Source organism: Ranitomeya variabilis, chromosome 2 (assembly GCF_051348905.1).
Source record: "Ranitomeya variabilis isolate aRanVar5 chromosome 2, aRanVar5.hap1, whole genome shotgun sequence".
NCBI classification, from domain to species: Eukaryota; Metazoa; Chordata; class Amphibia; order Anura; family Dendrobatidae; genus Ranitomeya; species Ranitomeya variabilis.
Genome location: NC_135233.1, coordinates 549,272,744 through 549,833,548, shown reverse-complemented (window position 1 = coordinate 549,833,548; position 560,805 = coordinate 549,272,744). Strand labels below are relative to the sequence as shown.

Here is a 560,805-nt window from a genome sequence, read left to right as displayed (position 1 = left end):
CTACCCCTGCTACCCCATACATAAGGTACCCTGCTGTACAGTGTATGTTTTTATTCCTCTCAATTGACCTGCAGCCTTTATAACACGTTCCATTTTCCACAGAAAGCCTATACTCCTCGGGGAAACCTTTCCTCAGCATTCTTGTGTTCACGTGCCAAGGTAATATCTAATCTGCAATTACAGGTCACACTATTGATTCTTACCCAACCTATGTTTGCTTACCATCCCTAGACCCTAGTACCCAGGGCCTCCTACCATATCTTACTCTCTTTTTATGGTATACCATCCTCACATCACGTCTTTGATATCTAGCATACCACCCTTACAGTACTTTTTCTGCTAGGAACCTTACCCTTTTATTATAAAAATGCTGTTGGTTTTAATTGTCCGCCATATATGTAAATATGTTTTTCTGGGTTGCTTTGTATTTTTCTGTTATGTTGTATTTTTCCGTTATGTTGTTATTTACATTGATTTTGATTTTTTCTAGCGACCACTTGATAAAGACTCGGGAAGAGTTTAACCTCTGGTCGCCTTCTGCACTGTTGAATATTATGTTTGAAGCACTGTAAAATAAATTTCACTACATTTGCAATTTGATACCCCTACAGTGTGCGGTGTATATTAATTATTTTGATTGCTACGGACTTTCTTAGTCTATTACACGAGCACCTCGCCATCTAAAAAATCCTAGTGCACACCAATTCTCATTTAATTAATATAAACAGGTGTATATTATATTCCCTGAGCCTGATAGGTGGGGAATGAACATGAAATTAATGTAGAGAATAGGAGAATGAACACATATCCCATATAAACAGGTGTATATTGTATTCCCTGAGCCTGATAGCTGGGGAATGAACACAAAATATATGTAGATAATAGGAGAATGAACACATATCCCATATAAACAGGTATATCATATATTCCCTGAGCCTGATAGGTGGGGAATGAACATGAAATATATGTAGATAATAGGAGAATGAACACATATCCCATATAAACAGGTATATCATATATTCCCTGAGCCTGATAGGTGGGGAATAAACATGAAATATATGTAGATAATAGAGGAATGAACACATATCCCATATAAACAGGTGTATATTATATTCCCTGTGCCTGATAGGTGGGGAATGAACATGAAATATATGTAGATAATAGGAGAATGAACACATATCCCATAAAAACAGGTATATATTATATTCCATGCGCCTAATAAGTGGGTAATGATCATGAAATATATGAAGGGAATAGGGGAATAAACACATATCTCATATAAACAGGTGTATATTATATTCCCTGTGCTTGATAGCTGGGGAATGAACATGAAATGTATGTGGAGAATGAACACATATCCATATAAACAGGTGTATAATATATTCCCTGTGCTTGTAAGTTGGATAAAAAACATGAACTATTAAGTGTTTTACATTCTTACATTTACAATACATGTTGTACTTACTGATCTCACTTTGTGAAAGTCTGTCAGGAGATGGAAACGGGTAAAACTATTGAGCAGTTTATTTACTATCAAACTTTGTGATGGGGTGTGCGACAGAGCACGCAGATCAGTGTACAATTCAACAACCTTTTTTGTCATGTGGATAATATTCACCAAACATAGATTCAGTACAATTCTACAGAATCTGTGACACAGCAACATGAACAAGTGCAGGGGTACCACCTGGTAATCCAAATCCATTAGCGTGCCACTAAAAAAGTGCACTATTATGCAGTCACTTGAAACCCTCTCCAACAGGAAAAGGGCCCCAAAAACCGTTCCCTGACTCTCCAAGCCAGAAGGCCACAGTGAGGGTCAGAGCCAAGTAGCTTTCCCTAGACAAAACCAAGGGAGACGCAATCTTAATCCTAGAATCTGCCTGAGTCGCCACCTGAGTGAAAACTAGGAGCCATTGACTGTCGACTCCCCCACTGAGAGAGAAGAGTTAGGGGTCAAGGGGGGAGCAGAACCTGATAGCCACACACTCCACCCGTAGACTATCAGAGGGAATCCATAAGGGAACTGCATGTGAAAAGTACAAGTGACACAAGGGAAAAGTGAAACCTACCAAACAGTGAAAAAAAATAATGAAGGTTTCCAAATTATGGTAATTTTGGCTGTACCTTGCAATGGGAATTTAAAAATTCCCCAATCCTTGCGAGGAGGTCCGGATTAACCCCTTCATGACCGTGGGATTTTTCATTTTTCCGTGTTCGTTTTTCACTCCCCTCCTTCCCAGAGCCATAACTTTTTTATTTTTCCATCAATTTGGCCATGTGAGGGCTTATTTTTTGCGGGACGAGTTGTACTTTTGAACGACATCATTGGTTTTACCATGTCGTGTACTAGAAAACGGGAAAAAAATTCCAAGTGGGGTGAAATTGCAAAAAAAGTGCAATCCCACACTTGTTTTTTGCTTGGCTTTTTTGCTAGGTTCACTAAATGCTAAAACTGACCTGCCATTATGATTCTCCAGGTCATTACGAGTTCATAGACACCTAACATGACTAGGTTATTTTTTACCTAAGTGGTGAAAAAAAATTCCAAACTTTGCTAAAAAAAAAAAAATAAATAAAAAATTGCGCCATTTTCCGATACTCGTAGCGTCTCCATTTTTCATGATCTGGGGTCAGTTGAGGGCTTATTTTTTGCGTGCCGAGCTGGCGTTTTTAATGATTTCAATTCGGTGCAGATACATTCTTTTGATCGCCCGTTATTGCATTGTAATGCAATGTCGTGGCGACCAAAAAAACGTAATTCTGGGGTTTCGATTTTTTTCTTGTTACGCCGTTTAGCGATCAGGTTAATGCTTTTTTTTTATTGATAGATCAAGCGATTCTGAACGTGACGATACCAAATATGTGTAGATTTGATTTTTTTTTATTGATTTATTTTGATTGGGGCGAAAGGGGGGTGATTTAAACTTTTATATTTTTTTTATTTTTTCACATTTTTTTTTCTTTTTTTTTAACTTTTGCCATGCTTCAATAGCCTCCATGGGAGGCTAGAAGCAGGCACAGCACGATCGCCTCTGCTACATAGCAGCGATCTGCTGTTCGCTGCTATGTAGTAGAAAATCAGGTGTGCTGTGAGCGCCGACCACAGGGTGGCGCTCACAGCTACCGGCGATCAGTAACCATGTAGGTCTCAAGGACCTCTATGGTTACAATGGAGAAGCATCGCCGACCTCCGATCATGTGACGGGGGTCGGCGATGCCGTCATTTCCGGCCGCCCGGCCGGATGCGGTAGTTAAATGCCGCTGTCTGCGTTTGACAGCGGCATTTAACTAGTTAATAGCGGCGGGTGAATCGCGATTTCACCCGCCGCTATTGCGGGCACATGTCAGCTGTTCAAAACAGCTGACATGTCCTGGCTTTGATGCGGGCTCACCGCGGAGCCCTGCATCAAAGCAGGGGAGCTGACATCGGACGTACTATCCCGCCCGATGTCAGTAAGGGGTTAAGGGTATGTGCAAAACAAGTATTAAGTAAAGGCTTGTGGAAATGTGCCTTAGTTATCGTGTTTCCCAGGCCAGTGGATTAAGGTACCCCAGTGTCACCACTATTGGAACACTTTGAACCTCAGGCTTTCAAACTTACATGGCATAATGGCATTGATTTGTGCAGCCAAGGTTTCCACCAAGGATTCTGGGGTAGGGGGAGCACAGTGTCATAATCACTGGAGTGATGTTCTAAAGCAGGCATGTACAACATATGGCCTGCAGGCTACATGTGACCTGCTGAAGGATGCCGTGCTGCCTGCGGAGCTGTTCTGGATGCCCTGGTCCCTTTTTCCTCTCTTCAAATGTATTCACTATTCACATGTTTTAGACGTGAATACATTTAACACTGTGGTGCGGGAACTGGAGCAAAGGAGCGTAAGTCAGATCTGGCCCCAACTTGCAGAGGCATGATGAGGTCAGCACGCTGCTGACTTTATTACACTGCTGCTGGCACTAAAGTGCTGCAGAGGAGTAGAGACAGCACGGGCAGCAGTAAGCGGTCCATGAAGGATCTGAAGATTAAATGAGTTATCGTTGCGGATAAGGGGGAGGGGATTAATGTTGCTGTGAGAGCACATAATGGGGTGACAATTATGAAAGGGGGCACAGTTTTGAGAGAGGCAGTGGTGATGGGGGTTACTTTATTCAGAGAGGCAGTGTGTTTGTGTGTGGGGGATATTTGGGAGAAGGTTGGTGGGAGAATATTTTAGGAAGGGACAGTGCATGCGATATTTTACAGACATAAAGAGTGCAGAGGATATTTTGGAGTAGGGCAGTGTGGGGGGAAATTTTGTGCGTGAAGCACAGTGAGGGGCAATTATTTATTCAGGGGCACAGCATGGGAGATATTTATAATTCATGTCATGGGGCAGTTTAACAATATTTCTATTTTAAGGGCACCATGTTGGGAAGTGCTACAGAAGATTGGAGAAGAGGGAAGGCTGCAGAGAGAGCTCTTGGTGTGAAATGTCATCATGGAATCTGTGCTACAGGTAGACAAAAAAGGATGGGGACAACTTCTATCAAAGAAGACGTCAAATATAAGGTACATGTAAGTAAACGTTTATTTGTGATCCTGGCTACGTATCCTCAGTGCTGTGTTTCTTGTACGGTCCACAGTCTGATGATGACTGTTAACAACTCCCAATATCTCCTCACCATTGTTAAAGAGATACTTGGATTTGTGAAACATTTGTACATGGGGCTGACCTGACATTGCATTTGATCGTTGTACTAAGCTTGGTGATTTATTAAATGTACTGACAATGGTTATGATGCTGCATTCATGAACTGACCGTGGTTCTTGTGCTGTATTCTTGTACTGACAGTGGTTCTGGGGCTGCATATACAGTAGTGATCAAAATAATAGCAGTGTGTTCAAATACAAGAGTTAATCGCAAACTTTTTATGTTAGTTTTTATTTCCATGCATTGGGAAGATTGCACATTGTTTTCTAATTCAAAACGTGAAGAGAAATGTATATAACCTTTAACTACTTTACAGAAAATACCAAAAAATGAACATTGCGCTGTTCAAATAAATAGCAGTGTCTGCTTTGAATTAGCATTCCTGTGAATCACTAACCTAATGTTTATTTAGACACAGTTTTTTAGAACTACTTCACATCTATCACATCTTCATACCTATGTAGAGTCAACCAATTTCTGGCATCTGTCACCTGTTATTCCAGCCCAGGATGTTTGGACTACATCCCACAATTTTCTGGTATTGGTTGGCTTTGCCTCAGAAGCGGCATCTTTGATTTCACCTCACAAGTATTCTAACGAATTAAGGTCCGGGGATTGGGCTGACCACTACATAACATCAATTTCGTTGAACTGTAATAAAGATTTTGCTCGTTTACTGGTGAGTTTAGGGTCGTTGTCTTGTTGAAACACCCATTTCAAGGGCATGTCCTCTTCGATGTAAGGCAACATGACCTCTTCAAGTATTTTAATATATGCAAACTGGTCCATGATCCCTGGTATGCAGTAAAAATGTCTGGCACCATAGTAAGAGAACCATGCCCGTATCATGATGCTTCACCACCATGCTTCACTGTCTTCAGAATGTACTTGTGGCCTGAGTGCAGAGTTTGGGGGTCGTCTGATGAACTGTCTGCGGCTATTTGACCCAAAAAGAACAATTTTACTTTCTTCAGTCCACAAAATGTTTCTCCATTTCTTTTTACGCCAGTTGATGTGTTATTTGGCAAATTGTATCCACTTCAGCACATCTTTTTTTAACAGTGGGACTTTGCGGGGACTTCTTGCTAAGAGATTAGCTTCACACAGGCATCTACCTGTCACAGTCCTCACAGGTAACGTGAGACTGTTTGTGATCATCCTGGAGCTGATCAGTGGCTGAGCCTTTGCCATGTTGGTTATTTTTCCATCCATTCGATTGGTCGTCTTCCATTTTCTTCCTCGTCTCTCTGGTTTGGTTTCCATTATAAAACATTGGAGATCATTTTAGCTGAACAGCCTATCATTGTCTGCACTTCTTTATAAGTTATACTCTCTTTAATCAACTTTTTAAGCAAAGTATGCTGTTCTTCTGAACAATGTCTTTCAAGCTGAAGTGCATGTACATGATGTACATGTCCTGGCTTCACCCTTAAATAAGGGCACCTGATTCACACCTGTTTCTTCACAGAATGATTGACCTCATTAATTGAACTCCACACTGCTATTATTTTGAACTCACTTTCTTTCAATTAATTATTCAAGTAATATAATTTATACCAAGAACAGCGATTAATCTGGTTAGTAATATTGGACTTCTAGTATTTTGAATAGAGATGAGTGAATTTGTTCAGAAAACGATTGCCAAACATAAATTTGGCACGAATATGGCACATTTGGATTCAAGATCGGAAACCCAAGCAAAATTTTATAAAATCTGTAAAAATCTGTAACATTCGGTAAAAGTGCAGGAAAATATTTGCATTGCCACAAAAATATATTTTTCACTTTAGCAACGATAATGGTGGTGTTTTTTGGAGCGTTTGGCATGTGTTTGAGGAGGGGAGGGGGTATGCAGAGCTCAGAGTTGCGTCTTTCTTTGAAGCACAGCAGTAATTTTTTTTCCCCAACTTTATGTGTGCACATTGTGGCTAGCCAATCAGGGCGCAGGAAACACCCATAATGTACTTACACTACAGCTTGTGTAATTGGCTGCTGAAATCACATGTCTCTTTCCATATAAATAGCAGACATCTTGTTTTAATGCCATTTTCACATTGACACAGCACAGAGAGGCTGCTCCTGATGCTTCCACTGTTGCTACCAAGATTTCAGCTATTTAGTTCTTAGTTCGGCGGTTGTATATCAGTCAGATAGTGTAGCTAGCTAGTGTCCAGTGTGGTTGTAAAATTTACCTTCCATCACTTTTTTGGGCCATTACTGAGGTCCACAGACAAAGCCAGCAGGGCACATGTCCTACAAGTATGTTGTGCTCTGATTCTATAGTGCTCCATGCACGAGTATAGCATTGTAAATTATATTATTTCAGTAGCTAAATGTGGAAAAGCCTGCTGTATCCCATAGTTTAGCTAGTTAGATGGGTGCTTGCATATCAGTCAGATACCATAGGTAGCTACTGTCCAGTGTGGCTGTTACATTTACCTTTCAGCAGTTTTTTTTTCTTTTTTGGTCATACTAAGGTGCAAAAACAAATCCAGCAGGGCACGTGTTATGCACTGCTTCTATTGTAATCAATGCATGAGTATAGCATTCTAATTCCCATGAAGCTAGTGAAAAAATATTAAACAGCCTGCCGTATCCCACCTCGAAATTTAATGCTGTGGTGAAATAAAACTGCAGACCTAAAGCACATAAAAAAAAGTTATAATTTTTTCAGTTGCTAAATGTGAAAAAGCCTGCTGTATCCCACGTAGTCATTTTGTGGTGGTGATATGAAACTGTCTGCAGACCTAAGGCACATTAAAAAATATATAATTTTTTAGTTGCTAAAAGTTAGACAACCCGCTGTACTGCATAATTTCAATGCCAAAAACAAATTATTCTGCTATTAACGTCATACGGTAATGGACCTGAGTTTAAAATAGTTTGTAGCATCTAATGTGTTCTAGAGGCCTGATTCAGAGGCCATGAAAAATTCTTCTGTTATTAATGTCATACAGTAAGGGATCTGATATGAAAAATACTTTTAGCATCTAGTATATTCTAGAGGCCTGATATATATTTGCCACAAACAAATTTTTCTGTTATTAACGTCATACAGTAAGGGACCTGACTTGAAAAATAGTTTGTAGCATCTAGTGTGTTATAGAGGCCTGATACATTCCACAAACAAATTCTTCTGTTATTAATGTCCTACAGTAAGGGACATGAGTTTAAAAATAGTTTGTAGCATCTAGTGTGTTATAGAGCCCTGATCCTTTGTCCAAAAATAAAATATTTTTTTCTGTGACTAACACAATACAGCACGCCATATTTCAACTTTGAATTTACTGTCGCTGATATTCAGCTGTTTGCAGAGGTGGTGAAGACTTTAAAATCTAATTTTTGGTTATTAATACTGAGCTCCAACCACACTATCTGAGCAACATGACTGGGAAAAATCAAGGTCGTGAAAGAAGGGAAATTAGGCTAGGTGTTCAAGGTGTACGTGGGGTAGGTGGTAATGTTTGTGAAAGCACTAGTGAAGCAACATCACGTTCTATGCAAAGACAACTGACAACTTATGTTACTGGACAGGCTACACCACTACCTTTCTTTGGCAGACACAGTGGTACGCCTTGTTGATGATGCCCCAAAACAGCATGTACTCGAGTGGATGGCAAGTGCAGCTTCAAGTGGCCTCTCCTCTACCTCCACCTCAACATCACACCCAGAACAGTCAACAGAGGTGGCACCCAAATTCCCCTTGCTTCCCCAGCATCCCAACTATCCAAACGTTCAACTGACTGTACGGAACCACAGATGGGTGAGTCTGAAGAGCTGTTCACACATTCTATGTAATGTTCATAAGAAGTGTACGCAAAAGCTTCGCAGAGCCAAGAGGAGGAAATCTGCACCGATGCCTAAAATATCTTTAGCTTGGAGCAGGAAGATGTATGATGCAAACAGCATCCTGGCCCTCGTCATCAGATGCTAACCCCTGGGGGGGCGGGTGATCCTGATGAGACTCAAATATTTAAGGCTAACACGGACTGTACTGTGCTGTCAGGGCAAGAAAAGGAGGAGGGTGACTTCAATGGCAAGGAATGTGATAACACAGAGGTTGATGATGATGAGGTGCTAAATCCCAGTTGGCGTGAACATAGAGGCACACAGCTGAGTGGTGTCTGCCAATAATTTTTGGAAATGTGAACACTCATGGTTGGGTCTCTTTCATGCGTGTTGCCTGTAGCAGTAGGCCTCCGAGACCATCAGGCCTCCACATCCTTGGACTTAACTATCCGTGTTACTATCCTTAAATTTTTACGACAATGTTAGTCTAGAAAACTGATATTTGAATTAATTGGCGAATATTGCAAATTCGGCGAACGTAATCTGAACCGAACATTGAAATATTTGCTTATCTCTATTTTTGAACACTACTGTAAGTGAGTAAAATAAATAACATAATGGCTATGCTAAAACCTCAAAAGGTATTAATAATTATAAGGATTAGTAGAAGAATTTGGTGAAATTCTGCTCAATGTCTGCTCAAAAAACTCAGTGTAACTTAGTGTATGTTCACACTTTATTTTTTGGAGCAGGAACTCTTCAAATCATCCTCAAATACTCAAAACTTCTGGTGGTGTATTATTAATGTACTGATGGTGGTTCTGGTGATATATTCATGTAAGAACCCCTTTAAATTGGTTCAGTATGAAAATGTGGCCATGGTCCACAAAATGTCATGCACTCCTATTCTATGGTCCTCTTCACATATCAGTGTCTCCAGTACGTATGGTAACAGTTTGCACACGTACTTGAGACACTTACACATAATAATATAATAATAATAATTTTATTTCTATAGCGCCAACATATTCCACAGCACTTTACATTTTAGAGGGGACTTGTACATACAATAGACATTACAGCAAGACAACAAACACATAGATCAAAACAGACACTAAGAGGAATGAGGGACCTGCTCGCAAGCTTACAATCTATGAGAAAAAGGGGATACACAAAAGGTGGATGGTACCAATTGCTTTCGTTGTTCGGACCAGCCAAAGTGTAAGAATCAGGTGTTCATGTAATGCTGCATTAACCGGTTGTCAGCCTAAGTATGAAACAGTAGAGACACAGAGGGCTATTAAATGCATAAAGCATGTGAGAACATGATGCAAGAAATCTGGTAATGGTAAAAATTTTGAATGGGCAACACAGGGATAGTTAGGTTAACGTGTTCAGATGGTAGGCCAGTCTGAACAAGTGCATTTTTTGCACTTAAAACTGTGGGGATTAATCATATGCATCTGGGTAGTGCAATCCAAAGAATTGGCGCAGCACATGAAAAGTCTTGGTGACGGGATTGGGAGGTTCTAATTATTGAGGATGCTAACCTCAGGTCATTAGCAGAACGGAGGCACGGGTAGGGTGGTAGACTGAGACGAGGGAGGAGATGTAGGGTGGTGCTGAGCCATGGAATGCTCTGTGGGTGAGGGTAATAAGTTTGTACTGGATTCTGGAGTGGATGGGTAACCAGTGTAATGACTGGCACAAGGTAGAGATATCGGTGTAACGATTGGTGAGGAATATGATCCTGGCTGCAGCATTCAAGACAGATTGGAGAGGGGAGAGTTTAGTAAGAGGGAGCCAATTAGTAGAGAGTTACAATAGTCCAGACGAGAATGAATAAGAGCAACAGTGAGAGTTTTTGCAGAGTCGAAAGTAAGAAAGGGTCGAATTCTAGAAATGTTTTTGAGGTGCAGATAACAAGAGCGAGCCAGTGATCGGATGTGGGGGTGAATGAAAGCTCTGAATCAAGTATGACCCCAAGACAGCAGGCATGTTGCTGGGGAGTGTCACGATAATGTAAAAATGCCATATTGTGAGTTTAGTTCTAGAAGGTTCCATGGCAGGCACACGCTGTGTACCATTCCGACCCCCCCTCTTCTCTGCCTGCTGCCTGTGTGTGTAATTCAAAGCCCCTCAGTTTCCCTCCTCCCACAAGAACTTATATAGCTCTACGCTGCAAATACTAGACTCTGTGAACACTACTCATTCCCCCTCCCACCTGGTACTGGCCAAAACTAGTATAGAAAGCATGAGATTCTTTGGTCTATTAAAGTGATATATAGGGGCACCGATCCGGGCTAGAGATATAAGAATTATATATTCCGAATGTCCATTGAGGGATCTATAACTCCCTGAAATAGCTAGAAGCTAAACCCAACGAGTGCAAAGTGCTGGTTTCTCCATAAGCGGGTCATGTAACTATGCCGTATTTACACTTAAAAGAATCACCCCGACGTGGTGCACCTCGTGATCCTGGTGTATTTCGTATACGAGATTCATACAGCGAGCTAGGTAGAAAACTGGTTGCCATAACACTAAGTAAAAGGGGAGATTTTCAGCCTCTAAGTAAGGTCACCACAGGGGGAGTGCCTGGGTTTTAGGCTAGGAAATAAGTAGTGAAGCAAGCAGTCTTCATGTGTCTTTTGTCCGGGGTCTAGCTGCTATACAGATGTGTGATGCATCTAGATGTAGACCCTCCTCCTCATCACACGGCCAGCCATGATGATGAAATGACATAGCGACCTGTAAGTGTTCTTTTCAATTTTAATCCTTTTTTATTTGTAATTGTATTGTACATACGATTTGTCTCCTTTATAATATATTTTTACACCTCTGTAAACACTGCCTACCTTTTTGTGGAGTAAAATATAAAATTAATAGCTTGTCTCTCCTTGTTCTATAATGAACTATCGCGTCCTCGAGGTGAATTACGCTACTGATTTGGGTTGGCTCCAGACCCGTTAATAATTAAGAGAATTGGAGCTCGTGGCAGCAGAATTTGTCCTGTGCACTTGGGAGTCTTTGCAATGACCGGCGGCATTGATAATTATTGTTCCCACCTGAGTGGGAGTAGTTATATCGCCCTCGCTGCAGCGTGCCCAATTGCCAGTACATAGCAGGCAGTCTTTCTGGTGACTAATTATCCTTGGTGCAGTACCCTGACTGACTTGAAGGTAAGGGGGGTGCCAGAGAGCTGCAAGTTCCAAACCGGAACTGGGAAGTGGGATATACAGTAGATAAATCCCCTTCAGAAAGAACCAGGGGCAACCAAACAACCCCGGTTCATGACATATTGGTGTGAGTGGTGGGAATGAAAAAAGTATCTTCCCCGTGATCCGTGACATATTGGTGGGATCCCTGACATATCCAGTGGGATTCGTGACAGGGAGTAATGGTGGAACCACACACGGAAATCGCAATGTCTTGCGTAGGTACATTAGTAGAGGGAGGAAACACAAGGAGTTCAGTTTTTGACAGGTTCAGTTTCAGATAGAGGGAGGACATGATGTTGGAGACCGTGGAAAGACAAGACAATTACTGGTGTTTTCTAAAACAGGCATGATATCAAGAGAAGAAGTGTAAAATTGGGTGTCATCAGCATAGAGATGGTTCTGGAAAGCAAATCTACTGATTGTTTGACCAATAGGGGCAGTATACAAAGAGAAGAGGAGGAGGCCTAGAACCGATCCTAGAGGAGCCCCAACAGTAAGGGGAAGGTAAGAGGAGGAGCCAGCAAAAGATACAGTGAAGGAGCGGTTAGATAGATAGGAGGAGAACCAGGAGAGAACAGTGTCCTTGAGGCCGATGAAACGGAGCATAGTGAGTAGGAGCTGATGATCCACAGTGTTGAATGCTGCAGAGAGATCCAGGAGAATTAGCATGGAGTAGTGACCATTAGATTTAGCTGTTAGTAGATCATTCAAGACTTTAGTAAGGGCAGTTTTGGTAGAGTATAAAGAGCAGAAACCAGATTGTAGAGGGTCGAGAAGAGAGTTATCTGAGACAGAGCAGATAAGACATCGCTGGACCACGCGTTCCAGGAGTTTAGAGATGAAGGGAAGATTAGAGACAGGTCTATAGTTAGTGGCACAGTTTTGGTCGAGGGATTTTTTTTAAGTAATGGATGTATGATGGCATGCTTAAATGAGGAGGGAAAGATACCTGAAGAGAGAGAGAGGTTGAATATTTTTTGTTGTATGAGTGGTGAGAGCAGGGGGAAAGGGACTAGGGGCGATGTGACGGAATTGGCTCACTGGTGCAAGTGGTTGGGCGAGTGTCAGGGAGAGACTAAGTGAGCGAGAGCTAAAAACCCGGGCCCCTGCAGTTTCCCTCAGACTAGGGAAATCCTGACTGACCCTCTACCTGGAGTTTACACTGAAGGTGTGCATGTCCAGGCCTCGAACCTCACCCTGTCTCCTGAGCTCAGCCCTAGGCTGAAACCTCCGCACACCACCCAGTGAAGATGTAATTCCCCAATACCCACAGTTAGCACAGACAAGGATAAAGGAAAATATACACCACACCGCAGTCACTCAGGAATACACTATAAATATGCAGGGCAAAATAAATACAAATATAGGAAGGAGTAAATAAGACAAAGCAAAATACACCACCAGCAATGGATCTCCAACCACCAGCTCTCCTCACCAGACCGAGATAACAACGCAGAACACAGAAGCTATAATCGGCGACGCCCAAAGATCAGGAGAACTATTTAAAGGCAGTGGGCATGGCCCAGCTTCCAATCCAAGGATTAGGTAAATTAACCCCGGAACAGCTAGATAAAATCTAGCAGACACCAATGAGCAATTAGTGGTCAAAAGCGGAATTACCGCTGTCTGTCGGACGACCTGGTCTGAACAGCGTCCGACATGACAGTACCCCGCCTTCTACGAGGGACCCCAGGGCCCTCACGGCTAATAGGACCCGGCTTGTCCGGATGACGGCGGTGAAACAACATGACCAGCCGGTCAGCATGAACGTCCGAGGCTGGTACCCAGGACCTCTCCTCAGGCCCATAACCACGCCAGTGTACCAAGTACTGTAAAGTGCGACGCACTACACAAGAGTCAACCACCTTGGAGACTTCAAACTCCAAATTACCATCCACCAAGACTGGAGGTGGCATAGGCGCCACGTCCACAGAACCCACCAACTTCTTTAGAAGAGACCTGTGGAACACGTTGTGTATCTTATACACCGTAGGGAGCTCCAATCGATACGCTACTGGGTTAATGACGGCGGTGACCCTAAATGGACCAATAAACCGTGGACCCAATTTAAGGGATGGTATTTTGAGTCTTATGTTTTTCGTGGATAACCACACCCAGTCATCCACACTCAGGTCCGGACCTGGCACACGCCTACCTACTGTCAGCCACACGTTTGTACCTAGCACCCACACTCAAAAGGCGCTGTTTAACTCTCCTCCAGACTGATGACAATTGTGTTCCTAACTGGTCCTCCTCCGGAACGCCGGAAGAGCCCCTCTGACTCAAGGTACAAAATTGAGGATGTAGCCCGTAAACACAAAAAAACGGAGACTCCCCAGATGACTCCTGGCGGTGATTATTGATGGCAAACTCAGCCAAAGGACGAAAGGTAGACCACTCCTCCTGGTTATCAGAGACAAAACAGCGTAAGTACTGTTCCAAATTTTGGTTGATACGCTCAGTCTGACCATTTGACTGAGGATGAAACGCCGAAGAATGAGATAACTTGATTCCCAGCCGTGAGCAAAACGCTCTCCAAAATTTTGCCACAAACTGAGACCCCCTATCAGACACGATGTCAGACGGAACCCCATGAAGTCTGACCACCTCCTGCACAAATACTTGAGCCAGAGTCTTAGCGTTAGGCAACGCAGGCAAAGACACAAAGTGCGACATTTTAGAAAACCGATCAACAATCACCAAGATGACCGTGTTTCCAGCTGATGAGGGCAAATCAGTGATGAAATCCATGGAGATTTCCGTCCATGGCTTACTAGGTACCTCAAGAGGAAGTAGTGTGCCAACAGGACGGGAGCGAGGCGTCTTAGCCCTAGCGCACGTGGTACAAGCTGACACATATGAGACCACGTCCTGTCGGATCTTGGGCCACCAAAACCGACGTGACACCAACTCCAAGGTACCTCTAACCCCTGGGTGACCAGCCAGGACAGCATCATGATGCTCCGCTAAAACCTTTAGGCGGAGATGAAGCGGTACAAAAGATTTGTTGACGGGAAGCTCAGATGGTACCTCCTCCTGAGCCTCAGCAATCTCAGCCTCAACCTCGGTAGTGAGAGCCAAAAACCACAACACCCTTTTGGAGGATGGGTACTGGATCTTCCCGAGGTTCTTCCCCCGGAAAACACCTGGACAGAGCATCAGCCTTAGTGTTTTTAGACCCCGGTCTGTAAGTGACCACAAAATTGAACCGCGTGAAAAACAATGCCCAGCGAGCCTGCCTTGGGGACAGACGCTTGGCAGACTCCAAATACAGCAGATTCTTATTATCGGTAATAACAGTTACCTGATGTACCGACACCTCCAAGAAGTGTCGCCATTCCTCAAAGGCCAACTTAATTGCCAACAACTCCCTGTTGCCGATATCGCAGTTACGTTCGGCGGACGACAGTTTCTTGGAGAAATAGGCGCACGGACGTAAACCACTCAAAGATGAGCCTTGAGATAGTACCGCCCCCACACCTACCTCAGACGCATCGACTTCCACAACAAAGGGTTTAGATATGTCTGGCTGCACAAGAATGGGGGCTGAAACAAAACTGTTCTTAAGAAATTCAAATGCGCGCACAGCAGACTCAGGCCAAACGGAGAAATTGGTACCCTTTTTAGTCATGTCAGTTAGCGGTTTAGCAATGATGGAAAAAACCCTGGTATATATTTCCTATAGTAGTTAGAAAACCCAAGGAACCGCTGAAGTGTTTTCAGGTTATCAGGACGTTCCCAACGCAGCACCGCCTGCACCTTAGCGGCGTCCATTTTAAAACCAGAAGCAGACACAATATAACCCAAGAAAGGCAACTCTTGAACAGAAAATACACATTTTTCAAGTTTAGCATACAGCTTATTCTCTCTGAGAAGCTGTAACACCTGCCTGACATGATCTAAATGAGTATCACGGTCGCAAGAATATATGAGAATGTCATCTAGGTACACGATAACGAATTTCCCCAAAACATGCGAGAACACATCATTGATGAAATGTTGGAACACTGCAGGTGCGTTAGTCAACCCAAACGGCATCACCAAATTTTCAAAATGACCCTCAGGGGTATTAAAAGCCGTCTTCCACTCATCACTTTGACGGACTCTTATGAGGTTGTACACCCCCCTGAGGTCAAGCTTGGTAAACCACTTAGCACCTGCCACCTGGTTGAACAAATCTAGTATCAGAGGCATAGAGTATGGATCACGAACCGTAATCTGGTTCAACTCCCTGAAATCCAAACACGGGCGTAATCCGCCATCTTTCTTCTTCACGAAGAAGAACCCTGCTGCCACCGGCGAGGATGACGGCCTGATGTGCCCTTTGCTCAAGCTTTCAGCAATGTAATCTTTTAACGCTTGTCTCTCCGGACCGGAGATGTTAAACATCCTTGCTTTAGGCAATTTGGCCCCTGGTTTAAACCTGATAGAACAGTCATAAGGACAATGTGGCGGCAACTCTGAACAACCCTTCTCAGAGAACACATCCACAAAATCCTGAAATTACTCCGGCACGCTTGAAGTCACCGCAGCCACACATGTGGCCAGGCAATTCTCCTGGCAGAACTCGCTCCACCGAATTATGTCCTGAGTTTTCCAGTCAATTACCGGGTTGTGCATAGACAACCAAGGAAAACCCAAAACCACCTGAGCAGGAAGATTCCTGAGCAACTTACATGTAACCCGCTCGGAATGTAGAACTCCAATGTGGAGTTTCACCTCAGCCACAAATTCAGTAATCTCCCCCTGAGAGAGAGGAGCAGCATTGATGGTGACCACGCGGATAGGATGAGACAGTTTTTCAATCCTAAAACCTGCTGTGCGCACAAACTCCTCATCAATGAGATTTGTGGTTGAACCACTATCCACAAAAACAGTAATTGGCAGCTCACTGCCAGCAAAAAAAACCTTAGCAGGGAGCATGCACTGAGAAACCACCATGGAGGATATACATAAGCTCAGACTGGTCTCCTCCACACCCTCTGAGCTTAGAAGTTTTCCGCCGTTGCGTTTTTCTTAGGCAGCAGAGGACAGATGTTAATAAAATGACCTGTTTTACCACAGTAAAAACAGGCTCCCTGCTTCCTGAGCTCAGGGACTGGACGCTTCACATGTGACACCCCTGCGATTTGCATAGGCTCCGTGGGCTCACCTGCAGCAACCTCACGTGAACCTAAACCCTCTCCCATAGGCGGTGTCACATGCTCCCCCTGACGCAAACGGCGATCAATGCGGACAACCAGACTCATGGCGGAATCTAGAGAAGCAGGAGTCTCGTACATCAGAAGGGCTTTTTTAACCCTTCCAGAAATCCCATGTATAAACTGACTCCGCAATGCTGGATCATTCCATTGTGTATCGATCGCCCAGCGACGAAATTCAGAACAGTAATCCTCTGCAACTCGCTTCCCCTGGCGAATAGAGCGTATCTTAGATTCTGCTAGAGCCATTTTGTCAGGTTCATCGTAGATTTTCCCAAGACAGGAAAAAAAACTCTCCACAGAGTCAAATGCAGCAGAATCAGATGGCAAAGAAAACGCCCATGCTTGGGGATCCCCACTCAACAATGACAACACCAGGCCCACACGCTGATCCTCATTACCTGAAGATATCGGGCGCATACGGAAATATAGTTTGCAAGCTTCACGAAAAGAAACAAATTTACTGCGTTCCCCAGCAAATTTTTCAGGCAAAGGAAATTTAGGCTCAGCAACTCTTCCTGTCGCTCCAGCTTGCACATTAGACACTGATAGTCCCTGTTGCTGTACTGCCCCCCTTAACTCCATGACCTGTAGGGACAGCGCCTCCAACTGGCGGGTTATGGAAGTCATGGGATCCATGACAAGACACAAAAAAAAAGAAACCCCATTTTTTTTGTGTTGTTGGGCCGATTATAATGTCAGGGAGAGACTGGGTGAGCGAGAGCTAAAAACTCGGGCCCCTGAAGTTTCCCTCAGACTAGGGAAATCCTGACTGACCCTCTACCTGGAGTTTACACTGAAGGTGTGCATGTCCAGGCCTTGAACCTCACCCTGTCTCCTGAGCTCAGCCCTAGGCTGAAACCTCCGCACACCACCCAGTGAAGATGTAATTCCCCAATACCCACAGTTAGCACAGACAAGGATAAAGGAAAATATGCACCACGCCGCAGTCACTCAGGAATACACTATAAATGTGCAGGGCAAAATAAATACAAATATAGGAAGGAGTAAATAAGACAAAGGAAAATACACCACCAGCAATGAATCTCCAACCACCAGCTCTCCTCACCAGACCGAGATAACAACGCAGAAGACAGAAGCTATAATCGGCGACGCCCAAAGATCAGGAGAACTATTTAAAGGCAGTGGGCATTCCAAGGATTAGGTAAATTAACCCCGGAACAGCTAGATAAAATCTAGCAGAAGCCAATGAGCAAATAGTGGTCAAAAGCGGAATTACCGCTGTCTGTCGGACGACCTGGTCTGAACAGCGTCCGACATGACAGCGAGAAGATGCAAGGAGCCTGATTACTTCTTCTTCTGTGACTGGTTCAAAGTCAGAGAGTAAGCTAGATGCAGTGGGGAAGGGAAGACAGTGCATGGTATGAGGGGATTGGGAGATAATTTCCGGATATGATCAATTTTTTTCTTTGAAATAATTGGCCAGATCGTCAGCGCGGAGATCCGTGGTTGGGGCCGGCACTCTTGAGTTGAGTAGGGAATGAAAAGTGTCAAAGAGACATTTCGGGTTATTGGATAGTGAGTGTCACAGCTTTAGGAACTCCTAAAGTGAACCCGCAGAACCACGACAACTAACCTCCCACGGGTGAGCTGGCCAGGTGGACCACCCCCAACACAGGGAGTGTTAGGGGCAGGCCCGAGGGAGACGATTGTCGCAGAAGCTGATACCCGGGGACAGGAAGTAGGAGCGGAAAAGACGCATTACTGGCAATGACAGAGACACAGGGCAGACTGGCAATGACTGAGACTAAGATTAGGTAGAATATGGCGGACGCCCAGGACAGACTGGATATGGCGGACGCCCAAGAAGGACTGGGTATGGCGGAAACACAGGACAGGAGGGGTATGGTGGAAACACAGGACAGGCAGGGTGTGGCGGACACACCGGACAGGCAGGATATGACGGATGCACAGGACAGGCAGGGTATAACCGACACTCAGTAGAGAGCAAGGTACGGTGGAAACACAGGACAGGCAGGGTATGATGGACGCACAGGAAAGAGCAAGGTACGGCGGACGCATGGGACAGGCAGGGTAAGACGGACGTGCAGGACAGAGCAAGGTATGAAGGGACCTGGGTCAAATGAGGACAAATGACAATCAGGCAAAGATGCAGAGGAAGAGTTACCTTAAATAGACCGAGTGCTGCAGAACTTCCGGGTCGAAATCCTCCAGAGTCATAGAGAGGAGGAACGAAGCGTCTGCAGAGCAGAGGAAGGAAGTGCGCGTGCACAGAAGGAGTTTGAGAGAGGAGTGCGCACGCGCACCTGACAGGAGCCAAGGACCGGCGGCGAGACTGGAGGAGTAGAGACCGGAAGGCGCGCGCACACCGCAGGAGCTCGCCGGGTCGGGTAAGTATGTCGGCGAACAGCAAGGTGAGTGGCAGGCACGGCAGCAGGAGCAGCAGCGCAGAGTGGCGGCATGACAGTGAGGTGATGAGGGTGTTGAAATAGATTTGTTTGGAGAGGTGAAGAGCAGTGTTGTATGTTTTAAGCATAAACTTATAATGGATGAAATCTTCGGGTAGATTGGACTTTCTCCACAGACATTCGGCGCACCTAGAGCACCACTGCAGGAAACATGTTTGCAGCCTGTGCCAGGGTTGTTGGCATCTGTGCTTTGATGCTCTATATATAAGAGGTGCAGATTCATCCAGGGCATGTTGCAGTGTTTCATTGTAATGATTCAGTGTAGAATCAGGACATGAGAGGGATGAGATAGGGGCCAGTGATAACTGCAAGTTCTTCATACGTTTCTGGGTGTTAATGCCCTGTATATTTCTATATGTGTGGAAATTAGGGGTGACTTGAGCAGGATGGCAGTTCTTGATGGAGAATGAAAGAAGGTTGTGGTTAGAGAGCGGGAGAGGGGAGTTTGTAAACTCATCCACTGAGCAAAGCCGAGAGAAGACCAAGTTGAGGGAGTTTCTGTCTTCATGCGTTGGAGACTTAGTAAGCTGCGAAAGTCTGAAGGAGGAGGTTACAAATAAAAGGTGAGTAGCAGATGGGGACAGGGGAAAAGCAATGGGGATGTTGAAATCACCTATGATGAGGGTGGGGATATCACAGGAGAGAAAGTGTGGAAGCCAGGTGGCAAAATGATCCAGGAACTGATGGGAGGGGCCTTGAGGATGACACACCACCGCCACTCGAATGGAGAAGGGGATGAAGAGTCTGACAGCATGGACCTCAAAAGAAGTGAAAACAAGTGAGGGTACTTGAGAGATAACCTGGAAAGTACATTTGGGTAATAAGGGCAGACCTCCACCTGCTCTTTTGTCCAATCTTGGGGTATGAGAGAAGTATTGTCCACCATATGAAAGAGCAGCAGCAGCGGTGGTGTCTGATTGCTGGATCCAGGTTTCAGTAGAAGCCAGGAGGTTAAGCGAATTAGAAAGGAAGAAGTCATGGATGAAGGAGAGTTTATTACACACTGAGCGAGAATTCCTAAGGGCACAATTAAAAGAGATAGAAGGTGTGCAGGGAGCATTAATAAGGTTAGAGGGGTTTCTTAGTGTAGCAGTTGAGGGGTTTGACTTGCTATAACATGGTGGGCCACGGTTGGGAGAGATATCTCCTGCGACTAGGAGAAGGAGGATAGAAAGAGTCAGCAGATGGTTAAGTGTTTTGTGAGAACGTCTCTTGAGTTGGATTGTGGGACTGAGTGGATCTGTGCAGTTTAGCAATGTGAAAAGAGCATGATTGCTATACATAGGAGAGGAGTGAGGGGCCGATATGGATGTAGTATAAAGAGTTAATGCAAGGATGGTGGATGTGAGTGAATGCAGCAACCAGGATATAAATGATACAAATGCATATGATGCATATGGTGAATATTTGTTGCATTCCAAATTTACTGGGAAAAGGTTTGTTTAATTGTCTTACCTGTCTCCTGAAAAAAAAACCAAAACAGGCAGAGATGCTTACCTGTCTAAATGGGCCTCAATACAATTGCACTACCAGGGTGCAGCGAACCCAAGTAAAATGGCAACTGCACAGGTGCAATACCAAATGAAACAGCCAGCCTTCAATCAGGGATTGGTCGTGTGGTACACCAATGCAAAAACATTGCGTGAACATTGCCACATACAGAGTATATTTTTTTGCATTGGTGTACTACACGGCCAATCCCTGATTGAAGGCTGGCTGTTTGATTTGGTATTGCACCTGTGCAGTTGCCATTTTACTTGGGTCCACTGCACCCTGGTAGTGCAATTGTATTGAGGCCCATTTAGACAGGTAAGCATTAGTGTTGAGCATTCCGATACCGCAAGTATCGGGTATCGGCCGATACTTGCGGGTATCGGAATTCCGATACCGAGATCCGATACTTTTCTGGTATCGGGTATCGGTATCGAAACAACATAAATGTAAAAATGTGTAAAAGAGAGAATTAAAATAAAAAATATTGCTATACTCACCTCTCCGACGCAGCCTGGACCTCACCGAGGGAACCGGCAGCGTTGTTTGCTTAAAATTCGCGCGTTTACTTCCTTACGTGAAGTCCCGGCTTGTGATTGGTCGCTTGCCGCCCATGTGGCCGCGACGCGACCAATCACAGCAAGCCGTGACGTCATTTTAGGTCCTTCAGGATTTTAAAATTACGTTCTGGCTTATGATTGGTCGCGACGCGATGCGACCAATCACAAGCCGTGACGTCACGGGAGGCTGGACACGCGCGCATTTTAAAATGCGCGCGTGTCCAGCCTCCCGTGACGTCACGGCTTGTGATTGGTCGCGTCGCCCATGTGACCGCGACGCGACCAATCACAAGCCAGAACGTAATTTTAAAATCCTGAAGGACCTAAAATTACGTCACGGCTTGCTGTGATTGGTCGCGTCGCGGCCACATGGGCGGCACGCGACCAATCACAAGCCGGGACTTCACGTAAGGAAGTAAACGTGCGAATTTTAAGCAAACAACGCTGCCGGTTCCCTCGGTGAGGTCCAGGCTGCGTCGGAGAGGTGAGTATAGCAATATTTTTTATTTTAATTCTTTCTTTTACACATTAATATGGATCCCAGGGCCTGAAGGAGAGTTTCCTCTCCTTCAGACCCTGGGAACCATCAGGGATACCGTCCGATACTTGAGTCCCATTGAATTGTATTGGTATCGGGTATTGGTATCGGATTGGATCCGATACTTTGCCGGTATCGGCCGATACTTTCCGATACCGATACTTTCAAGTATCGGACGGTATCGCTCAACACTAGTAAGCATCTCTGCCTGTTTTTGTTTTTTTTCTTGAATATTGGAGGATTTTTTTTCTCTTTTTGTGGTTTTCATGTTACCTGTCTCCTGCCCTGTCTACCTGCCATGGTATAGCTGCCAGTACTTTGATAACATGTACTTAGATTAAATGTGCATAAATACCCCCCTGCATAAATGCTTCCCCAGACTATGTCTCAATATATAGGAGGATAGCTCTAAGGGTATGTGCACACGTTGCGGATTCTGCTGCGGATTTTTCCGCAGCAGCACTGCGGTTTTCACTGCGGATTTCATCGCGGTTTCTTCTGCGGATTCCTCTGCGGGTTTTCAACTGCACTTTCCTATTGGTGCATGTTGGAAACCGCTGCGGAATCCGCAGAAAGAATTGACATGCTGCGGAAAATAATCCACTGCGTTTCCGCGCGGATTTTTCCGCAGCATGTGCACAGCGTTTTTTTTTTCCCATAGGTTTACATGGTACTGTAAACTTTGGAAAACTGCTGCGGATCCGCAGCGTCAAATCCGCTGCGGATCCGCAGCAAAATCCGCAGCGTGTGCACATACCCTAAGATCTCTCACTAATTTACCTAGTTAGCAATCAATCAAAACTAAGTTGAGACAGCAGGACACAATAAATGTAGTGAACAGATAAACCAGTGTCCAGGCCTACATGGACCATAAACCTCTTTGAACAAAGTTATATGACCTCACAGCATAAGGGGACAAGCAGAGTAAGTTGAAATGGCTATATACCATAACATATGCTTGCTAAAATGGCTAGCAAAGCTGGATACATGCACGATTCAATGCAGGAGATAGAATGAGTTAAATACACATGTAGACCCATTTAAATCTATAGGGCTGCACATATATCCGTGTGTCTGTGTGACCCACACCTGTCCATATTTTTCAGCAGAACGGACGCCAATATGTTCCGCACACGAATGACATAAATGCGTCATCCGTGGGCCGTCCGTGTGACTTGTATGGGAATATAATGGAGAATAGAAATGACAGATGTTTAGGTGTTAGATGTGCAAAAACAGATGGATGGATGGATAATAGATAGCTAAATAGAAAGATGTCCGTGAGATGTCTAATTAGCGCAATGTGTATTTTCAAGAAAAAAAATGTTGTGGAGTCGCCCCTATTTTTAATAACCAGCTAAGAATAACAGACTGCTGTGAGCTGGTCTCATTATGCTGGGTAGGGCTCAATGCGCATGGAGCTTCCCAGCCTATTAAGATCAACTCACAGCTGTCCCCTTAGCTTTTGCTGGTTAAAAAGGGGTACTCTCAAAAAATGACATGTTGTCTCTCATATTTTTATTATGGGAGGGTCCGTGGATATTTGTCCCTTCCCAGCCTAAAAAGACCAGCCCTCATCCGCCACAGAAATGGCGCATTCATTAGATGCGCCAATTCTGGTACTTAGCCTCGGCTCTTCCTGATTGCCCTAGTGCGGTGGTAATCAGGGTAATGGGATTGTGGGGTTGATATCAGCATCTGGCTGACATAAAGCCCTGGGGTTAGTAATGTAGATGTGTCTGTCAGACACCCCTGTTATTAACCCCATAGTCAAAAGAAACAAGCACAGACTCAAAAGTCATTTATTTGTAAAAATCACTCCTCGACAATTTTCCCTCTTTCACCAATTTCATGCCGTAGTCCAAATGGAGGTCCAACGACGATACCCGTCTTCTTCGTCCAGTGTATGGATGCACATTCAGCTGAAGTGTACTGCAGTGGACAGACCCATCAGGTCCGTACATCACAATACAATCAGAGGCCGGCAACGGACATCAGCGTGCACGTGACCGGGGGCACATGACAGTGATGTCGCAAGCCAAAGTCAGCTGCTGGCTGCTGGCATGGGAGAACTGGGAAGGTAAGTAGGAGTGTTGTTTTTTTCTGTGTTTGGAACAACAGCGGGGTCATATACCAGGATGGGGACGTGCACCAGGATGGGGCCCAGGATGAGGGCCATATACCTGGATTGGGGACATACACCAGGATGAGGCCCAGGATGAGGGCAATATACCAGGTTGAGGCAAATATACCAGAATGGGACCCAAGATGAGGACCATATAACAGGATGTGGACATATACTAGGATGAGGTCCATATGGTTGGATGTGGACAAATAGCAGTATAAGGGCCATATTGTAGGATGGGGACATATACCAGGATGGGGGCTAGGATGAAGAATGTATACCAGGATGAGCTGTGCATTATACTATATGAATGACTGTGCTGTACATTATACTACATGTAACACTATGGGCTGTGCATTAAAGTATGTGGACATATACAGGTCCTTCTCAAAAAATTAGCATATAGTGTTAAATTTCATTATTTACCATAATGTAATGATTACAATTAAACTTTCATATATTATAGATTCATTATCCGCCAACTGAAATTTGTCAGGTCTTTTATTGTTTTAATACTGATGATTTTGGCATACAACTCCTGATAACCCAAAAAACCTGTCTCAATAAATTAGCATATTTCACCCGTCCAATCAAATAAAAGTGTTTTTTAATAACAAACAAAAAAACCATCAAATAATAATGTTCAGTTATGCACTCAATACTTGGTCGGGAATCCTTTGGCAGAAATGACTGCTTCAATGCGGCGTGGCATGGAGGCAATCAGCCTGTGACACTGCTGAGATGTTATGGAGGCCCAGGATGCTTCAATAGCGGCCTTAAGCTCATCCAGAGTGTTGGGTCTTGCGTCTCTCAACTTTCTCTTCACAATATCCCACAGATTCTCTATGGGGTTCAGGTCAGGAGAGTTGGCAGGCCAATTGAGCACAGTAATACCATGGTCAGTAAACCATTTACCAGTGGTTTTGGCACTGTGAGCAGGTGCCAGGTCGTGCTGAAAAATGAAATCTTCATCTCCATAAAGCATTTCAGCCGATGGAAGCATGAAGTGCTCCAAAATCTCCTGATAGCTAGCTGCATTGACCCTGCCCTTGATGAAACACAGTGGACCAACACCAGCAGCTGACATGGCACCCCACACCATCACTGACTGTGGGTACTTGACACTGGACTTCAGGCATTTTGGCATTTCCTTCTCCCCAGTCTTCCTCCAGACTCTGGCACCTTGATTTCCGAATGACATGCAAAATTTGCTTTCATCAGAAAAAAGTACTTGGGACCACTTAGCAACAGTCCAGTGCTGCTTCTCTGTAGCCCAGGTCAGGCGCTTCTGCCGCTGTTTATGGTTCAAAAGTGGCTTTACCTGGGGAATGCGGCACCTGTAGCCCATTTCCTGCACACGCCTGTGCACGGTGGCTCTGGATGTTTCCACACCAGACTCAGTCCACTGCTTCCTCAGGTTCCCCAAGGTCTGGAATCGGTCCTTCTCCACAATCTTCCTCAGGGTCCGGTCACCTCTTCTCGTTGTACAGCGTTTTCTGCCACATTTTTGCCTTCCAACAGACTTACCATTGAGGTGCCTTGATACAGCACTCTGGGAACAGCCTATTTGTTGAGAAATTTCTTTCTGGGTCTTACCCTCTTGCTTGAGGGTGTCAATGATGGCCTTCTTGACATCTGTCAGGTCGCTAGTCTTACCCATGATGGGGGTTTTGAGTAATGAACCAGGCAGGGTGTTTTTAAAAGCCTCAGGTATCTTTTGCATGTGTTTAGAGTTAATTAGTTGATTCAGAAGATTAGGGTAATAGGTCGTTTAGAGAACCTTTTCTTGATATGCTAATTTATTGAGACAGGTTTTTTGGGTTATCAGGAGTTGTATGCCAAAATCATCAGTATTAAAACAATAAAAGACCTGACAAATTTCAGTTGGTGGATAATGAATCTATAATATATGAAAGTTTAATTGTAATCATTACATTATGGTAAATAATGAAATTTAACACTATATGCTAATTTTTTGAGAAGGACCTGTACTAGGATGAGGGCCATATTGTTGGATGGTGACAAATACCAGTATGGGGGTCATATTGTTGGATGGGGACATACAACAGAATGGGGAACATATACCATGATGGAGAACATATACCAGGATGGGGCCAGGATGAAGAACATATACCAGGATGAGCTGTGCATTATACTATATGGATGACTATGGGCTGTGCATTATAGTATATGGAAGACTATGGGCTGTGCATTATACTACATGGATTAATATGGGCTGTGCATTATTCTGTATGGAGGACTATGGGGGCACATTACACTGTATTGAGGATTATGGGAGGGTGCACTATATAATTTGGAAGTGTGGCGCCCCAGGGTCCTGGTCGTCACAGTAACATTGCTTTCCTCACGGGGAGAGTGCTGTTACGCTTGGAAGCAATGAAGGATATCTCTTTATCAGGTAACCATCTCTTTATCAGGTAACCACAATGCACACATGTTCACACTCCAGGCCACAAAGGGGAGCTTTTGATCCGATTCCTAGGTAACTCCCCTATATATATTGTGGTTTGGAGGGAAAGAAAAGGCAGTTTTCAGTCAGAAAGTGCCAGGAAGCAGACTGGAGGAGTCTGAGGCAGGAAGAACGTATGAGGAGCTATGCAGCCACGAGGAAGTGCTGCAGCTCCTGGACAGAGATAATACCGAAAGCAGAACAGATTGTAGCAAGAGTGAAGGAGAGCGAAGCACAAGAGAGTGATATCAGGGGAGACTAGCTGTGAACGGGCTGCCTCCCTCTGAGGCGCAGATAACCGGTAGCCGGACACAGAGGTTGTAAGGGACTCTACGACTTACAGCAGAGACCGGCAGGACAGCTGAACTGCAAGTTACCTGTCCGCCACACACACACCTGAAGACACAGTAACACATAGAGCCTTGGGCGTGATAGAGTCCCTGTAAAAAGGCTCGAGTTACCTGTCGTACAGGTATTGTCCTATCATATAGGGGACAGAGAAGAACAGTGAGGACCTTATCAGAAGCCATAGGCAGTAAGGGACTACAACACCACCGCGCTAGAGGAAGGCTTTTAACTCCACCTGGTAAAGGGGACTCTGGATTCGCTTCCAAGCTGGCCGGAACCCGGCCTGCCCTGTGATCTGGTACCATGGACTGCGGTTGCCTGAAGCCTACAGTAAACCAGGTAAAGAGACTGCAAACCTGTGTCCTCGTTCTTTACTGCGCCATTCACCATCTTACATCTACACATAGGGAGCCATGGGGATATACTTCACCTGTGGGAAGTTATACCATCTAGTTGCCATAACATCACCCCAGAGGACCCCTTAAAGCAGCGTCGGTCCCCACTGACCGAATACCACAGGTGGCATCACGGATAAACTTTATTCAATTTCCCTTTACATGGGCACCCAGGGCCACGGACCGGGTCGCCACCGTGACATCTCCCTGTGAACACTGGACTGGGTACCCCACGGCCCTGGCGGGCAACTCATCTTGGCGTCACGAACAGGAAGGACCGACCCTGAAAATCGGGTCATGTGCGCCTAAGAGACTGTGTTGTGCTGAGATTCTGTTACTTGTGAATTGCCGCCAAAACTGCCACCATTATAGCACCACGAGGAGCGCTGGAGAAGAAAAGTGCGCCACCGTGGGCGGGGACTAGTTGCATGGCACGAAAATAATGGCCATCCACTCCAAAAACTTTTGTACCATGCGGACATGGCCATCAGCAACTGAGATCCGCCTACGGATCCTGAATGGCGGGAGAAAAAGGAAGAAGAAGCTCCGCTCCCGCTGGAGAGAGTGGGAACGAGAAGAGGCCGCAGCAAGGAATGTGGAGGACGACATGGCGAGCAGCCCGGACCCGGAGTGTGGGGTGGAAGCCGAGGACTCCCCCAGCCACCAGGATGGAAGCCACGTCGAGCCGTCATCAGCAGTCCCGGAGTTCCTGCAAGCAGAAGTGGAGGAGCTGAGCGACCAACTCATACGGATGCAGCTGAGCGCTGAGACCAGGTGGAAGACAGTGCTGGAAGTGAAACTGCAGGAGCAGCGTGCCATCTGGCTGCCGCTGATTCCAGCGGAGGAGACCGGCACCGGAGACACCGCAGCGGCAGGTAAGGAAACTGATCATGCCCCGGTACACAAGCAACTCCTAGTGGGCCCGCTGTTGTGAACTCTGTTTTCAGGCTCCCTCTTGTGGTCACAGGTGGTATTGTGTGACTTTTGTTTTGGGCTCCCCCTGGTGGCTTTGTTTGTTATCCTGCGGGTCTGTGGCTGATCAGCTGCCTCGTTATTCACTTGGGAGTTTCCTATTTAGCTCTGTTCCACTTCCACTTGTTGCCGGCTGTCAATGTACTTAGTGCTATTCTGATTACTCCTGATTATCTTCGGTTTCAGTCTCTTCAGGAGAAGCTAAGTTCTGTTTAATTATTTTTTGCTCATCAGTCTGCAATATGATTTCTGTGTATGATGAGTTTAGTCCAGCTTGCTAATATGTTATTTCTTCTGCTGGTTTGCTCTGGGGTACAGAGTTGCTTCCCCCGCACCGTTAGTTGGTGCGGGAGCTCGAGCGATCTCTGCGTGGATATTTTGAATAGGGTTTTTAATTGACCGCACAGCTCCCTTTCTATTTTCTGCTTTCTAGTGTTAGCGGGCCTCATTTGCTAAATCTAATTTCATCTCTGCGTTTGTGCTTTCCCCTTAACTCACCGTTAATATTTGTGGGAGGCTATTCTATATCTTTGGGGTCATTTCACTGAGGCAAGTGAGGACTTTCGTTCCCTCTAGGAATAGTCAGTTTCTCAGGCCGTGAAGAGACGTCTAGGATTTTCAGGTAACGTTCCACGGCTGCCTATAGTTGTTTGCGGATAGGATCAGGTTGCGGTCAATTCAGTTACCACTTCCCCAGAGTTTGTAGTCGGTTTAGTTACTTAGCTAGTCCTATTTGTGATCCTTGCCACTAGGATCATAACAGTACAGCCGGCCTGTAAAGTGTTAATTGCATGGCAGAAGCAGGAGAAAAGAAGCCTTGAGAATTTTTTTTTTTTTTTTTTTGCCGTGTGTTTAGCTGCTGTGTGTCTAGCTTCTCTCTTCCTCTTAATTTTGGTGTGGCTCTGAACTCAGCTGCTGATATGGATATTCAGAGTTTGGCCTCCAGTGTAGATCATCTTGCTGCAAAGGTACAAAGTATTCAGGATTTTGTTGTTCACAGTCCTATGTCAGAGCCTAGAATACCTATTCTGGAGTTGTTTTCTGGAGATAGATCTAGGTTCCTGAATTTTAAGAACAATTGTAAATTGTTTCTTTCTTTGAAACCTCGTTCCTCTGGTGATTCCGTTCAGCAAGTTAAAATTATAATTTCTTTCTTGCGTGGTGACCCTCAAGATTGGGACTTCGCATTGGCGCCAGGGGATCCGGCATTGCTCAGTGTTGATGCGTTTTTTCTGGCCCTTGGATTGCTCTATGAGGAACCTAATCTTGAGAACCAGGCTGAAAAAGCGTTGTTGGCCCTCTCTCAGGGGCAAGATGAAGCAGAGGTGTACTGCCAGAAATTTCGGAAATGGTCGGTGCTTACTCAGTGGAATGAGTGTGCCCTGGCTGCAAATTTCAGAAAAGGTCTTTCTGAGGCCATTAAGAATGTCATGGTGGGGTTCCCTACGCCTGCAGGTCTGAATGAGTCAATGACTCTGGCCATTCAGATTGATCGGCGTTTGCGGGAGCGCAAACCTGCGCACTATTTGGCGGTGTCTTCTGAACAGACACCTGAGTCTATGTAATGTGATAGAATTCTGACCAGAAGTGAACGGCAAAATTATAGACGGCAAAATGGGTTGTGCTTTTACTGTGGTGACTCAGCTCATGTTATCTCAGCATGCTCTAAGCGCAAAAAAAAGGTTGATAAATCTGTCACCATTGGTACTTTACAGCCTAAGTTCATTTTGTCTGTTACCCTGATTTGTTCCTTGTCATCTTACCCGGTTATGGCTTTTGTAGATTCAGGTGCTGCCCTGAGTCTGATGGACTTGTCATTTGCCAGGCGCTGTGGTTTTGTTTTGGAGCCTTTAAAATTCCCTATTCCACTAAGGGGAATTGATGCTACGCCATTGGCTACGAATAAACCTCAGTACTGGACACAAGTGACCATGTGCATGACTCCTGTTCATCAGGAGGTGATTCGCTTTCTTGTGCTGCATAATTTGCATGATGTTGTCGTGTTGGGTCTGCCATGGTTGCAGACTCATAATCCAGTCCTGGATTGGAAAGCAATGTCTGTGTCAAGTTGGGGTTGTCAGGGAATTCATGGCGACGCTCCTGTGGTGTCAATTGCTTCATCCACTCCTTCTGAAGTCCCTGCGTTTTTGTCAGACTACCAGGATGTATTTGATGAGCCCAAACTCAGTTCTCTACCTCCTCATAGGGATTGTGATTGTGCTATAAATTTGATTCCTGGTAGTAAGTTTCCTAAGGGACGACTTTTCAATTTGTCAGTGCCGGAGCATGCTGCCATGCGGAGTTATATAAAGGAGTCTTTGGAGAAAGGACTTATTCGCCCCTCCTCCTCCCCTCTTGGTGCGGGGTTCTTTTTTGTGGCTAAGAAGGATGGTTCTCTGAGACCTTGTATTTATTATCGCCTTCTAAATAAAATCACGGTCAAATTTCAGTATCCTTTGCCATTGTTATCTGATCTGTTTGCTCGCATTAAGGGGTCTAGTTGGTTCACCAAGATAGATCTTCGTGGTGCGTATAACCTTGTGCGTATTAAGCAGGGTGATGAATGGAAAACTGCATTTAATACGCCCGAAGGCCATTTTGAGTACTTGGTGATGCCTTTTGGACTTTCTAACGCTCCTTCTGTCTTTCAGTCTTTTATGCACGACATCTTCCGCGAATATCTGGATAAATTTATGATTGTGTATCTGGATGATATTCTGTTTTTTTTCTGATGATTGGGAGTCCCATGTTAAGCAGGTCAGGATGGTGTTTCAGGTCCTGCGTGCCAATGCTTTATTTCTGAAGGGCTCAAAATGTCTTTTTGGAGTCCAGAAGGTTTCTTTTTTGGGTTTCATTTTTTCTCCTTCTACTATTGAGATGGACCCAGTCAAGGTTCAGGCTATTCATGACTGGACGCAGCCTACATCTGTTAAGAGTCTTCAGAAGTTCTTGGGTTTTGCTAATTTTTACTGTCGCTTCATCTCTAATTTTTCTGGTGTTGTTAAGCCTTTGACGGATTTGACCAAGAAAGGTTCTGATGTTACTAACTGGTCTCCTGCGGCTGTGGAGGCCTTTCGGGAGCTGAAGCGCCGGTTTTCTTCGGCTCCGGTCTTATGTCAGCCAGATGTCTCTCTTCCTTTCCAGGTCGAGGTTGATGCTTCCGAGATTGGAGCGGGGGCTGTTTTGTCGCAGAGAAGCGCCGATGGCTCTGTGATGAAGCCATGTGCTTTCTTTTCAAGAAAGTTTTCGCCTGCCGAGCGGAATTATGATGTCGGTAATCGGGAGTTGTTGGCTATGAAGTGGGCATTTGAGGAGTGGCGACATTGGCTCGAGGGAGCTAAGCATCGTGTGGTGGTCTTGACTGATCACAAGAATCTGATTTATCTCGAGTCGGCCAAGCGGCTGAATCCTAGACAGGCTCGTTGGTCGTTGTTTTTCTCTCGTTTTGATTTCGTGGTCTCGTACCTGCCTGGTTCGAAGAATGTAAAGGCTGATGCTCTTTCTAGGAGTTTTGTGCCTGACTCTCCTGGAGATTCAGAGCCGGCTGGTATTCTCAGAGAAGGGGTGATTTTGTCTGCCATCTCCCCAGATTTGCGACGAGTGCTGCAGGAGTTTCAGGCGGATAGACCTGAACGTTGTCCACCGGAGAGACTGTTTGTCCCGGATAGATGGACCAGCAGAGTTATTTCCGAGGTTCATTCTTCGGTGTTGGCGGGCCATCCTGGAATATTTGGTACCAGAGATTTGGTGGCCAGGTCCTTTTGGTGGCCTTCCTTGTCGCGGGATGTGCGTTCCTTTGTGCAGTCTTGTGGAATTTGTGCTCGGGCTAAGCCTTGCTGTTCTCGTGCCAGTGGTTTGCTGTTACCTTTGCCTGTCCCGAAGAGGCCTTGGACGCACATTTCCATGGATTTTATTTCGGATCTCCCTGTCTCTCAGAGAATGTCTGTCATCTGGGTGGTGTGTGATCGTTTTTCTAAGATGGTCCATTTGGTGCTCTTGTCTAAGTTGCCTTCCTCCTCCGAGTTGGTTCCGCTGTTTTTTCAAAATGTGGTTCGTTTGCATGGGATCCCTGAAAATATTGTTTCCGACAGAGGATCCCAGTTTGTGTCTAGATTTTGGCGGACCATTTGCGCTAAGATGGGCATTGATTTGTCTTTTTCGTCGGCCTTCCATCCTCAGACGAATGGCCAAACCGAACGAACTAATCAGACCTTGGAAACCTATTTGAGATGTTTTGTTTCTGCTGATCAGGACGACTGGGTGACTTTTTTGCCATTGGCCGAGTTTGCCCTTAATAATCGGGCTAGTTCTGCTACTTTGGTTTCTCCTTTTTTTTGTAATTCGGGGTTTCATCCTCGTTTTTCCTCGGGTCAGGTGGAGCCTTCTGACTGTCCTGGAGTGGATGTTGTGGTGGATAGGTTGCATCAGATTTGGAATCATGTTGTGGACAATTTGAAGCTGTCACAAGAGAAGGCTCAGCGCTTTGCCAACCGCCGTCGCTGTGTGGGTCCCCGACTTCGCGTTGGGGACTTGGTGTGGTTGTCTTCTCGCTTTGTTCCTATGAAGGTCTCCTCTCCTAAGTTCAAGCCTCGGTTTATCGGTCCTTATAAGATTTTGGAAGTCCTTAACCCTGTGTCATTTCGTTTGGACCTCCCAGCATCGTTTGCTATTCATAATGTGTTTCATCGGTCGTTGTTGCGGAGGTATGTGGTGCCTGTGGGTCCTCCGGTTGAGCCTCCTGCCCCTGTGCTGGTTGAGGGAGAATTGGAATACGTGGTGGAGAAGATCTTGGATTCTCGTATTTCTAGACGGAGGCTTCAGTATTTGGTTAAATGGAAGGGCTATGGTCAGGAGGATAATTCCTGGGTTGTCGCCTCTGATGTTCATGCGACCGATTTGGTTCGTGCCTTCCATGTGGCTCACCCTGATCACCCTGGGGGTTTTGATGAGGGTTCGGTGACCCCTCCTCAAGGTGGGGGTACTGTTGTGAACTCTGTTTTCAGGCTCCCTCTTGTGGTCACAGGTGGTATTGTGTGACTTTTGTTTTGGGCTCCCCCTGGTGGCTTTGTTTGTTATCCTGCGGGTCTGTGGCTGATCAGCTGCCTCGTTATTCACTTGGGAGTTTCCTATTTAGCTCTGTTCCACTTCCACTTGTTGCCGGCTGTCAATGTGCTCAGTGCTATTCTGATTACTCCTGATTATCTTCGGTTTCAGTCTCTTCAGGAGAAGCTAAGTTCTGTTTAATTATTTTTTGCTCATCAGTCTGCAATATGATTTCTGTGTATGATGAGTTTAGTCCAGCTTGCTAATATGTTATTTCTTCTGCTGGTTTGCTCTGGGGTACAGAGTTGCTTCCCCCGCACCGTTAGTTGGTGCGGGAGCTCGAGCGATCTCTGCGTGGATATTTTGAATAGGGTTTTTAATTGACCGCACAGCTCCCTTTCTATTTTCTGCTTTCTAGTGTTAGCGGGCCTCATTTGCTAAATCTAATTTCATCTCTGCGTTTGTGCTTTCCCCTTAACTCACCGTTAATATTTGTGGGAGGCTATTCTATATCTTTGGGGTCATTTCACTGAGGCAAGTGAGGACTTTCGTTCCCTCTAGGAATAGTCAGTTTCTCAGGCCGTGAAGAGACGTCTAGGATTTTCAGGTAACGTTCCACGGCTGCCTATAGTTGTTTGCGGATAGGATCAGGTTGCGGTCAATTCAGTTACCACTTCCCCAGAGTTTGTAGTCGGTTTAGTTACTTAGCTAGTCCTATTTGTGATCCTTGCCACTAGGATCATAACAGTACAGCCGGCCTGTAAAGTGTTAATTGCATGGCAGAAGCAGGAGAAAAGAAGCCTTGAGAATTTTTTTTTTTATTTTTTTTTTTGCCGTGTGTTTAGCTGCTGTGTGTCTAGCTTCTCTCTTCCTCTTAATTTTGGTGTGGCTCTGAACTCAGCTGCTGATATGGATATTCAGAGTTTGGCCTCCAGTGTAGATCATCTTGCTGCAAAGGTACAAAGTATTCAGGATTTTGTTGTTCACAGTCCTATGTCAGAGCCTAGAATACCTATTCTGGAGTTGTTTTCTGGAGATAGATCTAGGTTCCTGAATTTTAAGAACAATTGTAAATTGTTTCTTTCTTTGAAACCTCGTTCCTCTGGTGATTCCGTTCAGCAAGTTAAAATTATAATTTCTTTCTTGCGTGGTGACCCTCAAGATTGGGCCTTCGCATTGGCGCCAGGGGATCCGGCATTGCTCAGTGTTGATGCGTTTTTTCTGGCCCTTGGATTGCTCTATGAGGAACCTAATCTTGAGAACCAGGCTGAAAAAGCGTTGTTGGCCCTCTCTCAGGGGCAAGATGAAGCAGAGGTGTACTGCCAGAAATTTCGGAAATGGTCGGTGCTTACTCAGTGGAATGAGTGTGCCCTGGCTGCAAATTTCAGAAAAGGTCTTTCTGAGGCCATTAAGAATGTCATGGTGGGGTTCCCTACGCCTGCAGGTCTGAATGAGTCAATGACTCTGGCCATTCAGATTGATCGGCGTTTGCGGGAGCGCAAACCTGCGCACTATTTGGCGGTGTCTTCTGAACAGACACCTGAGTCTATGTAATGTGATAGAATTCTGACCAGAAGTGAACGGCAAAATTATAGACGGCAAAATGGGTTGTGCTTTTACTGTGGTGACTCAGCTCATGTTATCTCAGCATGCTCTAAGTGCAAAAAAAAGGTTGATAAATCTGTCACCATTGGTACTTTACAGCCTAAGTTCATTTTGTCTGTTACCCTGATTTGTTCCTTGTCATCTTACCCGGTTATGGCTTTTGTAGATTCAGGTGCTGCCCTGAGTCTGATGGACTTGTCATTTGCCAGGCGCTGTGGTTTTGTTTTGGAGCCTTTAAAATTCCCTATTCCACTAAGGGGAATTGATGCTACGCCATTGGCTACGAATAAACCTCAGTACTGGACACAAGTGACCATGTGCATGACTCCTGTTCATCAGGAGGTGATTCGCTTTCTTGTGCTGCATAATTTGCATGATGTTGTCGTGTTGGGTCTGCCATGGTTGCAGACTCATAATCCAGTCCTGGATTGGAAAGCAATGTCTGTGTCAAGTTGGGGTTGTCAGGGAATTCATGGCGACGCTCCTGTGGTGTCAATTGCTTCATCCACTCCTTCTGAAGTCCCTGCGTTTTTGTCAGACTACCAGGATGTATTTGATGAGCCCAAACTCAGTTCTCTACCTCCTCATAGGGATTGTGATTGTGCTATAAATTTGATTCCTGGTAGTAAGTTTCCTAAGGGACGACTTTTCAATTTGTCAGTGCCGGAGCATGCTGCCATGCGGAGTTATATAAAGGAGTCTTTGGAGAAAGGACTTATTCGCCCCTCCTCCTCCCCTCTTGGTGCGGGGTTCTTTTTTGTGGCTAAGAAGGATGGTTCTCTGAGACCTTGTATTAATTATCGCCTTCTAAATAAAATCACGGTCAAATTTCAGTATCCTTTGCCATTGTTATCTGATCTGTTTGCTCGCATTAAGGGGTCTAGTTGGTTCACCAAGATAGATCTTCGTGGTGCGTATAACCTTGTGCGTATTAAGCAGGGTGATGAATGGAAAACTGCATTTAATACGCCCGAAGGCCATTTTGAGTACTTGGTGATGCCTTTTGGACTTTCTAACGCTCCTTCTGTCTTTCAGTCTTTTATGCACGACATCTTCCGCGAATATCTGGATAAATTTATGATTGTGTATCTGGATGATATTCTGTTTTTTTTCTGATGATTGGGAGTCCCATGTTAAGCAGGTCAGGATGGTGTTTCAGGTCCTGCGTGCCAATGCTTTATTTGTGAAGGGCTCAAAATGTCTTTTTGGAGTCCAGAAGGTTTCTTTTTTGGGTTTCATTTTTTCTCCTTCTACTATTGAGATGGACCCAGTCAAGGTTCAGGCTATTCATGACTGGACGCAGCCTACATCTGTTAAGAGTCTTCAGAAGTTCTTGGGTTTTGCTAATTTTTACTGTCGCTTCATCTCTAATTTTTCTGGTGTTGTTAAGCCTTTGACGGATTTGACCAAGAAAGGTTCTGATGTTACTAACTGGTCTCCTGCGGCTGTGGAGGCCTTTCGGGAGCTGAAGCGCCGGTTTTCTTCGGCTCCGGTCTTATGTCAGCCAGATGTCTCTCTTCCTTTCCAGGTCGAGGTTGATGCTTCCGAGATTGGAGCGGGGGCTGTTTTGTCGCAGAGAAGCGCCGATGGCTCTGTGATGAAGCCATGTGCTTTCTTTTCAAGAAAGTTTTCGCCTGCCGAGCGGAATTATGATGTCGGTAATCGGGAGTTGTTGGCTATGAAGTGGGCATTTGAGGAGTGGCGACATTGGCTCGAGGGAGCTAAGCATCGTGCGGTGGTCTTGACTGATCACAAGAATCTGATTTATCTCGAGTCGGCCAAGCGGCTGAATCCTAGACAGGCTCGTTGGTCGTTGTTTTTCTCTCGTTTTGATTTCGTGGTCTCGTACCTGCCTGGTTCGAAGAATGTAAAGGCTGATGCTCTTTCTAGGAGTTTTGTGCCTGACTCTCCTGGAGATTCAGAGCCGGCTGGTATTCTCAGAGAAGGGGTGATTTTGTCTGCCATCTCCCCAGATTTGCGACGAGTGCTGCAGGAGTTTCAGGCGGATAGACCTGAACGTTGTCCACCGGAGAGACTGTTTGTCCCAGATAGATGGACCAGCAGAGTTATTTCCGAGGTTCATTCTTCGGTGTTGGCGGGCCATCCTGGAATATTTGGTACCAGAGATTTGGTGGCCAGGTCCTTTTGGTGGCCTTCCTTGTCGCGGGATGTGCGTTCCTTTGTGCAGTCTTGTGGAATTTGTGCTCGGGCTAAGCCTTGCTGTTCTCGTGCCAGTGGTTTGCTGTTACCTTTGCCTGTCCCGAAGAGGCCTTGGACGCACATTTCCATGGATTTTATTTCGGATCTCCCTGTCTCTCAGAGAATGTCTGTCATCTGGGTGGTGTGTGATCGTTTTTCTAAGATGGTCCATTTGGTGCTCTTGTCTAAGTTGCCTTCCTCCTCCGAGTTGGTTCCGCTGTTTTTTCAAAATGTGGTTCGTTTGCATGGGATCCCTGAAAATATTGTTTCCGACAGAGGATCCCAGTTTGTGTCTAGATTTTGGCGGACCATTTGCGCTAAGATGGGCATTGATTTGTCTTTTTCGTCGGCCTTCCATCCTCAGACGAATGGCCAAACCGAACGAACTAATCAGACCTTGGAAACCTATTTGAGATGTTTTGTTTCTGCTGATCAGGACGACTGGGTGACTTTTTTGCCATTGGCCGAGTTTGCCCTTAATAATCGGGCTAGTTCTGCTACTTTGGTTTCTCCTTTTTTTTGTAATTCGGGGTTTCATCCTCGTTTTTCCTCGGGTCAGGTGGAGCCTTCTGACTGTCCTGGAGTGGATGTTGTGGTGGATAGGTTGCATCAGATTTGGAATCATGTTGTGGACAATTTGAAGCTGTCACAAGAGAAGGCTCAGCACTTTGCCAACCGCCGTCGCTGTGTGGGTCCCCGACTTCGCGTTGGGGACTTGGTGTGGTTGTCTTCTCGCTTTGTTCCTATGAAGGTCTCCTCTCCTAAGTTCAAGCCTCGGTTTATCGGTCCTTATAAGATTTTGGAAGTCCTTAACCCTGTGTCATTTCGTTTGGACCTCCCAGCATCGTTTGCTATTCATAATGTGTTTCATCGGTCGTTGTTGCGGAGGTATGTGGTGCCTGTGGGTCCTCCGGTTGAGCCTCCTGCCCCTGTGCTGGTTGAGGGAGAATTGGAATACGTGGTGGAGAAGATCTTGGATTCTCGTATTTCTAGACGGAGGCTTCAGTATTTGGTTAAATGGAAGGGCTATGGTCAGGAGGATAATTCCTGGGTTGTCGCCTCTGATGTTCATGCGACCGATTTGGTTCGTGCCTTCCATGTGGCTCACCCTGATCACCCTGGGGGTTTTGATGAGGGTTCGGTGACCCCTCCTCAAGGTGGGGGTACTGTTGTGAACTCTGTTTTCAGGCTCCCTCTTGTGGTCACAGGTGGTATTGTGTGACTTTTGTTTTGGGCTCCCCCTGGTGGCTTTGTTTGTTATCCTGCGGGTCTGTGGCTGATCAGCTGCCTCGTTATTCACTTGGGAGTTTCCTATTTAGCTCTGTTCCACTTCCACTTGTTGCCGGCTGTCAATGTACTCAGTGCTATTCTGATTACTCCTGATTATCTTCGGTTTCAGTCTCTTCAGGAGAAGCTAAGTTCTGTTTAATTATTTTTTGCTCATCAGTCTGCAATATGATTTCTGTGTATGATGAGTTTAGTCCAGCTTGCTAATATGTTATTTCTTCTGCTGGTTTGCTCTGGGGTACAGAGTTGCTTCCCCCGCACCGTTAGTTGGTGCGGGGGCTCGAGCGATCTCTGCGTGGATATTTTGAATAGGGTTTTTAATTGACCGCACAGCTCCCTTTCTATTTTCTGCTTTCTAGTGTTAGCGGGCCTCATTTGCTAAATCTAATTTCATCTCTGCGTTTGTGCTTTCCCCTTAACTCACCGTTAATATTTGTGGGGGGCTATTCTATATCTTTGGGGTCATTTCACTGAGGCAAGTGAGGACTTTCGTTCCCTCTAGGAATAGTCAGTTTCTCAGGCCGTGAAGAGACGTCTAGAATTTCAGGTAACGTTCCACGGCTGCCTATAGTTGTTTGCGGATAGGATCAGGTTGCGGTCAATTCAGTTACCACTTCCCCAGAGTTTGTAGTCGGTTTAGTTACTTAGCTAGTCCTATTTGTGATCCTTGCCACTAGGATCATAACAGCCCGCTAGCTGCACCACCACGCTATGGATCCAGAAGGATTCAGATCCTGGGAGAATGGGACCAGGCCAAGGAGATGGAAAGCCATATGAGAGCCCCTATCCAGCCCACCAGTATGCCCAGTGAATTATACGCTGAAAAGACTGTATACCGCTGGGTGAACCCTGGGACCTGTCCCAGATCTAATGGGGTTCCCTGGGATGGAAAGGAAGGAAGGAGAGGTCATGGAAGTCCTTAGCTGGGAGGAGTACCAACAGCAGCTCGCCTATAAGTGGGAGGAAAAGGACAAGGAGTACCAGGCTGGGCGCAAAGCCTTTGATGAAAGGGATCTATGAGCTAAGGCTCAGGCCCGCAAAGACAAACAAATATACGAGGCCCCGCTGAGGCAGGGCACTGTAGTGGCCTTCAAGCTAAAAAGAGGTTGGGGGTTTCTTAAGGAGCCAGGCCTGTACGCTGAGGTATTCATCAATAGGAGAGACGTGGAGTCCCATCTCAGAGAAGGACACCCGGACAGGGACCTGTACCCAGGGGATACTGTGACTTACACCAGGCATTTTGGTGACAAAGGGTGGTGCGCCTTAAACATAAAAAAAACTCAGAGACACTGTTCCAAAAGTAAAGGAAACCAGACCAAAGACACCAGTAGCACCACCTAGTGCCAAAGTAGCCACAACCACTACTACTCCTACTGTGACACCAGCCTCTAAAGCCATCACTAAAACAACAGTGTGCACAATTGTTACAACAGCACATACTTACCTGCCTTCTTCTATCCCTCGGCTCGCTCCCGACTGTGTCCCACGCCGCTCTGCTTCTCCCTTCTCTGGGTCACAGCGTTTAGTTCTTTCGCACATGCACAGCCTCCTGGAAGGTCGCGACCCAATGCCTCCGCCCCAACATGGCAGCGCCCATCGGGTATTTCTTCCCGGCGTCTTCAGGGGTAAGACGCCTTTGCTTTGTAGGTTTCTCTGTACTTCTCGTCAGCGTACCTATGTCCTAGGCTCCCCGGTCTCAGTACCTTTCTCTGCTCCTTGTCTGCCCTGTGTCTTCGCCGTGCTAGCCCTGCGTTCCTGGCTTGTCTGCCCTGTGTCTCTGCCGTGCCTGTCCTGCATTCTTGCCTTGTCAACCCTGTGTCTCCTCCGTGCTTGCCCTGCATTCCTGTCTTGTCAGCCCAGTGTCTCCGCCGTGCCTTCTCCGTGTTCCAGTCTTGCCCACTCTGTGTCTCCGCTTTGTCTGCCCTGTTTTCCAGCCTTGTCTTACCCGTGACTAGAGTTGAGCGACTTTGACTTTTTTCGGATTGAGTCGGGTTTCGCGAAACCCGACTTTGTCTAAAGTCGGGTGAAATCGGCCAATTATTGCAAAAAGTCGGGGGCCAACTGAAACACGAAACCCAATGCAAGTCAATGGGGAATCAAAGTTGGCAGTGAGTGGAGGACAGGAAAACACCTACAGTGCCCATTTTAATGCCAAAAACATCAATTCTTATTACTTAAGCTTGTCAATCTTAATTTACTTTATAATAATAGTTAGGCATTGAAATCTGGGGGTCATTTGGCTAAAGTTGTGGGGGGGGTAGGGCTGGCTTAAGATTTTCGTGGGACCAGGAAACGCGGAATACATCACGGCGGTGGAGCAGGGAGAGGTAAGTATTTCAACTTTGCAAGTGCTGTGATGCTGAGCAAGCAGGGGGGCCCACTCGTTGGCACTGGCACAGGGCCCCTCATAGTATGGCGGTGTGTTTGACGGCGGGTGGCGCCTCCCACTGGCAGAGACACTTTTGTGTACTATGAGGGGCCCTGTGCCAGTGACGTCCCCAACGAGTATGCCTCCCACCTGATGAAGGAACCTGCACTTTCATCTGCACCTTCCTCTTCGTCCCCGTGTAAGGTGGTATAGTATGCGGGAAGGGGAACCTGACTTTCAGCAGGGTCAGATTCTGGCTGTGTAGAGTGCAATGGGAATGTAGTGGTCTGGGTCAATGTACCAGCAGACTCATCTAGCAGTGGCTGGGCAATGGGCAGGATGAGGAGGAAACACATAGGCCCAAATAATAAAGTAGGCTAAATGCAGTTCAAATGTGGTAACAGGACTAAACAGGCGGCATTGTTTTGTTCAGTGGAGTAAAACTGTAATGATTGGCAGACACAGTTAGTAGGCCCAAATAATAAAGTAGGCCAAATGCAGTTCAAATGTGGTAACAGGACTAAACAGGCGGCATTGTTTTGTTCAGTGGAGTAAAACTGTAATGATTGGCAGACACAGTTAGTAGGCCCAAATAATAAAGTAGGCCAAATGCAGTTCAAATGTGGTAACAGGACTAAACAGGCAGCATTGCTTTGTTCAGTGGAGGAAAACTGTAATGAGTGGCAGACACAGTTAGTAGGCCCAAATAATAAAGTGGGCTAAATGTCTGCCAAAAAATTGTTCATAAATAAACAGGCGATATTGCTTTGCTCAGTGTCGGAAAATTGTAATGAGTAGCAGACTAAGTTAATAGGCCCAAATAATAAAGTGGGCTAAATCACCCAGCTTTGCACACAGACTTTCCTCTGCTCCTAGCATTCTCATGGTATGCCTTTCAGCTAACCCCAGCTTAACGTGTTATTTATGACCTTGTTTACTCAGGCTTGATTGTATGCATCTGGTCCACACTTAATTCTCTGACCAAGATGAGCAGAGACCACTCCTCTCTGCTTCACACCTGAACGCACTTAGTTTTACATATATTGCATAGCAAAAGTCTGCATGACTTTAGTCTGCAGTGTGATTCCTAGAAGTGTGTCCTAAAAGTGTGTAGATAACAGTAGAATTAAAACTTGAATTGAACCTGAAAGGAACTGAAGGTAACTGGCCAGTCACTGTAAACAATGTTTCTGTTTGTTTTCACTTTCATCCCTATAATCCTTTACTTTCTGCTAACTCCCCTAATCCCCACACCAAGTAAGGAACTGTTTATCTCTGCTTCAGTCTTCCCCATCCATCTCACCTCCTCCTCAAAACTGTTCCTTAACATACAATCCTCTGCCTCCAAACACAGACAGCCACCTCATGCCCTCTCCTGCTCCCCCCTGCTAACACTTTCTCTGCTCCTTCACCACATTCCGCCAGTCATTTCTACCTCCCATCCACGCTCTATCACAAACTTCCGTAACCTCTCTAACCTTATACCCATTCGCCCAGCCCCCGCTTCCCCAGTCCCACTAACAGGAGCTCTGTGGAATGCTCACTCTGTCTGCAACAAAGCTTTCCTACATCCATGATCTTTTTGTTACTACCAAACTTTCATTCCTCGCCATCACCGAAACCTGGCTCACCCCTTCTGACACAGCCTCCTCTGCTGCACTCTCTTATGATGGCTTCCACCTTTCTCACACCCCCCCCCCAGCAGCAAACATGGCGGAGGAGTTGGTTTTCTCCTGTCAGATAACTGCTCCTTCACCCCAATCCCACTGCCACCCTCTGTTACCCTCCCTTCCTTTGAGGTGCACTCTATGCGCATCTACTCCCCCTCCAACCTCCAACTGGCTGTCATTTACCGCCCCCCAGGGCCAGCCACCACCTTCTTTGACCACTTCACCACCTGGCTACTTCATTTCCTTTCCGCGGACATCCCCACTATCATCATGGGCGACTTCAACATCCCCATTGACACTTCCCTCTCAGCTGCCACTAAACTTCTATCTCTCACTTCCTCCTTCGGCCTCACTCAATGGTCTTCTGCAGCCACTCACAAAGATGGTCACACCCTGGACCTCATCTTCACCCGCCTCTGCTCCCTATCTAACCTCTCTAACTCACCTCTTCCTCTCTCTGACCACAACCTTCTCACATTCTCTTCCCTCTCCACTCCATGTCTACAATCCCCACCCCACAAACTTTCACACCCTCGCAGAAATCTTAAACATCTTGACCTACATTCATTCTCTGAATCCCTCCTCCCTCTCACAGACATAAGTTCCTTACACAATGCGGATGACGCTGCCACTCTATATAACACCACAATAGCTGTAGCTTTGGAATCTGCTGCCCCACTTACACATACCAAAGCTCGCAAAATCAACAGACAACCCTGGCACACCAGCCTGACCAAAGAACTGAGGCGAGCTTCCAGGGCTGCTGAGCGCAGATGGAAAAGATCCCACTCCAACGAGCACTTCATCGCGTTCAAACAGTCCCTCACTACTTTCAAGACCACACTCGCCACAGCTAAACAAACCTACTTCTCATCTCTCATATCCTCCCTGTCTCACAACCCTAAACAGTTATTCAACACCTTCAATTCTCTCCTCCTTCCCCCAGCACCTCCTCCCTCCCCACTTATCTCAGCTGAAGACTTTGCCTCATTTTTCAAGCAGATTGATAACATCAGAGACAGTTTTGGTCAACAACCCCCAGAGCCCTTCCTCCCGACTTCCCAGCCCTCAAAACCAACTTCTCCCCCATTACAGAAGATCAACTCTCCACTCTACTCTCAAAATCGCACCTCACCACCTGTGCACTTGACCCGCTCCCATCCCACTTCATCCCAAACCTCACCACAGTCTTCATCCCAACCCTAACCCATCTCTTCAACCTATCACTAACAACTGTTTTCCCCTCAAGCTTTAAACATGCCTCCATCACACCTATCCTCAAAAAGCCCTCTCTTGACCCTTCCTCTGTATCTAGCTATCGCCCTATATCACTTCTCCCTTATGCCTCCAAACTACTGGAACAACACGTCAACCTTGAACTGTCCTCCCATCTCTCTTCTTGCTCCCTCTTTGACTGCTTACAATCTGGCTTCCGGTCACACCATTCCACTGAAACTGCCCTAACTAAGGTCACCAATGACCTCTTAACCGCCAAGAGCAAGCAACACTACTCTGTCCTCCTCCTCCTCGACCTGTCGGCTGCCTTTGACACAGTGGACCATTCCACTGTGAGCCTTCGCGGGCAGGGTCCTCTCTCCTCCTGTACCAGTTATGACTTGTATTGTTTAAGATTATTGTACTTATTTTTATTATGTATACCCCTCCTCCCATGTAAAGCGCCATGGAATAAATGGCGCTATAACAATAAATAATAATAATAATAATAAAAAATTGTCTGCCAAAAAATTGTTCATAAATAAACAGGTGGCATAGCTAGGTACAGGGGTGGGCTCCTCTGCTGAGTAGCAGACAGTGGTAATAGGCACAAAGTATTAACTGGTCTAAATGGAGGCCAGGGCCCCTGTATATTTTAACTATCATCTATCATTTCAACAAATTTGTATTGGCAGTGCCATTGAAGGATTTAACAACACACACTACACAGTGATGGAGCAGGAAGAGGTAAGTATTGGAAGTGGTAGAGCACTGTTCGAGCTGGGGGGGGGGCACTCTCTCGTGGGCGGCGGTACTGGCACAGGGCCCCTCATATTACGACGGTGTGTCTGATGTTGGTTGTGCACCACCACCATCAGTACCAGCTGACAACCACCATCCACGGGCTCTTCCACCAGACTTCCTCATTTTTTGGAAAATCTAACCAAAATAACAACTGTTATATGGTACTGTAAAACAAGGAAGGTGTATATAAACTTGTTGAGAATTTAACCCCTTAATGACCGCCGATACGCCTTTTAACGGCGGCCGCTAAGGGTACTTAAACCACAGCGCCGTTAATTAACGGCGCTGTGGAAAAAGTGAATAGCGCCCCCCAGAGTCGGATTTTCTCTGGGGTCTCGGTTGCCGAGGGTAGCCGAGACCCCAGAGAACATGATTCGGGGGGTTTTTACCGACCCCCGAGTTGCGATCGCCGGTAATTAACCGTTTACCGGCGGTCGCAACAAAAAAAAAAAAAAACGCGATTTGCCATTTAATTTCTCTGTCCTCCGATGTGATCGCACATCGGAGGACAGAGAAATAGTGTCCCCAATGGCCCCCAATAGCCCCCCAATACTCACCTATCTCCCCCGGTGCTCCTCGTGGCTCCCGATGGGCGCCGCCATCTTTTTTCCGGGAAAAAATGGCGGGCGCATGCGCAGTGCGCCCGCCGCCCGGCACCCGGAAGATCTTTGGGGTCTCAGCTGCCGGGGGTAGCCGAGACCCCAAAGAACATGATCGGGGTCGGTTTTTACCGACCCCTGTTTTGCGATCGCCGGTAATTAACTGTTTACCGGCGACCGCAAAAAAAAAAAAAAAAAAGCGATCTGTAATTCTCTGTCCTCTGATGTGATCGCACATCAGAGGACAGAGAAATAGGGGGATTCGGGGACCCTATCATACTCACCCGGTGTCCCCGGGTCCTCCTGCGTCTCCTCTTGCCGGCCGGCTTCTTCCTCTGCAAAGAAAATGGCGGGCGCATGCGCAGTGCGCCCGCCATCTGCTGCCATCTGCCGGCCAGCAGGAGAGACGAGTTGGGGCTAAAATTAGGGCTAGGGTTAGGGTTAGAGCTAGGGTTAGGGCTAGGGTTAGGGCTAGGGTTAGGGCTAGGGTTGGGGCTAAATTTAGGGTTAGGGCTAGGGTTAGGGTTAGGCTACTTTCACACTAGCGTTTTTTGGCTTCCGTCGCAATGCGTCGTTGGAGAAAAAACGCATCCTGCAAAAGTGCTTGCAGGATGCGTTTTTTTCTCCATTGACTTGCATTAGCGACACATTGCGACGGATTGCCACACGTCGCATCTGTCGTGCGACGGATGCGTCGTGCTTTGGCGGACCGTCGGCACAAAAAAACGCTACATGTAACTTTTTTTGTGCGACGTGTCCGCCATTTCCGACCGCGCATGCGCGGCCAGAACTCCGCCCCTGCCTCCCCGCACCTCACAATGGGGCAGCGGATGCGTTGAAAAAACAGCATCCTCTGCACCCATTGAGCGGCGCTGACAACGCTAGCGTCGGTACGTCGGCCCGACACACTGCGATGGGCCGAGTACGACGCTAGTGTGAAAGTAGCCTTAGGCTTCTTTCACACTTGCGTCGGTACGGGGCGGTCGCAATGCGTCAGCCCGACGTACCGACGCACGTTGTGAAAATTCTGCACAACGTGGGCAGTGGATGCAGTTTTTCAACGCATCCGCTGCCCAGTCTATGTCTTGGGGAGGAGGGGGCAGAGTTACGGCCACGCATGCGCGGAAATGGCGGACGCGACGTACAAAAAAACGGTTACATTGAACTTTTTTTGTGACGGCGGTCTGCCAAAACACAACGGATCCAGTGCACGATGGACGCGACGTGTGGCCATCCGTCGGTAATACAAGTCTATGGGCAAAAAAGGCATCCTGTGGGCACATTTGCAGGATCTGTTTTTTGTCCAAAACGACGGATTGTGACGGATGCCACACGACGCAAGTGTGAAAGTAGCCTTAGGGTTGGGGTTAAAGTTAGGGCTAGGGTTAGGGTTAAATTTAGGGTTAGGATTGGGGCTAAGGTTAGGGCTAGGGTTGGGGCTAAAATTAGGGTTAGGGTTGGGGCTAAAGTTAGGGATAGAGTTGGGATTAGGGTTAGGGATTGGATTAGGGTTAAGGTTAGGGTTGGGATTAGGGTTAGGGGTGTATTGGGATTAGGGTTAGGTTTGAGGTTAGGGTTGAGATTAGGGTTAGGGGTGTGTTGGATTTAGGGTTTTGATTAGGGTTATGGTTAGAGTTGAGATTAGGGCTGTTTTGGGGTTAGGGTTGTGATTATCGTTAGGGTTGTGATTAGGATTATGGATCGGGTTGAGATTAGGGTTAGGGGTGTGTTGGAGTTAGGGTTGGAGTTAGAATTGGGGGGTTTCCACTGTTTAGGTACATCAGGGGGTCTCCAAACACGACAGACAATTTTGCGCTAAAAAAGTCAAATGGTGCTCCCTCCCTTCTGAGCTCTGCCGTGCGCCCAAACAGTGGTTTACCCCCACATATGGGGCATCAGCGTACTCGGGATAAATTGGACAACAACTTTTGGGGTCCAATTTCTCCTGTTACCCTTGTGAAAATAAAAACTTGGGGGCTAAAAATCTTTTTTGTGGGAAAAAAAAATATTTTTTATTTTCACTACTCTGCATTATAAACTTCTGTGAAGCACTTGGGCATTCAAAGTTCTCACCACATATCTAGATAAGTTCCTTGGGGGGTCTATTTTCCAAAATGGGGTCGCTTGGGGGTTTCTACTGTTTAGGTTCATTAGGGGTCTGCAAACGCAACATAACGCCAGCAGACAATTCTATCAAAGTCTGCATTCCAAAACGGCGCTCCTTCCCTTCCGAGCTCAGCCATGCGCCCAAACAGTGGTTTACCCCCACATATGGGGTAACAGCATACTCAGGACAAATTGGACAACAACTTTTGGGGTCCAATTTCTCTTGTTACCCTTGTGAAAATAAAAACTTGGGGGCTAAAAAATCTTTTTTGTTAAAAAATAAATATTTTTTATTTTCACGACTCTGCATTATAAACTTCTGTGATGCACTTGGGCATTCAAAGTTCTCACTACACATCTAGATAAGTTCCATGAGGGGTCTAGTTTCCAAAATGGGGTCACTTTTGGGGGGTTTCTACTGTTTAGGCACATCAGGGGCTCTCCAAACGCGACATGGCGTCCGATCTCAATTCCAGTCAATTTTGCATTGAAAGTCAAATGGCGCTCCTTTGCTTCCGAGCTCAGCCATGTGCCCAAACAGTGGTTTACCCCCACATATGGGGTGTCGGCGTACTCAGGACAAATTGTACAACAACTTCTGGGGTCCATTTTCTCCTGTTACCCTTGGTAAAATAAAAATTTGGAGGCAAAAGATCATTTTTGTAGAAAAAATTTGATTTTTTTATTTTCACGGCTCTACGTTATAAACTTCTGTGAAGCACCTGGGGGTTTAAAGTGCTCACCACACATCTAGATAAGTTCCTTAAGGGGTCTAGTTTCCAAAATGGTGTCATTTGTGGGGGGTTTCCACTGTTTAGGCACATCAGGGGCTCTCCAAACGTGACATGGCGTCCGATCTCAATTCCAGCCAATTCTACATTGAAAAAGTAAAACGACACTCCTTCTCTTCCAAGCTCTGCGGTGCGCCCAAACAGTGGTTTACCCCCACATATGGGGTATCGACGTACTCAGGAGAAATTGCACAACAACTTTTGTGGTCTAATTTCTCCTGTTACCCTTGTGAAAATAAAAATTTGGGGGCAAAAAGATCATTTTTGTAGAAAAAATGCGATTTTTTATTTTCACGGCTCTACGTTATAAACTTCTGTGAAGCACTTGGGGGTTCAAAGTGCTCACCACACATCTAGATAAGTTCCTTAAGGGGTCTAGTTTCCAAAATGGTATCACTTGTGGGGGGTTTCCACTGTTTAGGTACATCAGGGGCTCTCCAAACGCGACATGGCATCCGATCTCAATTCCAGCCAATTCTGCATTGAAAAAGTCAAACGGTGCTCCTTCACTTCCAAGCTCTGCGGTGCGCCCAAACAGTGGTTTACCCCCACATATGGGGTATCGACGTACTCAGGAGAAATTGCACAACAAAATTTGTGGTTAAATTTCTGTTTTTACACTTGTGAAAATTAAAAAAAATGGTTCTGATGTAAAATGTTTGCAAAAAAAAGTTAAATGTTCATTTTTTTCTTCCACATTGTTTCAGTTCCTGTGAAGTACGTAAAGGGTTAATAAACTTCTTGAATGTGGTTTTGAGCAGCTTGAGGGGTGCAGTTTTTAGAATGGTGTCACACTTGGTTATTTTCTATCATATAGACCCCTCAAAATGACTTCAAAAGTGATGTGGTCCCTAAAAAAAACATGGTGTTGTAAAAATGAGAAATTGCTGGTCAACTTTTAACCCTTATAACTCCCTAACAAAAAAAAATTTGTTTCCAAAATTGTGCTGATGCAAAGTGGACATGCGGGAAATGTTATTTATTAACTATTTTTCGTGACATATCTCTCTGATTTAAGGGCATAAAAATACAAAGTTTGAAAATTGCAAAATTTTAAAAATTTTCGCCATATTTCCGTTTTTTTCATAAATAATCGCAAGTAATATCGAAGAAATGTTACCACTATCTTGAAGTACAATATGTCACGAAAAAACAATCTCAGAATCAGCGGGATCCGATAAAGCGTTCCAGAGTTATAACCTCATAAAGTGACAGTGGTCAGAATTGTAAAAATTGGCTCGGTCATTAAGTACCAAATTGGCTCTGTCACTAAGGGGTTAAATCTACTTTTTTGGGGGGGAGACTGAACCAAAACTCAGGCCCAGTGTATAAAACAACACAATGTAAGTGGCAGAAAGTGGCTGGCTGATATACGACAAACTAACAGGACTGAAGTATATCCACTTTGTGAGAAATTAATCTCACTTTTTTTTGGGGGAGACTGAACCAAAACTCAGGCCCAGTGTATAAAACAACACAATGTAAGTGGCAGAAAGTGGCTGGAAGATATATGAAAAAATACAAGGACTGTAGTACAATTTCAATCTCCCTACAATGATCTCAGGACAAGTATGGCAGCAATAAAAAGGACTGCTGCACACAAGTGTGGACAAATAAACAAGATAACTGTGCAGAAAGGAGCAACAGGATTTTTGCTTTTAAAAAAGCAGTTGGTTTGCACAGCAGCGGTGCAAACAGCAATGCAGCTATCAGGGAGCCTTATGAGGCAGCCTAATAAGAAACAGAGTTGATGCACAAAAATATAGCCTCCACTGTCCCTGCAAAACAAAGGTGGTGTTGGACAGTGGAAATCGCTACAGCACAAGCAGTTTGGGGGTTAATCTTCCCTCACTATATCCCTTCTTCTGATGAAGCTGCAGCAACCTCTCCCTATGCTAAGATCGGCAGAAGTAAGATGGCGGTCGGCGTGCACGCCCCTTTATAGCCCCTGTGACGCCGCAGAAAGCAAGCCAATCACTGTCATGCCCTTCTCTAAGATGGTGGGGACCGAGACCTATGTCATCACGCTGCCCACACTCTGCGTCCTCCTTCATTGGCTGAAAAATGGCGCTGAAAGCGTCATACGAAACGCGACTTTTGCTCGCAGATCGGCGACCTCATGGCCGATCCCACACTAGGATCGGGTCGGGTTTCACGAAACCCGACTTTGCCCGAAAGTCGGCGATATTTTAATTTGTCCGATCCATTTCGCTCAACCCTACCCGTGACCCTACCATACCTGTCTTTTCACAGTCGTATGCTAGTTTTCCGTTTCTCAGCCCCTCCTGCTTGTAGCCCAGTTCTCTAGACCTTTCTCTTTGTTTCTTTTGCAGCTTCGGTGTTTTACGTGTCCCGCTCCTGAATCTCCAGATACATTTATTCTTCCGTTCCTGTTCCAGTTCTCTCCAGTCTGTCTACTTTCCTTTTCTTTTGTTTTAGTAGCCATCCCTTTGGCTCCAGCTGTTGTGTCTCTATCTCCCTTGGGCCTGCTTCTAACACTCCCTGTATAGGGGGTGGTTCCATCTGGTCCGCTCGTCCTCGGGGGCTCTAGAGTCACGACCCAGAGGGTCCACTCTCGGGTTCTTCTCCGAATCCTTACAACAATGACCACCACTGAAACAGCAGTGGCAACCTCACCAATCATTACGCGTACCCAGGATATGCAAACTCTTATTGCAGGACATGACTTGACTGTACATGAGGATCAAACACATGATGCTTACTTGGCAGCAGGCGTAACATTAACTCAAGCTGTTCCTAGGCCAGGAAGCAACCAACGCCAAATATTGCCTTGGAGACAGCCAAAATGAATAAGAAGAATATGACTACAAATAGTTAAAAGTTAACTGTTTAAAAGTTTTGTAAACCACTGTTTGGGTGCATGGCAGAGCTTGGAAGGGAAGGAGTGCCATTTGACTTTTCAATGCAAAATTTGCTGGAATTGAGATCGGACGCCATGTCGTCTTTTGAGAGCCCCTGATGTGCCTAAACAGTGGAAACCCCCTGCAAGTTACACCATTTTGCAAAGTAGACCCCCTAAGGAACTTATCTAAATGTGTGGTGAGCACTTTGAACTCCCAAGTGCTTCACAGAAGTTTATAATGTAGAGCCGTAAAGATAAAAAATCATATTTTTTTCACAAAAAATGATTTTTTTGTCCCAAATTTTTTATTTTCCAAAGGGTAAAAGGTGAAATTGGACCCAAAAGTTGTTGTGCAATTTGTCCTGAGTACGCTGATACCCCATATGTGGGTGGGAACCACCGTTTGGGCGCATGGCAGAGCTCGGAAGGGAAGGAGAACCGTTTTGGAATGCAGACTTTAATGGAATGGTCTGCGGGCGTCACGTTGCGTCTGCAGAGCTCCTGATGTACCTAAACAATAGAAACCCCCACAAGTGACCCCATATTGGAAACTAAACTATGCAAGGAACTTACCTAGATGTGTTGTGACAACTTTGAACCCCAAGTGTTTCACAAAAGTTTATAACGTATAGCCGTGAAAATAAAAAATCAGTTTTTTTTCACAAAAATTATTTTTTATCCCCCAATTTTGTATTTTTCCAAGGGTAACAGGCAACATTGGACCCCAAAAGTTGTTGTGCAATTTGTCCTGAGTATGCTGATACCCCATATGTGGGGGGGAACCACCGTTTGGGCGCATGGCAGAGCTTGGAAGGGAAGGAGTGCCGTTTTGGAATGCAGACTTTGATTGAATGATCTGTGGGAGTCACGTTGCGTTTGCAGAACCCTGATGTACCAGTAGAAACCCCCCACAAGTGACCCCTTATTGGAAACTATAACCTACAAGAAATTTATCTAGATGTGTTGTGAGAAATTTGAACCCCCAAGTGTTTCACTAAAGTTTATAACGCCGTGAAAAAGAATTTTTTTTTTCCATAAAAATGATATTTAGCCCCCAATTTTGTATTTTTCCAAGGGTAATAGGCGACATTGGATCCACTGTTTGGGCGCACGGCAGAGTTCGGAAGGGAAGGTGCGCCGTTTTACTTTTTCAATGCAGAATTGGCTGGAATTGAGATCGGACGCCGTGTCGCGTTTGGAGATCCCCTGATGTGCCTAAACAGTGGAAACCCCCCAATTCTAGCTCCAGCCCTAACTCCAACACACCCCTAACCCTAATCCCAACCATAACCCTAACTACACCCCTAACCCGAACACACCCCTAACTCTAATCCCAACCCTAACCATAACCCTGACCACACCCCTAACCCCAACACACACCTAACCCCAACACACCCCTAACCCTAATCCCAGCCCTAACCCCAGTTTTATTCTTCGGATCAGAACGATACCTCATTTATAGCTTTTTTTTATGTTTTGGCGCTTTTACACAATAAAAAAATAATTGTTTTTGCATCGCTTTATGCTGAGAGCTATAACTTTTTTCTTTTTCTGCTGATGATATTGTATGCTGCCTTTTTTTTGCGGGACAAGATGACATTTTCAGCGGTACCATGTTTATTTGTATCCATCTTTTTGATCGCGGTTTTTACACTTTTTGTTCGCGAGTATGATGATAAAGCATTGCTTTTTGCCTTGTTTTTTATTTATTCTTTTTACGGTGCTCACTGAAGGTGTTAACTAGTGGGATAGTTTTATAGAGCGGGTCATTACGGATGCAGCGATACTACACTGTGTTCCAAGTTATTATGCAAATTGGATTTAAGTGTCAAAACGATTTAATTGTTTTGTTTTTCAAATAAACTCATGGATGGCATTGTGTCTCAGGGCTCAATGGATCACTGAAATCAATCTTAAACACATGTGATAATTAGTTTTCCAGGTGATTCTAATTAAAGGAAAACTACTTAAAAATGATGTTCCACATTATTAAGCAGGCCACAGTTTTCAAGTAATATGGGAAAGAAAAAGGATCTCTCTGCTGCCGAAAAGCATCAAATAGTGCAATCCCTTGGTCAAAAGATGAAAACATTAGATATTTCTTGAAATTTAAGCGTGATCATCTTACTGTTAAGAGATTTGTGGCTGAATCTGAGCACAGTCATGTTCATGCTGATAAAGGCATAATGAAGAAGTTTTCTGCCAGGCAAGTTCATCGGATAAAGAGAGCAGCTGCTAAAAAGCCATTACAAAGCAGCAAACAGATATTTGAAGCTGCTGGTGCCTCTGGAGTCCCTCGAAGCTCAAGGTGTAGGATCCTTCAAAGGCTTGCTTTGGTTCATAAACCTACTATTCGGCCACCACTAAAGAGTGTTCACAAGCAGAAACGGTTGTAGTGGGCCCAGAAATACATGAAGACTAATTTTCAAACAGTCTTGTTTACTGATGAGTGTCGAGCAACCCTGGATGGTCCAGATGGATGGAGTAGTGGATGATTGGTGGATCAACCCTATAGAGAACCTTTGGAGTATCATCAAGCAAAAGATCTATGAGGGTGGGAAGCAGTTCACATCAAAACAGCAGCTCTGGGAGGCTATTCTGACTTCATGCAAAGAAATACAAGCAGAAACTCTCCAAAAACTCACAAGTTCAATGGATGCGAGAATTGTGAAGGTGATATCAAAGAAAGGTTCCTATGTTAACATGTAACTTGGCCTGTTAGGATGTTTTGGACTTAAATAGCTTTTTTGTTCAGTGAATGTGACCTCTTAATGCTGCAAATTCCACAAATGAGCATTTTTAGTTCTTTAAAACATATCAAATGTCTAGAAATTCTACTGTGCCTAATAATTTGGAACAGTGCATTTTGAGTTTTTATTCATTTTGGAGATTATACTGTTATCCACCTCAGCACCCACCTCAGTGAAGAACCAGGAAGGAGCCCCGCGGCCATTTTGCATCCAAGGTCTCCATGGATTGCATCACGTTGTTATGAAAGAGCGCAGGGAGCCCCCTCTCTGCGCGATTGTTCTCTGTGCTGCTGTCACTACTGACAGCGGCATCAGAGGGGTTAAATGCCCACAATCGGTGCTAGCGCCAATCGTGGGCATTGCTGAGGGATGTCAGCATACAGCTGACACCCGCACGCGATTGCCGCGGTGTTCACCGCGAGACTGCGCGATCGTACCACCGTACTAGTACTGCGGTTTGTGGGAAAGCAGTTCCTGCAGAGCAGTACTAGTACGGCGCATGTCAGGAAGGGGGTTCAAACATATCAAATGTTTAGAAATTTTACTGTGCCTAATAATTTGGAACAGTGCATTTTGAGTTTGTATTCATTTTGGAGATTATACTGTTATCATTGGGAGGTTTTTCAATAAAATTTGATGTATAATCTAACGGGTGATGACTTTTATTAGACTGACTGTCATTTGCACCGACCATTTAGGAAATTCCGAGAAGAATACCATTTGCATAATAATTTGGAACATGGTGTAATATACACGTTAATTTGGGATATGTGTTCATTCCCCTATTATCTACATATATTTCATGTTCATTCCCCACCTATCAGGCTCAGGGAATATAATATACTCCTGTTGATATGGTATATGTGTTCATTCCTTTATTATCTACATATATTTCATAATCATTCCCCACCTATCAGGCACAGGGAATATAGTGTACACCTGTTTATATGAGATTTGTGTTCATTCTCCTATTTTCTACATACATTTCATGTTCATTCCCCACCTATCAGGCACAGGGAATATAATATACACCTGTTTATATGGGATATGTGTTCATTCCTCTATTAGCTACATATATTTCATCTTCATTTCCCACCTATCAGGCTCAGGGAATATAATATGCACCTGTTTATATGGGATATGTGTTCATTCCTCTATTATCTACATATATTCCATGTTCATTCCCCACCTATCAGGCTCAGGGCATATAATATACACCTGTATATATTAGATATGTGTTCATTCTCCTCTTATCTACATACGGTATATTCCATGTTCATTCCCCACCTATCAGGCTCAGGGAATATAATATACACCTGTTTATATGGGATATGTGTTCATTCTCCTATTATCTAATATATAATTGCCTAGAATACTACTTCCTGCAATTTGTGCCAACTTCCGTGGCTTTGTCCGGAGCTAATGTCCGGAGCTAATGTCCGTAGCTAATGTACGGAGCTAATGTCCGGAGATAAGTGACGTCACCAGTGTCCTACACCCAGGCAGAGCACAGTGGCCCCAGGCAGAGCACAGGGGCCCCAGGCAGAGCACAGTGGCCCCAGGCAGAGCACAGGGGCCCCAGGCAGCATATGGGGCCCCAGGCAGAGCACAGGGGCCCCAGGCAGAGCACAGGGGCCCCAGGCAGCATATGGGGCCCCAGGCAGAGCACAGGGGCCCCAGGCAGCATATGGGGCCCCAGGCAGAGCACAGTGGCCCCAGGCAGAGCACAGGGGCCCCAGGCAGAACATGGGGCCCCAGGCAGAGCACAGGGGCCCCAGGCAGAGCACAGGGGCCCCAGGCAGCATATGGGGCCCCAGGCAGAGCACAGGGGCCCCAGGCAGCATATGGGGCCCCAGGCAGAGCACAGTGGCCCCAGGCAGCATATGGGGCCCCAGGCAGAGCACAGTGGCCCCAGGCAGAGCACAGGGGCCCCAGGCAGCATATGGGGCCCCAGGCAGAGCACAGTGGTCCCAGGCAGAGCACAGGGGCCCCAGGCAGCTTATGGGGCCCCAGGCAGAGCACAGTGGCCCCAGGCAGAACATGGGGCCCCAGGCAGAGCACAGTGGCCCCAGGCAGAGCACAGGGGCCCCAGGCAGAGCACAGGGGCCCCAGGCAGAGCACAGGGGCCCCAGGCAGCATATGGGGCCCCAGGCAGAGCACAGGGGCCCCAGGCAGCATATGGGGCCCCAGGCAGAGCACAGTGGCCCCAGGCAGAGCACACACCAAATCGGAGGCCGAGGGGCCCCGCCAACCAAATCGGAGGCCGAGGGGCCCCGCCAACCAAATCGGAGGCCGAGGAGCCCCGCCCACCAAATCGAAGGCCAAGCGGCCCCGCCCACCAAAGCGGAGGTTGAGGGGCCCGGCCCCGCCCACCAAAGCGGAGGCCGAGGGGCCCCGCCCACCAAAGCGGAGGCCGAGGGGCCCCGCCCACCAAATCGGAGGCCGAAGGTCCCCGCCCACCAAATCGGAGGCCGAGGGTCCCCGCCCACCAAATTGGAGCCGAGGGTCCCCGCCCACCAAATCGGAGGCCGAGGGGCCCCGACCACCACATCGGAGGCCGAGGGGCCCCGCCCACCAAAGCGGAGGCCGAGGGGCCCCGCCCACCAAAGCGGAGGCCGAGGGGCCCAGCCCACCACATCGGAGGCCGAGGGGCCCCGCCCACCACATCGGAGGCCGAGGGGCCCCGCCCACCACATCGGAGGCCGAGGGGCCCCGCCCACCACATCGGAGGCCGAGGGGCCCCGCCCACCACATCGGAGGCCGAGGGGCCCCGCCCACCACATCGGAGGCCGAGGGGCCCCGCCCACCACATCGGAGGCCGAGGGGCCCCGCCCACCACATCGGAGGCCGAGGGGCCCCGCCCACCACATCGGAGGCCGAGGGGCCCCGCCCACCACATCGGAGGCCGAGGGGCCCCGCCCACCACATCGGAGGCCGAGGGGCCCCGCCCACCACATCGGAGGCCGAGGGGCCCCGCCCACCACATCGGAGGCCGAGGGGCCCCGCCCACCACATCGGAGGCCGAGGGGCCCCGCCCACCACATCGGAGGCCGAGGGGCCCCGCCCACCACATCGGAGGCCGAGGGGCCCCGCCCACCACTTTGGAGGCCGAGGGGCCCCGCCCACCACTTTGGAGGCCGAGGGGCCCCGCCCACCACATCGGAGGCCGAGGGGCCCCGCCCACCACATCGGAGGCCGAGGGGCCCCGCCCACCACATCGGAGGCCGAGGGGCCCCGCCCACCACATCGGAGGCCGAGGGGCCCCGCCCACCACATCGGAGGCCGAGGGGCCCCGCCCACCACATCGGAGGCCGAGGGGCCCCGCCCACCACATCGGAGGCCGAGGGGCCCCGCCCACCACATCGGAGGCCGAGGGGCCCCGCCCACCACATCGGAGGCCGAGGGGCCCCGCCCACCACATCGGAGGCCGAGGGGCCCCGCCCACCACATCGGAGGCCGAGGGGCCCCGCCCACCACATCGGAGGCCGAGGGGCCCCGCCCACCACATCGGAGGCCGAGGGGCCCCGCCCACCACATCGGAGGCCGAGGGGCCCCGCCCACCACATCGGAGGCCGAGGGGCCCCGCCCACCACATCGGAGGCCGAGGGGCCCCGCCCACCACATCGGAGGCCGAGGGGCCCCGCCCACCACATCGGAGGCCGAGGGGCCCCGCCCACCAAATCGGAGGCCGAGGGGCCCCGCCCACCAAATCGGAGGCCGAGGGGCCCCGCCCACCAAATCGGAGGCCGAGGGGCCCCGCCCACCAAATCGGAGGCCGAGGGGCCCCGCCCACCAAATCGGAGGCCGAGGGGCCCCGCCCACCAAATCGGAGGCCGAGGGGCCCCGCCCACCAAATCGGAGGCCGAGGGGCCCCGCCCACCAAATCGGAGGCCGAGGGGCCCCGCCCACCAAATCGGAGGCCGAGGGGCCCCGCCCACCAAATCGGAGGCCGAGGGGCCCCGCCCACCAAATCGGAGGCCGAGGGGCCCCGCCCACCAAATCGGAGGCCGAGGGGCCCCGCCCACCAAATCGGAGGCCGAGGGGCCCCGCCCACCAAATCGGAGGCCGAGGGGCCCCGCCCACCAAATCGGAGGCCGAGGGGCCCCGCCCACCAAATCGGAGGCCGAGGGGCCCCGCCCACCAAATCGGAGGCCGAGGGGCCCCGCCCAACAAATCGAAGGCCGAGCGGCCCCGCCCACCAAAGCGGAGGCCGAGGGGCCCGGCCCCGCCCACCAAATTGGAGGCCGAGGGGCCCCGCCCACCAAATCGGAGGCCGAGGGGCCCCGCCCACCAAATCGGAGGCCGAGGGGCCCCGCCCACCAAATCGGAGGCCGAGGGGCCCCGCCCACCAAATCGGAGGCCGAGGGGCCCCGCCCAACAAATCGAAGGCCGAGCGGCCCCGCCCACCAAAGCGGAGGCCGAGGGGCCCGGCCCCGCCCACCAAATTGGAGGCCGAGGGTCCCCGCCCACCAAATCGGAGGCCGAGGGGCCCCGCCCACCAAATCGGAGGATAAGGGGCCCCGCCCACCAAATCGGAGGCCCCCACCAACCAAATCGGAGGCCAAGGAGCCCCGCCCACCAAATCGAAGGCCGATCGGCCCCGCCCACCAAAGCGGAGGCAGAGGGGCCCCGCCAACCAAATCGGAGGCCGAGGGTCCCCGCCCACCAAATTATTCTTACATTTGAATAAATAAAGTATATATGGATTCTAGACTCCCGATTCTTTAGAATCGGGCTGCCATCTAGTCTACATATATTCCATGTTCATTCCCCACCTATCAGGCTCAGGGAATATAATATACACCTGTTTATATGGGATATGTGTTCATTCTCCTATTATCTACATATATTTCATGTTCATTGCCCACCTATCACGCTCAGGGAATATAATATACACCGGTTTATATGGGATATGTGTTCATTCTTCTATTCTCTACATGTATTTCATGTTCATTCCCCACCTATCAGGCTCAGGGAATATAATATACTCCTGTTTATATGGTATATGTGTTCAATCCCCTATTATCTACATATATTTCATGATCATTCCCCACCTATCAAGCACAGGGCATATAATATACACCTGTATATATTAGATATGCGTTCATTCTCCTATTCTCTGCATATATTTCATGTTCATTCACCACCTATCAGGCTCAGGGAATATAATATACACCTGTTTATATGGGATATGTGTTCATTCCCCTATTTTGTACATATATTTCATGTTCACTACCCACCTATCAGGCACAGGGAATATAATATACACCTGTTTATATGGGATATGTGTTCATTCCTCTATTATCTACATATATTTCATGTTTATTCCCCACCTATAAAGCACAGGGAATATAATATACACCTGTTTATATGGGATATGTGTTTATACCTCTATTCTCTACATATATTTCATGTTTATTCCCCACCTATCAGGCACAGGGAATATAATATACACCTGTTTATATGGGATATGTGTTTATTCCTCTATTCTCTACATATATTTCATGTTCGTTCCCCACGTATCAGGCACAGGGAATATAATATACACCTGTTTATATGGGATATGTGTTTATTCCTCTATTCTCTACATATATTTCATGTTTATTCCCCACCTATCAGGCTCAGGGAATATAATATACACCTGTTTATATGGGATATGTGTTTATTCCTCTATTCTCTACATATATTTAATGTTTATTCCCCACCTATCAGGCACAGGGAATATAATATACACCTGGTTATATGGGATATGTGTTCATTCCTCTATTATCTACATATATTCCATGTTCGTTCCCCACCTATCAGGCTCAGGGAATATAATATACAACTGTATATATGGGATATGTGTTCATTCCTCTATTATCCACATATATTTCATGTTTATTCCCCACCTATCAGGCACAGGGAATATAATATACACCTGTTTACATGGGATATGTGTTCATTCCTTTATTATCTACATATATTTCATAATCATTCCCCACCTATCAGGCACAGGGCATATAATATACACCTGTTTATATGGGATATGTGTTTATTCCTCTATTCTCTACATATATTTCATGTTCATTCCCCACCTATCAGGCACAGGGAATATAATATACACCTGTATATATTAGATATGCGTTCATTCTCCTATTCTCTGCATATAGTTCATGTTCATTCACCACCTATCAGGCACAGGGAATATAATATACACCTGTTTATATGGGATATGTGTTTATTCCTCTATTCTCTACATATATTTCATGTTCATTCCCCACCTATCAGGCACAGGGAATATAATATACACCTGTGTATATGGGATATGTGTTCATTCCTCTATTATCTACATATATTCCATGTTCGTTCCCCACCTATCAGGCTCAGGGAATATAATATACAACTGTATATATGGGATATGTGTTCATTCCTCTATTATCCACATATATTTCATGTTCATTCCCCACCTATCAGGCACAGGGAATATAATATACACCTGTTTATATGGGATATGTGTTCATTCTCCTATTATCTACGTATATTCCATGTACATTCCCCACCTATCAGGCTCAGGGAATATAATATACACCTGTTTATATGGGATATTATTATTATTATTATTTATTGTGTTCATTCTCCTATTATCTACGTATATTCCATGTACATTCCCCACCTATCAGGCTCAGGGAATATAATATACACCTGTTTATATGGGATATTATTATTATTATTTATTGTGTTCATTCTCCTATTATCTACGTATATTCCATGTACATTCCCCACCTATCAGGCTCAGGGAATATAATATATACCTGTTTTTATGTATCTATGTTGATTTCCTAATATTCTACATATGTTTCATGTTCAGTTCATATCCAAGATATATAAGAAATCTATAACATCTCTCAATCTCTTTGGACCTATAAGTTATTATGCTCATTCTTTTTATTTATTCCTTTTCTTCATTCTTTTTAGGATGTCCCAAGCGTTGGTGTTGAAAAACACATGGTGGGAAAGAAAGTGCATGTGCCTTATTTTTAAGGCAATCCTGATGGAAACCCCTCTCCAATCGAGGCCGAAGAAGAATCTCCCAAAAAGGAGCATTTCCTGAGGCTATGTGCACCCCACATCTCTAAGATGCCGAGGTGAAGCCGGCGGTGTTTTCCTGAAGCGGCCATGCTGCCGGCCTTGCTCCTCCGCTGCGCCCCAGGAGGATGAACCCTGACGTGGCTTCCTGAAAAACCTCCACGTGAACATGGCACGTTAGAAAAATGTATTCGCCATCCTTCCTGGACTCAGACGAGCAGGTTCTACGCCACTGGTCTACACTCAGACACACTGCAGCCAATAGGAGGGACTCCCAATTTATGACCGGCAGTGAAAGGGTGGCCCTTTATTGTCCGGAGACGTTAATGACTAGATCTGGTCATCTCCTGTAGTCAGTCCTGACAGGAATCTTCCTATCCGGCTACTTTCTATACCGTGTCAGTGAGTGGCACAGTGAGGGCAGCCGTGCCCGCCATAAACATGGCGCCCCAGCGCTTCCTGCCTGTCGGCACGTACCAAGCGCGTCACTAACTCAAATAATACGTCACCAGCACATTACACAGTGATAACAAGCCTCCCATTGGCCGGCCGAATGATTGACATTATTTCTGCCCATTGAGGGCCAGGTATGTTTTTATACAGAGACTCTCCCCTGTCGCTGATTGGCTAAGAGCTTCTAAGTTGTCTGTGAGGCCAGTCCCGGGATGGAGGGATGAGAGGCCCGGGCAAGTTCAGTTGGGAAATCCCGAGGAGGCGCTGCGGCCTGTGATACTGGATGGCGGCAGTATGGACACCGGAGGAGGGCCGGGTGTCGAGACCGGGCTGCTGCAACAGATCCTGAGCCTCAGCCTTGTCCCGCGGGTCGGAAATTCGACTGTGTGTTCAACGACTCTGTGCTCCTTCCCTGGTGAGCGGTCTCATATAGGACACGGGGTCGGCGGCACCGGTCACGTGTCAGGTCTCCGGGGTCCTGGCGGTGGCTGTCAGTGAGGTGCCGTCTGTGTACTGGAGGGGGCGCTGCAGCCGGACGTGGTCACGTGCTCCTGTAGGCAGCTGTGTCATGCAGGCGCTATAGGCGGTGTGCTGATGTAACGCGCTGGTCACGTGATCCTGCCTCCAGGAACCCTGATTCCAGCGATGTCACATACTAGGCTGTTTGCTGTAGTGTTGATAATAACTGCGTTATCAGCAGGAGATTATCACTGGAGGATTAGTGAACCACTGCCAGGTAGTCCTCCATATTCATGAGTGCTGTGTAACCCTGCACAGCTTTCTGCCTATGCACAGTGTGCCTATCGGCGTTGTACTGAGAGGCCTAACAGATCAGTGTGATAAGTGCAGCAGGCAGCCCAGTAAGTGACAGCTCTCAGGAATCGGATCTCTGCCCCTACATAATACCAGCTGGTGATAGATCCCCTTTTTTGGCTTTACTCACCTTCCATGCTAAGTCTTCACCGCTGCACCGATCTGTGTCAGACATCACCTGGACAGTGCTGCAGACGATCACTGAGCTCAGTGATTAGCTGCAGCGCTGTGACGCCTTGTTATGACACACTGCTTCTGATACCAGTACATCCCTTTATCTGTGGCTCTCAGTTATACACAGCAGATTTCCCACTTGTATCTGTCCTGTGTGAACAGACGGCTCCTGTTAGATGCCTTGTATATCGGTGCCTCTGATTGGCCGCACAAGCCGCAGCTGCTGATTGGCCGGTGTCTGCGCTCTCACACCGATCCCCTGTCTGTCCCTGCAGAGATGTGGTATGGCGTATTCCTGTGGGCACTGGTGTCTTCACTCTTCGTGCACATCCCCGCAGGACTGCTGGCTCTCTTCACCCTCCGCCATCACAAATATGGAAGGTTCACGTCGGTGGGCATCCTGCTGATGGGCATCGTGGGGCCGATCTCTACAGGGATATTAACAAGTAAGTGACTCCGTAAAATGGATGGAATGATCTGACTATTCAGTGGGGTGTGTGAATAACGTGTATTTATTATATATATCGGATGCAGCACACTGAAAACAACGGGCGCCAACGCTTTCATAGGAGAAAAAAAACTTATGTAAAATCGGGCACAGAATGTTTTTAGATGCTGTATATCGAATTATGATTAATTTCCTGCAGTCTTGTATGCATATTTTCAGCTGCGTTATACAGTCTGAGATGTCAGAAATCTCATGCACACAGCTTGGTTTTTTTGTTATCAGAATTTTGTGCTTTGCTTGGTTTTTGCACAATGTCGCCTCTTTCAACAGTTTTTCACCTATTGAATGAATGGCTGCTGGAAAGGTTTTGCTTCATTTTTTTTTTTTCTGCCAAAACCTGATTCTATGGAATAAGACTTTTTTTTTTTCTTCAACAATAAACTTTATCAGCATGCCAAAATCAAAAGAAAAATCAAGTAGTTTTCCTGTAGCTTCTTTCCTGCCAAGAGATCAAAAACGCCCAGTGTAAACTTACAATAAGCAGGAAATCTGAAGGTTCACTTTCCATATTTTCATTTGTGTTTTAGGAGTGCCTGTAACATGGAGAGTGGGGGCGTTCATCACTCATGCCCCTTCTTCTTTTAACCCCTTAGTGACGGAGCCAATTTGCAGCTTAATGACCAGGCCAATTTTTACAAGTCTGACCACTGTCCCTTTATGATGTTATAACTCTGGAACGCTTCAATGGATCCCACTGATTCTCAGATTGTTTTTTCATGACATATTTTACTTCGTGTTAGTGGTAACATTTCTTCGATATTACTTGGATTTATTTATGAAAAAAAAACAAATATGGCAAAATTTTTGGAAATTTTGCAATTTTCAAACTTTGAATTTTTATGCCCTTAAATAAGAGAGATATGTCACCCGAAATACTTAAGAAATAACATTTCCCACATGTCTACTTTACATCAGCACAATTTTGGAAACACATTTTTTTTTTTTTTGTTAGGAGGTTATAAGGGTTAAAAGTTGACCAGCGATTTCTCATTTTTCCAACAAAACTTACAGAACCTTTTTTTTTTTTTTTAAGGACCACCTCACATTTGAAGTGACTTTTGGGGGTCAATATAACAGAAATACCCAAAAGTGACACCATTCTAAAAACTGCACCCCTCAAGGTGCTCAAAGCCACATTCAAGAAGTTTATTAACCCTTCAGGTTCTTCACGAGAACTAAAGCAATGTGAAAGGAAAAATTTAACATTTTTACTTTTTTTCACAAATTTACTTTGGAACTATTTTTTTTTTCACAAGGGTACCAGGAGAAAATGGATCACAAAATTTGTTGTGCAATTTCTCCTGAGTACGCCGATACTCCATATGTGGGGGAAGCCACTGTGTTGGTGCATGGCAGGGCTCGGAAGGGAGGGAGCACAATTTGACTTTTTGAACGCAAAATTGGCTGGAATCAATGGCGAGCGCCACGTCGCGTTTGGCAACCTCCCGATGTACCTACACAGTGGAACCCCCCCCCCCCCAATTCTAACTCCACCACAACCCAAACCCCAACACATCCCTAACCATAACTCCAACCATAACCCTAACCACAACAACCCCCTAACCACACCCTTAATCATAACCATAATCCTAACTCTAAGGCTATGTGCACACTCTGCGGCGTACTCTGCGGGTTCTCCCGCAGCGGAATTGATAAATCTGCAGGGCAAAACCGCTACGGTTATCCCTGCAGATTTATCGCGGTTTGTTTTGCGATTTCCGCTGCGGGATTACTCCTATACTATTGATGCTGCATATGCAGCAATATGCAGCATCAATAGTAATGGTAAAAATAACACCCTCTGATGTCCGGATCTCCTCGGCGCTGCACGCGGCGCTCCGGTTCCAAAGATGCTGTGCCGAGAAGGACCTTCGTGATGTCACGGTCATGTGACCGCGGCGTCATCACGGTCATGTGACCGCGACGTCACCGCAGGTCCTGCTCGCACAGCAACCAGACCGGCCGGCCGCGTGCAGCGCTGAGAGGTGAGTATAGCATCATTTTTTATTTTAATTCTTTTTTTTTTTACACTATTTATGCTTCGCAGGGCCTGGAGGAGAGTCCTCCTCTCCTCCACCCCGGGTACCACCCGCACATTATCCGCTTACTTCCCGCAACGTGGGCACAGCCCCATGCGGGAAGTAAGCGGATCAATGCATTCCTATGGGTGCAGAATCGCAGCGATTCTGCACAAAGAAGTGATATGCTGCGGGTTGTAAACCGCTGCGTTTCTGCGCGGTTTTTCCCACAGCATGTGCACTGCGGTTTGCGGTTTCCATAGGGTTTACATGTTAATGTAAACGCTATGGAAACTGCTGCGGACCCGCAGCTGCAAAATCGCCGCGGATCCGTGGTAAAAACCGCGAAGTGTGAACATGGCCTTACACACCCCTCGCTCTAGCCCTAACTTTAGCCCAACTCACTTTAGCCTAACTCTAACCCAAATGGAAATAAATTTATTTTTTTTATTTCATTATTGTTCCCTATCCAAGGGGGTGATAAAAGGGGTTTTTAATTACTATTATTTATTTTGATCACTGTGATAGGGTCTACCACAGTGATCAAAATTAACCAATAGGAAAATCTTCCTATTGTTGCTGATGCCGGCCGGCAAATCTCGGCGGGCGCACTGCGCTTGCACCTGACATTTTCTTACTGGACGAAGATGCCGGGCGACATCACGGTGGGATTCCTGGACTCTAGAGGTACAGGGGGGGGCGATGGTGGGACCCTATTTCTCCTCTGATGGGATCGCACATCAGTAAAAATCGATCGAATCACGTTCTCTGGAGAAATTCCGACTCTGGGGGCGCTATACACTTTTTCCGGTGCTGTGGTTTAAGTACCCTTAATTGCCGCCGTGAATAGGTGTATCGGCGGTCGTTAAGGGATTAATCAGCTTTTTCTGAAAGTTAAATTTTTAAAGGGGTTTTTCAGGAATACGTTTTCTTCCGCTTATCGGCTTGTGTAGGATTGAATTAATTAAGAGCTGTTACTCCTGTGACACCTCTCTGCAGTGGTCCCCAACCAGTGGCTTCCAGCTCTGAGCTGTATTGGTGTCCTCAGGGGCATTATTTCTTGTATTTCTTATTGAGGAGGGTCCTCCGGGAGCATTGCTACATGTAAAGGGGACATTGTTACCTTTTTGAAGGGGTACTCAGGCCATTACTACTTTATTAGGGGCTTTTGGGAGATTATTCCTTTTATAAATGGGCACTTTGTACATTATTACTTGATAAGTGGGGCGCACTTGGGGCATTGCCACTTGAGAATGGGGGGACGCTTGAAGCATTGCCACTTGAGAAGGGGGGCGCGTTTGGGGCATTGCCACTTGAGAACTGGGGGCGTGCTTGGGGCATTGCCACTTAGAAGGGGGGCGCGTTTGGGGCATTGCTATACTTGACAAGGGGGGGCGTACTTGGGGCATTGCTATACTTGACAAGAGGGGGCACATGCTTGGGGCATTGCTCTACTTGACAAGGGGGGGGCACACGCTTGGGGCATTGCTATATTTGACAAGGGGGGGGCACACGCTTGGGGTTTCTAAAGTTTCTTTGCCTAGAATGTGGCTTGTGACCCTCTGAGCTGATTGTGGCTCTGAAGGTGAGGAAGGATGGCGACCATTGATTTATAGGGCACAGCCGTGATGTGATGACTGCAGCCAATCCCTGTGCTAAGCTTCCCTTCTGATGCAGACAGCACAAGCCGTGGAGCGGAGTGATTGTCTGCAGCTATAAATACCTGAATGCTTCTTCCTATCGTGGAGTAATGGCGCCCTCATATTGGTATATGTATCTGGCATATTCTTATGATAAGAGGTTAATTTTGTGACATTTCAGCCATTGACACTTTTGAAAGCTTCAATCTGCCATTGCCATTTTCTTTTGTTTTGTAGGTGCCGCCATTGCTGGGGTTTACAGAGCTGCCGCCAAGGACATGGCTCCTCTCGTCGCTCTGGTCTACGGCGTGGGACAGACCTTCTGTGTGCTTGTCATTTCCTTCTTAAGGGTTTTAGCGACTTTGTAACCTAATCCATCAATACCTTCCGGACCTCCGAGTATGCACATTGTGGCTGGACTTGGCATTGAATGAGGAAAGCTCCACATCAGAGCCGCGCAGCTATGTCTATATTACAATGGAGTTTCTGATTGTCACATTGCCTTCACACAAGTCCTCCTAGAAGGCCAATCACGGCGGTGGTTCTGGATGAGCCGATGCCAGCAAGTTCAGCGTTCTATTTTAGAGAATAGACTTAGGATTTCTGGTCCTGGTGGTTCTGTACCTGGGCTATGGATACAGATGAGGGGCTTCCTGGGGGATAACGCCCGGATACACTGTGACGTCCGTACATGAGCCCCAAACACTTATGTCCAGGGGAGGAAAATCATTGTATGAGGATCCTCCAATAGCGAGGCCCAAGTATCACGGCTGGTGTAACCTAAACCAGTAGATGGGAGCTTCTGCTTCATGGCAGAGGGCACCGTTACTGGGACAGCAATTTGCCATGTAGCCGGGGTCTTTGGGTAAATTTGCGCAGTTGAAAGATCTGCCCAATATTAATTTTGCATTGAAAAGATTTTACATAAATCCACAGACTGTCTGTTTTATGCTGCAAAATCCACACAATTCGGAGCAAATATTTCCGCTGTGAAAAAGCTGCAGCTAATATGTCCCGTGTGGACGTCTTAAAAAAAAAAAAAAAAAAAAAAAAAAATAAATATATATATATATATATATATATATATATATATATATATATATATATATATATATATATATATATATATATATATATATATATATATATATATATATATATATATATATCTGTGCCTCCCTGTATTTTTTTTATTTGTTTGGGAGCTTTTCTTGTATTGTAATTAATCCTTTCTAAAGCCAATTCTGCCCCATTTGCTAGATGGTATTTTAACTTTTTATTCAGTTGATTTTAAGTCTTAATGCTGCTGAACCCGGATTGTTTTATTTTTTTTTTCTGGGATTGCAAAGAGACGGGGAGTGCGTTCTGAAAAGAATCTCTCCCAGTGTTTATTGGCGGCCAATGAATGTTAATATTTTATTTTTTCTGGTTTTAACTGTTGTAAAAACTCCCAGGATAACTTTAGAGATGGATAAGTAATGGGTAATAATGAATTTTGTATTATTTGAAATAGGCAGCGACATTAAAGGGCCACTGGATCAAAATGCGAGACGATTCTCAATGCATCTAAAGGCCGCCCCATACACATTGGACCAATGTCGGCCGAACCCACCCACAGACTGGTTTGGCTAACACTCCAAAGTATGTGGGGGTGACAAGCAACTGATTGTCGGATCGGGCATGTCCAAATTCGGAGATAAACCACCGGCAGAGATGTCTATTGCCTGCTTTCTCGTAGAGGACACAGGAGCGCTCGACCAGCAGATGGGAGAAATGGGCAAAGCTTAATTCGGCTGACAGCCATGTAATGTGTATGGCCGACAATACAGAGCCGAGTCGGGGTGAACGCCCCTTGTCAGAGCTATGCTCTCCATGTAGCCTACAACATGACGTGTGTGTACATACCATTGTGAATGTTTAAGTAGATCCTCCTGTATATTATAACTTGCACTTTACGATGAGACGGCTGTTTCTGGAGATGCTTTTTGAGGATTTCGTATTTGGGATATTCTCTCTGTAAATGCATGTAATTATATTGATTTTTATATCCTTTATAAAGTGTAATACTTGACTATTATATATGCAATTCCTAAAACAAATTCCAGCTACAGGTGCATAGTTCATAGTCCTGATCCATTTGTGGCCAGCAGAGGTTTCAGATGGGTATTCCGATCGGGCTTTATTCCTCCTGCACCTCAAATGTGTGTACAGGTCGTTTGTGGCTGTAGATCCAGACTGGACCATCTTGTGGTCTGTATTTCTTTGCTGCGTCAGTGGATTTGTTCTAAAATTCATCCTAGTTACTAGTAAGACCTGTACAGAGACTGGTGATCGGCATTGGGATTACGCTCCCGGCCCAAGCTCATATCGGGCTGTCCGGTTTGGGTCAGGAGCCCTGTAGCCGGTCTGTACAACGCAGTCCTTACCTCTTAGGCTCGGGGTCTGAACACTGTTCTGTCATCCCAGAAAATTGGTTCTATTTTGCTGATCACACTAATCAGACTCTGATTGGGGGACGAGTCTGATCTGTCAAAACGACGGATAGCTCTCTTCTGAGTTTTACAGTCATGTTCACGAGCCCTTACCGCGACACAGCGATATGTGAATGCGGGCTAGGTGTAGATAAGCCAAGTGTAGAGCACTGATAACGATTGGTGTGATAGGAAAAGAAAGCACCATGCAGTCATGAAATTCAACAATAAGATCACTTTTATTTATACAAAACAGAATAAAAGACCAGACAAACAGTGCATAACAGGGCTAAAAGATGACAAGGGATGTTACCAACATCATGCTAAGCCCAAGGTAGGGTGTAACCCTTAACACCAAATGTAAACATACAGGTGGGCTATAAAGTGCAAATTGCAAAAAATAGTAATACCGTTAGCATCATCTAAACCGTAGAGCAATATAACCAATAACTAGAACCGGACAAAGGTCCAAATGTGAATAGTTAAGATAATAATGGGACATGCACATCACTTGATGACGATGGTAAGTAACGCAGGGACATCGTCCACCCCGACGCGCGTTTCGGTTTGGTAAGTTCCCCAAGGGCCGCCCCTACCGGTATTACTATTTTTTGCAATTTGCACTTTATAGCCCACCTGTATGTTACATTTGGTGTTCAGGGTTACACCCTACCTCGGGCTTAGCATGATGTTGGTAACATCCCTTGTCATCTTTTAGCCCTGTTATGCACTGTTTGGTCTTTTATTCTGTTTTGTATAAATAAAAGTGATCTTATTGTTGGATTTCATGACTGCATGGTGCTTTCTTTTCCTATCAAACTTCGTTTTGCAGTTGTCCATGTACCCATGCATGTGTGGTGGAGTGATAAATAGATATGAAGGTGTGTGTGTATATGTATACATACATATGTGTTGAAATTGGTATGTAATTTTATTCCCACCACTAACAATGCACATTGGAATTTTGTTAACTTTTGGTGTGATAGAGCTGCTCACACTGTGCAGGTTCTTTTGATGCATAAATGCATAATTTTGGTTCAATGTTTCAAAATCGTTGCATTTTTGTACTGTGACTGCAGCAAAAATAACACAATATATGTATTAGCAGTCATAGACTTGGCCTCCATATGCCTAAAATAGGTTGAATGAATTGTAAGCTTTTATTCCCTTACCCCAGGACACATGCATACTTGTTTCACCCCAGTGTGCACTTAGTGGGGAAAAAGGCAGCTTCTCGCAGAGCAGAAGATCAAGCGTGTAAATGGGAGTGTACTTGATCCCCTCTGGGAGATAATGCCTCCAGGTCCTATTGACAAGACCCTTAGAATTCTGCTTGGCCTTCAGGGAATATTTACGGCTTATTAAAGCACCCACCAAAAACTAGTGTTTGCTGCCCTAGGATCGCCTAAAAAATGCTCATTTCCGGTAACGCCTGTTCCCTAATTATTTAACCATCTAAGACCCCGGACAGATGATGTCAGGTAAGCCACCTCTAGAGGAGTCTGGAAGCGGCTCTCTCATAACACCGGAACACTCGGCAAGGGGAGTGCTCCTGTGTACAGAGGAGTCTGGAGAAAGTTGCTGTCGGAACAAACCATCATTGTCTGACAGCCATCATTCTTCATGGGGGTTTTCCTAATCGCATAAGATGTGATATCTTTTTCTTGGTTCAGCTGAGATTAGTTTTAAACATAAGGAACACCCTTTACAGGTTTTTATAAATGTGGCATCGCCCTGCCTTCCTTGACTCGTCGCCCTCCTGTTTCCTCATTTAGTCAGGGTCGTGATATAATTAATTTTTGTACTTGGTTTGACACCGATCTCTTGCACCAGCAAGCATCTACCTGATGATACAGTTAAGCACGTCGGGCTATTGGGCTGTGGCACATTTTTGTTGCTGTTAGGTCCTAATTCTACAACAAAAAATCTGCAACAGATCACCGCATACTGCTTGTGAATGGGGCTCTGAAATCCTCTCCCATGTACAGCAGAATTTGAGAACATGAGCTGAGGATTTTAATATCGATATTTAATGTTTGTTTTATATTCAGAATCTGCCTCAGATTATTCCCAACAGTATGCAAGAGTTGAAATCTGTGCCCAAACTGGTGTGTGACCCATGCAGTTGGTGATTTTATGGAAGCTGAACACATGCACAAGGAAGTTGCACTGTGCATGTTTCTCACCTAAAGGACCTGTCATTTGCTTAATTGAGTTAAATACCTTGTTAAAAAACAACTTCCTGATGCTGTTGCTTTTTTCCATTTTGTACTGAGTCACTCCATTGCAGAGATTTTCACATTTGTTGCTTTTCGATCACACCTCTGCTTGCAGACCAACTAGGAGTTTATTTGCAGTCTTCTCTGGAGGTGTGCACTTTCACTCCTCTCTCTCCTAGACACTGCCAATCATAGCTTGGCATTATATAAGACTGTTAAACTGCTGGATCAACTGCTAAGTTTTGATTGGCAGCATCTGCATGGAGGGGTGAAAGATCACACCCCCAGAGAAGAAGCTGTAGAAACGCCCAGATGCACTACAAGCAGAGATTTCACATACTGCTCTCCAGAAGAACTAAATGTGAATATCTCTGCATTGGTGCAACGCAGTGTAAAATGGAAAAAAGCTGCAGGATCATTGGTGCACAGGGATCTTAACAATATATTTAACCAATATATTTTAAATCAGGGGACAGGTCCTCTTTAAAAGTCCAGAAGCAGTGTTGGTTTGGATGTAGAGACCAGGACTACCAAGCCATAGAGGCACATACTTTATTTTTCTGTAAGTTGTATTACCTATTATGCTCTTTAAGGCTCTTTTTAGGCTTGTTCTGGTTCCGATGTAAATTATTGGATAATGGAATGTCACATCTAAAAAGCATAGTCTTAATTTAATTAGAAAACTACATAAATGGCTCCAGCATCTATGTCGCCACTTTGCGCACCTTTTACGTCATACTTTGACCAATTGTTCCTTTAATATTAGAGGGGTTGTTTCAAAAGGTAAAGTTTTATTTTTCTACTAATATTTCTAATATTGGTGTTACTGTGTTTATATAATGATTAAAATGTTTGACTAATATATGCGTGTTCTGCTTCTTCCATTCTGACTGCTTGCGATATTGGATGATATCATTAGAAATCTCACTGGTGTCCAGAGATCCCACCACATACAGTATTTTACAGCAAGGTAAAAAGATACTCATCAAAACCGCTAAGAGGAGCATTTTTAGCCAACGAGGAAAGTGTAGTTTGCAAAAACTTGAAGTTGTAATGTACTTTGCGCAGAAATTAGCAGTGCTGAAATACACTTTTTAAGCGAAGAGTCAGACGGCCGTATAACTTGGAGGAGGATCACAAGACAATGCTCAGACTGGCTAGCGGCTTTCCCGACCAGAGTGTGAAAGCTGCATAGAAAATAGGAATTAGTCCTTCCGGTAATTGTATTTCCAGGAGTCCATCATGTCAGCACGACAGGAGGTAATTCTACTCATCCTCTAGGGACAGGAAACACACGAGGTTCAAAGTCCCCCTTCCACCTCACCCTTAGTGTCTACCAATCGCCACACCAGGATGGATGCAACTCTATTTTATTAAATTCTTACATACAAATATTAACCTCACATCAGCTTTCAGAATTCAGGGGAGGGAATGTAATGGTGCTGTCATAATGGGCTCCTGGAAGTACAATTACCGGTAGGACTAATTCCTATTTTCTATGCAGCTGTCACACTTGGGTCGGGAAAGCCGCTAGCCAGTCCTATTTTCCCCAGGACGTCCCTCATGACAGGAGAAATATCAAATCAATGGCATATCAGGGCAGGACTACTGCCTGCAGGACTGTCCGTCCGTATGTTAACTGCTGACCTGACATTACATCTAGTTGGTAGTGTCTACAGAAAGTCGTTATATCAGACCAAGTTGTGGCCATACAGATTTGGTCTATGGAAGCCCCTGCTCTATACGAATATCGCTCTTGTGGAGTGAGCTTTAATGTTAAGCTGGGGCTCTCTATATGGTTGATGTAATCCACCTGGGTAAAGTTGACTTTGAGGCTTTCTTGCCCTCATTCTTCCTTGCGTACTGTATGAACAAGATCAAGTCCTGCCTCCAGGGAGCTGTGATGTCTGACATCCAGTGTGGAATATCCTTTCTTTCTCGTTCTTTGGGAGCTGACAAAATGATGGAAGAATGATCTCTTGGCTCAAATTTGTCTTTGATACTTCCTTTGGTAAGAAAGAAGGGTCAAGCCTAATAGGGATCCTTTACTTAACAGTTCCTGGATTTCCCCTATTTGTTTTGCAGAGGCGACTGCCACCAGAAATGTCTTCATGGAGAGAAAGTTAATTTTAAATTCTTTCTAGGGTTCAAAGGGAGATCTGCGTAGTGTCCCTAACACTAGGTTTAGGTCCCATGGTGGAACAGTTTCGCTGATTGTGGGTCTTAACCTAGTAACGGCTCGAGTAAACTTCACAACCAATGGGTGGTCTGCTAGAAGGAAGTGCATAAAGGTGCTAAGGGCAGAAATCTGTACTTTTAGCATGCTAGGCCTCAGCTTTTCCCTACTGATTAAGTCTGCTATTCTGTTTTTGGAGCATTTCAAGTGCACTGCCGAAATGGACAGAATGTTCATTTCTGCCCACTGAAATATTTGTTCTGCTCGGGCCTGTAGGCCTCAAAGACCTCCCTGGCGGCGCAGAAAAGAAACTGCCATAACATTGTCTGAAATAAATTTTACATGACGATCTCTGACCATGTCTTGGCATTGTTGTAGTGTCTGCCATACAGCCTTTAGCTCTCTGTAATTTGAGGATGTTTTCTGGTCTTTCGGGGACCATGTACCATGCAGGTATCGTCCTTCCACTTCTGCCCACCATCCTTTCCGGCTTGCGTCTGTGGTGATATCGATTAAGGGAGAAAGGATCCATGGTACTCCTTCCCTGAGTTTGTTCACGGATGTCCACCAGGATAGGAAATTTTTCAGGCTGGCCAAAATTCTCATCTTCCTGTCTAGGCTGGATGGATGTCTGTTCCAGACTGACAGGATCATTCCTTGTAGCAGTCTTGAGTTGAGTTGACTTGACTCCACTGTAAACTTGGGATGCAGGATGTCATCAGGCCTAAGACCCACATGGCATACATAATGGAAACTCCTCTTCCTCTGCAATGCCCAGATCTTGCCTCTGATCTCCTAATTCTTTATGGGGTAGGGAAGACATCTTGCCCTGGGGATCGAGGAGGACTCTTAAGAACACCTTTTGAGTACCTGGTCGTAAGTGGGATTTTTCCCAGTTGACGCGCTATCCCAGGCCCTCTAGGAAGTCGACAGTCTGGGCCAGCTGCTGACTGAGGAGGATAGCTGAGTCCGCCACCAGGAGGATGTCATCTAGGTATTAAATCACAATAATTCCCTGCTTCCTCAGAAAAGCAGCCAACTCTGTCATTACCTTTGTTAAAGATATAAGGTGCCGATGATAGGCCAAATGGTAGACATGTTAACTAGAAATGGTGGCTTGATCCCTGATGTTCCAGTGCAAACCTCAGATACAGGAGGTGGTCTGGATGGATTGGTACGTGATAGTATGCATCTCTTAGATTTAACATGAATGTGACAGTCCTTCCACTGTCTCCATTTTCAATTTTTTTGTACCTGACCCAGTGATTCGGCGTTTTTAAGTTTATAATGATACGATATTTGCCCGTAGGCTTTTTTATGGAGAAAAGGGAGGACTAGTGACCCTGACCGATCTCTGAAATGGGTACTGGATCGACTGCTCCTAATTCTAAGACGTTCTTGACTTCTGCCCAGAGTCTTTTTGAAGCGAAGAGGGACTGGGCTTTGGTGGTGCATTGAGGAGGAAGATGGGAGAAGTCTATCATGTACCCCTATGGTCCGCAGGATCCATTGATTGTCTGTAATGGTCCATCACCTTCCCAGACAAAACTGCAGTCTCCTTCCTACCTTCCTGGCATCAAGACCTCCCCTGTGGGCCCGAAGAAAACCAAGTGGATCTACCTCTGCCACATTGGGGTAACTCCACCTGCCCATCTTCCCCTTATAGTCTTGCCTGTGGGACTGATTGGTCCTATGAAAGGAATGGTATTTTTTTAGTTTTTTTTCTTGTGGGAACCCTTTCTTGTCATCAGCAGCCCTCTCTAAAATGTCAGCACTGGACCGAAGACGTGTGGCTGAGAATGGGATGGAGCAGAGTTTGCTTTTTGAATGCCTGTCCCCCGACTACATTTTAAGCCAGATGGCCCAACTGGCCGAGTTAGATAGCACATTACTCCTGGCTGCAAACCTTACAGATTCAGCTGAATCATCTGCCATAAATTGTCATAATTTCCATCATAGGGAGGGACTCTACCATAACCTCTCTAAGGCTAGGTTCCCATTGCGTTAGGGCAATCAGTTTAGCGCTATGCGCCAGCGGATTGCGCTAACGCAATGTCTTTTAAGGGGTCGCGTTAAACGTCCCCGCTAGTGCAGATCTGCGAGAGCGGGGAACGGACTTCGGGCGTGCCGCGGACGCTGCAAGCAGCGTCCGAGGCGCGCTACAAAAGAACGGCACATCGCTAGCGCGTGCCAAAAATGACACGCGTTAGCAATGCGCTTTAACATTGCCGGCAATGGGAGCGCTAACGGACGCGTTGCACGGCGTTAATTTCGCCGTGCAACGCTGTCCGTTAGCGCTCACACTAAAACGCAATGGGAACCTAGCCTAAGGGTGTTAGATTTCTTTTGGGAGGTTAGCTCACTGATCCAGATACACATGGACCTGGCTACCGAGGTGGCGGCTATATTAGCCTTAATGATGGCTGACGAAGACTCCCAACTCCTCTTTAATAGTCCCTGTGCCTTTCTGCCCATATCCAGCAGGCATGAAGAGTCTTCAAATGGTATTGAGATCTTTTTTGTAATTTTGGCGATAGGGATGTCCACTTTGGGGATTTCTTTCCAAACTTTGACCTCCTCTGGATCAAAGGGTAGACGGGCTTTAAAGTCTCTGGGAATGACAAGACGCTTCTCTGTGTCTTCCCATTCTTCCAGGATTATTGCCTTAATATGTTTGACTGGGAACACTCTATTCCTTTGTGTCCTCAGCCCCCCAAACCTCTCATCCGGAATCGTGTGAGGCACCTGAGCCTCCTCGACCTTCATAGTACCTCTTACTGCCCTCTATCGATCATCTGTATTTTTGTATGAGAAAAAATACTTTTTCCTCCGAAGGCATCTGGAGAATACTTTCTTCCTCCCCTTCAATGTTCTCTGAATAGTATGAGTATGGGTACGCCTCCTCTGAGGATTCCTCCGTCTCCCATCTGGCTCTCTTATGACGGGCGGGAGGTTTTCGGGGCTGGCTGCGGTGGTACGATATTGGCGACTGTGCTATGGACCTCTTCCCTAATTATGGCCTACATATCCGTAAAGGACAATACCATAAAAAATACGGAGTACACGTCCAAATCTTTTTTTAAAAAGATATTAGTCCAATTTTTATTAAGCAAAATCAATACATATATACTAGCAAAAATCACAAAAAATAATAAAAAGATTCAGTAAGGGAAAAACATTGGAACAACACTGAAAAAAACGGTGAAAAAACCCTTGGGTATATCTGCAACTATTCCATAAGTAAAGTGCTAGTAGTGCATATCATGACAAGAGAGAGGGGATTAAGAGACCAGGTTACTGCCATATTACGTGTAGTATAGCCTAAGTCTAAATATCATTTAGGTATCGTGCACTAGATACCACAACCCAGTTCCTCCAATCTTACCCATAATGCAGATTACCAGGGGTCACCGTTGGGGCTTAGACGGTGACCCCTGGTAATCTGCATTATGGGTAAGATTGGAGGAACTGGGTTGTGGTATCTAGTGAACGATACCTAAATGATATTTAGACTTAGGCTATACTACACGTAATATGGCAGTAACCTGGTCTCTTAATCCCCTCTCTCTTGTCATGATATGCACTACTAGCACTTTACTTATGGAATAGTTGCAGATATACCCAAGGGTTTTTTCACCGTTTTTTTCAGTGTTGTTCCAATGTTTTTCCCTTACTGAATCTTTTTATTATTTTTTGTGATTTTTGCTAGTATATATGTATTGATTTTGCTTAATAAAAATTGGACTAATATCTTTTTAAAAAAAGATTTGGACGTGTACTCCGTATTTTTTATGGTATTGATCTATGCTTATTGGAGTGTCCTTGTTATGTGTAGGTAATGCGACCTCTATTTTTGACACGTAAAACACATGGCTATGAGCGTGTGTAAGAGATTGCTTCTTTTTTGCTCCATACTGGGCTGTATTTATTATATCCGTAAAGGACACCTGCTCGTCCTTCAGGAACTTTGCAATACACTCTGCGCATAACTGCTTTTTATACAATTCTGCGTGTTTCGTATTGCATGTCGGGCATTTTCTCTGTCTTTTCTGGGAACTGGAGCCTGATCCTAAGGGAGTCCCTCTGTCCTATTTAAAAAGATGGGAAATTTGTGCTCCTTTTAAGTGGTTCATACTATGAAACGGATTAAAAAAGAGACGCTATGGGGGGTTTACTTATACTGGCCAAGAACTGCTCAGCTGGTGCTTCTGAAGGATTAACATCCATGGTTCAGACTGTGCACACCACATCACTCTGTCAGCACCCCATTATAGGGTCTTGCTATTTCTATGTGGCCTTCATATTACCCCCATAACCTTTTCTTGCGTTCCTGATTGGAACGCATGCTGCACTTCCCCGATCGGCATTGACCCTCTAAACTGGAAGTGTGCTCCATGCTGGAACGCACACGCATCATCGGAAGGCATCCCTGGCAGGTCATGCGTTCTACGCTGGAACGCACGCCAGTATGCGTGACCAGAATTCCAGTGGCCGGCAGCAGAGTGGAGCCGAGAGCCCTCCGGAGAGGGAAGCGACAGTCGGGAGCTCCGTCCTCCACCGGCAGGCTGAAGGATCCCTGCCCAGTGAGGTATCCGCCTCGGAGCCTCATGACAGCGGAAAGGGAAGAGATCCAGTCCCCTCCGATCCCACTGAGCTACGGTAAGTTCTTCGCACTCCCACGCTCTTGCTGTGCTCTGTCCTGCTATAGACAGGAAAATCACTGAGGTTGAGGTGGAGGAAAGGGGGGCTTTTAACCTCTTGTGTGTTTCCTGTCCCTAGAGGATGAGTAGGACTACCTCCTTTCGTGCTGTCATGACACGTCCTGGGGAAATACATGTCACGGTCTCGCCGGGAGAGCCACAGGCCAGTCCGAACATTGTGTTGCAATCCTTGTCTTAGTTATACGGCCATCTGACTCTCCCATTAAGCAGAAAAATTATAGCTTTTACTCAGCCAGTGAGAGGTCGGAGACTTCAACATGATCTTCTTGTCAGTCTGTTTAGCTCACCTGCTGAGGTGAATTCACAGAGCCACAGGTCAAGATGGGCACACGGACTGCAGCCATTGGGTTAATCCATGTGACTAGCGGAGGGTTAACCTGCAGACCTTTGGGTGTGAAGAAATCATTAGAATTGCAGTATGACTGCAGGTTGAGTTCCAACTAAGGCTACTTTCACATTAGCGTCGTACACTGCACGTCGCTATGCGTCGTTTTTTTAGAAAAAACGCATCCTGCAAAAGTGCTTGCAGGATGCGTTTTTTCTCTATAGACTAGCATTAGCGACGCATTGCCACACGTCGCAACCGTCGTGCGACGGTTGCGTCATGTTGCGTCATGTTGCGTCGGACTGTCGCCACCAAAAAGCACCTCACAATGGGGCAGTGGATGCGTTGAAAAACAGCATCCGCTGCCCCTGTTGTGCGGCGCTTGCACAGTATGCGTCGGTGCAGTGCACGACGCTAATGTGAAAGTAGCCTTAGGGTACTGTCTCACAGTGGCACTTTTGTCGCTACGACGGTACGATCCGTGACGTTCCAGCGATATCCATACGATATCGCTGTGTCTGACACGCAGCAGCAATCAGGGACCCTGCTGAGAATCGTACGTCGTAGCAGATCGTTTGGAACTTTCTTTCGTCGCTGGATCTCCCGCTGTCATCGTTGGATCGGTGTGTGTGACACCGATCCAACGATGCGTTCGCTTGTAACCAGGGTAAACATCGGGTTACTAAGCGCAGGGCCGCGCTTAGTAACCCGATGTTTACCCTGGTTACCATCGTAAAAGTAAAAAAAACCAAACACTACATACTCACATTCCGGTGTCCGTCAGGGTCCCTCGCAGTCTGCTTCCCGCACTGACTGACTGCCGGACGGAAAGTAAGCAGAGCACAGCGGTGACGTCACCGCTGTGATCTGCTTTCACTTTACGGCGGCACTCGGTCAGTGCGGGAAGCAGACTGTGAGGGACCCTGACGGACACCGGAATGTGAGTATGTAGTGTTTGTTTTTTTTTACTTTTACGATGGTAACCAGGGTAAACATCGGGTTACTAAGCGCGGCCCTGCGCTTAGTAACCCGATGTTTACCCTGGTTACCCGGGGCCTTCGGCATCGTTGGTCGCTGGAGAGCGGTCTGTGTGACAGCTCCCCAGCGACCACACAACGACTTTCCAACGATCACGGCCAGGTCGTATCGCTGGTCGTGATCGTTGGAAAGTTGCAGAGTGTGACAGTACCCTTAGGGTACCGTCACACAGTGCCATTTTGATCGCTACGACGGTACGATTCGTGACGTTCTAGCGATATCGTTACGATATCGCAGTGTCTGACACGCAGCAGCGATCAGGGATCCTGCTGAGAATCGTACGTCGTAGCAGATCGTTTGGAACTTTCTTTCGTCGCTTTATCACCCGCTGACATCGCTGGATGGTTGTGTGTGACAGCGATCCAGCGATGTGTTCGCTTGTAACCAGGGTAAACATCGGGTAACTAAGCGCAGGGCCGCGCTTAGTAACCCAATGTTTACCGTGGTTACCAGCGTAAACGTAAAAAAAACAAACAGTACATACTTACATTCCGGTGTCTGTCCCCGGCGTCTCAGCTTCTCTGCACTGTGAGCGCCGGCCAGCCAGAAAGCGAGCACAGCGGTGACGTCTGACGTCACCGCTCTGCTTTCCGGCCGCTGTGCTTACACAGTGCAGAGAAGCTGAGACGCCGGGGGACAGACACCGGAATGTAAGTATGTACTGTTTTTTTTTTTTATGTTTACGCTGGTAACCAGGGTAAACATCGGGTTACTAAGCGCGGCCCTGCGCTTAGTAACCCGATGTTTACCCTGGTTACCCGGGGACTTCGGCATCGCTCCAGCGCCGTGATTGCAACGTGTGACCGCAGTCTACGACGCTGGAGCGATAATCATACGATCGCTGCGACGTCACAGATCGTGCCGTCGTAGCGATCAAAATGGCACTGTGTGACGGTACCCTTAGGGAATGAAAATATCTTAAAAAGCAAGTGAATGTGAACAGTCACTTGAGAGCCAGTGCCTTTTGTTTCAGGGATTTGGGAAGAGATTACTTTGTACTGAAGCAGTGATTGCATTGTTTATATTCCTGTGTTGTGTAATCCCCATTAGGAAAATGTGCTCCATTATTGACAATGGCATCCAATGTACATCTTGTCTGTGCGAGAAGTGTGCAATGTTGGACATTTGGAAGCCCTAGTACTGAACAGCTTGCAACACTAAGATCCATTGACTATGTGGAAAGGAGTTTGCTACTAATTGAGCAGGTGCTCGCTGGGCTACATATGGGGGAGGATGGTAGCATGGGCTGCAAGAGAGTTTGACAGAAGGCTGGTAGAAAGCGTGAGGGAGGCTAGTCCTGATCTGGCACACCCTAATAAGTTTGCAGATGATGTGTTCGTACAGGAGTAGCACTGCAAAAAAAAAAAGTGTTCTCTAAAAGTCAGGACAGTGTCTGCTGTGGTAACGTCGGAAATGGCGTAGGTCAAGGCAGACAGGTGCTGGTAGTGGGGGATTCCATTATTAGGGAAACAGGATAATCTGTCTCAAAGACCGGGTTCATTGAGCTGTGTGTTGTCTTCCTGGCATTCAAGATTACCACATAGCTGATTGGTTTGACAGATTACTGGGAGGGGCTGGTAAGAACTCAGTTGTCATAGTACACATCGGCACCAATGACAAAGATAGAGATGGGTGGGAGGTCCTTAAAAATGACTTTAGGGAGTTGGGCCAGAAGCTTAAAGTAAGCACCTGTAAGGTAATAATCACTTGTCCAACATGCCACGCCACAGAGACAGCAGGAATTTTTTTGAAAATGGACCTATTCCCTTTGATCGCTATACAAGTTTTGTGACATCAGTGCAGACATTTTGTGAAATCATGCATGGTATGTTTGGTGAGGCTGAGAAGTCTACGCTTCAGCCCACTGCACAAGAAATGGGAATTATCCACACTGCCCCTTCAAGGGTGTGTGCTGATGTCACCCAGCTGGAGAGATCAAAGTAAATGGATGTCTTTACAAAAGATGACTCTGCCAGGATGCTGACCCGGGTTAACGGTTTTACACACACAGACGCAAGTTTTTAATTTAAAACTGTTAAAAAAACACAAAACATACAGTTTAGCTACAAACACAATTATTATTACTACTAGATGGTGGCCCGATTCTAACGCATCGGGTATTCTATAATATGCATGTTCACGTAGTATATTGCACAGCCCACATAGTAAATTGCCCAGCCACATAGTATACTGCCCAGTAACGAAGTATATTGCCCAGCGACGTAGTATATTGCCCAGCCACATAGTATATTGCCCAGCGACGTAGTATATTGCTCAGTAACGTAGTATATTGCCCAGCAACGTAGTATATTGCACAGCCACGTAGTATGTAGTATATTGGTCAGCCACGTAGTATATTGCCCAGTAATGTAGTATATTGGCCAGTGACATAAAATAAAAATAAACATTTACTCACCTTAGTCAGCGCAGGACCTGTGATGACGTCGCGGTCACATGACCGTGACATCATGGCAGGTCCTTCTCGCGCAGGACATGTGATGATGTCGCGGTCACATGACTGTGACGTCAAGGCAGGTACTTCTCGTGCAGGCGCGCAGTACCTGTGATGACGTCGTGATCACATGACCGTGATGTCATGGCAGGTCCCTCTCCCTTAGCTCCGGAACCTGCCGGCGGACAGAACGTGACGTCGGAGGGTGAGAATAAGGATTTTTTTTTATTATTATTTGTAACATTAGATCGTTTTACTATTGATGCAGCATCAATGGTAAAAAGTTGGTCACACAGGGCTAATAGCTGCGTAACCGGAGTGCGTTACACCGCACTCCGGTAACGCTGGCATTAACTCTGTGAGGGCTGACTGGATGACTGGAGGGGAGCATGGAGCGGGATGATCCAAAACACCGCTCCAAATCTACTCAGGCATTCATGCAGAGGAACAATTACACTGTTCTGGAATGGCCATCCCAGTCCCCAGACCCGAATATCATTGAACATCTGTGGGATCATTTGAAGAGGGCTGTCCATGCTCGGCGACCATCAAACTTAACTGAACTGGAATTGTTTTGTAAAGAGGAATGGTCAAAAATACCTTCATCCAGGATCCAGGAACTCATTAAAAGCTACAGGAAGCGACTAGAGGCTGTTATTTTTGCAAAAGGAGGAACTACTAAATATTAATGTCACTTTTCTGGTGAGGTGCCCATACTTATGCACCTGTCAAATTTTGTTTGAATGCAGATTGCACATTTTCTGTTAGTACAATAAACCTCATTTCAAGGCAGAAACATTACTGTGTCCAACAGTTATTAGATATATGAAACTGAAATAGCTGTTGCAAAAAAAACAATTTTTATAAAACACTAGCTGTACTACCCGGCTTCGCCCGGGTTAATGACTGCTGTTAGCAAAATAGAATGTGTTAACAAAAATTTATTCTGCACACAAAAACCACAAAACAAATAGATAGAAATGTAATTATTAAAAGGCAAAAACTAAGCAAATAGAAGCATTTCACAACATATATTAGCTTTGTTATACTGAGAATGTCTTTGTTGCCTATATTAACCAATCAGAGCTCAGGTTAATTAACTGTAGCAAAATAGAAGCTGAGCTGTGATTGGTTGCTATTGGCAGCCTGATAAATCCCCAGCCAACAGGAAGCCCTCCCCCCTGGCAGTATATATTAGCTCACACATACACATAATAGACAGGTCATGTGACTGACAGCTGCCGTATTTCCTATATGGTACATTTGTTGCTCTTGTAGTTTGCTTATTAATCAGATTTTTATTTTTGAAGGACAATACCAGACTTGTGTGTGTTTTAGGGCGAGTTTTATGTGTCAAGTTGTGTGTGTTGAGTTGCGTGTGGCGACATGCATGTAGCGACTTTTGTGAGATGAGTTTTGTGTGGCGACATGCGTGTAGCAACATTTTGTGTGTTGAGTTGCATGTGACAGGTTAGTGTAGCAAGTTGTGTGCAGCAAGATTTGTGCATGGCGAGTTTTGCGCGTGGCGAGTTTTATGTGTGGTGCATTTTGAGTATGTGCAAGTTTTGTGTGAGGCAACTTTTGCATGTGGTGCAACTTTTGTACATGTGGCAATTTTTCTGTGTGTGCAAGTTTTGCATGAGGTGAGTTTTCCATGAGGTGAGTTTTGCACGTGTGGCGAGTTTTGCGTGAGCCTAGTTTTGCATATGGCGAGTTTTGCATGTAGCGAGTTTTGCGCGTTGCGAGTTTTGAGTGGTGACTTTTGTGTTTCGACTTTTATGTGGCGAGGTTGGTGTGTGTGTGGTGAAATGTGTGCTGAGGGTGGTATATGTGTTCAAGCACGTGGTAGTGTGTGGCGCATTTTGTGTTTGTGTTCATATCCCCGTGTGTGGTAAGTATCCCATGTCGGGGCCCCACCTTAGCAACTGTGCGGTATATACTCTTTGTCGCCATCGCTCTCATTCTTTAAGTCCTCATTGTTCACATCTGGCAGCTGTCAATTTTCCTCCAACACTTTTCCCTTCACTTTTTCCCCATTATGTAGATAGGGGCAAAATTGTTTGGTGAATTGGAACGCGCGGGGTTAAAATTTCACCTCACAACATAGCCTATGACGCTCTCGGGTCCAGACGTGTGACTGTGCAAAATTTTGTGGCTGTAGCTGCGACGGTGCAGATGCCAATCCCGGACATACACACATACATACATACACACATTCAGCTTTATATATTAGATATACCTGTATGTAATCTCCTGTATATAGTATATACCTGTGTGTCATCTCACCTATATATAGTATATATCTGTGTGTCATCTCCTCCTGTATATAGTATATTCCTGTATGTCATCTCCTCCTATGCATAGCATATACCAGTATGTCATCTCCTCCTGTATATACTATATACATGTAGGTAATCTGCTCCTGTATATAGTATATACCTGTGTGTCATCTCCTCCTGTATATAGTATATACCTGTATGTCATCTCCTCCTGTATGTAGTATGTACCTGTATGTCATCTCCTCCTCTATATAGTATATACCTGTGTGTCATCTCTCCTGTATATAGTATATATCTGTGTCATCTCCTCCTGTATATAGTATATACCTGTGTGTCATCTCCCCTGTAAATAGTATATACCTGTGTGTCATCTCCTCCTGTATATAGTATATAGCTGTATGTCATCTCCTCCTGTATTAGCCCTCGTTCACACATTATTTGGTCAGTATTTTTACCTCAGCATTTGTAAGCTAAAATGGCAGCCTGATAAATCCCCAGCCAACAGTAAGCCCACCCCCTGGCAGTATATATTAGCTCACACATACACATAATAGACTGGTCATGTGACTGACAGCTGCCAGATTCCTATATGGTACATTTGTTGCTCTTGTAGTTTGTCTGCTTATTAATCAGATTTTTATTTTTGAAGGATAATACCAGACTTGTGTGTGTTTTAGGGCGAGTTTCGTGTGTCAAGTTGTGTGTGTTGAGTTGCGTGTGGCGACATGCATGTAGGGACTTTTGTGAGATGAGTTTTGTGTGGCGACATGCGTGTAGCAACTTTTTGTGTGTCGAGTTGCATGTGACAGGTTAGTGTAGCAAGCTGTGTGCAGCAAGTTTTGCGCATGGCGAGTTTTGCGCGTGGCGAGTTTTATGTGTGGTGCCTTTTGAGTATGTGCAAGTTTTGTGTGAGGCAACTTTTGCATGTGTTGCAACTTTTGTGCATGTGGCAATTTTTCTGCGTGTGGCAATTTTTCTGCGTGTGCAAGTTTTGCGTGTGGCGAGTTTTGCACGTGTGGCGAGTTTTGCATGTGGAGAGTTTTGCGCGTGGCGAGTTTTGAGCGGCGACTTTTGTGTTTCTACTTTTATGTGGCGAGGTTGGTGTATGTGTGGTGAAATGTGCACTGAGGGTGGTATATGTGTTCGAGCACGTGGTAGTGTGTGGCGCATTTTGTGTGTGTGTTCATATCCCCGTGGTGGTGTGATTATCCCATGTTGGGGCCCCACCTTAGCAACTGTACAGTATATACTCTTTGGTGCCATCGCTGTCATTCTTTAAGTCCCCCTTGTTCACATCTGGCAGCTGTTAATTTGCCTCCAACACTTTTCCTTTCATTTTTTCCCCATTATGTAGATAGGGGCAAAATTGTTTGGTGACTTGGAAAGCGCGGGGTTAAAATTTCACCTCACAATATAGCTTTGACGCTCTCAGGGTCCAGACGTGTGACTGTGCAAAATTTTGTGCCTGTAGCTGCGACGCCTCCAACACTTTTCCTTTCACTTTTTCCCCATTATGTAGATAGGGGCAAAATTGTTTGGTGAATTGGAAAGCGCGGGGTTAAAATTTCACCTCACAACATAGCCTATGACGCTCTCGGGGTCCAGACGTGTGACTGTGCAAAATTTTGTGGCTGTAGCTGCTACGGTTCAGATGCCAATCCCGGACATACATACATACATACATACACACACACACACATTCAGCTTTATATATTAGATTAAGCTTAAGATTAATAGGGGTGCCCAAAGTTTTTCATATAACTGTATATACTGGTGGTGTATGGCAGTCACTATACATCAGAGAAAAGTAGTGTCAATGGTGACCTGGGACTGGAAATATGGAGGGGAAGATACTCTACATAATGGCCTGCCCATGGCAGGAGAGCTTAGAACAGTAAATAGAGGAGGAATAGAGATACAGAAAAATACATGGGGTGCTGGCTTTAAATCCCACTGTTGGGGAGAAATGAATCAATAGGCCAAAATTAATTCTGCTCAATATTATCAATATATAACTATTATATTATTGATATTTATATTAATATTAATTGTATCACTTAACCCCTTAAGCCCCGAGGGTGGTTTGCACGTTAATGACCGGGCCAATTTTTACAATTCTGACCACTGTCCCTTTATGAGGTTATAACTCTGGAACGCTTCAACGGATCTTGGCGATTCTGACATTGTTTTCTCATGAGATATTGTACTTCATGTTAGTGGTAAAATTTATTCGATATAACGTGCGTTTATTTGTGAAAAAAATGGAAATTTGGTGAAAATTTTGAAAATGTCACAATTTTCCAACTTTGAATTTTTATGCCCTTAAATCACAGAGATATGTCACGCAAAATACTTAATAAGTAACATTTCCCACATGTCTACTTTACATCAGCACAATTTTGGAACCAAAATTTTTTTTTGTTAGGGAATTATAAGGGTTAAAAGTTGATCAGAAATTTCTCATTTTTACAACACCATTTTTTTTAGGGACCACATCTCATTTGAAGTCATTTTGAGGGGTCTATATGATAGAAAATACCCAAGTGTGACACCATTCTAAAAACTGCACCCCTCATGGTGCTCAAAACCACTTTCAAGAAGTTTATTAACCCTTCAGGTGTTTCACAGGAATTTTTGGAATGTTTAAATAAAAATAAACATTTAACTTTTTTTCACACAAAATTTATTTCAGCTCCAATTTGTTTTATTTTACCAAGGGTAACAGGAGAAAATGGACCCCAAAAGTTGTTGTACAATTTGTCCTGAGTACGCTGATACCCCATATGTGGGGGTAAACTACTGTTTGGGCGCATGGCAGAGCTCGGAAGGAAAGGAGCGCCATTTGACTTTTCAATGCAAAATTAACTGGAATTTATATGGGACACCATGTTGGTTTGGAGAGCCCCTGATGTGCCTAAACATTGAAACCCCCCACAAGTGACACCATTTTGGAAAGTAGACCCCCTAAGGAACTTATCTAGATGTGTGGTGAGCACTTTGAACCACCAAGTGCTTCACAGAAGTTTATAATGCAGAGCCGTAAAAATAAAAAATCATATTTTTTCACAAAAATGATTTTTCGCCCCCAATTTTTTATTTTCCCAAGGGTAAGAGAAGAAATTAGGACAAATTGCACAACAACTTTTGTGGTCTGAGTACACCGATACTCCATATGTGGGGGTAAACCACTGTTTGGGCGCATAGCAGAGCTCGGAAGGGAAGGAGCGCCATTTTACTTTTCAATGCAAAATTGACTGGAATTGAGATGGGATGCCATGTTGCGTTTGGTGAGTCCCTGATGTGCCTAAACATTGAAACCCCCCACAAGTGACACCATTTTGGAAAGTAGACCCTTTAAAGAACTTATCTAGATGTGTGGTGAGCACTTTGACCCAACAAGTGCTTCACAGAAGTTTGTAATGCAGAGCCGTAAAAATACAAAATCATATTTTTTCACAAAAATGATCTTTTCGCCCCCAATTTTTTATTTTCTCAAGGGTAAGAGAAGAAATTAGACCACAAAAGTTGTGCCATTTGTCCTGAGTACAACGATACCCCATTTGTGGGGGTAAACCACTGTTTGGGCGCATAGCAGAGCTCGGAAGGGAAGGAGCGCCATTTTACTTTTCAATGCAAAATTGACTGGAATTGAGATGGGACATCATGTCGCCTTTGGAGAGCCCCTGATGTGCCTAAACATTAAAACCCCCCACAAGTGACACCATTTGGGAAAGTAGACCCCATAAGGAACTTATCTAGATGTGTTTTGAGAGCTTTGAACCCCCAAGTGTTTCACTACAGTTTATAACGCAGAGCCGTGAAAATAAGAATTCTTTTTTTTTCCACAAAAATAATTTTTTAGCCCCCAGTTTTTATTTTCCCAAGGTTAACAGGATAAATTGGACCCCAAAAGTTGTTGTCCAATTTGGCCTGAGTACGCTGATACCCCATATGTGGGGGGGAACCACTGTTTGGGTGCATGGCAGAGCTCGGAAGGGAAGGAGCGCCATTTGGAATGCAGACTTAGATGGATTGGTCTGCAGGCGTCACGTTGCATTTGCAGAGCCCCTGATGTACCCAAACAGTACAACCCCCCCACAAGTGACCCCATATTGGAAACTAGACCCCCCAAGGAACTTATCTAGATGTGTTGTGAGAGCTTTGAACCCCCAAGTGTTTCACTACAGTTTATAACGCAGAGCCGTGAAAATAAAAAATATTTTTTTTTTCACAAAAATGATTTTTAGCCCCACAAATTTTTATTTTCCCAAGGATAACAAGAGAACTTGGACCCCAAACGTTGTCCAATTTGTCCCGAGTACACTGATGCCCCATATGTTGGGGTAAACCCCTGTTTGGGCGCACGGGAGAGCTCGGAAGGGAAGGAGCACTGTTTTACTTTTTCAACGCAGAATTGTCTGGAATTGAGATCGGACGCCATGTCGCGTTTGGAGAGCCCCTGATGTGCCTGAACAGTGGAAACTCCCCAATTCTACCTGAAACTCTAATCCAAACACACCCCTAACCCTAATCCCAACTGTAACCCTAACCACACCCCTAACCCTGACACACCCCTAATTCTAATCCCAACCCTAATCCCAACCGTAAATGTAATCCAAACCCTAACTTTAGCCCCAACCCTAACTTTAGCTCCAACCCTAGCCCCAACCCTAACCCTAACCCTAGCCCTAACCCTAACCCTAACCCTAGCCCTAACCCTAGCCCTAATGGGAAAATGGAAATAAATACATTTTTTTAATTTTATTATTTTTCCCTAACTAAGGGGGTGATGAAGGGGGGTTTGATTTACTTTTATAGCGTTTTTTATATCGGATTTTTATCATTGGCAGCTGTCACGCACTAAAAGACGGTTTTTATAGCAAAAACGTTTTTGCATCTCCACATTTTGTGACCTATAATTTTTCCGTATTTTGGTCCACAGAGTCATGTGAGGTCTTGTTTTTTGTGGGACGAGTTGACGTTTTTATTGGTAAAATTTTCGGACATGTGACACTTTTTGATCACTTTTTATTCCGATTTTTGTGAGGCAGAATGACCAAAAACCAGCTATTCATGAATTTCTTTTGGGGGAGGCGTTTATACTGTTCCACGTTTGGTAAAATTGATAAAGCAGTTTTATTCGTCGGGTCAGTACGATTACAGCGATACCTCATTTATATCATTTTTTTATGTTTTGGCGCTTTTATACGATAAAAGCTATTTTATGGAAAAAATTATTTTGGCATCGCTTTATTCTGAGGACTATAACTTTTTTATTTTTTTGCTTATGATGCTATATGGTGGCTCGTTTTTTGCGGGACAAGATGATGTTTTCAGCGGTACCATGGTTATTTATATCCGTCTTTTTGAACGCGTGTTATTCCACTTTTTGTTCGGCGGTATGATAATAAAGCGTTGTTTTTTGGCTCGTTTTTTTTTTTTTCTTACGGTGTGCACCCGGAAGTACTCCCTGCAGGACCCGGATGCAGCCCCGTGGCCATTTTGGATCCGGGGACTGCAGGGAGGAGACGCTCGGTACAAGGCGATGTACTCACCTCAGGGAAGCACGCAGGGAGCCCCCTCCCTGCGCGATGCTTCCCTGTACCGCCGGTACACTGCGATCATGTTTGATCGCAGTGTGCCGGGGGTTAATGTGCCGTGGGCGGTCCGTGACCACTCCTGGCACATAGTGCCGGATGTCAGCTGCGATAGGCAGCTGACACCCGGCCGCGATCGGCCGCGCTCCCCCCGTGAGCGCGGCCGATCGCTATGACGTACTATCCCGTCGGTGGGAATTAAGGCCCACCCCACCTCGACGGGCTAGTACATCATAGGGGATTAATGGGTTAATATTGAGCAGAATTAAGTATGCTGACATCTCCCTATATATCATTAGAACCCGAGATCAGCCCCTTATGTATATCGTATGAGCCCGCCAACTGCCCCATATATGCAGCATGAGCCCCACACAGCCTCCCCCATATGTGGCATGAGCCCCACACCTTCTTCCCCATTTGTGGCATGAGCCCCACACCTTCCTCCCGATATGTGGCATGAGCCCCACACCTTCCTCCCCATATGTGGCATGAGCCCCACACCTTTCTCCCCCCATATGTGGCATGAGCCCCACACCTTCCTCCCCCCATATGTGGCATGAGCCCCACACCTTCCTCCCCCATATGTGGCATGAGCCCCACACCTTCCTCCCCCCATATGCGGCATGAGCCCCACACCTTCCTTCCCCATATGTGGCATGAGCCCCACACCTTCCTCCCCCCATATGCGGCATGAGCCCCACACCTTCCTTCCCCATATGTGGCATGAGCCCCACACCTTCCTCCCCCATATGCGGCATGAGCCCCACACCTTCCTCCCCCCATATGCGGCATGAGCCCCACACCTTCCTCCCCCCATATGCGGCATGAGCCCCACACCTTCCTCCCCCCATATGCAGCATGAGTCCCACACCTTCCTTCCCCATATGTGGCATGAGCCCCACACCTTCCTCCCCCCCATATGCGGCATGAGCCCCACACCTTCCTCCCCCATATGTGGCATGAGCCCCACACCTTCCTCCCCCATATGTGGCATGATCCCCACACCTTCCTTCCCCATATGTGGCATGAGCCCCACATCAGCCTCCCCATATGCGGCATGAGCCCCACATCAGCCTGCCCCATATGTGGCATGATCCCCACACCTTCCTCCCCCATATGTGGCATGATCCCCACACCTTCCTTCCCCATATGCGGCATGAGCCCCACACCTTCCTACCTCCTATGCGGCATGAGCCCCACATCAGCCTCCCCATATGCGGCATGAGCCCCACATCAGCCTCCCCATATGCGGCATGAGCCCCACATCAGCCTCCCCATATGCGGCATGAGCCCCACATCAGCCTGCCCCATATGTGGCATGAGCCCCACACCAGCCTCCCCATAATCGGTATGAGCCCCACACAGCCTCCCCCACTGTACAATATTAATATAACAATAATAAAAAAAAAATTATATAGATTACTTAATACATGCAGATTTTAACTAGCAAGCAGAGCTCTGGTTAATGTGTGACTGAGCCATTTTGAGAATCTTGCTAGATACATCTGTTCTCTGTTTGTCAGAACTATAGGGCTCTTGTCAGAACTATCAATATGTGGCTATTTGGAGATAGCAAATGGTTCTTTAATGGTCACAGCCAGGCTATATGCTTAAGCATTTCAAAATAAAGTAATACACAAATACCTAATATGCATATTCCGTAAGTTACTAGTGTTCTAATATGGTAGAAGCTACGAACATAACGGCAGATCACCATATGTGGTTATGACACAGGAAAAATAGAAACCAATGTAAGTCTATGGGTCAAAATAGTATACAAGCTGACCGAACTCCTGTTCAGTCAGATCTCTCATACTTTGGGAATCTCCAAGACCAATGAATGCTTGGTTTCTCTTCTATAATCTATTACTTAATTTTGTGTGCTATGAACTTACTATTCTTCATTTTTATAATCATTTTTTTGAATGAACATTAAACAAGATTTGTTTTATCCACACAATTCAATATTGCTTTTCTTTCTATCCTCACCGTGCTCCTACTGAAAAAGTAAGAAAATGTTATTTTTTCTAACACCCACATGCGGCATAAGCTCTAAAAAGCCTCCCCATATGCAGCATGTGCCCCATGCCAGTCTCCCCCATATACAGCATGAGCCTATCACAGCCTCCCCCATATACACTGTGTGAGCCCCACACGGCCTCCCTACATACACTGTGTGAGCCCCACACGGCCTCCCTGCATACACTGCGTAAGCCCCGCATGGCCTCCCTGCATATACTGCGTGAGCACCGCATGGCCTCCCTGCATACACTGCGTGAACCCCGCATGGCCTCCCTATATACACTCCGTGAACCCCGCACGGCCTCCCTACATGCACTGCGTGAGCCCCACACTGCTTCCCTACATACACTGTGTGAGCCCCACACGGCCTTTCTACATACAATGCGTGAGCCCCACATGGCTTCCCTGCATACACTGCGTGAGACCCGCATGGCCTCCCTATACACACTCCGTGAACCCTGCACGGCCTCCCTACATGCACTGTGTGAGCCCTACACGGCCTCCCTACATACATGGCGTGAGCCCAATATGGCCTCCCTACATGCACGGCGTGATCCCCATACAGCCTATCTACATACACTGCGTGAGCCCCATACGGCCTCCCTACATACACTGTGTGAGCCCCACACAGCCTCCTTATATACACTGCGTGTGCCCCTCACAGCCTCCCTATATACACTGCGTGAGCCCCACACAGCCTCCCCATATACACTGCGTGAGCCCCACAGGGCCTCCCCATATACACTGTGTGAGCCCCACACAGCCTCCCTATATACACTGCGTGAGCCCCACACGGCCTCCCTACATGCACTGTGTGAGCCCTACACGGCCTCCCTACATACATGGCGTGAGCGCCCAATATGGCCTCCCTACATACACGGTGTGATCCCCATACAGCCTATCTACATACACTGCATGAGCCCCATACGGCCTCCCTACATACACTGTGTGAGCCCCACACAGCCTCCTTACATACACTGCGTGTGCCCCTCAAAGCCTCCCTATATACACTGCGTGAGCCCCACACAGCCTCCCCATATACACTGCGTGAGCCCCACAGGGCCTCCCTATATACACTGCGTGAGCCCCACACAGCCTCCCCATATACACTGCGTGTGCCCCTCACAGCCTCCCTATATACACTGCGTGAGCCCCACACAGCCTCCCCATATACACTGCGCGAGCCCCACAGGGCCTCCCCATATACACTGCGTGAGCCCCACACAGCCTCCCTATATACACTGCGTGATCCCCACACGGCCTTCTCATATACACTGCGTGATCCCCACACAGCCTCCCCATATACACTGCGTGAGCCCCACACAGCCTTCCTATATACATTGCGTGAGCCCCACACAGCCTTCCTATATACATTGCGTGAGCCCCACACAGCCTCCCTACATACACTGTGTGAGCCTCGCATGGCCTCCCTGTATACACTCCGTGAACCCCGCACGGCCTCACTATATACACTGCGTGAGCCCCACATGGCCTCCCTGCATACACTGAGTGAGCCCCTTATGGCCTCCCTATACACACTCCATGAACCCCGCACGACCTCCCTACATGCACTGTGTGAGCCCCATACGGCCTCCCTACATACACGGCGTGAGCCCCATACGGTCTCCCTACATACACTGCGTGATCCCCATACGGCCTCCCTACATACACTACATGAGCCCCACACAGCCTCCGTATATACACTGCATGAGTCCCACACTGCCTCCCCATATACACTACATGAGCCCCACACAGCCTCCGTATATACACTGCATGAGTCCCACACTGCCTCCCCATATACACTGCATGAGCCCCACACGGCCTCCCTATATACACTGCATGAGCCCCACACGGCCTCCCCATATAAACTGCGTGAGCCCCACACGGCCTCCCCATATACACTGCATGAGCCCCGCACGGTCTCCCCATATACACTGCATGAGCCCCACACAGCCTCCCTATATACACTGCATAAGCCCCACACAGTCTCCCCATACACACTGCGTGAGCCCCACACAGCCTCCCTATATACATTGCGTGAGCTCCACACAGCCTCCCTATATACACTGCGTGAGGCCCCCATAGGCTCCCCATGTGCAGCATGATGCCCCCATAGCCTCCCAATGTGCAGCTTGACACCCCCATAGCTTCCCCATGTGCAGCATGATACCCCATAGCATCCCCATGTGCAGCATGTTGCCCCCATATGCAGCACCACATGCAGCATGTCACCCCCATATGCAGCACCATGTGCATCATGTCACCCTCATATGCAGCACCATGTGCAGCATGTCACTTCCATGTGCAGGACCATGTGCAGCATGTCACTCCCATATGCAGCCCCATGTGCAGCATGTCACCCCTATATGCAGGACTATGTTCAACATGTCACTCCCATAGCCTCCCCTTGCCCACCCAAACATCCCATACACAAAAAAAAACACCACATACTCACCTCGGTTCTGTTCCCTGGTGCTCTGCTTCTCTCCCTGCCTCCGGTGTGCTGACTCTCAGCAGTACACAGCTGATGCGATGAAATTACACCATTGCCTCAGCTGTTTCACATGCTGACTGTTGGAGGAAGTGACCGGAGGCTCCTCCTCCAACGAAGAAGCAAGCGCAGATGGAGACAGCAGGCGAACGGGCATGGTGCGACCCGTGGGCCTCTGGTTTCCAGCCCCACGGCTGTCCAAGTCCGCACTTTGCCCAGGTCTGCACTACAATGATTTTGTATGCTCTCCCTGTGTATGTTTGGGTTTCCTCCAGGTTCTCCCGTTTCCTTGTACACTCTAAAGTCTCTGATAGGGAAATTATATTGCAATTATAATGTCTGTATATGGCTGGAGTATCTCAATAAGAATAACCTCATGACCCAACATTAACATGGGTTTATGAGGCATTGATCCTGTCAAAGTAATCTGATCAGCTTCTTTGATGAGGTAAATTCCAGCCTGGATCAGGGTAAGAACATGGATGTTGTCTACAGTGCTGTGGAGTTGGTGTCCATTTTGGTGGACTCGTAAAATATATAATAAATTGGATAGTCGTACAATGCAGATTGAGATGTAATTTTTTTTCATAATAATTTGGGAAAGTTATGAGATGTTCTATTCCTGATCTAAGGATCTCGGCTGTTGAGATAAATCTGTGCTGCACTTTATGTACATGCTCAATAGTGAAGCTCCTTGTCTCCAGATCAGAGGAAAAATACACTGGCAACTGGGAAGGAATAGAACAAACCCAAAATGAAAGATAAGTGTCTGATTTTCTCCACCATGCTCTCATCCACAGTGGGGGAGCCTAAAAAGGAGAAAACTCAAACTAGAGAAATCAAATAGATCAATAAGGTTATAGTAATCAAAAGACTAGTACTCGCAAGAACTTTATATCCAACCGGATAATAATAGATAAAATTAATTTTTATTAAACACTTATATTAAAAAAACTTTAACCACTGTCACGATTCACACCGTGACTGTCAAGATCCCTTAGCCGCTGCCCACAATATGTCACGGATTGGGGTGACTTTAGACCAACAGACGGCTATCACATGTGCAGGGGGCTTATCCTAGTTATCTCTCCACTGCCACAATGTGATGAAAAAACACACACGAGGCTATTGACCTCTTAGTTTACAGCAGGGGCTTATTTTAGGTATCCCACTGCTCTTCAATATACCATGAACTGCAGGGATTTGTGTATATCCCGCTTACAGTTCCACTTAAACCTTGCAGCTCTCTGGCGCCCCCCTTTCTGTCAGGTCAGATTAGGTACTGCACCTAGGGTGATTAGTTGCCAGAAACGCTGCCTGCTATGTACTGGCTATTGGGCGCGCTGCAGCGACGCGATAACTACTCCCACTCAGGCAGGAACAATAATTATCAAGCCGCAGTCGCTGAAACAACACCCAAAAACCTGCACACGGTCGCTGCCACCAGCTCCGATTAAACGGGTCCGAAGCTAACCCCAAAACAGTAGCGTAATTTCCCTTCAAGAGACTTAGGGTACGTTCTTAGAGCAGGGAGAAAGAACTGGCATGAAATAATATACCCCACAAAATGTAGACAGTGCTTTATCAAAATATTCTACAAAGATGTTACAAATGAGACAATTGCAAATATGTACAAGGTAATTATAAAAAAAAAACAGGAAATAACATGAGAAATAACACTTACAGTTGTTCAAAGCATTACAGGCAACAGGCTAGTGAAGTTTCCATCTATCCCAGTGCATTTGCACTCGCAGTCAGGTCGCTTCAGGTAAAAACTCACAACTCCCCCCTGGAAGCCTGCCAGCAACTTTATAACCTACACCCTGTGACCTCACCGACAGGGCTGTGTTGAGATCGCCCGCCTCTTTCTTCAGTGTAACTAAATGTCCCCTAAAGATATCTAATGCTGGTATCTTCGCTACAGAACATGTCAGAATCATATCATACCCAGCATTCATCTCAGATTACCGTGGGCTTTCTAATGAGATCAAATATGTCCTATTATTTACAGAGCAATCCCTACTTCTTCACCCGATGGAGTTAGACGCCTGTGTCTAGAGTGATGCGTAGATCCACCGATGGAGAATAAGAAGATATATGTACCATTTTCCTATCTTACATCGTCTGCCTAATATCTTACAAAAATGGAACAAAGGACTTGCAAGATTCTAGAAGTTTCTAATCCAGTTAAAGCTGAGCACTTTCTACTACAGGAAATGCCGGTCGTAAATACCTTTCGTCAATAAAACTCTCTTCCCCCATGTACATTGACAAGGCAGCTCTTGGCTGAGTGAAAGGGAAGGGTTTTTTTTAGCCCACAGCTTGCTAGCAACAGAACTAAACTTATATGATATTTCATACCATATCGTGACAACCACACAGCAAAAAATACATACAAGCGTGCTCACTACAACTGTCCTCTGTTACACTCACACTGTAAACACTGATTTTCCCTGCCTATACAGCGGAGATTGGCACCCTAGTTTAATACGAGAGAGGCGCCCCCGCTCCTCAATGGCTGATCCTATTACTCCTGCACAATTTTCTGGGAAAAGTGATACAATTATGCCCCAATCTCACGCGGCAGGAAAGCTGAAAAAGACAGTAATTGCCTGATGAAGCATTTAATAGTTAGTGTGAGGTAGAGTGATGCCGTTACCTAAAGTGCAAACATATAGTGCATAGAACACATAGACAATATGACTATAACTGTTCCCTGTTCTGTAAATCCTACCTAACTGTGGGGGTTGGCACCCTACTGTGCAGCGGAATTGGCACCCCCACTCAACGAAGGCTCACCCTGACGGTGACCCTATCACTGCAAACCCCAGCTGTTAGATATACAGTCTAGTAGAAGTCATTAATAGGGGTAGGTTCAAATAACAACTCAATATGATATACAGTATACGCCACACATCTAATACATGATATACCAATCATTAGGCTCTTAGATATATACCCGAGTGGGAACCAACAGAATGACAATCATTAGTATAGGTAGGTTGGACTCGGGGTTGAAATGCAGTCCAGATACAAAGCCGCACACCCAAAGCATGATATGGAACAGTGCCAGTTATAGTCATAAGATACTCATCATAAATGATGTTCTTGAGGACCCATGCCTCACGCCTCCATCATAAATGATGTTCTTGAGGACCCATGCCTCACGCCTCCATCATAAATGATGTTCTTGAGGACCCATGCCTCACGCCTCAACGCGTTTCACCAATCTGGATCATCAGGAGGCCTGGATAAACGATGCTGCATGGTAAGCGCCCATATCCCTAATATATATAGATTGCAATTGTGAGCCCTATGCCAGCCGGGAAAAAGCACTTTGGCCACTGGAGGTAGAGTTTAAACTTCACCAGAAAATGGACCACTGTACATGTAAAGCCGCCCATTAAAGCGTGGTCATTACCGCCCTCCTCTGTGTTATGTGCAAGGACTCACCAAGCTCTCACTGCCGACAGATACGTGGACCCATGTTTTGTTCTGCCGGAAGTGAATCCAGCGTCCATCAAACACATGGTACGCCGGACCGTGCGTATGTGATATTGCGCAGGTCCGGAAGTGCTTTTACGGCCATTTTCTTTGAGTCTGCATAGCCCAGATTAATGCGCAAGTCCGGAAGTGCTTTTGCAGCCATTCTCTTGGAGTCTAAATGGCCCGGATCATTGCGCACACACCCTCCCATTCCCCCGGTCATGCTGCTGAGGATTATATACCACGCATGTCCGGAGATAGTCAAAACGCCATCTTACCAGGGAACAATTTTAATAGCCCATGTGGCGCTTGCGCTTGCGCACACATATCACCGCGGCCATTTTACCTGCGATACACTAGCGTCCCTAAGTGCCCTGACACACAGGCACTGAACATTATGCAATACACTATTCCAGATGGAACAGGTGGAATTAGGGGGAAAAGAGGGGTGTTATATCATTGCCACGCATGTTGATCAGCGGACTTTTACAGACATTGGGAGATGGGTGTTTAGAAATATCTACAACTATCATAAACAATCATTTTGGATTCCAATCGATAAGACACAATAATTTGTGAATCCCATATTACCTGGGATAAAAAGCCAAAGCCAGTGGTGTGGTGTATGTGGCCACATGTGGATGCCCCAGGAACTATGTGGGGAAAACAAGAAGAGAGATGAGGAGGAGGGTGGGTGAGCACATTGGGAATATAAAACACAAACGCGATACCCCCATTGCTAGACATATGAATGAGACACACGGTGGCAATGTGAGTGACATCTCATTCAGTATTATAGAAACATTCACCCCTAATCCCCGGGGCGGGAATTTTGACAGGCTGTTATTACAGAAAGAGTGTGCCTGGATTTACCGCTTTAATAGCATCACCCCAAGGGGTTTGAATGAATATACATCATATGCATGTTTTCTTTAAAGGAAACACGGAGTATACTGCTTGTCCTCTGAGGTTACAATAGAAATATATGCTGGTGAACCTTATTACAAATACTGAGTGCCTAGAGCCTGTCTTTGTGCCTCCTGAATAACCAATATTTTATCACTAGGGGATTCCTGTTTATGTATATATTATCAGGCTTGCTGTGCTTTGGCTTTTTATCCCAGGTAATATGGGATTCACAAATTATTGTGTCTTATCGATTGCAATCCAAAATGATTGTTTATGATAGTTGTAGATATTTCTAAACACCCATCTCCCAATGTCTGTAAAAGTCCGCTGATCAACATGCGTGGCAATGATATAACAACCCTCTTTTCCCCCTAATTCCACCTGTTCCATCTGGAATAGTGTATTGCATAATGTTCAGTGCCTGTGTGTCAGGGCACTTAGGGACGCTAGTGTATCGCAGGTAAAATGGCCGCGGTGATATGTGTGCGCAAGCGCCACATGGGCTATTAAAATTGTTCCCTGGTAAGATGGCGTTTTGACTATCTCCGGACATGCGTGGTATATAATCCTCAGCAGCATGACCGGGGGAATGGGAGGGTGTGTGCGCAATGATCCGGGCCATTTAGACTCCAAGAAAATGGCCACAAAAGCACTTCCGGACTTGCGCATTAATCTGGGCTATGCAGACTCAAAGAAAATGGCCGTAAAAGCACTTCCGGACCTGCGCAATATCACATACGCACGGTCCGGCGTACCATGTGTGTGATGGACGCTGGATTCACTTCCGGCAGAACAAAACATGGGTCCACGTATCTGTCGGCAGTGAGAGCTTGGTGAGTCCTTGCACATAACACAGAGGAGGGCGGTAATGACCACGCTTTAATGGGCGGCTTTACATGTACAGTGGTCCATTTTCTGGTGAAGTTTAAACTCTACTTCCAGTGGCCAAAGTGCTTTTTCCCGGCTGGCATAGGGCTCACAATTGCAATCTATATATATTAGGGATATGGGCGCTTACCATGCAGCATCGTTTATCCAGGCCTCCTGATGATCCAGATTGGTGAAACGCGTTGAGGCGTGAGGCATGGGTCCTCAAGAACATCATTTATGATGGAGGCGTGAGGCATGGGTCCTCAAGAACATCATTTATGATGAGTATCTTATGACTATAACTGGCACTGTTCCATATCACGCTTTGGGTGTGCGGCTTTGTATCTGGACTGCATTTCAACCCTGAGTCCAACCTACCTATACTAATGATTGTCATTCTGTTGGTTCCCACTCGGGTATATATCTAAGAGCCTAATGATTGGTATATCATGTATTAGATGTGTGGCGTATACTGTATATCATATTGAGTTGTTATTTGAACCTACCCCTATTAATGACTTCTACTAGACTGTATATCTAACAGCTGGGGTTTGCAGTGATAGGGTCACCGTCAGGGTGAGCCTTCGTTGAGTGGGGGCGCCAATTCCGCTGCACAGTAGGGTGCCAACCCCCACAGTTAGGTAGGATTGACAGAACAGGGAACAGTTATAGTCATATTGTCTATGTGTTCTATGCACTATATGTTTGCACTTTAGGTAACGGCATCACTCTACCTCACACTGTCTATTAAATGCTTCATCAGGCATTTACTGTCTTTTTCAGCTTTCCTGCCGCGTGAGATTGGGGCATAATTGTATCACTTTTCCCAGAAAACTGTGCAGGAGTAATAGGATCAGCCGTCGAGGAGCGGGGGCGCCTCTCTCGTATTAAACTAGGGTGCCAACCTCCGCTGTATAGGTAGGGAAAATCAGTGTTTACAGTGTGAGAGACAGTTGTAGTGAGCACCGTTGTATGCATTTTTTGCTGTGTGGTAAAAGTTTTTTTAATAAGTGTTTAATAAAAATAAATTTTATATATTATTATCCGGTTGGATATAAGGTTCTTGCGAGTACTAGTCTTTGGAGCCTAAAAAGGAGAAATATATCAAGATGCGTATAGGACACTCCCACAAACTGAATCCATAGACAACAACACAATGGAGTATATGTCCATAAATAAATATGTTACCATTTTATTATATCACAAAATCACAACAATTGGTATATACAGATTAATTCATACAAAAATACAGGCTATTTCAGACAAGAAGAAAGCAAGTAGCACAGACCAAAAACAATGCGGATCACAACTGATGCCATATACAAATGTAAAGTGCATAGTGCAACAAGAGACAGGCATAAAACCGGGGGTATAATAAAGCCGTATGGGAAAGTAACCTAGCCCTGTACACAGGCTCAAAAAGTCACCAACTAAACAGTCACTCCCACCCCGGATTCTTACCCATATGCTGGCATCGAGAAGGAACCACACCGTTGCCCCAACACGCGTTTCGCGTCGGCTTCGTCAGGGGGCGGTGCTGCTGAATGTCCATAGATACTGTTTATAGGTCCCCCAATAAAACGTATTGATTCCACCTGTTGCGGCGCATGTCCAGCGTTCACCCGGCCGGGAGTTGCATCACGAGCGGCGTCCAAAATGGCGCCGCGGTCCACAGCTCCGTCGCAATGACGTCACTGCACCGCACGCGTCATTACACGGCGCCGCCCACAATGCCCCGGGGCTCAGATGACAGCAGACATGCGCACAATGGATCAAGCTGGTAAGATGTAACTAACATTTCATGCCATCAAGAAAAGAGTTCTTAATCCCACATATCCTAAATCAGAAGACCCACGAAAGTGCAAGAGTGCAAAAATAGTGAAAGAAATACAATATCTCTATAAGAACCCCCCTATATAGTATATAACTGTAAAAAAGGACGGGGGGAAGGGAAAAAGACACAGTGAAAGATAGTATGATAACCATCAATATACTATCGTGAACATGGCTAAGGATAAATACAATTATGAAATCAGTGACAGTGTCAACAACCAAATATATATATAAACAAAATAAGAACAATAAAATACAACAAGACTCATATAATCATAAACAAAAACAAATTGATCTGAAAGATCCATTATCTCTTTACTCCATGAGTGCTGTGACTTCCAAGTGCCATAAAATTAAATCTGAAGATGTTTGGAGCAAAAACCAATCAATTATTCCTGTGTCTGATTATGGATCACGTGTGCCTTTTCCGATGGAGGGACCACCTCAATAGTGCCATGGAAATTACATAGAGATAACTAAACGCAAATAGTCCAAAGAGAAAACAAAAAGTCAAAAAACATGCACGAAAAACATACAGCAACACAAATAATAAAAACAATACTAAAAACCGGAATTTATTCGATAAAAAGGAACTAAAACTCAGTTGTTCGTTTAGGCCTGCAGGGTCAATTGTGTTTAAAATCGTAATCCAACGGCATTCTCTCTGTGCCAACTTCTGTTTTGCTTCGCCACCTCTTATGCCTACCCGAATCCTATCAATGCCCCAAACCTTTAGATCTTTAGGATTACATTTATGATATCGACGAAAATGTTTCGGAATGGGCTTTAAACTGTTTTCATCCTCCACATCACGTGCTGCCTTTATGTCCCTTACATGTTCACGTATGCGAACACGCAACTCTCTCGACGTCAACCCAATGTAGATAAGCTTACATGTACAGGTGGCATAATATACAACGTGAGTTGTACTACATGTAATATATTCTTTTATTCTAAATTGGCGATTTCCGTCCGATGACACGAATACTGAGGATCTGACAAGATTTTTACAGCGAGAGTCACCACACGGAAAAAAAACGTTTTTTTTGTCTGCCTGCTTTGAATGGATCTAGCGTTTTGGCCATGTAGTGACTGTGCACGAGTATGTCTCTAATGTTGTTGCTCCTACGTGCTGTCATAAGAGGTTGGTCAGACAAGCACCTCCCAAGTAAGGGATCAGTTGTTAACACGGGCCAATGTTTTCTCAAAATACGCCTCATTTCCTCCCACTTGTGATTGAATGTGGACACAAATCTAGGTTCATCATCCCCAGTCTTTTGTTTTGTCTTCCTCCTCTCAGCCAGAAGGTCACTCCTACAAGTTTTTTTAGCCCTTAGATACCCGCTTTTTACTACCCGACCACTATATCCACGTTGCCTAAAACGCTCCCCAAGGTCCACAGCCTGCCTCTCAAAAAGTGAATCAGAGGCACAGATCCTTCGGGCCCAAAGAAACTGTCCTATGAGGATGGCTCTGATCGTGGAGGGTGGATGGGATGAGGTCGAGTGTAAAAAAGCATTGACAGATGTCTCCTTCCGGTACATATCTGTGTAAATATACCCATTCTCATGGACCCTTAGTATTATGTCCAGGAAGGAGATCTCTCTGTGATGATACATATACTTGAGCCTGATGTTGGAGCCGTTGTTGTTCAATCCTACCATAAATTCCTGTAACTCCAGGACAGGGCCATGCCATATAAACAAAACATCATCAATATATCTATACCACCCAAGAATTTGGGAGGCGGACTGTGCGCCACCCTGAAAAATCTCACGTTCCCAGTATCCAAGAAATAAATTAGCATAAGACGGTGCACAGGCCGCCCCCATAGCGGTGCCCTGTCGCTGGAGAAAAAAACGATCCTTAAAAACAAAAGAATTGTGTGTCAGAACGAACTCCAACACCAGCTCACATAAATCAGGATCCAGATTACTGGATTCTAGGAAAAACCTAGTGGCCCTCATCCCATCCACATGGCGGATGCTAGTGTATAAAGAATCAACATCCGCCGTAACCAATACCATATCCTTCTCCACGACAAGGCCATCAACCTGCTTCAGGATGTCTGTAGTATCCCTGACATAGGAGGGCAGCGTCTCCACCTGTGGTTTTAAATAATAGTCAATAAATTTACAAGTTGCATCACACAGCCCTCCCATGCCAGAGACAATCGGACACCCTGGGGGAGAAACAAGATCTTTGTGGACCTTGGGGAGTAAGTAAAACGTGGGTATCACTGGACATTGGACCAATAGTCCACCTAAAGTTTTTTTATTAATGATACCCCTTTCAAATGCCATTTCAAGGATGTTCTGTAGTTGAGTTTGAAACTTAGGAAGGGGATTCTGTGATAGTGGGGTGTAGGTGTCTCGATTTCTTAACTGCCAAAAGGCTTCTTTCTCGTACCTCTCCACTGGCCAGATGACCACATTTCCCCCCTTATCCACCGGCTTTATAACAACATCATCCCACATTTTGATTTCCTGTAACGCCCCCCTCTGTGCGGCCGTGAGATTATCTTTTTTTTTGAAGTTAGTTATTTTATTAAAATCTTCCATCACTAATTTTGTACAAATTTCGACTTGTGGGCAGAGGGAGAAGGGGGGAAAAGTGGTACATCTGGCCGATATAGGAGGTGGAGAGGCACTTACCCCTTCAGCAAGAGACTCCCGTTCCAACTCTTCCAGATTTTTTAAAGTTTCTAATTCAATAGGGTCAGTTATTTCAGCATTCCCTGAGGAGCGTAGGTGAAGTCTTTTTAAAATGATCTTCCGGGCGAAAAGATGGAGGTCCTTCAACGCTATAAAAAAAAATCAAAGTTATTGCATGGGGAAAAAGAAAGACCCAGCCCCAACACCTCTTTTTCTGGTTTAAAAAGCCCCGGGGCTCAGATGACAGCGGACATGCGCACAATGGATCAAGCTGGTAAGATGTAACTTACATTTCATGCCGTCAAGAAAAGAGTTCTTAATCCCACATATCCTAAATCAGAAGACCCACGAAAGTGCAAGAGTGCAAAAATAGTGAAAGAAATACAATATCTCTATAAGAACCCCCCTATATAGTATATAACTGTAAAAAAGGATGGGGGGAAGAGAAAAAGACACAGTGAAAGATAGTATGATAACCATCAATATACTATCGTGAACACGGGTAAGGATAAATACAATTATGAAATCAGTGACCGTGTCAACAACCAAATATACATGTAAACAAAATAAGAACAATAAAATACAACATGACTCATATAATCATAAACAAAAACAAAGTGATCAGAAAGATCCAATATCTCTTTACTCCACGAGTGCTGTGACTTCCAAGTGCCATAAAATTAAATCTGAAGATGTTTTGAGCAAAAACCAATCAATTATTCCTGTGTCTGATTATGGATCACGTGTGCCTTTTCCGATGGAGGGACCACCTCAATAGTGCCATGGAAATTACATAGAGATAACTAAACGCAAATAGTCAAAAGAGAAAACAAAAAGTCAAAAAACATACATGAAAAACATACAGCAACACAAATAATAAAAACAATACTAAAAACCGGAATTTATTCTATAAAAAGGAACTAAAACTCAGTTGTTCGTTTAGGCCTGCAGGGGCAATTGTGTTTAAAACCGTAATCCAACGGCATTCTCTCTGTGCCAACTTCTGTTTTGCTTCGCCACCTCTTATGCCTACCCGAATCCTATCAATGCCCCAAACCTTTAGATCTTTAGGATTACATTTATGATATCGACGAAAATGTTTCGGAATGGGCTTTAAACTGTTTTCATCCTCCACATCACGTGCTGCCTTTATGTCCCTTACATGTTCACGTATGCGAACACGCAACTCTCTCGACGTCAACCCAATGTAGATAAGCTTACATGTACAGGTGGCATAATATACAACGTGAGTTGTACTACATGTAATATATTCTTTTATTCTAAATTGGCGATTTCCTTCTGATGACACGAATACTGAGGATCTGACAAGATTTTTACAGGCGAGACAGTCACCACACGGAAAAAAAACGTTTTTTTGTCTGCCTGCTTTGAATGGATCTGGCGTTTTGGCCACGTAGTGACTGTGCACGAGTATGTCTCAAATCAAAGTTATTGCATGTAATCAAAGTTATTGCATGGGGAAAAAGAAAGACCCAGCCCCAACACCTCTTTTTGTGGTTCAGAGAGAACATGAGTGGACAAATTGATTACCTCTAATACATTGGTTTTCAATTTTTTGTCCATTATAGGAGATGTATTCATTTTCCGCTTATTTCTAAGACGTCCATTTCTCCACTCATTGTTTCTCTCCTGATCCCTTTTTGTCCATACTGGTCTTATATTTTCCACTCTCTGTGTTCTTTCCTCAGCCGAGGATACAGAGGAAATTGAGGTAGAACGACTTCTGGGAAATGTTTTGTTATAAAGCCGTTTATTATGCCATTTATATATTCGGCCTTGCTGCCGATCAGCCAGATCGCGCTGATATTTTCTCGTCTTATTTTGTACCACTTCAGTCTCCCATTTTTTTAGGGCTACGTCAATCTCATCCTTAAATTTTATTGCCATTTCTCCAATGAGACATTTGTTAATCTCCTCTTGTGTCATATTAAGTTCCACATCCAATTCTTTAAGTTGTTTTTCATTATGCTTAGACAATAATTCCATGACATTCCTGGAACACAGAGATGCTGCGTCCTCCCATTGTTTAATAAATTCAGTGTCATTCACCACAAAGGAGGGGAAGACTTGGACTCGTAATCCCCTAGGGACCAGGCCACACCCAATATAGCGCTCAAGAAAGGCCCTATTCCACCACAAACGTGTACGCTTGTTGAGCAGTTCCTTATATTTATTTGTAAGACCACTAGTATCTCCGGATTTAAAATCAACTGTGCTACCAACACCCTCACTGAAAACTTGATCAAGCTGAGTTAGCCACGCTTTTTCGCGTTCACGAAAATCCATTTCTTCCAAACTGGTTACTGTGAAAACACAGACAGCAATATAATAGAAACAACCCAAAATGAAAGATAAGTGTCTGATTTTCTCCAACATGCTCTCAACCACAGTGGGGGAGCCTAAAAAGGAGAAATATATCAAGATGCGTATAGGGCACTCCCACAAACTGAATCCATAGACAACAACACAATGGAGTATATGTCCATAAATAAATATGTTACCATTTTATTAAATCACAAAATCACAACAATTGGTATATACAGATTAATTCATACAAAAATACAGGCTATTTCAGACAAGAAGAAAGCAGGTAGCACAGACCAAAAACAATGCGGATCACAACTGATGCCATATACACTCACTGGCCACTTTATTAGGTACACCTGTCCAACTTCTTGTTAACACTTAATTTCTAATCAGCCAATCACATGGCGGCAACTCAGTGCATTTAGGCATGTAGACATGGTCAAGACAATCTCCTGCAGTTCAAACCGAGCATCAGTATGGGGAAGAAAGGTGATTTGAGTGCCTTTGAACGTGGCATGGTTGTTGGTGCCAGAAGGGCTGGTCTGAGTATTTCAGAAACTGCTGATCTACTGGGATTTTCACGCACAACCATCTCTAGGGTTTACAGAGAATGGTCCGAAAAAGAAAAAAAATTCAGTGAGCGGCAGTTCTGTGGGCGGAAATGCCTTGTTGATGCCAGAGGTCAGAGGAGAATGGGCAGACTGGTTCGAGCTGATAGAAAGGCAACAGTGACTCAAATCGCCACCCGTTACAACCAAGGTAGGCCTAAGAGCATCTCTGAACGCACAGTGCGTCGAACTTTGAGGCAGATGGGCTACAGCAGCAGAAGACCACACCGGGTACCACTCCTTTCAGCTAAGAACAGGAAACTGAGGCTACAATTTGTACAAGCTCATCGAAATTGGACAGTAGAAGATTGGAAAAACGTTGCTTGGTCTGATGAGTCTCGATTTCTGCTGCGACATTCGGATGGTAGGGTCAGAAGTTGGCGTAAACAACATGAAAGCATGGATCCATCCTGCCTTGTATGGAGCATCTTTGGGATGTGCAGCCGACAAATCTGCGGCAACTGTGTGATGCCATCATGTCAATATGGACCAAAATCTCTGAGGAATGCTTCCAGCACCTTGTTGAATCTATGCCACGAAGAATTGAGGCAGTTCTGAAGGCAAAAGGGGGTCCAACCCGTTACTAGCATGGTGTACCTAATAAAGTGGCCGGTGAGTGTACAAATGTAAAGTGCATAGTGCAACAATAGACAGGCATAGAACCGGGGGTATAATAAAGCCGTATGGAAAAGTAACCTAGCCCTGTACACAGGCTCCAAAAGTCACCAACTGAACAGTCACTCCCACCCTGGATTCTTACCCATATGCTGGCATCGAGAAGGAACCACACCGTTGCCCCAACACGCGTTTCGCGTCGGCTTCGTCAGGGGGCGGTGCTGCTGAATGTCCATAGATACTCTTTATAGGTCCCCCAATAAAACGCATTGATTCCACCTGTTGCGGCGCATGTCCAGCGTTCACTCGGCCGGGAGTTGCATCACGAGCGGCGTCCAAAATGGCGCCACGGTCCACAGCTCCGTCGCAATGACGTCACTGCACCGCACGCGTCATTACACGGCGCCGCCCACAATGCCCCGGGGCTCAGATGACAGCAGACATGCGCACAATGGATCAAGCTGGTAAGATGTAACTTACATTTCATGCCGTCAAGAAAGAGCCGTCCCCATAGGACACTTTCTTCGGGCCCGAAGGAGCTGTGCCTCTGATTCACTTTTTGAGAGGCAGGCTGTGGACCTTGGGGAGCGTTTTAGGCAGCGTGGATATAGTGGTCGGGTAGTAAAAAGAGGGTATCTAAGGGCTAAAAAAACTTGTAGGAGTGACCTTCTGGCTGAGAGGAGGAAGACAAAACAAAAGACTGGGGATGATCAACCTAGATTTGTGTCCACATTCAATCACAAGTGGGAGGAAATGAGGCGTATTTTGAGAAAACATTGGCCCGTGTTAACAACTGATCCCTTACTTGGGAGGTGCTTGTCTGACCAACCTCTTATGACAGCACGTAGGAGCAACAACATTAGAGACATACTCGTGCACAGTCACTACGTGGCCAAAACGCCAGATCCATTCAAAGCAGGCAGACAAAAAAACGTTTTTTTTTCCGTGTGGTGACTGTCTCTCCTGTAAAAATCTTGTCAGATCCTCAGTATACGTGTCATCAGACGGAAATCGCCAATTTAGAATAAAAGAATATATTACATGTAGTACAACTCACGTTGTATATTATGCCACCTGTACATGTAAGCTTATCTACATTGGGTTGACGTCGAGAGAGTTGCGTGTTCGCATACGTGAACATGTAAGGGACATAAAGGCAGCACGTGATGTGGAGGATGAAAACAGTTTAAAGCCCATTCCGAAACATTTTCGTCGATATCATAAATGTAATCCTAAAGATCTAAAGGTTTGGGGCATTGATAGGATTCGGGTAGGCATAAGAGGTGGCGAAGCAAAACAGAAGTTGGCACAGAGAGAATGCCGTTGGATTACGGTTTTAAACACAATTGACCCTGCAGGCCTAAATGAACAACTGAGTTTTAGTTCCTTTTTATCGAATAAATTCCGGTTTTTAGTATTGTTTTTATTATTTGTGTTGCTGTATGTTTTTCGTGTATGTTTTTTGACTTTTTGTTTTCTCTTTTGACTATTTGCGTTTAGTTATCTCTATGTAATTTCCATGGCACTATTGAGGTGGTCCCTCCATCGGAAAAGGCACACGTGATCCATAATCAGACACAGGAATAATTGATTGGTTTTTGCTCCAAACATCTTCAGATTTAATTTTATGGCACTTGGAAGTCACAGCACTCGTGGAGTAAAGAGATAATGGATCTTTCTGATCACTTTGTTTTTGTTTATGATTATATGAGTCTTGTTGTATTTTATTGTTCTTATTTTGTTTATATATATATTTGGTTGTTGACACGGTCACTGATTCCATAATTGTATTTATCCTTACCCGTGTTCACAATAGTATATTGATGGTTATCATACTATCTTTCACTGTGTCTTTTTCTCTTCCCCCCTTCCTTTTTTACAGTTATATACTATATAGGGGGGTTCTTATAGAGATATTGTATTTCTTTCACTATGTTTGCACTCTTGCACTTTCGTGGGTCTTCTGATTTAGGATATGTGGGATTAATAACTCTTTTCTTGACGGCATGAAATGTAAGTTACATCTTACCAGCTTGATCCATTGTGCGCATGTCCGCTGTCATCTGAGCCCCGGGGCATTGTGGGCGGATCCGTGTAATGACGCGTGTGGTGCAATGACGTCATTGCGACAGAGCTGTGGACCGCGGCGCCATTTTGGACGCCGCTCGTGATGCAACTCCCGGCCGGGTGAACGCTGGACATGTGCCGCAACAGGTTGAATCAATACGTTTTATTGGGGGACCTATAAAGAGTATCTATGGACATTCATCAGCACCGCCCCCTGACGAAGCCGACGCGAAACGCGTGTTGGGGCAACGGTGTGGTTCCTTCTCGATGCCAGCATATGGGTAAGAATCCGGGGTGGGAGTGACTGTTTAGTTGGTGACTTTTTGAGCCTGTGTACAGGGCTAGGTTACTTTCCCATACGGCTTTATTATACCCCCGGTTCTATGCCTGTCTATTGTTGCACTATGCACTTTACATTTGTATATGGCATCAGTTGTGATCCGCATTGTTTTTGGTCTGTGCTACCTGCTTTCTTCTTGTCTGAAATAGCCTGTATTTTTGTATGAATTAATCTGTATATACCAATTGTTGTGATTTTGTGATTTAATAAAATGGTAACATATTTATTTATGGACATATACTCCATTGTGTTGTTGTCTATGGATTCAACTGGGAAGAAATGCCTATACTCATCTCAGAACTGCTAGCGTGAACAGGAAAATAGAATGGCAAGAACTTCTTAAAGCAGATCTAAACATTCAATAAACTGCATAAATCAATAGCTCAGTGTACACTCTGTATGCTTTATGTTTTAGTTTGTTTTTCATCTGAGCTCATGTTTGGAGAGATTAGCTGCCCTGATCACTTCTATACCCCATACATAGAATATAAGTGGGAAAAACTGTTTTACAACATTTCAAATTTGAAAATACAGCAATGGGATCGATGAGGACATAAACATAAACGTTAAAAGTACTATAGGTATAGAAATCAATCCTTCGTGGTATTAGCTTGGATAGCAGTTTGTTTCTTTTTGGAGTATGTTTCAGCAGGAGCTTGCTTCCCTCTGCATAGACTGTGAAGCATCATGATGTGAAACAGCTAGTGAGCTGTACCCTGAGAAAAACCTGAGAATGAAAGTCCAGAGTAAACCTAATTGCAAACTTTTTATTTGTCATCATCTGTATTATTAATTTATACAGTTTGTTCTATTTCTAGCTAAAATTATACACGATTCCCTATTCTTCAAGAATTTCAATATATCTTTATTTTTTGTAGGACAAAATTAATTTGAGAGCAAATTTATATGATTACAAAATGTCTAAGAAGCTTCCTATAAAGTCAGCTGTATTTGAGCATTTCATAATGACCCCATATATTGCTCTATACAGTTTAATGGACCCCGTATATTGCTCCATACAGTATAATGGGCCCCATATATTGCTCCATACAGTATTTAATGACCCCATATAATGCTCCATACAGTAAACTGGGTTCCAGATATTGCTTCATACAGTATACTGGTTCCCATATAATGCTCCATACAGTATATCATGGGCCCCATATAAGGCTCCATACAGTATATCATGGGCCCCATATATTCCTCCATACAGTATATAATGGGCCCCAAATAATGCTCCATTCAGAATAATGGCCCCATATAATACTCCATACAGTATATAATGGGCGCCATATAATGCTCCATACAGAATAATGGCCCCATATAATGCTCCTTACAGAATAATGGGCCCCATATAATGCTCCATACAGTATATAATAAGCCCAATATAATGCTCCATACAGAATAATGGGCCCCATATAATGCTCCATACAGTAAACTGGGTCCCATATTTACTGGGCGGGGCCCCAGTGTATATAATGGGCCCCATATATTGCTCCATACAGTATTTAATGGGCCCCATGTAATGCTCCATACAATAAACTGGGTCCCATATTTTGCTTCATACAGTATATTGGGTCACATATAATGCGCCATACAGTATATCATGGGCCCCATATAAGGCTCCATACAGTATATCATGGGCCCCATATAATGCTCCGTACAGTATATAATGGGCCCCAAATAATGCTCCATACAGTATATAATGGGCCCCATATAATGCTCCATACAGAATAATGGCCCCATATAATGCTCCATAAAGAATAATGGGCCACATATAATGCTCCATACACTATATAATGGGCCCCATATAAAGCTCCATACAGTCTATTGTAGGGATTCACTCGCTCAGGTGCGTTGGAGGAAACAGGAGGCACATTCTCTTTAAAAGTTCACAGGTTTATTTGCACCATAAACCATACAGCAAAACAGAAAAGAAATAGCCTTTAGCTCAGGAAAGGAAAATACAAATGTCCAGTCCTTCAGGCTCAGTCCTGTGGAGGCTTTCTCCTCCACACACACAGACTCCTGTCTGTAGTGTCCCGCCTGGACACAGGGATCTCTGTCCACCATGACAGATTCCCACACTCTCTCTGGAGGCTAGCATTAGGCTTTCTTTAATAGGTCTAACCACACCCAGAACCCATCACATGATCAGACATGTGGTTGTGACCTCACCACAGGTCCTGCAACAAACATAGACAGGCATGGTTATGCCCCTTACCCAGGGGTGAGGTATATGGGTAGCCAGACCCTCCCATCTCTCATAGCTACCCGTAACCAGGACCCAAATATACTAAGCAACTCCTTATTGCTTTATGTGCAAACAGAAAACACTCCGGGTTACATCACAGCGACAAGCCTTCTCTGTGATACATACCTCCCGCCGATTAGACACCCTTTAGCCATGCTACACTATATATATAACTAGCTGAAGAGCCCGGCGTTGCCTGGGCATAGTAAATATCTGTGGTTAGTTACAGCACCTCACTTCTCTTATTTTCCCATCACGCCTCTCATTTTCCCATTCACATCTCTCATTTTCTCCCTTACACCTCTCATTTTCCCCCTCACTCCTCTTATTTCCCCCCTCACGCCTCTCATTCCCCCCTAACACTTGTCATTCTGACCTCACATCTGTCATTTTCCGATCACTCCACTATTTTCCCTCACTCCTCTCATTTTGCACTCACACCTTTTCATTTTCCCCTCACACCCCTCATTTTCACCTCACACCTCTCATTTTCCCCTCAGTATATACATGTTTGTCATCTCCCTTATATATAGTATACACCTGTATGTCATCTCCTGTATATAGTATATACCTGTATGTCATCTCCCCTGTAAATAGTATATACCTGCTGTATGTCATCTCCTCCTGTATATTGTATATACCTATGTGTCATCTCCTCCTGTATATACTATATACCTGTATGTCATCTCTTCTGTATATACTATATACCTGTATGTCATCTCCTCCTATATATAGAATATACCTGTATGTCATCTCCTGTATATAGTATATACCTGTATGTCATCTCCCCTGTATATAGTATATACCTGCTGTATGTCATCTCCTCCTCTATATACCTATGTGTCATCTCTTTTATATAGTATATACCTGTATGTCATCTCCTCCTGTATATAGTATATACGTGTGTCATCTCCTCCTGTATATAGTATGTATCTGTATGTCATCTCCTCCTGTATATAGTATATACCTGTGTCATCTCCTCCTGTATATAGTATATACCTGTGTGTCATCTGCTCCTGTATATAGTATATATCTGTGTGTGTCATCTCCTCCTGTATATAGTATAAACGTGTGTCATCTCCCCTGTATATAGTATATACCTGTGTGTCATCTTCTCCTGTATATAGTATATACCTGTGTGTCATCTCCTCCTGTATATATCTGTGTGTCATCTCCCCTGTATATAGTATGTACCTGTATGTCATCTCCTCCTGTATATAGTATGTACCTGTATGTCATCTCCTCCTGTATATAGTATATACCTGTGTGTCATCTCCTCCTGTATATAGTATATACCTGTGTGTCATCTCCCCTGTATATAGTATACACCTGTGTGTCATCTCCCCTGTATATAGTATATACCTGTGTGTCATCTCCCCTGTATATAGTATGTACCTGTATGTCATCTCCCCTGTATATAGTATATACCAGTGTGTGTTTTCACCTCACACCTCTCATTTTCACCTAAGTATATACATGTTTGTCATCTCCCTTATATATAGTATACACCTGTATGTCATTTCCTGTATATAGTATATACCTGTATGTCATCTCCCCTGTAAATAGTATATACCTGCTGTATGTCATCTCCCCTGTAAATAGTATATACCTGCTGTATGTCATCTCCTCCTGTATATTGTATATACCTATCTGTCATCTCCTGTATATAGTATATACCTGTATGTCATCTCTTCTGTATATACTATATACCTGTATGTCATCTCCTCCTATATATAGAATATACCTGTATGTCATCTCCTGTATATAGTATATACCTGTATGTCATCTCCCCTGTATATAGTATATACCTGCTGTATGTCATCTCCTCCTCTATATACCTATGTGTCATCTCCTCTTTTATATAGTATATACCTGTATGTCATCTCCTCCTGTATATAGTATATACCTGTGTCATCTCCTCCTGTATATAGTATATACCTGTGTGTCATCTGTTCCTGTATATAGTATATATCTGTGTGCGTCATCTCCTCCTGTATATAGTACATACGTGTGTCATCTCCCCTGTATATAATATATACCTGTGTGTCATCTCCTCCTGTATATAGTATATACCTGTGTGTCATCTCCTCCTGTATATAGTATGTACCTGTATGTCATCTCCTCCTGTATATAGTATGTACCTGTATGTCATCTCCTGTATATAGTATATACCTGTGTGTCATCTCCTCCTGTATATAGTATATACCTGTGTGTCATCTCCCCTGTATATAGTATATACCTGTGTGTCATCTCCCCTGTATATAGTATATACCTGTGTGTCATCTCCCCTGTATATAGTATGTACTTGTATGTCATCTCCCCTGTATATAGTATATACCAGTGTGTCATCTCCTCCTGTATATAGTATATACCTGTGTGTCATCTCCCCTGTATATAGTATATATGCATGTGTCATCTCCTCCTGTATGCAGTATATACCTGTATGTCATCTCCTCCTGTATATAGTATATACACCTGTGTGTAATCTCCCCTGTATATAGTATATATGTGTGTCATCTCCCCTGTATATAGTGTATACCTGTGTGTCATCTCCTCCTGTATATAGTATATACCTGTGTCCTCTCCCCTGTATATAGTATATATGCATGTGTCATCTCCTCCTGTATACAGTATATACCTGTATGTCATCTCCTGTAAATAGTATATACACCTGTGTGTAATTTCCCCTGTATATAGTATATATGTGTGTCATCTCCCCTGTATATAGTGTATACCTGTGTGTCATCTCCTCCTGTATATAGTATTTAACTGTGTGTCATCTCCTCCTGTATATAGAATATACCTGTGTGTCATCTCCCCTGTATATAGTATGTACCTGTATGTCATCTCCCCTGTATATAGTATATACCAGTGTGTCATCTCCTCCTGTATATAGTATATACCTGTGTGTTATCTTCCCTGTATATAGTATGTACCTGTGTGTCATCTCCTCCTGTATATAGTATATATGTGTGTGTCATCTACTGTATATAGTATATACCTGTATGTCATCTCCTCCTGTATATAGTATATACCTGTGTCATCTCCCCTGTATATAGTATATCTGTGTGCGTCATCTCCTCCTGTATATAGTACATACGTGTGTCATCTCCCCTGTATATAGTATATACCTGTGTGTCATCTCCTCCTGTATATAGTATATACCTGTGTGTCATCTCCCCTGTATATAGTATATACCTGTGTGTCATCTCCCCTGTATATAGTATATACCTGTGTGTCATCTCCCCTGTATATAGTATGTACCTGTATGTCATCTCCCCTGTATATAGTATATACCAGTGTGTCATCTCCTCCTGTATATAGTATATACCTGTGTGTCATCTCCCCTGTATATAGTATATATGCATGTGTCATCTCCTCCTGTATACAGTATATACCTGTATGTCATCTCCTCCTGTATATAGTATATACCAGTGTGTCATCTCCTCCTGTATATAGTATATACCTGTGTGTAATCTCCCCTGTATATAGTATATATGTGTGTCATCTCCCCTGTATATAGTGTATACCTGTGTGTCATCTCCTCCTGTATATAGTATATACCTGTGTGTCATCTCCCCTGTATATAGTATATATGCATGTGTCATCTCCTCCTGTATACAGTATATACCTGTATGTCATCTCCTGTAAATAGTATATACACCTGTGTGTAATCTCCCCTGTATATAGTATATATGTGTGTCATCTCCCCTGTATATAGTGTATACCTGTGTGTCATCTCCTCCTGTATATAGTATTTAACTGTGTGTCATCTCCTCCTGTATATAGAATATACCTGTGTGTCATCTCCCCTGTATATAGTATGTACCTGTATGTCATCTCCCCTGTATATAGTATATACCAGTATGTCATCTCCTCCTGTATATAGTATATACCTGTGTGTTATCTCCCCTGTATATAGTATGTACCTGTATGTCATCTCCCCTGTATATAGTATATATGAGTGTGTCATCTCATGAGAGACAATTACCTTTCACAACTGGTTCAGGACCCAACAAGGAGGGGGGCACTGCTAGACCTAATATTAACCAACAGGCCAGACCGCATATCAAATATAAGGGTTGGGGGTCACTTGGGGAATAGTGATCACAAAATAATAAGTTTTCAGGTCTCCTTTAATAAGATGTGTAGTAGAGGGGTGACAAGGACACTAAACTTCAGGAGGGCAAATTTCCAACGGATGAGAGAGGATCTTGGTGCAATTAACTGGGACTATATCCTGAGACATAAAAGTACACAAAGAAAATGGGAGACATTTATTAGCATCCTGGATAGGACATGTGCACAGTATATACCGTATGGGAATAAACATACTAGAAATAGGAGGAAACCAATATGGCTAAATAGAGCTGTAAGGGGCGCAATAAGTGACAAAAAGAAAGCATTTAGAGAATTAAAGGAAGTAGGTAGTGATGAGGCATTAAATAAATATAGAAAATTAAATACATTTTGTAAAAAGCAAATCAAGGTAGCAAAGATTGAGACAGAGAGACTCATTGCCAGAGAGAGCAAAAATAACCCCAAAATATTCTTTAACTACATAAATAGTAAGAAACTAAAAAATGATAGTGTTGGCCCCCTTAAAAATAGTCTGGGTGAAATGGTGGATGAGGATGAGGAAAAAGCCAATATGCTAAATGACTTTTTTTCATCAGTATTTACAAAAGAAAATCCCATGGCAGCCAATATGACTAGTGATAAAAATTCCCAATTAAATGTTACCTGCTTAACCCAGCAGGAAGTACGGCGGCGTCTAAAAATCACTAAAATTGACAAATCTCCGGGCCCGGATGGGATACACCCCCGAGTACTGCAGGAACTAAGTACAGTCATTGATAGACCGTTATTTTTAATCTTTAAAGAGTCCATAATAACAGGGTCTGTACCACAGGACTGGCGTATAGCAAATGTGGTGCCAATATTCAAAAAGGGGACAAAAACTGAACTCGGTAATTATAGGCCAGTAAGCTTAACCTCTACTGTGGGTAAAATCCTGGAGGGCATTCTAAGGGATGCTATACTGGAGTATCTGAAGAGGAATAACCTCATGACCCAGTATCAGCACGGGTTTACTAGGGACCGTTCATGTCAGACTAATTTGATCAGCTTCTATGAAGAGGTAAGTTCCGGACTGGACCAAGGGAGCCCAGTGGATGTAGTGTATATGGACTTTTCAAAAGCTTTTGATACAGTGCCACACAAAAGGTTGATACATAAAATGAGAATAATGGGGATAGGGGAAAATATGTGCAAGTGGGTTGAGAGCTGGCTCAGGGATAGGAAACAAAGGGTGGTTATTAATGGAGCACACTCGGACTGGGTCGCGGTTAGCAGTGGGGTACCACAGGGGTCAGTATTGGGCCCTCTTCTTTTTAACATATTTATTAATGACCTTGTAGGGGGCATTCAGAGTAGAATTTCAATATTTGCAGATGACACTAAACTCTGCAGGGTAATCAAGACAGAGGAGGACAATTTTGTATTACAGGATGATTTATGTAAACTAGAAGCTTGGGCTGATAAATGGCAAATGAGCTTTAATGGGGATAAATGTAAGGTCATGCACTTGGGTAGAAGTAATAAGATGTATAACTATGTGCTTAATTCTAAAACTCTGGGTAAAACTGTCAATGAAAAGGACCTGGGTGTATGGGTGGATGACAAACATATTCAGTGGCCAGTGTCAGGCAGCTGCTACAAAGGAAAATAAAATAATGGGATGTATTAAAAGAGGCATAGATGCTCATGAGGAGAACATAATTTTACCTCTATACAAGTCACTAGTTCGACCACACTTAGAATACTGTGCACAGTTCTGGTCTCCGGTGTATAAGAAAGACATAGCTGAACTAGAGCGGGTGCAGAGAAGAGCGACCAAGGTTATTAGAGGACTGGGAGGTCTGCAATACCAAGATAGGTTATTACACTTGGGGCTATTTAGTTTGGAAAAACGAAGGCTAAGGGGTGATCTTATGTTAATGTATAAATATATGAGGGGACAGTACAAAGACCTTTCTGATGATCTTTTTAATCATAGACCGGTGACAGGGACAAGGGGGCATCCTCTACGTCTGGAGGAAAAAAGGTTTAAGCATAATAACAGACGCGGGTTCTTTACTGTAAGAGCAGTGAGACTATGGAACTCTCTGCCGTATGATGTTGTAATGAGTGATTCATTACTTAAATTTAAGAGGGGACTGGATGCCTTTCTGGAAAAGTATAATGTTACAGGGTATATACACTAGATTCCTTGATAGGGCGTTGATCCAGGGAACTAGTCTGATTGCCGTATGTGGGGTCGGGAAGGAATTTTTTTCCCCATGGTGTAGCTTACTCTTACCACATGGGTTTTTTTTGCCTTCCCCTGGATCAACATGTTAGGGCATGTTAGGTTAGGCTATGGGTTGATCTAGATGGACTTAAAGTCTTCCTTCAACCTTAATAACTATGATACTATGAACTATGATCTCCTCCTGTATATAGTATATACCTGTGTGTCATCTCCTCCTGTATATAGTATATATGTGTGTGTCATCTCCTACTGTATATAGTATATACCTGTATGTCATCTCCTCCTGTATATAGTATATACCTGTGTGTCATCTCCCCTGTATATAGTATATATGTGTGTGTCATCTCCTCCTGTATATAGTATATACCTGTGTGTCATCTCCTCCTGTATATAGAATATACCTGTGTGTCATCTCTCCTGTACAATATATATATGTGTGTGTCATCTCCTCCTGTATTAGACCGCGTTCACACGTTATTTGGTCAGTATTTTTACCTCAGTATTTGTAAGCTAAATTGGCAGCCTGATAAATCCCCAGCCAAGAGGAAGCCCTCCCCCCTGGCAGTATATATTAGCTCACACATACACATAATAGACAGGTCATGTGACTGACAGCTGCCGTATTTCCAATATGGTACATTTGTTGCTCTTGTAGTTTGTCTGCTTATTAATCAGATTTTTATTTTTGAAGGCTAATACCAGACTTGTGTGTGTTAGGGCGAGTTTCATGTGTCAAGTTGTGTGTGTTGAGTTGCATGTGGCTACATGCATGTAGCAACATTTGTGAGATGAGTTTTGTGTGGCGACATGCGTGTAGCAACTTTTTGTTTGTCGAGTTGCATGTGACAGGTTAGTGTAGCAAGTTGTGTGCAACAAGTTTTGCACATGGCGAGTTTTGCACGTGGCGAGTTTTATGTGTGGTGCGTTTTGAGTATGTGCAAGTTTTGTGTGAGGCAGCTTTTGCATGTGTTGCAACTTGTGTGCATGTGGCAATTTTTCCGCGTGTGCAAGTTTTGCGTGTGACGAGTTTTCCATGAGGTGAGCTTTACACGTGTGGCGAATTTTGCGTGAGCCTAGTTTTGCATGTGGCGAGTTTTGGGCTGCGACTTTTGTGTTTCGACTTTTATGTGGTGAGGTTGGTGTATGTGTGGTGAAATGTGTACTGAGGGTGATATATGTGTTCAAGCACGTGGTAGTGTGTGGCGCATTTTGTGTGTGTGTTCATATCCCCGTATGTGGTGAGTATCTCATGTCGGGGCCCCACCTTAGCAACTGTACGGTATATACTCTTTGGCGCCATCGCTCTTACTCTTTAAGTCCCCCTTGTTCACATCTGGCAGCTGTCAATTTGCTTCTGTTGGGTTGAACAATTAATAAAATGTTCAATTCTCTAGTTGCCTACTCCTGGCCTAATGGATATTGATCAGGTGCGCACCAAAAGAAATACACCACACAATTGGATGTAAACTCTTCTTGATCAATCTGTGGCTCAGCTGCAAGAAGGACTTTATTTGGCTTAAAACACAAGCTTATATATTTCCTGTAAGGGGGCTCGGTTAGCTCTAAAATGGGAGTGATCGGATGTATGCCATTGGTTAGTGGGTTGGGCAATGAGCAAGTCCATGGGCGGATCCATGAGGTCATCAGGGTGGGTTGGTCCATGAGGTCATCAGGGTGGACGTCACTGTGGGTGGATCCATGAGGTCATCAGGGTGGGCCTCATCTTGGATACTAGCACACGGTCTGCTGATACAGGAAATGGCAGCCATCTTTAGGGTCTCACTGATCATCTTGGATATCAGCACATGGTGTACTGATACAGGAAATGGCAGCCATCTTTAGGGTCTCACTTTGATCTGAGGAAACTTATGTAAGGTTAAACAGTACATGTTATGGGTCTTGAGGTTAACTAAGTATTTGATCTTATGGCTCTCCTCAACAGTCCCCCCTAAATACTTTATTAACCCTTTTTTTTATCTTGATCCCACCATAGTTCCCTAACCCACCGGTGTTAAGTGTCACTATGACATCAGAGGCTTTATGACAATACGGATGCTATAGACACCAGAGAATGTGTGACTAATTATGGGTATACCGAGGAGGTATATCGGAGCACGTTACCCATGTCCTCGGGACTTTCCTACCTGCTGGATCTATTACTCTCCAATCTCTCATCACCATGGTTACATAAAATACACATGTGATTAACCCTGATGTACACATCCTAGATCTGACCGTCTCGCCCGGGAGGGGGGAATTGCAGTTTTCACCAGTTTGAGACAAGTTTTCCTTTGTGGAAAACCTCCCTTTGTAGCTGGACTTTGACAAGCAGGTCAGATCCTACTCTGTCCATAACTGTATAAGAAGTTTATAATGTGAGAGATGGATCCAGGAGGCGCTCAGCAACCCTGACCGAAGTAGGAGTAGTCAGGAGTAGGGTTGAGCGAAACGGATCGGTCATTTTCATAAGTCGCCGACTTTTGGCAAAGTCGGGTTTCATGAAACCCGACCCGATCCCAGCGTGGGATCGGCCATGTGGTACACGATCTTTGCGCCAAAGTCGCGTTTCCTTTGACGCTTAAAGCGCCATTTCTCAGCCAATGAAGGTGCACGCAGAGTGTGGGCAGCGTGATGACATAGGTCCTGGTCCCCACCATCTTAGAGAAGGGCATGGCAGTGATTGGCTTGCTTTCTGCGGCGTCACAGGGGCTATAAAGGGGCGTGCCCGCCGACCGCCATCTTACTGCTGCTGATCTGAGCGTAGGGAGAGGTTGCTGCCGCTTCGTCAGAAGCAGGGATAGCGTTAGGCAGGGTAAATTAACCCCCAAACCGCTTGTGCTGTAGCGATTTCCACTGTCTAACACCACCTTTTCTTTTTGGGACAGTGGAGGCTTGATTTCTGTGCAACAGCTCTGTAGGTTATAAGGCTCCCTGATCGCTGCGTTGCTGTGTGTACGCCGCTGTGCAAACCAACTGCTTTTTTCAAAGCACAAATCCTGTTGCTCCTTCCTTTCTGCACAGCTATCTTGTTTGTTTGTCCACACTTTTGACTTTTGTGTGCAGCAGTCCTTTTTATTGCTGCCTGACATACTTTTCTGAGATAACTGTAGGGAGATAGTAATTGTAGTACAGTCCCTTTTTTTTTTGGTTATATCTCTTCAAGCCACTTTTTGCCACAGAAAATATACTCTAATACAGTGGCCCCGATTTATTCACAATTCTCCCAGAAAAAAAAATAAAAGTGGGAGATTAAGATTGTCAAATCTGCATCAGTGCAGTCCTGTGTGTGGCATCTGTCTTTGTTTTTCTGCCACAGAAAACCTACTGTGTAGCAGTGGGCCTGATTTCTTCACAATTCTCCCAGAAAAAAAATAAAAGTGGGAGATTAAGATTGGCAAATCAGCATTAGTGCCATTCCTGTGTGTGGCATCTTTTTTTTTTTTCTGCCACAGAAAACCTACTGTGTAACAGTGGGCCTGATTTCTTCACAATTCTCCCAGAAAAAAAAATAAATAAAAGTGGGAGATTAAGATTGGTAAATCTGCATTAGTGCCAGTCCTGTGTGTGGCATCTGTCTTTGTTTTTTCTGCCACAGAAAACCTACTGTATAACAGTGGGCCTGATTTCTTCACAATTCTCCCAGAAAAAAAAATAAAAGTGGGAGATTAAGATTGGCAAATCTGCATTAGTGCCAGTCCTGTGTGTGGCATCTGTCTTTGTTTTTTCTGCCACAGAAAACCTACTGTATAACAGTGGGCCTGATTTCTTCACAATTCTCCCAGAAAAAAAAAATAAAAGTGGGAGATTAACCGCTTCATGACCGTGGGATTTTCCGTTTTTCCGTTTTCGTTTTTCACTCCCCTCCTTCCCAGAGCCATAACTTTTTTATTTTTCCGTCAATTTGGCCATGTGAGGGCTTATTTTTTGCGGGATGAGTTGTACTTTTGAACGACATCATTGGTTTTACCATGTCGTGTACTAGAAAACGGGAAAAAAATTCCAAGTGCGGTGAAATTGCAAAAAAAGTGCAATCCCACATCCCACACTTGTTTTTTGCTTGGCTTTTTTTCTAGGTTCACTAAATGCTAAAACTGACCTGCCAGTATGATTCTCCAGGTCATTACGAGTTCATAGACACCTAGCATGACTAGGTTATTTTTTACCTAAGTGGTGAAAAAAAATTCCAAACTTTGCTAAAAAAAAAAAAATAAATAAATAAAATTGCACCATTTTCTGATACCCGTAGCGTCTCCATTTTTTGTGATCTGGGGTCAGGTGAGGGCTTATTTTTTGCGTGCTGAGCCGGCGTTTTTAATGATACCATTTCGGTGCAGATACGTTCTTTTGATCGCCCGTTATTGCATTTTAATGCAATGTCACGGCGACCAAAAAAACGTAATTCTGGCGTTTCGATTTTTTTTCTCATTACGCCGTTTAACGATCAGGTTAATGCTTTTTTTTTATTGATAGATCGGGCGATTCTGAATGCGGCGATACCAAATATGTGTATGTTTGATTTTTTTTTTATTGATTTATTTTGATTGGGGCGAAAGGGGGGTGATTTAAACTTTTATGTTTTTTTTATTTTTTTCACATTTTTTTTAACTTTTTTTTTCACTTTTGCCATGCTTCAATAGCCTCCATGGGAGGCTAGAAGCAGGCACAACCCGATCGGCTCTGCTATGTAGCAGCGATCATAAGATCGCTGCTACACAGCAGAATTGCAGGTGTGCTGTGAGCGCCGTCCACAGGGTGGCGCTCACAGCTGCCGGCGATCTGTAACCATAGAGGTCTCAAGGACCTCTATGGTTACCATTCAGAAGCATCGCCGACCCCCGATCATGTGACGGGGGTCGGCGATGACGTCATATCCGGCCGCCCGGCCGGATGCGGTAGTTATATGCCGCTGTCTGCGTTTGACAGCGGCATTTAACTAGTTAATAGGCACGGGCAGATCGCGATTCTGCCCGCGCCTATTGCGGGCACATGTCAGCTGTTCAAAACAGTTGACATGTCCCGGCTTTGATGCGGGCTCACCGCGGAGCCCTGCATCAAAGCAGGGGACCTGACGTCGGACGTACTATCCCGTCCGACGTCACGAAGGGGTTAAGATTGGCAAATCTGCATTAGTGCCAGTCCTGTGTGTGGCATCTGTCTTTGTTTTTTCTGCCACAGAAAACCTACTGTATAACAGTGGGCCTGATTTCTTCACAATTCTCCCAGAAAAAAAAATAAAAGTGGGAGATTAAGATTGGCAAATCTGCATTAGTGCCAGTCCTGTGTGTGGCATCTGTCTTTGTTTTTTCTGCCACAGAAAACCTACTGTATAACAGTGGGCCTGATTTCTTCACAATTCTCCCAGAAAAAAAAATAAAAGTGGGAGATTAAGATTGGCAAATCTGCATTAGTGCCAGTCCTGTGTGTTGCATCTTTTTTTTTTTTTCTGCCACAGAAAACCTACTGTGTAACAGTGGGCCTGATTTCTTCACAATTCTCCCAGAAAAAAAAATAAAAGTGGGAGATTAAGATTGGCAAATCTGCATTAGTGCCAGTCCTGTGCGTGGCATCTGTCTTTGTTTTTTCTGCCACAGAAAACCTACTGTATAACAGTGGGCCTGATTTCTTCACAATTCTCCCAGAAAAAAAACTAAAAGTGGGAGATTAAGATTGGCAAATCTGCATTAGTGCCAGTCCTGTGTGTGGCATCTGTCTTTGTTTTTTCTGCCACAGAAAACCTACTGTATAACAGTGGGCCTGATTTCTTCACAATTCTCCCAGAAAAAAAACTAAAAGTGGGAGATTAAGATTGGCAAATCTGCATTAGTGCCAGTCCTGTGTGTGGCATCTGTCTTTGTTTTTTCTGCCACAGAAAACCTACTGTATAACAGTGGGCCTGATTTCTTCACAATTCTCCCAGAAAAAAAAATAAAAGTGGGAGATTAAGATTGGCAAATCTGCATTAGTGCCAGTCCTGTGTGTGGCATCTTTTTTTTTTTTTTCTGCCACAGAAAACCTACTGTGTAAAGGCCCCGTCTCACTAAGCGATTTACCAACGATCACGACCAGCGATATGACCTGGCCGTGATCGTTGGTAAGTCGCTGTGTGGTCGCTGGGGAGCTGTCACACAGACCGCTCTCCCCAGCGACCAACGATCAGGGGAACGACTTCGGCATCGTTGAAACTGTCTTCAACGATGCCGAAGTCCCCCTGCAGCACCCGGGTAACCAGGGTAAACATCGGGTTACTAAGCGCAGGGCCGCGCTTAGTAACCCGATGTTTACCCTGGTTACCAAAAAAAACAAACAGTACATACTCGCCTTTCGGTGTCCAGGTCCCTTGCCGTCCGCTTCCTGCTCTGACTGAGCCGCCGTACACTGAGAGCAGAGCGCAGCGGTGACGTCACTGCTGTGCTCCCACTTCTCACTGTACGGCGGCTCAGTCAGTCAGAGCAGGAAGCAGACGGCAAGGGACCTGACGGACATCAGAAGGCGAGTATGTACTGTTTTTTTTTTTTTACATTTACGCTGGTAACCAGGGTAAACATCGGGTTACTAAGCGCGGCCCTGCGCTTAGTAACCCGATGTTTATCCTGGTTACCAGTGAAGACATCGCTGGATCGGTGTCACACACACCGATTCAGCAATGTCAGCGGGGCCTCAACGACCAAAAAAAGGTCCAGGCCATTCTGACACGACCAGCGATCTCACAGCAGGGGCCTAATCGCTGGTACGTGTCACACATAGCGAGATCGCTATGGAGATCGCTGTTGCGTCACAAAACTTGTGACTCAGCAGCGATCTCGCTAGCGATCTCGCTATGTGAGACGGGGCCTTAACAGTGGGCCTGATTTCTTCACAATTCTCCCAGAAAAAAAAATAAAAGTGGGAGATTAAGATTGGCAAATCTGCATTAGTGCCAGTCCTGTGTGTGGCATCTTTTTATTTTTTTTCTGCCACAGAAAACCCACTGTGTAACAGTGGGCCTGATTTCTTCACAATTCTCCCAGAAAAAAAAATAAAAGTGGGAGATTAAGATTGGCAAATCTGCATTAGTGCCAGTCCTGTGTGTGGCATCTTTTTTTTTTTTTCTGCCACAGAAAACCTACTGTGTAACAGTGGGCCTGATTTCTTCACAATCTTTCCAGAAAAAAATATAAAAGTGGGAGATTAAGATTGGCAAATCTGCATTAGTGCCAGTCCTGTGTGTGGCATCTGTCTTTGTTTTTCTGCAACAGAAAACCTACTGTATAACAGTGGGCCAGATTAAATCACTTGTCTCCCAGAAAAAAACTAAAAGTGGGAGATTAAGATTGGCAAATCTGCATTAGTGCCAGTCCTGTGTGTGGCATCTGTCTTTGTTTTTTTCTGCCACAGAAAACCTACTGTGTAACAGTGGGCCTGATTTCTTCACAATTCTCCCAGAAAAAAAAATAAAAGTGGGAGATTAAGATTGGCAAATCTGCATTAGTGCCAGTCCTGTGTGTGGCATCTGTCTTTGTTTTTTCTGCCACAGAAAACCTACTGTATAACAGTGGGCCTGATTTCTTCACAATTCTCCCAGAAAAAAAAATAAAAGTGGGAGATTAAGATTGGCAAATCTGCATTAGTGCCAGTCCTGTGTGTTGCATCTTTTTTTTTTTTTCTGCCACAGAAAACCTACTGTGTAACAGTGGGCCTGATTTCTTCACAATTCTCCCAGAAAAAAAAATAAATGTGGGAGATTAAGATTGGCAAATCTGCATTAGTGCCAGTCCTGTGCGTGGCATCTGTCTTTGTTTTTTCTGCCACAGAAAACCTACTGTATAACAGTGGGCCTGATTTCTTCACAATTCTCCGAGAAAAAAAACTAAAAGTGGGAGATTAAGATTGGCAAATCTGCATTAGTGCCAGTCCTGTGTGTGGCATCTGTCTTTGTTTTTTCTGCCACAGAAAACCTACTGTATAACAGTGGGCCTGATTTCTTCACAATTCTCCCAGAAAAAAAACTAAAAGTGGGAGATTAAGATTGGCAAATCTGCATTAGTGCCAGTCCTGTGTGTGGCATCTGTCTTTGTTTTTTCTGCCACAGAAAACCTACTGTATAACAGTGGGCCTGATTTCTTCACAATTCTCCCAGAAAAAAAAATAAAAGTGGGAGATTAAGATTGGCAAATCTGCATTAGTGCCAGTCCTGTGTGTGGCATCTTTTTTTTTTTTTTCTGCCACAGAAAACCTACTGTGTAACAGTGGGCCTGATTTCTTCACAATTTTTCCAGAAAAAAATATAAAAGTGGGAGATTAAGATTGGCAAATCTGCATTAGTGCCAGTCCTGTGTGTGGCATCTGTCTTTGTTTTTCTGCAACAGAAAACCTACTGTATAACAGTGGGCCAGATTAAATCACTTGTCTCCCAGAAAAAAACTAAAAGTGGGAGATTAAGATTGGCAAATCTGCATTAGTGCCAGTCCTGTGTGTGGCATCTGTCTTTGTTTTTTTCTGCCACAGAAAACCTACTGTGTAACAGTGGGCCTGATTTCTTCACAATTCTCCCAGAAAAAAAAATAAAAGTGGGAGATTAAGATTGGCAAATCTGCATTAGTGCCAGTCCTGTGTGTGGCATCTGTCTTTGTTTTTCTGCCACAGAATACCTACTGTATAACAGTGGGCCAGATTAAATCACTTGTCTCACATATCCCCCCAAAAAAATTAAAATAAAGGGAGAATAATCTTGCCAAACCTGTGCATCTGTGCGAGTGCTGTCTGTGGTATCTGTCAGCCATTTTGTGCCACAGGAACTATACCGTGATATAGTGGGTCTGAATCAATCCCTTGTCTCCCATATAAAAAAAGAGGGACATTTCTATTGCCAGTGTCTTTATCTGCGTCACTCCTGATAGTGCCATATCTGCCAGCCTCTTTCTGCTAATCAAACTGTGTTGTTGTGTAATACAGTGGGCCTGATTTTTCCCTGCATTCTCCCACACATAAAGAGGGACATTTCTATTGCCGGTGTTTTTATCTGCGTCACTCCTGTTAGTGCCATATCTGCCAGCCTCTTTCTGCCAATCAAACAGTGTAGTGTAATACAGTGGGCCTGATTTTTCACTGCATTCTCCCACACATAAAGAGGGACATTTCTATTGCCAGTGTTTTTATCAGTGTCACTCCTGTTAGTGCCATATCTGCCAGCCTCTTTCTGCTAATAAAACTGTGTTGTGTAATACAGTGGGCATGATTTTTCCCTGGATTCTCCCACACATAAAGAGGGACATTTCTATTGCCAGTGTTTTTATCTGCGTCACTCCTGTTAGTGCCATATCTGCCAGCCTCTTTCTGCCAATCAAACAGTGTAGTGTAATACAGTGGGCCTGATTTTTCACTGCATTCTCCCACACATAAAAAAGGGAGATTTACATTCGCAACAAGTTCACGCACACCTTGTATGTGGTTTAACAGGACGGTTGTTAGTTTGGTAACATTTCTCCAAGAATGAGGAAGTCTGGTGGAAGAGGTCGTGGCCGTGGGCGTTCATTGCCAGCTGGTAATGATGGTAGTGGTGGTGGTCGTGGAGCATCAGGTGTTCGTGGGAAAAGCAATATAGCCCCTAAGTCTTGAGTTGTTGAGCCAGCGTCATCATCTGGCTACACAAGGCCTCGAAGGCTCCCTTTTCTGGGAGTAGGAAAACCGCTTTTGAAGCCGGAGCAGCAGGAACAAGTATTGGCTTTCATTGCTGACTCTGCCGCTAGCTCTTTCGCCTCCTCCTCGGCCAAGTGCCAAATGTCAGAGCAGTGCGTCGTCAGTGGATGCTCCTGGTCAGCAACAAGTCGCTTCCTTGTGTCCTTCACCCAGAACAACAGTGAAGGGTGCGTCAGGCGACACAACTGGTTACTCCATGGAGCTCTTTACACATACCGTTCCTGGGTTAGAAAGGGAAATTGTTAACAGGCCATGCCCATTACAAGATGAATCGGACATGGAGTGCACAGATGCACAGCCACAGCCAGATTATTATGCTGTTCCTTTGACTCAGATCAGAACATTGCCATCGCAGTGTACTGGTCCAGAATCTGACCCCGATGAGACGATGGAGCCCCGTCACGAACGCTATAGCACCGGCTTACACGGTGACCCAGAACATAGAAGAGGAGATCATAGATGACCCAGTTGTTGACCCCAATTGGCAGCCATTGGGGGAACAGGGTGCAGGCGGCAGTAGCTCTGAAGCGGAGGAGGAGGAGCTGCAGCAGGCATCAACATCGCAACAGGTTCCATCTGGCAGGCCCGTATCTGGCCAAAAACGTGTGGCAAAACCAAAACCAGTTGTAGGACAGCGTGGCCATCCGGTTAAAGTAGCTCAGTGTGCAATGCCTGAAAAGGTATCCGATAGTAGGAAGAGTGCAGTCTGGAATTTTTTTAACCAAGATCCCAATGATCAGCACAAAGTCATCTGTAAGAAATGCTCAAGGACCTTCAGCAGAGGTCAGAATGTTAAAAATCTAAACACAAGTTGCATGCATAGACATTTAACCACCATGCACTTGCAAGCCTGGACAAACTACCAAACGTCCCTTAACGTTGTAGCACCCTCTCACAATGAAGCTAGTCAGCAACGCGACATCCCTTCCCTCACTGTAAGCCCACCGTTTACCACACCACCTGCAGTAAATGTGGCGGTTTCGTCGCAAGGCCAAAGCAGTCATGGAATCACCAGGTTCGTGGTAGCAAAAACTGTATGTAGGGCAACAGCAAGAATACCATCACCAACCCTCTCTCAGTCACCCATGTCCACCGGCACCCCCGCTAGTTCCACCCTATGCAGCTCTCCAGTCCAGCTCACCCTACATGAGACTCCCGTTAGGAAAAGGAAGTACTCATCCTCGCATCCGCGTACACAGGGTTTGAACGCCCACATTGCTAGACTAATCTCGTTAGAGATGATGCCCTACCGGTTAGTTGAAAGCGAAGCTTTCAAAGCCCTGATGGACTACGCTGTACCATGCTACGAGCTACCCAGTTGACACTTTTTTTCCAGAAAAGCCATCCCAGCCCTCCACCAGCATGTAAAAGACCGCATTGTCCATGTGCTCAGGAAATCTGTCAGTAGAAAGGTGCACCTGACAACAGATGCATGGACCAGTAGGCATGGCCAGGGGCGTTACGTCTCCATCACAGCACACTGGGTTAATGTGGTGGATGCAGGGTCCACAGGGGACAGTAATATTGGGACAGTTCTGCCTAGCCCACGGTCTAGGAAACAGTTGGCTGTAGGCATTCGTCACCCCTCCTCCTCCTCCTCGTCCTCCAGCAGAAGCGAGAGCTCGTCCACAGACCGCAGTCGCACGACCACTCCATCCGCAGTTGCCACTGTAGCACACGAGGTGTCCAATTATGGGACAGCTAGTGGCAAGCGTCAGCAGGCTGCATTGGCAATGAAGTGTTTGGGCAACAACAGACACACCGCGGAAGTTCTGTCTGAGTTCTTGCAGCAAGAAACTCGGTCATGGCTGGGCACTGTACATCTTGAGGCAGGCAAGGTAGTGAGTGATAACGGAAGGAATTTTATGGCTGCCATAGCCCTTTCACAACTGAAACACATTCCTTGCCTGGCTCACACCTTAAACCTGGTGGTGCAGTGCTTCCTGAAAAGTTATCCGGGGTTACCCGACCTGCTGCTGAAAGTGCGCAGACTTTGCTCTCACATCCGCCGTTCGCCCGTACACTCCAGCTGTATGCAGAACCATCAGCGGTCTTTGAACCTTCCCCAGCATCGCCTAATCATCGACGTTGCAACATGGTGGAACTCCACACTGCACATGCTTCATAGACTGTGCGAACAGAGGCGTGCTGTTATGTATTTGTGGGAGGATACACATACACGGGCAGGCAGTTGGATGGCAGACATGGAGTTGTCAGCTGTGCAGTGGTCGAAGCTCCAAGACCTGTGTCAAGTCCTTCAGTGTTTTGAGGAATGCACATGGCTGGTAAGTGCAGACAACGCCGTAATAAGCATGAGAATCCCCCTAATGCGTCTGCTGATGCAAAGTTTGACGCACATAAAGGAACAGGCGTCTGCAGCCGAGGACGATGGAAGCCTTGATGACAGTCAGCCATTGTCTGCTCAGGGAAGTCTACATGACGAGGTGGTGGGCAAAGAGGAGGAGGACGAGGAGGATGATGGGGATGAGTATTTTTGGGATTAGGAAGCTTCTCAGGGGGCAATAGAAACTGCTGGCGGTGCAAGGCCGGGTTCAGGGTTTTTGAGGGAGACAAGTGACGTTGATTTGCCAGAAAGTGTTCTGCAGCGCCCCCACTGCCGCAGGGCCGAGGGGTACCCGGTACCGGGCCTCTGGGTCTCTGCTCTGGGGTTGTCACGGTGGCTAGGCCCGATCCGTGACCCTGCCGAGGGGCGCACAGTGAATGAAGTGACGGATGTAGATGGTGATGGTGGTGTAGTTATGAAGTGCCGGTCGCAGTAAATAACGAGGACACCAGGTTGCAGTCTCTTTACCTCTTTACTGAAGATCTCTGGGTCCTCAGTCCGGAATCCGGATAACCAGGCTGCGCAAGTCCGGCCGGTCCAATGGCACCTCCAGAGTTCTCTTAACAGGTGGAAATCTGTGCCTTCCTTCTAGCGCTAGGTGTTGCGGTCCTTCCCTGCTGTGCTTACGGAAAGTCCCCACAACTGTTGTGTCCGTTTCTTAAGTTCCCTCACAACTCGATTAGATGATGTTCTGCTAATCCTCCGTCCCTCCCTGATGTTGCGGTTAGGACAGCACCCGTATGACGGGTAGGCTCGGAGCTCTTCCGGGACCCTAGAGTCGCCCCTCTCCACAAGTTGCCCCCCAAGACTGCATAGGTGATTTGGGTGAGACAGCCCGCCTTAGACTGACTGTCCTGCCGTTGGTTTAGAGTATTGCCTGAAGCTGAATATTGTAATACTCCCTCGGCGTTCCGGCCGCCGGTTGTGCGCCTCAGTAGGATGTTGCCTCGGTCTCACAGCACGACTCCTACTGGTATTCTCCTTCTTGCTTTGATCTCATTTCTCACTCAGCACAATCTATCTCGCTTCTAATCTTTCCTTGGGCACCGCCGCTATGCTGAGCAGGCACGGTCCCGTTACATTCCTTCTTGTAGCCAGGCCTCTGTCAGGATCCCACCCCTGACAGGGACCCTACCGAATCTTCTCCCACAACACCCTCTGCCACAAGGTGTTGCCTGGTTCCAACCCAGTCAGCTTTCTCCACTAACTTCCTGCCTGACCCCCAGTTTACCCACAATGGTGGGGAGTGGCCTAATGAATAGAACCCTTAGCTCCCCCTGGAGGCCCGGCTGTGAAATGTATTGGTGTCTGTGATACCTGGTCAGATGAACTCCTTCAGTGCCATCAGACGTACCATAGCTCCCGTTAGTGGCGGAGCCACAGTACTGCAACGACCAGGACTCTGGGGCGCTGCACTCCCCCCTGGTTAAATCCAGTACTCCTGGACTGGGAAGAAAACAACAATACAGGTTAGCAAAAAGACATACAATTTTGTTGAGTGCAATAACAATAAGTATGCTTGAACAGAGCTTCCCTTTATGGGAGGTGAGGACACTTGAACGTTACAAACATGGTTGAATACTTTTAAATAACTTTTCTATAAATAACTCTCTTTACCCAACCGGGTATTCTACTAAGTGCAAAAATTTTTAGACATTAATTCAACGTTGCCTTTAAGGATGTACACTCTGAATCCACTAAAGACCTTCTTATAACACACTATAAGGCAATTAACTTCATTCCCCTTCTTTAAATCTGCAGGACCGCCTGTCCTAACGGCTCCAGACCTACTGCCTCTCCTTTCTTTACAGGACCGCCCCTTTCAGCCCGGGCCTACTGCCTTTTCAACTACTATACACAGTATAGAACATAACATTTACCTTCAGTTTGAAATCACTGAGCCATCTCTATCTGGCTCCTAAGAGGACTCACCACTAACCCCTACGGGTTCACTTCCTGTCCTCGTTCTTCCATCAACATTATCAAACACTTTTCACATTTAACTAGTTAGGTACATTTAACGTGGTCATATCAACATTATTACTTTCTCTTTCCAAGACATTATTGCCACCCAACTGTCTTAAGGCAATACGGTTCATCAGCGCAATACGTGAACATCCCCTTTATGAGGGGACCAAGTCTTTATGAGGTAGCACATCTTCTCAAGCTACCAGTCCATACTCAGCAAAAGCTCCGGTGCGGTATCTTCGCAAAGAGTCTCTCTTTAAGTAAAACCAGTAGGGAGCACCTTTAATAAGGTGCGAACTATTTACAAGCAGTTTGTATCATGCACTGTTCATGATGGCGGCAGTTCCTGATAACAGGGGAAGGTAGGAAAAGCAAACAAAACAATAGGGATCCCGGGTCAACAAAGGGATCCCTTTAAGAGTTAACCCTCAACGGGTTTAGCAATAACAGGGAAACAAACAGTTTAAAGAACTATGTACATATTCAGAGTTTTAAGATCTTACTCTTGTGGTGCAGAAGGTGGTTTTTGATTCCCGGCCGATGCAGCACTTGTGCTGGTAGTTGGTCTCTCAGATGCCATCAGATCAGCCGGTGTCTGGATTTGAAGGCTAATCCTGTTTGCAAGTTCAGCAGCCGCTACAAGGCGTACGGTGGTGACAGTAACAAGATCTGGCAAATCTGGATCAGTCATGATCGGGGCAACAGGCGACGCTCCCTCAGGCTCACACCGGTGTACGTTCCGAGCGCACCATCCTTGTGCATTCCGGTGGCGAGTGTAAGTCACCTGATCCCCCTTTGCAATGGGTCACCATCTCGACTGCAGCAGGGAGTTTTCACGTTGTAACTAGTAACAAAGACATCAGTTGGTAGCCCCGGTTCCTGTATGGAGCCCCATCCCCTCTTTGGGTGGTAGGCCAGCACAGTTCCCCTCTTTACCACGTCTTTCCTGCCGTGCGCAGACTTCCTACGTTGTGTGTCATGTTGTTCGGTCTCGTCTCGATCTTTCCAGTGTTGTATTAGACATTGCTTATACTGTTCCCAGGTAAGTACCGCAAGGGTGAAGCTCTCCCCCAGAGCTCCATACGGCTCATTCCAGGGGGTGTCCCACCGGAGGATCACCCCATCCGGGCCTACATCTATGGGTTCCCCCACCTTGGTCGGTAGTGGAGGTAACAGCTTCCCCATCGCGTCGGGGGTGAGGACTACCCGCTCCACTGAGAAGAAACGGTTATTGTTGCTGGGGTGAGGAGCGGTCACAGGAGCGGGATCGGTCAGGGGAGCCGGATCGGTCGGGAGAGCAGAATCGGCCGGGGGAGTAGGGGTGCCGTCCATACCTGCGCCTGATGTGATTCCACCGATGTCGCTCCGGTCCGTTGACAAGGACACTGGAATCGGCTGTAGCCCGGACCGTGGCTCTTCCGGAGTGGTCTCTGGATGTGGCTCCGCCCTCCATGGCTCCGTGACTGGGATAGGTAAGCTCGGCTCCTCCACTGGCGGCTCCAAGGAGTTCAGGTCCTTCACCGGCGGTGGACGCAAGTCCATCTCTGATGGGCAGGGGCAGGCCAGGATCACCTCGCTGTGGCTCGGGCACTTGCTGCTCATCGTCGCTGTCGGGCATTCGGCGGCAACGCATGCACCTGGCTCCGCCATTTCTCCGAGGACGGGCTCCTCCTTCACCTCGTTCCCGCCGTTGCAAGTCAGGGGGCGGTTCTCCTCGGCTGCTGGGTAAGTCGTCCTCTCGCAGCAGGAGTCGGAGGGGGCGGTCGCTACTTCTGGCGCCGCTTTGGTAGTCTCCTCCCATGGCACGCCCCTCTTCTTCCTCCGCGCTCCCTAGGACGCTGCAATGGCGGCGACTTTTGGCGGGAACTCTTGGCGGTAAATGGCAACACACAGTCTTTGCAATAAATCACAGTCCAAGCACAATAAATCACAGTTCCAAGCACAATAAATCACAGTTCCAAGGCACACATGACCTGATACTTCAGGCTTAAGTAGATCCTGTTCGTGACGCCAAGTTTTGCAGCGCCCCCACTGCCGCAGGGCCGAGGGGTACCCGGTACCGGGCCTCTGGGTCTCTGCTCTGGGGTTGTCATGGTGGCTAGGCCCGATCCGTGACCCTGCCAAGGGGCGCACAGTGAATGAAGTGACGGATGTAGATGGTGATGGTGGTGTAGTTATGAAGGAAGTGCCGGTCGCAGTAAATAACGAGGACACCAGGTTGCAGTCTCTTTATCTCTTTACTGAAGATCTCTGGGTCCTCAGTCCGGAATCCGGATAACCAGGCTGCGCAAGTCTGGCCGGTCCAATGGCACCTCCACAGTTCTCTTAACAGGTGGAAATCTGTGCCTTCCTTCTAGCGCTAGGTGTTGCGGTCCTTCCCTGTTGTGCTTACGGAAAGTCCCCACAACTGTTGTGTCCGTTTCTTAAGTTCCCTCACAACTCGATTAGATGATGTTCTGCTAATCCTCCGTCCCTCCCTGATGTTGCGGTTAGGACGGCACTCGTATGACGGGTAGGCTCGGAGCTCTTCCGGGACCCTAGAGTCGCCCCTCTCCACAAGTTGCCCCCCAAGACTGCATAGGTGATTTGGGTGAGACAGCCCGCCTTAGACTGACTGTCCTGCCGTTGGTTTAGAGTATTGCCTGAAGCTGAATATTGTAATACTCCCTCGGCGTTCCGGCCGCCGGTTGTGCCCCTCAGTAGGATGTTGCCTCGGTCTCACAGCACGACTCCTACTGGTATTCTCCTTCTTGCTTTGATCTCGTTTCTCACTCAGCACAATCTATCTCGCTTCTAATCCTTCCTTGGGCACCGCCGCTATGCTGAGCAGGCACGGTCCCGTTACATTCCTTCTTGTAGCCAGGCCTCTGTCAGGATCCCACCCCTGACAGGGACCCTACCGAATCTTCTCCCACAACACCCTCTGCCACAAGGTGTTGCCTGGTTCCAACCCAGTCAGCTTTCTCCACTAACTTCCTCCCGGACCCCCAGTTTACCCACAATGGTGGGGAGTGGCCTAATGAATAGAACCCTTAGCTCCCCCTGGAGGCCCGGCTGTGAAATGTATTGGTGTCTGTGATACCTGGTCAGATGAACTCCTTCAGTGCCATCAGACGTACCATAGCTCCCCTTAGTGGCGGAGCCACAGTACTGCAATGACCAGGACTCTGGGGCGCTGCAGTTCCTCAACCCAGCCTATGCACTGAGTTGACAACTGGAACATTGGCCCACATGGCGGACTATGCCTTGCGTATCCTCAAAAGGGACCCACGCATTATAAAAATGATGACTGATGACGATTACTGGTTGGCCTGCCTCCTTGATCCTCGCTATAAAGGCAAATTGCAAAATATCATGCCACATGAGAATCTCAAACAGATATTGGCAACCAAACAAGCTACTCTTGTAGACCGTTTGCTTCAGGCATTTCCAGCACTCAGCGCCGGTGATGGTTCTCACACGAGATGCAGGGGGCAACAGGGCAGAGGTGTTAGAGGTGCACAAATCAGAAGTGGCGTTGGACAGAGGGGTTTTCTGACCAGGTTGTGGAGTGATTTTGCAATGCCCGCAGACACGACAGGTACTGCAGCATCAATTCAAAATGACAGGAGACAACATTTGTCCAGTATGGTTACTAACTATTTTTCCTCCATTATCGATGTTCTCCCTCAAACCGTCATTCCCCTTTGATTACTGGGCATCCAAAATAGACACCTGGCCTGATTTGGCCGAATATGCATTGCAGGAGCTTGCTTGCCCAGCAGTTAGTGTGCTATCAGAAAGAGTATTCAGTGCTGCTGGTTCAATCTTGACCGAAAAAAGGACTCGTCTGGCTACCCAAAATGTTGATGATCTCACCTTCATTAAAATGAACCACTCATGGATTTCAAATTAGTTTGCCCCACCCTTCCCGGCTGACACCTAGCTTTCCTGCAAAAAAGGTCTTGCTTTGGGACTGGTGTTACTGACTGTTCCCATCTCTGACTTTGCAGCTGCTGTTTGTCCAGCATACGACATGTTTACACCTCCCTAAATGGCCTAACTCCCCCCACGGGGCCGTGGTCTCGCCACTTGGCGCAAGCACCCGTCAGAGTGCCGTTTGTCTGAAGAGGTGGGTGTGCCCACTTTTGGTCGACGGCACTGGCACTGGGTCCCTCATAGTACAATGAAGTGTCTCTGGCGGTGGTGGCGCGCACCCAACGTCAGACACACCGTTGTAACAGGAGGGGCCCTGGGCTTGTACCGCTGGCCAGGAGAGAGTTTCCCCCCACCAGGTCAAACAGTGCTCTACCACTTGCAAAATTATCTCTCGCTTCTCCACCACTGTTTAGTGTATGCGCTGAAATCCTTCAATGGCTGACACAGAGAATAACAATTTGTTGACATGTATGATGCTAGTTAAAATAGTCAGGGGCACTGTCCTACATATACACCAGTAAATACTTTGAGCCCAATTACAATGTCTGAAAGTCAGCATAGAAGCACACCCCTGTACCTAAGTATGCCACCCTTTTTTTTGGGGGGGGGGGGTTGGATTTTTTTTGGGATACATTAACATCTAGTTTGTTTTTGGGAGTACTTACTGTATCAGACACTCCTTCCATATGTCCTCAACTGACCACACCAATGCTGCCTGTGTACCCCTGTAACCAATTTAAAACTGCATAGAGCCTATTTTATTATTTTAGGCCTAGGAAGTCTGTCTGCGGTCCCTCCTTCCAATTGTCCTCCACTGACCACACCAATGCTGCCTGTGTACCCCTGTTGCCAAATTTAAGCTGCATAGAGCCTATTTTCTTATTTTAGGCCTAGGAAGTCGGTCTGCGGTCCCTCCTTCCAATTGTCCTCCGCTGACCACACCAATGCTGCCTGAGTACCCCTGCCACCTAATGGAAGCTGCATAGAGCCTATTTTCTTATTTTAGGCCTAGGAAGTCTGTCTGCGGTCCCTCCTTCCAATTGTCCTCCGCTGACCACACCAATGCTGCCTGTGTACCCCTGCCACCTAATGGAAGCTGCATAGAGCCTATTTTCTTATTTTAGTCCTAGGAAGTCTGTCTGCGGTCCCTCCTTCCAATTGTCCTCCGCTGACCACACCAATGCTGCCTGTGTACCCCTGCCACCTAATGGAAGCTGCATTGAGCCTATTTTCTTATTTTAGGCCTAGGAAGTCTGTCTGCGGTCCCTCCTTCCAATTGTCCTCCGCTGACCACACCAATGCTGCCTGTGTACCCCTGCCACCTAATGGAAGCTGCATAGAGCCTATTTTCTTATTTTAGGCCTAGGAAGTCTGTCTGCGGTCCCTCCTTCCAATTGTCCTCCGCTGACCACACCAATGCTGCCTGTGTACCCCTGCCACTCAATGGAAGCTGCATAGAGCCTATTTTCTTATTTTAGTCCTAGGAAGTCTGTCTGCGGTCCCTCCTTCCAATTGTCCTCCGCTGAGCACACCAATGCTGCCTGTGTACCCCTGCCACCTAATGGAAGCTGCTTAGAGCCTATTTTCTTATTTTAGGCCTAGGAAGTCTGTCTGCGGTCCCTCCTTCCAATTGTCCTCCGCTGACCACACCAATGCTGCCTGTGTACCCCTGCCACCTAATGGAAGCTGCATAGAGCCTATTTTCTTATTTTAGGCCTAGGAAGTCTGTCTGCGGTCCCTCCTTCCAAATGTCCTCCGCTGACCACACCAATGCTGCCTGCCGCTCCTTGGTGTTCTCCTCCTCCTTGGTGTTCTCCTCCAGGTTTCCTTGTCTGAGCTTCAACCTTCAGGCTCTCATAGAGTATTTTTTAATGTCACACTGCAGTTGCCCTACTACTTTGGTTGGGGCCTAGTAACGGTGTCTGCCGCTCCTTGGTGTTCTCCTCCTCCTTGGTGTTCTCCTCCAGGTTTCCTTGTCTGAGCTTCAACCTTCAGGCTCTCATTGAGTATTTTTAATGTCACACTGCAGTTGCCCTACTACTTTGGTTGGGGCCTAGTAACGGTGTCTGCCGCTCCTTGGTGTTCTCCTCCTCCTTGGTGTTCTCCTCCAGGTTTCCTTGTCTGAACTTCAACCTTCAGGCTCTCATTGAGTATTTTTTAATGTCACACTGCAGTTGCCCTACTACTTTGGTTGGGGCCTAGTAACGGTGTCTGCCACTCCTTGGTGTTCTCCTCCTCCTTGGTGTTCTCCTCCAGGTTTCCTTGTCTGAGCTTCAACCTTCAGGCTCTCATTGAGTATTTTTAATGTCACACTGCAGTTGCCCTACTACTTTGGTTGGGGCCTAGTAACGGTGTCTGCCGCTCCTTGGTGTTCTCCTCCTCCTTGGTGTTCTCCTCCAGGTTTCCTTGTCTGAGCTTCAACCTTCAGGCTTTCATTGAGTATTTTTTAATGTCACACTGCAGATGCCCTACTACTTTGGTTGGGGCCTAGTAACGGTGTCTGCCGCTCCTTGGTGTTCTCCTCCACTGAACAAAGCAGTGTCGCCTGTTTACTCCTGTTACCAATTTTGACCTTCATTTGGCCCACTTTGTTACTTGGGCCTACTAACTGTGTCAGCCTCTCATTACAGTTGTCCTCCACTGAACAAAGCAATGCCGCCTGGTTAGTCCTGTTACCAATTTTGAACTGCATTTAGCCTACTTTATTCTTTGGCCCTATATCTGTGTTTCCTCCTCATCCTGCCCATTGCCCAGCCACTGCTAGATGAGTCTGCTGGTACATTGACCCAGACCACTACATTCCCCTTGCACTCTACACAGCCAGAATCTGACCCTGCTGAAAGTAAGGTTCCCCTTCCCGCATGCTATACCACCTTACACAGGGACAAAGAGGAAGGTGCAGATGAAAGTGCAGGTTCCTTCATCAGGTGGGGGGGGGGCATACTCGTTGGCGACGTCACTGGCACAGGGCCCCTCATAGTACGCAAAAGTGTCGCTGCCGGTGGGAGGCGCCCCCGCCGTGCAAACACACCACCGTACTGTGAGGGGCCCTGTGCCAGTGCCAATGCGAACGAGTGGGCCCCCCCTGCTTGCTCAGGATCACAGCACTTGCAACGTTGAAATACTTACCTCTCCCTGCTCCACCGCCGTGACGTAGTCCACATTTCCTGGGCCCACTAAAAACTTTAACCAGCCCTACCCCCCACAACTTTAGCCAAATGACCCCCAATTTCCAATGCCTAACTATTATTATAAAGTAAATTAATATTGCAAAGCTTCAGTAACAAGAATGGATGTTTTTGCCATTAAAATGGGCACTGTAGGTGTTTTCCTGGCCTCCACTCACTGCCGACTATGCTTCCCCATTGACTTGCATTAGGTTTCATGTTTCGGTCGATCCCCGACTTTTCGCGATAATCGGCCGACTTCACTCGACTCGACTTTTGACAAAGTCGGGTTTCGCAAAACCCGACTCGACCCCCAAAAAGTAAAAGTCGCTCAACCCTAGTCAGGAGCACTTAGTAGGGAACCTCAAATCTCGACTCCAGGGATGTCTTTCTGATGAACTTCTTTACCAGCACGTAGTCACCAGGTTGGAAAGTATGGGTACCTTCAGTGGAATCTGGACCTGGAATGGATGATAAAACTTGTACATGTGTTACTGACAGTTCTTTAGTAAGGGCAATGACTAGTGTTGAGCATTCCGATACCGCAAGTATCGGGTATCGGCCGATATTTGCTGTATCGGAATTCTGATACCGAGTTCCGATATTTTTGTGATATCGGAAATCGGAATTGGAAGTTCCCAGTGTATGGTTCCCAGGGTCTGGAGGAGAGGAGACTCTCCTTCAGGCCCTGGGATCCATATTCATGTAAAAAATAAAGAATTAAAATAAAAAATATGGATATACTCACCCCTCCGGCGGCCCCTGGACCTTAGCGATGTAACCGGCAGCCTCCGTTCCTAAGAATGCAGTGAGTTTAGGACCTGCGATGACGTCTTGGCTTGTGATTGGTCGCGTGAGCGGTCACATGAGCGGTCACGCGACCAATCACAATCCGCGACGTCATCGAAGGTCCTTCACTCTGCATTCTTAGGAACGGAGGCTGCCGGTTACATCGCTAAGGTCCAGGGGCCGCCGGAGGGGTGAGTATATCCATATTTTTTATTTTAATTCTTTATTTTTTACATGAATATGGATCCCAGGGCCTGAAGGAGAGTTTCCTCTCCTTCAGACCCTGGGAACCATCCAGGATACCTTCCGATATTTGTGTCCTATTGACTTGTATTGGTATCGGGTATCGGTATCGGCGAGATCCGATATTTTGCCTGTATCGGCTGATCAAATCCGATACCGATACTTTCAAATATCGGAAACTATCGCTCAACACTAGCAATGACATATTTTACTAGAGTATCACTTCCTAAGGCTAGCTGTTGTGGAAAATATTGACCCAACCTTGGAGGCCCCCCAAAAAGAATCTCGTATGGTGTGAGTTTAGTGGGACCCCTTGGAGTGTTTCTAACTGAGTATAAGGCAATGGGCAAAATGTCTGTCCAAGTTTGACCTCCTGACTGGCTTTAAATATTTTATTTTTGAAGGTGCCATTCAGTGTTTCTACTTTCCCACTGCTCTGTGGGTGATATGAAGTATGTAAACCCAAATCAGGTCCCACCAATGTTCATAGTTCCTTAGTCAGTGCTGCAGTGAACGCAGGTCCTTGGTCACTCTCAATTACCTATGGGACCCCATATCTGCAGACTACTTCAGTCATCAGTCTCTTAACAGTCACTCTGGCAGTCATGTTTGTTACTGGATAGGCTTCGGGCCATCCTGAGAACGTGTCACTACCAGTACATACTCGTACTTCCCTACTTTTGGCATTTGAATGTGATCAATCTGAATTCTCTGAAAGGGATAGAGTGGTTTAGCCAAATGTTTCTGAGTAACTTTCTGAGGCGGTGCTGGATTGCATCTTGCACACACAAGGCAGGACTTGAAATATTTTTGGGTGACAGTAGAGATCCCAGGTGCCATATAAATCTTCCAAATCAGGTCATTCATCTGATTCTTGCCTCTGTGGGTGATACTGTGTGCCCATTCTGTCACTGAGGGGTACAGATTACGGGGTAGACAGACCTTTTTTGTTCATCCTCCAGACTCCATCTTCATCCTTTTTTTAGCTCCTCCTTCTTGCCATGACTTCTTTTCATCATCTGATGTCTTATCTTGATGTAGATGGATAATCCTCATAAGAGAGCCTTTAGTCCCTTCTTCAGTGTCTTGTGACACGTACACCGCTGCTTTCTCTTTCCCAAATGGATCCACAGCATAGGTTTTTGCTGTTTTGTCAGCAAAGAAGTTCCCCTTTGCTTCTGGAGAATCCAATCTCCCATGAGCTTTGATCTCGATCACTGCAACCTCTGAAGGTAGATCTAGAGCGGCCACAAGTTCTTGTATGGTAGCAGCTAGGGTTGAGCGAAACGGATCGTTCATTTTCATAAGTCGCCGACTTTTGGCAAAGTCGGCGTCTCATGAAACCGAGCCGATCCCTGTGTGGGGTCTGCCATGCGGTACGCGACTTTCGCGCCAAAGTCGCGTTTCAATGACGCTAAAAGCGCCATTTCTCAGCCAATGAAGGTGGACGCAGAGTGTGGGCAGCGTGATGACATAGATCTCAGTCCCCACCATCTTAGAGAAGGGCATTGCAGTGATTGGCTTGCTTTCTGCGGCGTCACAGGGGCTATAAAGGGGCGTTCCCGCCGACCGCCATCTTACTGCTGCTGATCTGAGCGTAGGGAGAGGTTGCTGCAGCTTCTTCAGAAGCAGGGATAGTGATAGGCAAGGTACATAAAGCTACAAACCGCTTGTGCTGTAGCGATTTCCACTGTCCAACACCACCTTTTGATTGCAGGGACAGTGGAAGCTACATTTTTTTTTCCTCAGCGCTGTAGCTCATTGGGCTGCACTAGAAGGCTCCCTGACCCTGATAGCTGCGTTGCTGTGCCTGTGTGTACGCCGCTGTGCAAACCAACTGCTTTTTTCAAAGCACAAATCCTGTTGTTCCTTCCTTTCTGCACAGCTATCTTGTGTGTTTGTCCACACTTTTGTGTGCAGCAGTCCTTTTTATAGCTGCCTGCCATACTTTTCTGAGATAACTGCAGGGAGATAAATATTGGCAAGTCTGCCTCCATGCCATTGCTGTGTGTGGCATCTGTCTCTCATTGTGTGCCACCGAAAACACTGTGTAATACTTGGCCATTTTTTTTTTTTTTGGGTACATTCTCCCTTTTCAAAAAAAAAAAAAGTTAGTGGGAGATAAATATTGGCAAGTCTGCCTCCGTGCCATTGCTGTGTGTGGCATCTGTCTCTCATTGTGTGCCACCGAAAACACTGTGTAATACTTGGCCATTTTTTTTTTTTGGGTACATTCTCCCTTTTCAAAAAAAAAAAGTTAGTGGGAGATAAATATTGGCAAGTCTGCCTCCGTGCCATTGCTGTGTGTGGCATCTGTCTCTCATTGTGTGCCACCAAAAACACTGTGTAATACTTGGCCATTTTTTTTTTTTGGGGTACATTCTCCCTTTTCAAAAAAAAAAGTTAGTGTGAGATAAATATTGGCAAGTCTGCCTCCGTGCCATTGCTGTGTGTGGCATCTGTCTCTCACTGTGTGCCACCGAAAACACTGTGTAATACTTGGCCATTTTTTTTTTTTGGGTACATTCTCCCTTTTCAAAAAAAAAAGTTAGTGTGAGATAAATATTGGCAAGTCTGCCTCCGTGCCATTGCTGTGTGTGGCATCTGTCTCTCACTGTGTGCCACCGAAAACACTGTGTAATACTTGGCCATTTTTTTTGGGGGGGGGTACATTCTCCCTTTTCAAAAAAAAAAGTTAGTGGGAGATAAATATTGGCAAGTCTGCCTCCGTGCCATTGCTGTGTGTGGCATCTGTCTCTCATTGTGTGCCACCGAAAACACTGTGTAATACTTGGCCATTTTTTTTTTTGGGGTAGTACATTCTCCCTTTTCAAAAAAAAAAAGTTAGTGGGAGATAAATATTGGCAAGTCTGCCTCCGTGCCATTGCTGTGTGTGGCATCTGTCTCTCATTGTGTGCCACCGAAAACACTGTGTAATACTTGGCCATTTTTTTTTTTTGGGTACATTCTCCCTTTTCAAAAAAAAAAAGTTAGTGGGAGATAAATATTGGCAAGTCTGCCTCCGTGCCATTGCTGTGTGTGGCATCTGTCTCTCATTGTGTGCCACCAAAAACACTGTGTAATACTTGGCCATTTTTTTTTTTTGGGGTACATTCTCCCTTTTCAAAAAAAAAAGTTAGTGTGAGATAAATATTGGCAAGTCTGCCTCCGTGCCATTGCTGTGTGTGGCATCTGTCTCTCACTGTGTGCCACCGAAAACACTGTGTAATACTTGGCCATTTTTTTTTTTTGGGTACATTCTCCCTTTTCAAAAAAAAAAGTTAGTGTGAGATAAATATTGGCAAGTCTGCCTCCGTGCCATTGCTGTGTGTGGCATCTGTCTCTCACTGTGTGCCACCGAAAACACTGTGTAATACTTGGCCATTTTTTTTGGGGGGGGGTACATTCTCCCTTTTCAAAAAAAAAAGTTAGTGGGAGATAAATATTGGCAAGTCTGCCTCCGTGCCATTGCTGTGTGTGGCATCTGTCTCTCATTGTGTGCCACCGAAAACACTGTGTAATACTTGGCCATTTTTTTTTTGGGGTAGTACATTCTCCCTTTTCAAAAAAAAAAAGTTAGTGGGAGATAAATATTGGCAAGTCTGCCTCCGTGCCATTGCTGTGTGTGGCATCTGTCTCTCATTGTGTGCCACCGAAAACACTGTGTAATACTTGGCCTTTTTTTTTTTTTTGGGGTACATTCTCCCTTTTCAAAAAAAAAGTTAGTGGGAGATAAATATTGGCAAGCCTGCCTCCGTGCCATGGCTGTGTGTGGCATCTGTCTCTTATTGTGTGGCACCGAAAACACTGTGTAATACTTGGCCATTTTTTTTTTTGGGGTACATTCTCCCTTTTCAAAAAAAAAAAAGTTAGTGGGAGATAAATATTGGCAAGTCTGCCTCTGTGCCATTGCTGTGTGTGGCATCTGTCTCTCATTGTGTGCCACCGAAAACACTGTGTAATATTTTTTTTGGGGGGTACATTCTCCCTTTTTAAAAAAAATAATAGTGGGAGATTAAGATTGGCATTTCTGCTTGAGTGCTGGTCCTGTGTGTGCCATCTGTCTCAAATTATTGGGCCACAGAAAACCTAGTGTGTAACATTGGGCCTGATTTTCCTTTCAGTGTCAGGCACCTATAAAGGTATATATAAATCCTACAGAAGTTTGAGTTCACCTTATAAGTTGTTTTACAGTAACAAATAGCGTTACTTTGGTTACGTTTTGCAAACAATGAGGAAGTCTAGTGGAAGAGGTCGTGGCCGTGGGCGGTCATTGTCAGCTGGTAATGATGGTAGTGGTGGTGGAGCATCAGGTGGTCGTGGTAAAAGCAGTACAGCACCTAAAGGCCCCGTCTCACTAAGCGATTTACCAACGATCACGACCAGCGATACGACCTGGCCGTGATCGTTGGTAAGTCGCTGTGTGGTCGCTGGGGAGCTGTCACACAGACCGCTCTCCCCAGCGACCAACGATCAGGGGAACGACTTCGGCATCGTTGAAACTGTCTTCAACGATGCCGAAGTCCCCCTGCAGCACCCGGGTAACCAGGGTAAACATCGGGTTACTAAGCGCAGGGCCGCGCTTAGTAACCCGATGTTTACCCTGGTTACCAAAAAAAACAAACAGTACATACTCGCCTTTCGGTGTCCCTTGCCGTCTGCTTCCTGCTCTCACTGAGCCGCCGTACAGTGAGAGCGCAGCGGTGACGTCACTGCTGTGCTCTCACTTCTCACTGTACGGCCGGCAGTCAGTGAGAGCAGGAAGCAGACGGCAAGGGACACCGAAAGGCGAGTATGTACTGTTTGTTTTTTTTTGTAACCAGGGTAAACATCGGATTACTAAGCGCGGCCCTGCGCTTAGTAACCCGATGTTTACCCTGGTTACCAGTGAAGACATCGCTGGATCGGTGTCACACACACCGATTCAGCGATGTCAGCGGGGCCTCAACGACCAAAAAAAGGTCCAGGCCATTCTGACACGACCAGCGATCTCGCAGCAGGGGCCTGATCGCTGGTACGTGTCACACATAGCGAGATCGCTATGGAGGTCGCTGTTGCGTCACAAAACTTGTGACTCAGCAGCGATCTCGCTAGCGATCTCGCTATGTGAGACGGGGCCTTAAGTCTCGAGTTGTTGAGCCAGGTTCGTTGTCTGGCTACACAAGGCCTCGAACGCTCTCTTTTCTGGGAGTAGGAAAACCACTTTTGATGCCGGAGCAGCAGGAACAAGTATTGGCTTTCATTGCTGACTCTGCCTCTAGCTCTTTCGCCTCCTCCTCGGAAAGTGCCAAATGTCAGAGCAGTGCATCGTCAGTGGATGCTCCCGGTCAGGAACAAGTCGCTTCCTTGTGTCCTTCACTAAAAACAACAGTTAAGGATGCGTCAGTCGACACAACAGGTTACTCCATGGAGCTCTTTACACATACCGTTCCTGGGTTAGACAGTGAAACAGTTAACAGGCCATGCCCATTAGAAGTTGAATCGGACATGGAGTGCACAGATACACAGCCACAGCCAGATTACTATGCTGTTCCTTTGACTCAGACCAGAACATTGCCCTCGCAGTGTACTGAGGCAGAATCAAACCCAGCGGAGACTATGGTGCCCTGTCACGAACGCTATACCACCGGCTTACACGGTGACACAGACGAAATTGCACACGACATAGAAGAGGAGGTCATAGATGACCCAGTTGTGGACCCCGATTGGCAGCCATTGGGGGAACAGGGTGCAGGCGGCAGTAGTTCTGAAGCGGAGGAGGAGGAGCCGCAGCAGGCATCAACATCACAACAGGTTCCATCTACCGGGCCCGCATCTGGCCAAAAAATCGTGGCAAAAACAAAACCAGTTGGAGGACAGCGTGGCCATCCGGTTAAAGAAGCTCAGTCTGCAATGCCTGAAAAGGTATCCGATAGTAGAAAGAGTGCAGTCTGGCATTTTTTTAGACAACATCCAAATGATCAGCGCAAAGTCATCTGTCAAAAATGTTCAACAACCTTAAGCAGAGGTCAGAATCTTAAAAGTCTAAATACAAGTTGCATGCATAGACATTTATCCACCATGCATTTGCAAGCCTGGACTAACTACCAAACGTCCCTAAAGGTTGCAGCACCCTCGGCCAATGAAGCTAGTCAGCAACGCTACATCCCTTCCCTCCCTGTAAGCCGACCATTTCCCACACCACCTGCAGTATCTGTGCAGCTTTCGTCGCCAGGCCAAAGCAGTCAGGGAATCACCAGGTTAGTAGTAGGAAACACTGCATGTAGGGCACCGGCAAGAATACCATCTCCAACCCTCTCTCAGTCACCCATGTCCACCGGCACCACCGCTAGTTCCACGATCTCCAGCTCTCCAGTCCAGCTCACCCTACATGAGACTCTTGTTAGGAAAAGGAAGTACTCATCCTTGCATCCGCGTACACAGGGTTTGAACGCCCACATTGCTAGACTAATCTCATTAGAGATGATGCCCTACCGGTTAGTTGAAAGCGAAGCTTTCAAAGCGCTGATGGACTACGCTGTACCACGCTACGAGCTACCCAGTCGACACTTCTTTTCTAGATAAGCCATCCCAGCCCTCCAACAGCGCATGTTAAAGACCGCATCGTCCATGCACTCAGGCAGTCTGTGACTACAAAGGTGCACCTGACAACAGATGCATGGACCAGTAGGCATGGCCAGGGACGCTACGTGTCCATCACGGCACACTGGGTGAATGTGGTGGATGCAGGGTCCACAGGGGACAGCAATATTGGGACAGTTCTGCCTAGCCCACGGTCAAGGAAAGAGTTGGCTGTAGGCGTTCGCCCCCCCTCCTCCTCTTCCTCCTCCTCATGCAGAAGCGAGAGCTCGTCCACAGACCGCAGTCGCACATCCACTCCATCCGCAGCTGCCACTGTTGCACGCCAGGTGTGCCATTATGGGACAGCTAGTGGCAAGCGTCAGCAGGCTGTATTGGCAATGAAGTGTTTGGGCGACAACAGACACACTGCGGAAGTTCTGTCCGAGTTCTTGCAGAATGAAACTCAGTCATGGCTGGGCACTGTACATCTTGAGGCAGGCAAGGTAGTGAGTGATAACGGAAGGAATTTCATGGCTGCCATAGCCCTTTCCCAACTGAAACACATTCCTTGCCTGGCTCAGACCTTAAACCTGGTGGTGCAGTGCTTCCTGAAAAGTTACCCGGGGCTACCCGACCTGCTCCTCAAAGTGCGCAGACTTTGCTCGCATATCCGCCGTTCGCCCGTACACTCCAGCCGTATGCAGAACTATCAGCGGTCTTTGAACCTTCCCCAGCATCGCCTAATCATCGACGTTGCAACAAGGTGGAACTCCACACTGCACATGCTTCAGAGACTGTGCGAACAGAGGCGTGCTGTTATGTTTTTGTGGGAGGATACACATACACGGGCAGGCAGTTGGATGGCAGACATGGAGTTGTCAGGTGTGCAGTGGTCGAAGCTACAAGACAAGTGCAGACAACGCCATAATAAGCATGAGCATCCCCCTAATGCGTCTGCTGATGCAAAGTTTGACGCACATCAAGGAGCAGGCGTCTGCAGCCGAGGAAGAGGAAAGCCTTGATGACAGTCAGCCATTGTCTGGTCAGGGCCGTGTAGAGGACGCTGTAGCGGGCGAAGAGGAGGAGGAGGACGAGGAGGATGATAGGAATGAGTACTTTTTGAATGAGGAAGCTTCTCCTGGGCCAACAGAAATTAGTGGCGTTGCAAGGCCGGGTTCTGTTTTTTTAAGGGAGACAAGTGACGTAGATTTGCCTGTAACTGCCCCTCCAACAAGCACAACCGCAGATTTGACAACTGGAACTTTGGCCCACATGGCGGATTATGCCTTACGTATCCTCAAAAGGGACACACGCATTATTAAAATGATGAGCGATGACGATTACTGGTTGGCCTGCATCCTTGACCCTCGCTATAAAGGCAAATTGCAAAATATTATGCCACATGAGAACCTCGAACAAATCTTAGCAACCAAACAAGCTACTCTTGTAGACCGTTTGATTCAGGCATTCCCATCACACAGCGCCGGTGATGGTTCTCACACAAGCTGCAGGGGGCTACATGGCAGAGGTGTTAGAGGTGCACAGATCAGAAGTGGCGTTGGACAGAGGGGTTTTCTGACCAGGTTGTGGAGTGATTTCGCAATGACCGCAGACAGGACAGGTACTGCAGCATCTATTCAAAGTGACAGGAGACAACATTTGTCCAGTATGGTTACTAACTATTTTTCAGCCCTTATTGATGTTCTCCCTCAACCGTCATTCCCATTTGATTACTGGGCATCCATTAGACACCTGGCCTGAATTGGCAGAATATGCGTTGCAGGAGCTTGCTTGCCCAGCAGCTAGTGTGCTATCAGAAAGAATATTCAGTGCTGCTGGTTCAATATTAACCGAAAAAAGGACTCGTCTGGCTACCCAAAATGTGTATGATCTCACCTTCATTAAAATGAACCACTCCTGGATTTCAAATTATTTTGCCCCACCTTTCCCGGCTGACACCTAGCTTTCCTATAAAAAGGTCTTGCTTGTGGAGTGGTCTTACTGAGTGTTCAAATCTCTTAATTTGCAGCAGCTGTTTGAACAGCATACGACATGTTTACACATCCCCCAATGGGAAAACTCCCCCCACGGGGCCGTTGTCTCACTCTCGACACTTGGCGCAAGCACCCGTTAGTTACAGTGCTGTTTGTCAGAAGAGGTGGGTGTGCTCGCTTTTGGTCGACGGCACAGCCACTGGGTCCCTCATAGTACAATGTAGTGTCTCTGGCGGTGGTGGTGCGCACCCAACGTCAGACACACCGTTGTAACATGAGGGGCCCTGGGGCGGTACCACCGGCCACAAGAGAGTTCCCCCCCAGCTCAAACTGTGCTCTACCACGTGCAAAATTATCTCGCACAGCTCAACCAATGTTTAGTCTATGCGCTGACATCATTCAATGCCTGGCACTGACAAACAATACCAATTTGTTGACATCTATGATGATAGTTACAGTAGTCTGGGTCAGTGTCCTATATTGACACCAGTAAATACTAATTTACTGCCAAATTACTTTGTCATAAACTCTGCAAATGAGCCCACCCCTGTACCTAAGCATGCCACCCTTTTTTTATTTATAGTTGTTTTGCGAGACATTAACATCTATTTATTTTTTGGGAGTACTAACTGTGTCAGACACTTCTTGCAATACTCCTCCACTGTCCACAATGCTGCCTGCCTGTGTATCCATGTAACCGATTTAAAACTGCCATGAGCCTATTGTTTGTTATTTTAGGCCTTTGATAGCCTGTCTGCGGCCCCTACTTGCAATACTCCTCCACTGACCACACTGCTGCCTGGAGTGCCTGCCTGTGTATCCATGTAACCGATTTAAAACTGCCATGAGCCTATTGTTTGTTATTTTAGGCCTTTGATAGCCTGTCTGCGGCCCCTACTTGCAATACTCCTCCACTGACCACACTGCTGCCTGGAGTGCCTGCCTGTGTATCCATGTAACCGATTTAAAACTGCCATGAGCCTATTGTTTGTTATTTTAGGCCTTTGATAGCCTGTCTGCGGCCCCTACTTGCAATACTCCTCCACTGACCACACCAATGCTGCCCGTGTACCCCTGGAACCTATTTAAAAGTTCATAGAGCCTAGTTATATATTTTATTTACTATTAATAAGGCCATGATGGACTACGCTGTACCACGCTACAAGCTATCCAGTCGACACTTCTTTTGCGAGAAAAGCCATCCCAACCCTCCACCAGCATGTAAAAGACCGCATTGTCCATGCACTCTGGCAATCTGTGAGTACAAAGGTGCACCTGACAACAGACGCATGGACCTGTAGGCATGGCCACGGAAGATTACGTGTCCATTACGGCGCAATGGGTTAATGTGGTGGATGCATGGCCCACAGGGGACAGCCTACTAAGTCTGTCTGCAGTCCCTAATTCAAATTGTCCTCCACTGTCTAAATCGGAGCTTCAACCTTCTGGCTTTCGGCCTATAGTATCAGAAATTAAACTGCATTTGGCCTTCAACTTTGGTTACGGCCTACTAACGGTGTCTGCCCCTCCCTGGTGTTTGTCCTCAACTGAATAAAGCTGAGCTTCCACCTTTTGGCTTTCGGCCTATAGTATCAGATATTAAACTGCATTTGGCCTTCAACTTTGGTTACGGCCTACTAACGGTGTCTGCCGCTCCCTGGTGTTGTTCTCCACTGTATAAAGCTGAGCTTCAACCTTCTGGCTCTAATTTTTTTTTTTTTTTTTTTTAAGTGCTGGTTGGGGCATAATACCTCTGTTTGCTGCTCCCTGGTGTTGACCTCAACTGAATAAAGCTGAGCTTCAACCTTCTGTCTCTCATTAAGTACTGTTTTTTAAAAACTTGGTGGTTACGGCCTACTAACGGTGTCTGCCCCTGCCTGGTGTTTGCCCTCAACTGAATAAAGCTGAGCTTCCACCTTCTGGCTTTCGGCCTATAGTATCAGATATTAAAATGCATTTGGCCTTCAACTTTGGTTACGGCCTACTAACGGTGTCTGCCCCTCCCTGGTGTTTGTCCTCAACTGAATAAAGCTGAGCTTCAACCTTCTGGCTCTCATTAAGTGCTGTTTTTTAAAAAACTTGGTGGTTACAGCCTACTAACGGTGTCTGCCCCTCCCTGGTGTTTGCCCTCAACTGAATAAAGCTGAGCTTCCACCTTCTGGCTTTCGGCCTATAGTATCAGATATTAAACTGCATTTGGCCTTCAACGTTGGTTACGGCCTACTAACGGTGTCTGCCCCTCCCTGGTGTTGTCCTCCACTGTATAAAGCTGAGCTTCAGTCTTTAGGCTTTTGGCCTAAAGTATCAGATATTAAACTGCATTTGGCCTATTAGTGTGTTTGGGCCCTTAAAACAGTGTCTGCTGCTCCTGGGTTTGCTACTCCACTGAACAAAGCAATGCCGCCTGTTTAGTCCTGTTACCAATTTTGAACTGCATTCAGCCTACTTTATTCTTTGGCCCTATATCTGTTTCCTCCTCATCCTGCCCATTGCCCAGCCACTGCTAGATGAGTCTGCTGGTACATTGACCTAGACCACTACATTCCCCTTGCACTCTACACAGCCAGAATCTGACCCTGCTGAAAGTAAGGTTCCCCTTCCCGCATGTTATACCACCTTACACAGGGACAAAGAGGAAAGTGCAGATGAAAGTGCAGGTTCCTTCATCAGGTGGGGGGGCATACTCGTTGGCGACGTCACTGGCACAGGGCCCCTCAGAGTACGCAAAAGTGTCACTGCTGGTGGGAGGCGCCCCCACCGTGCAAACACACTGCTGTACTTTGAGGGGCCCTGTGCCAGTGCCAATGCGAATGAGTGGGCCCCCCCTGCTTGCTCAGGATCACAGCAATTGCAACGTTGAAATACTTACCTCTCCCTGCTCCACCGCCGTGACGTAGTCCACGATTCCTGGGCCCACTAAAACCTTGAACCAGCCCTACCCCCCACAACTTTTGCCAAATGACCCCCAAGTTCCAATGAACAACTATTATTATAAAGTTAATTAAGATTGACAAGCTTCAGAAACAAGAATGGATGTTTTTGGCATTAAAATGGGCACTGTAGGTGTTTTCCTGGCCTCCACTCACTGCCGACTATGCTTCCCCATTGACTTGCATTGGGTTTCGTGTTTCGGTCGATCCCCGACTTTTAGCGATAATCGGCGGACTGCCCTCGACTCGACTCTGGACAAAGTCGGGTTTCACAAAACCCGACTCGATCTTTAAAAAATGAAAGTCGCTCAACCCTAGTAGCAGCATGTTTTACAGGAGTTCCACTGGACGTAAGTTATCCTCTGGCTGCCCAGATACTGCCGAAGTCATGAGCCACTCCGAAAGCGTATCTTGAATCCATGTAGATGTTGACCACCTTCTCCCTCGCTTCCTGACAAGCCAACGTCAAAGCTTTAAGTTCCGCTTCTTGTGCAGACATGTGCGGTGGTAGCGATCCAGCTGAGATGATCTCGTCATGTGTAACCACGGCATATCCCGTATGGAGCCTTCCTGTTTCATCTGCAAATCTGGAACCATCAGTGAAGAACGTCAGGTCAGCATGTGGGAGTGGGTCTTCAGACACGTTTTTCTTGGAGGCTGCTTCTTCCTGCATTTGTTCGAGACAGTCATGATCCTCTGCGTGTGTAGAGGCATATTCTCCGAGAGCATCAGTATCATCATCCACATCCCCCCTGGAAAGAGGAAGCAGCAAGGACAGTTTAAGGATGCTGCAGCGGACAAGAGTGACATTATCCGGAACCAAGAGCGAACATTGGAGTCTCATATGACGCTGCACCAACAGATGTTTAGGTTGCAAGAATAGCAATTATGTCATATAGAGCCATTAAGAGAACTGGATGTCCTCAGATGATATCAGAATTTGGGATTCCAAGAGCTGGTGCAGACTGTATGGCCTGTTTAAGAGCGTAGAAAGCATCCACGGATTTGGTACATAGTGGAAACGCTGACATCTTGAGGTCATCGTACAATGGCTGCATCAGCTTGGAGGCATCTGGAATCCATTGGCGACAATAAGTGATAGGTCAGCCAGCTCATCCGAGGCCCATGTCTTAGGTTCTTGGCAGAACTCAACACCAGAGTCCCATGTCTCGTCACTGGCAAGTGAGTCATCATTGAAAACAATATCCATAACAGGACAATATGCATCGCCCGCTTTAAGATTTGCCAGGGAAATGAGATCTTGCCACGTGGCTGAGTAATTCCTTTAGATTTGAAGCATGCTTCTGTAGAAAGGCATCGGCTGTTTTTCTGGATCGGGAAGTTGGTTCAACAGAGTAGCAGCTTGCTGGGGTGTAAACTTGACATAGAGGGTGGGCTCCTCAGACATAAGCATTGGCACTGTTGGTGGTGGCACCTGAGGCGGGAGTAGAGATGGCACCGGGAGTACAGATGTAGTCCCTTGTGTATGAGGAGCCGGAGGAGGTAACAGTCCTGGAATGAGGGGCTCTATTTGGGCAGCTCCAGTATCATGGTGTGGGGTCCAGGTGATGCAGGCAGTCTTAAAAGCTTTATCAGTCCTGTCCTCATTACTAATTAATAAAGTAGGGGTCACACAGCGTGTATGATGATTCTACACGGAAGATTGCCAGATTTAGTCACCGCTATGTCCCCAACAGCTATCTGACCATGTGACTCAACAATGATTTGACTGTCAGCTTGAATAGTCGCCCCTCCTGCTTCCACTATAGCTCTAGCTACACCTCCATTGTGCTCTGACCGAGAATTAGCAGCATTAACAATAGCGTCTGTCTCCATTGTTGTTATGTCACCCTTTCCCACCACTAACAAGGGTCCCGCAGGAAGTTCTTTTTCAAAAATAGGTTACCAACATTCCCTCCCCTTTGTGTTTCCTGTGCTATTGGTATCCCCCTCCCAGATTGAGCCCCCCCTTGTTACAGTTGCCACCGTCCCATACAGGTGTGCGCTTGGCTGCGAGACAGCCTGTGAGGGTATAGGGTTAGGTAGACTGCGTGAGAGTGCTGTTGTAGTGGAAGCATTGTGAGGAGAGGCCGCTGCTTGGAGCATCTCGTATGGGTGTGCGGCTAAATTGGCAGTGGAAGTGACAGTAGAAAGGGTCGGTGCCGGGGGCGATCCAGGTGCGAGGATTGCTGGATTCACGACAGGAGTGATAGGGGAATGGGTCGGTGCTCCATTGGAAACCACTGAGACGGGAAACATGGGTAAAGCCTGTTCACTTCCCGAAGGAATATAGTATTGGAAGTTAGTGGTCATTACTGGGTAACAAGGATTTAGTGATGTGGTGTGTAGCCTTAGTCTGAGATGCTCACCACCAGGAGAAGCACATTTGCCATCCACAAAATGGCCGCCGCCAGAATTACAGTTGCCATCCACAAAATGGCTGGCGTCAGAATTACATTTGCCATCCACAAAATGGCTGCCGTTAGCATTAACACATTTGCCATCCACAAAATGGCTGCTATTACATTTAGCACATGGCCCATCCACAAAATGGCTGCTATTACAATTAACACATTTGCCATCAACAAAATGGCTGCCATTCGCATCAACACATTTGCCATCCACAAAATGGCTGCCATTAGCATTATCACATTTGCCATCTACAAAATGGCTGCTGCCAGAATTACATTTGCCATCCACAAAATGGCTGCTGTTAGAATTAACACATTTTCCATCCACAAAATGGCTGCTATTACATTTAGCACATGGCCCATCCACAAAATGGCTGCTATTACAATTAACACATTTGCCATCAACAAAATGGCTGCCATTACATTTAGCACATGGCCCATCCACAAAATGGCTGCTATTACAAATAACACATTTGCCATCCACATAATGGCTGCTGCCAGAATTACTTTTGCCATCCACAAAATGGCTGCCGTTAGAATCAACACATTTGCCATCCACAAAATGGCTGCTGCCAGAGTTAGCACATGGCTCTGTGCCACCATTACACGGTGGTGGCCGCTCACAGGATATATTTTTGTAATACACATACAGTGGGGCAAAAAAGTATTTAGTCATTCAGCAATAGTGCAAGTTCCACCACTTAAAAAGATGAGAGGCGTCTGTAATTTACATCATAGGTAGACCTCAACTATGGGAGACAAACTGAGAAAAAAAAATCCAGAAAATCACATTGTCTGTTTTTTTATCATTTTATCATTTTATTTTTTTATGGTGGAAAATAAGTATTTGGTCAGAAACAAAATTTCATCTCAATACTTTGTAATATATCCTTTGTTGGCAATGACAGAGGTCAAACGTTTTCTGTAAGTCTTCACAAGGTTGCCACACACTGTTGTTGGTATGTTGGCCCATTCCTCCAGGCAGATCTCCTCTAGAGCAGTGATGTTTTTGGCTTTTCGCTTGGCAACACGGACTTTCAACTCCCTCCAAAGGTTTTCTATAGGGTTGAGATCTGGAGACTGGCTAGGCCACTCCAGGACCTTGAAATGCTTCTTACGAAGCCACTCCTTCGTTGCCCTGGCGGTGTGCTTTGGATAATTGTCATGTTGAAAGACCCAGCCACGTTTCATCTTCAATGCCCTTGCTGATGGAAGGAGGTTTGCACTCAAAATCTCACGATACATGGCCCCATTCATTCTTTCATGTACCCGGATCAGTCGTCCTGGCCCCTTTGCAGAGAAACAGCCCCAAAGCATGATGTTTCCACCACCATGCTTTACAGTAGATATGGTGTTTGATGGATGCAACTCAGTATTCTTTTTCCTCCAAACACGACAAGTTGTGTTTCTACCAAACAGTTCCAGTTTGGTTTCATCAGACCATAGGACATTCTCCCAAAACTCCTCTGGATCATCCAAATGCTCTCTAGCAAACTTCAGACGGGCCCGGACATGTACTGGCTTAAGCAGTGGGACACGTCTGGCACTGCAGGATCTGAGTCCATGGTGGCGTAGTGTGTTACTTATGGTAGGCCTTGTTACATTGGTCCCAGCTCTCTGCAGTTCATTCACTAGGTCCCCCTGCGTGGTTCTGGGATTTTTGCTCACCGTTCTTGTGATCATTCTGACCCCACGGGGTGGGATTTTGCATGGAGCCCCAGATCGAGGGAGATTATCAGTGGTCTTGAATGTCTTCCATTTTCTAATTATTGCTCCCACTGTTGATTTCTTCACTCCAAGCTGGTTGGCTATTGCAGATTCAGTCTTCCCAGCCTGGTGCAGGGCTACAATTTTGTTTCTGGTGTCCTTTGACAGCTCTTTGGTCTTCACCATAGTGGAGTTTGGAGTCAGACTGTTTGAGGGTGTGCACAGGTGTCTTTTTATACTGATAACAAGTTTAAACAGGTGCCATTACTACAGGTAATGAGTGGAGGAAAGAGGAGACTCTTAAAGAAGAAGTTACAGGTCTGTGAGAGCCAGAAATCTTGATTGTTTGTTTCTGACCAAATACTTATTTTCCACCATAATATGCAAATAAAATGATAAAAAAACAGACAATGTGATTTTCTGGATTTTTATTTCTCAGTTTGTCTCCCATAGTTGGGGTCTACCTATGATGTAAATTACAGACGCCTCTCATCTTTTTAAGTGGTGGAACTTGCACTATTGCTGAATGACTAAATACTTTTTTGCCCCACTGTAAGTCAAAACTCTACACTTTTTATTCCTTTCCTCCTCTACCCAATTTTCTTCATACAAACTTTCAGAGACTCTTTCCCACACCCTAGCAGTAGACAACAATCCATTATCTTCTAGGATACCTTTTCTTTCTTTCAAGACAAGCTTCCACTCCAGGGGCTGCAACCTTCCCCCTTCTGGCATTCCACACAACTTCATAAGCTTTTTACATTGTTTAACATGACTCTTCCCTTCACGAGTCGCTACTAATGTGCACGGATCTAACTTGCCATCTGAATTTGGCCGTCCTGCCGTTCCACTCGCCGGTCCTCAGGGTTCAGGGCTCTTCTCTGCTGGCCCCACGTTGGGCGGCCAAATATGTTGGGTTGAACAATTAATAAAATATTCAATTCTCTAGTTGCCTACTCCTGGCCTAATGGATATTGATCAGGTGCGCACCAAAAGAAATACACCACACAATTGGATGTAAACTCTTCTTGATCAATCTGTGGCTCAGCTCCAAGAAGGACTTTATTTGGCTTAAAACACAAGCTTATATATTTCCTGTAAAGGGGCTCGGTTAGCTCTAAAATGGGAGTGATCGGATGTATTCCATTGGTTAGTGCATTGGGCAATGAGCAAGTCCATGGGCGGATCCATGAGGTCATCAGGGTGGGTTGGTCCATGAGGTCATCAGGGTGGGCGTCACTGTGGGTGGATCCATGAGGTCATCAGGGTGGGCGTCATCTTGGATACTAGCACACGGTCTGCTGATACAGGAAATGGCAGCCATCTTTAGGGTCTCACTGATCATCTTGGATATCAGCACATGGTGTACTGATACAGGAAATGGCAGCCATCTTTAGGGTCACACTTTGATCTGAGGAAATAATACATAATAAGGTTAAACAGTACATGTTATGGATCTTGAGGTTAATTAAGTATTTGATCTTATGGCTCTCCTTAACACTTCCAACACTTTTCCTTTCACTTTTTCCCCATTATGTAGATAGGGGCTAAATTGTTTGGTGAATTGGAACGCGCGGGGTTAAAATTTCGCCTCACAACATAGCCTATGATGCTCTCGGGGTCCAGACGTATGACTGTGCAAAATTTTGTGGCTGTAGCTGCGACGGTGCAGAAGCCAATCCCGGACATACGCACATACACACACACATTCAGCTTTATATATTAGATTGCCTAAGGGGTACTTCCATCTGTTTGTCTGTCTGTCTGCAACTTCCGTAACGGAAATCCTGGCCGGCCGCGACCAATCAGTGAGATTGGAGCGGGATTTGAACACCACTTCACTTTTTACTATTGATGCTGTCTATGCAGCATCAATAGTAAAAACATAGAATGTTAAAAATAATTAAAAGAAAACCATTATATTCTCACCTTCTGAAGTCTGCCGCAGCCTTTCCCGCACCTCGCGCTCTGGTCCCAAGAATGCATTGCGGCACTGACTCAAGATCACATAGCGGTCTCGTGAGATGATAATGTGGCGGTCTCGTGAGACCACTACATGATCTCTACTCATTGCTGCAATGCATTCTTAGGACCGGAGTGCGAGGACCATTGGTAAAGGCCTCGGCTGGATCCGGGGACCGACGGAAGGTGAGTATATAACTATTTTTTATTTTAATTGTTTTTTTAACAGGGATATGGTGCCCACATTGCTATATACTATGTGGGCTGTGTTATATACTACATGGGCTGTGTTATATACTGCATGGGCTGTGTTATATACTTTGTTGGCTGGGTTATATACTGCGTGGGCTCGGTTATATACTGTGTGGGCTGTGTTATATACTACGTGGGCTGTGTTATATACTACGTGGGCTGTGTTATATACTACGTGGCCTGTGTTATGTACTATGTGAGCTGTGCTATATACTACATGCCTGTGCAATATACTAAGGGCTATGCTATGTACTACATGGGGTGTGTTATATACTACGTGGCTGTGCATTCTAGAATACCCGATGCTTTAGAATCGGGCCACCATCTAGTATATAATAAGACCAATATAATGCTCCATACAGAATAATGGGCCCCATATAATGCTCCATACAGTATATAATGGGCCCCATATAATGCTCCATACAGTATACTGGGTCCCATGTAGTGACCCCATATAATGCTCCATTCAGTATATAATGGGCCCCATATAATGCTCCATACAGTATATAATTGGCCCCATATAATGCTCCATACAGTATACTGGGTCCTATATAATGCTCTATACAGTATACTGGGTCCCATATAATGCTCCATACAGTATAATGAGCCCATATAATGCTCATACATAAAAAGGTCAAATACTCACAACTCCCGTTACCGCCGTAGGTCCAGTATACTTACACGAACCTTTTAATTATTTTTATTATTAACCCCACAATTGACAAAGACTGTTGTGCGCTCCCAGTCAGACTCGACCCAGTACTGTTACCACAGTGGCCCATCCGGGGCGGCTCAATAGCCCATGATGATTTTTGCTTTTGCTGAAGACCTGCTGTGTGTAGCTCAAGTGTTCAGAATATCACAGCTTCAAGTCTGCTACAGAGACTAATAACCCCCGGAAGCTGGGCGTGCATCGTGGAGCTCCAAGGCCCCATGAGAGAATCCAGTTAAAATCCCCTTACTGGAGTTCCATCTGCCTCCCCTTCAGGCTAAACAGGACCCCTGGAGGCTAACTGAGTGGACTTGAGCCGGCACCCAAACGCTTAGACCCACCTGGCAGCGTTTTTTGTGGAGACCTCCACGTGGCGCCTTGTCTGCCGGAGCTCCGGCATCCCGGTCGGACTCGCTTTCCGGGAGCCGCTCTGTACCCAGGATGGGGCTCAGATGGTGAGGGGGACATGCTCGCCTACCCGTATTCCTACCCGGCACATGTGGAATCGGCTTGGAGGCGGACTGTGAGTCCTGCGGTATCCGTGGTGCACTGCAACCTTCACTTCTGGCCCGACCGTGGCCTTGTGGTGCGGCCTGGTTGGCTGTGGCATAACTGAAGAGTAGGACGTTGGGTCCAGAGGCACCGATAGAAGCAGCTGACATCCCTGTGTCGGGAGGTGTGAGGAGGCTCGCTGGGACTTCTGGTGCCTTTTGGTTTTCCTGCCTTGTGCACTTCTGGGGACCAGTGCTCCCCTCCTGGAAGGCCCTCTGGGCCCCAGGCTCTGTTGCTTGCCTAGCAGAGGTCCCAGCTTGGAGTTATTTTATTTCCCCCACCCCCTAAGAGACTCTGACTGACTTATGTTTGTCAAGGGATCTAGTATACAATTTTGACTGCTACACCCCTTTTGCCTGCCTTAATCTAGGAGAAATATTTATTCTACTCCACTATGCTTCACAAGATGTAATCATCTAGTCAGGGGACTCTGAGGAGAATTGAGGGAATTTTTTATTAACTGCACAACTTGCTCACAATGGTTAAATCTTCTCATAAGCAGACTAGATCGAGCACCAAGTCCATCAGACCAGGATCTCAAGCTGACATGGATAAATTCCTAAAGAAACAAGAAAAATGTTTATAATTGAGAGTCTTCAGTGGTTGATACCTTTTAATGGCTAACTGAAAAGATGGCAACAAATTGCAAGCTTTCGAGACTACTCAGGTCTCTTCATCAGGCATAGACTAATACAAATTCTGAAGAATCACATATTTATGCACAACATAGCACAGAACAAAAAACAACAACACATGGATAAGACAGGTGGCATGAAGCAGAATTACCATGAGTGATAAACAGTTATGTCCATAAATGTTGGGCCAGTTCTTAGATAAGGAATGTTTTATTGTCCTGATTGGGGTCTCTGTTGTGATGACCCCTTATAGTCTGAGGGGCAAGTTCCTTAGTTGATGTATAAAGACATAAATCCATGCGACACATTCATTCCACCACTAAGACAGTCAAAGGTCGTCATCAGTTTATATTCCCAGACTCTTCTGTCTCTCTGTGTTTTGAAGTTACCTTTCAATACAAGTAATTTCATGTCCATAATGCTATGATTTGGGAGACAAAAATGTATTGCCACAGGTAGATCCATTCTTTGTTCTCTTATTGTATGGCGGTGAGAATTCATTCTTGTTCTAAGCTTTTGCCCTGTCTCCCCCACATACAGACCCCCAGTTGGACATTTAGTACAAATAATTAGGTACACCACATTAGATGTGATGCAGCTGAAAGTACCTGGTATCTTGTAGTCCTGATGTGAGTTGGGGATCTTTATCTTGTCCGTGGTCATTATAAATGGACAGGTTTTACATTTTTTCTGATTGCAGGGAAAGGTACCTGCAGCTGTTGGAGAGGACAGGGAGCTCTTGACAATGATGCTTCTTAGATTTGGGGGCTGTCTAAAACACAGTAGTGGGAGGTCTGGAAAAATGGATTGTAATCGGGCATCTTTTTGTAGTAAAGGTTGTAATTTCTGTGCAGCTCCCCTTAGCACCTCCAGATTTGGATTGTAGGTAACTACTAGAGGTACCCGGTTATTTTCTTCTTTAGCTTTGTAATATAACAGGTGACTCCTTGATATTCTGGTGGCTCTTGTAATCTGGTTTTCAATTGTTCTTGGATGGTAGCCCTGATTCAAAAAGGTCTTTCTGAGGCGACCAAGGTGTTCATCCCTGTCCATTGAGTTGGAACATATACGATTGTATCTGATGGCTTGGCTGTAGACAATGGAGTTTTTTATGTGTTTTGGCTGGAAACTGTCCCATTTAAGGTATGTTGGGTGTGTCGATTGGCTTCTGATACAGGGATGTCTCTATTTTATTGTTCTGTAGCTTAATGATGGTGTCCAAAAAGTTAATTTCAGTACAGGAGTAGTTGAGTGTCAAGTTGATGGTAGGGTGAAATTGATTAAACTGTTCATGGAACATCTTTAGCTGTGGTTCAGACTCTGTCCAGATGATTAAAATGTCATCAATGTAGCGGTAGTACGCCAGAGGCCTAATGGGACATGAGGACAAAAAGTCGCTTTCAAGCTTGGCCATGAAAAGATTTGCATATTGTGGGGCCATTTTACTTCTCATTGCTGTGCCAGTCTCCTGTAGATAGATCTTCTTGTCAAATTCAAAGTAATTGTGGGTGAGGATGAATTTTATAAGTTTCACCACAGAATTTGCATCAGTCCCTGTGTTTTCCAGGAAGAATTTGCAGGCATTTAATCCATCCTGGTGTGGGATATTGGAGTACAAAGATTCCACATCCATGGTGGCCAGGATGGTTCCTTCTGGTAGAGGACCTATTGCTGATAATTTATTCAATAGGTCAGTTGTGTCCTGAGTGAAGCTGGGTGTGTCCTTTACCAGGGGTTTAAGAACATCCTCTATCCATCCAGATACCTGCTCAGTAAGGGTGCCCACACATAAAATAATTGGTCTTCCTGGATTTCCAGATTTGTGGATTTTGGGAAGCATGTAGAATGTCCCTGTTCTTGGACTTTCTGGTATCAGGTCATTGGCTCTTATGGATTCGTCGGGCAGACAAGATACCAACTTGTTTAGTTCCTTGTAGTAGTCCTGTGTAGGATCCGACTCCAATTTTTTGTAGTAGCGTGTGTCCAAAAGTTGTCTGTTTGCTTCCTTCATATAGTCGGATGTGTTTGGAGCGCCCCCAACTGCCGCAGGGCCGAGGGGTACCTGGTACCGGGCCTCTGTGTCTCGGTTCTGGGGTTGTCATGGTGGCTGGGCCCGGTCCGTGACCCTGCTGAGGGGCATCCAGTGAATGTTGAGAATGTGATGAGGTTGTGGTGCGGTGCAGGTCGCAGTAAATAACGAGGACTGTTATGGACCTGGTGGTTAGGAGCACCCGAAATGACCTGATGGTTAAAATAGAAAACCTGGGACAAGCTCTGAGGAAGTGGTAACTCTACTGACCGCAATCCCTAATCCTATCACACACACTAGAAATAGCCGTGGAGCGTACCTCACTCTCCCTAGACGCCTCTTCACAGCCTAAGAGCTAACTACCCCTAAAGATAGAAATAGAAGCCTACCTTGCCTCAGAGAAATTCCCCAAAGTAAAGGTAGCCCCCCACAAATATTGACTGTGAGTTAAGAGGGAAGTAACAAACACAGGAATGAAACAGATTTTCGCAAAGGAGGCCGAATCTTCTCTAGAAAGACAGAGGATAGGAAAGGGAACTATGCGGTCAGTATTAAAAACTACAAAAACCACGCAGAGTGTGCAAAAAGACCTCCACACCGACTCACGGTGTGGAGGTGCAGCTCTGCACCCCCAGAGCTTCCAGCTAACAAGGAAATATCATAATAGCAAGCTGAACAAAAACATAGCATGTACTGAGAGATATATTCAAAAAACCAATGAACAGCAAATGGACTAGCAAGGACTTAGCTTCTGCTGGAGTAGACAGGTCATCAGAGAAATCCAAGAGAGATCTGAACCAGTACTGAGACATTGACAGCTGGCATGGACTAACGACCTGGGCAGAGTTAAATAGGGAAGCCAGCAGCAGCAATAAACGAGGGCAGCTGAGAAAGCCAACCTCAAAGATCAGCAGTTCCACTCAAAGCCACCAGAGGGTGTCCAAGGACAGAACTCACCAAAGTACCATTCACGACCACAGGAGGGAGCCTGAGAACGGAATTCACAACAGTACCCCCCCTTGAGGAGGGGTCACCGAACCCTCACCAGAGCCCCCAGGCCGATCAGGATGAGCCAAATGAAAGGCACGAACCAAATCGGCAGCATGGACATCGGAGGCAACAACCCAGGAATTATCCTCCTGACCATAGCCCTTCCATTTAACCAGGTACTGAAGCTTCCGTCTCGAAATACGAGAATCTAAAATCTTCTCCACCACATACTCCAACTCCCCCTCAACCAACACCGGAGCAGGAGGATCAACGGAAGGAACCATAGGCGCCACATATCTCCGCAACAACGACCTATGGAACACATTATGGATGGCAAAAGAAGCTGGAAGGGCCAAACGAAACGACACAGGATTGATAATTTCAGAAATCTTATAAGGACCAATGAAACGAGGCTTGAACTTAGGAGAAGAAACCTTCATAGGAACATAACGAGAAGACAACCAAACCAAATCCCCAACACGAAGTCGGGGACCAACACAGCGACGGTGGTTAGCAAAACGTTGCGCCTTCTCCTGAGACAACGTCAAATTGTCCACCACGTGAGTCCAAATTTGCTGCAACCTGTCCACCACAGAATCCACACCAGGACAGTCAGAAGTCTCAACCTGCCCTGAAGAAAAACGAGGATGAAAACTAGAATTACAAAAAAAAGGCGAAACCAAAGTAGCAGAACTAGCCCGATTATTAAGGGCGAACTCGGCCAATGGCAAGAAGGTCACCCAATCATCCTGATCAGCAGAAACAAAGCATTTCAGATAGGTCTCCAATGTCTGATTGGTTCGTTTGGTTTGGCCATTTGTCTGAGGATGGAACGCTGAAGAAAAAGACAAATCAATGCCCATCTTAGCACAAAAGGACCGCCAAAACCTAGAAACAAACTGGGAACCTCTGTCCGACACAATGTTCTCCGGAATGCCATGCAAACGAACCACATGCTGAAAAAATAATGGAACCAAATCAGAGGAGGAAGGCAATTTAGGCAAGGGTACCAAATGGATCATCTTAGAAAACCGATCACAAACCACCCAGATGACAGACATCCTTTGAGAGACAGGAAGATCAGAAATAAAATCCATGGAAATATGCGTCCAGGGCCTCTTCAGGACAGGCAAAAGCAACCCACTGGCACGAGAACAGCAAGGTTTGGCCCGAGCACAAGTCCCACAGGACTGCACAAAAGAACGCACATCCCGTGACAAGGAAGGCCACCAAAAGGACCTAGCAACCAAATCTCTGGTACCAAAAATCCCAGGATGACCAGCCAACACTGAACAACGAACCTCAGAAATAACCCTACTAGTCCATCTATCAGGGACAAACAGTTTCTCCACTGGACAGCGGTCAGGTCTATCAGCCTGAAACTCCTGCCGCAAATCAGGGGAGATGGCAGACAGACAGAATCACCCCCTTTTTAAGAATACCAGCCGGCTCAGGGACTCCCGGAGAATCAGGCAAAAAACTCCTAGAAAGGGCATCAGCCTTCACATTCTTAGATCCCGGAAGGTATGAGACCACAAAATCGAAATGGGAGAAAAACAGTGACCATCGAGCCTGTCTAGGGTTCAACCGCTTGGCGGACTCGAGGTAAGTCAGATTCTTGTGATCAGTCAGGACCACCACGCGATGTTCGGCTCCCTCAAGCCAATGTCGCCACTCCTCGCATGCCCACTTCATAGCCAACAACTCCCGATTGCCGACATCATAATTACGCTCAGCAGGTGAAAACTTTCTAGAAAAGAAAGCACACGGCTTCATCAAGGAGCCATCAGAACTTCTCTGAGACAAAACAGCCCCTGCCCCAATCTCAGAAGCATCAACCTCGACCTGAAAAGGGAGCAAAACATCTGGCTGATGCAACACAGGGGCAGAAGTAAAACGATGTTTAAGCTCCTGAAAAGCCTCAACGGCCGCAGGGGACCAATTCACCACAACAGCGCCTTTCTTCGTCAAATCAGTCAAAGGCTTAACCACACTAGAAAAATTAGCGATGAAGCGACGGTAAAAATTAGCAAAGCCCAGTAACTTCTGAAGACTCTTCACTAGGGTTGAGCGGCTTTTATTTTTATAGGACCGGAAAGAAGCCGAGGGTGAGTATATTCCTATTAGGTATATACTCACCCTCGGACGCACCCTGCTTCTTTCCGGCAGCCTTCCTTCTTAAGAATCAGCGCGTGAAGGACCTTTCGATGACGTCACGGCTTGTGATTGGTCGCGGCGGCCCACGTGACCGCTCAGCGACCAATCACAAGCCGTGACGTAATTCTCATGGCCTAAATTCCTAGAATGAGGAATTTAGGACCTGAGAATTACGTCACGGCTTGTTGTGATTGGTCGCTCAGCGGTCACGTGGGCCGCCGCGACCAATCACAAGCCGTGACGTCATCGAAAGGTCTTTCAAGCGCCATTCTTAGGAACGGAAGATGCCGGTTACCAGCGGCGATGTCCAGGCTGCGTCGGAGAGGTAAGTATATCAATATTTTTTATTTTAATTCTTTATTTTACACTTAAATGTGGATTCCGATACCGAGTTCCGATATCACAAACATATCGGAACTCGGTATCGGAATTCCGATCCCAGATTCAGAAGATCGCCGACCTCATGGCCGATCCCACACAGGGGTCGGGTCGGGTTTCATGAAACCCGACTTTGCCAAAAGTCGGCGACTTCTGAAAATGGCCGACCCGTTTCGCTCAACCCTACTCTTCACAGATGTAGGTTGAGTCCAATCATAAATGGCCTGAACTTTAACAGGATCCATCTCGATAGTAGAAGGGGAAAAAATGAAGCCCAAAAAGGAAACCTTCTGAACTCCAAAGAGGCATTTAGAGCCCTTCACAAACAACGCATTAGCACGAAGGACCTGGAACACCATCCTGACCTGCCTTACATGAGACTCCCAACCATCCGAAAAGACCAAAATATCATCCAAATATACGATCATGAACCTATCCAGATACTTCCGGAAGATGTCGTGCATAAAGGACTGAAACACAGATGGAGCATTAGAAAGCCCGAATGGCATCACCAGGTACTCAAAATGGCCCTTGGGCGTATTAAATGCTGTTTTCCATTCATCGCCCTGTTTAATACGCACAAGATTATACGCCCCTCGAAGGTCAATCTTGGTAAACCAACTAGCCCCCTTAATCCGAGCAAACAAATCAGACAACAGAGGCAAAGGGTACTGAAATTTGACCGTGATTTTATTGAGAAGGCGGTAATCTATACAGGGTCTCAGAGAGCCATCCTTCTTGGCCACAAAAAAGAACCCTGCTCCCAACGGCGACGAAGACGGGCGAATATGCCCTTTCTCCAAGGACTCCTTTACATAACTCCGCATAGCGGCATGTTCTGGCACAGATAAATTGAACAGTCGGCCCTTAGGGAACTTACTACCAGGAATCAAATTAATAGCGCAATCACAGTCCCTATGAGGAGGTAGGGCACTGGACTTGGGCTCATCAAATACATCCTGGTAATCCGACAAAAACTCAGGGACTTCAGAAGGAGTGGAAGAAGAAATTGACATCAAAGGAACATCACCATGTATCCCTTGACAACCCCAACTAGACACAGACATTGATTTCCAATCCAGTACTGGATTATGAACATGTAACCATGGCAAAACCAGCACGACAACATCATGCAAATTATGCAACACCAAAAAGCGAATATTTTCCTGATGTGCGGGAGCCATGTACATGGTCAGCTGAGTCCAGTACTGAGGTTTATTCTTGGCCAATGGCGTAGCATCAATCCCCCTTAAGGGAATAGGACTCTGCAAAGGCTCCAAGGAAAAACCACAACGCCTGGCAAACTCCAAGTCCATCAAGTTCAGGGCAGCACCCAAATCCACAAATGCCATAACAGAGTAGGACGACAATGAGCAAATCAGAGTAACAGATAAGAGAAATTTAGGCTGCAAAGTACAAATGGTGACAGACCTAGCGACCCTCTTAGTGCGCTTAGGACAATCAGAGATAGCATGAGAGGAGTCACCACAGTAAAAACACAGCCCATTCTGACGTCTGTGTTCTTGCCATTCAGCTCTGGTCAAAGTCCTATTACATTGCATAGGCTCAGGCCTCCGCTCAGAGGACACCGCCAAATGGTGCACAACTTTGCGCTCGCGCAAACGCCGATCAATCTGAATGGCCACAGACATTGACTCATTCAGACCAGCAGGCGTGGGGAACCCCACCATAACATCCTTAAGGGCTTCAGAAAGACCCTTTCTGAAAATTGCTGCCAGGGCACACTCATTGCATTGGGTAAGCGCAGACCACTTTCTAAACTTCTGGCAATACACTTCTGATTCATCCTGACCCTGACATAGAGTCAGCAAGATCTTTTCTGCCTGATCCACAGAATTAGGTTCGTCATAAAGCAATCCAAGCGCTAGAAAAAATGCATCCACATTAAGCAATACAGGATTTCCTGGCTCAAGAGAGAATGCCCAGTCTTGCGGGTCACCACGCAACAAAGAAATAATAATCTTTACTTGCTGAATGGGATCACCAGAGGAGCGGGGTTTCAGACCAAGAAACAGTCTGCAATTATTTTTGAAATTCAAAAATTTAGATCTATCCCCAGAAAACAAATCAGGAATTGGAATTCTAGGCTCTAACATCCGATTCTGAACTACATAATCTTGAATACTCTGTACACTAGCAGCGAGTTGATCCACACAAGAGGACAAACCTTGAATATCCATATCTACACCTGAGTCCTGAACCACCCAGAGGTTAAGGGGAAAAGAAAGACAAAACAAGCTGCAAAGAAAAAAAAATTGACTCAGAACTTCTCTTTTCCATCTTTTGAGATGCATTAACACTTTGTGGGCCAGCTGTACTGTTATGGACCTGGTGGTTAGGAGCACCCGAAATGACCTGATGGTTAAAATAGAAAACCTGGGACAAGCTCTGAGGAAGTGGTAACTCTACTGACCGCAATCCCTAATCCTATCACACACACTAGAAATAGCCGTGGAGCGTACCTAACTCTCCCTAGACGCCTCTTCACAACCTAAGAGCTAACTACCCCTAAAGATAGAAATAGAAGCCTACCTTGCCTCAGAGAAATTCCCCAAAGTAAAGGTAGCCCCCCACAAATATTGACTGCGACTTAAGAGGGAAGTAACAAACACAGGAATGAAACAGATTTTCGCAAAGGAGGCCGAATCTTCTCTAGAAAGACAGAGGATAGGAAAGGGAACTATGCGGTCAGTATTAAAAACTACAAAAACCACGCAGAGTGTGCAAATAGACCTCCACACCGACTCACGGTGTGGAGGTGCAGCTCTGCACCCCCAGAGCTTCCAGCTAACAAGGAAATATCATAATAGCAAGCTGGACAAAAACATAGCATGTACTGAGAAATATATTAAAAAAAAAACCAATGAACAGCAAATGGACTAGCAAGGACTTAGCTTCTGCTGGAGTAGACAGGTCATCAGAGAAATCCAAGAGAGATCTGAACCAGTACTGAGACATTGACAGCTGGCATGGACTAACGACCTGGGCAGAGTTAAATAGGGAAGCCAGCAGCAGCAATAAACGAGGGCAGCTGAGAAAGCCAACCTCAAAGATCAGCAGTTCCACTCAAAGCCACCAGAGGGTGTCCAAGTACAGAACTCACCAAAGTACCATTCACGACCACAGGAGGGAGCCCGAGAACGGAATTCACAACAGAGGACACCAGGTTGCAGTCTCTTTACCTCTTTACTGAAGGCTTCAGGATCCTCAGTCTGGAATACGGTTACCCAAGCTGCGAGAGTCCGGCCGGTCCGATGGCACCTCCAGAGTTCCCTTAGCAGGTGGAAATCTGTACCTACCTTCTAGCGCTTGTGTGTTGTGGTCCTCCCCTGCTGTGCTTACGGGATAGTCCCCACAACTGTTGTGTCTGTTTCTGAAGTTCCCTCACAACTCGATTTTGATGTTCTTCTTCGTCCCCCCAGATGATATGGCTAGGACGCACCCGTATGACGGGTAGGCTCGGAGCTCTTCGGGACCCTAGTGCCGCCCCTCTCCAACTGTTGCCCCTATGTCTTCTTAGGTGATTTGAGTGAGACAGCCCGCCTATAACTGACTGTCCTGCCATAGGTTTGAAGTAAGGCCTGGAGCTCAATACTTCCTCGGCGTTTCCGGCCACCGGCTACGCGCCTCAGTAGGATGTTGCCTCGTCTTACAGCACGACTCCTACTGGTGTTTCTCCTTGTTGCGTTGATCTCGTTTCTCACTCAGCACAATAAACCTCGCTACTTGTCCTTTCTTGGGGTACCGCCGTGATGAAGTGCAGGCGTGGTCCCGTAACGTTCTTTCCTGTTCGCTAGGCCTCTGTCAGGATCCCACCCCTGATAGGGACCCCCCTGAATCTTCCCCTGCAACACCCTCTGCCACAGGATGTTGCCTGGTTCCAACCCAGTCAACTTCTGACTAACTTCCTATCTAACCCCCAGTTTTACCAGATTGTGAGGAGTGGCCTAATACATAGCACCCTCAGCTCCCCCTGGAGGCCAGACTGTGAAGTGTATTGGTGTCTGTGATACCTGGTCAGGTGAACTCCTTCAGTGCCATGAGACGTACCATAGCCCCCCTTAGCGGCGGAGCATCAGTACTGCAACGACCAGGGCTCTGGGGCGCTGCACTCGCCCCCGGTTAAACCCAGTACTCCTGGACTGGGAAGAAAACAACAATACATGTCAGCAAAAAGACATACAATTTTGAAATGCAATAACAAGTAAACTTGAACAGAGCTTCCCTTTATGGGAGGTGAGGACACTTGAACGTTACAAACGTGGTTAAATATTTTAAATATCATACTATAAATAACTTCTCTTACCCAACCGGGTATTCTACTTAGTGCAATTTCTGAACAATAATTTAACATTGCCTTTAAGGATGTACACACTGAATCCACTAAAGACCTTCTTATAAAACACTATAAGGCTAATCAACTTTTCTTCATTTTCCACCTTTACATCTGCAGGACCGCCTGTCTATCTGCCCCAGGCCTACTGCCTCTCGTTCTGTTGCAGGACCGCCCCTTTCCGCCCGGGCCTACTGCCTCTCGTTCTGTTGAAGGACCGCCCCTTTCCGCCCGGGCCTACTGCCTTTCTGCTACTATACACAGTATAGAACTTATCAACCTTCTCTCAGTTCAAGATCACTGAGCCATCTCTGTATGGCTCCTAGGAGGACTCACCGACTAACCCCGTACGGGTTCACTTCCTGTCCTCATTTTCTAACACATTATTAAACATTTCTTACAATTAACTAGCTAACTACATATAACTTTTACATGTAAGCATTATTCGACTTTAAGTGCTACCGTTGAAAGTCCCCTTTAAGAAGGGACCAAGTCTGTTATGACCTGGTGGTTAAGAGGCCACACTGATATGACCTGGTGGCTAAAATGCAACATGGGACGAGCTCTGAGGAGGTGGTATCTCTACTGACCGCAGTCCCTAATCCTAACAACAACACTAGTAATAGCCGTGGGATGTTCCTGACTCTCCCTAGACACCTCTTCACAGCCTAAGAATTAACTACCCCTAAAGAAGGAAATAGAAAGCCATCTTGCCTCAGAGAAAACCCCAAAAGGAAAGATAGCCCCCCACAAATATTGACTGTGAGTGGAGAGGGAAATGACATACACAGAAATGAAATCAGTTTTCAGCAAAGGAGGCCAATACTAAACTTGATAGACAGAGAGAAAAGGATACTGTGCGGTCAGTATTAAAAACTACAAAAATCCACGCAGAGTTTACAAAAATGAACTCCACACTGACTCACGGTGTGGAGGGGCAAATCTGCTTCCCAGAGCTTCCAGCTAGCCTGAATATGACATAGTGACAAGCTGGACAAAAAGAGACATATTTGCAAAGCAATAGTGTCCAAAGCAAATGGACAAACAAGAACTAGCAGAAACTTATCTTTTGCTGACAAGGACAGGCCATATGAGAAATCCAAGGAGAGAACCAAATCCAACCTAAGACATTGACAGCTGGCATGAACAAAAGCCCAGAGCAGGTTTAAATAACAAACCCAGGCAAGGCGATCAGTGATGGCAGCTTCTACAGCTACCTAACAGAGCAGCAGTTCCACTCGAAACCACCAGAGGGAGCCCAAGGGCAGATCTCACAAAAATACCATTAGCAACCACAGGAGGGAGCTCCAGAATGGAATTCACAACAGTACCCCCCCCTTGAGGAGGGGTCACCGAACCCTCACCAGAGCTCCCAGGCCGATCAGGACGAGCCAAATGGAAAGCACAAACCAAATCGGCAGCATGAGCATCGGAGGCAACAACCCAAGAATTATCCTCCTGGCCATAACCCTTCCACTTGACCAGATACTGAAGCTTCCGTCTCGAATAATGAGAATCCAAAATCTTCTCCACCACATATTCCAATTCCCCCTCAACCAACACCGGAGCAGGAGGATCAACGGAGGGAACCATAGGTACCACATATCTCCGCAACAAGGATCTATGGAACACATTATGAATGGAAAAAGAAGCTGGAAGAGCCAAACGAAAAGACACCGGATTGATAATTTCAGAAATCTTATAAGGCCCAATAAAGCGAGGCTTGAACTTAGGGGAAGAAACCTTCATAGGAACATGACGAGAAGACAACCAGACCAAATCCCCCACACGAAGCCGGGGACCAACACACCGACGACGGTTAGCAAAACGTTGAGCCTTTTCCTGAGACAACGTCAAATTGTCCACCACATGAGTCCAAATTTGCTGCAACCTGTCCACCACAGAATCCACACCAGGACAGTCAGAAGGCTCAAGCTGCCCTGAAGAAAAACGAGGATGAAAACCAAAGTTGCAAAAGAAAGGCGAAACCAAGGTAGCAGAACTAGCCCGATTATTAAGGGCAAACTCGGCCAATGGCAAAAAGGTCACCCAATCATCCTGATCAGCAGACACGAAGCATCTCAAATAGGTTTCCAAGGTCTGATTGGTTCGCTCCGTTTGGCCATTTGTCTGAGGATGGAATGCTGAAGAAAAAGACAAATCAATGCCCATTCTAGCACAAAAGGACCGCCAAAACCTAGAAACGAACTGGGAACCTCTGTCAGACACAATATTCTCCGGAATACCATGCCAACGAACCACATGCTGAAAAAATAATGGAACCAAATCAGAGGAGGAAGGCAACTTAGGCAACGGTACCAAATGGACCATCTTAGAAAACCGGTCACAAACCACCCAGATGACAGACATCTTCTGAGAAACAGGAAGATCAGAAATAAAATCCATGGAAATATACGTCCAGGGCCTCTCAGGAATAGGCAAAGGCAAAAGCAACCCACTGGCACGGGAACAGCAAGGCTTAGCCCGAGCACAGGTCCCACAGGACTGCACAAACGAACGCACATCCCACGACAAGGAAGGCCACCAAAAGGACCTAGCCACCAAATCTCTGGTACCGAAAATCCCAGGGTGACCAGCCAACACCGAACAATGAACCTCAGAAATTACCCTGCTAGTCCATCTATCAGGAACAAACAGTTTCCCCACTGGACAGCGGTCAGGTTTATCAGCCTGAAACTCCTGAAGTACCCACCGCAAATCAGGGGAGATGGCAGAAAGAATCACCCCCTCCTTGAGAATCCCAGCCGGCTCAAGAACTCCCGGAGAATCAGGCAAAAAACTCCTAGAAAGGGCATCAGCCTTCACATTCTTAGATCCCGGAATATACGAGACCACAAAATCAAAACGGGAGAAAAACAGAGACCACTGAGCTTGTCTAGGATTCAACCGCTTAGCAGACTCGAGGTAAATCAAATTTTTATGATCAGTCAAGACCACCACGCGATGCTTGGCTCCCTCAAGCCAATGTCGCCACTCCTCAAATGCCCACTTCATAGCCAACAACTCCCGATTGCCGACATCATAATTACGCTCAGCAGGCGAAAACTTTCTGGAGAAGAAAGCACATGGTTTCATCAAAGAGCCATCAGAATTTCTCTGAGACAAAACGGCCCCTGCCCCAATCTCAGAAGCATCAACCTCAACCTGAAAAGGGAGAGAAACATCTGGCTGACGCAACACAGGGGCAGAAGTAAAACGACGTTTAAGCTCCTGAAAGGCCTCAACAGCCGCAGAGGACCAATTCATCACATCAGCGCCTTTCTTCGTCAAATCGGTCAGAGGCTTCACCACACTAGAAAAATTAGCAATAAAGCGGCGATAAAAATTAGCAAAGCCCAAAAATTTTTGAAGGCTCTTTACAGATGTGGGTTGAGTCCAATCATGAATGGCCTGGACTTTAACAGGGTCCATTTCAATAGCCGAGGGAGAAAAAATGAAACCCAAAAAAGAAACTTTCTGAACTCCAAAGAGGCACTTAGACCCTTTCACAAACAACGCATTAGCACGAAGGACCTGAAATACCATCCTAACCTGCTACCCATGAGACTCCCAATCATCGGAAAAAACCAAAATATCATCCAAATACACAATCATGAATTTATCCAGATACTTCCGGAAGATATCATGCATAAAGGACTGAAATACCGATGGAGCATTAGAGAGCCCGAATGGCATCACAAGATATTCAAAATGGCCTTCGGGCATATTAAATGCTGTTTTCCATTCATCACCTTGTTTAATACGCACGAGATTATACGCCCCTCGAAGGTCGATTTTAGTAAACCAACTGGCACCCTTAATCCGAGCAAACAAATCAGAAAGCAAAGGTAAAGGGTACTGGAATTTGACCGTGATCTTATTGAGAAGGCGATAATCTGTACAGGGTCTCAAGGAACCATCCTTCTTGGCAACAAAAAAAATCCCGCTCCCAATGGTGACGAAGACGGGCGAATATGCCCCTTCTCCAAGGACTCCTTTACATAACTCCGCATAGCGGCATGCTCTGGCACAGACAGATTGAAAAGTCGGCCCTTAGGGAACTTACAGCCAGGAATCAAATTAATGGCACAATCGCAGTCCCTATGAGGAGGCAGGGAACTGGACTTGGGCTCATCAAATATATCCTGGAAATCCGACAAAAACTCAGGAACATCAGAAGAAGGGGACGAGGAAATGGACATCAAAGGAATATCGCTATGTATCCCCTGACAACCCCAACCAGTTACAGACATAGATCTCCAATCCAGCACTGGATTATGTACCTGTAACCATGGAAAACCCAGCACAACAACATCATGCAAATTATGCAACACCAAAAAGCGAATATTTTCCTGATGTGCTGGAGCCATGTACATGGTCAACTGTGTCCAGTACTGGGGTTTATTCTTGGCCAATGGCGTAGCATCAATCCCCCTTAGGGGAATAGGGCTCCGCAAAGGCTCCATGAAAAACCACAGCGCTTGGCAAATTCTAAGTCCATTAAGTTCAGGGCAGCGCCAGAATCCACAAATGCCATAACAGAAAAGGACGACAATGAGCAAATCAGGGTAACAGACAAAAGAAATTTAGGCTGTACAGTACCAATGGCAACAGACCTAGGGACCCTCCTAGTATGCTCAGGGCAATCAGAAATAGCATGAGCAGAATCACCACAGTAAAAACACAGGCCATTCTGACGTCTGAATTTCTGCCTTTCTGCTCTAGTCAAAATCCTATCACATTGCATAGGCTCAGGACTCTGCTCAGAGGACACTGCCATATGGTGCACAACCTTGCGCTCGCGCAGGCGCCGATCAATCTGAATGGCCAAAGACATTGACTCATTCAGACCAGCAGGCGTGGGAAACCCCACCATAACATCTTTAAGGGCTTCAGAAAGACCCTTTCTGAAAATCGCTGCCAGGGCATACTCATTCCATTTTGTGAGCACAGACCACTTTCTAAATTTCTGGCAGTATACTTCTGCTGCTTCCTGACCCTGATGCAGAGCCAGCAAAGTTTTTTCTGCCTGATCCACAGAATTAGGCTTGTCATACAGCAATCCGAGCGCTTGAAAAAATGCATCAACATTGAGCAATGCAGGATTTCCTGGCTCAAGGGAGAATGCCCAGTCCTGCGGGTCGCCATGCAGCAAAGAAATAACAATCTTCACCTGCTGAATGGGGTCACCAGAGGAACGGGGTCTCAGAGCAAAAAACAATCTGCAATTATTTTTAAAGTTCAGAAATTTAGATCTATCCCCAGAAAATAAATCAGGAATAGGAATTCTAGGCTCTAATACCGGAGTCTGGACAACATAATCTTGGATACTCTGTACCCTTGCAGTGAGTTGATCCACGCGCAAGGACAGACCCTGAACCTCCATATCAGCACCAAAATCCTGAACCACCCAGAGATTAAGGGGAAAAAAAAGACAAAACAAGCTACAAAGGAAAAAAAAAATGACTCAGAACTTTCTTTTCCCTCTTTTGAGATGCATTTAACACATTGTGGGCCAGCTGTACTGTTATGACCAGGGGGTTAAGAGGCCACACTGATATGACCTGGTGGATAAAACGCAACATGGGACGAGCTCTGAGGAGGTGGTATCTCTACTGACCGCAGTCCCTAATCCTAACAACAACACTAGTAATAGCCGTGGGATGTTCCTGACTCTCCCTAGACACCTCTTCACAGCCTAAGAATTAACTACCCCTAAAGAAGGAAATAGAAAGCTATCTTGCCTCAGAGAAAACCCCAAAAGGAAAGATAGCCCCCCACAAATATTGACTGTGAGTGGAGAGGGAAATGACATACACAGAAATGAAATCAGTTTTCAGCAAAGGAGGCCAATACTAAACTTGATAGACAGAGAGAAAAGGATACTGTGCGGTCAGTATTAAAAACTACAAAAATCCACGCAGAGTTTACAAAAATGAACTCCACACTGACTCACGGTGTGGAGGGGCAAATCTGCTTCCCAGAGCTTCCAGCTAGCCTGAATATGACATAGTGACAAGCTGGACAAAAAGAGACATATTTGCAAAGCAATAGTGTCCAAAGAAAATGGACAAACAAGAACTAGCAGAAACTTATCTTTTGCTGACAAGGACAGGCCATATGAGAAATCCAAGGAGAGAACCAAATCCAACCTAAGACATTGACAGCTGGCATGAACTAAAGCCCAGAACAGGTTTAAATAACAAACCCAGGCAAGGCGATCAGTGATGGCAGCTGCTACAGCTACGTAACGGAGCAGCAGTTCCACTCGAAACCACCAGAGGGAGCCCAAGGGCAGAACTCACAAAAATACAATTAGCAACCACAGGAGGGAGCTCCAGAACGGAATTCACAACACAAGTCTCTCGGAGGTAGTGCAACTTCTCAAGCTGCAAGTTCGTGTACAGCAAGGACTCCGGTGCTGTTTCCAAGAACAGTTTCTTTGCAAAGAGTCCTTTTCTTTGTAAAACCAGTAGAGGGCACCTTTAAGAAGGTGCAAACTATTTACAATAAGTTTGTAATCATGCAGTGTTCATGATCCAGCAGTTCTTTTCAACAATGATGAACAAGAAACAAAGTAAAAGCAAAAAGGCAAAAATAGGGATCCCGGGTAAACTAAGAGATCCCTTTAAGAGTCAACCCTAGTCGGGTTGCAGCAGCAGAACAAAAAGATAAACAATCAACTATATACATTCCCGTGGCATCGAGGTTTATCCCTCTAAGTCTGGGGGTGGCTTCTGTGGGTACTGCCCACCCCCGGCTACCACATAGAGTGCATCCGCACCCTTAATGGGGGTCTGTGTACTCACGGTTCTCCTCGGGGTGATGGTCCGCAGGCATTTGGCACACAAGGAGATTGGAGCAATGACCGCCGGTCCCGGGGAATCATAGGAAGGTGGCACAGTCACTTCTGGCTTGTACTTGCGCACGTGCAAAGCATACCACCCTTTGTCTCCCCAGTGGCGGGTGTACCGAACGCAGTCCCCCGGGTAAAGATCCCGGCCTGGGTGTCCCTCGATGAGGTGCGCCTCCACATCCCACCGGTTCACGAACACCTCCAAGGCGAGGCCGGGCTCTTTGATGAAGCCCCAACCTCCCTGCATCCGGAAAGTGCTGATGACTCCATAGCGCTGCGGGCCCCAGTCCTCCTCAGCCGCCCGCCTAACCTGGATTTTGGCCTGGAGGTCCTTTTCTCGCTCGGCTCGTCGGCGGAGTTCCTTCTTACGGGCCCACTCCTCCTCTTGTCGGCGTAGCTGCTGGCGATATTCCCGTTGGTGGATAACCTCGATGCTCTCCCCCTCCGGCTGAGCCTCTCCAGGGAACCCGATCAAGTTGTTAGTAGCGCGGGTCCACTTGAAAGTCACCCACTCACCTTGGAGGTTCACGGGCTGTGCAGTGGGCCGTAAGGGGACGTCGGCGGTCTTTAGCGTCTCCCACGGCCGCTCGCATTCAAGGCGGCTACACACCCGTCCGGGTGGTCTGTGTGGAGGGGAGTCTATGTCCACAAGCAGGGGCTCTTCGACCGCCCGGGTCGGGTTAACGTCGCCATCCGCCTCCACGGTATCCCCGGCGTCAGCCCTCTCCTCCTCAGCTTGCGGTGCCAGCGCTTGGGGGTGGCGCGGCTCCTCACTGGTAGCGGCTTTTCGCCGACACAGACTCCGAAGCTGACGGCATAGCTCCTCCACTTCCGCCCCGAGGATTTCCCGGTCCTCGCAGCCTGGTGAGAGTTTGCTCAGCTCCCATTGGCTGGGACTGGTGTGGGCCTTCTCCCCCTCTTCTAGGCGACCCTCGCTCGTCATCTTGCCAATCTGGCCCTGCCTCGCGTCGTTCAGGGCTCCTGGCCTTCCCCCATCCGGAGGGCGGTTCCTCTTCCCGCCGCCGTCCCAGACCAGGAGGCGGACCTCCCTCGTTGAGGGGCATATCTCCCGAACATAGTAGTACTTGTGGGGGGCTGGCTCAACCTTCGCACCATTCTTCCAAGCTACTCCCACGACGACACACCCCGCTCTTCCGGCACGCCACATGATGCCGCGATGGCGGCGGTTTTGGCGGGAACTTTTGGCAGCAAGTGGCAATGCACAGTCTTTGCAATAAGTCACAGTCCAAGTACAATAAATCACAGTTCCAAGGCACACATGACCTGATTCTTCAGGCTTAAGTAGATCCTGTTCGTGACGCCAAGTTGGAGTGCCCCCACCGCCGCAGGGCCGAGGGGTACCCGGTACCGGGCCTCTGTGTCTCGGTTCTGGGGTTGTCACGGTGGCTGGGCCCGGTCCGTGACCCTGCTGAGGGGCGTCCAGTGAAAGTTGAGAATGTGATGAGGTTGTGGTGCGGTGCAGGTCGCAGTAAATAACGAGGACACCAGGTTGCAGTCTCTTTACCTCTTTACTGAAGGCTTCAGGATCCTCAGTCCGGAATACGGTTACCCGGGCTGCGAGAGTCCGGCCGGTCCGATGGCACCTCCAGAGTTCCCTTAGCAGGTGGAAATCTGTGCCTACCTTCTAGCGCTTGTGTGTTGTGGTCCTCCCCTGCTGTGCTTACGGGATAGTCCCCACAACTGTTGTGTCTGTTTCTGAAGTTCCCTCACAACTCGATTTTGATATTCTTCTTCGTCCCCCCAGATGATATGGCTAGGACGCACCCGTATGACGGGTAGGCTCGGAGCTCTTCCGGGACCCTAGTGTCGCCCCTCTCCAACTGTTGCCCCCTATGTCTTCTTAGGTGATTTGAGTGAGACAGCCCGCCTATAACTGACTGTCCTGCCGTAGGTTTAAAGTAAGGCCTGGAGCTCAATACTTCCTCTGCGTTTCCGGCCACCGGCTACGCGCCTCAGTAGGATGTTGCCTCGTCTTACAGCACGACTCCTACTGGTGTTTCTCCTTGTTGCGTTGATCTCGTTTCTCACTCAGCACAATAAACCTCGCTTCTTGTCCTTTCTTGGGGTACCGCCGCGATGAAGTGCAGGCGCGGTCCCGTAACGTTCTTTCCTGCAACACCCTCTGCCACAGGATGTTGCCTGGTTCCAACCCAGTCAGCTTCTGACTAACTTCCTATCTAACCCCCAGTTTTACCAGATTGAGAGGAGTGGCCTAATACATAGCACCCTTAGCTCCTCCTGGAGGCCAGACTGTGAAGTGTATTGGTGTCTGTGATACCTGGTCAGGTAAACTCCTTCAGTGCCATCAGACGTACCATAGCCCCCCTTAGCGGCGGAGCATCAGTACTGCAACGACCAGGACTCTGTGGCGCTGCATGTTCATCATGACTATTGCACCTCCCTTGTCAGCAGGTTTGATGATGATTTCTTTGTTGGTTTTCAGAGACTGTATGGCCTTTCTCTCCTGGGCACTGATGTTGGATGCTTGTCTCCTGTTAGTATCTATGATGGTGGATTTTATCACGTCTGAAGGAGTCTATATATTTATCCAAATAAGGGTTGCGTCCAGGTGGAGGTGTCCAGTCTGACCTCTTCTTTGTTGTTAGGATCCCTCTTCCTTCAATCCAGGTGGGTTCTGAATCTTTTGTATCATTGAAATATTCCCTCAGGCGCAGTTTCCTGAAAAAATGTTCCATATCACTGCAGAGTTCAGGTTTATCCCGGGCCTTAGTAGGACAAAATGAGAGTCCTCTGGAAAGCACGGCCAGCTCCACTTTGTTGGGTTTATAATCTGAGAGATTAATGACACAGATGCCTTTTTGCCTGGAATGGAGTGGTTGTCCAAGTTGTCAGGTTTTGGCTTTGTTTTGTATCTGTTTGCATAGAGTCCTGAATTGAGGCACAATCTGTGCAGTTTCTTTTCCTTGTTATGAATCAGAAGGGCACGTAGTTTGTTGTAATATTGTTGTAATTTTTGCTCTGTGTCTTCTGTAAGTGTCTTCCTCAGAGTTTCAAATTACCCTTGGACTTTACTCTTTATGCTGTAGCAGAAATCCTGTGACACAGGTTTTGTGCATAATGGGTATTGTAGGTATGAAGAATTGGGTTTGTAATCCAGAGTCCTTTGGGAATTAGATTCTCCTTTTTGCATTTAGCTAGGAAAAAAATGTCGCTGTCCATTTGTGCACGTTTCTTCAGAAGTGGTTTTAGTTCCATAAAGATGCGGTACATTCTGGTATCCTCCATTTTGATACAGGAAAGATATATATCTTGGTACCGTGGTAGCCAGTAGATAGAAAAATGTTTAGAATTGAGAGTCCTCAGTGGTTGATACCTTTTAATGGCTAACTGAAAAGATGGTAACAAATTGCAAGCTTTCGAGACTACTCAGGTCTCTTCATGAGGCATAGACTAATACAAATTCTGAAGAATCACATATTTATGCACAACATAGCACAGAACAAAAAAAAACAAAAAAAAACAAAGCAAAACACATGGATAAGACAGGTGGCATGAAGCAGAATTACCATGAGTAATAAACAGTTATGTCCATAAATGTTGGGCCAGTTCTTAGATAAGGAATGTTTTATTGTCCTGATTGGGGTCTCTGTTGTGATGACCCCTTATAGTCTGAGGGGCAAGTTCCTTAGTTGATGTATAAAGACATAAATCCATGCGACACATTCATTCCACCACTAAGACAGTCAAAGGTCGTCATCAGTTTATATTCCCAGACTCTTCTGTCTCTCTGTGTTTTGAAGTTACCTTTCAATACAAGTAATTTCATGTCCATAATGCTATGATTTGGGAGACAAAAATGTATTGCCACAGGTAGATCCATTCTTTGTTCTCTTATTGTATGGCGGTGAGAATTCATTCTTGTTCTAAGCTTTTGCCCTGTCTCCCCCACATACAGACCCCCAGTTGGACATTTAGTACAAATAATTAGGTACACCACATTAGATGTGATGCAGCTGAAAGTACCTGGTATCTTGTAGTCCTGATGTGAGTTGGGGATCTTTATCTTGTCCGTGGTCATTATAAATGGACAGGTTTTACATTTTTTCTGATTGCAGGGAAAGGTACCTGCAGCTGTTGGAGTGGACAGGGAGCTCTTGACAATGATGCTTCTTAGATTTGGGGGCTGTCTAAAACACAGTAGTGGGAGGTCTGGAAAAATGGATTGTAATCGGGCATCTTTTTGTGGTAAAGGTTGCAATTTCCATGCAGCTCCCCTTAGCACCTCCAGATTTGGATTGTAGGTAACTACTAGAGGTACCCGGTTATTTTCTTCTTTAGCTTTGTAATATAGCAGGTGATTCCTTGATATTCTGGTGGCTCTTGTAATCTGGTTTTCAATTGTTCTTGGATGGTAGCCCTGTTTCAAAAAGGTCTTTCTGAGGCGGCCAAGGTGTTTATCCCTGTCCATTGGGTTGGAACATATACGATTGTATCTGATGGCTTGGCTGTAGACAATGGAGTTTTTTATGTGTTTTGGATGGAAACTGTCCCATTTAAGATATGTTGGACGGTCGATTGGCTTCTGATACAGGGATGTCTCTACTTTATTGTTCTGCAGCTTAATGATGGTGTCCAAAAAGTTAATTTCAGTACAGGAATAGTTGAGTGTCAAGTTGATGGTAGGGTGAAATTGATTAAACTGTTCATGGAACATCTTTAGCTGTGGTTCAGACTCTGTCCAGATTATTAAAATGTAATCAATGTAGCGGTAGTGCGCCAGAGGCCTGATGGGACATGAGGACAAAAAGTCGCTTTCAAGCTTGGCCATGAAAAGATTTGCATACTGTGGGGCCATTTTACTTCCCATTGCTGTGCCAGTCTTCTGTAGATAGATCTTCTTGTCAAATTCAAAGTAATTGTGGGTGAGGATGAATTTTATAAGTTTCACCACAGAATTTGCATCAGTCCCTGTGTTTTCCAGGAAGAATTTGCAGGCATTTAATCCATCCTGGTGTGGGATATTGGAGTACAAAGATTCCAAATCCATGGTGGCCAGGATGGTTCCTTCTGGTAGAGGACCTATTGCTGATAATTTATTCAATAGGTCAGTTGTGTCCTGAATGAAGCTGGGTGTGTCCTTTACCAGGGGTTTAAGAACACCCTCTATCCATCTAGATACCTGCTCAGTAAGGGTGCCCACACATGAAATAATAATAATAATTAGGGTTGAGCGAAACAGATCGGTCATTTTCATAAGTCGCCGACTTTTGGCAAAGTCGGGTTTCATGAAACCCGACCCGATCCCAGTGTGGGATCGGCCATGCGGTACACGATCTTCGCGCCAAAGTCGCGTTTCATATGACGCTTAAAGCGCCATTTCTCAGCCAATGAAGGTGCACGCAGAGTGTGGGCAGCGTGATGACATAGGTCCTGGTCCCCACCATCTTAGAGAAGGGCATGGCAGTGATTGGCTTGCTTTCTGCAGCGTCACAGGGGCTATAAAGGGGTGTTCCCGCCGACCGCCATCTTACTGCTGCTGATCTGAGCATAGGGAGAGGATGCTGCCGCTTCGTCAGAAGCAAGGATAGCGTTAGGCAGGGTAAATTAACTCCCAAACCGTTTGTGCTGTAGCAATTTCCACTGTCCAACACCACCTTTTCTTTGCAGGGACAGTGGAGGCAAGATTTCTGTGCAACAGCTCTGTAGCTTATAAGGCTCCCTGATCGCTGCGTTGCTGTGTGTATGCCACTGTGCAAACCAACTGCTTTTTTAAAAGCAAAAATCCTGTTACTCCTTCCTTTCTGCACAGCTATCTTGTTTGTTTGTCCTCATTTTTGTGTGCAGCAGTCCTTTTTATTGCTGCCTGCCATACTTTTCAGAGACTATTGTAGGGAGATAGTAATTGTAGTACAGTCCCTTTTTTTTTTTTTAATATCTTACAGCCACTTTCAGCCCCTGAAACTGTATAGTGTAAAACAGTGGGCCTGTATTTTTCTGCACTGTCCCACACCTAAGAAGGGAGATTTATATTGCCAATCAGTGCATCTGTGCCAGTGCTGTCTGTGGTATCTGTCATTCATTTTGTGCCACAGAAACTATACTGTGATATAGTGGGCCTGATTAAATCACTTGTCTCCCATAAAAAAAAAAATAAAGGGAGAATAATCTTGCCAAATCTGTGCATCTGTGCCAGTGCTGTCTGTGGTATCTGTCATTCATTTTGTGCCACAGAAACTATACTGTGATATAGTGGGCCTGATTAAATCACTTGTCTCCCATAAAAAAATAAATAAAGGGAGAATAATCTTGCCAAATCTGTGCATCAGTGCCAGTGCTGTCTGTGGTATCTGTCATTCATTTTGTGCCACAGAAACTATACTGTGATATAGTGGGCCTGATTAAATCACGTGTCTCCCATATCACAAAAAAAAATTAAAATAAAGGGAGAATAATATTTCCAAATCTGCGCATCTGTGCCAGTGCTGTCTGTGGTATCTGTCATTCATTTTGTGCCACAGAAAATATACTGTGATATAGTGGACCTGACTAAATCACTTGTCTCCCATATAAATAAAAAAATTAAAATAAAGGGAGAATAATATTGCCAAATCTGTGCATCTGTGCCAGTGCTGTCTGTGGTATCTGTCATTCATTTTGTGCCACAGAAACTATACTGTGACATAGTGGGCCTGATTAAATCACTTGTCTCCCATAAAAAAAAATAAAGGGAGAATAATCTTGCCAAATCTGTGCATCTGTGCCAGTGCTGTCTGTGGTATCTGTCATTCATTTTGTGCCACAGTCACTATTCTGTGATATAGTGGGCCTGATTAAATCACTTGTCTCCCATATAAATAACAAAAATTAAAATAAAGGGAGAATAATATTGCCAAATCTGTGCATCTGTGCCAGTGCTGTCTGTGGTATCTGGCAGTTATTTTGTGCCACAGAAACTATACTGTGATATAGTGGGCCTGATTAAATCACTTGTCTCCCATATCGCAAAAAAAAAAAATTAAAATAAAGGGAGAATAATCTTGCTAAATCTGTGCATCTGTGCCAGTGCTGTCTGTGGTATCTGTCATTCATTTTGTGCCACAGAAAATATACTGTGATATAGTGGGCCTGATTAAATCACTTGTCTCCCATATAAATAAAAAAAATTAAAATAAAGGGAGAATAAAATTGCCAAATCTGTGCATCTGTGCCAGTGCTGTCTGTGGTATCTGTCATTCATTTTGTGCCACAGAAACTATACTGTGACATAGTGGGCCTGATTAAATCACTTGTCTCCCATAAAAAAATAAATAAAGGGAGAATAATCTTGCCAAATCTCTGCATCTGTGCCAGTGCTGTCTGTGGTATCTGTCATTCATTTTGTGCCACAGACACTATACTGTGATATAGTGGGCCTGATTAAATCACTTGTCTCCCATATAAATAAAAAAAAATAAAATAAAGGGAGAATAATATTGCCAAATCTGTGCATCTGTGCCAGTGCTGTCTGTGGTATCTGGCAGTTATTTTGTGCCACAGAAACTATACTGTGATATAGTGGGCCTGATTAAATCACTTGTCTCCCATATCGCAAAAAAAAAAAAAATTAAAATAAAGGGAGAATAATCTTGCTAAATCTGTGCATCTGTGCCAGTGCTGTCTGTGGTATCTGTCATTCATTTTGTGCCACAGAAAATATACTGTGATATAGTGGGCCTGATTAAATCACTTGTCTCCCATATAAATAAAAAAAATTAAAATAAAGGGAGAATAATATTGCCAAATCTGTGCATCTGAGCCAGTGCTGTCTGTGGTATCTGGCAGTCATTTTGTGCCACAGAAACTATACTGTGATATAGTGGGCCTGATTTTTCCCTGCATTTTCCCACACATAAAGAGGGAGATTTCTATTGCCAGTGTGTGCATCTGCGTGCGTCAGTCCTGTTCGTGGCATATCTGCCAGCCTCTTTCTGCTAATCAAACTGTGCAGTGTAATCCAGTGGGCCTGATTTTTCCCTGCATTCTCCCACACATAAAGAGGGAGATTTCTATTGCCAGTGTGTGCATCTGCATCACTCCTGTTAGTGGCATATCTGCCAGCCTCTTTCTGCCAATCAAACTGTGTAGTGTAATCCAGTGGGCCTGATTTTTCCCTGCATTCTCCCACACATAAAGAGGGAGATTTCTATTGCCAGTGTGTGCATCTGCATGCGTCAGTCCTGTTCGTGGCATATCTGCCAGCCTCTTTCTGCCAATCAAACTGTGTAGTGTAATCCAGTGGGCCTGATTTTTCCCTGCATTCTCCCACACATAAAGAGGGCGATTTCTATTGCCAGTGTGTGCATCTGCGTCACTCCTGTTAGTGGCATATCTGCCAGCCTCTTTCTGCCAATCAAACTGTGTAGTGTAATCCAGTGGGCCTGATTTTTCCCTGCATTCTCCCACACATAAAGAGGGAGATTTCTATTGCCAGTGTGTGCATCTGCGTCACTCCTGTTAGTGGCATATCTGCCAGCCTCTTTCTGCCAATCAAACTGTGTAGTGTAATCCAGTGGGCCTGATTTTTCCCTGCATTCTCCCACACATAAAGAGGGAGATTTCTATTGCCAGTGTGTGCATCTGCGTCACTCCTGTTAGTGGCATATCTGCCAGCCTCTTTCTGCCAATCAAACTGTGTAGTGTAATACAGTGGGCCTGATTTTTTCCTGCATTCTCCCACACATAAAGAAAGAGAGATTTAAATTCACAACAAGTTTACGTACACCTTCTACCTGGTTGTACAGGACCACATAACGGTTGTTAGTTTGGTTTCATTTTTCCAAGAATGAGGAAGTCTGGTGGAAGAGGTCGTGGCCGTGGGCGGTCATTGCCAGCTGGTAATGATGGTAGTGGTGGTGGTCGTGGAGCATCAGGTGGTCGTGGGAAAAGCAACATAGACCCTAAGTCTCGAGTTGTTGAGCCCGCGTCATCGTCTGGTTACACAAGGCCTCGAAGGCTCCTTTTTCTGGGAGTAGGAAAACCGCTTTTAAAGCCGGAGCAGCAGGAACAAGTTTTGTCTTTCCTTGCTGACTCTGCCTCTAGCTCTTTCGCCTCCTCCTCGGAAAGTGCAAAATGTAAAAGCAGCGCGTCGTCAGTGGATGTTCCCAGTCAGTGACAAGTCGCTTCCTTGTGTTCTTCACCCAGAGCAACAGAGAAGGATGCATCAGGCGACACAACAGGTTACTCCATGGAGCTCTTTACACATACCGTTCCTGGGTTAGAAAGGGAAATTGTTAACAGGCCATGCCCATTACAAGATGAATCGGACATGGAGTGCACAGATGCACAGCCACAGCCAGATTATTATGCTGTTCCTTTGACTCAGATCAGAACATTGCCCTCGCAGTGTACTGATCCAGAATCTGACCCTGATGAGACTATTAAGCCCCGTCACGAACGCTATAGCACCGGCTTACACGGTGACCCAAAGGAAGGTGCCCAGGACATAGAAGAGGAGGTCATAGACGACACAGTTGTTGACCCCGATTGGCAGCCATTGGGGGAACAGGGTGCAGGCGGCAGTAGCTCTGAAGCGGAGGAGGAGGAGCCGCAGAAGGCATCAACATCGCAACAGGTTCCATCTGGCAGGCCTGTATCTGATCAAAAACGTGTGGCAAAAACAAAACCAGTTATAGGACAGCGTGGCCATCCGGTTAAAGTAGCTCAGTGTGCAATGCCTGAAAAGGTATCCGATAGTAGGAAGAGTGCAGTCTGGCATTTTTTTAACCAAGATCCAAATGATCAGTGCAAAGTCATCTGTAAGAAATGCTCAAGGACCTTCAGCAAAGGTCAGAATGTTAAAAATCTAAATACAAGTTGCATGCGTAGACATTTAACCACCATGCACTTGCAAGCCTGGACTAACTACCAAAAGTCCCTTAAAGTTGTAGCACCCTCTCACAATGAAGCTAGTCAGCAATGCTACATCCCTTCCCTCACTGTAAGCCCACCGTTTACCACACCACCTGCAGTAAATGTGGCGGTTTTGTCGCAAGGCCAAAACAGTCAGGGAATCACCAGGTTCGTGGTAGGAAACACTGTATGTAGGGCAACAGCAAGAATACCATCACCAACCCTCTCAGTCTGCCATGTCCACCGGCACCCCCGCTAGTTCCACCCTATGCAGCTCTCCAGTCCAGCTCACCCTACATGAGACTCTCGTTAGGAAAAGGAAGTACTCATCCTCGCATCCGCGTACACAGGGTTTGAACGCCCACATTGCTAGACTAATCTCGTTAGAGATGATGCCCTACCGGTTAGTTGAAACCGAAGCTTTCAAAGCCCTGATGGACTACGCTGTACCACGCTACGAGCTACCCAGTCGACACTTCTTTTTGAGAAAAGCCATCCCAGCCCTCCACCAGCATGTAAAAGACCGCATTGTCCATGCACTCAGGCAATCTGTGAGTAGAAAGTTGCACCTGAAAACAGATGCATGGACCAGTAGGCATGGCCAGGGGCGTTACGTCTCCATCATGGCACACTGGGTTAATGTGGTGGATGCAGGGTCCACAGGGGACAGCAATATTGGGACAGTTCTTCCTAGCCCACGGTCTAGGAAACAGTTGGCTGTAGGCGTTCATCCCCCCTCCTCCTCCTCGTCCTCCAGCAGAAGCGAGAGCTAGTCCACAGAATGCAGTCGCACGACCACTCCATCCGCAGCTGGCACTGTTGCACACGAGGTGTCCCATTATGGAACAGCTAGTGGCAAGCGTCAGCAGGCTGTATTGGCAATGAAGTGTTTGGGCGACAACAGACACACCGCGGAAGTTCTGTCCGAGTTCTTGCAGCAAGAAACTCAGTCATGGCTGGGCACTGTACATCTTGAGGCAGGCAAGGTAGTGAGTAGTGTTGAGCGATACCGTCCGATACTTGAAAGTATCGGTATCGGAAAGTATCGGCCGATACCGGCAAAGTATCGGATCCAATCCGATACCGATACCCGATACCAATACAAGTCAATGGGACTCAAGTATCGGACGGTATTCCTGATGGTTCCCAGGGTCTGAAGGAGAGGAAACTCTCCTTCAGACCCTGGGATCCATATAAATGTGTAAAATAAAGAATTAAAATAAAAAATATTGCTATACTCACCTGTCCGACGCAGCCTGGACCTCAGCGAGGGAACCGGCAGCGTTGTTTGTTTAAAATTCGCGCTTTTACTTGGTTACGTGAAGTCCCGGCTTGTGATTGGTCAGGGCGGCCATGTTGCCGGGACGCGGACCAATCACAGCAAGCCGTGACGAAATTACGTCACGGCTTGCTGTGATTGGTCCGCGTCCCGGCAACATGGCCGCCATTAACCAATCACAAGCCGTGACGTCACGGGAGGCTGGACACGCGCGCTTTTTAAAATACGCGCATGTCCAGCCTCCCGTGACGTCACGGCTTGTGATTGGTTAATGGCGGCCATGTTGCCGGGACGCGGACCAATCACAGCAAGCTGTGACGTAATTTCGTCACGGCTTGCTGTGATTGGTCCGCGTCCCGGCAACATGGCGCCGTGACCAATCATAAGCCGGGACGTCACTGGAGGCTGGACACGCGCGCTTTTTAAAATACGCGCATGTCCAGCCTCCCGGCTTGTGATTGGTTGACCGCGCCGCAACCAATCACAAGCCGGGACGTCACGGGAGGCTGGACACGCGCCCATTTTAAAATGCGCGCGTGTCCAGCCTCCCGTGACGTCACGGCTTGTGATTGGTTGCGTCTCCCATGTGACTGCGACGCAACCAATCACAAAGCCGGGACGTAATTTTAAAATCCTTAAGGACCTGAAATTACGTCACGGCTTGCTGTGATTGGTTGCGTTGCCCATGTGACTGCGACGCAACCAATCACAACGCCGGAACGTAATTTTAAAATCCTGAAGGACCTGAAATTACGTCTCGGCTTGCTGTGATTGGTTGCGTCCCGGCCACATGGTCGGCACGCGACCAATCACAAGCCGGGACTTCAGTAAAGGAAAGAAAAGCGCGAATTTTAAACAAAGAACGCTGCCGTTTCCCTCGGTAAGGTGCAGGCTGCGTCGGAGAGGTGAGTATAGCAATATTTTTTATTTTAATTCTTTCTTTTACACATTTTTACATTAATGTTGTTTCGATACCGATACCCGATACCACAAAAATATCGGATCTCGGTATCGGAATTCCGATACAGCAAGTATCGGCCGATACCCGATACTTGCAGTATCGGAATGCTCAACACTAGTAGTGAGTGATAACGGAAGGAATTTTATGGCTGCCATAGCCCTTTCACAACTGAAACACATTCCTTGCCTGGCTCACACCTTAAACCTGGTGGTGCAGTGCTTTCTGAAAAGTTATCCGGGGTTACACGACCTGCTCCTTAAAGTGTGCAGACTTTGCTCGCACATCCGCCGTTCGCCCCTACACTCCAGCCGTATGCAGAACAATCAGCGGTCTTTGAAACTTCCCCAGCATCCCCTAATCATTGACGTTGCAACAAGGTGGAACTCCACACTGCACATGCTTCAGAGACTGTGCGAACAGAGGCATGCTGTTATGTATTTGTGGGAGGATACACATACACGGGTAGGCAGTTGGATGGCAGACATGGAGTTGTCAGGTGTGCAGTGGTCGAAGCTACAAGACCTGTGTCAAGTCCTTCAGTGTTTTGAGGAATGCACACGGCTGGTTAGTGCAGACAACGCCATAATAAGCATGAGCATCCCCCTAATACGCCTGCTGATGCAAAGTTTGACGCACATAAAGGAGCAGGCATCTGCAGCCGAGGACGAGGGAAGCCTAGATGACAGTCAGCTATTGTCAGCTCAGGGAAGTCTACAGGACGAGGTGGGGGGCGAAGAGGAGGAGGACGAGGAGGTTGATGGGGATGAGTATTTTTTGGATGAGGAAGCTTCTCAGGGGGCAATAGAAACTGCTGCCGTTGCAAGGCCGGGTTCAGGTTTTTTGAGGGAGACAAGTGACGTTGATTTGCCCGAAAGTGCTCCTCAACCCAGCACATGCACTGATTTGACAACTGGAACATTGGCCCACATGGCAGATTATGCCTTGCGTATCCTCAAAAGGGACCCACGCATTATAAAAATGATGACCGATGACGATTACTGGTTGGCGTGCCTCCTTGATCCTCGCTATAAAGGCAAATTGCAAAATATCATGCCACATGAGAACCTCGAACAAATATTGGCAACCAAACAAGCTACTCTTGTAGACCGTTTGATTCAGGCATTCCCAGCACACAGCGCCGTGATGGTTCTCACACGAGCTGCAGGGGGCAACAGGGCAGAGGTGTTAGAGGTGCACAAATCAGAAGTGGCGTTGGACAGAGGGGTTTTCTGACCAGGTTGTGGAGTGATTTTGCAATGACCGCAGACACGACAGGTACTCCAGCATCAATTCAAAGTGACAGGAGACAACATTTGTCCAGTATGGTTACTAACTATTTTTCCTCCATTATCGATATTCTCCCTCAACCGTCATTCCCCTTTGATTACTGGGCATCCAAAATAGACACCTGGCCTGAATTGGCCGAACATGCATTGCAGGAGCTTGCTTGCCCAGCAGCTAGTGTGCTATCAGAAAGAGTATTCAGTGCTGCTGGTTCAATACTGACTGAAAAAAGGACTCATCTGGCGACCCAAAATGTTGATGATCTAACCTTCATTAAAATGAACCATTAATGGATTTCTAATTATTTTGCCCCACCTTTCCCGGCTGACACCTAGCTTTCCTGAAAAAAGGTCTTGCTTTGGGACTGGTGTTACTGACTGTTCCAATCTCTGACTTTGCAGCTGCTGTTTGTCCAGCATACGACATGTTTACACCACCCTAAATGGCCTAACTCCCCCCACGGGGCCATGGTCTCGCCACTTGGCGCAAGCACCCGTCAGAGTGCCGTTTGTCTGAAGAGGTGAGTGTGCCCACTTTTGGTCGACGGCACTGCCACTGGGTCCCTCATAGTACAATGAAGTGTCTCTGGCGGTGGTGGCGCGCACCCAACGTCAGACACACCATTGTAACATGAGGGGCCCTGGGCCTGTACCGCCGGCCACGAGAGAGTGTCCCCCCCCAGGTCAAACAGTGCTCTACCACTAGCAAAATTATCTTTCGCTGCTCCACCACTGTTTAGTCTATGCGCTGAAATCCTTCAATACCTGGCACTGACAATAACCATTTTTTTTACATGTATGATGCTATTTAAAATAGGCAGGGGCCCTGTCCTACATTTACACCAGCAAATACTTTGCGCCAAATTACAATGTCTGAAAGTCAGCATAGAAGCCCACCCCTGTACCTAAGTATGGCACCTTTTTTTTTTTTTGCGAGACATTAACATCTATTTAGTTTTTTGGAGTACTTACTGTCTGAGGTCCCTCCTTCCAATTGTCCTCCGCTGAGCACACCAATGCTGCCTGTGTACCCCTGTAGCCTAATTTAAACCGCATCGAGCCTGCTTTATTTTATGCCTAGGAAATCTGTCTGCGGTCCCTCCTTGAAATCGTCCTCCGCTGACCTCAACAATGCTGCCTGTGTACCCCTGTAGCCTACTTTAATTTGCATAGAGCCTACTTTCTATTGTAGGCCTACTACCTGTGTCTGTCTCGGCCAGTCCACTCCTTGCAGTTGTCCTCCACTGAACAAAGCTATGCCGCCTGTGTACTCCTGTGACCAATTGTGAACTGCATGTATCCTACTTACTTTTTTGTGCCTAGTAACTGTGTAAGCCTGTCATAACAGTTGTCCTCCACCACAGAACCCAGCTATGCCACTTGTGTACTCTTTTTACCAATTTTGAACTTAATATAGCCTTCATTTTTATTTTAGGCCTACTTCCTGTGTCAGAGCCACTAATTACACATGCCTTCCTCCGCTGAACCACGCTATGCTGCAAGTGTACTCCACTTACCAATTTTGAACTGCATTTTGCCTAATTACTTATTTAGGCCTACTTATTGTGTCTGTCTCCCATTACAGTTGTCCTCCACTGTACAAAGCTGAGCTTCAATCTTCAGGCTCTCATTAAGTAGTTGTTGTTAATATGTGTGGTTGGGGCCTACTAACGGTGTCTGCCGCTCCCTGGTGTTGTCCTCCACTGTACAAAGCTGAGCTTCAATCTTCAGGCTCTCATTAAGTAGTTGTTGTTGTTAATATGTGTGGTTGGGGCCTACCAACGGTGTCTGCCGCTCCCTTGTGTTGTCCTTCATTGTACAAAGCTGAGCTTCAATCTTCAGGCTCTCATTAAGTAGTTGTTGTTAATATGTGTGGTTGGGGCCTACTAACGTTGTCTGCCGCTCCCTGGTGTTGTCCTCCACTGTACAAAGCTGAGCTTCTATCTTCAGGCTCTCATTAAGTCTTTGTTGTTAAGATAACAGTGCAGTTGGCCTACTATTTTGTTTGGGGCCTACTAACGGTGTCTGCCGCTCCCTTGTGTTGTCCTTCACTGTACAAAGCTGAGCTTCAATCTTCAAGCTCTCATTAAGTAGTTGTTGTTAATATGTGTGGTTGGGGCCTACTAACGGTGTCTGCCGCTCCAAGGTGTTCTCCAGGTTTACTTGCCTGAGCTTCAATCTTCAGGCTCTCATTAAGTAGTTGTTGCTAATATAACACTGCAGTTGGCCTACTAGTGTGGTTGGGGCCTGCTAACGGTGTCTGCCGCTGCTTTCTGTTCTCCACTGAACAGAGCTGAGCTTCAATCTTCAGGCTCTCATTAAGTTGTTGTTTATATAACACTGCAGTTGGCCTACTATTTTGGTTGGGCCTAGTAACGGTGTCTGCCGCACCTTGGTGTTGTCCTGTGTTATTTTCCAGAGCTTCAATCTTCAGGCTTTCGGGCTAGATTTGTAATATTAAACTGCATTGGGCCTACTAGTGTGGTTGGGCCCTTAAAACGGTGTCTGCCGCTCCTGGGTTTTCTCCTGTTTTGTTTTCCCGAGCTTCAATCTTCAGGCTTTCAGCCTTTATTTGTAATATTAAACTGCATTGGGCCTACTACTGTGGTTGGGCCCTTAAAACGGTGTCTGCCGCTCCTGGGTTTTCTACTCCACTGAACAAACCAATGCCGCATGGTTAGTCCTGTTACCAATTTTGAACTGCATTTAGCCCACTTTATTATTTGGGCCTATATCTGTATTTCCTCCTCATCCTGCCCATTGCCCAGCCAGTGCTAGATGAGTCTTGTGGTACATTGACCCAGACCACTACATTCCCCTTGCACGCTACACAGCCACAATCTGACCCTGCTGGTTCCCCTCAGGTTCCCCTTCCCGCATACTATACCACCTTACACAGGGACAAAGAGGAAGGTGCAGATGAAAGTGCAGGTTCCTTCATCAGGTGGGGGGGCATACTCGTTGGCGACGTCACAGGCACAGGGCCCTTCAGAGTACGCAGAAGTGTCGCTGCCGGTGGGAAGCGCCCCCGCCGTGCAAACACACCGCCGTACTTTGAGGGGCCCTGTGCCAGTGCCAATGCGAACGAGTGGGCCCCCCCTGCTTGCTCAGGATCACAGCACTTGCAAAGTGGAAATACTTACCTCTCACTGCTCCACCGCCGTGACGTAGTCCACGTTTCATGGGCCCACTAAAAACTTGAACCAGCCCTACCCCCCACAACTTTAGCCAAATGACCCCCAATTTCCAATGCCCAACTATTATTATAAAGTTAATTAAGATTGACAAGCTTCAGAAACAAGAATGGATGTTTTTGCCATTAAAATGGGCACTGTAGGTGTTTTCCTGGCCCCCCACTCACTGCCGACTATGCTTCCCCATTGACTTGCATTGGGTTTCGTGTTTCGGTCGATCCCCGACTTTTCGCGATAATCGGCCGATTGCACTCGACTCGACTTTTGAGATAGTCGGGTTTCGCAAAACCCGACTCGACCCCAAAAAAGTAAAAGTCACTCAACCCTAATAATAATAATAATAATAATATAATAAACTGATGACAACCTTTGACTGTCTTAGTGGTGGAATGAATGTGTCGCATGGATTTATGTCTTTTTACATCAACTAAGGAATTTGCCCCTCAGACTATAAGGGGTCATCACAACAGAGACACCAATCAGGACAACAAAACATTCCTTATCTAAGAACTGGCCCAACATTTATGGACATAACTGTTTATCACTCATGGTAATTCTACTTCATGCCACCTGTCTTATCCATGTGTTTTGTTTTTTGTTCTGTGCTATGTTGTGCATAAATATGTGATTCTTCAAAATTTGTATTAGTCTATGCCTGATGAAGAGACCTGAGTAGTCTCGAAAGCTTGCAATTTGTTACCATCTTTTCAGTTAGCCATTAAAAGGTATCAACCACTGAGGACTCTCAATTCTAAGCATTTTTCTATCTCCTGGCTAACACGGTACCAAGATATATATCTTTCCTGTAAAGAAACAAGGAAACTCATCTAATGCCTCAAAATCCTCCCGTTCATTTGCTAATGCCTTGGAGGATCACACAAAATCAGATCTGGAGAGCGATGGAGACACTGAGGATCAAGACAAAGGTACTCATGTTAGTAGATCATTTATTAAAAGGATCCTAAGCAAAGCCCTTGAACCTTTGGGAAAAGATCTTATGGCTATTAAACATGACCTTAACCAGTTGGGTCACAGGATTGAGACAGTTTGAATCTAAGCAAACAGAAATCATTCAATGCTCTAAGGGTACTGTCACACAGTGCCATTTTGATCGCTACGACGGCACGATCCGTGACGTCGCAGCGATCGTATGATTATCGCTCCAGCGTCGTAGACTGCTGTCACACGTTGCAATCACGGCGCTGGAGCGATGCCGAAGTCCCCGGGTAACCAGGGTAAACATCGGGTTACTAAGCGCAGGGCCGCGCTTAGTAACCCGATGTTTACCCTGGTTACCAGCGTAAACGTAAAAAAAACAAACAGTACATACTTACATTCCGGTGTCTGTCCCCCGGCGTTCTGCTTCTCTGCACTGTGTAAGCACAGCGGCCGGAAAGCACAGCGGTGACGTCAGATGTCACCGCTGTGCTCGCTTTCTGGCTGGCTGGCGCTCACAGTGCAGAGAAGCTGAGACGCCGGAGGACAGACACCGGAATGTGAGTATGTACTGTTTTTTTTTTTTACGTTTACGCTGGTAACCACGGTAAACATCGGGTTGCTAAGCGCGGCCCTGCGCTTAGTTACCCGATGTTTACCCTGGTTACAAGCGAACACATCACTGGATCGCTGTCACACACAACGATCCAGCGATGTCAGCGGGTGATCAAGCGACGAAAGAAAGTTCCAAACGATCTGCTACGACGTACGATTCTCAGCAGGATCCCTGATCGCTGCTGCGTGTCAGACACTGCGATATCGTAACAATATCGCTAGAACGTCACGAATCGTACCGTCGTAGCGATCAAAATGGCACTGTGTGACAGTACCCTAACTCCTCCATTACCTGCCACAGACAGCAAGAGGACCATATCAATTGGATCTATACCATTCTAGAAGATCATGAGAACAGGGAAAGGAGAAACAACCTCAGGTTAAAAGGTATCCCTGAATCGGTTCTACCTGAAGCTCTCTCAACAACAGTCACCGAAATTTTTCGAGCCATTCTGACCCCTACTGACCCGACAGAGATTGAAATGGTGAAGATTCACAGAGCTCTGAGACCCAAACCAAAATCAGATGAGCCGCCTCGTGATGTCCTCTGCTGTTTTTTAGATTTCAGAACCAAGGATCTCTTACTAAAAAGAGCCAGATAACCTGTCTCGATCGCCCATGACGGAACTCCAATCCAAATCTTCCTTCCCGGACCTCTCAGCTTCTACACTGTACAAATGACGTCTCCTAAAACCTAAATCCTAAAGTTTATTCTATCTTATGTTTTTTGATCCCTAGGTTCACAGATCTTCTGATAGAATATTGCGACATATGGTTGTGTAGTGCTATTGTCATTATTAACTGTGGATTATAATCCCGTTTTTTTCCTTTTGTTACATTGCTTAACTTCCCTGTTTGATTCTCTTCTCCTTCCCCATGTAATAATTCAGGATGAGGTTACTACATCCAAAAATGTTCACTTTTCTAACAATCCCTCGGGTGGATTTTATCTACCCTTTTCTCTTCTTTCGTAACTACCCCTCTTTCTTACTCCCTTCTGCTCTTGTGTATCTCCTTTCTTCCCTAGATCTGATGGACGAATCTCTCTCCCATATGAAGCATCCTTTCCTACACCCGCCATGACGTCAAACCGTAAGTCTTTTCAGATTGTCTCTCACAATGTACATGGTCTCAATTCTCCAATCCCAGGTCACAAACTATAAATCTATTCAAAAAATCAGGGTACGATATTTTATTACTGCAAGAAACCCACTTTACCACAGATAAAATCCCCTCCTTTGAGAAATGTTTTTTCGATAGATGGTATCATGCCAGTTCTCCTCAGAAAGGCTCAAGAGGAGTTTCGATTGCTTTTGCTAAGGATATTCCCTTCCTTCTTCTGAGCTGCTTAAGTGACCCCGAAGGTTGCTATATCTTTACTAATGGTCTAATAGCTGGTAATATGGAGACCCTAGGCAGCCTATATGCCCCCAACAAACATAATTTCACTTGGTTGTGCTAGGCCTTTGCTAAACTACGTTCTTTTCAAGAAGGCGTAGTTATCATTGGAGAAGATTTGAATGTTGCTCTAGATCCCCACCTAGACACGCCAACAAAAAAGCTCTATTAGGCTAGTTTCACATTTGCGTTGAAATTTGCAGCGTTTAATACGCATCCGCAAGTGGTGGAAAAACCACTCACAAACGCGGCGTTTTTATACGCATGCGGTAACGCATGCGGTTTAAAAAATGCCACGTTTGTACGCGTTTATATGCGTTTTTTCCTGCGTTTGCGTTTTTGGTGCGCATGATGAGAAATTTCACAAGAGAAAGATCAAGATAACCAGACACAGCCAATGGGACTACAGAGGGCGTGTATTATGGGATTTCTTTATACACTGTGTTCCAAATTATTATGCACAAAGAGTTTAGGAGTGATAAGGTTAGAATTGTTTTGTTTGTCATTTAAACTCATTGATGGTGATGTGTGTCAGGGCTCTTTATATCACTGAAAGCAATTGCAGATACCTGTGCAAATTAGTTTGGCAGGTGTGTCCAAATAAAGGCAAGACTACTTAAGAAGGCTGTTCCACATTATTAAGCAGCCTACATTTTTTGCCAAAATGGGAAAGAAAAAGTATGTGTGTTATGATCCTTAGTGGCTGAGGATCACCGAATGGACTAGCTAAGTTATTGAACATAGAACAAGCTCTAGGGAGGTGGTAACTGGACTGACCGCAATCCTGATTCTAACCAAACACACTAAAGGTAGCCGGTGAACGTGCCTAAATTCTTGGACGTCTCGACGCAGCCTGAGAAACTTGCTACCCCTATAGAGAAAGTAAGACCTCACTTGCCTCAGAGAAATGACCCCAAAGATATAGGAAGCCCCCAACAAATAATAACGGTGAGGTAAGGGGAAAATACAAACGTAGAAATGAAAACAGATTCAGCAAATGAGGCCCACTAATACTAGATAGCAGAAGACAGACAGGGAACTGTGCGGTCAGTAAAAAACCCTATACAAAATATCCACGCTGAGAATTCAAGAACCCCCACACCAACTAACGGTGTGAGGGGAGAAACTCAGCCCCCTAGAGCTACCAGCAAGCGAGGAAATCACATATTAGCAAGCTGGACAAGGACAAATAAATAACCAAGAAACATATTGAACACTGATGAGCAAAAAATAACCAAACAGAAACTTAGCTTCTCTTGGCGAGACAGATAACGAAGGAATTCAGGAGAGATCAAAATAGCACTGAATACATCGACAGCAGGCAACCACTGAAAGTCCAGGTGAGCTAAATAGGAAACCAGCTAACAGATAACGAGACAGCTGAACCAGCCTCAGACCTGCAGAATGACACAAAGAGCCACCAGAGGGAGCCCAAAGACAGCACTCACACAGTACCACTTGTGACCACAAGAGGGAGCCCAAAAACAGAGCTCACAACAGATGTGTTGGCTGCTGAGAAGCAACAAATTGTGGAGTATTTAGGTCAAGGCTAGTGTTGAGCATTCCGATACCGCAAGTATCGGCCGATACTTGCGGTATTGGAATTCCGATACCGAGATCCGATACTTTTGTGGTATCGGGAATCGGTATCGGATCCATATTACTGTGTAAAATAAAGAATTAAAATAAAAAATATTGATATACTCACCTCTCCGGAGACCCCTGGACATCACCACTGGTAACCGGCAGCCTTCTTTGCTTAAAATGAGCGCATTTAGGGCCTTCCATGACGTCACGGCTTCTGATTGGTTGCGTGCAGAAGCCGTGACGTCATGGAAGGCCCTAAACGCGCTCATTTTAAGCAAAGAAGGCTGCCGGTTACCAGCGGTGATGTCCAGGGGCCTCCGGAGAGGTGAGTATATCCATATTTTTTATTTTAATTCTTTATTTTACACGGTAGTATGGATCCCAGGGCCTGAAGGTGAGTTTCCTCTCCTTCAGACCCTGGGAACCATCAGGATACCTTCCGATACTTGGTGTCCCATTGACTTGTATTGGTATCGGGTATCGGTATCGGCGATATCCGATACTTTTCGGGTATCGGCCGATACTATGCGATACCGATACTTTCAAGTATCGGATGGTATCGCTCAACACTAGTCAAGGCATGACTACAATCAACATTGCCAAGACACTTCATCGTGATCATCACACAATCAAGAAGTATGTATCTGATTCCCAGCACACACGTGTGCGTGCTGATAAGGAAAAATTGAGGACTCTTTCCAACAGGCAATTGCGTAATGTTAAAAGAGCAGCTGCAAAAATGCCTTGTCATAGCAGCAGACAAGTTTTTGAAGCTGCTGGTGCCTCCAACGTCCCCAGAACAACTAGATGCATGGTCCTTCAGAGGTGCATAAGCCATCCTGTCGACCACCTCTATCCACTGCACACAAGCAGAAATGGCTCCAGTGGGCCAAACGATACATGAAGACTGGCTTCCAAACTCTTTTGTTCACTGATGAGTGCCGTGCAACGCTCGATGGTCCAGGTGGATGGAGTGGAGGATGGCTGGTTGATGGACACCCCATGAAAACACGGCTAAGGCGCCAACAAGGAGGAGGTGGAGTAATGTTTTGGCCTGGAATCATGGGGAGAGAGATTGTCGGCCCCTTTATGATCCCTGAAGGGGTAAAGATGAACTCCATAATCTATGTGGAGTTTCTAAAACAACACTTAATGCCATGTTTCAAGAGGAAGAACTGTGCTTTCCGTAGCAAGATCATTTTCATGCATGATAATGCACCGTCTCATGCTGCAAAAAAGACATCTGCATCTCTGGCTGCTATGGGCATAAAAGAGGACAAACTTATGGTGTGGCCACCATCTTCCCCTGACCTCAACCCCATTGAGAACCTCTGGAGCATCATCAAAAGGAGTGTCTATGATGGTGGGAGGCAGTTCACATCTAAGCAACAGCTCTGGGAGGGTATTCTGTCCACATGCAAAACAATTGAAGCAGAAACCATCCAAAAACTGACAAATTCAATGGACGAGAGCGTTCAGAAGCTTCTTTCGAACAAGGGGTCCTATGTGCAAATGTAACATCACCTAGAATAAAGTTTTCACTTGAAAACTGTTTGATTTCATTTTGTAATAAGCTGATAATGCTTATAACTTCACAATTGACCATTTTTTTGGTCAAAATAAAAAAAAAGGTTGAAAACTCTGCTGTGCATAATAATTTGGAACATGCATTTTGAGTGTTTATTTAAAAAAAAAAGATACTGTTTTCATAGGCAGTTTGTTCCAAAACATTGCAATTATACTAGAATAGTAGATGACTGGAAAATAACAATGACTGCAATTCAGATAGGTAATTTAGAGAAAATATGAGGAAATATTATTTGCATAATAATTTGGAACACAGTGCATAGACCCCTGAGCAGCTGTAATCTTCAGATTTTGCTCCTGTATCCTGTGTCATAATGGATCTTCGCATGGAGAACTTTTATTTGAACCTGGATTTAAGCATAAAGCTGTTTCTAGCCTGTGCTTTTGCTTGGGAGCAAGACAGAAATCGCGAAAGATGGAGAAGGAGACAGCGTAGGCGTTTTTGGAGACACCCCATTATCGAACTACGTGAGAGCCGTGGAGCCTATCACACGCTGTATGGCAAGCTTAATGCCAACCCGGAGAAATTCCACGAATATACAAGGATGTCGCAAGACTCGTTCCGGGATTTGCTTGCTCGTGTCCAAGGAGCCATACGGAGATAGGACACCCAGCTCCGTAGAGCGATTCCACTGGAGAAACGTCTGCTGGTTACATTAATGTACGTTCCAAATCTAAACCAATGACAGTCCAAATTTTGTGTTTTCTGACATGTATGTTTGGGGTATTTTCCTTTCTTTCTTTAGCATAACCACACCATAAATAGAATAGTTTGTAATTTTGGGGTTTCTTTTTCTTACAGATTTCTGGCAACCGGAGAGAGTTTATCATCCCTCCACTTCCAATACCGTCTTGGAATATCCACCCTGTCCGGAATAGTTGTGGACGCCTGTCGGGCTTTGTGGAATGTACTCCGGGATGAGTTTATACCCTTACCCATCGTCGACATGTGGCTTGAAATTTCAGAAAAATTCTGGAGTGTGTGTGATTTCCCCAACTGTTTAGGAGCGGTGGATGGAAAGCACATCCACATTATCAAACCTGACAGAACAGGATCGGAGTATTTCAACTATAAAAAATATTTTTCTGTTGTGCTCATGGCAATACCTAATGCGAACTGTCGCTTCATCGCCGTGGACATTGGAGCATTTGGCCGTAGCAACGATTCCCAAACTTTCAAGAACTCGGATATGGGCCGCCGTGTGTATGGCAAAAATTTCAATTTTCCCCCACCACAACCTCTCCCCAACACTCAAGGTCCCCCAATACCATTTGTTATGGTTGGGGATGAGGCCTTTCAGATGTGTGAAAACCTACTGAAGCCCTATTCCAGTCGGGACTTGAACCACACTAGAAGGATCTTTAACTACAGACTGATCAGGGCCCGAAGAACAGTAGAGTGTACCTTTGGCATTCTGGTCTCTAAATGGCGCATTCTTGCAACAGCCATAAATCTAAAAGTGGAAAGAGTCGACGAGGTGGTCAAAGCCTGTGTGGTTCTGCACAACTATATAATGGCTAAGGAGCAACCCAACATTGAACTGGATGAACCAGTTGCACACCTACTGCCCGATTTTCAGCATCACCCGCTGCGGTCAACTGCAGCAGTTGGTCACATGCGGGACCAATTTGCTGCCTTTTTTGATTCAGATATTGGATGTGTGTCATGGCAGGACAATGTTGTGTAAATGTCCTGTTGTAATTCGATCTGTACCAGTAATTTGCTGCAATAATAATAATAATATTTCTCATTAATAAACTTTAGTTTTGGTTGTGTTGACCGTGTCTCCTATGTTTTTCCTCTACAAACCAAGGCTGTCCTAAAACTAGCATTATTTGGTTTGTATGTAATATCAGTATTTGTAATCCAAAACCAGGAGTGGGTGATAAAGGCAGAGGTGCTAGTTAATATGTTAATATCATAATTTACCTCTAATTGTTCCACTCCTTGTTTTGGCTTACAAATACTGATATAAAACACTGGCCACATACTGCTAGTGTTATGGCAGCCATGTTGCTTTATTGGTAAGCTTGTTGACGTCATTGCATCCTGATTCTGTTCTGCTGTATCCATTGGACACAGACTGAAGAGACAATGACTGTCACACTAAAGAGATCTATACTCATCAAGTCAGGTGTCAGAAATAATGAATTCATGATGCACATATAAAAGCTTCATGAATTCACTATTTCTGACACCTGTGCAGGTGAGCATAGATATGCCGTGTGTGATCACCATTGTCCCTTCAATTTGTGTGTAATAGATTATGTACACAGAAGAGAAAATGGAGGTTATTGGAGCGCCCCCACTGTCGCAAGGCCGGTACCGAGCCTCTCTCTGTCTCGGTTCTGGGATTGTCACGGTGGCTAGACCCGGTCCGTGACCCTGCTAAGGGGCGTCCTGTAAAAGTTGAGAATGATGTGGTGTGGTGCAGGTCGCGATGAATAACGAGGACACCAAGTTGCAGTCTCTTTACCTCTTTACTGAAGGCTTCAGGATCCTCAATCCGGAGTATGGTTAACAGGGCTGTCTGAGACCGGCCGGCCTGATGGCACCTCCAGAGTTCCCTTTGCAGGTGTAAATCTGTGCCTACCTTCTAGCGCTTATGTATTGTAGTCCTTCCCTGCTTAGCACCACGGAATAGTCCTCACAACTGTTGTGTCTGTTTCTGAAGTTCCCTCACAACTGATTCTGATGTTCTTCTCCATCCCCCAGATGATATGGCTAGGACGCACCCGTATGACGGGTAGGCCTGTAGTTCTTCCGGGACCCTAGAGTCGCCCCTCTCCAACTGTTGCCCCCTATGTCTGCTTAGGTGATTTGGGTGAGACAGCCCGCCTATAACTGACTGTCCTGCCGTAGGTTTGAAGTAAGGCCTGGAGCTCAATACTTCCTCGGCATTTCCGGCCACCGGCTATGCGCCTCAGTAGGATGTTGCCTCGGTTTATACAGCACGACTCCTACTGGTGTTATCTCCTTGTTGTGTTGATCTCGTTTCTCACTCTTCACAATAAACCTCGCTTCTTGTCCTTTCTTGGGGTACCACCGCAATGAAGTGCAGGCGCGGTCCCGTAACGTTCTTTCTGTTCGCTAGGCCTCTGTCAGGATCCCACCCCTGACAGGGACCCCCCTGAATCTTCCCCTGCAACACCCTCTGCCACAGGATGTTGCCTGGTTCCAACACAGTCAGCTTTCTGTCTAACTTTCTATTTAACCCCCAGTTTTACCAGACTGTGAGGAGTGGCCTAATGGCCTAATACATAGCACCCTAAGCTCCCCCTGGAGGCCAGACTGTGAAGTGTATTGGTGTCTGTGATACCTGGTCAGGTGAACTCCTTCAGTGCCATCAGACGTACCAACACTCCCCTTAGCAGCGGAGCATCAGTACTGCAACGACCAGGACTCTGGGGCGCTGCATTATACAAGGCAGTTCTCTACTCACCAGGTCAGGTGTCCTAACTAATTAGTTTTTTGACACCTGACCTGTTCAGTAGAGTTCTGCACTGTATGTCCGCCATTTTCTCTTCTGACTGCAACACCAGTCACAGACAAAGCAGAAAGAAGAGATTATGGAGATAATACAAGTATACATTTTTTGGCCCACCTCATATCTCTATACTAAAGACACACAAAACTGCAGTATTTTTTTTTATATAACTACTGGAGATATGATGTGGCCAAAAAATAAAGTGTGTGGCGAAGTTTCTTATTTGGCGCACAGTGTGTGTTGCCGGCGGTGGAAGACACAATAAACCAAACATAATTGGGGCAAATCAAATTTTTTTTCATTTTCTAAGTACCCCAAAATGTATTTAACTGCGCTGGCTTGGGGTAGAGTGATGTAAACGGGGGGTGTGAAGCACTGAGGCCTGGCTAACCATGGACGACGCAGAGGTGGCAGGAGAAGGGGCAATGAAACTAGTAGGGTCTGGAAGTTCGGGGATGGGGCTTGACACATGAGAGGCTTGAGACGCACTGGAAGGGTGAGACAAACCTGACATTACAGACACATTGGGAGGTGAAGGGGGAGGAATACTAAGAGTCCTCTGTTTTTTATTTTTTATTTTTTGGGGGTTTGCCGGGTTCCGGGAAGCCTTGGTGGGCTCCTATGGCGTGGTGTAGTGGTGGGTGACCTTTCAGGGTCCGGCTGAACCATGCCAGAGTCCATAATGCTCGTAGAGCGTGCAGCCATGCCAGAGTCCATAGTGCTCGTAGAGCGTGCAGCCATGCCAGAGTCCATAGTGCTCGTAGAGCGTAAGGCCATGCCAGAGTCCATAGTGCTCGTAGAACTTGCAGCCATGCCAGAGTCCATAGCGCTTGTAGAGCGTAAGGCCATGCCAGGGTCCTGCTGCATCGTGGTGGTGGCAGTACCCAAGTCAATGTCAGGGTCCTGCTGCATCGTGGTGGTGGCGGTACGGAAGGCCATGCCAAGGTCTTGCTGCATCGTGGTGGTGGTGGTACGGAAGGCCATGCCAGGGTCCTGCTGCATTGTGGTGTCAGTGGAGGAGGTCCAAGCAGGAGCAGCGGTTGTCATGGTGGTGGCGGTGGGATGTCCAACTGCACTCAGCATGGTGCTGTAGTGGTGTCCGGCAGTGCTAGGAATAGAGGTGGCCATGCAGTGGTATGCAGCAGAGGCCGGCATTGAGGTTAATCGTGACAGTGAAGGCACAGGTGGATATGACGACACTGTCTGCTGGAAATACCGACTCTGCTGCATAGCCTTCACGTAAGCAGAATTGCAGGCCTGCATGACACTCAGCTGGAGATCAGGAGTAAGGTGTTCCGACATGCCCTGCTCAATTTGATTACAAAAATTATGTGCTGGCCTCTGGAGGTCGGCTTTCACTTGGTTAAGGCTTTTGGTGACCTCCTGGATATGTGCATTCAAGAGGTTATGTGAAATATCCATTCGATCACCCAAAGCCTTGATTGCTTCGTATAAAACCGAGCTCAAGTACAAAAACTCGGGCATGTGTGACCTGTCCGATGCCCTCTGCCGCTGCCGGGAGGAGCCCCCAAAAAAAGGGGCAGTGGAAGAGGACTGCGAAAGGGGAAGACCTGATGGACCAGCTCCCTGGTCTCCAGTTAGTGTGGAAGACCCACTTGCTGCAGCGCTGCTGGATGGCTGGGACGGGTCCGTGGCTGTCGGATTAAGGACCGCTCCAGAACCTGGGCCAACAGTTGTGCTCCATGTGCTGTGAAAAAAGGAAAAAGAAAATTAATACCAAAAATTAACCAGCCGCAAAATCCTGTGGAATAGAAAAATACAGATTAAGGCTGCTGTCACACTAGCAGTATTTGGTCAGTATTTTACATCAGTATTTGTAAGCCAAAACCAGGAGTGGGTGATAAATGCAGAAGTGGAGAATATGTTTCTATTATACTTTTCCTCTATTTGTTCCACTCCTGGTTTTGGCTTACAAATACTGATGTAAAATACTGACCAAATACTGCTAGTGTGACGGCAGCCTATGGCAATACAATACAACCTAATGCACATGATAAATACTTACATTCTCTGGGCAAGGACCGGTCTTAAAAATGCCAGAACTCGATAGTATTTGTATCTTCTGATTCTTGCTCCTGAACCACTGGGAACACGGCTCTCTTGACGCAGGTCCTTGTTGAAGCGGTCCTTCATCGATCGCCAATGTGTTTTGACTTTGGCCACTGTTAAAAAAAATAAAAAAAAATTTATGGTCCGAAAAGGGACTTTTGGCCGTGCTCACACAACTGTGTGTGATGACAGAAACTCCTGAGAGTTTCTTTCATCACACACAGTCGAGTGAGCATGGCCAAGGTCTCTGCTGCTTCACACTGCAGTGCAATACTTACCAAATGCATTTCGGACCCGAGTCGGGGCGTTGTCCCAGCCATTCCACATCTCTTTGGTCACCTCATTCCATAGGCGCCGGATCATGACGTTGTTTGAGTGCAGTGGATCCCGGGTGTCCCACAACGGCACTCGCTCCTGGACCAGGGAGATGAGGAGGTCATTTTCAATTAGGTCATCCTCCCGTTGTGGAACCTAAAAATTAAATAAAGTCATTAAAGTTTAGTGAATTAACATAAGGAAAAAAAAGAAAAAAGATGCTGAGAAATGGCATGAATAGGAAAGTCAACATACAAAAGGATTCCAGAAGAAAAAAGTTAAGAAATAGGAATGGAAAGAAAAGAAGATTCAAGAATATTACACTAAGGATACAGTAAACAGTCAGCCTTGTATACGTACCGTCTTTCCCCCCGACCTTGAATCCGCTGCTCCTCCCAGTCTGTGCCGCAGTTGAAGAAGAGCGCTAAAAAAATGAAAAATTCAAATTGTCCCATGTGTAGATGTGACTGTGAATACTTACCAATCTGACGAGGCAAGTACTCACCTCACTGACATGCTCGACTTCCGACGGCCCAGGACGAAACTCCTCATCAGAAGAAGAAGCAGAAGATATTCTGATGCATGCAGAAAGAAAGAAATGCAAGAAATTAGGACATGTAGAGACAGAAAATAGAAAATAAAGGCATTGGCTAGGATATACTCACATTGTTCAGAGGCTTGTTTACTCCAAGGTGCTGTGGTCTGTCTGCTCTGCTTGGCTGTCTGCTGAGTAGGACTGTGGAGACCTGGGTGTCGTAACCAGTGCCTTCCCCCCTGCCATCAATCCCGTACTGAAACACACACAGTCCTAGGTGGGTTGAACAGGTCGGTCACAGTTTATTAATTAAATAAGCAGAGAAAGGGCAATTACATATCGTAACGGCCGCTCGCGCCGAGCTCCTGTCCGTGATTGACAGGGAAATTGGCCCAACGAGCGGCTACGACCTTTGCCCTCCTCCGATTCTTCCGCTGTGACTTAATAAAGGTTACTAGGGTTAGTTATATCACATACGTATATACATTTTTTTTTTTTTTTTTTTTAACGTAAAATGTTCCAATCGCATTTACAAATTTACATCATCCCGCAGGTTAGTACCATCTTTAGCCTTTAAAAAAGGGGAGGGAGGGTGGGACAAAAGCTTCCAGGTGTCCGCCGGGAGGAAAAGAGAAAGTTCCCGGCCGGACACCTGGATTTAACCCCTGTAGGAGTGGCCGCAGGACCCCTCCCCTCTAGTGACCACTGGCCGGCCGGGGGTCTTCTAATTAGTGCATCACTAGGGGGGGGGAAATGATGCCAGGGGGGAACTGGCACTGACAACCTTTCCGTGCTGCTCTATCTAGGTGCTCCCCAGTCAGAGACGCGCACCTTATACAGTACCGCGTCTGCCATGACCTGCAAATGTCCACTCCCTCCCTTTATCACCTTGTATGTGGGGGGTGACTAATTAGTGTCTAGACATGTTTTTCTCTGGTGCAACGCATGCGGTCACAAACGCAAGCAAACGCATGTGCTTGTGAACGCATGCGTTCATATAGACAGCAATGCGTTATTTTGCCACAATCCTTGCGCAGTTGATCGCATGTGTTTCCAGGCGGCAAATTGACGCCTCTAAAAATTACTACATGTTGCATTTCCGCGCCAAGCCGCAAACAACGAAACGACGCATGCGTCGTCAAACGCGGCAAAACGCGAAAATTCAAAAACGCATGCGTCCCTAATGTTAAATATAGGAATACACAACGCATGCAGATATATGCGGTAGAAATGCTGTGGACACAACCGCAAATGTGAAACCAGCCTTACTCTACAAGATTTGGCCCGACTTAAAACTCTCCTCCATTCTCTAGAATTAATTGATGTATGGAGATATCAACACCCATCAGATATCGATTTCACTTACTATTCCCATCCACATTACTCTTACCACCGCTTAGATTACATTTTGGCCTCTAGATCCATTCTATCTACTACTTCAAGAGACGATATAATCGCCGCTCTTCATTCTGATCATTCTATAGTATTGGTGAATCTGGAATTTCATAAGCCCTATTCCCACTTTAGAACATGGCGGCTTAATGAATCACTGCTACAATGTGAGGACATAAAAGCTCGAATATGTGAATCTCTCCAGGAATTTTTTAAAATTAATTCTATCCCAGACGTTAATCCCACTGTTTTGTGGGAGGCACACAAGGCCACAATTCATGGTGTATTCATTTCAATAGCTTCTTATCTGAACAAGCAGAGGAAGCAGGAAATGCAGTCTCTATGAAGTGACATAGTCGCCTTGGATGCTCTCCACAAAAAAGAGCTAACACAAGCCACGCTTATCCAACTTATGGAAAAACGACAATCTCTCAAAGAGCTCTTAAATAAGCGATCTTCCAAACAATACATCTCTTGGAAGAATAAGATTTTTGCCCATGGTGATAAGGCTTCTAAACTTATGCTTTCCCTGATTTAAAAACGTCAATCCCGTACATTTATCCACCAAATTAAAACTAAAACCGGCCTTGTTACCCAACAATATAGCCAGATCATTGATACATTTTTGTCCTTTTTTAAAGACTTATACGAACTACTTTACCCCAAAGAACATGATCGGGGTCGGTTTTTACCGACCCCTGTTGTGTGCTCGCCGGTAATTAACTGTTACGGCGACCACAAAAAAAAAAAAAGTGATGTGTAATTCTCTGTCCTCTGATGTGATCGCACATCTGAGGACAGAGAAATAGGGGGATTTGGGGACCCTGTTATACTTACTGGTGTCCCTCGGTCCTCCTGTGTCCCCTCCTGGCCGCCGGCTTCTTCCTCCGGTAAGAAAATGGTGGGCGCATGCGCAGTGCGCCCGCCATGATCTGTCAGCCGGCAGCTAGAGGAGTTGGGGCTAAATTTAGGGTAAGGGTTGGGGCTAAATTTAGGGTTAGGGTTAGGGTTGGGGCTAAATTTAGAGTTAGGGTTGGGGCTAAATTTAGGGTTAGGGTTGGGGCTAAATTTAGGGGTAGGGCTAGGGTTAGGGTTGGGGCTAAAGTTAGGGCTAGGGTTAAAGTTAGGGTTGGGGCTAAAGTTAGGGCTAGGGTTAGGGTTGGGGCTAAATGTATGGTTAGGGTTAGGACTAGGGTTGGGGCTAAAGTTAGGGTTAGGGTTGGGGCTAAAGTTAGGGCTAGGGTTGGGGCTAAAGTTAGGACTAGGGTTGCGGCTAAAGTTAGGGTTAGGGTTTGGATTAGGGTTGGCATTAGGGTTACGTTTGGGATTAGTGTTAGGTTTGGGATTAGGGTTAAGGTTAGGGTTGGGATTAGGGTTAGGGGTGTATTGGGATTAGGGTTAGGTTTGAAGTTAGGGTTGAGATTAGGATTAGGGGTGTGTTGTATTTAGGGTTCTGATTAGGGTTATGGTTAGGGTTGGGATTAGGGTTGTTTTGGGGTTAGGGTTGTGATTATCGTTAGGGTTGTGATTAGGATTATGGATCGGGTTGGGATTAGGGTTAGGGGTGTGTTGGGGTTAGGGTTGGAGTTAGAATTGGGGGGTTTCCACTGTTTAGATACATCAGGGGGTCTCTAAACGCCACAGCCAATTTTGAGCTCAAAAAGTCAGATCGTGCTCCCTCCCTTCTGAGCTCTGCTGTGCGCCCAAACAGTGGTTTACCCCCACATATGGGGCATCAGCATACTCAGGATAAATTGCATAACAACTTTTGGGGTCCAATTTCTCCTGTTACCCTTGTGAAAATAAAAACTTGGGGGTTAAAAAATCTTTTTTGTGGAAAAAAAATATCTTTTATTTTCACGACTCTGCATTATAAACTTCTGTGAAGCACTTGGGCATTCAAAGTTCTCATCACACATCTAGATAAGTTCCTTGGGGGGTCTAGTTTCCAAGAAGGGGTCCCTTGTGGGGGGTTTCTACTGTTTAGGTACATCAGGGGCTCTGCAAACGCAACATAACGCCCACAGACCATTCTATCAAAGTCTGCATTCCAAAACGGCGCTCATTCCCTTTCGAGCTCTGCCATGCGCCCAAACAGTGGTCCCCCCCACACATGGGGTATCAGTGTACTCAGGACAAATTGGACAACAACTTTTGGCGTCCAATTTCTCTTGTTACCCTTGTGAAAATAAAAATTTGGGGGCTAAAAAATCTTTTTTGTGGAAATTTTTTTATTTTTTTATTTTCACGACTCTGCATTATAAACTTCTGTGAAGCACTTGGGCATTCAAAGTTCTCACAAAACATCAAGTTCCTTGGGGGGTCTAGTTTCTAAAACTGGGTCACTTGTGGGGGTTTTCTACTGTTTAGGTACATCGGGGGCTCTGCAAACGCAACATAACGCCCGCAGACCATTCTATCAAAGTCTGCATTCCAAAACGGCGCTCCTTCCCTTCCGAGCTCTGCCGTGCACACAAACAGTGGTCTCCCCCACACATGGGGTATCAGTGTACTCAGGACAAATTGGACAACAACTTTTGGGGTCCAATTTCTCTTGTAACCCTTGTGAAAATAAAAACTTGGGGGCTAAAAAATCTTTTTTGTGGAAAAAAAAAATTATTTTCACGACTCTGCATTATAAACTTCTGTGAAGCACTTGGGCATTCAAAGTTCTCACCACAGATCTAGATAAGTTCCTTGGGGGTCTAGTTTCGAAAATGGGGTCACTTGTGGGGGGTTTCTATTGTTTAGGTACATCAGGGGCTCTGAAAACGCAATATAACGCCCACAGACCATTCTATCAAAGTCTGCATTCCAAAACGGCGCTCCTTCCCTTCCAAGCTCTGCCATGTGCTGAAACAGTGGTTTACCCCCACATATGGGGTATCAGCCTACTCAGCATAAATTGATCAATACATTTTGTGGTCCAATTCCCCCTGTTACCCTTGTGAAAGTAAAAATTTGGGGGTGAAAAGATCATTTTTGTGGAAAAAATATACTTTTTTTTATTTTCATGGCTCTACATTATAAACTTCTGTGAAACAGTTGGGGGTTGTAAGTGCTCACCACACATCTAGATAAGCTCTTTGGGGGTGTCTAGTTTCCAAAATGGGGTCACTTGTGGGGGTTTCTACTGTTTAGGTACATCAGGAGCTCTGCAAATGCAACATGACGCCCGCAGAACATCCCATCAAAGTCTACATTCCAAGCGGCGCTCCTTCCCTTCAGAGCCTCTATGAGTGCCCAAACAGTGCCCCCCCACATATGGGGTATCAGAGTACACAGGACAAACTGGTCAACAGATTTTGGGGTCCAATGTCTCCTGTTACCCTTGAGAAAAAAAATTGCAGGCTAAAAAATCATATTTGAGTTAAAAAAAAGGATTTTTTATTTTCACGGCTCTACGTTATAAATTTCTGTGAAGCACCTGGTGGTTTAAAGTGCTCACCACACATCTAGATAAGTTCCTTAAGAGGTCTAGTTTCCAAAATGGTGTCACTTGTGGGAGGTTTCCACTGTTTAGGCACATCAGGGGCTCTCCAAACGCGACATGGTGTCCGATCTCAATTCCAGCCAATTCTACATTGAAAAAGTAAAACGGCACTCCTTCTCTTCCAAGCTCTGCAGAGCGCCCAAACAGTGGTTTACCCCCACATATGGGGTATCGACGTACTCAGGAGAAATTGCACATCAACTTTTGTTATCTAATTTCTCCTGTTACCCTTGTAAAAATAAAATTTTGGGGGCAAAACTATCATTTTGGTAGAAAAAATGTGATTTTTATTTTCATGGCTCTACTTTATAAACTTCTGTGAAGCACCTGGGGGTTTAAAGTGCTCACCACACATCTAGTTAAGTTCTTTAAGGGGTCTAGTTTCCAAAATGGGGTCACTTGTGGGGGGTTTCCACTGTTTAGGCACATCAGGGGCTCTCCAAACGCGACATGGCGTCCAATCTCAATTCCAACCAATTGTACATTGAAAAAGTAAAACGGCACTCCTTCTCTTCCAAGCTCTGCGGTGCGCCCAAACAGTGGTTTACTGCCACATATGGGGTATCGACGTACTCAGGAGAAATTGAACAACAAAATGTATGGTTAAATTTCTGTTTTTACACTTGTGAAAATAAAAAAAATGGTTCTGAATTAAAATGTTTGCAAAAAAAAGTTAAATGTTCATTTTTTTCCTTCCACATTGTTTCAGTTCCTGTGAAGCACGTAAAGGGTTAATAAACTTCTTGTATGTGGTTTTGAGCACCTTGAGGGGTGCAGTTTTTAGAATGGTGTCACACTTGGTTATTTTCTGTCATATAGACCCCTCAAAATGACTTCAAATGTGATGTGGTCCCTAAAAAAAAATGGTGTTGTAAAAATGAGAAATTGCTGGTCAACTTTTAACCCTTATAACTCCCTAACAAAAAAAAAATTTGTTTCCAAAAGTGTGCTGATGTAAAGTTGACCTGTGGGAAATGTTACTTATTAAGTATTTTGCAAATACAAAATTTGAAAATTGCAAAATGTTAAAAATTTTCGCCATATTTCCGTTTTTTCATAAATAATCGCAAGTAATATCGAAGAAATGTTACCACTAACATGAAGTACAATATGTCACGAAAAAAACAATCTCAGAATCAGCAGGATCTGTTAAAGTGTTGCAGAGTTATAACCTCATAAAGTGACAGTGGTCAGAATTGTAATAATTGGCTCGGTCATTAAGTACAAAATTGGCTCTGTCACTAAGGGGTTAAATATTACAGAGCAGCAATGCTCACTAGAATAGTGGACTGGATCAGGAATCCCCCGAACAAATTATGGCTCTCTCTTGAAGAACATGTAGCCCCTGCCCCTTTGAGATCTATGGTCCTTCTTCATTATTATTATATTAGTCTACCCTGTTTAGTAACAAAGGAGATCTGCTTGGCTACTCTTAAATTATGGAGGACAGAATTTCTTAAATCTACTCCCCTTTATCCCCAATTTTAACACTTCAAGATGTAACGGGTCCTATTCTCCCTAAATTACCTAAAGACCCTGCCAATGTTACTTATAACCTATCTGATCTACCAATACCGATTGACCAAGTGCTTATAGATGGCTCCTTGATGACTCTTTCGGAGCTTCAAGCCTTTAAACCACAACTAGTGTTGAGCATTCCGATACCGCAAGTATCGGGTATCGGCCGATACTTGCGGTATCGGAATTCCGATACCGGTATTCCGATACTTGCCGCGTATCGGATACCGGAATCGGAAGTTCCCAGATTCAAAATGCACAAATTCAGCCAATGAGAATGATTTCAAGTGTGGGCACATCCTGTTCAGCATGGAGGGCATGAAACTACTGGCATGGCTGTGATTGGCTGCTGAAATGATGTCATGATGCAGTTTAAAAGTCGCTGGCGCCATTTTGCGATCACTCTGCTGTGAATTCAGTTAGTGACAGGACGCTGTTTGCTGACTGAGGGCCAGTTTAGAGATAGCGATTTGCTTCTTTGTGCTTTCCAAAGGCTAATTTAGCAACCGCTGTGTTCACCTACTATTCACCTTGCTTTTGCCTTGTAGCGCTGTTTTCACAGCGATCTGCAAGGTCTGTGTGTGTGTGTGAGTGCAGCCCACTCTCTAGTCTGAGTGCAGCCACATAGGCCATCCATAGCTGGTTGTATTCAGTTCAGGGAGGGTGGTTCATTGCCTCATACTGTCCTTTTTTTTTTTTTTTTTTCAAGTAGTGTAGTCTGCTGCTAATTTATTCAAAAAAATCCTATTAGTGTCTTTCCACCCGTCTCCAGCTAATTTGTGGAAAAACACTACATAGGATAACGTAGAGGAGGGTTTTTGGGCCTTGCAGCGCCGTTTACGGCTGTCTGCACGGTCTCCGTGTGACTGCAGCTCGCCCTGTAGTCTGTGAGCAGCCATAGCCTGGTTGTCTCCAGCTCAGGGTTCTTCACTGCGTCATACCGCCAAATTAATTTTCATTTTGTTTTAAGTAGTGCAGGCTGCTGCACATTTTTTCAAAAAATTCCTATTAGTGTCTTTCCACCCGTCTCCAGCTAACTTGTGGAAAAACACTACATAGGATAACGTAGAGGAGGGTTTTGGGGCCTTGCAGCGCCGTTTACGTCTGTCTGCACGGTCTCTGTGTGACTGCAGCTCTATCTGTTGTCAGTTCAGCCCCCAAAAAATAAATAAATAATAAAGTTCACCAAACACACCAGTGACACCACTTTACATTTGTGTAGGCCACATTAGCTCATATTAAAGTCTAGTCCACACTTTAGAAAATTAGTGTTTCTTATACCTGTTAGGAGGAGTTGTTCAGGAATAAGCACACAAATCCGTTAGTACTTTTCTGCTTATCTTTATCAGTCAACCAAGATGAAGAAGGCAGTGAGTAAGGCACGTGGGCGTGGGCGTGGGCGCGAAGCAGGGAGGGGACGTGGGGATTCTGTGCCTGCTGCGGGCACCGGTGACTCATCAGCACCCACTTTCACAAGGGAACAGTCATTCATGCGCAGCTTTGTGGCAGAGCGCCGTACACCGCTGCTGCGTGAAGAACAAATTGAAGCCGTTGTCGGATGGATGGCAGCTAATGCATCAACTTCAATTAGTGCCACATCCTCTCAGACACAGAGCACTGGAGAGCAGCCATCTGTCTCTTCACCACCTGCCAAATTGCCCAGGCAGACAGAGAGCCCAGGACAGGAGCCGTCTCTACTTCTGTTCTCTGAATCTCTTGGCTTGGAAACAGGGGGCCAGCCAAGCAGCATTGGAGAAATGGAAGAAGAGGCAGGGTGCAGTGATGCCCAACAGCTTTTTCTCTCTTCCTCTGAAGAGGCGGGTGGGCCAGTGGCTCCGTTCACCACATCGCAGGCCGCATCAGCTGATGATGACACTCAGGTGCCACTTACTGGTGCGTGCTCTGCTGCTGAGACTACCCAGGAGGAGCAGTTGGGGGCAGAGGGTAGTGTAGATGATGAGGTCCTTGACCCATCTTGGCGTGAGGGACAGGAAGGTGGTGGGAGCAGCTCTGAGGAAGAGATTCCCCGTACGGCCCAAAGAGGGAGAGGGAGGGGGAAGACTGCGGATCCTGCAGCCTCCGCTTTGGCACCCGTTAGGAGCATGTCTCTTCCAAAAGCCAAAAAGGGCGCTCCCAAGACTTGCAGTGCCTGGTCCTTTTTTGACACAGTTGCAGATGACATTTGCTATGTCAAATGCAAGGTGTGTCATCACAAAGTAAAAAGAGGTCGAAATGTCAGCAACCTCAATACCGGAAACATGTGCGCAACAGGCACGCGGCGGAGTTAGAAAAACACACTGAAGAGCTAGGCCAACCAACAGCGGCAGCTACCACCTCTTCAGCTCGTGTTGCCTCTTCCTCCAGCTCACACGCAGCTGGTTCGGCTTCCTCCCAGGATCGCCGTGGAAGAACCTCTGGCCCTGTTGTCCAGAGACCCGCTGTAATTCCACCCGCAGCACCACTTTCCCAGTCATCCACACACTCCCAGCCCAGTCTACAGCCATCGGTAGTACAGGCATGGGAGAAAAGGCGGCCTTTCTCGTCAAACCACCCACGAGCACAGGCTCTGACTGCAGGCATTGCCAAACTTCTGTCACTGGAAATGCTGTCATTCAGGCTGGTGGAGACTGACAGCTTCCGTGACTTGATGTCATTGGCAGTCCCACAGTACAATGTGCCCAGCCGCTTTTACTTCAGCAGGCAAGCCGTCCCTGCCCTGCACAAGCATGTGGAGGGACACATAAAACACGCGCTACTGAACGCCGTCAGTAGCAAGGTCCACCTCACCACCGATGCGTGGACAAGTCAACATGGACAGGGGCGATACCTTTCCCTCACTGCCCATTGGGTTAATGTCGTTGAGCCGGGTACAGACCGTGCGAGTGGCGCAGGACGTGTCCTGCCCACTCCAAGGATTGCAGGAATCCATTCTGTACGCATTGACTCCTCCTCCTACACCAGTTCCTCAGAATCATCGCTGCAGGAGCCATCACAGTCCACCTCCACATGGACCCGTGATGAACGTGTACCTGTTACGACCGACATGAGCACAGCCGTGGCCAAACGTCAACAGGCCGTCTTGAAATTAATTTATTTGGGGAATCGAAGCCACACAGCGCAGGAGCTCTGGAATGCCATCAAGCAGGAGAGCGATGTGTGGTTTGTGCCAGCGAATCTCCAGCCAGGCATGGTAGTGTGTGATAATGGCCGAAATCTGGTGGCAGCTCTGGGCCTCGGCAACCTCACTCACATCCCATGTCTGGCACATGTGCTCAATTTGGTCGTGCAGAGTTTTCTGAGGGACTATCCGGATCTTGATGCACTGCTGCACAAGGTCCGCCTAGAGTGTGCTCACTTGCGGCGTTCCAGCACGGCAAAAGCGCGCATTGCGGCTCTGCAGCGCCGACACCGCCTGCCGGAACATCGCATCATATGTGACCTACCTACCAGGTGGAATTCCACGTTACATATGTTGGAGCGGTTGTGTGAGCAGCAGCAAGCTGTAATGGAGTACCAGCTGCTTCAGGCGCAAAGAAGTCGCAGTCAGCGCCGTACAGACTTCACAACCACAGAGTGGGCCACTATGAATGACGTCTGCCAGGTTTTGCGTCCCTTTGATTATTCCACGCGGATGGCGAGTGCAGATGATGCACTAGTCAGCATGACTGTCCCCCTTATCTGCCTGCTTGAAAAATCACTGCAAGCGCTAAGGGATGATGTTGTGGAAGAGGTGGAGGATGAGGATTCAGCATTTCCATCATCTTCTGGACAGTCAGCGCTACGTGGTTCCTCACAAACGCGTAGGCAGGGGACAGTTTGTGAGGAGGATGAGGAGGAGTCAATGGAGGAGGAAGACATCCGTCCAGAGGAGGGAGTTACACAATTGTCCAGTACTCAGTGTGTACAGCGAGGGTGGGGTGATGACGAGCGGGCAGAGATCACGCCTCCAGCAGGGGACAGCGTTTCTTGGGCAGTTGGCAGTCTGCAGCACATGGTGGATTACATGCTGCAGTGCCTGAGAAACGACCGCCGCATCGCCCACATTCTCAACATGTCTGATTATTGGGTGTTCACCCTCCTCGATCCTCGCTACCGGGACAACGTAGAAAGCCTCATCACACCGTTGAACCGGGAGCGAAAAATGCGGGAGTACCAAGACACACTGGTCAATTCCATCATCTTCTCCATTCCAACTGAGAGAAGTGCTGCTAGTGCATTCCAAAGCAGCTCAGTGCGTCCAGGCAGTGGTGGAGGCTCTGCACAAAGAGGGAGCAGAAGCAGTGCCTCTGCCCAAGGCAAGACCAGTATGGCCCAACTGTGGCACAGTTTTCTGTGCCCGCCACAAAAGTCTACACCATCACAGACGGCTCCAGTCAGCAGGAGGCAACGGTTCCGTCAGATGGTGACAGACTACATGTCTTGCCCTCTTGCTGTACTCCCAGATGGCTCTTCCCCTTTCAAGTTTTGGGTCTCAAAGCTGGATACATGGCCAGAGCTAAGCCAGTATGCATTGGAGGTGCTGTCTTGCCCTGCGGCCAGTGTATTATCGGAACGTGTCTTTAGTGCTGCAGGTGGTGTACTAACTGACCGTCGCATGCGACTATCCTCCGATAACGTTGACCGGCTTACTTTCCTGAAAATGAACAAGGCCTGGATCTCGCAGGAATTTGCCACTCCTCTTCCTGATTAAATAATTAGGTGACTGTCTACAGTATCCAGGTCTCCTGTTGTGTTCATCTTTCTACCACCTGAACTTAAATTCCTGGGCTCCAACACCGCCAGTTGAGGCTCAGAAGTGCCGTCTGCACAGTCAAAACATACGACCCACTGTTATTGGGTTTCAGTAACGTCAGCTGATCCCCAGCTGTGTAGCCGGCAATGTGTCCTGCGACCGCCACGCTGACACAACAACTGAAATGTAAGGGAACCTGTCCCCCCCCCCCCCCAAGGCGTTTGTTACTGAAAGAGCCACCTTGTACAGCAGTAATGCTGCACAAGGAAAAGGTAGCTATTTTTGTTTAGCTCCTTGCACACGCAGAACTTAACACTTATAAAATGTGTCCCCTGATACCGTGTGACCGTCCCGGAGGTGGGACTTTCCTTCGTAATATGACGCAGCACAGCCATCATTCCTACCCCCTTGGTGCCGTGCCCCGGCTCCTCAGCGTTGTTTGATTCCGTCCCGGAGCCTGCGCTGTTAAGTTATCCCTTGGCCAGGCACACTTAGCGCTGCCCGTCTTCTGACATCATTTGGTGTCAGGATGGCTGCGCGGCCGCACAGGCACAGCCAGCCTGACACCAAATGATGTCAGAAGACGGGCAGCGCAAAATGTGTGCATGGCCAAGGGCTAACCTAACAGCGCAGGCTCCGGGACTGATTCAAACAACGCTGAGGAGGCGGCGCACGGCGCCAAGGGGGTAAGAATGACGGCTGTGCTGCGTCACATCACAAAGGAAAGTTCCACCTACCGGACGGTATCACGGTAGGAGGGGACACTTTTTATAAGTGTTAGGTTCAGCATGTGCAAGGACCATAATTAAAAGAGCTAAGTTTACCTTTTCCAGCATTAGTGCTGTACACGATGGCTCTTTCAGCTACAAACGCCTGGGGGGGGGGGTTAAAGTTTCCCTTTCAACTTGCTCCAGTGCAGGCTTCGGCCTACACTCTGCTCCCTCTCCTCCTCCTGCTGACCCTGGGCTCTAACCCCGCCAGTTGGGGCCCGGTACTGCTAGCTGCACAGAGAAAAACACCAGCCAATGTGTCAGTGGGGTTCAGCACCGCCAGCTGTTCCCCTGCTGTGTAGCCGGCAACGTGTCCTGCAACAGCCACGCAGACACAAGAACTGAAATTGAAGGAAACCTGTCCCCCCTCCCCCAGGCGTTTTTACGTTTTACAGCCACCTTGTACGACAGTAATGCTGCATGTGTGCAAGGTGGCTCAGAAACTTATTCTCCTTGCCCATGTTGAAGTGAACACGTCTAAAAATGAGTCCTCTGCGACCATTAAAACGTCCCTCAGGTGTGATTTTCCTTTGTATTGACACGCAACAAGCTCCTTGGTAGCGCTGCCCGTCTTCTGGCATCATTGTTTGGCTGCCTGCGCCTCTGCGGCCGCCTTGCCCCACACAACGCCCCTCGGTGTCTTATTTATTTGGACTGCGAGGGTGTGATTGATGGGCATGAACGGTGCATTTCTTCGCCTGTCCCTCATCTCCTTCCGCCTTCTTCGGACTGTGCGTCTTCATGGCCGTGGCATGCGATAAGGGATCAGCTGACGCCGCATAGTCTGAAGCGGGTGTAAGAACCCAAGCGAGAGGTGAACATATGTACTGCGCCAGGCCATGAATCCCAGCCCCGCAGTGTTTTAACAATGTTAAGACACTGGGGGGCTGGGATTCATGGTCATCGCAAACCGCAACAGCCGACATAACATGATGTCAGAGGATGGTCAGCGCTAACAGCGCAAGGCCAAGGGATAACACAAAAGCGCAGACTCCTGTGCAACAAATAACGATGCTCAGGAGGCCGCGCAAAGCACCAAGGTGGCATTTTTGCCAGCTGTACTGCGTCTCTTTACGAAGGGAACTCATGCCTCAAAATCTTTTTGACTGTGTAAGGGCCTAAATGTTATACGTGTTCCTTTCAGCGTGTGCAAGGAGCAAAATTAAAAGAGCAACCTTTGACTTGTGCAGCACTACTGCTGCATAAGCTGTGGCTCTTCTACTTTGTAACCCCTGAGGGGGGGTTAAAGGTTACCTTTGAAATTGGTTCAATTAGGCTTCGGCCTACACTCTGCTCCCCCTGCAGAGCCCGGGCTCCAACACCGTCAGTTGGGGCCCGGTACTGCTAGCTGCACAGAGAAAAACACCAGCCAATGTGTCAGTGGGGTTCAGCACCGCCAGCTGTTCCCCTGCTGTGCAGCCGGCATCGTGTCCTGCAAAAGCCACGCAGACACAACAGACCCAAAGCTGCCGCCAGTGCAGGCTTCGGCCTACACTCTGCTCCCTCTCCTCCTCCTGCTGACCCTGGGCTCTAACACTGCCAGTTGGGGCCCGGTACTGCTAGCTGCACAGAGAAAAACACCAGCCAATGTGTCAGTGGGGTTCAGCACCGCCAGCTGTTCCCCTGCTGTGCAGCCGGCATCGTGTCCTGCAAAAGCCACGCAGACACAAGAACTGAAATTGAAGGGAACCTGTCCCCCCTCCCCCAGGCGTTTGTACGTTTTTAAGGCCACCTTGTACAGCGGTAATGCTGCATGTGTGCAAGGTGGCTCATAAACGTATTCTCCTCGCACATGTGGAACTGAAAACACGTCTAAAATGTGTCCTCTGTGTGACCATTTAACCGTCCCGGTGGTGTGACTTTCCTTTGTAATGACACGCTGCAACCCCCTTGGTAGCGCTGCCCGTCTTCTGGCATCATTGTTTGGCTGCCTGCGCCTCTGCGGCCGCCCTGACCTACACAACGCCCCTCGGTGTCTTATTTATTGGGACTGCGAGGGTGTGATTGATGGGCATGAGCAGTGCATCAGTTCGCCTGTCCCTCATCTCCTTCCGCCTTCTTCAGACTGTGCGGCTTCATGGCCGTGGCATGCGATAAGGGATCAGCTGACGCCGCACAGTCTGAAGCGGGTGTAAGGACCCGAGTGTGAGAGGCGAACATATGTGCTGCGCCAGGCCATGAATCCCAGCCCCGCAGTGTTTTAACACTGTTAAGACACTGCGGGGCTGGGATTCATGGTCATCGCGAACCGCACCGGCCGACATTAAATGATGTCAGAAGATGGGCAGCGCTAACAGCGCTAGGCCAGGGGATAACACGACAGCGCAGACTCCTGTACAGCAAATAACAACGCTCAGGAGGCTGCACCCAGCACCAAGGTGGGATTCTTGACATCTGTGCTGCGTCTCATTACAAAGGGAACTCGCGCCTCCAACACAGTTTGACTGTATAAAGGGCTAAATGTTATACGTGTTTCATTCAGCGTGTGCAAGGAGCAAAATTAAAAGAGCAACCTTTGACTTGTGCAGCACTACTGCTGCATAAGCTGTGGCTCTTCTACTTTGTAACCCCTGAGGGGGGGTTAAAGGTTACCTTTGAAATTGGTTCAATTAGGCTTCGGCCTACACTCTGCTCCCCCTGCAGAGCCCGGGCTCCAACACTGCCAGTTGGGGCCCGGTACTGCTAGCTGCACAGAGAAAAACACCAGTCAATGTGTCAGTGGGGTTCAGCACCGCCAGCTGTTCCCCTGCTGTGCAGCCGGCAACGTGTCCTGCAACTGCCACGCAGACACAACAGACCCAAAGCTGCCGCCAGTGCAGGCTTCGGCCTAAACTCTGCTCCCTCTCCTCCTCCTGCTGACCCCGGGCTCTAACACCGCCAGTTGGGGCCCGGTACTGCTAGCTGCACAGAGAAAAACACCAGCCAATGTGTCAGTGGGGTTCAGCACCGCCAGCTGTTCCCCTGCTGTGCAGCCGGCATCGTGTCCTGCAAAAGCCACGCAGACACAAGAACTGAAATTGAAGGGAACCTGTCCCCCCTCCCCCAGGCGTTTGTACGTTTTTAAGGCCACCTTGTACAGCGGTAATGCTGCATGTGTGCAAGGTGGCTCATAAACGTATATTCCTTGCACATGTGGAACTGAAAACACGTCTGAAATGTGTCCTCTGTGTGACCATTTAACCGTCCCGGTGGTGTGACTTTCCTTTGTAATGACACGCTGCAACCCCCTTGGTAGCGCTGCCCGTCTTCTGGCATCATTGTTTGGCTGCCTGCGCCTCTGCGGCCGCCCTGACCCACACAACGCCCCTCGGTGTCTTATTTATTGGGACTGCGAGGGTGTGATTGATGGGCATAAGCAGCGCATCAGTTCGCCTGTCCCTCATCTCCTTCCGCCTTCTTCAGACTGTGCGGCTTCATGGCCGTGGCATGCGATAAGGGATCAGCTGACGCCGCACAGTCTGAAGCGGGTATAAGGACCTGTCACGATATGGTATGAAAAATCATAAGTTAGTTTTCTTGCTAGCATGCGGGGGCTAAACCCCCCCCCTCTCTGGTTCTCTTTCCTTCCCTGTGTTTCTAACTGTGTAGAAGAGCTTGCCTTGTGGGGGAGTTTTATTGACGAAAGGTATTTACGACTGGCATAGCTGCAAGGGAAATTTGTGTTAGCAGGAACTGGTAGAGAAACTTCTAGAACGCATGGAAGTTCTTTGTTCTGTTTTTGGAAGATATTATGCAAACCGTTTAAGTTATGGACACGAAAATATATATTCTTATTTTTCCTCGATGGATCTACCCCTCACTCGAAACACAGGTTTCTAGCTCCATCTGGTACAGAGGTAGGGATTTCTCTGTCAGTGTGCGGGACAAATAGGACATATTTGATCTCATCGGAATGCCCACGATACTACGAGATGAATGATGGGTATGGTGCGATTATTTTATGTTCTGTAGCGAAGTTACGGGCATCAGATATATTTAATGCCCAGTGAGTAATACTGAAGAAGTAGGAGGGGTTGGAAAAACCAGCCCTTTCTGTGAGGTCACAGGCTGTAGGTTATAAAGTTGCTGGCAGGCTTCCAGGGGGGGAGTTGTGAGTTTTTACCTGAAGCGACCAGACTGCGAGTGCAAATGCACTGGGATAGATGGAAAGCTCTCCTAGCCTGTTGCCTGCAATGCAATGATCTGAGAATATGTGAGTGTTACCTTTTCTTCATTTAATCCTTTTATTTTTATAATTACCTGGTACATATTTGCAATTGTCTCATTTGTAACATCTTTGTAAAATATTTTGATAAACACTGCATAAACTTTATGGGTATATTATTTCATGCCAGTTATTTCTCCCTGCTCTAAAAACGTACCCTGTCTCTTGAAGGGAAAGTACGCTACTGTTTTGGGGTTTGCTTCGGACCCGTTTAATCGAGGCTGGTGGCAGTGATACCGTGTACTGTGCAGGCTTTTGGGTTTCACTGTAGCGACTGCGGCTTGATAATTATTGTTCCTGCCTGAGTGGGAGTAGTTATCGCGTCGCTGCAGCGCGCCCAATAGCCAGTACATAACAGGCAGCCTTTCTGGCGACTAATTACCCTAGCTGCAGTACCTAATCTGAACTGAGAGTAAGGGGGGCGCCAGAGAGCTGCAAGTGTTGAGTGAAACTGTAAGCGGGATATACACAAATCCCTGCAGTTCATGGTATACTGAAGAGCAGTGGGATACCTAAAATAAGCCCCTGCTGTAAACAAGAGGTCAATAACCTCGTGTGTGTTTTTTCATCACATTGTGGCAGTGGAGGGATAACTAGGATAAGCCCCCTGCACATGTGATAGCCGTCTGCTGGTCTAAAGTCACCCCAATCCGTGACATCTTGTGGGCAGCGGCTAAGGGATCCTGACAGTCACGGTGTGAATCGTGACATATTGGTGGCAAGGCGGTGGGATATTAGAGCATTAGTGATTTGGTTTGAGCAATCATTCCTCTCACTAAAAACTGGCAGAAAGTTCTTGCGAGAACTCTGCGCAAATAAGTTTGGAGAACGAACTCAGTGTTTATTAGTTGTGAGACAATTGTGTACTGGTAATTATCCCCTCCCTTCCTCTTCGTTTTTCTATCCTATCTTTTATTTGGCAACCATGGCTGCGAAAGGAGAAGTCTGGTACACCCAGCAGAAGAAAGACGCTCTTGCTGGGATATGCACGTACCATGGCCTGAACCCCCAGAACAAGACCAAGACTCAAATGGTCGCTGAACTGGTGCAATGGGAAGCCGCTCTAGACCACTCACAGAGCCCAGAGGCCGCAGAAGCCGGCACAAGCGAAAATGGTGCTGCAGCAGAGGCCCAACCACTGAATACGGGCCCTACTGGCAACCAAGGGGGTGCAGACCTCCTCCTGCAGCTGGCTCTGCAACAATGCTCCGCAGATGACCTGGAGAGACGTCTGCAGCTGATCCAGCAATACCAGGAGCGAGCCGAGCGAGAGGCTCGGGCAGAGCGAGAGGCCCAGCGAGCCGAGCGAGAGGCCCAGGCCCAGCGAGCCGAGCGCCAAGCCCAGCGAGAACATGAACTGGAGATGCTCCGGCAGGGGGGGACGCCTTCCACTGCCCAGAGCCGTGAGCCCAGCAGCGCTCAGACACCAAAGCCCCGGCCCGACCACTTTCCTGTTATGGAAAAGGATGGGGACTTGGACACTTTTCTGCGGGCCTTTGAGAAAGCCTGCAGACAGTACCAGCTGCCTACACCAGAATGGGCACGATACCTGACACCAGGGCTGAGAGGAAAAGCTCTGTAGGCGTTTGCTGCCCTCCCTCAAGAACAAGATGGTGACTATGAGGCCATCAAGCAGGCTCTGATAGCCAAGTACCAGCTTACACCAGAGGTGTACCGTAAAAAGTTTCGGACCCTCCAACGTGGCCCACACGACAGCTACAGTGATGTGGTGCATGGACTGGGGACTCACTTTGACCAGTGGACCCAAGGCCTGTCAGTGACCACCTTTGCACAGCTGCGAGACCTGATGATCAAAGACCAGTTCTTCCATCTTTGCCCAACTGAGGTGCGACAGTTCGTGATGGACAGAGAACCCAAAGACGTGACGAAAGCAGCGCAGATTGCCGACGCCTATGAGGCCAACCGTAGATCGGAAGTTCGGAAGCCAGTCACCTCCAGCTGGAGAGGGGGTAAGCCTGCATCCAACGCCAGTACCCCTGCCAGCCAACATACCAGAGGTCCTGTCCCCGTCGCCAACAGCACCAGACCTACCACCGAACTTCGCCAGTGTTACCACTGCAGGCAGACTGGTCATATCAGTCCCCGATGTCCAGCCAAGCAGAAGAACCCCTCATCCCAGGCCCCAGGGCCTAATGCAGCAGTTCTTTTGGTGGGTGGTGTGGCTGGGAGGGGGTGTGATAACGTACAGTCTGTCATTGTGGGAGGTCATGTTGCTACAGGCCTCAAGGACACCGGGGCTGAACGAACCCTCATCCGACCCGAACTGGCGGCCCCTGAAGAAATCATTCCGGGGAAAACCCTAACTGTCACTGGGATTGGGGGCATCAGCTGTCCCTTGCCAATGGCCCGGGTTTTTATTGATTGGGGTGCCGGGAGCGGGGTGAAGGAAGTGGGGCTGTCTGATAATTTGCCCACTGATGTTTTGTTGGGGACTGATTTGGGGAGGTTGTTTGCATACTACGTCATTGACACCCCTCCCCAATCTCCTAATGAGGGTAAAGTTAACCCTGGTGATGATGATGATGGGAAATCGCATGTGTTACCTGACCATGCTTTATCTTGTAATGTTGCATCTGATAACCATTTTTTCCCTAGGATTGATAGTGGAAATGTTGTACCTGTGCCAACTGTATCTGATAATGATGTTTCTGTGAAAGTTGATGTGTCCATAGGTACAGGAGTGCTCAGCCACGTCGCTCTGCGGAGTGAGACGGCTGAGGAACCCCTAGCAGGGGCAAGTGTCGGTGCTACAAGAAATGGGGAGATACATGGGAACCGTGAGGAAGGTGATGCCATGCAATTGACCAGTGCCACCGAGGAAGGTAACTGGCCCATAAGTAGCAATGCTCCTGAGGTAATGGGGGTGGAAGGGGAGGTAGAGCCCATAGCAGCGTCGGCTGTTGGGTCTGTAGAAATCCCCGGGGAGACAGCCTACGTAGCTGCTGTCACCCGCAGTCAGAGTGCCCGGAACGCAGATACCTGTCTGCCTTCCGGACCCTCCTCAGTCATCAGTGTGACTGAACCAGAGGTGGACCCAGAGCAGGTCCCAGAGGGCTCCCGTGGGGAAGGGACCCTGACATCGCTTCTGGCTTCCCCTAGCCAGGAGTTTCAGGCCGCTCTGCACACAGATGCGAGCCTAGAGAGTTTGAGACAACTCGCCGGGACGTCATTCTCCGAGACTGATAAGGAGAAGGTGTTCTGGGAAGGAGGAAGGTTGTACCGGGAGACAGTACCCGGAGAATCACAAAAGGAGTGGTTGAGGGAAAGACAGCTGGTCGTCCCACAGCAATTCCGGGGTGAGTTGTTGCGGATTGCCCATGAGATCCCGCTAGCTGGACACTTAGGGATCAGCAAAACTAAGGCCCGGCTGTCTCAACACTTCTATTGGCCTAAGATGGGGACAGATGTGTCAAACTACTGCCGCTCCTGTGTCACCTGTCAAAGAGTGGGGAAGGCGGGGCCTGCTCTTAAGGCTCCCCTGATCCCTTTGCCAGTGATAGAGGAGCCTTTCCAGAGGATTGCGGTGGACATTGTGGGCCCGCTGGCCGTCTCCAGCAGCTCTGGAAAGCGATTTATTCTTACTGTGGTAGACTACGCTACCCGGTACCCAGAGGCAGTAGCTCTGTCGTCAACTAGGGCAGATAAGGTGGCGGATGCCCTGTTGGCCATCTTTTCACGTGTAGGATTTCCCAGGGAAATGCTTACTGATCGAGGGACCCAATTTATGTCTCACCTAATGGAGGCTCTCTGTAAGAAAATGCAGGTGAAGCACCTGGTATCGAGTGCGTATCACCCACAGACCAATGGCTTGTGTGAACGCTTCAATGGTACCCTCAAACAGATGCTACGCATGCTGGTTGAGACACAAGGGCGTGACTGGGAGCGGTACCTCCCACACCTGCTATTCGCTTACAGAGAGGTTCCGCAGGCCTCGACGGGGTTCTCCCCCTTCGAGCTCCTGTACGGCAGGCGAGTCCGGGGACCCCTTGGGTTGGTAAGAGAATCCTGGGAAGAGGAGCCGAACCCTTCTGAAGTGTCCATAGTGGAGTATGTCATGCGCTTCCGTGACAAGATGCAGACCTTGACGCAGTAGGTGCATGACAACATGACGCAGGCTCAGGCTGATCAGAAGCACTGGTACGACCAGAATGCCCGGGAGCGGACCTACCACGTGGGTCAAAAGGTGTGGGTGCTGGTTCCTGTACCAATGGATAAGCTTCAGGCAGCCTGGGAGGGCCCGTACGTCGTCCACCAACAGCTCAACCCGGTCACCTATGTGGTCATGCTTGACCACACTCGGGGTAGGCGAAAGGCCTTTCACGTCAACATGATGAAGGCTCATCACGAACGTGAACCTTTCGTCCTACCGGTCTGCAGCGCACCCGAAGAAGGGGAGGAAGACACCCTCCTGGACATGCTGGCCCAAGCCAAGGCCCGTGGGTCCATTGAGGACGTGGAGGTAAGCGTCTCGCTAGATGAACCACAGCGGTTGCAGTTGCAAACCACACTGGAACCCTTCCGGGTCGTGTTCTCCAACCGGCCTGGAAGGACTGAGTTAGCCATCCACGAGGTGGACACCGGGAATCACGCCCCACTACGGCGAACACCCTATCGAATCTCTGACCAGGTGCAGCAGATTATGCGCCAGGAGATCGATGAGATGTTGCAGCTGGGGGTGATTCGACGGTCAAAGAGCGCGTGGGCCTCACCTGTAGTTCTCGTGCCAAAGAAGGACCGGACCACCCGGTTCTGCGTGGACTACAGGGGGCTCAACGCCATTACAGCCTCTGACGCGCACCCAATGCCGCGCATCGAGGAGCTGCTTGAGAAGTTAGCTGGCGCAGAATACCTGACAATAATGGATCTGAGTCGAGGATACTGGCAGATTCCCCTGAGCCCCGAGGCGCAGGAGAAGTCCGCCTTTATCACACCCTTTGGACTGTACGAGTCCACGGTCATGCCCTTCGGCATGAAGAATGCCCCTGCCACTTTCCAGCGGATGGTCAATCTCCTGCTTCAGGGACTGGAGAAGTACGCTGTGGCGTACTTAGATGACATTGCCATCTTCAGTCCCTCCTGGGATGAACACCTGCAGCATCTCGAGGAGGTGCTCGGGCGAATTCACCAAGCAGGACTGACTATCAAGCCGGGAAAGTGCCAGATGGGCATGAGGGAGGTTCACTACCTGGGGCACCGGGTAGGTGGAAACACCCTAAAGCCAGAGCCTGACAAAGTGGGCGTGATCGTGAACTGGCCCACTCCCAGGAACAAGAAACAGGTGATGTCCTTCCTGGGCACTGCAGGGTACTATAGGCGCTTCGTGCAGCACTATAGTAGCCTGGCAAAACCTTTGACGGACCTCACCAGGAAGAAGCTACCCCATATCGTCAACTGGACAGATGGCTGTGAGGGGGCCTTCCAGGCGTTGAAAACCGCACTGTGCAACTCCCCTGTGTTGAAAGCAGTCGACAGCAGTCGACCATTCTTGGTACAGACCGACGCCAGCGAGTTTGGCCTTGGTGCTGTGCTCAGCCAGGTGGACTCGGAGGACCAAGAGCACCCCGTGTTGTACCTGAGCCGGAAACTTTTGCCGAGGGAAGTGGCCTACTCCACCATTGAGAAGGAGTGCCTGGCCATAGTCTGGGCCCTGCAGCACTTGCAGCCCTACTTGTACGGGCGCACCTTCACTGTGGTGACCGACCACGACCCTCTGCGCTGGCTAAGCACCATGTGTGGAACCAATGGCAGGTTGCTACGCTGGAGCCTTGCCCTTCAGCAATTTGACTTCACCATTAAACACAAAGCGGGCAAAGAGCATGGGAATGCAGATGGACTCTCCCGCCAGGGTGAACCCACGGAGGTGCGCATGGAGGCATACCGAGAGGTTCTGCCGCCGTAGCGCACGCCAAAAGGGGGAGGTGTCACGATATGGTATGAAAAATCATAAGTTAGTTTTCTTGCTAGCATGCGGGGGCTAAACCCCCCCTCTCTGGTTCTCTTTCCTTCCCTGTGTTTCTAACTGTGTAGAAGAGCTTGCCTTGTGGGGGAGTTTTATTGACGAAAGGTATTTACGACTGGCATAGCTGCAAGGGAAATTTGTGTTAGCAGGAACTGGTAGAGAAACTTCTAGAACGCATGGAAGTTCTTTGTTCTGTTTTTGGAAGATATTATGCAAACCGTTTAAGTTATGGACACGAAAATATATATTCTTATTTTTCCTCGATGGATCTACCCCTCACTCGAAACACAGGTTTCTAGCTCCATCTGGTACAGAGGTAGGGATTTCTCTGTCAGTGTGCGGGACAAATAGGACATATTTGATCTCATCGGAATGCCCACGATAATACGAGATGAATGATGGGTATGGTGCGATTATTTTATGTTCTGTAGCGAAGTTACGGGCATCAGATATATTTAATGCCCAGTGAGTAATACTGAAGAAGTAGGAGGGGTTGGAAAAACCAGCCCTTTCTGTGAGGTCACAGGCTGTAGGTTATAAAGTTGCTGGCAGGCTTCCAGGGGGGGAGTTGTGAGTTTTTACCTGAAGCGACCAGACTGCGAGTGCAAATGCACTGGGATAGATGGAAAGCTCTCCTAGCCTGTTGCCTGCAATGCAATGATCTGAGAATATGTGAGTGTTACCTTTTCTTCATTTAATCCTTTTATTTTTATAATTACCTGGTACATATTTGCAATTGTCTCATTTGTAACATCTTTGTAAAATATTTTGATAAACACTGCATAAACTTTATGGGTATATTATTTCATGCCAGTTATTTCTCCCTGCTCTAAAAATGTACCCTGTCTCTTGAAGGGAAAGTACGCTACTGTTTTGGGGTTTGCTTCGGACCCGTTAAATCGAGGCTGGTGGCAGTGATACCGTGTACTGTGCAGGCTTTTGGGTTTCACTGTAGCGACTGCGGCTTGATAATTATTGTTCCTGCCTGAGTGGGAGTAGTTATCGCGTCGCTGCAGCGCGCCCAATAGCCAGTACATAGCAGGCAGCCTTTCTGGCGACTAATTACCCTAGGTGCAGTACCTAATCTGACCTGAGAGTAAGGGGGGCGCCAGAGAGCTGCAAGTGTTGAGTGAAACTGTAAGCGGGATATACACAAATCCCTGCAGTTCATGGTATACTGAAGAGCAGTGGGATACCTAAAATAAGCCCCTGCTGTAAACAAGAGGTCAATAACCTCGTGTGTGTTTTTTCATCACATTGTGGCAGTGGAGGGATAACTAGGATAAGCCCCCTGCACATGTGATAGCCGTCTGCTGGTCTAAAGTCACCCCAATCCGTGACATCTTGTGGGCAGCGGCTAAGGGATCCTGACAGTCACGGTGTGAATCGTGACAACCCGAGTGTGAGAGGCGAACATATGTGCTGCGCCAGGCCATGAATCCCAGCCCCGCAGTGTTTTAACAATGTTAAGACACTGCGGGGCTGGGATTCATGGTCATCGCGAACCGCACCGGCCGACATTAAATGATGTCAGAAGATGGGCAGCGCTAACAGCGCTAGGCCAGGGGATAACACGACAGCGCAGACTCCTGTACAGCAAATAACAACGCTCAGGAGGCTGCACCCAGCACCAAGGTGGGATTCTTGACATCTGTGCTGCGTCTCATTACAAAGGGAACTCGCGCCTCCAACACAGTTTGACTGTATAAAGGGCTAAATGTTATACGTGTTTCATTCAGCGTGCGCAAGGAGCAAAATTAAAAGAGCAACCTTTGACTTGTGCAGCACTACTGCTGCATAAGCTGTGGCTCTTCTACTTTGTAACCCCTGAGGGGGGGTTAAAGGTTACCTTTGAAATTGGTTCAATTAGGCTTCGGCCTACACTCTGCTCCCCCTGCAGAGCCCGGGCTCCAACACCGCCAGTTGGGGCCCGGTACTGCTAGCTGCACAGAGAAAAACACCAGCCAATGTGTCAGTGGGGTTCAGCACCGCCAGGTGTTCCCCTGCTGTGCAGCCGGCAACGTGTCCTGCAAAAGCCACGCAGACACAAGAACTGAAATTGAAGGGAACCTGTCCCCCCTCCCCCAGGCGTTTGTACGTTTTTAAGGCCACCTTGTACAGCGGTAATGCTGCATGTGTGCAAGGTGGCTCATAAACGTATTCTCCTCGCACATGTGGAACTGAAAACACGTCTAAAATGTGTCCTCTGTGTGACCATTTAACCGTCCCGGTGGTGTGACTTTCCTTTGTAATGACACGCTGCAACCCCCTTGGTAGCGCTGCCCGTCTTCTGGCATCATTGTTTGGCTGCCTGCGCCTCTGCGGCCGCCCTGACCCACACAACGCCCCTCGGTGTCTTATTTATTGGGACTGCGAGGGTGTGATTGATGGGCATGAGCAGTGCATCAGTTCGCCTGTCCCTCATCTCCTTCCGCCTTCTTCAGACTGTGCGGCTTCATGGCCGTGGCATGCGATAAGGGATCAGCTGACGCCGCACAGTCTGAAGCGGGTGTAAGGACCCGAGTGTGAGAGGCGAACATATGTGCTGCGCCAGGCCATGAATCCCAGCCCCGCAGTGTTTTAACAATGTTAAGACACTGCGGGGCTGGGATTCATGGTCATCGCGAACCGCACCGGCCGACATTAAATGATGTCAGAAGATGGGCAGCGCTAACAGCGCTAGGCCAGGGGATAACACGACAGCGCAGACTCCTGTACAGCAAATAACAACGCTCAGGAGGCTGCACCCAGCACCAAGGTGGGATTCTTGACATCTGTGCTGCGTCTCATTACAAAGGGAACTCGCGCCTCCAACACAGTTTGACTGTATAAAGGGCTAAATGTTATACGTGTTTCATTCAGCGTGTGCAAGGAGCAAAATTAAAAGAGCAACCTTTGACTTGTGCAGCACTACTGCTGCATAAGCTGTGGCTCTTCTACTTTGTAACCCCTGAGGGGGGGTTAAAGGTTACCTTTGAAATTGGTTCAATTAGGCTTCGGCCTACACTCTGCTCCCCCTGCAGAGCCCGGGCTCCAACACCGCCAGTTGGGGCCCGGTACTGCTAGCTGCACAGAGAAAAACACCAGTCAATGTGTCAGTGGGGTTCAGCACCGCCAGCTGTTCCCCTGCTGTGCAGCCGGCAACGTGTCCTGCAACTGCCACGCAGACACAACAGACCCAAAGCTGCCGCCAGTGCAGGCTTCGGCCTAAACTCTGCTCCCTCTCCTCCTCCTGCTGACCCCGGGCTCTAACACCGCCAGTTGGGGCCCGGTACTGCTAGCTGCACAGAGAAAAACACCAGCCAATGTGTCAGTGGGGTTCAGCACTGCCAGGTGTTCCCCTGCTGTGCAGCCGGCAACGTGTCCTGCAACTGCCACGCAGACACAACAGACCCAAAGCTGCCGCCAGTGCAGGCTTCGGCCTACACTCTGCTCCCTCTCCTCCTCCTGCTGACCCCGGGCTCTAACACCGCCAGTTGGGGCCCGGTACTGCTAGCTGCACAGAGAAAAACACCAGCCAATGTGTCAGTGGGGTTCAGCACCGCCAGCTGTTCCCCTGCTGTGCAGCCGGCATCGTGTCCTGCAAAAGCCACGCAGACACTTGCTCTTGTACCTTCTGCTCCCCATCCTGGTTCCAGTACCGTCAGCTGGTTCCGGGCAGAGCCTTTGGCTTAGGTGCCTCCCTCTGGGTATCCGAGTTCCACCAACGTCAGGTGGTCCTTGGTAGTGCTTTCAGGCACGGGTACCTCCTGCTTAGTAACCGGGTTCCAGTAACGTCAGCTGGTCCTCGGTAGTTCCATTGGCTCTTGGACCTTCGGCTACCCATCCGGGTTCCAGCACCGTCAGCTGGTTCTCGGCAGTGTCTTTTGCTCTTGTACCTTCTGCTCCCCATCCTGGTTCCAGTACCGTCAGCTGGTTCCGGGCAGAGCCTTTGGCTTAGGTGCCTCCCTCTGGGTATCCGAGTTCCACCAACGTCAGGTGGTCCTTGGTAGTGCTTTCAGGCACGGGTACCTCCTGCTTAGTAACCGGGTTCCAGTAACGTCAGCTGGTCCTCGGTAGTTCCATTGGCTCTTGGACCTTCGGGTAGCCATCCGAGTTCCAGTTCCATCAGCTGGTTCTCGGCATTTTCTCAGCCTTCTTGTACCTTCTGCTACATTTCCAAGTTCAAGAGACTAAACACGATGACCCGGAAGACCACCCCTAAGATGACGACGACACCAGAGACGACAACCACCGTGATGACGACGACCCTGGAGACGATGACCCTGAAGACCACCCCGATAACGACGACCCCGGAGACGACGACCCTGAAGACCACCCCGATGACGACGACCCCGGAGACGACGACCCTGGAGACGACGACGACGACGACCTGGAAGACCGAGAAGCAGAAGAACAAGAGGCTGCAGAACAAAGAGCAGAAGAACATTAAGCATAACACTAAATATCAGAGCAAAAAATATTATCCAAATTATAAGCAGAAGAAGACTAAGCAGTGTATGGGGGTGAGTCCGTTCCTCCTTGTGGTGCCCCTGGATAAAGCCTGATGCTGCAGGCCAAACTGAACGCGGACAAATGTAACTGTTTTGTGACAGGCAGAACGGAAGGTGTAATCTTCAAACTTTTATTGATAACAACTACGGGAATGCCTGTCACAAATAAGAATATGATGAAGAAGTAGAATATGATGAAGATAATAGTAAAATAAAAAGAATATGAACAATGTAACCAAAAAAATAATAGGTAGAAGATGAAGAAGAAGATGAATAAGGTGAAGAAGTTGATGTCAAAGAAGCTGATGATGAAGATAATGAAGAAGAAAGTGTGGGAGAAGTAAAAAAGAAGGTGAAGGGCGTGGAAGTAGTGAAACATCAATATCTGACAAAATAAAAAAAAAATTAACATAGTCAAAATCTTTCTACCGCCAAACGTCATAAAAAACAAAACAAAATCCTGCTATTCTATTACATTGGGCTAAACCTCTGTGCCTTTAATGTCTCCGCCACGTCCCCCAATACATCCTACATTATTCTTAGTTGTTTTCCTTCATGTAGAATGAACCTACAAGTTTATAAAGGGTTTATTTTAATTCCGATATTTTCGTCCCATTGACTTGCATTGGGATCGGGTATCGGTATCGGATTAGATCCGATACTTTGACGGTATCGGCCGATACTTTCCGATACCGATACTTTCCGATATCGGAAGGTATCGCTCAACACTAACCACAACTCAATATTTCTTTTCTTCATTTTAATAGAATTAAAGATTATTGTTTTAAATACAGGAACCAGCTTTCCTTACTTCGCCCAATCACCCATTTTGAACAATTATGTATACAGGAAAATCCCCCCCAAAAAGTCTTATCTAAAATTTATAATTCTCTGGTCCTAGAGAAGGCCGATGCCAAAAGAGCATTCATTGGGTTAAAGGAAAGGGATCTTAATACTTACTTTACAGCTGATCAAATTGCTTCTATTTATAAAAGATCCCATGGTTCTTCACAATGTGTAAAAATGCAAGAAAATTCTTATAAAGTGTTATCTAGATGGTATCGCACGCCATCTCAGTTGAATCAATGGCATTCCTCTACTTCGGAGATGTGCTGGAGATGCAATGCAGAGCCAGGTACCTATCTCCACATATGGTGGACTTGCCCAGTAATCATGCCCTTTTGGCAAATGGTGGGTGAAATAATCACTGAAGTACTGGATCGGGTTCCTGTGCTGCAACCCCAATCCTTCTTACTAAATCTACCTTTATGGCCAGAGAATCCCATAGCTTCCAAAATGGCTAATAATATAATAGCTGCTGGCAAGTTCCTAATTCCTACTCTGTGGAAATCAACTCAAATTCCCACTAAAAAACAAGTTCTTGACAAAATCAACATACTATATCACACTCCAGAACTAGCAGCCAATACGCAGGAGTCACTAAACTCTTACCGAAATATATGGGAACCCTGGATTCAATTTATATCCAGCCCCAATTTTATTTTTAAAATCACAGATAACCGAGTCAATTGATAATAATTAGGGTTGAGCGAAACGGATCGTTCATTTTCATAAGTCGCCGACTTTTGGCAAAGTCGGCGTCTCATGGAACCGAGCCGATCCCTGTGAGGGGTCTGCCATGCGGTACGCGACTTTCGCGCCAAAGTCGCGTTTCAATGACGCTAAAAGCGCCATTTCTCAGCCAATGAAGGTGGACGCAGAGTGTGGGCAGCGTGATGACATAGATCTCAGTCCCCACCATCTTAGAGAAGGGCATTGCAGTGATTGGCTTGCTTTCTGCGGCGTCACAGGGGCTATAAAGGGGCGTTCCCGCCGACCGCCATCTTACTGCTGCTGATCTGAGCGTAGGGAGAGGTTGCTGCAGCTTCTTCGGAAGCAGGGATAGTGATAGGCAGGGTACATAAAGCCACAAACCGCTTGTGCTGTAGCGATTTCCACTGTCCAATACCACCTTTTGTTTGCAGGACAGTGGAAGCTACATTTTTTTTTCCTCAGCGCTGTAGCTCATTGGGCTGCCCTAGAAGGCTCCCTGATAGCTGCGTTGCTTTGTGTGTACGCCGCTGTGTAAACCAACTGCTTTTTTCAAAGCACAAATCCTGTTTTTCCTTCCTTTCTGCACAGCTATCTTGTGTGTTTGTCCACACTTTTGTGTGCAGCAGTCCTTTTCAGCTGCCTGCCATACTTTTCTGAGATAACTGCAGGGAGATAAATATTGGCAAGTCTGCCTCCGTGCCATTGCTGTGTGTGGCATCTCTCTCTCATTGTGTGGCACCGAAAACACTGTGTAATACTTGGCCTTTTTTTTTTTTTTTTTCTAAATTCTCCCTTTTCCAAAAAAAAAATTAGTGGGAGATAAAAATTGTCAAGTCTGCCTCCGTGCCATTGCTGTGTGTGGCATCTCTCTCTCATTGTGTGGCACTGAAAACACTGTGTAATACTTGTCCTTTTTTTTTTTTTTTCCTAAATTCTCCCTTTTCCCAAAAAAAAATTAGTGGGAGATAAATATTGTCAAGTCTGACTCCGTGCCATTGCTGTGTGTGGCATCTCTCTCTCATTGTGTGGCACCGAAAACACTGTGTAATACTTGGCCTTTTTTTTTTTTTTTTTCTAAATTCTCCCTTTTCCAAAAAAAAAATTAGTGGGAGATAAATATTGTCAAGTCTGCCTCCGTGCCATTGCTGTGTGTGGCATCTCTCTCTCATTGTGTGGCACCGAAAACACTGTGTAATACTTGGCCTTTTTTTTTTTTTTTTTCTAAATTCTCCCTTTTCCAAAAAAAAAATTAGTGGGAGATAAATATTGTCAAGTCTGCCTCCGTGCCATTGCTGTGTGTGGCATCTCTCTCTCATTGTGTGGCACCGAAAACACTGTGTAATACTTGGCCTTTTTTTTTTTTTTTTCTAAATTCTCCATTTTCCAAAAAAAAAATTAGTGGGAGATAAATATTGTCAAGTCTGCCTCCGTGCCATTGCTGTGTGTGGCATCTCTCTCTCATTGTGTGGCACCGAAAACACTGTGTAATACTTGGCCTTTTTTTTTTTTTTCTAAATTCTCCCTTTTCCAAAAAAAAAATTAGTGGGAGATAAATATTGTCAAGTCTGCCTCCGTGCCATTGCTGTGTGTGGCATCTCTCTCTCATTGTGTGGCACTGAAAACACTGTGTAATACTTGTCCTTTTTTTTTTTTTGTCCTAAATTCTCCCTTTTCCCCAAAAAAAATTAGTGGGAGATAAATATTGTCAAGTTTGCCTCCGTGCCATTGCTGTGTGTGGCATCTCTCTCTCATTGTGTGGCACTGAAAACACTGTGTAATACTTGTCCTTTTTTTTTTTTGTCCTAAATTCTCCCTTTTCCCAAAAAAAAATTAGTGGGAGATAAATATTGTCAAGTCTGCCTCCGTGCCATTGCTGTGTGTGGCATCTCTCTCTCATTGTGTGGCACTGAAAACACTGTGTAATACTTGTCCTTTTTTTTTTTGTCCTAAATTCTCCCTTTTCCAAAAAAAAAATTAGTGGGAGATAAATATTGTCAAGTCTGACTCCGTGGCATTGCTGTGTGTGGCATCTCTCTCTCATTGTGTGGCACTGAAAACACTGTGTAATACTTGTCCTTTTTTTTTTTTGTCCTAAATTCTCCCTTTTCCCCCAAAAAAATTAGTGGGAGATAAATATTGTCAAGTTTGCCTCCGTGCCATTGCTGTGTGTGGCATCTCTCTCTCATTGTGTGCCACCGAAAACACTGTGTAATACTTGGCCTTTTTTTTTTTTTTTCTAAATTCTCCCTTTTCCAAAAAAAAATTAGTGGGAGATAAATATTGTCAAGTCTGCCTCCGTGCCATTGCTGTGTGTGGCATCTCTCTCTCATTGTGTGGCACTGAAAACACTGTGTAATACTGGGCCTTTTTTTTTGGGGGGGGGGGTAAATTCTCCCAGAAAAAAAAAAAAATAGTGGGAGATTAAGATTGGCATTTCTGCTTAAGTGCTGGGCCTGTGTGTGCCATCTGTCTCAAATTATTGGGCCACAGAAAACCTAGTGTGTAACATTGGGCCTGATTTTCCTTTCAGTGTCAGGCACCTATAAAGGTATATATAAATCCTACAGAAGTTTGAGTTCACCTTATAAGTTGTTTTACAGTAACAAATAGTGTTACTTTGGTTACGTTTTGCAAGCAATGAGGAAGTCTAGTGGAAGAGGTCATGGCCGTGGGCGGTCATTGTCAGCTGGTAATGATGGTAGTGGTGGTGGAGCATCAGGTGGTCGTGGTAAAAGCAATACAGCACCTAAGTCTCGAGTTGTTGAGCCAGGTTCCTTGTCTGGCTACACAAGGCCTCGAACGCTCTCTTTTCTGGGAGTAGGAAAACCACTTTTGATGCCGGAGCAGCAGGAACAAGTATTGGCTTTCATTGCTGACTCTGCCTCTAGCTCTTTCGCCTCCTCCTCGGAAAGTGCCAAATGTCAGAGCAGTGCATTGTCAGTGGATGCTCCCGGTCAAGGACAAGTCGCTTCCTTGTCTTCTTCACCCAGAACAAGAGAGAAGGATGCGTCAGGAGACACAACGGGTTACTCCATGGAGCTCTTTACACATACCGTTCCTGAGTTAGACAGTGAAACAGTTAACAGGCCATGTCCATTAGAAGTTGAATCGGACATGGAGTGCACAGATGCACAGCCACAGCCAGATTACTCTGCTGTTCCTTTGACTCAGACCAGAACATTGCCCTCGCAGTGTACTGAGGCAGAATCAAACCCAGCGGACACTATGGTGCCCCGTCACGGACGCTATACCACCGGCTTACACGGTGACACAGACGAAATCGTACACGACATAGAAGAGGAGGTCATAGATGACCCAGTTGTGGACCCCGATTGGCAGCCATTGGGGGAACAGGGTGCAGGCGGCAGTAGTTCTGAAGCGGAGGAGGAGGAGCCGCAGCAGGCATCAACATCACAACAGGTTCCATCTACCGGGCCCGTATCTGGCCAAAAACGCGTGGCAAAACCAAAACCAGTTGGAGGACAGCGTGGCCATCCGGTTAAAGAAGCTCAGTCTGCAATGCCTGAAAAGGTATCCGATAGTAGAAAGAGTGCAGTCTGGCATTTTTTTAAACAACATCCAAATGATCAGCGCAAAGTCATCTGTCAAAAATGTTCAACAACCTTAAGCAGAGGTCAGAATCTTAAAAGTCTAAATACAAGTTGCATGCATAGACATTTATCCACCATGCATTTGCAAGCCTGGACTAACTACCAAACATCCCTAAAGGTTGCAGCACCCTCGCCCAATGAAGCTAATCAGCAACGCTACATCCCTTCCCTCCCTGTAAGCCGACCATTTCCCACACCACCTGCAGTATCTGTGCAGCTTTCGTCGCCAGGCCAAAGCAGTCAGGGAATCACCAGGTTAGTAGTAGGAAACACTGCTTGTAGGGCACCGGCAAGAATACCATCTCCAACCCTCTCTCAGTCACCCATGTCCACCGGCACCACCGCTAGTTCCACGATCTCCAGCTCTCCAGTCCAGCTCACCCTACATGAGACTCTTGTTAGGAAAAGGAAGTACTCATCCTCGCATCCGCGTACACAGGGTTTGAACGCCCACATTGCTAGACTAATCTCATTAGAGATGATGCCCTACCGGTTAGTTGAAAGCGAAGCTTTCAAAGCGCTGATGGACTACGCTGTACCACGCTACGAGCTACCCAGTCGGCACTTCTTTTCTAGAAAAGCCATCCCAGCCCTCCAACAGCATGTTAAAGACCGCATCGTCCATGCACTCAGGCAGTCTGTGACTACAAAGGTGCACCTGACAACAGATGCATGGATCAGTAGGCATGGCCAGGGACGTTACATGTCCATCACGGCACACTGGGTGAATGTGGTGGATGCAGGGTCCACAGGGGACAGCAATATTGGGACAGTTTTGCCTAGTCCACGGTCAAGGAAAGAGTTGGCTGTAGGCGTTCGCCCCCCCTCCTCCTCTTCCTCCTCCTCATGCAGAAGCGAGAGCTCGTCCACACACCCCAGTCGCACATCCACTCCATCCGCAGCTGCCATTGTTGCACACCAGGTGTGCCATTATGGGACAGCTAGTGGCAAGCGTCAGCAGGCTGTATTGGCAATAAAGTGTTTGGGCGACAACAGACACACTGCGGAAGTTCTGTCCGAGTTCTTGCAGAATGAAACTCAGTCATGGCTGGGCACTGTACATCTTGAGGCAGGCAAAGTTGTGAGTGATAACGGAAGGAATTTCATGGCTGCCATAGCCCTTTCCCAACTGAAACACATTCCTTGCCTGGCTCACACCTTAAACCTGGTGGTGCAGTGCTTCCTGAAAAGTTATCCGGGGTTACCCGACCTGCTCCTCAAAGTGTGCAGACTTTGCTCGCATATCCGCCGTTCGCCCGTACACTCCAGCCGTATGCAGAACTATCAGCGGTCTTTGAACCTTCCCCAGCATCGCCTAATCATCGACATTTCAACAAGGTGGAACTCCACACTGCACATGCTTCAGAGACTGTGCGAACAGAGGCGTGCTGTTATGTTTTTGTGGGAGGATACACATACACGGGCAGGCAGTTGGATGGCAGACATGGAGTTGTCAGGTGTGCAGTGGTCGAAGCTACAAGACCTGTGTCAAGTCCTTCAGTGTTTTGAGGAATGCACACGGCTGGTTAGTGCAGACAACGCCATAATAAGCATGAGCATCCCCCTAATGCGTCTGCTGATGCAAAGTTTGACGCACATAAAGGAGCAGGCGTCTGCAGCCGAGGAAGAGGAAAGCCTTGATGACAGTCAGCCATTGTCTGGTCAGGGCCGTGTAGAGGACGCGGTAGCGGGCGAAGAGGAGGAGGAGGACGAGGAGGATGATGGGGATGAGTACTTTTTTAATGAGGAAGCTTCTCCTGGGCCAACAGAAATTAGTGGCGTTGCAAGGCCGGGTTCTGTTTTTTTAAGGGAGACAAGTGACGTAGATTTGCCTGTAACTGCCCCTCAAACCAGCACAACCGCAGATTTGCCAACAGGAACTTTGGCCCACATGGCGGATTATGCCTTACGTATCCTCAAAAAGGACCCACGCATTACTAAAATGATGAGCGATGACGATTACTGGTTGGCCTGCATCCTTGACCCTTGCTATAAAGGCAAATTGCAAAATATTATGCCACATGAGAACCTCGAACAAATCTTAGCAACCAAACAAGCTACTCTTGTAGACCGTTTGATTCAGGCATTCCCAGCACACAGCGCCGGTGATGGTTCTCAAACAAGCTGCAGGGGGCTACATGGCAGAGGTGTTAGGGGTGCACAGATCAGAAGTGGCGTTGGACAGAGGGGTTTTCTGACCAGGTTGTGGAGTGATTTCGCAATGACCGCAGACAGGACAGGTACTGCAGCATCTATTCAAAGTGACAGGAGACAACATTTGTCCAGTATGGTTACTAACTATTTTTCTTCCCTTATCGATGTTCTCCCTCAACCGTCATTCCCATTTGATTACTGGGCATCAAAATTAGACACCTGGCCTGAATTGGCAGAATATGCGTTGCAGGAGCTTGCTTGCCCAGCAGCTAGTGTGCTATCAGAAAGAGTATTCAGTGCTGCTGGTTCAACATTAACCGAAAAAAGGACTCGTCTGGCTACCCAAAATGTGGATGATCTCACCTTCATTAAAATGAACCACTCCTGGATTTCAAATTATTTTGCCCCACCTTTCCCGGCTGACACCTAGCTTTCCTATAAAAAGGTCTTGCTTGTGGACTGGTCTTACTGAGTGTTCCAATCTGTTAATTTGCAGCAGCTGTTTGTCCAGCATACGACATGTTTACACCTCCCCCAATGGGAACAATCCCCCCACGGGGCCGTTGTCTCGCCACTTGGCGCAAGCACCCGTTACAGTGCTGATTGTCTGAAGAGGTGGGTGTGCCCGCTTTTGGTCGACGGCATTGCCACTGGGTCCCTCATAGTACAATGTAGTGTCTCTGGCGGTGGTGGTGCGCACCCAACATCAGACACGCCGTTGTAACATGAGGGGCCCTGTGCCGGCCACAAGAGAGTTCCCCCCCCCCAGCTCAAACTGTGCTGTACCACGTGCAAAATTATCTCGCACAGCTCCGCCAATGTGTAGTCTATGCACTGACATCATTCAATGCCTGGCACTGACAAACAATACCAATTTGTTTGCATCTATGATGCTAGTTAAAGTAGTCTGGGTCAGTGTCCTATATTGACACCAGTAAATACTAATTTACTGCCAAATTACTTTGTCATAAACTCTGCAGATGAGCCCACCCCTGTACCTAAGCATGCCACCCTTTTTTTACTTATAGTTGTTTTGCGAGACATTAACATCTATTTGTTTTTTTGGAGTACTAACTGTACAGACACTCCTTGCAATACTCCTCCACTGACCACAATGCTGCCTGCCCGTGTATCCATGTAACCGATATAAAACTGCCATGACTGCCTACTGTTTGTTATTTTAGGCCTTTGTGAGCCTGTCTGCGGCCCCTACTTGCAATACTCCTCCACTGACCACAATGCTGCCTGGAGTGCCTGCCTGTGTATCCATGTAACCGATGTAAAACTGCCATGACTGCCTACTGTTTGTTATTTTAGGCCTTTGTGAGCCTGTCTGCGGCCCCTACTTGCAATACTCCTCCACTGACCACAATGCTGCCTGCCCGTGTATCCATGTAACCGATATAAAACTGCCATGAGCCTATTGTTTGTTATTTTAGGACTTTGATAGCCTGTCTGCCGTCCCTACTTGCATTACTCCTCCACTGACCACAATGCTGCCTGCCTGTGTATCCATGTAACCGATATAAAACTGCCATGACTGCCTACTGTTTGTTATTTTAGGCCTTTGTGAGCCTGTCTGCGGCCCCTACTTGCAATACTCCTCCACTGACCACAATGCTGCCTGCCCGTGTATCCATGTAACCGATATAAAACTGCCATGAGCCTATTGTTTGTTATTTTAGGCCTTTGATAGCCTGTCTGCCGTCCCTACTTGCATTACTCCTCCACTGACCACAATGCTGCCTGCCCGTGTATCCATGTAACCGATATAAAACTGCCATGAGCCTATTGTTTGTTATTTTAGGCCTTTGTGAGCCTGTCTGCGGCCCCTACTTGCAATACTCCTCCACTGACCACAATGCTGCCTGCCCGTGTATCCATGTAACCGATATAAAACTGCCATGAGCCTATTGTTTGTTATTTTAGGCCTTTGTGAGCCTGTCTGCGGCCCCTACTTGCAATACTCCTCCACTGACCACACCAATGCTGCCCGTGTACCCCTGGAACCTATTTAAAAGTTCATAGAGCCTAGTTATATATTTTATTTACTATTAATAAGGCCATGATGGACTACGCTGTACCACGCTACAAGCTAACCAGTCGACACTTCTTTTGCGAGAAAAGCCATCCCAACCCTCCACCAGCATGTAGAAGACCGCATTGTCCATGCACTCTGGCAATCTGTGAGTACAAAGGTGCACCTGACAACAGACGCATGGACCTGTAGGCATGGCCATGGAAGATTACGTGTCCATTACGGCGCAATGGGTTAATGTGTTGGATGCATGGTCCACAGGGGACAGCCTACTAAGTCTGTCTGCAGTCCCTAATTCAAATTGTCCTCCACTGTCTAAATCGGAGCTTCCACCTTCTGGCTTTCGGCCTATAGTATCAGATATTAAACTGCATTTGGCCTTCAACTTTGGTTACGGCCTACTAACGGTGTCTGCCCCTCCCTGGTGTTTGCCCTCAACTGAATAAAGCTGAGCTTCAACCTTCTGGCTCTCATTAAGTGCTGATATTTTAAAAATTGGTGGTTAGGGCCTACTAACGGTGTCTGCCCCTCCCTGGTGTTTTTCCTCAACTGAATAAAGCTGAGCTTCAACCTTCTGGCTTTCGACCTATAGTATCAGATATTAAACTGCATTTGGCCTTCAACTTTGCTTACGGCCTACTAACGGTGTCTGCCCCTCCCTGGTGTTTGCCCTCAACTGAATAAAGCTGAGCTTCAACCTTCTGGCTCTCATTAAGTGCTGATATTTTAAAAATTGGTGGTTAGGGCCTACTAACGGTGTCTGCCCCTCCCTGGTGTTTTTCCTCAACTGAATAAAGCTGAGCTTCAACCTTCTGGCTTTCGACCTATAGTATCAGATATTAAACTGCATTTGGCCTTCAACTTTGGTTATGGCCTACTAACGGTGTCTGCCCCTGCCTGGTGTTTTTCCTCAACTGAATAAAGCTGAGCTTCAACCTTCTGGCTCTCATTAAGTGCTGTTATTTTAAAAATTGGTGGTTAGGGCCTACTAACAGTGTCTGCCCCTCCCTGGTGTTTTTCCTCAACTGAATAAAGCTGAGCTTCAACCTTCTGGCTTTCGACCTATAGTATCAGATATTAAACTGCATTTGGCCTTCAACTTTGGTTACGGCCTACTAACGGTGTCTGCCCCTGCCTGGTGTTTTTCCTCAACTGAATAAAGCTGAGCTTCAACCTTCTGGCTCTCATTAAGTGCTGTTATTTAAAAAATTGGTGGTTAGGGCCTACTAACGGTGTCTGCCCCTCCCTGGTGTTTTTCCTCAACTGAATAAAGCTGAGCTTCAACCTTCTGGCTTTCGACCTATAGTATCAAATATTAAACTGCATTTGGCCTTCAACTTTGGTTACGGCCTACTAACGGTGTCTGCCCCTGCCTGGTGTTTTTCCTCAACTGAATAAAGCTGAGCTTCAACTTTCTGGCTCTCATTAAGTGCTGTTATTTTAAAAATTGGTGGTTAGGGCCTACTAACGGTGTCTGCCCCTCCCTGGTGTTTGCCCTCAACTGAATAAAGCTGAGCTTCAACCTTCTGGCTCTCATTAAGTGCTGTTATTTTAAAAATTGGTGGTTAGGGCCTACTAACGGTGTCTGCCCCTCCCTGGTGATTGCCCTCAACTGAATAAAGCTGAGCTTCAACCTTCTGGCTTTCGGCCTATAGTATCAGATATTAAACTGCATTTGGCCTTCAACTTTGGTTACGGCCTACTAACGGTGTCTGCCCCTCCCTGGTGTTTGCCCTCAACTGAATAAAGCTGAGCTTCAACCTTCTGGCTCTCATTAAGTGCTGATATTTAAAAAATTGGTGGTTAGGGCCTACTAACGGTGTCTGCCCCTCCCTGGTGTTTGCCCTCAACTGAATAAAGCTGAGCTTCAACCTTCTGGCTTTCGGCCTATAGTATCAGATATTAAACTGCATTTGGCCTACTAGTGTGGTTGGGCCCTTAAAACAGTGTCTGCTGCTCCTGGGTTTGCTACTCCACTGAACAAAGCAATGCCGCCTGTTTAGTCCTGTCCTGTTACCAATTTTGAACTGCATTTAGCCTACTTTATTCTTTGGCCCTATATCTGTTTCCTCCTCATCCTGCCCATTGCCCAGCCACTGCTAGATGAGTCTGCTGGTACATTGACCTAGACCACTACATTCCCCTTGCACTCTACACAGCCAGGATCTGACCCTGCTGAAAGTAAGGTTCCCCTTCCCGCATGTTATACCACCTTACACAGGGACAAAGAGGAAGGTGCAGATGAAAGTGCAGGTTCCTTCATCAGGTGGGGGGGGCATACTCGTTGGCGACGTCACTGGCACAGGGCCCCTCAGAGTACGCAAAAGTGTTGCTGCTGGTGGGAGGCGCCCCCGCCGTGCAAACACACCGCTGTACTTTGAGGGGCCCTGTGCCAATGCGAACAAGTGTGCCCCCCTGCTTGCTCAGGATCACAGCAGTTGCAACGTTGAAATACTTTCCTCTCCCTGCTCCACCGCCGTGACGTCCACGATTCCTGGGCCCACTAAAACCTTGAACCAGCCCTACCCCCCACAAATTTGCCAAATGACCCCCAAGTTCCATTGAACAACTATTATTATAAAGTTAATTAAGATTGACAAGCTTCAGAAACAAGAATGGATGTTTTTGGCATTAAAATGGGCACTGTAGGTGTTTTCCTGGCCTCCACTCACTGCCGACTATGCTTCCCCATTGACTTGCATTGGGTTTCGTGTTTCGGTCGATCCCCGACTTTTAGCGATAATCGGCCGACTGCACTCGACTCGACTCTGGACAAAGTCGAGTTTCACAAAACCCGACTTGATCTTAAAAAAATGAAAGTCGCTCAACCCTAATAATAATATCTATACAACTTCTACTTTCCTCTAGAATATTTTCCATCGGATCGTTCCCCCCTTTTTTTGCCGCTCCCCCTCCCCAGCTCCCCCCATACCCTAATTTCCTCTATATCCCCTAACTTTTCCTTTTCTCTTCTTTTTTTTTTGCTTTTCCCTATGGTTAACTTGTTTTGTTGACTGAGCCCTAACCGTAACTCTTTTCCTCCTAATGTTTTAGTACATTGTTCTATGTAATGCTCTACTTGAAGAGGAATTGTTTATCTGTACTTAATTACAAAATACTTGACACTATTTGACTTTTATTGTTATGAATACTTTCAAGCATTCTATTTCTATGTTATTCTTCTTCTTCATAAAAAGAACGTTGAAAAAAAAGAGACTATTAACCCCTTTCTGATGTCTGGCGTAATAGTATGCTGACTTTGGACTCCCTCCCTTTGATGTTTACTCCGGCGGTGAGCATACATCTTTTACTGCACATGTCAGCTGTTTTGAACAGCTGACATGTGCTCGGAATAGCCGCGGGTGGAATTGCGATCCACCCACGGATATTAACCCGTTAAATGCCTCTGTCAAACTCTGACAACGGCATTTAACAAGTGCTTCCAACCATCGGGCCGGAAATCTGCCCACCGGTGACCCCCGTCATGTGTTTGTGGGTCATCGGTTCATTGGCATGACAACCGGAGGCCTCCTGCAGACCTCTATGGTTGTCACTGCCGGATAGCTATGAGTGCCACCCAGTGGTCGGCGCTCATAACAAGTGAGTAATTCTGTTACATACAGGTGATCTGATCATCGCCTGTATGCAGCGGAGCCGACCGGGTTATGGCAGCTTCTAGCCTCCCATGGAGACTATTGAAGCATGCCAAAAGTAAAAAAAAGTTTTTAAAAATATAAAAAAATATAAAAGTTCAAATCACCCCCCTTTTGCCCGATTCAAAATAATAATAATAATAAAAAATTAAACCTATACATATTTGGTATCACCACATTCAGAATCGCCCGATCTGTCAATAAAAAGAAGGATTAACCTGATCGCTAAACGGCGTAGCCAGAAAAAAGTCAAAACGCCAGAATTACATGTTTTTGTTTCGCCGCGACATTGCATTAAAATGCAATAACGGGCGATCAAAAGATCGTATCTGCACCAACATGGTATCATTAAAAACATCAGCTCGTCATGCAAAAGCTAAGCCCTCACCCAACCTGAGATCATGAAAAATTGAGAAACTACGGGTTTCGGAAAATGGCGCAATTTTTTTTTTAACAAAGTTCGGAATTTTTTTTCACCACATAGATAAAAAAAACCTAGACATGTTTAATGTCTATGAACTCGTAATGACCTGGAAAATCATACTGGGAGGTCAGTTATAGCATTTAGTGAACATAATAAATAAGCCAAACAAAAAACAAGTGGGGGATTGCACTTTTTTGCAATTTAACCGCATTTGGAATTTTTTTTACCCGTTTTCTAGTACAAGACATGGTAAAACCAATGGTGTTATTCAAAAGTAGAACTCATCCTGCAAAAAACAAGCCCTCACATGGCCATATTGACAAAAAAATAAAAAAGCAGACGAAGTGAAAGCAGGGTAGCAAAAATTGAAAATGCAAAACCAAAAATAAAGCAAGTACAAATTTGAAAAAAAATGTTTTTAAAAATATGTAAAAAGTTAATATAAAAGTTAAAAAATGCACAATGTTGGTATCGCTGGATTCAGAAATGCCTGATGTATCTAGATATAAAGTAGAATAATAACAATCTGAATCTGATTGTAAAAAAAAACAAAAAAAACTTTTGAATAAAAAAGAACCTATACATGTTTGGTATTGGCGAACTCGTAATAAGATGGAGATTTATAATGTAATGGCAGATTAGTATTAGCATTTAGTGAACATGGTAAGGCCTGCAACGGGGACAAGGAGCCTTCTTCTACATCTAGAGGAAAGAAGGTTTAGTAATTATTACAGGAGGCAATTCTTTGCTGTAAGAGCAATGAGAGTATCGCCATGTGATTTTGTATGGCTGATTCACTAAAGAAGTTGAAAAAAAAGCCTGGATGATGTGATGTTGAGGAACTCTGCAAACCACTAATTATTAAATAGAAAAAACAATAAGTACTCTTTAATTATATTATTCTTTATGCTTTAAAAAATAGTGCATCACTTTTGTCCATGGGTCCAGTACCAGGCGATGCCAATAGGAAAGAGTGCAACTCACTGTTCAGCCTGTGTTCAGAATAAATACATTATACGGTTAAAATGTGGAATAAAATCAGTTTTTATTTCTCAACTGGAATAGATCACAGTTAGTACAACTTCTTGTTGTTGGTTCACCAAGGAATGATTTTTCCTGTCCAATCCACAAAAGTGCCATTATTTTTTTCACTGAGGGTTGTGATAATCTTCATCATGCCGCCGACACTCCCTTCTTTTGTTAGAGGTGCCTAAAAAGAAGATGCACAAAAATACTTTTATCTGCAGGTAAAGGTAGATCTTCATTTTTGTTGGCTACATATTACTTTCATAACCTCGGTAAGCAGGGTTGGAAAAATTTAGGTCACAGAAGGTTCGACAGGGCCAGTGTGGGAAAAGGCCCACCGACCCCATCGCCTGTGTCACCTCGTTGTGCATCCTCAGACGCCCATTTATCTGAAATGTCTTACTGCACAGAGACCTGCCAGTTCCCTGCACCGCAATACACACCTTCGGCCAATCGGAGGAAGGCAGCTGATGTCATCTTCCATGTCACGGACAGCACAGTCAACTTATATGCTGCCATGGTTGGCAGGCCAATGTGTGCTGCCAGGTATAAAAGCGGGAAGCTAAAAATAATAAATTTGTTTAATTGTTAAAATGTGCTGGAAAAGTCCTAGGAGGGCCAGGCTGGGGGACATTGTTATAGGATTGGGCCCAGGATTGAGAAGGGAATTATTACATGAAGAGGCCAGGAGATGTATATTACATATTACTGGCGGGGTCCAGGATGAGGGACATTGTTACAAAAAAGGGCCCAGGACAGAGGACATAAATTCCAGGAGGACTGTCTTGAGACAGTTCACTGGTTTTACCCATCATGAGGTGTTTCTTGTGGGGTACCTTGATAATAATGCACCTTTTTATTCACCATCAGTTGAACTAGCTGATATTATTTTTCAATAAGTGGCAGGATTGCTTTATAATTACTGATAGATTTCAGCTGGTGTCATGATTTTTCACGGCATTTTGCACCTCTCTTTCTTCATGTGTTCAATACTTTTTCCCACACATAACTTAATTTATGGACATCTATGGTTTGATTTCTTTGCCTGTGTGGATTGGATGGGTTGTTACTGACATCTGCTTAGAATTTCATGTCAATAGCACATTTAGAAATATATATACTTTGAAAATTGGTGACGTGTTCAACATTTATTTCACCCACTGTACACATTTGTATAAATTGTGCTACCCTAATATTCATGTTAACATTACGCCTTTGTGTCTCCACCGTCTGACCATCTATCATTGTCTATATATATTTTTTTGTATCTGATTGTACCTATTTAATTTTATAATCTTCAATAAAAATACAAAATTATTACCAAATAGGTTTTTCTACTATTTTTAATTGCATTTGGGATCTATACACTACATGTTCTCTCTTTTTTGTTCTAATCATAGTGAGAGTTCTCCACTCTGTTTTTTGGACTCTGGTCCTTATCCCTGTCCATTATTCTGGCAATTTTTCTCCTATACATCTGACTAACAAGCAGTTGGGGACCCAGGTCCAAATTTTCCACTGGGTCAATCGGACTCTACTTACGCCACCTTCTATAAACTTGAGTGGAGTTACATTGCAAGTAGCTTCTGCAGAGGAAATATCCACTCACCATTCCTCCTTCAAAATGGACTGAAGTAAACATGCTTTAAGTGGAAAATTGGCACAAACTTTTACAACATTTTTCAAAATAATCTTAAGCATGTCTTACCTGATCACCTCCCAAATCTGTTTTAACCCAACCAGGATGAATGGCTATGATGATGATGCCATCACGCTTGTATCCCTCAGCATGGCATCTCGACAGCATGTTAAGTGCTGCCTGCAAAACACATTATAAATCCGTGTTACATCATCTAAAAGTAACACTGACTGCCTTCTACAGAGATAAAAAAATATTAAACTCTTTTTAAGATCCATGCTCTCAATACTGAAGGGAAGCTTGAGACTCTGGGGCCCGATGCTTTACCAGCAGCTCTCACTTATCTAGTGTCCATCTTATGTAATGGCAGTGCACTATCCACAACATAAACGCTATGAACATGTCGTGATCATATATACCTTGCTAATTCCATGCAAATAAATTGTATCATTATGTAAACATATATTTTATAGTTATGCACTTTTTGTATATGAACCCCAAATCTGAACATACACTTCTGGACATTGAAATTGCAACACCAAGAAGGAATAGCCCTGGAATTCTGGAAATCACAGGATGGATGGATAGAAAGGTAAGAAATGGAAAAAATGGAAACAACATTTTCAATGTACTTCGATTTATTGAGATATCCCTTCACTGAGGTTATTAACGGTTGTGTAAAGTTACCACAGGCGGTAGCCATGACTGGGCTGCTGCTTCTTAACACCCCAGCACTTTACGGGAAAATTGTGTCCAAGTCTCAATGTGCTATCTTGTGTAGGGTGGATCACACTCACTTGTAGGCAGCAAACCTTCACTGTCTCCAGGTCTCCATCTTCAGCAGCCTGGTTCATTTCAACAACCAAAACTTTCAGTTCAAGTTCATCAGATTGCAACAAGCAGTATTGGGCACCACTCTTCCTGTTCCTCGTTTCGTTAGCACAGAGCACCCTCAGCATTGCTATTTGATCCTCCTGGACTATCCCCACATTCACAGACTCTTAGCCACTGAGATTTCCCATCCAGTATCGCAGTCCAGAATCCTTGACCTTCCCTTCTTGCAGTTCCGTGTCCATCGGTCACCTGTACACTGAAGGATACGGCACTCTCCATAGTATCCATTTCGTGCCCTGAGCTCCGAACGTGGCAAGAATGTATACAAGGGATTCTAGTAAGGCCTCCCTCTGCCATGAAATATAGCTAACTGCCCATTGTAAATTGTACTTGACCTTGGTTGCTGTACTTCCCTATCTGACTATCAGGAAGTGGCAGATTTTTACTAGCAGTAACCCCCTTTCACTGTGGCTAGTAACAAACATTAACTGTATCCTATACCTTTAAATAACTATAGTTTCTATCCTATAACAGTATGTATTAAGTATGTATTAAGCCCCTTGTCCTTTTCTTATGCCCTAGAACTTAATCTACGGTATATTTTAAGCTATCAAAATACAGATTCAAAAAGCAAAAATAACTAATCTCAGCCCGAAGCATTGTTATAACTACTTCTCCATTGATAGTATCCAACAAAATCACAAATAGTGGACAATTAGATATTGCTGCCAAAAAATTAGTAACTAGTACTCACAGACCACTATAACACAACCAATATAAAATCAATAAAGTTTATTGAAAATTATTTTAAAAGGTACATATCATACCATGTGAGGATCTGAAAAAGGAATCAGTCAAAGTTCCATACAAACACAGTGGTAACAACTCATTAAATATAACTAAGCATTGAAAGTCTGTATGAATCTATATTTTTCCCATATGAGGCTTCTCAGAAACACCCTTTAAGGTTATCTTTAATATATTACTGCCCGGATGATGAAAATTCGACATTAAGAACATCTAGAAGTATATTAAAGTAAATCAATGCTTACCCATTCTGTGTACCACTGGCAGGAACGCCCCGACGCGCGTTTCGCCTACGTGCTTTCTCAAGGGACACTCCCTACAGTATATATCAGATGATATTATCTGCATGGCTCAATTGGTATCTTCCACAGTTGTACAGTCCACCACTCTTCCAGTTGTCTGAGTAATGTTCTGCCTCGCCAAATTCACTTGGGCATAGTCAAGATCCACTGCTGGCAGCTCCCTTTCTTGTTGTCGACCAATGACCTATAAGATGTGCTCAATGGAAACCTAGTTCGTTGATGCTGCATGCCATAGTAGCATGTTTGGGACACAGGCTGCTCACACTAGCAAGAGCAATATGAGGCTTGGTGTAGTCATGTTGAGAACAGCTCCTGGGACACTTTGGAGAAATGTCCACACCACTGGTTCCACGGCCAAATTAATGTAATACCGAGCTATTAATGCACCTCAAATGAAGCATAGAGGTGTCCGACTACCATTCATTAGACAATCCCACACTATAATCCCTTGAGTAGGTCTAGTGTGATGTTTCCTCCTCAAGGCTTCTTCATGGCATTGCCCAACTAGTTTCCAGGCCAATCTCTGGCTATCATTGTATCAAAGACAAAAGTGGAACTGTTCCAGCCTCCATTGCTGTCTTTCTCTGCACCGTGATAGTCTGTTAGAGTGGTGGGGTCGAGTAAATGGAAGACCTGTAACTGCAAGTCTGACTCGCAGCCCAGAGTCTTGCCAAGACCTTCTGATGCTTTGTGTAGGCATTGTTTGAAGTGTTGAAGTGCTTGTGTGTTCCCCTCCTGTATTTCTTTCCCTGGTGTTCATTATAGTGGTCAAGTAATGGCTATGTCCTATTTTTACTTATGCACTTCATGCACTTTTATTTAGTACATGCATTTAGCATGTTACTTACTCTGGCATCCTATGCATTTTATGGCAGCTAGGTATTTTCCTATATATTGTCATTTACATTGGTTTGCAAAACCATTGCCAAATAATTTATCAATCTTTTGATGGCCAGTCACTGTTGTTTCTACCAACTTCTTTTTGTTTATTACATTTTAAATCAGGGAGTATTACTTTGGGGGACTCATTGTCTCTTCCTTTCAGGAATTTATTGATCTAATTTCATCACCTTTTCATCTTCAACCTAACTGGTGTGCTGTTTTAGAAGATCTCTTGCCATGTATATGTATACTGTCTTTGATAATTACTTAACATACTTTATTATTATACACAGCTGTCTGCTTAACCTTTGCTGGTTATTAAAAATAAGGTGGACCCCATGTCATTTTTATGGGACCACCCCTTTTTAATAACCAGTAAAGGCTAAGTAGACAGCTGTGAACTGTCACTGATATACTGAGAAACTCCATGGATATTCCCCCCCTTCCCCTTCCCAACATAACACCAGCTCTCAGCTGTCTGTGCCTGATTCCCTCTGTTCTTCTATGTGTCTGGTTGCTGTGGCTGTACTGTGACTTTAAACTCCTGGCCCATATCGCCCAGCTTGGTTCTCAGCCCTGCTGTTACCCACCTCTCTTAGCTTTAGCATCAGGCACTACGGCCTCCAAACTCTGCCCGAAAGTGCTGGCTGTGTTTTGAACTCTATTGCAAACCAGGCCTACCACACTGGTTTCTGCTCACTGTATAACTCTTATACATCGTTGAACTAGCTGTGCATTAATTCCCTCATTTAAAAATAGAGCTGTGCTACATTGGTCCCTCCCTTGTTATGACTACTCTGCTTCGTTACTGCTGCTTCAGCTATGCATTTTCAGTTCGAGTTCAGCTCATCCTGTTCCCATCGTTTTAGTCCTACAACATTTGCCTCCATTGTTTCAACTAGCTTGCCCTACTGCACAGCTCATCCACATTTACTATAGGGAAACCTACCTTACTACAGCGATAAGAAATGGCTGGAAATATAGAGAAGATGTGAGGGACATTTTCCAAGGATCCAAGCCCAGCCGAGATATGGACAACTGCTGACTTTCCTGTGCCTTCTGCTCTTTTCAGAAGGGGATAGAAAGCCTAAATGGATAGAATAATATAGAATTAGTCATACGATGATGAAGGGCAACAAAAGAAAATGTTTCAAAAGTCGATTCTCAAACCTGAAAATTATTCTTAGCAAATACTCTGCAATACTGGGCTGACTGCATGATATTGATTGCATTATTGCAGAGTCTCTACAGCAGACATACACTGTGCGCACAATTATTAGGAAATTTGTACTTTTGATGATCAATTTTGTTATTGAACAACCAGGGCCGCCATCAGGGCATTACTGCCCTTATTGTTGTATGGGACTCGGTGAGCAAAAGGAAACTTGCCACTTGGCTGGACACCAGAAGTGGAGCTGCGCAAGGGATCATCTGAGGGGTAAGTATAAGTATGACAAGCTTTTTTTTAATGAAATGAAATGAATATTAATTAAATGGGCTTTGAGGGGGGGTAAATGATGATGAATTGAGAATGTTAGATGGAGGACAGAGAATGATGATGATGTATTGAGGTGGGGGATTGAAAATAATGATGAATTGAGGGTGTGGTACAGCAAAGGATGAAGTGAGAGTGGGGGATGAGGGACAGCAAATGATGAACTGAAGGTGGGGAGAGCAAATAATGATGAATTGAGGGTGGGGTACAGCAAATGATAATGAATTGAGGGTGGGGAGGAGAGCAAAGGATGATGAATTGAGGGTGGGGAGAGCAAATGATGAATTGCATTTAGGGGAGAGGGGACAGTAAATGATGATGAATTAAGGGTGGGGAAGAGCAAATTATGCTGTATTGAGGCTGGAGAGACAAAATGATGAATTGAGGGTGGGGGTGAAAGAGAGAGAGGAAATGACAATGAATTTGGGCAGAGGGGGCATGTAAATATAATGAATCGGGAGTGGAAGGTACAGGGTGGGGGATGATGGAGTGTGACTGCTAATAAATTTGGAGAAAGAGTACAGGTGCTAATTACTTTATGTATTTATTGGTGGGGAAAGTGGCTATTTATAGTTAATGGGGGCTCAGTGGTGGGTTACAATTTATATTTGGAATAATGGATTGCACTATAGCTAATTATATGTGAACTAGATGGTAGCCTGATTCTAATGCATCGGGTATTCTAGAATATGTATGTAGTTTATTTATGAAGATTTTAGGATAATACATTGAATACTCAGGATTCGGCCGTCCGCGACCAATTAGCGAAGCCTGGTTCAAATCCCGTGCTAATTCGCGGCCGGACTGCGCCTGTCGCTGATCGTTCGCGGCTGGCCATCTATATATACAAGAGGCATCGTGATTAGTGTTGAGCGATACCGTCCGATACTTGAAAGTATCGGTATCGGAAAGTATCGGCCGATACCGGCAAAGTATCGGATCCAATCCGATACCGATACCCGATACCAATACAAGTCAATGGGACTCAAGTATCGGACGGTATTCCTGATGGTTCCCAGGGTCTGAAGGAGAGGAAACTCTCCTTCAGGCCCTGGGAACCATATTAATGTGTAAAATAAAGAATTAAAATAAAAAATATCGCTATACTCACCTGTCCGACGCAGCCGGGACCTCAGCGAGGGAACCGGCAGCGTTGTTTGTTTAAAATTCGCGCTTTTACTTGGTTACGTGAAGTCCCGGCTTGTGATTGGTCAGGGCGGCCATGTTGCCGGGACGCGGACCAATCACAGCAAGCCGTGACGAAATTACGTCACGGCTTGCTGTGATTGGTCCGCGTCCCGGCAACATGGCCGCCATTAACCAATCACAAGCCGTGACGTCACGGGAGGCTGGACATGCGCGTATTTTGAAAAGCGCGCGTGTCCAGCCTCCAGTGACGTCCCGGCTTATGATTGGTCACGGCGCCATGTTGCCGGGACGCGGACCAATCACAGCAAGCCGTGACGAAATTACGTCACGGCTTGCTGTGATTGGTCTGCGTCCCGGCAACATGGCCGCCATTAACCAATCACAAGCCGTGACGTCACGGGAGGCTGGACACGCGCGTATTTTAAAAAGCGCGCGTGTCCAGCCTCCAGTGACGTCCCGGCTTGTGATTGGTTAATGGCGGCCATGTTGCCGGGACGTCACTGGAGGCTGGACACGCGCGCTTTTCAAAATACGCGCATGTCCAGCCTCCCGTGACGTCACGGCTTGTGATTGGTTAATGGCGGCCATGTTGCCGGGACGTCACTGGAGGCTGGACACGCGCGCTTTTCAAAATACGCGCATGTCCAGCCTCCCGTGACGTCACGGCTTGTGATTGGTTAATGGCGGCCATGTTGCCGGGACGTCACTGGAGGCTGGACACGCGCGCTTTTCAAAATACGCGCATGTCCAGCCTCCCGTGACGTCACGGCTTGTGATTGGTTAATGGCGGCCATGTTGCCGGGACGTCACTGGAGGCTGGACACGCGCGCTTTTCAAAATACGCGCATGTCCAGCCTCCCGTGACGTCACGGCTTGTGATTGGTTAATGGCGGCCATGTTGCCGGGACGTCACTGGAGGCTGGACACGCGCGCTTTTCAAAATACGCGCATGTCCAGCCTCCCGTGACGTCACGGCTTGTGATTGGTTAATGGCGGCCATGTTGCCGGGACGCGGACCAATCACAGCAAGCCATGACGTAATTTCGTCACGGCTTGCTGTGATTGGTCCGCGTCCCGGCAACATGGCCGCCCTGACCAATCACAAGCCGGGACTTCACGTAACCAAGTAAAAGCGCGAAATTTAAACAAACAACGCTGCCGGTTCCCTCGCTGAAGTCCAGGCTGCGTCGGACAGGTGAGTATAGCGATATTTTTTATTTTAATTCTCTTTTTTACACATTATTACATTAATGTTGTTGCGATACCCGATACCCGATACCACAAAAGTATCGGATCTCGGTATCGGAAATTCCGATACAGCAAGTATCGGCCGATACCCGATACTTGCAGTATCGGAATGCTCAACACTAATCGTGATTACTCGCTAATCCTGCCCCTGCACAGTAGCTCCGCCCCCACCACATCACAACACACAATCCCGCCCTCCACCCCATTACCACACACAATCCCGCCCCACCACATTAACACACACAATACCGCCCCCCACCCCATTACCACAGATAATCCTGCCCCCCACCACATTACCACATATAATCCCGCCCCCCACCACATTACCACATATAATTCCGCCCCACCACATAACCACACACAATCCCGCCCCTCACCCCATTACCACAGATAATCCCGTCCCCACCACATTACCACATATAATCCAGCCCACCACCACATTACCACACACAATTCCACCCCCCCACCACATTACCACACACAATCCCGCCCCCCACCACATCACCACAAATAATCTCGCCCCCCCACCACATCACCAACCATAACCCCGCCCCCACCACATTACCACAGATAATCCCGACCCACCACATTACCACACATAATCCTGCCCCCACGACATTACCACACATAATCCCGCCCCCACCCCATTACCACACACAATCCCTCCCCCCACCCCATTACCACACAAAATCCCGCCCGCACCACATCACCACACATAATCCCGCCCCCCACCACATCACCACACATAATCCCGCCCCCCAACCCCATTACCACACATAATCCCGCCCCCTCACCACATTACCACACATAATCCCGCCCCCTCACCTCATTACCACACATAATCCCGCCCCCCCACCCCATTACCACACATAATCCCGCCCCTCACCCCATTACCACACATAATCCCGCCCCCCCACCCCATTACCACACATAATCCCGCCCCCCCACCCCATTACCACACATAATCCCGCCCCCCCACCCCATTACCACACATAATCCCGCCCCCCCACCCCATTACCACACATAATCCCGCCCCCCACCCCATTACCACACATAATCCCGCCCCCCACCCCATTACCACACATAATCCCGCCCCCCCACTCCATTACCACACATAATCCCGCCCCCCACTCCATTACCACACAATCCCGCCCCCCACCCCATTACCACACATAATCCCGCCCCCACCCCATTACCACACATAATCCCGCCACCCCACCCCATTACCACACATAAAAAAATTACCACACATAATACCGCCCCCCCACCCCATTACCACACATAATCCCGCCCCCCACCCCATTACCACACATAATCCTGCCCCCCCACCACATTACCACACATAATCCCGCCCCCACACCCCATTACCACACATAATCCCGCCCCCACACCCCATTACCACACATAATCCCGCCCCCTCACCACATCACCACACAATCCCGCCCCCCACCACATTATCACACATAATTCCATCCCCCACCACATCAACACACATAATGCCGCCCCCCACCACATCAACACACATAATGCTGCCCCCCCACCACATTAGCACACATAATCCCGCCCCCCACCACATCACCACACATAACCCCGCCCCCACCACATCACCACACATAATCCCACCCCCCACCACATCACCACAGATAATCCCGCCCCTCACCACATTACCACATATAATCCTGCCCCCCACCCCATTACCACACATAATCCCGCCCCCCACCACATCAACACACATAATGCCGCCCCCCCACCACATCAACACACATAATGCCGCCCCCCACCACATTAGCACACATAATCCCACCCCCCACCACATCACCACACATAATCTCGCCCCCCACCACATCACCACACATAATCCCACCCCCACCACATCACCACAGATAATCCCGCCCCTCACCACATTACCACACATAATCCCGCCCCCATCACATTACCACACATAATACCGCCCCCCACCACATTACCACACATAATTCCGCCCACCCACCATATTAACACAGATAATCCCACCCCCCACCACATTACCACACATAATCCCGCCCCCACCACACTACCACAGATAATCCTGCCCCCCACCACATCACCACATATAATCCCGCCCCCCACTACATCACCACACATAATCCCGCCCCCCACCACATCACCACACATAATCCCACCCCCCACCACATCACCACACATAATCCTGCTTCCTACCACATCACTACACATAATCCCGCACCCCACCACATCACCACACATAATCCCGCCCCCCACCACAACACCACACATAATCCCACCCCCCACCACATCACCACACATAATCCCGCCACCCCACCACATTACCACACACAATCCCGCCCCCCACCACATTACCACACACAATCCGCACTACATCACCACACACAATCCCGCCCCCACTACATCACCACACATAATCCAGCCCCCCACCACATTACCACACATATTTCCGCTCCCCAACACATCACCACACATAATCCCGCCCCCAACACATTACCACACATAATCCCGCCCCCCACCACATCACCACACATAATCCCATCCCCCACAACACCACACATAATCCCCCCCACACATCACCACACATAATCCTGCCCCCCCATCACATTACCACACATAATACCGCCCCCCACCACATTGCCACACATATTTCCGCCCACCCACCATATTACCACAGATAATCCCACCCCCCACATTACCACACATAATCCCGCCCCCACCACATTACCACAGATAATCCTGCCCCCACCACATCACCACATATAATCCCGCTCCCCACTACATCACCACACATAATCCCGCCGCTCACCACATCACCACGCATAATCCCACCCCCCACCACATCACCACACACAATCCCGCCCCCCACCACATTACCACACACAATCCCGCCCCCCACCACATTACCACACACAATCCGCACTACATCACCACACTTAATCCCGCTCCCACCACATCACCACACATATTCCCGCCCCCCAACACATCAACACACATAATCCCGCCCCCCAAACATTACCACACATAGTCCCGCCCCCCACCACAACACCACACATAATCCCGCCCCCCACCACATCACCACACATAATCCCGCCCCCCACCACATCACCACACATAATCCCGCCCTCCCACCACATCACTACACATAATCCCACCCCCCACCACATTACCACACATAATCCCGCCCCCCTCCACAACACCACACATAATCCCGCCCCCACCACATCACCACAGATAATCCTGCCCCCCACCACATCACCACACATAATCCCACCCCCTACCACATCACTACATATAATCCCGGCCCCCACCACATTACCTCAGATAATCCCGCCAACTCACCACATTACCACACATAATCCCGCCCCCCACATTACCACACATAATCCTGCCCCCAACCACATTAACACACATAATCCCGCCCCCTCACCACATTATCACACATAATCCTGCCCCCACCACATTACCATAGATAATCCTGCCCCCCACCACATTACCACACATAATCCCGCCCCACCACCACATTACCACACATAATCCAGCCCCACCACCACATTACCACACATAATCCCGCCCCCCACCTCATCACCACACATAATCGCGCCCTCGCACCACATCACCACAGATAATCCTGTCCCCCACCACATCACCACACATAATCCCACCCCCTACCACATCACTACATATAATCCCGGCCCCCACCACATTACCTCAGATAATCCCGCCAACTCACCACATTACCACACATAATCCCGCCCCCCACATTACCACACATAATCCTGCCCCCAACCACATTAACACACATAATCCCGCCCCCTCACCACATTATCACACATAATCCTGCCCCCACCACATTACCATAGATAATCCTGCCCCCCACCACATTACCACACATAATCCCGCCCCACCACCACATTACCACACATAATCCAGCCCCACCACCACATTACCACACATAATCCCGCCCCCCACCTCATCACCACACATAATCGCGCCCTCGCACCACATTACCACAGATAATCCTGCCCCCCACCACATTACCACATATAATCCCGCCCCCACTACATCACCACACATAATCCCACCCCCCAGCACATCACCACACACAATCCCGCCCCCCACCACATTACCACACACAATCCCGCCCTCCACCACATTACCACACACAATCCCGCCCCCCACCACATTACCACACACAATCCGCACTACATCACCACACACAATCCCACCCCCACTACATCACCACACATAATACAGCCCCCCACCACATCACCACAAATATTTCCGCCCCCCAACACATCACCACACATAATCCCGCCCCAACACATTACCATACATAATCCCGCCCCCCACCAACACACCACACATAATCCCGCCCCCCCACCAACACACCACACATAATCCCGCCCCCAACCACATGACCACACATAATCCCACCCTCCTCCACATCACCACACATAATCCTGCCATCGCACCACATCACTACACATAATCCCGTCCACCCAGCACAACACCACACATAATCCCGCCCCCACCACATTACGACACAAAATCCTGCCCCCCCACCACAACACCACACATAATCCCGCCCCCACCACATCACCACACATAATCCCACCCCCCACCACATCACCACACATAATCCCGCCTCCTACCACATCACTACACATAATCCCACCCCCCACTACATCACCACACACAATCCCACCCCCACTACATCACCACACATGATCCAGCCACCCCATTACATCACCACAGATATTCCCACCCCCCAACACATCACCACACATAATCCCACTCCCCACCACATTACCACACATAATCCCGCCCCCCACCACAACACGACACATAATCCCGCCCCAACACCACATCAACACACATAATCCCGCCCCCCACCACATCACCACACATAATCCCGCCCTCCCACCACATCACTACACATAATCCCACCCCCCACCACATCACCACACATAATCCCGCCCCCCCACTACAACATCACACATAATCCCGCCCCACCATATCACCACACATAATCCTGCCCCCCACCACATTACCACAGATAATCCTGCCCCCCACCACATTACCACACATAATCCCTCCCCACCACCACATTACCACACATAATCCCACCCCACCACCACATTACCACACATAATCCCGCCCCCACCTCATCACCACACATAATCCCGCCCCCGCACCACATTACCACAGATAATCCTGCCCCCCACCACATTACCACATATAATCCCGCCCCCCACTACATAACCACATATAATCCCAACCCCCACCACATCACCACACATAAACCCACCCCCCACCACATCACCACACACAATCCCGCCACCCCACCACATTACCACACACAATCCCGCCCCCCACCACATTACCACACACAATGCGCACTACATCACCACACACAATCCCGCCCCCACTACATCACCACACATAATCCAGCCCCCACCACATTACCACAAATATTTCCGCCCCCAACACATCACCACACATAATCCCACCCCCAACACATTACCACACATAATCCCGCCCCCCCACCACAACACCACACATAATCCCGCCCCCCCACCACAACACCACAAATAATCCTGCCCCCTACCACATCACCACACATAATCCCACCCCCCACCACATCACCACACATAATCCCGCCCCCCCACCACAACACCACATCACCACACATAATCCCGCCCCCCCACATCACCACACATAATCCCGCCTCCTACCACATCACCACACATAATCCCGCCCCCACCACATCACCACACATAATCCCGCCCCCTACCACATCACTACACATAATCCCACCCCCACCACATCAGCACACATAATCCAGTCCCCCCACCACATCACCCCACATATTCCCACCCCCCCAACACATCACCACACGCAATCCCGCCCCCCACCACATTACCACACACAATCCCGCCCCCCACCACATTACCACACACAATCCGCACTACATCACCACACACAATCCAACCCCCACTACATTACCACACATAATCCAGCCCCCCACCACATCACCACAGATATTTCCACCACCCAACACATCACCACACATAATCCCGCCCCCCCACCACATTACCACACATAATCCCGCCCCCCCACCACAACACCACACATAATCCCACCCCCTCACCACAACACCACACATAATCCCGCCCCACCACCACATCACCACACATAATCCTACCCCCCACCACATCACTACACATAATCCCATCCCCCCACCACATTACCACCCATAATCCCGCCCCCCACCACAACACCACACATAATCCCGCCCCCCACCATCTCACCACACATAATCCCACCCCCCACCACATCACCACAGATAATCCCACCCCTCACCACATTACCACACACAATCCCACCCCACCACATTACCACACACAATCCCACCCCCCACCACATTACCACACACAATTCAGCCCCCCACCACATTACCACACACAATCCGCACCACATCACCACACATAATCCCGCCCCCACCACATCACCACACATAATCTCATCCCCAACACATCACCAGACATAATCCCACCCCTCCACCCCAATACCATATATAATCCCGCCCCCCACTCCATTACCACACATAATCCCGCCACCACCACATTACCACAGATAATCCTGCCCCCACCACATTATCACACATAATCCCTCCCCCCACCACATTACCACACATAATCCTGCCCCCCACATCACCACACATAATCCCGCCCCCCACCACATTACCACACATAATCCGGCCCCCCCACTACATCACCACATATAATCCCGCCCCCCACCACATTACCACACATAATCCCGCCCCCCCCAACACATCACCATGCATAATTTTACCACACATAATACCGCCCCCCACCACATCACCACACTTAATTTCACCCCCCACCACATTACTACACATAATCCCTCCCCCCACCATATTCCCACACATAATCCCGCCCCATCACCACATTACCACACATAATAATTTTGCCACACATAATACCGCCCCCACATCACATTACCACACATAATCTTGCCCCCCACCACATTACCACACATAATACCGCCCCCCCACCACATCACCAGATAATCCCCCCACCACAACACCACACATAATCCTGCCCCCCATCACATTACCACAGATAATCCTGCCCCCCCACCACATTACCACACATAATCCTGCCCCCCACCACATTACCACACATAATACCGCCCCCCCAACACATCACCACAGATAATCCCCCCACCACAATACCACACATAATCCTGCCGCCCACCACATTACCATAGATAATCCCGCCCCCCCACCACATTACCACACATAATCCCGTCCCCACCACATTACCCCACATAATCCCGCCCCCCACCACATCACCACAATAATCCCGCCTCCCCACCACATTACCACACATAATCCCGCCCCCACCACATTACTACACATAATCCTGCCCCCACCACATCACCACAGATAATCCCGCCCCCACCACATCACCACACATAATCCCGCCCCCCCACCACATTACCACAATTATTGTTATTAACTTCATTTTAAGTTAATTTACTACCTGCGTAAGCGCTATTGAATGTTGTCATTATTTACTTTATTTTAATCACTAGCAGCATTAATTAGATAGCAATGAGCGTGCCGAGCGTTAGCTGGCTGGAAACAGCTAGTGTAGGATATAACAGCCCACGTAGTAAATAGCACAGCCACATAGTATATTGCACAGCCACGTAGTATATAACACAGCCCACGGAGTATATAGCACAGCCACGTAGTATATAGCACAGCCCACGGAGTGTATAACAGCCCACATAGCATATAACACAGCCACGTAGTTTATAACAGCCCACGCAGCATATTACACAGCTCACGTAGTATATAACAGCCCACGCACACAGTATATAACACAGCCCACGTAGTGTATAACACAGCCCACGTAGTGTATAACACAGGCCACGTAGTATATTGCACAGCACACGTAGTATATTGCACAGCCCATGCAGTATATTGCACAGCCCACGTAGTACATTGCACAGCCCACGTAGTATTTTGCACAGCCCACGTAGTATATAGCACAGCCCACGCACACAGTATATACAGTTAGGTCCATATATATTTGGACAGAGACAACATTTTTCTAATTTTGGTTACAGACATTACCACAATGAATTTTAAACAAAACAATTCAGATGCAGTTGAAGTTCAGACTTTCAGCTTTCATTTGAGGTTATCAACATTAAAATTGGATGAAGGGTTTAGGAGTTTCAGCTCCTTAACATGTGCCACCCTGTTTTTAAAGGGACCAAAAGTAATTGGACAGATTCAATAATTTTAACTAAAATGTTCATTTTTAGTACTTGGTTGAAAACCCTTTGTTGGCAATGACTGCCTGAAGTCTTGAACTCATGTACATCACCAGACGCTGTGTTTCCTCCTTTTTGATGCTACTCCAGGTCTTCACTGCGGTGGTTTTCAGTTGCTGTTTGTTTGTGGGCCTTTCTGTCTGAAGTTTAGTCTTTAACAAGTGAAATGCATGCTCAATTGGGTTGAGATCAGGTGACTGACTTGGCCATTCAAGAATAGTCCACTTCTTTGCTTTAATAAACCCCTGGGTTGCTTTGGCTTTATGTTTTGGGTCATTGTCCATCTGAAGTATGAAACAACGACTAATCAATTTTGCTGCATTTGGCTGGATCTGAGCACACAGTATGGCTCTGAATACCTCAGAATTCATTTGGCTGCTTCTGTCCTGTGTCACATCATCAACAAACACTAGTGACCCAGTGCCACTGGCAGCCATGCATGCCCAAGCCATCACACTGCCTCTGCCATGTTTTACAGATGATGTGGTATGCTTTGGATCATTAGCTGTACCACTCCTTCGCCATACTTTTCTCTTTCCATCATTCTGGTAGAGGTTGATCTTGGTTTCATCTGTCCAAAGAATGTTCTTCCAGAACTGTGCTGGCTTTTTTAGATGTTTTTTAGCAAAGTCCAGTTTAGCCTTTTTATTCTTGATGCTTATGAGTGGCTTGCACCGTGCAGTGAACCCTCTGTATTTACTTTCATGCAGTCTTCTCTCTATGGCAGATTTGGATATTGATACGCCTACCTCCTGGAGAGTGTTGTTCACTTGGTTGGCTGTTGTGAAGGGGTTTCTCTTCACCATGGAGATTATTCTGCGATCATCCACCACTGTTGTCTTCTGTGGGCGCCCATGTCTTTTTGCATTGATGAGTTCACCAGTGCTTTCTTTCTTTATCAGGATGTACCAAACTGTAGATTTTGCCACTCCTAATATTGTAGCAATTTCTCAGATGGGTTTTTTCTGTTTTCGCAGCTTAAGGATGGCTTGTTTCACCTGCATGGAGAGCTCCTTTGACCGCATGTTTACTTCACAGCAAAACCTTCCAAATGCAAGCAACACAACTCAAATCAACTCCAGGCCTTTTATCTGCTTAATTGAGAATGACATAACGAAGGGATTGCCCACACCTGTCCATGAAATAGCCTTGGAGTCATTTGTCCAATTACTTTTGGTCCCTTTAAAAGCAGGGTGGCACATGTTAAGGAGCTGAAACTCCTAAACCCTTCATCCAATTTTAATGTGGATACCCTCAAATGAAAGCTGAAAGTCTGAACTTCAACTGCATCTGAATTGTTTTGTTTAAAATTCATTGTGGTAATTTCTATAACCAAAATTAGAAAAATGTTGTCTCTGTCCAAATATATATGGCCCTAACTGTAGCACAGCCCACGCACACAGTATATAACACAGCCCGTGTAGTGTATAACACAGGCCACGTAGTGTATAAAACAGGCCACGTAGTGTACAACACAGGCCACATAGTGTATAACACAGGCCACGTAGAGTATAACACAGCCCATGTAGTGTATAACACAGCCCACATAGTATATTGCACAGCCCACGTAGTATATAGCACAGCCCACGCACACAGTATATAACACAGCCCGTGTAGTGTATAACACAGGCCACGTAGTGTATAACACAGGCCATGTAGTGTACAACACAGGCCACATAGTGTATAACACAGGCCACAGGCCACATAGTGTATAACACAGGCCACGTAGAGTATAACACAGCCCATGTAGTGTATAACACAGCCCACATAGTATATTGCACAGCCCACATAGTATATAGCACAGCCCACGCACACAGTATATAACACAGCCCGTGTAGTGTATAACACAGCCCATGTAGTGTATAGCACAGCCCATGTAGTGTATAACACAGCCCACATAGTATATTGCACAGCCCACGTAGTATATAGCACAGCCCACATAGTATATTGCACAGCCCACGTAGTATATTGCACAGCCCATGTAGTATATTGCACAGCCCACGTAGTATATTGCACAGTCCACATAGTATATTGCACAGCCCACGTAGTATATTACACAGCCCACGTAGTATATTGCACAGCCCACGTAGTATATTGCACAGCCCACATAGTATATTGCACAGTCCACATAGTATATTGCACAGCCCACATAGTATATTGCACAGCCCACGTAGTATATTGCACAGCCCACGTATTATATTGCATAGCCCACGTATTATATTGCACAGCTCATGTAGTATATTGCACAGCCCACGTAGTATATTGCACAGCCCATGTAGTATATTGCACAGCCCACGTATTATATTGCATAGCCCATGTATTATATTGCACAGCTCATGTAGTATATTGCATAGCCCACGTATTATATTGCACAGCTCACGTAGTGTATAACACAGCCCATGTAGTGTATAACACAGCCCACGTAGTGTATAACACAGCCCACGTAGTATATTGCAGAGCCCACGTAGTATATAGCACAGCCCACGTAGTATATTGCACAGCCCATGTAGTATATTGCACAGCCCACGTAGTATATTGCACAGTCCACATAGTATATTGCACAGCCCACGTAGTATATTGCACAGCCCACTAAGGATATTGCACAGCCCACTGTTATGACCCCAATGGCAGAGGGTCTCAGAAATAATTACTAAGTCTGCAAACACAAAAAACCAGCTCATAGGGCAGTGGTAACTGAGCTGACCATATATCTAATCCTAGCACCACAAATAGCAGCAGCCGGGGAACGTGCCTACGTTGGTTCTAGACGTCTCGCGCCAGCCGGAGAACTAACTAACCCTAGAAGGGAAAAGAAAGACCTTTCTTGCCTCCAGAGAAAAGACCCCAAAAGTTGGATACAAGCCCCCAACAAATAATAACGGTGAGGTAAGAGGAAAAGACAAACGTAAGAATGAGCTAGGTATTTAGCAAAGAGAGGCCCACTAGCTAATAGCAGAATATAGTAAGATGACTTATATGGTCAGCAAAAACCCTATCAAAATATCCACGCTGGATATTCAAGAACCCCTGAACCGTCTAACGGCCCGGGGGGAGAACACCAGCCCCCTAGAGCTTCCAGCAAGGTCAGGAATCACATTTAGTACAAGCTGGACAAAAATGAGAGCAAGCAAATAACCAAAAAACAAAGAAGCAGGACTTAGCTTAATTTTGCACGAACCAGGACCAGCAGACAGGAGCAAACAGAAAGGATCTGATTACAACGATGCCAGGCACTGGACTAAGGATCCAGGAGGCTTATATAGCAACACCCCTGGACTAACGACCCAGGTGGGTGCCAAACTGAGGAAATACAATCCCAGAGTCATATAACTAGTAACCACAAGAGGGAGCCAAAAAGTCTAATTCACAACAGTACCCCCCCCCTTAAGGAGGGGTCACCGAACCCTCACCAAGACCACCAGGGCGATCAGGGTGAGCAGCGTGAAAGGCACAAACTAAATTGGCCGCATGCACATCAGAGGCAACCACCCAGGAATTATCCTCCTGACCATAGCCCTTCCACTTGACCAGATACTGAAGCCTCCGTCTGGAGAGACGAGAATCCAAGATCTTCTCCACCACGTACTCCAACTCGCCCTCAACCAACACTGGAGCAGGAGGCTCAACAGAAGGAACCACAGGTACAACGTACCGCTGCAACAAAGACCTATGGAACACGTTGTGAATGGCAAACGACACCGGAAGATCCAAGCGAAAGGACACAGGATTAAGGATTTCCAATATCTTGTAAGGACCGATGAAGCGAGGCTTAAATTTAGGAGAGGAGACCTTCATCGGAACAAATCGAGAAGACAGCCATACCAAATCCCCAACACGAAGTCGGGGACCCACACCGCGGCGGCGGTTGGCAAAACGCTGAGCCTTCTCCTGTGACAACTTTAAGTTGTCCACCACATGATTCCAGATCTGCTGCAACCTATCCACCACAGAATCTACCCCAGGACAGTCAGAAGGCTCCACATGTCCCGAGGAAAAACGAGGGTGGAAACCAGAGTTGCAGAAAAATGGCGAAACCAAAGTAGCGGAACTAGCCCGATTATTAAGGGCAAACTCAGCCAACGGCAAGAAGGTCACCCAATCATCCTGATCTGCCGAAACAAAACACCTCAAATAAGCCTCCAGAGTCTGATTAGTTCGCTCCGTTTGTCCATTAGTCTGAGGATGAAAGGCAGACGAAAACGACAAATCAATGCCCATCCTAGCACAAAAGGATCGCCAGAACCTGGAAACAAACTGGGATCCTCTGTCAGACACAATATTCTCAGGAATGCCGTGTAAACGAACCACATTCTGAAAGAACACAGGAACCAAATCGGAAGAGGAAGGCCGCTTAGGCAAAGGCACCAAATGGACCATTTTAGAAAAGCGATCACATACCACCCAGATGACAGACATGCCCTGAGACACTGGGAGATCTGAAATGAAATCCATGGAAATGTGTGTCCAAGGCCTCTTCGGGACAGGCAAGGGCAAGAGCAACCCGCTGGCACGAGAACAGCAAGGCTTAGCTCGAGCACAAGTCCCACAGGACTGCACAAATGACCGCACATCCCGTGACAAGGAAGGCCACCAAAAGGACCTAGCCACCAGATCTCTGGTGCCAAAAATTCCCGGATGCCCTGCCAACACCGAGGAATGAACCTCGGAAATGACTCTGCTAGTCCACTTATCAGGAACAAACAGTCTGTCAGGTGGACAAAAGTCAGGTCTACCAGCCTGAAATCTCTGCAACACACGTCGCAAATCAGGAGAAATGGCTGACAAGATAACTCCCTCTTTAAGAATACCAACTGGTTCTGCGACTCCAGGAGAGTCAGGCACAAAGCTCCTTGAAAGAGCATCAGCCTTCACATTCTTTGAACCTGGTAAATACGAGACCACAAAGTCAAAACGGGAGAAAAACAATGACCAGCGGGCCTGTCTAGGATTCAGGCGTTTAGCAGACTCGAGATACATCAAATTTTTGTGATCAGTCAAGACCACCACACGATGCTTAGCACCCTCGAGCCAATGACGCCACTCCTCAAATGCCCACTTCATGGCCAGCAACTCCCGATTGCCAACATCATAATTCCGCTCAGCAGGCGAAAACTTCCTAGAGAAGAAAGCACATGGTCTCATTACCGAGCAACCAGGGCCTCTCTGCGACAAAACGGCCCATGCCCCAATCTCAGAAGCGTCTACTTCGACCAGAAAGGGAAGTGAGACATCAGGCTGGCACAAAACAGGCGCCGAAGTAAACCGGCGCTTCAACTCTTGGAACGCCTCCACGGCTGCAGGAGCCCAGTTAGCAACATCAGAACCTTTCTTGGTCATATCCGTCAAAGGTTTAACAACGCTAGAAAAATTAGCGATAAAACGACGGTAGAAGTTAGCAAAACCCAAGAACTTCTGAAGACTCTTAACTGACGTGGGTTGAGTCCAATCATGAATAGCTCGGACCTTGACTGGGTCCATCTCCACAGCAGAAGGGGAAAAAATAAACCCCAAAAAGGGAACCTTCTGTACTCCAAAGAGACACTTTGAGCCCTTAACAAATAAAGCATTCTCACGCAAAACCTGAAACACCATCCTGACCTGCTCCACATGTGAGTCCCAATCTTCAGAGAAGACCAGAATATCATCCAGATAAACAATCATAAATTTATCCAGATACTTCCGGAAAATATCATGCATAAAGGACTGAAACACTGAGGGAGCATTAGAGAGCCCAAAAGGCATCACCAAGTACTCAAAATGACCTTCGGGCGTATTAAATGCAGTCTTCCATTCATCTCCTTGCTTACTGCGCACAAGGTTGTACGCACCACCAAGATCTATCTTGGTGAACCACTTGGCACCTTTAATCCGGGCAAACAAGTCCGACAACAGAGGCAAAGGATACTGAAATTTAACAGTGATTTTATTCAGAAGCCAATAATCAATACAAGGTCTCAAAGATCCGTCCTTCTTGGCCACAAAAAAGAATCCCGCACCAAGAGGGGAAGAGGATGGACGGATATGCCCCTTCTCCAGAGACTCCTTGATATACGAACGCATTGCGGCATGCTCAGGTACAGACAGATTAAATAGTCTTCCCTTAGGAAATTTACTACCTGGAATCAAATCTATGGCGCAGTCACAGTCCCTATGAGGAGGCAGAGCACTGGACCTGGACTCGCTGAATACATCCTGATAATCAGACAAATACTCAGGAACTTCCGAAGGAGTAGAGGAAGCAATAGACACCGGCGGAGAATCAGCATGAATTCCCTGACAGCCCCAACTTGACACAGACATTGCCTTCCAATCCAAGACTGGATTGTGGGTCTGTAACCATGGCAGACCCAAAACGACCAAATCATGCATTTTATGCAGAACAAGAAAACGAATCACCTCCCGATGTTCAGGAGTCATGCACATGGTTACCTGCGTCCAAAACTGTGGTTTATTTTCCGCCAATGGCGTAGCATCAATACCTCTAAGAGGAATAGGATTTACCAACGGTTCAAGAACAAAACCACAATGCTTGGCAAATGACAGATCCATAAGACTCAGGGCAGCGCCTGAATCCACAAACGCCATAACAGGGTAAGAAGACAATGAGCAAATTAAAGTCACAGACAAAATAAATTTAGGTTGCAAATTACCAATGGCGACAGGACTAACAACCCTTGTTAGGCGTTTAGAGCATGCTGATATAACATGTGTAGAATCACCACAGTAAAAACACAACCCATTCTGACGTCTATGATTTTTCCGCTCATTTCTAGTCTGAATTCTATCACATTGCATTAAATCAGGTGTTTGTTCAGACAACACCACCAGAGGATTAGCGGTTTTGCGCTCCCGCACACGCCGGTCAATTTGAATAGCCAGCGCCATGGAATCGTTCAGACTTGTAGGAATGGGGAAACCCACCATCACATTCTTAATGGCTTCAGAAAGGCCATTTCTGAAATTTGCGGCCAGAGCACACTCATTCCATTGAGTAAGCACGGACCATTTCCGAAATTTTTGGCAATACACTTCAGCTTCATCCTGGCCCTGAGAAATAGCCAGCAAGGCTTTTTCTGCCTGAACTTCAAGATTGGGTTCCTCGTAAAGCAATCCGAGCGCCAGAAAAAACGCATCAATATTTGCCAATGCCGGATCTCCTGGCGCTAGCGAGAAAGCCCAATCCTGAGGGTCGCCCCGTAAAAAAGAGATAACAATTTTAACTTGCTCAGCTGAATCTCCAGATGAACGGGGTCTCAGAGATAGAAACAATTTACAATTATTCCTGAAATTCCTAAACTTAAATCGGTCTCCAGAAAACAGTTCAGGAATAGGTATTTTAGGTTCAGACATTGGACTACTGGTAACAAAATCTTGTATGCCCTGCACACAAGCAGCAAGCTGGTCTACACTTGTAATCAAGGTCTGGACATTCATGTCTGCAGCAAGCACAAGCCACTCAGAGGTAAAGGGGAGGAAGAGAGGAAAAAAAAAAAAAAAAAAACCCTCAGAATTTCCTTTCTTATTATCCCACTTCTGCAATACATTAAACATTCAATGTCGGCCTGGCATACTGTTATGACCCCAATGGCAGAGGGTCTCAGAAATAATTACTAAGTCTGCAAACACAAAAAACCAGCTCATAGGGCAGTGGTAACTGAGCTGACCATATATCTAATCCTAGCTCCACAAATAGCAGCAGCCGGGGAACGTGCCTACGTTGGTTCTAGACGTCTCGTGCCAGCCGGAGAACTAACTAACCCTAGAAGGGAAAAGAAAAACCTTTCTTGCCTCCAGAGAAAAGACCCCAAAAGTTGGATACAAGCCCCCAACAAATAATAACGGTGAGGTAAGAGGAAAAGACAAACGTAAGAATGAGCTAGGTATTTGGCAAAGAGAGGCCCACTAGCTAATAGCAGAATATAGTAAGATGACTTATATGGTCAGCAAAAACCCTATCAAAATATCCACGCTGGATATTCAAGAACCCCCGAACCGTCTAACGGCCCGGGGGGAGAACACCAGCCCCCTAGAGCTTCCAGCAAGGTCAGGAATCACATTTAGTACAAGCTGGACAAAAATGAGAGCAAGCAAATAACCAAAAAACAAAGAAGCAGGACTTAGCTTAATTTTGCACGAACCAGGACCAGCAGACAGGAACAAACAGAAAGGATCTGATTACAACGATGCCAGGCACTGGACTAAGGATCCAGGAGGCTTATATAGCAACACCCCTGGACTAACGACCCAGGTGGGTGCCAAACTGAGGAAAGACAATCCCAGAGTCATATAACTAGTAACCACAAGAGGGAGCCAAAAAGTCTAATTCACAACAGCCCACGTAGTATATTGCACAGCCCACGTAGTATATTGCACAGTCCACATAGTATATTGCACAGTCCACGTAGTATATTGCACAGCCCACGTAGTATATTGCACAGCCCACGTATTATATTGCACAGCTCATGTAGTATATTGCACAGCCCACGCAGTATATAGCAATGTGGGCATCATATCCCTGTTAAAAAAAAAGAATTTAAATAAAAAATAGTTATATACTCACCTTCCGTTGGCCCCAGATCCAAGCAAGGCGTCTACCGATGCTCCTCGCGCGCTCCGGTCCCAAGAGTGCATTGCGGTCTCGCGAGATGATGATGTTGCGGTCTCGTGAGACTGCTATGTCATCATCTCGCGAGACCATAATGCATGGAGCGGTCACTGGAGCATCACGAGGAGCGGGAAAGACCGGTTCCTGATCCGAGGGGCCGACGGACGGTGAGTATATAACTTTTTTTTTTTTAATTATTTTTAACATTAGATCTTTTAACTATTGATGCCGCATAGGCAGCATCAATAGTCAAAAGTTGGTCACACAGGGTTACTAGCAGCAGTAATAGAGTGGGTTACCCGCGGCATAACGCGGGCCATTACCGCTGCCATTAACCCTGTGTGAGCGCTGACTGGAGGGAATTATGGAGCAGGCACTGACTGCGGGGAGGAAGGAGCGGCCATTTGCTGCCGGACTGTGCCCGTCGCTGATTGGTCGTGGCCGTTTTGCCGTAACCAATCAGCGACTTGGATTTCAATGACAGACAGAGGCCGCGACCAATGAATATCTGTGACAGACAGACAGAAGGACAGACAGACGGAAGTGACCCTTAGACAATTATATAGTAGATGTTGGGTGCATGTCTGTATTCAGATGCGTAATGTAGAAGTTGGGGAAAAGTAGGGAATTTGCTCTGGAATTGGTGCTCAGGATAACTGTTATTTTCTGCAGAGACTAGTCCTGGCTGGAAGAAGTGAAGGTCATCTGTACTGGATGAAGAAGAAAATCAGTGTGTTACCTGTACACTTACACTGTACACTGTTTACTTTATACAGAGCTCCTGTGTATAATGTCACTGATGGTCACTGTATTACCTGTGCACTGACACTTAGTGTTGAGCATTCCGATACCGCAAGTATCGGGTATTGGCCGATACTTGCGGTATCGGAATTCCGATACCGAGATCCGATACTTGCCGCGTATCGGATACCGGAATCGGAAGTTCTCAGGATTCAAACTGCACGAATTCAGCCAATGAGGAATGATTCTGAGTGTGAGCACATCCTGTTCAGCATGGTGGGCATGAAACTACTGGCAAGGCTGTGATTGGCTGCTGAAATGATGTCATGCTGCAGTTTAAAAGTCGCTGGCGCCATTTTGCGCTCACTCTGCTGTGAATTCAGTTAGTGACAGGACGCTGTTTGCTGACTGAGGGCCAGTTGAGATAGCGATTTGCTTCATTGTTCTTTTCCAAGGCTAATTTAGCAACCACTGTGTTCACCTACTAATCACCTTGCTTTTGCCTTGCAGCGCTGTTTTCACAGCGATCTGCAAGGTCTCTGTGTGTGTGTGTGTGTGTGTGTGTGTGCAGCCCACTCTCTAGTCTGTGTGCAGCCATAGGCCATAGCTGGTTGTATTCAGTTCAGGGAGGGTGGTTCACTGCCTCATACTGTTCTATTTTTTTTTTCTTTTTCAAGTAGTGCAGGCTGCTGCACATTTTTTCTAATAATTCCTATTAGTGTCTTTCCACCCGTATCCAGCTAAATTGTGGAAAAACACTAGATAGGATAACGTAGAGGAGTGTTTTTGGGCCTTGCAGTGCCGTTTACGGCTGTCTGCACGGTCTCCGTGTGACTGCAGCTCGCCCTGTAGTCTGTGTGCAGCCATAGCCGGTTGTATCCAGCTCAGGGTAAATCACTGCGTCATACCGTGAAATCCAATTTCCTTTTTTCTAAGTAGTGCAGGCTGCTGCACATTTTTTCTAATAATTCCTATTAGTGTCTTTCCACCCGTATCCAGCTAAATTGTGGAAAAACACCAGATAGGATAACGTAGAGGAGTGTTTTTGGGCCTTGCAGCGCCGTTTACGGCTGTCTGCATGGTCTCCGTGTGACTGCAGCTCGCCCTGTAGTCTGTGTGCAGCCATAGCCGGTTGTATCCAGCTCAGGGTAAATCACTGCGTCATACCGTGAAATCCAATTTCCTTTTTTCTAAGTAGTGCAGGCTGCTGCACATTTTTTCTAATAATTCCTATTAGTGTCTTTCCACCCGTATCCAGCTAAATTGTGGAAAAACACCAGATAGGATAACGTAGAGGAGTGTTTTTGGGCCTTGCAGCGCCGTTTACGGCTGTCTGCACGGTCTCCGTGTGACTGCAGCTTGCCCTGTAGTCTGTGTGCAGCCATAGCCGGTTGTATCCAGCTCAGGGTAAATCACTGCGTCATACCGTGAAATCCAATTTCCTTTTTTCTAAGTAGCGCAGGCTGCTGCACATTTTTTCAAAAAATTCCTATTAGTGTGTTTCCACCCGTATCCAGCTAAATTGTGGAAAAACACTACATAGGATAACGTAGAGGAGGTTTTTGGGGCCTTGCAGCGCAGTTTACGGCTGTCTGCACGGTCTCCATGTGACTGCAGCTCGCCCAGTTGTCAGTTCAGTCCCCAAAAAATAAATAAATAATAAAGTTCACCAAACACACCACTTTACAGTTGTGTAGGCCACATTAGCTGATATTAAAGTCTAGTCCACACTTTAGAAAATTATTGTTTCTTATACCTGGTAGGAGCTGTTCAGGATAAGCACACAAAGCACACAAAGTACTTTTCTGCTTATCTTTATCAGTCAACCAAGATGAAGAAGGAAGGGAGTAAGGCACGTGGGCGTGGGCACGGAGCAAGGAGAGGACGTGGGGATTCTGTGCCTGCTGCGGGCACCGGTGACTCATCAGCACCCAGTTTCACCAGGGAACAGTCCTTCATGCACAGCTTTGTCGGAGAGCGCCGTACACCGCTGCTGCGTGAAGAACAAATTGAAGCCGTTGTCGGATGGATGGCAGCTAACGCATCGACTTCAATTAGTGCCACATTCTCTCAGACACAGAGCACTGGAGAGCACCCATCTGTCTCTTCACCACCTGCCAAATTGCCCAGGCAGACAGAGAGCCCAGGACAGGAGCCGTCTCTACTTCTGTTCTCTGAATCTCTTGTCTTGGAAACAGGGGGCCAGCCAAGCAGCATTGGAGAAATGGAAGAAGAGGCAGTGTGCAGTGATGCCCAACAGCTTTTTCTCTCTGAGTCTGAAGAGGCAGGTGGGCCAGTGCCTCCGGTCACCACACCGCAGAACGCATCCGCTGATGACACTCAGGTGCCACTTTCTGGTGCGTGCTCTGCTGTCATTCAGGCTGGTGGAGACTGACAGCTTCCGTGACTTGATGTCATTGGCAGTCCCACAGTACAATGTGCCCAGCCGCTTTTATTTCAGCAGGCAAGCCATCCCTGCCCTGCACAAGCATGTGGAGGGACACATAAAACACGCGCTACTGAACGCCGTCAGTAGCAAGGTCCACCTCACCACCGATGCGTGGACCAATCAACATGGACAGGGGCGATACCTTTCCCTCACTGCCCATTGGGTTAATGTTGTTGAGCTGGGTACAGATCGTGCGAGTGGCGCAGGACGTGTCCTGCCCACTCCAAGGATTGCAGGAATCCAGTCTGTACGCATTGACTCCTCCTCTTACACAAGTTCCTCAGAATCGTCGCTGCAGGAGCCGTCACAGTCCACCTCCACATGGACCCGTGAACGTTTACCTGTTACGACCGACATGAGCACAGCCGTGGCCAAACGTCAACAGGCCGTCTTGAAATTAATTTCTTTGGGGAATCGAAGCCACACAGCGCAGGAGCTCTGGAATGCCATCAAGCAGGAGAGCGATGTGTGGTTTGTGGCAGCGAATCTCCAGCCAGGCATGGTAGTGTGTGATAATGGCCGAAATCTGGTGGCAGCTCTGGGCCTCGGCAACCTCACTCACATCCCATGTCTGGCACATGTGCTCAATTTGGTCGTGCAGAGTTTTTTGAGGGACTATCCGGATCTTGATGCACTGCTGCACAAGGCCCGCCTAGAGTGTGCTCACTTGCGGAGTTCCAGCACGGCAAAATCGCACATTGCGGCTCTGCAGCGCCGATTCCGCCTTCCGGAACATCGCATCATATGTGACCTACCTACCAGGTGGAATTCCACGTTACATATGTTGGAGCGGTTGTGTGAGCAGCAGCAAGCAGTAATGGAGTACCAGCTGCATCAGGTGCAAAGAAGTCGCACTCTGCGCCGTTCAGACTTCACAACCACAGAGTGGGCCACTATGAAGGACGTCTGCCAGGTTTTGCGTCCCTTTGATTATTCCACGCAGATGGCGAGTGCAGATGATGCACTAGTCAGCATGACTGTCCCCCTTATCTGCCTGCTTGAAAAATCACTGCAAGCGCTAAGGGATGATGTTGTGGAAGAGGTGGAGGATGAGGATTCACCATTTCCATCATCTTCTGGACAGTCAGCGCCACGTGGTTCCTCACAAACACGTAGGCAGGGGACACTTTGTGAGGAGGATGAGGAGGAGTCAATGGAGGAGGAAGACATCCGTCCAGAGGAGGGAGTTACACAATTGTCCAGTAGTCAGTGTGTACAGCGAGGGTGGGGTAATGACGAGCGGGCAGAGATCACGCCTCAAGCAGGGGACAGCGTTTCTTGGCCAGTTGGCAGTCTGCAGCACATGGTGGATTACCTGCTGCAGTGCCTGAGAAACGACCGCCGCATCGCCCACATTCTCAACATGTCTGATTATTGGGTGTTCACCCTCCTCGATCCTCGCTACTGGGACAATGTAGAAAGTCTCATCACACCGTTGAACCGGGAGCAAAAAATGCGGGAGTACCAAGACACACTGGTGAATTCCATCATCTTCTCCAGTCCAACTGAGAGAAGTGCTGCTAGTGCATTGCAAAGCAGCTCAGTGCGTCCAGGCAGTGGAGGAGGCTCTGCACAAAGAGGGAGCAGAAGCAGTGCCTCTGCCCAAGGCAAGACCAGTATGGCCCAACTGTGGCCACAAAAGTCTACACCATCACAGATGGCTCCAGGCAGCAGGAGGCAATGGTTCCGTCAGAAGGTGACAGACTACATGTCTTGCCCTCTTGCTGTACTCCCAGACGGCTCTTCCCCTTTCAAGTTTTGGGTCTCAAAGCTGGATACATGGCCAGAGCTAAGCCAGTATGCATTGGAGGTGCTGGCTTGCCCTGCGGCTAGTGTATTATCGGAACGCGTCTTTAGTGCTGCAGGTGGTGTACTAACTGACCATCGCATGCGACTATCCTCCGATAACGTTGACCGGCTTACTTTCCTGAAAATGAACCAGGCCTGGATCTCGCAAAAATTTGCCACTCCTCTTCCTGATTAAATAATTAGGTGACTGTCTACAGTATCCAGGTCTCCTGTTGTGTTCATCTTTTTACCACCTGAACTTTAATTCCTGGGCTCCAACACTGCCAGTTGAGGCTCAGAAGTGCCGTCTGCACAGTCAAAACATACGACCCAGCAGTAATGCTGCACAAGGAAACGGTAGCTATTTTTGTTTAGCTCCTTGCACACGCAGAACTTAACACTGCGAGGCGGGATCTCGGCCAGCGCCGACGCACAGGCGCAGTCAGGTTGACACCAAATGATGTCAGAAGATGGGCAGCGCTAAGTGTGCCTGGCCAAGGGATAACATAACAGCGCAGGCTTCAGGACAGAATCAAACAACGCTGAGGAGCCGGGGCACGGCGCCAAGGGGGTAGGAATGACGGCTGCGCTGCGTCATATTACGAAGGAAAGTCCCACCTCCGGGACGGTCTCACGGTATCAGGGGACACATTTTATAAGTGTTTAGTTCTGTGTTTGCAAGGAGCATAATGAAAAGAGCCACCTTTTCCTTTTGCATCCTTTGTGCTGCACAAGCTGGCTCTTTCAGCTACAAACGCCTTGGGGGGGGGGGTTAAAGGTTCCCTTTTGACTTTCTCCAATCAGGCTTCGGCCTACACTGTGTTCCTCTGCTCCTCCTGCTGTCCCTGGGCTCCAACACCGCTAGTTGTTGTCCGGAAGTGCTGTCCGCACAGTCAACAGTCGCTCCTCTGTTATTGGGGTTCAGTAACGTCAGCTGTTCCCCTGCTGTGTGTGGCAATCCCTCCTCTCTCCTCCACCTCCTCCTCCTCCTTCTGTCCCTGGCCTCCAACACCGCTAGTTGCTGTCCGGAAGTGCTGTCCGCACAGTCAACAGTCGCTCCTCTGTTATTGTGGTTCAGTAACGTCAGCTGTTCCCCTGCTGTGTGTGTGGCAATCCCTCCTCTCTCCTCCACCTCCTCCTCCTCCTTCTGTCCCTGGGCTCCAACACCGCTAGTTGTTGTCCGGAAGTGCTGTCCGCACAGTCAACAGTCGCTCCTCTGTTATTGGGGTTCAGTAACGTCAGCTGTTCCCCTGCTGTGTGTGTGGCAATCCCTCCTCTCTCCTCCACCTCCTCCTCCTCCTTCTGTCCCTGGGCTCCAACACCGCTAGTTGTTGTCCGGAAGTGCTGTCCGCACAGTCAACAGTCGCTCCTCTGTTATTGGGGTTCAGTAACGTCAGCTGTTCCCCTGCTGTGTGTGTGTGGCAATCCCTCCTCTCTCCTCCACCTCCTCCTCCTCCTTCTGTCCCTGGGCTCCAACACCGCTAGTTGTTGTCCGGAAGTGCTGTCCGCACAGTCAACAGTCGCTCCTCTGTTATTGGGGTTCAGTAACGTCAGCTGTTCCCCTGCTGTGTATACGGCAATGTGTCATGCGACCGCCACGCAGGCACAACAACTTAAATTTAAGGGAACCTGTACCCCCCCAGGCGTTTGTTACTGAAAGAGCCACATTGTGCAGCAGTAATGATGCAAAAGGAAAAAGTGCCTCTTTTCGTGGTGCTCATTGCACATGCTGAACCTAACACTTATGAAATGTGTCCCCTCACACCGTTAAACCGTCCGGTAGGTGGAACTTTCATTTGTCATGTGACGCAGCACAGCCGTCATTCTTACCCCCTTGGCGCCGTGCGCCGCCTCCTCAGTGTTGTTTGAATCTGTCCCGGAGCCTGCGCTGTTATGTTAGCCCTTGGCCAGGCACACTTAGCGCTGCCCGTCTTCTGACATTATTTGGTGTCAGGCTGGCTGCGCCTGTGCGGCCGCGCTGGACGAGATCCCGCCTCGTAGTGTCTTCTGATTTAATCCTGCTGCGGGCCTGTGATCCATGGACATGCGCAGTGCATATCTTAACCTCCACCTCTCACTCATCTCCCTATGCCTTCTTCAGACTGTGCAACGTCAGCTGATCCCTAATAGCATGCCACGGCCGTGACGCCGCACAGTCTGAAGAAGCCGTAGGGAGGGGAGTGAGATGCAAGGATATGCACTGCTCATGCCCATGGATCACAGGTCCGCAGAGTGATTACATTAGATGACACAGCGAGGCGGGATCTTGGACAGATTCAAACAATGCTGAGGAGGCGGCGCACGGCGCCAAGGGGGTAAGAATGACGGCTGTGCTGCGTCACATGAGAAATGAAAGTTCCACCTACCGGACGGTTTTACGGTGTGAGGGGACACATTTCATAAGTGTCAAGTTCAGCGTTTGCAAGGACCAAAATTAAAAGAGCTAAGTTTACCTTTTTCAGCATTAGTGCTGTACAAGATGGCTCCTTCAGCTACAAACGCCTTGGGGGGGGGGGGGGTTAAAGGTTCCCTTTCAACTTGCTCCAGTGCAGGCTTTGGCCTACACTCTGCTCTTCCTGCTGACCCTGGGCTCTAACACCACCAGTTGGCACCCAGAAGTGCTAGCTGCACAGAGCAAAACACCAGCCAATGTGTCAGTGGGGTTCAGCACCGCCAGCTGTTCCCCTGCTGTGTAGCCGGCATCGTGTCCTGCAACAGCCACGCAGACACAAAGCTGCCTCCAGTGCAGGCTTCGGCCTACACTCTGCTCCCTCTACTCCTCCTGCTGACCCTGGGCTCTAACACCGCCAGTTGGGGCCCAGAAGTGCTGGCTGCACAGAGCCAAACACCTCGCCAATATGTTAGTGGGGTTCAGCAATGCCAGCTGTTCCCCTGCTGTGTAGCCGGCATCGTGTCCTGCAAAAGCCACGCAGGCAAAAGAACTGAAATTGAAGGGAACCTGTCCCCCCCAGGCATTTGTATGTATAACAGCCACCTTGTACAGCAGTAATGCTGCATTTGTACAAGGTGGCTCACTAAGTTATTCTCCTTGCACACGTGGAACGAAACACGTCTAAAATGTGTCCCCCGAGACCATTAAAACGTCCCTGAGGTGTAACTTTCCTTTGTAATGACACGCAGCGACCCCCTTGGTAGCGCAGCCCTTCTTCTGACATCATTGTTTGGCTGGCTGCGCCTCTGCGGCCGCCCTGCCCCACACAACGCCCCTCGGTGTCTGATTTATATTGACTGCGAGGGTGTGATTGACGGGCATGAGCAGTGCATATCTTCGCCAGGCTGTCACTCAGCTCCTTCCGCCTTCTTCAGACTGTGCGGCTTCATGGCCATGGCATGCGATAAGGGATCAGCTGACGCCGCACAGTCTGAAGCAGGTGTAAGGACCCGAGCGAGAGGCGAACATATGTACTGCGCAAGGCCATGAATCCCAGCCCCGCAGTGTGAAACACTGTAAAGGCACTGCGGGGCTGGGATTCATGGTCATCGCGAACCACATCGGCTGACATTAAACGATGTCAGAAGACGGGCAGCGCTAACAGCGCAAGGCCAAGGGATAACACGACAGCGCAGACTCCTGTACAGCAAATAACGACGCTCAGGAGGCTGCGCCCAGCACCAAGTTGGTATTTTTGCCAGCTGTGCTGCGTCTCATTAAGAAGGAAATTCCCGCCTCCAAGACAGTTTTGATTGTTTAAGGGGCTAAATGTCATACGTGTTTCATTCAGCGTGTGCAAGGAACAGAATTTAAAAGAGCAACCTTTGACTTGTGCAGCATTACTGCTGACCAAGGTGTGGCTCTTCTAGTTTGTAACCTCTGAGGGGGGGTTAAAGGTTACCTTTAAAATTGGTTCAATTAGGCTTCGGCCTACACTCTGCTCCCCCTGCAGAGCCTGGGCTCTATGTTGTGATCCGCTTTTTGGGCTCCCCTAGTGGTGGCTGGTGGTACTGGAGACTTGTGTGTTCTTTTCTGCCTCAGCTCACCTGCTTCCATCAGTTTTGGGAGTTCCCTATTTAGCCTTGCTCTCCAGTCACTTCCTTGCCGGTCATCATTGTAACCTGAGTCTTTCAGTTGCATGTTCCTGCTACCAGTCTGCTGATCAGCTAAGTGGACTCTTGTCCTTTTTGTTTTGTATTTTTTGTCCAGTTTACAGTTTGTCATTTCCTGTTACTGGAAGCTCTTGTGGACTGAAATTGCCATTCCTGTGTCATGAGTTGACACAGGAGTCTTAAAGTAATTTCAGGATGGGTTTTTGAAAGGGTTTTTCAGCTGACCGTGAAGTCCTCTTTTGTATCCTTCCTCTATCTAGTAAGTGGACCTCGCTTTGCTAAATCTACCTTCATACTGTGTATGTCTTTTCCTCTGAACTCACCGTTAATATATGTGGGGGCTACTATCATCTTTGGGGAATTTCACTAGAGGTAAGCCAGGTCTGTTCCTTCCTCTTCCAGGAGTAGTTAGTTCTCCGGCTGGCGCATGGCATCTAGGCAGCCGTAGGAATGCTTCCTGGCTACTGTTAGTTGTGTGGTAGATTTAGGTCACGGTCAGCTTGAGTTTCCATCACCCGAGGGCTAGTCTGTTATTTTGTGTTTCTGATGTTCCCATGCCATTGGGGAATCATGGCAGTATGACCGGCCACTGTTAAAGTAATTGGCAGAAGAAAGGGGAGTAAAGGAAGTCTGTAGATTTTTTTTTTTTTTTTCCTCACATGTTTGCTACTTAGTTGGCTCAGTTGTATTTCTGCTCTATTTACAGCCTTGCCTTTCTCTCCTTCTAATCCTTGAATGGCTCTGATCTCTCCGGTGTAAGGATGGACTCTCAGAGTTTGGCTGCAGGTTTAAATAATCTTGCTACGAAGGTTCAGAATTTACAAGATTATGTTATACGTACTCCTATTTCTGAACCTAAGATTCCTACACCAGAGGTATTTTCCGGAGATAGATCTCGGTTTCTGAATTTCAAATGTAATTGTAAATTATTCCTTTCTCTCAGACCTCACTCCTCTGGAGATCCTGTTCAGCAGTTTAAGATTGTGATTTCTTTGCTGCGAGGTGACCCTCAAAATTGGGCATTTTCATTGACACCAGGGGATCCTGCGTTGCTCAATGTGGATGCGTTTTTTCTGGCTTTAGGGTTGCTGTATGAGGAACCTAATTTGGAGATTCAAGCTGAAAAAGCTTTAATAGCCCTGTCTCAAGGGCAAGATGAAGCTGAGATATACTGCCAAAAATTTCGTAAATGGTCTGTGCTTACTCAGTGGAATGAGTGTGCCCTAGCGGCAATTTTCAGAGAAGGCCTTTCTGATGCCGTTAAGGATGTCATGGTGGGGTTTCCTACGCCCACAGGTCTGAATGAGTCCATCACAATGGCGATTCAGATTGATCGGCGTTTGCGGGAGCGCAAACCCGTGCACCATTTGGCGGTATCTTCTGAAGGGACGCCAGAGAAAATGCAATGTGACAGAATTCTGTCAAGAAGCGAGCGGCAGAATTATAGGCGCAAAAATGGCTTGTGCTTCTAGTGATTCCGCGCATGTTATATCAGCATGCTCTAAACGTACTAGGAAGGTTGACAAGTCTGTTTCTATTGGCACTTTACAGTCTAAATTTCTTCTGTCTGTAACTCTGATTTGTTCATTATCAGTTATTACCGTGGATGCCTATGTGGACTCTGGCGCCGCTCTGAGTCTCATGGATTGGTCCTTCGCCAGGCGCTGTGGGTTTGATTTGGAGCCTCTGGAAGTTCCTATACCTCTGAAGGGTATTGATTCTACACCTCTGGCTTGTAATAGACCACAGTTCTGGACGCAAGTGACTATGCGTATGACTCCAGACCATCAGGAGATGATTCGCTTCCTCGTGTTGCATAATTTACATGATGTGTTAGTGCTTGGATTACCATGGTTGCAATCTCATAACCCAGTACTGGACTGGAGAACTATGTCTGTGTTAAGCTGGGGATGTCGGGGGGCTCATGGGGACATACCTTTGGTTTCTATCTCGTCATCTATTCCCTCTGAGGTTCCGGCATTTTTGTCGGATTTTGGGGATATTTTTGAAGAGCCTAAAATTGGTTCTCTCCCTCCCCACAGAGAGTGTGATTGCGCCATAGATCTGATTCCAGGCAGTAAATTTCCAAAGGGTCGTTTGTTTAACCTATCTGTACCTGAGCATGCTGCCATGCGAGAGTATGTTAAGGAGTCCCTGGAAAAGGGACATATTCGTCCTTCTTCATCACCTTTAGGAGCTGGGTTTTTCTTTGTCTCTAAAAAGGATGGCTCGCTGAGGCCTTGTATTGATTATCGACTCCTGAATAAAATTACTGTCAAATATCAGTATCCGTTGCCGCTGCTTACTGATTTGTTTGCTCGCATAAGGGGGGCTAAGTGGTTCTCCAAGATTGATCTCCGTGGGGCGTATAATTTGGTGCGAATTAAGCAAGGGGATGAGTGGAAAACCGCATTTAATACGCCTGAGGTCCACTTTGAGTATTTAGTAATGCCTTTCGGCCTTTCTAATGCACCTTCAGTTTTTCAGTCCTTTATGCATTATATTTTCCGTGAATATCTGGATAAATTTATGATTGTGTATTTGGACGATATTTTGATTTTTTCTGAGGACTGGGAGTCTCATGTTCAGCAGGTCAGGAGGGTTTTTCAGGTCTTGCGGGAGAATTCTCTGTGTGTAAAGGGTTCTAAGTGTGTTTTTGGGGTTCAAAAGATTTCCTTTTTGGGGTACATTTTTTCCCCTTCTTCTGTTGAGATGGACCCTGTCAAGGTTCGGGCTATTTGTGACTGGACGCAGCCTACTTCTCTAAAGAGTCTTCAGAAGTTCTTGGGCTTTGCTAATTTTTATCGTCGATTTATAACTGGTTTTTCTGGGGTTGCTAAGCCTCTTACGGATTTGACTAAGAAGGGTGCTGATGTTGCCAATTGGTCCTCTGCCGCTGTGGAGGCCTTTCGGGAACTTAAGCGCCGCTTTTCGTCTGCCCCTGTGTTGCGCCAGCCTGATGTCTCTCTCCCCTTTCAGGTTGAGGTCGATGCTTCCGAGATCGGAGCGGGGGCGGTTTTGTCACAGAAAAGTTCCGATTGCTCAGTGATGAGACCTTGTGCGTTCTTTTCTCGAAAATTTTCTGCCGCCGAAAGAAATTATGATGTCGGTAATCGGGAGCTTTTGGCCATGAAGTGGGCATTTGAGGAGTGGCGTCATTGGCTTGAGGGTGCTAGACATCAGGTGGTGGTTTTGACTGATCACAAGAATCTGATTTATCTTGAGTCTGCCAGGCGCCTGAATCCCAGACAGGCGCGCTGGTCGTTGTTTTTCTCTCGGTTTAATTTTGTGGTCTCATATCTACCAGGTTCTAAGAATGTGAAGGCAGATGCCCTTTCTAGGAGTTTTGAGCCTGATTCCCCTGGTGATTCGGAACCTACAGGTATCCTTAAGGATGGGGTGATATTATCCGCTATTTCCCCAGATCTGCGACGTGCTTTGCAAGAGTTTCAGGCGGATAGACCTGATCGCTGTCCACCTGGTAGACTGTTTGTTCCTGATGATTGGACCAGTAGAGTCATCTCGGAGGTTCATTCTTCTACGCTGGCGGGTCATCCTGGAATTTTTGGTACCAGGGATTTGGTGGCTAGATCCTTCTGGTGGCCATCTCTGTCTCGAGATGTGCGTGTTTTTGTGCAGTCTTGTGATGTGTGTGCTCGGGCCAAGCCTTGTTGTTCTAGGGCTAGCGGGTTGTTGTTGCCCTTGCCTATTCCGAAGAGGCTTTGGACGCACATCTCGATGGACTTTATTTCTGATCTTCCTGTCTCTCAGAGGATGTCTGTTATCTGGGTGGTGTGTGACCGTTTTTCTAAGATGGTTCATTTGGTGCCATTGCCGAAGTTGCCTTCCTCGTCTGAGTTGGTTCCTTTGTTTTTTCAAAATGTGGTTTGCTTGCATGGTATTCCTGAAAATATCGTTTCTGATAGGGGTACCCAGTTCGTTTCTAGATTTTGGCGGGCATTCTGTGCCAGGTTGGGCATTGATTTGTCTTTTTCGTCTGCCTTCCATCCTCAGACTAATGGCCAGACGGAGCGAACTAATCAGACTTTGGAGACGTATTTGAGGTGTTTTGTGTCTGCGGATCAGGATGATTGGGTTGCCTTTTTGCCGTTGGCGGAGTTTGCTCTTAATAATCGGGCTAGTTCGGCCACTTTGGTTTCCCCTTTCTTTTGCAATTCGGGGTTTCATCCCCGTTTTTCTTCTGGTCAGGCGGAGTCTTCGGATTGTCCTGGAGTAGATGCTGTGGTGGATCGGTTGTATCGGATTTGGGAACAAGTGGTGGACAATTTGAATTTGTCCCAGGAGAGGACTCAGCGGTTTGCTAACCGCCAGCGTCGGGTTGGTCCTCGCCTTCGTGTTGGGGACTTGGTGTGGTTGTCTTCCCGTTTTGTCCCAATGAGGGTTTCTTCTCCTAAATTTAAGCCTCGGTTCATCGGTCCCTATAGGATTTTGGAGATTATTAACCCTGTTTCCTTTCGTTTGGACCTCCCGGCATCTTTCGCTATCCATAATGTGTTCCATCGGTCGTTGTTGCGGAGATACGAGGTGCCGGTGGTTCCTTCTGCTGAGCCTCCTGCTCCTGTGCTGGTTGAGGGTGAATTGGAGTACGTTATAGAGAAGATCTTGGACTCCCGTATTTCCAGGCGGAGACTCCAGTATCTGGTTAAATGGAAGGGCTATGGTCAGGAAGATAATTCTTGGGTAACTGCCTCTGATGTTCATGCCTCGGATTTGGTTCGTGCCTTTCATAGGGCTCATCCAGGTCGCCCTGGCGGTTCTTGTGAGGGTTCGGTGCCCCCTCCTTAAGGGGGGGGTACTGTTGTGATCCGCTTTTTGGGCTCCCCTAGTGGTGGCTGGTGGTACTGGAGACTTGTGTGTTCTTTTCTGCCTCAGCTCACCTGCTTCCATCAGTTTTGGGAGTTCCCTATTTAGCCTTGCTCTCCAGTCACTTCCTTGCCGGTCATCATTGTAACCTGAGTCTTTCAGTTGCATGTTCCTGCTACCAGTCTGCTGATCAGCTAAGTGGACTCTTGTCCTTTTTGTTTTGTATTTTTTGTCCAGTTTACAGTTTGTCATTTCCTGTTACTGGAAGCTCTTGTGGACTGAAATTGCCATTCCTGTGTCATGAGTTGACACAGGAGTCTTAAAGTAATTTCAGGATGGGTTTTTGAAAGGGTTTTTCAGCTGACCGTGAAGTCCTCTTTTGTATCCTTCCTCTATCTAGTAAGTGGACCTCGCTTTGCTAAATCTACCTTCATACTGTGTATGTCTTTTCCTCTGAACTCACCGTTAATATATGTGGGGGCTACTATCATCTTTGGGGAATTTCACTAGAGGTAAGCCAGGTCTGTTCCTTCCTCTTCCAGGAGTAGTTAGTTCTCCGGCTGGCGCATGGCATCTAGGCAGCCGTAGGAATGCTTCCTGGCTACTGTTAGTTGTGTGGTAGATTTAGGTCACGGTCAGCTTGAGTTTCCATCACCCGAGGGCTAGTCTGTTATTTTGTGTTTCTGATGTTCCCATGCCATTGTGGAATCATGACAGCTCTAACACCGCCAGTTGGTGCCCCAAAGTGCTGGCTGCACAGAGAAAAACATCCGCCAATGTGTCAGTGGGGTTCAGCACCGCCAGCTGTTCCCCTGCTGTGTAGCCGGCAACGTGTCCTGCAACAGCCACGCAGACACAAAGCTTCCGCCAGTGCAGGCTTCGGCCTACACTCTGCTCCCTCTCCTCCTGCTGACCCTGGGCTCTAACACCGCCAGTTGGTGCCCGGTACTGCTAGCTGCACAGAGAAAAACACCCGCCAATGTGTCAGTGGGGTTCAGCACCGCCAGCTGTTCCCCTGCTGTGTAGCCGGCATCGTGTCCTGCAAAAGCCACGCAGACACAAGAACTGAAATTGAAGGGAACCTGTCCCCCCTCCCCCAGGTGTTTGTATGTTTTACAGCCACCTTGTACAGCAGTAATGCTGCATGTGTGCAAGGTGGCTCATAAACTTATTCTCCTTGCACACGTGGAACGGAACATGTCTACAATGTGTCCCCTGAGACCATTAAAACGTCCCTGAGGTGTGACTTTCCTTTGTAATGACACGCAACAACCCCCTTGGTAGCACAGCCCTTCTTCTGACATCATTGTTTGGCTGGCTGTGCCTCTGCGGCCGCCCTGCCCGACACAACGCCCCTCGGTGTCTTATTTATTTTGACTGCGAGGGTGTGATTGACGGGCATGAGCAGTGCATATCTTCACCTGTTGTCACTCATCTCCTTCCGCCTTCTTCAGACTGTACGGCTTCATGGCCGTGGCATGCGATAAGGGATCAGCTGACGCCGCACAGTCTGTAGCAGGTGTAAGTACACGAGTGAGAGGCGAACATATGTACTGCGCAAGGCCATGAATCCCAGCCCCGCAGTGTGAAACAATGTAAAGACACTGCTGGGCTGGGATTCATGGGCATCACGAACCGCACCAGCCGACATGAAATGATGTCAGAAGACGGACAGCGCATGGCCAAGGGATAGCGCATCAGCGCAGACTCCTGTACATCAAAATGCGATGCTCAGGAGGCCGCGCCAAGCACCAAGTTGGTATTTTTGCCAGCTGTGCTGCGTCTCATTACGAAGGGAACTCCCTCCTCCAAGACAGTTTTGACTGTATAAGAGCCTAAATGTGGTACGTGTTTCACTCAGCTTGTGCAAGGAACAAAATTAAAAGAGCAACCTTTGACTTGTGCAGCACTACTGCTGCATAAGGTGTGGCTCTTCTAGTTTATAACCCCTGAGGGGGGTTAAAGGTTACCTTTAAAATTGGTTCAATTAGGCTTCGGCCTACACTCTGCTCCCCCTGCAGAGCCTGGGCTCTAACACCGCCAGTTGGTGCCCCGAAGTGCTGGCTGCACAGAGAAAAACACCAGCCAATGTGTCAGTGGGGTTCAGCACCACCAGCTGTTCCCTTGCTGTGTAGCCGGCAACATGTCCTGCAACAGCCACGCAGACACAAAGCTGCCGCCAGTGCAGGCTTCGGCCTACACTCTGCTCCCTCTCCTCCTGCTGACCCTGGGCTCTTAAACCGCCAGTTGGTGCCCGGTACTGCTAGCTGCACAGAGAAAAACACCCGCCAATGTGTCAGTGGGGTTCAGCACCGCCAGCTGTTCCACTGCTGTGTAGCCGGCAACGTGTCCTGCAACAGCCACGCAGACACAACAGACCTACAAATGCCTCCAGTGCAGGCTTCGGCCTACACTCTGCTCCCCCTGCTGACCCTTTGCTCCAACACCACTAGTTGGGGCTCTAGGAAGACAAGCTTGAATAGGTCCCCATCCTGGTTCCAGCACCGTCAGCTGTTTCCGGGCAGAGCCTTTGGCTTAGGTGCCTCCCTCTGGGAATCCGAGTTCCACCAATGTCAGGTGGTCCTTGGTAGTGCTTTCAGGCACGGGTACCTCCTGCTTAGTAACCGGGTTCCAGTAACGTCAGCTGGTCCTCGGTAGTTCCATTGGCTCTTGGACCTTCGGCTACCCATCCGGGTTCCAGTACCGTCAGCTGGTTCTCGGCAGTGTCTTTTGCTCTTGTACCTTCTGCTCCCCATCCTGGTTCCAGTACCGTCAGCTGGTTCCGGGCAGAGCCTTTGGCTTAGGTGCCTCCCTCTGGGTATCCGAGTTCCACCAACGTCAGGTGATCCTTGGTAGTGCTTTCAGGCACGGGTACCTCCTGCTTAGTATCCGGGTTCCAGTAACGTCAGCTGGTCCTCGGTAGTTCCATTGGCTCTTGGACCTTCGGCTACCCATCCGGGTTCCAGTACCATCAGCTGGTTCTCGGCAGTGTCTTTTGCTCTTTTACCTTCTGCTCCCCATCCTGGTTCCAGTACCGTCAGCTGGTTCCGGGCAGAGCCTTTGGCTTAGGTGCCTCCCTCTGGGTATCCGAGTTCCACCAACGTCAGGTGGTCCTTGGTAGTGCTTTCAGGCACGGGTACCTCCTGCTTAGTAACCGGGTTCCAGTAACGTCAGCTGGTCCTCGGTAGTTCCATTGGCTCTTGGACCTTCGGCTACCCATCCGGGTTCCAGTACCGTCAGCTGGTTCTCGGCAGTGTCTTTTGCTCTTGTACCTTCTGCTCCCCATCCTGGTTCCAGTACCGTCAGCTGGTTCCGGGCAGAGCCTTTGGCTTAGGTGCCTCCCTCTGGGTATCCGAGTTCCACCAACGTCAGGTGGTCCTTGGTAGTGCTTTCAGGCACGGGTACCTCCTGCTTAGTAACCGGGTTCCAGTAACGTCAGCTGGTCCTCGGTAGTTCCATTGGCTCTTGGACCTTCGGCTACCCATCCGGGTTCCAGTACCGTCAGCTGGTTCTCGGCAGTGTCTTTTGCTCTTGTACCTTCTGCTCCCCATCCTGGTTCCAGTACCGTCAGCTGGTTCCGGGCAGAGCCTTTGGCTTAGGTGCCTCCCTCTGGGTATCCGAGTTCCACCATCGTCAGGTGGTCCTTGGTAGTGCTTTCAGGCACGGGTACCTCCTGCTTAGTAACCGGGTTCCAGTAACGTCAGCTGGTCCTCGGTAGTTCCATTGGCTCTTGGACCTTCGGGTAGCCATCCGAGTTCCAGTTCCATCAGCTGTTTCTCGGCATTTTCTCAGTCTTCTTGTACCTTCTGCTACATTTCCAAGTTCAAGACCCTAAAGACGCTGACCCGGAAGACCACCCCTAAGATGACGACGACACCAGAGACGACAACCACTGAGATGACGACGACCCTGGAGACGATGACCCTGAAGACCACCCCGATGATGATGACCCTGGAGACGACGACCCTGGAGACGACGACGACATGGGAGACCGAGAAGCAGAAGAACAAGAGGCTGCAGAACAAAGAGCAGAAGAACATTAAGCATAACCCAAAATATCAGAGCAAAAGATATTATCTAAATTATAAGCAGAAGAAGACTAAGCAGTGTATGGGGGTGAGTCCGTTCCTCCTCGTGGTGCCCCTGGATAAAGCCTGATGCTGCAGGCCAAACTGAATGCGGACAAATATAACTCTTTTGTGACAGGCAGAACGGAAGGTGTAATCTTCAAACTTTTATAGATAACAACTACGGGAATGCCTGTCACAAATAAGAATATGATGAAGAAGTTGAATATGAAGAAGAATAATAGTTAAATAAAAAGAATATGAACAATGTAAAAAAAAAAAATTATAGGTAGAAGATGAAGAAGATGAATAAGGTGAAGAAGAAGTTGATGTCAAAGATGCTGATGATGAAGAAGAAAGTGTGGGAGAAGTAAAAAAGAGGGTGAAGGGCGTGGAAGTAGTGAAACATCAATATCTGACAAAATAAAAAAAATCTTAACATAGTCAATATCTTTGTAACTCCGAACGTCTTAAAAAAAAATTAAAATTCCTGCTTATTCTATTTGATTGGGCTAAACCTCTATGCCTTTAATGTCTCCGCCACGTCCCCCAATACATCCTACATTATTCTTAGTTGTTTTCCTTCATGTAGAATGAACCTACAAGGAAACAAATTCCGATATTTTCGTCCCATTGACTTACATTGGGATCGGGTATCGGAATCGGCGAGATCCGATACTTTGACGGTATCGGACGATACTTTCCGATACCGATACTTTCCGATATCGGAAGGTATCGCTCAACACTACTGACACTACATACAGAGCTCCTGTAAGCACAAAAAAAGAAAAAGAGATGGAAAGTCCAAAAATAAAAAGTAACCAATTTTGTTAAACAAATAATTTAAAACAACAATGTATAGACACAAGTACAATGAAAATGACCAAACTTAATAGTGCAGATCAAAAGTGCAAAAAGCACACAGACCCGCAAATATAAAGTGGATGGGATACCAATAAGAGTAGCGTAGCAGCATTACATGTAAAGTGCCAGTGCTTCACATCCTGTCCTAATGTACATTCACAGTGTGCCTCAACTGTCTAAAGCCACAATAGGCAATGTGCAAGACCAAAGTCCGAACTCAGTAGCGGTCATTCAGAGGCTACCATTGTACCATTAGGAGCCACGGGTAGAGAGAACGCTGGTGATCAAGCAGTAAATGTGTCTGCAGACGTTACAATAAAGGTCTTACCAACCCCCTTCCCCCAAAGAATGTCTGCAAAATTGTAATGTCTGCAGTCACATTTACTGCTTGATCACCGGCATTCTCTCTACCCGTGACTCCTAATGGTACTATGCGTTCTGTTTTATGGATCTTGTTTTCATACAGAGCTCCGGTGTATAATGTCACTGGTGATCACTGCATTATCTGTACACTGACACTATATACAGAGCTCCTGTTTATAATAATCACTATATTACCTGTACATTGACACTATATACAGAGCTCCTGAGCATAATGTCACTGTGGATAATTGTTTTACCTGTACAGTGACACTATTTACAGAGCTCCTGTATATAATGGACTTCAACTACCCTGAAATAGATTGGGGAACAGAAACCTGCAGTTCCAGCAAAGGTAATCATTTTTTGACAACTATGAGAGACAATTACCTTTCACAACTGGTTCAGGACCCAACTAGAAGGGAGGCACTGCTAGACCTAATATTAACCAACAGACCAGACCGCATAGCAAATATAAGGGTTGGGGGTCACTTGGGAAATAGTGATCACAAAATAATAAGTTTTCTTATCCTTCAATAAGATGTGTAGTAGAGGGGTGACAAGGACACTAAACTTCAGGAGGGCAAATTTCCAATGGATGAGAGATGATCTTGGTGCAATTAACTGGAACGATATCCTGAGACATAAAAATACACAAAGAAAATGGGAGACGTTTATTAGCATCCTGGATAGGACCTGTGCACAGCATATACCGTATGGGAATAAACATACTAGAAATAGGAGGAAACCAATATGGCTAAATAGAGCTGTAAGGGGCGCAATAAGTGACAAAAAGAAAGCATTTAGAGAATTAAAGGAAGTAGGTAGTGATGAGGCATTAAATAAATACAGAAAATTAAAGGGAACCTGTCACCCCCCCAGGCGTTTGAAACTAAAAGAGCCATCTTGTGCAGCAGTAAGTAAGAATTAAGTACAGTCATTGATAGACCATTATTTTTAATCTTTAAAGAGTCCATAATAACAGGGTCTGTACCACATTACTGACGTATAGCAAATGTGATGCCAATATTCAAAAAGGGGACAAAAACTGAACTTGGAAATTATAGGCCAGTAAGCTTAACCTCTACTGTGGGTAAAATCCTGGAGGGCATTCTAAGGGATGCTATGCTTGAGTATATGAAGAGGAATAACCTCTTGACCCAATACCAACATGGGTTTACTAGGGACTGTTCCTGTCAGACAAATCTGATCAATTTCTATGAAGAGGTAAGTTCCGGACTGGACCAAGGGAACCCAGTGGACGTAGTGTATATGGACTTTTCAAAAGCTTTTGATATGGTGCCACACTAAAGGTTGATACATAAAATGAGAATAATGGGGATAGGGGAAAATATGTGTAAGTGGGTTAAGAGCTGGCTCAGGGATAGGAAACAAAGGGTGGTTATTACTGGAGCACACTCGGACTGGGTCGCGGTTAGCAGTGGGGTACTACAGGGGTCAGTATTGGGCCCTCTTCTTTTTAACATATTTATTAATGACCTTGTAGGGGCATGCAGAGTAGAATTGCAATATCTGCAGATGACACTAAACTCAGCAAGGTAATTAATATAGAGGAGGACAATTTTATATTACAGGATGATTTATGTACACTAGAAGCTTGGGCTGACAAATGGCTTTAAATGAGCTTTAATGGGGATAAATGTAAAGTCATGCACTTGGGTAGAAGTAATAATTCTGGGTAGAAGTTTTAATTCTAAAACTCTGGGCAAAACCGTCAATGAAAAAGACCTGGGAGTATAGGTGGATGACAAACTCACATTTAGTGGCCAGTGTCAGGCAGCTGCTACAAAGGCAAATAAAATTATGGGATGCATTAAAAGAGGCATAGATGCTCATGAGGAGAACATAATTTTACCTCTATACAAGTCACTAGTTCGACTACACTTCGAATACTGTGTACAGTTCTGGTCTCCGGTGTATAAGAAAGACATAGCTGAACTGGAGCGGGTGCAGAGAAGAGCGACCAATGTTATTAGAGGACTGGGGGGTCTGCAGTACCATGATAGATTATTACACTTGGGGCTATTTAGTTTGGAAAAACGAAGGCTAAGGGGTGATCTTATGTTAATGTATAAATATATGAGGGGACAGTAAAAAAGACCTTTCTGATCATCTTTTTAATCATAGACCTGAGACAGGGACAAGGGGGCATCCTCTACGACTGGAGGAAAGAAGGTTTAAGCATAATAACAGACGCGGATTCTTTACTGTGAGAGCAGTGAGGCTATGGAACTCTCTGCCGTATGATGTTGTAATGAGTGATTCATTACTTAAATTTAAGAGGGGACTGGATGCCTTTCTTGAAAAGTATAATGTTACAGGTTATATATACTAGATTCCTTGATAGGGTGTTGATCCAGGGAACTAGTCTGATTGCCGTATGTGGAGTCGGGAAGGATTTTTTTTCCCTAATGTGGAGCTTACTCTTTGCCACATGGTTTTTTTTTGCATTCCTCTGGATTAACATGTTAGGGCATGTTAGGTTAGGCTATGGGTTGAACTAGATGGATTTAAAGTCTTCCTTCAACCTTAATAACTATGTTACTATGTTACTATGTTATGGCACTTGTGGTATTGTGGTTTCTTATTAATGATCAGTATTGCAGTATTCGGTCACTATGTGGTAGTACTATGTGGTCTGGTGATGGTGTGATTGTATTTGTCCCTTGTATGTGGTAAAATGTTTAAAGTGAACCTGTCAGCAGGATTTTGCTCAGTAAACAACACACAGTGTCAGGTTGATGCCGTTATACTGATTAAAATGATACATTGGTTGATGAAATCCATCTTGTGTTTTTTGTTTAATCTGTATTTAATCAAACAGAGATTAGATGTAACAACTTCTAAAAACAGAAAACTCAGACCATTTGGAATAAAGACCAGAAAAAAAAACAGGACAGGGGGATACTGTACAAGATCCTAACACTTACACCAAACACTAGACCTCCCCAGGCAAGGGAGGGATTAGGTAGAAGGTGTGGGTGGAGAAAACGAACAAGAGGGGAGGAGAGAGTGAGTAAGGGAGAAGTCTGAAGGAAGCAAGAGAAGTGAGCAGATGTGGAGAGAGAGCTGAAGCTGGGGACTGGAGCTGGTAGGAGCTCGTCCCAGCAGGAAAGAAAGAAAAGAAGGGAGAGAAGCTCCCAGGATGAAGAAGAAAGGGTCCTAGGGGCACGGAAGTGCAGAAGCCACTCGTGGGGCCTGCATCCAGGCTAACCAGCATCAGGTTGAGGGACCAGGTCACAGTAAGGGGAACCAGCCCCTAATCTAGTGGAAGAACTATAGGTCTCAACTAGGAACCCCTGAGGCTGTTGTGTCTATAAGAACGGCATCCAATCTCACATCTACTTTGCTGAAAAGGTGGACACTGAGGGTCAAGGGGACAGTGAAGACGTCACCCGACAGGACCCACGTCTGCCGGCTTGGGACACTGGGTGTGAAGCGCAGGGCAGGAGAAGAGGCAGCCAGCACAGTGAGACGGCCAGGAAAGGCATATAAAAAGCGGGTTCTGGACAAGTTCCCCAAGTTACTGGATAGTTTCCTGGACCACTAACATGGAAAACACAGTACCCTCGCTGTTGAACAACATCTGAACTGTAAGTAAAACGTAAAAATTGCATCTTGCTGTGTCCTCTCAATTCTTTCCTGCGATGACTGCCCTGCACCACTACCACCATCAGAACTTTATCATTCTCATCTTTAACTGCCCTGGGGACTAAGCTTTACCTGTGGGGAGCTATACCAACTCTGCTGCACCATTATCAGCCCCAGTGGTCCCTTTAAGAAGCATCGTCCATCTCTAGTCGAGTACCACAGGTGGCGTCATGAACATTTACCCCCTACAAATTTTAAGGGCGGTGTGAACAGGCATAGCGAACCTGAAGAAGTTGGTTCCATGCAGATGACCAGTGTTGCCTCGGACTGAGACATGGCCAGTGGTAGCTGAATCATAATTAGCAATACTCATGAGGTATTAGGGTAGGATGGAAAAGAAGTACCTACAGCCTTTCAGGCTGATGGGAAAGGGTTATTTTTCCTAGGGGAGACAGCCAACATAGCTGCTGTCACCCGCAGTCAGAGTGCCAAGAACGCAGGTAACGTGCTGCTTTCTGGACTCTCATCACCCAGTGGGATAAGAGAACCATTTGTGGATCCAGAGCAGGTCCCAGATTGCATCAGAGAGGTTGGGACCTGACCTTAAGGTCGCTTCTTGCTACCTGTAGCAAGGAATTCCAGACAGCTCTGCGCTCAGCTGCCAGGACCTGCTCCCAAAGCTCCCCTGATCTCTTTGCCAGTGAAAGAGGAGCAGTTCCAGAGAATTGCTGTGGACATACAGTAGTTGGTCTGCTTGCCATCCCTAGCAGCACTTAAAAACAGTTCATCCTTGACTGGGGAGCCTGTACTCTTCCTGTTTGTAGTCTTCCTGACGAAACTGAGGAAGAAGTCCTGGTTGATTTGCTAGCAGCAGCCCAGGACAGAGAGTTTATTGAGGCCACAAAACTCCGCCGGCAGCTATACATGGACCAGAGGTCCCAGCCGTGGGAGGTGTTCCGGCTCTTCCTGACAATCTTCACAGGTGTACCAGGGAGGCGCATCTAGTCATCCACTATGTGGACACAGAGAGTCACCCCCTAGTCGGCAACCTGCATACTATGTCTCCATAGAGGTGCAAAAAGAAATAAAAATGGAGCTAGATGAAATGTTGTGCCTGGGGGTGATCCAAATGACCAAAAGTGCGTGAGCCTCGACTGTAGTCCTGGTCCCGAAAAAGGACGTGACAACCTGGTTCTGCATAGACTACAGGAGGCTAAATGCCATCACAGCTCCCTTTGCGCAGCCAATGCCACACATCAGTGAGCTGCTGGATTTCTTAGCTGGTGCTCAGTACTTTACAATCATCGACCTGAGTCAAATTTACTGGCAAATTCCTATATCTCAGGAGGCACAATAAAGGTCCACCTTCATTCCTCCATTCGGACTGTATAAATCCTTTGTCATGCCCTTCGCCATGAGAAATGCACTTGCCACTTTCTAGCAATTAGTCAACCAGCTTCTCGAGGGACTAGAGAAGTTTGTTATTGCTTACCTGGATGATATTGCCATCTTTAGTCCCACCTGGGAGACATACCTTGGGCACCTGGAGGGAGGGAGCTGAAACTCAATGTTGCCCAGCGACAGCTCTGAAAACCTGAAAGATCTGGAGAAGATCTGTATGGAGGAGTGGGCAAAAATCCTTGCTGCAGTGTGTGTAAACTTGGTCAAGAGCTACAGGAAATGTCTGACCTCTGTAATTGCAAACAAAGGGTCCTGTACCAAATATTAAGTTCTGTTTTTCTACTGAATCAAACACTTATTTCATGCAATAAATTGCATTATGTGAACATCATACAATATGATTTCTCAGATTTTTTTTAAAGATTCTGTCTCTCACAGGTGAAGTGTACCTACTATAAAAATTACAATCTTCTGCATTCTTTGTAGTTGGGAAAACTTTCAAAAACAGTGTATCCAATACTTATTTTCCCCACTGTATGACATGAAGATATCTTCCACAACCTCACCTTTATAGCAGACTTTTGCTGTTCCTCACTCATTTTTAAGCCTCCTACACAGTTGTTTCTGTTTCAATTAATGAAGCCCGTCCATCAAAATTTTTATCCTCTATCTTGCAGTCACCATATTATTTAACACTCTGTACTTACAATTGCTCATTTTACCCTTCTACCCATCTAATCCTTCACTTTTTCATTAGGTCTATGACATCACGTGATTAATAACTGACTGGCTGAATCCTTATAAGCTCTATGTACAGTAGATAAAGGCAGTCAATTTTTCCTGTATGTGTCATAAGTAGTGTTGAGCGATACCGTCCGATACTTGAAAGTATCGGTATCGGAAAGTATCGGCCGATACCGGCAAAGTATCGGATCCAATCCGATACCGATACCCGATACCAATACAAGTCAATGGGACTCAAGTATCGGACGGTATTCCTGATGGTTCCCAGGGTCTGAAGGAGAGTAAACTCTTCTTCAGACCCTGGGATCCATATAAATGTGTAAAATAAAGAATTAAAATAAAAAATATTGCTATACTCAACTGTCCGACGCAGCCTGGACCTCAGCGAGGGAACCGGCAGCGTTGTTTGTTTAAAATTTGCGCTTTTACTTGGTTACGTGAAGTCCCGGCTTGTGATTGGTCAGGGCGGCCATGTTGCCGGGACGCGGACCAATCACAGCAAGCCGTGACGAAATTACGTCACGGCTTGCTGTGATTGGTCCGCGTCCCGGCAACATGGCCGCCATTAACCAATCACAAGCCGTGACGTCACGGGAGGCTGGACACGCGCGCTTTTTAAAATACGCGCATGTCCAGCCTCCCGTGACGTCACGGCTTGTGATTGGTTAATGGCGGCCATGTTGCCGGGACGCGGACCAATCACAGCAAGCCGTGACGTAATTTCGTCACGGCTTGCTGTGATTGGTCCGCGTCCCGGCAACATGGCGCCGTGACCAATCATAAGCCGGGACGTCACTGGAGGCTGGACACGCGCGCTTTTTAAAATACGCGCATGTCCAGCCTCCCGGCTTGTGATTGGTTGACCGCGCCGCAACCAATCACAAGCCGGGACGTCACGGGAGGCTGGACATGCGCCCATTTTAAAATGCACGCGTGTCCAGCCTCCCGTGACGTCACGGCTTGTGATTGGTTGCGTCTCCCATGTGACTGCGACGCAACCAATCACAAAGCCGGGACGTAATTTTAAAATCCTTAAGGACCTGAAATTACGTCACGGCTTGCTGTGATTGGTTGCGTTGCCCATGTGACTGCGACGCAACCAATCACAACGCCGGAACGTAATTTTAAAATCCTGAAGGACCTGAAATTACGTCACGGCTTGCTGTGATTGGTTGCGTCCCGGCCACATGGTCGGCACGCGACCAATCACAAGCCGGGACTTCAGTAAAGGAAAGAAAAGCGCAAATTTTAAACAAAGAACGCTGCCGCTTCCCTCGGTAAGGTGCAGGCTGCGTCGGAGAGGTGAGTATAGCAATATTTTTTATTTTAATTCTTTCTTTTACAAATTTTTACATTAATGTTGTTTCGATACCGATACCCGATACCACAAAAATATCGGATCTCGGTATCGGAATTCCGATACAGCAAGTATCGGCCGATACCCGATACTTGCAGTATCGGAATGCTCAACACTAGTCATAAGTCACTGCAAAAGTCCCTGGTATGGAGGAGGTGGGAGCAGCGGGGTCAGGAGATGAAGAGGGGGATGATAAATGCGAGGACAAGAGACTTCCTGTTTCTTCATACAGCAGAAAAAGAATAATTAACTGGGTAGAAGGGCAAAATGAGCAATTGTAAGTACACATATACTATATACCGTATTTTGCGGTTTATAAGACGCACCCCAAATTTTGAGAAGAAAAATAGGAAAAAAAACTTTTTTTTAATAAAATGGTGGTACTTCTTACAGTCCATGCATCTTATTGCTTACCAGGGGTGGTAAATTACCTCTTGTTTGGTAAAATTGATTACTCATGCATCTGACTAAAATCCTATAAAAACTCTGACTTGGTGCTAGTGTACCAAGAAGAATTAATGTTGTTTTAAAGAAAAAAGGTGGTCACATCAAATATTAACCCCTTACTGACCTCGGACGTACTATACCGTCCGAGGTCAGCTCCCCTGCTTTGATGCAGGGCTCCGCGGTGAGCCCGCATCAAAGCCGGGACATGTCAGCTGTTTTGAACAGCTGACATGTGCCCGCAATAGGCGCGGGCAGAATCGCGATCTGCCCGCGCCTATTAACTAGTTAAATGCCGCTGTCAAACGCAGACAGCGGCATTTAACTACCGCATCCGGCCGTGCGGCCGGATATGACGTCATCGCCGACCCCCGTCACATGATCGGGGGTCGGCGATGCTTTTGAATGGTAACCATAGAGGTCCTTGAGACCTCTATGGTTACTGATCGCCGGTGGCTGTGAGCACCACCCTGTGGTCGGCGCTCACAGCACACCTGCAATTCTCCTACATAACAGCGATCTGATGATCGCTGTTATGTAGCAGAGCCGATCGGGCTGTGCCTGCTTCTAGCCTCCCATGGAGGCTATAGAAGCATGGCAAAAGTGAAAAAAAAAAGTTTTTAAAAATGTGAAAAAAATAAAAAAACCATAAAAGTTTAAATCACCCCCCTTTCGCCCCAATCAAAATAAATCAATAAAAAAAAAATCAAACCTACACATATTTGGTATCGCCGCGTTCAGAATCGCCCGATCTATCAATAAAAAAAAGCATTAACCTGATCACTAAATGGCGTAATGAGAAAAAATCGAAACGCCAGAAATACGTTTTTTTGGTCGCCACGACATTGCATTAAAATGCAATAACGGGCGATCAAAAGAACGTATCTGCACCAAAATGCTATAATTAAAAACACCAGCTCGGCACGCAAAAAATAAGCCCTCACCTGACCCCAGATCACGAAAAATGGAGACGCTACGAGTATCGGAAAATGGCGAAATTTTTTTTTTTTTTTTTTGCAAAGTTTGGAATTTTTTTTCACCACTTAGGTAAAACATAACCTAGACATGTGAGGTGTCTATGAACTCGTACTGACCTGGAGAATCATAATGGCAGGTCAGTTTTAGCATTTAGTGAACCTAGCAAAATAGGCAAGCAAAAAACAAGTGTGGGATTGCACTTTTTTTGTAATTTCACTGCACTTGGAATTTTTTTCCCGTTTTCTAGTACACGACATGGTAAAACCAATGATGTCGTTCAAAAGTACAACTCGTCCCGCAAAAAATAAGCCCTCACATGGCCAAACTGACGGAAAAATAAAAAAGTTATGGCTCTGTGAAGGAGGGGAGTGAAAAACGAAAACGGAAAAACGAAAAATCCCAAGGTCATGAAGGGGTTAATATGATTTAGATTTATTTCTCATTCACTTTAGATTTTGTAAATTGATAAAAATAAACAATTAACATTTTGATTTATTAAATAATTCCTACTTTGCATAATTTCTCTATGCCTTCCTAAACAGTTTGCTTGCTGCTGCTGTAGTGTTATATGATTCGCTAACTTTAAAAATGTTGCTATAGTCTTACACTTATTTTTTTTTTTTTACTGTTGTGAAACATGTCATATTTTAAAGGGGTTCAGGCTTGGCACAAAAGTGTACAGTCACTCTATGTGTTTGTAGAGTTCTGAATCGATTGATATTTGATGCACTTGCTTTCACAATTCCCCAGTATTACTGGTGGAGCGCTTGTGGTCACATGCCAACTAGTCTTCTCCAGCTTCTCTCAATTCATTTCTCTTGACAGAAGTTGAACCGGTCTAGTTGGCACCTAACCACAAGTGTGCAAATCGCCTACATGTGTTCCCATGACCACCTTCACGCATCAGGAATACCGGGTTATCGTCACAGCGTACGCACCACACATGATTCGGCAGTCTCCTGACCCAAAAAGTGACTGCAGAGTTTTGTCCCTAGCCTGGACAACCCCTTTAATAGATGTTACTCATGAAATATTGCATTGAATTGTCCTTTAGCATAGTTTAATAGGAATGATAAAATGGCAGATATAGGGGTCTTTATTAGACCCCCAGTTGCCACTACTGCACCTGGAACAAATGTTGTAAAGGAATAAAATAACTTAGCCTTATAACTTGGGGGATTTCAGGACTTCTTAGATACGAGACCCGGGGTGCAGCTACTACATTTTAATAGATAGTGTATCCAACTACATAGTATAGACATGAACTATACCTGGGTGACCAGCATAGGGCCCACCACATTTATGGTGTAGGTGCATATCATATCCTCAGGGGTCTGTGACTCCAGGTGGTTGTTTGTTAGAACCCCGGCGTTGTTGATCAGCAGATCGAGATGTTGTCCATGCAAATGTTTCTCTACTTCTTTTACCGCCGCATTGACACTTGCAGGGTTGCTGGTGTCTACAGAACAACATAGGCAGAAGTGGGTTAGGAAATCTGTTACAAAGGAGAGATAAAGTATTACAACACCGAAAATAATATCTTGCCATATGGGAAAAGTGCAGCTTCCTGGTAAAGATTTGTCTTTGAGCCCAAGAAGGTAGCAGGGAATACGGAAGGTATCCCAAATTAATTTCTACACATTAGCCATTACACCCCCTGAGGCAGCTTATGCAAAACGCCCGTTGGGGCGCAGAAGGTGCTCATATTGATACATGTTTTATGGGTAAATGCTTCAATTATTTACCCTTACTACTTTCCTGACCTGTTAGGAATACCACTTCTCTCACACCTAAGGTTTTATCCTTTTACTATTATAGTTGGCTAAATATTCTGGGACTTAATTGACAAATATATTGCTTGCAGTATACTGTTTGGGAACATGTGTGCTTTATTCCTGTATGTGTGACGCCCGGGAGACCGAGGTACCCAGCACCAGATCAATGAGGTCCGTCTCTTGAGGGGGATGTCACTAGTGGCTTGACCCGGTGCTGTGGTCTCAGGCGATGCACAATGTAAGGCCGGGGACACACTTAACGTATAAAAAAACGGTCCGTTTTTCACGGCCGAGAATCGCACAAATGTTTCAAAAACAGTGATCCGTGTGCAGTGCGAGGATGCGATTTCCTCGCATCAAATGATCCGTGTGACATCCGTGTGACATCCGTATGGCATCCGTATGCCGAGATTTTCTCGCAAGCTTGCAAAACCAACATCTAATGGATTTATGTGCTCAAATGTTCGGGAAAACATATATACAGTATATATATATATATATATCATTGAGACACATATATATATATTCTGTATTTATATTTCATTCAGTGCGATATCTGTGAACAGCCGGTAATTCAATTGCCGGCTTTTCATTTCTCCTGCACAAACCCGACAGGATATGAGACATGGTTTACATACAGTAAACCATCTCATATCCCCATTTTTTTTGCATATTCCACACTACTAATGTTAGTAGTGTGTGTATGCAAAATTTCAGCGCTGTAGCTGCTGAAATAAAGGGTTAAATGGCGGAAAAAATTGGCGTGGGCTCCCGCGCAATTTTCTCCGCCAGAATGGTAAAGCCAGTGACTGAGGGCAGATATTAATAGCCAGGAGAGGGTCCATGGTTATTGGCCCCCCCGTGGCTAAAAACATCTGCCCCCAGCCACCCCAGAAAAGGCACATCTGGAAGATGCGCCTATTCTGGCACTTGGCCACTCTCTTCCCACTCCCTGTAGCGGTGGGCTATGGGGTAATGAAGGGTTAATGCCACCTTGCTATTGGAAGGTGACATTAAGCCAGATTAATAATGGAGAGGCGTCAATTATGACACCTATCCATTATTAATCCAATTGTTGGAAAGGGTTAAAAAACACACACACACACATGATTTAAAAGTAGTTTAATGAAATAAACACAGCGGTTGTTGTAATAATTTATTGTTCTCGCAATCCATCAGGAACACCCTCGCTTGGAAAAATAATAAACGCACAAGATACATACCTTCTGGTGAACCGTCTCGTCCCACGAAGTAATCCATCTGAAGGGGTTAACTAATATTACAAGCAGGAGCCCTGCAAATGCAGCTGTGCTCCCTGCCTGTAATCCCCGGTGAATGAATGAAATGTAGGTCATTGACCTACATTTCCTTCAGTCGCGGTGAGGCGCCCTCTGCTGGATGTTCTCATGAACTGCAGCCTGGGAACTTTTTCCCACGCTCCAGGTCATATGAGGACATCCACCAGGGGGCGCCTCACCGCGACTGAAGGAAATGTAGGGCAATGACCTACATTTCATTCATTCACCGGGGATTACAGGCAGGGAGCACAGCTGCATTTGCAGGGCTCCTGCTTGTAATATTAGTTAACCCCTTCAGATGGATTACTTCGTGGGACGAGACGGTTCACCAGAAGGTATGTATCTTGTACGTTTATTATTTTTCCAAGCGAGGGTGGTCCTGATGGATTGCGAGAACAATAAATTATTACAACAACCGCTGTGTTTATTTCATTAAACTACTTTTAAATCATGTGTGTGTGTGTTTTTTAACCCTTTCCAACAATTGGATTAATAATGGATAGGTGTCATAATTGACGCCTCTCCATTATTAATCTGGCTTAATGTCACCTTCCAATAGCAAGGTGGCATTAACCCTTCATTACCCCATATCCCACCGCTACAGGGAGTGGGAAGAGAGTGGCCAAGTGCCAGAATAGGCGCATCTTCCAGATGTGCCTTTTCTGGGGTGGCTGGGGGCAGATGTTTTTAGCCACGGGGGGGCCAATAACCATGGACCCTCTCCTGGCTATTAATATCTGCCCTCAGTCACTGGCTTTACCATTCTGGCGGAGAAAATTGCGCGGGAGCCCACGCCAATTTTTTCCGCCATTTAACCCTTTATTTCAGCAGCTACAGCGCTGAAATTTTGCATACACACACTACTAACATTAGTAGTGTGGAATATGCAAAAAAAAAGGGGATATGAGATGGTTTACTGTATGTAAACCATGTCTCATATCCTGTCGGGTTTGTGCAGGAGAAATGCAAAGCCGGCAATTGAATTACCGGCTTTTCTATAGAACACCGCTGCGTATTTCTCGCAATGCACACGCATGGTCCGTGTGTAATCCGATTTTTTCTCGCACCCATAGACTTGCATTGGCGAGTCTCGGCCGAGATACGCTGACAATCGCAGCAGGCTGCGAGTTCCCTCGGATCCGAAATACGGTGGAGAAAATATCGGATGATGGGAGCTGCACCATAGATTAACATTGTGCCGAGTGCTATGCGATTTTTTATCGCATAGCACTCGTCCGTATTACGGTCTAGTGTGACCCCGGCCTAAGGGATATCATGAAGGAACAGACACTTACTTGATCAGCAGCAGGTCCTCTCAGCTGTGATGACCCCGATCCTGGATCGATGGCTATTGTCCAAATGAAAGACTGAGGCGCTGAAACGTTTAACCAGTTTACTTCAACAAAGAGGGATTTGCAACCAGTACTGTCACCGGAGTCTGTTTAAGAACTCTGAATTACTTTGACCCTGTCAGGATTTCCACCTCTTATTATGCGCAGTTTCTGTATGGCCCTGCTGCTGTTTGTGAACTGGCTGCCGACCCAATCTGTCTCTTCTGTACTCTGGTTCGACGGACAACCCGAGTCCTTTTTTGTCGGCTTACCCCCTCTGGGAGTACCGCTGTCTTACCTGTGTCTGTACAACGTGTCTGTTGCTGCGTCTTACCCTGGTGAAGCTGATATCACCTCACTTCCTTCCGGTTGCTGTATTATATATAATGAATATAGCCACGGATCCAGTATCCGTCTCTGCGCCTATTCTGGGTAGAGGTTATTGCTACCCGGTTCTCACAATGTCCTTTTTCTCTATTCCTCTTTTCCTACTATGGGTATTACAGGCCTATAATCCGTTATAGGGCTGTTAGGAGTCCAGTTATACGACCTCTCACTTTCAGCTCCTCAACCCAACTGCCAGTCCTTTTCTCAGACCAGAATAGATCAAGGGGAGTCTCTGGAGCTCCCCCTTCTGGTCGGAGATGGTAGTGCAGTCTTGCTATTTTAATATTTGTATTTGGTGTCAATAACTATTTTTGTGGCAAATACCCCTAGGGGCGCCACATTTGCATACCTGTGTATTACACATGTATGCCATCAATAATGTCTATCATATCATCTGCTTTCAGATGAAGTTGTTGCTGAACATTCTTTTGTGCTCATATACTGGTGTCTTTTTCTGCATCCTTCCTGTAGTTTTGAGATCCTCATTGTGTATGTGACACCGTTCTTTCATTTTACCATATATTTTTTTTTGTTCCATCTACTTATCACTCCCTATTCGAGTTTAAGGGGTATCATTTCTCCTTGCGGAGAGTGACATGTCAAGTATGCCAAGATGAGGAGACTTTTAAGCAGCAATGCTCCTTTAGGAAATATGCAAATTGTTTCTTCAGAGAGGAAGAGGACTAGAACTCTAGTGCCACCTATTGGAAGTAGCAATCCTAACAGTCAGTGTCAACCCTTTAACGAGCCTTGTCACATGACGAGACACCCCCGACGATCAGATGTTCCCAGTGACCTCAGCAAGGGAATCTGCAGTACCCCACTGCAGCCACTATGCGGTGGATGGAGCTGGGCTGTCCCAGAAGAACATCCAGCCATTGTCAGCAACGAGAACAACTGACTGGTGGCGGTGCCGAGTGTCACACCCTAACTGATCTGGTATTGATGACCTATGCTAAGGATAAGCCATGATTATTATAGTACCAAACAACCCCTTCTCTACCAATATACATAAGACCTGAGCTTTTAATTCAGAGTCCAACAAACACAGATGAGAACTTTTCCTAATATTAAAACATACAGAAGGAAGTTGCTCCTATATGGTCTATCACATGACAATATTTTATACTGTCATCAGAAGGATAAGACACAGATCGGTATAGGGCAGCAGCACTCTGCAGTCCTCGGATTTCACAGGCAAGAGAAGACACGTGCATCACGCTTTCCTAATAGTAATGGGACTGTAAGTCTATTATGTTTGTTCTTTGCTTAGATAAAAGCTTGAAGTCACAGCTCTAGGCCATACAGGAACAATCTGATGACTTTAATAAAAAAATATATATTTTATTTATTTATTTCAATTTTTTATTTCAAAATTTAGTTAAAATGTATATATTCAGCGGCGCTAGTATATAAGGTGTCCTATTGCTGCAAATCTAGACAATAACCACCATGTTGTCAGAAAAATAAGAAATTCTAAAATTATTAGATTTGTGCACAGGAAACCAGATGAAAACAGTGTTGAATCCCTAAATAATAAAAAAACACACTAAATGAAATTTAAATAGAAGAAATATATGTTTACTCGGGATATATATTGAAGAGTTGTATAGTATACATAAGAGGAGGGTAGTAAAATATATAAAATATACACTATGGAGACAACAGTATCCCGTATGATTCGATTGCAATATGCCCAAAAAGCCAAGAAAATTTGATTGACGATGCTATGAGAATAGTAACATATAGCGCTAACCACCTGTTGAAAAATTGAGCAGTAAGGCTTAATGCACTGTGTGATCAAGTATCTGGTGGGTTATTGCAGCCACCTGAAATAGTAACATATAGTGCTAACCACCTGTAGAAAAAATGAGCAGTAATGGTTAATGCGCTGTGTGATCAAATATCTGGTGGGTTATTGCAGCCACCTGAAATGAAGCCTGCAAAGTTATTATACTGCGAGCCTGTAAGGTAAAAAATAGAACGATAAAGAAGTAACAAGTTGTACAGAGAAAAAAAAAAAAAAAGAGTCCGATTAGCGTCTATTAGAGAGGGTTTAACCTCTGATATTAGGTGACTTTCCCGGTCCTTGATCCACAGTAGAAAGTCCTATGAAAGTCAAATCATGCATGCAATAGTCGAATTTGGGTAGAAGATGCCCCGGCCGGTGGCAGAGCTTCTAGAGATTAAGGTGATGCGGCGCGTGTTGGTACAGATTAACCGGGTCGGAAATCTGTAACACGCCGCTGTTACCTCTGTTGTTAGGCGACGCGGCTTCTTCTCTCCTAGCGGTGCGGGCGGCAAAGAAATTCAGGCGGCGTGTGGGAGCTCCAATCAGCCAGCTGCCGGTTACTGCCTCGCTGTGCTGTGTGCGAAGGTCAGGGCAGGACCTGGCGTGACGTCATCAACCACGTGGAGCCGCTATGTGTTTGCCTGCTCGTCTGATACAGGGTGCAACAGGGACCATTCAATTCCTACGCGTTTCGGAAAGTACGCTTTCCTTCATCAGGGATGGTCCTGTGTGCACTAATGGTCCTTTTAAAGGGGAAGTCATCATCAGTTTTTTTTTTTCTCTTTTCCTTCTCCCTTCCTCCCTCCTCCATTTTTTTTTGTTACAAAAAACCAAATAGTTCAATTTCACTATTTAGTCCCTTAGGAATAATGGTGTCTAAAGTAAAGATCCACTTTGTTTCCACATGGGACATGGCTGCTATATAATTCCCATTTCTCCATGGTGGTGGCACTTTTTCAAAACCTGTAATTGCCATGGAGTGTATATCACTATTGTGTTGCTCCACAAAGTGTTTAGAAAGTGGATGACCAAGGAATTTTTGTTTAATGTTACGCATGTGTTCGCCAAGTCTCACTTTCAGTGGGCGTTTTGTGCAGCCGACATATAATTTATTACAGGGACATTGTATAATGTAAATGACCCCCTCTGTGGTACATGTGATAAAGTGCTTGATGGTGTAGTTTTTTCCATCTTTTGTTATTACACTTTTTTTTACAGGTATGTGTTTGTTTACACATAGTGCACTTACGACAGGGAAAAAATCCTCTTAAAGTTCTTTCAAAAAATGTTTCTGTTTTATGGGCTTTATGATTTTGTACCATAGGTGCAATTAGATTACCCAGATTACGTGCTTTTTTAAAAATAAAGCGTGGGTGTTCAGGGATAAGGGCTCCCAGAATTTTACCATCCTTAAGGGTCCCCCAATGTTTACTAACTAATTTCCTGAAGATGTTAACATTTGAATTATATTGTACTATAATTGGGACAAAATCTGTTGTTTCCTGTTTTTTTGCCAGTGATTTTTCTTTCAGAAGCTCTTGGCGTGGTACACTATATATATACTATATACTGTAATTGAAAATTAAAAAGGCTAATAAACATACCAAAAAGTCAGTTTATGAGATTGCACCGGAATTGCTCAAATCCACAACAATTTGATAAAGAAGCTGAAGCATTAACCGCAAAATTTTTACAAAAGGGCTATGATGTAAGTTCATTGAAGACATCAAAAGACCATGTTGCCAGTATATCATGCCAAGAGCTTCTGAAAGAAAAATCACGCCTCTCTATTATTAACCTGGCTTAATGTCATCTTACAATAGCAAGGTGACATTAACCCTTCATTACCCCATATCCCACGGCTACACGGGAGTGGGAAGAGAGTGGCCAAGTGCCAGAATAGGCGCATCTTATAGATGTGCCTTTTCTGGGGTGGCTGGGGGCAGATGTTTTTAGCCAGGGGGGCCAATAACCATGGACCCTCTCCTGGCTATTAATATCTGCCCTCAGTCACTGGCTTTACCACTCTGGCGGAGAAAATGCGTGGGAGCCCACGCCAATTTTTTCTGCGATTTAACCCTTTATTTTACCAGCTAGAGCACCCAAATTTTGCACATACACACTACTAACATTAGTAGTGTGGAATATGCAAAAAAAAAAAATGGATATGAGATGGTTTACTGTATGTAAACCATGTCTCATATCCTGTCGGGTTTGTGAAGGAGATAGCAAAAGCCGGCAATTTAATTACAGGCTTTGGTGCTATCTCGCGCTGAATGAAATATAAATACAGTATATATATATATGTGTGTCTCAATGACATATATACAGTTATATGAAAAAGTTTGGGCACCCCTATTAATCTTAAGCTTAATGTTTATAAAAATTGTTTTTTTGCAACAGCTATTTCAGTTTCATATATCTATTAACTGTTGGACACAGTAATGTTTCTGCCTTGAAATAAGGTTTATTGTACTAACAGATAATGTGCAATCTGCATTCAAACTAAATTTGACAGGTGCATAAGTATGGGCACCCTTATCATTTTCTTGTTTTAAATACTCCTACCTACTTTTTACTGACTTACTAAAGCACTTTTTTTAGTTTTGTAACCTCATTGAGCTTTGAAATTCATAGCCAGGTGTATGCAATCATGAGAAAAGCTACTTAAAGTGGCCACTTGCAAGTTGTTCTCCTGTTTGAATCTCCTTTGAAGAGTTGCATCATGGGCATCTCAAAACAACTGTCAAATCATCTGAAAACAAAGATTATTCAACATAGTTGTTCAGGGGAAGGATACAAAAAGCTGTCTCAGAGATTTAACCTGTCAATTTCCACTGTGAGGAACATAGTAAGGAAATGGAAGAACACAGGTACAGTTCTTGTTAAGGCCAGAAGTGGCAGGCCAAGAAAAACATCAGAAAGGCAGAGAAGAAGAATGGTGAGATCAGTCAAGGACAATCCTCAGACCACCTCCAGAGAGCTGCGGCATCAACTTGCTGCAGATGGTGTGACTGTGCATCGGTCAACTATACAGCACACTTTGCACAAGGAGAAGCTGTATGGGAGAGTGATGCGAAAGAAGCAGTTTCTGCAAGCACGCCACAAACAGAGTAGGCTGAGGTATGCAAAAGCACATTTGGAGAAGCCAATTTCTCTTTTGGAAGAAGGTCCTGTGGACTGATGAAACCAAGATTGAGTTGGTTGGTCATACAAAAAGGTGTTATGCATGGCGGCTAAAAAACACAGCATTCCAAGAAAAACACTTGCTACCCACAGTAAAATTTGGTGGAGGTTCCATCATGCTTTGGGGCTGTGTGGCCAATGCTGGCACAGGGAATCTTGTTAAAGTTGAGGGATGCATGGATTCCTCTCAGTATCAGCAGATTCTTGACAATAATGTTCATGAATCAGTGACAAAGTTGAAGTTACGCAGGGGATGGATCTTTCAGCAAGACAATGATCCAAAACACCGCTCCAAATCTACTCAGGCATTCATGCAGAGGAACAATTACACTGTTCTGGAATGGCCATCCCAGTCCCCAGACCTGAATATCATTGAACATCTGTGGGATCATTTGAAGAGGGCTGTCCATGCTCGGCGACCATCAAACTTAACTGAACTGGAATTGTTTTGTAAAGAGGAATGGTCAAAAATACCTTCATCCAGGATCCAGGAACTCATTAAAAGCTACAGGAAGCGACTAGAGACTGTTATTTTTGCAAAAGGAGGATCTACTAAATATTAATGTCACTTTTCTGGTGAGGTGCCCATACTTATGCACCTGTCAAATCGTGTTTGAATGCAGATTGCACATTTTCTGTTAGTACAATAAACCTCATTTCAAGGCAGAAACATTACTGTGTCCAATAGTTATTAGATATATGAAACTGAAATAGCTGTTGCAAAAAAAAACAATTTTTATAAAACATTAAGCTTAAGTTTAATAGGGGTGCCCAAAGTTTTTCATATAACTGTATATATATATATATATATATATATATATATATATATATATATATATATCTATAATATAACGCTGGGAGCGTCACTCTGTCCGAAGCCTTTATAGACTGCGCATGCGCCGGCGCAGTCTGGACCCCACAGAGTGACGCTCCCAGGAGGAGATCGCGGTATGCGTAAGCAGTGAACGCACACCGCGATCTCCAACGGAGAAGCAGGGACGAGCCAGGAGGGTGAGTATGTGATATTTACCTGTCCCCGTTCCAGTGATGCGCGCTGCTCCATCCTCCGCCTGCGACTGTTCAGTCAGAGGGCGGCGCGCATTAACGCGTCATCGCGCCCTCTGAACTGAACGGGGTCAGAGGGCGTGATGACGCGCTTAATGCGCGCCGCCCTCTGACTGAACAGGCAGAGGACCCGGAAGATGGAGCGGCGCGTAGCTGTGGAACGTTGGACAGGTAAATATAGCAAGTGCCGGGGGCCTGAGCTAGCGGCGACTCCGGCACCTGACCCCCCCAGTGCGCCGGTGTCCCCGCCTGCTCAGGCCCCCAGCACTCGGCGCCCAGCACAGCCACGCACAGCCGCCCACACTCATCAGAGCCACGCACAGCCGCCCACACTCATCAGAGCCACGCACAGCCGCCCGCACTCACCACCGCCACGCACAGCCGCCCACACTCATCAGAGCCACGCACAGCCACCCAAACTCACCACCGCCACGCACAGCCGCCCACACTCATCAGAGCAACGCACAGCCGCCCACACTCACCAGAGCCACGCACAGCCACCCGCACTCACCACCGCCACGCACAGCCGCCCGAACCCACCACCGCCACGCACAGCCACCCGCACTCACCACCGCCACGCACAGCCGACCGCACTCACCACCGCCACGCACAGCCGACCGCACTCACCACCGCCACGCACAGCCGCCCGCACTCACCACCGCCACGCACAGCCGCCCACACTCATCAGAGCCACGCACAGCCGCCCACACTCACCAGAGCCATGCACAGCCACCCACACTCATCAGAGCCACGCACAGCCGCCCGCACTCACCACCGCCACGCACAGCCACCCACACTCATCAGAGCCACGCACAGCCGCACACACTCACCAGAGCCACGCACAGCCGCCCACACTCATCAGAGCCACGCACAGCCGCCCGCACTCACCACCACCACGCACAGCCGACCGCACTCACCAGCGCCACGCACAGCCACCCACACTCACCACCACCACGCACAGCCGCCCACACTCATCAGAGCCACGCACAGCCGCCCACACTCACCAGAGCCACGCACAGCCGCCCACACTCATCAGAGCCACGCACAGCCGCCCGTACTCACCACTGCCACGCACAGCCGCCCGAACTCACCACCGCCACGCACAGCCGCCCGCACTCACCACCGCCACGCACAGCCGCCCGCACTCACCACCGCCCTGCACAGCCGCCCGCACTCACCACCGCCACGCACAGCCGCCCACACTCATCAGAGCCACGCACAGCCGGCCACACTCACCAAAGCCACGCACAGCCGCCCACACTCATCAGAGCCATGCACAGCCGCCCGTACTCACCACCGCCACGCACAGCCGCCCGAACTCACCACCGCCACGCACAGCCGCCCGCACTCACCACTGCCACGAACAGCCGCCCGCACTCACCACCGCCACGCACAGCTGCCCGCACTCACCACCGCTACGCACAGCCGCCCGCACTCACCACCGCCACGCACAGCCACCCGCACTCACCACCGCCACGCACAGCCGCCCACACTCATCAGAGCCACGCACAGCCGCCCACACTCACCAGAGCCACGCACAGCCTCCCACACTCATCAGAGCCATGCACAGCCACCCGTACTCGCCACCGCCACGCACAGCCGCCCGCACTCGCCACCGCCACGCACAGCCGCCCGCACTCACCACAGCCACGCACAGCCGCCCGCACTCACAACAGCCACACTCAGCCGCCCGCACTCACCACAGCCAACTCAGCCGCCCGCACTCAGCACCGCCACGCGCAGCCGCCCGCACTCAGCACCGCCACGCGCAGCTGCCCGCACTCACCACCGCCACACGCAGCCGCCCGCACTCACCACAGCCGCCCGCACTCAGCACCGCCACACGCAGCCGCCCGCACTCAGCACCGCCACACGCAGCTGCCCGCACTCAGCACCGCCACGCGCAGCCGCCCGCACTCACCTCCGCCACGCGCAGCCGCCCGCACTCACCTCCGCCACGCGCAGCCGCCCGCTCTCAGCACAGCCGCCCGCTCTCAGCACAGCCGCCCGCACTCAGCACAGCTGCCCGCACTCAGCACCGCCACGCGCAGCCGCCCGCACTCACCTCCGCCACGCGCAGCCGCCCGCTCTCAGCACAGCCGCCCGCACTCAGCACAGCTGCCCGCACTCAGCACCGCCACGTGCAGCCGCCCGCACTCAGCACAGCCACGCGCAGCCGCCCGCACTCAGCACCGCCACGTGCAGCCGCCCGCACTCAGCACAGCCACGTGCAGCCGCCCACGCACTGCACAGCCGCCCGCGCTCTGCACAACCGCCTGCGCTCTGCACAGCTGCCCGCGCTCTGCACAGCCGCCCGCACTCTGCGCGCAGGATGGGAGCAGCACATGACAGGATGGGGGCGCAGGATGGGAGCACAAGACAGGATGGGGACACAGGATGGGAGCACATGACAGGATGGGGATGCAGGATGGAGCAGCACATGACAGGATGGGGGCGCAGGATGGAGCAGCACATGACAGGATGGGAGAGCAAGATGGGAGCAGCACATACCAGGATGTAGACCATATACCAATATAAATGCTCGCCACCCGGGCGTAGAACGGGTTCAATAGCTAGTATATATATATATATATATATATATATATATATATATATATATATATATATATATATATTTATATATATTTATACGAACATTTGAGCACATAAATCCATTAGATGTCGGTTTTATAAGCTTGCGAGAAAATCTCGCAGTACGGATGCCATACGGATTACATACATACGGAGGATGAGATGCGCAAAATACGCTGCCACACCCTGCCTACGGATGACATACGGATCACTATTTTGGTAACATTTCTGCGTATTACGGCCGTAAAAAACGGACCGTATTTTCATACGCTGAGTGTGACGCTGGCCTTAAAAGGACCTTTAGTGCACACAGGACCATCCCTGATGAAGGAAAGCATACTTTCCGAAACGCGTAGGAATTGAATGGTCCCTGTTGCACCCTGTATCAGACAAGCAGGGAAACACACAGCGGCTCCATGTGGTTGATGACGTCACGCCAGGTCCTGCCCTGACCTTCGCACACAGCACAGCGAGGCAGTAACCGACAGCTGGCTGATTGGAGCTCCCACACGCCGCCTGAATTTTTTTGCCGCCCGCACCGCTAGGAGAGAAGAAGCGGTGTAGCCTAACAACAGAGGTAACAGCGGCATGTTACAGATTTCCGACCCGGTTAATCTGTACCAACACGCGCCGCACCACCTTAATCTCTAGAAGCTCTGCCACCGGCCGGGGCATCTTCTACCCAAACTCGACTATTGCATGCATGATTTGACTTTCATAGAACTTTCTACTGTGGATCAAGGACCGGGAAAGTCACGTAATATCAGAGGTTAAACCCTCTCTAATAGACTCTAATCGGACTCCTTTTTTTTTTTTTCTCTGTACAACTTGTTACTTCTTGATCGTTCTATTTTTTACCTTACAGGCTCGCAGTATAATAACTTTGCAGGCTTCATTTCAGGTGGCTGCAATAACCCACCAGATATTTGATCACACAGCGCATTAACCCTTACTGCTCATTTTTTCCACAGGTGGATAGCACTATATGTTACTATTTCAGGTGGCTGCAATAACCCACCAGATACTTGATCACACAGTGCATTAACCCTTACTGCTCAATTTTTCCACAGGTGGTTAGCGCTATATGTTACTATTCTCATAGCATCATCAATCAAATTTTCTTGGCTTTTTGGGCATATTGCAATCGAATCATACAGGATACTGTTGTTTCCATAGTGTATATCTAATATATAATTGCCTAGAATACTACTTCCTGCAATTTGTGCCAACTTCCGTGGCTTTGTCCGGAGCTATTGTCCGGAGCTAATGTCCGTAGCTAATGTCCGGAGCTAATGTCCGGAGATAAGTGACGTCAACAGTGTCCTACACCCAGGCAGAGCACAGTGGCCCCAGGCAGAGCACAGGGGCCCCAGGCAGAACATGGGGCCCCAGGCAGAGCACTGGGGCCCCAGGCAGAGCACAGGGGCCCCAGGCAGCATATGGGGCCCCAGGCAGAGCACAGTGGCCCCAGGCAGAGCACACACCAAATCGGAGGCCGAGGGGCCCCGCCAACCAAATCGAAGGCCGAGCGGCCCCGCCCACCAAAGCGGAGGCCGAGGGGCCCGGCCCCACCCACCAAAGCGGAGGCCGAGGGGCCCCGACCACCACATCGGAGGCCGAGGGTCCCCGCAAACCAAATCGGAGGCCGAGGGTCCCCGCCCACCAAATCGGAGGCCGAGGGTCCCCGCCCACCAAATCGGAGGCCGAGGGTCCCCGCCCACCAAATCGGAGGCCGAGGGTCCCCGCCCACCAAATCGGAGGCCGAGGGTCCCCGCCCACCAAATCGGAGGCCGAGAGTCCCCGCCCACCAAATCGGAGGCCGAGGGGCCCCGCCAACCAAATCGGAGGCCGAGGGGCTTCGCCAACCAAATCGGAGGCCGAGGAGCCCCGCCCACCAAATCGAAGGCCGAGCGGCCCCGCCCACCAAAGCGGAGGCCGAGGGGCCTGGCCCCGACCACCACATCGGAGGCCGAGGGTCCCCGCAAACCAAATCGGAGGCCGAGGGTCCCCGCCCACCAAATCGGAGGCCGAGGGTCCCCGCCCACCAAATCGGAGGCCGAGGGTCCCTGCCCACCAAATCGGAGGCCGAGGGTCCCCGCCCACCAAATCGGAGGCCGAGGGTCCCCGCCCACCAAATCGGAGGCCGAGAGTCCCCGCCCACCAAATCGGAGGCCGAGGGGCCCCGCCAACCAAATCGGAGGCCGAGGGGCTTCGCCAACCAAATCGGAGGCCGAGGAGCCCCGCCCACCAAATCGAAGGCCGAGCGGCCCCGCCCACCAAAGCGGAGGCCGAGGGGCCTGGCCCCGCCCACCAAAGCGGAGGCCGAGGGGCCCCGCCCACCAAATCGGAGGCCGAGGGTCCCCGAACACCAAATCGGAGGCCGAGGGTCCCCGCCCACCAAATCGGAGGCCGAGGGTCCCCGCCCACCAAATCGGAGGCTGGGGGTCCCCGCCCTCCAAATCGGAGGCTGGGGGTCCCCGCCCTCCACATCGGAGGCCGAGGGGCCCCACCCACCAAATCGGAGGCCGAGGGTCCCCGCCCACCAAATCGGAGGCCGAGGGTCCCCGCCCACCAAATCGGAGGCCGAGGGTCCACACCATCCACATCGGAGGCCGAGGGGCCCCGTCCACCAAATCGGAGGCCGACGGGCCCCACCCACCAAAGCGGAGGCCGAGGGACCCCGCCCACCAAATCGGAGGCCGAGGGTCCCCGCCCACCAAATCGGAGGCCGAGGGTCCCCGCCCACCAAATCGGAGGCCGAGGGGCCCCACCAACCAAATCGGAGGCCGAGGAGCCCCGCCCACCAATTCGAAGGTCGAGGGGCCCCGCCCACGAAAGCGGAGGCCGATGGTCCCCGCACACCAAATCAGAGGCAGAGGGACCCCGCCCACTAAATCGGAGGCCGAGGGGCCCCGCCCACCAAAGCGGAGGCCGAGGGTCCCCGCCCACCAAATCGGAGGCCGAGGGTCCCTGCCCACCAAATCGGAGGCCGAGGGTCCCCGCCCACCAAATCGGAGGCCGAGGGTCCCCGCCCACCAAATCGGAGGCCGAGAGTCCGCGCCCACCAAATCGGAGGCCGAGGGGCCCCGCCAACCAAATCGGAGGCCGAGGGGCTTCGCCAACCAAATCGGAGGCCGAGGAGCCCCACCCACCAAATCGAAGGCCGAGCGGCCCCGCCCACCAAAGCGGAGGCCGAGGGGCCTGGCCCCGCCCACCAAAGCGGAGGCCGAGGGGCCCCGCCCACCACATCGGAGGCCGAGGGTCCCCGCCCACCAAATCGGAGGCCGAGGGTCCCCGCCAACCAAATCGGAGGCCGAGGGTCCCCGCCCACCAAATCGGAGGCCGAGGGGCCCCACCAACCAAATCGGAGGCCGAGGGGCCCCTCCCACCAAATCGGAGGCCGAGGGTCCCCGCCCACCAAATCGAAGGCCGAGCGGCCCCGCCCACCAAAGCAGAGGCTGAGGGGCCCGGCCCCGCCCACCAAAGCGGAGGCTGAGGGGCCCCGCCCACCACATCGGAGGCCGAGGGGCCCCGCCCACCACATCGGAGGCCGAGGGGCCCCGCCCACCACATCGGAGGCCGAGGGGCCCCGCCCACCAAATCGGAGGCCGAGGGGCCCCGCCCACCAAATCGGAGGCCGAGGGGCCCCGCCCACCAAATCGGAGGCCGAGGGGCCCCGCCCACCAAATCGGAGGCCGAGGGGCCCCGCCCACCAAATCGGAGGCCGAGGGGCCCCGCCTACCAAATCGGAGGCCGAGGGTCCCCGCCCACCAAGTCGGAGGCCGAGGGTCCCCGCCCACCAAATCGGAGGATAAGGGGCCCCGCCCACCAAATCGGAGGCCGAGGGGCCCCACCAACCAAATCGGAGGCCGAGGAGCCCCGTCCACCAAATCGAAGGCCGAGCGGCCCCGCCCACCAAAGCGGAGGCAGAGGGACCCCGCCCACCAAATCGGAGGCCGTGGGGCCCCGCCAACCAAAGCGGAGGCCGAGGGTCCCCGCCCACCAAATCGGAGGCAGAGGGACCCCGCCCACCAAATCGGAGGCCGAGGGGCCCCACCCACCAAATCGGAGGTCGAGGGTCCCCGCCCACCAAATCGGAGGCCGAGGGTCCCCGCCCACCAAATCGGAGGCCGGTCCCCGCCCACCAAATCGGAGGCCGAGGGTCCCCACCCACCAAATCGGAGGACGAGGGGCCCCACCAACCAAATCGGAGGCCGAGGAGCCCCGCCCACCAAAAGTAAGTGCGGCCCCAAAAGTAAGTGCGCCCCCGGGTGCAAAAGTAAGTGCGCCCCCGGGTGCAAACGTAAGTGCGCCCCCGGGTGCAAAAGTAAGTGCGCCCCCGGGTGCAAAAGTAAGTGCGCCCCCGGGTGCAAAAGTAAGTGCGCCCCCGGGTGCAAAAGTAAGTGCGCCCCCGGGTGCAAAAGTAAGTGCGCCCCCGGGTGCAAAAGTAAGTGCGCCTCCGGGTGCAAAAGTAAGTGCGCCCCCGGGTGCAAAAGTAAGCGCGCCCCCGGCCCCGGGTGCAAAAGTAAGCGCGCCCCCCTGTCCCGTGTGTGAAAGGTGCTGCTGTAAAGCTGGTAGCGCTGTTCAAGCACCATGTATTTCCTTCAGGAAATGCCCATCTAATATATAATTGCCTAGAATACTACTTCCTGCAATTTGTGCCAACTTCCGTGGCTTTGTCCGGAGCTAATGTCCGGAGCTAATGTCCGGAGCTAATGTCCGGAGATAAGTGACGTCACCAGTGTCCTACACCCAGGCAGAGCACAGGGGCCCCAGGCAGCATATGGGGCCCCAGGCAGAGCACAGTGGCCCCAGGCAGAGCACAGGGGCCCCAGGCAGCATATGGGGCCCCAGGCAGAGCACAGTGGTCCCAGGCAGAGCACAGGTGCCCCAGGCAGCCTATGGGGCCCCAGGCAGGGCACAGTGGCCCCAGGCAGAGCACAGGGGCCCCAGGCAGCATATGGGGCCCCAGGCAGAGCACAGTGGCCCCAGGCAGCATATGGGGCCCCAGGCAGAGCACAGTGGCCCCAGGCAGAGCACAGGGGCCCCAGGCAGAACATGGGGCCCCAGGCAGAGCACAGGGGCCCCAGGCAGAGCACAAGGGCCCCAGGCAGCATATGGGGCCCCAGGCAGAGCACAGGGGCCCCAGGCAGAGCACAGGGGCCCCAGGCAGCATATGGGGCCCCAGGCAGAGCACAGGGGCCCCAGGCAGCATATGGGGCCCCAGGCAGAGCACAGTGGGCCCCAGGCAGAGCACAGGGGCCCCAGGCAGAACATGGGGCCCCAGGCAGAGCACAGGGGCCCCAGGCAGAGCACAGGGGCCCCAGGCAGCATATGGGGCCCCAGGCAGAGCACAGGGGCCCCAGGCAGCATATGGGGCCCCAGGCAGAGCACAGTGGCCCCAGGCAGCATATGGGGCCCCAGGCAGAGCACAGGGGTCCCAGGCAGAGCACAGGGGCCCCAGGCAGCTTATGGGGCCCCAGGCAGAGCACAGTGGCCCCAGGCAGAACATGGGGCCCCAGGCAGAGCACAGTGGCCCCAGGCAGGGCACAGGGGCCCCAGGCAGAACATGGGGCCCCAGGCAGAGCACAGGGGCCCCAGGCAGAGCACAGGGGCCCCAGGCAGCATATGGGGCCCCAGGCAGAGCACAGTGGCCCCAGGCAGAGCACAGGGGCCCCAGGCAGCATATGGGGCCCCAGGCAGAGCACAGTGGTCCCAGGCAGAGCACAGGGGCCCCAGGCAGCCTATGGGGCCCCAGGCAGAGCACAGTGGCCCCAGGCAGAACATGGGGCCCCAGGCAGAGCACAGGGGCCCCAGGCAGAGCACAGGGGCCCCAGGCAGCATATGGGGCCCCAAGCAGAACACAGTGGTCCCAGGTAGAGCACAGGGGCCCCAGGCAGCCTATGGGGCCCCAGGCAGAGCACAGGGGCCCCAGGCAGCATATGGGGCCCCAGGCAGAGCACAGGGGCCCCAGGCAGCATATGGGGCCCCAGGCAGAGCACAGTGGCCCCAGGCAGAGCACAGGGGCCCCAGGCAGAACATGGGGCCCCAGGCAGAGCACAGGGGCCCCAGGCAGCATATGGGGCCCCAGGCAGAGCACAGGGGCCCCAGGCAGCATATGGGGCCCCAGGCAGAGCACAGCGATATTTTGGACCACTGTGCGGTGTTTCAGACCCCCTGTGTGATGTCTGGGGCCATGTTCTTAAGTATATTAAAGATTAAACTAACGTATATTAAAGTATATTATAGATCAAATTTGACACGTTTATGAGCACCATTGAGTGATATACTCAAGAATGACATAATTTTTCAACATTTTATGGTTTCAAACTGTAAACACTCAGAGTTTTTTTTTACTTCAACCAGAAAACCTTAACGGTTCATAAAAAACTTGACTGTTCAGGATATGATAAAAGTCATAGTATTCTGAATCTTTAACTTATAAAGATACCTTTACATGGGGTGATTATTGGTTCCAGAGAGGCTTTCGGCCGATAATCGTACACATGGCTGGTGACAGGACAATACAATATAAACGTTCAAAGGTAAACACTGATAACATTAAAATCTATTATATAATTGCCTAGAATACTACTTCCGGCAATTTGTGCCAACTTCCGTGGCTTTGTCCGGAGATAATGTCCGGAGATAAGTGACGTCACCAGCGTCCTACACCCGCTCAGGGTGGACTAAGATATATGCCTTCGTGGTGCGCGGCACTTTTCTGATTGGTTGCCGCCTGCCGCGAGCGACCAATCAGAAATGTGCCGTACTGTCAAGAATTGTCAAGAGCTGGTGAGTGCAGCCATTTTTTGTTCTTTCTTACTATTATTTATTAATTGTATTATTCTTACATTTGAATAAATAAAGTATATATGGATTCTAGACTCCCGATTCTTTAGAATCGGGCTGCCATCTAGTTTTATATATTTTACTACCCTCCTCTTATGTATACTATACAACTCTTCAATATATATCCCGAGTAAACATATATTTCTTCTATTTAAATTTCATTTGGGTTGTTTTTTGTTATTTAGGAATTCCACACTGTTTTCATCTGGTTTCCTGTGCGCAAATCTAATAATTTTAGAATTTTTTGTTTCAGTTATAATAATTTAATCCATCTCATCAATATAGCACCAAATTGAAACCCACTCATCAATTCCCAAAGGTATCGCCACTCCACACTGGTGAACACCTTCTGACAGCATCTAGGGACAGTATGGAGTGGCGGCACTCGCCCTCTATCATATCAATGTTTGCCTGTAGCCTAAAGGAATATGCACACAACTCGTTTTAAAGAGGCTTCAGGAAATGCAATGTGCGATAATGGGTGTAACTTGGTGGCATCTTTAAAGTTTGGCAAGCTGGTACACGTTCCATGCATGGCCCACGTGCCAAACTAGCTTGTACAGCAGTTTTTAAAAACATACCCTGTATTGCCTAACCTACTTGCAAAGGTCCGCTGTGTCAGAGCACATATCCGAAAGTCATCTTAGGCTTTCGCTGGTCTAGATTTGCTGCAGCATCACTTTAATTTGCCTTGTCACCGACTGATTTGTGACCTGCCCACTGTTATGATAGGGCTAGTGGAACGCACCTAATGAAAGTATATATTTTAATTAGGAAAGATGCGTTCGCCGCCCGGGGTCCACCGTGCAGGAGAACCTGCTGCTAGCAAATAGCGGAACTAATGGCAGTGTTAGCTAGCTCTGTTACTTCACAGAGCAGCCGTGAACTCAAAGCGCTGCGCCCTGTTAGACTCCACATAGGCACAGGCTAACTGTCTAAACAAGAGCAGTCAGTGGTCTTGCACGCACACGAAACTCCTCGCCGGAGGTGCCAGCATTCTAAGGGCTTATTTCGGCCAGGTCCCTGAACACACAAGCATACGAACTCCTCGCCGGAGGTGCCAGCATTCTAGGGGCTTGTTTCAGCCGGGTCCCTGAACACACTCATACAAGACCACACTGGCGCAAAGTACATAAATGAAATCAATACTAGCGCATGGCCATGCGGCCATGCGAGCCTTATATAGCTGCAGCAAGTAAAAGACCTTCCTAGAAGGACCAATGAGAGGCTGCCATACCTGAGCATGTGACCCTAAATCTCCACTGAAAGATCGTGCCCTGGGCATGCTCAGTGTGTGCCAAGCAGGACTTAGTCCTAGCACCTACAGGACCTTCCTGAAAGGACCAATGGACTTAACTGCAGTATCTGACCATGTGACCCTCGATCTCCACTGAGAGATCTTACTCAGGGCATGCTCAGAATGAGAAGAGCAAGACTTAAGGCCCCGTCACACATAGCGATTTACCAACGATCACGACCATCGATACGACATGGCCGTGATCGTTGGTAAGTCGTTGTGTGGTCGTTGGGGAGCTGTCACACAGACAGCTCTCTCCAGCGACCAACGATCAGGGGAACAACTTCGGCATCGTTGAAACTGTCTTCAACGATGCCGAAGTCCCCCTGCAGCACTCGGGTAACCAGGGTAAACATCGGGTTACTAAGCGCAGGTCCGCGCTTAGTAACCCGATGTTTACCCTGGTTACCAAAAAAACAAACAGTACATACTCACCATCTGATGTCCATCAGGTCCCTTGCCGTCTGCTTCCTGCTCTGACTGAGTGCCGCCGTACAGTGAGAGCAGAGCGCAGCGGTGATGTCACTGCTGTGCTGTGCTCTCACTGTACGGCAGCACTCAGTCAGAGCAGGAAGCGGACGGCAAGGGACCTGACGGACATCAGATGGTAAGTATGTAGTGTTTTTTTTTTTTTACATTTACGCTGGTAACCAGGGTAAACATCGGGTTACTAAGCGCGGCCCTGCGCTTAGTAACCCGATGTTTACCCTGGTTACCAGTGAAGACATCGCTGGATCGGTGTCACACACACCGATTCAGCGATGTCAGCGGGACCTCAACGACCAAAAAAAGTTCCAGGCCATTCCGACATGACCAGCGATCTCGCAGCAGGGGCCGGTTCGCTGGTACGTGTCACACATAGCGAGATCGCTACTGAGGTCGCTGTTGCGTCACAAAACTTGTGACTCAGCAGCGATCTCGCTAGCGATCTCGCTATGTGTGACGGGGCCTTTAGTCCCAGAAGCGTCTGCTCGCCACTGCCCAGCACTGACTTCAATGGCAGAAGCAGGAAAAGCAGCAGTAACTCTTTGTACAGAGTGGGACTGAGCAAGACGCTGGGACCGACGTCTCCGCTGAGCAGGCTCCACTGTGGCAGGAGAAGAATGGGAGACCGCAGCGGAGATGGCCCGAGATTCCCCCTGTGCAGAGGTGGGAACTCGACCCCTAACACCCACATGTTGGAATTTGACCTTCCATATGTTGGCAGGGCTTAGTGAGCAGCAGAGGGCAGTCTCTGAATTCCAGCTTCACAATGCCCATCAGAGTAACACTCAGCCCCTACGCATAACAAATGCCGAGTGGGTGTGGATCGCTGTGAACCTATGTGAGGTTCTTCAAAACTTTGAGTACTGCACCAAGATGGTGAGCGCTGATGATGCTATTATGAGTGTAACCATCCCACTGCTCTGACTATTAAAACATTCACTGCAGAATCTGAAAGAGGAAGCTTTGAATGCCGAGCAGGTGACTATGGAGCAAGACTGTAAAGTGGCTGATACCACACAGCCCAACCTCACACAGTATTCTCAGGCCACATTGGGTGATGATTAGGATCAGGATTTTTTGCTCTTCCCTACAGAAGGGACTCCCAATCCCAGCTTCATCCCTGTCCAGCATGGATGGCCTGAAAAGGAGGAGGAGGCTATGCATCATGAGGAGAGGATGGTTAGTGTTGTTCTTGGTGAGGACACCGAATGTTTGACTCTTTGTAGTCTGCCACACATAGCAGAGTTCATGTCCAAATGCCTTTCTCAAGAACCTTGCGTGAAAGACATTTTGTCCACGATGAAATACTAGCTGTGCACCTTTCTTGACCCACGTTACAAGGAGAAATTTGCTTTTTTAATGTCGGTGCATGCAAGCCAGAGGTCCTTGGCAGAAGACTTGCTCAAAACATTACCCTCAGACAACACTGGTGGCAGAAGCACCGGCTTTTTTCACCCACAAGGATTACAGTGGAGGGCCACAAACATCAGGTGCAACTCAAGGGGCGGTGTGGAAATGTCCACCAATTGAGCCATTTTCATGAGACCATCACATCAGCAAGTGCTATCTGTGGGTGTAACTATGACGAGGAAGGAGAAGCTGACAGGATGGTGAAGGACTACTTAAGTTACCATACCAGCGTCCTTCCTGATTCTTCAGTGCCCTTTAACTTTTGGTTGTCCAAGCTGCACCCTTAGCCCGACCTCTCCTTGTACGCCTTGGAGGCGCTGCAATGCCCTGCCCAGAGTGTGTTGTCTGAGCTGGTTTTTAGTACGGCAGGTGCAATCATAACGGATAGGCACACATGCCTGTCAATAGGAAATGCAGACAGGCTGACTCTTCTAAAAATGAACAAGCCTCCAAAAATTTGAAGAAAGTCACAGAGAAAAAAGCAGAGATGATTACCTGCTCAGGTGTCCTAAACAAATGCACTGGCAGGGTGCAGCGGACCCGATTAATGATGGCAGGAACACAGGTGCAACAATACCGATGAAACAACCACTTTCAATCCAGTGTTGGCTGATTGGTATTTTAGCGCACAAAAAGATAAAAGATAATATTCTGTATGTGGCTGTAAAATGGTGATTTTTTTCTATCATAAACAGTGTTGATACAGTAACTGTGTTCAGCCACCGGAGGTCACCCTTGATTAATAGACAGGATAATTACAATGTCGTTGCAGTAATTTTGTTCAGCCACCGGAGGTCATCCATGAGTTAAAGACAAGAAGATTCTGGAAACAGGACAGTTACCTCAGAGAGAGTTTCTGGGCTTTGAGAAGAAGTGCGGTGATGGAGAGTGGGGAATCCAGATCTTGAGGCATTCCTGTTTTGGGACTTTGTGATTTCAAGAAAGCTATTCTTGTGAGTAAACAGAGAAGTGTGACTGGTCACCGACTGTGTAGTTAGCTAGGGATAGCTAGATAGGAATTACAGCCTATTTAACCCCTTAACAACCGCCGATATGTCTTTTAATGGCGGCAGTTAAGTGTACTTAACAACGCTGTGGAAAAAGTGAATAGCGCCCCCCAGATTCAGATTTTCTCTGGGGTCTCGGTTACCGGGGGTAGCCGGGACCCCAGAGAACATGATTCGGGGGTTTTTTATCAACCCCTGGTTTGTGTTCGCCGGTAATTAACCGTTTACCAGCGGTCGCAAAAAAAAAACCCGATTTCCCATTTAATTTCTCTGTTCTCCGATGTGATCACACATCAGAGGACAGAGAAATGGGGTCCCCGATTGCCCTCCTGATACTCACCTGTCTCCCCCGGTGCTCCTCGTGGCTCCCAATGGGCGCCGCCATCTTGTTCCGGCCGGCACCCGGAAGATCTTTGGGGTCTCGGCTGCCAGGGGTAGCCGAGACCCCAAAGAACATGATCGGGGTCGGTTTTTACCGACCCTGTTTTGCAATCGCTGGCAATTAACTGTTTACTGGCGACCGCAAAAAAAAAGCGGTGTGTCATTCGCTGTCCTCTGATGTGATCGCACATCAGAGGACAAAGAAATAGGGGGATTCGGGACCCCTGCCGGCCGGCAGCTAGAGGAGTTGGGGCTAAATTTAGGCTTGGGTTAGGGTTGGGGCTATATTTAGGGTTAGGGTTGGGGCTAAATTTAGGGTTAGGGTTTGGGTTGGAGCTAAATTTAGGGTTAGGGTTTGGGTTGGGGCTAAATTTAGGGTTAGGGTTGGGGCCAAATTTAGGGATAGGGTTAGGGCTAAATTTAGGGTTAGGGTTAGGGCTAGGGTTAGGGTTGGGGCTAAAGTTAGGGCTAGGGTTAGGGTTGGGGCTAAAGTTAGGGCTAGGGTTAGGGTTGGGGCTAAATTTAGGGCTAGGGTTAGGGTTGGGGCTAAAGTTAGGGCTAGAGCTATGGTTAGGGTTGGGGCTAAATTTAGGGCTAGGGTTGGGGCTAAAGTTAGGGTTAGGGATGGGATTAGGGTTTGGATTAGGGTTGGCATTAGGGTTACGTTTGGGATTAGGGTTAGGTTTGGGATTAGGGTTAAGATTAGGGTTGGGATTAGGTTTAGGGGTGTATTGGGATTAGGGTTAGGTTTGAGGTTAGGGTTGAGATAAGGATAAGGGGTGTGTTGGATTTAGGGTTTTGATTAGGGTTATGGTTAGGGTTGGGATTATGGTTGTTTTGCGGTTAGGGTTGTGATTATCGTTAGCGTTGTGATTAAGATTATGGGATCGGGTTGGGATTAGGGTTAGGGGTGTGTAGGGGTAAGGGATGGAGTTAGAATTGGGGGGTTTCCACTGTTTAGGTACATCAGGGGGTCTCCAAACACGACAGCCAATTTTGCGCTCAAAAAGTCAAATGGTGCTCCCTCCATTCTGAACTCTGCTGTGTGCCCAAACAGTCGTTTACCCCCACATATGGGGCATCAGCATACTCGGGATAAACTGAACAACAACTTTTGGAGTCCAATTTCTCCTGTTACCTTTGTGAAAATAAAAACTTGGGGGCTAAAAAATCTTTTTTGTGTAAAAAAAAATATTTTTTATTTTCACGACTCTGCATTATAAACTTCTGTGAAGCACTTGGGCATTCAAAGTTCTCACCACACATCTAGATAAGTTCCTTGGGGGTCTAGTTTCCAAAATGGGGTCACTTGTGGGGGGTTTCTACTCTTTAGGTACATCAGGGGCTCTGCAAACGCAACATAACGCCCGCAGACCATTTTATCAAAGTCTGCATTCCAAAGCGGCGCTCCTTCCCTTCCGAGTTTTGCCGTGCGCCCGAACAGTGGTTCCCCCCACCCATGGGGTACCAGCATACTCAGGACAAATTGGACAACAACTTTTGGGGTACAATTTCTCTTGTTACCTTTGTAAAAATAAAAACTTGGGGTCAAATGGTGCTCCCTCCCTTCTGAACTCTGCCGTGTGCCCAAACAGTCATTTACCCCCACATATGGGGCATCAACGTACTCAGGATAAACTGAACAACAACTTTTGGAGTCCAATTTCTCCTGTTACCTTTGTGAAAATAAAAACTTGGGGGCTAAAAATCTTTTTTGTGGAAAAAAAATATTTTTTATTTTCACGACTCTGCATTATAAACTTCTGTGAAGCACTTGGGCATTCAAAGTTCTCACCACACATTTAGATAAGTTCCTTGGGGGTCTAGTTTCCAAAATGGGGTCACGTGTGGGGGGTTTCTACTGTTTAGGTACATCAGGGGCTCTGCAAACGCAACATAACGCCTGCAGGCCATTCTATCAAAGTCTGCATTCCAAAATGGCACTCCTTCCCTTCCGAGCTCTGCCATGCGCCCAAACAGTGGTTTACTCCCACATATGGGGCATCAGCCTACTCAGCATAAACTGCACAATATATTTTGGAGTCCAATTTTTCCTGTTACCCTTGTGAAAGTAAAAATTTGGGGGTGAAAAAATCATTTTTGTGGAAAAAATATGATTTTTTTTATTTTCATGGCTCTACATTATAAACTTCTGTGAAGCAGTTGGGGGTTCATAGTGCTCACCACACATCTAGATAAGCTCTTTGGGGGGTATAGTTTCCAAAATGGGATCACTTGTGGGGGTTTCTACTGTTTAGGTACATCAGGAGCTCTGCAAATGTAACATTAAGCCCGCAGACCATCCCACCAAAGTCTGCATTCCGAGCGGCGCTCCTTCCCTTCCGAGTCCCGATGGGTGCCCAAACAGTGCCCCCCCACATATAGGGTATCAGCGTACTCAGGACAAACTGGTCAACAGATTTTGGGGTCCAATGTCTCCTGTTACCCTTGAGAAAATAAAAAATTGCAGGCTAAAAAAATCATTTTTGAGGAAAAAAAAGGATTTTTTATTTTCACGGCTCTACTTTATAAATTTCTGTGAAGCACTTGGGGGTTTAAAGTGCTCACCACACCTCTAGATAAGTTCCTTAAGGGGTCTAGTTTCCAAAATGGTGTCACTTGTGGGGGGTTTCTACTGTTTAGGCACATCAGGGGCTCTCCAAACGCGACATGGTGTCCGATCTCAATTCCAGCCAATTCTACATTGAAAAAGTAAAACGGCCCTCCTTCTCTTCCAAGCTCTGCGGTGCGCCCAAAGAGTGGTTTACCCCCACATATGGGGTATTGACATACTCAGAAGAAATTGCACAACAACTTTTGTGGTCTAATTTCTCCTGTTACCCTTGTGAAAATAAGAATTTGTGGGCGAAAATATCATTTTTGTGTAAACAAATGCGATTTTTTATTTTCACGGCTCTATGTTATAAACTTCTGTGAAGCACTTGGGGGCTCAAAGTGCTCACCACACATCTAGATAAGTTCCTTAAGGGGTCTAATTTCCAAAATGGTGTCAATTGTGGGGGGTTTCCACTGTTTAGGCACATCAGGGGCTCTCTAAACGCGACATGGCGTCCGATCTCAATTGCAGCCAATTCTGCATTGAAAAAGTCAAACGGCGCTCCTTCTCTTCCAAGCTCTGCGGAGCGCCCAAACAGTGGTTTACCCCCACATATGGGGTATCAGCATATTATGGAGAAATTGCACAACAAAATTTATGGTTACATTTCTGTTTTTACCCTTGTCAAGATAAAAAAAATGGTTCTGAAGTAAAATGTTTGCAAAAAAAAGTTAAATGTTCATTTTTTCCTTCCACATTGTTTCAGTTCCTGTGAAGCACGTAAAGGGTTAATAAACTTCTTGAATGTAGTTTTGAATACCTTGAGGGGTACAGTTTTTAGAATGGTGTCACACTTGGTTATTTTCTATCATATAGACCCCTCAAAATGACTTCAAATGTGATGTGTTCCCTAAAAAAAAATAGAGTTGCAAAAATGAGAAATTGCTGATCAACTTTTAACCCTTATAACTCCCTAAGAAAAAAAAAATTTGTTTCCAAAATTGTGCTGATGTAAAGTAGACATGTGGGAAATGTTATTTATTAACTATTTTTTGTGACATATCTCTCTGATTTAAGGGCATAAAAATACAAATTTTAAAAATTGCAAAATTTTAAAAATTGTCTCCATATTTCCGTTTTTTCATAAATAATCGCAAGTAATATTGAAGAAATGTTACCACTATCATGAAGTACAATATGTCACGAAAAAACAGTCTCAGAATCAGCGGGATCTGTTAAAGCGTTCCAGAGTTATAACCTCATAAAGTGACAGTGGTCAGAATTGTAAAAAATGGCCTGGTCATTAAGTACCAAATTGGCTCTGTCACTAAGGGGTTAAGGACACTCTTGTGTTAAGAATTGCATGATAACGAATAGACACTGTGTGGATTCCGGCGCTTTACGATTCTGGCTGTGAGATATTCCTGGAATTATTTGTGAACTTTATCTGGATCTGCATCCGAAGATTTGGTGGCTCAAATACTTATTTAATCCGCTGCTGGACATCTGTATAACAAATTCAGTTATTTACCGTTGAAGCATATATTGTGCCTCAGGTATCTTTTGCATGTGTTTAGAGTTAATTAGTTGATTCAGAAGATTAGGGTAATAGGTCGTTTAGAGAACCTTTTCTTGATATGCTAATTTATTGAGACAGGTTTTTTGGGTTATCAGGAGTTGTAGGCCAAAATCATCAGTATTAAAACAATAAAAGACCTGACAAATTTCAGTTGGTGGATAATGAATCTATAATATATGAAAGTTTAATTGTAATCATTACATTATGGTAAATAATGAAATTTAACACTATATGCTAATTTTTTGAGAAGGACCTGTATGTCTACTCCATTTTTCTCTTGTGATGGCTAGGGGATAAAGCATTACCCAAAGTGGGAGCACGTCTTGATACTATTTTTATACCATCCTGGAGAATTGTATCCATAATATCCATAATATGGTCGTCCCTTAATATGTTGAGATTTTTATAAACAATATTAGAAACAGATTTAAAGAAAGTACTATAGGTTAATACCAGAACTGGTTGATCATTAGAATTTTTGTTAGTGATGTTTTGTTTTTTAGAAATGGCATTAATATTAATAAGATCCGATCTGTGTTTGGTGTCAGCAATATCAAAAGCACGTTTAATGCTCCAATTGGGATAATGTCTGGTGGTCAGACGTTTTTTAATGATGTTTTTTTCACGATTAAAAGCTGAATTGAAGTGCTTCCCCCAATGGAATAGATTGTATGGTATGAGGCGGGTGGAAGCTCTGAGCGTGTAATATTGTATTGCCTGCGTTTTTTGCGTAAGTTTGGCTTTGAATAATTTGCTCATGAGTACCTGTAAGAGTCAGATCCAAAAAATTTATGCAACTATCATTATGAGTATAAGTAAATTTTAAGCTGAACGGATTATTATTAATGTAAAAAATAAAATGTGATGAAGAAATATGATCAGAATTTATGACAAGAGAGGCGCACTCTATAATCAAATGTCAGATGGTGCTCAGAGGAAAAAATAATGCAATAATGTTTATGTAACCTCTGGCACTCAAAAAGTACAACTTGCTTTGTTTCAAAAAAAAAAAAAAAAAAAAAAAAAAGGGTTTATTCACTACCGGTCATATTAACATCAGACAATCTCCAACGTTTCGGCTTTTTTAGCCTTTTTCAAGGAAGTCTACAACAATAAACAATAATTGATCAAAAATTATCATATACAGAGTACTCAATAATTTATAGAAGTACCATATAGTACCAGATGGTAGTGAAAAAGATCCCAGCAAAAAAATCACCAGAAATAAGTGAATTGATGTCTCAGAGATGCTATATAAGTATGTGGGAAACAAGTACACAAAGTGAAAGCAATACCATATGAAACCTTATGGAGGTCTCAAGAAACCAAAAAATAAGAACAAACCACACCGTGACGCCATAAATGGCTAAGAGAAATAAGAGAAATCACTATATACCATAAATAGGAGCGCAACTAATACCTGTATCAAGACTGCATCTATGAATAGCTGTTTCCTGGACACTTTGGTGATCTTAAAGGAAGATGGGACACTTGATATTGATCTATATATAAAAAGCACTGATAGGAATAGCTTATTGGAATTTTCAAGTTGTCACCCTATCCATGTGAAAAGATCTCTACCAAGGTCACAATTTGAACGAATCAATCGGATAGTCACTAGACCAGATGTAAAGGAACAACGGATTCAGGAGATGCAAACAAAATTTAGGGCCCGTGGTTATCCCCCCTCGGTTCTTAAGAGTACCTTTGATCAATTACAGGTCCGTCCCCAAAGGACTAAAAGAGTAGCGTGTGTAACTACCTATCATCCCTACACGAATTATCTTAAAGGCTCCATTTTAGAACATTGGCCTCTATTGAATAGGGCCTATCCCTCTATTCCAGAATTTATGACACCGCCTTTATTATGTTACAAAAAATCACAAAATATTAGCAATATTTTGGTGAAAGCGGATGTAGGTACAAATAGAAGGGACTTGAGACAAACTACATTGACTACACAAAGAAGGGGCACATTCCCGTGTCTCAGTTGTTCACAATGTTCTAATGTTATGAAAGGGGAAACTTTTTCACATCCACGGTCCGGTAAATTGTTCCCCATCAGAGGTTTCTTTACATGCGATTCTGCATATGTCATATATTTGGTTAAATGTCCGTGCGGTCTCGGATATGTTGGGGAAACCACTCAGCATATCCGAGACCGCATCTCTCAACACAAGTCCACGATTCGCCGTGGACGTACCTTGCTGCCGGTCCCCGCACATTTTATATCAGCGGGACATTCTATATCTCAGTTGAGATTCCAAGTCTTAGAGAGTATTCCTCCACTGAGACGGGGTGGAAATAGAGTTTTAAAATTGAAGGAGAGGGAATCCTTTTGGATTTTTACACTCCAAACACTGCATCCCTTGGGCATGAATAGGGAATATGAGGTAATTCCCCATTGAGGTTTATCATTATGGACATATTGTCCTATCATATACTGTATTATAATTGTATGTTTCTTGGTTTTTTTTCAGATGCCCACATGATCTGAATAATCTGCTATTTTTTGATCTGTCCTCCTACTAGGGACACGTTCTCTCATTTATATATTGACGGGAATATGTAATTAATTAGAATGTTAAACAAATGGTTTATATTTACCTATATCTTTATACCATGTCTTTTTTGTTTAATTTCCCTTCTTTTTTCTTTTCCCTAGTCTGTGTCTCCTGTCATATACCGGCACGGGTGCTTTTTCTTACTTTATATCTCTGCGTATTCAAACTCAGGTGGGTTACCACTAACAAGCGTTTAGAGCCCTTATTATTTCTAGTGTTATAGGGTCTTATTTACATTCGGCGGGGATTTTCGCCTACAAGATTTTTTCATTTATTCAGTTTTTTTAAGTATATGCCCAGCCACAGTGATTGGCGTCACATATGGGACTCTACTTATATTTTAGTTTGCTTATTTGCCCTGCGCATGCGCTTACTTTCGTTTCTTATACTCACCACATTACATAGCGGTGACCGGATATGACGTAACGGTCTTTGCTGCATTTATATCCACTTTATGGCTTCATTCACCACTGCAGGCCAGCACACTTACCGGTCTCTCTAGGACGCACGTGGACTAAGGTATTTACTCGTCAGGCTGCTTATTTATTGCTATATGTATATCGGCTTTACATCAGAGGGATTCCTCTTATTTCTTGTAACAGGATTGGCTGATTCCCCTTTAGCTATTCATAGATGCAGTCTTGATACAGGTATTAGTTGCGCTCCTATTTATGGTATATAGTGATTTCTCTTATTTCTCTTAGCCATTTATGGCGTCACGGTGTGGTTTGTTCTTATTTTTTGGTTTCTTGAGACCTCCATAAGGTTTCATATGGTATTGCTTTCACTTTGTGTACTTGTTTCCCACATACTTATATAGCATCTCTGAGACATCAATTCACTTATTTCTGGTGATTTTTTTGCTGGGATCTTTTTCACTACCATCTGGTACTATATGGTACTTCTATAAATTATTGAGTACTCTGTATATGATAATTTTTGATCAATTATTGTTTATTGTTTATTGTTGTAGACTTCCTTGAAAAAGGCTAAAAAAGCCGAAACGTTGGAGATTGTCTGATGTTAATATGACCGGTAGTGAATAAACCCTTTTTTTTTTTTTTTTTTTTTGAAACAAAGCAAGTTGTACTTTTTGAGTGCCAGAGGTTACATAAACATTATTGAAGAAATATGATCACCAGACCAGACAATGAGTAAATCATCAATATATCTGGAATAATATTTTATATGTTCAAAAAAAGGGTTATTGGTAGAATATATGTAACTTTCTTCCCACCACGCCATCACCAAATTAGCTACAGAAGGTGAAAATTTGGCCCCCATAGAAACTCCCCTGCTCTGAATGAAAAACTTTTTGTCAAACATGAAATAGTTGTGTGACAATAAAAATGCCACGACAGATATTGTGAACTAGCTATTGAACCCGTTCTACGCCCGGGTGGCGAGCATTTATATTGGTATATGGTCTCCATCCTGGTATGTGCTGCTCCCATCTTGATCACCCATCCTGTCATGTGCTGCTCCATCCTGCACCCCCATCCTGTCATGTGCTGCTCTATCCTGTGCCACCATCCTGTCATGTGCTGCTCTATCCTGCGCCCCCATCCTGTCATGTGGTGCTCCATCCTGCATCCCCATCCTGTCATGTGGTGCTCCATCCTGAGCCCCCATCCTGTGATATGCTGCTCCATCCTACACCCCCATCCTGTCATGTGTGTGCGCCCCCATTCTGTCATGTGCTGCTCCCATCCTGTGCCCCCATTCTGTCATGTGCTGCTCCCATCCTGTGCCCCCACCCTGTCATGTGCTGCTTCCATTCTGTCATGTGCTCCCATCCTGCACCCCCATCCTGTCATATGTGCGCCCCCATTCTGTCATGTGCTGCTGCCATCATGCACAATCATTCTGTCATGTGCTGCTCCCATCCTGCGCCCCATTCTGTCATGTGGTGCTCCCATCCTGTGCCCCCATTCTGTCATGTGCTGCTCCCATCCTGTGCCCCTATTCTGTTGTAATGTGCTGCACCCATTCTGCTTGTTCCTGTTTCCATTCTGCCATATGTTGCTCTCATCTTTCTCTCTCCGGCTCTACTGCCCGAGTGCGGCTGTGCTGAGTGCGGGTGGCTGTGCTGAGTGCGGGCGGCTGTGCTGAGTGCGGGTGGCTGTGCTGAGTGCGGGCAGCTGTGCGTGGCTGTGCTGAGTGCCGGCGGCTGTGCGTGGCTGTGCTGAGTGCGGGCGGCTGTGCGTGGCTGTGCCGAATGCTGGCGGCTGTGCCGAGTGCGTGCGGCTGTGCCGAGTGCCGGCGGCTGTGCTGAGTGCAGATGGCTGTGCTGAGTGCGGGCGGCTGTGCGTGGCGGTGCTGAGTGCGGGCGGCTGTGCTGAGTGCGGGCGGCTGTGCGTGGCTGTGCTGAGTGCGGGCGGCTGTGCGTGGCTGTGCCGAATGCTGGCGGCTGTGCCGAGTGCGTGCGGCTGTGCCGAGTGCCGGCGGCTGTGCTGAGTGCAGATGGCTGTGCTGAGTGCGGGCGGCTGTGCGTGGCGGTGCTGAGTGCGGGCGGCTGTGCTGAGTGCGGGCGGCTGTGCGTGGCTGTGCTGAGTGCGGGCGGCTGTGCGTGGCTGTGCTAAGTGCCGGCGGCTGTGCGTGGCTGTGCTCAGTGCCGGCGGCTGTGCCGAATGCCGGCGGCTGTGCCGAGTGCGGGCGGCTGTGCCGAGTGCGGGCGGCTGTGCCGAGTGCCGGCGGCTGTGCCGAGTGCCGGCGGCTGTGCTGAGTGCCAGCGGCTGTGCGTGGCTGTGCTGAGTACGGGCAGCTGTGCTGAGTGCGGGCGGCTGTGCGTGGTGGTGCTGAGTGCGGGCGGCTGTGCGTGGCGGTGCTGAGTGCGGGCGGCTGTGCGTGGCGGTGCTGAGTGTGGGCGGCTGTGTGTGGCGGTGCTGAGTGCGGGCGGCTGTGCGTGGCGGTGGTGAGTGCGGGCGGATGTGCATGGTGGTGCTGAGAGTGCGGGCTGCTGTGCGTGGCGGTGGTGAGTGCAGGCGGCTGTGCGTGGCGGTGGTGAGTGCGGGCGGCTGTGCGTCGCCGTGGTGAGTGCAGGCGAATGTGCGTGGTGGTGCTGAGAGTGCGGGCGGCATGGCGTGGCGGTGGTGAGTGCGGGCGGCTGTGCGTGGCGGTGGTGAGTGCGGGCGGCTGTGCGTGGCGGTGGTGAGTGGGGGCGGATGTGCGTGGTGGTGCTGAGAGTGCGAGCGGCTGTGCGTGGCGGTGGTGAGTGCGGGCGGCTGTGCGTGGCGGTGGTGAGTGCGGGCGAATGTGCGTGGTGGTGCTGAGAGTGCGGGCGGCATGGCGTGGCGGTGGTGAGTGCGGGCGGCTGTGCGTGGCGGTGGTGAGTGCGGGCGGCTGTGCGTGGCGGTGGTGAGTGCGGGCGGCTGTGCGTAGTGGTGCTGAGAGTGCGGGCGGCTGTGCATGGTGGTGCTGAGAGTGCGGGCGACTGTGCTGGGCGCCGAGTGCCGGGGGCCTGAGCAGGCGGGGACACCGGCGCGCTGTGGGGGTCAGGTGCCGGAGTCGCCGCTAGCTCAGGCCCCCGGCACTTGCTATATTTACCTGTCCCCCGTTCCACTGCTGCGCGCCTCTCTGTCTTCCGGGGTCCTCTGCCTGTGACTGTTCAGTCAGAGGGCGGCGCGCATTAAGCGCGTCATCGCGCCCTCTGAACTGAACGTCGCAGGTGGAGGATGGAGCAGCGTGCAGCAGTGGAACGGGACAGGTAAATATACTCACCCTCCGCCTCCTGGCTCGTCCCTGCTTCTCCGTTGGAGATCGCAGTGTGCGTTCAGCGCTTACGCATACCGCGATCTCCTGGGAGCGTCACTCTGTGGGGTCCTGACTGCGCCGGCACTTGCGCTTGTGCAGTCTATAAAGGCTTCGGACAGAGTGACGCTCCCAGCGTTATATTATAGATGATTGCAGTTCAAGGGAGAAATTGCTATATTTGGTTAACCCCTTCATGACCTTGCCGTTTTTTGCAATTCTGACCAGTGTCCCTTTATGAGGTAATAACTCAGGAACGCTTCAACGGATCCTAGCGATTCTGAGATTGTTTTTTCGTGACATATTGGGCTTCATGTTGGTGGTAAATTTAGGTCGATAATTTCTGAGTTTATTTGTGAAAAAAACGGAAATTTGGCAAAAATTTTGAAAATTTCGCAATTTTCACATTTTGAATTTTTATTCTGTTAAACCAGAGAGTTATGTGACACAAAATAGTTAATAAATAACATTTCCCACATGTCTACTTTACATCAGCACAATTTTGGAAACAAATTTTTTTTTTGCTAGGAAGTTATAAGGGTTAAAATTTGACCAGTGATTTCTCATTTTTACAACAAAATTTACAAAACCATTTTTTTTAGGGACCACCTCACATTTGAAGTCAGTTTGAGGGTTCTATATGGCTGAAAATACCCAAAGTGACACCATTCTAAAAACTGCACCCCTCAAGGTGCTCAAAACCACATTCAAGAAGTTTATTAACCCTTCAGGTGTTTCACAGCAGCAGAAGCAACATGGAAGTAAAAAATGAACATTTAACTTTTTAGTCACAAAAATGATCTTTTAGCAACAATTTTTTATTTTCCCAAGGGTAAAAGGAGAAACTGGACCATGAACGTTGTTGTCCAATTTGTCCTGAGTACGCTAATACCTCATATGTGGGGGTAAACCACTGTTTGGGCGCACGGCAGGGCTCGGAAGGGAAGGAGCGCCATTTGACTTTTTGAATGAAAAATTGGCTCCAATCTTTAGCGGACACCATGTCGCGTTTGGAGAGCCCCCGTGTGCCTAAACATTGGAGCTCCCCCACAAGTGACCACATTTTGGAAACTAGACCCCCCAAGGAACTTATCTAGAAGCATAGTGAGCACTTTAAACCCCTAGGTGCTTCACAAATTGATCCGTAAAAATGAAAAAGTACTTTTTTCACAAAAAAATTATTTTAGCCTCAATTTTTTCATTTTCACATGGGCAACAGGATAAAATGGATCCTAAATTTTGTTGGGCAATTTCTCCTGAGTACACCAATACCTCACATGTGGGGGTAAACCACTGTTTGGGCACATGGTAAGGCTCGGAAGGGAAGGAGCGCCATTTGACTTTTTGAATGAAAAATTATCTCCATCGTTAGCGGACACCATGTCGCGTTTGGAAAGCCCCTGTGTGCCTAAACATTGGAGCTCCTCCACAAGTGACCCCATTTTGGAAACTAGACCCCCAAGGAACTCATCTAGAGGCATAGTGAGCACTTTAAACCCCCAGGTGCTTCACAAATTGATCCGCAAAAATGAAAAAGTACTTTTTTTTCACACAAAATTTCTTTTAGCCTCAATTCTTTCATTTTCACATGGGCAACAGGATAAAATGGATCCTAAAATTTGTTGGGCAATTTCTCCTGAGTATGCCGATACCTCATATGTGGGGGTAAACCACTGTTTGGGTGCACGGCAAGGCTCGGAAGGGGAGGCGTGCCATTTGACTTTTTGAATGGAACATTAGCTCCAATCGTTAGCGGACACCATGTCGCGTTTGGAGAGCCCCTGTGTGCCTAAACATTGGAGCTCCCCTACAAGTGACCCCATTTTGGAAACTAGACCCCCCAAGGAACTTATCTAGATGCATAGTGAGCACTTATAACCCCCAGGTGCTTCACAGAAGTTTATAACGCAGAGCCATGAAAATAAAAAATAATTTTTCTTTTCTCAAAAATGATATTTAAGCCCACAATTTTTTATTTTCCCAAGGGTAACAGGAGAAATTGGACCCCAAAAGTTGTTGTCCAGTTTGTCCTGAGTACGCTGATACCCCATATGTGGGGGTAAACCACTGTTTGGGCGCACGGCAGGGCTCGGAAGGGAAGGCATGCCATTTGGCTTTTTGAATGGAAAATTAGCTCCAATCATTAGCGGACACCATGTCGCGTTTGGAGAGCCCCTGTGTGCCTAAACATTGGAGCTCCCGCACAAGTGACCCCATTTTGGAAACTAGACCTCCCAAGGAACTAATCTAGATGTGTGGTGAGCACTTTGAACCCCCAAGTGCTTCACAGAAGTTTATAACGCAGAGCCATGAAAATAAAAAATAATTTTTCTTTTCTCAAAAATGATTTTTTAGCCCACAATTTTTTATTTTCCCAAGGGTAACAGGAGAAATTGGACCCCAAAAGTTGTTGTCCAGTTTCTCCTGAGTATGCTGATACCCCATATGTGGGGGTAAACCACTGTTTTGGCACACGTCGGGGTTCGGAAGGGAAGTAGTGACGTTTTGAAATGCAGACTTTGATGGAATGCTCTGCGGGCGTCAGGTTGCATTTGCAGAGCCCCTGATGTGCCTAAACAGTAGGAACTCCCCACAATTGACTCCATTTTGGAAACTAGACCCCCAAGGGAACTTATCTAGATGTGTAGTGAGCACTTTGAACCCCCAAGTGCTTCACAGAAGTTTATAACGCAGAGCCGTGAAAATAAAAAATGTGTTTCCTTTCCTCAAAAATATTTTTTTAGCCCAGAATTTTTTTATTTTTGCAAGAGTAACAGGAGAAATTGGACCCCAAAAGTTGTTGTCCAGTTTCTCCTGAGTAGGCTGATACCCCATATGTGGGGGTAAACCACTGTTTTGGCACACGTCAGGGCTCGGAAGGGAAGTAGTGACATTTGAAATGCAGACTTTGATGGAATGGTCTGCGGGCATCACATTGCATTTGCAGAGCCCCTGATGTGCCTAAACAGTAGAAACACCCCACAAGTGACCCCATTTTGGAAACTAGACCCCCGAAGGAACTTATCTAGATGTGTGGTGAGCACTTTCAACCCCCAAGTGCTTCACAGAAGTTTATAACGCAGAGCCGTGAAAATAAAAAATAATTGTTCTTTCCTCAAAAATTATGTTTTAGCAAGTAATTTTTTATTTTTGCAAGGGTAACAGGAGAAATTGGACCCCAACAGTTGTTGCCCAGTTTGTCCTGAGTACGCTGGTACCCCAAATGTGGGGGTAAACCACTGTTTGGGCGCACGTCGGGGCTTGGAAGTAGGGTTGAGCGACTTTCATTTTTTTAAGATCGAGTAGGGTTTTGGGAAACCCGATTTTGTCCAGAGTCGAGTCGAGTGCAGTCGGCCGATTATCGCTAAAAGTCGGGGATCGACCGAAACACGAAACCCAATGCAAGTCAATGGGGAAGCATAGTCGGCAGTGAGTGGAGGCCAGGAAAACACCTACAGTGCCCATTTTAATGCCAAAAACATCCATTCTTGTTTCTGAAGCTTGCCAATCTTAATTAACTGTATAATAATAGTTGGGCATAGGGAATTGGGGGAAAGTTGTGGGGGGAGTAGGGCTGGCTCAAGTTTTTCGTGGGCCCAGGAAACGCGGACTACGTCACGGCGGTGTTGCAGGGAAAGGTAAGTATTTAAAAGTTGCAAGTGCTGTGATCCTGAGCAAGCAGGGGGGGGCCCACTCGTTCGCATTGCCACTGGCACAGGGCCCCTCAAAGTACGGCGGTGTGTTTGCATGGCGGGGGCGCCTCCCACCAGCAGCGACACTTTTGCGTACTCTGAGGGGCCCTGTGCCAGTGACGTCGCCAACGAGTATGCCCCCCCACCTGATGAAGGAACCTGCACTTTCATCTGCACCTTCCTCTTTGTCCCTGTGTAAGGTGGTATAACATGCGGGAAGGGGAACCTTACTTTCAGCAGGGACAGATTCTGGCTGTGTAGAGTACAAGGGGAATGTAGTGGTCTAGGTCAATGTACCAGCAGACTCATTTAGCAGTGGCTGGGCAATGGGCAGGATGAGGAGGAAACAGATATAGGGCCAAAGAATAAAGTAGGCTACATGCAGTTCAAAATTGGTAACAGGACTAAACAGGCGGCATTGCTTTGTTCAGTGGAGTAGCAAACCCAAGAGCAGCAGACACTGTTTCAAGGGCCTAACCACACTAGTAGGCCAAATGCAGTTTAATATCTGATAGTATAGGGCGAAAGCCAGAATGTGGAAGCTCAGCTTTGTTCAGTTGAGGACAACACCAGGGAGGGGCAGACACCTTTAGTAGGCCGGAAAAGCCTATTGCATTTTTTAAAATGGTAATTTGGAGCAGAAGGTTGAAGCTCAGCTTTATTTAGTTGAGGGCAACACCAGGGAGGGGCAGAAGCCGTTAGTAGGCCCTAACCACCATTTTTTTTTTTAAAACCACTTAATGAGAGCCGGAAGGTTGAAGCTCAGCTTTATTTAGTTGAGGACAACACCAGGCAGGGGCACACAGACAGACACCTTTAGTAGGCCGGAAAAGCCTATTGCATTTTTCAAAATGGTAATTTGGAGCAGAAGGTTGAAGCTCAGCTTTATTTAGTTGAGGGCAACACCAGGCAGGGGCACACAGACAGACACCTTTAGTAGGCCAGAAAAGCCTATTGCATTTTTTAAAATGGTAATTTGGAGCAGAAGGTTGAAGCTCAGCTTTGTTTAGTTGAGGACAACACCAGGCAGGGGCACACAGACAGACACCTTTAGTAGGCCGGAAAAGCCTATTGCATTTTTCAAAATGGTAATTTGGAGCAGAAGGTTGAAGCTCAGCTTTATTTAGTTGAGGGCAACACCAGGCAGGGGCACACAGACAGACACCTTTAGTAGGCCAGAAAAGCCTATTGCATTTTTTAAAATGGTAATTTGGAGCAGAAGGTTGAAGCTCAGCTTTATTTAGTTGAGGACAACACCAGGGAGGGGCAGAAGCCGTTAGTAGGCCCTAACCACCATTTTTTTTTTTTTAAACCACTTAATGAGAGCCGGAAGGTTGAAGCTCAGCTTTATTTAGTTGAGGACAACACCAGGCAGGGGCACACAGACAGACACCTTTAGTAGGCCGGAAAAGCCTATTGCATTTTTTAAAATGGTAATTTGGAGCAGAAGGTTGAAGCTCAGCTTTATTTAGTTGAGGGCAACACCAGGCAGGGGCACACAGACAGACACCTTTAGTAGGCCGGAAAAGCCTATTGCATTTTTTAAAATGGTAATTTGGAGCAGAAGGTTGAAGCTCAGCTTTATTTAGTTGAGGACAACACCAGGGAGGGGCACACAGACAGACACCTTTAGTAGGCCGGAAAAGATTATTGCATTTTTTAAAATGGTAATTTGGAGCAGAAGGTTGAAGCTCAGCTTTATTTAGTTGAGGGCAACACCAGGCAGGGGCACACAGACAGACACCTTTAGTAGGCCGGAAAAGCCTATTGCATTTTTTAAAATGGTAATTTGGAGCAGAAGGTTGAAGCTCAGCTTTATTTAGTTGAGGACAACACCAGGGAGGGGCAGAAGCCGTTAGTAGGCCCTAACCACCATTTTTTTTTTTAAAACCACTTAATGAGAGCCGGAAGGTTGAAGCTCAGCTTTATTTAGTTGAGGACAACACCAGGCAGGGGCACACAGACAGACACCTTTAGTAGGCCGGAAAAGCCTATTGCATTTTTCAAAATGGTAATTTGGAGCAGAAGGTTGAAGCTCAGCTTTATTTAGTTGAGGGCAACACCAGGCAGGGGCACACAGACAGACACCTTTAGAAGGCCGGAAAAGATTATTGCATTTTTTAAAATGGTAATTTGGAGCAGAAGGTTGAAGCTCAGCTTTATTTAGTTGAGGGCAACACCAGGCAGGGGCACACAGACAGACACCTTTAGTAGGCCGGAAAAGCCTATTGCATTTTTTAAAATGGTAATTTGGAGCAGAAGGTTGAAGCTCAGCTTTATTTAGTTGAGGACAACACCAGGGAGGGGCAGAAGCCGTTAGTAGGCCCTAACCACCATTTTTTTTTTTAAAACCACTTAATGAGAGCCGGAAGGTTGAAGCTCAGCTTTATTTAGTTGAGGACAACACCAGGCAGGGGCACACAGACAGACACCTTTAGTAGGCCAGAAAAGCCTATTGCATTTTTTAAAATGGTAATTTGGAGCAGAAGGTTGAAGCTCAGCTTTATTTAGTTGAGGACAACACCAGGGAGGGGCAGAAGCCGTTAGTAGGCCCTAACCACCATTTTTTTTTTTTTAAACCACTTAATGAGAGCCGGAAGGTTGAAGCTCAGCTTTATTTAGTTGAGGACAACACCAGGCAGGGGCACACAGACAGACACCTTTAGTAGGCCGGAAAAGCCTATTGCATTTTTTAAAATGGTAATTTGGAGCAGAAGGTTGAAGCTCAGCTTTATTTAGTTGAGGGCAACACCAGGCAGGGGCAGAAGCCGTTAGTAGGCCCTAACCAAAGTTGAAGGCCAAATGCAGTTTAATTTCTGATACTATAGGCCGAAAGCCAGAAGGTGGAAGCTCCGATTTAGACAGTGGAGGACAATTTGAATTAGGGACTGCAGACAGACTTAGTAGGCTGTCCCCTGTGGACCATGCATCCACCACATTAACCCATTGCGCCGTAATGGACACGTAATCTTCCGTGGCCATGCCTACAGGTCCATGCGTCTGTTGTCAGGTGCACCTTTGTACTCACAGATTGCCAGAGTGCATGGACAATGCGGTCTTCTACATGCTGGTGGAGGGTTGGGATGGCTTTTCTCGCAAAAGAAGTGTCGACTGGTTAGCTTGTAGCGTGGTACAGCGTAGTCCATCATGGCCTTATTAATAGTAAATAAAATATATAACTAGGCTCTATGAACTTTTAAATAGGTTCCAGGGGTACACGGGCAGCATTGGTGTGGTCAGTGGAGGAGTATTGCAAGTAGGGGCTGCAGACAGGCTATCAAAGGCCTAAAATAACAAACAGTAGGCAGTCATGGCAGTTTTACATCGGTTACATGGATACACAGGCAGGCACTCCAGGCAGCATTGTGGTCAGTGGAGGAGTATTGCAAGTAGGGGCCGCAGACAGGCTATCAAAGGCCTAAAATAACAAACAATAGGCTCATTGCAGTTTTACAGCGGTTACATGGATAGACGGGCAGGCAGCTTGGTGGTGAGTGGAGGAGTATTTAAAGTAGGGACCGCAGACAGGCTATCAAAGGCCTAACATAACAAACAATAGGCTCATGGCAGTTTTACAGCGGTTACATGGATACACGGGCAGGCAGCTTGGTGGTCAGTGGAGGAGTATTTAAAGTAGGGACCGCAGACAGGCTTCAAAGGCCTAACATAAGAAAATGGGCTGGCTGTAGGCACTTTATAATTGGTTCCAGGGGTACACGGGCAGCAGTGGTCTGGCCAGTGGAGGACTAGTGGAAGGAGGGACCGCAGACAGGCTTCAAAGGCCTAACATAAAAAAATGGGCTGGCTGTAGGCACTTTATAATTGGTTCCAGGGGTACACGGGCAGCAGTGGTCTGGTCAGTGGAGGACTAGTGGAAGGAGGGACCGCAGACAGGCTTCAAAGGCCTAAAATAACAAACAATAGGCTCATGGCAGTTTTACAGCGGTTACATGGATACACGGGCAGGCAGCTTGGTGGTCAGTGGAGGAGTATTTAAAGTAGGGACCGCAGACAGGCTTCAAAGGCCTAACATAAGAAAATGGGCTGGCTGTAGGCACTTTATAATTGGTTCCAGGGGTACACGGGCAGCAGTGGTCTGGCCAGTGGAGGACTAGTGGAAGGAGGGACCGCAGACAGGCTTCAAAGGCCTAACATAAAAAAATGGGCTGGCTGTAGGCACTTTATAATTGGTTCCAGGGGTACACGGGCAGCAGTGGTCTGGTCAGTGGAGGACTAGTGGAAGGAGGGACCGCAGACAGGCTTCAAAGGCCTAAAATAACAAACAATAGGCTCATGGCAGTTTTACAGCGGTTACATGGATACACGGGCAGGCAGCTTGGTGGTCAGTGGAGGAGTATTTAAAGTAGGGACTGCAGACAGGCTTCAAAGGCCTAATATAAGAAAATGGGCTGGCTGTAGGCACTTTATAATTGGTTCCAGGGGTACACGGGCAGCAGTGGTCTGGCCAGTGGAGGACTAGTGGAAGGAGGGACCGCAGACAGGCTTCAAAGGCCTAACATAAAAAAATGGGCTGGCTGTAGGCACTTTATAATTGGTTCCAGGGGTACACGGGCAGCAGTGGTCTGGTCAGTGGAGGACTAGTGGAAGGAGGGACCGCAGACAGGCTTCAAAGGCCTAAAATAACAAACAATAGGCTCATGGCAGTTTTACAGCGGTTACATGGATAGACGGGCAGGCAGCTTGGTGGTGAGTGGAGGAGTATTTAAAGTAGGGACCGCAGACAGGCTATCAAAGGCCTAACATAACAAACAATAGGCTCATGGCAGTTTTACAGCGGTTACATGGATACACGGGCAGGCAGCTTGGTGGTCAGTAGGGTTGAGCGACTTTCATTTTTTTAAGATCGAGTAGGGTTTTGGGAAACCCGATTTTGTCCAGAGTCGAGTCGAGTGCAGTCGGCCGATTATCGCTAAAAGTCGGGGATCGACCGAAACACGAAACCCAATGCAAGTCAATGGGGAAGCATAGTCGGCAGTGAGTGGAGGCCAGGAAAACACCTACAGTGCCCATTTTAATGCCAAAAACATCCATTCTTGTTTCTGAAGCTTGCCAATCTTAATTAACTGTATAATAATAGTTGGGCATAGGGAATTGGGGGAAAGTTGTGGGGGGAGTAGGGCTGGCTCAAGTTTTTCGTGGGCCCAGGAAATGCGGACTACGTCACGGCGGTGTTGCAGGGAAAGGTAAGTATTTAAAAGTTGCAAGTGCTGTGATCCTGAGCAAGCAGGGGGGGCCCACTCGTTCGCATTGCCACTGGCACAGGGCCCCTCAAAGTACGGCGGTGTGTTTGCATGGCGGGGGCGCCTCCCACCAGCAGCGACACTTTTGCGTACTCTGAGGGGCCCTGTGCCAGTGACGTCGCCAACGAGTATGCCCCCCCACCTGATGAAGGAACCTGCACTTTCATCTGCACCTTCCTCTTTGTCCCTGTGTAAGGTGGTATAACATGCGGGAAGGGGAACCTTACTTTCAGCAGGGACAGATTCTGGCTGTGTAGAGTACAAGGGGAATGTAGTGGTCTAGGTCAATGTACCAGCAGACTCATTTAGCAGTGGCTGGGCAATGGGCAGGATGAGGAGGAAACAGATATAGGGCCAAAGAATAAAGTAGGCTACATGCAGTTCAAAATTGGTAACAGGACTAAACAGGCGGCATTGCTTTGTTCAGTGGAGTAGCAAACCCAAGAGCAGCAGACACTGTTTCAAGGGCCTAACCACACTAGTAGGCCAAATGCAGTTTAATATCTGATAGTATAGGGCGAAAGCCAGAATGTGGAAGCTCAGCTTTGTTCAGTTGAGGACAACACCAGGGAGGGGCAGAAGCCGTTAGTAGGCCCTAACCACCATTTTTTTTTTAAAACCACTTAATGAGAGCCGGAAGGTTGAAGCTCAGCTTTATTTAGTTGAGGACAACACCAGGGAGGGGCAGAAGCCGTTAGTAGGCCCTAACCACCATTTTTTTTTTTTAAACCACATAATGAGAGCCGGAAGGTTGAAGCTCAGCTTTATTTAGTTGAGGACAACACCAGGGAGGGGCAGAAGCCGTTAGTAGGCCCTAACCACCATTTTTTTTTTAAAACCACTTAATGAGAGCCGGAAGGTTGAAGCTCAGCTTTATTTAGTTGAGGACAACACCAGGGAGGGGCAGAAGCCGTTAGTAGGCCCTAACCACCATTTTTTTTTTTTAAACCATATAATGAGAGCCGGAAGGTTGAAGCTCAGCTTTATTTAGTTGAGGGCAACACCAGGGAGGGGCAGAAGCCGTTAGTAGGCCCTAACCAAAGTTGAAGGCCAAATGCAGTTTAATTTCTGATACTATAGGCCGAAAGCCAGAAGGTGGAAGTTCCGATTTAGACAGTGGAGGACAATTTGAATTAGGGACTGCAGACAGACTTAGTAGGCTGTCCCCTGTGGACCATGCATCCACCACATTAACCCATTGCGCCGTAATGGACACGTAATCTTCCGTGGCCATGCCTACAGGTCCATGCGTCTGTTGTCAGGTGCACCTTTGTACTCACAGATTGCCAGAGTGCATGGACAATGCGGTCTTCTACATGCTGGTGGAGGGTTGGGATGGCTTTTCTCGCAAAAGAAGTGTCGACTGGTTAGCTTGTAGCGTGGTACAGCGTAGTCCATCATGGCCTTATTAATAGTAAATAAAATATATAACTAGGCTCTATGAACTTTTAAATAGGTTCCAGGGGTACACGGGCAGCATTGGTGTGGTCAGTGGAGGAGTATTGCAAGTAGGGGCTGCAGACAGGCTATCAAAGGCCTAAAATAACAAACAGTAGGCAGTCATGGCAGTTTTACATCGGTTACATGGATACACAGGCAGGCACTCCAGGCAGCATTGTGCTCAGTGGAGGAGTATTGCAAGTAGGGGCCGCAGACAGGCTATCAAAGGCCTAAAATAACAAACAGTAGGCAGTCATGGCAGTTTTACATCGGTTACATGGATACACAGGCAGGCACTCCAGGCAGCATTGTGGTCAGTGGAGGAGTATTGCAAGTAGGGGCCGCAGACAGGCTATCAAAGGCCTAAAATAACAAACAGTAGGCAGTCATGGCAGTTTTACATCGGTTACATGGATACACAGGCAGCTAGGTGGTGAGTGGAGGAGTATTTAAAGTAAGGACCGCAGACAGGCTATCAAAGGCCTAACATAACAAACAATAGGCTCATGGCAGTTTTACAGCGGTTACATGGATACACGGGCAGGCAGCTTGGTGGTGAGTGGAGGAGTATTTAAAGTATGGACCGCAGACAGGCTTCGAAGGCCTAACACAATAAAATGGGCTGGCTGTAGGCACTTTAAAATTGGTTCCAGGGGTACACGGGCAGCAGTGGTCTGGTCAGTGGAGGCCTAGTGGAAGTATGGACCGCAGACAGGCTTCGAAGGCCTAACACAATAAAATGGGCTGGCTGTAGGCACTTTAAAATTGGTTCCAGGGGTACACGGGCAGCAGTGGTCTGGTCAGTGGAGGCCTAGTGGAAGTATGGACCGCAGACAGGCTTCGAAGGCCTAACACAATAAAATGGGCTGGCTGTAGGCACTTTAAAATTGGTTCCAGGGGTACACGGGCAGCAGTGGTCTGGTCAGTGGAGGACTAGTGGAAGTATGGACCGCAGACAGGCTTCGAAGGCCTAACACAATAAAATGGGCTGGCTGTAGGCACTTTAAAATTGGTTCCAGGGGTACACGGGCAGCAGTGGTCTGGTCAGTGGAGGCCTAGTGGAAGTATGGACCGCAGACAGGCTTCGAAGGCCTAACACAATAAAATGGGCTGACTGTAGGCACTTTAAAATTGGTTCCAGGGGTACACGGGCAGCAGTGGTCTGGTCAGTGGAGGACTAGTGGAAGTATGGACCGCAGACAGGCTTCGAAGGCCTAACACAATAAAATGGGCTGGCTGTAGGCACTTTAAAATTGGTTCCAGGGGTACACGGGCAGCAGTGGTCTGGTCAGTGGAGGACTAGTGGAAGGAGGGAGCGCAGAAAGGCTTCAAAGGCCTAACATAACAAACAATAGGCTCATGGCAGTTTTACAGCGGTTACATGGATACACGGGCAGGCAGCTTGGTGGTGGTGAGTGGAGGAGTATTTAAAGTAGGGACCGCAGACAGGCTATCAAAGGCCTAACATAAAAAAACAATAGGCTCATGGCAGTTTCACAGCGGTTACATGGATACACGGGCAGGCAGCTTGGTGGTGGTGAGTGGAGGAGTATTTAAAGTAGGGACCGCAGACAGGCTATCAAAGGCCTAACATAACAAACAATAGGCTCATGGCAGTTTTACAGCGGTTACATGGATACACGGGCAGGCAGCTTGGTGCTGAGTGGAGGAGTATTTAAAGTATGGACCGCAGACAGGCTTCGAAGGCCTAACACAATAAAATGGGCTGGCTGTAGGCACTTTAAAATTGGTTCCAGGGGTACACGGGCAGCAGTGGTCTGGTCAGTGGAGGCCTAGTGGAAGGAGGGACCGCAGACAGGCTTCGAAGGCCTAACACAATAAAATGGGCTGGCTGTAGGCACTTTAAAATTGGTTCCAGGGGTACACGGGCAGCAGTGGTCTGGTCAGTGGAGGCCTAGTGGAAGTATGGACCGCAGACAGGCTTCGAAGGCCTAACACAATAAAATGGGCTGGCTGTAGGCACTTTAAAATTGGTTCCAGGGGTACACGGGCAGCAGTGGTCTGGTCAGTGGAGGACTAGTGGAAGTATGGACCGCAGACAGGCTTCGAAGGCCTAACACAATAAAATGGGCTGGCTGTAGGCACTTTAAAATTGGTTCCAGGGGTACACGGGCAGCAGTGGTCTGGTCAGTGGAGGCCTAGTGGAAGGAGGGACCGCAGACAGGCTTCGAAGGCCTAACACAATAAAATGGGCTGGCTGTAGGCACTTTAAAATTGGTTCCAGGGGTACACGGGCAGCAGTGGTCTGGTCAGTGGAGGACTAGTGGAAGGAGGGAGCGCAGAAAGGCTTCAAAGGCCTAAAATAACAAACAATAGGCTCATGGCAGTTTTACAGCGGTTACATGGATACACGGGCAGGCAGCTTGGTGGTCAGTGGAGGAGTAGGGACCGCAGACAGGCTATCAAAGGCCTAAAATAACAAACAATAGGCTCATGGCAGTTTTACAGCGGTTACATGGATACACGGGCAGGCAGCTTGGTGCTGAGTGGAGGAGTAGTGCAAGGAGTGTCTGTCCCAGTACTCCCAAAATATAAATAGATGTTAATGTCTCGCAAAACAACCAAAACAAAAAAAAAGATGGCATACTTAGGTACAGGGGTGGGCTCATCTGCTGTGTTTCTGACATAGTAATTTGGCAGTAACTATTTAATGGTGCCAATATAGGACACAGACACAGACTACTTTAAGTTGCATCATAGATGTCTACAAATTTGTATTGTCAGTGCCAGACATTGAATGATGTCAGCGAATAGACTAAAGATTGGTGGAGCTGTGCGACATAATTTTGCACGTAGTAGAGCCCAGTTTGAGCTGGGGTAGGGGGGAACTCTCTTGAGGCCGGCGGGACCGCCCCAGGGCCACTCATGTTACAACGGTGTGTCTGACGTTGGGTGCGCACCACCACCGCCAGAGACACTACATTGTACTATGAGGGACCCAGTAGCAATGCCGTCAACCAAAAGCGAGCACACCCACCTCTTCAGACAAACAGCAGTCTCACGGGTGCTTGCGCCAAGTCGCGATACCACGGCCCCGTGTGGGGAGTTTGGCCATTTAGGGAGGTGTAAACATGTCGTATGCTGTACAATCTGCAGCAGCAAATTAGACATTAGAAAAGTAATTCACAGGCAAGAGCTTTTCATAGGAAAGCTAGGTGTCGGCCGGGCAAGGTGGGGCAAAAGATTTTGAAATCCAGTTGTGGTTCATTTTAATGAATGTTAGATCGTCAACATTTTGGGTAGCCAGACGAGTCCTTTTTTCGGTTAATATTGACCCTGCAGCACTGAATACTCTTTCTGATAGGACACTTGCTGCCGGGCAAGCAAGCTCCTGCAATGCATATTCTGCCAATTCTGGCCAGGTGTCTAATTTGGAGGCCCAGTAATCAAATGGGAATGACGGTTGAGGGAGAACATCGATAAGGGATGAAAAATAGTTAGTAACCATACTGGACAAATGTTGTCTCCTGTCACTTTCAATTGATGCAGCAGTACCTGTCCTGTCTGCGGTCATAGCAAAATCACTCCACAACCTGGTCAGAAAACCCCTCTGTCCAACGCCACTTCTGATGTGTGCACCCCTAACACTCCTAGTCTGCTGCCCCCTGGAGCTCGTGTGAGAACGATCACGTGCGCTGTGTGCTGGGAATGCCTGAAGCAAACGGTCAACAAGAGTTGATTGTTTGGTTGCTAATATTAGTTCCAAGTTCTCATGTGGCATAATATTTTGCAATTTGCCTTTATAGCGTGGATCAAGGAGGCAGGCCAACCAGTAATCGTCATCGTTCATCATTTTCGTAATGCGTGTGTCCCTTTGTAGGATACGTAAGGCATAATCCGCCATGTGGGCCAAAGTTCCACTTGTCAAATCTCCGGTTGTGATTGGTTGAGGGGCAGTTGCAGGCAAATCTACGTCACTTGTGTCCCTCAAAAAACCAGAACCCGGCCGTGACACGCAACCAATTTCCTGTGCCCCCGTGAAAGTTTCCGCATTAAAAATATACTCATCCCCATCATCCTCCTCGTCCTCCACCTCCTCTTCGCCCGCTACCTCGTCCTGTACACTGCCCTGACCAGACAATGGCTGACTGTCATCAAGGCTTCCCTCTTCCTCTGGTGCAGACGCCTGCTCCTTTATGTGCGTCAAACTTTGCATCAGCAGACGCATTAGGGGGATGCTCATGCTTATTACGGCGTTGTCTGCACTAACCAGCCGTGTGCATTCCTCAAAACACTGAAGGACTTGACACATGTCTTGTATCTTCGACCACTGCACACCTGACAACTCCATGTCTGCCATCCTACTGCCTGCCCGTGTATCCTCCCACAAATAAATAACAGCACGCCTCTGTTCGCACAGTCTCTGAAGCATGTGCAGTGTTGAGTTCCACCTTGTTGCAACGTCTATGATTAGGCGATGCTGGGGAAGGTTCAAAGACCGCTGATAGGTCTGCATACGGCTGGCGTGTACAGGCGAACGTCGGATATGTGAGCAAAGTGCACGCACTTTGAGGAGCAGGTCGGAGAACCCAGGATAAGTTTTCAATAAGCACTGCACCACCAGGTTTAAGGTGTGAGCCAGGCAAGGAATGTGTTTCAGTTGGGAAAGGGAGATGGCAGCCATGAAATTCCTTCCGTTATCACTCACTACCTTGCCTGCCTCAAGATCTACTGTGCCCAGCCACGACTGCGTTTCTTGTTGCAAGAACTCGGACAGAACTTCCGCGGTGTGTCTGTTGTCGCCCAAACACTTCATAGCCAATACAGCCTGCTGACGCTTGGCAGTAGCTGGCCCATAATGGGACAACTGGTGTGCAACAGTGTCATCTGCCGATGGAGTGGTTGGCCGACTGCGTTCTGTGGAAGAGCTGTAGCTTCTGCAGGAGGACGAGGAGGAGGAGGAGGGGGTGCGAACGCCTACAGCCAACTGTTTCCTAGACCGTGGGCTAGGCACAACTGTCCCTAAATTGATGTCGCCTGTGGACCCTGCATCCACCACATTCACCCAGTGTGCCGTGATGGACACATAACGTCCCTGGCCATGCCTACTGGTCCATGCATCTGTAGTCAGGTGCACCTTTGTACTCACAGATTGCCTGAGTGCATGGACGATGCGCTGTTTAACATGCTGGTGCAGGGCTGGGATGGCTTTTCTGGAAAAAAAGTGTCGACTGGGTAGCTCGTATCGTGGTTCAGCGTACTCCATCAGGGCTTTGAAAGCTTCGCTTTCAACTAACCGGTAGGGCATCATCTCTAACGAGATTAGTCTAGCTATGTGGGCGTTAAAACCCTGTGTACGCGGATGCGAGGATAAGTACTTCCTTTTTCTAACCAGAGTCTCATGTAGGGTGAGCTGGACTGGAGAGCTGTAGATCGTGGAACTTTCGGGTGTGCCGGTGGACATGGCAGACTGAGAGACGGTTGGAGACGGTATTGTTTCCGCCGGTGCCCTACATGCAATATTTCCTCCTACAAAACTGGTGATTCCCTGACCCTGACTGCTTTTGGCTGGCAAAGAAACCTGCACAGATACTGCCGGTGGTGCGGAAAATGGTGGCCTTACAGTGACGGAAGGGATGTTGCGTTGCTGACTAGCTTCATTGGCCGAGGGTGCTACAACCTTGAGGGACGTTTGGTAGTTAGTCCAGGCTTGAGAATGCATGGTGGTTAAGTGTCTATGCATGCAACTAGTATTTAGACTTTTCAGATTCTGACCTCTGCTTAAGCTAGTTGAACATTTTTGACAGATGACTTTGCGCTGATCAGTTGGATGTTGTTTAAAAAAATGCCAGACTGCACTCTTCCTAGACTCTGATCCCTTTTCAGGGATTGCAGACTGAGCTTTAACCGGATGGCAACGCTGTGCTCCAACAGGTTTTGGCTTTGACACGCGTTTTGGTCCAGATACGGGCCCGGCAGATGGAACCTGTTGCGATGTTGATGCCTGCTGCGGCCCCTCCTCCACCTCCGCTTCTGAACTACTGCCGCCTGCACCCTGTTCCCCCAATGGCTGCCAATCGGGGTCAATAACTGGGTCATCTATTACCTCCTCTTCGAGCTCGTGTGCAACTTCGTCTGTGTCACTGTGTCGGTCGGTGGTATAGCGTTCGTGGCGGGGCAACATAGTCTCATCAGGGTCTGATTGTGGATCTGTACCCTGAGAGGGCAATGTGGTGGTCTGAGTCAAAGGAGCAGCATAGTACTCTGGCTGTGGCTGTGCATCAGTGCACTCCATGTCAGAATATACTTGTAATGGGCATGGCCTGTTAAATGTTTCACTTTCTAAGCCAGGGACGGTATGTGTAAAGAGCTCCATGGAGTGACCCGTTGTGTCGCCTGCTGCATCCTTCTCTCTTGTTGTAGTTTTTGCTGAGGAGGACAAGGAAGCGACTTGTCCCTGACCGTGAACATCCACAAGCGACGCGCTGCTTTTACATTTACCAGTTTCGGAAGAGGAGGCAAAAGAGCTAGAGGCTGAGTCTGCAATGTAAGCCAAAACTTGCTGTTGCTGCTCCGCCTTTAAAAGCGGTTTTCCTACTCCCAGAAAAGAGAGCGTTCGAGGCCTTGTGTAGCCTGACGACGAAACTGGCTCCACAGCTCCAGACTTAGGTGGAATATTTTTATCCCCACGACCACCTGATGCTCCACTACCACTACCATCATTACCAGCTGACAATGAACGCCCACGACGACCTCTTGCACCAGACTTCCTCATTGTTTTAAAATCTTAACCAAAGTAACTTTATTTGTTGCTATCAAACAACTTACACGGTGAGCTATAACTTCAGTATGATTTCAATATCCCTTAACAGGTTGGTGAGACCACAAGGAAAATCAGGCACAATGTTACACACTCTGTTTTCTGTGGCACAAAATCACAGAGATGACACACACGCAGGACTGTCACTCAAGCACTAATGTCAATATTAATCTCCCACCTAATTTATTTATTTTTTTTTCTCAGGGAGACTTTAGAAACCAAATAATATTAAAAAAAAAAAAAAAAAAGGCTTTCTATGGCCCACAATTAGAGAGAGAGAGGTGGCACAACCAGGAGTCAAGACTGGCGCACAAGCTGAAAGGGCAATATTACTCTCCCACTGTTTTTTATGTTTTTTTTGTTTTTTTCAGGGAGACTTTAGAAACCAAATAATATTAAAAAAACCAAAAAAAAAAAAGGCTTTCTATGGCCCACTGAATGAGAGGGAGAGAGGTGGCACACCCAGGAGTCAAGACTGGCACACAAGCTGAAAGGGCAATATTACTCTCCCACTGTTTTTTTATGTATTTTTTGTTTTTTCAGGGAGACTTTAGAAACCCAATAATATTTTAAAAAAAAAAAAAGGCTTTCTATGGCCCACAATTAGAGAGAGAGAGGTGGCACAACCAGGAGTCAAGACTGGCGCACAAGCTGAAAGGGCAATATTACTCTCCCACTGTTTTTTATGTTTTTTTTGTTTTTTTCAGGGAGACTTTAGAAACCAAATAATATTAAAAAAACCAAAAAAAAAAAAGGCTTTCTATGGCCCACTGAATGAGAGGGAGAGAGGTGGCACACCCAGGAGTCAAGACTGGCACACAAGCTGAAAGGGCAATATTACTCTCCCACTGTTTTTTTATGTATTTTTTGTTTTTTTCAGGGAGACTTTAGAAACCCAATAATATTTTAAAAAAAAAATAAATAGGCTTTCTATGGCCCACTGAATGAGAGGGAGAGAGGTGGCACACCCAGGAGTCAAGACTGGCACACAAGCTGAAAGGGCAATATTACTCTCCCACTGTTTTTTTATGTATTTTTTGTTTTTTCAGGGAGACTTTAGAAACCCAATAATATTTAAAAAAAAAAATAAATAGGCTTTCTATGGCCCACTGAATGAGAGGGAGAGAGGTGGCACACCCAGGAGTCAAGACTGGCACACAAGCTGAAAGGGCAATATTACTCTCCCACTGTTTTTTTAGGTTTTTTTTTTTTTTTCAGGGAGAATTAGAAACCAAATAATATTAAAAAAAAAAAAAATAGGCTTTCTATGGCCCACTGAATGAAAGGGAGAGAGGTGGCACACCCAGGAGTCAAGACTGGCACACAAGCTGAAAGGGCAATATTACTCTCCCACTGTTTTTTTATGTATTTTTTGTTTTTTCAGGGAGACTTTAGAAACCCAATAATATTTAAAAAAAAAAATAAATAGGCTTTCTATGGCCCACTGAATGAGAGGGAGAGAGGTGGCACACCCAGGAGTCAAGACTGGCACACAAGCTGAAAGGGCAATATTACTCTCCCACTGTTTTTTTAGGTTTTTTTTGTTTTTTCAGGGAGACTTTAGAAACCCAATAATATTTAAAAAAAACAATAAATAGGCTTTCTATGGCCCACTGAATGAAAGGGAGAGAGGTGGCACACCCAGGAGTCAAGACTGGCACACAAGCTGAAAGGGCAATATTACTCTCCCACTGTTTTTTTATGTATTTTTTGTTTTTTTCAGGGAGACTTTAGAAACCCAATAATATTTTAAAAAAAAAATAAATAGGCTTTCTATGGCCCACTGAATGAGAGGGAGAGAGGTGGCACACCCAGGAGTCAAGACTGGCACACAAGCTGAAAGGGCAATATTACTCTCCCACTGTTTTTTTAGGTTTTTTTTTTTTTTCAGGGAGACTTTAGAAACCAAATAATATTAAAAAAAAAAAAAAAAAAAAAAAAATAGGCTTGCTATAGCCCACTGAATGAGAGATAGCACACACAGCAGTGGCACACAAGCCCTGACTGAGGCCAATATTTTTCTCCCACTGATTGATGTAGTGTTTTTGTGTTGAGGTAGAATTTAGAACACAAATCACGGAAAAAATAAATAGGCTTTCTATGGCCCACTGAATGAAAGGGAGAGAGGTGGCACACCCAGGAGTCAAGACTGGCACACAAGCTGAAAGGGCAATATTACTCTCCCACTGTTTTTTTATGTATTTTTTGTTTTTTCAGGGAGACTTTAGAAACCCAATAATATTTTAAAAAAAAAAAAAGGCTTTCTATGGCCCACAATTAGAGAGAGAGAGGTGGCACAACCAGGAGTCAAGACTGGCGCACAAGCTGAAAGGGCAATATTACTCTCCCACTGTTTTTTATGTTTTTTTTGTTTTTTTCAGGGAGACTTTAGAAACCAAATAATATTAAAAAAAGCAAAAAAAAAAAAGGCTTTCTATGGCCCACTGAATGAGAGGGAGAGAGGTGGCACACCCAGGAGTCAAGACTGGCACACAAGCTGAAAGGGCAATATTACTCTCCCACTGTTTTTTTATGTATTTTTTGTTTTTTTCAGGGAGACTTTAGAAACCCAATAATATTTAAAAAAAAAAATAAATAGGCTTTCTATGGCCCACTGAATGAGAGGGAGAGAGGTGGCACACCCAGGAGTCAAGACTGGCACACAAGCTGAAAGGGCAATATTACTCTCCCACTGTTTTTTTAGGTTTTTTTTTTTTTTTCAGGGAGAATTAGAAACCAAATAATATTAAAAAAAAAAAAAATAGGCTTTCTATGGCCCACTGAATGAAAGGGAGAGAGGTGGCACACCCAGGAGTCAAGACTGGCACACAAGCTGAAAGGGCAATATTACTCTCCCACTGTTTTTTTATGTATTTTTTGTTTTTTCAGGGAGACTTTAGAAACCCAATAATATTTAAAAAAAAAAATAAATAGGCTTTCTATGGCCCACTGAATGAGAGGGAGAGAGGTGGCACACCCAGGAGTCAAGACTGGCACACAAGCTGAAAGGGCAATATTACTCTCCCACTGTTTTTTTAGGTTTTTTTTTTTTTTCAGGGAGACTTTTGAAACCAAATAATATTAAAAAAAAAAAAAAAAAAAAAATATAGGCTTGCTATAGCCCACTGAATGAGAGATAGCGCACACACAGCAGTGGCACACAAGCCCTGACTGAGGCCAATATTTTTCTCCCACTGATTGATGTAGTGTTTCTGTGTTGAGGTAGATTTTAGAACACAAATCACGGAAAAAATAAATAGGCTTTCTATGGCCCACTCAGTGAGAGATGGCACACACAGGGATGGCACTGTAGCAGAAATGCCAATCTTAATCTCCCACAAAAAAAAAACAAAAAAAAAAAAAAAACTGTCCTACAATTACTATCTCCCTGCAGTAATGTAAGCCAGGTATGGCAGGCAGCAATAGGAGTGGACTGATGCACAAATTAAATAAAAAGTGTGGACAAACAAAAAAGATAGCTGTGCAGAAAGGAAGGAACAAGAGGATATGTGCTTTGAAAAAAGCAGTTGGTTTCCACAGTGGCGTACACACAGCAATACAGCTATCACGGAGCCTTCTAGGGCAGCCCAATGAGCTACAGCGCTGAGGGGAAAAAAAAAAAAAATAGCTTCCACTGTTCCTGCACACCGAAGGTGGTGTTGGACAGTGGAAATCGCTGCAGCACAAGCGGTTTGGTGGTTAGTGGACCCTGCCTAACGCTCTCCCTGCTTCTGACGAAGCGGCAGCAACCTGTCCCTAAGCTCAGATCAGCAGCAGTAAGATGGCGGTCGGCGGGAACGCCCCTTTATAGCCCCTGTGACGCCGCAGACAGCAAGCCAATCACTGCAATGCCCTTCTCTAAGATGGTGGGGACCAGGATCTATGTCATCACGCTGCCCACACTCTGCGTTCACCTTCATTGGCTGAGAAATGGCGCTTTTCGCGTCATTGAAACGCGACTTTGGCGCGAAAGTCGCGTACCGCATGGCCGACAAGCACAGGGGTCGGATCGGGTTTCATGAGACGCCGACTTAGCCAAAAGTCGGCGACTTTTGAAAATGATCGACCCGTTTCGCTCAACCCTAGTGGTCAGTGGAGGAGTATTTAAAGTAGGGACCGCAGACAGGCTTCAAAGGCCTAACATAAGAAAATGGGCTGGCTGTAGGCACTTTATAATTGGTTCCAGGGGTACACGGGCAGCAGTGGTCTGGCCAGTGGAGGACTAGTGGAAGGAGGGACCACAGACAGGCTTCAAAGGCCTAACATAAGAAAATGGGCTGGCTGTAGGCACTTTATAATTGGTTCCAGGGGTACACGGGCAGCAGTGGTCTGGCCAGTGGAGGACTAGTGGAAGGAGGGACCGCAGACAGGCTTCAAAGGCCTAACATAAAAAAATGGGCTGGCTGTAGGCACTTTATAATTGGTTCCAGGGGTACACGGGCAGCAGTGGTCTGGTCAGTGGAGGACTAGTGGAAGGAGGGACCGCAGACAGGCTTCAAAGGCCTAAAATAACAAACAATAGGCTCATGGCAGTTTTACAGCGGTTACATGGATAGACGGGCAGGCAGCTTGGTGGTGAGTGGAGGAGTATTTAAAGTAGGGACCGCAGACAGGCTATCAAAGGCCTAACATAACAAACAATAGGCTCATGGCAGTTTTACAGCGGTTACATGGATACACGGGCAGGCAGCTTGGTGGTCAGTGGAGGAGTATTTAAAGTAGGGACCGCAGACAGGCTTCAAAGGCCTAACATAAGAAAATGGGCTGGCTGTAGGCACTTTATAATTGGTTCCAGGGGTACACGGGCAGCAGTGGTCTGGCCAGTGGAGGACTAGTGGAAGGAGGGACCGCAGACAGGCTTCAAAGGCCTAGCATAAAAAAATGGGCTGGCTGTAGGCACTTTATAATTGGTTCCAGGGGTACACGGGCAGCAGTGGTCTGGTCAGTGGAGGACTAGTGGAAGGAGGGACCGCAGACAGGCTTCAAAGGCCTAAAATAACAAACAATAGGCTCATGGCAGTTTTACAGCGGTTACATGGATACACGGGCAGGCAGCTTGGTGGTCAGTGGAGGAGTATTTAAAGTAGGGACCGCAGACAGGCTATCAAAGGCCTAAAATAACAAACAATAGGCTCATGGCAGTTTTACAGCGGTTACATGGATACACGGGCAGGCAGCTTGGTGGTCAGTGGAGGAGTATTTAAAGTAGGGACCGCAGACAGGCTTCAAAGGCCTAAAATAACAAACAATAGGCTCATGGCAGTTTTACAGCGGTTACATGGATACACGGGCAGGCAGCTTGGTGGTCAGTGGAGGAGTATTTAAAGTAGGGACCGCAGACAGGCTATCAAAGGCCTAAAATAACAAACAATAGGCTCATGGCAGTTTTACAGCGGTTACATGGATACACGGGCAGGCAGCTTGGTGGTCAGTGGAGGAGTATTTAAAGTAGGGACCGCAGACAGGCTTCAAAGGCCTAACATAAGAAAATGGGCTGGCTGTAGGCACTTTATAATTGGTTCCAGGGGTACACGGGCAGCAGTGGTCTGGTCAGTGGAGGACTAGTGGAAGGAGGGACCGCAGACAGGCTTCAAAGGCCTAAAATAACAAACAATAGGCTCATGGCAGTTTTACAGCGGTTACATGGATACACGGGCAGGCAGCTTGGTGGTCAGTGGAGGAGTATTTAAAGTAGGGACCGCAGACAGGCTATCAAAGGCCTAAAATAACAAACAATAGGCTCATGGCAGTTTTACAGCGGTTACATGGATACACGGGCAGGCAGCTTGGTGGTCAGTGGAGGAGTATTTAAAGTAGGGACCGCAGACAGGCTATCAAAGGCCTAAAATAACAAACAATAGGCTTATGGCAGTTTTACAGCGGTTACATGGATACACGGGCAGGCAGCTTGGTGGTGGTGAGTGGAGGAGTATTTAAAGTAGGGACCGCAGACAGGCTATCAAAGGCCTAAAATAACAAACAATAGGCTCATGGCAGTTTTACAGCGGTTACATGGATACACGGGCAGGCAGCTTGGTGGTCAGTGGAGGAGTATTTAAAGTAGGGACCGCAGACAGGCTATCAAAGGCCTAAAATAACAAACAATAGGCTTATGGCAGTTTTACAGCGGTTACATGGATACACGGGCAGGCAGCTTGGTGGTCAGTGGAGGAGTATTTAAAGTAGGGACCGCAGACAGGCTATCAAAGGCCTAAAATAACAAACAATAGGCTCATGGCAGCTTTACAGCGGTTACATGGATACACAGGCAGCTTGGTGGTGAGTGGAGGAGTAGTGCAAGGAGTGTCTGTCCCAGTACTCCCAAAATATAAATAGATGTTAATGTCTCGCAAAACAACCAAAACAAAAAAAAAGGTGGCATACTTAGGTACAGGGGTGGGCTCATCTACTGAGTTTCTGACATAGTAATTTGGCAGTAACTATTTAATGGTGCCAATATAGGACACAGACACAGACTACTTTAAGTTGCATCATAGATGTCTACAAATTTGTATTGTCAGTGCCAGACATTGAATGATGTCAGCGAATAGACTAAAGATTGGTGGAGCTGTGCGACATAATTTTGGACGTGGTAGAGCACATTTTGAGCTGGGGTAGGGGGGAACTCTCTTGAGGCCGGCGGGACCGCCCCAGGGCCCCTCATGTTACAACGGTGTGTCTGACGTTGGGTGCGCACCACCACCGCCAGAGACACTACATTGTACTATGAGGGACCCAGTAGCAATGCCGTCAACCAAAAGCGAGCACACCCACCTCTTCAGACAAACAGCAGTCTCACGGGTGCTTGCGCCAAGTCGCGATACCACGGCCCCGTGTGGGGAGTTTTGCCATTTAGGGAGGTGTAAACATGTCGTATGCTGTACAATCAGCTGCAGCAAATTAGACATTAGAAAAGTAATTCACAGGCAAGAGCTTTTCATAGGAAAGCTAGGTGTCGGCCGGGCAAGGTGGGGCAAAAGATTTCGAAATCCAGTTGTGGTTCATTTTAATGAATGTTAGATCGTCAACATTTTGGGTAGCCAGACGAGTCCTTTTTTCGGTTAATATTGAACCTGCAGCACTGAATACTCTTTCTGATAGGACACTTGCTGCCGGGCAAGCAAGCTCCTGCAATGCATATTCTGCCAATTCTGGCCAGGTGTCTAATTTGGAGGCCCAGTAATCAAATGGGAATGACGGTTGAGGGAGAACATCGATAAGGGATGAAAAATAGTTAGTAACCATACTGGACAAATGTTGTCTCCTGTCACTTTCAATTGATGCAGCAGTACCTGTCCTGTCTGCGGTCATAGCAAAATCACTCCACAACCTGGTCAGAAAACCCCTCTGTCCAACGCCACTTCTGATGTGTGCACCCCTAACACTCCTAGTCTGCTGCCCCCTGGAGCTCGTGTGAGAACGATCACGTGCGCTGTGTGCTGGGAATGCCTGAAGCAAACGGTCAACAAGAGTTGATTGTTTGGTTGCTAATATTAGTTCCAAGTTCTCATGTGGCATAATATTTTGCAATTTGCCTTTATAGCGTGGATCAAGGAGGCAGGCCAACCAGTAATCGTCATCGTTCATCATTTTCGTAATGCGTGTGTCCCTTTTTAGGATACGTAAGGCATAATCCGCCATGTGGGCCAAAGTTCCAGTTGTCAAATCTCCGGTTGTGATTGGTTGAGGGGCAGTTGCAGGCAAATCTACGTCACTTGTGTCCCTCAAAAAACCAGAACCCGGCCGTGACACGCAACCAATTTCCTGTGCCCCCGGGAAAGGTTCGGCATTAAAAATATACTCATCCCCATCATCCTCCTCGTCCTCCACCTCCTCTTCGCCCGCTACCTCGTCCTGTACACTGCCCTGACCAGACAATGGCTGACTGTCATCAAGGCTTTCCTCTTCCTCTGGTGCAGACGCCTGCTCCTTTATGTGCGTCAAACTTTGCATCAGCAGACGCATTAGGGGGATGCTCATGCTTATTACGGCGTTGTCTGCACTAACCAGCCGTGTGCATTCCTCAAAACACTGAAGGACTTGACACATGTCTTGTATCTTAGACCACTGCACACCTGACAACTCCATGTCTGCCATCCTACTGCCTGCCCGTGTATCCTCCCACAAATAAATAACAGCACGCCTCTGTTCGCACACAGTCTCTGAAGCATGTGCAGTGTTGAGTTCCACCTTGTTGCAACGTCTATGATTAGGCGATGCTGGGGAAGGTTCAAAGACCGCTGATAGGTCTGCATACGGCTGGCGTGTACAGGCGAACGTCGGATATGTGAGCAAAGTGCACGCACTTTGAGGAGCAGGTCGGAGAACCCAGGATAAGTTTTCAATAAGCACTGCACCACCAGGTTTAAGGTGTGAGCCAGGCAAGGAATGTGTTTCAGTTGGGAAAGGGAGATGGCAGCCATGAAATTCCTTCCGTTATCACTCACTACCTTGCCTGCCTCAAGATCCACTGTGCCCAGCCACGACTGTGTTTCTTGTTGCAAGAACTCGGACAGAACTTCCGCGGTGTGTCTGTTGTCGCCCAAGCACTTCATAGCCAATACAGCCTGCTGACGCTTGGCAGTAGCTGGCCCATAATGGGACAACTGGTGTGCAACAGTGTCATCTGCCGATGGAGTGGTTGGCAGACTGCGTTCTGTGGAAGAGCTGTAGCTTCTGCAGGAGGACGAGGAGGAGGAGGAGGAGGGGGTGCGAACGCCTACAGCCAACTGTTTCCTAGACCGTGGGCTAGGCACAACTGTCCCTAAATTGATGTCGCCTGTGGACCCTGCATCCACCACATTCACCCAGTGTGCCGTGATGGACACATAACGTCCCTGGCCATGCCTACTGGTCCATGCATCTGTAGTCAGGTGCACCTTTGTACTCACAGATTGCCTGAGTGCATGGATGATGCGCTGTTTAACATGCTGGTGCAGGGCTGGGATGGCTTTTCTGGAAAAAAAGTGTCGACTGGGTAGCTCGTATCGTGGTTCAGCGTACTCCATCAGGGCTTTGAAAGCTTCGCTTTCAACTAACCGGTAGGGCATCATCTCTAACGAGATTAGTCTAGCTATGTGGGCGTTAAAACACTGTGTACGCGGATGCGAGGATAAGTACTTCCTTTTTCTAACCAGAGTCTCATGTAGGGTGAGCTGGACTGGAGAGCTGGAGATCGTGGAACTTTCGGGTGTGCCGGTGTACATGGCAGACTGAGAGACGGTTGGAGACGGTATTGTTTCCGCCGGTGCCCTAGATGCAATATTTCCTCCTACAAAACTGGTGATTCCCTGACCCTGACTGCTTTTGGCTGGCAAAGAAACCTGCACAGATACTGCCGGTGGTGCGGAAAATGGTGGCCTTACAGTGACGGAAGGGATGTTGCGTTGCTGACTAGCTTCATTGGCCGAGGGTGCTACAACCTTGAGGGACGTTTGGTAGTTAGTCCAGGCTTGAAAATGCATGGTGGTTAAGTGTCTATGCATGCAACTAGTATTTAGACTTTTCAGATTCTGACCTCTGCTTAAGCTAGTTGAACATTTTTGACAGATGACTTTGCGCTGATCAGTTGGATGTTGTTTAAAAAAATGCCAGACTGCACTCTTCCTAGACTCGGATCCCTTTTCAGGGATTGCAGACTGAGCTTTAACCGGATGGCAACGCTGTGCTCCAACAGGTTTTGGCTTTGACACGCATTTTGGGCCAGATACGGGCCCGGCAGATGGAACCTGTTGCGATGTTGATGCCTGCTGCGGCCCCTCCTCCACCTCCGCTTCTGAACTACTGCCGCCTGCACCCTGTTCCCCCAATGGCTGCCAATCGGGGTCAATAACTGGGTCATCTATTACCTCCTCTTCGAGCTCGTGTGCAACTTCGTCTGTGTCACTGTGTCGGTCGGTGGTATAGCGTTCGTGGCGGGGCAACATAGTCTCATCAGGGTCTGATTGTGGATCTGTACCCTGAGAGGGCAATGTGGTGGTCTGAGTCAAAGGAGCAGCATAGTACTCTGGCTGTGGCTGTGCATCAGTGCACTCCATGTCAGAATATACTTGTAATGGGCATGGCCTGTTAAATGTTTCACTTTCTAAGCCAGGGACGGTATGTGTAAAGAGCTCCATGGAGTGACCCGTTGTGTCGCCTGCTGCATCCTTCTCTCTTGTTGTAGTTTTTGCTGAGGAGGACAAGGAAGCGACTTGTCCCTGACCGTGAACATCCACAAGCGACGCGCTGCTTTTACATTTACCAGTTTCGGAAGAGGAGGCAAAAGAGCTAGAGGCTGAGTCTGCAATGTAAGCCAAAACTTGCTGTTGCTGCTCCGCCTTTAAAAGCGGTTTTCCTACTCCCAGAAAAGAGAGCGTTCGAGGCCTTGTGTAGCCTGACGACGAAACTGGCTCCACAGCTCCAGACTTAGGTGGAATATTTTTATCCCCACGACCACCTGATGCTCCACTACCACTACCATCATTACCAGCTGACAATGAACGCCCACGACGACCTCTTGCACCAGACTTCCTCATTGTTTTAAAATCTTAACCAAAGTAACTTTATTTGTTGCTGTCAAACAACTTACACGGTGAGCTATAACTTCAGTATGATTTCAATATCCCTTAACAGGTTGGTGAGACCACAAGGAAAATCAGGCACAATGTTACACACTCTGTTTTCTGTGGCACAAAATCACAGAGATGACACACACGCAGGACTGTCACTCAAGCACTAATGTCAATATTAATCTCCCACCTAATTTATTTATTTTTTTTCTCAGGGAGACTTTAGAAACCAAATAATATTAAAAAAAAAAAAAAAAAAAAAAAAAGGCTTTCTATGGCCCACTGAATGAGAGAGAGAGGTGGCACACCCAGGAGTCAAGACTGGCACACAAGCTGAAAGGGCAATATTACTCTCCCACTGTTTTTTTAGGTATTTTTTTTTTTTCAGGGAGACTTTAGAAACCAAATAATATTAAAAAAAAAAATAAAAAAAAAAAAATAGGCTTTCTATAGCCCACTGAATGAGAGATAGCACACACAGCAGTGGCACACAAGCCCTGACTGAGGCCAATATTTTTCTCCCACTGATTGATGTAGTGTTTTTGTGTTGAGGTAGATTTTAGAACACAAATCAAGGAAAAAAAAATAAAATGCTTTCTATGGCCCACTGAATGAGAGAGAGAGGTGGCACACCCAGGAGTCAAGACTGGCACACAAGCTGAAAGGGCAATATTACTCTCCCACTGTTTTTTTATGTATTTTTTGTTTTTTAAGGGAGACTTTAGAAACCCAATAATATTTAAAAAAAAAAATAAATAGGCTTTCTATGGCCCACTGAATGAAAGGGAGAGAGGTGGCACACCCAGGAGTCAAGACTGGCACACAAGCTGAAAGGGCAATATTACTCTCCCACTGTTTTTTGTATGTTTTTTTTTTTTTTTTCAGGGAGACTTTAGAAACCAAATAATATTAAAAAAACCAAAAAAAAAATAGCCTTTCTATGGCCCACTGAATGAGAGAGAGAGGTGGCACACCCAGGAGTCAAGACTGGCACACAAGCTGAAAGGGCAATATTACTCTCCCACTGTTTTTTTATGTATTTTTTGTTTTTTAAGGGAGACTTTAGAAACCCAATAATATTTAAAAAAAAAAATAAATAGGCTTTCTATGGCCCACTGAATGAAAGGGAGAGAGGTGGCACACCCAGGAGTCAAGACTGGCACACAAGCTGAAAGGGCAATATTACTCTCCCACTGTTTTTTGTATGTTTTTTTTTTTTTTCAGGGAGACTTTAGAAACCAAATAATATTAAAAAAACCAAAAAAAAAATAGCCTTTCTATGGCCCACTGAATGAGAGAGAGAGGTGGCACACCCAGGAGTCAAGACTGGCACACAAGCTGAAAGGGCAATATTACTCTCCCACTGTTTTTTTATGTATTTTTTGTTTTTTAAGGGAGACTTTAGAAACCAAATAATATTTAAAAAAAATAAATAAATAGGCTTTCTATGGCCCACTGAATGAAAGGGAGAGAGGTGGCACACCCAGGAGTCAAGACTGGCACACAAGCTGAAAGGGCAATATTACTCTCCCACTGTTTTTTGTATGTTTTTTTTTTTTTTTTCAGGGAGACTTTAGAAACCAAATAATATTAAAAAAACCAAAAAAAAATAGCCTTTCTATGGCCCACTGAATGAGAGAGAGAGGTGGCACACCCAGGAGTCAAGACTGGCACACAAGCTGAAAGGGCAATATTACTCTCCCACTGTTTTTTTATGTATTTTTTGTTTTTTAAGGGAGACTTTAGAAACCCAATAATATTTTAAAAAATAAATAAATAGGCTTTCTATGGCCCACTGAATGAAAGGGAGAGAGGTGGCACACCCAGGAGTCAAGACTGGCACACAAGCTGAAAGGGCAATATTACTCTCCCACTGTTTTTTGTATGTTTTTTTTTTTTTTTCAGGGAGACTTTAGAAACCAAATAATATTAAAAAAAACAAAAAAAAATAGCCTTTCTATGGCCCACTGAATGAGAGAGAGAGGTGGCACACCCAGGAGTCAAGACTGGCACACAAGCTGAAAGGGCAATATTACTCTCCCACTGTTTTTTTATGTATTTTTTGTTTTTTAAGGGAGACTTTAGAAACCCAATAATATTTAAAAAAATAAATAAATAGGCTTTCTATGGCCCACTGAATGAAAGGGAGAGAGGTGGCACACCCAGGAGTCAAGACTGGCACACAAGCTGAAAGGGCAATATTACTCTCCCACTGTTTTTTGTATGTTTTTTTTTTTTTTTTTCAGGGAGACTTTAGAAACCAAATAATATTAAAAAAACAAAAAAAAAATAGCCTTTCTATGGCCCACTGAATGAGAGAGAGAGGTGGCACACCCAGGAGTCAAGACTGGCACACAAGCTGAAAGGGCAATATTACTCTCCCACTGTTTTTTTATGTATTTTTTGTTTTTTAAGGGAGACTTTAGAAACCCAATAATATTTTAAAAAAATAAATAAATAGGCTTTCTATGGCCCACTGAATGAAAGGGAGAGAGGTGGCACACCCAGGAGTCAAGACTGGCACACAAGCTGAAAGGGCAATATTACTCTCCCACTGTTTTTTGTATGTTTTTTTTTTTTTTTTTCAGGGAGACTTTAGAAACCAAATAATATTAAAAAAACCAAAAAAAAAATAGCCTTTCTATGGCCCACTGAATGAGAGAGAGAGGTGGCACACCCAGGAGTCAAGACTGGCACACAAGCTGAAAGGGCAATATTACTCTCCCACTGTTTTTTTATGTATTTTTTGTTTTTTAAGGGAGACTTTAGAAACCCAATAATATTTAAAAAAAAAAATAAATAGGCTTTCTATGGCCCACTGAATGAGAGGGAGAGAGGTGGCACACCCAGGAGTCAAGCCTGGCACACAAGCTGAAAGGGCAATATTACTCTCCCACTGTTTTTTTATGTATTTTTTGTTTTTTAAGGGAGACTTTAGAAACCCAATAATATTTTAAAAAAAAATAAATAGGCTTTCTATGGCCCACTGAATGAGAGGGAGAGAGGTGGCACACCCAGGAGTCAAGACTGGCACACAAGCTGAAAGGGCAATATTACTCTCCCACTGTTTTTTTATGTATTTTTTGTTTTTTAAGGGAGACTTTAGAAACCCAATAATATTTAAAAAAAAAAATAAATAGGCTTTCTATGGCCCACTGAATGAGAGGGAGAGAGGTGGCACACCCAGGAGTCAAGACTGGCACACAAGCTGAAAGGGCAATATTACTCTCCCACTGTTTTTTTATGTATTTTTTGTTTTTTAAGGGAGACTTTAGAAACCCAATAATATTTAAAAAAATAAATAAATAGGCTTTCTATGGCCCACTGAATGAAAGGGAGAGAGGTGGCACACCCAGGAGTCAAGACTGGCACACAAGCTGAAAGGGCAATATTACTCTCCCACTGTTTTTTGTATGTTTTTTTTTTTTTTTCAGGGAGACTTTAGAAACCAAATAATATTAAAAAAACAAAAAAAAAATAGCCTTTCTATGGCCCACTGAATGAGAGAGAGAGGTGGCACACCCAGGAGTCAAGCCTGGCACACAAGCTGAAAGGGCAATATTACTCTCCCACTGTTTTTTTATGTATTTTTTGTTTTTTAAGGGAGACTTTAGAAACCCAATAATATTTAAAAAAAAAAATAAATAGGCTTTCTATGGCCCACTGAATGAGAGGGAGAGAGGTGGCACACCCAGGAGTCAAGACTGGCACACAAGCTGAAAGGGCAATATTACTCTCCCACTGTTTTTTTATGTATTTTTTGTTTTTTAAGGGAGACTTTAGAAACCCAATAATATTTAAAAAAAAAAATAAATAGGCTTTCTATGGCCCTCTGAATGAGAGGGAGAGAGGTGGCACACCCAGGAGTCAAGCCTGGCACACAAGCTGAAAGGGCAATATTGCTCTCCCACTGTTTTTTTATGTATTTTTTGTTTTTTAAGGGAGACTTTAGAAACCCAATAATATTTAAAAAAAAAAATAAATAGGCTTTCTATGGCCCACTGAATGAGAGGGAGAGAGGTGGCACACCCAGGAGTCAAGACTGGCACACAAGCTGAAAGGGCAATATTACTCTCCCACTGTTTTTTTAGGTTTTTTTTTTTTTTTCAGGGAGACTTTAGAAACCAAATAATATTAAAAAAAAAAAAAAAAAAAAAAATAGGCTTGCTATAGCCCACTGAATGAGAGATAGCACACACAGCAGTGGCACACAAGCCCTGACTGAGGCCAATATTTTTCTCCCACTGATTGATGTAGTGTTTTTGTGTTGAGGTAGAATTTAGAACACAAATCACGGAAAAAATAAATAGGCTTTCTATGGCCCACTCAGTGAGAGATGGCACACACAGGGATGGCACTGTAGCAGAAATGCCAATCTTAATCTCCCACAAAAAAAAAAAAAAAAAAACTGTCCTACAATTACTATCTCCCTGCAGTAATGTAAGCCAGGTATGGCAGGCAGCAATAGGAGTGGACTGATGCACAAATTAAATAAAAAGTGTGGACAAACAAAAAAGATAGCTGTGCAGAAAGGAAGGAACAAGAGGATATGTGCTTTGAAAAAAGCAGTTGGTTTCCACAGTGGCGTACACACAGCAATACAGCTATCACGGAGCCTTCTAGGGCAGCCCAATGAGCTACAGCGCTGAGGGGAAAAAAAAAAAAAATAGCTTCCACAGTCCCTGCACACCGAAGGTGGTGTTGGACAGTGGAAATCGCTGCAGCACAAGCGGTTTGGTGGTTAGTGGACCCTGCCTAACGCTCTCCCTGCTTCTGACGAAGCGGCAGCAACCTGTCCCTAAGCTCAGATCAGCAGCAGTAAGATGGCGGTCGGCGGGAACGCCCCTTTATAGCCCCTGTGACGCCGCAGACAGCAAGCCAATCACTGCAATGCCCTTCTCTAAGATGGTGGGGACCAGGATCTATGTCATCACGCTGCCCACACTCTGCGTTCACCTTCATTGGCTGAGAAATGGCGCTTTTCGCGTCATTGAAACGCGACTTTGGCGCGAAAGTCGCGTACCGCATGGCCGACAAGCACAGGGGTCGGATCGGGTTTCATGAGACGCCGACTTAGCCAAAAGTCGGCGACTTTTGAAAATGATCGACCCGTTTCGCTCAACCCTACTGGCATGTAATGCAATTTTGTGAGGGATCGAAGTGAACAAAGCGACAACGTCACAAGTGAGCCATGACCAATGTGAGTTCCAGACCACACCTTCAAACGTGTATAAAACATCCCGAGAGTCCTTTAAATAACCCAGAACCCTCTGCGCTAAAGGTTGTAAAACAGTATCCAACCATTCACCTAAATGCTCACTATATGAGCTGATACCCGAGATAATTGGTCTCATGGGAGGTGGAAATATATCTTTGTGTGTTTTGGGAAGCTCATGTAGGATAGGAATCATTGGATTTTCAACAAATAAATAATCTGCCTGTTTCTGGGAGAAGAAGCCCTGATTAAGACCACTGTCAATAATTTTTTTTACACTGTGTAACATATTCCAGTGTTGGGTCTGACTTAATCTGTCTATAATCACAGTTTACAGATAACATACAATAAATGGATTCAAAATAGTCAGTTCTGTTCAAAATGACTACGGAACCTCCCTTGTCCAACATCTTTATAACGATGTTATGGTTATTTTTGATATTTTCTAAAGATTTCCGTTCAAGCTTGGATAAATTTAGTTTGTACATTTTATCCGGAGATTTTGAAACAAGATTACGGATGTCTCTTTCGACGTTCTCCTGGAACGGTCCATGGAATCCATTCTGTTCTGAACAGGGTAAAATGTAGGATTTTTTGTTTTAAATGAAGAAATAGAATTGATGTCCAAAACTGATGAATTATCTGTGTCCAATTCAATAAGAGATGACAAACCATTCTGCTCTACAAAGTCCATTCCTGTAAATTCATTGACAATGAGGGGAGGGGAAGCCGATGTAGAGGCTCCCTGATTTTCACAGAAAAAATGTTTTTTAACTGTTAGATCCCTCACACATTTGTTTATATCTTTCAAAGTGGAAAAAATATTTAAATCCGTGTTAGTGGGTGAAAAATTAATTCCACGAGACAATAGCTTCAATTCTCAGAAAATGTGTATGCAGATAAATTCAAAATGTCTAGCGCATTGTCCTGTTGTAACTCCTCAGGCGTTTCTGAAAGACTGAAGGAACGTTTGTCGTGTTTTCCTTGTGCGTTTTTTGACGCGTTTTTTGGAAATCCAGAACGATTTTGTCTGTTTTTACGATAGTAACTTGCTTGTGGAGCCGAATCCATGTTCATTTGTCGGATACCATCATCATGATTAGAAGAATCCACAGACACATCAGAGGATCCCACATCAGAGGAGGAAAAAGTTACCTGGCTACGATTACCAGAAAAAAAAAGTATGATAATAGAATATGATAATAGTTTTAATAGAAGATAATTCTTCATTTTCGTATTTGACTATAAGTTGCATTAGTTGTGAGGAACATGAAGAAAGGATTTGGTTCCATTCATTCACAAAAATGTCATTGTATATGGTGGTAGGAATCTTATTGATTCGTAAACCCCTCGGGATAATATTCTGGTCCAAATAATTTTGTAAGGTGGTATGATCCCACCAAATACGTGTCTCATTTAGAGACAGTTTCTCAATGTTATACATGAGATTCAATGTGTCTGGAGACGTGTCAGCATTAGGGTTGAGCGAAACGGATCGATCATTTTCAAAAGTCGCCGACTTTTGGCTAAGTCGGCGTCTCATGAAACCCGATCCGACCCCTGTGCTTGTCGGCCATGCGGTACGCGACTTTCGCGCCAAAGTCGCATTTCAATGACGCTAAAAGCGCCATTTCTCAGCCAATGAAGGTGGACGCAGAGTGTGGGCAGCGTGATGACATAGATCTCAGTCCCCACCATCTTAGAGAAGGGCATTGCAGTGATTGGCTTGCTTTCTGCAGCGTCACAGGGGCTATAAAGGGGCGTTCCCGCCGACCGCCATCTTACTGCTGCTGATCTGAGCGTAGGGAGAGGTGCCGCTTTTGTCAGAAGCAGGGATAGTGTTTTGCAGGGTACATTCACCCCCAAACCGCTTGTGCTGTAGCGATTTCCACTGTCCAACACCACCTTTTGTTTGCAGGGACAGTGGAAGCTACATTTTTTTTCCTCAGCGCTGTAGCTCATTGGGCTGCCTAGAAGGCTCCCTGATAGCTGCGTTGCTGTGTGTGTATGCCGCTGTGCAAACCAACTGCTTTTTTCAAAGCACAAATCCTGTTGTTCCTTCCTTTCTGCACAGCTATCTTGTTTGTTTGTCCACACTTTTGTGTGCAGCAGTCCTTTTTATAGCTGCCTGCCATTCTTTTCTGAGATTACTGCAGGGAGATAAAGATTGGCAAGTCTGCCTCTGTGCCAGTGCTGTGTGTGGCATCTGTCTCTCATTGTGTGCCACAGAAAACCTAGTGTGTAATACTGGGCCTTTTTTTTTTTTTAATTCTCCCTGAAAAAAAAAAAAATAAATAGTGGGAGATAAAGATTGGCAAGTCTGCCTCTGTGCCAGTGCTGTGTGTGGCATCTGTCTCTCATTGTGTGCCACAGAAAACCTAGTATGTAATACTGGGCCTTTTTTTTTTTTTTTTTAATTCTCCCTGAAAAAAAAAAAAATAGTGGGAGATAAAGATTGGCAAGTCTGCCTCTGTGCCAGTGCTGTGTGTGGCATCTGTCTCTTATTGTGTGCCACCGAAAACCAGTGTGTAATACTGGGCCTTTTTTTTTGTTTTGTAAATTCTCCCTGTAAAAAAATAAATAAATAGTGGGAGATAAAGATTGGCAAGTCTGCCTCTGTGCCATTGCTGTGTGTGGCATCTGTCTCTCATTGTGTGCCACCGAAAACCAGTGTGTAATACTGGCCCATTTTTTTTTTTTTTAAATTCTCCCTGTAAAAAAATAAATAAATAGTGGGAGATAAAGATTGGCAAGTCTGCCTCTGTGCCAGTGCTGTGTGTGGCATCTGTCTCTCATTGTGTGCCACAGAAAACCTAGTGTGCAATACTGGGCCTTTTTTTTTTTTGTAAATTCTCCCTGTAAAAAAATAAATAAATAGTGGGAGATAAAGATTGGCAAGTCTGCCTCTGTGCCAGTGCTGTGTGTGGCATCTGTCTCTCATTGTGTGCCACAGAAAACCAGTGTGTAATACTGGGCCATTTTTTTTTTTTTAAATTCTCCCTGTAAAAAAATAAATAAATAGTGGGAGATAAAGATTGGCAAGTCTGCCTCTGTGCCAGTGCTGTGTGTGGCATCTGTCTCTCATTGTGTGCCACCGAAAACCAGTGTGTAATACTGGGCCATTTTTTTTTTTGTAAATTCTCCCTGTAAAAAAATAAATAAATAGTGGGAGATAAAGATTGGCAAGTCTGCCTCTGTGCCAGTGCTGTGTGTGGCATCTGTCTCTCATTGTGTGCCACAGAAAACCTAGAGTGTAATACTGGGCCTTTTTTTTTTTTTTTTTTTTTTTTTTTAATTCTCCCTGAAAAAAAATAAATAAATAGTGGGAGATAAAGATTGGCAAGTCTGCCTCTGTGCCAGTGCTGTGTGTGGCATCTGTCTCTCATTGTGTGCCACCGAAAACCAGTGTGTAATACTGGGCCATTTTTTTTTTTTAAATTCTCCCTGTAAAAAAATAAATAGTGGGAGATAAAGATTGGCAAGTCTGCCTCTGTGCCAGTGCTGTGTGTGGCATCTGTCTCTCATTGTGTGCCACCGAAAACCAGTGTGTAATACTGGGCCATTTTTTTTTTTGTAAATTCTCCCTGTAAAAAAATAAATAAATAGTGGGAGATAAAGATTGGCAAGTCTGCCTCTGTGCCAGTGCTGTGTGTGGCATCTGTCTCTCATTGTGTGCCACCGAAAACCAGTGTGTAATACTGGGCTATTGTTTTTTTTGGTAAATTCTCCCTGTAAAAAAAAAATTAATAGTGGGAGATAAAGATTGGCAAGTCTGCCTCTGTGCCAGTGCTGTGTGTGGCATCTGTCTCTCATTGTGTGCCACCGAAAACCAGTGTGTAATACTGGGCCATTTTTTTTTTTTGTAAATTCTCACTGTAAAAAAATAAATAAATAGTGGGAGATAAAGATTGGCAAGTCTGCCTCTGTGCCAGTGCTGTGTGTGGCATCTGTCTCTCATTGTGTGCCACAGAAAACCAGTGTGTAATACTGGGCCATTTTTTTTTGGTAAATTCTCCCTGTAAAAAAAAAAAATAATAGTGGGAGATAAAGATTGGCAAGTCTGCCTCTGTGCCATTGCTGTGTGTGGCATCTGTCTCTCATTGTGTGCCACAGAAAACCAGTGTGTAATACTGGGCCATTTTTTTTTTTGGTAAATTCTCCCTGTAAAAAAAAAAAATTAATAGTGGGAGATAAAGATTGGCAAGTCTGCCTCTGTGCCATTGCTGTGTGTGGCATCTGTCTCTCATTGTGTGCCACCGAAAACCAGTGTGTAATACTGGGCCATTTTTTTTTTTAAATTCTCCCTGTAAAAAAATAAATAAATAGTGGGAGATAAAGATTGGCAAGTCTGCCTCTGTGCCAGTGCTGTGTGTGGCATCTGTCTCTCATTGTGTGCCACCGAAAACCAGTGTGTAATACTGGGCCATTTTTTTTTTTTTTTAATTTCTCCCTGAAAAAAAAAATAGTGGGAGATTAAGATTGGCATTTCTGCTTGAGTGCCGGTCCTGTGTGTGCCATCTGTCTCAAATTATTGGGGCACAGAAAACCTAGTGTGTCATACTGTTAAATTTTTTTTTTTTAATTCTCCCTGAAAAAAAAAATAGTGGGAGGTAAAGATTGGCATTTCTGCTTGAGTGCCGGTCCTGTGTGTGCCATCTATCTCAAATTATTGGGGCACAGAAAACCTAGTGTGTAACATTGGGCCTGATTTTCCTTTCAGTGTCAGGCACCTATAAAGGTATATATAAATCCTACAGAAGTTTGAGTTCACCTTATAAGTTGTTTTACAGTAACAAATACCGTTACTTTGATTACGTTTTGCAAACAATGAGGAAGTCTAGTGGAAGAGGTGGTGGCCGTGGGCGCGGTCATTGTCAGCTGGTAATGATGGTAGTGGTGGTGGAGCATCAGGTGGTCGTGGTAAAAGCAGTACAGCACCTAAGTCTCGAGTTGTTGAGCCAGGTTCGTCGTCTGGCTACACAAGGCCTCAAACGCTCCCTTTTCTGGGAGTGGGAAAACCGCTTTTAAAGCCGGAGCAGCAAGAACAAGTTTTGGCTTTCCTTGCTGACTCAGCCTCTAGCTCTTTTGCCTCCTCTTCTGAAAGTACTAAATGTAAAAGCAGCGCGTCTTTAGTGGATGTTCACGGTCAGGGACAAGTCGCTTCCTTGTCTTCTTCACCCAGAACAAGAGAGAAGGATGCGTCAGGCGACACAACGGGTTACTCCATGGAGCTGTTTACACATACCGTTCCTGGGTTAGACAGTGAAACAGTTAACAGGCCATGCCCATTAGAAGTTGAATCGGACATGGAGTGCACAGATGCACAGCCACAGCCAGATTACTATGCTGTTCCTTTGACTCAGACCAGAACATTGCGCTCGCAGTGTACTGAGGCAGAATCAAACCCAGCGGAGACTATGGTGCCCCGTCATGAACGCTATACCACCGGCTTACACGGTGACACAGACGAAGTTGCACACGAAATAGAAGAGGAGGTCATAGATGACCCAGTTGTTGACCCTGATTGGCAGCCATTGGGGGAACAGGGTTCAGGCAGCAGTAGTTCTGAAGCGGAGGAGGAGGAGCCACAGCAGGCATCAACATCACAACAGGTTCCATCTGCCGGGCCCGTATCTGGCCAAAAACGCTTGGCAAAACCAAAACCAGTTGGAGGACAGCGTGGCCATCCGGTTAAAGAAGCTCAGTCTGCAATGCCTGAAAAGGTATCCGATAGTAGAAAGAGTGCAATCTGGCATTTTTTTAAACAACATCCAAATGATCAGCGCAAAGTCATCTGTCAAAAATGTTCAACTACCTTAAGCAGAGGTCAGAATCTTAAAAGTCTAAATACAAGTTGCATGCATAGACATTTATCCACCATGCATTTGCAAGCCTGGACTAACTACCAAACGTGCCTAAAGGTTGCCCACCCTCGGCCAATGAAGCTAGTCAGCAACGCTACATCCCTTCCCTCACTGTAAGCCCACCATTTCCCGCAACACCTGCAGTATCTGTGCAGCTTTTGTCTCCAGGCCAAAGCAGTCAGGGAATCACCAGGTTCGTAGTAGGAAACACTGCATGTAGGGCACCGGCAAGAATACCATCTCCAACCCTCTCTCAGTCTGCCATGTCCACCGGCACCACCGCTAGTTCCACGATCTCCAGCTCTCCAGTCCAGCTCACCCTACATGAGACTCTTGTTAGGAAAAGGAAGTACTCATCCTCGCATCTGCGTACACAGGGTTTGAACGCCCACATTGCTAGACTAATCTCATTAGAGATGATGCCCTACTGGTTAGTTGAAAGCGAAGCTTTCAAAGCGCTGATGGACTACGCTGTACCACGCTACGAGCTACCCAGTCGACACTTCTTTTCTAGAAAAGCCATCCCAGCCCTCCAACAGCATGTTAAAGACCGCATCGTCCATGCACTCAGGCAGTCTGTGACTACAAAGGTGCACCTGACAACAGATGCATGGACCAGTAGGCATGGCCAGGGACGTTATGTGTCCATCACGGCACACTGGGTGAATGTGGTGGATGCAGGGTCCACAGGGGACAGCAATATTGGGACAGTTCTGCCTAGCCCACGGTCAAGGAAAGAGTTGGCTGTAGGCGTTCGCCCCCCCCTCCTCCTCTTCCTCGACCTCCTGCAGAAGTGAGAGCTCATCCACAGACCGCAGTCGCACATCCACTCCATCCGCAGCTGCCACTGTTGCACACCAGGTGTGCCATTATGGGACAGCTAGTGGCAAGCGTCAGCAGGCTGTATTGGCAATGAAGTGTTTGGGCGACAACAGACACACGGCGGAAGTTCTGTCCGAGTTCTTGCAGAAAGAAACTCAGTCATGGCTGGGCACTGTACATCTTGAGGCAGGCAAGGTAGTGAGTGATAACGGAAGGGATTTCATGGCTGCCATAGCCCTTTCCCAACTGAAACACATTCCTTGCCTGGCTCACACCTTAAACCTGGTGGTGCAGTGCTTCCTGAAAAGTTATCCGGGGTTACCCGACCTGCTCCTCAAACTGCGCAGACTTTGCTCGCATATCTGCCGTTCGCCCATACACTCCAGCCGTATGCAGAACTATCAGCGGTCTTTGAACCTTCCCCAGCATCGCCTAATCATCGATGTTGCAACAAGGTGGAACTCCACACTGCACATGCTTCAGAGACTGTGCGAACAGAGGCGTGCTGTTATGTTTTTGTGGGAGGATACACATACACGAGCAGGCAGTTGGATGGCAGAGATGGAGTTGTCAGGTGTGCAGTCGTCGAAGCTACAAGACCTGTGTCAAGTCCTTCAGTGTTTTGAGGAATGCACACGGCTGGTTAGTGCAGACAACGCCATAATAAGCATGAGCATCCCCCTAATGCGTCTGCTGATGCAAAGTTTGACGCACATAAAGGAGCAGGCGTCTGCAGCCGAGGAAGTGGAAAGCCTTGATGACAGTCAGCCATTGTCTGGTCAGGGCCGTGTAGAGGACGCGGTAGCGGGCGAAGAGGAGGAGGAGGACGAGGAGGATGATGGGGATGAGTACTTTTTTAATGAGGAAGCTTCTCCTGGGCCAACCGAAATTAGTGGCGTTGCAAGGCCGGGTTCTGTTTTTTTAAGGGAGACAAGTGACGTAGATTTGCCTGTAACTGCCCCTCAAACCAGCACAACCGCAGATTTGACAACTGGAACTTTGGCCCACATGGCGGATTATGCCTTACGTATCCTCAAAAGGGACCCACGCATTATTAAAATGATGAGCGATGACGATTACTGGTTGGCGTGCATCCTTGACCCTCGCTATAAAGGCAAATTGCAAAATATTATGCCACATGAGAACCTCGAACAAATATTAGCAACCAAACAAGCTACTCTTGTAGACCGTTTGATTCAGGCATTCCCAGCACACAGCGCCGGTGATGGTTCTCACACGAGCTGCAAGGGGCTACAGGACAGAGGTGTTAGAGGTGCACAAATCAGAAGTGGCGTTGGACAGAGGGGTTTTCTGACCAGGTTGTGGAGTGATTTCGCAATGACCGCAGACAGGACAGGTACTGCAGCATCTATTCAAAGTGACAGGAGACAACATTTGTCCAGTATGGTTACTAACTATTTTTCATCCCTTATCGGTGTTCTCCCTCAACCGTCATTCCCATTTGATTACTGGGCATCCAAATTAGACACCTGGCCTGAATTGGCAGAATATGCATTGCAGGAGCTTGTTTGCCCAGCAGCTAGTGTGCTATCAGAAAGAGTATTCAGTGCTGCTGGTTCAATATTAACTGAAAAAAGGACTCGTCTGGCTACCCAAAATGTGGATGATCTAGCCTTCATTAAAATGAACCACTCCTGGATTTCAAATTATTTTGCCCCACCTTTCCCGGCTGACACCTAGCTTTCCTATAAAAAGGTCTTGCTTGTGGACTGGTCTTACTGAGTGTTCCAATCTCTTAATTTGCAGCAGCTGTTTTTCCAGCATACAACATGTTTACACCTCCCTCAATGGGAAAACTCCCCCCACGGGGCCGTGGTCTCGCCACTTGGCGCAAGCACCCGTTAGAGTGCCGTTTGTCTGAAGAGGTGGGTGTGCCTGCTTTTGGTCGACGGCACAGCCACTGGGTCCCTCATAGTACAATAAAGTGTCTCTGGCGGTGGTGGCAACGCACCCAACGTCAGACACACCGCTGTAACATGAGGGGCCTGGGACGGTACCGCCGGCCACAAGACAGTTCACCCCAGCTCAAACTGTGCTCTACCACGTGCAAAATTATCTCTCACAGCTCCACCAATGTTTAGTCTATGCGCTGACATCATTCAATGCCTGGCACTGACAATACCAATTTGTTGACATCTATGATGCTAGTTAAAGTAGTCTGGGTCAGTGTCCTATATTGGCACCAGTAAATACTTACTGCCAAATTACTATGTCAGAAACTCAGCAGATGAGCCCACCCCTGTACCTAAGTATGCCACACTTTTTTTTGTTGTTGTTGTTTTGCGAGACATTAACATCTATTTATTTTTTGTGAGTACTAACTGTGTCAGACACTCCTTGCAATCGTCCTCCGCTGACCACAACAATGCTGCCTGTGTACCCCTGCGAGATAACTCTAAGTGCCTTGAGCCTATTTTTAGTTATTTTAGGCCTAGTAAGCCTGTCTGCGGTCCCTCCTTGCAATCCTCCTCCGCTGACCACAATGCTGCCTTTGTATCCATGTAACAGATTTAAAACTGCCTTGAGCCTATTTTTAGTTATTTTAGGCCTAGTAAGCCTGTCTGCGGTCCCTTCTTGCAATCCTCCTCCGCTGACCACAATGCTGCCTGTGTATCCATGTAACCGATTTAAAACTGCCTTGATCCTATTTTTAGTTATTTTAGGCCTAGTAAGCCTGTCTGCGGTCCCTCCTTGCGATCCTCCTCCGCTGACCACAATGCTGCCTGTGTATCCATGTAACCGATTTAAAACTGCCTTGAGCCTATTTTTAGTTATTTTAGGCCTAGTAAGCCTGTCTGCGGTCCCTCCTTGCAATCCTCCTCCGCTGACCACAATGCTGCCTGTGTATCCATGTAACCGATTTAAAACTGCCTTGAGCCTATTTTTAGTTATTTTAGGCCTAGTACGCCTGTCTGCGGTCCCTCCTTGCAATCCTCCTCTGCTGACCACACCAATGCTGCCCGTGTACCCCTGGAACCTATTTAAAAGTTCATAGAGCCTATTTATATATTTTATGTAATATTAATAAAGCCATGATGGACTACGCTGTACCACGCTACAAGCTAACCAGTCGACACTTCTTTTGCGAGAAAAGCCATCCAAACCCTCCACCAGCATGTAAAAGACTGCATTGTCTATGCACTCTGGCAATCTGTGAGTACAAAGGTGCACCTGACAACAGACGCATTGGACCTGTAGGCATGGCCACGGAAGGTTACGTGTCCATTACGGCGCAATGGGTTAATGTGGTGGATGCATGGTCCACAGGGGAAAGCCTACTAAGTCTGTCTGCAGTCCCTAATTCAAATTGTCCTCCACTGTCTAAATTTGAGCTTCAACCTTCTGGCTCTCATTAAGTGCTGTTTTTTTTTTAAATTGGTGGTTACGGCCTACTAACGGAGTCTGCCGCTCCCTTGTGTTGTCCTCCACTGTCTAAATCTGAGCTTCAACCTTCTGGCTCTCATTAAGTGCTTTTTCACAAAAAATTGGTGGTTACGGCCTACTAACGGTGTCTGCCGCTCCCTGGTGTTGTCCTCCACTGTCTAAATCTGAGCTTCAACCTTCTGGCTCTCATTAAGTGCTGTTTTTAAAAAAATTGGTGGTTAGGGCCTACTAACGGTGTCTGCCGCTCCCTGGTGTTGTCCTCCACTGTATAAAGCTGAGCTTCAACCTTCTGGCTCTCCTTAAGTGCTGTTTTTTAAAAAAATTGGTGGTTACGGCCTACTAACGGTGTCTGCCGCTCCCTGGTGTTGTCCTCCTCCTGAGTGTTCTCCTCCAGGTTGCCTTGTCTGAGCTTCAACCTTCTGGCTCTCATTAAGTGCTTTTTTAACAAAAAATTGGTGGTTACGGCCTACTAACGGTGTCTGTCGCTCCATGGTGTTGTCCTGCTTTTGGCCTACTAGTGTGGTTGGGCCCTTAAAACAGTGTCTGCTGCTCCTGGGTTTGCTACTCCACTGAACAAAGCAATGCCGCCTGTTTAGTCCTGTTACCAATTTTGAACTGCATTTAGCCTACTTTATTCTTTGGCCCTATATCTGTGTTTCCTCCTCATCCTGCCCATTGCCCAGCCACTGCTAGATGAGTCTGCTGGTACATTGACCTAGACCACTACATTCCCCTTGCACTCTACACAGCCAGAATCTGACCCTGCTGAAAGTAAGGTTCCCCTTCCCGCATGTTATACCACCTTACACAGGGACAAAGAGGAAGGTGCAGATGAAAGTGCAGGTTCCTTCATCAGGTGGGGGGGCACACTCGTTGGCGACGTCACTGGCACAGGGCTCCTCAGAGTACGCAAAAGCGTCGCTGCTGGTGGGAGGCGCCCCCGCCGTGCAAACACACCGCTGTACTTTGAGGGGCCCTGTGCCAGTGCCAATGCCAACAAGTGGGCCCCCCTGCTTGCTTAGGATCACAGCACTTGCAAACTTGACATACTTACCTCTCACTGCTCCACTGCCGTGACATAGTCCACGTTTCCTGGGCCCACTAAAACCTTGAACCAGCCCTACCCCCCACAACTTTTGCCAAATGACCCCCAATTTCCAATGCCCAACTATTATTATAAAGTTAATTAAGATTGACAAGCTTCAGAAACAAGAATGGATGTTTTTGGCATTAAAATGGGCACTGTAGGTGTTTTCCTGGCCTCCACTCACTGCCGACTATGCTTCCCCATTGACTTGCATTGGGTTTCGTGTTTCGGTCGATCCCGGACTTTTAGCGATAATCGGCCGACTGCACTCGACTCGACTTTGGACAAAGTCGGGTTTCACAAAACCCGACTCGATCTTAAAAAAATGAAAGTCGCTCAACCCTAGTCAGCATTTTTACTTGCTGCTTTAAACACCTGTGCAGCACGTTCCTTCCTCGAGGGGTCAATCAAAGACTCCATGAGTGGGAGATGTCAGATACTAAGAGTATATGAACTTGTGAAAAAAATGAACTAAAAATAAAAACACAAAATAAGATAGTCCATCCAAAATATAATACAAAAAAAAATCAAAAAATCAACTAATCAGAAAAAACAAAAATTGGATTAGTCTTTGTTCATCATGATGAAAAGCAGTTGCAATCCATGAAATGCTGTGGACATGAATCAATATTCAGGGAGTAGGAAAAAACAGAAACATAGTAGAAAAACAGATGCGAATACTTTTCTGCCCAATGATGACAGAAGTATTCTAGGAGTGATACCTTTATTGGCTAACCAGGAAATAATATGTTTGCAAGCTTTCAGAGCACAGTGGCTCCTTCTTCAGGCAAGATTACAAATAGATTAATAGAAAAACAGAAAAACTTTTCAGCTCACCCAGTAGAAACATTCGTCTGTAGTCCACATAATGTCCGAGCAAGGAAAAAACATCTATGTCTGACGTTGAAACTTGTGCACATGGAAAGAAAAATCCAGCTCCAGGAATAAAAAGTATCAAAAACTTATTTAAACATATTACAATTTGGAAAACTGCTGACAAGCGAAAAATTACATCATTTGGATGGAAGCTACCATGTAGTCGCTGACTTGTTTTCTGAGATTTAACCCTAATGGAACACGAGTATTTAGCAAATAGATCCAGAAAGCTTCTCTGTCAGGCCAGTCTCACACGTCCAGATAATTCCGGTACCGGAAAAATTGGTACCGGAGTTATCCGTGTCCGTGTGCTCATGTGGCACATCAGTGTGGCACACGTGCGGGAGCCGTGTGCCGCCCGTGTGCTGACTGGGGACCACACGGACCGTGCAGAAGACAGTGCTAGAGTTAAGCGCTGTCCCCCCTGCATGTGGTGCTGAAGCTGGCATTCATTCCTTCTCCCCAGCAGCGTTCGCTGGAGAGAAGGAATGAAAAATCAAGGTTTTTTTTTGTTTAAAATAAAGTTCCTGGTCCCTGGTTTTTTTGTTAGGGAGTTATAAGGGTTAAAAGTTGACCAGAAATTTCTCATTTTTACAACACCATTTTTTTTAGGGACCACATCTCATTTGAAGTCATTTTGAGCGGTCTATATGATGGCAAATACCCAAGTGTGACACCATTCTAAAAACTGCACCCCTCAAGGTGCTCAAAACCGCATTCAAAAAGTTTACTAACCCTTCAGGTGTTTCACAAGAATTTTTGGAATGTTTAAATAAAAATGAACATTTAACTTTTTTTCACACAAAATTTATTTTAGCTCCAAATTGTTTTATTTTACCAAGGATAACAGGAGAAAATGGACCCCAAAAGTTGTTGTACAAATTATCCTGAGTACGCTGATACCCCATATGTGGGGGTAAACCACTGTTTGGGCGCATGGCAGAGCTCAGAAGGAAAGGAGCGCCATTTTACTTTTCAATGCAAAATTGACTGGAATTGAGATGGGACGCCATGTTGTGTTTGGAGAGCCCCTGATGTGCGTAAACATTGAAACCCCCCACAAGTGACACCATTTTGGAAAGTAGACCCCCCTAAGGAACTTATCTAGATGTGTGGTGAGCACTTTAACCCACTAAGTGCTTCACAGAAGTTTATAATGCAGAGCCGTAAAAATAAAAAATCATATTTTTTCACAAAAATGATCTTTTCGCCCCCAATTTTTTATTTTCCCAAGGATAAGAGAAGAAATTGGACCACAAAAATTGTTGTACAATTTGTCCTGAGTACGCTGATACCCTATATGTGGGTGTAAAGCACTGTTTGGGCTCATGGCAGAGCTCGGAAGGGAAGGAGCGCCATTTGACTTTTCAATGCAAAATTGACTGGAATTGAGATGGGACGCCATGTTGCGTTTGGAGAGCCCCTGATGTGCGTAAACATTGAAGCCCCCACAAATAACACCATTTTGGAAAGTAGATCCCTTAAGGAACTTATCTAGATGTGTGGTGAGCACTTTGACCCAACAAGTGCTTCACAGAAGTTTATAATGCAGAGCCGTAAAAATAAAAAAATCATATTTTTTCACAAAAATGATCTTTTCGCCCCCAATTTTTTATTTTCCCAAGGGTAAGAGAAGAAACTGGACCACAAAAGTTGTTGTGCAATTTGTCCTGAGTACACTGATACCCTATATGTGGGGGTAAACCACTTTTTGGGAGCATAGCAGAGCTCGGAAGGGAAGGAGCGCCATTTTACTTTTCAATGCAAAATTGACTGGAATTAAGATGGGATGCCATGTTGCATTTGGAGAGCCCCTGATGTGCCTAAACATTGAAACCCCCCGTAAGTGACACAATTTTGGAAAGTAGACCCCTTAAGGAACTTATATTGATGTGTGGTGAGCACTTTGACCCAACAAGTGCTTCACAGAAGTTTATAATGCAGAGCCGTAAAAATAAAAAATCATATTTTTTCACAAAAATGATCTTTTCACCCCCAATTTTTTATTTTCCCAAGGGTAAGAGAAGAAATTGGACCCCAAAAGTTGTTGTGCAATTTGTTCTGAGTACGCTGATACCCCACATGTGGGGGTAAACGACTGTTTGGGCGCATGGCAGAGCTCGGAAGGGAAGGAGTGCCGATTGACTTTTCAATGTAAAATTGACTGGAATTGAGATGGGACACCATGTCGCGTTTGGAGAGCCCCTGATGTGCCTAAACATTAAAACCCCCCACAAGTGACACCATTTTGGAAAGTAGACCCCCTAAGGAACTTATCTAGATGTGTTTTGAGAGATTTGAACCCACAAGTGTTTCACTACAGTTTATAACACAGAGCCGTGAAAATAAAAGTTCTTTTTTTTTCCACAAAAATGATATTTTAGCCCCCAGTTTTGCATTTTCCCAAGGGTATCAGGATAAATTGGTCCCCAAAAGTTGTTGTCCAATTTGTCCTGAGTACGCTGATACCCCGTATGTGGGGGGGAACCACTGTTTGGGTGCATGGCAGAGCTCGGAAGGGAAGGAGCGCCATTTGAAATGCAGACTTAGATGGATTGGTCTGCAGGCGTCACGCTGCATTTGGCAGAGCCCCTGATGTACCCAAACAGTACAAACCCACCACAAGTGACCCCATATTGGAAACTAGACCTCCCAAGGAACTTATTTAGATGTGTTGTGAGAACTTTTAACCCCCAAGTGTTTCACTACAGTTTATAACGCAGAGCCATGAAAATATATATTTTTTTTCACAAAAATGATTTTGTTAGCGCCCAGTTTTGTATATTCACAAGGGTAACAGGATAAATTGGACCCCAAAAGTTGTTGTCCAATTTGTCCTGAGTACGCTGATACCCCATATGTGGGGGGAACCACTGTTTGGGCGCATGGCAGAGCTCAGAAGGGAAGGAGCACCATTTGGAATGCAGACTTAGATGGATTGGTCTGCAGGCGTCACGTTGCATTTGCAGAGCCCCTGATGTAACCAAACAGTAGAAACCCCCAAAAGTGACCCCATATTGGAAACTTGGCCTCCCAAGGAACTTATCTAGATGTGTTGTGCGAACTTTGAACCCCTAAGTGTTTCACTACAAGTTTACAACACAGAGCCGTGAAAATAAAGAAATCATTTTTTTCCCACAAATTGATTTTTAGCCCCTCAAATTTTTATTTTCCCAAGGATAACAAGAGAACTTGGACCCAAAATTTGTTGTCCAATTTGTCCCGACTACGATGATACCCCAACGGTTGGGGTAAACCCCTGTTTGGGCGCACGGGAGAGCTCTGAAGGGAAGGCGCACTGTTTTACTTTTGCAACGCAGAATTGGCTGGAATTGAGATCGGACGCCATGTCGCGTTTGGAGAGCCCCTGATGTGCCTGAACAGTGGAAACTCCCCAATCCTACCTGAAACCCTAATCCAAACACACCCCTAACCCTAATCCCAACAGTAACCCTAACCATACCCCTAACCCTGACACTCCCCTAACTCTAATCCCAACCCTAATCCCAACCGTAAATGTAATCCAAACCCTAACCCTAACTTTAGCCCCAACCCTAACCTTAACTTTAGCCCCAACCCTAACCCTAACTTTAGCCCCAACCCTAACCCTAACTTTAGCTCCAACCCTAGCCCCAACCCTAACCCTAGCCCTAACCCTAGCCCTAACCCTAAACCTAGCCCTAACCCTAACCCTAGCCCTCACCCTAGCCCTAACCCTAGCCCTAACCCTAACCCTAATGGGAAAATGGAAATAAATACATTTTTTTAATTTTTCGCTAACTAAGGGGGTGATGAAGGGGGCTTTGATTTACTTTTATAGCGGGTTTTTTAGTGGATTTTTATGATTGGCAGCCTTCACACACTGAAAGACGCTTTTTATTGCAAAAAATATTTTTTGCATTACCACATTTTGAGAGCTATAATTTTTCCATATTTTGGTCCACAGAGTCATGTGAGGTCTTCTTTTTTGTGGGACGAGTTGTTGTTTTTAATTGTAACATTTTCGGGCACGTGACATTTTTTGATCGCTTTTTATTCTGATTTTTGTGAGGCAGAATGACCAAAAACCAGCTATTCATGAATTTCTTTTGGGGGAGGCGTTTATACCGTTCCGCGTTTGGTAAAATGGATAAAGCAGTTTTATTCTTCGGGTCAGTACGATTACAGCAATACCTCCTTTATATCATTTTTTTATGTTTTGGCTCTTTTATACGATAAAAACTATTTTATAGAAAAAATTATTATTTTTGCATCGCTTTATTCTGAGGACTATAACTTTTTTATTTTTTCTTTGATGATGCTGTTTGGCAGCTCGTTTTTTGCGGGACAAGATGACGTTTTCAGCGGTACCATGGTTATTTATATCCGTCTTTTTGATCGCGTGTTATTCCACTTTTTATTTGGCAATATGATAATAAAGCGTTGTTTTTTGCCTCGTTTTTTTTTTACGGTGTTCACTGAAGGGGTAAACTAGTGGGACAGTTTTATAGGTCGGGTCGCTACGGATGCGGCAATACTAAATATGTGTACTTTTATTGTTTTTTTTTATTTAGATAAAGAAATGTATTTATAGGAACAATATTTTTTTTTTTTTGCAATTTTTTTTATTTATTTTTATTTTTTTACACATGTGATTTTTTTTTTTTTTTTACACTATAACATTGCCCCGGGGGGGGGGCATGATGTTATAGTGTAAGATCGCCGATCTGACACTTTGCTGTGCACTGTGTCAGATCAGCTATCTGATGTGCGCAGCTCCTGGAGGCTTCTGTTATGACCCCAGTGGACAGGGTCTCAGAGGAACGTGTAAGTCTGCGAGATACAAAAATCCAGCTCATAGGGCTGTGGTAACTGGGTTGACCAAATAGCTACTCCTAACGCCAACACTAGAAGTAGCCGGGGATCATGCCGACGGTGATCGCTAGATGACTCGCGCCAGCCGGAGAATCTAACTACCCCTAGGAGAAGAAAACAAAAACCTCTCTTGCCTCCAGAGAAAGGGACCCCAAAGCAAGATACAAGCCCCCCACAAATAATAACGGTGAGGTAAGAGGAAATGACAAACACAGAAATGAACCAGGTTCAGCAAAGAGAGGCCAGCTTACTAATAGCAGAATAAAGCAAGATAACTTATCTGGTCAACAAAAACCCTATAAAAATCCACGCTGGAGATTCAAGAACCCCCGAACCGTCTAACGGTCCGGGGGGAGAACACCAGCCCCCTAGAGCTTCCAGCAAAGGTCAGGATACAGATAGGAACAAGCTGGACAAAAATACCAATCAAAACAAAAGCAAAAAGCAAAGAAGCAGACTTAGCTTGAAAAACAGGAACCAGGATCAGAGGACAAGAGCACAACAGATTAGCTCTGATTTCAACGATGCCAGGCATTGAACTGAAGGTCCAGGGAGCTTATATAGCAACGCCCCTGAACAAACGGCCCAGGTGAGGATATAGGAAAAGACAGACGCTCCAGAGTCAAATCACTAATGACCACTAGAGGGAGCAAAAAGCAAAATCACAACAGTACCCCCCCCTTAGTGAGGGGTCACCGAACCCTCACCACGACCACCAGGGCGATCAGGATGAGCGGCGTGAAAGGCACGAACTAAATCGGCCGCATGAACATCAGAAGCGACCACCCAGGAATTATCTTCCTGACCATAGCCCTTCCACTTGACCAGGTACTGAAGCCTCCGCCTGGAGAGACGAGAATCCAAGATCTTCTCCACCACGTACTCCAACTCGCCCTCAACCAACACCGGAGCAGGAGGCTCAGCAGAAGGAACCACAGGCACAACGTACCGCCGCAACAAGGACCTATGAAACACGTTGTGGATAGCAAACGACACAGGAAGATCCAGGCGAAAGGATACAGGATTAAGAATTTCCAATATCTTGTAAGGACCAATAAAACGAGGTTTAAATTTGGGAGAGGAAACCTTCATAGGAACAAAGCGGGAAGAAAGCCACACCAAATCCCCAACACGTAGTCGGGGACCCACACCGCGGCGGCGGTTGGCAAAGCGCTGAGCCCTCTCCTGTGACAACTTCAAGTTGTCCACCACAAGATTCCAGATCCGCTGCAACCTATCCACCACAGAATCCACCCCAGGGCAGTCAGAAGGTTCCACATGACCCGAAGAAAAACGAGGGTGGAAACCAGAGTTGCAGAAAAACGGCGAAACCAAGGTGGCGGAACTAGCCCGATTATTAAGGGCAAACTCAGCTAACGGCAAGAAGGTCACCCAATCGTCCTGATCAGCAGAGACAAAACACCTCAAATAAGCCTCCAAAGTCTGATTAGTTCGCTCCGTCTGTCCATTAGTCTGAGGATGGAAAGCAGACGAAAACGACAAGTCAATGCCCATCCTACTACAAAAGGATCGCCAGAATCTGGAAACGAACTGGGATCCTCTGTCTGACACAATATTCTCAGGGATGCCGTGCAAACGAACCACGTTCTGGAAAAACACAGGAACCAGATCGGAAGAGGAAGGCAGCTTAGGCAAAGGAACCAAATGGACCATCTTGGAGAAGCGATCACATATCACCCAGATAACAGACATACCTTGAGACACCGGAAGATCAGAAATGAAATCCATGGAGATATGTGTCCAAGGTCTCTTAGGGACAGGCAAGGGCAAGAGCAACCCGCTGGCATGAGAACAGCAAGGCTTAGCTCGAGCACAAGTCCCACAGGACTGTACAAATGACCGCACATCCCTAGACAAGGAAGGCCACCAAAAGGATTTGGCCACCAGATCTCTGGTGCCAAAAATTCCTGGGTGACCTGCCAACACCGAGGAATGAACCTCGGAAATGACTCTGCTGGTCCACTTATCAGGCACAAACAGTCTGTCAGGTGGACAAGAATCAGGCCTATCAGCCTGAAATCTCTGCAACACACGTCGCAGATCTGGAGAAATAGCTGACAAGATAATTCCATCCTTAAGAATACCAACAGGTTCAGCGACTCCAGGAGCATCAGGCACAAAGCTCCTGGAAAGAGCATCGGCCTTCACATTCTTTGAACCTGGTAAATACGAGACAACAAAGTCAAAACGGGAGAAAAACAATGACCAGCGGGCCTGTCTAGGATTCAGGCGTTTAGCAGACTCGAGATTAGTGTTGAGCGATACCGTCCGATACTTGAAAGTATCGGTATCGGAAAGTATCGGCCGATACCGGCAAAGTATCGGATCTAATCCGATACCGATACCCGATACCAATACAAGTCAATGGGACTCAAGTATCGGATGGTATTCCTGATGGTTCTCAGGGTCTGAAGGAGAGGAAACTCTCCTTCAGGCCCTGGGAACCATATAAATGTGTAAAAGAAAGAATTAAAATAAAAAATATCGCTATACTCACCTGTCCGACGCAGCCGGGACTTCAGCGAGGGAACCGGCAGCGTTGTTTGTTTAAAATTCACGCTATTACTTGGTTACGTGAATTCCCGGCTTGTGATTGGTCAGGTCGGCCATGTTGCCGGGACGCGGACCAATCACAGCAAGCCGTGACGAAATTACGTCACGGCTTGCTGTGATTGGTCCGCGTCCCGGCAATATGGCCGCCCTGACCAATCACAAGCCGTGACGTCACGGGAGGCTGGACACGCGCTCATTTTAAAATGGGCGCGTGTCCAGCCTCCCGTGATGTCACGGCTTGTGATTGGTTGCGCCGCGGTCAACCAATCACAAGCCGGGAGGCTGGACGCGCTCATTTTAAAATGGGCGCGTGTCCAGCCTCCCGTGACGTCACGGCTTGTGATTGGTTGCGCCGCGGTCAACCAATCACAAGCCGGGAGGCTGGACGCGCTCATTTTAAAATGGGCGCGTGTCCAGCCTCCCGTGACGTCACGGCTTGTGATTGGTCAGGGCGGCCATATTGCCGGGACGCGGACCAATCACAGCAAGCCGTGACGTAATTTCGTCACGGCTTGCTGTGATTGGTCCGCGTCCCGGCAACATGGCCGACCTGACCAATCACAAGCCGGGAATTCACGTAACCAAGTAATAGCGCGAATTTTAAACAAACAACGCTGCCGGTTCCCTCGCTGAAGTCCCGGCTGCGTCGGAGAGGTGAGGATAGCGATATTTTTTATTTTAATTCTCTCTTTTACACATTTTAACATTAATGTTGTTGCGATACCCGATATCCGATACCACAAGAGTATCGGAATCCCGGTATCGGAATTCCGAAACAGCAAGTATCGGCCGATACCCGATACTTGCAGCATCGGAATGCTCAACACTACTCGAGATACATCAGATTTTTGTGATCAGTCAAGACCATCACACGATGCTTAGCACCCTCGAGCCAATGACGCCACTCCTCAAATGCCCATTTCATGGCCAACAACTCCCGATTGCCCACATCATAATTTCGCTCCGCAGGCGAAAACTTCCTAGAGAAAAAGGCGCAAGGTCTCATAACAGAGCAACCAGGGCCTCTCTGCGACAAAACGGCCCCCGCTCCAATCTCTGAAGCATCCACCTCAACTTGAAAGGGAAGCGAGACATCAGGCTGGCACAAAACAGGCGCCGAAGTAAACCGACGTTTCAACTCCTGGAAAGCCTCCACGGCAGCAGGAGCCCAATTAACCACATCGGAGCCCTTCTTGGTCATATCCGTCAAAGGTTTCACAATGCTAGAAAAGTTAGCGATAAAACGACGGTAGAAGTTAGCGAAACCCAAGAACTTCTGAAGACTCTTAACTGACGAGGGCTGAGTCCAATCAAGAATAGCTCGGACCTTGACTGGGTCCATCTCCACAGCAGAAGGGGAAAAAATGAACCCCAAAAAGGGAACATTCTGTACACCAAAAAGACACTTTGAGCCCTTGACAAACAAAGAATTTTCACGCAAAATTTTAAAGACCATCCTGACCTGCTCCACATGCGAGTCCCAATTATCAGAAAAAAACAGAATATCATCCAGATAAACGATCAAAAATTTATCCAGATAGTTCCGGAAAATGTCATGCATAAAGGACTGAAAAACTGAAGGGGCATTAGAGAGCCCAAAAGGCATCACCAAGTACTCAAAATGACCTTCGGGCGTATTGAATGCGGTTTTCCATTCATCCCCTTGCTTAATGCGCACAAGGTTGTACGCACCACGAAGGTCTATCTTGGTAAACCACTTGGCACCTTTAATCCGGGCAAACAAGTCAGACAACAGCGGCAAAGGATACTGAAATTTGACAGTGATCTTATTTAAAAGCCGATAGTCAATACAAGGCCTCAAAGATCCATCCTTTTTAGCCACAAAAAAGAATCCCGCACCAAGAGGGGAAGAAGACGGACGGATGTGTCCTTTCTCCAGAGACTCCTTGATATATGAACGCATAGCGGTATGTTCAGGTATCGACAGATTAAACAGTCTTCCCTTAGGAAATTTACTGCCTGGAATCAAATCTATTGCACAGTCACATTCCCTATGAGGAGGCAATGCACTGGACCTGGACTCGCTAAAGACATCCTGATAATCAGACAAATACTCCGGAACTTCCGAAGGCGTAGAAGAAGCAATAGACACAGGCAGGGAATCCTCATGAATACCACGACAGCCCCAACTAGACACTGACATAGCCTTCCAGTCAAGGACTGGATTATGGGTCTGTAACCATGGCAGCCCCAAAACAACCAAATCATGCATTTTATGTAGAACGAGAAAACGTATCACCTCGCGGTGTTCAGGAGTCATGCACATGGTAACCTGTGTCCAATACTGCGGCTTATTTTCTGCCAATGGCGTAGCATCAATACCCCTAAGAGGGATAGGATTTTCTAATGGTTCAAGAATAAAACCACAGCGCTTAGCAAATGAGAGATCCATAAGACTCAGGGCAGCACCTGAATCTACAAACGCCATGACAGGATAAGATGACAGTGAGCAAATCAAAGTTACAGACAGAATAAACTTAGGATGCAAATTACCAACGGTGACAGGACTAGTGCAGCGCCCCAGAGTCCTGGTCGTTGCAGTACTGTGGCTCCGCCACTAAGGGGAGCCATGGTGCGTTCGATGGCACTGAAGGAGTTCCTCCAATCAGGTATCACAGACACCAATATGTTTCACAGCTGGGCCTCCGGGGGGAGCTAAGGGTGCTATTCATTAGGCCACTCCCCACCATAGTGGGTAAACTGGGGGTCAGGCAGGAAGTTAGTAGAGAAAGCTGACTGGATTGAACGAAGCAACACCTAGTGAGAGAGGGTGTTGTGGAGGAAGAGACAGTAGGGTCTCTGCCAGGGGTGGGATCCTGGCAGAGGCTTGGCATTGAAGGAACGTAACGGGACCGTGCCTGCTCAGAATAGCGGCGGTGCCCTAAGAAAGGATGAGAAGCGAGATAGATTGTGCTGAGTGAGAAACGAGATCAAGCAGAAGGAGAATACCAGCAGGGGTTTTGTTGAAAGAGGCAGCACCTTGCTGAGGCGCATTACCGGTGGCCGGAACGCCGAGGGAGTGGAATAATATACAGCTTTAAGCCATACTCCAAACAGCGGCAGGACAGTCAGTCTCAGGCGGGCTGTCTACCACATATCACCTATGAAGTCTTGGGGGGCAATTGCGGGAGAGGGGCGTCTCTAGGGTCCCGGAAGAACTCCAGGCCTACCTGACAAACGGGTGCCGTTCTTACTGTAACATCAGGAAGGGACGGAAGATTAGCAGAAGACCAGTTAATCGAGTTGTGAGGGAACTTAAGAAACAGACACAACAGTTGTGGGGTACTTTCCGTAAGCACAGCAGGGAAGGACTACAACACAAAGCGCTAAGAAGGAAGGCACTGATTTCCACCTGTGAGGAGAACTCTGGAAGTGCCATTGGACCGGCCGGACTTGCGCAGCCTGGTGGACCGGATTCTGGACTGAGGACCGAGAGATCTCCAGTAAAGAGGTAAAGAGACTGCAACCTGGTGTCCTCGTTATTTACCGCGACCTGCACCCCACAACTGCACCGCTACACCACCGTTAACAGTACCTATTTGCAACGGACGTCCCCCACTGACAGACAGGGCCACGGACCGGGTCTAGCCACCGTGACAACCCCAGGACTGAGATCGCAGAGGCCCGGCTCCGGGTACCCCTCGGCCCTGCGGCGGTGTGGGGGCGCTCCAAATCTTGGCGTCACGAACAGGATCTACTTAAGCCTGAAGAATCAGGTCATGTGTGCCTAGAGACTGTGATTTGTTGTGCATGAACTGTAGCTTTATTGAGAGACTGTGTGCTACCATTGACCAATAGAAGTTCCCGCCAAAAGCCGCCGCCATTGCTACTTTGGAGAAGAAGGAGGGCGTGCTATGGGAGGAGACTACCAGAATGGCGCGAGAAATGGATACCGCCCTCTGCGCTTCGGGCTGCAAGGAGATGACCTGCCCCAAAGCAGAAGACAACCTCCTGATTTGCAACGGCAGGAAGCAGGAGATGGAGAAGCCCGACCTCGGAGAAATGGCGGAGTCAGGTGCATGCACTGCCACCGACTATCAGGCAGCGATGATGAACAGCAAGTGCCTGAGCGAGGAAGATGCGACTCCGGCTTGCCCCTCTTCACCGGAGACGGACTTATGTCCCCTGCAGCCGGAGGACCTGAAACTCCTGGAACAGATAGCAGAGCTGAGTCCACCAACCCTGACCTTGGAGTCCGTGGAGGAGGAACCACAGCGAGCGGAGCAGCGTTCGGGGGCCGCATTGGAAGAGCCGCGGTCCGAGCAGCGGCCGACTCCAGCGTTCTTGTCAGCGGACCGGATCGACATCGGTGGAACCACATCCGGCGTAGGTACGGAAGACACCCCTGCCTCCCCGCTCGATCCCGCTCTCGCGACCGACCCCTCTCACAACAGTAGCCGCCTCTTCATGGCGGGAATGGTGGCATCATCCTCCGAAGTGATGAAGGGTCTGGTACCCCTGCCACCGACCGCAATGGGAGAGTTCCTAGATGTGAGCTCGGAGGGAGTGATTCTCCGGTGGGAGGTCCCCCGGATTGAATCGAATGGGGTTTGGAAAAGAGGTCACGCCATTGCCGTGCTCACTTGGGAACAATATAAACAGTGTCTGATTTCCCAATGGAAAGACTGGAAAGGGATGGGACAAACCCCCGCCGTATCAGCCGTGAACCCGGGTCTGAAGCCTGTACGGTCAGGAGATACCCGTCATCGGAGTGCCCAGGAAGGGTGTGCCCGTAACGTTCGCCGATGTGGACTTGAGAGTGTCATCCACTACTTCGGCTGTGATTGAACCAAATGTAGCAGAGCTTACCAACATCGCCACTGCACATATTATTGCAGCAACCGAGCTGACCGCTAGGATCCGTCTTCAGGTTCAGGCATCAGGTGGCCTGACTGCCCCGGGAAGACCCACCAGTGACACTGGTGCGACATTAGCCGGGAGCCAGGGGCCAAGGCCACCTGAGCAAGAGTAAACCTCGGAAACCTGAAAATGTAAATAGTTACTGTTTGTTCTTTAAGTTGCTGCTAAACCCGTCCAGGGTAAACTTTAAAAAAGGTGACCCCTTAGTTGACCCGGGGTCACTATTGTTGTTTTCTTGAAGTTTTGCACAAAGTTACACAAACTGCGAAATCATGGACTGTGCATGATTTGAACTTTCTTGTAAATAGTTTGCACCTTCTTAAAGGTGCTTCCTACTGGTTTTGTTTAAAGACATTTTGTGAAGATACCATTCCGGAGCCTTTGCGTGGACTGGTAGGCTGAGAAGAAGAGCTACCTCAGAAAGACTTGATCTCCTCTTAAAGGGGAGGTTAGAATTGAACTTGAAAGTGATACTGTTTTAGAACAGTAATGTCAAGATAATGCTTTGAAGGAAATGTAACTGTTTTTCATGGAAAAGTTATGTGTGTTTAATTTGTTTAAAATGTGAAACCTAGATAATGTTCTTTGAAGAGAAAGATGCAGAAAGCCCGTAGGGGTAGATGTAGAGTTTCGTTTAACTGAAAGTAAAGAAGTAATAACGAAGGTGAGGATAGAAGGTAAACCCTGCGTCCCCATAGAAAGTTAGTTCGTTACTAAGGACAGAAAGTAGACCCGTAGGGGTTAGTGAGTGAGTCCTTATAGGAGCCAAGCAGAGTGGGCTCCATGCTCTCAAATTGAAAGGAATGTTATGTCTATACTATGTATAGTAGAGAAAGGCAGTAGGCCCTGGCTGAACGGGGCGGTCCTGTAAAAGAAAGGAGAGGCAGTAGGTCTGGTGCCATAGGGACAGGCAGTCCTGCAGGTTCAAAGTAGGAGAATGTGAAGTTACCTTGCCCTGTAATGTGATTATAGGAAGGCCTTTGGTAAACTAAGAGTGTATGTTTCCTAAAGGCAATGTTAATTTATTGTTCCAGCATTTGCACTTAGTAGAATACCCGGTTGGGTAATGAGAGTTAATTGTAGCCTGTTGCTATGATATTTGATTATGTTTTGTAACGTTAAAGTGTCCTCACCTCCCATAAAGGGAAGCCTGTTCAAGTATGCTTATTGTTTTGCACTCAACAAATTTGTATGTCTTTTTGCTAACCTGTATTGTTGTTTTCTTCCCAGTCCCGGAGTACTGTGTTTAACCAGGGGGGAGTGCAGCGCCCCAGAGTCCTGGTCGTTGCAGTACTGTGGCTCCGCCACTAAGGGGAGCCATGGTGCGTTCGATGGCACTGAAGGAGTTCCTCCAATCAGGTATCACAGACACCAATATGTTTCACAGCTGGGCCTCCGGGGGGAGCTAAGGGTGCTATTCATTAGGCCACTCCCCACCATAGTGGGTAAACTGGGGGTCAGGCAGGAAGTTAGTAGAGAAAGCTGACTGGATTGAACGAAGCAACACCTAGTGAGAGAGGGTGTTGTGGAGGAAGAGACAGTAGGGTCTCTGCCAGGGGTGGGATCCTGGCAGAGGCTTGGCATTGAAGGAACGTAACGGGACCGTGCCTGCTCAGAATAGCGGCGGTGCCCTAAGAAAGGATGAGAAGCGAGATAGATTGTGCTGAGTGAGAAACGAGATCAAGCAGAAGGAGAATACCAGCAGGGGTTTTGTTGAAAGAGGCAGCACCTTGCTGAGGCGCATTACCGGTGGCCGGAACGCCGAGGGAGTGGAATAATATACAGCTTTAAGCCATACTCCAAACAGCGGCAGGACAGTCAGTCTCAGGCGGGCTGTCTACCACATATCACCTATGAAGTCTTGGGGGGCAATTGCGGGAGAGGGGCGTCTCTAGGGTCCCGGAAGAACTCCAGGCCTACCTGACAAACGGGTGCCGTTCTTACTGTAACATCAGGAAGGGACGGAAGATTAGCAGAAGACCAGTTAATCGAGTTGTGAGGGAACTTAAGAAACAGACACAACAGTTGTGGGGTACTTTCCGTAAGCACAGCAGGGAAGGACTACAACACAAAGCGCTAAGAAGGAAGGCACTGATTTCCACCTGTGAGGAGAACTCTGGAAGTGCCATTGGACCGGCCGGACTTGCGCAGCCTGGTGGACCGGATTCTGGACTGAGGACCGAGAGATCTCCAGTAAAGAGGTAAAGAGACTGCAACCTGGTGTCCTCGTTATTTACCGCGACCTGCACCCCACAACTGCACCGCTACACCACCGTTAACAGTACCTATTTGCAACGGACGTCCCCCACTGACAGACAGGGCCACGGACCGGGTCTAGCCACCGTGACAACCCCAGGACTGAGATCGCAGAGGCCCGGCTCCGGGTACCCCTCGGCCCTGCGGCGGTGTGGGGGCGCTCCACTAACAACCTTAGATATACGTTTAGAGCATGCTGAGATAACATGTGTAGAATCACCACAGTAGTAGCACAAGCCATTCCGGCGTCTATGAATTTTCCTCTCATTTCTAGTCAGGATTCTATCACATTGCATCAAATCAGGTGTCCGTTCAGACAACACCATGAGGGAATTTGCGGTTTTTCTATCACATTGCATCACATCAGGTGTCTGTTCAGACAACAACATGAGGGAATTTGCGGTTTTGCGCTCCCGCAACCGCCGGTCAATTTGAATAGCCAGGGACATGGTATCATTCAGACCTGTGGGAATGGGAAAACCCACCATAACATTCTTAATGGCCTCAGAAAGGCCATTTCTAAAATTAGCGGCCAATGCACACTCGTTCCAATGTGTCAGCAAGGACCATTTCCGAAATTTTTGGCAATACACCTCAGCCTCGTCCTGGCCCTGAGACATAGCCAGCAAGGCTTTCTCTGCCTGAATCTCAAGATTGGGTTCCTCATAAAGTAAACCGAGCGCCAGAAAAAACGCATCAATATCAGCCAATGCCGGATCTCCTGGCGCCAACGAAAAAGCCCAATCTTGAGGGTCACCCCGTAAGAATGAAATAACAATTCTTACTTGTTGAGCAGAGTCTCCAGACGAACAATGTTTCAGGGACAAAAACAATTTACAATTATTCCTGAAATTCCTAAACTTAAATCGGTCTCCTGAAAACAGTTCAGGAATCGGAATCTTGGGTTCAGACCTAGGATTTCTGATAACATAATCTTGTATACCCTGCACACGAGCGGCAAGCTGGTCCACACTTGTAATCAAGGTCTGGACATTCATGTCTGCAGCAAGCTTAAGCCACTCTGAGGTAAAGGGGAAAAGAAAAAAAAAATGAGAGGAAAAAAAAAAAACTCAAAATTTTCTTTCTTATAATCCCACTTCTGCAATGCATTAAACATTTAATACTGGCCTGGCATACTGTTATGACCCCAGTGGACAGGGTCTCAGAGGAACGTGTAAGTCTGCGAGATACAAAAATCCAGCTCATAGGGCTGTGGTAACTGGGTTGACCAAATAGCTACTCCTAACGCCAACACTAGAAGTAGCCGGGGATCATGCCGACGGTGATCGCTAGATGACTCGCGCCAGCCGGAGAATCTAACTACCCCTAGGAGAAGAAAACAAAGACCTCTCTTGCCTCCAGAGAAAGGGACCCCAAAGCAAGATACAAGCCCCCCACAAATAATAACGGTGAGGTAAGAGGAAATGACAAACACAGAAATGAACCAGGTTCAGCAAAGAGAGGCCAGCTTACTAATAGCAGAATAAAGCAAGATAACTTATCTGGTCAACAAAAACCCTATAAAAATCCACGCTGGAGATTCAAGAACCCCCGAACCGTCTAACGGTCCGGGGGGAGAACACCAGCCCCCTAGAGCTTCCAGCAAAGGTCAGGATACAGATAGGAACAAGCTGGACAAAAATACCAAACAAAACAAAAGCAAAAAGCAAAGAAGCAGACTTAGCTTGAAAAACAGGAACCAGGATCAGAGGACAAGAGCACAACAGATTAGCTCTGATTTCAACGATGCCAGGCATTGAACTGAAGCTCCAGGGAGCTTATATAGCAACGCCCCTGAACTAACCGCCCAGGTGAGGATATAGGAAAAGACAGACGCTCCAGAGTCAAATCACTAATGACCACTAGAGGGAGCAAAAAGCAAAATCACAACAGGCTTCCCGGCGCCTGCTCTGAGCAGGCGCAGTGAAGCCACTTCCCTGCAGGACCCGGATGCCGTGGCCATCTTGGATCCGGGCCTGCTGCAGGGAGGAGGAGGTAAGAGACCCTCTGAGCAACGCGATTACATCGCGTTGCTCCGGGGGTCTCAGGGAAGCCCGAAGGGAGCCCCCTCCCAGCGCGATGCTTCCCTATACCGCCGGAACACTGCGATCAGGTTACGGTGCCGGGGGCAGTCCGTGACCACTCCTGGCACATAGTGTCGGATGTCAGCTGCGGTAGTCAGCTGACAACCGGCCGCGATCGGCCGTGCTCCCCCCGAGAGCGCGGCCGATCGCATATGACGTACTATCCAGTCACTGGGAATTAAGTCCCAGGTCACCTTGACGGGATAGAACGTCATATGGGATTAAGGGGTTAAGAGTTTTTTGAACTGCAATAGATGTACAATAACAAATTGTATTGTGGTACCGTGTTAGCCAGAAAAATCGATGTGAATACTTTTCTGCCCAATGATGACAGAAGTATTCTAGGAAAGTAGATAAACGTGTGCACAACTTATGGGATGTGGGGCCTAGGTAGGTTCCAACACCTTAGTAATGTGTAATAAAACCTGGCACTCAACTTATATATTATTATTATTTATTTTCCAGCAACAAAACATTTCGGTCATTTATCTGACCTTCATCAGTTACTGTAAGTATAAACAAAAGAACAAAATGTACAAAGAAAAAAATGTACAAAGAAAAAAACGGAAAAAATATATACATAAATGAATTTTCAACATGGGGATGGCATGACAGTATATAGAAATTGGTATACAATCGGTACAGAGTGAGTGCAAAAATCATACAAATGGTACTGAACACCGTATAGAGACAACCAATTATGCCACAGTACAAGAGATGTGTAGTGGCTGAATAGTAAAGGGAAGAAAACATACCGTATAGTAAGTGATGTCTATGGTAAGTATATGCTCCTGTGAGCAAAAAGGGTCATAGTTTCTGAAATGTAAGAATACACCCCGTCAGGTAAGGGATCATTAAGTAAGTAATGTGCCCAGTGATGTCAAGGAACATACCCCTGGTACATGTAGACACTGGGAATATATGGCTACCTATGGGACGTATAAGCATAATGCTGAATACAGTAATGCCATTAGTACAGGTGGGGGGAAGGTACACTGTAAACGTGTGACTTACCGCTGGCGTATGGCAAGACGCGGTGTCCACCGCTGGTCTAGTGCCTGGTACGCCGCCGCACTTTTTATACATACTCTGTGGGTGGCAGTGGGCCGCGCTGCTGGCCGGAAGGGGGTGTGTCCGGTCTGCGGCGGTGATTGCCGGGAAGGAAGTAATGTATTTCCCTGGGAGCGCCCAGCAGAGGAGTGATTGCCGTCTCTGTGGGCGTGTGCAGAGAGGGGCGGTGTGTTGTGGGGTGGAGAGTGACGTCACCGCAATGGCGGTGCGTTCCAAGGTCCGTAGCTTGCGTGTCACCGCTCTGGCAATGTTTTCCAATGCCTAAAATATGTGTGTCACGGCTTATATTAGTATCGGGTATAGTAAAGGGGGGCTGAGACAAGCGGTGGTGAGATACAAGCAATAACTATTGGCCCATGTGAGAAGCTAGAAAGGAAGACAGGCAGATACATGATCTCACTGGGTACATGCAGGTGGATTGAAGTGCGCCAGCCGAAGTGGTGAGTGCCAGTGGGAGGTTTGAGTCCGGGAATCAATAAAGGCGACTCTAAAAGAATAGAAGATCAGCTGTTAGACATCAAATATTATAACATGCAAATATACCACATTTGCTTAAATAAAGGCCAACAGATCATATTCCCTGTTTAACCCCTTAGGGGCCAAAGTCTCCAAGGTATGTATCCAGAAGGCTTCCCGTTTTTTTAAAAGCGTAATCCTATCACCACCCCGTCTTTGTGGGGGAATCGAGTCAATTACCTGGTATTTTAACTGTGAGTTGGAGTGTCCTTGCGTGGAAAAATGGTGGGGAATTGGTAGGAGCAAATTGTTGCAACGAATGGTGGATTTGTGCTTAGAAATCCTATCACGTATGGACTGCGTGGCCTCACCAATATACAATAGTCCACAGGGACACTTAATTAGGTACACGACGAAGGATGAGTCGCATGTGTAATAGTCTTTAATCCCAAAGCTCTTGCCTGTGTGGGGGTGCTGAGTGCCAGGTTTTATTACACATTACTAAGGTGTTGGAACCTACCTAGGCACCACATCCCATAAGTTGTGCACACGTTTATCTACTTACTTAGCATATCTCCTATATGTGATTGCACGCTACTGATGGCTATGTCCTCAGCCACCTTTTCATACAACACCGAGGAGACTTCCAGTATTCTGGCACAGTCAACACTTCCCTGTAATTTTCTCAAAAGTCCACCTCATGAGACACGTGGTCGTGATTTAGAAAGAGCACTACGTCATTAGGTTAATATCGAGCTCCACTGCGCCACCTTATCTGAATACCTTAGAGTCAAGAGGATACCCAGGAGGCTGCAGGTCGCTTTACGTCCTACCCTATTCCACGATAACCCTGACTATTGTTTAAAGTATATACAAATTCTTAACAAGTGTTCCTTTGATTTGATGACCCTTATGGTCGAGTACCTCCATAAGAAGATCGAGGCCAACGCAGCGGAGATCCGGAATATCGAAGCGCAACTTGCAACAGTGGGTACAGCTGAGGAACTTAGCGCTCTCAAAACACAGATCCAGATCCGGATCGACCAGCACAAGAGGGATACAGAAAACCGGAAAAGGAGCAAGTTCTCCAGGGACACTGTCGATTACGAACAGAACTAGATCTATCGATGGCAAGGCAACTCTACCACAAGGCGTCCATCCCCCCGCAATCTAAGAAGCTCAACGGACTTCTCTACCTCAGGATCAGATGTGGAACAGGACGCTCCTTCTTCCAGCCTACCTTCCTTTTTTAGGTCAAAGACGTCGGTTTCCACGAAGAAAACGAGGAGGGGGCGGAAGCAGAGGCAACGATCTGGACAGGATGAGAGTGACGCACTCCATGATACGGACTCATTGGTGGTAAACATTTCTTCCAGGTCCCTAGGGATTGCATAATTAAATGTACTCCAAAAGGGCCTCTCCTTTTGCCCTTGACGTAAATGCCAAACATTTCAACTAGAAATGGACCTACAGAGGTTCTTTTGCCTTCATAGACTGAAGGCACACTTCTCTATGACACCACCTCCTCCTCCCGGCTTAGAAGTCTCTCCCAACCCGTTGTCCATTACACAACTGGGGTTACGGAATAAAAGCAGTTTCCGCCCACCACACGGGCTACATGCAGTAGAAACTTTTATTGACTTCATAAACAAATCCTTTCACGATTTACGTGATGATATTGAAAAAGGAAGACTCTTCTTCCCTCCAAATCTGTCTGCAGTTGAAAGTCAGGCCCTCAGAACCCTTCAGGAAGATGGGAGTTTAATAATAAAACCAGCCGACAAAGGAGGAGCCTTGGTAGTCATGGATAAGTCTTATTACTTATCAGAAATTATCAGACAACTTCAAAATGAATCCATTTATACCAAACTCACTAGGGACCCCGTCAGTGACATCTGGGCGAAAATAGAGTCCATACTAAAAAAATACTCGGCAATGGGAGTTTTGGATTCCAAAACCATGGAATTCCTGACTAAGCAGAGCCCCATTACACCAGTTTTTTACACTCTGCCAAAAATTCATAAGAATCTACAAAGCCCTCCAGGGAGACCCATAGTGGCCTCCACCGAGTCTATCCTGTCACCGATTTCCATCTTTCTTGAAAGGATCCTTACACCTTTAATTAAAGATACACCATCTTTTCTATTGGACACAGGGCTTTTCTTAATAAGATCCGATCCATGGGTACAATACCACCCCATACTATTCTAGTCACAATGGATGTAAAGGACCTTTACACCTCGATCCCCCATATAGAAGGTATCAATTCGGTACATCATCTCCTTACGACAGCGGGTATGCATACTAATGCAATTAATCTGTGTGTGGACCTAATCCTGTTCAATAATTACTTTCTTTTTCAGGATCAGTTCTTCCTACAGACCCGTGGGACCGCCATGGGTTCCAACGTTGCGCCCCCTTATGCAAACGCTTATATGGCCCATTTTGAAGAAACAGCTATCTACAAACATCCTCTTTTCAAGGCCAATGTCCTATATTGGACCCGCTACATAGATGATGTTTTCTGCCTATGGGGGGCACGTTGGAATCCTTGGAGACATTCTTTTCTTTCTTAAACGGGGCATGGCCAGGCATACAGTTCACCATGACCCATGACACCCAATCAGTGAGTTTTTTGGACACAGTAGTTCTGAAAGACAAGAATGGACATTTAACCACTGATCTCCACACAAAACCTACGGATCGGAACAGCATTTTACATTACCAGAGTTTTCACCCCCCTGCTGTAAAACGCTCCATACCTAGATCGCAGTACCAACGCATACAACTCATAGTCACTGACAACAGCTTACGGGATCAACGTACTCGGGAAATGACGAATAAGTTTCGACTACGCGGTTACCCTTTGGATGTCCTAGACAAACAAAGGAATCCTCCTTCCCACACACAAGCCAGGGATCAGAGTAGACATATTCCATTTGTACATGTCTGCCATCCATTCACCTCCATCCTACACAAGCACATCAGGAAACATTGGCCTTTACTTTCCACAGCATACCCCAACATCCCAGAGTTCAAACTTCCTTTTCTCCCGTGTTATAAAAGACCACAAAATCTAAGGGATAATTTGGTAAGTGCAGACTTTGGCCCTACACAAATCAAAAAAACGAGATTTCTAGCACAACCCAGAACGGGCACGTTCCCATGTCTACATTGTGCGCAATGTGGAAACGTGCAGAAGGGTGGTACTTTTCAGCACCCCACACAGGCAAGAGCTTTGGGATTAAAGACTATTACACATGCGACTCATCCTTCGTCGTGTACCTAATTAAGTGTCCCTGTGGACTATTGTATATTGGTGAGACCACGCAGTCCATACGTGATAGGATTTCCAAGCACAAATCCACCATTCGTTGCAACAATTTGCTCCTACCAATTCCCCACCATTTTTCCACGCAAGGACACTCCATCTCACAGTTAAAACACCAGGTAATTGACTCGATTCCCCCACAAAGATGGGGTGGTGATAGGATTACGCTTTTAAAAAAATGGGAAGCCTTCTGGATACATACTTTGGAGACTTTGGCCCCTAAGGGGTTAAACAGGGAATTTGATCTGTTGGCCTTTATTTAAGCAAATGTGGTACATTCGCATGTTATAATATTTGATGTCTAACAGCTGATCTTCTATTCTTTTAGAGTCGTCTTTATTGATTCCTGGACTCAAACCTCCCACTGGCACTCACCACTTCGGCTGGCGCACTTCAATCCACCTGCATGTACCCAGTGAGATCATGTATCTGCCAGTCTTCCTTTCTAGCTTCTCACATGGGCCAATAGTTATTGCTTGTATCTCACCACCGCTTGTCTCAGCCCCCCCTTTACTATACCGGATACTAATATAAGCCGTGACACACATATTTTAGGCATTGGAAAACATTGCCAGAGCGGTGACACGCAAGCTACGGACCTTGGAACGCACCGCCATTGCGGTGACGTCACGCTCCACCCCACAACACACCACCCCTCTCTGCACACGCCCACAGAGACGGCAATCACTCCTCTGCTGGGCGCTCCCAGGGAAATACGTCACTTCCTTCCCGGCAATCACCGCCGCAGACCGCACACACCCCCTTCCGGCCAGCAGTGCGGCCCACTGCCACCCACAGAGTATGTATAAAAAGTGCGGCGGCGTACCAGGCACTAGACCAGCGGTGGACACCGCGTCTTGCCATACGCCAGCGGTAAGTCACACGTTTACAGTGTACCTTCCCCCCACCTGTACTAATGGCATTACTGTATTCAGCATTATGCTTATTCGTCCCATAGGTAGCCATATATTCCCAGTGTCTACATGTACCAGGGGTATGTTCCTTGACATCACTGGGCACATTACTTACTTAATGATCCCTTACCTGACGGGGTGTATTCTTACATTTCAGAAACTATGACCCTTTTTGCTCACAGGAGCATATACTTACCATAGACATCACTTACTATACGGTATGTTTTCTTCCCTTTACTATTCAGCCACTACACATCTCTTGTACTGTGCCAGGATTGGTTGTCTCTATACGGTGTTCAGTACCATTTGTATGATTTTTGCACTCGCTCTGTACCAATTGTATACCAATTTCTATATACTGTCATTCCATCCCCATGTTGAAAATTCATTTATGTATATATTTTTTTCCGTTTTTTTCTTTGTACATTTTTTTCTTTGTACATTTTGTTCTTTTGTTTATACTTACAGTAACTGATGAAGGTCAGATAAATGACCGAAACGTTTTGTTGCTGGAAAATAAAAACCGCTTTCATATATAAGTTGAGTGCCAGGTTTTATTACACATTACAGAAGTATTCTAGGAGTGATACCTTTATTGGCTAACCAGAAAATAATATGTTTGCAAGCTTTCAGAGCACAGTGGCTCCTTCTTCAGGCAAGATTACAAATAGATTAATAAGAGACAAGCACAACATTTAAAGAATAATACAGCAGGACATTTGTTAGGGTATGTGCACACGTCCGGATTTCTTGCAGAAATTTCCTGAAGAAAACCGGAAATTTTCTGCAAGAAATCCGCATTTTTTTTTTTGCGTTTTTTTTCCGTTTTTTTGCGTTTTTTTAGCATTCTGCAAGCGTAATTAGCTTGCAGAATGCGAAAGTTTTCCAAGCGATCTGTAGCATCGCTTGGAAAACTGACTGACAGGTTGGTCACACTTGTCAAACATAGCGTTTGACAAGTGTGACCATCTTTTTACTATAGATGCTGCTTATGCAGCATCTATAGTAAAAGATAGAATGTTTAAAAATAATAAAAAAAATAAAAAAAATGGTTATACTCACCTGCAGGCGTCCGTTCCTATAGATGCCGGTGTGGTTCAGGACCTTCCATGACGTCGCGGTCACATGACCGGTCTCGACCAATCACATGACCGCGACGTCATCGCAGGTCCTTCACCGCACACCAGCTGTAGAAACCGAAGCGGCAGCATGCAGCGGAGAGGCGGGAAGACATCGAAGGTGAGTATATGACTATTTTTTATTTTAATTCTTTTTTTTTTGACCAATTATATGGTGCCCAGTCCGTGGAGGAGAGTCTCCTCTCCTCCACCCTGGGCACCAACCGCACATAATCTGCCTACTTCCCGCATGGTGTGCACAGCCCCGTGCGGGAAGTAAGCAGATCAATGCACTCCTAGGTGTGCGGAATCCCCTGCAATTCCGCATTTTAATGAACATGTTGCTTTTTTTTCCGCGATGCGATTTTTTCGCGGAAAAAAAGGCTACATTTGCACAAAAAAATGTGGAATACACTGAAAATAATGGGAGGCATATGTTAGCGTTTTTTTCGCGTTTTTATCACGTTTTTATAGCGAAAAAAACGCGAAAAATACTGAACGTGTGCACATGGCCTTGGGGGTGGGAAGTGTGATGAGTCCATAGTTAAGCCATGGTAATCCAATTAGGCATTTTCTTACAAATGGAGAGGCAGTGGGAAAAATGTTCTTAGGGTACTGTCACACTCTGCAACTTTCCAACGATCACGACCAGCGATACGACCTGGCCGTGATCGTTGGAAAGTCGTTGTGTGGTCGCTGGGGAGCTGTCACACAGACTGCTCTCCAGCGACCAACGATGCCGAGGTCCCAGGTAACCAGGGTAAACATCGGGTTACTAAGCGCAGGGCCGCGCTTAGTAACCCGATGTTTACCCTGGTTACCAGCGTAAAAGTAAAAAAAAAAAAACCGTACATACTCACATTCCGGTGTCCTTCAGGTCCCTTGCTGTCTGCTTCCCGCTCTGACTGAGTGCCGCCGTAAAGTGAAAGCAGATCACAGCGGTGACGTCACCGCTGTGATCTGCTCTTACTTTCCGTCCGGCAGTCAGTCAGAGCGGGAAGCAGACAGCAAGGGACCTGAAGGACACCGGAATGTGAGTATCTACGTTTTTTTTTTTTTTTTACTTTTACGCTGGTAACCACGGTAAACATCGGGTTACTAAGCGCGGCCCTGCGCTTAGTAACCCGATGTTTACCCTGGTTACAAGCGAACGCATCGCTGGATCGCTGTCACATACAACGATCCAGCGATGACAGCGGGAGATCCAGCGACGAAATAAAGTTCCAAACGATCTGCTATGACGTACGATTCTCAGCGGGGTCCCTGATCGCTGCTGCGTGTCAGACACAGCGATATCGTATGGATATCGCTGGAACGTCAAGGATCGTACCGTCGTAGCGACAAAAGTGCCACTGTGTGACAGTACCCTTAGTTATCTGGAGTCTGTCTGGTGGAGGTATGAATTGTATCCATGTAGTGACTCATAAATCCAGGTGTTAAATTGAGTCCTAGTGTCAACAAATTAAACATCTTCATTAGTTTGTATTCCCACATTTTTCTTTCCCTGTGGTCCTTAAAATTACCTTTTAGTATTAAGACGTTTAAGTCTGTCATACTGTGTCCAGGTCCAGAGAAGTGTTTTCCCACAGGTGTGTCCATTTCATTCCTGATTGTGTGTCTGTGTAGATTCATCCTAGTTTGTAGTCTTTGCATAGTTTCCCCAATATAGATACTTCCAGGGCATCTCGTCTATTGTATCATGTACACCACGTTGGAGGATGTACAAGAAAAGGAACCCATGACCTTATAGTCCTGGAGGAAGAATTTTTGTCATCTTGTTCTGTTAAACCTTTTGAATACTTCCACTACATTGATGATCTGCTAATAATATGGACAGGCTCAAAAGATGATCTACTCACCTTCCACAATAACTTCAACAATAATAAAGCTAGGAGAACCCGGAGCATGATATAAAAAGTGCTTTATTAATACAAAAATTAAGAACAACATCTATCAGTAACATTTAGAGGTGCATAGTAATTGCCATGAGTCACATATATCAGGGGAAAGAAACCCCACCCCTCTGAAATCCCCATACTGCACAATAGTCCTGAGAAGAGTGTATATCAAAGGCCCCTTCTATGCAGTATAACCTGGTGCGGCGGCCAGCACGTCAGTAACTTAAATGCCATGCCCAAGGATCAATGTATAAAAATAGAGAGTCAGCCTAAATAAGCTTACCGGAGCCAGGGGGGGAGTCAGAGAAGCGGGGTCCCGCCAGAGTAACGACCCCGACGCGCGTTTCGCGGCTGGAAAGCGCCGCTTCTTCAAGGAAGTATGAGGTGAAGAGCGAATAGGACCTGCTATTAACCTATGTGACCTCCGTCACATGCCTATAGCCAGCCAATCACGATGGCGCCAGCGGCGCATGCGCACGGTGACGGACAGGTCCTCCATGGGGGCAGGGCATCAAGCCCAGTGCGCGCGCGCCAGGAAGACATCCCGGAGCGCCCGCACAAAGCCTCTAGACGCCCGCCCACATGAAGGAGCCGCCCACCAACCGGGCGATGCGCACGGCCACAGAGTGAGGATCATAAAGGGGCAAACGTACTATAAGAAATGCTGGCCAGGAACAAAAACACGGTAACCTATATATAATGAGAGGGAATATAGCACAATTGAACCCCACATACAAAGAACTGTTAGTATATATCATATAGTGAGCTGTACAGGGGTTGACAGGAGATGAAAAACCATAAAAATGACAAATACATATGTTGCACAAAATAGAAAAAATCCATCACACATCATTATATATACATATTATAAATGTCATAGTGCATCTATTCCCTACAACTAGAAACAAAAAATTGAGTGTATCCAATTAATAGCATAATGGCATGAATGACATAGTGACCAGCTTTTATTCCCATAGATGTTCATATCCGAAGCGATGGAAACGCCAGGACGATGGATCCAAACGGCCGAAAGGAGGAAGGAGACAACGGTCAGCATAAGGTCCATAGGTGAGAAAAATTACTGATAATACAAGAACAGAAAGCAAAAAATTAATAAAAAAATACAAAAAATAGAATAAAAACAAAGAATTATATAATAACTCTGGCGAGAAAAGGATGGGAGCCCATATAAATCAAATATAAAGATGATAAATAACTAGAGAAACGGAGCAAAACTCAGGGACTCATTTAGCCCCTTAGGAGTCGTACAATCCAACAAGACAATCCATTTTGTTTCAATTTGCGCTAGTCGTTTTTTGTTATCCCCACCCCTCACGCCCAGGTGGAGTGCATCAATCCCCCGAACAGAAAGTAACTTTGAGTTGCAATTATGGTGCAACCAAAAATGTCGGGGGAGCGTTTTTAGTTCTGCATCAGTGGGCACTGTCTTGGCCGCGTCAATGTCCCGCACGTGTTCACGTACACGAATCCTAAATTCACGTGTCGTGAGGCCTACATAGATTTTTGGACACGGACAGGTAGCATAATAAATGATGTTTGTTGTCCCGCAAGAAATCCGATGTCTTATTTTGAAAGTTCTGGAGCCATCACTTGATTTAAATTCAGAACAGCGCAGGACATTGGCGCAGGCAAGACAGTGCCCACACGAAAAACAGCCCGGACGGGGGCCGACAGTACCAAAAGGATTATTCAAAGTCGGGACATAATGACTCCTGACTAGCATGTCACCAAGGTTCATACCCCTTCTCGGTGTCATAAGAGGAAGGTCGCCCAGGGCAACACGCAGGGAAGGCTCGGTCCTAAGAATGGGCCAATGCTTTTTGAGGATTGAACGCATGCTCTCCCACTCATGATTGAAGGTGGAGATGAATCTAATATGACCATCTCCACCATCAGCACGACGTCGAGTGGTAGAGTGCAGTAGGTCACTCCTCTGGGTCCTGCGAGCACGATCGTAACCGGCCTTAATACATCTGCGGCTGTAGCCGCAATCCCTGAATCTCTGTTTTAAATCATTCTTCGAATCTCACCTCAGAGGAGCAAATTTGCCGCATCCTGAGGAACTGTCCGACCGGGACGGCCCTCACCGTGGCTGGGTAATGAGCAGAAGCAGCATGCAATAAGGAATTAACTGAGGTGGACTTCCTGAAGACATCCATCTGGATGCGCCGGTCAGAATCGACCTCCAAACGGACATCCAGAAAGTCCACCGTGGTCTCACTAAAAGTATATGTGAGCCGTATATTTTGCATGTTGCTGTTCAAAATTTCCATGAATTCCCCGAGCTGGCGGGCAGACCCCCCCCCACAAGAACAGGATGTCATCAATATAGCGGTACCAGCACAGCACATGGGCAGCGGCAGGTGGGCCCTCGTCACCAAAGATGTCCCTCTCCCAGGCGTATGGTTTGTATGTGGGGTTCAATTGTGCTATATTCCCTCTCATTATATATAGGTTACCGTGTTTTTGTTCCTGGCCAGCATTTCTTATAGTACGTTTGCCCCTTTATGATCCTCACTCTGTGGCCGTGCGCATCGCCCGGTTGGTGGGCGGCTCCCTCATGTGGGCGGGCGTCTAGAGGCTTTGTGCGGGCGCTCCGGGATGTCTTCCCAGCGCGCGCACACTGGGCTTGACGCCCTGCCCCCATGGAGGACCTGTCCGTCACCGTGCGCATGCGCCGCTGGCGCCATCGTGATTGGCTGGCTATAGGCATGTGACGGAGGTCACATAGGTTAATAGCAGGTCCTATTCGCTCTTCACCTCATACTTCCTTGAAGAAGCGGCGCTTTCCAGCCGCGAAATGCACGTCGGGGTCGTTACTCTGGCGGGACCCCGCTTCTCTGTCTCCCCCCCTGGCTCCGGTAAGCTTATTTAGGCTGACTCTCTATTTTTATACATTGATCCTTGGGCATGGCATTTAAGTTACTGACGTGCTGGCCGCCTCACCAGGTTATACTGCATAGAAGGGGCCTTTGATTTACGCTCTTCTCAGGACTATTGTGCAGTATGGGGATTTCAGAGGGGTGGGGTTTCTTTCCCCTGATATATGTGACTCATGGCAATTACTATGCACCTCTAAATGTTACTGATAGATGTTGTTCTTAATTTTTGTATTAATAAAGCACTTTTTATATCATGCTCCGGGTTCTCCTAGCTTTATTCATATGTTTTTTGGAGCGATTTGATGTGTCTGGTCATATATAACACACATGTGTTTGTCCCAGACTAATAATATGATTTTGGGATTTGCGATATTAATAACTTCAACAAGTTGCACCCAACCATCAAGCTCACCCTCAACGTTTCAAAGACCCAAATACATTTTCTGGACATGACCATACACATCAAGGACAATGCCATACAGACATCCATTTACAACAAGCCTACCGGACGTCCGGCTTATCTTAGATGGAACAGCTTTCATCCAAGACACACAAAAAAACCCCACTACATACTCACATTCTGATGTCTGTCACGTCCCCTGCCGGCGTCCACAGGGTTAAAACTGCTTTCGGCAAGAGCGCTGCTAATGCACGCGCTGCTGCCGAGAGCTTCCCTGCACTGAATGTGTCAGCACCGGCAGTAACAGCGGTGACGTCACCTCTGTGCTCTGCTTTACGGCCGGCGCTGACACAGTCGTTTAGTGTGACTCCAGCTTAAGAAAATGCCTAATTGGATTACCATGGCTTATCTATGGACTCATCACACTTCCCACCCCCTAACAAATGTCCTCCTGTATTATTCTTTAAATGTTGTGCTTGTTTCTTATTAATCTATTTGTAATCTTGCCTGAAGAAGGAGCCACTGTGCTCTGAAAGCTTGCAAACATATTATTTTCTGGTTAGCCAATAAAGGTATCACTCCTAGAATACTTCTGTCATCATTGGGCAGAAAAGTATTCACATTGAACTGCAATAAAATTACGTAATTTATATCATTGAGTGCACAGATTGCAAACTTTTTTATGTCGGATCTACTATAAGAAGATTAAAAGATCGTTTCCGTGAACATCTTTATGACATATTACAACCATCAATCAGACACGTTTCCAATATTTCTAATCGCTTTATCAGTATATATATATAAATTATTGATATTGAGCTGGATTTTTCTTTCCATGTGCAAAAATGAGGATTGTACATATTCCTGACATGGGTTTCAGGCCTGACATACTGACCACAATACAGGCCCTCACTTTATTCAGAATTTAATTCTAATGCTTTTGGTGTCTGATAGAATCCAATTTACTGATATTGATCATACAGCTCCCCAACTCCTGTATTATAATCACCGTACAGCGACTTCACCCGCTATGACAGTGGCTCCATTAGGATCCGGTGGCAAAAATGAACTGTGGACCTTACAAAACACAGGTTTCACAGCACATTGTGGCCCACTGAAAATTAAAAGCGAAGGCCGCATAATGACATGGCGGTGGACATGGAGGTGGTGGTGTGCAAAGCCCCAAATTCATGTTTGAAATGGCATTGTAAAGAGATGGGGAATATGTATTCCACTATCTTGCTAACTATTTGGCATGAGGGAGGGACCTCCCAAATGTAGGAGTGAGAGCCGTCACAAATGTTAAAGGAAACACTAAAGCCAAAACGCTTTATGTGAACATATGCTATAAACGGGAGGTATAATTTATTTATTTATTTTTTTATTTTGCGTTATTTACATGTAATTATGAAGGTAATAATGTTTTAGCATTTTTCCATTTAAACCCCTTTCTGATGTCAGGCGTGATAGTACACCGATGTCGGACTCCCTCTCTTTGATGTGGGCTCCGGCGGTGAGCCCACATCTTTCCCGGCATATATCTGCTGTTTTGAACAGCTGACATCTGCCCAGAATAGCTGCAGGTGGAATCGCAATCCACCCGCGGTATTAACACATTAAATGCCGCTGTCAAACTCTGACAGCGGCATTTAACATGCGATTCCGGTGACCCCCAACACGTGATCGTGGGTCATCTATGGGTTGGCATGACAACTAGAGATCTACTGCTGATGATCACCTGTATGTAGCAGAGTAGATTGGGTTATGACAGCTTCTAGTCTCCCATGGAGACTATTGAAGTATGGAAAAAGTAAAAAAAAAAAAAGTTTTTAAAAGTATAAAAAAAAAAAAAAAAAAAAATAAAAGTTCAAATCAACCCCTTTCTCCCCATTCAAAATAAAACAATAAAAAACAAACATACACATATTTGATATGACCGCATTCAAAATCGCCCAATCAACATAGAATTAACCCAATCGCCAAACGGCGTAATGAGAAAAAAATTAAAAATGAAAGAATAATTTTTTTGTTTGCCGCAACATTGCATTAAAATGCAGTAACCGGCGATCAAAAGATTGTATCTGCACTAATATGGTATCATTAAGAATGGCAGCTCGGCACGCAAAAAATAAGCCTTCACAAAAAATGGAGATACTACAGGTATCGGAAAATGGCACAATTATTATTTTTTATTTATTTATTTAAAGAAATTTTGAATTTTTTTTCACTACTTAAATTAAAAAACCTTGACATGTTTGGTCTCTAAGAACTCATAATCACATGTTGCGTTCCTGCGGCAAGCGTCAAAACGCCGCATGGGGACGCATCCGCATACAACGCATGACCACGCATGTCCCTGAGTACACAATGTTAAAGATAGGTACGCAGGATGGATGTGGATGGATGTGGATCTGTAGGCAAGAAGTACGCAGCCCTATATTGCATGCGCAAACACTAGTGTGAAATTGGCTTTAAAGAGCCATAACCCCTAATGATGTCACAAGGCCAGCCAATCACAGTAATGCCACAACCCAGATAGCTATGGCATTACAGTGATGCCCAGGCAATCCTCGCATACTTACAGTGTAACAGGCACCAAAGCTGCGGGGTGAGGATTCGAGTTTTACATCGAGCATCGCTCTATACTTGCCGTGTGACCAGTGCATCCTGGCACCCAGATACTCGAGTGATATCCGAGTATCACCGAGCACATTCACTCATCCACACCAATAATCTATCTAGGTGAATGACTTGTTACTACCTATTTTCAAAATTTCTACTACTGTAGAACGGTCTGTATTCATTTTTTACTGCTTCAAAGAAACTGATCTTGTCATGTTGAACTACATGTAGTATTTCTGATTAAATTATAGAGTACTTGATATTTTCCATTCTAAATTACGACACAGCTGTCGGGTGACCTGGGACCAGGGGCTCCTTCCCTGTTCTTAACGCTAGGGGGCACCCTAGCTTGCCCTACTCCCCTGGATACTTCTGAAGTTGAAGATGCTGGGGCCTCCACCCTTGCCTTATTTCCCGAGTTAGCCCTCCATCTGTTCTCTTTCCCCACCCAGGTAAGCGGGGCACTACTGTGCACCGTAGTACACCAACCCGACAAACAAGACGCTGTGGTCTTCTGGCTCCACACTGTCGCGGTAACCCCGTGACATTATGCTTTTGCTACTTGAAATTACTGTTCCTTTTGTATAGCCACTGAATAATCTAAAAAATTAATTGATCCCTTAATTTCTAGTTGGTCATCTCTTCTAACTTTCCTGTAAATGTCAACCTTAGTTTTAGTCCGGAGTCACACTAGAGCGTAATACGGACGAGTGCTATGCTACAAAAAATCGCATAGAACTCGGACCAATGTTATGGGGCAGCTCTCATCATCCGTTGTTTTCTCGTCCATATTATACGTGCAAGTGAAATCGAAGCATGCTGCGATTGTCAGCGTATCTTGGCCAAGACTCGTCAATAAAAGTGTATGGGTGCGAGAAAAACTTGCACACCACATGGACCATCAGTGTGACTTGTGAGGAATACACACCGGTGTCCTTTAGAAAAGCTGGCAATTCAGTGTGGTGTAATGTAAAATCACACTGACAGGTTAAAATAGAAAAAATTAATGTCCACACAAAGTACAGATATATATATATATATATATATATATATATATATATATATATATATATATAGCCTTGCAAAAGTATTCGTCCCCCTGGAACTTTTCAACCTTTTCCCACATATCATGCTTCAAATATAAAGATACCAAATGTAAATTTTTGGTGAAGAATTCAACAACAAGTGGAACACAATTGTCAAGTTGAATGAAATTTATTGGTTATTTTAAATTTTTGTGGAAATTCAAAAACTGAAAAGTGGGGCGTGCAATATTATTCTGCCCCTTTAACTTAATACTTTGTTGCGCCACCTTTTGCTGCGATTACAGCTGCAAGTACATCGAGAGACTGAAATTCTTGCCCATTCTTCCTTGGCAAACAGCTCGAGCTCAGTGAGGTTTGATGGAGATCGTTTGTGAACAGTAGGACCTGACACCCATAATGTAGTGGTGCACCATCTTGGGTGTCAGGTCCGAGCATTCCTACATGAACAGTTTCCTGGAAAGTGGATTGGTCATCGCAGGCCAGTTGAATGGCCACCAAGGTCTCCCAATCTGATCCCCTTAGACTTTTATCTTTGGGGTCATCTGAAGGCAATTGTCTATGCTGTGAAGATATGAGATGTGCAGCATCTGAAACAATGTGTACTGGAAGCCTGTGCTAGCATTTCTTATGCGGTGTTGCTGTCAGTGTGTCAAGAGTGGGAGAAGAGGGTTGCATTGCCAATCCAACACAGTGGGCAGCACTTTGAAAACACTGTATAAGTGGTCATAAACTTGTAAATAACTAATGAAAGAATAAAGTTACGTTAAAACCAAGTACACCATTGTTTTTCTTGTGAAATTCTCAATAATTTTGATGTGTCACATGACTCTTTTCCCTTTGAAAAAAATAAAGTTGGATCCAAAATGGCCGACTTAAAAATGGCCACCATGGTCACCACCCATCTTGAAAAGTTTTCCCCCTCCCATATACTAATGTGCCACTGTTAGGGCTAGCGGAGTAAATAGAGATGTTTTTATTGATATTGGTGCGTTCGCAGCCTGGGGTCCACCGTGCAGGAGTACCTGCTGCTAGCAAATGGCGGAACTATATGGCGTTATGGACTAACTCAGTTAATTCACCAAGTAGCCGTGAAAGCAAAGCACTGTGCCCTGTTAGACTTCACAGAGGCACAGGCTAACTGCCCAAACAGAGAGCAGTCAGTGGTCACGCATGCACACAAAACTCCTCGCCGGAGGAGCCAGCATTCTAGGGGCTTATTTCAGCCAGGTCCCTGAATACATACAAACAAAAACTCCTTGCCGGAGGTGCCAGCATTCTAGGGGCTTATTTAAGCCAGGTCTCTGAACACACTCTCACGTGACCACACTGGCGCAAAGCACATAACAAAGAACAATACTAGCGCATGGCCGTGCGGCCATGCGAGCCTTAAATAGTTGCAGCACGTACAGGACCTTCCTAGAAGGACCAATGAGAGGTTGCCACAGAGCGTGAGCACCTACAGGACCTTCCTGAAGGACCAATGGCCTCGGCTGCAGTATCTGATCATGTGACCCTCGATCTCCACTGAGAGATCTTACTCTGGGCATGCTCAGAATGAGAAAAGCAGGACTTAGTCCCAGAAGCGTCTGCTCGCCGCTGCCCAGCACTGACTTCAATGGCAGAAGCAGGAAAAGCAGCAGTAACTCTTTGTACAGAGTCAGACTGAGCGAGACGCTGGGACCGACGTCTCCGCTGAGCAGGCTCCACTGTGGCAGGAGAAGAATGGGAGACCGCAGTGGAGATGGCCCGAGATTCCCCCTGTGCAGAGGCAGGAACTCGACCCCTAACATGCCCCCCCTCCTTGGGCCTCGCTACGTTCGAAAGGCAGCAATGAGCTGCGGAGCCCGAATGTGCTCAGCAGGCTCTCAGGACCGTAACCCTTCCAGTCCACCAAATAAATTTTTTTTGCCACGAACCACCTTGCACCCCAAAATAGCGTTCACCTCGTAATCGTCCATAGACGAACCCGATGTGCCGGCAGATGACTCAGAAAACCGGGACATGTATACGGGCTTAAGGAGGGACGCATGAAAGGTGTCGGTGATACCTAGGCGTGGAGGAAGGGCTAGACGGTAGACGACAGGATTAACCTGTTCGAGGACCTTGAAGGGACCCAAGTAGCGAGGAGCAAACTTAGTGGACTCAACACGCAGCCTGATGTTACGAGCGGAGAGCCACACTAAGTCGCCAGGAGCAAAGGTCGGGGCAGGGCGCCGATATGCATCGGCAGAGGACCTCATTCTCTCCTTGGAGGCCCAGATGGCATCCTGAGTGCGGTCCCAAATGTCTCGTGCCTCCACTGTCCAGTCTGCCACCCTGGAGTCAGCAGAGGACACGGGCATAGGCACAGGAACCCGCGGATGCTGGCCGTAATTAAGGAGGAAAGGAGTCTGACCGGTGGAGTTGGCTACAGCGTTGTTAAGGGCAAACTCTGCCCACGGCAACAAGGATGCCCAGTCATCCTGCCTGGCAGAAACAAAATGTCGTAAGTAAGTGACCAGAGTCTGATTGGCTCTCTCAACCAACCCATTTGTCTCGGGATGATAAGCCGAGGAGAGATTTAACTCAATACTGAGTAGACGACAAAGCTCCCTCCAGAATCGAGACGCAAACTGGGGACCCCGGTCACTGAGAATCTTGTCCGGCATACCGTGTAAGCGAAAGATATGCTTGATGAACAAGGCTGCCAGAGCCCGTGCAGAAGGTAACCGTGGAAGAGGCACCAAATGAACCATTTTGGAAAAATGGTCGGGGATCACCCAGATAATGGTGCAACTACGAGACATGAGTAAGCCAACCACAAAGTCCATCCTGACCATCTCCCAGGGCTTGTCTGCCACCGGCAGAGGGTAAAGCAACCCAGCTGGCCGTTGCCGAGGGGACTTTTTCTTGGCGCAAGAGACACACGCCCGAACATAGTCTGCGACATCACGAGCCATACACGGCCACCAGTATGTCCTCGCCAGTAACTCAGATGTCCTTTTGGAACCAAAATGTCCACCCACCCTGGTTGAGTGTGCCCAAGAGAGAACCTCCGGTCGCAAACTGGATGGTACAAAAGTCTTGCCCGGAGGCACAGACTCTAGCGAAACCGGGGCCACAGTTCTCAGGCTCTCGGTGGGGACAATGAGCCGAGGCACCTCTTCCTCCTCCACAGATGACACAACGCAGTGAGAGAGAGCGTCGGCACGAATGTTCTTCTCCCCAGAAAGAAAATGGAGGGTGAAATGAAACCAGGAGAAGAACAAGGACCATCTGGCCTGGCGAGAATTTAACCGCTGGGCTGTCTGCAGGTACACCAAATTTTTATGATCTGTGAAGACTTGGAAGGGAAAACAAGCTCCCTCCAAGAGATGTCTCCACTCCGAGAAAGCCAACTTCATGGCTAGCAACTCCCTGTCCCCGATGGAATAATTCCTCTCTGCTGGTGAGAAGGTCTTAAAAAAGAAGAAGCAAGGATGCTTCTGACCTTGAGCATCCTTTTGGAAGAGGACTGCTCCAGCACCAACAGATGAGGCATCCACCTCCATGATAAATGGCTTATCTACATCGGGGCGATGTAGGATGGGAGCGCTAGCAAAGTGGGACTTTATGGAGAAAAAAGGCCTTGGAGACCTCCACAGACCACAATTTGGGATTTGCCCCCTTCTTGGTGAGGGCAACCAAGGGAGCTACCAAAGTTGAGAAGTGCGGAATGAACTGGCGATAATAATTAATGAACCCCATAAAGTGCTGCACTGCTTTAAGAGAATGAGGTTCCTGCCAGTCCATCACCGCCTGTAGTTTGGCAGGATCCATAGCCAATCCATGGGCGGAGATGATATAGCCTAGGAAAGGTAAGGACTCCTGCTCGAACATACACTTTTCCAACTTGGCATAGAGGGAGTTTGCCCGTAGTAGGTCGAAGACTTTGCAAACATCTCTCTGGTGGGAGTCAATATCTGGAGAGTAGATGAGAATATCATCCAGATAGACTACGACCGAGGTGGAGAGCATATCCCGGAAGATGTCGTTCACAAAGTCTTGGAAAACGGCTGGGGCATTACAGAGCCCCAAGGGCATCACCAGATATTCATAGTGCCCATCCCTGGTGTTAAAAGCCGTCTTCCATTCGTCCCCCTCACGGATGCGAATCAGGTTGTAAGCACCCCGCAGATCTAGTTTAGTAAACACTCTTGCACCCTGAAGCCTATCGAAGAGCTCAGATATCAAGGGCAAAGGATACTTATTCTTACCGGTGATGGCGTTAAGACCCCTGTAGTCTATGCATGGACGCAGTTCCCCATTCTTCTTCTGCACGAAGAAGAACCCAGCCCCAGCAGGAGACACTGACTTCCTGATGAACCCTCTTGCCAGATTCTCTTGAATGTACTGAGACATTACCTCCGTCTCCGGGAGAGATAACGGATAAACTCGACCCCGGGGAGGCTCAGCACCAGGCAAGAGATCAATTGGACAGTCATAGGGGTGATGGGCGGAAGGGTCTCTGCCGCCTTTTTGGAGAACACGTCTGGATAAGACCAATATTGCTTGGAGAGAGAGAATAGATCTGCAGGTACCTCTGTAGTAGCAACCTGAACGCACTCCCTCTGACACCTACCCCCACAAGATTCACCCCATCCCAGAATTCTGCCTGAGGACCACTCAATATGAGGAGAGTGGTACCTAGCCAAGGTATCCCCAACAGGACCTCATCAATTCCCTCAGGAATGACGAGCAGAGATATAATCTCCTGATGGGATGGCGACATGGACAGAGTAAGAGGGATGGTCTGGTGTGTTATCTGTGAGGGCAGTGTCGACCCATTCACCACTCGTACCATTACTGGTTGAGCTAGCATAACCAGGGGTATTGCGTGATGTTGGGCAGAAGACATAAAATTGCCCTCCGCCCCAGAATCCACGCAGAGCTCTACCGAGTGGGAGGATGAGCCTATAATAATTGTCCCCTTAAAGGACAATTTGGAGGCAAACGTCGCCTTGTCTAGTGTACCTCCACCTACTACCACTAGACGCTGATGTTTCCTCGACCGCTGGGGACATCTGGTGGCAAGATGTCCTGACTGCTGGCAAACATGACAGACCTTGAGTGCACAAGTGGTCCGGGACTTAGATCCCGCTCGTGACACTTCCATGGCCTCATGTGACTCAGGAACCAGGACCGAAGATTCCAGAGATTTGGCGAAGGTGGGAGCCAGCCGAAACCTCTGCCTACACTGGGCTCGCTCTAACCTCCGCTCGTTAAAATGGAGGTCAATTCGAGTAGAGACAGTTATTAACTCCTCCAATGTGGCAGGAATCTCCCTAGTGGCCAGAGCGTCCTTAACGTGATCAGCCAGGCCCCTCCAAAATATGGGGATAAGGGCTTTATCCGACCACTCCAGCTCAGAGGCTAAAGTACGAAAGCGGACGGCAAAATGGCTGACCAAGGACTCACCCTGAGTTAATGCCAGCAGTTGGGGCGCCATGTCATGGGTGACTTGAGGTCCTAAAAAGACCTGTTTCAGAGTGCTCAGGAACAGCGGAGCACTCTGCACCACATGATCGCCATGCTCCCACAGTGGCGTAGCCCATTCCAACGCCCTGTCCGACAAGAGAGACACAATAAATCCCACCTTAGCCCGCTCTGTGGGAAAACGTGCAGCCAGGAGCTCGAGGTGAATTGAGCACGGACTCACGAATCCCCTACAAGATTTGCTATCTCCAGAAAATCTTTCTGGCAGCGGGAGGCGAGATAATGTCGGTACAAGGGTGGCAGTGGACAAGGTTGCTGCAGCCACGCTAGCAGCCTGTACAGCAACTGCGGTAACATCCACAGCTGAGGTTGAGCTCTCGAGAGCCGCCAACATACCCTCCAGCTGCTGGATATACCGGAAGGATTGCTGAATGTCCGCCATTTACTAGCCAGACCCTGGCGCTAGTATTATGTTAGGGCTAGCGGAACGCACCAAGTAAATAGAGATGTTTTTATTGATATTGGTGCGTTCGCAGCCCGGGGTCCACCGTACAGGAGTACCTGCTGCTAGCAAACTGCGGCACTATATGTCGGTATGGACTAACTCAGTTAATTCACCGAGTAGCCGTGAAATCAAAGCACTGTGCCCTGTTAGACTTCACAGAGGCACAGGCTAACTGCCCAAACAGAGAGCAGTCAGTGGTCACGCATGCACACAAAACTCCTCGCCAGAGGTGCCAGCATTCTAGGGGCTTATTTCAGCCAGGTCCCTGAATACATACAAACAAAAACTCCTCGCCGGAGGTGCCAGCATTCTACGGGCTTATTTCAGCTGGGTCCCTGAACACACTCTCACGTGACCACACTGGCACAAAGCACATAACAAAGAACAATACTAGCGCGCGGCCGTGCGGCCATGCGAGCCTTAAATAGTTCCAGCACGTACAGGACCTTCCTAGAAGGACCAATGAGAGGTTGCCACAGAGCGTGAGCACCTACAGGACCTTCCTGAAGGACCAATGGCCTCGGCTGCAGTATCTGATCATGTGACCCTCGATCTCCACTGAGAGATCTTACTCTGGGCATGCTCAGAACGAGAAAAGCAGGACTTAGTCCCAGAAGCGTCTGCTCGCCGCTGCCCAGCACTGACTTCAATGGCAGAAGCAGGAAAAGCAGCAGTAACTCTTTGTACAGAGTCAGACTGAGCGAGACGCTGGGACCGACGTCTCCGCTGAGCAGGCTCCACTGCGGCAGAAGAATCGGAGACCGCAGCGGAGATGGCCCGAGATTCCCCCTGTGCAGAGGCGGGAACTCGACCCCTAACAGCCACAAACAGGAAGTTGATATCACCAACCATTCCCATTTTATTTAGGTGTATCCATATAAATGGCCCACTCTGTATATCTTGGTACCGTATTAGCCAGTGCATGGAAAAATATTTAGAATTGAGAGTCCTCAGCGGTTGATACCTTTTAATGGCTAACTGAAGAATCACATATTTATGCACAACACAGCACAGAAAAATGCCATAGATAAGACAGGTGACATGAAGCAGAATTACCATTACGTGAGTGAATAACAGTTATGTACATAAATATTGGAACAGTTCATAGATAAGGAGTCTGAATGTTTTATTGTCCTCTGATTGGGGTCTGGTTCTATGTTTTGATGACTCCACATGGTCTGAGGAGCAAATTCCTTAGTTGATGGAAAAAGACATAAATCCATGTGATACATTCATTCCTGCACTAAGAGTGTCAAAGGTCATCATCAGCTTACTCTTCTGTCAGATTTGGAGTTAACTTTTAATAAAAGTAATTTCATTTCCATAATGCTATGATCGGGGAGACAAAAATGTATTGCCACAGGTAGATCCATTCTTTTTTCTCTTATTGTATAGCGATGAGAGTTCATCCTTGTTCTCAGTTTCTGCCCTGTCTCCCCTACATACAGACCCCCAGTTGGACATTTAGTACAAATAATTAAGTACACCACATTAGAAGTGATGCAGCTGAAAGTACCTGGTATCTTGTAGTCCTGATGTGAATTGTAGATCTTTGTCTTGTCCGTGGTTATTATAAATGGACAGGTTTTACATGTTTTCTGGTTGCAAGGAAAGGTTCCTGCAGTAGTTGGAGAGTACAGGGAGCTTCTGACAATGATACTTCTTAGATTGGTGGCTGCCTAAAACACAGTAGTGGGGGGTCTGGAAAAATGGATTGTAAGCGGGCATCTTTTTGTAGTAAAGGTTGTAATTTCCGTGCAGCTCCAGATTTGGATTGTAGGTGACTACTAGAGGCACCCGGTTATTTTCTTCTTTAGCTTTGTAACGTAGCAGGTGATTCCTTGATATTCTAGTTGTTCTTGTAATTTGGTTTTGAATTGTTGTTGGACGGTAGCCCTGATTCAAAAAGGTCTTTCTGAGGCGGCCAAGGTGTTTATCTCTATCCATGGGGTTGGAACATTTACGATTGTATCTGATGGCTTGGCTGTAGACAATAGAGTTTTTTATGTGTTTTGGATGGAAACTGTCCCATTTAAGATATGTTGGATGGTCGATTGGCTTCTGATACAGGGATGCTTCTATTTAATTGTTCTGCAGCTTAATGATGGTGTCCAAAAAGTTAATTTCAGTACAGAAGTAGTTGAGTGTTAAGTTGATGGTAGGATGAAATTGATTAAACTGTTCATGGAACGTCTTTAGCTGTGGCTCAGACTCTGTTCAGATGATTAAACTATCATCAATGTAGCGGTAGTAGGCAAGAGGCCTGATTGGACATGAGGACAAAAAGTTGCTCTCAAGCTTGTCCATGAAAAGATTTGCATACTGTGGGGCCATTTTACTTCCCATTGCTGTGCCAGTCTCCTGTAGATATATCTTGTTGTCAAATTCAAAGTAATTGCAGGTGAGGATGAATTTTATAAGTTTCACCAAAGAATCAGAGAAACAGAAGAGTCTGGGAATCTAAGCTGATGATGACCTTTGACACTCTTAGTGCAGGAATGAATGTGTCACATGGATTTATGTATTTTTACATCAACTAAGGAATTTGCTCCTCAGACCATGTGGGGTCATCAAAACATAGAACCAGACCCCAATCAGAGGACAATAAAACATTCACACTCCTTATCTATGAACTGTTTCAATATTTATGGACATAACTGTTTATCACTCACATAATGGTTATTCTGCTTCATGTCACCTGTCTTATCTATGGCATTTTTCTGTGCTGTGTTGTGCATAAATATGTGATTCTTCAGAATTTCTATTAGTCTATGCCTGATGAAGAGACCGGAGTAGTCTCGAAAGCTTGCAATTTGTTACCATCTTTTCAGTTAGCCATTAAAAGGTATCAACCACTGAGGACTCTCAATTTTAAATATTTTTCTAAGGGTTAATTGTGTGATCTAACCCACCACCATCGAGAGTGAGCGCTGCCAGAAAACCACAGTAAGGGCTCATACCCCTATTCGAGAAAAAAAGTTCTGTAATCTGGACCGAAAAAACAGACGAGTGTCATGCGAGTACAATGCGATTTTCACACTTAGCATCTGATTTACATCCGAGTGCACTGCGATTGCTATCCGATTGCAATGCGATTTTAACATGAGCTTTTACATAGAGCAGTTTTCTATGTCATTTACACATCATTTTCAAAGAAAATATTCGTCATAACACACACACATATATACTGTATATACTGTATGCATTTATATTGCACTGAAAGATATATAGAAGAAAAGCTGGTAACACATCTGTCGGGTTCTGTAAATTCACTGCAGGAGCCGACAGAGAAGAGATGGATTACATACAGTAAATATAAATAGAATAGGTGGATATATAGATGTCAATGTGACAAATACAACTAGTAAAGTATGTGTGCAAATTACTGAACATGTATTTCATTATATTAAAAGAATATTTACGGAAAAAAAGGGCGTGGGCTCCCGCGCAATTTTCAAAAACAGCAGAGGGAAAGCCAGCAACTGGGGGAAGATGGTTTTAGCCTGGGAAGGGGGTAATATCAATGGAGCCTCCCAGGCTATTTATATCAGCTAACATCTGTATACTTAGCCTTTACTGGCTATTAAAATGGGGGTCCTTCCAAAAAAAATCATGTGGGGTCCCCCCATAATTAATAACCAGCAAAGGCTATGCAGACAGCTGTGGGCAGAAATTAATAGCCAAGGAAGAGGCAATGGATATTGGCCCCCCCTCACTAAAAACATCAGCGCTTAGCCACCCCAGAAAAGGCGCATCTCTAAGATGCGCCAATTTCAGCACTTAGCCTCGCTCTTCCCACTTGCCCTGTAGCGGTGGCAAGTGGGATAATAGTTGTGGGTTTGATGTTACCTTTGTATTGTAAGGTGACATCAAGCCCATAGCTTAGTAAAGGAGAAGTGTCAATAAGACACCTATCCATTACTAATCCTATAGTTGTTACATGTTAAATAAAGACACAGCCAGAATAAAGTCTTTTAATGAAATAAAACACAACACAGTTTTCCCATTTTATTATTTCTCCTAATCCATGCGACGCCCTTGTTCTCAGAGTGATGTTATATGCTATTTGAATCATTCTCTTAGAATAGTTTCTTTCAGAAAGTCTCACTTTCAGTTCTTGAGCCCTCATTTTGAAACACTCAAATGTAGATCAATTTCTGTGTAAACGCAAATATTCTCCATTAGGGATTGCTCTGATTGGGCACGTTGAATGAGCACTGGTAGCATCCAGTATGCTATTGGTAGCCGTCTACTTCCTGTTAGGGCTAGCGGAACGCACCAAATAATAAGGAAGATAGAGTAAGGTGCGTTCGCAGCCCGGGGTCCGCCGTGCAGAGATGGAACCTGCTGCCAAGTAATGACGGACTATATGGCGGTACAATGTGGATACACACACGGGTTAACTTCACCCTGTGTCAAGGAAGCGAACCCTGTTGCGTCACAGGGCTGCGGTACCGCACCAAGAGCGCAAGCAAGGAGTCTCAGAACTCAATCCCAAGACACAGGATTTGAGTTCATATAGACCTCTTGCGCTCGACACCGCAACTGGGGTGTCAGAGTGAAAGAAATAATAAAAAAGATGCACAAGAGTGCGTGTGGTGCCGCACTGGTGGACGCCACTAACCACCCAGGCTTGGGTCAGTAAAGCGCTGTGAAAGCGCACGGTGCCGCACTGGCGGTCACAGCAATTAGATGCTGTTTTGTGCGTTACGTGCTGATGGCTAAGTGGGGCTCTAAATAGCAATCATCCACCTTACGCGAGCAGTCATACACAAGGGAGGGGATAATTAATGAACGACTTTCACACATCAACACACACACGTTTACAAGTTTACACTAGCGCATGGCCGTGCGGTCATGCGAACATTTTATAGCTGCAGCATGTACAGGACCTTCCCAGAAGAACCAATGGGAGGCTGCCACAGAAGTTGAGCAACTTCAGGACCTTCCTGACCTGGAGCATGTGACCCTCGATCTCCAATGGGAGATCTTGCCCTGGGCATGCTCAGAATGAGAAAAGCAGGACTTAGTCCCAAAAGCGTCTGCTCGCCGCTGCCCAACACTGGCTTCAATGGCAGAAGCTGGAAAAGCAGCAGTAACCCTATGCACAGAGTGAGACTGAGCAAGACGCTGGGACCGACGTCTCCGCTGAGCAGACTCCACTGTGGCTGGAGAAGAAGGGGAGACTGCAGCAGACATGGTTCGAGATTCCCCCTATGCAGCGGCGGGAACTCGACTCCTAACATTACCCCCCCTCCTTGAGCCTCGCTATGCTCAAAGGCTGCAATGAGCAGCGGAACCCGTATGTGCTCTACAGGTTCCCAGGTTCTGTCCTCAGAGCTGTGGCCCTTCCAGTCCACCAGATAGTATTTTTTGCCACGTACTACCTTGCACCCCACGATAGCATTCACCTCGTACTCATCCGTGGATGAACCCGATGTCCCGGCAGATGACTCAGAAAACCGGGACATATAGACGGGCTTTAAGAGGGAAACGTGGAAGGTGTCAGTGATACCAAGGCGTGGAGGAATAGCCAAACAGTAGACCACAGGGTTAACCTGTTCCAGAACCTTGAAAGGACCAATGTAGTGCGGCGCTCTACCAACCCATTCGTCTCGGGATGATATGCAGAGGAGAGATTTAGTTCTATGCTGAGTAAACGACAGAGCTCTCTCCAAAACCGAGATGTGAACTGGGGACCCCGGTCACTGACAATTTTATCAGGCATGCCATGTAAACAGAAAATATGTTTAATGAACAACGCCGCCAAGGCCCGTGCAGAAGGTAACCGTGGAAGCTGCACCAAATGCACCATCTTAGAGGTAAATGATCGGTGACAACCCAGATAACGGTGCAGTTACGAAACTTGGGTAAACCCACCACGAAGTCCATCCCGACCATCTCCCAGGGGCTGTCTGCCACCGGCAGGGGGTAAAGTTGCCCAGCAGGCCATTGCCGAGGAGACCGATTCTTGGCGCAGGAGACACACGCCCGAATATAGTCCCTGACGTCACGGGCCATATGCGGCCACCAGTACGTCCTCGCCAAAAGCTCAGATGTCCTATTGGTCCCAAAATGTCCACCCACCCTGGACGAGTGAGCCCAAGAGAGAACCTCCGGTCGCAAATTAGGTGGAATGAAAGTCTTGCCTGGGGGCACAGACTCTAGCGAAACCGGTGCCACAGTTCTCAGGCTCTCAGAAGGGACAATAAGCTGAGGCTCCTCCTCCTCCTCAGATGACACTACGGAGCGAGAGAGAGCGTCAGCACGAATGTTCTTCTCCCCGGAGAGAAAATGGAGAGTAAAATGGAACCGGGAGAAGAACAGGGACCATCTAGCCTGTAGAGAATTCAGCCGCTGGGCCGTCTGTAAGTACACCAAGTTCTTGTGGTCTGTGAACACTTGGAAGGGAAAGCGAGCTCCCTCCAAGAGGTGTCTCCACTCTGAGAAAGCAAACTTCATGGCTAGCAACTCCCTGTCCCTGATGGAATAATTCCTCTCTGCTGGTGAAAAAGTCTTAGAGAAGAAGAAGCAAGGATGCTTCCAACCTTGAGCATCCTTTTGGAAGAGGACTGCTCCAGAACCAATGGATGAGGCATCCACCTCCATAATAAATGGCTTATCTACATCGGGGCGATGTAGGATGGGAGCGCTAGCAAAGTGTGACTTAATCAAGAGAAAGGCCTTGGAGACCTCCTCTGACCACAACTTGGGATTTGCTCCCTTCTTGGTGAGGGCAACCAAGGGAGCTACCAAAGTTTAGAAGAGGGGAATGAACTGGCGACAGTAATTAATGAACCCCATAAAGCGCTGCACAGCTTTGAGAGAATGGGGTTCCTGCCAGTCCATCACAGCCTGTAGCTTGGCAGGATCCATAGCCAATCCCTGGGCAGAGATGATATAGCCAAGGAAAGGCAAGGACTCCTGCTCAAATACACACTTCTCCAACTTGGCATAGAGGGAGTTAGCCCGTAGGAGGTCGAAGACCTTGCAAACATCTCTCTGGTGTGAGTCTATATCTGGAGAGTAGATGAGAATATCATCCAGATAAACTACGACCGAGGTGGAAAGCATATCCCGGAAGATGTCGTTTACAAAGTCTTGGAAAACGGCTGTTGCATTACAGAGCCCGAAGGGCATCACCAGATATTCATAGTGCCCATCCCTGGTGTTAAAAGCCGTCTTCCATTCAGCCCCCTCACGGACGCGAATCAGGTTGTAAGCACCCCGCAGATCTAATTTAGTAAATACCCTTGCTCCCCGTAGCCTATCAAAAAGCTCAGATATCAGGGGTAGTGGGTACTTATTTTTAACGGTGATGGCGTTAAGACCCCTGTAGTCTATGCACGGACGCAGTTCTCCACTCTTCTTCTGTACGAAGAAGAACCCAGCCCCTGCAGGTGACACTGACTTCCTAATGAATCCTCTTGCCAGATTCTCTCGGATATACTGTGACATTGCCTCCGTCTCCGAGAGAGACAAAGGATAGACTCGACCCCGGGGAGGCTCAGCACCAGGCAAGAGGTCAATAGGACAGTCATAGGGGCGTTGAGGCGGAAGGGTCTCCGCAGCCCTTTTGGAGAACACGTCCGCATAAGGCCAATATTGCTTGGGAAGAGAGGATAAATCTGCGGGTACCTCAGTAGTAGCAACATGAACACTCTCCCTCTGACATCTACCCCCACAAGATTCACCCCATCCTAAAATTCTGCCTGTGGACCACTCGATATGAGGAGAGTGATACCGTAGCCAAGGCATCCCTAACAGGATCTCATCAATTCCCTCAGGAATGACGAGCAGAGATATAATCTCCTGATGAGATGGTGACAAGGACAGAGTGAAAGGGATAGTCTGGTGTGTTATCTGTGAGGGCAGTGTTGACCCATTCACCACTCGTACAGTTACTGGTTGAGCTAGCATTACCAGAGGTATTGCGTGACGTTGGGCGAAGGCAGAAGACATAAAATTGCCCTCTGCCCCAGAATCCACGCAGAGCTCTACCGAGTGAATGAATGAGCCTATTGTAATTGTCCCCTTAAAGGACAATTTGGAGGCAAACGTCGCCGTGTCTAGTGTACCTCCACCTACTACCACTAGACGCTGACGTTTCCTCGACCTCTGGGGACATCTGGTGGCAAGATGTCCTGACTGCTGGCAAACATGGCAAACCTGGAGTGCACGAGTGGACCGGGACTTAGATCCCGCTCGTGACACTTCCATGGCCTCATGTGACTCAGGAGCCTGAACTGGAGATTCCAAAGGTTTGGCAAAGGTGGGAGCCAGCCGAAACCTCTGCCTACACTGGGCTCGCTCTAACTTCCGCTCGTGAAAACGGAGGTCAATACGAGTGGACACTGCTATTAACTACTCCAGTGTGGCGGGAATCTCATTAGTGGCCAGGGCGTCCTTCCCGTGGTCAGCCAGCCCCCTCCAAAATATCGGAATAAGGGCTTTATCTGACCACTCCAGCTCAGATGCTAGGGTGTGGAAGTGGACGGCAAAATGGCTGACCAAGGACGAGCCCTGAGTTAATGCCAACAGTTGGAGCGCCTTATCATGGGTGACACGAGGTCCTAAAAAGACCTGTTTCAGAGTGCTCAGGAAAAACGAAGCACTCTGCACCACATGATCGCCACGCTCCCACAGCGGCATAGCCCACTCCAACGCCCTGTCCGACAGGAGAGACACAATAATCCCCACCTTAGCCCGCTCTGTAGGAAAACGAGAGGCCAGAAGCTCGAGATGTATAGAGCACTGACTCACGAAACCCCTACAAGACTTACTATCACCAGAAAATTTTTCTGGCAGCGGGAGGCGAGATAGAGTCGGTACAGGGGTGGCAGTGGACAAGGTGGCTGCAGCCACGCTAGCAGCCTGAACAGCAACTGCGGTTACATCCACAGCTGACGTTGTGCACTCGAGAGCCGCCAACCTACCATCCAGCTGCTGGATGTACCGCAAGGATTGCTGTTTGTCCATCATTACTAGCCAGACCCTGGCGCTAGTGTAATGTTAGGGCTAGCGGAACGCACCAAATAATAAGAAAGATAGAGTAAGGTGCGTTCGCAGCCCGGGGTCCACTGTGCAGAGATGGAACCTGCTGCCAAGTAATGACGGACTATATGGCGGTACAATGTGGATACACACACAGGTTAACTTCACCCTGTGTGAAGGAAGCGAACCCTGTTGCGTCACAGGGCTGCGGTACCGCACCAAGAGCGCAAGCAAGGAGTCTCAGAACTCAATCCCAAGACACAGGATTTGAGTTCATATAGACCTCTTGCGCTCGACACTGCAACTGGGGTGTCAGAGTGAAAGAAATAATAAAAAAGATGCATGAGAGTGCATGCGGTGCCACACTGGCGGACGCCACTAACCACCCAGGCTTGGGTCAGGAAAGCGCTGTGAAAGCGCACGGCCCCGCACTGGTGGTCACAGCAATTAGACGCTGTTTTGTGCGTTACGTGCTGATGGCTAAGTCGGGTACTAGATAGCAATCATCCACCTTACGCGAGCAGTCATACACAAGGGAGGGGATAATTAATGAACGACTTTCACACATCAACACACACACGTTTACACTAGCGCATGGCCGTGCGGTTATGGAACATTTTATAGCTGCAGCATGTACAGGACCTTCCCAGAAGAACCAATGGGAGGCTGCCACAGAAGTTGAGCACCTTCAGGACCTTCCTGGAGGACCAATGGGATCTGCTGCAGTATCTGAGCATGTGACCCTCGATCTCCAACGGGAGATCTTGCCCTGGGCATGCTCAGAAGGGGAAAAGCAGGACTTAGTCCCAAAAGCGTCTGCTCGCCGCTGCCCAGCACTGGCTTCAATGGCAGAAGCTGGAAAAGCAGCAGTAACCCTTTGCACAGAGTGAGACTGAGCAAGGCGCTGAGACCGATGTCTCCGCTGAGCAGACTCCACTGTGGCTGGAGAAGAATGGGAAACCGCAGCAGACATGGTTCGAGATTCCCCCTGTGCAGCGGTTGGAACTCAACTCCTAACACTTCCTGTATAGATCTGTCTGCAGGAGATTATTTTCATCCCTCTTTATCAAGATGTCCAAGAAGGGTATCTGATCTCTATGAAAGGAAAGTGTTAATTTTAAATTCAGATCATTTTCATTAAGAGTCTGAATAAACTTGACTAGCTCCCCCTCTGGAGTTTCAAATTAGGGCTCAAGAATTGAAAGTGAGACTTTCTGAAATAAACTATTCTAAGGCTGGTTTCACACTTGCGTTTTTGTAAGCTGCGTTTTAGCGCTAAAAAACGCAAAAAAAGCATGCGTTTTTTTCCTATACTTAACATTAAAAACGCATGCATTTTTTCGCATGCGTTTTGACGCGTTTTCGGCAACGCATGCGTTTTTTAACACGTGCGTTCATTTGCAGAAATGCAACCTGTAGTAATTTCTAGCGGCTTTTTTTGCCGCGAAAAAATGCATTGCTGTCTATGTAAACGCATGCGTTTTTAAGCACATGCGTTTGTTTGCGTTAAAAATGCATGCGTTTTTTTCGAAAAACACAAGAAAACAAAAAAACAAGAAAACCCTAACCCTAACCCTTACCCTAACCATAGGGATCCAAACCCTAACCCTAACCCTAAGGTTAGGATCCCTAGTAACCCTAGGGATCCTAACCCTAACCCTAACCCTAGGGATCCTAACCCTAACCCTAACCCTAACCCTTAGGGTTAGAGTTAGGATCCTAACCCTTAGGGTTAGGGTTAGGATCCCTAGGGTAACGGTTAGGGTTAGGGTTAGGATCCCTAGTAACCCTAGGAATCCTAACCCTAGCCCTAGGGATCCTAACCCTAACCCTTAGGGTTAGGATTAGGATCCTAACCCTTAGGGTTAGGGTTAGGGTTTGGATCCCTATGGTTAGTGTTATGGTTAGGGTTATGGTTAGGGTTAGGGTTAGGGGTAGGGTTAGGGTTAGGGGTAGGGTTAGGGGTAGGGGTAGGGTTAGGGGTAGGGTTAGGGGTAGGGTTAGGGTTTGGATCCCTTTATCACCTTGATGGTGGGGGTGGCTTAGGGTTAGGGTTAGGGGTAAGGTTAGGGTTAGGGGTAGGGTTAGGCTTAGGGTTAGGGTTAGGGGTAGGGTTAGCGTTAGGGGTAGGGTTAGGGTTAGGATCCCTTTATCACCTTGATGGTGGGGGGTGGGTTAGGGTTAGGGTTAGGGTTTGGATCCCTTTATCACCTTGATGGTGGGGGGTGGCTTAGGGTTAGGGTTAGGATCCCTTTATCACCTTGATGGTGGGGGGTGGCTTATTAGTGACCTGGTGACCAGGACATTCTAATAAAAAGCTACCCCTAACCCAAGGGATCCTAAACCTAACCCCAACCCTAACCCTAACCCTAGTAAATTCTATTAATAGTGTGCTTTCTAGTTGATTTTGATGTTTGGCAGCTGTCACACACTTCTCAGCATGCGTTTCAAAAACGCAAACGTGGGAAAAAACGCATGTAAACGTGGGAAAACGCCACGTTTTGCCGTAGAAATTTTTTTGGCGCAAAAACGCATGCGTAAAAAAACGCGGCGTTTTGCCGCGTTTACATGCGTTTTTTCACCACATGCGTTTTTTTAAAAAATGCTGCAGATCAAAACGCAAGTGTGAAACCAGCCTTAGAGAAAGATTCAAATAGCATATAACATCATTCTGAGAACTAGGAGAGAGGAACTCCTGGTCCCGAAACAACACAATCCACAAAATCTAATCAGATTCTTCATTACAGAGTATTGTCATGATATGTACTTTTGCCCTGTCCTGTATTTGAATAATATGCCATTTGATGTATGTAACTGTTCTCTGGTTTCTATTAGCTGTAATATATGTATTTTCTTGTGCTGGAGAGTTTACCTGTAACATTGTCTCCTTCCCCCAATACTTGCAGCCCTAAGCTATAATGTAATTAAGCTTTGTAAACACCACTAGTGCAGAATAGCCATTCTTCCTCACAGCAGGTGGCTAGTCAAATGTACATACTACTTAGACTAAGTGGAGCCCACTAGTCTAGAATCTTCTGATGGACCCAACCATTGAATAGAAGGTGTGACCCCTACCCCCCTTCATGGGCGGATCCCAGGAGCTCAGACAATCCATTCTTATTTTGAGATGAGATGTGAGTTGATGCTGGAAGGAGAAGGAGTGGGGATTCTTAGCTGAGGCAAGACCCCATGTCCATCTGTGACTGCGGAAGTGAACGGGGCGAGACTTGAGCTGAGGACATATCTCGTCGTTCGTGAGATTGTTTTGGGATCCTTTGGACTCGTGTGGACTATTGCTTTGTTAGCTGGCACAAGGATTATCGGGAGGTGCCCTCGAACCTGTTCCGTTGGACTAATTGTGGACTCTGTAGATCTACCTGCATGTGTTGTTCCAGCATTCTTGATAATAATCTGTGGAATCATCCCTTGGCCTGTTGTCTCTTCTTGCTCTGCCGTACACCCCATCACAAACTGGTGGCAAGCAGTGGGATCAGAGCAGAAGTAATGGAGGACAATGGCCCAACATCGGGAACCAGCACCGCAGAGTACAAGAACTGGACTTTGGGGAGCCTACAATCAAAGGCCCGTGAAGTAGGAGTCCGTTTTAAGGGACTCTCCAAGGAGCAGCTAATTGAGGCTTTGGAAGGAGTTCGCCTGCAAGATGACGCTGAGGAAGGATCCTCACAGCAAATGGAGGAAAGACTGCAGCCGGAGGTAAATACCCAAAAAAGTCAGTGGGTTGTGTGGTACGAGGAGGAGTTGGCATTGCTGGGAGAAGAGGCCACCATAGACGATAAGAGGGAGGCCATTCACAGAGCTCAGGAGAGGGAGGCCATTCACAGAGCCGAGGAGAGGGAGGCCATTCACAGAGCTCAGGAGATGGCATTGCTGGAGAAGCAGATCGCTTTGGAAACAGCTAGAAGCTCCAGACAGACTGTAACCCCAGCACCCACCATGAGGGAACTCCCCAGAGTTTCCCGCAAAGACTTCAAGCCCTTTAATGAGGCTGCAGGCGACATTGAGGGCTTCTTCCAGGACTTTGAGCATCAGTGTCGATTAATGGAAGTCCCGGAAAGGGAGCGAGTCCGACATCTGGTGGGGCTCTTAGAGGGTGGAGCTGCCGAAACCTATAGAGCTATGGGCCCTCGGGAGAACTGTGAGTATGCGGAGATTAAACAGACTATTCTAGAACATTATGCTGTGACGCCAGACACTTACAGGACTCAGTTCCGTACTTTAGCCTGTGATGGGGAAGTGTCTTTTACGATATATGCTCATAGACTCAAACAAATATGTCATCGCTGGCTGGAGGCAGAGGAGGCCTTAACCTGGGAGACCTTCCTCCAGGTTATCCTAAAAGAGCAGTTTTACTTCAAGTGCCCTGCTGAGATCCGGGAATGGGTGTGTGAGAGGAGACCAGCGACAGTGGAAGAAGCTGCATCTCTCGCTGATGAGGCTCTCACCATCAAGCCTCAGTGGAGGGTTCTGTTGGAGGATGGAGAGAGGCCTACCAGCTCCACAACACCAGTGGCCCCCAGTTCTTCTGTCCCCATTGTTCCCCGTTCCTCTAAGCCACCTCCTCATGCTGATACCCATGTAAATATGCCTCCAGTTGCTTCTACTGCGTTTTCTGGAATACGACGAGGAGAGGAAGTAGCAGAGCGCAGGTGTTATGGTTGTGGGCATCCGGGGCATCTGCAGGCCTCATGCCCAGCCAGCCCATGGAGGAGTCGTCCTCAAACCCCTACAGCACCTTCAGGTGGGAGCCGGCCTCCAGGTTCCCTTACCCCTCGCCCAAGAGGACGCCTTGGATGGAGTGAGACCCAGCACAGATGCTATCGATGTGAGTAGCCGGGGCATCTGCAAGCCTCCTGCCCAGCTGTTCAAATGAGGATTGATCCTGTACCCAGTCGTATTATTAATTATGTACAGCCAAGTGCCATGGAGGAAGACGTGTCACCACTACGTGAGGACTGGCCTAGTGCCTCACCCACCCATGTTGCACCACTAGGAGTTTATGGTGTGCGACCTGCAGCTATGAAGACTTCTGCTCATCGAGGTAATCACTTGCAGGAGGTCGTGCTGGATGGACAGAGACTTATTGGATTTTGTGACTCAGGGGCTTTCCTCACACTGGCTGATCCCCGAGTGGTTCGGCCTGAGGCAATTCATAGAGGACCTGGGATTGTCATTAAACTGGCTGGTGGACAATGGAGGACTATTCCCACAGCCACTGTGGATCTGAACTTTGGTTTTGGGGTCAGGCGATGTGTGGTTGGGGTGATGGGTGGTCTGCCTGCAGATGTTCTCCTGGGCAATGATGTGGGAGAGCTACGATGCCAATTCGTGGCTGCATGAAGCCACATGTAAGTTACGCTCCGCCTGTGTGTACTTAACCAGCGACCTGTAGAGGTCCCTAGTACGTACACAAATTGGGAGGGGAAGGGATTGTCATGATATGTACTTTTGCCCTGTCCTGTATTTGAATAATATGCCATTTGATGTATGTAACGGAAAGAAGCCGAGGGTGAGTATATTCCTATTAGGTATATACTCACCCTCGGACGCACCCTGCTTCTTTCCGGCAGCCTTCCTTCTTAAGAATCAGCGCGTGAAGGACCTTTCGATGACGTCACGGCTTGTGATTGGTCGCGGCGGCCCACGTGACCGCTCAGCGACCAATCACAAGCCGTGACGTAATTCTCATGGCCTAAATTCCTAGAATGAGGAATTTAGGACCTGAGAATTACGTCACGGCTTGTTGTGATTGGTCGCTCAGCGGTCACGTGGGCCGCCGCGACCAATCACAAGCCGTGACGTCATCGAAAGGTCTTTCAAGCGCCATTCTTAGGAACGGAAGATGCCGGTTACCAGCGGCGATGTCCAGGCTGCGTCGGAGAGGTGAGCATATCAATATTTTTTATTTTAATTCTTTATTTTACACTTAAATATGGATCCCAGGGCCTGAAGGAGAGTTTCCTCTCCTTCAGACCCTGGGAACCATAGTATCCCATTGCACTGCATTGGGTTTCGCGTTTCGGCCGACCCCGACCCCGACTTTTTTATAGGATCGGCCGATTTCACTCGACCCGACTCTTGAGAAAGTCGGGTTTCGTGAAACCTGACCCGATCCTATAAAAATAAAAGTCACTCAACCCTAGTGTGGACTATTGCTTTGTTAGCTGGCACAAGGATTATCGGGAGGTGCCCTCGAACTAATTGTGGACTCTGTAGATCTACCTGCATGTTTTGTTCCAGCATTCTTGATAATAAATCTGTGGAATCATCCCTTGGCCTGTTGTCTCTTCTTGCTCTGCCGTACACCCCGTCACAGTATCATGAGGATTGGAAGGCGATAACAGGGATCCTCAATGAACACTGGAATATTCTTAATTCTAACTGTGACCTTAGGGAATTTTTAACACCTCAGGCATCCCTGAGGTATAGGAAGACTACATCAGTCTTTGACCATCTTGTATCAAGTCATTTTAAACAAACGAATACCAAAACGGTGGTTAACCCCTTTACCCCCAAGGGTGGTTTGCACGTTAATGACCGGGCCAATTTTTAAAATTCTGACCACTGTCCCTTTATGAGTTTATAACTCTGGAACGCTTCAACGGATCTTGGCGATTCTAACACGGTTTTCTCGTGACATATTGTAATTCATGATAGTTGTAAAATTTCTTCGATATAACTTGTGTTTATTTGTGAAAAAAATGGAAATTTGGCGAAAATTTTTACAATTTCGCAATTTTCCAAATTTGAATTTTTATGCCCTTAAATCACAGAGCTATGTCACACAAAATACTTAACAGATAACATTTCCCACATGTCTACTTTACATCAGCACAATTTAGGAACCAAAATTTTTTTTGTTAGGGAGTTATAAGGGTTAAAAGTTGATCAGCAATTTCTCATTTTTACAACACCATTTTTTTTTAGGGACCACATCTCATTTGAAGTCATTTTGAGGGGTCTATATAATAGAAAATACCCAAGTGTGACACCATTCTAAAAACTGCACCCCTCAATTTGCTCAAAACCACATTCAAGAAATGTATTAACCCTTCAGGTGTTTCACAGGAATTTTTGGAATGTTTAAATAAAAATTAACATTTACATTTTTTTTTACACAAAACTTATTACAGCTCCAATTTGTTTTATTTTACCAAGGGTAACAGGAGAAAATGGACCCCAAAAGTTGTTGTACAATTTTTCCTAAGTACTCCGATACCCCATATGTGGGGGTAAACCACAAAAATGATTTTTTAGCCCCCAGTTTTGTATTTTCACAAGGGTAACAGGATAAATTGGACCCCAAAAGTTGTTGTCCAATTTGTCCTGAGTACGCTGATACCCCATATGTGGGGGGGAACCACTGTTTGGGTGCATGGCAGAGCTCGGGAGGGAAGGAGTGCCATTTGGAATGCAGACTTAGATGGATTGGTTTGCAGGCGTCACGTTGCATTTGCAGAGCCGGATGTCAGCTGTGATAATCAGCTAACACCCGGCCGATCGCGCTGGACATACTATCCCATCGGTGGTCATACGGGCCCACCCCACCTCGACAGGATAGTACATCCAATGTCAGAAAGGGGTTAAGGATCCTGAATTCATCCCATGCAAAATGTGCAAATATTGACCCAAAAGAAAACTATCATTGATGATTTCAGTAAGATATATTATATTTCTCAACATCTAAATTGTTCTTCAGTTGGTGTAATATACTGCCTAGAATGCACATGTGGCCTACAATATGTAGGGAAGTCATATCAGAAGGATCATCAATTTTGATAAAGATGAGCTCTCATGCCGGGAGCAGAAAACTACATTTAATCCCATTGCCAGGCATTTCAAGAACAAACATGGTTTGGCCTGGAATGAGCATAAGAGATGGGCACTGTGCAAAATAAAATTAGACATCAGAGGGGGTGACTTGGATTCCATTCTCCTGAAAAGGGAACGTGAATGGATCTTCAGGCTTAATACTGTTAGTCCTAATGGCCTGAATGAGAATTTCAGTTTTGGTAGCTTCCTCTAGAGATGTCTTAGGTCTAATATGTATATCTTATATCTGGGACATGACTGTTTGAGAGTTATACGCTAATATTTATATTGATATCCTTTGTAAAAATTATCTATGGACTGACGTTACAATATCTTGGGAATCCGTCTGATGTAGACTAATCACAAAATGATATAAATAAATTATGGTATAGAAAAGACTATTTCAACACTCCTCATACGTGACAATTTGTCTTCTGCAAAAATAGATACTTCTGGGAGTGCAGTAATCTACTTTGAAAAATCTCGCTTATAAAAACTAACTATGTGTATATGCAGCGCCCCAGGGTCCTGGTCATTGCAGTAATGTCATTTTCCTCTAGAGGAGAGTGATGTTATGTTTGGAGGCAAAGAAGGACAACTACATCCAGGTATCACAAACATGCAACACATTTCACACTCCAGGCCACCAGGGGGAGCTTCTGCTCCTATTTATTAGGTCACTCCCCACATTGGTAAAACTGATTGCCTGTAGGGAAAGTTAGTGAGTTTCTGGCTGAGCTCTGCTCAGGTAGTTGGTCCCTGACAGGGGTGGGATCCTGTCAGAGATCGAAGGAGGAGGATACGGAACTGTGCATGCCCTTAGAGCTGCAGCTCCTAGAAAGAGACACAGAAGGAGAACTGTATTGCAGAGAGCGTGAAAGAAGTCATAGCAAAGGAGTGAACACCAGGAGGGGACCAGCCCTACACAGGCTGCCTCCTTCTGAGGCGCAGAATCCCAGTAGCCAGAACACCGAGGGAGCAACGACCCTTTATGCCTTGCTCCAGAGACTGGCAGGACATCTAATTTCATGTTACCTGTCCGCCCTACACCCAGGAGGCAAGGTGGCACCGCTTAGAGGCTGGGGCATGATAGAGTCCCTATAAACCGCCTCAAGCCACCAGTCATACGGGTTTGTCCTATCCTATCAGGGGGACAGAGAAAGACAGAACATCTACAACAGTTGCGAGGACCTTATGAGAAGCTTAGCAGTAAGGAATTACACCACGGTGCTAGAGGAAGGCTACTGATTTCCACCTAGACAAGGGGACTCTGGACTTGCCTCCAAACTGGCCGGACTCTGCCGGCCCTGTGATCTGGTGCCCTGGACTGTGGATGCTGAAGTCCTCAATAAAGGTAAAGAGAATGCAACCTTGTGTCCTTGTTTTTCACTGCTCCACTCACCATCCACCATCTACACACTGGGAAGCCCTGGGGATACACTTCACCTGTGGGAAGGTATACCATCTAGCTGCCATAACATCACCCCAGCGGACCCCTTAAAGCAGCGTCGGTCACCCTGACTGAATACCACAGGTGGCATCACGAATATTTCCCCTTTAAAGACCTTTCCCTTTTACACGGATGTCTCAGGGCCACGGACCGGGTCAGCCACCGTGACATCCCCCTGTGAACTGAAGGACCCGGTACCGAGTACCACACGGCCCCATGGGGGCGCTCCAAACTTTGGCATCATGATCTACGAAAAACAGGTCATGTGCGCCTAAAGACTGTGCCTAACTCTTTTGTGCTTAAAGACTGTATAAACTAATGGACTGTGATTTGTCCCCCAAAATTGCTGCCAAAACCGCCACCATTACAGCGCCACGAGGAGCGCCGGAGAAGAAAGGCGTGCCATCGTGGGCGGGAACTAACTGAGAAGCACAAAAAATAATGGCCGCCCACTCCAAGTACTACTGTACCATGCGGACATGTCCATCAGCAACAGAGGTCCGCCTCCTGATTTGCAATGGCGGGAACCAGGAGAAGGAGCTTCGCCCCCAGAAAATGAAGGAGCAGCGTGCATGTGCGGCCGCAGATCCAGGAGCAGGGATGTGTTATGGTTTCCAATGGCAAGGAAACATCAGAAGCATAGAATAAACGGACAAGCTCTCGGGTGATGGAAACTAGAGCTGACCGCGATGCTAAACCTACACACCACACTAGAAGTAGCCAGGGGGCATTCCTGCGTTGTCTCTAGATGCCGCGCGCCAGCCGGAGAACTAACTACCCCTGGTAGAAGAAAACACAGTCCTGGCTTGCCTCCAGAGAATGTCCCCACAGGAGATAGCAGCCCCCCACATATAATAACGGTGAGAGCAGATGAAAAGACACACGTAGTATGAAAGCAGATTTAGCACAGAGAGGCCCGCTAACTAAATAGCAGAAAGATACAACAGAGGACTTCGCGGTCAGCTGCAAAACCCTTCAAAACACCATCCTGAAATTACCTTAACTCATGTGACAACTCATGCCACTGGAGTGGTAATTTCAGCCCAACAAGAGCTTCCAGCTGCAGAGATTCACATAAGTGCAAACTGGACAAAACATACAAAAATAGACTTAAGGACTAAAGTGTCCAACTTAGCTGAGCAGAAAACTGGGAGCAGGAACATGCAACAGAATCACTCTGGATACATTGATGGCCAGCATTAGAATGACTGAGGAGCAAGGTTAAATAGGATACTCCCACATCCTGATAGGAACAGGTGAACTGAGAAGGCAAAGCTTGCAGGACACCAGTACCACAAGAGACCACCGGGGGAGCCCACGAACCGAATCACAACAGTACCCCCCCCTTAAGGAGGGGGCACCGAACCCTCACAAGAACCACCAGGGCGATCCGGATGAGCCCTATGAAAGGCACGGACCAAATCAGAAGCATGAACATCAGAAGCTGTAACCCAAGAATTATCCTCTTGACCGTAGCCCTTCCATTTCACCAGATATTGAAGTCTCCGTCTGGAAACACGGGAGTCCAAGATTTTCTCCACCACGTACTCCAATTCACCCTCAACCAGCACAGGAGCAGGAGGCTCAACAGAAGGCACAAGTGGTACCTCATACCTCCGCAATAATGACCGATGGAAGACATTATGGATAGCAAAGGATGCTGGGAGGTCCAAACGAAAAGACACAGGGTTAAGAATTTCCAAAATCTTATAAGGACCGATGAACCGAGGCTTAAACTTAGGAGAAGAGACCCTCATAGGGACAAAACGGGAGGACAACCACACCAAGTCCCCAACACGAAGACGAGGACCAACACGACGATGGCGATTAGCAAAACGTTGAGTCCTCTCCTGGGACAACTCCAAATTGTCCACCACCTGCCCCCAAATACGATGCAACCTATCCACCATGGTATCCACTCCAGGACAATCCGAAGACTCCACCTGACCAGATGAAAAACGAGGATGGAACCCTGAATTGCAAAAGAAAGGGGAGACCAAAGTGGCAGAACTGGCCCGATTATTAAGGGCAAACTCAGCCAACGGCAAAAAGGAGACCCAGTCATCCTGATCAGCAGACACGAAACACCTCAAATAAGTCTCCAAGGTCTGATTAGTACGTTCCGTCTGGCCATTTGTCTGGGGATGAAATGCAGACGAAAAAGACAAATCAATGCCCATCCTGGCACAAAACGCCCGCCAAAATCTGGACACAAACTGGGATCCCCTGTCGGAAACGATATTCTCCGGAATACCATGCAGCCGAACCACATTCTGAAAAAACAGGGGCACCAACTCAGATGAGGAAGGCAGCTTGGGCAAGGGCACCAAATGAACCATCTTAGAAAAGCGGTCACACACCACCCAAATGACGGACATCTTCTGAGAAACAGGGAGATCAGAAATAAAATCCATAGAGATGTGTGTCCAAGGCCTCTTAGGAACAGGCAAGGGCAACAACAACCCACTAGCCCGAGAACAACAAGGCTTGGCCCGAGCACAAACATCGCAAGACTGCACAAAAGTACGCACGTCCCGAGACAGGGAAGGCCACCAGAAGGACCTAGCCACCAAATCTCTGGTACCAAAAATTCCCGGATGACCTGCCAACGCAGAAGAATGAACCTCCGAGATGACTCTATTGGTCCACTCATCCGGCACAAACAATCTACCAGCCGGACAACGATCAGGCCGATCCGCCTGAAACTCTTGTAAAGCACGTCGCAGGTCTGGGAAGACAGCAGACAATATCACCCCATCCTTAAGTATACCCGTAGGTTTAGAATCACCAGGGGAATCAGGTTCAAAACTCCTAGAAAGGGCATCCGCCTTCACATTCTTAGTACCTGGCAGATACGAAACCACAAAATTAAACCGGGAGAAAAACAACGACCAGCGCGCCTGTCTAGGATTCAGACGTCTGGCCGACCCAAGATAAATCAAATTTTTGTGATCAGTCAAGACCACCACCTGATGTTTAGCACCCTCAAGCCAATGACGCCACTCCTCGAATGCCCACTTCATCGCCAAAAGCTCCCGATTACCGACGTCATAATTTCGCTCGGCGGGCGAAAATTTTCGAGAAAAGAACGCACAAGGTCTCATCACTGAACAATCTGAACTTTTCTGCGACAAAACCGCCCCCGCTCCGATCTCGGAAGCATCAACTTCCACCTGAAAAGGAAGAGAAACATCAGGCTGGCACAACACCGGAGCAGAAGAAAAACGGCGCTTAAGCTCCCGAAAGGCCTCCACAGCAGCAGGAGACCAATCTGCAACATCAGCACCCTTTTTAGTCAAATCAGTCAAAGGCCTGACAACGCTAGAAAAACCAGTTATGAATCGACGATAAAAGTTAGCAAAGCCCAAAAATTTCTGAAGGCCCTTAAGAGAAGTCGGTTGCGTCCAGTCACAAATAGCCCGAACCTTCACAGGATCCATCTCAATAGAAGAGGGGGAAAAAATGTACCCCAAAAAAGAAATCTTCTGAACCCCAAAAACACACTTTGAACCTTTAACAAACAGAGAATTGGTCCGCAAAACCTGAAAAACCCTCCTAACTTGTTGAACATGAGATTCCCAGTCATCCGAAAAAATCAAGATATCGTCCAAATACACAATCATAAATTTATCCAGATATTCACGGAAAATATTGTGCATAAAAGACTGAAAGACCGAAGGGGCATTTGACAGACCAAAAGGCATCACCAAATACTCAAAATGGCCCTCGGGCGTATTAAATGCGGTTTTCCACTCATCCCCCTGCTTAATTCGCACCAAATTATACGCACCGCGAAGATCAATCTTAGAGAACCACTTCGCCCCCTCAATGCGAGCAAATAAATCTGTCAGCAATGGCAAAGGATACTGATACTTGACTGTGATCTTATTCAAGAGTCTATAATCAATACAAGGTCTCAAAGAACCATCGCTTTTAGCTACGAAAAAGAACCCCACTCCAAGAGGAGACGAAGAAGGACGAATATGTCCCTTTTCCAAGGACTCCCTAATATACTCTCGCATGGCAGCATGTTCAGGTACAGACAGATTGAATAGACGACCCTTAGGAAATTTACTGCCAGGGATCAAATCTATGGCGCAATCGCAATCTCTGTGAGGAGGAAGAGAATTAAGAGTAGATTCCTCAAAAACCTCACGATAATCAGACAAAAACTCAGGAATTTCAGAGGGAATAGATGAAGCAATGGAGACCAAAGATGTGTCCCCATGATTTCCCTGACATCCCCAGCTTAGTACAGACATTGTTTTCCAGTCAAGGACTGGGTTATGAGTTTGCAACCATGGCAATCCCAGCACCAACACATCATGTAGATTATACAGTACAAGGAAGCGAATCACCTCTTGATGGTCTGGAGTCATACGCATAGTCACTTGTGTCCAGTATTGTGGTTTATTACTAGCCAATGGTGTAGAATCAATACCCTTTAAAGGTATAGGAACTTCCAGAGGCTCTAGATCAAACCCACAGCGCCTGGCAAAGGACCAATCCATAAGACTCAAAGCGGCGCCAGAATCCACATACGCATCCGCAACAATAGAAGATAACGAACAAATTAGAGTTACAGACAAAATAAACTTGGACTGCAAAGTGCCAATAGCAGAGGATTTATCAACTTTCTTTGTTCGTTTAGAGCATGCTGATATAACATGAGTAGAATTTCCACAATAGAAGCACAAATGATTTTTGCGCCTATAAATCTGTCGTTCGCTTCTGGACAGAAAGCTATCACATTGCATACTCTGTGGTGCCTCTTCAGAAGACACCGCCAACTGGTGCACAGGTTTGCGTTCCCGTAAACGCCGATCAATCTGAATTGCCATTGTCATGGACTCATTCAGACCAGTAGGCGCAGGAAACCCCACCATGACGTCTTTTACAGCATCAGAGAGACCTTCTCTGAAAATTGCCGCCAGAGCGCACTCATTCCACTGAGTAAGCACAGACCATTTTCGAAATTTTTGGCAATATATTTCGGCTTCATCTTGCCCCTGAGAGAGGGCTATTAGGGCTTTCTCAGCCTGAATCTCCAAATTTGGTTCCTCATAAAGCAACCCCAAAGCCAGAAAAAACGCATCCACATTGAGCAACGCAGGATCCCCTGGTGCCAATGAAAATGCCCAATTTTGGGGGTCACCCCGCAGTAAAGAAATAACAATTTTTACTTGCTGGGCAGGATCTCCAGCAGAATGAGATCTCAGCGAAAGAAACAATTTACAATTGTATTTAAAATTTAGAAAACAAGATCGATCTCCAGAAAAAAACTCCGGTATAGGAATTTTAGGTTCAGACCGAGGAGCATGTAACAAAAAATCTTGTATATTCTGAACTTTAGAGGCAAGATTATTCAAATTGGTAGCCAGACTCTGGGGATCCATATTTCAACAGATAAAGTCTGAGCCATTCAGGGGTTAAGAGGAGAGGAAAACAGGAGACTGCAATTAGAGCTGGAGTGCAACTTCAGAGGAAGGAAAAAAAAAAAAAAAAAAAAAAGGTTTCACACAGTTCCTTTTCTCTCCTGCTTCAGCCTATAGATTAAACATTTGGGCTGGCCATGCTGTTATGGTTTCCAATGGCAAGGAAACATCAGAAGCATAGAATAAACGGACAAGCTCTCGGGTGATGGAAACTAGAGCTGACCGCGATGCTAAACCTACACACCACACTAGAAGTAGCCAGGGGGCATTCCTGCGTTGTCTCTAGATGCCGCGCGCCAGCCGGAGAACTAACTACCCCTGGTAGAAGAAAACACAGTCCTGGCTTGCCTCCAGAGAATGTCCCCACAGGAGATAGCAGCCCCCCACATATAATAACGGTGAGAGCAGATGAAAAGACACACGTAGTATGAAAGCAGATTTAGCACAGAGAGGCCCGCTAACTAAATAGCAGAAAGATACAACAGAGGACTTCGCGGTCAGCTGCAAAACCCTTCAAAACACCATCCTGAAATTACCTTAACTCATGTGACAACTCATGCCACTGGAGTGGTAATTTCAGCCCAACAAGAGCTTCCAGCTGCAGAGATTCACATAAGTGCAAACTGGACAAAACATACAAAAATAGACTTAAGGACTAAAGTGTCCAACTTAGCTGAGCAGAAAACTGGGAGCAGGAACATGCAACAGAATCACTCTGGATACATTGATGGCCAGCATTAGAATGACTGAGGAGCAAGGTTAAATAGGATACTCCCACATCCTGATAGGAACAGGTGAACTGAGAAGGCAAAGCTTGCAGGACACCAGTACCACAAGAGACCACTGGGGGAGCCCATGAACCGAATCACAACAGGGATGGCGACCAGTGGGTACCTGAATGACGACAAAGTGACCCAGGACCATCCCAGGCAACCGGAGGCAAACCCAGACTCGTCGCTACAGGAGGATCCGGACTTCTGGGAACCGCAGGTGGAGGAGCTGAGCCACCAGCTCCTGGACTCAGAGCTGACTGCGATAAATAAATGGAAGTCGGCCCTGTGCAGGAAGATCGCGCTGGAGGTGTCGCAGTTCGGGCAGCAGCTGACTCCAGCATCTTCATCAGCGGAGCAGACCGGCATCGATGGAACCACATCAGACGCAGGTACCGAAAGCGACCCTGCCCCAGTGACCGGTCAGACTCCAGCGACCGCTCTCCCCCCAACCATTAATCCCACTTCAGTGACAGTTCCTCTCCCAGACTATGACCGGACCCCAGCCTTTGCTCCGGCTCCAGTGACTCCCCACACCACTGAAGAAACACTACTCCTGCTCCTAGCATCTGTGGGCATACTGCTGGACGTGAACCCTGAGGGGGTGATCTGTCGTTGGGACGCTCCGGGAGCCAGGTTGAATGGGTCCATAGGAGAGGCCCAAAAGAGAGGATTCTATATCGGGGCCCTCACCTGGGAGGAATATAGTCGATGCCTGATATTACAATAGATAGAAAGAAAGGAACAGGAAGCCCAACGTAAAGCTCAGACCCATAAAACCAAACGATGCAATAGGAGTCCGGCGAAGCGGGGGATAGTAGTAGCCTTTCACCCGAAAAGGGGTTGGTGCTTCATTGGTGCTTCATTCAGGAACCGGGACTGCAGGCAGGCAAGGTGGCACCCCTTAGAGACTGGGGCATGATAGAGTCCCTATAAACCGCCTCAAGCCACCGGTCATACAGGTTTGTCCTATCCTATCAGGGGGACAGAGAAAGACAGAACATCTACAACAGTTGCGAGGACCTTATGAGAAGCTTAGCAGTAAGTAACTACAACACCACGGCGCAAGAGGAAGGCTACTGATTTCCACCTGGACAAGGGGACTCTGGACTTGCCTCCAAACCGGCCGGACTCTGCCTGCCCTGTGATCTGGTGCCCTGGACTGTAGATGCTAAAGTCCTCAGTAAAGGAAAAGAGACTGCAACCTTGTGTCCTCGTTCTTCACTGCGCCACTCACAATCCACCATCTACACACTGGGAAGCCTGGGGGATACACTTCGCCTGTGGGAAGGTGTACCATCTAGCTGCCATAACATCACCTCAGATGACCCATTAAAGCAGCGTCAGTCACCCTGACCGAATACCACAGGTGGCGTCACGAACATTCCCCCTTTAAAGACATTTCTCTTTTACACGGACGTCCCAGGGCCACGGACCGGGTCAGCCACCGTGACATCCCCCTGTGAACCGAAGGACCTGGTACCGAGTACCCCATGGCCTCATGGGGCGCTCCATATATAATTGATTGTAAAATATGCTCTATCATATGGATATTGAAAACATACATAATAATGGTCCCACATGATAGTTATCGTAGTAAGGCAATTATCATATTTAAACTGGCCCCACAATATAAATAGTGTGGGATTAGTTGATAAATGTGTGTATTGAAATCTTTGCTTTATATATACACAATAGAATAAAAATGAAACTATAAATTTGGGCATACAATGTTACAAATAACATGTCCCCTATGATTGATAAGAGTGACACACACTCTTAAAAATCTGTGGCCAACTCAGAAATTTGTTTCCATCTTTATAATAATGTAGATAGAAGAAATAGGAACAGCACCAGACAAAATACCTTATTGTGTGCAAGCTTCCCTGAACAGCAGTCAAATGGCCTCCCAGACAATAAGCAAAAAAAAGGGGAAACAGCACAAAAAGATATAAAAGAGGACTTTAATGCCCAATAGCGTGGCAACGTTTTGGATAAAACAAATCCTTCCTCAAGCAATGAATCAAGCAGTGTTATAGAAATATATAGGGTGCACATGTCATTGATTAATGAATTAATTAATATAAGATCTCAAACATAATTTGTGAAAATCTAATAACCATATTATATTGATTAAAGTGCTCAGTGCATGTGTAAACAATCTTTCGTAAAATATCTTTTAAATAGTGATATATATCATACACTTAATATTACAAATATCATATAATTAGTTAAATAGTTACAGGTGTTGCACGCCAAAAAAGACTTAAAACGCACTCACATCTTTAATAAAATACATGCTGGATCTTCGGCGTCCCTGAGCCTTGGGGCCAGATAAACAGGCCAGATTGCCCTCATTATTAGCTGCCCTGCAGGGGCTCCCTTAAGCCTCTTGGCCCCTGTGCAGTCGTACCGGCTGCACATGCGGTACAGTAGATCCACCCCTGGCACAGCTGCTGTGGTCTGACTGTGGTGGGCCCCCTCACACCTTGGGGCCCCATAGCAGTCACAAGGCCTGCTTCCATTGGCGGTACGCCACTGCAGATAACACAGTTAACCCTTAGTAATCCTTGTAGGGAATAATAGTGTAATCATAATTCTGGCACACTAGTTTAGGGTGGGTTCTAATTAGCAATCGCTCTAATACAGGATTTAATTTGAACACTGCACCGATTATATACGGCTGACATCTTCAAATTATGTGTTAGATGTTTTGGTGCTTGTAGTCATCAGCACTTAAAATTATACTTCTCCCTACAATGATCCTGAAGTATTAGTGGGTGTATTTGACTGTGAATTTATGGGGACAGCAGTCATAATCCCTTGCATGGTTTATATTTTCCATATGTCATGATCCAGACTGGGTTTTGAGTCCTGTTTTCCCTTTTTCCTGGTCTGGTCTTGTCAAGAGTTAACCTTTCTCAGCCTCCGTCTGGGTTCAGGTTGTCTATATATCGCCGCTGCTTCCTGCAGGCGTTGTCAGTTATAGTTTTTCACAACGGCTGCTGTAGCTGACTCTGATTGCTCTGATTTGTCCTGCTGCATTTGCTGTCTGAACCCGTGTCTCTATTTTCCCTTATTCCCGTCTTGACTCCGTGTTTCCTTTTAGTGTGCTGACTTCCTGGTTTTGATTTGGCTTGTATTCTTACCCGCTTCTGTCTTTTGTCTTATCCGATCCTGTTCGTTACTGACTCCCTGGCTTGTCTCTGAACATGAATTTGCTTATTCGTATTGTACTGTGCTACAGTCTAGGATTTGACCCAGTTAATTTGACTATTCTGCTGCCACATGTGGTAGCCTCACTGTTGCACTGCAGGCCAGCTCTGTTTAGGTGCAGACCTGCTTCCACTCTATTGCCATCTAGTGAAGCCTTCGCCTACCTGCATTGCAGCAGCGTGACATTCATGGTGTGATTGCATGGTGTGCCTTTCAATGTGCTTTCAGATTGGAGGTACAATTTGTGTTCAAATTTTGGATGGCTTTTTATAAAAGGTTAGGTATTACTGTAGCAATATGTTATATGTTCATGTGGCCTCTAGGGGTCTCACTACTTTTATGTGTGTTCTATATTCTTTGTTTGCAACTTGTTGGATGTTGTTGTTCACTTGATTCATGTAATGGAGGTTGAGGCATGATGTGAATAAAGAGCCTGGAGATACTCAAAAAGTGTGATTCATGACGGAATTCATCAAACAGAACATGGTGGCAGCCGGGCACAGAACCTACAAATTCTCAGAGCTTATATGAGGCTGGAACTGCACAGATCACTGCAACTGTAAGTACAGATTCCCTGACAGTACAGCAAAATGGAGACTGGTCTGAAGCCCCCTCAGAGACTGGATGTCACTTCATGTAATCTGTCCCAGACTTGGAGACATTGGAAGGAAGAGTTTACACTGTATGTGGATCTGACTGTGGGCCCCACTGACGACAAACGGAAAGTAAAGCTGTTTTATTACCTACTTGGGGAAAATGGCAGAGAATTAGCCCACACCTTGCTCCCAGACACAGACAACCTCCTCCTAGCAGACATTGTGCAGGCATTTGATAAACACTGTGACCCAAAGAAGAATGAGACAGTGGAAAGATATAAGTTTTTCACAAGACATCAGGAGGATGGTGAAAATGTGGACAGATATCTGACAGAGCTGAGGAGACTTGCAGAAACATGTGGCTTTGGAGAGATCAGGGACAGTCTAATCAAGGACAGAATGGTATGTGGCATAAAGGACAGTCATCTCAAAGAAAGATTACTGAGGAAGGAAGGCATGACTTTAGAGAAATGTATGCAAATCTGCAGGGCTGCTGAGCTCACACAGCACAACCTGAAGATGATGGCAGGCACCAGTGAGAATGATGATGACACGGTACATGCAGTATCTATGAAAGGAAAGACAGGACCAGACTACCCTATAAACACTGTCCACTGCAAGTATTGTGGGAAAAGACATGAGAGAGACAAAACCAAGTGTCCAGCATATGGGGAAACCTGCAGGTCATGTGGCAAGAAGAATCATTCCTCTGCTGTCTGCAGGCAGGGAAGAGGCAAACAGTACAGACAGCTCCACGCTGTGACACCAGACACTGACAGTGCAGAGGACATTACATGGCTACAAATGCAGTCTACAACAGAGAAAGTCAATGTAGTCGGGCAGTCAGTAGTGAAGGATGCCAAGCAGCTTTATGCAACATTCTTGTTGGATGAGAAGCCCATTAGATTTCAGCTGGATTGTGGAGCAAGCTGCAATGTAATTTCATGTGATCTGCTAAACAAACAGGTTTCTATTGAGCCAACTGACAAGGTACTGGTGATGTACAACAAAAGTGTTCTGAAACCAATGGGGACATGTAAGCTAAAAATACGAAACCCATGTAACAGAAAGAGTTATAGAGTTGAATTTACCGTGTTACGGGGTGGTAACCATGTACCATTACTGGGAGTAAAAGCAGTTCAGGCAATGGACTTAATAAAAGTACAGTCTCAGAACATTATGTCTGTTGAAGTTGCCCAGGATATACAAAATCCAAAACTAAATGCAGAGCACAACTTGGACATGCAGAAAATAAAAGCAGAGTATGCTGATGTATTTGAAGGTGATGGGTGCTTTGAAGGTAAATATAGGCTAGAAATTGACAACACAGTGCAGCCCACCAGATTACCCACAAGAAGAGTGCCTGTAGCTTTAATGCAACTGCTGAAAGTAGAACTGCAAGATCTACAGAGAAGAGGCATGATAGCACCAGTCCATAAGAGCACAGATTGGATCAGCAGTTTGGTCATAGTGCAGAAACCATCGGGCAAGTTAAGAATATGTATTGATCCTAAGCCACTCAACAAGGCGCTGAAACGAAACTATTACCCAATGCCAACATTAGATGATGTCCTACCAGATTTATCAAAGGCTAAAATATTTTCTGTATGTGATGTAAAAAATGGATTCTGGCATGTGGCCCTGACTGAAGATTCAAGTTTATTGACAACATTTTCTTCACCATTTGGACGCTTTAAATGGCTGAAAATGCCCATGGGACTAAAACCTGCTCCAGAGATATTCCAGCAGAAATTGATGCAGGCTTTGGAAGGACTTACTGGAGTGAAGACAATAGCGGATGATATCCTGATAGTGGGAGAAGGTGAAAATATGGAATCTGCAGTCAAGGATCACGATCAGAAGATGATACAATTTTTGGTCAGATGCAGAGAAAAAAACATAAAGCTGAATTTGGACAAATTCAAATTGAAAATGACAGAAGTGGCCTATATTGGTCATCGACTGACTTCAACTGGGGTCAGAGTGGATCCTGAAAAGGTGAGAGCAATACAAGATTTGCCTACCCCTACTGATGTTTCTGGAGTACAACGATTTTTGGGCATGGTGAATTATCTCTCAAAATTTTGCAGACATCTGTCAGACATGTGTGAGCCACTGAGACAGCTAACCCACAAAGATGTGCGCTGGGAATGGACAGAAAGCCAGGAGACTGCTTTCCGAGCAGTAAAGAATGCCATTGCAGATACAGCAACCCTAAAGTATTTCGATCCAGATCGAGAAGTGGTGGTACAATGTGATGCTTCGGAAAAAGGCCTTGGAGCCACATTAATGCAGAACAAACAGCCAATTACATTTGCAAGCAGAGCCCTTACAACAACAGAGCAGGGATATGCGCAGATTGAGAAGGAACTACTGGCTGTGGTATTTGGGATGGAGAAGTTTCACCAGTACACCTATGGTCGACGGGTAACAGTGCAGTCGGATCACAAACCATTGGAGAGCATTACAAAGAAACCATTACTAAATGCCCCAAAGAGACTACAGCGCATGCTGTTGCGACTTCAGAAATATGATGTTGACATCGGGTACTGTCCAGGAAGAGACTTACTGATTGCAGATACGCTAAGCAGAGCTTACCTTCCTAGCACAAAGGATGAGGAGGAAGACATTGAAACCATCAACATGTGTAACTACCTTGCAGTGTCAAAAGAAAAGGTCAAGCAAATCCAGATTTTTACAGAGAAGGATAAAAGTCTCCAGAGTTTAAAAACTGTCATCTTGCAGGGCTGGCCAAAATACAAGCAGCATGCTCCGAGGGAAGTCTCACCATTCTTCCACATAAGAGATGAATTGTCAGTGCAGCAAGGAATCATCTTTAAAGGAGACAGGGCTGTTATACCTGAAGTTCTCAGAAGAGACATATTGAAAACATTGCACTCTTCTCACTTAGGCATGGAAGGATGCCTACGTCGTGCACGAGAATCAGTTTATTGGCCAGGAATGAATGACCACATAACAAATTACAATGATAAGCAACCAAAGGAGACATTGCAACCTCATGAAATTCCACATAGGCCTTGGTCAAAAATAGGAACAGACTTGTTCACATGGAATGACAAAGAATACCTGATTACAGTGGACTATTTCTCTAACTTCTGGGAGGTTGATTTGGTGCAGGACACAAGGGCGAGAACAGTGATTAAAAAACTCAAGGCCCATTTTGCCAGGTATGGCATTCCAGATATCGTTTTCTCTGACAATGCGGCACAGTTTACGTCGGAAGAATTCAAAACTTTCAGTAAGAAGTGGGAATTTGAACACCAGACGTCTTCTCCGAGATATCCTCGGAGTAATGGGAAAGCAGAGTCAGCAGTAAAAACGGCCAAAAGACTCATGCAGAAAGCTAACCAGGCCGGTGCTGATGTATATCTGTCTATACTGAATCATAGAAACACACCCACCCAAGGCCTAGACAGCAGTCCGGCACAGAGGCTCATGAGTAGGCGTACAAAGACACTTGTACCAACTGCGTGTCATTTGTTAGAGCCAAAGCTGATGGGAAACATCGAAGCTAAATTACAGAAGAATCAAGCGAGGCAAGCTTTCTATTACAATAAATCGGCAAAGGATCTGCCTGAGCTCCAGAGAAATGACAACATTCGGCTGCAGCCAAGCAGCACATTTGACAAACACTGGCAAAAGGCAAAGGTTGTCCAGAAACTGGGACCTCGGTCCTACGAAATTCTAACAGACGACGGAAGAAGACTAAGGAGGAATCGGAGACATTTGAGGAAAACGCGAGAAAGAGATGATTCATGGCCTTTTGAACAGTATCCAGACACCCAAGACAACGAGGCAGAAAGTACAAGTCAGGCACCAACAGTGACAGCTGACCATCAGGGTGAGGACTCTGGTCAGAGACAGACAATATCAGAAGAACTACCAGATGTACCAGATGTAGAAAGGGACACATCTTATATTACCAGAGCTGGCAGAATTAGCAAAAAGCCGGCGCACCTCAAAGATTATATCTAACTGGACGTACTAGGTTAATTTCTAACTTTGTCATAGTATACTTTAGTTTAGTATCTTTTATTGTTCCTCCAGTTAAAAGAGAAAGGATGTAGCAATATGTTATATGTTCATGTGGCCTCTAGGGGTCTCACTACTTTTATGTGTGTTCTATATTCTTTGTTTGCAACTTGTTGGATGTTGTTGTTCACTTGATTCATGTAATGGAGGTTGAGGCATGATGTGAATAAAGAGCCTGGAGATACTCAAAGAGTGTGATTCATGACGGAATTCATCAAACAGAACAATTACTTTGGCCTTCTCCTCGGCGTATCATCCCGAAATCAATGGTCAGACGGAGAGGACCAATCAGTCTCTTGAATAAATTTTGCGGTGTCTTGCCATGTCCCAGCAGGATGATTGGTGTTCTTTGTTACCAGTAGCTGAGTTTGCCTTTAATAGTCGTATTAATCAGTCCACGGGCACCTTTCTGTTCTTTTGTAATTATGGCTTTCACCCCCATTTTGGTGAGTTTTCCATGATGGACTTGGGGTGTCCTGGGGCTGATTCGGCCATTCAGTGGCTGAGAGAGGTATAGAGCGAGGTCTAGAGGAACATTTTGGAAGCTCAAGGCAAACATAAACAGTTTGCGGATAAGTGATGATCTACAGGACTCATATTCCTGGTGGGAGATAAAGTATGGTTGTCTACCAAAAACGAACATTCGACTGAAAGTTCCTGGGCCCCAGGTTTATAGGTCCTTATGAGGTAATTGAGGTTCTCAATCTAGTTGCCTTTCGCTTACATCTATCTCTGTCACTTCGGATCCCCAATGTGTTCCATAAGTCTCTCCGGAAGCCAATTGAACCTTCCTCTGATGGGTTTCCATCCCCTCTTCCTCCAGTTTCTGTGGATGGGCAGATAGAGTATGAGGTGCAACGGATTGTGGATTCGCTCATGGTCTGCAGTTCGCTTCAGTATTTGGTCCTTTGGAGAGGATACGGTCCAGAGGATTGATTCTGGGTCCTGGCGTGATCGATTGGTTTAGGCGTTTCATGCTCAGTATCCTGGGAAACCTGGGGGTCCGGTGGCTCACCTTTGAGAGGAGGGTACTGTCATGATCCAGACTGGGTTTTGAGTCCTGTTTTCCCTTTTTTCCGGTCTGGTCTTGTCAAGAGTTAACCTTTCTCAGTCTCTGTCTGGGTTCAGGTTGGCTATTTATCACCGCTGCTTCCTGAAAGCGATGTCAGTTGCAGTTTTTCACAAGAGCTGCTGTAGCTGACTCTGATTGCTCTGATTTGTCCTGCTGCGTTTGTTGTCTGAACCCGTGTCTCTGTTTTCCCTTACTCCCGTATTGACTCTGTGTTTCCCTTTAGTGTGCTGACTTCCTGGTTTTGATTTGGCTTGTATCCTGACCCGCTTCTGTCTTTTGTCTTTTGTCTTATCTGCTCCTGACCATTTCTGGCTTGTCTCTGACTGTGAGTTTGCTTATTTCTTTGGTACTGCGCTACAGTCTAGGATTTGACCTGGTTTGTTTGACTATTCTGCTGCCACCTGTGGTAGCCTCACTGTTGCACTGCAGGCCAGCTCTGTTTAGGTGCAGACCTGCTTCCACTCTACTGCCATCTAGTGAAGGCTGCACCTACCTGCATTGCAGCAGCGTGACACCATTCAGCTATATAGCTATAGGAATCAGTGGGTAACATTATCAAATTCTTTTTGTGACCCGCTATACACCCGTCATGGATGTAGTACAGTGATTTTAAACATTATATTTTAACACTAATGAAATAAAAGTTAAATTTTAGTTACTCATATCTTTTTTCTTTTTCTATATTGTTTTCAGTATCTGTTGGTTGTGTACACCCATGTGTAACTCTGTCTTTTGGGTATGTACTAATCATAAATAGATTGAAAGCTGGCAAATTATCTGCAACATACAGTATAATCACAGAGTGACAAGTTAGAATAGAATAGATAGATGTCACGATCCATTTTTGAATTTGTGGAAGATCTGGTTTACCTCAGATTAAATCTTTTTTCTTTTCAGGTCATCGGGGGTTAATGCAGTTTCCACCGGTGTCCTGCTGGTGTAATTGCATTGCTGCTGGGTCAGCTGATGTGGGTGGCGACCACTCCCACCATCCTTCAAGAGTTCACCTGATGTATCAGCTGACTGTTGGTGTTAGAGTTCATTCTGCAGCGACCAAGCTGGGAAAAGGAGCTTGCTGGGAGCAGTTGTTCTTCAGCTGAGTCTGGTGTTTCATTCCTGCTGTGCTGTGCTTCGCAGCAGTGAGCTAAGTGTTGTTTTCCTTTACTTGTCTGTCATGCCTTCCCTTTGTGTAGTATTAGTGCAGCGGTGGGGCCAGTGTCCTCACTTGCCAATTCCCTACCTAGGGATAGGTGCAAGGCAAGGAAGGGCTTAGGTATCCTGCTCGGCGACAGGTTGAAAAAAACCTGTATATAGACGTCAAGGAGATCATGGCACATCCTTAGGAATGTGCAGAAGATATCCATTTCCCCGTTCCCTATCGCAGGGCCCACCGTTGTAATTGTGTCCCCGGTGTTTCCTTGTTTGTTGTGCTGTTGGTGACCGACCTACGGTTGGGTCTTTTCATACTGGGTCAGTCACATCGTGACAGTAGAATAGATATATACAGAATAGATGGATGTGTGTATATACAGTGCCTTGCAAAATTATTCGGCTCCCTGGAAGTTTTCAACCTTCTCCCACATATCATGCTTCAAACATAAAGATACCAAATGTAAATTTTTGGTGAAGAATCAACAAGTGGAACACAATTGTGGAGTTGAACGAAATTTATTGGTTATTTTAAATTTTTGTGGAAAATAAAAAACTGGAAAGTGGGGCATGCAATATTATTCGGCCCCTTTACTTTCAGTGCAGCAAACTCACTCCAGAAGTTCATTGTGGATCTCTGAATGATCCAATATTGTCCTAAAGGCCTAATGATGATAAATATAATCCACCTGTGTGTAATCAGGTCTCCGTATAAATGCACCTGCTCTGTGATAGTCTCAGGGTTCTATTTGAAGCACAGAGAGCATGATGAAGACCAAGGAACACAACAGGCAGGTCCATGATACTGTTGTGGAGAAGTTTAAAGCTGGATTTGGATACAAAATGATTTCCAAAACTTTAAACATCCCAAGGAGCACTGTGCAAGCGATCATATTGAAATGGAAGGAGTATCATACCACTGCAAATCTACCCAAACCCAGCCATCCCTCTAAACTTTCATCTCAAGCAAGGAGAAGACAGATCAGAGATGCAGCCAAGAGGCCCATGATCACTCTGGATGAACTGCAGAGATCTACAGGTGAGGTGGGACAGTCTGTCCATAGGACAACAGTCAGTCGTACACTGCACAAATCTGGCCTTTATGGAAGAGTGACAAGAAGAAAGCCATTTCTCAAAGATATACATAAAAAGTGTCGTTTAAAGTTTGCAACAAGCCACCTGGGAGACACACCAAACATGTGGAAGAAGGTACTCTGGTCACATTAAACCAAAATCAAACTTTTTGGCAACAATACCAAACGATATGTTTGGCGTAAAGCAACACAGCTCATCACCCTGAACACACCATCCCCTCTGTCAAACTTGGTGGTAGCAGCATCATGGTTTGGGCCTGCTTTTCTTCAGCAGGGACAGGGAAGATGGTTAAAATTGACGGGAAGATGGATGGAGCCAAATACAGGACAATTCTTGAGCAAAACCTGTTGGAGCCTGCAAAAGACCTGAGACTGGGATGGAGATTTGTCTTCCAACAAGACAATGATCCCAAACATAAAGCAAAATCTACAATGGAATGGTTCACAAAAACGTATCCAGGTGTTAGAATGGCAAAGTCAAAGTTCAGACCTCAATCCAATCGTGAATCTGTGGAAAGAGCTGAAAACTGCTGTTCGCAAACGATCTCCATCAAACCTCACTGAGCTCGAGCTGTTTGCCAAGGAAGAATGGGAAAGAATTTCAATCTCTCGATGTACAAAACTGATAGAGACATACCCCAAGCGACTTGCAGCTGTAATCGCAGCAAAATGTGGCGCAACAAAGTATTAAGTTAAAGGGGCAGAATAATATTGCACGTCCCACTTTTCAGTTTTTGAATTTCCACAAAAATTTAAAGTAACCAATAAATTTTGTTCAACTTCACAATTGTGTTTCACTTGTTGATTCTTCACCAAAAGTTTACATTTGGTATCTTTATGTTTGAAGCACGATATGTGGGAAAAGGTTGAAAAGATCCAGGGGGCCGAATACTTTCGTAAGGCACTGTATATGTGTGTGTCACTGACATCTATATATCTACAGTATGTATTCTATGTGTGTATATCTATTCTATCCTATTCTAACAAGTCAGTGTGGTTTTACTGTACACCGCACATGAATTGCCGGCTTCTCTATAGGACACCGGTAAACATCAGACAGCACTCGCATGGTCTGTGTGGTGTCCGATTTTTTTTCTCGCACCCATAGCCCATAGGATTGGATTGGTGAGTCTTGGCCGAGTCTCGGTGACACTCACAACATGCTGCGAATTTACACGCACGTAGAATACGCCCGAGAAAAAAAATGGTGATGTGAGCTGCCTGATAGATTAACACTGGTCCAAGTGGTATGCAATTTTTTTCTCGCATAGCACTCGTCCATATTCTACAGTAGTGTGACTCCAGCCTTAGGAGAATATCTGTGTGTGCAAAATTATTATGCAAGTAAATGAACAACTTCAATATTTTCCCCATCTCAATTATTTATTTTCAGCTGTTAAAGTGAGAATAATAACCAAATAACTCAAAATTTGCAAGAAAACACCTCTGACGTTTAAAAAATATATCAATAACCAATAGAGCCACCCTTTTTATCACTAACAGCAAGCTCCTCCATAGAGTTTGTCAGTTTCTCAATGTGTTGCTGCTGAAGCCCTGATATTCATAGTATAAGAGATCAAATCATAGCAACTTCAAGTCTCCTAGGGAAGAGTAGTAATCAAGACCATTGAAGCCAGTAAATGTAAAAAAAAAGTTTTAAAAAATATAAAAAAACAAACCCCACAAAAGTTCAAATCACCCCCTTTTTGCCCCATTCAAAATAAAAATTAAAAACATACATATTTGACATCGCTGAGTCCAGAAATTTCCAATCTATCAAAATATAAAGTAAATTAATCAAATCAGTAAAAGACATAACTAGAAAAAAATTGAAGCCACAGCAATACTTTTTTTTGGTTGCCGCAACATTGCAATAATATGCAATGACGGGCGATCAAAACAATGGATCAATAAAAATGTCAGCTTAGGGTGCAAAAAAAATAAGCCATCACCCTGACACTATGAGTCTCAGAAGTTGGCGACATAAGTGATTTTTTTTTTCTTATAAATATTGGATAAATAAAAATGAACCTATACATGTTTGGTATCTGTGAACTCATACTGACCTGGAGAATTATTATGGCAGGTCAGTTTTAGCATTTACTGAACATGGAAAATAAAAAAAAACAAAAAACAATTGTGGAATTGCAGTTTTTTTTGCAATTTCACTGCACTTGTAATTTTTTTTTTACCAGTTTTCCAGTACGCTGTATGGTAAAATTAAATTTTAAATTTTAAATTAAAATTAAATTTTCAAAAGTACAACACATCCTGCAAAAAACAAACCCTCACATGGCTACATTGATGGAAAAATAAAAAAAAGTTATGGCTCTGGGAAGAAGGGGAGCAAAAAACGAAGCACAAAAATGGAAAATTGCAAGATTGCGAAAGGTGAAGCTATTAACAAGTTTACCAATCCTGTGATTTTCATAATTCCACAAATTATCCTTCTTGACATTGCCATTTCTTTGTTTATGAGTAAATAATGAAAGTCAGTGAGGCAGTGACCCAGGTAATTTCAACATATAGACTTTATTTGCCAATTTCATCAACAAACCTTTCACATCCGGACGGCAGCCGGTAATGTCAGGGGCGGGAAGACCAGGCAGCTGCCTAGGTCCCCTGCTCCTCCAGGGGCCCCCAGCCAGTGGCTGCTATGGGGCCCCTGAGAAAGAGGGGCCCGGTGCCACCCCCTCCCCGCATCACACATTCAACTTATCGGCATCATAGATGGCGATACATTTGAAAGCAATGATGGAGGAAAGAGCATCATATGACTCTCCATCTCCCATCACTCCTCCTCTGCCTGTGACTCAGCGAGTTTCAGCAGTGCTCAAGAGATGCTGAGAGGCTCTGCAGAAGTCAGAGCAGCTGGGGAACGAGGAGGAGAGGCAAGTATTGTGTATGTGTGTGTCTGTCTGAATTATAGACTGTGTGTGTCTGCATCATAGTGTGTGTGTCTCCTGCATGATAGTGTATGGGGGTACTGCTCTACACTGTGTGTGGGGGGACAGCACTATACTGTGTGTATTTATGCATTATACCCTGGGGGGCTGCATTGTACTCTGAGGGAGCTGCTTTATACTCTGGGGGCTCCATTATATTGTGTGTGGGGGGCTGCATTATACTGTGTGTGAGGGAGACTGCATTATACTGTGTGTGGGCTGCACTATACTGTGTGTGTTTGTGGGGTGACTGAATTATACTGTGTGGGGGTGGTGCCTGCATTATACTGTGTGTGGGGCTGCATTATACTCTGGGGGCTGCATTATACTGTATGTGTGGGAGGCTGCATTACAATGTGTGTGAAAGGACTGCACTATACTGTGTGTTTGTGGGGGTGGGGCTATATTATACTCTGAAGGGGCTGCATTATACTCTTTAGGGGGCTGCATTAAACGCTAAATAGGGCTGCAGTATACTCTGAGGGGGCTACAGAATACTCTATGAAGGGGGCTGCATTATACTCTGAGGGGGCTGCAGTATACTCTGAGGGGGCTGCAGTATGCTCTATGTGGGGGGCTGCAGTATACTTTATGAGGAGGGCTGTATTATACTCTACCAAGGACCATGGGGAGTGCATTTTACTATATGTACTATATGATGCCTGCATTATACTGTATCAAGGACTATCTGTACCAATCATTCTTCCTCAGCCGTAGTAAGAACAGGTGCACATGGTCAGTAACAATGTGGGTTGGACTTTGCGTTCTTATTCAGCGGCCAGATGTTACAGCAAAATCCCATGCCCACTGTGACGCCTACAGCTCACCCGCGGAGACAAACATGCAACACGTCTTTCTAGACTGCAGCATGCCAATTTATCTTTACTGGTCTCCGCAAGATAAATTTCACCCATATAATGTATTGGACGCAGTGAATCTGCACGGTTCAATGAACACATGCGGATTCACCTGCGTTCAATAGATGGCAGCAGACATGTGTCTGCGTCCAAAGCACTGTCAATGACTGAACTTGTGCATATACCCTAAAGAGGCCGGGAAACAAGTGTTGAAAAACTTCAATATTGTCGATCGCGCTTGTTTAGTGCAAACAAGCAGCAACTGAAACCCACTGCAGTGAAGGCCTTGCAGAGCATCAAAAAGCAGGAAACACAGCGTCTGGTGATGTCCATGAGTTCAAGACTTCAGGCAGTCAGTGCCAACAAAGGGTTTTCAAGCAAGCACTAAAAATGAACATTTTATTTAAAATTATTGAATCTGTCCAATTACTTTTGGTCCCTTTAAAAACAGAGTGGCACCTGTTAAGGAGCTGAAACTCCTAAACCCTTCATCCAATTTTAATGTGGATACCCTCAAATGAAAGCTGAAAGTCTGAACTTCAACTGCATCTGAATTGTTTTGTTTAAAATTCATTGTAGTAATGTCTATAACCAAAATTAGAAAAATGTTGTCTCCGTCCAAATATATATGGACCTAACTGTACGTGTATATATATTATGTATTCTGAACACAAATAGTTAAATATATACACACCATGTCCAAAACCATCATTAACCAAGTGGCAAATGTCACCTGGCCAGTATCTATGGCATCGTTTTCTATGCAGCACTCCCCACTGAATCAGAGATTGCTGTACACTAGCAATCCTTATGCTTATCCTTATGTTCAGTGGCACAGAGAAATAATTGCTAAATGAGCGAGTGATCTAAACATAGTTGTAACAATTCCGATCAGTGATCCTCAATCCTAGCACATGTGCAATCGATCATCGGCATGCAGAGTTAATTGATAAAAGAGGAGGCGGGCTATAAAAAGACGGGCTGCCAGTGGAGGAGACAGCACTGATGAAGAGCGGAGGCACCTCTCGAAACATGTTAGCAATTGTCCCAACTGAGCTCCCGTCCCTGCCATTTTGTGACGTCACTCTGAGCTCCACACCCTTACCACGCCGCATCCTCAGCGCTGCTTCCGGCCGGAGCATGCGAGCTGCTGCTGGCGTCCCTCTACTCTTAGCCAGAGGTGTATCTAGCCTTTCCTGCACCCGGGGCAAAGGATCAGTTTGGCGCCCCCCCCCCCAACCTCCCCCATTTGTACCTTAACTCTATTGAAACTGTATGACCAAGCCAAGGTACACTCCTGAATCCCCATAATGTTAAAATAGATACCAATAAAAGTAAAATTAATTGAGACATCAGAAGGTTAAGTGTTTTTGAATATCCATATTGAATCAGGAGCCCCATATAATCCATGTATAAAGGTTAATAATGGCCCCATAAGATGCTCCATAGACACATTTGCCTAATATAGTGCTGCAGAAACGTTGATTATTGCCCCATAAGATGCTCCATAAAGATATTTGCGCCATATAGTGCTGCAGAAACGTTGATTATGGCCCCATAAGATGCTCCATAAAGATATTTGCCCCATATAGTGCTGCACAAACGTTAATTATGGCCCCATAAGATGCTCCATATAGACACTTGCCCCATATAGTGCTGCACAAACGTTAATTATGGCCCCATAAGATACTCAACACAGACACTTGCCCCATATAGTGCTGCACAAAAGTTGATTATGGCCCCATACAGACACTTGCCCCATTATAGTGCTGCACAAATGTTATGGCCCCATAAGATGCTCTATACAGACACTTGCCCCATTATAGTGCTGCACAAATGTTATGGCCCCATATGATGCTCCATACAGACACTTGCCCCATTATAGTGCTGCACAAACGTTATGGCCCCATAAGATGCTCCATACAGACACTTGCGCCATTTGCTGTTGCTGCGATAAAAAAAATCACATACTCACCTCTCCATCGCCCCAGGCACTTTCAATATTCACCTTTTCCTCGCTCCAGCCGCCTCTCCATCTTCAGCACTGATGTTCAGGCAGAAGGCGCGCACTAACTACGTCACCGCGCCCTCTGACCTCAGAGTCACTGCTGAAGACGGAGCGGCGCGGGAACGAGTAGCAGGTGAATATCGCGCTGTGCTCCCCTCCCCGTTATACTCCCTGCTTCCCTGGTGCCGGCAGCTTCTTCCTGTACTGAGCGGTCACCGTTACCGCTCATTACAGTAATGAATATGTGGCTCCACCCCTATGGGAGGTGGAGCCGCATATTCATTACTGTAATGAGCGGTAACGGTGACAGCTCAGTACAGGTCCAGGATGAGGAGCCTCCTTGGACCGCCGCATCATCAAGAGGCCCCCGCTGGCGCCCCCCTGTCTGCTGCACCCGGGGCACATGCCCCGGCTGCCCCCCTGGATATGCCACTGCTTTTAGCAGAGGTTTTCTTGTAACACCGCTTTATGCGGTCACACTCTCTCTTGCCGGTGGTGATCCTAGGCGCAGCAATACTGGACCACTGGCCAAATACCCCACGGGTTCTGCAAAGCATGCTAGATCACTAACAATATCCCAAGTAAGTGTACGGCAGCAACATTTAACAATCTTAGGTGCACCTTATCTCTGTATATATGTGGTATATTCTGAAGGTGCAATAAAATGTATCTAACCAATATATACATTTCAGCAGCCTCACCGGTCAGCTGAAATCCTTGATTGATCTATAAACAGTGCCCCACCAATGCTAGAACAAGTGCGTAAAAGCAACTAATATTCTGCTATAGATTGAAAGCACTCTACTTTTATACACTTTGTCTATATCTTAGTTTTAGCGCAGTGATTATATACACATCTATTACCATACCAGGCCACTTCTAACAGGTATTAACACAGAACCTGATCTAATCACCAGCAGCATCTGAGCTTTTCCTCCTATTCTCTCACGGTGGCAAGCGCCAGTGTAATTAATTAATTTGAATAATTATCCCTTTAATCCGGATAGTCACACCACACAATAGTTAAAAAATACCATTCCCCTCCTGTCTGCTTTACATCAGCACCATTTGTAAAATGCTCTTTTATTTTGTTACTGTGTTAGAAGCTTTAACATGGCGGCAATATTTTTTCCTTTTTTTCAAGGAAATGAAGAAAAACTTATTTTTTTAGGCACCTATCCAGGTTAGAAGTGACTTTGATGGCTTATCTGTTGGAAAACTCCCAAAGTAATACCATTTTAAGAACCGCACCCCTCAATGTATTCAAAATTAAATACATTGAATTGCAGTTTATTAACCCTTCAGGTGCTTTTCAGGAATTGCAAAGTGGCATGACAGGAAAGAAAAATGTTCTTTTTACCACCTAAATGTTGCGAACGTCTGAACAGACCACTATAACTGGCAGACTCTGAGGCTATTAATTGGCTTTGATATGCCATAGCAACCATCAGGACCATACAATTATGATCTCCAGGTGCCGATGAGGTTAAAAAGGAAGCCCAACACCTTGTTAACTATCTGTAAGAGGTATTGTTGGTCATTAAGGGGTTAAATGTAAAACATGGACATGGGCCACTTGCAAGACCTGACCTGGAGGGAAAGATCTGAGCCACTGCCTTCCTACAGATCTTTCCAAAAATAAAAGCCCATATCAGGTATTCCTAAATCTGACTTGGTCAAATAACTTGACCCAGTCCACACTTACTTTTATTTTTTGTTGTAACCACAGCTGTGGCTGTGATTACAATGCTCTCCAGCGGGTTCAGAATGTCTCCAGACACATCCTGGTGGACACGTAATGACCCTCGTACATGATCCCCCTCACTGACTCACAATATATTCTGTATATAACTAAACATATGTATACACCCAATATACGGTATGTTAAAAGGTATTGGGACCAAAGTTTTTATGACATCCCATTCAAAATCCATAGGCATTAATATAGAGATGGTCTCCTCTTTGCATCCACTCTTCTGGGAAGGATTTCTACAAAAGTTTGGAGATGTATGTGGAATTTTTTGTCGATCTACCCAAAAGACCATTTATGAGGTAAGACACTTATGTTGGTCCAGAGAACCTGACACACAATCTGAATTCTAGTTCATCCCAGAATTGGATGGGGTTGAGGTCAGGGTTCTTTAAATCCAGTCAAGTTTTTCCAGACCAAACACTGCCAATGATGTCTGTATGGACCTTCCTCTTTGCACTGAAGCACAGACACTGGGCACATGTAAGAGGGTGTGACAGGTAATGTCAGATGCCTTTACCCCTAAAGACAACGTCTGCAGGAACTGTACGGGAATATATGTTAGAATATGGTTTTATTGTATTATATGAGAACATGAAACTCCATTGAATCTCATAGGCACTAGTATGCACAGTAAATTTATTGTAATGTGGTGAATAGGGTTGAGCGAAACGGATCGGACAAATTCAAAAATCACCGACTTTCGGCAAAGTCGGGTTTCATGAAACCCGACCCGATCCTAGTGTGGGATCGGCCATGAGGTCAGCGATCTGCGCGCAAAAGTTGCGTTTCATATCACGCTTTCAGCGCCATTTTTCAGCCAATGAAGGAGGACGCAGAGTGTGGGCAGCGTGATGACATAGGTCTCGGTCCCCACCATCTTAGAGAAGGGCATGACAGTGATTGGCTTGCTTTCTGCAGCATCACAGGGGCTATAAAGGGGCGTGCACGCCGACTGCCATCTTACTTCTGCCGATCGTAGCATAGGGAGAGGTTGCTGCAGCTTCATCACAAGAAGGGATATAGTTAGGGAGGGAAGATTAACTCCCAAACTGCTTGTGCTGTAGCGATTTCCACTGTCCATCAACACCAATTTTTTGCAGGGACAGTGGAGGCTATATTTTTGTGCATCAGCTCTGTAGCTTATTAGGCTGCTGTAATAATCATTGGGGATAACTCAGGAGACTCTTTGCGTGGAACAAGACAACTACAGGACACAGTTTTATAAGTGGTAAAGTCTATATTATCACATGGTGATTCAAAGAGGTGCAGAGAGAAACTCAAGTCCACAACACTTGGTGTAAATATCAAACACAGCTTAGCAGTCTATAAGAAACTTCAGAGGAAAATGCAATCAATCACAAAGTCTATGAAGCACAGTTATTCTTGAGGATACTTGACATGAATAAATCCTTGTCTTAGTCCAAACACAGATAGATAAGCTTATAAGGCAGTTCAAATCATATCTTAGCTCAACCAGGGAGGCCTGGTTAATAGTCTCAGGTTTTTGCAGAGCAGAAACAGCTTACATGTCCAGCAAATGCAGATGGAAGTAAACACGAGCAGCAGATGAAGGAGGATTACTGGAAACTGGTGTATGCAGCAGGAACTCAGAGCAGAGTAGCAGGATCACCACACAGGTTCACAGGAGCAGGTATATAGCCTGGGAGTAATCAGAGGTCAGGAGCTGGATGCAAGGCAGAATACTCTAGCACAGACTGAAGGCTGGGGTGCAGTTTTATAGCAGGAAGACACAGTGCACATGAGACCAAAGATGCCATCTTGGAAAAGGGCAGTAATGCACAAAAGGTAAAAAATGTTCAGAGTCCTGACATTACTACCTCCTTAGAAGCGGCCTCAGGACGATCCTGGACCTGGTTTCTCAGGGAATCTCTGATGAAAACGAGAAATCTTCTGTTGGGCATTGATGTTTTCTACAGGTTCCCAAGAGTCTTCCTCAGGGGGATATCTCTGCCATCTTATCAGATATTGGAGCCGATTCCTGCGAATCCTGGAATCAATAATTTCCTCCACCACAAATTGTTCTTGCCCATTAATCACCACAGGCTGCAGAGGTGGCACAACCCGTCCCTGGAAGGTATTAGGAGATACAGGCTTTAGTAAAGACACATGAAAAACTGGGTGTACCTTCGTAGTCCTAGGCAGCTTCAGCCGGCAGGCCACAGAGCTCACAATACCATTGATCTTGAAAGGGCCAATGAATTTCTGTCCAAGTTTTTGTGAAGGAACGTTTAACTTCAGATTCTTAGTTGCTAACCACACGGAATCTCCTACCTTGAACATGGGTGCAGGTTTACGGAATCTATCAGCCGATCTCTTATAACGTTCTTGAGCTGTGGTCAGGGATTCCTTCAGAACCTCCAGATTTTGTCTCATCACAGTCAGCCTTTCCTCCACTGCCGGAACCGGATAATTAATTGGAGACCTAGGTAAAATACACGGACGATAACACAGATTGGCAAAGAAAGGTGTAAATTTAGTGGAGGCGCTCTGAGAATTATTATATGAAAATTCGGCTAACGGCAGCAACTCCAACAAATCATCCTGGAGATGGCTGACATAGCATCTTAGATATTGTTCCAGCGTCTGGTTGGTACGCTCAGTCTGACCATTTGTCTGGGGATGGTAAGCGGAAGAGAGACAGACATTAATATTGAGTGCAGAGCAAAACCCCTTCCAGAATCTTGAAGTGAACTGCACTCCACGGTCAGAGATGATCTCATCCGGAACCCCATGCAACCGAAAGACATTCTGTATAACCAAGTTCACTGTATCTTTAGCTGAGGGGAGGCCGGTGCACGGAACAAAATGAGCAGTGTTGTGAATTCTGTTTGTGGGCTCCCCCGGTGGTGTTTTATGGTAGTGCCACTTATTTGCCTTCTTCTATCCTTGATCACCTGTTGACACCCATTAGGGGAGTTTCCTATTTAAGGCTGCTTGGCTGCTGGTCCGATGCCGGCCAACAATGTATCAGTAGCATTCTGTTGCATTCTCCTGCCTCAAGTTCCAGTTCAGCTAAGTTGAATTTTGTTCCTAGTTAATGCTATTTTTTGTCCAGCTATCTGCAATGTGACTCTCTGTAGCTGGAAGCTCTCGTGGACTGAAATTGCCACTCCAGTGGCATGAGTTGTCACTGGAGTTTTAAAGTAATTTCAGGATGGTGTTTTTGAGTAGTGTTTTGAAGTTGACCGTGAAGTAACTCTTTCCTGTACTTCTGCTATCTAGTAAGCGGTCCTCACTGTGCTAAATCTGCTGTTCATCCTACGTATGTCTTTTCCTCTTGACTCACCGTCAATATTTGTGGGGGCCTGCTATCTCCTTTTGGGGTTCATCTCTGGAGGTAAGGCAGGCCTGTATATTCCTCTGATAGGGGTAGTTAGATCTCTGGCTGGCGCGTGGTGTCTAGGGCATCGTAGGAAACACTCCCCGGCTACTTCCAGTGTTGTGTCAGGTTCAGGTCACGGTCACTTTAGTTTCCATCACCCGAGAGCTAGTCCGTTTGTTATTTTTGATTTCCCTGCCATTGGGAAAATCATAACAGTTTGGCCGGCCCACATGTGTTAAAACTATGCACTAAAGCAGGAAAGGATATGAAAAGGTTTTTTTTTCCTTCTGTGTTTGGAATGTGCTCATTTGTACTCCTTGCTTAAACTGCAGTCTTCAGCCTTTTTTTTTTTCCTCTCCTCTTAATCTCTGAATGGCTTTGGTTACACCTGTTTGAATCATGGATCCACAAAGTTTGGTTGCAGGTCTGAATAACCTGGCTACAAAGGTCCAGAACTTACAAGATTTTGTTATACGTGCTCCAATGTCTGAACCTAAGATCCCTATGCCTGAATTTTTTACCGGAGACAGATCCCGTTTTTTGAATTTCAGAGAGAATTGTAAATTGTTTTTGTCTCTGAAATCTCACTCTGCTGGTGATCCTGCGCAACAGGTTAAAATTGTTATTTCTCTATTGCGGGGTGACCCACAAAGTTGGGCATTTGCATTGTCGCCAGGGGATCCTGCGTTATTAAATGTAGATGCGTTTTTTCTGGCTTTGGGGTTGCTTTATGAAGAACCTAATTTAGAGATTTTGGCTGAGAAAGCCTTGATAGCTCTTTCCCAAGGGCAAGATGAAGCTGAGATATACTGCCAAAAATTTCGTAAATGGTCGGTGCTTACTAAATGGAATGAGTGCGCTCTAGCAGCTAATTTCAGAGAAGGTCTCTCTGATGCCGTGAAGGATGTCATGGTGGGGTTCCCTGTGCCTACAGGTCTGAATGATGCCATGAAATTGGCTATCCAGATTGATCGGCGTTTACGGGAGCGCAAATCGAGCAAAAATCTGTGCATCATATGGCGGTATCTTTTGAGCAAAGACCTGTGCACCACATGGCGGTATCTTCTGAGCAAAAACCTGTGCACCATATGGCGGTATCTTCTGAGCAAAAACCTGTGCATCATTTGGCGGTGACCTCTGAAAAGGCACCAGAGCATATGCAATGCGATAGTGTATTGTCTAGAGGCGAACGACAGAATTACAGGCGCAAAAATGGGTTGTGCTTCTATTGTGGAGATCCAGCTCATGTTATATCAGCATGCTCTAAACGCATAAAGAAGGTTGATAAAAAGGTTGATAAATCTTTTTCTATGGGTACCTTGCAGTCTAAATTTCTTTTGTCCGTGACATTGATTTGTACTTTATCATCTGTTACTGTGGATGCTTATGTGGATTCTGGCGCCGCTCTGAGTCTCATGGATTGGTCCTTTGCCAAGCGTTGTGGGTTTGATTTAGAGCCTCTGGAGGTTTCTATTCCCTTAAAGGGTATTGATTCTACACCTTTGGCTAGCAATAAACCACAATATTGGACACAAGTGACTATGCATCTTTCCCCAGACCATCAGGAGATTATTCGTTTCCTTGTGTTATATAATCTACATGACGTATTAGTACTTGGATTACCATGGTTACAAATTCATAATCCAGTCTTAGACTGGAGATCAATGTCTGTGCTGAGCTGGGGATGTCGGGGGATTCATGGGGATGCACCTTTGGTTCCCATTTCTTCATCTACTCCCTCTGAGATCCCAGCATTTCTGTCAGATTTTTATGATGTCTTTCAGGAGCCTAAAACTGATTCTCTCCCCCCTCACAGAGAGTGTGACTGCGCTATTGAGTTGATTCCCGGTAGTAAATTTCCTAAGGGTCGCTTGTTTAATTTGTCTGTACCTGAACATACTGCTATGCGGGAGTATATCAGAGAATCTTTGGAAAAGGGTCATATTCGCCCCTCTTTGTCTCCACTGGGGGCAGGGTTTTTCTTTGTGGGTAAAAAGGATGGTTCATTGAGACCTTGTATCGACTATCGACTTCTGAATAAGATTACAGTTAAATACCAGTACCTGTTACCTTTACTGACTGATCTTTTTGCTCGCATAAAGGGGGCGAAGTGGTTCACTAAGATCGATCTACGTGGTGCGTATAATTTGGTGCGGATTAAGCAGGGGGATGAGTGGAAGACCGCATTTAATACGCCTGAAGGCCATTTTGAGTATTTGGTAATGCCTTTCGGTCTCGCGAATGCCCCTTCCGTTTTTCAGTCCTTTATGCACGATATTTTCCGTGAATATCTGGATAAATTTATGATTGTGTATTTGGATGATATTTTGATTTTTTCGGAGGACTGGGAATCTCATGTTCAACAGGTCAGGAGAGTTTTTCAGGTTTTACGAGCTAATTCTCTATTTGTGAAGGGCTCAAAGTGTATTTTTGGGGTTCAGAGAATTTCCTTTTTGGGATATATTTTTTCCCCTTCATCTATGGAGATGGACCCTGTTAAGGTTCAGGCTATTTGTGATTGGATACAACCTACTTCTCTAAAGAGTCTACAGAAATTCTTGGGATTTGCTAATTTCTATCGCCGATTCATAGCGGGTTTTTCTGCCATTGCTAAACCTTTGACTGATTTGACCAAGAAGGGTGCTGATGTTGCTAATTGGTCCTCTGCGGCTGTGGAGGCCTTTCGGGAGCTTAAGCGCCGCTTTTCTTCTGCTCCTGTGTTGCGCCAGCCTGATGTTTCGCTCCCGTTCCAGGTTGAAGTAGATGCTTCCGAGATCGGAGCAGGTGCAGTTTTGTCGCAGAAAGGTCCTGACTGCTCAGTGATGAGACCATGTGCGTTTTTCTCTCGAAAGTTTTCGCCCGCTGAGCGAAATTATGATGTTGGAAATCGGGAGCTCTTGGCCATGAAGTGGGCATTTGAGGAGTGGCGTCATTGGCTTGAGGGTGCTAGACACCAGGTGGTGGTCTTGACTGACCACAAAAATCTAATTTATCTTGAGTCAGCCAGGCGTCTGAATCCTAGACAGGCGCGCTGGTCGTTGTTTTTCTCTCGATTTAACTTTGTGGTTTCATATCTGCCTGGGTCTAAGAATGTGAGGGCGGATGCCCTCTCTAGGAGTTTTGAGCCTGACTCGCCTGGTGATTCCGAACCTACTGGCATCCTGAAGGAGGGGGTGATATTGTCAGCTGTCTCCCCAGACCTGCGGCGCTCTTTGCAGGAGTTTCAGGTGGATAGGCCTGATCGCTGTCCGCCTGGTAGACTGTTTGTCCCTGATGACTGGACCAGTAGAGTTATTTCGGAGGTTCACTCTTCCGCGTTGGCAGGTCATCCTGGAATTTTTGGCACCAGGGATCTGGTGTCTAGGTCCTTCTGGTGGCCTTCCTTGTCTCGAGATGTACGTATTTTTGTGCAGTCTTGTGATGTTTGTGCTCGGGCTAAGCCCTGCTGTTCCTGGGCCAGCGGGTTGTTGTTGCCCTTGCCTATTCCTAAGAGGCCTTGGACGCACATCTCTATGGACTTTATTTCTGACCTTCCTGTTTCTCGTAGGATGTCCGTCATCTGGGTGGTGTGTGACCGTTTTTCCAAGATGGTTCACTTGGTACCTTTGCCCAAATTGCCCTCCTCCTCTGAGCTGGTCCCTCTATTTTTTCAGAATGTTGTGCGTTTGCATGGTATTCCTGAGAATATAGTGTCTGACAGGGGTACTCAGTTTGTGTCTAGATTTTGGCGGGCGTTCTGTGCCAGGATGGGCATCGACTTGTCTTTTTCGTCTGCATTCCATCCTCAGACTAATGGCCAGACTGAGCGTACTAATCAGACCTTGGAGACTTACTTGAGGTGTTTTGTGTCCGCTGATCAGGACGATTGGCTTGATTTTTTGCCATTGGCAGAGTTTGCCCTTAACAATCGGGCCAGTTCTGCCACTTTGGTTTCTCCATTTTTTTGTAATTCAGGGTTTCACCCTCGCTTTTCGTCCGGTCAATTGGAGTCTTCGGATTGTCCTGGAGTAGATGCTGTGGTTGATAGAATGCATCAGATTTGGGGACAGGTTGTGGACAATCTGAAGTTGTCCCAGGAGAAGACTCAACAGTTCACTAATCGTCATCGGCGTGTCGGTCCTCGTCTTTGTGTTGGGGACCTGGTTTGGTTGTCTTCTCGATTTGTTCCTATGAAGGTCTCGTCTCCTAAGTTTAAGCCTCGGTTTATCGGCCCTTATAGGATTCTGGAGGTTCTCAATCCTGTGTCCTTTCGTTTGGACCTCCCAGCATCTTTTACTATTCATAATGTTTTTCATCGGTCATTGTTGCGGAGGTATGAGATGCCGGTTGTTCCGTCTGCTGATCCTCCTGCTCCTGTGCTGGTTGAGGGTGAGTTGGAGTATGTGGTGGAAAAGATCTTGGACTCCCGTGTTTCCAGACGGAAACTTCAGTATCTTGTTAAGTGGAAAGGCTATGGTCAGGAGGATAATTCTTGGGTGACAGCATCTGATGTTCATGCTCCTGATTTGGTTTGTGCATTTCATAGTGCTCATCCAGATCGCCCTGGTGGTTCTGGTGAGGGTTCGGTGCCCCCTCCTTAAGGGGGGGGTACTGTTGTGAATTCTGTTTGTGGGCTCCCCCGGTGGTGTTTTATGGTAGTGCCACTTATTTGCCTTCTTCTATCCTTGATCACCTGTTGACACCCATTAGGGGAGTTTCCTATTTAAGGCTGCTTGGCTGCTGGTCCGATGCCGGCCAACAATGTATCAGTAGCATTCTGTTGCATTCTCCTGCCTCAAGTTCCAGTTCAGCTAAGTTGAATTTTGTTCCTAGTTAATGCTATTTTTTGTCCAGCTATCTGCAATGTGACTCTCTGTAGCTGGAAGCTCTCGTGGACTGAAATTGCCACTCCAGTGGCATGAGTTGTCACTGGAGTTTTAAAGTAATTTCAGGATGGTGTTTTTGAGTAGTGTTTTGAAGTTGACCGTGAAGTAACTCTTTCCTATACTTCTGCTATCTAGTAAGCGGACCTCACTGTGCTAAATCTGCTGTTCATCCTACGTATGTCTTTTCCTCTTGACTCACCGTCAATATTTGTGGGGGCCTGCTATCTCCTTTTGGGGTTCATCTCTGGAGGTAAGGCAGGCCTGTATATTCCTCTGATAGGGGTAGTTAGATCTCCGGCTGGCGCGTGGTGTCTAGGGCATCGTAGGAAACACTCCCCGGCTACTTCCAGTGTTGTGTCAGGTTCAGGTCACGGTCACTTTAGTTTCCATCACCCGAGAGCTAGTCCGTTTGTTATTTTTGATTTCCCTGCCATTGGGAAAATCATAACAGAGCAGCTTTAGTCAGGCGATCAACTACCACCATGACTGTATTCATGCCCCCCAATGTAGGCAGCTCCACAATAAAGTCCATTGATATAGACCCCAAAGAGCGGGACGGAACAGGTAATGGTTGTAGAAGACCTGTAGGTGCCACATGAAGAGTCTTGTAACGAGCACATACCTCGCATGAGAGAACATAGTCCTTGGTATCCTTCAGGCAAGTTGGCCACCAGAAGAATTGGCTCAGGAACTCTTGTGTCTTCTGTACCCCCCTGTGACCAGCCAACTTGGAGTCATGTACCAGCTTGAGGATCTGCAGACGGACAACCTCAGGGACGTAGATACGTCGATCTCGGAACCACATGCCACCCTTAAAGACAAGATTAATATCCACAGGTGGGTTGGCCAGAAATACATCACCGTCATAGGCCTCCCTGCACTCCTTCCACAAGTCCTGATTGTGGATAACTCTGATGAAATTGGCATCAGTTAGAATGGTCTTGGACAGGGCTCCAAGTACGGAATCCACAGCATGATTCGGGATAAAGCATCAGCCTTCCCATTACGAGAACCTGGACGGTACGAGATAAAGTTAAATTGATTTAAAAATAAGTTCCAACAAGCCTGACGAGGAGAAAGACATCTAGCGGATCTAAGGAACTCTAAATTGCGATGGTCAGTTAGCACTATGATCTGATGTGCAGCTCCTTGCAGATGATGCCTCCATTCTTTGAAAGCCAGAATAATAGACAGCAATTCCTTGTCTCCCACGTCGTAATTCTTCTCTGCTGAGGTTAGTCTATGGGAAAAGAAAGCACAAGGATGTAGCAAACCCTTCTCTCCAGTTCTTCGGGAGAGAATAGCCCCCAAAGCATTATCAGAAGCATCCACCTCCACAATGAAAGAAAGTGTTGGATCTGGGTGTATCAACAGCGGTGCTGATGTGAAACAGATCTTAAGCTGATCAAATGCTTCTTGAGCCTGTGATGACCACTTAAAGGGCTTTTCCTTCTTTGTCAAGGAAGTAATGGGATGGACAGTATCAGAAAAATTTCGAATGAAGCGTCTGTAGAAATTTGCAAAACCAATAAAACATTGGACCTCCTTAACGTTCTTGGGTACCGGCCAGTCAAGGATAGCCTGAATCTTACCAGATTCCATGTTCAGCCCCTGGGGAGAGATGATATAACCTAAGAACTGTATCTCAGAATGATGGAACTCGCATTTCTCTGAGTTAATATACAGATGGTTCTCTTTCAGACATCTTAAAACAGTTTTGACATGTTCTTCATGTTCCTGTAGAGAGTCAGAAAAGATTAGTATATCGTCCAAATAGATCACTACAAACTGGTCCAACAAATCTCTGAAAATGTCATTAGCAAGGTGTTGAAACGTTGCAGGGGCGTAACAAAGCCCAAAGGGCATCACAAGAGATTCAAAGTGTCCATACCAGCATCTGAATGCTGTCTTCCACTCATCCCCTGGACGTATACGCACCAAATTATAAGCCCCACGAAGATCCAGTTTAGAGAACACCTTAGCATGGCGGACTCTTTCCAGTAATTCGGGAATCAGAGGCAAAGGGTAACGGTTTCGTATGGTTACCTTATTGAGTTCCCGATAGTCAACACAGGGTCTCAGGGTCCCATCCTTCTTCTTTACAAAAAAGATAGGTGCCCCTGCTGGTGAGGAAGAAGGATGTATGAAGCCTTTGGCCAGATTTTCATCAATATACTCTTTTAAGGCTTGCAGCTCTGGTGCCGCCAAAGGGTATACGTTACCAAAAGGAATAGCTGCCCCAGGAAGCAACTCAATGGGACAGTCATAATGCCTGTGTGGAGGAAGCTGATCTGCATTCTTCTTGTAACTGATGTCAGAGAACTCTTTATATGCTGGAGGTAAAGAAAATACCTGTACATGTGGTTCCGTAGCCGTGGACTCAAGGACAGCTTCTGTTAACGCTGAGTTGCTCCTTGTTGGAAAGATAATCTCCTTGGTCTCCCAGTTGATAATTGGGTTCTGAGAACGCAACCAAGGAATGCCTAAAATCACAGAAAAATGAGGAGAAGAAATTAGCAAGAAAGAAAGTTGCTCCTGATGATTAGGCTCCAACAAAATTTCAAGGGGTACGGTCTCCTGATCCACAGGCCCAGAGATTAAAGGTGACCCATCTACTGTTTCCATGGTCATTGGAGAGGCTCTTTGCTGAATTTCAATACCATGTTCCTTGGCAAATGCGATATCCATGAAATTGCCACCTGCACCAGAGTCAATCATAGCTGCACTGGAAATCCACTGTCCTGAACACAGGATCTTAATAGGGAGAGAACAGTGAGAGTTCTTTTCCTTAAGCTTCTTGGGGGGTGAAGTCATAGAAAGTGAATGGAATACAGCATTTAAAGGCAGGCTACATTCAGAGATGTCAGATTCATCATCACAGTTGTCATACTCCCCTACTGCTGCTAGCACTTTGTTAGGCTGTCTAGGACACTTAGGACAATTGATCAAGAAGTGGTCAGACTGGCCGCAGTAGAAACATAGACTTTCACAAAGGCGATGCTCCCGGCGCTCATTGATCTCGCGCCTCTGAACGGAATCAATTTGCATGGGCACCTCCTCCACCTCCCGAGAGGTTTTACCTGCAGGCTCTTTGGAAGGAAGGGAAAAGTTAGAAATACGGTTATATGCAGCAAACTACTCCTGCCTACGCTAAGTAAGGCGAATGTCAATGCGCACACAATGCTGTATAAATATCTCTAGCTCTTGTGGTGACTCAGAGCGAGCTAGTTCATCTTTTACAATACTAGACAGACCCCTTTTAAAAATAGGCAATTGTGCATAACTGTCCCAATTGGTATCTACCGCTAATCTCCTGAATTCAGTAGCATACTCAATAACAAATCGATTTGCCTGGCATAAAGACAATAAAGCAGATTCAGCAGTTGCACGGCGATTAGGATAATCAAACATTAATGCCATAGTGGCCAAGAAATCATCCAAGTTATTTAACCGTGGGTCACGAGATTCAATCATCGGATTCGCCCAGGCGAGCGCTCCTGCGGTCAGCAGCATTATTACACACAATACTTTGGATCTATCATTAGGAAAACGGTCAGCATGCACATCAAAATATAGCATACATTGATTCACAAAGCCACGAAATTTGTCGCAATCACCATTAAATCTGAATGGGGCAACTTAGGTGAGCTAGCTGGTGGCGGTTGCCAAGAGGGAAAAGTCGCTTGTGCAGCTATTTGCGTGCTTATGTGTTGTGAATTCCGTTCTTGGGCTCCCTCCGGTGGTTGTAAATGGCACTTTTGTGAATTCTGCCCTTTGGCTCCCTCCGGTGGTTTTAAGTGGAACTGCTGCTCCTTGGATTTAGCTTAGCAGCTGCTTCCACTGATCGTCTCTCCTGCTCTGCTATTTAGCCTGGCTCTGATCTTCAGCCAGTGCCAGCTGTCAATGTTTCTTGGTTGGATTCAGATCTCTCCTTGGATTTCCTTGCTAGTCGGTCCTGTTCAGCAAAGATAAGTCCTTGCATGTTCATTTGTTGTCCTCTTGCTGTGGACTTAATCATTCAGCTCATTTTATGTTTGCTCTAGTCCAGCTTGTCAGTATTCAATATTCAGTTAAGCTGGAAGCTCTGGGGAAGCAGATTTGCCCTCCACACCGTTAGTCAGGTGTGGAGATTTTTTATAAACTCTGTGATGGCTTTTTCTAGCTTTTAATACTGACCGCACAGTATCCTTTCCTATTCTGTCTATCTAGTTAGAAGTGGCCTCCTTTGCTAAATCCTGGTTTCATTCTGTGTATGTCATTTCCCTCTCCACTCACAGTCCATATTTGTGGGGGGCTGTCTGTCCTTTGGGAATTTTCTCTGAGGCAAGATAGCTTTCCTGTTTCCATCTTTAGGGGTAGTTAGTAGGGTTGAGCGACTTTCATTTTTTTAAGATCGAGTCGGGTTTTGTGAAACCCGACTTTGTCCAGAGTCGAGTCGAGTGCAGTCGGCCGATTATCACTAAAAGTCGGGGATCGACCGAAACACGAAACCCAATGCAAGTCAATGGGGAAGCATAGTCGGCAGTGAGTGGAGGCCAGGAAAACACCTACAGTGCCCATTTTAATGCCAAAAACATCCATTCTTGTTTCTGAAGCTTGTCAATCTTAATTAACTTTATAATAATAGTTGGGCATAGGAAATTGGGGGTCATTTGGCAAAAGTTGTGGGGGGAGTAGGGCTGGCTCAAGTTTTTCGTGGGCCCAGGAAACGCGGACTACGTCACGGCGGTGGAGCAGGGAGAGGTAAGTATTTCAACGTTGCAAGTGCTGTGATCCTGAGCAAGCAGGGGGGGCCCACTCGTTCGCATTGGCACTGGCACAGGGCCCCTCAAAGTACGGCGGTGTGTTTGCATGGCGGGGGCGCCTCCCACCAGCAGCGACACTTTTGCGTACTCTGAGGGGCCCTGTGCCAGTGACGTCGCCAATGAGTATGCCCCCCCACCTGATGAAGGAACCTGCACTTTCATCTGCACCTTCCTCTTTGTCCCTGTGTAAGGTGGTATAACATGCGGGAAGGGGAACCTTACTTTCAGCAGGGTCAGATTCTGGCTGTGTAGAGTGCAAGGGGAATGTAGTGGTCTAGGTCAATGTACCAGCAGACTCATCTAGCAGTGGCTGGGCAATGGGCAGGATGAGGAGGAAACAGATATAGGGCCAAAGAATAAAGTAGGCTAAATGCAGTTCAAAATTGGTAACAGGACTAAACAGGCGGTATTGCTTTGTTCAGTGGAGTAGCAAACCCAAGAGCAGCAGACACTGTTTCAAGGGCCCAACCACACTAGTAGGCCAAATGCAGTTTAATATCTGATAGTATAGGCCGAAAGCCAGAAGGTAGAAGCTCAGCTTTATTCAGTTGAGGACAACACCAGGCAGGGGCAGACACCGTTAGTAGGCCGGAACCACCAATTTTTTAAAAAACAGCAGTTAATCAGAGCCAGAAGGTAGAAGCTCAGCTTTATTCAGTTGAGGACAACACCAGGCAGGGGCAGACACCGTTAGTAGGCCCATAACCAACAATCTTTTAAAAAACAGCACTTAATGAGAGCCAGAAGGTAGAAGCTCAGCTTTATTCAGTTGAGGACAAACACCAGGGAGCAGCAAACAGAGGTATTAGGCCCCATCCAGCAATTAAAAAAAAAAAAAAAAAATTAATCAGAGCCAGAAGGTAGAAGCTCAGCTTTATTCAGTTGAGGACAACACCAGGCAGGGGCAGACACCGTTAGTAGGCCGGAACCACCAATTTTTTAAAAAACAGCAGTTAATCAGAGCCAGAAGGTAGAAGCTCAGCTTTATTCAGTTGAGGACAACTTGAATTAGGGACTGCAGACAGACTTACCAGGCTGTCCCCTGTGTGGACCATGCATCCAATACATTAACCCATTGCGCCACAAAGGACACGTAACCTTCTGTGGCCATGCCTACCGCTCCATGTGTCTGTTGTCAGGTGTACCTTTGGACTCACAGATTGACAGAATGAAAGGACAATGTGGTCTTTAACATGCTGGTGGAGGGGTGGGATGGCTTTTCTCGCAAAAGAATTGTCAACTGGGTAGCTCATAGCGTGGTACAGCGTAGTCCATCATGGCTTTATTAATATTAAATAAAATAAAAAAATAGGCTCTATGCACTGTAAAATAGGTTCCAGGGGTACACGGGCAGCAGTGGTCTGGTCAGTGGAGGCCTAGTGGAAGGAGGGACCGCAGACAGGCTTCGAAGGCCTAACATAATAAAATGGGCTGGCTGTAGGCACTGTAACATAGGTTCCAGGGGTACACGGGCAGCAGTGGTCAGGTGAGTGGAGGCCTAGTGGAAGGAGGGACCGCAGACAGGCTTCGAAGGCCTAACATAATAAAATGGGCTGGCTGTAGGCACTGTAACATAGGTTCCAGGGGTACACGGGCAGCAGTGGTCAGGTGAGTGGAGGCCTAGTGGAAGGAGGGACCGCAGACAGGCTTCGAAGGCCTAACATAATAAAATGGGCTGGCTGTAGGCACTGTAACATAGGTTCCAGGGGTACATGGGCAGCAGTGGTCTGGTCAACGGAGGCCGATTGTAATGAGTGTCTGCCAGTTAGTAGTCCAAAACAACAAATAAATGTGAATGTCTCGCATTAAAACAAAACAAAAACACTAAAGGGTGCAATCATTAGGTTCAGGGGTGGGATCCTCTGCGTTGTTTCAGACCTACTAATTTAGCGCAAAGTATTTACTGTGGTAAATAGAGGACACTGCCCCTTACTATGTTAAGTACCATCATACATGTCAACACAATGGTATTGTTAGTGGCAGGTATGGAAGGATGTCAGCGCATAGACTAAACATTGGTGGAAGTGTGAGAGATAACTGTGGAAGTGGTAGAGCAATGTTTGACCTGGGGGTGGGTGAACTCTCTTGTGGCCGGCGGTACAGGCCCAGGGCCCCTCATGTTACAACAGTGTGTCTGACGTTGGGTGCGCACCACCACCGCCAGAGACACTTTATTGTACTATGAGGGACCCAGTAGCAATGCCGTCGACCAAAAGCGAGCACACCCACCTCTTCAGACAAACAGCAGTCTCATGGGTGCTTGCGCCAAGTCGCGATACCACGGCCCCGTGTGGGGAGTTTGCCCATTTAGGGAGGTGTAAACATGTCGTATGCTGGACAATCAGCTGCAGCAAATTAGACATCAGAAAAGTAATTCACAGTAGTCCACAGGCAAGAGCTTTTCATAGGAAAGCTAGGAAAGATTTTGAAATCCAGTTGTGGTTCATTTTAATGAATGTTAGATCATCAACATTTTGGGTAGCCAGACGAGTCCTTTTTTCGGTTAATATTGAACCTGCAGCACTGAATACTCTTTCTGATAGGACACTTGCTGCCGGGCAAGCAAGCTCCTGCAATGCATATTCTGCCAATTCTGGCCAGGTGTCTAATTTTGATGCCCAGTAATCAAATGGGAATGACGGTTGAGGGAGAACATCGATAAGGGATGAAAAATAGTTAGTAACCATACTGGACAAATGTTGTCTCCTGTCACTTTCAATTGATGCAGCAGTACCTGTCCTGTCTGCGGTCATAGCAAAATCACTCCACAACCTGGTCAGAAAACCCCTCTGTCCAACGCCACTTCTGATGTGTGCACCCCTAACACTCCTAGTCTGCTGCCCCCTGGAGCTCGTGTGAGAACGATCACGTGCGCTGTGTGCTGGGAATGCCTGAAGCAAACGGTCAACAAGAGTTGATTGTTTGGTTGCTAATATTAGTTCCAAGTTCTCATGTGGCATAATATTTTGCAATTTGCCTTTATAGCATGGATCAAGGAGGCAGGCCAACCAGTAATCGTCATCGTTCATCATTTTCATAATGCGTGTGTCCCTTGTTAGGATACGTAAGGCATAATCCGCCATGTGGGCCAAAGTTCCAGTTGTCAAATCTCCGGTTGTGATTGGTTGAGGGGCAGTTTCAGGCAAATCTACGTCACTTGTGTCCCTCAAAAAACCAGAACCCGGCCTTGCCACGCAACCAATTTGCAGTGTCCCCGGGAAAGCTTCCGCATTAAAAATATACTCATCCCCATCATCCTCCTAATCCTCCACCTTCTCTTCGCCCGCTACCTCGTCCTGTACACTGCCCTGACCAGACAATGGCTGACTGTCATCAAGGCTTTCCTCTTCCTCTGGTGCAGACGCCTGATCCTTTATGTGCGTCAAACTTTGCATCAGCAGACACATTAGGGGGATGCTCATGCTTATTATGGCGTTGTCTGCACTAACCAGCCGTGTGCATTCCTCAAAACACTGAAGCACTTGACACATGTCTTGTATCTTCGACCACTGCACACCTGACAACTCCATGTCTGCCATCATACTGCCTGCCCGTGTATGTGTATCCTCCCACAAAAACATAACAGCCCGCCTCTGTTGGCACAGTCTCTGAAGCATGTGCAGTGTTGAGTTCCACCTTGTTGCAACGTCTATGATTAGGCGATGCTGGGGAAGGTTCAAAGACCGCTGATAGGTCTGCATATGGCTGGAGTGTACAGGCGAACGTCGGATATGTGAGCAAAGTCCACGCACTTTGAGGAGCAGGTCGGAGAACCCAGGATAAGTTTTCAATAAGCACTGCACCACCAGGTTTAAGGTGTGAGCCAGGCAAGGAATGTGTTTCAGTTGGGAAAGGGAGATGGCAGCCATGAAATTCCTTCCGTTATCACTCACTACCTTGCCTGCCTCAAGATCTACTGTGCCCAGCCACGACTGCGTTTCTTGTTGCAAGAACTCGGACAGAACTTCCGCGGTGTGTCTGTTGTCGCCCAAACACTTCATAGCCAATACAGCCTGCTGACGCTTGCCAGTAGCTGGCCCATAATGGGACAACTGGTGTGCAACAGTGTCATCTGCCGATGGAGTGGTTGGCCGACTGCGGTCTGTGGAAGAGCTGTAGCTTCTGCAGGAGGACGAGGAGGAGGAGAAGGGGGTGCGAACGCCTACAGCCAACTGTTTCCTAGACCGTGGGCTAGGCACAACTGTCCCGAAATTGATGTCCCCTGTGGACCCTGCATCCACCACATTCACCCAGTGTGCCGTGATGGACACATAATGTCCCTGGCCATGCCTACTGGTCCATGCATCTGTAGTCAGGTGCACCTTTGTACTCACAGATTGCCTGAGTGCATGGACGATGCGCTGTTTAACATGCTGGTGCAGGGCTGGGATGGCTTTTCTGGAAAAAAAGTGTCGACTGGGTAGCTCGTATCGTGGTTCAGCGTACTCCATCAGGGTGTCAGTATTCCGGGTTTTCCAAGTTACCTTGTGAATGATTTTGCCCTTTGTTAAGATGGAGTTTGCTGTCTGCCCTACTTCCTGTTCATTTGTTTAAAACCCGGGTCAGGTGTCAGCCTCACTGCTGGAGTATTCTGCTTTGTTTCTCCATCAGCTCAGCTGCTTGTTTGCTGTACTTCTACCCGTGGCTCTGGACATTCTCTGCCTATGTAAGTTACACTCTCAGTCTGTTGGCTTTGGAACTTAACCCTTGGTTCACTCTTCCAGGTAAGAACTCTGTTTTGGAAATGTGTTTGGACCTTTTGCTGCTGGACTTAGACTGTGTTTGCTACTAAATCCTTATTTACTCCCCCCGGTGGGAGCTGCTGGAAAGTACACCAGTATAGTACTTAAATATGAACTTGTTCTGGACTTACCCGTGTCATGCCATACCTGGAATTAACCTGAGGACTTGTTTCTGGACTTCCCTGTGTTTACTACATACCCGGATTTGACTCTTTCTGCACCAACTGTGTTTTGGATCTGCACGTCACATTCACCTTGCCAAGGACTTTGGCCTAGAACTCTTCTGTTTTGTTGTATATGGTTAAGGGACTTATTTCATTGCGGGTTATCAGTATATTGTTTGTGTGTGTTATTGCTGTGTTACAAATACACTTTTGCACTAAAGAAACCCGTCTGTCTGTTCATTGCCCCACGCTATCAGAATCCTAGAGTTCCTACAATCGTATTACAGGATACTCCAGCCTTAAAAAGGATTCTGCTGGGGCAATGACAGAGACACGGGTAGACAAGATGTTTGCTATGATTAACTCCTTGCAGCAGGAGGTGGTAGCTATACAAAATAAGATCAGAGACATGGACTCCCGGGCTAACCATAATGCGCAGGTGTTTGGTCAGGCTCTCCAAGATTTACGTACTCTGGTAGAGGCTCAGGCCACACCACCTGCTCAGCATGCACCACCTGTTCAGCATGCACCACCCACCAGTATGCCTAAATTGCCTCCTTTTCGGTTTAATGGTGACCGAAGTCAGTTCCGTGGGTTTGTTAATCAATGTATATTATTTTTTGATGTACATGCCTCCTACTATCAGTCTGATAGATCTAAGGTACTATGTATTACTATGTTGTTGACATCACGGGCACTGGCTTGGGCAAATCCTATGGTAGAAAGTCGCGATGTCCGTCTAAATAATTTGGATGATTTTCTGGCAGCTATGGCGCAAATGTTTGATGATCCCAACCGCCGTGCCTCCGCTGAAAAATCCTTGCTTTCCTTACACCAGGGGAAACGTTCAGTCATAGAGTATATTACTGAATTTAAGAGGTTAGTAGTGGATACCAACTGGGATGAAAATGCTTTATTACCAATTTTCAGGAAAGGGTTGTCCAGTACAATCAAGGATGAGCTAGCTCGCTCAGAATCTCCACAGGAGTATGAGTTATTCTTACAACACTGTGTGCGTATTGATATCCGCCTAACTGAACGCAGACAGGAGAAATGGGCAGCTGTAAATCGCATCACTAATTTTACTCTTCCGTCTAGGGAAACTACCAGCAAGAACCCGCGGGAAGCTGAGGAGGTGCCTATGCAAGTGGACTCACTACAAAAACGTGAGAGTAATGAACGCCGTGAATATCGCTTTCGAGAACGCTTATGCTTTTACTGTGGCCAATCAGATCATTTCCTTATTAATTGTCCTAAATGTCCCAGGCGACCTAACAAGGTATTGGCGGTAGTAGGGGATTATGACAATACGGACACTGAGTCAGAAGTTTCGGAGACCAGTTTACATCTAGACGCTGTGGTTCCCCTAACGGTGATGTCGACTTCCCCTAAGGATCAAGGGGAGAAATACTCACATTGTTCTCTTCCTATTCAGATTCTGTGGGAGGGACAGTGGATACCAAGTTCTGCTATGATAGATTCTGGAGCAGGTGGAAATTTCATGGATTCTTCTTTTGCCAGGGAACATGGTATTAAGACACAGCTAAGAGCCTCACCAGTCACCATGGAAACGGTGGATGGTTCTCCGTTAGTTTCCGGGCCAGTAGACCGGGAGACGGTGCTTCTGAAGTGTAAGATGGAAAAAACACCATTGGAGGAAAACCTCCACTAAACTAAAAAAAAAACACCAGAACACAGGCATGCTTACCTGTTCAAGGCCTCCAACAATTGCACTACCCAGGGTGCACCAGGCCCAAGTAAAGATAGCAAACAACACAGGTGCAAATAATACCGATGCAGCCAACCTACAATCAGGAATTGGCTGCTTGGAGCACCCATGCAAAAAAATAGTCTGTATGTGGCATGTTCACACAGGACTGCAAAGTATATGGTGAAAAGCCTATTAATGACGCCATAAATATAGCGGGCTAACCATGATGCATCCTGTGTGAACAGAGGCCACAGTGTACAGAGCCATCTAGGGCCCAGGCGCACCCTGGAAAAATGTACAGTGCACCAAAAACATAACAATGTATGCAAGGTATTGGTTGATATTATGGCCACAATATTGAAGCTGCCAACCCACGTCAAGGGTTTGCTATCTTTACTTGGGCCTGGTGCACCCTGGGTAGTGCAATTGTTGGAGGCCTTGAACAGGTAAGCATGCCTGTGTTCTGGTGTTTTTTTTTTGAAGTGTAAGATGGAACCAGACCATCTGGAAACCCTATCATTTATGTTAATATCTTCTCCTCATTTTCCTGTAATTTTAGGAATTCCCTGGTTACGGTCACAGAATCCAAACATCAATTGGGAAACCAAGGAGATATCCTTCCTTCCGAAGTGTAGCCCTACCATCAGTCCACAGGTAATGGCTCCAGTTACCCAGAATTTGGAGGAAACGAAACAGGTATCTACTCTCCCTCTGGTTTACCAGGAATTTTCAGACATTTGTGACAAGAGGAAGGCAGACCAACTCCCTCCACACAGACCATATGACTGCCCCATAGAGCTGCTTCCCGGGGCAGCGATTCCTTTCGGCCATGTTTACCCGTTGGCAGCTCCAGAATTAAAGACATTACGGGAGTATATAGATGAGAATTTAGCCAAGGGGTTTATCCGACCATCTTCTTCACCAGCTGGCGCTCCCATATTCTTTGTAAAGAAAAAAGATGGCACTCTAAGACCGTGTATTGACTATCGGGAGCTAAACAAGGTAACCATCCGTAACAGGTACCCGTTGCCGTTAATTCCTGAATTGTTGGAGAGAGTTCGCCAAGCTAAAATATTCACCAAATTAGATCTTCGCGGGGCATATAATTTACTCCGTATACGTCCCGGAGATGAATGGAAGACAGCTTTCAGATGTCGGTATGGACATTTTGAATATTTAGTGATGCCATTCGGACTCTGTAACGCTCCTGCTGCTTTCCAACACTTGGCCAACGATATTTTCAGGGATTTACTGGATCATTATGTAGTCATTTACCTGGATGACATCTTGATTTTCTCTGATTCCCTACAGGAACACCATGAACATGTCAAGACCGTGCTCAGACGTTTGAGAGATAACCATCTGTATATCAAACTCGAAAAGTGTGAATTTCATTGCTCCAAGATTCAATTTTTAGGCTATGTTATTTCTCCCCAGGGATTGAATATGGAGTCCAGCAAGATCCAGGCGATCATAGATTGGCCGGTACCAGGAAACGTTAAAGAGGTACAAAGATTCATTGGTTTTGCTAACTTTTATAGACGTTTTATCCGGAATTTTTCGGAAATTGTCCGTCCCATCACTCTCCTCACTAAGAAGGGGAAGAAGTTTGTATGGTCTTCGCAAGCCCAGGAAGCCTTTGATCACTTAAAGGTTCGTTTTACCACGGCTCCGATATTGACGCACCCGGATCCTGCACTGCCTTTTGTCGTGGAGGTGGATGCTTCTGACTGTGCACTGGGAGCAATCCTCTCACAACGAACCGGAGATAAAGGTTTGCTGCACCCGTGTGCCTTCTTTTCTCGCAGGTTATCATCTGCTGAACTGAACTATGATATTGCAGATAAGGAACTTTTGGCAATCATTTCTGCTTTTAAGGAATTGAGACACCATTTGCAGGGAGCAACTCAACAGGTAGTAGTGCTCACAGATCACCGTAATTTGGAATTCCTCAAGTCTGCCAGATGTCTCTCTCCTCGACAAGCTAGGTGGAGTTTGTTCCTAAACCAGTTTGATTTTGTCATCTCGTACCGCCCAGGTTCACGTAATGGGAAAGCCGATGCACTATCCCGAATCCACACGATGGACTCCGTGCCTGGGACCCCGTCTAAGACCATCTTGTCGGATGCCAATTTCATAGGAGTGCTCCAGGACCGGGACCTGTGGGAGGAGATCAAGCTGGCCTATGATGGTGACGTATTTCTTGCTGCCCCACCTGACAATGTGAATCTTGTCTTTCAGAATGGTGTATGGCTTAGAGATTGCTGTATTTATGTCCCTGAGGCTGTGAGACTTCGAATTCTCAAATTGGTCCATGACTCCGTATTGGCTGGTCATCGGGGGGTACAGAAGACGCAGGAATTTTTAAGTCGTTTTTTCTGGTGGCCTACGTGTTTGAAGGATGTGAATGACTATGTCCGCTCTTGTGAGGTTTGTGCCCGGTACAAAGTTCCTCGTGTTTCACCTACTGGCCTTCTTAAGCCACTACCCGTACCATCTCGTCCTTGGGGGTCTATTTCGATGGACTTTATTGTGGAGTTACCCGCCTCTGGCGTTAAGAATACTATTCTGGTGGTAGTGGACCGTCTAACGAAGGCTGCTCATTTCATTCCTTGCAGTGGTCTTCCCTCAGCTACAGAGACAGTGGATCTGGTTATCCAGAATGTTTTCCGGCTGCATGGGGTACCAGATGAGATCATCTCTGACCGGGGAATACAATTTACCTCTAGGTTTTGGAAAGGATTTTGTTCTGCACTCCACATTAATGTTTGCTTGTCTTCTGCATACCATCCTCAGACCAATGGGCAAACCGAACGAACCAATCAAACCTTGGAGCAATATCTACGCTGTTATGTCAGTCATTTGCAGGATGATTGGCTGAAGCTTCTTCCGTTAGCGGAATTCTCGTATAACAACTCACAGAGCAGTTCCACGAAGGTATCGCCTTTTTTCGCCAATTTGGGATATCATCCAAATATTTTGCCGACGATTGGGAGTCTCATGTGAAACAGGTCAGGATGGTATTTCAGATCCTTCGTGCTAACACTTTATTTGTGAAGGGGTCTAAATGCCTATTTGGAGTTCAGAAGGTTTCTTTTTTGGGTTTTATTTTTTCTCCCTCGGCTATAGAAATGGATCCTGTCAAGGTCCAAGCCATTCATGATTGGGTTCAACCCACTTCTGTGAAGAGCCTTCCGAAATGTTTGGGCTTTGCTAATTTTTATTGCCGTTTCATTGCCAACTTTTCCAGTGTGGTTAAGCCCCTGACTGATTTGACGAAGAAAGGCGCTGATGTGATGAATTGGTCCTCTGCGGCTATTGAGGCCTTTCAGGAGCTTAAACGTCGATTTACTTCTGCCCCTGTGTTGCGTCAGCCGGATGTTTCTCTTCCTTTTCAGGTTGAGGTTGACGCTTCTGAGATTGGGGCAGGGGCTGTTTTGTCTCAGAGAAGTTCTGATGGTTCTTTGATGAAACCGTGTGCCTTCTTCTCCAGAAAGTTTTCGCCTGCGGAGCATAATTATGATGTCGGCAATCGGGAGTTGTTGGCTATGAAGTGGGCATTTGAGGAGTGGCGACATTGGCTTGAGGGAGCCAAGCACCGCATTGTGGTCTTGACCGACCATAAGAATCTGATTTACCTCGAGTCTGCCAAGCGGTTGAATCCTAGACAGGCTCGATGGTCCCTGTTTTTCTCCCGTTTTGATTTTGTGGTCTCGTATCTTCCGGGATCTAAGAATGTTAAGGCTGATGCCCTCTCTAGGAGTTTTTTGCCTGATTCTCCGGAAGTCCTTGAGCCGGTTGGTATTCTCAAGGAGGGGGTGATTCTTTCTGCCATCTCCCCTGATTTACGGTGGGTGCTTCAGGAATTTCAGGCTGATAAGCCTGACCGCTGTCCAGTGGGGAAACTGTTTGTTCCTGATAGATGGACTAGTAAGGAAATTTCTGAGGTTCATTGTTCGGTGTTGGCTGGTCATCCTGGGATTTTTGGTACCAGAGATTTGGTTGCTAGGTCCTTTTGGTGGCCTTCCTTGTGGCGGGATGTGCGTTCTTTTGTGCAGTCCTGTGGGACTTGTGCCCGGGCCAAGCCTTGCTGTTCCCGCGCTAGTGGGTTGCTTTTGCCTTTAACGGTCCCTGAGAGGCCCTGGACGCATATTTCCATGGATTTTATTTCGGATCTTCCTGTTTCCCAGAAGATGTCTGTTATCTGGGTGGTTTGTGACCGGTTTTCTAAGATGGTCCATTTGGTACCTTTGCCTAAATTGCCTTCCTCCTCTGATTTGGTTCCATTGTTTTTTCAGCATGTGGTTCGTTTGCATGGCATTCCGGAGAATATTGTGTCTGACAGAGCTTCTCAGTTTGTTTCTAGGTTTTGGCGGTCCTTTTGTGCTAGGATGGGCATTGATTTGTCTTTTTTTCTTCGGCGTTTCATCCTCAGACAAATGGCCAAACTGAGCAAACCAATCAGACCTTGGAAACCTATTTGAGATGCTTTGTGTCTGCTGATCAGGATGATTGGGTGGCCTTCTTGCCATTGGCCGAGTTTGCCCTTAATAATCGGGCTAGTTCGGCTACTTTGGTTTCGCCTTTTTTTGTAATTTTGGTTTTCATCCTCGTTTTTCTTCAGGGCAGGTTGAGCCTTCTGATTGTCCTGGTGTGGATTCTGTGGTGGACAGGTTACAGCAGATTTGGACTCATGTGGTGGACAATTTTGACGTTGTCTCAGGAAAAGGCTCAACGTTTTGCTAACCGCCGTCGGTGTGTTGGTCCCCGGCTTCGTGTTGGGGATTTAGTTTGGTTATCTTCTCGTCATGTTCCTATGAAGGTTTCTTCCCCTAAGTTCAAGCCTCCCTTTATTGGTCCCTATAAGATTTCTGAGATTATCAATCCGGTATCTTTTCGTTTGGCCCTTCCTGCCTCTTTTGCCATCCATAATGTTTTCCATAGATCTTTGTTGTGGAGATATGTGGTGCCCGTTGTTCCCTCTGTTGATCCTCCTGCCCCGGTGTTGGTTGAGGGGGAGTTGGAATATGTGGTGGAGAAGATTTTGGATTCTCGTTTTTCGAGGCGGAGGCTTCAGTATCTTGTCAAGTGGAAGGGTTATGGCCAGGAGGATAATTCTTGGGTTGTTGCCTCCGATGTCCATGCTGCCGATTTGGTTTGTGCCTTTCACTTGGCTCGCCCTGATCGGCCTGGGGGCTCTGGTGAGGGTTCGGTGACCCCTCCTCAAGGGGGGGGGGTACTGTTGTGAATTCCGTTCTTGGGCTCCCTCCGGTGATTGTAAATGGTACTTTTGTGAATTCTGCCCTTGGGCTCCCTCCGGTGGTTTTAAGTGGAACTGCTGCTCCTTGGATTTAGCTTAGCAGCTGCTTCCACTGATCGTCTCTCCTGCTCTGCTATTTAGCCTGGCTCTGATCTTCAGCCAGTGCCAGCTGTCAATGTTTCTTGGTTGGATTCAGATCTCTCCTTGGATTTCCTTGATAGTCGGTCCTGTTCAGCAAAGATAAGTCCTTGCATGTTCATTTGTTGTCCTCTTGCTGTGGACTTAATCATTCAGCTCATTTTATGTTTGCTCTAGTCCAGCTTGTCAGTATTCAATATTCAGTTAAGCTGGAAGCTCTGGGGAAGCAGATTTGCCCTCCACACCATTAGTCAGGTGTGGAGATTTTTTGTAAACTCTGTGATGGCTTTTTCTAGCTTTTAATACTGACCGCACAGTATCCTTTCCTATTCTGTCTATCTAGTTAGAAGTGGCCTCCTTTGCTAAATCCTGGTTTCATTCTGTGTATGTCATTTCCCTCTCCACTCACAGTCCATATTTGTGGGGGCTGTCTGTCCTTTGGGAATTTTCTCTGAGGCAAGATAGCTTTCCTGTTTCCATTTTTAGGGATAGTTAGCTCTCCGGCTGTGACGAGATGTCTAGGGAGTGACAGGAACATTCCACGGCTACTTCTAGTGTTGTGTTAGGTTCAGGAACTGCGGTCAGTAAAGATACCATCTCCTCAGAGCTCGTCCCATGTTGCTCCTTAACCACCAGGTCATAACACTTATGTCCTGAAAAGCCCGTCTATACTGGGACTCTATGCCAGCAAGTTTGTTTTCCTGGGCTGCCATGCGGGTGCTTAAGTCCTGCAAAGTCTGTCCAAACACTTGTTGATTGTGTTCAAAGCTTCCAAACTTCTTTTGCAGACCTTCCACATCTTTCTGCAGTGATCTAATTATGGAAAACACCTGCTCTAGTCTGCTTTGTGCAGTCATTGCTCCAGCAGTCTCCTTTTTTTTTAGGCTAGAGTATCCTGTTCTAATTATAGGGGATAACTCAGGAGACTCTTTGCGTGGAACAAGACAACTTCAGGACACAGTTTTATAAGTGGTAAAGTCTATATTATCACACGGTGATTCAAACAGGTGCAGAGAGGAACTCAAGTCCACAACACTTGGAGTAAATATTAAATGCAGCTTAGCAGTCTAGTCTTTCCTTCAGAGGAAAATGCAATCACGCAGAAAGTCTGAGAAGCACAAATATTCTTGAGGATACGTGACATGAATAAGTCTTTGCTTAGTCCAAAACACAGATAGATATGCTTATAAGGCAGTTCAAATAATATCTTAGCTTAACCAGGGAGGCCTGGGTCATAGTCACAGGTTCTTGCAGAGCAGAAACAGCTTACATGTCCAGCAAATGCAGATGGAAGTAAACACAAGCAGCAGATGAAGGAGGATTACTGGAACTGGTGTATGCAGCAGGAACTCAGAGCAAATTAGCAGGATACCCCACAAGTTCACAGGAGCAGGTATATAGCCAGGGAGTCACCAGAGGTCAGGAGCTGGATGCAAGGCAGAATACTCTAGCACAGACTGAAGGCTGGGGTGGAGTTTTATAGCATGAAGACACAGTGCACATGAGACCAAAGATGCCATCTTGGAAAAAGGCAGTAAGGCACAAAAGGTAATAAAAAATGTTCAGAGTCCTGACAGCTGGAGCAGCAGGAAAAAGTTTTGGCTTTCCTTGCTGACTCAGCCTCTAGCTCTTTCGCCTCCTCTTCAGAAAGTTCCAAATATAAAAGCAACGAGTCGTCAGTGGATGCTCTCGGTCAGGAACAAGACGTTTCCTTGTGTCCTTCACCCAAACCAAAAGTGAAAGATGCGTCACGCGACACTACAGGTTACTCCATGGAGCTCTTTACACATACCGTGCCTGGGTTAGAAAGGGAAATTGTTAATTGCCCATTACAAGATGAATCGGACATGGAGTGCACTGATGCACAGCCACAGCTAGATTAGTATGCTGTTCCATTGACTCAGATCACTACATTGCCCTCGCAGTGTACTGAGCCAGAATCTGACCCTGATGAGACTATGGTGCCCCATCCCGAACGCTATAGCACCTTACACTGTGACACAGAGGAAGGTGCACGTGACATTGAAGAGGAGGTGATAGAAGACCCAGTTGTTGACCCAGATTGGCAGCCATTGGGGGAAGAGGGTGCTGCTGCCAGTAGCTCAGAAGTGCAAGAGGATGATCCGCAGCAGCCATCTACATTGCAACAGCTGTCATCTGGCAGGCCCGTATCAGGCCAAAGACATTTGTCAAAAACAAAAACAGTTTTAGGACAGCGTGGCCATCCGGTGAAAGTAGCACAGCGTGCAATGCCTGAAAAGGTATTCCATATTAGGAAGAGCGTATTGTGGCAATTTTTTAACCAAGATCCGAATTATCAGTCAAAAGTTTATTTAATTTAAATACAACGTGCATGCTTAAACATTTAACCAGCATGAACTTGCAAGCCTGGACTAACTACCAAACGTCCCGTACCGTTGGTGCACCTGCTCAGAATGAAGGTAGTCAGCAACGCTACATTGCTTCCCTCACTGTAAGCCCACCAGTTAGGACACCACCAGCAGCAAATGTGGAGGTATCGTCGCAAGGCCAAAGCAGTCAGGGAATCACAAGGTTCTTGGTAGGAAACACTGTATGTTGGCCAACATCAAGAATACCATCACCAACCCTCTCTCAATCCGCCATGTCCACCACCCCCACCGCTAGTTCCACCATATGCAGCTCTCCAGTCCAGCTCACCCTACAAGAGACTCTCATTAGGAAAAGAAAGTACTTATCCTCTCATCCGCGTTCACAGGGTTTGAACGCCCACATTGCTATACTAATCTCGTTAGAGATGATGCCCTACCAGTTGGTTGAAAGCAAAGCTTTCAAAGACCTGATGGCATATGCAGTACCACGCTATGACCTACCCAGTTGGCACTTCTTTGTGAGAAAAGCCATCCCAGCCCTCCACCAGCATGTCAAAGACCGCATTGTCCATGCACTGAGGCAATCAGTCAGTGGAAAGGTGCACCTCACAACAGATGCATGGACCAGTAGGCATGGCCAGGGACTTTACGTGTCCTTCACGGCTCACTGGGTTAATGTGGTGGATGCAGGGTCCACAGGGGACAGCCATAGTGGGACAGTTCTGCCTAGCCCACGGTCTAGGAAACAGTTGGCTGTATGTGTTCGCCACCCCTCCTCCTCCTCTTTAAGCGAAAGCTCGTCCACAGAGCGCAGTCGCACGACAACTCCATCCGCAGCTGCTAGTGTTGCACACGAGGTGTCCCATTATCGAACAGCTAGTGGTAAGCGTCAGCAGGCTGTGTTACAAATGAAGTTTTGGGTGACAAGACACACCACGGAAGTACTGGCCGAGTACTTGCAGCAACAAACTCAGTCATGGCTGGGCAGTGTACATCTTGAGGCAGGCAAAGTAGTCAGTGATAACGGAAGGAATTTTAAGGCTGCCATAGCCCTTTCAGAACTGAAACACATACCTTGCCTGGCTCACACCTTGAACCTGGTGGTGCAGTGCTTCCTCAAAAATGATCCGGAGTTACCAGCCCTGCTCCTTCAGGAGCAGGTGTGAAGACTTTGCTCACACATACACCGGTCGCCCGTACACTCCAGCCGTATGCAGAACCGATCGCTGAATCTTCCCCAGCACCGCCTAATAATCGATTTTGCAACAAGGTGGAACTCCACACTGGACATGGTTCAGAGGCTGTGCGAACAGAGGCATGCTGTAATTAATTTGTGGGAGTATACACATACACGGGCAGGCACTTGGATGGCAGACATGGAGTTGTCTGGTGTGCAGTGGTCGAAGCTACAAGACCTCTGTCAAGTCCTTCAGTGTTTTGAGGAATGCACACGGCTGGTAAGTGCAGACAACGCCATCATAAGCATGAACATCCCACTAATGTGTCTGCTGATGCAAAGTTTGACGCACATTAAGGAGCAGGCATCTGCAGCCGAGGAGGAGGGAAGCCTTGATGACAGTCAGCCATTGTCTGCTCAGGGAATTCTCCTGGACGAGGTGGCGGATGAAGGGGAGGAGGAGGAGGATGATGGGGATGAATATTTATGGGAGGAGGATGCTTCTCAGGGGGCAATAGAAACTGGTGGCATTGCAAGGTCAGGTACAGGGTTTTTGCGGGACACAAGTGATGTTGATTTGCAAGATAGTGCTCCTCAACCCTGCACAAGCAGTGAATTGACACCTGGAACATTGGCCCACATGGCTGAGTATGCCTTGTGTATCCTATAAAGGGACCCCCGCATTATCAAAATGATGACCGATGACGATTACTGGTTGGCCTGTCTCCTGGATCCACGATATAAAGGAAAATTACAAAATATCATGCCACATGAGAACCTTGAGCAAATATTGGCTACCAAACAAGCAACTCTTGTAGACCGTTTGGTTCAGGCATTCCCAGCACACAGCGGCGGTGATGGTTCTCACATGAGCCGTAGGGGGCAACATGGCAGAGGTGTTAGAGGTGCACAAATCCAAAGTGGCGTTGGACAGAGGGGTTTTATGACCAGGTTGTGGAGTGATTTCGCAATGACCGCTGACACGACAGGTACTGCTGCATCGATTCAAAGTGACAGGAGACAGCATTTGTCCAGTATGGTTACGAACTACTTTTCCTCCCTTATCGATGTTCTCCCTCACAGGTCATTCCCCTTTGATTACTGGGCATCTAAAATAGACACCTGGCCTGAATTGGCAGAATATGCATTACAGGATCTCGCTTGCCCTGCTGCTAGTGTGCTATCAGAAAGAGTCTTCAGTGCTGCTGGTTCAATACTGACCGAAAAAAGGACACGTCTGGCTACCCAAAATGTTGATGATCTAACCTTCATTAAAATGAACCAATCATGGATTTCAAATTATTTTGCCCCACCTTCCCCTGCTGACACATAGCTTGCCTGAAAAAGTCTTGCTTTTGGCCTCCTCTTACTGACTTCTCCAATTCCTCCATTTGCAGCTGCTGAATGTCCACCATAGGCCATTTTTATACCTCCGTAAATGGGCTGACTCCCCCCACAGGGCCGTGGTCACCACGTGGCGCAAGCAACTGTGCGAGTGCCGTTTACCTGGACTGGTGGGTGGACCCACTCTTGGGCGACGGCACTGGCACAGGGTCCCTCATAGTACAATGAAGTGTCTCTGATGGTGGTGGTGCACAACCAACGTCAGACACACCGTCGTAATATCAGGGGCCCTGTGCCAGTACCGCCGCCCACGAGAGAGTGTTCCCCCCAGCTCGAACAGTGCTCTACCACTTGCAATACTTACCTCTCCCTGCTCCACCACTGTGTAGTCTGTGCTGTTAAATCCTTCAATGGCACTGCCAATACAAATTTGTTGAAATGATAGATGACGGTTAAAATATACAGGGGCCCTGGCCTCCATTTAGACCAGTTAATACTTTGCGCCTACTACCACTGTCTGCTACTCAGCAGAGGAGCCCACCCCTGTACCTAGCTATGCCACCTGTTTATTTATGAACTTTTTTTGGCAGACATTTAGCCCACTTTATTATTTGGGCCTACTAACTGTGTCTGCCACTCATTACAGTTTTCCTCCACTGAACAAAGCAATGCCGCCTGTTTAGTCCTGTTACCACATTTGAACTGCATTTAGCCCACTTTATTATTTGGGCATACTAACTGTGTCTGCCACTCATTACAGTTTTCCTCCACTGAACAAAGCACTGCCGCCTGTTTAGTCCTGTTACCACATTTGAACTGCATTTAGCCTACCTTAATAATTTGGGCCTACTAACTGTGTCTGCCACTCATTACAGTTTTCCTCCACTGAACAAAGCAATGCCGCCTGTTTAGTCCTGTTACCACATTTGAACTGCATTTAGCCCACTTTATTATTTGGGCCTACTAACTGTGGCTGCCACTCATTACAGTTTTCCTCCACTGAACAAAACAATGCCGCCTGTTTAGACCTGTTACCACATTTGAACTGCATTTAGCCTACCTTAATAATTTGGGCCTACTAACTGTGTCTGCCACTCATTACAGTTTTCCTCCACTGAACAAAGCAATGCTGCCTGTTTAGTCCTGCTACCACATTTGAACTGCATTTAGCCTACCTTAATAATTTGGGCCTACTAACTGTGTCTGCCACTCATTACAGTTTTCCTCCACTGAACAAAGCAATGCCGTCTGTTTAGCCCTGTTACCACATTTGAACTGCATTTAGCCTATGTTATTATTTGGGCCTTTATCTGTGTTTCCTCCTCATCCTGCCCATTGCCCAGCCACTGATAGATGAGTCTGCTGGTACATTGACCCAGACCACTACATTCCCCTTGCACTCTACACAGCCAGAATCTGACCCTGCTGAAAGTCAGGTTCCCCTTCCCGCATACTATACCACCTTACACGGGGACAAAGAGGAAGGTGCAGATGAAAGTGCAGGTTCCTTCATCAGGTGGGGGGGCATACTCGTTGGCGATGTCACTGACAAAGGGCCCCTCATAGTATGCAAAAGTGTCTCTGCCAGTGGGCGGCGCCACCCACCATCAAACACACCGCAGTACTATGAGGGGCCCTGTGCCAGTGATGTCGCCTACGAGTATGCCCCCCACCTGATGAAGGAACGTGCACTTTCATCTGCACCTTCCTACGAATGAGTGGGCCCCCCCTGTTTGCTCAGGATCACAGCACTTGCAAAGTTTAAATACTTACCTCTCCTTGCTCCACTGCCGTGATGTATTCCGCATTTCCTTGGCCCACGAAAATCTTGAGTTAGCTCTACCCCCCCACAACTTTAGCCAAATGACCCCCAGTTTTCAATGCCTAACTATTATTATAAAGTAAATTAAGATTGACAAGCTTAAGTAATAAGAATTGATGCTTTTGGCATTAAAATGGGCACTGTAGGTGTTTTACTGTCCTCCAGTCACTTCCGACTTTGATTCCCCATTGACTTGCATTGGGTTTCGTGTTTCAGTCGGCCCCCGACTTTTCGCAATAATCGTCTGATTTCACCCGACCCGATTTCATCAACTTTGTCAAAAGTCGGGTTTCGCGAAACCCGACTCGATCCGAAAAAAGTAGAAGTTGCTCAACTCTAGTGGTGAATGTATGATATATTTTATGTAAAACATTTAGGGAAAGTCTAGGATTTGGTATACGATATAGGTATTGCTAGAGTTTCAGAGATAGGTTAGGAATGGGAGAGGTGCAGTTGTGGACACATTAGATACAGGAAATAAATTGCATAGGATAGGACAAAGGTAATTGTTCTGGAACATCCTTAACATGGGATGGACAGGGTTAGATAAAAAGGGGAGCACTTCCTAATTAGAGTTAGAGATTAGATAGAAATGAAGTGATAGCAGAAGTTTAAGGTCAGAGGGATGGAAGGAACAAACAACTACGGACTGCTTGACAGCATGAGAACAGCAGCAACAAACTTCAGCCAACCTTCCTGGAACATCTGGGGCCTATGGTCTGAATTAGGCACAGAGATGCGTGCCTTAATATCTTTCCACAAGAGAGAGCCGGACCGGGAATTCCATATGGGAGTTGGATCTGTATTCATGGAAACTGTGAAGCCTAGGGGCCAGAGATGCCAGTGAGGAAATGGATAGCTCAAACTGAATGTACCGTAACTATGACAACATTTTGTGCAGTGACAACAATTGATCTTGGACTGCTCAGTAAATAGTGCCCCCTATTGAATGTGCGCCTGTTCTTGGATTCGGAATCATGGAGACAGCCGAGGCCTGCAGCTGAAAGATTAGTGTTATGCAGCACATAGACATCACATGGGAGCCAGGACACCATTTAATTGTGGGGTGCCGGGCTGTGAGAACACAAAATCCCATCGCCCATGACTACCACCATGTGCACCTTTCACACAGAAAAGGGCATTCTACAATCTGTTACCAAAAAGTTGGAAGTGAAGTTATTACTGTGCATATGTGATAAAACAGTTTGAAAAATTAACATTAGCTAGTTTTTCATTGACTGATTTCCCAATATAATAAGCTTTTGTTGGTTACTTCTTCTGCATAGTAATAATCTATTGTAAGAATAAAGTTCATAAAGGCAGAATGACTTTGCAAAAAAGGGTGTTGCCTCCCTTTTCCGTGAGCTGGACATTACATTCACATAGCTCTTTATTTATTTACTGCGGGGTATTTGCTTATTTTGTTTTTATCTCCGGTTATGACTTTTATCTAGTTGCCAAGGCAGTTTGAAATCTTTCCACATTTTCTAAGTAAAGAATATGGTCAGCATTTGACCTTTGCCTTGTCACATACAATCCTGCTCAGCTACACACATGGAAAATCCAAGTTACACAACTCACCCAGCTGAATCACTTTCACATTTGGATTCTTGGAGGACAAATTCTTCAGTTTCTGGAAAAGAAGACACATAATAGTTAGCTGCACTCTAAACCTACTGTACTGACAGAGACCTTCACATTTATAATAACACCTCTCTAAATGTGCACCTCTTGAGAAGTCCACTGACTGTCTAGTGCAGATTTTTCTGTGATAGATTTTCAATGACCTTTTATTTCTGGTTAGTTTTTTCTGTGTGTATTGATCTCATTATTATTAATTATTTGTAAAGCACGATTTATTCCAAAGTGCTGTACATAATGGCAGAGCTGTAGGAGATATGAGCAAAATATAGGGTCTTATCAGAGAAGTATGACAGGTGGTAAATTCAAAATTACACTCACCTTCTATGAATACCTAAAAAGCATGTAAAAAAGCACATCATTTGCAGCAGATCTACGAGTCAGTAAATGACCATAAGATATCCAGGACAGAAAAGAGAGGTTTGTGGATGGTTTCCACACTTGCTAATAAATGATGAGACATATATATGAGACATATATCCAGAATGTCAAGTACCAGGAGTGGGTGATAAATGCAGAAGTGGTGCATATGTTTCTATTAGGCCGGCGTCACACTCGGCGTAAGACAATACGGTCCGTATTTTACGGCCGTAATACGGAGAAATGTTCCCAAAATAGTGATCCGTAGGCAGGGTGTGTCAGCGTATTTTGCGCATGGCATCCTCCGTATGTAATCCGTATGGCATCCGTACTGCGATATTTTCTCGCAGACTTGCAAAACCGACATCTAATGGATTTATGTGCTCAAATGTGCGGTAAAACATATATACAGTATATGTATATATATATATATGTCATTGAGACACATATATATATATATATATATATATATAGTCTGTATTTATATTTACTTCTGGGGTGGCTGGGGGCAGATGTTTTTAGCCACGGGGGGGCCAAAAACCATGGACCCTCTCCTGGCTACTAATATCTGCCGTCAGTCACTGGCTTTACCACTCTGGCGGAGAAAATTGCGCGGGAGCCCATGCCAATTTTTTCCGCCATTTAACCCTTTATTTTAGCAGCTACAGCGCCCAAATTTTGCATACACACACTACTAACATTAGTAGTGTGGAATATGCAAAAAAAATGGGGATATGAGATGGTCTACTGTATGTAAACCATGTCTCATATCATGTCGGGTTTGGGAAGGAGAAATGAAAAGCCGGCAATTGAATTACCGACTTTTCACTAACACCGCTGCGTATTTCTCGCAAGTGACACTGCTGGTCCGTGTGGAATCCGTATTCATTGGCGATTTTTTTTGCGCAATACGCTGACAAAAGCAGCATGCTGCGATTTTGTATGGCCGTAGAACGCCGTATATTACGGGTCCGTAATATACGGCTGATAGGACGAGACCCATTGAGAAACATTGTGCCGTATGTTATGCGAGTTTTACACACGTAGTTTCTGCGCTCTTACGTCCATAAAACTCGCATGTGTGACGGCGGCCTTATACTTTTCCTCTAATTGTTCCACTCCTGGTTTTGGCTTACAAATACTGATGTAAAATACTGACCAAATACTGCTAGTGTGACGGCAGCCTGATGAAGAAGTCCTTTGTACTTTGAAATGCATAGAATAAACCACTATCCATTTGACATTCTGGGATATTTGTCTCATCATTTATCAGCAAGCTCAGAAACTATCCACAGATCTCTCCTTTCTGTCCTAAATGTGCTGTACATAAAAGTTTACATAGAAAACACATTAATAAAATAGAGTGAACAAACTAACATTGTCAGACCGGTACAGAGGACGAGCGTGAGAGCTCAGCTGTTACCTGGCTTCCAGGAGACTCTGGATCTCTGCAAGTAGCAAAAATCTTTTCTGGAGGATTTTGACATTTCAGAAACTGTTGAACAAATTCAAAACCGATCCCTCTGTTAGAGCCGGTTATCAGGACACATTTAACCTTAAACTCCGACATGGCTTTTGTGAAATCCTCAGCGATCAGAAGCTTCAGTCTTCTAGGCTGCTTTCTGCAGGAAGCAAATATAACGTCACCATTAAGCGAAGTCTATCAGAGTTAACTCTTTCCTGGGGATTCTTACAGTGCATTGATTTGTGCCTCTTCCATAATAACAGACAGAGGTGTATCTAGGTTTTCAAGCACCAAGAGCAAGAATTCAGTTTAGCATTCCCCCGAGCACATATGCGATTTACACACTGAGGGCTCATGCCCACTTGCTATGAATTCGGACAAATTCAATCCGATAAAAAATCAGATTGAATTCGGACCAATATTAATCTATGATTGTGTGCTCATCTGCGTTCTTTTCCCAGCTCGGATCGGATCACGATCGGGCTGGAAAAAAATTTGCAGCATGCTGCAATTGTAATCATTAAACGGATCGCATCCCGCAATAAAAGTCAATGGGTGCGATAAAAAAATCGAACAGCACTCGCACAGCACTCACGCCATGCGAGTGCTGTGCGATTTTTACGGACCTGAGTCCTTTGAAAAGCCTGCATTTCATATGTAGCTACTGTAAAAACACACTGTCAGGTTCCAGTAGAAAAGATACACTACATATATACACCTGGAATAGGTATATATATATATATATATATATATATATATATACTGTATATATGTCAGTAACACGCATATATATATATATATATATATATATATATATATATATATATATATATATATATATGTATATATAGTAGCATGGCTAAAGGGTGTGTAGTCGACGGGATGTGCCACATAAGTGCCTTGTCGCTGTATTGTAGCCCGGAGTATTTCTTTGTTGTATATAACCATGTATATATATATATATCTGTTTCAGGACCTGTGGTGATGTCAGACCACATGGCTAATCATGTGATGGGTTACTGGGTGTGGTTAGCTCTATATAAGACAGGCTAATGCTTAACACAGTGGAGATGTGTGGAGGTGCTAGCCTCCAGAGTGTGTTAAGGCACAAGGTCTGAGCCTGAAGGACTGGACACTTTGTTTTTCTTTTCCTGAACTAAAGGCTATTTGTTTGCTGTTATTTTTGCCATGTGGTTTATCAGGTAATAAACCCTGTGAACTTTTAAAAGAACGTGCCTCCTGAGTGTCAGCCATCGCACCTGAGTGAGTGAAATCCCTACAATTGGTGGTAGACGTGCGGGCAGCGTTCCCAGCGGAGACAAAGAGTCTGTTATTGGATGTCCTGGGTCAAGTCTGTTGTAAGCCAGCAAGCATTGCCAGGGAAAATGGAGGATCTGCTGAAACACTTGCTCCAGTCGCAGCAAGAGAGCAACAGGCTGTTGATACAGCAGATTCAATAGAACCAGCAGGAGCAATGACAACAGATGCAACAGAACCAGCAGGAGCAACGGCAGCAGATGCAGCTTCTGGCAACCGCCATCCAGGGCAAGACGAGCGCCCCAACCCCAGGTCTGGCTGATGACACCCACGTCTGGAAGACGGTAAGACGCGCATTGCAGAAAATGACTCCCGGGGATGATGTTGAGGCCTTCCTGACTGTGTTTGAGAGGGTCGCTGAGAGGGAAAAACTCCCGCCAGAGCAGTGGGCAGAGGTACTGGCGCCATACCTGACGGGAGAACCCCAGAAGGCGTACTATGATTTGACCTTGCAGGATGCCAAAGAGTATCACAAATTGAAAGTCGAGATTCTCGCACGTTTGGGGGTGACACTGACTGTCAGGGCACAGCGAGTTCACAACTGGGCCTATCACCGGGACAAACCGCCTCGCTCTCAAATGTTTGATCTGTTGCATCTGGTCCAAAAATGGCTGCAGCCAGAGTCGTGTACACCTGCACAGATGGTGGAACGGGTGATGATGGATCGGTTTGTGCATTCCCTCCCGAGGTCCATACAGACTTGGGTTGCCCAGGGTGATCCCCAGAATGCCGACGAGCTGATCGGACTGGTCGAGAGGTACCAAGGGATGGAAGGCTCCTTTGGGAGGCAGCCCATGCCGTACTGGGGGTCCCAGAAAGCTGCTGAGTCCCAAAAAGGGGTGGCGCGTCCTGTTATGGACCTAGTGGTTAGGAACACTTGAGATGACCTGATAGGTAAACCAGAAATATAGGACAAGCTCTGGGGACGACGTGGAAACTTTACTGACCGCAACCCTGATCCTATCACACACACTATAGGCAGCCGTGGAGCGTACCTAACTCTCCCTAGACGCCACTTCACAGCCTGAGAACTAGCTACCCCTAGAGAGAAACAAAAGTCTCACTTGCCTCAGAGAAATTTCCCCAAAAGTAAAGTCAGCCCCCACAAATAATGACGGTGAGTTCAGAGGAAAATACAAACATAGGAATGAAAACAGGTTTTAGCATAGGAGGCCCACTAGTACTAAATAGTAAGAAGATAGCAAGGGAACTGTGCGGTCAGTGTAAAATACTACAACAATATCCACGCAGAGAATACTAAAGACCCTCACACCGACTCACGATGTGAGGGAGCAACTCTGCTCCCCAGAGCTTCCAGCTAGCAAGAAAATAGCATATAAGCAAGCTGGACTGAACTTAACATATACTGAGAAACATTTTCCAAAAGCAGTGAGCAAAAATGAACTACCATGAACTTACCTTCTCCAAGAGGAGACAGGTCACACGAAAGGTCCCAGAGAGATCTGAACCAATACTGAATAAAACGACAGCTGGCAACAAGTAAAGATCTGGGTGGAGTTAAATAGGCAGCAGCACAGCAGAAAACGAGGCAGCTGGAGCCCAGCTAAAGACCAGCAGTATCACTCAAAGCCACCAGAGGGAGCCCACGAACAGAACTCAACAAAGTACCATTCATGACCACAGGAGGGAGCCTGAGAATGGAATTCACAACAGCGTCCAAGGTCACAAAGGGCGGGGGAGGTGGTGCCCAAGGTCCCAACGGGTGATGTTATTTGTTGGAGGTGCCACGGGCCAGGACATATAGCTGCCCATTGTTCCCAGACCACTGAGCAGATGGACTTGCAGCATGGGACGCCGTTGTTCATACTATGCATATCCAGCCTGCAGTGTGAACTCTCCGCCCAACGAGGGACCTCAAGCGTGTCCCGTAAAGGTGAACAGTCGAGCAGTCACGGCACTGTTAGACTCAGGGAGCCTAGTGACCCTAGTGAGGGCCACTTTTCCTCTCCACCTGCTCCCGGGAAAGAAGGTCGGAGTGCGGTGCATACATGGTGATGCAAAGGACTACCCTTTGGCCTGGGTGGACATTGAAACGGCATGTGGCACTGAGTCCCACATAGTCGGCGTCGTGCAGGACTTGTTGCACCCTATAATTATTGGCCGGGATTTCTGTTTGTTTTGGGATTTGTGGGGAAAAGGTTCTGAGCTCCCTAGCAAGAGTAGGGAACCAATGAACCCTGGAAGGGTGTCGCCACACCCGGAGTCAGACAGGTTTCCTTTTTGTGTTCTGGTTGGGGATGAGGAGGAAGTGTCCCCTGCATCTGACATTCTGGAGTTAGAGGTAACCGGTGAAAATTTTGGGACTGCCCAACATAGGGACCCCACTCTGAGGGAAGCCTTTAATAATGTCACAGTTATTGACGGGGTGGTACAAGAGCCGGGGGCAGACACAAGATTTCCCCATTTTCTGATGAGTGGGGAGTTGTTGTACAGGGTCACGAAAATAAGGGAGGAGTTGGTAGAGCAGTTGGTAGGGCCGGGTCCATATAGACGGAAGGTGTTGGACATGGCCCATTCACACATCTTGGGTGGACACCTAGGGGTGGAAAAAACGCAGGAATGGGTTGTGCAGAGGTTCTATTGGCCTGGGTGTCACCGGGAAATAGTGAACTATTGCAGGTCCTGCCCTACATGTCAGCTAACTGCTCCCACTCCTCATTTCCGGAACCCCCTTGTGCCACTGCCCATTATTGAGGTGCCGTTCGAGAGAATTGCTATGGACTTGGTCGGTCCCTTAGTTAAATCAGCCCGGGGCCATCAGTATATATTAGTCATCCTGGACTATGCCACACGCTATCCTGAGGCAATTCCTCTGAGAAATTCTTCCTCGACGAATATAGCCCGCGAGTTGGTCCATGTGTTTTCCCGGACAGGTCTGCCGAAAGAGATCCTGACTGACCAGGGGACACCTTTCATGAGCAAGGTGATGAGGGAGTTATGCAAAGCCCTGAAAATCTCCCAGCTGAGGACCTCGGTGTACCATCCCCAGTCAGATGGCCTTGTTGAGAGATTTAACAAGACACTGAAGATCATGCTGAGAAAAGCTATAGAGAAAGACGGTAGAGACTGGGATTGTCTCTTACCCTATTTGATGTTTTCCATTCGTGAAGTTCCACAGGCCTCCACAGGATTCTCACCGTTTGAGCTTCTATATGGCCGACATCCGCGAGGACTCCTGGATATAGCCAAGGAAACCTGGGAAGCCGAAGTCACGCCCTACAGAAGCGTCATTGAGCATGTGGCCCTGATGCAGCAGAGGATTGCAAAGGTGATGCCTATTGTGAAAGAACACCTCCTCCAGGCACAAGAAGCTCAGGCCAGAGTCTACAACCGGTCTGCAAGAGTGAGGCAGTTCAATCCGGGAGACCGAGTTCTTGTGTTAGTTCCGACGGTGGAGAGCAAGTTCTTGGCCAAATGGCAAGGGCCATATGAGGTTGTCGAGAAGCTTGGTGAAGTAAATTATAAAATTCACCAACCAGGAAGAAGGAAACCATTCCAAGTATACCATGTCAACCTCATCAAGCCGTGGCAAGATAGAGAGCCGGCAGTAACTCCATCGTTGTTAAGCAACCCAGAATGTGAGGTTGGAGCGGTTACTATAGCGGAGACGCTATCGAAGACCCAGAAACAGCAGTGCCGGGAGTTACTCCAGAAAAACAGGGACCTGTTTTCAGAGTTGCCAGGACACACGAAGGTCATAGAGCACGAGGTCCTAACAGAGCCACATGTGCGGGTGATTGTGAAGCCCTATCGTATTCCTGAGGCTCGTCGAGAAGTTATCTCCAAGGAAGTGGAGCGTATGTTGAAGCTTGGAGTCATTGAGGAATCCAAGAGCGGTTGGTCGAGCCCAATTGTCCTGGTCCCAAAACCTGATGGAGAGTGGAGGTTTTGCAACGACTATCGGAAGTTGAATGAGGTCTCCAAGTTTGACGCTTATCCCATGCCCCGCGTTGATGAGCTCATCGAAAGGCTTGGGCACGCCAGATATATATCCACCTTGGATTTGACAAAGGGGTATTGGCAGATCCCCATGGAACAGGAAGCCAAGGAGAAGACGGCCTTTTCAACACCTGATGGATGCTTCCAGTATGTCCGGATGCCGTTTGGCCTACAGGGAGCTCCGGCGACCTTCCAGAGGGCTATGGATAGAGTCCTTGCGCCCCATAAGGCCTACGCTGCTGCGTACCTAGATGATATCGTCATCTTTAGCCCGGACTGGGAGAGTCATCTGGAAAAGGTCCAAGCGGTGTTTGATGCTCTAAGAGAGGCGGGGTTTACAATAAACCCGAAGAAGTGTGCTTTGGGTAAGGAAGAAGCTAAATACCTAGGCTATATAGTGGGTCGTGGTGAAATAAAACCCCAAATCAGGAAAGTGGAGGCAATCCAAACATGGCTGAAACCACTCTCCAAAAAGCAAGTTAAAGCCTTTCTGGGAATCGTGGGATATTACAGGAGGTTCATCCCGAACTTCGCCACAGTGGCTGCGCCTCTGACTGATCTGCTAAAGGGGACAAAATCGGTGATGGTTAAATGGTCCGAAGAGACAGTCAGCCTTCCAAGAGTTGAAAGGGGCTCTATGTAAGCAGCCCGTTCTGATGGCCCCAGACTTCAATAAAGAATTTATTCTTCAGACAGATGCCTCAGATGTTGGGGTAGGAGCAGTCCTTTCCCAAGAGCTACATGGGGAGGAGCATCCTGTTCTCTATCTGAGTAGAAAACTGTCCTCATCTGAGAAGAACTACTCAGTCGTGGAAAAAGAGTGTTTGGCCATAAAGTGGGCGGTGGACACTTTACGGTACTATCTGCTGGGTCGTAAATTCAGACTAATATCTGACCATGCCCCACTTAGATGGATGAGGGAAACAAAGGGTAGAAATGCTAGGGTCACCCGTTGGTTCTTAGCCCTGCAGGACTTCAGTTTCCATGTGGAACATAGGGCCGGAAAGCTGCACGGTAATGCAGATGCCCTATCAAGAATCCCTTGTTTAGTGGGGAAAAGTGCCAAGCCCCACGGCTTTAGGCAGAGGGGGGAGGTATGTAGCATGGCTAAAGGGTGTGTAGTCGACGGGAGGTATGTGCCACATAAGTGCCTTGTTGCTGTAGTGTAGCCCGGAGTATTTCTTTGTTGTATATAACCATGTATATATATATCTGTTTCAGGACCTGTGGTGATGTCAGACCACATGGCTAATCATGTGATGGGTTACTGGGTGTGGTTAGCTCTATGTAAGACAGGCTAATGCTTAACACAGTGGAGATGTGTGGAGGTGCTAGCCTCCAGAGTGTGTTAAGGCACAAGGTCTGAGCCTGAAGGACTGGACACTTTGTTTTTCTTTTCCTGAACTAAAGGCTATTTGTTTGCTGTTATTTTTGCCATGTGGTTTATGAGGTAATAAACCCTGTGAACTTTTAAAAGAACGTGCCTCCTGAGCGTCAGCCATCGCACCTGAGTGAGTTAAATCCCTACAATATATATATATATATATATATATATATATATATATATATATATACTAGACTGTGGCCCGATTCTAACGCATCGGGTATTCTAGAATATGCATGTCCCCGTAGTATATGGACAATGATGATTCCAGAATTTGCGACAGACTGTGCCCGTCGCTGATTGGTCGAGGCAACCTTTATGACATCATCGTCGCCATGGCAACCATTATGACATCTACGTCGATACTGTGCCCGTCGCTGATTGGTCGAGGCCTGGCGGCCTCGACCAATCAGAGGCGTGGGATTTCCATTATGACATCATCGTCGCCATGCTGTGCCCGTCTCTGATTGGTCGAGGCCGCCAGGCCAGGATTTCCAGGACAGACAGACAGAAAGACAGACAGACAGACAGACAGACAGACGGAAAAACCCTTAGACAATTATATATATAGATATATATATATATATATATATATATATTTCATAGACGGATAGATAGAAGGATCGCCGTTAATTCATTTGTCGGCTTCTGTAAAATCACTGCAGAAGCCGATTGGATAGAAGACATGGATTACATACAGTAAATCCATGCAGAATAGTTAGATATATAGATGTCAGTGACCAATATAATTAGTAGTGTGTGTGTGCAAATTAGGGGACATGTGCGTATTTAATAAAAGAATATTTTCGGGGAAAAAAATGGTGAGGGCTCCCATGCAATTTTCCAAGCCAGGGAGGGAAAGCCATCGACTGGGGGCAGATATTTATAGCCTAGAAAGGGACCATGGTTACTGTCCCCCATGACTACAAGCATCTGCCCCAGCCACCCCAGAAATGGCGCATCTCTAAGATGCTCCAATTCCGGCACTTAGCCTCTCTCTTCATGCTGCCTTGTAGCGGTGGCATATGGGGTAATAGTTGGGGGTTGATGCTATCTTTGTATTGTAAGGTGACATCAAGCCTGGCTTAGTAATGGAGAGGTGTCAATAAGACACCTATCCATTATTAATCCTATAGTTGGTAAAGGGTTAAATAAAGACACAGTCAGAATAAAGTCTTTTAATGAAATCATACACAACTCAGTTTCCCATCTTTATTGTTCTGCTAATCCATGTGACGCCCTCGATCTCCTGTGGTAAATAAAAAATAACAAACCAACAATATACCATACCTGTCTGGTGTTCAGTCCCATGCAGTAATCCATATCTGGGGTATATTTATTATTATTATTTATATAGCACCATTAATTCCATGGTGCTGTACATGAGAAAGGGGTTACATACAGAGTTATAGATATCATTTACAGTAAACAAATTTACAATGACAGACTGGTAGAGAGGGGAGAGGACAAGGACCTTGTCCTTGCAGACTTACAGTCTACGGGATAATGGGGAAGAGACAGAAGGTCAGGGTGCAGCAGCTCTGGTGGTGGTGAGGCGGCAGCTCGGGGGGTGGTGGTGAGGCAGCAGAATGGTTATTGCAGGCTGTAAGCTTTCCTGAAGAGATAGATTTTCAGGTTCCATCCGGTATATACAGTTTACAACCGGGATGGTGCCATGATGCGACTGCCCTGGCTGTAAACTACTGGGGAATTAATGAGATGCTGCCAGCGCAGCATCAGTGACTAACGGTGCAGTCACTGATGCTGTGCTGCCTCACAGCCTGACCCGCACTGAACTCTTGAGCATGGAAAATGCCAGTTCATTTTCCCACGCTCCAGATTTCAGTGCAGGTTAGGCCAGCAGGGAGGGCAGACTCATTGACGTCAGCACTTGTCTCTGAAGCAAGCACTGGCATAATCTCATTCATTCCCCAGTAGTTTACAGCCAGGCAGTCGCATCTTGGCACCGTCCCAGTTGTAAACTGTATATACCCCAGACTTTATTCTGGCTGTGTCTTTATTTAACTCTTTTCCAACTATAGGATTAGTAATGGATAGGTGTCTTATTGGCATGGGGTCCCCAGATTTTTTTTAACTAGCAGAGGGAAAGCAGACAGCTGAGGTCTGTTTATATCCTGGGAAGGGGGTAATACCCATGGAGCTTCTCAGGCTATTAATATCAGCTCACAGTTGTATACCTAGCCTTTACTGGTTATTAAAATGGTGGACTCTCCCCCCAAAAATGACGTAGTGTCCCCATATAATTAATAATGAGCAAAGGCTAGACAGACAGCTGCAGACTGAAATTAATATGCTAGGAAGGGGCCATGGATAATGACCACCTCCCAGACTTAAAACATCAGCTCTCAGCCACCACAGAAAAGGTGCATCCATTACCTCTATGTGTGAAGAAAAATAATGCGGCACTCACCAGATGGATTGATTATTCCAAAGTCCTTTTTTATTTCATCCAAGTGAACAAGAGACTTTGTGTGGGATTTGCGGGTCAGGGAGGCATGCGGGGAGCGTGCATCCATTACCTCGCTAATCCCACTTGCCCTGGTGCAATATCAAGTGGGGTAATAGTATTGGGGTTGATATCAGCTTTATATTGGCAGCTGACATCAAGATCAGGAGTTAGTAATGGAGAGGCGTCTATAAGGTTCCCCCCATTATTAACCCCATAGTCATATTGTAAATAAAAAACATCCTGAGTAAAGTCCTTACATTAAAATAAAGACACTGACACTTTTTTAATTTTAAATTAAAAATAAAAAGCAAAGTTATACTCACCTTGACATCTAATCCACTGAAGCAAATGTACCCTGTAACTGTAAAAGAAATGAAATAATAAATAGTGATGAGAGAATACATTCGACACTATTTGTTACTTGCATGGATAGTACTGTACTTGGGCTATTCTTTACTCGACAAGTAATTTGCTATTCGCCTCGGTATATTCGAGTGACCCACCCATCATGTTTGCCACTTTATTTGCAGCCAATGAACATGCTGGTCTTGCTTGCCAATCACAGTATGATTGCCTGGCCTTACAGCATCATAGGGGATATTTAATCCATGCCGGCGCCATCTTGCACATATTACAGCCGGAAAAAGCATAGTGTGAGAGTGGGGAGATTGAAAGCAGCGTATAGGGAGAGTTTTTGATTACAAAAAGCTCTTTTAAGAGCTACTGAGAGTGAAGATTAGTTCACTGTTAGGTGGAGATAGTGTAGGGAAAGATTTAATATGAGGGAAAGGCAAGCACAAGGGTGTTATCATTGCAAGTACATGCTACAAATCTCTGCTAGTCTGCATTGTGTTGCTTAGTGTAGGAACAGACTATGGTATTCTGGAGAGATAGGCAGGGTTTCATCCACTACCATAACATACAAAGCATCTCTTTTTAGAAACAAATCATATTACTTAGTACCAGCATATACAAAACAAATTTTGTTGGAGCTACATAATATTACTCGACTATTGCTGAAATAGCTAATATTTATCTAGCAGTTGTGCGACTGGCGCAAAACCTGCTAAGATATGCAAACGTCACTATTTACCATTACTTTCCCTGAGTCTGCTGTTGGCATGTGTCATAAAGGTGATATAAAAAATACAAAAAAATTATATTGAATAAATAAATAGTGTATCTTTATCTAGCAATTGTGCGACTGGCACAAACCATGCAAAGATACACAAACATCACAATTTACCAGTGCCAATAATTTTCCTTACTCTGCTGTTAATTAGTGTTGAGTGATACCGTCCGATACTTGAAAGTATTTGTATCGGATAGTATCGGCCGATACCCGAAAAGTATCAGATATCGCCGATACCGATACCCGATACCAATACAAGTTACCAAGTATCGGAAGGTATCCTGATGGTTCCCAGGGTTCCCAGGGTCTGAAGTAGAGGAAACTCCCCTTCAGGCCCTGGGATCCATATTAATGTGTAAAATAAAGAATAAAAAAAAAAAATATTGATATACTCACCCTCTGACGCGCCCTGGTTGTAACCGCCAGCCTCCGTTCATAAGAATAAGCGCTTGAAAGTCCTTAGATGATGTCGCGGCCTGTGATTGGTCGCGGAGCGGTCACGTGACCGCAACGCGACCAATCACAAACCGCGACGTCATCTAAGGTCTTTCAAGTGCTTGAAAGACCTTAGATGACGTCACGGCTTGTGATTGGTCGCGTTGCGGTCACGTGACCGCTCCGCAACCAATCACAGGCCGCGACGTCATCTAAGGACTTTCAAGCGCTCATTCTTATGAACGGAGGCTGGCGGTTACAACCAGGGCGCGTCAGAGGGTGAGTATATCAATATTTTTTATTTTTATTCTTTATTTTACACATTAATATCGATCCCGATACCGATTCCCGATACCACAAAAGTATCGGATCTCGGTATCGGAATTCCGATACAGCAAATATCGGCCGATACCTGATACTTGCGGTATCGGAATGCTCAACACTACTGTTAATGTGTGTCATGAAGGCGATATAAAAATACCATTTTTCTATTGGTTAAATCAATAGAGTATCTTTATCTAACAGTTGTGCGAGTGGCGCAAAGCCTGCAGAGAAACGCGGACATCACAATTTCCCAGTGCCAATAATTTTCCTTACTCTGCTGTTGATATGTGTCATGAAGACGATATAAAAAATACTAATTTTCTATTGGTTAAATAAATGGTGTATCTTTATTTAGCAGTTGTGTGACACATGCAAAGCCTGAAGAGATACACAAACGTCACAATTTCCCATTGCCAATAATTTTCTTTACTCTGCTGTTATCGTGTGTCATAATGGAGATATAAAAAAATACTAATTTTCTATTGGTTAAATAAACAGCAACATCTTTATCTAGCAGTTGTGCGACATATGAAAAGCCTGCTGACATACGCAAACGTCACTATTTACCAGTAATTGACCTGAGTCTGCTGTTGGTGTGTGTAAAAAAGGTGATACAAAAAATACTCTGCTATTGGTTAAATAGCATATATTTTTCTATCAGTTGTGCAACTGGCATAAAGCTTGCTGACATAAGCAAATGTGTCTATTTACCAGTGCCAAAAATTGTCATTACTCTGCTGTTGGTGTGTGTCATAAAAGTGATAAAAAATACTATTTTTCTATCGGTTAAATAAATAGCGTATCTTTATCTAGCAGTTGTGCGAGTAGCGCAAAGCCTGCAGAGATACGTAAACATCACAATTTTACCAGTGCCAATAATTTTCCTTAGGCCGGGGTCACACTAAATGTGTGGAAAATCAGTCCAAGTCTCCCTGCTGAGAGTTGCACAAGTGTTCTCTGTATGGTCATCCGTGTGTAATGTGTTTGCAGTGCAATGATGTGATATTCTCGCACCTATGTATCCGTCTGACATCCGTATGACATGTGTATGGCTTTACATTTCTCACTGCTTTTCCCCATTTAATTTAATGGCTCAATGGGCTGAAATGAGAAAAATGTGTGCTTATTTTTCAGTCCATGCCCTCATCATCTCCTGCCTCGACAACTGTAACCTCCTGCTCTGTGGCCTCCCCTCGAATACTCTTGCACCCCTCCAATCTATTCTAAACTCAGCTGCCCGACTTATCCACCTGTCCCCCCGCTATTTCCCAGCCTCTCCCCTTTGTCAATCCCTTCACTGGCTCCCCATTACCCAGAGACTCCAGTACAAAAGCCTAACCATGACATACAAAGCCATCCACAACCTGTCTCCTCCATACATCTGTGTCCCGGTACTTTCCTGCACGCAACCTCTGATCCTCACAAGATCTTCTCTACTCCCCTCTTATCTCCTCTTCCCACAATTGCATACAAGATTTCTCTCGCACATTGTCCCTACTCTGAAACTCTCTACCACAACATATCAGACTCTCACCTACCATCGAAACCTTCAAAAAGAACCTGAAGACCTACCTCTTCTGGCAAGCCTACAACCTGCAGTAATCACCGATCGACCAAACCACTGCACGACCAGCTCTATCCTTACCTACTGTACCCTCACGCATCCCTTGTAGATTGTGAGCCCTCGCGGGCAGGGTCCCCTCTCCTCCTGTACCAGTTGTGACTTGTATTGTTCAAGATTATTGTACCTGTTTTTATTATGTATACCCCTCCTCACATGTAAAGCGCCATGGAATAAATATAATAATAAATAATAAATAATAATACATTTTCGCAAGTCACACGGATAGTCGATGTGGTTTTTGATTTTTTTTCTCGCACCCATAGACTTGCATTGGCAAGACTCGGACGATTTATGCTTAAAATAGCAGCATGCTGTGATTTCACTTGAGAACAGAAACACAGCACCAAACACGCAGTCAAAAAACGTCCAATAGTTACAAATATAGAAAAACTTTATTGAAAGGTAAAAACACACAGGTCTACAGCATGGTAGGAAAAACCATCCCCTATACAAACCCACACACGCATGTCCCAAAAGGACCCGAGTAAGGTGCGTGACTAATGTATATTACGGATCACACAGGTAAAAATCCAAATGGAGAATCCAGGTAATATTCATCACATAGAGATATCTGTTCTAGCGGTACCGATAGTCATGTACCGCGTCCATTGATGACATCTTCTTCGTCTGGCAGGGCACGTCTGTCGACCTTGCGCGGTATGTCACCTCCTTGAATAGCAACGATCAAAATATTCATTTGACATTGTTTTGGAGTGATACATCTATTGATTTCCTGGATGTGACGACTAGGAGGGACCCTAGTGGTACTCTTTGCACTGATATTTTCCGGAAGCCGACATCCACCAACACTCTGTTACACGCGTCCTCAGGTCATCCTCAGCATATGATACGATCTATTCCGGTGGGGCAGTTCCTGCATTTGCGGCGTATCTGCTCCACCGAGAGTGACTTTGAGACAAGAGCTGAGGAACTGAGGATGCGTTTCAGAGCACGAGGGTATAGTGGTAGATCCCTCAAAAGGGCATACCAGAGGGCTAAACATACTACACGCCACGATTTACTGTACGGTAATCAATATGGACAACTAAGTAGGACCAATAATAGTAACAATATTAGGTTTATTACCACATATAATTCTAAGGCTAATCAGATAAGGAAAGCCTTGGATAAAGCTTGGCCTATCTTACAAGTTGATCCGATAATTAAAAAATTTATCCCTAAAAGACCATCCATTACATTTAGACGAGCCGCCAATTTGAAGGATCAGTTGGTCCGTAGTCACCATGAGGGAAGGTCCCCAATAACCTTCTTGGATGGGTTTATACCAAGTGTGGGTTGCTTTCCATGTGGTCGGTGTGTCGCCTGTCCCAACATAGACAAAAGTGATTCATTTTCCAACTCCAGTGGTACAGACTTTTTCAATTAGACAACGTATCACCTGTACCACCAGGTATGTCATCTATTATGCTACATGTCCCTGCGGACTAATTTACGTTGGCCTTACGACCCGCCAGCTTAAAGTCCGCGTCAGGGAACATGTGTTGGGGATACAGGCGGCCGCCGGCCACATGGATGCAACCACACTAAAGACCCTGCCTAGACACTTTAAGGCACATCACAATTGTGATGCCATGTTGTTGAGAGTGAGGGGAATTGATGCCCTCAAGATTAACATTAGGGGTGGCCGTCTATCTAAGAGACTTGGGATGTTAGAAACACGCTGGATCTGGCGTCTAGGTACTGTTCAGCCCGAGGGGCTGAATGAAACCTTGTCGTTTGCCCCATTTCTGTAATCGCCGGGCTGCTGTGTACCTTTTCCCTTGTGCGGTTCCGCACACGTTGTTTTTATATGATTTTAATTTTTGTATTTTATTTATAGTTCGTTTCTGGACTGTGACTTGTCTATGTGTGGATCAGTTTATGGCACTATAAGAAGAACCTGAATGCGGTCTGTTCTACATACACTTCCTGATGACTAACTGGAATGAATATCAAGACTTTCCATCATGCACCGGTTCTCTATATATGGGACACTCTGTAGTATACTGTCAGGAGCTTACTCCTGTGAATGCATATGGATGTGTTGCTGATATAGTATTATTTTGGGGTGGACTGTATATTAATGGAATTTATTTATGGACAACTGCGATAGTTATGGGTGATGGGCGGTCATAAATGATCACTTCTGAGAGGTGTATATATCTCCATACTTATTAATTTACTGCTTCAGGTTCTTTTTTGCTATGTACATGAAGCACTCCAAAAAAGCAACGGTCACTGAGCGGATTATTACTATTTATATGTTGTTTTTGATGTTTGTCTATTTATGCTGTGGTTAAGGGTATGTGTATGTATCTTTTTTGTATCTACTATGGGGCTTTTTTTCTATATGCCCATATACTTGCCCCTTTTCAAGATGGCCGCAGCTGTTTTTCGCGCATGCGCATCTGCGCGTTCCCTGCCTTTGGATCCTGCAGTGTCTTGTGGGGCGGATCACATGGGGCCCGTGTGTTTCCGGCCCTGCAGGCTATGCGGACCGGATGTGGGGGGATGCATGGATGCGCAGACACGATTACCGCTATTTCCGGATCATAAGGTATTTAACCGATGCTCCCCGTTTTTGGGCACTCCCCCTGAGGAAGGCAAATCGCCGAAATGCGCGTCGGGGTGGACGCGAGTGCTGTGCGTGGGTACCGTGACTGATTACTGTGGTAGGTATTTCCACCTTTGATATATATGTGTATGACTATCGGTACCGCTAGAACAGATATCTCTATGTGATGAATATTACCTGGATTCTCCATTTGGATTTTTACCTGTGTGATCCGTAATATACATTAGTCACGCACCTTACTCGGGTCCTTTTGGGACATGCGTGTGTGGGTTTGTAAAGGGGATGGTTTTTCCTACCATGCTGTAGACCTGTGTGTTTTTACCTTTCAATAAAGTTTTTCTATATTTGTAACTATTGGACGTTTATTGACTGCGTGTTTGGTGCTGTGTTTCTGTTCTCTATATATATATATATATATGCAGTTGTCCATTTATGGTTCAGGTCTGTCTTGATCTGTATACTATATATAACTACATGGATATAACAAATGGGACAGACCATGTATTCTACTGAATTATATGTGATTTCACTTGCATGCTGAATACGCTCGAGAAAAAAAATGGAGATGGGAGCTTCCCCATAGATTAACAGTGGTCTGAGTGCTATGCAATGTTTTCTCACATAGCACTCCTCTGTATTCAACGCTAGTGTGATTCCAGCATCACTCTGCTGTTGCCGTGTGTCAGGAAGGTATTATAAAAAAATACAAATTTTCTATTGGTTAAATAATTAGCGTATCTTTATCTAGCAGTTGTGTGACTTCTGAAAAGCTTGCAGAGATGCGTAAACGTCACAATTTACCAGTGACAATAATTTTTCTCACTCTGCTGTTGGATTGTGTCATAAACGTGATATAAAAAAACTAATTTTCTGTTGGTTAAATAAATAGCGCATCTTTATCTAGCAGTCCTCCAACTGGCTCAAAGCCTACAGAGATACACAAATATCACTATTTAACAGTAATATTCCTTTCTCTGCTGCTACCGTGTGTCATAAAAGTTATATAAAAAAATGCTAATTTTCTGTTGGTTAAATAAATAGCATATCTTTATCTAATAGTTGTGCGACTGGCGCAAAGCCTGCCATGAGGAGAAAGCACATCCACAAAATGTGCATCGGGGTATCTGTGGTATTGTGGATGGGAGTTTACACTGCACTATTGGTAAGCTTTAACTTACATACAGTTATATGAAAATTTGACAGGTGCATAAGTATGGGTACCCTTATCATTTTCTTGTTTTAAATACTCCTACATACTTTTTACTGACTTACTAAAGCACTTTTTTTGGTTTTGTAACCTCATTGAGCTTTGAACTTCATAGCCAGGTGTATGCAATCATGAGAAAAACTACTTAAAGTGGCCACTTGCAAGTTGTTCTCCTGTTTGAATCTCCTCTGAAGAGTGGCATTATGGGCTCCTCAAAACAACTGTCAAATGATCTGAAAACAAAGATTATTCAACATAGTTGTTCAGGGGAAGGATACAAAAAGCTGTCACAGAGATTTAACCTGTCAATTTCCACTGTGAGGAACATAGTAAGGAAATGGAAGAACACAGGTACAGTTCTTGTTAAGGCCAGAAGTGGCAGGCCAAGAAAACCATCAGAAAGGCAGAGAAGAAGAATGGTGAGATCAGTCAAGGACAATCCTCAGACCACCTCCAGAGAGCTGCAGCATCAACTTGCTGCAGATGGTGTCACTGTGCATCGGTCAACTATACAACGCACTTTGCACAAGGAAAAGCTGTGTGGGAGAGTGATGCGAAAGAAGCCGTTTCTGCAAGCACGCCACAAACAGAGTCGGCTGAGGTATGCAAAAGCACATTTGGAGAAGCCAATTTATTTTTGGAAGAAGGTCCTGTGGACTGATGAAACCAAGATTGAGTTGTTTGGTCATACAAAAAGGTGTTATGCATGGCGGCCAAAAAACACAGCATTCCAAGAAAAACACTTGCTACCCACAGTAAAATTTGGTGGAGGTTCCATCATGCTTTGGGGCTGTGTGGCCAATGCCGGCACTGGGAATCTTGTTAAAGTTGAGGGACGCATGGATTCCTCTCAGTATCAGCAGATTCTTGACAATAATGTTCATGAATCAGTGACAAAGTTGAAGTTACGCAGGGGATGGATCTTTAAGCAAGACAATGATCCAAAACACCGCTCCAAATCTACTCAGGCATTCATGCAGAGGAACAATTACACTGTTCTGGAATGGCCATCCCAGTCCCCAGACCTGAATATCATTGAACATCTGTGGGATCATTTGAAGAGGGCTGTCCATGCTCGGCGACTATCAAACTTAACTAAACTGAAATTGTTTTGTAAAGAGGAATGGTCAAAAATACCTTCATCCAGGATCCAGGAACTCATTAAAAGCTACAGGAAGCGACTAGAGGCTGTTATTTTTGCAAAAGGAGGATCTACTAAATATTAATGTCACTTTTCTGGTGAGGTGCCCATACTTATGCACCTGTCAAATTTTGTTTGAATGCAGATTGCACATTTTCTGTTAGTACAATAAACCTCATTTCAAAGCAGAAACATTACTGTGTCCAACCAACAGTTATTAGATATATGAAACTGAAATAGCTGTTGCAAAAAAACAATTTTTATAAAACATTAAGCTTAAGATTAATAGGGGTGCCCAAACTTTTTCATATAACTCTATTTCTTGGTTGTCTTGAATGGCTCTTACGATTTGTACTACAATGCTCAAAAAAATAAAAGGAACACTAAAATCCCACATCCTAGATATCACTGAATGAAATATTCCAGTTGAAAATCTTTATTCATTACATAGTGGAATGTGTTGAGACCAAAAAAACCTAAAAATGATCGACATAAAGCACAACTAATAACCCACGGAGGTCTGGAGTTGGAATGATGCTCAAAATCAAACTAGAAAATGAATGAAAGCATCCACCAACTCCTGGACAGTCTGTGGTGCAACGTGACATTGGTGGATGGTATAAGACATGATGTCCCAGATGTGTTCAATTGGATTAAAGTCTGGGGAACAGGCAGGCCAGTCCATAGCTTCAATGCCTTCATTTTGCATGAACTGCTGACACACTCCAGCCAGATCAGGTCTGGCATTGTCCTGCATTAGGAGGAACCCAGGGCCAACCGCACCAGCATATGGTCTCACAAGGGGTCTGAGGATCTCATCTCGGTACCTAATGGCAGTCAGGCTACCTCTGGCAAGCAAATGGAGGGCTGTGCGGCCCTCCAAAGAAATACCATTACAGACACAACAGTCAGCAACTACTTCCAGTTCATTGTTCCAGTGCAGCGTTCAGTTGTCTCTGTCCCAAAGGTTTCACAGGAAGAAGAAATATCTACCCCCCTACCCACAGGCCCAAATGCTAAAAACCCACATTGCCAGATGCCTTTCCATGACCTCTTGGTGGTGGCAGCCTCATGGTACTCATTTCCCAGCTTCCCTTATATTTCCCTGTGTGCCATCCCCGCGTTACATAAGCACACGTTACACAATGTTAGTCATGCTCTGGCCAACACAGTCAGAGGAAAGGTCCACCTAACCACAGACATGTGGATAAGTTATTGTGGTTGTGGACAGGGACCCTACATTTTCCTGATGGCACACTGGGTTAACCTGTTGGAGTCTAGGACTGAGTCAGAGGCTGGGATATCACACATCTTAGGCAGGGTTCACATTGCGCTAGGCCCATTTTTAAGTAGCCAAAACGCAATGTAACGGACATTGTAATGCAACCATAGACTTTCATTAGTGTAACGCATTGTAACGCATGTCAAAATTGGCATGCGTTTGCAACATTCTGTTTTTTGTGATGCACCTTCCAACGCTGCCTGCAGCGTTTTGGGGACCGGTACAGCAAACGCACGGGTAACGGAAGCGTTATTCCTGCCATTGAAGTCTATTGCAAACGCATCCAGATGCAAATCAAGCAAAATGTCAAAATGAAACCATGCATTGGATTGCGTTAATGAGGGTTTTACATGTGGTTATGTGACAGGAAATATCATCCATTTTGGAGCATACAGTCTGCAGACACAATTCAGAATGCCAGCTGCACAGGGTGTCTAGTGTGTGAGCGACCTGAGGCAATGTAAGTACAATTATATATGTACTAGCTATTGAACCCGTTCTACGCCCGGGAGGCGAGCATTTATATTGGTATATGGTCTCCATCCTGGTATGTGCTGCTCCCATCTTGCTCTCCCATCCTGTCATGTGCTGCTTCATCCTGCGCTCCCATCCTGTCATGTGCTGCTCCATCCTGCATCCCCATCCTGTCATGTGCTCCCATCCTGCGCCCCCATCCTGTCATATGCTGCTCTATCCTGCACCCCCATCCTGTCATGTGTGCGCCACCATTCTGTCATGTGCTGCTCCCATCCTGTGCCCCAATTCTGTCGTGCTGCTCCCATCCTGCGCCCCATCCTGTCATGTGCTGCTCCATCCTGCATCCCTATCCTGTCATGTGCTGCTCCATCCTGCATCCCCATCCTGTCATGTGTGCGCCCCCATTCTGTCATGTGCTGCTCCCATCATGCACCCCCATTCTGTCATGAGCTGCTCCCATCATGCGCAATCATTCTGTCATGTGCTGTTCCCATCCTGCGCCCCCATTCTGTCATGTGCTGCTCCCATTCTGTGTCCCCATTCTGTTGTAATGTGCTGCACCCACTCTGCCTGTTCCTGTTTCCATGCTGCCATATGTTGCTCCCATCTTTCTCTCTCCGGCTCTACTGCCCGAGTGCAGCTGTGCTGAGTGCAGCTGGGCTGAGTACGGGTGGCTGTGCTGAGTGCGGGGGGCTGTGCTGAGTGCGAGCAGCTGTGCTGAGTGCGGGTGCCTGTGCTGAGTGCGGGTGGCTGTGCTGAGTGCGGGTGGCTGTGCTGAGTGCGGGTGGCTGTGCTGAGTGCGGGTGGCTGTGCTGAGTGCGGGCGGCTGTGCTGAGTGCGGGCGGCTGTGCTGAGTGCGGGCGGCTGTGCGTGGCTGTGCTGAGTGTGGGCGGCTGTGCGTGGCTGTGCTGAGTGTGGGTGGCTGTGCGTGGCTGTGCTGAGTGCGGGCGGCTGTGTGTGGCTGTGCTGAGTGCGGGCGGCTGTGCTGAGTGCGGGCGGCTGTGCTGAGTGCGGGAGGCTGTGCTGAGTGTGGGCGGCTGTGCGTGGCTGTGCTGAGTGCGGGCGGCTGTGCTGAGTGTGGGCGGCTGTGCGTGGCAGTGCTGAGTGCAGGCGGCTGTGCGTGGCGGCTGTGCTGAGTGTGGGCGGCTGTACTGAGTGTAGGCGGCTGTGCGTGGCTGTGCTGAGTGCGGGTGGCGGTGTGTTGTGAACTCTGTTTTCAGGCTCCCTCTTGTGGTCACAGGTGGTATTGTGTGACTTTGTTTTGGGCTCCCCCTGGTGGCTTTGTTTGTTATCCTGCGGGTCTGTGGCTGATCAGCTGCCTCGTTATTCACTTGGTAGTTTCCTATTTAGCTCTGTTTCACTTCCACTTGTTGCCGGCTGTCAACTCAGTGCTATTCTGATTACTCCTGATTATCTTCGGTTTCAGTCTCTTCAGGAGAAGCTAAGTTCTGTTTAATTATTTTTTGCTCATCAGTCTGCAATATGATTTCTGTGTATGATGAGTTTAGTCCAGCTTGCTAATATGTGATTTCTTCTGCTGGTTTGCTCTGGGGTACAGAGTTGCTTCCCCCGCACCGTTAGTTGGTGCGGGGGCTCGAGCGATCTCTGCGTGGATATTTTGAATAGGATTTTTAATTGACCGCACAGTTCCCTTTCTATTTTCTGCTTTCTAGTGTTAGCGGGCCTCATTTGCTAAATCTAATTTCATCTCTGCGTTTGTGCTTTCCCCTTAACTCACCGTTAATATTTGTGGGGGGCTATTCTATATCTTTGGGGTCATTTCACTGAGGCAAGTGAGGACTTTCGTTCCCTCTAGGAATAGTCAGTTTCTCAGGCCGTGAAGAGACGTCTAGGATTTTCAGGTAACGTTCCACGGCTGCCTATAGTTGTTTGCGGTTAGGATCAGGTTGCGGTCAATTCAGTTACCACTTCCCCAGAGTTTGTAGTCGGTTTAGTTACTTAGCTAGTCCTACTTGTGATCCTTGCCACTAGGATCATAACAGTACAGCCAGCCGGTAAAGTGTTAATTGCATGGCAGAAGCAGGAGAAAAGAAGCCTTGAGAATTTTTTATTTTTTTTTGCCGTGTGTCTAGCTGCTGTGTGTCTAGCTTCTCTCCTCCTCTTAATCTTGGTGTGGCTCTGAACTCAGCTGCTGATATGGATATTCAGAGTTTGGCCTCCAGTGTAGATCATCTTGCTGCAAGGGTACAAAGTATTCAGGATTTTGTTGTTCACAGTCCTATGTCAGAGCCTAGAATACCTATTCCGGAGTTGTTTTAAGGAGATAGATCTAGGTTCCTGAATTTTAAGAACAATTGTAAATTGTTTCTTTCTTTGAAACCTCGTTCCTCTGGTGATTCCGTTCAGCAAGTTAAAATTATAATTTCTTTCTTGCGTGGTGACCCTCAAGATTGGGCCTTCGCATTGGTGCCAGGGGATCCGGCATTGCTCAGTGTTGATACGTTTTTTCTGGCCCTTGGATTGCTCTATGAGGAACCTAATCTTGAGAACCAGGCTGAAAAAGCGTTGTTGGCCCTCTCTCAGGGGCAAGATGAAGCAGAGGTGTACTGCCAGAAATTTCGGAAATGGTCGGTGCTTACTCAGTGGAATGAGTGTGCCCTGGCTGCAAATTTCAGAAAAGGTCTTTCTGAGGCCATTAAGAATGTCATGGTGGGGTTCCCTATGCCTGCAGGTCTGAATGAGTCAATGACTCTGGCCATTCAGATTGATCGGGGTTTGCGGGAGCGCAAACCTGCGCACCATTTGGCGGTGTCTTCTGAACAGACACCTGAGTCTATGCAATGTGATAGAATTCTGACCAGAAGTGAACGGCAAAATTATAGACGGCAAAATGGGTTGTGCTTTTATTGTGGTGACTCAGCTCATGTTATCTCAGCATGCTCTAAGCGCACAAAAAAGATTGATAAATCTGTCACCATTGGTACTTTACAGCCTAAGTTCATTTTGTCTGTTACCCTGATTTGTTCCTTGTCATCTTACCCGGTTATGGCTTTTGTAGATTCAGGTGCTGCCCTGAGTCTGATGGACTTGTCATTTGCCAGGCGCTGTGGTTTTGTTTTGGAGCCTTTAAAATTCCCTATTCCACTAAGGGGAATTGATGCTACGCCATTGGCTACGAATAAACCTCAGTACTGGACACAAGTGACCATGTGCATGACTCCTGTTCATCAGGAGGTGATTCGCTTTCTTGTGCTGCATAATTTGCATGATGTTGTCGTGTTGGGTCTGCCATGGTTGCAGACTCATAATCCAGTCCTGGATTGGAAAGCAATGTCTGTGTCAAGTTGGGGTGTCAGGGAATTCATGGCGACGCTCCTGTGGTGTCAATTGCTTCATCCACTCCTTCTGAAGTCCCTGCGTTTTTGTCAGACTACCAGGATGTATTTGATGAGCCCAAACTCAGTTCTCTACCTCCTCATAGGGATTGTGATTGTGCTATAAATTTGATTCCTGGTAGTAAGTTTCCTAAGGGACGACTTTTCAATTTGTCAGTGCCGGAGCATGCTGCCATGCGGAGTTATATAAAGGAGTCTTTGGAGAAAGGACTTATTCGCCCCTCCTCCTCCCCTCTTGGTGCGGGGTTCTTTTTTGTGGCTAAGAAGGACGGTTCTCTGAGACCTTGTATTGATTATCGCCTTCTAAATAAAATCACGGTCAAATTTCAGTATCCTTTGCCATTGTTATCTGATCTGTTTGCTCACATTAAGGGGTCTAGTTGGTTCACCAAGATAGATCTTCGTGGTGCGTATAACCTTGTGCGTATTAAGCAGGGTGATGAATGGAAAACTGCATTTAATACGCCCGAAGGCCATTTTGAGTACTTGGTGATGCCTTTTGGACTTTCTAACGCTCCTTCTGTCTTTCAGTCTTTTATGCACGACATCTTCCGCGAATATCTGGATAAATTTATGATTGTGTATCTGGATGATATTCTGTTTTTTTCTGATGATTGGGAGTCCCATGTTAAGCAGGTCAGGATGGTGTTTCAGGTCCTGCGTGCCAATGCTTTATTTGTGAAGGGCTCAAAATGTCTTTTTGGAGTCCAGAAGGTTTCTTTTTTGGGTTTAATTTTTTCTCCTTCTACTATTGAGATGGACCCAGTCAAGGTTCAGGCTATTCATGACTGGACGCAGCCTACATCTGTTAAGAGTCTTCAGAAGTTCTTGGGTTTTGCTAATTTTTACCGTCGCTTCATCGCTAATTTTTCTGGTGTTGTTAAGCCTTTGATTGATTTGACCAAGAAAGGTTCTGATGTTACTAACTGGTCTCCTGCGGCTGTGGAAGCCTTTCGGGAGCTGAAGCGCCGGTTTTCTTCGGCTCCGGTCTTATGTCAGCCAGATGTCTCTCTTCCTTTCCAGGTCGAGGTTGATGCTTCCGAGATTGGAGCGGGGCTGTTTTGTCGCAGAGAAGCGCCGATGGCTCTGTGATGAAGCCATGTGCTTTCTTTTCAAGAAAGTTTTCGCCTGCCGAGCGGAATTATGATATCGGTAATCGGGAATTGTTGGCTATGAAGTGGGCATTTGAGGAGTGGCGACATTGGCTCGAGGGAGCTAAGCATCGTGTGGTGGTCTTGACTGATCACAAGAATCTGATTTATCTCGAGTCGGCCAAGCGGCTGAATCCTAGACAGGCTCGTTGGTCGTTGTTTTTCTCTCGTTTTGATTTTGTGGTCTCGTACCTGCCTGGTTCGAAGAATGTAAAGGCTGATGCTCTTTCTAGGAGTTTTGTGCCTGACTCTCCTGGAGATTCAGAGCCGGCTGGTATTCTCAGAGAAGGGGTGATTTGTCTGCCATCTCCCCAGATTTGCGACGAGTGCTGCAGGAGTTTCAAGCGGATAGACCTGACCGTTGTCCACCGGAGAGACTGTTTGTCCCGGATAGATGGACCAGCAGAGTTATTTCCGAGGTTCATTCTTCAGTGTGGGCGGGCCATCCTGGAATATTTGGTACCAGAGATTTGGTGGCCAGGTCCTTTTGGTGGCCTTCTTTGTCGCGGGATGTGCGTTCCTTTGTGCAGTTTTGTGGAATTTGTGCTCGGGCTAAGCCTTGCTGTTCTCGTGCCAGTGGTTTGCTGTTACCTTTGCCTGTCCCGAAGAGGCCTTGGACACACATTTCCATGGATTTTATTTAGGATCTCCCTGTCTCTCAGAGAATGTCTGTCATCTGGGTGGTGTGTGATCGTTTTTCTAAGATGGTCCATTTGGTGCCCTTGCCTAAGTTGCCTTCCTCCTCCGAGTTGGTTCCGCAGTTTTTTCAAAATGTGGTTCGTTTGCATGGGATCCCTGAAAATATTGTTTCCGACAGAGGATCCCAGTTTGTGTCTAGATTTTGCGCTAAGATGGGCATTGATTTGTCTTTTTCGTCGGCCTTCCATCCTCAGACGAATGGCCAAACCGAACGAACTAATCAGACCTTGGAAACCTATTTGAGATGTTTTGTTTCTGCTGATCAGGACGACTGGGTGACTTTTTTGCCATTGGCCGAGTTTGCCCTTATGTTATGACCCCAATGGCAGAGGGTCTCTGCAATAAATACCAAGTCTGCAAACACAAAAAACCAGCTCATAGGGCAGTGGTAACTGGGCTGACCGTATATCTAAACCTAGCACCACAAATAGCAGCAGCCGGGGAACGTGCCTACGTTGGTTCTAGACATCTCGCGCCAGCCGGAGAACTAACTAACCCTAGAAGGGAAAAGATAGACCTTTCTTGCCTCCAGAGAAAAGACCCCAAAAGTTGGATACAAGCCCCCAACAAATAATAACGGTGAGGTAAGAAGAAAAGACAAATGTAAGAATGAACTAGGTATTTAGCAAAGAGAGGCCCACTAACTAATAGCAGAATATAGTAAGATGACTTATACGGTCAGCAAAAACCCTATCAAAAATATCCACGCTGGATATTCAAGAACCCCCGAACTGTCTAACGGCCCGGGGGGAGAATACCAGCCCCCTAGAGCTTCCAGCAAAATCAGGAATCACATTTAGTACAAGCTGGACAAAAAATGAGAGCAATACAAATAACCAAAAAACAAGAAAGCAGGACTTAGCTTAATTTTGCATGCACCAGGACCAGCAGACAGGAGCAAACAGAAAGGACTGATTACAACGATGCCAGGCACCAGACTAAGAATTCAGGAAGTTCATATAGCAACACCCCTGGACTAACGACCCAGGTGGGTGCCAAACTAGGGAAAGACAATCTCAGAGTCATACCACTAGTGACCACAAGAGGGAGCCAAAAAAGTCTAATTCACAACAGTACCCCCCCTTTAAGGAGGGGTCACCGAACCCTCACCAAGACCACCAGGGCGATCAGGATGAGCAGCGTGAAAGGCACGAACTAAATCGGCCACATGCACATCAGAGGCAACCACCCAGGAATTATCCTCCTGACCATAGCCCTTCCACTTGACCAGATACTGAAGCCTCCGTCTGGAGAGACGAGAATCCAAGATTTTCTCCACCACGTACTCCAACTCGCCCTCAACCAACACCGGAGCAGGAGGCTCAACAGAGGGAACCACAGGTACAACGTACCACCGCAACAAAGACCTATGGAACACGTTGTGAATGGCAAACGACACCGGAAGATCCAAGCGAAAGGACACAGGATTAAGGATTTCCAATATCTTGTAAGGACCGATGAAGCGAGGCTTGAATTTAGGAGAGGAGACCTTCATAGGAACAAATCGAGAAGACAGCCATACCAAATCCCCAACACGAAGTCGGGGACCCACACCGCGGCGGCGGTTGGCAAAACGCTGAGCCTTCTCCTGTGACAACTTCAAGTTGTCCACCACATGATTCCAAATCTGCTGCAACCTATCTACCACAGAATCTACCCCAGGACAGTCAGAAGACTCCACATGTCCCGAGGAAAAACGAGGATGGAAACCAGAGTTGCAGAAAAATGGCGAGACCAAAGTAGCAGAACTAGCCCGATTATTAAGGGCAAACTCAGCCAACGGCAAGAAGGTCACCCAATCATCCTGATCCGCAGAAACAAAACACCTCAAATAAGCCTCCAAAGTTTGATTAGTTCGCTCCGTTTGTCCATTAGTCTGAGGATGAAAGGCAGACGAAAATGACAAATCAATGCCCATCTTAGCACAAAAGGATCGCCAAAACCTGGAAACAAACTGGGATCCTCTGTCAGACACGATATTCTCAGGAATGCCGTGTAAACGAACCACATTCTGAAAGAACAAAGGAACCAGATCGGAAGAGGAAGGCAGCTTAGGCAAAGATACCAAATGGACCATCTTGGAAAAGCGATCACATACCACCCAGATGACAGACATGCCCTGAGACACCGGAAGATCTGAAATGAAATCCATGGAAATGTGTGTCCAAGGCCTCTTCGGGACAGGCAAGGGCAAGAGCAACCCGCTGGCACGAGAACAGCAAGGCTTAGCTCGAGCACAAGTCCCACAGGACTGCACAAATGACCGCACATCCCGCGACAAGGAAGGCCACCAAAAGGACCTAGCCACCAAATCTCTGTTGCCAAAAATTCCCGGATGCCCTGCCAACACCAAGGAATGAACCTCGGAAATGACTCTGCTGGTCCATTTAACAGGAACAAACAGTCTGTCAGGTGGACAAGAGTCAGGTCTACCAGCCTGAAATCTCTGCAACACACGTCGCAAATCTGGAGAAATGGCTGACAAGATTACTCCCTCTTTAATAATACCAACTGGTTCTGCGACTCCAGGAGAGTCAGGCACAAAGCTCCTTGAAAGAGCATCAGCCTTCACATTCTTTGAACCTGGTAAATACGAGACCACAAAGTCAAAACGGGAGAAAAACAATGACCAACGGGCCTTTCTAGGATTCAGGCGTTTAGCAGACTCGAGATACATCAGATTTTTGTGATCAGTCAAGACCACCACACGATGCTTAGCACCCTCGAGCCAATGACGCCACTCCTCAAATGCCCACTTCATGGCCAGCAACTCCCGATTGCCAACATCATAATTCCGCTCAGCAGGCGAAAACTTCCTAGAGAAAAAAGCACATGGTCTCATTACAGAGCAACCAGGGCCTCTCTGCGACAAAACGGCCCCTGCCCCAATCTCAGAAGCATCCACTTCAACCTGAAAGGGAAGTGAGACATCAGGCTGGCACAAAACAGGCGCTGAAGTAAACCGGCGCTTCAACTCTTGGAAAGCCTCCACGGCTGCAGGAGCCCAGTTAGCAACATCAGAACCTTTCTTTGTCATATCCGTCAAAGGTTTAACAACGCTAGAAAAATTAGCGATAAAACGACGGTAGAAGTTAGCAAAGCCCAAGAACTTCTGAAGACTCTTAACTGACGTGGGTTGAGTCCAATCATGAATAGCTCGGACCTTGACTGGGTCCATCTCCACCGCAGAAGGGGAGAAAATAAAACCCAAAAAGGGAACCTTCTGTACTCCAAAGAGACACTTTGAGCCCTTAACAAACAAAGCAAAACCTGAAACACCATCCTGACCTGCTCTACATGCGAGTCCCAATCATCAGAAAAAAACAGAATATCATCCAGATAAACAATCATAAATTTATCCAGATACTTCCGGAAAATATCATGCATAAAGGACTGAAACACTGAAGGAGCATTAGAGAGCCCAAAAGGCATCACCAAGTACTCAAAATGACCTTCGGGCGTATTAAATGCAGTTTTCCATTCATCTCCTTGCTTAATGCGCACAAGGTTGTACGCACCACGAAGATCTATCTTGGTGAACCACTTGGCACCTTTAATCCGGGCAAACAAGTCCGACAACAGAGGCAAAGGATACTGAAATTTAACAGTGATTTTATTCAGAAGCCGATAGTCAATACAAGGTCTCAAAGATCCATCCTTCTTGGCCACAAAAAAGAATCCCGCACCAAGAGGGGAAGAGGATGGACGGATATGCCCCTTCTCCAGAGATTCCTTGATATACGAACGCATTGCGGTATGCTCAGGTACAGACAGATTAAATAATCTTCCCTTAGGAAATTTACTACCCGGAATCAAATCTATAGCGCAGTCACAGTCCCTATGAGGAGGAAGAGCACTGGACCTGGACTCGCTGAATACATCCTGATAATCAGACAAATACTCAGGAACTTCCGAAGGAGTAGAGGAAGCAATAGACACCGGTGGGGAATCACCATGAATTCCCTGACAGCCCCAACTTGACACAGACATTGCCTTCCAATCCAAGACTGGATTATGGGTCTGTAACCATGGCAGACCCAAAACGACCAAATCATGCATTTTATGCAGAACAAGAAAACGAATCACCTCCCGATGTTCAGGAGTCATGCACATGGTTACCTGTGTCCAAAACTGCGGTTTATTTTCCGCCAATGGCGTAGCATCAATACCTCTAAGAGGGATAGGATTTACCAATGGCTCAAGAACAAAACCACAGCGCTTGGCAAATGACAGATCCATAAGACTCAGGGCAGCACCTGAATCCACAAACGCCATAACAGGGTAGGAAGACAGTGAGCAAATTAAAGTCACAGACAAAATAAATTTAGGTTGCAAATTACCAATGGCGACAGGGCTAACAACCCTTGTAAGGCGTTTAGAGCATGCTGATATAACATGTGTAGAATCACCACAGTAAAAACACAACCCATTCTGCCGTCTATGATTTTTCCGTTCTTTTCTAGTCTGAATTCTATCACATTGCGTTAAATCAGGTGTTTGTTCAGACAACACCACCAGAGGATTAGCAGTTTTGCGCTCCTGCAAACGCCGGTCAATTTGAATAGCCAGCGCCATGGAATCATTCAGACTTGTAGGAATGGAGAAACCCACCATCACATTCTTAATGGCTTCAGAAAGGCCATTTCTGAAATTTGCGGCCAGAGCACACTCATTCCACTGAGTAAGCACGAACCATTTCCGAAATTTTTGGCAATACACTTCAGCTTCATCCTGGCCCTGAGAAATAGCCAGCAAGGCTTTTTCAGCCTGAATTTCAAGATTGGGTTCCTCGTAAAGCAATCCGAGCGCCAGAAAAAACGCATCAATATTCACCAATGCCGGATCTCCTGGCGCTAGCGAGAAAGCCCAATCCTGAGGGTCACCCCGCAAGAAAGAGATAACAATTTTAACTTGCTGAGCTGAGTCTCCAGACGAACGGGGTCTCAGAGAAAGAAACAATTTACAATTATTCCTGAAATTCCTAAACTTAAATCGATCTCCAGAGAACAGTTCAGGAATAGGTATTTTAGGTTCAGACATAGGACTACTGGTAACAAAATCTTGTATGCCCTGCACACGAGCAGCAAGCTGATCCACACTTGTAATCAGAGTCTGGACATTCATGTCTGCAGCAAGCTTAAGCCACTCAGAGGTAAAGGGGAGGAAGAAAGAGAGGAAAAAAACAAAAAACAAAAACTCAGAATTTCCTTTCTTATTATCCCACTTCTGCAATGCATTAAACATTCAACCTTGGCCTGGCATACTGTTATGACCCCAATGGCAGAGGGTCTCTGCAATAAATACCAAGTCTGCAAACACAAAAAAACAGCTCATAGGGCAGTGGTAACTGGGCTGACCGTATATCTAAACCTAGCACCACAAATAGCAGCAGCCGGGGAACGTGCCTACGTTGGTTCTAGACGTCTCGCGCCAGCCGGAGAACTAACTAACCCTAGAAGGGAAAAGATAGACCTTTCTTGCCTCCAGAGAAAAGACCCCAAAAGTTGGATACAAGCCCCCAACAAATAATAACGGTGAGGTAAGAAGAAAAGACAAACGTAAGAATGAACTAGGTATTTAGCAAAGAGAGGCCCACTAACTAATAGCAGAATATAGTAAGATGACTTATACGGTCAGCAAAAACCCTATCAAAAATATCCACGCTGGATATTCAAGAACCCCCGAACCGTCTAACGGCCCGGGGGGAGAATACCAGCCCCCTAGAGCTTCCAGCAAAATCAGGAATCACATTTAGTACAAGCTGGACAAAAAATGAGAGCAATACAAATAACCAAAAAACAAGAAAGCAGGACTTAGCTTAATTTTGCATGCACCAGGACCAGCAGACAGGAGCAAACAGAAAGGACTGATTACAACGAAGCCAGGCACCAGACTAAGAATTCAGGAAGTTCATATAGCAACACCCCTGGACTAACGACCCAGGTGGGTGCCAAACTAGGGAAAGACAATCTCAGAGTCATACCACTAGTGACCACAAGAGGGAGCCAAAAAAGTCTAATTCACAACACCCTTAATAATCGGGCTAGTTCTGCTACTTTGGTTTCTCCTTTTTTTTGTAATTCGGGGTTTCATCCTCGTTTTTCCTCGGGTCAGGTGGAGCCTTCTGACTGTCCTGGAGTGGATGTTGTGGTGGATAGGTTGCATCAGATTTGGAATCATGTTGTGGACAATTTGAAGCTGTCACAAGAGAAAGCTCAGCGCTTTGCCAACCGCCGTCACTGTGTGGGTCCCCGACTTCGCGTTGGGGACTTGGTGTGGTTGTCTTCTCGCTTTGTTCCTATGAAGGTCTCCTCTCCTAAGTTCAAGCCTCGGTTTATCGGTCCTTATAAGATTTTGGAAGTCCTTAACCCTGTGTCATTTCGTTTAGACCTCCCAGCATCGTTTGCTATTCATAATGTGTTTCATCGGTCGTTGTTGCGGAGGTATGTGGTGCCTGTGGGTCCTCCGGTTTAGCCTCCTGCCCCTGTGCTGGTTGAGGGAGAATTGGAATACGTGGTGGAGAAGATATTGGATTCTCGTATTTCTAGACGGAGGCTTCAGTATTTGGTTAAATGGAAGGGCTATGGTCAGGAGGATAATTCCTGGGTTGTCGTCTCTGATGTTCATGCGGCCGATTTGGTTTGTGCCTTCCATGTGGCTCACCCTGATCGCCCTGGGGGTTTAGATGAGGGTTCGGTGACCCCTCCTCAAGGGGGGGGGTACTATTGTGAACTCTGTTTTTAGGCTCCCTCTTGTGGTCACAGGTGGTATTGTGTGACTTTTGTTTTGGGCTCCCCCTGGTGGCTTTGTTTGTTATCCTGCGGGTCTGTGGCTGATCAGCTGCCTCGTTATTCACTTGGTAGTTTCCTATTTAGCTCTGTTTCACTTCCACTTGTTGCCGGCTGTCAATGTACTCAGTGCTATTCTGATTACTCCTGATTATCTTCGGTTTCAGTCTCTTCAGGAGAAGCTAAGTTCTGTTTAATTATTTTTTGCTCATCAGTCTGCAATATGATTTCTGTGTATGATGAGTTTAGTCCAGCTTGCTAATATGTGATTTCTTCTGCTGGTTTGCTCTGGGGTACAGAGTTGCTTCCCCCGCACCGTTAGTTGGTGCGGGGGCTCGAGCGATCTCTGCGTGGATGTTTTGAATAGGGTTTTTAATTGACCGCACAGTTCCCTTTCTATTTTCTGCTTTCTAGTGTTAGCGGGCCTCATTTGCTAAATCTAATTTCATCTCTGCGTTTGTGCTTTCCCCTTAACTCACCGTTAATATTTGTGGGGGGCTATTCTATATCTTTGGGGTCATTTCACTGAGGCAAGTGAGGACTTTCGTTCCCTCTAGGAATAGTCAGTTTCTCAGGCCGTGAAGAGACGTCTAGGATTTTCAGGTAACGTTCCACGGCTGCCTATAGTTGTTTGCGGATAGGATCAGGTTGTGGTCAATTCAGTTACCACTTCCCCAGAGTTTGTAGTCGGTTTAGTTACTTAGCTAGTCCTACTTGCGATCCTTGCCACTAGGATCATAACAGTACAGCCGGCCGGTAAAGTGTTAATTGCATGGCAGAAGCAGGAGAAAAGAAGCCTTGAGAATTTTTTTTTTTTTGCCGTGTGTCTAGCTGCTGTGTGTCTAGCTTCTCTCCTCCTCTTAATCTTGGTGTGGCTCTGAACTCAGCTGCTGATATGGATATTCAGAGTTTGGCCTCCAGTGTAGATCATCTTGCTGCAAGGGTACAAAGTATTCAGGATTTTGTTGTTCACAGTCCTATGTCAGAGCCTAGAATACCTATTCCGGAGTTGTTTTCTGGAGATAGATCTAGGTTCCTGAATTTTAAGAACAATTGTAAATTGTTTCTTTCTTTGAAACCTCGTTCCTCTGGTGATTCCGTTCAGCAAGTTAAAATTATAATTTCTTTCTTGCGTTGTGACCCTCAAGATTGGGCCTTCGCATTGGCGCCAGGGGATCCGGCATTGCTCAGTGTTGATACGTTTTTTCTGGCCCTTGGATTGCTCTATGAGGAACCTAATCTTGAGAACCAGGCTGAAAAAGTGTTGTTGGCCCTCTCTCAGGGGCAAGATGAAGCAGAGGTGTACTGCCAGAAATTTCGGAAATGGTCGGTGCTTACTCAGTGGAATGAGTGTGCCCTGGCTGCAAATTTCAGAAAAGGTCTTTCTGAGGCCATTAAGAATGTCATGGTGGGGTTCCCTACGCCTGCAGGTCTGAATGAGTCAATGACTCTGGCCATTCAGATTGATCGGCGTTTGCGGGAGCGCAAACCTGCGCACCATTTGGCGGTGTCTTCTGAACAGACACCTGAGTCTATGCAATGTGATAGAATTCTGACCAGAAGTGTACGGCAAAATTATAGACGGCAAAATGGGTTGTGCTTTTATTGTGGTGACTCAGCTCATGTTATCTCAGCATGCTCTAAGCACACAAAAAAGATTGATAAATCTGTCACCATTGGTACTTTACAGCCTAAGTTCATTTTGTCTGTTACCCTGATTTGTTCCTTGTCATCTTACCCGGTTATGGCTTTTGTAGATTCAGGTGCTGCCCTGAGTCTGATGGACTTGTCATTTGCCAGGCGCTGTGGTTTTGTTTTGGAGCCTTTAAAATTCCCTATTCCACTAAGGGGAATTGATGCTACGCCATTGGCTACGAATAAACCTCAGTACTGGACACAAGTGACCATGTGCATGACTCCTGTTCATCAGGAGGTGATTCGCTTTCTTGTGCTGCATAATTTGCATGATGTTGTCGTGTTGGGTCTGCCATGGTTGCAGACTCATAATCCAGTCCTGGATTGGAAAGCAATGTCTGTGTCAAGTTGGGGTTGTCAGGGAATTCATGGCGACGCTCCTGTGGTGTCAATTGCTTCATCCACTCCTTCTGAAGTCCCTGCGTTTTTGTCAGACTACCAGGATGTATTTGATGAGCCCAAACTCAGTTCTCTACCTCCTCATAGGGATTGTGATTGTGCTATAAATTTGATTCCTGGTAGTAAGTTTCCTAAGGGACGACTTTTCAATTTGTCAGTGCCGGAGCATGCTGCCATGCGGAGTTATATAAAGGAGTCTTTGGAGAAAGGACTTATTCGCCCCTCCTCCTCCCCTCTTGGTGCGGGGTTCTTTTTTGTGGCTAAGAAGGACAGTTCTCTGAGACCTTGTATTGATTATCGCCTTCTAAATAAAATCACGGTCAAATTTCAGTATCCTTTGCCATTGTTATCTGATCTGTTTGCTCGCATTAAGGGGTCTAGTTGGTTCACCAAGATAGATCTTCGTGGTGCATATAACCTTGTGCGTATTAAGCAGGGTGATGAATGGAAAACTGCATTTAATACGCCCGAAGGCCATTTTGAGTACTTGGTGATGCCTTTTGGACTTTCTAACGCTCCTTCTGTCTTTCAGTCTTTTATGCACGACATCTTCCGCGAATATCTGGATAAATTTATGATTGTGTATCTGGATGATATTCTGTTTTTTTCTGATGATTGGGAGTCCCATGTTAAGCAGGTCAGGATGGTGTTTCAGGTCCTGCGTGCCAATGCTTTATTTGTGAAGGGCTCAAAATGTCTTTTTGGAGTCCAGAAGGTTTCTTTTTTGGGTTTAATTTTTTCTCCTTCTACTATTGAGATGGACCCAGTCAAGGTTCAGGCTATTCATGACTGGACGCAGCCTACATCTGTTAAGAGTCTTCAGAAGTTCTTGGGTTTTGCTAATTTTTACCGTCGCTTCATCGCTAATTTTTCTGGTGTTGTTAAGCCTTTGACGGATTTGACCAAGAAAGGTTCTGATGTTACTAACTGGTCTCCTGCGGCTGTGGAGGCCTTTCGGGAGCTGAAGCACCGGTTTTCTTCGGCTCCGGTCTTATGTCAGCCAGATGTCTCTCTTCCTTTCCAGGTTGAGGTTGATGCTTCCGAGATTGGAGCGGGGCTGTTTTGTCGCAGAGAAGCGCCGATGGCTCTGTGATGAAGCCATGTGCTTTCTTTTCAAGAAAGTTTTTGCCTGCCGAGCGGAATTATGATATCGGTAATCGGGAGTTGTTGGCTATGAAGTGGGCATTTGAGGAGTGGCGACATTGGCTCGAGGGAGCTAAGCATCGTGTGGTGGTCTTGACTGATCACAAGAATCTGATTTATCTCGAGTCGGCCAAGTGGCTGAATCCTAGACAGGCTCGTTGGTCGTTGTTTTTCTCTCGTTTTGATTTTGTGGTCTCGTACCTGCCTGGTTCGAAGAATGTAAAGGCTGATGCTCTTTCTAGGAGTTTTGTGCCTGACTCTCCTGGAGATTCAGAGCCGGCTGGTATTCTCAGAGAAGGGGTGATTTTGTCCGCCATCTCCCCAGATTTGCGACGAGTGCTGCAGGAGTTTCAAGCGGATAGACCTGACCGTTGTCCACCGGAGAGACTGTTTGTCCCGGATAGATGGACCAGCAGAGTTATTTCCGAGGTTCATTCTTCAGTGTTGGCGGGCCATCCTGGAATATTTGGTACCAGAGATTTGGTGGCCAGGTCCTTTTGGTGGCCTTCTTTGTCGCGGGATGTGCGTTCCTTTGTGCAGTTTTGTGGAATTTGTGCTCGGGCTAAGCCTTGCTGTTCTCGTGCCAGTGGTTTGCTGTTACCTTTGCCTGTCCCGAAGAGGCCTTGGACGCACATTTCCATGGATTTTATTTAGGATCTCCCTGTCTCTCAGAGAATGTCTGTCATCTGGGTGGTGTGTGATCGTTTTTCTAAGACAGTCCATTTGGTGCCCTTGCCTAAGTTGCCTTCCTCCTCCGAGTTGGTTCCGCAGTTTTTTCAAAATGTGGTTCGTTTGCATGGGATCCCTGAAAATATTGTTTCCGACAGAGGATCCCAGTTTGTGTCTAGATTTTGCGCTAAGATGGGCATTGATTTGTCTTTTTCGTCGGCCTTCCATCCTCACACGAATGGCCAAACCGAACGAACTAATCAGACCTTGGAAACCTATTTGAGATGTTTTGTTTCTGCTGATCAGGACGACTGGGTGACTTTTTTGCCATTGGCCGAGTTTGCCCTTAATAATCGGGCTAGTTCTGCTACTTTGGTTTCTCCTTTTTTTTGTAATTCGGGGTTTCATCCTCGTTTTTCCTCGGGTCAGGTGGAGCCTTCTGACTGTCCTGGAGTGGATGTTGTGGTGGATAGGTTGCATCAGATTTGGAATCATGTTGTGGACAATTTGAAGCTGTTACAAGAGAAAGCTCAGCGCTTTGCCAACCGCCGTCACTGTGTGGGTCCCCGACTTCGCGTTGGGGACTTGGTGTGGTTGTCTTCTCGCTTTGTTCCTATGAAGGTCTCCTCTCCTAAGTTCAAGCCTCGGTTTATCGGTCCTTATAAGATTTTGGAAGTCCTTAACCCTGTGTCATTTCGTTTAGACCTCCCAGCATCGTTTGCTATTCATAATGTGTTTCATCGGTCGTTGTTGCGGAGGTATGTGGTGCCTGTGGGTCCTCCGGTTTAGCCTCCTGCCCCTGTGCTGGTTGAGGGAGAATTGGAATACGTGGTGGAGAAGATCTTGGATTCTCGTATTTCTAGACGGAGGCTTCAGTATTTGGTTAAATGGAAGGGCTATGGTCAGGAGGATAATTCCTGGGTTGTCGTCTCTGATGTTCATGCGGCCGATTTGGTTTGTGCCTTCCATGTGGCTCACCCTGATCGCCCTGGGGGTTTAGATGAGGGTTCGGTGACCCCTCCTCAAGGGGGGGGTACTATTGTGAACTCTGTTTTTAGGCTCCCTCTTGTGGTCACAGGTGGTATTGTGTGACTTTTGTTTTGGGCTCCCCCTGGTGGCTTTGTTTGTTATCCTGCGGGTCTGTGGCTGATCAGCTGCCTCGTTATTCACTTGGTAGTTTCCTATTTAGCTCTTTTTCACTTCCACTTGTTGCCGGCTGTCAATGTACTCAGTGCTATTCTGATTACTCCTGATTATCTTCGGTTTCAGTCTCTTCAGGAGAAGCTAAGTTCTGTTTAATTATTTTTTGCTCATCAGTCTGCAATATGATTTCTGTGTATGATGAGTTTAGTCCAGCTTGCTAATATGTGATTTCTTCTGCTGGTTTGCTCTGGGGTACAGAGTTGCTTCCCCCGCACCGTTAGTTGGTGCGGGGGCTCGAGCGATCTCTGCGTGGATATTTTGAATAGGGTTTTTAATTGACCGCACAGTTCCCTTTCTATTTTCTGCTTTCTAGTGTTAGCGGGCCTCATTTGCTAAATCTAATTTCATCTCTGTATTTGTGCTTTCCCCTTAACTCACCGTTAATATTTGTGGGGGGGCTATTCTATATCTTTGGGATAATTTCACTGAGGCAAGTGAGGACTTTTGTTCCCTCTAGGAATAGTCAGTTTCTCAGGCCGTGAAGAGACATCTAGGATTTTCAGGTAACGTTCCACGGCTGCCTATAGTTGTTTGCGGATAGGATCAAGTTGTGGTCAATTCAGTTACCACTTCCCCAGAGTTTGTAGTCGGTTTAGTTACTTAACTAGTGCTACTTGCGATCCTTGCCACTAGGATCATAACAGCGGTGCTGAGTGTGGGCGGCTGTGCGTGGCTGTGCTGAATGTGGGCAGCTGTGCTGAGTGCTGGCAGCTGTGCTGAGTGCGGGCGGCTGTGCTGAGTGCGGGCGGCTGTGCTGAGTGCGGGCGGCTGTGCTGAGTGCGGGCGGCTGTGCGTGGCTGTGCTGAGTGCGGGTGGCGGTGCTGAGTGTGGGCGGCTGTGCATGGCTGTGCTGAATGTGGGCAGCTGTGCTGAGTGCAGGCGTCTGTGCTGAGTGCGGGCGGCTGTGCTGAGTGCGGGCGGCTGTGCGTGGCTGTGCTGAGTGCGGGCAGCTGTGCTGAGTGCGGGCGGCTGTGTGTGGCTCTGCTGATTGCGGGCGGCTGTGTGTGGCTGTGCTGAGTGCGGGCGGCTGTGCTGAGTGCGGGCGGCTGTGCTGAATGCGGTCGCCTGTGCGTGGCTGTGCTGAGTGCAGGCAGCTGTGCGTGGCGGCTGTGCTGAGTGTGGGCGGCTGTGCTGAGTGTGGGCGGCTGTGCGTGGCTGTGCTGAGTGCGGGTGGCTGTGCTGAGTGTGGGCAGATGTGCGTGGCTGTGCTGAGTGCTAACGGCTGTGCGTGACTGTGCTGAGAGCGGGCGGCTGTCCTGAGTGTGGGAGGCTGTGCTGAGTGCGGGTGGCTGTGCTGAGTGCGGGTGGCTGTGCTGATTGCGGGCGGCTGTGCTGAGTGCGGGCGGCTGTGCTGAGTGCGGGCGGCTGTGCTGAGTGCGGGCGGCTGTGCTGAGTGCGGGCGGCTGTGTGTGGCTGTGCTGAGTGTGGGTGGCTGTGCTGAGTGCGGGCGGCTGTGCTGAGTGCGGGCGGCTGTGCGTGGCTGTGCTGAGTGCAGGCAGCTGTGCGTGGCGGCTGTGCTGAGTGTGAGCGGCTGTGCTGAGTGTGGGCGGCTGTGCGTGGCTGTGCTGAGTGCGGGTGGCTGTGCTGAGTGTGGGCGGCTGTGCGTGGCTGTGCTGAGTGCAAACGGCTGTGTGTGGCTGTGCTGAGTGCGGGCGGCTGTGCTGAGTGCAGGCTTCTGTGCGTGGCTGTGCTGAGTGTGGGCAGCTGTGTGTGGCTGTGCTGAGTGCAGGCGGCTGTGCGTGGCTGTGCTGAGTGCGGGCGGCTGTGCGTTGCTGTGCTGAGTGCGGGCGGCTGTGCGTGGCTGTGCTGAGTGTGGGCGGCTGTGCTGAGTGCGGGTGGCTGTGCGTGGCTGTGCTCAGTGTGGGCGGCTGCGCGTGGCTGTGCTGAGTGTATTTGGCTGTGCGTGGCTGTGCTGAGTGCGGAAGGCTGTGCGTGTAGGTGCTGAGTGCAGGCGGCTGTGCGTGGCTGTGCTGAGTGCGGGCGGCTGTGTGTGGCTGTGCTGAGTGCGTGAGGCTGTGCGTGGCTGTGCTGAGTGCGGGCGGCTGTGCGTGGCTGTGCTGAGTGCGGGCGGCTGTGCGTGGCTGTGCTGAGTGCGGGCGGCTGTGCGTGTAGGTGCTGAGTGTGGGTGGCTGTGCGTGGCTGTGCTGAGTGTGGGCAGCTGTGCTGAGTGCGGGCGGCTGTGCTGAGTGCGGGCGGCTGTCCTGAGTGAGGGCGGCGGTGCGTGGCTGTGCTGAGTGCGGGCGGCTGTGCGTGGCTGTGCTGAGTGTGGGCGGCTGTGCTGAGTGCGGGTGGCTGTGCATGGCTGTGCTCAGTGTGGGCGGCTGTGCGTGGCTGTGCTGAGTGTATTTGGCTGTGCGTGGCTGTGCTGAGTGCGGAAGGCTGTGCGTGTAGGTGCTGAGTGTAGGCGGCTGTGCGTGGCTGTGCTGAGTGCGGGCGGCTGTGCGTGGCTGTGCTGAGTGCGTGCGGCTGTGCGTGGCTGTGCTGAGTGCGGGCGGCTGTGCGTGGCTGTGCTGAGTGCGGGCGGCTGTGCGTGGCTGTGCTGAGTGCGGGCGGCTGTGCGTGTAGGTGCTGAGTGTGGGTGGCTGTGCGTGGCTGTGCTGAGTGTGGGTGGCTGTGCGTGGCTGTGCTGAGTGCGGGCAGCTGTGCTGAGTGCGGGCGGCTGTGCTGAGTGCGGGTGGCTGTCTTGAGTGAGGGCGGCGGTGCGTGGCTGTGCTGAGTGCGGGCGGCTGTGTGTGGCTGTGCTGAGTGCGGGCGGCTGTGCTGAGTGCGGGCGGCTGTGCTGAGTGCGGGTGGCTGTGCTGAGTGCAGGTGGCTGTGCTGAGTGCGGGCGGCTGTGCGTGGCTGTGCTGAGTTCAGGCGGCTGTGCGTGGCAGCTGTGCTGATTGTGGGCGGCTGTGTGTGGCTGTGTTGAGTGCGGGTGGCAGTGCTGAGTTTGGGCAGCTGTGCGTGGCTGTGCTGAGTGCGGGCGGCTGTGCTGAGTGCGGGCGGCTGTGCTGAGTGCGGGCGGCTGTGCTGAGTGCGGGCGGCTGTGCGTGGCTGTGCTGAGTGCGGGCGGCTGTGCTGAGTGCGGGCGGCTGTGTGTGGCTGTGCTGAGTGCGGGCGGCTGTGCTGAGTGCGGGCGGCTGTACTGAGTGCGGGCGGCTGTGCGTGGCTGTGCTGAATGCAGGCGGCTGTGCATGGCGGCTGTGCTGAGTGTGGGTGGCTGTGCGTGGCTGTGCTGAGTGCGGGTGGCGGTGCTGAGTGTGGGCAGCTGTGCGTGGCTGTGCTGAATGTGGGCGGCTGTGCTGAGTGCGGGCGGCTGTGCTGAGTGCGGGCGGCTGTGCTGAGTGTGAGCGGCTGTGCATGGCTGTGCTGAGTGTGGGCGGCTGTGCTGAGTGCGGTCGCCTGTGCGTGGCTGTGCTGAGTGCAGGCAGCTGTGCGTGGCAGCTGTGCTGAGTGTGGGTGGCTATGCTGAGTGTGGGCGGCTGTGCGTGGCTGTGCTGAGTGCGAATGGCTGTGCGTGGCTGTGCTGAGTGCGGGCGGCTGTGCTGAGTGCAGGCGGCTGTGCATGGCTGTGCTGAGTGTAAGCGGCTGTGCGTGGCATTGCTGAGTGCGGGTGGCTGTGCGTGGCTGTGCTAAGTGTGTGTGGCTGTGCTGAGTGCGGGTGGCTGTGCGAGGCTGTGCTGAGTGCGGGTGGCTGTGCGTGGCTGTGCTGAGTGTGGGCGGCTATGCGTGGCTGTGCTAAGTGCGGGCGGCTGTGCGAGGCTGTGCTGAGTGTGGGTGGCTGTGCGTGGCTGTGCTGAGTGTGGGTGGCTGTGCGTGTCTGTGCTGAGTGCGGGTGGCTGTGTGTGGCTGTGCTGAGTGCGGGCGGCTGTGCTGAGTGCGGGTGGCTGTGCGTGGCTGTGCTGAGTGTGGGCGGCTGTGCGTGGCTGTGCTGAGTGTAGGTGGCTGTGCGTGGCTGTGCTGAGTGTGGGTGGCTGTGCGTGGCTGTGCTGAGTGCGGGCAGCTGTGCTGAGTGCGGGCGGCTGTGCGTGGCTGTGCTGAGTGTGGGTGGCTGTGCGTGGCTGTGCTGAGTGCGGGCAGCTGTGCTGAGTGTGGGCGGCTGTGCTGAGTGCGGGCGGCTGTCCTGAGTGAGGGCGGCGGTGCGTGGCTGTGCTGATTGCGGGCGGCTGTTTGTGGCTGTGCTGAGTGCGGGCGGCTGTGCTGAGTGCGGGTGGCTGTGCTGAGTGCAGGTGGCTGTGCTGAGTGCGGGCGGCTGTGCGTGGCTGTGCTGAGTTCAGGCGACTGTGTGTTGCAGCTGTGCTGAGTGTGGGCGGCTGTGCGTGGCTGTGTTGAGTGCGGGTGGCAGTGCTGAGTTTGGGCGGCTGTGCGTGGCTGTGCTGAGTGCGGGCGGCTGTGCTGAGTGCGGGCGGCTGTGCTGAGTGCGGGCGGCTGTGCTGAGTGCGGGCGGCTGTGCGTGGCTGTGCTGAGTGCGGGCGGCTGTACTGAGTGCGGGCGGCTGTGCGTGGCTGTGCTGAGTGCAGGCGGCTGTGCGTGGCGGCTGTGCTGAGTGTGGGCGGCTGTGCGTGGCTGTGCTGAGTGCGGGTGGCGGTGCTGAGTGTGGGCGGCTGTGTGTGGCTGTGCTGAGTGCAGGCGGCTGTGCGTGGCGGCTGTGCTGAGTGTGGGCGGCTGTGCGTGGCTGTGCTGAGTGCGGGTGGCGGTGCTGAGTGTGGGCGGCTGTGCGTGGCTGTGCTGAATGTGGGCGGCTGTGCTGAGTGCGGGCGGCTGTGCTGAGTGCGGGCGGCTGTGCTGAGTGTGAGCGGCTGTGCATGGCTGTGATGAGTGCGGGCGGCTGTGCTGATTGCGGGCGGCTGTGTGTGGCTGTGCTGAGTGCGGGCGGCTGTGCTGAGTGTGGGCGGCTGTGCTGAGTGCGGTCGCCTGTGCGTGGCTGTGCTGAGTGCAGGCAGCTGTGCGTGGCAGCTGTGCTGAGTGCGGGTGGCTGTGCTGAGTGTGGGCGGCTGTGCGTGGCTGTGCTGAGTGCGAATGGCTGTGCGTGGCTGTGCTGAGTGCGCGTGGCTGTGCTGAGTGCAGGCGGCTGTGCATGGCTGTGCTGAGTGTAGGCGGCTGTGCGTGGGATTGCTGAGTGCGGGTGGCTGTGCGTGGCTGTGCTGAGTGTGGGTGGCTGTGCTGAGTGCGGGTGGCTGTGCGAGGCTGTGCTGAGTGTGGGTGGCTGTGCTGAGTGCGGGTGGCTGTGCGTGGCTGTGCTGAGTGTGGGCGGCTATGCGTGGCTGTGCTAAGTGCGGGCGGCTGTGCTGAGTGTGGGTGGCTGTGCGTGTCTGTGCTGAGTGCGGGTGGCTGTGTGTGGCTGTGCTGAGTGCAAGCGGCTGTGCTGAGTGCAGGTGGCTGTGCGTGGCTGTGCTGAGTGTGGGCGGCTGTGCGTGGCTGTGCTGAGTGTAGGTGGCTGTGCGTGGCTGTGCTGAGTGCGGAAGGCTGTGCGTGTAGGTGCTGAGTGTTGGCGGCTGTACGTGGCTGTGCTGAGTGCAGGCGGCTGTGCGTGGCTGTGCTGAGTGTGGGCGGCTGTGCATGGCTGTGCTGAGTGCGGGCGGCTGTGCGTGGCTGTGCTGAGTGCGGGCGGCCGTGCGTGGCTGTTCTGAGTGCGGGCGGCTTTGCGTGAAGGTGCTGAGTGTGGGCGGCTGTGTGTGGCTGTGCTGAGTGTGGCTGTGCGTGGCTGTGCTGAGTGCGGGCAGCTGTGCTGAGTGCGGGCAGCTGTGCTGAGTGCGGGCGGCTTTGCTGAGTGCGGGCGGCTGTGCGTGGCTGTGCTGAGTGCGGTCGGCTGTGCGTGGCTGTGCTGAGTGCGGGCGGCTGTGCATGGCTGTGCTGAGTGTGGGCAGCTGTGCTGAGTGCGGGCAGCTGTGCTGAGTGCGGGCGGCTGTCCTGAGTGAGGGCGGCTGTGCGTGGCTGTGCTGAGTGCGGGCGGCTGTGCGTGGCTGTGCTGAGTGCGGGCGGCTGTGCGTGGCTGTGCTGAGTGCAGGTGGCTGTGCGTGGCTGTGTTGAGTGTGGGTGGCTGTGCCGAGTGTGGGCGGCTGTGCTGAGTGCGGGTTGCTGTGCGAGGCTGTGCTGAGTGCGGGTGGCTGTGTGCGGCTGTGCTGAGTGTGGGTGGCTATGCGTGGCTGTGCTGAGTGCGGGCGGCTGTGCGTGGCTGTGCTGAGTGTGGGTGGCTGTGCATGGCGGCTGTGCTGAGTGTGGAGGCTGTGCTGAGTGTGGGCGGCTGTGCGTGGCTGTGCTGAGTGCGGGTGGCGGTGCTGAGTGTGGGTGGCTGTACGTAGTGCGGGCGGCTGTACTGAGTGCGGGCGGCTGTGCGTGGCTGAGCTGAGTGCAGGCGGCTGTGCGTGGCGGCTGTGCTGAGTGTGGGCGGCTGTGCTGAGTGTGGGCGGCTGTGCGTGGCTGTGCTGAGTGCGGGTGGCGGTGCTGAGTGTGGGCGGCTGTGCGTGGCTGTGCTGAGTGCGGGCGGCTGTGCTGAGTGCGGGCGGCTGTGCTGAGTGCGAGCGGCTGTGCGTGGCTGTGCTGAGTGCGGGCGGCTGTGCTGAGTGCGGCCGGCTGTGTGTGGCTGTGCTGAGTGCGGGCGTCTGTGCTGAGTGCGGGAGGCTGTGCTGAGTGCGGTCGCCTGTGCATGGCTGTGCTGAGTGCAGGCAGCTGTGCGTGGCGGCTGTGCTGAGTGTGGGAGGCTGTGCTGAGTGTGGGCGGCTGTGCGTGGCTGTGCTGAGTGCGGGTGGCTGTGCTGAGTGTGGGCGGCTGTGCGTGGCTGTGCTGAGTGCGAACGGCTGTGCGTGGCTGTGCTGAGTGCGGGCGGCTGTGCTGAGTGCAGGCAGCTGTGCGTGGCTGTGCTGAGTGCGGGCGGCTGTGCGTGGCTGTGCTGAGTGCGGGCGGCTGTGCGTGTAGGTGCTGAGTGTGGGCGGCTGTGCGTGGCTGTGCTGAGTGTGGGTGGCTGTGCTGAGTGCGGGCAGCTGTGCTGAGTGCGGGCGGCTGTGCTGAGTGCGGGCGGCTGTCCTGAGTGAGGGCGGCGGTGCGTGGCTGTGCTGAGTTCGGGCGGCTGTGTGTGGCTGTGCTGAGTGCGGGTGGCTGTGCTGAGTGCAGGTGGCTGTGCTGAGTGCGGGCAGCTGTGCGTGGCTGTGCTGAGTTCAGGCGGCTGTGCGTGGCAGCTGTGCTGAGTGTGGGCGGCTGTGTGTGGCTGTGTTGAGTGCGGGTGGCAGTGCTGAGTTTGGGCAGCTGTGCGTGGCTGTGCTGAGTGTGGGCGGCTGTGCTGAGTGTGGGCGGCTGTGCTGAGTGCGGGCGGCTGTGCTGAGTGCGGGCGGCTGTGCGTGGCTGAGCTGAGTGCAGGCGGCTGTGCGTGGCGGCTGTGCTGAGTGTGGGCGGCTGTGCTGAGTGTGGGTGGCTATGCGTGGCTGTGCTGAGTGCGGGCGGCTGTGCGTGGCTGTGCTGAGTGTGGGTGGCTGTGCATGGCGGCTGTGCTGAGTGTGGGCGGCTGTGCTGAGTGTGGGCGGCTGTGCGTGGCTGTGCTGAGTGCGGGTGGCGGTGCTGAGTGTGGGTGGCTGTACGTAGTGCGGGCGGCTGTACTGAGTGCGGGCGGCTGTGCGTGGCTGAGCTGAGTGCAGGCGGCTGTGCGTGGCGGCTGTGCTGAGTGTGGGCGGCTGTGCTGAGTGTGGGCGGCTGTGCGTGGCTGTGCTGAGTGCGGGTGGCGGTGCTGAGTGTGGGCGGCTGTGCGTGGCTGTGCTGAGTGCGGGCGGCTGTGCTGAGTGCGGGCGGCTGTGCTGAGTGCGAGCGGCTGTGCGTGGCTGTGCTGAGTGCGGGCGGCTGTGCTGAGTGCGGCCGGCTGTGTGTGGCTGTGCTGAGTGCGGGCGTCTGTGCTGAGTGCGGGAGGCTGTGCTGAGTGCGGTCGCCTGTGCATGGCTGTGCTGAGTGCAGGCAGCTGTGCGTGGCGGCTGTGCTGAGTGTGGGAGGCTGTGCTGAGTGTGGGCGGCTGTGCGTGGCTGTGCTGAGTGCGGGTGGCTGTGCTGAGTGTGGGCGGCTGTGCGTGGCTGTGCTGAGTGCGAACGGCTGTGCGTGGCTGTGCTGAGTGCGGGCGGCTGTGCTGAGTGCAGGCAGCTGTGCGTGGCTGTGCTGAGTGCGGGCGGCTGTGCGTGGCTGTGCTGAGTGCGGGCGGCTGTGCGTGTAGGTGCTGAGTGTGGGCGGCTGTGCGTGGCTGTGCTGAGTGTGGGTGGCTGTGCTGAGTGCGGGCAGCTGTGCTGAGTGCGGGCGGCTGTGCTGAGTGCGGGCGGCTGTCCTGAGTGAGGGCGGCGGTGCGTGGCTGTGCTGAGTTCGGGCGGCTGTGTGTGGCTGTGCTGAGTGCGGGTGGCTGTGCTGAGTGCAGGTGGCTGTGCTGAGTGCGGGCAGCTGTGCGTGGCTGTGCTGAGTTCAGGCGGCTGTGCGTGGCAGCTGTGCTGAGTGTGGGCGGCTGTGTGTGGCTGTGTTGAGTGCGGGTGGCAGTGCTGAGTTTGGGCAGCTGTGCGTGGCTGTGCTGAGTGTGGGCGGCTGTGCTGAGTGTGGGCGGCTGTGCTGAGTGCGGGCGGCTGTGCTGAGTGCGGGCGGCTGTGCGTGGCTGAGCTGAGTGCAGGCGGCTGTGCGTGGCGGCTGTGCTGAGTGTGGGCGGCTGTGCTGAGTGTGGGTGGCTATGCGTGGCTGTGCTGAGTGCGGGCGGCTGTGCGTGGCTGTGCTGAGTGTGGGTGGCTGTGCATGGCGGCTGTGCTGAGTGTGGGCGGCTGTGCTGAGTGTGGGCGGCTGTGCGTGGCTGTGCTGAGTGCGGGTGGCGGTGCTGAGTGTGGGTGGCTGTACGTAGTGCGGGCGGCTGTACTGAGTGCGGGCGGCTGTGCGTGGCTGAGCTGAGTGCAGGCGGCTGTGCGTGGCGGCTGTGCTGAGTGTGGGCGACTGTGCTGAGTGTGGGCGGCTGTGCGTGGCTGTGCTGAGTGCGGGTGGCGGTGCTGAGTGTGGGCGGCTGTGCGTGGCTGTGCTGAGTGCGGGCGGCTGTGCTGAGTGCGGGCGGCTGTGCTGAGTGCGAGCGGCTGTGCGTGGCTGTGCTGAGTGCGGGCGGCTGTGCTGAGTGCGGCCGGCTGTGTGTGGCTGTGCTGAGTGCGGGCGTCTGTGCTGAGTGCGGGAGGCTGTGCTGAGTGCGGTCGCCTGTGCATGGCTGTGCTGAGTGCAGGCAGCTGTGCGTGGCGGCTGTGCTGACTGTGGGAGGCTGTGCTGAGTGTGGGCGGCTGTGCGTGGCTGTGCTGAGTGTGAACGGCTGTGCGTGGCTGTGCTGAGTGCGGGCGGCTGTGCTGAGTGCAGGCAGCTGTGCGTGGCTGTGCTGAGTGCGGGCGGCTGTGCGTGGCTGTGCTGAGTGCGGGCGGCTGTGCGTGTAGGTGCTGAGTGTGGGCGGCTGTGCGTGGCTGTGCTGAGTGTGGGTGGCTGTGCTGAGTGCGGGCAGCTGTGCTGAGTGCGGGCGGCTGTGCTGAGTGCGGGCGGCTGTCCTGAGTGAGGGCGGCGGTGCGTGGCTGTGCTGAGTTCGGGCGGCTGTGTGTGGCTGTGCTGAGTGCGGGTGGCTGTGCTGAGTGCAGGTGGCTGTGCTGAGTGCGGGCAGCTGTGCGTGGCTGTGCTGAGTTCAGGCGGCTGTGCGTGGCAGCTGTGCTGAGTGTGGGCGGCTGTGTGTGGCTGTGTTGAGTGCGGGTGGCAGTGCTGAGTTTGGGCAGCTGTGCGTGGCTGTGCTGAGTGTGGGCGGCTGTGCTGAGTGTGGGCGGCTGTGCTGAGTGCGGGCGGCTGTGCTGAGTGCGGGCGGCTGTGCTGAGTGCGGGCGGCTGTGCGTGGCTGTGCTGAGTGCGGGCGGCTGTGCTGAGTGCGGGCGGCTGTGTGTGGCTGTGCTGAGTGCGGGCGGCTGTGCTGAGTGCGGGCGGCTGTACTGAGTGCGGGCGGCTGTGCGTGGCTGTGCTGAATGCAGGCGGCTGTGCGTGGCGGCTGTGCTGAGTGTGGGTGGCTGTGCGTGGCTGTGCTGAGTGCGGGTGGCGGTGCTGAGTGTGGGCGGCTGTGCGTGGCTGTGCTGAGTGCGGGCGGCTGTGCTGATTGCGGGCAGCTGTGTGTGGCTGTGCTGAGTGCGGGCGGCTGTGCTGAGTGCGGGCGGCTGTGCTGAGTGTGAGCGGCTGTGCATGGCTGTGCTGAGTGTGGGCGGCTGTGCTGATTGCGGGCAGCTGTGTGTGGCTGTGCTGAGTGCGGGCGGCTGTGCTGAGTGTGGGCGGCTGTGCTGAGTGTGGTCGCCTGTGCGTGGCTGTGCTGAGTGCAGGCAGCTGTGCGTGGCAGCTGTGCTGAGTGCGGGTGGCTATGCTGAGTGTGGGCGGCTGTGCGTGGCTGTGCTGAGTACGAATGGCTGTGCGTGGCTGTGCTGAGTGCGGGCGGCTGTGCTGAGTGCAGGCGGCTGTGCATGGCTGTGCTGAGTGTAGGCGGCTGTGCGTGGCATTGCTGAGTGCGGGTGGCTGTGCGTGGCTGTGCTGAGTGTGTGTGGCTGTGCTGAGTGCGGGTGGCTGTGCGTGGCTGTGCTGAGTGTGGGCGGCTATGCGTGGCTGTGCTGAGTGCGGGTGGCTGTGCGTGGCTGTGCTGAGTGTGGGCGGCTGTGCGTGGCTGTGCTGAGTGTGGGTGGCTGTGCGTGTCTGTGCTGAGTGCGGGTGGCTGTGTGTGGCTGTGCTGAGTGCGGGCGGCTGTGCTGAGTGCGGGTGGCTGTGCGTGGCTGTGCTGAGTGTGGGCGGCTGTGCGTGGCTGTGCTGAGTGTAGGTGGCTGTGCGTGGCTGTGCTGAGTGTAGGCAGCTGTGCGTGGCTGTGCTGAGTGCGGGCGGCTGTGCGTGGCTGTGCTGAGTGCGGGCGGCTTTGCGTGTAGGTGCTGAGTGTGGGCGGCTGTGCTGAGTGTGGGTGGCTGTGCGTGGCTGTGCTGAGTGCGGGCAGCTGTGCTGAGTGCGGGCGGCTGTGCTGAGTGCGGGCGGCTGTCCTGAGTGCGGGCGGCTGTGTGTGGCTGTGCTGAGTGCGGGCGGCTGTGCTGAGTGCGGGTGGCTGTGCTGAGTGCAGGTGGCTGTGCTGAGTGCGGGCGGCTGTGCGTGGCTGTGCTGAGTTCAGGCGGCTGTGCGTGGCAGCTGTGCTGAGTGTGGGCGGCTGTGTGGCTGTGTTGAGTGCGGGTGGCAGTGCTGAGTTTGGGCAGCTGTGCGTGGCTGTGCTGAGTGTGGGCGGCTGTGCTGAGTGCGGGCGGCTGTGCTGAGTGCGGGCGGCTGTGCTGAGTGCGGGCGGCTGTGCGTGGCTGTGCTGAGTGCGGGCGGCTGTGCTGAGTGCGGGCGGCTGTGTGTGGCTGTGCTGAGTGCGGGCGGCTGTGCTGAGTGCGGGCGGCTGTACTGAGTGCGGGCGGCTGTGCGTGGCTGTGCTGAATGCAGGCGGCTGTGCGTGGCGGCTGTGCTGAGTGTGGGTGGCTGTGCGTGGCTGTGCTGAGTGCGGGTGGCGGTGCTGAGTGTGGGCGGCTGTGCGTGGCTGTGCTGAATGTGGGCGGCTGTGCTGAGTGCGGGCGGCTGTGCTGAGTGCGGGCGGCTGTGCTGAGTGTGGTCGCCTGTGCGTGGCTGTGCTGAGTGCAGGCAGCTGTGCGTGGTAGCTGTGCTGAGTGCGGGTGGCTATGCTGAGTGTGGGCGGCTGTGCGTGGCTGTGCTGAGTGCGAATGGCTGTGCGTGGCTGTGCTGAGTGCGGGCGGCTGTGCTGAGTGCAGGCGGCTGTGCATGGCTGTGCTGAGTGTAGGCGGCTGTGCGTGGCATTGCTGAGTGCGGGTGGCTGTGCGTGGCTGTGCTGAGTGTGTGTGGCTGTGCTGAGTGCGGGTGGCTGTGCGAGGCTGTGCTGAGTGCGGGTGGCTGTGCGTGGCTGTGCTGAGTGTGGGCGGCTATGCGTGGCTGTGCTAAGTGCGGGCGGCTGTGCGTGGCTGTGCTGAGTGTGGGTGGCTGTGCGTGTCTGTGCTGAGTGCGGGTGGCTGTGTGTGGCTGTGCTGAGTGCGGGCGGCTGTGCTGAGTGCGGGTGGCTGTGCGTGGCTGTGCTGAGTGTGGGCGGCTGTGCGTGGCTGTGCTGAGTGTAGGTGGCTGTGCGTGGCTGTGCTGAGTGTGGGTGGCTGTGCGTGGCTGTGCTGAGTGCGGGCAGCTGTGCTGAGTGCGGGCGGCTGTGCGTGGCTGTGCTGAGTGTGGGTGGCTGTGCGTGGCTGTGCTGAGTGCGGGCAGCTGTGCTGAGTGTGGGCGGCTCTGCTGAGTGCGGGCGGCTGTCCTGAGTGAGGGCGGCGGTGCGTGGCTGTGCTGATTGCGGGCGGCTGTTTGTGGCTGTGCTGAGTGCGGGCGGCTGTGCTGAGTGCAGGTGGCTGTGCTGAGTGCAGGTGGCTGTGCTGAGTGCCGGCGGCAGTGCGTGGCTGTGCTGAGTTCAGGCGACTGTGCGTGGCAGCTGTGCTGAGTGTGGGCGGCTGTGCGTGGCTGTGTTGAGTGCGGGTGGCAGTGCTGAGTTTGGGCGGCTGTGCGTGGCTGTGCTGAGTGCGGGCGGCTGTGCTGAGTGCGGGCGGCTGTGCTGAGTGCGGGCGGCTGTGCGTGGCTGTGCTGAGTGCGGGCAGCTGTGCTGAGTGCGGGCGGCTGTGTGTGGCTCTGCTGATTGCGGGCGGCTGTGTGTGGCTGTGCTGAGTGCGGGCGGCTGTGCTGAGTGCGGGCGGCTGTGCTGAATGCGGTCGCCTGTGCGTGGCTGTGCTGAGTGCAGGCAGCTGTGCGTGGCGGCTGTGCTGAGTGTGGGCGGCTGTGCTGAGTGTGGGCGGCTGTGCGTGGCTGTGCTGAGTGCGGGTGGCTGTGCTGAGTGTGGGCGGATGTGCGTGGCTGTGCTGAGTGCTAACGGCTGTGCGTGGCTGTGCTGAGAGCGGGCGGCTGTCCTGAGTGTGGGAGGCTGTGCTGAGTGCGGGTGGCTGTGCTGAGTGCGGGTGGCTGTGCTGATTGCGGGCGGCTGTGCTGAGTGCGGGCGGCTGTGCTGAGTGCGGGCGGCTGTGCTGAGTGCGGGCGGCTGTGCTGAGTGCGGGCGGCTGTGTGTGGCTGTGCTGAGTGTGGGTGGCTGTGCTGAGTGCGGGCGGCTGTGCTGAGTGCGGGCGGCTGTGCGTGGCTGTGCTGAGTGCAGGCAGCTGTGCGTGGCGGCTGTGCTGAGTGTGAGCGGCTGTGCTGAGTGTGGGCGGCTGTGCGTGGCTGTGCTGAGTGCGGGTGGCTGTGCTGAGTGTGGGCGGCTGTGCGTGGCTGTGCTGAGTGCAAACGGCTGTGTGTGGCTGTGCTGAGTGCGGGCGGCTGTGCTGAGTGCAGGCTTCTGTGCGTGGCTGTGCTGAGTGTGGGCAGCTGTGTGTGGCTGTGCTGAGTGCGGGCGGCTGTGCGTGGCTGTGCTGAGTGCGGGCGGCTGTGCGTTGCTGTGCTGAGTGCGGGCGGCTGTGCGTGGCTGTGCTGAGTGTGGGCGGCTGTGCTGAGTGCGGGTGGCTGTGCGTGGCTGTGCTCAGTGTGGGCGGCTGCGCGTGGCTGTGCTGAGTGTATTTGGCTGTGCGTGGCTGTGCTGAGTGCGGAAGGCTGTGCGTGTAGGTGCTGAGTGCAGGCGGCTGTGCGTGGCTGTGCTGAGTGCGGGCGGCTGTGCGTGGCTGTGCTGAGTGCGGGCGGCTGTGCGTGGCTGTGCTGAGTGCGGGCGGCTGTGCGTGTAGGTGCTGAGTGTGGGTGGCTGTGCGTGGCTGTGCTGAGTGTGGGCAGCTGTGCTGAGTGCGGGCGGCTGTGCTGAGTGCGGGCGGCTGTCCTGAGTGAGGGCGGCGGTGCGTGGCTGTGCTGAGTGCGGTCGGCTGTGCGTGGCTGTGCTGAGTGTGGGCGGCTGTGCTGAGTGCGGGTGGCTGTGCATGGCTGTGCTCAGTGTGGGCGGCTGTGCGTGGCTGTGCTGAGTGTATTTGGCTGTGCGTGGCTGTGCTGAGTGCGGAAGGCTGTGCGTGTAGGTGCTGAGTGCAGGCGGCTGTGCGTGGCTGTGCTGAGTGCGGGCGGCTGTGCGTGGCTGTGCTGAGTGCGTGCGGCTGTGCGTGGCTGTGCTGAGTGCGGGCGGCTGTGCGTGGCTGTGCTGAGTGCGGGCGGCTGTGCGTGGCTGTGCTGAGTGCGGGCGGCTGTGCGTGTAGGTGCTGAGTGTGGGTGGCTGTGCGTGGCTGTGCTGAGTGTGGGTGGCTGTGCGTGGCTGTGCTGAGTGCGGGCAGCTGTGCTGAGTGCGGGCGGCTGTGCTGAGTGCGGGTGGCTGTCTTGAGTGAGGGCGGCGGTGCGTGGCTGTGCTGAGTGCGGGCGGCTGTGTGTGGCTGTGCTGAGTGCGGGCGGCTGTGCTGAGTGCGGGCGGCTGTGCTGAGTGCGGGTGGCTGTGCTGAGTGCAGGTGGCTGTGCTGAGTGCGGGCGGCTGTGCGTGGCTGTGCTGAGTTCAGGCGGCTGTGCGTGGCAGCTGTGCTGAGTGTGGGCGGCTGTGTGTGGCTGTGTTGAGTGCGGGTGGCAGTGCTGAGTTTGGGCAGCTGTGCGTGGCTGTGCTGAGTGCGGGCGGCTGTGCTGAGTGCGGGCGGCTGTGCTGAGTGCGGGCGGCTGTGCTGAGTGCGGGCGGCTGTGCGTGGCTGTGCTGAGTGCGGGCGGCTGTGCTGAGTGCGGGCGGCTGTGTGTGGCTGTGCTGAGTGCGGGCGGCTGTGCTGAGTGCGGGCGGCTGTACTGAGTGCGGGCGGCTGTGCGTGGCTGTGCTGAATGCAGGCGGCTGTGCATGGCGGCTGTGCTGAGTGTGGGTGGCTGTGCGTGGCTGTGCTGAGTGCGGGTGGCGGTGCTGAGTGTGGGCAGCTGTGCGTGGCTGTTCTGAATGTGGGCGGCTGTGCTGAGTGCGGGCGGCTGTGCATGGCTGTGCTGAGTGTGGGCGGCTGTGCTGAGTGCGGTCGCCTGTGCGTGGCTGTGCTGAGTGCAGGCAGCTGTGCGTGGCAGCTGTGCTGAGTGTGGGTGGCTATGCTGAGTGTGGGCGGCTGTGCGTGGCTGTGCTGAGTGCGAATGGCTGTGCGTGGCTGTGCTGAGTGCGGGCGGCTGTGCTGAGTGCAGGCGGCTGTGCATGGCTGTGCTGAGTGTAGGCGGCTGTGCGTGGCATTGCTGAGTGCGGGTGGCTGTGCGTGGCTGTGCTAAGTGTGTGTGGCTGTGCTGAGTGCGGGTGGCTGTGCGAGGCTGTGCTGAGTGCGGGTGGCTGTGCGTGGCTGTGCTGAGTGTGGGCGGCTATGCGTGGCTGTGCTACGTGCGGGCGGCTGTGCGAGGCTGTGCTGAGTGTGGGTGGCTGTGCGTGGCTGTGCTGAGTGTGGGTGGCTGTGCGTGTCTGTGCTGAGTGCGGGTGGCTGTGTGTGGCTGTGCTGAGTGCGGGCGGCTGTGCTGAGTGCGGGTGGCTGTGCGTGGCTGTGCTGAGTGTGGGCGGCTGTGCGTGGCTGTGCTGAGTGTAGGTGGCTGTGCGTGGCTGTGCTGAGTGTGGGTGGCTGTGCGTGGCTGTGCTGAGTGCGGGCAGCTGTGCTGAGTGCGGGCGGCTGTGCGTGGCTGTGCTGAGTGTGGGTGGCTGTGCGTGGCTGTGCTGAGTGCGGGCAGCTGTGCTGAGTGTGGGCGGCTGTGCTGAGTGCGGGCGGCTGTCCTGAGTGAGGGCGGCGGTGCGTGGCTGTGCTGATTGCGGGCGGCTGTTTGTGGCTGTGCTGAGTGCGGGCGGCTGTGCTGAGTGCGGGTGGCTGTGCTGAGTGCAGGTGGCTGTGCTGAGTGCGGGCGGCTGTGCGTGGCTGTGCTGAGTTCAGGCGACTGTGTGTTGCAGCTGTGCTGAGTGTGGGCGGCTGTGCGTGGCTGTGTTGAGTGCGGGTGGCAGTGCTGAGTTTGGGCGGCTGTGCGTGGCTGTGCTGAGTGCGGGCGGCTGTGCTGAGTGCGGGCGGCTGTGCTGAGTGCGGGCGGCTGTGCGTGGCTGTGCTGAGTGCGGGCGGCTGTACTGAGTGCGGGCGGCTGTGCGTGGCTGTGCTGAGTGCAGGCGGCTGTGCGTGGCGGCTGTGCTGAGTGTGGGTGGCTGTGCGTGGCTGTGCTGAGTGCGGGTGGCGGTGCTGAGTGTGGGCGGCTGTGCGTGGCTGTGCTGAATGTGGGCGGCTGTGCTGAGTGCGGGCGGCTGTGCTGAGTGCGGGCGGCTGTGCTGAGTGTGGTCGCCTGTGCGTGGCTGTGCTGAGTGCAGGCAGCTGTGCGTGGTAGCTGTGCTGAGTGCGGGTGGCTATGCTGAGTGTGGGCGGCTGTGCGTGGCTGTGCTGAGTGCGAATGGCTGTGCGTGGCTGTGCTGAGTGCGGGCGGCTGTGCTGAGTGCAGGCGGCTGTGCATGGCTGTGCTGAGTGTAGGCGGCTGTGCGTGGCATTGCTGAGTGCGGGTGGCTGTGCGTGGCTGTGCTGAGTGTGTGTGGCTGTGCTGAGTGCGGGTGGCTGTGCGAGGCTGTGCTGAGTGCGGGTGGCTGTGCGTGGCTGTGCTGAGTGTGGGCGGCTATGCGTGGCTGTGCTAAGTGCGGGCGGCTGTGCGTGGCTGTGCTGAGTGTGGGTGGCTGTGCGTGTCTGTGCTGAGTGCGGGTGGCTGTGTGTGGCTGTGCTGAGTGCGGGCGGCTGTGCTGAGTGCGGGTGGCTGTGCGTGGCTGTGCTGAGTGTGGGCGGCTGTGCGTGGCTGTGCTGAGTGTAGGTGGCTGTGCGTGGCTGTGCTGAGTGTGGGTGGCTGTGCGTGGCTGTGCTGAGTGCGGGCAGCTGTGCTGAGTGCGGGCGGCTGTGCGTGGCTGTGCTGAGTGTGGGTGGCTGTGCGTGGCTGTGCTGAGTGCGGGCAGCTGTGCTGAGTGTGGGCGGCTCTGCTGAGTGCGGGCGGCTGTCCTGAGTGAGGGCGGCGGTGCGTGGCTGTGCTGATTGCGGGCGGCTGTTTGTGGCTGTGCTGAGTGCGGGCGGCTGTGCTGAGTGCAGGTGGCTGTGCTGAGTGCAGGTGGCTGTGCTGAGTGCCGGCGGCAGTGCGTGGCTGTGCTGAGTTCAGGCGACTGTGCGTGGCAGCTGTGCTGAGTGTGGGCGGCTGTGCGTGGCTGTGTTGAGTGCGGGTGGCAGTGCTGAGTTTGGGCGGCTGTGCGTGGCTGTGCTGAGTGCGGGCGGCTGTGCTGAGTGCGGGCGGCTGTGCTGAGTGCGGGCGGCTGTGCGTGGCTGTGCTGAGTGCGGGCAGCTGTGCTGAGTGCGGGCGGCTGTGTGTGGCTCTGCTGATTGCGGGCGGCTGTGTGTGGCTGTGCTGAGTGCGGGCGGCTGTGCTGAGTGCGGGCGGCTGTGCTGAATGCGGTCGCCTGTGCGTGGCTGTGCTGAGTGCAGGCAGCTGTGCGTGGCGGCTGTGCTGAGTGTGGGCGGCTGTGCTGAGTGTGGGCGGCTGTGCGTGGCTGTGCTGAGTGCGGGTGGCTGTGCTGAGTGTGGGCGGATGTGCGTGGCTGTGCTGAGTGCTAACGGCTGTGCGTGGCTGTGCTGAGAGCGGGCGGCTGTCCTGAGTGTGGGAGGCTGTGCTGAGTGCGGGTGGCTGTGCTGAGTGCGGGTGGCTGTGCTGATTGCGGGCGGCTGTGCTGAGTGCGGGCGGCTGTGCTGAGTGCGGGCGGCTGTGCTGAGTGCGGGCGGCTGTGCTGAGTGCGGGCGGCTGTGTGTGGCTGTGCTGAGTGTGGGTGGCTGTGCTGAGTGCGGGCGGCTGTGCTGAGTGCGGGCGGCTGTGCGTGGCTGTGCTGAGTGCAGGCAGCTGTGCGTGGCGGCTGTGCTGAGTGTGAGCGGCTGTGCTGAGTGTGGGCGGCTGTGCGTGGCTGTGCTGAGTGCGGGTGGCTGTGCTGAGTGTGGGCGGCTGTGCGTGGCTGTGCTGAGTGCAAACGGCTGTGTGTGGCTGTGCTGAGTGCGGGCGGCTGTGCTGAGTGCAGGCTTCTGTGCGTGGCTGTGCTGAGTGTGGGCAGCTGTGTGTGGCTGTGCTGAGTGCGGGCGGCTGTGCGTGGCTGTGCTGAGTGCGGGCGGCTGTGCGTTGCTGTGCTGAGTGCGGGCGGCTGTGCGTGGCTGTGCTGAGTGTGGGCGGCTGTGCTGAGTGCGGGTGGCTGTGCGTGGCTGTGCTCAGTGTGGGCGGCTGCGCGTGGCTGTGCTGAGTGTATTTGGCTGTGCGTGGCTGTGCTGAGTGCGGAAGGCTGTGCGTGTAGGTGCTGAGTGCAGGCGGCTGTGCGTGGCTGTGCTGAGTGCGGGCGGCTGTGCGTGGCTGTGCTGAGTGCGTGAGGCTGTGCGTGGCTGTGCTGAGTGCGGGCGGCTGTGCGTGGCTGTGCTGAGTGCGGGCGGCTGTGCGTGGCTGTGCTGAGTGCGGGCGGCTGTGCGTGTAGGTGCTGAGTGTGGGTGGCTGTGCGTGGCTGTGCTGAGTGTGGGCAGCTGTGCTGAGTGCGGGCGGCTGTGCTGAGTGCGGGCGGCTGTCCTGAGTGAGGGCGGCGGTGCGTGGCTGTGCTGAGTGCGGTCGGCTGTGCGTGGCTGTGCTGAGTGTGGGCGGCTGTGCTGAGTGCGGGTGGCTGTGCATGGCTGTGCTCAGTGTGGGCGGCTGTGCGTGGCTGTGCTGAGTGTATTTGGCTGTGCGTGGCTGTGCTGAGTGCGGAAGGCTGTGCGTGTAGGTGCTGAGTGCAGGCGGCTGTGCGTGGCTGTGCTGAGTGCGGGCGGCTGTGCGTGGCTGTGCTGAGTGCGTGCGGCTGTGCGTGGCTGTGCTGAGTGCGGGCGGCTGTGCGTGGCTGTGCTGAGTGCGGGCGGCTGTGCGTGGCTGTGCTGAGTGCGGGCGGCTGTGCGTGTAGGTGCTGAGTGTGGGTGGCTGTGCGTGGCTGTGCTGAGTGTGGGTGGCTGTGCGTGGCTGTGCTGAGTGCGGGCAGCTGTGCTGAGTGCGGGCGGCTGTGCTGAGTGCGGGTGGCTGTCTTGAGTGAGGGCGGCGGTGCGTGGCTGTGCTGAGTGCGGGCGGCTGTGTGTGGCTGTGCTGAGTGCGGGCGGCTGTGCTGAGTGCGGGCGGCTGTGCTGAGTGCGGGTGGCTGTGCTGAGTGCAGGTGGCTGTGCTGAGTGCGGGCGGCTGTGCGTGGCTGTGCTGAGTTCAGGCGGCTGTGCGTGGCAGCTGTGCTGAGTGTGGGCGGCTGTGTGTGGCTGTGTTGAGTGCGGGTGGCAGTGCTGAGTTTGGGCAGCTGTGCGTGGCTGTGCTGAGTGCGGGCGGCTGTGCTGAGTGCGGGCGGCTGTGCTGAGTGCGGGCGGCTGTGCTGAGTGCGGGCGGCTGTGCGTGGCTGTGCTGAGTGCGGGCGGCTGTGCTGAGTGCGGGCGGCTGTGTGTGGCTGTGCTGAGTGCGGGCGGCTGTGCTGAGTGCGGGCGGCTGTACTGAGTGCGGGCGGCTGTGCGTGGCTGTGCTGAATGCAGGCGGCTGTGCATGGCGGCTGTGCTGAGTGTGGGTGGCTGTGCGTGGCTGTGCTGAGTGCGGGTGGCGGTGCTGAGTGTGGGCAGCTGTGCGTGGCTGTGCTGAATGTGGGCGGCTGTGCTGAGTGCGGGCGGCTGTGCATGGCTGTGCTGAGTGTGGGCGGCTGTGCTGAGTGCGGTCGCCTGTGCGTGGCTGTGCTGAGTGCAGGCAGCTGTGCGTGGCAGCTGTGCTGAGTGTGGGTGGCTATGCTGAGTGTGGGCGGCTGTGCGTGGCTGTGCTGAGTGCGAATGGCTGTGCGTGGCTGTGCTGAGTGCGGGCGGCTGTGCTGAGTGCAGGCGGCTGTGCATGGCTGTGCTGAGTGTAGGCGGCTGTGCGTGGCATTGCTGAGTGCGGGTGGCTGTGCGTGGCTGTGCTAAGTGTGTGTGGCTGTGCTGAGTGCGGGTGGCTGTGCGAGGCTGTGCTGAGTGCGGGTGGCTGTGCGTGGCTGTGCTGAGTGTGGGCGGCTATGCGTGGCTGTGCTACGTGCGGGCGGCTGTGCGAGGCTGTGCTGAGTGTGGGTGGCTGTGCGTGGCTGTGCTGAGTGTGGGTGGCTGTGCGTGTCTGTGCTGAGTGCGGGTGGCTGTGTGTGGCTGTGCTGAGTGCGGGCGGCTGTGCTGAGTGCGGGTGGCTGTGCGTGGCTGTGCTGAGTGTGGGCGGCTGTGCGTGGCTGTGCTGAGTGTAGGTGGCTGTGCGTGGCTGTGCTGAGTGTGGGTGGCTGTGCGTGGCTGTGCTGAGTGCGGGCAGCTGTGCTGAGTGCGGGCGGCTGTGCGTGGCTGTGCTGAGTGTGGGTGGCTGTGCGTGGCTGTGCTGAGTGCGGGCAGCTGTGCTGAGTGTGGGCGGCTGTGCTGAGTGCGGGCGGCTGTCCTGAGTGAGGGCGGCGGTGCGTGGCTGTGCTGATTGCGGGCGGCTGTTTGTGGCTGTGCTGAGTGCGGGCGGCTGTGCTGAGTGCGGGTGGCTGTGCTGAGTGCAGGTGGCTGTGCTGAGTGCGGGCGGCTGTGCGTGGCTGTGCTGAGTTCAGGCGACTGTGTGTTGCAGCTGTGCTGAGTGTGGGCGGCTGTGCGTGGCTGTGTTGAGTGCGGGTGGCAGTGCTGAGTTTGGGCGGCTGTGCGTGGCTGTGCTGAGTGCGGGCGGCTGTGCTGAGTGCGGGCGGCTGTGCTGAGTGCGGGCGGCTGTGCGTGGCTGTGCTGAGTGCGGGCGGCTGTACTGAGTGCGGGCGGCTGTGCGTGGCTGTGCTGAGTGCAGGCGGCTGTGCGTGGCGGCTGTGCTGAGTGTGGGCGGCTGTGCGTGGCTGTGCTGAGTGCGGGTGGCGGTGCTGAGTGTGGGCGGCTGTGTGTGGCTGTGCTGAGTGCAGGCGGCTGTGCGTGGCGGCTGTGCTGAGTGTGGGCGGCTGTGCGTGGCTGTGCTGAGTGCGGGTGGCGGTGCTGAGTGTGGGCGGCTGTGCGTGGCTGTGCTGAATGTGGGCGGCTGTGCTGAGTGCGGGCGGCTGTGCTGAGTGCGGGCGGCTGTGCTGAGTGTGAGCGGCTGTGCATGGCTGTGATGAGTGCGGGCGGCTGTGCTGATTGCGGGCGGCTGTGTGTGGCTGTGCTGAGTGCGGGCGGCTGTGCTGAGTGTGGGCGGCTGTGCTGAGTGCGGTCGCCTGTGCGTGGCTGTGCTGAGTGCAGGCAGCTGTGCGTGGCAGCTGTGCTGAGTGCGGGTGGCTGTGCTGAGTGTGGGCGGCTGTGCGTGGCTGTGCTGAGTGCGAATGGCTGTGCGTGGCTGTGCTGAGTGCGCGTGGCTGTGCTGAGTGCAGGCGGCTGTGCATGGCTGTGCTGAGTGTAGGCGGCTGTGCGTGGGATTGCTGAGTGCGGGCGGCTGTGCGTGGCTGTGCTGAGTTCAGGCGGCTGTGCGTGGCAGCTGTGCTGAGTGTGGGCGGCTGTGTGTGGCTGTGTTGAGTGCGGGTGGCAGTGCTGAGTTTGGGCAGCTGTGCGTGGCTGTGCTGAGTGCGGGCGGCTGTGCTGAGTGCGGGCGGCTGTGCTGAGTGCGGGCGGCTGTGCTGAGTGCGGGCGGCTGTGCGTGGCTGTGCTGAGTGCGGGCGGCTGTGCTGAGTGCGGGCGGCTGTGTGTGGCTGTGCTGAGTGCGGGCGGCTGTGCTGAGTGCGGGCGGCTGTACTGAGTGCGGGCGGCTGTGCGTGGCTGTGCTGAATGCAGGCGGCTGTGCATGGCGGCTGTGCTGAGTGTGGGTGGCTGTGCGTGGCTGTGCTGAGTGCGGGTGGCGGTGCTGAGTGTGGGCAGCTGTGCGTGGCTGTGCTGAATGTGGGCGGCTGTGCTGAGTGCGGGCGGCTGTGCATGGCTGTGCTGAGTGTGGGCGGCTGTGCTGAGTGCGGTCGCCTGTGCGTGGCTGTGCTGAGTGCAGGCAGCTGTGCGTGGCAGCTGTGCTGAGTGTGGGTGGCTATGCTGAGTGTGGGCGGCTGTGCGTGGCTGTGCTGAGTGCGAATGGCTGTGCGTGGCTGTGCTGAGTGCGGGCGGCTGTGCTGAGTGCAGGCGGCTGTGCATGGCTGTGCTGAGTGTAGGCGGCTGTGCGTGGCATTGCTGAGTGCGGGTGGCTGTGCGTGGCTGTGCTAAGTGTGTGTGGCTGTGCTGAGTGCGGGTGGCTGTGCGAGGCTGTGCTGAGTGCGGGTGGCTGTGCGTGGCTGTGCTGAGTGTGGGCGGCTATGCGTGGCTGTGCTACGTGCGGGCGGCTGTGCGAGGCTGTGCTGAGTGTGGGTGGCTGTGCGTGGCTGTGCTGAGTGTGGGTGGCTGTGCGTGTCTGTGCTGAGTGCGGGTGGCTGTGTGTGGCTGTGCTGAGTGCGGGCGGCTGTGCTGAGTGCGGGTGGCTGTGCGTGGCTGTGCTGAGTGTGGGCGGCTGTGCGTGGCTGTGCTGAGTGTAGGTGGCTGTGCGTGGCTGTGCTGAGTGTGGGTGGCTGTGCGTGGCTGTGCTGAGTGCGGGCAGCTGTGCTGAGTGCGGGCGGCTGTGCGTGGCTGTGCTGAGTGTGGGTGGCTGTGCGTGGCTGTGCTGAGTGCGGGCAGCTGTGCTGAGTGTGGGCGGCTGTGCTGAGTGCGGGCGGCTGTCCTGAGTGAGGGCGGCGGTGCGTGGCTGTGCTGATTGCGGGCGGCTGTTTGTGGCTGTGCTGAGTGCGGGCGGCTGTGCTGAGTGCGGGTGGCTGTGCTGAGTGCAGGTGGCTGTGCTGAGTGCGGGCGGCTGTGCGTGGCTGTGCTGAGTTCAGGCGACTGTGTGTTGCAGCTGTGCTGAGTGTGGGCGGCTGTGCGTGGCTGTGTTGAGTGCGGGTGGCAGTGCTGAGTTTGGGCGGCTGTGCGTGGCTGTGCTGAGTGCGGGCGGCTGTGCTGAGTGCGGGCGGCTGTGCTGAGTGCGGGCGGCTGTGCTGAGTGCGGGCGGCTGTGCGTGGCTGTGCTGAGTGCGGGCGGCTGTACTGAGTGCGGGCGGCTGTGCGTGGCTGTGCTGAGTGCAGGCGGCTGTGCGTGGCGGCTGTGCTGAGTGTGGGCGGCTGTGCGTGGCTGTGCTGAGTGCGGGTGGCGGTGCTGAGTGTGGGCGGCTGTGTGTGGCTGTGCTGAGTGCAGGCGGCTGTGCGTGGCGGCTGTGCTGAGTGTGGGCGGCTGTGCGTGGCTGTGCTGAGTGCGGGTGGCGGTGCTGAGTGTGGGCGGCTGTGCGTGGCTGTGCTGAATGTGGGCGGCTGTGCTGAGTGCGGGCGGCTGTGCTGAGTGCGGGCGGCTGTGCTGAGTGTGAGCGGCTGTGCATGGCTGTGATGAGTGCGGGCGGCTGTGCTGATTGCGGGCGGCTGTGTGTGGCTGTGCTGAGTGCGGGCGGCTGTGCTGAGTGTGGGCGGCTGTGCTGAGTGCGGTCGCCTGTGCGTGGCTGTGCTGAGTGCAGGCAGCTGTGCGTGGCAGCTGTGCTGAGTGCGGGTGGCTGTGCTGAGTGTGGGCGGCTGTGCGTGGCTGTGCTGAGTGCGAATGGCTGTGCGTGGCTGTGCTGAGTGCGCGTGGCTGTGCTGAGTGCAGGCGGCTGTGCATGGCTGTGCTGAGTGTAGGCGGCTGTGCGTGGGATTGCTGAGTGCGGGTGGCTGTGCGTGGCTGTGCTGAGTGTGGGTGGCTGTGCTGAGTGCGGGTGGCTGTGCGAGGCTGTGCTGAGTGTGGGTGGCTGTGCTGAGTGCGGGTGGCTGTGCGTGGCTGTGCTGAGTGTGGGCGGCTATGCGTGGCTGTGCTAAGTGCGGGCGGCTGTGCTGAGTGTGGGTGGCTGTGCGTGTCTGTGCTGAGTGCGGGTGGCTGTGTGTGGCTGTGCTGAGTGCAAGCGGCTGTGCTGAGTGCAGGTGGCTGTGCGTGGCTGTGCTGAGTGTGGGCGGCTGTGCGTGGCTGTGCTGAGTGTAGGTGGCTGTGCGTGGCTGTGCTGAGTGCGGAAGGCTGTGCGTGTAGGTGCTGAGTGTTGGCGGCTGTACGTGGCTGTGCTGAGTGCAGGCGGCTGTGCGTGGCTGTGCTGAGTGTGGGCGGCTGTGCATGGCTGTGCTGAGTGCGGGCGGCTGTGCGTGGCTGTGCTGAGTGCGGGCGGCCGTGCGTGGCTGTGCTGAGTGCGGGCGGTTGTGCATGGCTGTTCTGAGTGCGGGCGGCTTTGCGTGAAGGTGCTGAGTGTGGGCGGCTGTGTGTGGCTGTGCTGAGTGTGGCTGTGCGTGGCTGTGCTGAGTGCGGGCAGCTGTGCTGAGTGCGGGCAGCTGTGCTGAGTGCGGGCGGCTTTGCTGAGTGCGGGCGGCTGTGCGTGGCTGTGCTGAGTGCGGTCGGCTGTGCGTGGCTGTGCTGAGTGCGGGCGGCTGTGCATGGCTGTGCTGAGTGTGGGCAGCTGTGCTGAGTGCGGGCAGCTGTGCTGAGTGCGGGCAGCTGTCCTGAGTGAGGGCGGCTGTGCGTGGCTGTGCTGAGTGCGGGCGGCTGTGCGTGGCTGTGCTGAGTGCGGGCGGCTGTGCGTGGCTGTGCTGAGTGCAGGTGGCTGTGCGTGGCTGTGTTGAGTGTGGGTGGCTGTGCCGAGTGTGGGCGGCTGTGCTGAGTGCGGGTTGCTGTGCGAGGCTGTGCTGAGTGCGGGTGGCTGTGTGCGGCTGTGCTGAGTGTGGGTGGCTATGCGTGGCTGTGCTGAGTGCGGGCGGCTGTGCGTGGCTGTGCTGAGTGTGGGTGGCTGTGCATGGCGGCTGTGCTGAGTGTGGGCGGCTGTGCTGAGTGTGGGCGGCTGTGCGTGGCTGTGCTGAGTGCGGGTGGCGGTGCTGAGTGTGGGTGGCTGTACGTAGTGCGGGCGGCTGTACTGAGTGCGGGCGGCTGTGCGTGGCTGAGCTGAGTGCAGGCGGCTGTGCGTGGCGGCTGTGCTGAGTGTGGGCGGCTGTGCTGAGTGTGGGCGGCTGTGCGTGGCTGTGCTGAGTGCGGGTGGCGGTGCTGAGTGTGGGCGGCTGTGCGTGGCTGTGCTGAGTGCGGGCGGCGGTGCTGAGTGCGGGCGGCTGTGCTGAGTGCGAGCGGCTGTGCGTGGCTGTGCTGAGTGCGGGCGGCTGTGCTGAGTGCGGCCGGCTGTGTGTGGCTGTGCTGAGTGCGGGCGTCTGTGCTGAGTGCGGGAGGCTGTGCTGAGTGCGGTCGCCTGTGCATGGCTGTGCTGAGTGCAGGCAGCTGTGCGTGGCGGCTGTGCTGAGTGTGGGAGGCTGTGCTGAGTGTGGGCGGCTGTGCGTGGCTGTGCTGAGTGCGGGTGGCTGTGCTGAGTGTGGGCGGCTGTGCGTGGCTGTGCTGAGTGCGAACGGCTGTGCGTGGCTGTGCTGAGTGCGGGCGGCTGTGCTGAGTGCAGGCAGCTGTGCGTGGCTGTGCTGAGTGCGGGCGGCTGTGCGTGGCTGTGCTGAGTGTGGGCGGCTGTGCGTGGCTGTGCTGAGTGTGGGTGGCTGTGCGTGGCTGTGCTGAGTGCGGGCAGCTGTGCTGAGTGCGGGCGGCTGTGCTGAGTGCGGGCGGCTGTCCTGAGTGAGGGCGGCGGTGCGTGGCTGTGCTGAGTTCGGGCGGCTGTGTGTGGCTGTGCTGAGTGCGGGTGGCTGTGCTGAGTGCAGGTGGCTGTGCTGAGTGCGGGCAGCTGTGCGTGGCTGTGCTGAGTTCAGGCGGCTGTGCGTGGCAGCTGTGCTGAGTGTGGGCGGCTGTGTGTGGCTGTGTTGAGTGCGGGTGGCAGTGCTGAGTTTGGGCAGCTGTGCGTGGCTGTGCTGAGTGTGGGCGGCTGTGCTGAGTGCGGGCGGCTGTGCTGAGTGCGGGCGGCTGTGCTGAGTGCGGGCGGCTGTGCTGAGTGCGGGCGGCTGTGCGTGGCTGTGCTGAGTGCGGGCGGCTGTGCTGAGTGCGGGCGGCTGTGTGTGGCTGTGCTGAGTGCGGGCGGCTGTGCTGAGTGCGGGCGGCTGTACTGAGTGCGGGCGGCTGTGCGTGGCTGTGCTGAATGCAGGCGGCTGTGCGTGGCGGCTGTGCTGAGTGTGGGTGGCTGTGCGTGGCTGTGCTGAGTGCGGGTGGCGGTGCTGAGTGTGGGCGGCTGTGCGTGGCTGTGCTGAGTGCGGGCGGCTGTGCTGATTGCGGGCAGCTGTGTGTGGCTGTGCTGAGTGCGGGCGGCTGTGCTGAGTGCGGGCGGCTGTGCTGAGTGTGAGCGGCTGTGCATGGCTGTGCTGAGTGCGGGCGGCTGTGCTGATTGCGGGCAGCTGTGTGTGGCTGTGCTGAGTGCGGGCGGCTGTGCTGAGTGTGGGCGGCTGTGCTGAGTGTGGTCGCCTGTGCGTGGCTGTGCTGAGTGCAGGCAGCTGTGCGTGGCAGCTGTGCTGAGTGCGGGTGGCTATGCTGAGTGTGGGCGGCTGTGCGTGGCTGTGCTGAGTACGAATGGCTGTGCGTGGCTGTGCTGAGTGCGGGCGGCTGTGCTGAGTGCAGGCGGCTGTGCATGGCTGTGCTGAGTGTAGGCGGCTGTGCGTGGCATTGCTGAGTGCGGGTGGCTGTGCGTGGCTGTGCTGAGTGTGTGTGGCTGTGCTGAGTGCGGGTGGCTGTGCGTGGCTGTGCTGAGTGTGGGCGGCTATGCGTGGCTGTGCTGAGTGCGGGTGGCTGTGCGTGGCTGTGCTGAGTGTGGGCGGCTGTGCGTGGCTGTGCTGAGTGTGGGTGGCTGTGCGTGTCTGTGCTGAGTGCGGGTGGCTGTGTGTGGCTGTGCTGAGTGCGGGCGGCTGTGCTGAGTGCGGGTGGCTGTGCGTGGCTGTGCTGAGTGTAGGTGGCTGTGCGTGGCTGTGCTGAGTGTAGGCAGCTGTGCGTGGCTGTGCTGAGTGCGGGCGGCTGTGCGTGGCTGTGCTGAGTGCGGGCGGCTTTGCGTGTAGGTGCTGAGTGTGGGCGGCTGTGCTGAGTGTGGGTGGCTGTGCGTGGCTGTGCTGAGTGCGGGCAGCTGTGCTGAGTGCGGGCGGCTGTGCTGAGTGCGGGCGGCTGTCCTGAGTGCGGGCGGCTGTGTGTGGCTGTGCTGAGTGCGGGCGGCTGTGCTGAGTGCGGGTGGCTGTGCTGAGTGCAGGTGGCTGTGCTGAGTGCGGGCGGCTGTGCGTGGCTGTGCTGAGTTCAGGCGGCTGTGCGTGGCAGCTGTGCTGAGTGTGGGCGGCTGTGTGGCTGTGTTGAGTGCGGGTGGCAGTGCTGAGTTTGGGCAGCTGTGCGTGGCTGTGCTGAGTGTGGGCGGCTGTGC

At 47.6% G+C, this 560,805-nt stretch overlaps 2 protein-coding genes across 2 annotated transcripts; one reads left to right on the top strand and one right to left on the bottom strand.

Annotated features, from left to right (window-relative positions):
• The first annotated feature begins 60,508 nt into the window (after positions 1-60,508).
• TMEM170A (transmembrane protein 170A) lies at positions 60,509-67,254 on the top strand. The gene is made up of 3 exons (XM_077288181.1): positions 60,509-61,487; positions 62,335-62,505; positions 66,463-67,254. The coding sequence occupies exons 1-3, from the start codon at positions 61,367-61,369 to the stop codon at positions 66,591-66,593; spliced, it is 423 nt and encodes a 140-aa protein (XP_077144296.1). The 5' UTR covers positions 60,509-61,366; the 3' UTR covers positions 66,594-67,254.
• A 179,783-nt stretch (positions 67,255-247,037) lies between these two features.
• On the bottom strand, positions 247,038-497,517 carry LOC143807024 (C-signal-like). Its single transcript, XM_077288180.1, has 6 exons — positions 497,106-497,517; positions 495,263-495,314; positions 301,340-301,527; positions 252,451-252,588; positions 248,746-248,856; positions 247,038-247,221 (listed from the first exon to the last, which is right to left on the bottom strand). Exons 1-6 carry the CDS (start codon positions 497,250-497,252, stop codon positions 247,108-247,110), a joined length of 750 nt encoding a protein of 249 aa, XP_077144295.1. The 5' UTR covers positions 497,253-497,517; the 3' UTR covers positions 247,038-247,107.
• Positions 497,518-560,805: the final 63,288 nt, after the last annotated feature.

What these genes read in the sequence shown, in the direction of transcription:
- TMEM170A (XM_077288181.1), top strand. Translation starts at nt 61,367, where the DNA reads ATGGACACCGGAGGAGGGCCGGGTGTCGAGACCGGGCTGCTGCAACAG. An exon ending in GACTCTGTGCTCCTTCCCTG is followed by an intron (nt 61,488 to 62,334) that starts GTGAGCGGTCTC and finishes CTGTCCCTGCAG; the next exon opens with AGATGTGGTATGGCGTATTC. An exon ending in CTCTACAGGGATATTAACAA is followed by an intron (nt 62,506 to 66,462) that starts GTAAGTGACTCC and finishes TTTGTTTTGTAG; the next exon opens with GTGCCGCCATTGCTGGGGTT.
- LOC143807024 (XM_077288180.1), bottom strand. Translation starts at nt 497,252, where the DNA reads ATGTCGGAGTTTAAGGTTAAATGTGTCCTGATAACCGGCTCTAACAGA. An exon ending in CAGAGTCTCCTGGAAGCCAG is followed by an intron (nt 495,315 to 497,105) that starts GTAACAGCTGAG and finishes CTTCTTTTCCAG; the next exon opens with AAACTGAAGAATTTGTCCTC. An exon ending in CAGATTTGGGAGGTGATCAG is followed by an intron (nt 247,222 to 248,745) that starts GTAAGACATGCT and finishes TCTTCTTTTTAG; the next exon opens with GCACCTCTAACAAAAGAAGG.